Source organism: Ambystoma mexicanum, chromosome 4p (genome assembly GCF_040938575.1).
Source record: "Ambystoma mexicanum isolate Mex_15411 chromosome 4p, UKY_AmexF1_1, whole genome shotgun sequence".
In the NCBI taxonomy this organism is placed as follows: Eukaryota; Metazoa; Chordata; class Amphibia; order Caudata; family Ambystomatidae; genus Ambystoma; species Ambystoma mexicanum.
In genome coordinates, this window is record NC_090927.1 from 380,910,594 (window position 1) to 381,487,309 (window position 576,716).

At 46.3% G+C, this 576,716-nt stretch overlaps 1 protein-coding gene across 1 annotated transcript; it reads left to right on the forward strand.

Annotated features, from left to right (window-relative positions):
- The first annotated feature begins 19,236 nt into the window (after positions 1–19,236).
- Positions 19,237–471,631, forward strand: LOC138453255 (uncharacterized). The gene is made up of 22 exons (XM_069605925.1): positions 19,237–19,480; positions 22,557–22,615; positions 22,724–22,816; positions 60,932–61,059; positions 61,353–61,493; positions 112,361–112,444; positions 112,663–112,830; positions 113,285–113,381; positions 113,462–113,682; positions 268,950–269,103; positions 269,183–269,391; positions 269,465–269,576; positions 269,660–269,865; positions 275,603–275,714; positions 303,266–303,435; positions 303,591–303,664; positions 303,743–303,870; positions 337,615–337,804; positions 401,663–401,795; positions 403,217–403,313; positions 457,286–457,374; positions 471,534–471,631. The coding sequence occupies exons 1-21, from the start codon at positions 19,458–19,460 to the stop codon at positions 457,354–457,356; spliced, it is 2,670 nt and encodes an 889-aa protein (XP_069462026.1). The 5' UTR covers positions 19,237–19,457; the 3' UTR covers positions 457,357–457,374; positions 471,534–471,631.
- Positions 471,632–576,716: the final 105,085 nt, after the last annotated feature.

Sequence of the window (576,716 nt, forward strand, 5' to 3'; positions counted from 1 at the left end):
TAACGGCGCAAAAATCAGAAGGAGGCATGGTTCTCCCTCACTTCCGGAAGTATTACGAGGCAGCCCAGATGTGGGTCCTGAAGGAATGGATCCCAAACACATCAGAAAAATTGTGGGAGGCACAGGACAGAGCGGTAGCAAGATCAAACATGCGACACCTGCTATGGAGCAAACCGGAGCATAGACACCAGAATGTCCGAATAAGTGAGATCATCAGATCAACCTTGGAAATATGCGACAGAGAGACCAAAATAGAAACACTGACAACAGATCCAGCCCCCTTCATACCAATACTCGACAACCCGGAATTTCCCCCGGGCATGGAGAAAGGAGCATTCCAGAAATGGTGGGAAGCAGACTGCATGAAAGTGGGAGACATGTATGACGGTCTACAGATCAGATCACTCATGGAATGCCAGGATCTACTGGGCCTCACAGAAAAGGAAAGATATCAATATGAACAACTCCATCACTGGCTCACTACCCCGAGAATTACACAGGCATTAACAAGAGACCTGACCCCATTTGAAACATACATTATGACGCAGACAGGGGGAAAAAAAGGCAATATACGAAGAAATGGGAAACTACCCTTCTGAAAAACATCACGAGGGAGCAATGGATATACATCTGGCAAATAATCCCCAAGTGGACATGAGCGATCTAGACAAGCGAAGCGTGGATAAAAATGATCATACAATAGCACTATACCCCGAAAAGACTCCACTGAGTGTTCAACACAACACAAGACAGATGTTTGAGGGGATGCGACGCAGTGGGCAATTGGAGGCACATCTGGTGGGACTGCCCGGAATTACAAAACTTCTGGTCAGAGGTAAAGACCCAAATGCAAGGAATGTTTAAAGGCACAGAAGTACTAGGAGAAGAGGTATGGATGTGTGGCATGTGGAACCCCCGAGACAGGACATTAACAAAGATACAGAAGAGAAGCTTTATGGGATTCCTCACAGCTGCATGGCTAGCAATAGCACAAAAATGGAAACAGAAGATACCCCCATCCAATCAAGAACGGCTACAGAGAATTTGGGCATTTGTGGCAATAGAGAGAATTACATATAACATTCGAGGAGCCAGACAAAAAATGATAACGGACTAGGGAGAGGTGATAGACTACCTACAAAGCGACTATATGTTGCAGTGGTGCCCACACAAAATCTGCATTTTGGACATGTTTACGGGATGAGACAGAACACGAAGAGAGGAAGCAGAAGAAAATAAAGCACAGTACAACCGGTGAGGGGCGAGGAGGGAGGGAGAGGGGGGGAAGAGATGATGTTGAAATCCCAATGTTTATGCTTAAAGAATATGACAATAAAAATATCTTTACAAAAATAAAAATAAAAAAAACCAGAAATAACGAAGTAACACTCTTTCAAATTCCCATTTAGGCAGATAACAGGTTCTGGACAGGGAGTTCCTTTACGGAATGGGAGTCTGTGTCCCCAAGAGAGGCGTCATTCCAGTCAGGTCCCACTTGCCCATACCCCTAGGGAGGCTCTTGCTTAGTAGGCTCACCTCCCTAGCCTCAAAAGGGGTGGCTCCCCTACGGGGAGGAGGGACGAATAGTGCAGATTTGTCACAGTGGTTTATGGATAGCGACTCGGGCAGTGCTCTGTCTTCTTCTGAGAGAAGATTTAGTTGTAAATTATGCTGTAGCAAATTTCATCAGAGACTCAGTGTTTGTACAGTAAGAAGTACTGTAGAAGAATTCGTTTCAAGTTACTGAAGGGACTGGAAGCCAAATCAAGATGTTTTGAAAGAGAAATGTGTATTTTTGGGACATAATAATTGTTATAGTAATTTTAAAGGATGCATATTTTTGATAGTGAAAAGTGAGAGGGAAATCACAAATAAAGCTTGATTTAAAGGAAACGCATACCATTTGCATGCATGCATAGGGGTGCCTTCCTCATCAAGGATGTGATTAGCTGGGAGGGAAGGGGGATGGCAGTCTTTACCTTTCCAGACCCCAATCCACTGCCAAATCCCCACACTTCCCAGATTCCACCCCCTTTATACCCACACAATTTCCTGGTTCCAATACTCTCCCTATATTCACACTTCCATGATATCGAAGCCCTCCATATGCCCACACTTTCATGATACCAACCCCCTCCTTGTTTCCCACTTCCCAGATTCTAACCACCCACCCCGATATCCCCACAGTTTTATATCATCCCCCTTCTCCATATCTTCACACCTCCTTGATACCAACCCTCTCTCCATATCCCCACAGTTCCCAGATTTCAACCCCCTCCATATCACTGCACTGAACCAGTCTTCTATTCATAACCCTACACTTCCCTGATTCCCCCAGATCAACCCGTTCCACTCCAAAGAGTGGGTTTGTTGCCTACCGAGTAGCCACATCTGTTGGCCCTGCGGATGGCCACGTTGGCTGACTGATGTTCCTAAGAATAATGGTGCAATTGATGGATCATAGAAATCTTCTACAGCAGAAAGTGATGGTGAGAGCAGATATAGGACATAGGACAATTTCCTTGACATAGGCCAATTATGCTCAGCAACGTGCACGCATATGGCTCCACTTGGCCGAACAGTGAGTGGCCTGTCTTGTGGTGCAAGACTGAGTGGGCCTTTTCTTTCCTTGGGGGCTGTTGGGCTTCTGTATAATTTAGCCTCACTTATCTGAAAGTCATTAGTTACACCTTTTAGCAAGCGGTAACTGATGGAAGAATGGCTCCCGTTATTAAGACCGGTTTTGGACTCATAGGGGGTCATTCCGAGGTTGGTGCTAAGGGAACAACGATGCCGGTAAAGGAATACCGGCATCGAATACCGCTACGGGCTATTCTGACCAGCCCAACCGCTATTAACCGCATCGTAAAATATGGTGCCGTAAATAGCGGTCTGGGCACGGGCACGCGACCCACCATGCCGGCAATAGTGGCATGCCATAAACTGGAGGAGATCACAAGGTAAGCGGACATGCAAATAACAGCTTCATGAAGGCGTTAAAAGTGCCTACCGGCATGCCGTAAATACCAGCATCGCAGACCTACCGTAAAATGCCATGTGCAGTGATCCCAAATGCCACAGGTGCACACAATCAGCACAGGTGGAGGCAATGGAGTTTGCCCCACTACAAAATGAGCACACCCACACACCACACGCCTTACCACGCCAAGATCAATACAATAGCAGCATCAACACTTCAGCTGGAGGACATGCATGCATTGCAATACCAGCAACAACACCAATGACAACAGCAGGCACCACATAGGAGACACAGCAGGAGAAGGAGGGTGAGACAGGCCCTGCATGCCCCACCAGTGCAGCCAGCTAAACCACGCCTGCAGCCCCCAATCCCAAACATCAGAGCCAGTCCATCCAACCCAACCCCGCAGCACAACCACTCCCTGTACCGTCTGGACCGTGACACCATCAACACCATTGTGGACATGATATACGACTGTCAGTATCATTGAAATATGCACCGCCATCCACCCTCTACTGAAGGTAGTGTTGGTGCTCCACCTCAAGCACACAATGGTATACATACCTCTACCACGGACTCCCCAGGAGATACTAGAAACAAAAGGTGGCCTCCATGCTATGGAGGTGGTTTAACGCAATCACAAACTATACCACCACAAAGAGGTGGAGACCGAAGGTGGCACAAGCAAGACCTTCACACATTGTGGTGGCCATTATCGCGGATCAACCACAGGAATGCAGCATGTCAACATGGGAAAAATCAGTGCAGAATGCCAAAAATTGCAGGAGCTACTGCCAATGCTCACCATCAGAAAATCCTACACAACACAACAAATGACTAAATTCACACAAACACAGTAATATGCGTACACAATGCATGAGCTACAATACGGCAGAGCACACCGTGTATCATCTTGAAGAGGCAACCCACACCATTATTCCATGGCACAGGACACATTGAGGGCCAAAGAATAGCTTGCATACAACAAGGGATATGTGACCAACGATGATCTGCCGGCATGTGTGACTAGTACAGCTGTCCATCATCATTCTCATGACAGATACCTTTAATTGCCTTGCATGCAGGTAATAGTGGCTATCCCTTGAAGCCGTGGCTCCTCACCCCTGTCCGAAACCCACAGAACAGGCACGAGGAGGACTACAATTGTTCCCATTCGTGTACCCGTGTGGACATCGAGCAGACCTTTGGCCTGTTGTGTCAGTCTAGAAAAACTAGAGACCCCTCGAACGGAAGGTAATGCATGATAATTGGTTGGCCGAAGACCAACCGCCTCATTTAAAGTGTTAAGAATATATGCTCATTAGTCATTATGTAGCTATTAGCTCAACTAGAGTGCAGCCATTTTAAGATGACCAGAATCGCCATTTTGTTTTCTCTCTCTGCTCTCTCTAATGTTGCCAATTTGCCTCATGTAAAACTGCTTTGCTGTAGATATTATTTTGCTTCAATGGTCCAAGGTTACTAAAGACATGTTGAAACATTACGCTGGAGAGCCAGACAGAAATGCTCTGTTCCCTCCCTCACGTATCCTTGAAGGCAAGGAGCAAGGCATTTAATCAGTACACGGATGCCAGCGAGTCTCCTTAAAAGAATAGCAATGTACAAAACTAATATTAAAAGGGTTGAATTATGCTCTTCTTACGGCCCCCCTTTCTGAGCACTGTGAGGCCCCAGAGAGCAAGCTGACCTCTAGAGCGTGAATCGAAACCAGGAGATAGTGAGGCCTGGAATGTGCCAGTCCCCTACGCGCAGCTTGCCCATAAAAACAGAAGCACTGTGTTCTCTCAAATAAAGAATGGTGTCTGTAAATTCGAGATTGCAAACTGTTATTAAATATGGTGGTCTGAGGTGTCATATTTGTCACCATGGTCAATCATCGCCTCCAATTCAAAGGGAATGAAATGGGGGCAGCATCGAAGGTGTCATTACTGATTAAAAGATTCTCATTTTGTATATATGTAACTGATGTACAATTTTCGCTCTCTTGCGTCCCCCGAGGTCTGTTAGACACACGTCGCGGGACGTGGGACCATTTGGCCAACTGGGACTAGTTGTTTTGCAATAAACCCTAGATTTTGGGAATACAACCTTGTGTCTGGTGTATCAGTTTGTGTGTGGTGATTATGCCTTGTTTCCACATCTGAGGGTCCCTCAGGGGCCCCTTCAAGATGGCGCCCGAATAGGGACCCTCCCCCACTTGTTCCATCGTGTACGTTGCAAAAGAAGGAAGGCAGTAAGAACGGCGAGGACGGGAGCAATCTAGCCGGGATCAAGAGGTGTTCGGGGTGCCCTGCGTAAGTGATGAGATTCCTTGCTGCAGATCTGCACACAGCTGATCCCTGATCGACGTCCCTGGCCAGCGAACAAGGAGGCGAGGGTCCCAGACCAAGGTCGAGCCAAGATACACAGACACGACGTCATTGGTTGCGTCAGTATACGGACGAATTGTGTCTTGAAAAGACAAATTGACTAATCAGGTGAGTCGTGCCCCGATTCGTAAGTGATCCTGATATTGGTTGAGAGTTGATTTTGCAAAATCAAACACCCAGAGTAAGTTTGATTAGCCAAAGTTAAGATTAAAACATGCATGGGGTATTGTCCACCTTAGCGGGATTTTTCCGCTGCGGCGAACAATCTTTGGAAACTGGCCAGGTCATGCCTCCGGGGGGAACGCCAGTTTATGATATGTATGTGAAGTATGGTGTGGAAGCAATAATGTTTTGTGAAATTTGGCATAAGCAAACCAGAAAGCAGGAAGATCTTCAGTGGCCGAGTAATGGTAGTTTTGAGATGGATCGGATAGATAATCTGGAAAAGGTTTTGATAAGTAAGAAAGCATGCCCTGCGGCACTTGATATCCTTAGGGACTGGAGGAGGGAAGCAATGCTCCGATTAAGAAGTAGAGAGAAACATGCGCGCAGGCATAAGTCAAAAGCGGAGAAAGCTGAGGAAAAGTAGGAGGAGGAGTGGAGTAATAGTTTGAGGAAGGCAAATAGACGTAACCAATTGAATATTAAAAAAATATATCCACAAAGAGAGCTACACTCATCAGATGAATTAATAAACAAAATATTAATTGAAACAAAACAAGGCCTGAGGGGAGAGACTAAAATGACTACGTCAGTAGGTGCCGCTCAACCCCCTCCTGTTGCTCAGCCCCTCCCAACCCCAGCACAGCCACAGGCGGCATCAGTAACTGCACTGCCCACTAGTCAACCAGCCCCGAGTGTTTTGCAATTACCACAGCCCCAACAGACATCTTCCACTCTCACTGCCCCCTCCATAGCTCCCTGCCAAGAGGGTGCCTCTGACCCGACTGCCCCCCCCCATGAGCGGATTTGAACAAAGTGAATGTATGAGAGTGACCCGCAGCACGATCAGCAAGGAGAGAAAGCGTGGGCTGCAAGAACAGGTGGAAATGTATATAGACGAGAATGATGGGGCATCCACGCTAGCGTCACTGTATGACTTCAGAAGGAACAATGAAAGACAGGTATTGTTAGAATGCATGGGGGAATATTTGTCGGCACAATGGAAAAAATTGATTGGGAAGTTACCACTGCAATGATTGTTGGATTTGAATGATTTAACCCGTTGTAGAGGGAGAGATGAAGAAATAAAAGAACACGTGAGCAGACTGTTTGAACTTAAGAATGAACTTGATGACGAATATTCCGAAGTATTTGCTACACCAGGGTATAGGAGGAAGGATATTGAGAGAGGTAGGAAGAAAGCGGCGGGACCTTATATGCAGAAATCTTTGCCGCCACCGGGGCAGATAGGTGATAGGCAAAGACTGCGAGTGTGTATGCGGGAAACAATAAGATGGATGTCAAGCCCTAGGACTTCTGTGGGGGAAATAAATGTGATATGTAATGAGTACCCTTTGCAAATAAGAATAGAAGCCCTGCGAACGATATTAGGGGTGTTACTCCAGCAAGTATCGGGACACAACAGGGAAAGGGGAAATGCACAGGCCAGGAATAATTTAAACATGCATGGAGGGCCTTTGGGATTAAATCAATGTGCGTATTGCAGAGAGGAAGGACACTGGCGAGCACAATGTGCACATCTTCAAAATAGAGGCGGGTATGGTCAGAGAAGACAGCACAGGGGGCACCCAGGAACAAATGGCCACAACAGAAACCATATGCAGCAGCACCAGCGTAATCAAGGGAATGGTGCACAGAACCAAGGCCAGGCTCCGAATCAAACAATTTTTACCCAGATTCAAAATCAGCAGGGTATACAAAATGGAAATAGGGGAAGAGGCGGGAAGATTTTTGATTCTCAATCGGGTGCATATTACAATAATAGCAGTGACTACACTTCGGATGATGTGTTGTTACCGAAATAGGACAGCCCACGACAGGGGTCGGAACCAGTGTCTATGCCCGTGAATCAGAAAGGACCCTACGTAGAGATGAAAGTCGGGAATGAAGAGCATAGATTCCTCGTAGATACGGGGGCACAGAAGTGCTCGATAGACCATCACTTGGTTCCAGATATACCTCTGTCAGGGCGGGAAAATATCTCAGTAGGGTTCGCAGGTACCCCAGTAATAAATCCTGAGTCCAAATCAGTAGCAGTGACAATAGGGCCTTTTACTGAACGTTGTCCATTTCTTTTAACAGAGAATTGTGGGGAAAATCTCCTGGGATTGAATTTATTGAAAAAACTAAGCGCAGTTATCCACTGTACACCAGAAAGGGTATTCTTGATGATTTCTCCTCAGAATATGCCAAAATCTGAATTTGTGACTAAACCTTTAACAGGGGAATTGAGTAAGGTGCCAACTTGTATTTGGGCAGTGAATGACAATGATGTGGGATGCTTGAAGATAGAGCCAGTGAAAATTGTTTTAAAAGAAGGAGTAACGTTAACACGCATCCCGCAGTATAAAATTTCAACAGAAGGAGAGAAAGGATTGAAAAGTATTGTTTCTGATTTGGTGAAATTGGGAGTGATTGAAGAGATTACAGACAGCACATGCAACAGCCCCATTCTTCCAGTGTATAAGAAAGGGGGTAATGATGTACCGTACTGTTTCATAATTGATTTGCGTGCATTAAACAAAGTACTAGATGCCCAATTCCCTTTAGTTCCAGATGTTACCACAATTTTGACAATGATTCCTGCTCCAGCAGAATATTTTAGTGTTATTGATTTGAAGATTGCTTTCTTCAGCATTCCAGTACACAAGGAAAGCAGATATTTGTTTGCCTTCACGTTAGGAGGGCGATCATTCACATTCGCACGCATTCCACAAGGCTACACTGAAAGTCCAAGTATATACAGTAGAGCATTAAAAGAACAGCTAGACATGTTAGAACTTCCGACAGGTTGTGTTTTGCTCCAGTACATTGACGATCTATTAATTGCTGCTGACATGGAAGAGATTTGTAAAAAAGGTACTGTCTTGTTATTGACTCATCTAGCTGCGGATGGCCATAAAGCGAGCCTAAAGAAATTTCAGTATTGTCAGAAGGAGGTAGCTTATTTGGGTTACCTACTCTCAAAAGAAGGGAGAAGACTAACGCCGGAGAGAATAGAGAGCATTTCTGGTATGCCTATTCCAAAGACACAGAAAGGAGTTAGAGCTATAGTTGGCATGGCTTCTTATTGTCGTGAGTGGATTATGAATTTTGCATTAATTGTGAAGCCAATGGTGGAGTTGACAAAGAAGGATGTAGTGATGCCGTTGCAGTGGAATGAAGAATGTCAGAAAGCATTTGATTTGCTTAAAACTGGGCTGTGTTCTGCTCCAGTTTTGGGCACGCCAAATTATAAAAACATTTTTAGGTTGTTGGTGCATGAGAATGAAGGCTGCGCGTTATCTGTTTTAACGCAGGAACAAGGTGGAAGAAATAGGCCGTGCGGTTATTTTTCTTCTGCGCTGGACCCTGTAGCGCACGCACTACCACGATGTTTGCGAGCTGTTGCAGCGGCTGCTGCGTCAGGGAAACAAACAGAAGGGATGGTGTTGGGGCACACTTTAATTTTGATGGTGCCACATGCCACATGCCTACGCAGACACAACACCTCACCTCTGCTAGATTAACTAACAGAGGTGAGGTGTTGTGTCCATATTCTACCAACTACCATATTCAAATTATGAGGTGTAGCGCTTTGAATCCAGCAGAATTGGTGTCAATGCCCGAGGAAGACATTGGTGGAAATGAATCACCCCCCCCCCCCATGATTGTTTAATGGTTACTGAGGAAGAAACAAAAGGGAGGATTGATCTAAGTGATACTCCTCTAAAAGAACCAGATGGAGAACTGTTTTGTGAAGGTTCCTGCTTTAAATTACCTGACGGCACATCAACTGCCGCATATGCCATCACCACATTAAAAAGCATTGTAGAGAGTAAAAGAATTCCCTACAACTCCGCCCAAGCTGCAAAAATACTTGCCTTAACGAGAGCCTGTGAGATTTCTGAAAATCTAAGCGTGCACATATACACTGACAGTCAATACGCCTTTGGCGGGGTTAATAATTTTGGCCGACTGTGGCCCGAGAGAGGTTTTCTAACATCACATGGGGCTAGAATCCAACATGGTCCTTTGATTGTACGATTGCTGTCTGCACTTACGTGTCCAAAGCACTCGGCGATAGTAAAGTGTGAAGCACATAAAAAGGTGACATGCAAGGTGGGAGAGGGAAACGCATTTGCAGACAGAATTGCGAAACAAACTGCCACTGATTTGAACACGAAAATGTTAACAATACAAGTGGAGGAAGTACCCTGTATGATAATGGAATTGTCACTGTCAAAGAGATGCAGGCGGAAGTCACTGCAGATGAAATACAAGGGTGGGCTAGGGGCTCCGCAGAATTGGATCTGGAGGGTTGTTGGGTGGACAAGAAGAGTGGGAATTGGATGTTGCCAAATGCCTATGTAAATGCAATGGTTACAATGGCTCACAGTCCTACCCATATTTGTGCAAAGAAAATAATTCAACATCTAGCCACAGTCTGGGAAAATCCACTCATAAATAAGAATTCCGAGAGGTTGGTACAGATTTGTATCACGTGTCTACAACACAATGTGGGGAAGGGAACGGTGACTCCAACAGGCGGTTTTGGTCCTCCCTCTATGCCATTTGAGGGGATCCATTTTGATTTCATAGAAATGGAAAGATGCCAAAACTTGAAGTATGTTCTGGTGGTCATATGTGCGTTCAGCAGGTGGGTGGAAGCATATCCATTGAAAGACCGCACTGCCATGAGCACGGCCAAAGTAATGCTGAAAGAGTATTTCTCTCGCTTTGGTCTGCCCCATGTCGTAAGGTCGGACAATGGTAGGCATTTTGTAAGTGCAGTAATACTGCAAATTTCCGCAGGTTTACAGATTGATAAGCGATTCCATTGTTCGAGACATCCGATGTCGGCCGGTCTTATTGAACGCCACAACGGAATATTGAAGTCCAAGATTAGTAAGATCTGTGCAGGAAGCAAGCTAAGTTGGGTAGATGCATTGCCAATAGCGTTACTGTGTATGCGAACATCTGTACAGGCGAAAACTGGGCTCTCCCCGTACGAAATTATCATGGGGAGAACGGCGAATGTTTGGTGTGCACCTCAGCTGAAAAAGCTGAGGGAAGTGGAATATCCTGTACTCAGCATTTATTGTGAGCTGTTAATGCAAAAACTGCATTTGATTCATCAGCAGGTGCGGGAGGTGCTGCCTATCTGATACACTGGCCCAGAACATGCATTGGAGCCAGGAAACTGGGTGCTAGTGAAATGTTTTGAACGGAAAACATTGCTAGCACCCAGGTGGCATGGGCCCTACCAGATCCTCCTGACTACACAGACGGCAATACGGGTGGATGGACGAAAGGCGTGGATACATGCCACGCACGCCAAGAAAGTCCCACCACCACTTGACACTTATCGGGAGAACGACCAGAAAGAGACAGCGGTTCCAGAAACGAAAAATACAATTGCCAGTTCTTTGCCACAGAAACTGCCTGATCCTGAAACAAAGCCTGATGAGATTGCCAAAAAGGAGGAAGGGCAAAGAGTGTCCCAACGTTGTCCAGCAGATTCTGCATCACTGCTGACCGACATCAAGCGCATACCTCTGTGGCGCCCACCATCTTCCATTGCGCCACAGCCTGTATCGTCGCCTCGGCATCCATCATCATCTGCCATTGTGCCCCAGGCTGACTCCAAGCTTGAGACCGGAAGTGCACCCGCACTATTTGTCGATGATATGATACCGGGAGCAAATCGGTATAATTTGCGGAGCACAAAAAAGGAGTGATCGCATCTTCATTTTTTTGTGGTTTTATCGCCTCTGTTTCCTATTCTCAGATGAAGTAGGAACCGGAGGCCTAGAAGAGAGTACGTGAGGGTTGTGCAAGCCAGACGGCGCACATGGTACAAAGGCAACTGCTCTGAAACTCTAGAGCACTGTGCGAATGCACGGAGATCTTGCCAAGCGACTAAGCAATCCAGGCTGATAAGAACTGGCATGGAAAGACTGTAGACATTTATCGAACTCTCTAACATTCCAAGAAGGGTATCGACAGGAGATATCCACGACGAGCACGGCGGAAGAAGAAGGATGAGAGAAGATGCCGGAACCAGCAAACGTCCCCTCCTGCACCAGTGCTGATAATGAGTTAAACGCAGTACATAGGAAGGTGAAAAAAGGACATAGTCGAAAGAATTGTATGCTGGGTCTAACAATATTGACCGTATCAGTATTATGGTACCTGGAGGAAATGCACCCTCTAGAGGTACTCTTGACTATTGTGAACATTTCCACGACGGAAAGCCCAGTTCATGTGATTTCTTATACCTTGTCCCCAATGGAAGAGAGACATAGGGAAGGGTATGGGAACAACACATTACTATTGATAATGAACATGACACACTCAATACTAAGAAAAAACAACTGTTGGGTTTGTGCCCACTTGCCCCAGCATGGTGGTAAGGGAATAGGATGGTATGTACAGCCCCTGCCATTGACTTCTGCATGCTATGCCTCTCTGAGTGCCTTATATTATGGGAAATGGAACGGATGTGAAACTGGTCAACTAGACAAAACAAACATTAATGAATTTGAGGAAGTAATTATGAAACCGGTGGGTTGCTCCATATTCCATAAACACGATTGATTACACCAGCAATAATGCCACAGGATAGATTGTCTGTGCCCTATAAATCATCTGTGATCACGTTTCATATGAACCCAGAAGGAAACAAGGATGTGACGCCCCCTTCCTATACAGTAAATTATAATCCACGTTCTGTCCCTTTTTGTTTACAGAAAAAGGGCTCTTTTCAGGTGGGGACATTCACTAGATGCAAAAATATAGCATTCCTTTATAAAGAAGTGGAACCAATATATGTGGGAGATCCGGTGTACTTTATATGTGGGGAAAAAGCATATCCTTGGTTACCTAGATATTGGGGAGGTACTTGTTATTTAGGTTTTCTATTTCCTGGGGTGTTTCTTTCCTCCCATCGCGAACAAGACGCGAAACGGCAGGACTGGGAAAGAACGAAAAAGCAAGACTACCCCAGGTGCATTACTAACAAGATCGCCATACCACAAGAGGCTCACCTCCTTGAAATGAGACAACTAAAAAAGATGCCATATCAAGCATCAACATAGGTGCCCTTATCTAACTAACTGAAAGTGCAAAAACTCTTTAAACCGAATGTGCCACTCCATTGCACATATAACAGATGAACAGAACATGTCAAAACTCCTTTTCTGAGGGGCATGCAGATTGGGTCTAAGAAAGAAAATAATGGGTCCTGAAGAAGATGATATACGAAAGACAATCATTGAAACCGGTCGACCAGAAATATAGATGTCACCTGATTAAGAGTGACACAAGTGGACTTGTGCAGTTTGGAAATTTTGAACTGATGTTGTAGACATTGTAATTTGTTTTATGTATGAATCACGTGCTCTCGCACAATCTAATTGTGTATGTACTCCAAAGAAAGAGCTTAGTAGCGGGTGCATTTTCATTTGACGAGAGTGTGTTTTTGATATTTATATTCTTAAAATGTTTTAGACATTACACTTGGGCCAACCAGACACACCTCATGGAGGGCAAATAAATTGTCTGAATTTCTGACGTCCAGTCCCATGTGAGCTGTCTGTTTGACTTAAGTGTGCAGCCGGGAAACGTGCGTTCCCGTAATTGCAACTTTTTTAACTTGTTTGGGCCAGAATAAAAATTTGGGTTGAATGCAATCTCTGTGAAAAATCATATTGTGAAAATCATCTCATCGCATCTAGGAACAGGGTGAGAACTGCCCGCATGTACCCCCCGCTCTTAGTCGGTGCACCAGCGCTCTCTAGGGTGAGGAACATCATGAAGGGCTAGGATAGTGTGTCCTTTTCAGGGAGAGTATTCGGGCTGCATTGATGGCGCAATAAAGAAATCATCTCAAGTGAAGCTTCCTGTCCTTTTTCTGTTTTGTGTGTTACAGTGTTTCTTTCAAAAACAGCAGATATAGCCAAATTGACCAGGTCACGACCTCGCCGGAATATTGAGGACGGGTTGACTGTAGAAGATATAGCAAAATCATTTATACCATTTTGGGGCCAAGCAATAAACTCTTATAATATAAGACGACTGTCCAGAATATTAGAAGAAACAATAAATGGAACAACCGACATATTATATAACATGACTCTTGAGGAAAAAGGAATTAGATTGATGTCACTACAGAATAGAATGGCCCTTGATATAATCTTAGTTGATCGCAGCGGTGTTTGCAAAATTGTGGGATCAGCGTGTTGCGTATTTGCAAGTGACTCCTCCCCCACCATTTTCAAAGCGATAAGAAAATTGCATGTATTAAGCTCTGATCTTCACCCCCCTGAAGGAGGCTGGGAATTGAACATAAGCTCCTGGTTCTGGGAAGTGTTGCGGTCCTGGGGATGGAAGCTATTTGCAATCTTAGTAGCAATTTTGGAAATATTCGTGACATGTTGTTGTTGCATACATTGTCTCCCCATAGTATGCACTGAAATTAGTGAGGAATGTGTACAAATAGTAGAACGAAAAAACATTATTAGACCAAACACTCACAATAGAAATTAATCCAAAACCATTAAAGAATTCATGGCAATCGATATTGAAAATAATAAGGAGGAGACAAGGACTGAATGTGAGTCTGAGTTCGAATCAGATTCCGAGTCTAATCTAAACACTTGGTCGAAAGAAGATGCAATGTATGGATGAGGCATTTGGCATACGGCCAAGAGGAGGGTTTGTCAGTCTAGAAAAACTAGACACCCCTCGAACGGAAGGTAATGCATGATAATTGGTTGGCTGAAGACCAACCGCCTCATTTAAAGAATTAAGAATATATGCTCATTAGTCATTATGTAGCTATTAGCTCAACTAGAGTGCGGCCATTTTAAGATGACCAGAATCGCCATTTTGTTTTCTCTCTCTGCTCTCTCTAACGTTGCCACTTTGCCTCATGTAAAACTGCTTTGCTGTAGATATTATTTCGCTTCAATGGTCCAAGGTTACTAAAGACATGTTGAAACATTACGCTGAAGAGCCAGACAGAAATGCCGGTTCCCTCCCTCACATATCCTTGAAGGCAAGGAGCAAGGCATTTAATCAGTACACGGATGCCAGCGAGTCTCCTTAAAAGAATAGCAATGTACAAAACTAATATTAAAAGGGTTGAATTATGCTCTTCTTACGGCCCCCCTTTCTGAGCACTGTGAGGCCCCAGAGAGCAAGCTGACCTCTAGAGCGTGAATCGAAACCAGGAGATAGTGAGGCCTGGAATGTGCCAGTCCCCTTACGCGCAGCTTTCCCATGAAACCAGAAGCGTTGTGTTCTCTCAAATAAATAATGGTGTCTGTAAATTCGAGATTGCAAACTGTTACTAAATATGGTGGTCTGAGGTGTCATATTCGTCACCATGGTCAATCATCGCCTCCAATTCAAAGGGAATGAATTGGGGGCGGCATCGAAGGTGTCATTACTGATTATAAGATGCTCATTTTGTATACATGTAACTGATGTACAATTTTCGCTCTCTTGCATCCCCCGAGGTCTGTTAGACATACGTCGCGGGCGTGGGACCATTTGGCCAACTGGGACTATTTGTTTTGCAATAAACCCTAGATTTTGGGAATACAACCTCGTGTCTGGTGTATCAGTTCGTGTGTGGTGATTGTGCCTTGTTTCCACATCCGAGGGTCCCTCAGGGGCCCCTTCAGTTGAAGGCACGATTTCACTGCCTCAGCTGGTCAGGTGGGGCACTCCGCTAGAGGCATGAGAAAGTGGCCAAGATCATCATAGCATGTGTCAAGCTGCATGATATGTGCATCCGCCGGAACGTGCCCCTGCCCCCTGACATTGAACTGCTACCACCTGGTGATGATGAAGGGGAGGAAGAAGATGTGGCTGGACATCATCGCGGTGGCGATGCACAGGAGGGCCGTACTGTGCGCAAGTCAGTGATTGCACAATATTTGTGACACACATGGCAGCAGAGGGTGACATGATGGTTGGACAGAGGGCACTGGGTATGGGGGTACAACTACACCATGCACTACAACTGAATATTTGACACATGCGCAATAATGAATGTTCACTCAGGTCTTGTTTTTAACACAACCGGTGTATTAAATGTAACAAAGTAAACATAAGTGAAAAAACCCTCAACCGCCCTCACCTCCCTCCCGCTCCCCCGACAACTCCCCCACACACCATCACCCCCTTCCCCCCACAACTCCCCCACACACCCTCACCTCCTCCCCCTCCCCCCACAACTCCCCCACACACCATCGCCCACCTACCCCCACAACTCCCCAACACAAGTCCCATTGAGTCCCCGAAGCCTACATGAGGCTGTCATGACAATTACTCAGCATTCCCTGGCCCAGGGGGCGGCATGTCTTGTCGGCGCTGTGTACGCGCAGACCTGCGGAGCGGGCTTGTTTGCGAGGAACTGCAGGACGACGGTATGGCCTCCTGCTGTGGTTGTGTAGCGGGATGCCCTGCCTCCATGGCATCCGCGATGCGGCCTAACACCTGCCGGAGGACCGAGACCTCCTAGCAGAGGCGGCTGGTGTTGTCTGAGAAAGATCTCACCATGGAGGCAGTGTTGTCCGTAATGAACCGGCCTAGTGCGGCTAAGTCTGTACGCCACTCCTCTCTGGCCAGCCTGTTGTCCTGGATGAATTCACGCATAAGGGCAGTTAGCAGGTGAGCCCGCTGCGGCCCTGCGGGTGCACCTGTGGAGGTATTGGGCCCCTGGCTGTCATGCCCAGCCTGCTCAGCTTCCCCAGCCCTGGAAACTGGACTGAAGTGTCCCTCTGTGTACTCATGACGGGACTGCTCTGGGGTGGTGGCATTCTCCGTATTGAACGGTGATGATTGGGGGGATGCCAGTTGAGTTGGGGTATGGACCACATCGGAAAGATCGTCCTCCATGGGGACCCAGATGTCCTCCTGTGTGTCATCCACAGTCAGGGGTGCAGTGGCTGCCACCTCCCTAGCCAAACTCGACTCCTCCGAATGTGGTGCCTTGCATGTGTCATCAGGCTGACCAGTGGGTGGAGGTGGTGGTGGTGCTTTGCCCTCCACGGGCCTTGGTGGCACAGGTGCAATGGGTACCTGCGGTGGCTTGGATGCTGGTACATGGCGCCCCCTGGGTTGTCCCCTTGAGGTTGATGCCCGGTTGCTGTCATCCTGGGACCTCTTCCGGGGTGTGGCCTGTGCAGGGGTTGCATCCTGCCCAGCGCTGTCATGGTCAGTGCCTGTGGGGGTGGAAGAGAGGGACAGCATGAGTGATGTGGGACAATTGCTCATCCACACAATTGGGGGTAATAGGCATTTGTATTTGGAAGAGCACGTAATTTGATACATGGGTGGTTAATGCAGGCATATGTCGGCGTCACTCATGTAGGCCAGGAAAAGTGCTGTCTGACTTGCATACTATTTTGGACATGCATGCTGTCTGACTCGTGGAATTTCCTACTTTGTGTGGTATGTGTCATGTACGATATTGCCTTGCACCAGGCATCTGCATGTGTATGTGATGCATCAGCCTACTTTTCGGGCAGTGTGTGTGGGCGACCCTAGCTTGACCCTTAGAACTGACATTGGGGTTGACGTTCATCAGATTTGGCATAGCAGTGTTTACTTTGGACACTCACCTCCATCGCCCGATGTTGTGGCCCCACACTCCATCTCGCCTACACCTTCGATGGATTCCATCCCAATCATGCTTGCGCATACGTCCTCCCATGGGGTGAGCTTTATCGGGGAACTGGGACCTCCTCCTGTTCCCATGGCCTGGCTGCGATTGACAGAGAGGATGTTGCGCACCCTTAGTCGCAGGTCGTCCCAACTCTTGCGACTGTCTTTCACTGTGCATGGTGTGTTCCCCACAGTACTAACCTTCTAGGCAACAAGTGCCCAGATCTCTTTCTTCCTTAGCACTGCCTCTCTCTTCATGTTGCTAGAGAAGACAGTGGCAGCATGCTCCTGCAGAGTGTCTACAAGCATCTGGAGCTCATACCTTCTTCAGGGCCTTGGGCATTGTGGTCTTGGAGGTGGATGTTTTTAAACAATCAGCAGTGTCCCAGGGGTCCTGTGTGGTGAGGGTGGCAATGGATTGTGTTTTTAAAGATGGCCGCTGTGCTCCTTCCCGTTCCTGTGCGATGACGCTACTTCCGGTTCCTCTTATTAGCGGTGACTGTAAATAGCAATGACCGCTAATTACAGACACCGCTATTTACGGTCACCGCTAATGACGCATTGAACAATGTTGGTAGTGTTATCTGCGCTTTGCTTGAGGCCGGTAAGGGCTTTTTGGCAGCCTTTTTTACGGCATGGCGCTAGATACCTTACCGGCATGGCGTAAAGCTTGTGCCCGCAAAGTCGTAATAGTCCTCTCTTAGCGGACCGGTGCCAACACGGACATGCTATTTGCGCCATACCGGTAAGGGACGCTACTTACCTCCAAACTCGGAATGACCCCCATAGTCATGCGGTATTTACTGGCTGCAACTCCCTCTCCTAGCATTTACTGCATGCAGTGCAGGGCAAACAATGCATTAATTTGCCCCCGTCTGCTTCTGGTATACCTGCGTGTGGGTTCCATGGATCGCGCAGTCAGTAAATGCCGGCGATAATTGAAATACTGCAATGTTTTATCATTACCGCTTCAGTCTAAAAAGGCCCCAAGTTTCCAGTCCTACGTTTAGATTTTGCAAAACACTGTAATCCAATGCTTTTGTTCAGTAGGTTCAATTGCAGGCCTCCAAGATTAGAACTCCAAGATCAATTAGTTAATTAAATGGAAGCCTCTGATTGGACACATGGTAACTGAAACCCATCCTACCTTACAGAAAAATGACTTTCAAAGTGCTGGAAACATCCGAAGATTTAGGAAATTCCTAAACTCCCGAGGAATTGTCGTCATGTGTGAGTTTATTTTTTTGCTTTTTGCTTTGTAGAAATTGTACTGAATATCTGAATGCAAAGTATTCAGCGAAGTATTGCACACACCGGCCCTTTTCACTAATCTATGCCTACTGACACCAGGAAAGGTGGGTGACTTTGAGCTGAGTTGCAGTTTGCCAACATGCCGCATAATCTATTCAGTAGATGTCTGTCTAGGCCAGCTTTTTCTATGCCTTCTGGTACTTGTTGTGCTGGATTTATAATGGGGTGAATCCAGGACTTCAACTCCCAGAATGCAAAGAAAGACCAGGACCAAACTAACTTTCCCCCACTGTAATGGGGCATGTTTGAATGCATGACCATGTAAGGAACTGTAGTCTTCAAAAAAAGGTTAAAAATAAAGTTGATTATTTTTCGGGTTTTCTGTATCCCTTACAGGAATGTGTCTTTGGGAATTATAATTGTGTATCGTTTATTCATCAAAGGTACTCCCACCGCTTTACTAGTTTCCCATTACAAAACATTGACCAACAAACCCCGACATGAAATTCGTCACTGGCTAAAAAGTCGGGCCGAGGTAAAGATGACGTTTCGATGGGGCAAATCGGACGGTATAATATTGACCCTTATAAATACATGAGTCATGATATTGCTGTTACTTTCAATATCAGGCAACGCTTTTTGCACGGAAACAAAAGTAAATAGGTAAATACACGGATGCTGAACACCTGGGCCTGGGAACCGCACACCGCCTCTTCCGTAAGACTGGGCAGCCTAACGTCATCTCATTAAGACTTGGGCCTGGAAGGGCGCTGCTCAATTGGGAAACCTGGCAGCAAGTTCGGTTATTGTGAAAGGCGTGTAATTGTAAAGCAACACGTGTCCTGTGCTTAATTGACCCTTGGGCTGAATACCGGACATTTTATAAACAGGAAGTCGGGCACGCCTTATTTGTGCGGTCGTTCTGTTTTTAAGTGCAGGCCGTCTCTTTTCTGTCCTTTCGTGACTGTAGTTGTCGCTACAGATTACCGTGGATTATGGCGCAGCCTCGGTTGATGAGGTATTGTAGTTGAGCTGTGGGGTTTAATGTATTTTTATTTTTTTATATTTTTAGATTTAGTGGTCTGTGATGAAGTTTCTCATCGAGTGACTTTCTCCCACAAGGGTGGAATATCTAGGGTGCTCTATATGCTTTACTTTACTTCAACTCTTCTCTACCTAGAATGGGTTTCTAGGTAGGAAAGCATGTATACATTTCCAGAGGGGTGCCGCTGAGTGGCGTTGAACGCATTTGCTTTTCTGTGGCCCTACGTGAGGAGGGGGATCTAGGGTTGGGTGTTTACCTTTTGGATTCTGGGACTTTTACTTTTCCATTTGAAACTCAGAAAAACCGTTTCCTGAATGTCTGTACAAAATCGAGTCCCACAAATCCAGTGAAAAACTGCACGTGACGGCCTTCTCATGCATGGCCTACCTGAGCGTGCTGTGGAAGTCTGTTTTATGGTTGTGTGTAATATAACATCTATCGTGTTCTCATGAAACCCCCGTCAACAAGCCAGTATTCGGAGCTAATCTGCCGCAAGGAGTCTCTAGACAAAGACATACTTAATGTTTCAAGGGGTGGACACTTGCAGGCCTTTCTTTCGCAGGGTGCCCTACTGTCAGACCCTTGCCTGCAGATCTACTCTGTAGCTGGGACACATTCAACCTGCTGGTGCCATCAGCCTATGGTCCCGACCATTGCCACTTCACCCTCCAGCGGTACCGGGCAGAGTGCAGGCTGCAACTGTAGCTCCCATGGTGCTCCTTTCTTGGTTCTGTTATGTGCAGATCACCTCTCTGCCCCTTTCTTGGACAGCCTGTTTTCTGCATGATTTCTGGCCTTAGGCCTGTTTGAGGCCCATACCCCAACTGCCTTATTCAGTTTTCGGGGGGAGCATCCCCAGAGAGGTTATGATGGTGCTTTGATATGTTTTTAAAAGACTGGTACACGAGTAGTCGGTAGATATCTAACTGCACCACTGAGTAAAGTCTATTGTGTTGCAATTATCCTTTTTTTTATGTAGATAAAACTATTACTTTTGGTAGTCACACCTATTTGATACACCAATAATGATATGTCGATATAGGAAAATCTACGCCAGTGAAATTAAAATGCGGAGTATTCTTGCACAAAATGATAGGCTTCAGAAACTGTAGTGATTCCATCAATCACAAATGATTTGTGGTCTTCTAGTTCTATATGTGGGGTATGGGAGCAGGTAGTTCTTTGCTGTGGCTGGGCCCTGGCAGTCTCCAAAAAGTGGAGATGGGCCCTGGAGTGGCCCCCCTTGTCCCGCCACGCCATGGTGGGACACATCCTGCCATGGCCGTAGCCATAACGGGAGCTCTGCCTGCCATTTTAAAGTCAGGCAAGCTGTAACTGACAGAAGTGTCAGACAGCCACAGCATCGCTGAAACTGGAAGTTGCAATATCGGCAACGCTGTCGCTGGCACTTCTGTCAGTCACTGCTCGTGCGAGAGGTAATGAGAAGAATGTATGGTCCCTTCCCCAGGTCACTGACCCTTGGCGAGATTCCGCCCCCCAGGTTCGCCGAGGGTCAGACTCCTCGGGCTCTCTGCTCTGCATAGCAAGGATCACAGAGCCCAAGGGGTCTTTGTCCATTGGCAAAGCTTTATTAAAGAGGCTTGAATTGTGTACTTTCAAGCCATCCTTTATAAACATCACTAACATATTTCTATGTCCATAAAATGTCTTGAAAAGTACACAATTTAAGACATCTTTTATAAAGCTTTTCCAAAGGACAGACACCTCGGGTTTTGCCAGTCCTGATATAAAATGGCTTGAATTGTGTACTTTTCAAGCCATCTTTTATAAACCTAGAAATATTTTATGGATTTCTGTTTATAAAAGATGGCTTGAAAAGTACACAAACCCTAGTAAGGTACACATACATTATATTATGTACCTTACTATGGTTTGTGCACTTTTGAGGCCACACCAATCATGGAAACCATGCTCCCAAATAAGGCATCCTTTCAATTTGTTACACTGCATCCTTTCCATTTCTTACACAGTAACGCACTGGAGTAGGGGTGGGGAGAGTATGGGGGAACTTGGACCCCATAAACCTCAAACCATCAAATTGACTCTAATAAACTCAGGGTCTGGTGCAATCGGAATGCTTGGGGTACATAGACACGCTACTACTCTAGTTGGCTTTGCGAATATAGATCTTTAGAGAGCCAAAACGCACATGGGAATAAGGAAGGCTTCTGGCACAGTTATCGTGATGGAAATGTCCTACTGCATCTCACATTAGTAGCAGTGTGAAGATTTAATCGGACTACAGTGGACAAGATGGGTCATGACTCTAGATATTAATAATAATAATTTAGCATTTACATAGTGCTACAAACCCTCAGGTATCTGAGCGCTGCTTATTACCGACAGTGTGTGGTGCTCATTTATCGACCTCGGAAGGTTGAAAGGCTGAGTTTGGCCCAGCCGGGATACGACCCTGGGTCATCAGGCTCTGCACAGATGTCAAAGCTAGCACTCTACTGGCTGTGCTATCGTCCCGGCTATTGGCGGAAGATGTGACCATGACATGATTTTTGTGAGAATTTTTCAGTGTGTCCAGTCTCCAGTGTATTCTGCAACTCTTTTGGATGTTAAGTGCACCAGACTAACACGATTTTCGCTTGCCCCAGCTGCATTGGGAGCCTGCTCGCGCTCGCTCACTCATCGCATCTCCTAATTGCAGTGCGAAAGATTAGCACGAGGGCTTCAACATTTTTTTTTTACTCAGGCCGCCTCAAACACGGACATCCCTGTGTAAGTTTTGAGAAACACTTTAAACGTGTTCACTGAATGTTTATTTAGTTAACTGATATTGTCGGTGCCCTTTAGTGAGTGCTTAAGGCAGTTTGCTCAGCCAGTGTAATTACCTTCACAGCTGCCCTCCTCTTAGTACGTGCTTGAGGCACCATCCTCCATAACCGGAAACCTTTAAGTGATAAGCTATGCAAACTAAGATGGTGACCTTTGAAGGGTTTACTATGAGGCATCTTTGTGTGGTGACCTGGATGTAAATGTGTTTCTAAGTGCATTTCTTTTTGTTTTTGCTTTGTAGGTTAGCCCTTATAGTGGTGTTGGTCTCGGCAGCATGGTCACAGCCCACTCTTCAAACAGGTTAGGTTGATTCTTTGAAGTCACTGTTGTGAAATGGACCTATTATAGTTTAACTGTTATTAACTATAATTTTTTAACATTTTATTTATATATTTATTTATTTTTTAGATGCCATACTTGTGGATTGTGTGGAGTCGCTCTCAAGGATTATTCTGAACGCTCAGCAATTCATGGACAAAGATGTGCGCTTCTCTGTTCTTGGTGAGAAAAGCAGGGGGACGGGGACCCGATGGCATGAAGGTCTTATCTAATGGGCTCGTGCCCTGTAACGAGAAGGATCAGGGACTCTGGGCCTGATTCAGAGCTGCATGTTAAAATGGAGAAGTGCCGTGAGACACTTTTCCACGAAAACGTGCAGTCCCGTGTATTACGGGGTGGTGGCAAGAAACTAAGCCCGCCGCTCCTGCAAAGCCGTGATTTGCGGCATGGCAACAGCCTTGCCAACCACCTTGCTGGCAATGACTGCATTCAGAGGCCAGAACACCCTTCCTGCACCAGCCAACAGATGCGTACATTAACGGTACCCTTGGAGGTGCCGTTAAAGCACACAGCACGTATTCTCCCATTATGTACATAGCATTTCTCAGACTGTAGCACCACTTTTCTAGTTAAATGAAAGTTTAAGAAAATTGGAAAAGTGACGGTATTTTGAGAAATGCTCGCTAAGCCACTGGAGCACATGTTTCCCCTGCAACGATGGATTTTAGCAGCTTTTGCTGCTGGGAAGCAACATTTCCCTTCCAATATTTCCACCCATCTCAGAATGATGGTGCTGAAAACTGGTGGGAAGAATGTTGGCTTTCCACTCTATATCTAGCACAGGCTCTGAATTGTGCCCTCAGTGTTATAGTAACAGCACTTTCCCAGTGTTCTTTTGACCAACACTAGTATAGTTTATTCCTGTTTGAATGTGCTTGGGTGTTACTACTCCCAGCCTGCATTTAACTGCAAGCCTGAGAAGGCAGCATCCTGACGTCTAGATACTCTATCCATGACCTTTTTCTAGCCTCAGTAAAGCCAATTGCTGAATGACTTTTATACATGCCAACTGTCCAGAGGATCTTCTAGTCCGGTTTGCGTTTTATTTGGCCTACGGCTTAGTATGCTGCCACTTTTTGCTTTGCTTTGCTTCGTTATACTTGTGGTCCCATGCAAAGTGCAGTTGGGGAAAGAAAACTGCAGTGGACGAGGTGTACCAAACCTGCTGTTAGATGACGGCTAGGTCCAAGGTTACCCATTATGTGGCCCTCTAGTTTTGCTCTTAAAATATCCATCAACCCTTGGCAACAGTCGGTAGTGAAGGATCCTGGGAGCAGTAGTTGATACATCTGGAATGCCACATAATGAATAACCATGTGCTGGATGTACTTTCTATAGCATTGACCTAGTTCTAGAGGTATGTTTGTCACTGTGTTTGACCCACAAGTATTGGGTGATGCCTCGAGGCAGATGGTGCTTACATCTGGAATTTCTTAAGATTGTTATGATCTTCATACATCGGCACGCCTGTGCCTTGCTTTCCAATTTATCCTGTGCTTGCAGTTCAGACTACAATGGGGGTGTTTCATCAGTCCATGACTTTCTTTTACCAATCATTGTCCGCAGGCACTTAAATCAACTCTTGATTTCAGCCTTACTGGGATAACACCAGGAATGTTTAATGTGGTGAATGGAACACCAGCTCCGGAAATATGGTGCACAGGCAATATGATCAGGTCACATTCAACTGTTGGACAAGTTAGAAGGGTAATGAGAGTTCACATCAGTCTCATTGGGCTTGAAAGTGCAAAGGTCCTTGCTCCAGTTTTGCATTAACTCTGCCCCCTAGAAAAGTATTACGCTGGGCAGCAAATTAGAATCTGAGGTTAATTTGTCACCAAAGGTTCCTCCATCTGTAGCAGAAACCTTTCTTGACGAGCTGTTGCAATGTGAACTGTTGAAATCCTGAATGCAGAGCAGGGGTGTGATGCCACCAAGATCTATGCTGGCCTGAAACCAATCCATCTCCACAAATTACTGCCATTGATTGCTCTCGCGCTGATTGTGCTCGTTCAATGTCTGCCGTGCTGCAACATTGGTAGAGGATGGTGAGTCCACTTGGAAAGCAACGTGTAGTCAGGAGATGGAACCAGCAAGCTCTGGCATGTGTACATTTATTTGTATTTGAGTGATCAATGCCATCTATGGAGTGAGATCGGCATTGAAAGCAAAACTATTTGGGGTTGTTTATCTTTACGGAGACATGATGGCGCTCTGCTTGAGTGGCTGTTTCAAGCCAGAGTAGGTACCCTTGAGGGCGACTTGAGGTTTTTTTTGTGTGCAAACCTTTTAGATGAGCTGGCCAGTGTGTGGAATGTCTGTGGGTGAGGGCAGCAGTACAGGGGGAGTGAGGAGTAGTTAATGGCTGTTCCTGGTGAAACTATGGATGGATTTAAAAACATAAGATTGAAATTGACCAAGGAGGCGGTCTATGGAGAGCCAACCTACAAAGAAGGGATCCGCCAAGATGGGAGGAAAGTGACATTCAAAGGGTGAAGTTAATTCATTTATGAAAATGAGCAAAGTGATAGTGGGAGACCTGTCGGGCTACAGAAGCACTCTGTTTTGCTGAGGACTGAGTGGGTAGCGAGGCAGAGGGCTATGCAGTCATTTTACCAAAAATAAATCGGAGTGCTAAGTTTCACCGAAAGCCAAAATGCAGAGAAAATCACATAACCGGAAGAGGGCAATTGGACAGGTAGGTGATACTGGAGGACCGGAGTTTTGAACACAAGATCGGTAAAGGGTGCAGATTGAAGGTGAATGTTGGCAGAAAGACTTCACCCACATCTGGATATTTGACACTGGCACATGCTAGTGCTGGGTCGCTGACCCATTGTGGCAGACTGTCATCTGCAAAGGTGTGAAAGCTGTAGCTTTTTCCATTTGAATTGGGGCAATTCTTTCTGAAGGGGAGATCTACTAATCGGACTCCCTCCTTTTAGTGCAACCATGTGCCAAGGAAGGGGATGGAGTAGTGGAGGGGCAGAGGGGTGGTGGTGCAGGGTTGGAGATGAGGCTGGGACTGGTGCCTCATCTTGGTTTCTGCTTGGGCTCTCTACTTCCCTGTACCTCCTCACTTTCTGCAGACTAAAGCACTCTGGCTATTCAGAAAGTAAAGTGCACTTAACCTGGATAGTACCCCTTGCAGCATGCTTCCTTTGGACCAATACTCTGACATTGTCTTATAAGGAGAGAAACCACTTTACTTGGTCGATTAGTCTTTGGACGCCCAAGGTTTCACTGAACATTTGGGAATCTGCCTCCTAATGCAGAGGACCTTTGAACAGGCAAAGACAGAAGGAATCCACTAAGATCCTATCCATCCCAAGTAAACAGTGTTGGTGACTTTGCTATGTACCAAGATCTCTGCTTCCTGCACTCTGCAACCATCTTGCTCACTGGAGGTGAATGAACTCTTGTAAGTGCTAGACAACTCCTTAGAATGGAAGTGCAGAGCTATAGACTCGCATTATCCCTAAAGACACTGGACTGGGCATCCTTGCAACCCAGACGTCCATAATCAGCTGCAACCCTGTTTTGTCACTTCGAGACACATTTGATGCTGGCTTGATCATGAATGACACACTTAAAGCTGCAACAAGACTGGCTGTACTGCTTTTGGCTGTCTCTGCTTTTTAGCCTACCTGCTTTTAGAGACCTCCATGTGCCAGCTTGACCCATGGACTGTCTCGTCTCAACCCCGTCGCCAGCTGGACTCCTGGAAGTAACCCATTCGAATGATTGCATGCCCTACTGGAAGTCATTGACTCAATTTCAAACACGGACTTGACCCAATGGGAGCACACCCTTCGAGCAGACTCACTTGTGGGACTGCACAACTCGAATGTCTTGACACCGGCTTGATCGTAGCAAAGTGCCTAGTATCCTGTCCAGACACTGTCAAGCACCCAAGACAAAAACTGAAGTTCTTTTAGAGGCCCTGCCTCACTAGCCACTTTTAAAGCTGCAGTGACCTTTAAGCTCCCTCCTTTATTACTTTTTTGAGAACCTTTCCTCCGAAGTTAACATTGCTGCCCTTTCTTGTGAAAATCTGTATTCTGTGGTTCTTTTACAGGGATGTGTTTAGTATTTTTAGTTGGTTGTGTGCATTGGTTTTCTATTTTATGGAACCTTTTATGATTGCACCATCCATTGTGTGTTGCAACTATCGGCTCCCACCTCTTCAGAAGTTTGAGCCTGACCCAACCCACGTTCCCAAAGAGCAGGATTATCCACTGGCTGTGCCCCTCTACTAACGTGTAGAAATCCCTTTTGATTCTGTTTATAGTTGTTCGTCAGATTCCAATTCTCATTTAGGAAACTGCTCAATGGTGATTCCCTCGAATGCAAAAGCCTCAAACATTTTTTTCGTAGGTTGTTTATTTTTTTATTATAATGGGTTTTAAGGGGTAAAAACGGAGGTTGGAGGGGGGCCCCATTAAAAAAAAAAAGAAAAATGCATTTTTCAATACATTTTCTTTCGAGGCTTTTGCATTCAATGCTTTTGCATTCGAGGCTATCACTATAAACCAATGTTTGTGCATATATATATATATATATATAGCTGTTATAACCAGTTTAGCGAACTACTGAATATATTGCACAGATGGCTGCTGTGGCGTAAGTTCTAGACCTCTCTATATGCACATTCCCAGAGGTAGGAGGTATAACTTTGGGACTGTGCCTGTATTACCCTTGATTGGGGTTGCTGCTAAACTGGTTTAGTAGAAGTGGGGGTCTGAGTCGTCATTTTAACCACTTCTCATCCGTGTTCTCCTTCAGAGCAATGGTTATTTGTCAAACCCTTGTTTTTAACATTTCCATGATGTGAGGACATTGGGCTCTTGGCATTTGTGCAGTGGCATGGACATTCCAAATTTGGATAGCTTGAAGAGTAACAACTTGGCGGCAATTCAGGCTTTGGTGAATCTCAATTATGATAAGGAAGGTTCATTTTGAGGTGTGTGGTGAATGAGTTTGCTGGATAGTACAGATGGCGTATTTCTATTTGGGGTCTAGTGTAGGAGACCCAATTCTACGAAATGATTGCTGGGAAGTGGAAGTTTGATATAATCAGGAAATGTAAGCCGACTAAAATGGCCACCGAAGACCTCAGTCTTCGGTGATCGTAATGCTGCCATTGCACTCAAATTACGACCACCAAGTGTTTCAGAAATGAATGCTACTCGCTCAGGCTCTGGTACTCCATTGATATCCGAGCAGATCAAAGATTTTCTGTTTATGATCTGCCAAAATGTCCATGAGTCGTTTGTTAAGGTAGTCAAAGCCAGCTCTCTCCACAGTTGGCCTTCTCTTGGGTAATAATGTTGTCTGGGCCACTTGTTATATTTGGCCTTAATTAGCCTCCTACCAGTTGCATGTTGTGATTGATCATAAACGGAATGGGCCAAGCAACGTAACTCTTTTTGGATAGTTTTTTGGCTCTAATCAGTTTATCATAGCCATGTTTGTATTTTAATTGGTCCAGTGGACCGCCAATTTACCACAGGTTTTTTTGAAAAATGCTCTGAGTGCAACAATCTTCATATTTCATAATTGATAAATGGTCCGAAAGCCTGTTGGGGTCAGGTGGCATAATGGACAAAGTGGGTAGGAAATCTTTGAATACCCGATGAGCCGTGGCTTCTGCAGTCTCAATTTTTGTTGTCCACACAACTAGAGTCGATGAGGTGTTTATCGAGACTGACTCCATTGTGTGATCTCCAAAGGCAGGCATTTCAATATCAAGGCTCAGGATGATAGGCAATTGATCACTCTGTGTGATGGTGTATGCACATATCGGTTATCAAAGGGGGATCATTGGCGACAAACAGGTAGTCTATAGAACTTTTGGTCGAAATCCTTGTGTACTGTGGGGGACAATCGGAGGGTCATGCTCCGTTCATAACGAATCCTCTGGAATAAAGTATGGTTACCCAACTAATGCCACTTGGGCAAAAGCAATCGAGCCTAGATTCAAAAACTTTACCAGAGGAATGAATATTGTTTGCTTCAGCCTCATCCTAGAATTAAGATCCCGACACACGACTGGAGAAGCACAGGTAACGGAATCAAGCCATCCCTCTAGATCTTTCAAAACCATGCGGTGCAGGGTCATGGACATTATCAAGGATAATGGGCCTCATTACGAGTATGGAGGTAGCCATGCCGCTTCTAGCAGCATGGCAACCCCCATACTGAGTCCGGGTTCCACGAATGGGGAATTACCGGGCCATGCTGACTTTGGCGGGCCCGGTAATTCCCATTTTCGGGACCCGGACCCGGTACATCCACATTCCCGTTTGAGCCCCCATAGGGCTCAATGGGAATGGGGAGGATGCTAACAGGCCCGTTAGCATCCTGGTCCTGCTAAGGATGCCAGAGCCGGACCCGCTGCAGACCTTGTAATAGGGCGGCCCAGAATGAACATTTACTGCAAGTTTTGAATGAAGGGCCATCCAGCCAGAACTAAAGGCTCCAATAACCAAGTCTTCTATAGTGCAATTACACAATCGATGTGATCTAGGTCGTCTTGTTCATATGGGTGTTGATGCCCCCTCGTGTTCCAGCGGAGGAGAGAAAAAAACCTGTTAGGAACCCTGCAATTTCCTCTGGTGGACCATCCCTGCCAACCATTTCCAGTGCCTGTCAGTAATTGACCCAAGCCCTCCACCCCTTAAAACTGCCAAAGCTGAGCAGGTGCCCTCAAGGGCAACTGGAGGTGATAGTCGTGATGGAACCTGAGGTAGGTTACTGTCTTCCCAAGCTTTGGTGACCGTTTCACACCGGCTAGGTGCAACTCCTTGATGGTCGAGACTTGAATTTATTTATTTTTTATAGTTGAATGCAATACATTCATAATCAGCCCTAAAAAAAAAAAAAATAAATAAATAAAAAAAAAAGTTGGGTATGTTCTGTGGCATAATCATCTCATCAGAGAAGTAGACCAAAGATGTAACCAATTCTTCTTCCTCACATTGATGGACAGCTTTGATGTCATATCTCCCAATGGTGTGTAACGGTATGATGGAATGGAACAATTCCATTAGCTATATACAATTGTCATGACTATCTTTACAAAAGAGGCTTCTAATTAGCAGAGCCTTCTGTTTTTCCAGTATCGCGATCAAAAGCTGACATGAGGAACGTCGCTGAAATTGAACGAACATTGATTTGCTCCTCTTCTGTCGTAACAGATGTACCCTTCGGCTCAGAAGTAGGAGCCCTGGACGAAGAGGCCGTAGTTGGAACGACTGGGATATTGAACAATTGTCTCACATTATACACAGGTTGCAGTTCTCACTCGGTCTTGCTGCCCTTTGCTCCAGCCTTTTGATTACTTTGGCGTACCCCTAGCCTCCTTTTGTGCCCATTAGGTGGGGCAGTCGTGGATGGACCGTGAGTGACAGATTTTATCTCCTGAGTACTCATCACCAGGACCCCTCAGGGGGACGCTTGTATTGTCAATAGAGAATGTTTGCACAGCACAGTTCTGAGTGCAGGCCCAACACATTCCCATACTCGTAACAGCTTTCCTTATTTTGGTGCTCCTTTCAAAGTGTCATGTCTTCCTGTGCACGTTTTCAGATTGCATCCTTGCTTATTACATTCTTTTCTCCCTTTGGAGCGACGTATTTGTATTTTGTATTTTATTGAATTTGTACAGCCCTTTACTCCAAGTGCTTTACAAGTAAACATACAGCAAGCATTGTGTGGTCTTTTTAAAGTAACTTTATGTATTGCTGCATGTTGGTCAATTGTTGTCCCATCATTGGAGGGCCTTTCTCCGTTAAACAGAAAAGACCTTCCCAGAGCTGAAACCAATATTGGTGATTGAGTTGGGAGATCTCTCTAGGCCTTTTTTGATACCGCTTTGCCTGATGACCTTCCCTTTTTTTTACCTGTGCATGTCAAGCAGCTGATTCACCAACGGATGTAGACTCTTCGTTGGATGACGGTTTAACTGCAGGTGTTTCTTGGTATTGGCTGTAAGGTGCAGAAGACTTGCACAGGGGCTTGTTTGTTAACATCGACAGCTCCATGTTAGCCCCCATTTTCACCAAATAACTAGTGGCCTCCAATGGTTTCCAATTGTTTTACAGAGCTTGCATATTTGTTAATCCTGGAGTCTTGTTGCGTTTAATGATTCAAGATGTCAATGGATCGAGTAAGGAGTGTGGTAAGCAGATTTTCCAGAACTCCAAACACGGAGGCAGAATCACAGCTAGTTGCACTATGTGGGGTGATCCTAGAGGAGTTGCATAAATTCGTTGTATTTGAACACCAGCTCCCTGCTTGAGGGAATGCTTTATCAGGAAATGCAGCGATAGGCTCATTGGGGTTGAAGGACAAGTTGTTCATCTAGTATAGTTGATTGGCGTACTTCTGCTGATACTGCCACCAAGTTATTAATAGCAGCATCGGAGGCCTTGGCTGCAGAGAGAAAGAGTTCTTTGCCACGTCTATTTACTGGAATATTACTGGTAGTGTTGACATTAAAGGCTGATGGATCCGCCTTGGTAGCAATGATTGCATGGCTTGCTCCCTGACTAGCCTCTGCATCATTCAGGGGCCCCAAGGTTGTCCCTCCGTCTTAGAGTCCTTCATACTTGGAACTGCTTTCAAGAGATGGAATTGGTAAAGCAATACCTCTGCCTAGAGCAGTAGAGACGGACTCCTGAGTTTTATTCCCAGACGGAACAGAAACTGACAGCTCTGCCATCATGTGACTACTGATGTCAGACAAAAGGTGGTTGGTAGTGTCAGTTCTTGGAGGGAAGGCAGTCCTATCCTTGCAGGCCGAGTAGAATCAGTTATTTTAATCTGTGACTTGGAAAGTGGTGCTACCCTTGTCTCGCCGGAAGGTCTTTCGCTGGCATGATTTGGCTGCACATTTGAGGGATGGATCTGCATTTAGTGTTGACAGTAGTAATGCCGATTCTCAGTGATCCACCTGTTCTTCTGAGGGCTAGACAGGTGGGACACTAATTCTCCAAGATGTTTTACGTTGGTGCCAAGGATGGATTTTTCAGAACTTACTTTGTTTAGACGGCAAACAAGTGGAAGTGATGTCGGTCTAATTGAGTTTACTGTAGTCATGAATTTAGCCAATGCAGCACCGATGTTACTGCAGGTACCCATGGGCTTGTGAGTTGTTCCCGCCGTGACTACACGCTTTACAGCTCATGCTGCAAAGACCCTGTTGCTTTTCTGCTTTATTTCACCTGTTGTGCCTCCAGAAATTAAATGTGCTTACTGCAAATGGATGGTGGTTACAGTTTTTGTGGCAGGACAGACTCCCAGGCTTCAAACTTTGAACACAAATGCTCTGCTTTTGCACTCCACATGGCGTAAGACTTAAGAGCGTGACAACAGGCAAGGAGGAAGCCACTCCTGCAGGTAATGGGCACCAAAGAGTCTCGGGCAAGCAATCCAATATGGTCATCCACTCTGCTCACCCCCACCGCTGAACACCCATAATTGCTATTGGGGATTAAGCAACTATTCTAGATCCATCATACGGTAAGTGGGAGAGTTGCCTCTGGAAATTGAGGCGCGACTACATGGCAGGATGCGATTTCCCTTCCTTCGAGAAACTAACGTGTCTTCAGGCAGGGCTCGGGGAATTAAATGAGCGAAGAGTAGGACTTGTGGGAGAAGCATGCCTCTTTCTTGGTATCCAAGCAGGTTATTGCCACTCTTGGTATGGACGATATGCAAGCATTTGGAGATATTTAGGGAGAACATATGATTTGACTAAATCTGGATGTTGGCAACAAAGGGCTGTAATGGGTCTGTCATGGTCTCCAGAATGGATGTAGAAGGCCACATGTTCTCATTGGAGTGCCATGAGAGGAATGACCAGTCGGGAACCACTGAGGGGAAAGCCCACTGCCTACAAGGGCATTACATATTATTGTGAGCCTTGTGCTTCAACACAGTTTTATTTCAGTTAAGATGCCACAGTGTTTGCAGCAATGAGGACGCATATGGTTAATGCAGAAAGTCAATCTGGCAAAAAGCAGGGATTCAATTGGGTAATGTATCCATGTAGCTGGGAGTATTGCTCATGGGGAAACATGTGCGTCTTGGACGCAAGACAATGTAAAGCAACACTGGTTTGTATCCCAGTCCCGTGCGTTCAGACTGGTCTGTGGTATTAAGTGCATTATAAGATTTTAATCCTCCATGTGCTGTTTGGCCTGAAGCTAGATTGCCTGTGATGGAAACCTGCATTTGCTTCACAGTATGTTCTTTGACCCATGTTTTGTGACTTGGTGGGGAAAGGAAATGGACCTAGAATGGACTAGATCTGACATGTCCAAATTGGGTTACTTTAGGATTGGTGTGATAAGTAAATTATTTAAGGGAGCTGGTAGGATTGCACCTTAAAAGGTGCATTTTTCCGATCTGCCATTTGAGTGCTAAAGCCAAAAGGATGGAACAAATTTCGAAACCACTATAATTTCAGCCAGTGTTTAAAGGACGGGATAGATATTGATCACCATGACCTACCTGTGGTTCTATTGGGAATAAAATTTAGCATGGGTTCACATGGGTAAAGTGGATTATGTGTGGTATATGGTTAAATCCAATGCCCTGACATTAGCCTGAGACTTGTATCTGATTTACTGCATTTTGAAGTCTGCCTCTTGCCGCCCTCTACAAAAGGGAGAGGCAGAAACTCTCCCATCTTTTACCAACCTGTCACTGTTTGACATATCATCCCAGGCAGCACTCCGACTTGGGTCAGGCCAAACTGCATTTCTTCTCCTGGATACGTTACTACCAAGTCTTGGTAGCTTTTCTAGAATGTCATTGGGCCTTACAAGAATCACTGGTTATATTAAAGAATTTGACACCCTCTCCCAGTCCCTACAGCTAGATATTCCCCAATGCAGCAATCAATTTTATCCGAATGTGGCTTAATCACAAGAGGACATTGTGGTACCTGCCCAGTTTAAGGAAGCTATGATTTCTCCTTTACTTAAACCGTCCTTAGATCTGTGAAGCCCATGATGTAATAGACCGGTTTCAGGACTTCCATGGCTGTCAAAAATACCATCGCCTCCACCGAAACACAACCCTGCACAGCTGAATCCCTTCTAATCAAACCCTCTCCTGCCCACCCTCTCGCACAGCTTCCTACTAGTCTACAGGTCCCCTAGATATGACGGGCATTTCACCAACAGCCTGTGCGACTCACTAGCGGCAACATTACAACCACCCTGCACTCGCCCTACTACAGGATTTCAAGATATGGTTCGGCGTGCCCAACAACTCCATGACTCTACCCATCATCACAGGACCCACACACTGCTGGCCACACCCATTTTCAGCTCCTCCGACCTCATTTTAATGTCCACCCCAAAACACCTCATAGACAGACCACTGTGCCATACCTTTCTCTCCTCGTGCCGCTGCCACCTCCCAAGAATTCCAACAAGGTCAAGATTCTACTTGGCCGAAGCACTGCTTTGCGCTTTACTCCTGGCCACAGACACGTACCTCCAGAGCTCTTCGACTCCTGGCTAAATGACTTGCTCCTTCCTCCAACTCCCTCAAAGTCTGCTCCCTCCCATAAAGGACCCACCCCCCAAATGTTTCACGCCCAGCCTGAAGACTCTCAAAACCCATAACTGCACACTTGAGCGCATATGGCAAGCCTCTAGGACCCCACGTTTGCCAACCATCACTGAAATTACAATCGGAGATCCGAAAGGACAAAAAAACCTATTACACTAAAAGAATCCTGAGCTGCCAGAGCAGCAGCAAGGAGCTTCTCACCTGCACTGCAGCCCGAACATTTCCACAAACCAGCCCTAGCCTGAATGGCTACCCTTATGCCAAGCTCTCCAACCTGTCCACCCATCCAACACCTGCTCTAAATCAACCCTTCTACCCTTTCAGAACCCTTCATTCTGCTCTTTGAACCCTATTTCAAGCGAGGAGTTCGTCAAACTACTATCTGACAGCTGACCTTCCGGCTGCCTCTAGGCCTTTGTCCTGCCTCTCTCCTCAAATCTTCACATCCACTTGTGCAGGAGAACCAGTGAGGTCCATTCTTAATGATTCACCTCCGGAAACGTCCCAGAACCCTAAAACCTGCACATGTCAAACATCTTCTAAACATACCATTACCATCAACTACAGGCCCTTATCCAACACCCGATTCTAAAACTTGTTGACCGTACTGCATACTCAGCTCAATGGTTTTGTGGAATTGAACAATCTAGACCCTGTGCAATCAGATTTGCATCTGCGCCACCAAACCGAAACCACACTGATCTCTATCTAGGCTGACATAAAATTCATTTCAAACGGATTCAGCGCTCAACTGGATCGCTTAATTCCTCGCTAACAGATAGCAAATAACCCATCTCGCCACTTTTCTCACCACTGCACGCCCAGTGAACATTGGAGTATCCAAAGGCACCTGCCTTTCACCCCTTCTCTTCAACCTTTACATCACACCTGCCCGCCAGGGATCATCTGCTCATACAACCTCGCATTCTATAACCATGCTGATGACCCACTAATCCTCTTGAATTCCTTAATCGACCCCCGACCCTTGCCTTGACCTAGCAGCATATCTCACTGTCATTGACTGCTGGATAACGACTAACCTCTCCTTCTGAACCCAGGGAAAAATGGACATTATGGTATGCGGCAAAACAACTCTATTTCCCCCAACTGACTCCCTGGTCACCCTCACTCGGTACTCCCCAACCCCCTGTGATTTCCCCCCGACCAACCATCACTGTCAAAACCTTGGCTGCACAATGGACTTGGACCAAAAACATCAATAATGCATCCAAATCCTGTCTTTTCCACTTTAGGCAGCTGAAACGCATCTTCCCTTACCTCACCTACCCCAATAGACTACAGTTGACTTCACTATGGGAACTCGCTCTATTTGGTCCAAATTTAGCTGGCAGACTGATTCTCGTACTGGGACGAAGGGGGTCATGTCTCACCTGCTCTCTGCACCCTACACTGGTTCCCAATTGGACGTAGGACCACTTTCAAAATCCTGTGTAATACTCAGTGGTGCAAAAAGCAGACCCAAATATCTCCAAGAAAAGTTTATGCCTGCACCCCAAGGTCTAGCATGCCACCCCACCCCAGTGGACCCCGCCTCCAATTCGGCCTTGTGGAACTTGCTACCTCCCCGCAATACACAACCAAGACTACATGGGTTTCCGGAAGGCACTCAAAACCCGGATCCCCCTCCCACTAGCCCCCCACCTTAAAAACATGTACTGGACTGCTCTGACCACTCGACCTACCACCATGTCCAAGAAATGGCTTGATTAAACCCCTTCAATACAGGCAGGTAAGAACTGGGACACAGGAACCAGCTCCTATGATCAACTAAATTGAACACTATGCACTGGCTGGCCCCCTATATACTTGGGGAAACGCCTAGTCTCTTGCCACTGCGGTTGGTTGACTGCGCTACCCTCATCCAGCCTAGAGGTTATCAGCCAGGACTCCAAACTGTGGGCATAGTAGCACTCGTGCCCTATGCTATTACTGGGCCTGCTGTCGGTCCGTTGTCCCCCACCAGGTATACAAAATGCTCACGCCAGGAGATATCTACCTCCAACTACTTGGAACCATTACCCTAGACTAGAAACATGCATTCCTGACAGAGCTGGATTATTGACTTCCTTCACCAGGTATAAACTATGCTCTGAGACCAGAGACTGATCACCAATTATCTGTATCGCGTGTGCTAGACTCCTAACCCAGGCACTAGCTTGTGATACAGGCACTAATAGCCCTTAAGTACCAACAACCATGACAGCGCTTGGTGACTGCCTTCTCCAGATGTGCACTACGGTATCCGTCCAGGAGAAGTCTATCCTTGCTAATCTTAAGCTTTTGAGCACAATTACATACCAGGGCACGATTAGCAATCTCTATCTAATCTTGCTTATCTGGGAATGTATTAAGCAGCACTACATGCAGAGGGCCTTTAGCACCAATATTGAAAGATATGATTTGGGCCAGATCTGGTTGTCCTCCAAAAGACATGAATGTTTCTCGGATCTTGCAATGCTTAATGTGATCCGTCTGGAAATTGATCCCGAAACTCCTTTCACATGGGGTGCAGTAACACCTGTATTTTGGTTCAACATTGGGATTGCTGTTTCTTGCTGTTCTCTGGTCTAACAAGTGCTCTAGTACACCCAGCTCTCGCAAGGGACTTTGATGCAGTTTCACTTCACAAATCTAAACCCTAAATTAGAATGGGAATACCAGACTGTCCGCTGTAAACAGTTACCCAAGACCTGAAAAATTTGATCCAATAGCACTTGTGCTCTAACATTGGCTCCTCCAAGGGAATAAGCTTTAGAAATCCAGCACGAATCTGGTGAGGCAAGTACCTGCAAGGGACATTGATGTGTTGTAACGGTTAGTCAACTAGGCCTAGCCAGATGCTGGACCTTCGGGTTCACGAGCACCAGTCATTGTATATAAGATCTACTCGTACGTCCATTGGTACAGAACTTGATGCAACTGCTCTGAGAAGGTGCCACCAACAAGCAATTGCAGACCCAACAAGACACAAGGATGACCATAGTCTAGCCCTGAATCCCAAAGGGAGATGCGGTCATCTCGACAGGCACTGGAAGTTCATCAGGAACTGTCTCCCTCCAAGCCACACACTCACACCAACTCCTCTGCACCAACAAACAAAATAATGCAGATAAACCCTTAATTTGACCTACCGGCACACACTTGTACCTCCATGATCACCTCAACTGTCTTAAGAATGCAACTATCCCCCATGAAAATCGCACACATCCCATTCACAATTAATGCAGCTTGCCAAGTCCATTTGGCCTTGCTGTTATACTGATCTCACACAACCACTGCACCATGCCTAGCACTATAATGTAGCCCCACCACTTAATCTGCCCTGGCTGCATGCATACTGAGTGCATCCAAGCACGATTTCCTACACTACTCTCTCCATTGACCTTGGACTACGGTCCCCGAGGGCGTTCAACCCACTGCTGCTTTGGAATCATACCAATGGTAAAGGGCACTATACAAATGCCCAATAACATAGTCAAGAAAGAATCCCCTGGGGGTGGGTGGGGGTGTAGGAGGGAGTCTGTCTTTCCACAATAAAGGAGTGGGTAAAACTCATGGGGTTATCTGGTTGGGCTTGGGGAGGGGGAAGAGGTTGATGTCAATTCAGGTCTTGCCCATATATCACTGAAGGCAATTATCCAGGAAGGAACATAAGGCCAAGAAACAGAATGAATCTTTTTTTTTTTTAACATATTTATTTTTATTATTTTCCAAACAACAAACAACTTCTCACCCACATTAGGGTGGAATTAGCCTAGCCAAGATCTCCCCGCCTTCCCCCCCCACCCCCCCCCCGCCTCCTGACTCTTATATGTTATGTACTGCACCAAAACCATGAATATGCGTCCGAAACAGATATTGTTTTACTGAGTGAGGGTCGGGGAGGCCGGAGCCCCCGCCGACTCATTCATCAAAAAAGTTACCAAGGGTCCCCAGATGTCAGGTGGGCGTGCGTGCTGTAGTAGCAACTTAATGAAATCAGTTTCGACATCCTGACAATATAGTATGTCTCTACACCATGCGGTGACAGTTGGGAGCGGACCGCGGCACCATGCTATGGCGACTCTTCTACGGGCCAGAGTTAGTAGAATGCCCGCTAACTTTCGCGTAGGGGCCTTCAGCAGTCTGGTCATGCCCAGCAGAGCTGCGGTGTTGGCTGGGAGAATCGGTTCACCGATTATCTTACTCGTGATTTCCAACACCTGAGACCAGAATGGGGCCAACTTAGGGCATTCCCAAGCCAGATGTAGGAAGTCCGCTGAAGTCAAACCACACCTCTCACATCCGAAGGAGGAGTCTGGATGCTGCATTTTTGCTTTGGCAGGTGTAAAGTACGTTTGATGCAGGTAGTTAAAGTGGATTAACTTGAGGCGGGTATTGAGGGCAATCTTCTGGGTCTGTCTAAGGATGAAGGACCAATCGGTGTCGGAGAAAGTTAAATTTAGGGCCTTCTCCCATCTGGATTTGGTACGGGATACTGTGGAAGACGAGTCTGTAGTTATGGTTCTGTAGATCTGTGAGAGAGGTCTCCCCTCCCCTTGAGACTGAATTGCTGAGTGCAAGAGCTGCCATGTTTGGGGTTGCTGCGGAAAGGAAGGTAGGATTGCTCGCATCGTGTGGCGTACCCTGAAATAAAGAAAGATGTCTAGCGAGGTCGTGCCGCCTTTTTCCCTCACTTGAGCGGGAGTTAGGAAACCGTCCTCTGTGAAGAGGTCCCCAAGGTTTCTGATTTGAAGTTTCTCTAGCCATTGGAGATAAACTTTTTCGGATGTCAACGAAATCCCAGGTATGAATCTTGCCGGTAGGAGTGGAGAATATCTTGTGTCGATATTGTATTTTTGCGCCAGAAGCTTCCATATCTTGTACGTTATTAGGATTACATTCATCGTATCGCTGGGGACCGGCATGTTCCCGAAGACGACGGCTCTCAGTAGGTTCGGCGAGGCAAGGGCTCTCTCAACCTGCACGTGTGGTCGGACAGGGTTTGTGGCGTACCAGTGGCTGAGAAATTGTGCCTGGGCCGCCCAGTAGTATTTCTCCAAGTCGGGGAGCGCCAGGCCGCCTTTTGTCACTGGGAGGGTTAGCGTGGAGTGAGCCACTCTGGCGGGTTTGCCGGCCCACAGCAATTCCAGGACCAGACTCCTCAGTTTTTTCAGGAAGAGTTGTGGAAGTAGGATGGGAATGTTAGTGAAGAGATACAGAAGTTTTGGTAGAATCACCATCTTGACAAGAGAGGCTCTACCCCATAGCGTTAGGGGTAAGGTTTTCCAGCGGGCCACCTTTTCTGTCAGGGACTTGAAGACCACTTCGTAATTGTCCTGGAATACTTCTTGCTGATTTAGCGACATTTGAATGCCCAGGTAACGTACTTTGGATATTTTCCAGGTGAGGTGGAAGTCATCTTTAAATGGCTGGGTCGCAGGGGTGAGTGGGAAGATAATTGATTTTGTTTGATTAATTTTGAGGCCAGATGCTGCCCCGAATTTGATCACTTCGCGCATGATAGTGTTCAGGTTATCTACTGGGTTTCTTATGTAAAGAACCACGTCATCCGCGTACAGTGAGATGATGAGTCTGTGTGGGCCTATGACCAGACCTCGGTGTTGACTATGCTCACGTAAATTGGAGGCAAGGGGTTCCATTACCAGGGCGAATAGTAGAGCTGACAGTGGGCAGCCTTGCCTGGTGCCTCGTTGCAGGTTGATGGTGGACGATCTGGCTGTGCCGACTATTATGTTGGCTGTAGGTTTAGAGTATAGTAGTGAAACTAGTTTAATAAATCGAGCCCCCAGGCCCATCCTTGCGAGTACTGAGAATAGGAATGGCCATTCCACCGAGTCGAATGCTTTTTCAGCGTCAAGCAGGACGGCGACGGCCTGTTGGGCTGGGTCCAGTGCTCCCATCACCCCAAACAGTCTCCTGATGCCGAATGTGGTATTGCGGCCTGGTATGAACCCCGCCTGGTCGGCAAGAACTAGAGCGGGCATTAGCGGCATCAGTCTATTCGTTAGGATTTTTGCTAGGATTTTGTTATCTAAATTCAAGAGGGAAATGGGGCGGTAGGATGCACATTCATCTGGCGGCTTGTCCATTTTGAGCAGGAGAATCACATTGGCTTCACGCAAGGTCTGAGGTAGGGTACCCCTCTCCAGGGCTTCATTATATACATCGGCCAAATGGGGAGCAAGGGTGGACGCGAATGCTTTATAGAATTCACCGGTTAGGCCATCAGGGCCGGGGGCTTTGGTGTTTGGAAGCGATTTGATTGCCTCCGTTATTTCTGCAGGGGAGATCAGTTCATTGAGGGGTTCTCTCAGCTGTGCCTCTACCCAGTATAATTCGGTCTCCCTCAGGTAGCTCAGTGGCGCGTCGGAATTTTCGGGGTGTTGGGAGCTATAAAGCTTTTGATAGAAGTGTCCAAATTCTTCCGCCATGTCGACATCTGTGGTTAATGTTCTTCCCTGTTGACTGCGGATTTCTGTAATAGGCGTCGGTGTGTGGTCAGCTCTCACCAACCTTGCCAGGAGAGCTCCAGGTTTTTGCCCCTCGCCATATTGTCTGATTACTGCGCTGCGGTGGAGAAATTTCAGTTCACGCTCGGCGAGTGCGTGAAACCTCAGCAGTTCCTCTTTCAGGGTGGTTTTCTTCTTTGGTTCGTTCGAGTCTGTGGTTTGGCATTCGAGGTCTTTGATGTGGCTCTCGCAGGTTGTCAGTTCACGTCTTATGAGTTTGATGATGCCATTCTCCTTGGCCTGGCATACGCCTCTTACGAAGCATTTCAGGGACTCCCACAGCACGCCGGCCGAAGATACCGACCCAGTGTTGGCTTCTAGAAAGATCTCAATCTCCTCCTTTAGTTCAGCTGCGAAGACCGTGTCCAGCATGGAGCCCGTCTTGAAGCGCCAATTCTGTAGCCTGGGAGTAGATTGGGAAGGAAGGAGACAAAGGACTAATGGAGAATGGTCTGATAGAGTCCGTGGCAGGATGTGACAGGGACCGGGCTGCAGGGGGCCTGTTCTGGATGAGAATAAGTAATCGATGCGAGAGCTGGTATTGTGGACTGCTGAGTGGAAGGTGTAGTCCCTCAAATCTCCGTTAACCGTTCTCCAGGCGTCTTTTAGGTCAAAGGCTCGGCAGATTTCTGTTATTTGCAGGCTGGCTTTAGAGATCTGTTGCGACGAGGAGTGTGATCTGTCCTTGGTCGGGTCTATGACAGTGTTCATGTCTCCACCCCAAACCACCGTGGAGTGCTCGAGTGAGGAGAGCTGCGACATTACCCAGCCAAAGTTGTCTGGACCATCTATATTGGGGGCGTAGGAGTTAATGAAGGTTATCGCCTTGCCTGCTATTATGCCTTTGACTAGGACGGATCTTCCTATGGAGTCTTTTGCCACGTGTGTTAGACGGAAGTTGGTTCTTCTGTGTACCAGAATGGCCACTCCTCTAGAATAGGAGGAGTATGACGAATAGTATCTATGGCATCCCCACGACTTGGCCCATGTGCGTTCTTTCTCGGGTGTCAGGTGGGTTTCCTGTAACATTGCCACGTCAATTTCATGCCTCCTTAGGTATTGCAGGATTTTGCGGGTTTTGGATGGGATGTTACCTCCCCTTATATTCCATGTTACAATCTTGAATGTTGAGAGTAAAGGAAAGTTTGAAATTGTGTTGGGAACGCCTTGGTCCTGTGGTTGATGTACCTTGTTTGTGCCAAGGTAGGCTTGGAGCGTGCCGTGATATAACACATGGGGCATGGCGCTTGGCGACTGGGAGTGGAGAGTGGGGCGTGAGACTGAGGGGAGGCATCTTGCAGGGGTGCAGGCTTTTCCACGTGAGAAATTCGCACGTAACAAGTTTTGGCAGCGCCAGGAGGGAGGTTGTTAGTCCATCCCTGAACAAAGAACGGTAAACAATCGAACAGTCCTTAAAACTAATCCCATTTCGCGGACAACCCCCAACATGTCCGACGGGATCCTCCCCAGCCTGAGTGAGGGAACAGATGCTGTGCTCGGGGCGCTTGGGGCCTCTCCAAGACTTCTGCCCTATAGTTTAATGGATCGTGAGCGTGTTCCGGCAGTTTGTGTGTGTTTCGGGGCTTAGCCCGGGTTTTACGGAGGATTCCTGGGGACCCTCTCTCTCCGTGCGCGGGGTCGTTGAGGGTCGTGAGCTGGGCAACCATTACGGTCCAGAAATAGATGTACTTCCTCAGGAGAATTAAAGAAGTGAGTCTGCTCATTATGTTGTACCCTGAGGCGTGCAGGAAACATCATAGAGTATACGAGTTTCGCCTCTCGGAGTCTTTGTTTGGCGCTAGAGAAGGCTCTTCTCTGGGTCTGTACTGACGACGAGAAGTCGGGATAGATATGAACTCTGTCTCCGTCGTGGTGTAAATCGCCTTTCTCCCTTGCAAGTCTCAGGATGGTGTCACGATCTCTGAAGTTGAGCAGCCTTGCTATGATGACTCTGGGAGGTGCGCCTGGGGCTGGTCTGGAGGACGGGGCCCTGTGGGCTCTCTCTATCATGAACATTTGCGAGAAGGAGTCTCGGTCAAAGAGGGAGAGGCACATAGACTCCACGAAGTCCTCCATTTTCCTTGGGGTGACGCTCTCCCTAATCCCTACAATACGGATGTTGTTTCGCCTAGAGCGACCCTCCAGGTCTTCGCATTTGGCCATTGTAGCGGTCATTTGGTGTTCAAGTCGCGTGACTTTGTTGGAGAGGGATGCGGCACCGTCATCGAGGTCTGATATCCTCTGTTCAACGTCATTTAGTCGTTCTGTGTGTGTCTAGGCGATGTTGCATCAGATCGACTTTTGAGGATAGACTGTCCAGCTTATTGTCTAGACTCCCTATGCCTGCTTTTAGATCTAAAAGTAGTTCTTTTATTTCCATCGGAAAACTTTCGGATACTGGTTGACTAGAGCTGCATGGTGGTGGGTCATCTTCTTGTTGTGGGTTTGGGGTTTTGGGTGCCGTGTTGCTGTCAAATGTTAGCTTTTTTTGTAGTTTGTCTACCTTGCCCATCTTGGTTGATGTATGTGAGCCTTCCAAGCAAAGAGGGTCGGTGGCGGTTAGGTGGCGTTGGGCTGGTGGACCACCAGTATAGTGTCAGGAGGCTTGGGGCAAGGTGGCTCTAGGAGCTTGGACCGGGCCTCGGTGCCCCGCGGACTTCGCCGTGGACCCGGGGGGGGCCCAGCCTTCAGGGTCGTCGCCACTAGCGGTCAGTCGTGCCGGGGACCACGTTTTGGGGGTGTAGCAAGGTGTTTTCGTGGCAAACGGAGATCTTCGGCACGTACCTCAGGTCTTGGTGCTTCAGACGGGTGTTCCGACCTCTACCGCTCGTGTCGTCGCCTCTCGGATCGGTGTGGCCCGGCACGGTAGCCGCGGGGGAGGTCACCCACACTGGTATGTTGCAGTCTGGAGGAGGGGGGGCCCCTCCGGATCGCTGAGTGGCGCTGGCGAGGTGGTCTCGGGAAGGATGGGCGGCACCCGGTCGCACGCCGGACCCCCGGCGGCCCCACCAGCTTCGGCCTTGTATCCGGGGCTCCGGCGCTGCGCCAGCAGGCGATGGAGCCGGCCCCGCACTGGGGGGGGCGGCGGCACCCTCCGAGGGCCGCCGGCGCTCGTGGATGACGGATTTCCGAAGGAAGGGATGGTCGCTTCGCGGCCTCTGCTAAGCCGTGCTCCGCCCCCCGGCGTCCGCCCGGCGCTCGGGCCCGTCTCGGCTTCCACGCCGATGTAGTGATGTGGGGTCTTGGGCTGGTCGATTTTCGCCCAGATTTCGCCGAGGAATGTTCGGAGCGAACAGAAACAGGGAAAAGCCCTCTATCCTCCAATATGTAGCCGGGAACCGCAGGATTCAGCAGGATTTATTGCGGGCAGAGCGGGAGCTCAGGTGAGAGCGGCCATCTTGGTTGGCCCTCTAGCGCCCTCAAACAGAATGAATCTTAATGGAGGCCTGGTTAAAGACTGGCATGAACAAGTGTGGTGAGGGCACAAAACTAAGCAAAATAATTTTAGAAATCACTGTCCTGGCTGTAGATTCTGAGGAGTTTGAAGATTAGTCTATGGAATCGGACTAGGACTTTGCACTCAGTACACTAGAACCTTCTGAACGTTTCCCAGACTAGACCCCTGCATATTTCTGGCTTTTGCCGTAGCAGTACCACCATCCACCTCTGTCTGCACTCCTTTGAGCATGTGCTCATTTTGTAAATTAAGCAGTGCTTGGAACTCTATTTACTTGGTTTGTTGTAAAAGTGCCCCCCCCTGGAATTTGCTCAAATGTGTGATGTGATTATAAGTATTAATAGTTAATTTGGTCTACAGCCAATATCGGGCTCACTCAGATCAATCAATGCATTTGCGTTTCCTAAGTAGTTCCTCAGTCAAATATTTGAGAACAACGCACCTAGAAGTTGAATTATCTGGAGGTCATCCGTTTTCACAAGATCTTTTCTGAATGCATTTCTGATTCTGAACATTTTATTGGATACTTTGAAAATGTGATTGGCTATTTTAACTGAAGATCCTGAATATACTGTGTCCTTGTTGATTTTCCTGCTAAATTCAACTCCAGAAACGTCCTCTTGGTTTACCTTGACCTGGATAAGATCGCCCACTTGTGTGGGTGGTAGGAACAATGGCTCCTACCTGAAGTTACTGTGGGAAGGATCACACAAATGTTACCCTGTGTTTCCTTTTATTTAGCTTGGTGTAAGACAGTCTGCCAAGAGAGAGATTCACACTGGTGACTGTGGGCCAGGGCCACCTTGTTTGTAACCCTCGCGAAGAGCAATCCGAACTGGGCGTTCCAAATCTAGATCACTGGTACATCAGAAGTGGGGGTGAGAGGGTTAAAACGCATGGCCAGAACACTCAGGTTATTGAGCACATGGTAACACAGCAACACTGTATGGGCCAAACTGGTCCTGGTGGGAACATAAGTGTTACCAATTATACACAATGTTAGTCCATGGCAGAGTAACCTACAGAAAAACCTTATTTGGAGATATACAAATCCACTTTTTAAATGTTCTGGAACTTAAAGGGCCCCAATAGCGGTAAGTCATTGTCATTTTTATGGAGTTTCTAAAGTTTTTCTGTAGAGGACAATGGGACAACTAAAAAGTTCTCCCTTTACCCAACCGTTGTAGCATTATGTTCAATCCACCAAAGGACATGGGGATACCCAATGGAGTGTGACGAATTGACTTATCTCATATAGGAGAACAATGATAAGTAGACTAAAGCACCCACTCATCCCTCACTTTTACCTTTACGATTGTGTTGGCTCTTGGTTTGTAAAACTGGCCGTATCAACGGATACTTCCTTCACCTTTTGTGGTAACACGGGCCGAGGGAAGGTTAAACTCAGGGATGCAAATGTGGTTCAGGAGCAATGCAAACAGCGAAGTATCCAAAATAAAGGCAATGTCCAGGGTTCTGTAAAAATATATACACTTGAATGCACCACATGCAAGAAAACTAAATCAAAACTGTACTAAAACCCACCCTGATGGAAAAGGCATAGGAGATGCAAGAATAGAGAACGCAACCGTGCGAGAATACAGGGAGAAGGCAGTTTCAATGTTCTTTGTAAAAGGATATCTTTGGTGCTGAAGAAGGGATGACCTAACCCATCGTTGGCACCCAAGATTGGCTTCTTCTCGACCATGGCGAACCAGGTTGTTTGCTGTTTTGTGCAGTTCAAGGCTGTTCATGTGCAGCGGTCGTACTATCCTAGTTTGGCTGCAAGGGTCGAACAGGGCTTTATGGTTTGAAGGCGATGTAGGGGATGAGCAGATTGTGAAGGCCTCCTAGTCTGAGATGGTCAGTTCAAAGAAGCTCATGAATGGATGTGCTAGTCAGCATGATTTGTTCGATGAAGCACTTGAGGCAATGCAGATTGTGAGGGCTACCAGGGTATGGTAGAGTAGACTGTGAAGATGCTGGCAACTGGTATGGACAGTTTAGTTGAGTGATTCGATGCTCTGTCTGATGGTTGGTGCTTGAAGATCCACCAGGGTCTGTTCGCCTTGTGACTTGACTATGAAGATGCTGGTGGAACTAGCAGTCATTTGGCTGTAGCAGATGCATCAAAGGAGCTTGTAGTTTGAGCCGAGGCACCAGTGCGCTCGGTTAAACAATACTTGTGACTTCCAAAGGCAGCTCTAGAGGGTCCTGCTGGTTTGAAAGGCAGTGAACTTGGCTTGAAGAAAGTTTGACCAGTTCCATCTGAGGAAAGCAGCGGGCTCTAGGCTGTCTTCCCACTGTGGATGATCTTGTCTCCCAGCAAGGGATGCTTGTGCACACCTTCTGTGATCCTTCAACTTGAGGTCCTGGCAGCAGTGTGGGTGGCAGAGAGGCCGGTCTTCTTCCAGCAGCAGGTTCACCCCAATGTTTCCTGGGGATGGATTGGGAACAGTTCTTAACTCTGCCTTTCATTTTCAGTCTTCTCCTCACTGGTTGAGGGCTCTGGAAAGTCAACTCTCCCGACAGAGGTCCAATGAAACCTCCATCCAGGTTAGTAGTCCAAAAGATGATCAGACGTGGTGGGAGACTTTTTTTTTTTAATGGCAAAAGCCCATCAGTGATTGGACTAAAGCTAGCCTCCTTTTGGGGTCCATTCCCTCCATTTGAAAGGAGAGGACTTTGCCTTTGTGACGTAACAGCCAAAGTGCTACACCCAAAGTGCTTGGCTCTAGAGAGGAAGAGGACCAGAAGGGGGATAGAGAGAGTCTTAGGAGCAGGCCTTTTCTTCAAAGGCCCACTTCTGCCCCCTGGATCTCCATCCATTGTACTTTCTCCTGCTCACTGCCCATAACGCACTGTGTGCATCCCCATTTCTCATTGGCTGTTTTGCTCTGTGCTTGGCCTGCAGACCTCACGCTCACCGCAATTATCTACAATTAACATCAGCTGTTCTATACGGCATGCAGAACCCCCTCCCCCATCTCCTCGCTGATGTAACAACTTGATCAGCTGTTTCCTGCATCAGCGCCTGCTTTCTAGATGAGCCTTGCTGCCCCTTCTTCCTGGCACAGGCACCCTTCTTATTCCTGAGTTTTCAAAATATATATTTAAATTTGAAAGAAAGGATCTCCAAATGTTCATATTTGTTTTTTGTTGCGCTTTTGAACTACAGCGCATGTTTTGGAAAACACGGCAGCTGAAACACGTGCTATCCGCCCAGCACTGAACTTGTGTTTCCTGATTTTGCAGTTTGAGAACTGTTTGGTCGTCATTTTCGAATATCACTTCCAAGATGGCTGCCTAATCTACACCTCAGCCTGTGGAGCCTTCTCTGGCCCCCTGCCAATTGGCTGCTTCTGCATTCATCAGGACTGCCTGGGAGGCGGGAGCCAGCCTGTTCTAAGGCCCCTTTCTGCTCCCTGTCTGCTACTTGGACACTAATATGAAGCTACTACCACAACTTGACCCTCTCTGGTGCTGCCAGTTCACTCAGCCATGATTTTGGACTACCAAGACTCTTGCACTTGTCCTCTCCGTGGGTTAGTTTCCCTCCCTCACTCTTCCCTCTTCTTGCTCCAACTGGTCTCCCTGTATGCCCACATCTTAGCACCTGCCTCCAACTCATACCTAATTTCAATCTATGTTGCCTTAGCATTGCCTTTGAAAGTCAAATCTGGGTATGTTTTTGTAATTGAAATTTGGGTTGTTTTTCACATTACTTTTTACCCTCCATTGTAACCTGCTAGCCCAGTGACTTTTCCTTGCTGCTTTTCTTGCATATTTCTTCTACTGCCATACTCTTTACTTGCTCATGGCGTTATCTGTTTCTCCTATGTACTCTTAACTGCTTCTCTATTAACTATGCTTCCCTTCTCACTAAGACTGGTTAGAAGAAATAAAAAAGGATATCTTTGCTTCAACCCAGGTCTACCCATCGCCGATAGCTATTCCAGCGCCTCTGCCAGACAAACCCTCACTGACCTTCTTTTTTTGTTTGTTCCCTCACCTGATCTATGGACCCCTTATATGATCTCTATGCTCTGTCCTGTGTCCTCGTCCCATTAATGGTGGCACCTGCTGGATTTCTTTGACTCCTCCAAAGTCCTCATTAATGTCTACCTGAACGGCACTGTCATGGTGCAAGGCCCTTAGGCTAATGTACTCTTTGATAGATGGTTCCCTCACCTCATTAACTTCCTCTCATCTCCAGCTGGCCCCTACTCTCCTCCCTTGGCTACCTTGCCCTCCTTTCCTTCCGCCTCTGCCCCATCTCCAGCTCCCTCCACCACATGGTGTACCCCTCCCCTGAAGGTTTTTAAGGCTGGCAACCGTATCACGCTTAACTCTCGCTCTGCTGTCGAATACTCATCTGACATCTGCCTGTGTCCTCGGGCTTACTGAGACTTGGTTCACGGCCAGCTCTGTCCCAGTTTTGACTCTCCTCCCTGATGGCTACAAGATCCTCTCCACCCCAGATCCAACCGACGTGGAGGGTGTAGCGTTGATCGAGTGGATTCATGCCTCCATCTTCCCCACTCAGACTTACTCTTCTTTCAAATGCCTTGTCTGCTGGCTTTCCTTGCCACTCTCACTGTTGCTACTCTCTACTGGCCCCCTGGTCAAATTACCTTTTTTCTGAGTGGGCAGACCTCTCCTCCTCCTCTTGCCCTCAACCACCCAACCCCTCCTCCTTGGTGATATCAACATCGATTTCGATTCTCCCTGTTCCTCATCTGCGTCTCTTTACAACCTCTGCGAAACTCCTCTATCCTACCCTCCAGCCCGACTCACTCTGCCGTCACACTTGATCTTGATCTCCTCTGGCCTCCCCTCTCTACTTCCCTCACCACTCATCTGCTGGAGTGATCACCGCCTCCTCTCCTCATCTTTCCATCTCCTTCCCTCCCAAGCCAAGCCTTCCCCAAGATTGTCACCCACCTTCTCAGACATCCAGCCCATGAAGCGTGTCAATCGAGGCTTTCACTGCCACCATCTACCCCCATCCCACCACCTCAGGCTGACTCGCACCCTGACACAGCTCTACTCCTCTCTCTGCTACTCTTGATGATCTTGCCCTTGTCATGAGGATCTGTTTGAAGTTCAAAGCCAAGTGTAATTCCTGTTATGACTCTGACCTAGTTACACTTACACACAAGTGTAGGGTGGCTGAGAGGAGGGAGGGCTTCCTGCTCATCCTCTGACAAACTGGCCTTCCGCCTGCTCTAAGGCAATACTATCTCGCTGTCCGCTCCAAGAAGAGACGTCACCTCAAGCCTGCGGCATCCAACAACTTGGCCGAACTCTTTAAAATCTGCAAGGAGCTTGCCAATTCTGCATCTCCACCCCCCCTCCAGGCTCTTTGCAATGCCCTTGCCTCTCACTTTAACTTCAAACCCAAAACATCTTGTCCACCCTCCCTCTTCCTTTCCTTTTTTTCCTCCCCAGATGAGGTAGCTAGAGACAAGTCCAATCTATGACGGCCTCATCAAAACCGGTCCATCCCTTCTCCTCTAAAACCATTAAGGAACACATTGACACCCTCGCTCCAGCCCTTGCTGATTTCTGCTGCCATTCTTTTCCCTCTGGATCTTCCCCTCCCCTCTGAAGCACTCCCTTGTGCATCCTCTCCTCAAACCCACAGCTGATCCCTCTTGTCCAGCTAACTATCGCCCAATTTCCATTCCTCCCTTTTTGGGGAAGCTCCATCTCCCAGCTTAACCTTCATTCCGACTCTGTTGGCTCTCTCCATGACCACCAATCTGAATTCAGAGCTGCCAGAAGCACGGAAACTGTTCTCCTGAATATCTGTGAAGACCTGCTCTCCAACCTTGACTAACATTTCCTCCGTGCTCATCCTACTTGATCTTTCGACCTGGTCAACCATTCCATTCTGCTCAATCGTCTGTGACAACCTGGGTATCGCTGATCAGGCTCTGGCATGGCTTACCTCTTTGCTTTCTGATCGACCCTCCCAGGTACAACTTGGGTCCTTCCTATCCTCATCTCCCTCTACCTGTGGTGTTCCCCAGGGGTCTACCCTGTCGTCATGGCTTTTCAACCAATACCTGGCAACTGTCACCTAATGCATTTCCATTTTCTGCTCAAACTTCAGTGATATGCTGATGACACCCAAATCATTTTCAGGCTTCCCTCGACACCTCTCCTTCCCTCATCTCTGCCTAATTGCCGTTCAAAATTGGTATGCCATCAACAATTTTTGTCCAAATGCCAACAAGATTGAGATCCTCCTCATTGGTACACCTTCACCATCATTTCCCCTCACTCTACCCCTACCTCCGAGGCTTAGAATCTCTGGGTCATCTTTGACTTCACACTTTCCTTCTCCGCGCACATCTGACGTCTCTTTAAAAAAAAAAAAAAAACGAAAAAAGTCTTAACTTACTGCACCTCCTTTAGAGGTACTCTGCCTTTCCTCTCCTTCCCGCAGAAGCTCACGGTCTCCCAAGCTCTGGTTCTCTCTAGGTTGGACTACTGTAACAGCCTATTCCTAAATCTAAACTCTCTGCCCTTTGCAACTAATCCAGAACAGGACTGCGAGACTCGAGCCCTGGAATCGTATCTCTCCAGCTCCGAAATCCCTTCATTGGCTCCCAGTGGATGCAAGGATCAAATTTAAAACCCTCTGCATTGTCCACAAGGCTTTCGGGGGCCTGGCTCCATAATACCTTCAACTATCCCTCCATAAATACCTCTCCTCTCGAGTCCTTAGCTCCTCTACTTCGAACTCCCTCGGTCAGTTTTTCAAAGAAACAAGCTGGGTCTGTCTTCAGCTGGGGCCTCCCTTTGGAACAGCCTCCCGGCCACCTTGAAACTGAGGAGAACCATCTCTGGTTCCAGAAGCACCTCAAGACCTTCCTATTTGCTTCTGTCTTTGGCCTTCTTCTCACCTGCTGATCTGTTTTTCTCTCTTGGGCACCGTGCACCTGGCCACCCTCTGTCCTCGGGCCCAGGTACCTGCGCTCCCTGCCTCCCTCCTGCACTGCCTCCGGGCCACCCCTTTGCACTGGGATCAGTATCTGTACCCATACAGTCCCTCATTTCTGTTCTGCACTTATCAGATACACCCTATCTGATTAATCGTGCACTTGCCACTTGCTGGCTGCACTACCACTCTTCACTGCCTTTTTTTTTAATTGTACTATTTGTTCTGTTCACTCCTGTCTCCTCACTTTCCAATTCTCCCCCTTCCACGCACTTTCCCCTTTTCCATGCACTTGCACATTCTTAATGTCTAAGCCAAGTAAGATCATTGTTTTTGTTACTCCTTTGTTCCCCTCCCTTTGCTTGGTCACGCTCTGACGCACTTTTGTATGCGCGCGATATAAATAAAATATCCTCCACTGAACGCAGCCCATCTGTATCCACTAACCCAGGCCCTTTCCCTTCTCACTGGGCTAAAAGGCCTTTAGAAATGCAACACCCTGGTGCAAGGGTACTTCCTTTGAATGGGTGTGCTCCTTTTGATGCCTGGGCCCAGGACAGATTCCTGTGGAATGGCTCCTTGGAGGAGGGCGTTCCCTACCCTCACAAAGAGACCAAAAAGGAGGCCCGCCCGTTCATGGCCCTGTCCTGTAGTTGGCAAGGCCAGCTTGTCTGGCAAAAAGGCACATTACTTTCCACAGCTGAATTGGCTCACAGGGACTGTCAAGTGTGGTATCAATTTGGATGTGGCTGCAATGATCATGAGTAGTCTTATGCACCCTACCTTAACTTAGCATAGCTTATGTTCAGTTTACCCTGCCACCATCGGCTACTTATGATAATCCTAGTTTTGGTACAAGGGTGCATATCACTACAGCTGTCAGATGGACAACGACTGATGCACCCTGAATTTGCCATGGAGCTTGTGAAAGGGGAATAGAGGGGGAAACTTCTCGGCAGATAATATTTCATAGATGGAATTACCTGCATCATTTTATTCATTAAACCTTTTTTTTTTCTTTTAAACTGGGCTTTCATACCTTTGCCAGATGGCAATTTCTCACAGGCAGCTGCAGCCCAAGTTAGACGACCGAAGGGTCGGTTGCAGAGCACACAGCTGCCCCACCACACCCAGACGATGGAAAATGCAGTAAAGGGATGCCACAAAGCCCCACTGCTCCATGGACCTCTGAAGATTATATTGGAATCTGGGAACAAGAGGAAATCGGCACAAAACAGTTTAGGTGCCAAACTTGGGTCTGGCAAGTCAGTTGAGATCTGACTTGAAAGAGTTCCAATTTAGCCCATGAAACCACGAAGTCCAAGACTACCCAAATCAGGTAATCTTAACAGACGGCAAGCCTGGAGCACATGTATCGGAGAAGGTGTAGAGATGTTTAAAACAAAACAATGTTTCTTGGTAGCTCTGGACAGGAAGTGGTATATCCCATGACTGGGGCAATACCAGGAAGTGACCAGGACGTCCTGAGGCAAAAGGAAGCCACCAGGCCTCCAAGCCAAGCATGCCAATTCCCAGTGTTTCTTCCTAATCGAATCTTTATCCTCTTCCTTCTCAGCAATCTGGTTGCTGTTGGCCCCGTTCTACTGAGACGGCTATTCATGTCCCATCCTTTTTCCACTCGCCACCACAGGCAATCTGGGTATCTTCTTGGATATGTCCCTTGCCTTTGACACGGTTAGTCATGCTTTTACTATATTCACGATCTTGGCTTGTCTGGTTCTGTTTTCACCTGTTTTAAATCCTATCCATTGGACCATTCCTACTGTCTCCTGGTTTTGCACAATCTCTTCATTATACTCTGCATCATGGGGTTCGCCAAGTTTCTATTATGGGCCCCCTACTGTGTTATCTCTATACTATTGCCATATATGATCTTCTCTCCTAGGACCTGCTGTCAGTTTTATGTGGATGACACAAAATATTTTTGATTCTCGTCATACTGTCTCTGCCATCAATCATTAACGGCCTCCCATTTTCATCTGAAGCTGGCAAAAATGAAGCTACTCTTTCCTGCACATACCCATTTTCCCCCCACTGCCTTCCACTCAATCTTTTCCCCTTCAACTTTTTCACACTAAAACCCTGGGCATGATCTTTGATCCATCTTTCTCTGCACAGTTCCAATACTGCTTGGATCTCCTTAAGCATGCTCGCCCCTTTCTTATGCAACTACTTATTTTATTCCTCGACTTGATTATTGGTGTGCTTTGCTGTTTGGACTTTTACTTCTGTGCCCTATGTCTATAATTCTGCCATCAGTCTCCTTCTCTCACCATACATCTATCTCCCTCCTTCCTTTTGACTCTTGTAGTTTTCACTTTCCCTATTGTCTGCTCCTTTCTCCTAATGTCCTCATTCCTTTCTTTTCACTCCATTCAGTCACAATTCCTTCTCAGCACTCCTGTCGATTGTGCTCCTTGTTTCCACTCCTCTCATAGCTCTTCTATACTGGGATTCTCTCCCAATGTCTGGTCTGCTCCCTCTGAATTTACACTCTTCTAAATCGCACCTTCTGTCAACCCACTCAAATTCTTTTGACTCATTCATTTGTCCTCACAATTAGTTCGATCTTCTCGCTCTCAACAAATCCTATAAAAAAAGCATCTTGCATAGTAAAAACAAGTCATTGCTGACGTCCTACTACGTGGCAAACTACAAAAACCTCTAGGAGAAAGAGATTGGGTCTAAGAGAACATCTAGGTGTAAGTTCCATACTGGTCTAAGTGATAGGGTTTCTAATATCGGGTGGGGCAACTAAGCCCTCCCCTCAGACAGGTCACTATGAACATCATCAAATACATGACATCCCATTGGTTACATAAACTATAGGGCTCTTTACTACGTGGCCCTCTAATTGTTTGGCACCCTTACATCTATCAGTACTTTTCCGCAAACGTCATGAACACGTCGGCTGGCCTCCAGGTGCTGGTGGGTTGGTCTTGACCATAGCTTCCCACCAATTGGTATACTATCAATCATCCCACTGCTGTCTGCCAGTCAATTAGCCCTTTCAAGATTGGCCTTGAGTTTGTTCTTCATGCCTGAGAATAAAGGGGTATAGCATACTCTTATCTGCTTGAATAGGCATAGCACATCACGATTGTCCATTTTCAGCCATCCTCGTGACTGGAGACCATGGTTTTGAGCTTTTGGTGCATTTTAAAATACTATTAATGAACCTCTGACATCTTCATTGTTTTCGGGCCTGTCTTTTGAGCAGGCGTTTGTTCTTTTACACGTTTGTAGCTACCGTCTGATCATTCCCAGAGCAGCCTTGGCTTCAGAACTTGTGTCCCAAAGTGAAAATAGGTTGTTAGTTGGCACTTTAAGCCCAGTTACTACTTATGCAATAGATGCATTTCTTGCCTTTCGATTTCTAGTCAAATGTAAGTGATTTCTTGAACAGTGTGTTCACCATAGCTCGCTCTTGTACTCGACCCAATTTGCCAATTGTACCTCGATTCATCCCTTACAGTCAATTTTTATGTGGACCCTTCTAGGTTGTACATTTAGGCTTTCACTCAGTTGCCACATAAACTCCCGTTTCGCACCAACTCATTTGTCAAGATTAACTTTGTATATACTGGTGCAAGATGTTCTACTGACCTCCATGGAAACCCTGCATGATAATGGTTTGCTGCATAGAAAGATCAAGCTATGGGATGTCCATTCATCCAGATATCAAAAATTACTGGCAGGATTGCCACAAGCCTTTCTAGATTGCCTGCTGGGATTATTAGTTCTGTAATAACCAGTGGAGTGTACTTTTTTCAAGGCATGTATTTAAAAAAAAAAAAAAGAAATCTGACATGTTTTTATAAATCCTTCAGACTTTTGCAGTTTCCCTGTAGGGAAGTGTATTGGTTGTACACTGGTCTATTCTCCAATCCCTTGCATAGCCTGCCATCAAGCTATGCAATGGATTGCTCTTCTAGTGTTTTTTCTTTCAAGAAGGACCGTAAATCGCATACATCGGAGGCGTGACAATCCACTAGTCTCTCTGCATTGCACTTCCTTGATAGTGCTATGGGATCCACAGGACTATCCAGCACTTAGTTTGCCAACACTCAATAATGCAGAGGCATTCTTTCAATGGGTGCTCTTAGGGAGAATTCTCAAAATGTGCTAATTTCCCTTACCTTTTGAGACCCCCAGCAACTTTGGATTTCTAGGATTTGATTTTTTTTACCTGGGAAGAGTGCAAGCCTTTTTCTCCCACTCTTCCATGTATTTTGTTGTTTTACTTTTGTGTTCTCTGGTTATGAAGTTTTAAAACGACTCCATAGGCATAATCTTTTTCTGTCACGCAGCACCTTCATTGCAGTGCCACAGGGATGTCTTTCAGACTTCCCAAGGTTTAAATACCTTCTCTGGGACTGACTACAGTCTACCAGAGCATGTAAAGTTAAATTGACTTTACTAGTCTCTTTAAATTTACAGACCCATCACCAGTACACACGATCTTCCTATAGAGAGGTTGCCTAGCTTCCCCTGAGTCAAAACACTCATCTAACCAATGTTATCCTTTCCTACTTTAAATGGCTGGCAGTGGTTTAGATCAAACGATCGTGATTTTTCCCGACCACTAACGGTAGCTATCGTTCAGCCATGTTTTTCAATATGGCGCCCAGGACCGATCTGTAAAAATAGACTCTGGTCAACTTTTTTCACCGTTTCTTTTAGGAAAGGTGCTTCTTGTGTTTGTCTCTGCACACCAAACCAGGTTTGGTCCCTTTGTTCGTTGGCCTTTGGTGGGCTTCAGTGCTGAAGCCCTCCTCTGGTGCCAGGGTGTCTGGGGTGGCCAGGATGTGAGGGAGGTGCCTGAAACTTCCTGTGCTTGGTCTCCTAGGAGATCTGAATGCACTCTGCCGTGATTGGCCGGCTGGCTGTCTGGCAAGGACAGCCACCCTGCTGTGTGAGTGACAGCCAGGCTGGAATGAATGGGGGGGAAAACTGTTTAAAAACAGGTCTCGGGGACTTGGAAAGCAGTCGACCAGTGGAACGAAAGAACTGAAGATGAGCTGAAGGAAGAGGACTGCTGCAACTCTGGACAAGCCCTGCTGCAGGTCCGAATTGCCTGAAACTCCATTGACTGAGAAGCCCTTCAAGGTTAACTTTTTCAGAGTTTGGTGGGAACAACCAACTCGTAAGCCGCCTGGACACCGTCCCCTCCTGGTCGAATTTTCGAGAGTGCTGTGGAAAACCGGATAACCAGTGGGAAGGATACCAGTTTGTGGTCTTTAAGGCACTTGCACCTTAAACTGACGTTTTGCTAAGCTTGTGGCCTCATCCCTGGGCAGTGCAGGAACCTCTGACGTCCTCCTGCCCCCCCCCCCGACTGAAGCTCAGGAACAGCGAGATCTGCTCGAACTGCCTCAGCTACAGCTCTTATTCACTTACAAGGTACTGTGCAACCGCAGTCTGGAAATCTTTTCGGCCATTGTGAAAGTTTGTGGTACTTTCCCAACTTCGAAGGCTTGTCCTTCCCTAAACATTTGTCTAACTTTTCGCCTAGCCAAACTCTGTGGCAAAGACTTAACCGCTATCTAACAGAACTGTTCTATCCTATACAAAGACTCTGAACCATTGACTTTGTCCCAGGCCTATGAACTGAATTGCTGGTTGTAGTTCACTGAAACCATTTGCCCTGCCTATGCAAATATTTTTGCTATTGATTCTTGTAACCTTGTCTTTTTACCCCTTTTTGGAAGTATCTGAAGTGCCATTTTGCTCCTGGCTGCTCAGCCACTGCTACCACATAACCGTGTAGTACAGGCTTGTACCAAAGGTGAAATTGTATTAACACTTGTAGTCTTATTATACATGTAGTGTTCCCCAAGGTTACTGCATGTGATTCTGCCTAACGCACTGTCTGATGGCACTTGTCAAAAGCCCACAGGAAACTGGCTATAGATATCCTCCATTGGATTGGATGGGCATCTTGGTGAGAGTAAGGCCTTGGTGGCCTATATACAAACACATCACGGGATGATCTTGAGCACTAAAAGCTCATTTTCAAAGGACCAATCGTGTGGCCATCTTGCCTTTTGATGCAATCCTGTTTGTCATTCTGTATGCCTTTTTTGGAGATGAGCTGCCCCAGTGTCCAAGTCAACCATGCACTATATTGCCAGTTCTGGATTCATTGGAATGTCAGTTTCGATATATACAATGTATGACACTGGCTGCTTTTTTAGTTTGAAATCCTGGCCCCAAAACATCTCAAGTTAATTAACCTATGCACAGCACATTCTTCTTCCTTTACTTGGAAAAGGGGTTAGATCTTTTGATATCCACAACCTGGTATCACCTGGTCAACCAAAGACCCTTACATCTTTGTGCAGCAAGTCTGGGAGATGCAGGACTTCTGTATCGGATATGGGTCTGGCTGTAGTGAACCCTATCATTGACAGGAAATGGTGTGGTTCCTTACAGACTCATTAGTGTGGTTGTTCACCACTAATCCTGGTCATTTTAAAGTGCTGTGTAGAGTCCAGTCTGATTACCCTGGGGGCTGCAGGGTTCACGAATTCTAAGCAATACCTTGTCCAGGTTAATTAGTTGGGTGCCTTTTTGATCACAGTGCTGATCACCTGCCTGATTGACTCACCATGTTGGGCAATGTTTGGGCATGCAGTCGAACTCTCTGGGATTTATTCAACTCTTTTCTCAAGATTGGACCTTTCATGGAATATTTAAAATGGTTGATGATCTCGCTGTCTTCTGGTGTACTTTCCTGAAAGCAACCCTAAGGAATGGAAGCTGCATCTACCCCTCTACCAGCCCACAAGTTATACCCTTTGAATTCTTTTTGAATAAACCTGTCATTCTAGGGGAGAAATGTAGCGGCACATAGTAACTCTGAAAGTATCATAAATGGCTGTCAACTAGACTGTTAATTTGAGCCCTCTGTCCAACTACAGGGGAACCTCTGTGCTAAAAGTATTGGTTATGGTCACCACAAGAAGAGTGATTCTCAGACTCGAAGCCTTTGTGTAGAACTCAAATGAACCAGTTCCCAGGGTTTCTATTTGGTTGGAAAAAAAAATTGGCCAACCCTGCTTTCAAAAGCCATTCCTGAAACTGGAAGCTGCATCAGGAGGGTCTTTGTCAAGTAGTCTTAGGAAGCCGGGTTTAATTTTAAGAGCTAGTCAGTGACTAGCCTTCATTGCAGGAGGTGTTTACCTTGAAGAGTGGGAGAGACAGTTTACGGTAAGGGTTAACTTTATTCAGAGCACATTCGGGATCAATCCGAAATCGACCTCTGTGGAAGTTTGTTACTGGAAAGGAAAATTGAAGGGCTATAGGGACCTCTTGGGTGGCAGTAGCAGCCGTCTTTGCAATTCATTCTGCAGGCCCATTCTTATGGCGACGGTGGGCCTGCAGGCTCATTCTTATGACAATGATGGTAGGTCACAGGGGGTACTGTTTAATGGCGGTACAAACCATCTCGTCACTTGAGATGGAACATTCGCGAAGTGCTCAAACTGTTGTACGAGGCAACTGGATCCCATTTTATGGTTCCCTGGGGATGGGAAGGTGGATGAGGGCAGCCCATGGCTGGATCGTGCTGCAGTGGAAGCCATACTGGCATTTTCTGTGTTTTTAGACCTGTTGGGACAATAACTTCTGGTGCCAAGTGGGATTGGGGTACTGGGTGGTCATTCTGTTACATACTTGTGCACCTACCTGGAGATACCACTCTTGGACTCTGTAGGCTTTCCAGGTTTTTTAAGACCACACACTTTTATAATCGGTCACCCATGTCAACTACCCCACTTAGCCACCTTACACCAGATGGCCCGGCTTCCTTCACCTGTATGTTCAACTACATGACAAAACACAGCACCCCTGCTGCAACCGCTCGAATTCAAGTCTTCTTGATGATCCATCCTTTCTGAAACTAGCATTGTACTGTCACTCTAGCCAACACATGCCTTCTTGAGCTCACTTATCTTTTGATCGATTACCGACATTTCATTTGATGTAAATACAGGCTGCCCCTCGGAGCGATGCAGCTGCTTCTGCCCCCCCTCTTTTCAGCAGGTCTAATTTACTTTTGGCATATTCAGCTTGGAGTTTGCCCTATGAAGAAGCATTTTTGCACCATGTAGAGCAGAAGCTAGTCAGAATGTGAACAGATTCAGTATTTAATGGTTGTGTAATTGACAGTTCTGCTTTCATACTGGATGGGCTACCAGTATTTTTTTTTTTCTTAAGTGAGCACCTAGCCCGAGAGCAGTGGTGCATTGTACAGGGTTGGGTGGACATCATTTGCGTCGCCTTCACAGTAGCACAGTACTGTGAGTTGTCCATTCATGCTGGTACTTTGTCTGGTATTCAAAAAGCCACATTTTGAGAGATTTGTGAAATTGGAGAATTTACTGGGCATTCTGAAGCAATTCCAGGAATAGTTCCACCAGAAGAATTTGTGGGTCCTCTCTGCAGATGAGTTGTAATTCGATCCAGTTGGTCGATTTGCTGCGTGAGGAGTGTACGCTACCAGATACGTGGAGCGTAGATTCTAGTTATGCTGGTGTGCTAATCATGACTGCTTTGTAGATGTTGCATACAGTCTTGAACAGTATGCTGTCATGGTGAGGAAACCAACAGAGTAGAATGGGGTGATTTGGTAAATGTGTACCCATTAGAGGTGCTGCATCAAGATCAACTGTCTAGGGGAGCCAAGTGAGCACTGAGAGCCTTGTCAGGGGGGCATTTCCTCCATCGATGTGTGCCAAAAAGGGCCTTGATTTTTGCTAAGGGTTGGAGTCGTGGCTGGCTGTTTGGGCCTTATTGGCTATGCATTTCGGCTGGGCCTTATTGGCTATGCATTTCTGCTGTCAATGGGGAGTGAAGTCTAAGGATTTGGCTGAATCTTGAGTTGTGGATCAAATCCTCCTGGGCAGATATCTTTGAGCCATTATTGGAAAAATTGTTTAGGAGGACACAGGTGGATGAATCTGGTCCTAAATGGGTTGGGTTTGAGGTAGGCAGTTGACAACCAGGACACGTTGATAGCTAGGTCATTGCGAGGACTTATGAACTGCAAGTCTTTAAAGGGGTACTGTGCCCATTTGTTGATGGCTATATTGGATCTTTTGAAGAGTGCTCTCGGAGGTTCCTTGTAAGGGTTGAAAAGGATCCGTGAGAGGATGGAGTCTTGAGGGAACCCGCAGCGGACCGAGTCTGTTAGAATGCTTAGTGTTCATCTGGTTGGCCCGGTCATGAATCTCCAATTAGGATGTCAATGTATTGATTTCTTCAAATGTCGGAGTAATGTGGTTCGTTCTGCTTAATACTCCATTGTGTGGGGCAGCATCATTCAGCTAGTAAATAATTGAAATCATCACTGGTACGTATAAATCCATCAAAACTACATGTACCCTCTTAATACAAAGCTTTGTGTAGGCTAGCACACCTCCATATTCCGCACTACTGACGGCTTGAAAAAAGTACTAAAAATTGAGAACCAGTGAGAACATGAACAATGTTCCCATTGTTCTGCCAATCGGTGTGCTACTTGCTTTGGGGCGCTAGGTGTGGGGGTTCTCTGCTGCGACCAATATCTTTGAATTGCCATAATTTTTTTCATCTGGCCGCTATCCCCTCCCCGTACGAAAGACACCAAACCTTTACCCACTTTATGACATTATTTTGAAATGTATGAACAGAATTGTGAACATTTAATTGGTTTCAGTCTTAGTAAGCCTATGTTTTCTTTTTAGATCAGTATGGCAGAGCATTTGAGGTCACACGTACGCTTGCCACAAAATGTGGCTATACCATCACAAGAGACTTTTGGGGAAACATTGAATTTCGTGCCTCAATCATAAGCTGCTATTCTCAAATTGTGGTGAGTTGGAAATATGGCTGACACAACACGCTCCTTATTGGTAAAAATCACTAGATGGTGCAGTTGGGTGTTAATTCATGGTCTGGGCAAGCAATCTGTATCGACTTTTATTTGTAAACTGCAAGTATTTAATTTTGCTGAATGCCTGTTATGGCGACTACCACACATGTAATACTAGTTGCATCTAGTCTGGGTTAAAATTAGAATGTAAATGGGAGCACAATGTAGGTGGTTGGGGAAACTTGGTAAACTGGTTTGTGCAATCCTTGATCTCGTTCCTTTATTTTGCACAGGATGAATCTAGCTATTCTTTGACTGTGAAACTTGATGTTTCTTCAACTATGGCAGCTTCTGTAAGCTATATACAGATCTTGACGTGTCCGTTCTACCCATGGAGTGCAAGAGAAATCCTTTGCGAAACAAACTACATGGAAGTAAGCTAATCCTTTTTGATTGGATTAGGTTAAAATGCAAGTCACATGCCTGACCGTGTGGTGAATGGGGAGGGGGGTGGGGCGGATCAGGGCTTGGGGAGGATGGAGGGGGTATCGCAATGTATCATTGAAATGTAAGCAGTGTCTTTAAAGACATCCCAATCCTTATTCAGCTGGTGTTGGAAAGTCTTCACTGTGGTCTCATTGAAACCAAAACCACCAAGTTCTGTAACTCGCCCAGCTTCTGGCATGGATGAGGGGCAGTCCTTCGAAACACGGACATGGCAAAGTAACAGAAGAAATTGTTTCTTAACTTTGCTTTTCTTGGTGCGGTCAGTGGCATGAGGCCCATGTGACTGGTCTTGGCCTGTGGATGCTCCCTTATTGCATGGTTTTCATGTCTACATTTGATAGAGGGGTGTCATGGGTTTAACTAATGCTTCTCTTCATTACAATCCGACATCCTTCTCAACCTCACCACTACCAAGTGCCGCCTCTCACATCCAATTGGCTCCCCAGCACTGGCATTTCTTGCATTACATTAAAGCCACCCCACAATGATGGGTTTCAAGACACCCTTATGACTGCACCTGAACTGTGCATGGGCATTGCCCCACCTTTAATCCTAAATCTCCCTCAACTCCAGATACCTCCTGTATATTCTGCCATACACGCCTAATGTTCAACCAACCCATGGTTTATAGAGACTGCTCCTTTATGTCAACGCCACATGGTCCCAGCTGTGAGAATGCTCCATATACTAGTTGTGCTTCGAACAAACGTCTAGAAAGTAATTTTGGTTACCTATAAATTGTATTTGGTTTTTTACAACATGCTTAATACCCAGAGGTTTCTAAGCGCGGACCCAGGGATATAACCTGTGTTGCTCTGTATCGTCTTGCTTCCAAAGCAAGCGTGTTGCCCCTGAGCTATCCTCCCGAGACTACAATTTTCTGTATATATCCGAGGAGTAATGGTTTTGTCTCCAATGCCTGCCTACTAGAGATGGCCATATTCCATAAAAAATGCTAACCTAAATCCTATGCTTCTAATTGATCCCATAGGACCTCAGTTGGCGGGTCTGTCAAATGCACCCCAATTTTGGCTTACCAGTGTGGCATAGATCTTTGGCACTTGAGGCAATCTTGCACTTTACCTGCCTGTGCTATACATTTATTCTGCATGTTGGGTTTGCTCGGTCTGTGATGTAGTAGTCTGTGCGCACTACCTCGGTCCATGCAATTGGGATGCTGGAAATGCATTTGAGGGATGGGGCCTCGAAGTCCTTGTCCTGTAGTCCTTTTATCATGTATTCTGTCTTGTTTTCTGTGCAGGGGTTCATGTGGGACTCCTGGCAGTGCAGCTCTTCCTCTTTTTGGTTTGGTGAACAGACTCTTGGGATACCCTTATGGAACCCATGGGTGGGGGGTACAACCCTATACTTCTAGTGTATGTTTCTGGGCACCTGTGTGTGGCCCACAAAGCAAGGTACGGGCTGGTGGCAGCTCCATGCTGAATTTTACAGTGCACCGAGACCCCCAACCGGCCCATAGTCAGGGTTTGCTCAGAAGCATCAATAAGGACAACTCAACGGTTTGGCAAAGGGAGTCTGTTTAATGACGAGTACAAAAAACAGGGAGTCTCATGTTTATCAGCTGATGCGTGATCTTCCTTCTCACTTCACAACTCCACGAACTTCATAAAAATCATAACATTTGTACTGAAAACTCGTCATCATTTACGTGTAACACTCAAGTTGACTTGCAATTCTATTGGTTTGGGAAAGTTAACTTTAATATAGGAACTATATCTGTATATGGTAACTGAGTGAGGGGATTGGGTAAACACTGTGGTGGGCATCCAAGCCCTTGCTTCAAATTGGCTACTGCAGGCGTCACTAAAAGTACAACGTCCTACTGGTTCTACTAACTATAGGACCCTAAATTACTTGGTCCATTGTGATTGGGTTCGCAGCAACCCCATGCATACTTTTCCACTTTGCTTAGCAGCACGCAGAATGGTCGGCCAGGTGCGGGGTGCCCCTTAGTTACCCGGCCTTCCTCCAATTATTGTTACAATCAATCACTTTAGTAGCCATGTGTTTCTCTGTGGTTGGCCTTGAGACTGCATCTTCTGTCTGGAAAAGTTCTGATATCTTCGCCTGGCCTGGTGCCATGCGTAGGTGTGAGCTCTCCTTCTTTCTCGGCTAGTCATGTGCTTCGGACACTGTCAACTTGGCTCTTTTACATCAGTGCTGTAAGAGGATTCAATTCAGCACTACAGCCAAGTCAACGCCTAGTCTAGAATACTGAATGAAAACCCTTATTGATATATCTTTATGTCCAGTTCATGCGTTCTGGATGACTACCCCTATATAACACCCCTCTCTTGGAATCCTCCTGACCCCACTGAGCCAAGAAGTAGTTCTGTTTTGCAAGTTAAAAGGTTTAATTGATATATATATATATATATATATATATCACGCTTTATAATTAATAATTGAATATCTCACTTAATCTGATATGATAAAGATTAACAACGGAGAATCTGGCACTAGCACACTTTATAATCACTAACGAGTTGACATGAAATGGATAAGATAGCAACAATACTTTTATGGTTTCAAATGGATGCAATGTGGAATGAAATGCAGTACAGAAAATAACTTGATAGAATTTCAGCAAAGACAATGTAATCACTTTCTTGTACAATTCACCCCCCCCCCTTTTATGCAATGCAAGGAAATGGAAGGAAGGCACACAGTTCTCAGAAATGCAATTAAATGTGATTCAGTTAACCCCAGCACTCTTAAAGAAAACAGATGGGAGTTTTGAAAACAAAACACAGGCCCAAATGCTTTAATATGGTATGCAAGGAAGAGAAAAATATGCTAAAATGCTTTTAATTCCCTCTAGGAGGTTCAGGGTGAGTGAAATCAAGTTAATATTAGTCCAGGCTCACTTTAGCAATGTCCTAGGAATGATTAGCAGATTAAACAAATTTTTGGCAACTGAAAGGCAAGCAGCAGCAGATTTTTACACGTGGAGAAATTTGCAAATCGCGGTAAAATGTCAAATCGCGGCTAAATTTGCGAATGCGCCGAGCGCGATTACAGAGGACTATCACTATCGTTTCGGGGTCCTAGGAAAGCCTAGGATCTCAGCTTCCAGATGAAAGTTACTGCAAGTCTCTAGCACAAACGGTCGCGGAGATATGAGCGATTGAATAAAGGTTGTTTTTCAGATTGAAATTTTAAAGTTCACAAAGACAAGTGCAGCTTGCAACTAGCAAATCACAGGTGACAGTTGGGAGGCAGTTCTACTTAGATTAAAATAGCTTGGATTATATTATTTTAACTAAGAGATTGGTTCTGCACAGTTTTCTAGGTACTCGCACTATATTCTTGAGTTAAATGGGCCTTGCCACGGATCTGGTCAGGTTTTGGACTGCACTCCGGTTCAGCTCTCTGGTTTTGGATACTGCTCTGCTTTCTCTGGGTCTTTCTGCACAGCTTTCTCTGGAGATTTGATAGATTTGAAGTCTCTATGTCTGCTCTCTGAAGGTTGATGGATTTGAAGTATGGATTTTCCCGGCAGAGCTTCCAGCTGCAAATGGATTTGAAAGTCCCTATCTGTCCTGTCTCTCTGCTTTTATGTGTTTTTAAAATGGGTGTGTGTGAGCAGCATCACTAGCCAGCCCCTCTCCACTTATCATTGGCCAAGCTTTCATTTCTCCCCTGATTGGGGGAGCTAAGTTGTGTCAGAGTGATGTCATTTTACAGCCTGCAGAAAGTCCACTCCTCCTGTCAACTTACACACATCTAGATTTGAACCAAATACATATTTGCAGAGGTACATATTGTTTTAAAATCATATGCACCCATCATGCATTACAGGAGGTATACCCTGTTCCAACTCTGCTCTTCCTGGGAGCTTGCATTCAGAAATGGCAATATTTTGCACTTTTTAACTGATTTGCAATACCGGACATTACCCCAAATTTACACACATGTGCGCAAGGAGTATGGACATTAGTTGATGAAGTGTCAGATTTTTCACATGCACACATTTTGAGTAATATCCTCTTTTCCGCTAAAACCCCCCTGAACATACCACCGGGTCCTAGCACGTCTTAAAACGTGGGCAGAAAAATCACAAGAATTATGGTATCATTTAAATAATTTTCACAAGTCCGTACTATGAGTTATTCATCTTTTTAGAGTTATGTTCTGGCCCCAAAGGGGTGTGGTTTTCCTCCAGCACAAGGTTGAATTTCTGGTTTTTCCAGTTCTGCCAAGCCAGCTTGCTCTCACAGGCAGTGCCCCTCCCCTTTGTCCTTCCAGGAGGAAGCTATATTTACGACATCTGCAATAAACCATCTGCCTGGGTCAGGACAGGGCTTTGTTCAGAGCTCCTGTATTCTGTGGGGGCTCCCCTTAATTCAATTATCAGAGAGATGGCATATCCTTAGTGTGGCCAGCAAAAGGCAGATAGGCCTGGGAACACAGCTGTGACTCAAGTGTCACTCCTGATGGGGGTAGTTGCCAGGCAGAATTCAGTTCCTTAAGCCAGGTTTCAGATAAAATGTCACTTTTTGTTCCCCGGTTTAAGTCGATACAATTTTTTACATATGCAGCTAGAATACTGATTCTAAGTTCAAAACTATGACATGTAAACAATTGCAACCTATGTGACACTCAAAGTAGGTCACTCATTTCTTTTAAACATTTAGATTTGTAGTGTCTTTCAGTCCAAATGTACTTAAACTGCTGAAATCCACAGCTCAGACAGTCTTGTTATAAACCTTCAAGTCACTTCAGAATATAACTTTACATTGGATCCACCTCTCAGTAAGTCTTTCTTTGGCATGTTTTGGGTTCATTTATTCAGTTTTCTACAAAAAGTAAAATCTGGTGAAAATGTTGGTGTCCTAGCACCAAGGGGACCCGAGAAAGACCGGAAAGTCCGACCGCAGCTATTTAGTCCTGTGGCATCGATGTGTGTGGCGTGCACTGTCCGAAACCTGCTTTTCTGACATGAGTCCAATCTCTGGAGGGGTGCTCCATCGTTTAAAAAAAATACCAACTGGAGCCATTCTCGAACCGGCAATCTCTACAAATAGAGGACCGCGGATTTCAGCAGGAAAAGCAAGCCAGGACACCCTTCCATTGTTTTACAAAGACTTGGGAAGATTCAGAGTAAGGGGGGGGGTACATTAGAGCTTTTAACATACCCCTACACTCCCATTATAGGTCAATTGGCTTATAATAATCCTATTTCCTATACTATTGCCTTTGCCATGGAAAGACTGACTGTTGGGGGGGGGGGGGTACATTTGGGCACTTGTCTACATTGAACCCTAACTCTAAGAAGCCAACACTGGATCCCAGAGACCCTACCTACATTTATTATTGCATTGTAAGTTCTGTGGAACTGTAAACTGAATAGGGCACAAGGTCCCAGACAACTTTGGGTTGGACAATTTTAGCTAGATCATCTCTGTGGACCTTTTTGTGTATGATAATTCGCTATTCATTCCTTTGCAGGAGTATTTAGATTTGTATTGTGCATTTGAACCTGTACATATGTATTTTAGTTTGATGGTATTGGTTGATCAGTCTGCCTGCTCATATTCATGTGTGTTTTGGCCATAACTAACTATTTTTATACATCTGGTCCAAGTGCAATTTGTGACTCCCATTGTGAGACCTCATTGTGGAACCTTTACACTCTAACCCCTCTGAAGAGCTTAGCCTAGACTGCCTGTCACTGCTACCTAAACTGGTTTGGCTACAGCTTCCCAGAGTTGTTCCCGTCACAATATAGGTTGGCCTTCTATACATCTGTCCACGAGGCCAGAGTATAGAAAATCAGTCCTAACATTCCTCAGGGGTCTAACCTCTCCCTGGCTCTTCAACCACTACCCGTCACCTCTTGACCACCACATTGCTACTTTCTGCTCCAATTTGCAATGTTATGCGGATAATTCAGCTCTTTCAGGCTCCCCTCAGCTTCTACTCATACCAGACTGACCGCAATTAAGGAATAGTGTGCCACCAATGATCTCTGCTTTAATGCCAGTGAGATGAGATCCTCATTGGAACACCTGCTTCTCTCCTTTCCTCTCTGGCCTCCCACTCTGGGACCTCTTCCCGCTCCTTCCTGTGAGGCCTAGGAGCTTGGTGATATCAACCCCCTCATCTCTGATGTCTCTAAGAAGTCAAACTATCAGCTTCACCTCTTCCTCTGATGTATTTTTCCTTTTCTCACGTACCCCAGAAGCTCAGTCTCCAGATATCTAGTCCTCTAGGCTGGACTATTGCAACAGCCTCTGTCTAAATCTTCCTGCCCCTACTCTTCGACTTTTACAACTTATCCACAACAGGGCTGCAAGACATGTCCTTGGCCTCAAGCCCAGGTATTTCTACAGCTCTGAAATCTCTTCACTGGGTCCCTGTTAAGTCCCTCTGCATCATCCACAAGGCTTTCTGGGGCCTAGGGCGGCTATACCCCCAACTATCTCCCAAAGCGCTCTGCTCATCCAACTCTGAGGGTCAGATTATCCTCCAAGCAGAGTGTTATGGGGCAGATATCTCCTCAGCTGGGGCTCCCTCTGAACAGCCGCCTGCCTCTCTCAAACTTAAGCAGAATCACCTCCTGGTTCTGGAAGCAACTCAAGACTTCCGCTTTCTCTTCCTCTCATGCTGATGCACCCGACTGCTCCATGCACTGGTCACCCTCCATTTCTGGCCCAGGCACCTGCATGTCGTGTTGCCCTCACACTGCCTCCAGGCTTCCCTGCACTTAATGGTCTATCGGCAACCGTACAGTCCCTTCTCTGCACTTGAGCCACACGCTGGCTGCACCTGCGAGTTTCCCTTCACCTGGAACTTCTCCCCTTCGCCAAACTTACAAGATCTGAATGATACAAGGCCTGGTAAGAGTTTGTCCTCCCCTTGTCTCCCCCCCCTAATCTTGTTGCACCTAGAAACCCGTGTACAGATGAAGTGCCATATATCTTAACCTTGATGACTGCCCTTGGAGCTCCGATATTATTGGGATCTTACTGTGGGTGAATGACATTTCAAAGTAACCAAGTATTTTCAGAAGGAGTTTGAAAAGTGAGGGACTAGGGGTCTCCAAATTTGCCTCTGCACCTACCAGAAATTCTGTATAAAATATTTGCTACTAATGGCCACAAATTAATGTAGCATTGCAGGGGGTGGGTTTTGCCAGTTGGCGATACTACCAGCATCAGTCCTGCTAGGCTACCAGGTATCACCCAATTTGTTTGAATAAAACTGCATATGGACGTTTTGTTCGAACTTGGGTATTACCGTTTGTGCGCAGCCTAATATACTGAACATGAGGAACGAGGGCATCCCTAGCTCCCCATGTTCGGTATATTAGGCTTTGTGGGTTGCAGGGGTGTCCCCCCCACTTCCTTCACATGGGAAGCAGGGGGCTCAGGGGGAAAAAAAAGCTGTGCTCCAGGCCACGTTTGAGGGACAGAACAGACACTGCAGGGTAGTGGAAGGAGTACTGGCGGCTGGTTAGAAGGTAAGTAGGGGATGGGAGATTAATATAGGGCTGCTTCGGGGCAAGGGAAGGCGGTTGTTTGATTGAAGGTCCGAGTTGTGGCACAATAGATTACGATCCATTTCGTGAACTGACCTTCAGTCAAACAACCCATATCCAGGCTACCAAACCATGTGTAATCAGCAACTGCCTTTCCACACCCACTATGCATCAAGGACTCTATACAAAGGTTTACAATAGATCATGTAACGGGATGCTCGTACAAGATCACTTGGTGGAGAATGGAGGTGCAAAAAACGATTGAAGACAAACACTGCACTTGCTTCCAAGTCTTATCTTAATCCATGTATTAGACGAAGGTGAAACAAGATTGCCCCACTCAGAATTCGTCTGGTCTGGCTAAAGCAAGGAGACTTGAACGTAGCATTGCCAGAGCAGAAAAACCAAAAAACAAGCATTGGCAATGGCAACAGTTTGGCCTTTTGTATAGGCATCGGAAAATCACTTACCAGGCACTGCTGGCAAATGGTGCAAGTACATGGGCATCTAGTAGACAAGGCAAATGCCTAAGACAAGAAGCAAAAGTGTTGGCTTCGTCACTGCTCGTTTTTAACAGGACCTCAGTGAAGGACACGCATAGTACTTATAAAGCGAGTGGCTAAAGCCAGACCTGGTCACACCAGCAGCATGTTTACACCAATGGCCAGAACTCTGAGAAGACTGCTTTGAGAAAACACTGGCAGGCACATCAAGCAAACCGTTTGATGGAAAGGCTTGAGTAAAGCAAGCTCAAGCTGGGTATGGGCAGGAACTGGGAATAGCCAATAAGGATTATCATGGCCACTGGCAGTCAATGAGTGGGAAAATAGCCAAACACCTACAACCTGCGAATCCCTTGTATGCCATTTCTCCCAATCTGAACTCTAATGTAATAGTTTCATCTCATAGGTGGCTCTAGCACCTAATAGAACAAACTAAAAGCTACAAAAAGTAAAGCTTGGGTGGTTATGCAGCAGTAGGGGGTTCCATGTGTTCATATCCCCACAAAAATATTGGCAATTTTTTGCAGCAATATTAATACATGGAATCTGCGGGGGACACCCCTGAAACACCTGTATTTTAAAAGGAGCGGGGGCACCCGTTCCTAATATTATCCCCACCAAAAATATCACCCATGGCCGTTCCCGACGATATTTTTGATGGGGATAATATTACCTGATACCGCAGTATGAGTCACCATGTAAATCCCACAAATGCAAAGGACTGGCCAGTTACAGCATTCCAACCATGAACTGCAACGCCCCTCCAGTACAGGAAGGGCAACCATGACCACTATACCCCTCCAGTACAGGAAGGCTAGCCACGGCCCCTTTACCTCTTCAGTACAGGAGGAAGACCTGCGACTCGCGTGCGACGCTCACCGCCGATTGGACCAGTTTACTTACCTTGAAACCAGGCATTCTCCTGCATACACTCCTCCTGGAAACTGGTGCTTCATCTGCAGACTCATCTCCTGATATCCAGTGATCTTATCCCGACGCCGCAGCACCGCACTCTGCATTCTCTAACTCTGACCCTGTGAAGAACAGGTTAGAACATCCGTCCTAGGACCGCGCTGCATTTGAACGCAGCGCACCCCCCTAGTTAACAATTTACCAGCTACTGTCCCGCAGCAGCTTCGTTCTTCGTTCCCTCTGGCTGCCGCCTCGAGCTCCAGTTTATGCCGGGCCGGCAACATCACCTGCAAGGGAAGAAGGCAAAAGAGCAAACATCAGAAGTGGAACGGACAGCAATACAAGAAAACTAACTTTACAATACAAAAAAAACAGACAAGGAAAGACAAAGGCAAACGGGAACACTTACCTGAAGTATAGTGGCTTAGTAGCAGCAGGACTGGACTACCACGTGCAAGGGACCAGTGAAGGAACTCGGTCCAGATCATACAAGCGCCCCTTCCAGAAGCAGCAGAACGGAGTGCTCGCCAAAACTAATCAACATGTGAGCTTTCCAGGGACAGTGCATCCCACGGGTACCACTGTTTGGGACAAGGGGTCTGGAAGGGGATCAGGCGCACAGGCTGGCATACTCACGCCCCCTATTCTCCACACAGGAGCAGTAACGAGCAGCATCACCTATTACCACCAGTCACCACATAAGCGCTGAGGGCGAAGTCGGAACTGAGTGACCTCGCCCCCCCCGGGAGGTCTGCAACCGTGCCCCAACACCTCCGCAGAGACCAGGTGAGCGTAACAAATCTCTGAACTTAACCTGTTCAGAAAGGTGATGGAACGTTTGAGCAAACGTGTAAGGTTATGCAATGAGAAATGTGGTTGTGTAGAGTACGCTGAAGCCTGCATGTTGGCTACTTAGGTTTGGGAGAGTCCGTGTAAGCGGCATTCTTTCCCATAAACATCCAGGATAACTTTATAGAAGATTAGATCCTCTGCCTACAAGATGCAAATAGCAACTCTGTAGTTGCGGTGAAGTCGCTATTTCCATAGTAATAGCATCTTGATGTTTTTGGCACCACTCCAAGAAACATGCACAAAGTTTAGATCGGCCGCATCAATGGCATCAGTCGACTTAGTTCAGACTTTTCCCCCTAGTGTTGGCAGGTGGGGGGGGCGCGGACAGTGGTAATGGGACACAGTGGGCAGGATTAGAGTGAAACATTCCTCCGGGATGCTTTACTCTTACTTTGATGGTCCACTCAAAACCAATGGACTGATCTAGGTCTAGATTTTATGCTGCGACATATCCCTTGGTCTCGGATTCTCTGTATTTCAAAGGTTATTCCAGAAATGTAATCGGGTCTGTACTTAAAATTTAAAGGGATGTTATAAATGCAGGGTTCAGCAGATGGAATTGACCAGTTATGCTGACATGTCCAGTGGCACCGCCCATAGCATGTACTCTGCCAGGAACCTGAGCCCCCACTGGCATTGCCTGCAGCCATGCCCAATCTGCCCATATCCCTGGGTCAACAATGTGTCGTGTGGCAGGGCCAGTGAGTAAAGTGCCCTCTCTGCAGGTCCTGATCTGTACAGTAGAGGATCTAGAGGTGTGCCTGAAATTGAGATCTATTTTTCGTTGAAATAAGGCGGCAACTAACCCTTGTAGGTTACCCCTCTAACCAGACTAACGACTGGTGTATGCTGTGGAGAGCGCCTGCATTTAATGTTCAGTTTTCTTTTATTTAAGTGGCTGCTGCAGACTCGCAAGCCCACAGACTAACATTGAGGTCCACTCGTAAATGTTCAGTTCATTAATATACAATCCGAAGTACTCTTTGCTGCCACCCCAGACTATGCAAGGTCGGGCCCCACGATTAAAGTATGCATGCTGGTCCAGAAGTTAAGAATATCTTGTGTTGAGTTTTGGACGGGTTTTTGGCTCTTTCATGAACTGCTGAAGGTATTAACGCAGCTGTTCTTGATCAAACGTGTGTAGTTTGGGACTCGCACTTAAATGTGCACCTCACCTCTCTCCCAAACATCCCCATGCGTCCTCTGCTAGAACGTCCCCTAATGACTCTGCTGGTCGTATTTTGTGGGGGTTGAGGCATTTGTCAGTGGACACCTTAATAGTGACTTTGAAGGTAATAACATTGTGTAATGAGGGGATGTTTCCGCCATTTTGCTCCGCGCACTTAGCAGTGGCCCTGTGGATAGACGGTGATTGGGGGGGGGGGGGGGAGTGGTATATTGTAGTCTTTTGGGGCACCTCCAATCCCGGAAGGGTGAGTGGTGCTTTGGGGTGTTGCAGTTGTGCTCAAACCTGATGCTTAATATAAATTCGAGGACTCTGACCCAGATCGAACTGTGGCCCATGGCATCTGAGCAGTGCCCCCAGACAAATGTTCTGGTCTCCACACATTCGTCAAAACTATGCACGATGCTGCGTTTCTTGTGCATCAACCTGCTACCATACCAAGCGGGCATATTTTAGTGTTTTTAAGGAGCCATAAGGCATTGCCTTCCATGTCCAGGACGCATAACTGCAGGCCCTGGCCAGTGGACATGGTGGGTATGCTAGTGTAATTAAATTAAAATCTGTGAACCAATTCACTATAAATAAAAATTAATTGTTAACCTTCTACAATGATGGTCAACTTGCTTTTGTCAATTCTTTGTTTTCAGCACAAAATATAACCACAGATTCACCACTGATGGTTGCATTAGGAAGCCGAGCTGGTGAATTTGGGATTAGATTTGCAGCACACAAGTACTTAACATGAACTTCTAAGATGACTACATATAGTTAATTGTACCTATAAGTAACTTAGAATGACTTATTTTTATCATGTCTGGTTAAACATTAATTTGTGGTGAACAAGACGGTTCAGGGGATGCTTCTTGGTATCAGTCCTTGTGATCTTGAGGGTTCCACATTTATCCATCTCTCCAGCAGCTTCGTTTAGTCAGTCGTCCCCTGAAGACTTTGCAACCTTGCAGGCGCCTTGGCCATCTAAGGTGGGAATGAGGAGGTATGCAAACATTAATGCTGTATAATCTGCTCAGATTGTCAAGCAGTTCATGGATTCAGAGAGGTTGTCTATTCCTATTTAAAGCCTAGACAAGCAAGGATTTCCTCACAGGCAAGTGTTCCATCTAAGACCCCCCCACCCCCTGCCGACCTACAGAGCTTTAAATGGGTTTCGAGATCTCCCCACACATTTCAGCACAAAGCAATGGAAAATCATGTTTATTAGTGTCTTCTATCGACTTTGCCTGCAGCTTGTGAAGTGCAAATATTAGACCTGAGGCATGGCAGAATAAAATTTGTGAATGCTCTAGTGAATTCCAAGACCTGGGAGGCTCTAATCTAATAGTGATTGTGCAGGTTTTACAGTGTTACTGAACACAGCCCAACACTGTGCACTGCTCATGGAGTTGTGAATAACTTTAACTCTACTCTGTCCACACTGCCTGCCACATTGGAACTGCTACTTATAATACGGTTCAGTTAATATGTTGCATGCTTTCTTCAAACCCCTTGCGCATAAATGACCCTTTGCAGTCTGTTTTCATGAGGTATACGACTTATAGTGTATGATTGATGGCAGACTAAATGGTCTACTGCAAAATGACACTAGTTACCTGAACAAGCCTGGTGACAGCCAGAACTGTGCTACTTAGAGCTTAACCCCACAAGAAGGAAATGTTGTACCATCAGAATCTAGTACTACCAGTCCCTTATGGTAATCCTGTTAACATATGATGTCCTAGGTACTGGGTCAAACCTGCTATGTAACAAACCCTTTCAGCACATTTGCACTCCAACCAATGCACTCTTCACATCCCAGGGAGTCCTTGCTCTCCGACTTACTGGTGTGGAAGAACATGCAGCACAGTATCTTGAATTAAAGTTCTTTTTACTTTCAGTATGGGGTTGGGATAAACTTCACGGGTACAAGGATTTTTGTCAAACTGCGGGGGTCTTCCTGTTTAGGAATGATCCAAGCAGAAGGTGAATAGGGAATGAACTAGTGTGTTTGGGTGTCGTACGATCTCTCTCCCTCCAGGATGGAGTGCCATCTAAAACCAGAGGCTGCTGGATGGGAACAATGCAAGTGTATCTGGGAGTCATGAATAAAATGGTGCATACAGATTGCCCCCTTTAGGGATTCTGTTCTCCCACTGGAAGCATTCTCGTTTCAGGGACCAACTCAATGTCGGGTGTACAGTTCCTCGCTCGCCTCGCCTTGATTTAGTACTCCTCACAGACCAAGGCATCCACAGATGTTGAACTCTCAAGAGTAAAGCCAAGTCTGAGTCCAAAACCTGGTCGGGTGAAATAACGGGAACCATGTATGACCAACTCATTAAGAGTGCGAGAGCTTGCAGATCACCAAAACATGTATTAAGTGCAATGGTTGTTTAGAGGTCTGCCACCAGACAGGTTGTGCATATATCGCACTCTCTGTGGGCTGCAAGGATCCTCCTGATTCCTGGTAGCATACATTGGGCCTCCTGGGCTTTGGTTTCTTGGCTTTCCAATTAGTTTGATTTCTTCCTTGGCCATCTAGATGTTCGCCTACAGTCATTGATGCCTTCTGTTCCCACTCGCATTCCAAAATTCTGAAGGTGATGCTTTTGGATGAGGCACATGCTGCGGTCTCTGGTTGCACTGTGGTTTTGGCCAGGAGCCTGTGTATTGTGAGCCTGTTACATGCTCCTTGTGTGTTAATACTGACAATTATTGGGCACCAGTCTGCATTAAGCACACCGGAATCTAGTCTTCATGGTCCATTGAGTCTGGGCTTTTGCAGTTGCCTCTTCTTGGCTTGGATTAGATTATCCTTCTTGGTCCAGTCTCTGCAAGAACCGTGATTTGCGCCTTTCCCTCTGGTTTACCAGGCAATCACTAGCTTGGTTCTCTGGTGGGTCATGGTGCCTACCCCCCCGCCCTCCTACATCCATATTATGGTTCCTGGCATCCCTGGCGCTGTTTCTCTTGCCTGACTTGTTTCTGAATCGTTCTGGGCTAAATTTCTGAGCAAATATTGTGCTCAAGACTGCTAGATCTACTAGTATCTGGAGTATGTCTCAAAGCTAGCCCGATTTCTTCTGCCATGCCCACTTTACATTTAACACCGCCGACCTAGATGTATAAATATACTTTTTTGTTTTTCCTCCGTTGCCCATCCTGTGGCTTTAATGGCAATGCACTACATATAGCCCCGAGAATAGGTAGTTTTACAGCCAAGATTGTTGTCCAAACATTTTGAATATTTTCTCGACACCCCATCCCCCACTCATTCACCAAGTGCCCCTCTGATCATGGCAAGATACCTGCTCTCCCATACCCACTGAAACACTTGTTTTACTGTGTGATGCGTTTACATTTCCCAATCATGTCTTTGCAGGTAGCCGAGGGTTTTGGACCAAATACCTGCAGCTGCAGGAAATGTTTGTGCTGCAAACTCCTATATCAATTTTTTTTTTTGTTTTGTGTACCCTCTAGTGTAGCAGTTCTCACATTGAAATAAAAGATGCCTTTTTTATTTCTGAAATTCCTCTGCTGCAGTGCATTGTGGGATATAGCTATAATTCCGGAAGAGGGCACCCCCTTCATCAAAATATTTTCAAAAAACAGAATAACCCAAACAAAAGGATTGCAAGTCAACTTTGTGCCCAAATTGTTTTGGACCACAGTCAGCGGTTTGGGCTGTGTGGTGAAGCAAAAATTGCCCTTTTTTTGGTCCGGGAAAAAAGAATGGGGAGTAGGCCGAAGTGGTTTTTTGTTTAACTTAACAAAGCTTTCCCAACTTTCCAGTCTGGGGATAGGGTAGTAGGGGGGCAGGTGTACAAAATGACAGCCAAATCAATTGCACAAGTCAGTGATTAGCAATTACATGTTTTCGATTTCCTGCTTAACTCGCATCTCACCTTCAATCTCTCAACCCGATCTATTCATTCACAACTGCAGCATTTTACCCTGAAAGCTTATTGAATCGACGACTGGTTATAAGGCAAATGTCTTGCCTAGTCTGATGCCGTGGAAAGTGGATATCTCGGGTGTAATGACCACACTAACTGCAATACACTATTTTGTGCCAATCTTCACTGATGTGAGCATTCCAGAACTGTCTAGCCTTTCTGATCTCACTAAGACCAGGAGAGGGTAACGATGCACTGTGAAGCAGGGGAGTGGCCCAACCTGTCCCATGGCTGGCCCTAGTTGGAGAATTGTTTGTGCTTTGAAAGATTCTTGCAGGTCATTTGCTTTGTAATTAACTATGCTAATGTTTGTACAATCTGTGTAGGAGCTGGAAAGATTGTCCTTCACTGGGTGGCTATGCTGTGATGCCTACCCAATGCCCATTTTATTTATTTTGGATTTGTAGAGCGCACTACAGCCCACAGGCATCGAGGCGCTGTAACAAATACGTAAGGCTTGCTTGAGGGTTACAATAAGCGGCCCATGAATAAAGCTTTGCTTACATGGTTATATTACATAGTACCATATACTGCACAGCATAGTGTAATAGTCAGTGGTTGATGAGAAGTAACATATGCAATATAGAACTCATAGGGGTTTAGCTCACTATCTGCTTACAATTGAGTGTAGCATGTGCAGTAACTTTGAAAACTGCACTCGCTCAACGAAGCAGAACTGCCTCAGTGATGACTTGACATTTAGCAAGGATGTGATCACCCTGGCTCTTTAATTTTTTTTTTAATTATATAATAAAATGATGCAGGTAATTCCCACTCTGAAAGAGAAATGCCCTTTCACTAGCTCCATGACAAAAGCATAGTGTATTTGTGCTTTGCTGCATCAGAATTTAGATTCAAATCACCGGCTCTACCAGCGGCCCAGAGCAGGTTGTGGTCACAGGTGCACTCTGGATGGCTGCAGCGACACGAGCCTGAAGCACAGGGCTGCGTTTAAAATATGCACCCCTTTTTCAAAAACGACTCTTGATTTTGTCCTGGTTGCACATGATACTGTAAATATAAGCCATAGCCGAGTTTGGGTATGCTGTCCAGCATCGGTTATCCTAGCCACATTAAAATGATATCGCACAAGTCTACCCTGTGGGCCCAGTTCAGCTTTGGAAAAGTTGGATATTCCCCCAGACCCTGCTCTACTAGCAGCAAGGTAGCCTGGTAGGGGTGCCTTTGTAAGGGCAGGTAATGTGCCGCTCCACAGGCCTGGGGGTAGAAACCCAGAGGAACGCCTATTCACAAGGCCAGGCTCCCTCAACAGGATGCTGAATTTCTAAAGGCGTTTGATCCCTTTTGAAAAGGGGAGAGGGCAGAGTTAGGCTAGCCAGAGAGGTATCTGTACAGTTTGGGAGGGTTCTGCCTTCTTGATAATTAGGCTTTCTCGTTCCCTTCGCTTCCTCTGGAGCAAAGCATTTTGGTGTGACATTCTTAGGGCAACCCAGTTCAAGAGCATGGAATGGACCCCTAAAGCAGGCCACCCTTTGTCCAATCTTTTGCCTATAAAGGGTGTCTTGGACCACTTCTTGGAAGCGTATTCAAATCCTCACTTCAGAAGGTTTCACTGGACCCTGCTGGGAGATTAGCCCTTAAGTATTGAGGGCCCAGAAGTCCCAGGTATGGAAGAGGTACTGAAATAGTTTCACACGAAACTCCACGATGCTCAGCTTTATGATCCAAATAAAGTAGGGACAGCATACACACATTAATCAGTCTCTCAGCTCTCTGGATACAAAACAATGGGCTAAATACATTTTATTAAGGATATTGCATCATAATTACTAAAACTTAAGGGGAATGGGGATAGGTTTCTGTGGATGACTATAGATTGGACTGTACTGATTGCTTCCCGAGACCATCTCAATATTGATAAACGTAAAGGTAAATCAATTCTAAGGCAAACAATTGGTTGGCCTACTACATGTTGGGCGGTATGACAGTAAGGTATTTGGCTGGTTTCTTACTAACCAATCTTGGACATTTTACATGTCGTCAAGATATGCATCAGACAGGTTGAAGGGGACAGAGCCCAAAGAGCTGTCTTTTATTCATGAAAGAAATGGCCATCCCTTGTTCATTGAGTCATGCGCTCAGCAATTTCTCTGTTCTTGGCATTGAGTCAGTGTGCTCTTGGAGTACCACCGGTGTCCTATCTTCTGCTGGCACCTAATGAACAGCCAGAGTCTTTCACTAGTCGTGTGCTAAGAGGACCATGTATTAAGTGGAATTGCCTCTTATTTGGATTTTAGCTTTTCATTGAGGTGCCGTGTTCTGCTGCCCTTGGGGAAGTTATTCTTTATGGGGTCTGTTTGGCTCACTGTGCCATGGCCTTCAACTAACGTGCTTTGGTTGTGCTCTTTTATGCTTGTATGAATTGTGGAGTATCCTGCTTATGTCATGGAAATCACCAGCTCATGTGGCTTCTGTGTTTACAACCTATCTCCTGTCCTTGGCACTAACTGCTTCTTGAGCTCTGCATTCAGCCTTTTGAATTCTCTGAAGGTCTCCAGTCTTTTGTCTATTAAAAGCATGCTTTGTTCTCTATTTTATAGAAGATGGCTGTCTTTTGAGCTATACTCGCATGGTGTTCGGGTTGCATTCTGCTTGTATTTTCTGTTATGTTCATGTCTTGTGGTTGCTATGTTAATCTGTTTAATTTCTAAATGCACATTCAACCTAGTGTACGTGCTGTTCATTGGAGTGCAGGTCTACTTCATGCCAGCTTGACCGCGTTTGCCATCTTCAGCTCAGATTGTCAGGCTTGTTGTGCCTGCCTGGGTTTAGGGCAGTATGGTTGTCTGAGTAACGCTTCTCACTTAAGCGGTATTGGATTGGGGGTGGGCAGGAGCTATGGATAATCTGCCTCCCAACAGAAGTCCAAGTTGTGAGGTCAAGGTGGGCATTCCAAGGCAGGGACTAGCTCTGTCCCCAAACTATCTCCATGGGCCACTGGGATTGATATTCTGCTGGCACAGGACCTGGCTCTCTGCCAGCTACCGTGGTGCAAGTATAGAAACTACCCTAAGAAGCTATATTATGTTGGCTGAAATCCAATTGCATCATATGCCCTATGCCCTACATCGCCAACGGAGAATCATCAGTATAACCATAGGGTGGCCATCTTGTGAAACCTCTGCCATTTACTTTCTATACTTTCTATTCTCTTCTGTTAAACGATTTGCTAAATGTATTTTATTCTGAAAGCTTATACACGGTGCAGTGGCACCGTCTACATGTTGAGAGATTGGCCCAGACAGAAATGCCAAACAGTACAGAAATGCATTGTTTTCCTCCCTCTCATCCGTGAAGGCGAGTAGAGAGGCCTTTAATCAGCGGGCCAGGTGCTGGCCGCTCTTGCTAAAACTGAAGTAACGAGCTGTTACACATGAATCGTACTTTTCCAGCGGCCCCCACACCCCCCTCCCTTCGGGGCTCTTCTCAGAGCAAACTGACCCCAGTTCATGAATGGAAACTAGTAGATAACACGCTTTGGAATGTCTCTCCCACAAACACAGTATCCTTGCCGAACAAGAGCTTTGTGTTCTTCATAACAAAGAACCATGTCTGCAAGCTGCAAATTGCAACTGTTGCTAAAACAAGTAATATAGATTGAGTGAGTAAGAAATGTGTCATTGTCAATTACCGAACCCTAGCTCGAGGATACATTATGGGCGGTTTTGATGCGTCCCAAAAGATTGTATGATTGTATGATTGTATGTTCATATGTTACTGTTGTAGAATACTCTCTTGCATCTCACGAGGTCTTGGTGATGCACGTTGAGACGTTGGACCCAGACGGCTGACTGAATATATTTGCTTTGCAATAAACCCTAGTACTTGGAAATCGAACCTCGTGTCTATCGGATCACTAGTGTAAGGTGGTTATGCCATGCTTCCCTATGCGAATGGTCTTCAGGGCCAAGTTGTTCCAAGGCAGGGACCAGCTCTGTCCCCAACCGATCTCCATGGACCACTGGGATTGATATTCTGCTGGAACCGGACCTGGCGCTCTGCCAGCTACAGTGGTACCCAGGACATCACAAATATTGGACTGAAATTGTCAGCCTCCCCCGTCATTGAGGACATGATAAAAGGACTTCTGTCCCTGAGCTCCTGGATTGCGGTTCACAGCACCCTGAGAGCCAAGACAGCCAGCAGCCTAGTGCTTTCCCCATTGAACTGCTTGGAGTGTTTGACTTTTGCTTTCTGTCGATCTTCACACTGCCGAACCAACATGAACTGCAAAGAAGGTACTATTGACTGCTGCCTTGGCTTATATGTGGGCCGTAGAGACTGGTTAGGCCACTTTGAAACCTATTTTCCTCACAAGTACATATCCCTTTTTGAAGAACTTTGTTGCTTTTGCTTGCCTTTCACCCCAGAGTCATTACCCAGAATGCTGCATCTACTTTCTTTGCTTATTTGGTGGTCTTTCCTCAGGGGTGGATTTTGCTTGATGTTTTTCTAATTATTGTACATGGTACATTTTTAATTGTCTATATATATTTTTATAGAACCTTGACTGGACATTCCTTTGGTTTGGACTGTAATACTTTGCGGCTTGGGTTGTTAATGTACCACATTCACTCCCCTCAAGAGTATAGCCTTCCCTTTGTCCACGTTGCCACATGGTGAAGGAGGTAGATTTGTTCTGTACCACTACATTTATGATTGTTGGCTTTTGGTTTGTACGAGGGTTGAGTGTGCATTTTAATCTAGATTCATTGTACTATTGCAAGGCAGTAGTGAATTATTCACAGCCTCTCCACCCCCCCCCTCCCCCCCCCCCCCCCAACAATCAGAAAATCCAACCTGCCACCATGACTTGCCTGGTCTAGTTACAGCAATTTGTTTCTTGAAATGTCTTAACACCGTGTCATCTTGTGCTTGGAGAGCTTCTGAATTTGGGTTTAATCCATGCAGCTGAATTTTTGCATGTTCTGAATGCTTGCTACTTTAGTGCCCATGAAGTACCCTCGCGCTTGATGACATGTACTCCATCTTATTGCCATGGACGTAATTTGGGGTAGGGGGGATCTCCCTTGCTACCCCTGTGATCTCCCTTGCTTTTGTGGCTCATGGGCTGTGGCCAGCAGCATGTGGCTCTTTGTTTCTGGAGTGTCTGGTTTTCTGATGACTATAGCCAGTAAGATGGGTCAGTGGGTTGAGCGCTGGCTGCTGCAATGTGATCTGCAGGTTCGACTCCCGGCAAGGTCAACTCTGCCTCTCGTACTGCTGAAGGTGATGAGTACCAACAAAGGTTGGGTAATATTGTATGAATATTTGTTCTATATGAAGCGCTATGTAATAACACATCATATTGTTTGGCCTTGGAGGTCTGCTTGCATTCACAGTAATTTGGTAATATGGGCCTATACACACTGATATTAACAAATGGTTATCCTTTTATGAAATTTGATCACTTTACAGTGATAGTTTAACCACATTTTTCTTGGTGTACTTGGAAACAATGCTATGTAATGCCACTTCCTGTTTTGTCAAGGGGTGAAGGGTTGTGTTCATCGCTTACCGTGTTGTCACTTTAGGTTGGAGGGGTCAAATAATCACTTCCTGTGATGTCATCAGTGGTCAAGGGTCATGTGATGTCACTTCGCTACCCCAGGCATTTTGGTGAAATGACATCCCTGCTTATTGGGTTTGAAATTTCTAAATGTTGAGCTGTCTTGACATAATGTTACTAAATAGCAACCTAACTAAGCCAAAGGTTTCAACCAATGTAGTAATGTGGCAATGCCCCATGGCATATTGGCAGGAAGTGTGACCCGCAATGGGTACAATTCCTAGAATGCAGTTGCTTAAAAGTACATTGGTTGGTTTACCCAGATTTATTTGGTTTAACTATTTAAATAGACTGGCAGGTTCTTCGCCCACCTGTGCATCTCAAAAGGAGTGCCATGTGTTGGGTGACAATTCCACTGATGGTGTAGGCATGTTCCACTATCCGATCACAACCAGTAGTGTACTCGGGGTGTGCGATGGTTTCACTTGTGCTTTTAGTCATGGCACACAATTGTGCGACAAAACAGATCGGCAAAGGCAAGAAAAAATCACTGGCTTAATCATGTTTATTTTGCATGGCGACTAATTGCAAAAACTTTTTCAAAGTGATATGGCTCTTCTCGTTTCAAACAAATGAAGTCCCTTGCGAGTTTCTAGATCACATTTCCAACAATCCTATATTTTCTGTAGTGCACATAGGATCTCCGATGCTGCTAAACTTATTCTCGAGATCTCACCCTGATTTTTGCTCCTCCGTTGTAGCAAGTCTCATAGTTAAATCTCCCCTTTTCCGTCTCTTCTTCTTTCCCTTGGAATGCAGTCTCTTCCATTTCCTGATTCTTTTTAAACGCTAACCTGAACAAGCCCCCCACTCCTTGTGTCTCTGCTCACGACACCTACACCGTCTGTCCCGAAACCTTGTGGCCTCGCTCTTTCCATTCTTGCTCCCACATTCTGGAACTCTTCCTCCCGACGTTCGTTTTTATTCACTTCACAACTTCTGGATCTGGTTAAAACCCCACTTCTCCGACCCTTTCCTGTTCATTGCGTTTTTGTTTTTCTTTTCCATCGTAATCCTGTGGTGTACCACTTTTTGTAAAATCAACAGCGCTATATAAATGTCAATAAAATACAAAATGTGCTGCAAGTTCATTTAATGCATCTATTGTTAGCACTGTCACTCTAAGCTGGAGCTTAAATATGGTGACTTTTTACCCAATCCGTACCCTCCTGTTGCAGCACTAAGGCATAGTCTTTCCCATTGGACATCTTCTGGCTTGTGGTCATGTAGTCGGTGATCGAAGGGAGCACGAACGGTCGGGAGAAGTATTCCACTACTTTAATGTTTTCTGTTTACCAGTCTTCTACTTTACGACCATATTGTCCATTCATGTCCTTGTGCAACTGTAAAGTTGTAATGGGAGCCTTAGTTACTAGTCACTTAGACTATTGCAATGCCCCCGCTGCAACACATTGTCACATGTTTCACTCTGCTTCCGTCCTACCCTCTCCCCGCCGAGAAGTTTCACTACTTTTTTCAGTACATTTCTACCACTGCATGTAGTGTTCGCTACAATGAGCAGTGCTGTTTTAATTGACATACGATTGTGACGATCCTATGTTGATTCACAGGAGCAATTTGACAGTTTTCTGGCAGAGGTAAGTGGGTGCTTGGAAGCTAAAAGTGACTTGCCTAAGGGGAGATCTAATGTCCCAGTAAAGATTTCCCCTTTCCAGAACTGTCTAAAACATACAAAGGCAGATTACAATTCCAGATTTAAATTGATGGCTTACTGACTTTTAGAAAGTCTTTCAACAGGGGCCTTGGAGTTGGCGCTGGTATAGCCTCTGTTGAGCTTTGGTGCCGTCCGTGAGTAGACCGACATTAATCAATGTTATGTGGGAGGTCTGTGATGGAGGTTGCAGGTTAATCTGGCATGTGATGCAAATTTGGAGTGTGACGAAGTAGGATGAGGGTTGTTGGGATTGCTGGTGCATGTGTGTTGGGTTTGTGGATGCAGGAGAGTGAGTGAGATGTGTAGAGGGTCAAGACAAACTACATTTATTTTTCTTTCAACTTTATATTAGAAACCTTTTCCAATAAAGTAAGACATACAACATTGCTCTATAATCCAATTTATAAAAACATTAAGTTCATAAGAACAGTCATTGTTGGACCTCATAAGAGTTGGCTCCCATGACCGACCTGGTGAAACGATTCCAACTTCTTGCTGGAAAATCAAGACTGCAATGTTTGGAGTAAAGCAAGAGGGTGACTGCTGTAGCTCGGATAGAATAGCAGATCTATTGCGCTCGCACAGTGCAACCAGACCTGGTAGGGGAAACGAGGGAGAACAAAACGACGATCTTACTATGCCCAGTGACGCGCAAGAGAGGGAGGGCGGAGAAGTGTATGGGTCTGGGGGGGAGGAGTGGAAAGAGCGGAGCAAAAGCAAAAACAAATAATAAATAAAATAGATGATCACCAATGGTAGTGCACGTCTGATAAGTGCAGGAAGAAATAGTGGGGGAGGGGGGGAGACTGTTGTTCAGGCAAGGTTATGAACCTCACAAATGTCCTAAAGCTTTCTCCTTCCTTCATTGGCTAGTCGCAGCTTTCTTTTCAATGGGTTCAAATTAAACCTAAATGTCAAGGAGTATATGTTCCTTATGCAAATTAGATATGATATGGCTCTATGCCAGATGTTTTGAGCAGTAAGATTGAACCAATGTTTCTTTCAGCTTCAAGTTCTTCCGTTAGTCATCATCGCAGTAACATTTCTTCTAATACCTTTCCAATTAGACACTAATTTGTTAGGTTCCAAGAACAGATTGTAGGCAGATCTCTCTGGTCAATTGACATTTTAGTCTGCCAAGTTAGTTTAAATGGAACGCTGCATGAGGTTTTGACCCAATAGCCAATGTCTAGTTCATCATTAAGGGCATACCTATCTGCTGATTGAGTCACCTGTGACCTCCCTTGGGGGGGGGAAATCGATCTTATGGTGCCCATCGACTGTGCATCCTCTATCCTCAAATGTCTACATGGCAAGTGGTCGGGCCTTTTGCTATTGTCTTTGCCCTGTAGGCTGTCAGTATGGCCTTTACAGACAACCCCCCCCTTTTTTTCTGGCAAAGCAGAAGAGCCTGCCATTCGTCTGCTTCATACAATTTGCTTTTGTCCATGGGCAGACAATTTTGTGCATGAAAAATACTTTGGTATTAGAAATATGCAGTCTTTGTTTTAAAACTTTAAAGGACTGTACAATGAACTGCCATGCCTGGCCATCAACTGGAGAGGTTTACAGAAACTTTTCTGTCCATAGACCATGCATATCCATGTCGGAGGGTCTTTTGGTAAGTAGGACACACTGCATCATGTGTCTAATGGACTAAGGATGTGCAGAATTGAGACCTCAGTAATGGTGTAATTCTTGCTCAGTTAAAGATTGGGGTGCAAGAACACACCCAGTCAAACGTGTCCTAGATGGAAAAGATGAAGGCTCCGCCTCAGCCATACCTTGCAGCCGCCCTCAAATTTGTGTAGTGCCATCAGCACGCTCAATGGGGACAACCGAATGCCCCTCACAGCAAACTATGGCCATAAACTCTTGCAGCAAAGTATGAATCCATAGTAGCTATATTAACTTTTATATCCTCACTGTCTTTGGTGGTTAACAGGAGTTTAGATCCTGATTGGTACTACTGGATACTTCATAGAAAACCCATTGCGTATAGGTAAGTATTGTAGCTGTGACCAAGGTCTGAAAGGCAATTGCCTGCCAAGCAATGTTATGTTAGTGCGCGGTACAAATGTCCTTTAACATTATCACCTGCGGAGTGGTCCCTTGGTGGCTCTGAAAGAGGAGGGGAGGCTGAGTTAGTGGGGGGAAGCAGGAATAGTGCAAGGGAGCAATGATGTGCTGTTGGCGGCCTCAGCCGGTTAGTCCGTTGGCTGGGCCTGGGGTGTTTGCAGCCCTTAGTCGTCGTGTACTGTTGTGCAAGGCTATTATTTTTTTGGGGGGTTTTTGTGTAATGTAGTGAAGTTTGTGCGGTTTGTTGTGCTGTAGGTTTTGGTTGTGATTGGTTTGGAGTTAGAGAGGTGTATGCAGAAAGGGAAGTTGTTAGTAGGGTTGGTTAGTTTGCGTCTCTATCCTGAATTGAAGCGTTAGACTCCCCTGTTGCGGCTCTGTCCAGATTTGGGTCTGACTGGCATACAGGTTCCTTACTCCTCTAGCCCCCGCCTATAGCGTGCTCTCTCATAGCTCCCCTTATCTTCCGTTCATACTCCTGTGACCATTGCACCTGCTAATGACAACCTCTCGGGTAGTGGGGTGATTGACAATATCTTGATGATACCACACACGTGTGGTACCTGATGGTGATTAAGTAAGGGCGTGCGAGAGTGTTGGTGGGATTGTCTGGGGTAGTTGACTCTGTCTCCATATATGCCGCCTGTGTTCCAGTCTATCCGGTGTCCCCGTCCAGGTGCCGTGGACGGTACTCCCTCGGGTCAGGGATGTGTCTTTTTGGTTTAGTCATTCTTTTTTTCCAGTTTCGGTTTCTTGGTTTAGTCTGTGGTGTTGTAGAGCCAGGTTTTAAGTGATCTCCTGAATTTTAGGTGATCTTTAGTGTTTCTTATTTCTTTTGGGATGTTCCAGGTTTTTGCGGCTAAGTGGTAGAAGGAGGTGCCTCCAAGTTTTTGTCATATGGTTTGAGTTCCAGGCGGCTTTTGTTGCTTGATCGGAGGGGTATCGCTGGTTTGTAGACTGTGATTTTCTTTTGTCCTTGTCCGCTGATTGTTCTGTGCGTTATGCACATTGTTTTGAACGTGATTCAATGTTTTACTGGGAGCCAGTGTAGTGTTTTTAGGGCTGGAGTGATGTGGTCTCTTCTGGATAGTTTGAGGAGTAGTCTGGCTGCTGCATTTTGGATCTGTTAGTTTCTTCAGGAGGTATTCTGGTATTCTGAGGTAGAGGCTGTTTGCATAGTCAATTTTAGACATGATTAGGGCGACGATAGTGAGTGGTTTGTGCATGAAGGAGAGGAAAGGTAGAATCCTTCTTGCCGTGTGGAGGAGGGAAAAAGCATTTCTTCACTGTTGCATTTATTTGTGGTTCCAGGGTTAGGTTGTCCATTAGGACTCCCAGATTTTTTACTACCGTCGATGGTGTTGGAGCCTTTCCCATTTCCGTAGGCCATGGGATGGTAGTTTCGTTCTCTTGGTCTTTGGATACGATCATGATTTCCTTCTTTCCTGGGTTGATTTTCAGGTTGTTGGCATCCATCCAGTTGAAGACTTCTTTTAGACGGCCTGTTGGGGTTGAATGGTTGGCATCAGTGTCTTTAATTTTGTAGATATGAGTGTCATCTGCGTAGTTGTAACATGTCATGTTGTATATTTTCAAGATTCTGATGACCGGAGTCTGATAGATGTTGAAATATAGTGGAGATGGTGAGGATCCTTGTGGTGCTCCGCAGGCGTTAACTCGTGGAGTGGATTTGAAGGTTTTATCCATACGGTTTCTGTTCTGTCTGCTAGGAATGATTTGGTCCAGCGTAGTGCTGTGTCTGTTATGCCGATGTCTTATCTTTTGGTCAGGGTGTCGTGGCTAACTGTGTCAAAAGGCTGCGGACAGGTCGAGCAGAATATGGGTTAAGGTAGTGTTAGAGTCTGCATTAGTTTTTAGGTTGTCCCAGATGGATAGTAGTGATGTTTCCGTTCCTCTAGCTGGTCTGAAACCGATATGAGCTTGGTCCAGCAGGTGTTGTTTTTCTACATGTTCTTGGGTTAGTTTATATACGTAGGTTTCTAGAAGTTTCGCTGGGTGTGGGATGTTAGAGATTGGCCTGTAGTTCGAAAGGTCATCTATGTCACCACTTGTGTTTTTTAGAGTGGCTTGATGTATGCTGATTTGAAGATTTGAAGATTTTCGGCACTCTCCCTGTTGATAGTGACAGATTTGGAAGGTTTCTGCAGTGTTCTGCTGGTGATACTTGCACGAGGATCGATTTGTAGATGTCTGGGGGACATGGGTCCAAGGGTGATCCCGCTTTCCTGCTTCGTTTAACCAGCATTGCGAATGCCTGTGCTGATATTTCAGGAAAGCTTCAGAGTTTTGTTGAGGTTCCGAGTTGGGTTAGTTGGGTTGTATGTTGTGGTTGGTTGGTATGGTTTGACGGATGTCGATAAGTGATCTGCCAGGTCGTTGCATAGTTTTTCAGAGGTGGTTGGGTGTTATCGCATCCTGGTGGGTTTCTCATTTCTTCAATGATGCTAAACATGTCTTTTTGTGTGTTGGTGGCATTGTTGATTCTGTCATCGTAATGTCTTTTCTTTGCCTTTTGAATTTCCTTCTTGTATGCACGGATTTGTTTCTGGTACAGTTTATTTATTGATTCTTTTTTCTTTTTTTCCCTGGGTTGTATTCTTTCCTCCATTCCAGTTCCATCTTTCTGTTTTTCCTTTTTCATGTTTAATAGTGGGGTGCACCATTTTTCCATTGCTCTTTTCTTTGTTGGGGTGAATGGTTTTTCTGGGGCAATCTTGTCTAGTGTATCTGTGATCCCTTTGTGCAGTATCTCTGCTTTTCCGTCTAGGTTGGCTGGCTCCAATTCTGTAGTTGAGTTTCTTTAATTCCAGTTGTTAGAATAGGTCGCTTTCTTTGACGTGTTTCCAGTTTCTTTTGGTGGTGGTTGTGAGTTTTGGATGTTGGCTTGGGTGGGCAGAGTGATCACGAATGGGATGAGATGGTCGCTCAATAGTATTTGTATCGGAGGTGCTGTGGTGATTTTTTTCTTTGGCAAAAATTGCATGTAGGGTGTTTCCTGCCGAGTGCGTTGAGGAGTTGTGGTTGTTGATTGGGAGTTCCTCTTGCTTTGGTGATGTAGGGGGTTGTCATGATGCCTACCCCCGGGGGTCCAGACCTGGTCCAGCAACCCCGGAAGCGGGAATCAAGTTATTTTGGGCAAGCCCAAAAACCCCTGCTACGGGCTGTTTGGCTTACCTGATGCATACCATGCTGCAAGAGCTCCAAGCCAAATGAGGCTTGGAAGGGACTATTTTACCTAGGGACTATTTTTTTTTTTTTTTTTACTCGGGCGGGGCTGGGGAGGAATACTTACCTGGGACTACTTTGGAGGCTATTTAAACCACGCCCAAAGAGCAGCACATGCTTTGTCTTATTCTGCATCCAGCAGCGTAACACTCACCGTGCCTGCAAGTCTGCATCCAGCCATCTGCCACGCCCGCCTCGAGTTTGGAGCTCCTAGAAAAAGGGAGAAAGAAGGAGAAAAGGTTGGAACAAGAGCAATACCTTGAATTCCTGATCCATCGTGCCTTCGAGCTGGAAAAAAAGTTATTTTATGCGCGCGTCGCCTCGCCTGCTGCAGCGCCACGCTGAACTCACCGGCCTTCGCAGCATCTTCACATTACACCGCATCCTCCTGCATGTTCCCACCGCATTCCGGCACCTAAGGAGTAGACAAGAACAGCAAGGTGAGCCAAGGGAATACACAGAGGAATATTAGTAACCCCCCCCCCCATAGACTTACCTGATTTTACCGCTGGAGGTATTCCCAGAGACTTCATACTTTCTCTCAGTGCCTGAATAAGGGAGAAGGCAACAGGTTACATATTGACATGATTTATCGAACTGTGTTGGAAATGCAAATCCTTATCAGAATATTACCAGTTGCCACAAGGAACTCTTCACTAGGGTCAAGCTGCAATCTGCAAGGAATCGGACAAGAGTGAAAGTCGGGCATTTGAACTCTTACGAACTACATACTTTTCGGAGTCAAGATTGTTCTGGAGCTCACCAATTCCTTCGAGCCAGTGAAGCAACTGGTAATCAACGCGCCCCTGCACTCAATGCAGGATGGAGAGCTCCTCCTTTCAAACCATCAGGTGAGACTATAAGAGGGGACATCAAAGGTGATCCGTGGGGAGAACAGCAGGGACGTGGGGGGGGATTTACACTCCACGGGTGGTTAATTCCCTTTCTCCATTTGCAGAAGAATATTCCTACAGGCCAAGCAAACGAAGCTAGGTGGGCCAGTCCAGTCCGTCATCTCAGCCCTACGGGTCACATTGGTGGAGACCGCAGCTGTCCAGTTCAGATCGATGCCTCTGTGGGAGCCAGGTGAGCGTAACAGTTATTGGGTCAGTCGTCTGTTTGTTTTGGACATCCAATGGAGAAACCATGCCCAAAAGTTGTATAGAACAATTACAAGGTTGGTTTCACCGGTCTATACTGGTGACCATATAATGAGACCAAAAGATTGCTTCCAATGACTTTCCATACTGCTCCCTTATGTGTATGTAGCCAAAGGGAATAACACATGACCTGGGCTTTTGAGTGGCAAGGCAACTTTCCTTAAAACCAAACATAGTGGGTTGGCGACTAACTTACATGAGTCGTTATTAGAATGTGGCCAGACTATTCGTCAATAGTACCTCTAGCTTTGCCCCTCCGTAGAGTGCCAAATAAAATGCTTGACCAGTCCTATTCTTTGTAGTTTAAACCCTTCAGTACATTGGGTTCTGTTGCAATTTCCACAACCATTGTCTAAAACCAGGGTTACATTTTCCCATTACTTTCCAGCTTGGTGATGCTTCCCTGTACACATTGAAGTGCAGCTTAGGTGATGGTAGGATTATAAGAGTTGCTAGGATGCCCTTTTAATGTATATCATTTGATGTATTGAGTTTTATAGAGCACTTGCACCAAAGCACTTTATTTAGACTATACAAACAAAATGAAGTGAGATGGCAAATTCAAGAGGCACAAGAAATTGACTATTAGCGAGAAGTAATAAAAGGTGTTCTTGCAGATGAGTCAGCAGGGTAAAGCATTCAAGTGTTTAGGGGCCAGTAAGGACAATTACAATTGGTTGGGCTCAGCTCGGTTTAGAGACAGAACAAGAAAGGAATTCCAAATATTGGGACTATAAAAGGAGAGATGGGGTGAGGCAATGAAGGAGTGATGGGGGGCTGAGGGGAGTCGAAGGAGGAGCTGAATAGAATTAAAAACCGTGTCAAGGAGCCAGATGCGAAGAAGGGAGACCAATGAGTGGGGCGAAGCAGTAGTTAATATGAGAAATGATGAAGGAAAATTAGCTATTTTATTAGCACTGAAGGACATCAAAAGAATGAGCATCACAAGTTATAAAAATGGAAATTGGCAATGTGGTGAGTGTTTGCTCCTCCCCTTCCTTCTCACTACAGATTAGAGTATTAAAAATGAGAACTAAGGTAGAAACTGACCAGTTGAGGAGAAATGTATTTTGAATGAAGGAAACGAAGTGCAGAGTAGTTGAGACAGAAGTTATGAAAGGCAGAAGAGAGATTCTCACCAGAGGGGAGAACAAGATTTGAGTATTACCAGAAGTGTCAAAGATTGGAAGTTCTGATGGGATCGGAGAGGATTAGTAGAAAGAGAAGACTAAAGGACCATGAGCAGGTCCCTGGGCGACAACATACAGAAAAGGGTGTGAAGATCGGACCATGCGGGAGCATGTTCAGTCAGATGGGAATAGAACCACTGTAGGACAGAGCCAGAGAAGCTTAGTGGAAGAGATGAAAGGAAATGGAATATGCAACATGGCTGCAGATTAATCAAAATGGGTAAACTATGGATTTGATAGGCTCTTGCACCCCAAGAACCATTTACATAAAAATTGCTTGGCTGTTAATCTCATTAGTTGGCAGAGCACTTTCTCACGTTTCTGAAAACATGAATGCGTTGAAGATTATATTTATTGAACCCCTTCCTGAATATTTGTCTTACAGGCAAACCATTGGGGCTCACAATGTGAGGCCATTTTAATGCTGCCTGATGGGCTACCCACATCTCTTTATGGGGCCAATTTCCTGTTTGCATCTGGCCCCACCAGATGTCAACATGAGAATTGTTGACATTACAGTGCATGTCTGCAATACAAAGCAAAACTTCGCTCATACTACATCTGAGGGTCCCCCCCCCCACCTGTATGGAAGACCTGATATCAACAATAAGACAGACACAAGTGACCACAGTTCAAGGGTGTTTATTGAAATTCAATAATGGTTTGACAAATGCCAATCTAATATCCTAAATCTAAAGATGGAAGCAAGCTACGACCATCAAATAACGCAGTCCTTGTGATGTCTTGTCAAAATAAAGGGCTTATACTAATAAACATATTAAACAGATTGCCAAACCTTACCTCTAAATACAAGTCATGTGTGAAACCGTGTTAAAAGCTTCACAAATGATATGTCAGGATGTTCCTGCAGTTGGCCTCCATTCCCCCACATTTTCAAGGTGGTACACTCGTGCTTAGCACAGTCTCTGGTTTCCCTAGCACAAGGATACAGTTCAATCATTCGCATCAGGGTCTTCTGTGCCAAGTATCATCTTTTCAAAGGCTGCTCTTTCAGATCGCCTGATGCGGCAAACTATGTTCCTTGACTCTTAGGCTTTCACAAGTACTTCCCGCTCAGCCAGGCTCAGATCCTCAACACAATGCTTGCAGGATATTCATGCATTCAATTTCTCGGGTGATTCACGCTTCACCATGGATCTCCTTCAGCCGGGCTGAGATCCTCCACATCGTTAACCTTTTAACACACTTGCTTTAACCAAAAGCTCTCGGCTCATCTCATCTCACTCCGCTGGGCTCGTACCAACTTCATGTTTCATCAACTTTCTATGCTATTAACATCGAAGATTGTGCACAGGATTTGGCTTGGCCCGTTGCAGCACCAATTCGACTCGACGTTTGCTTTTGCCACTTCAGTTGGATACCTTACAGAGACTTGAATGAGCATGCACGCAGTGCTGGACCACCGTCTACGGTATTGTATCTTGGCTTCAAAGTTCATTCACTCATATTTTAGTCGTGCTGATCACACACGCTTCATATACGGTTCGCTTCAGCATTTACAATACAATGTTGCTGCATGCAACCTTGGCTTTAACACAGACCGGTCTGGTATCGGTCTCCCCAACTCACTGGCTGGGCTGATTTCACTGGTGCTGCTTTTTTGTAGGAGCTAAAGACAGTACCCTAGCAGCTAGAGGTTCTCCCTGCCTTGACGATTGATGCGGGAGAGCCCTGGGTACTGCCGATACACAATGCAGGATTCTTCAGCCTTGTTTCCTGTTCTTACATTTTCTATTTTTGGAGGTCCATGAAAGTAATGGTTCCTCATCAAAAAGGAAGTGCACTTGCCTCCTTGCAATCCCCTTCTGCTTTACCATTTTGCCTTGCATTAAACTGCCATCTTGGAACTTCTGCTTGCTCATGTGCTTTTCCTCGCTCAGCGTGCTCTCGTGCTTCACCTTTCAGTGTGGGGAAGTGTAATGGAAGTCAGGTGTGTGTGCAATGTTCAGTAATTGCTTGTCCAATGTATTGGTACATGTCTGGTATACGGCTCGGGTGTTAGCGAGCTGTCCATGAGTAAGTGTTTATGTTGGAAAAGTGGGGGGGGGTTGAGTTCCTAGTTTGCTACCTGATCGCATGGAGTAAAGGGGTTGCAGGGAAGGAAATGCTGCGTCTCACCATTTGTCTCCCACTCCCTGAAGTAACCCACATAGGTGATTCTTCCGCACTGCTACACCCCCCAGGAACTGGATCCAAATGCGATGGCCATGTCCTGGCCACCTGGATGACAGATTCCTGGGGACTAACGGTTGAGACACATTCTGGTCCCCCCCCCACAAAAACCTCATGGGGTTGTACCATCCTGTGCTCTCAGCCCTCCATCCAACTAATACCTGCTATGCTCCTAAAATAGCCTGATAGATGTACTTAAAGCGGCAGACAATGAGTTGCATGTGGATGTATTTTGGGGGTGGGGGGGTCAGACAATGTGGTGGAGACGTCAAGGTTGGTCAATTGGGGGTGGCCAATGTGTTGCACTTGGAAGGAACCTTGGGGGTAGCCAATGTGTGGCACTTAGAAATGCGAGGGTTAGCCATTCCGGTTACTGCACATAGAGGACTCTCACACAGACAACCTGATGGCATCAATAACAAAGCTCAAATCCAAGCCTCCAGGTGTATATATAAAAACACCAATTTGGTGGACATCTGCCACCGGCATGGCTCCCTGCACGCATCAGAATTCAGTGACTAACTTCGACAAATGCAGTCTAGATGGACACATGATCGCCTCCTTACACCAGATTAAGCCTCAACACCCCTGTCTGGGCCCAGTTGCACGCAGAGGTAGCACATACTCCTACACCCCCTCCCCCCCGAGCAGTCTCTTTGCCCCTGTGTTGTGACTACACAGGGCTTGCACAACGCCTATGGGGAAAGAAGGTTTGGGTCTGTGGATTGGATGGGTAGGGGATGTAGGGTAACCGGGTTGAGGTTGTGGATGGAAAGGGTGTGTTTAGGGAAATGCTGCTTTCTCTTCTGCTACCTTTTGGCTGTGGCAATGTGCAGTGGCCTGAGGTCTCCTCATTCCCACCGTACCATACATTCATGCACACTACAGTAGCCAACAGTACTGGCCCAGTTGCTTACCAGGCATTACCTAAGCCCAGTTCACCAATGGACTACTGCTCCCAGTTGCCTCACTGGGTGTGTTGATGAGAACCTAACCAATCGGTGCTATCGCACACCATCCTTGCATTAATGCACACTCTTTTAGCAATAACATAGAATATGCATTTAGCTTCATGACTGGCTGCCTTAGTCCTGCCGGTGTGTCTGCAGCGATGTGTAGACTGGTAGCGATTGCAAGCACAAAATCGGTGTTGAAGGATCTGCATAAAAAGAATAGGTTTAAGTGATGCGCATTGCTCTTCCGAGTAGTAGTCTACTTCACACAAGCGTCATGTCATGGGTTAACTCTAAACTTTTATGCATGAGTCAGTAAGCATTCCTGAGTTAGTATTTCGCCCCTGCGCTTTTCTGATTAATGTCCTCATGCGGTTCGTTCTCTCATGGTGAGTCAAGCAGGTGTAGCAGAGTGCTTATTTCTTAGTATGCTTGGATTGGATGGTGGAAATCGGGCAGAGTGTACCTGCTGGATGTTCGCCTGGAGGGAGCTCGGAGAAAACATCTGCTAGGTCTGGTAGCTCGAGCATGGATGGATTTTGCTGTGCTTGCCTTGTTCTACCAAGGCTTTCGTGAGGAGTTCACCAAGCACAATTGGAACCCCAACCGCATGGCTGCCTAGCAATGATTGATTTAGCCCTGAGTTGGATCATCGCCAGAGTGAATCGAGGCAAGACCAGAGACGTTGGGAAGCCCAGGCTGCTCTCCGCACGGTTAGACTATCAGCGGTTGACAAAAGTAACTGAGAAGGCAGTAGTGGACAGTGAACCAATGCAAATCTGCAGTGTTCAGGGCCAGTTAACCGAAGAGAAGGAAAAAGACAGTGGGAAAAGTGGTCTATACTGTGGCAAAGCCGGGCATTTTATGAGGGACTGAAAAACTAAGCCCAAGGGAATGGGGACAATCCAACGCTTGTCAATAGTCTGGGTGGAACTGCCGAGCACTCAGACTGAGAACACCCTGGAGCATCGTTCAGCTAGCACAATACAATCTGTAACCTCGCATGTCGCACTCTCCTGGTGGTTGTCACCATAACAAAGCTTCCAGTAACTCCTACGGTGGTTTCAGGGGCCACCAGTAACTATATTTATGAGCAGTATGCATTAGAACTTGAACTGCCGCTATGTTGTAAAGAGCACCACGAAGCGTTACAATCCATAGACTGGACACCCCTCGTATCCAGACTTGTCACACAACAGAAGCAAGAGGAGGTTTGGAATGCCTGGGGACACAGCAAAGCAATTAGTTTTGACGTCATAGCTGCTCTGCAGTTCTGTTTGATACTAGGATTGCCCTGGCAATGTTTACATAATCCTGTGATCGATTGGGCCAGAGGAATCATGCATCTATCCACCATGCCTAGTATCGTAAAGGATAAGCCATCTGGGCCTCATCAGAACCGATACGGGTCATCAGTAGCTGCACAATAGGACTACCACCTAAATATGAGCAGTTCAGGGATGTTAGTAAGGTGGCTGCTGAGTGCCTACCCCTTCATTGTTCCTTTGATTGCTGCATCGACTTGGAGCCAGGAGCGATTATGCTGTGCATTCAGATCTGTGCCTTAACGGAGGTGGAAAGCAGGTACCTGAACTATCCACACTCATTTACAGAATGGTTTCATCCGTCACTCGACATTGCCTGTTTCCTCACCATTGTCTTTTGTGCCAAAGAAGACTGGACATAGACTACTGTGCCGTCGTCAAGATAACGATGAATGATGGGTTCCCACTACCATTAATCCCAGTGTTGGACCAGGTACGAGGAACCACAGTGTACACGAAACTGGATCTGCAGGGTGCATACCATCTGGTGCGGGTGCTTAAAGAAGGCGAATGGAAGACTGCCTTCAGAACGAAATATGGATTGTACAGATATCAAGTTGTGCCATTCGGCCTCTTATGCACCTGCTGCCCTCCAGCACTTCCTGGATGAAGTCCTCTGGGGATATTTGAACTTGTATGCCATCATATAGATTACATCCTGATTTAATCCGTCAATCGGCATGTCAAGGCAATGTTGCATTGCCTTTGGGTGCACCACCTCTACACAAAATTGTAGAAGTGACTTTCATTGCACCACCGTAGAATTCCTGGGGTTCATCTCATCACCAGATGGCTTCAAAATGGACAAAGTGCAAGAAGTGTTAGGATTTGTGAATTTCTACTGCTGTTTCATCAGGAACTTTGCAGACACGGTCCTACCTATTACCCGACTGCTGTGTAAAGGAATACCATTCAAGTGGGGCATGACCGCCAAATGAAAAAAGCCTTCACCACAGCTCTGGTTCTCTTACACCTGGACACTATGCAGCCATTCAATGTAGAGGTGACATGTCCAGCTATACCATCTGGGCTATACTGTCACAGCGAGATCAGGGTGGTCAGCTGCACCCGGTAGCAAACTACTTTAGGAAACTGAACCCTGCAGAACACAACTACATTCTAGCTGATGGGGGAAATCCTGGCGATCAGAAAAGATTTCACAGAATGGAGACATTGCTAGGAGCAAGGCACGCCGTTTGTGCTGATGGATCAACGGAATCTACAGTAAGTCTGCCAAGGAATGAAGTACACGCCAACTGAGGTGTACCTTGTACAATGCGAATTTCGATTTCGTTGTCGCGTATCCTCCAGGGCAGGAAAACTAGCTGATATCTTATCCCAGTACCCAGAAGGGACAGGTGGTGATCAGCTGTAAGACACACCCAGACCTATTGTGCCACTGACACGCATAATCGAGAGTACTTGTGGTGATCCGTTTACACGCATTGGGGAAGCCATGTCAGCACAGCTCAGTCAATGGAATGATCCACAGAAACAACAAACCGTGAAGGAGGGAATACTGCATTGTACATCCCAATGGAGAAATTAAGAAGGCTGGTACTGCAATGGTGTCGCAGGGCATCCAGGAATGACCCAAGACCTGGTAAAAAGGCATTATTGGTGGCCAACCCTTCATAAGGATGTTCAAACATATGCCCACGATTGCAAAGTGCATCTGCAACAAACCAGACCGTTAAAAACCAGCCCTCTTCTTGTGCCCCCTACCAATGCCCATGGTCCCATGGCACAGCCATCCTTGTCGTCGGCTCCCTCACCAAACTGGTTTACTTAATTCCATGTGAGTACCCACAGCTGGTGGCCTAGTGGAATTTTTTTTTGCAACCTCGTCATTTGCTTACATGTGTACCGCAACACATGGTGTCTGACAGGTGAGCCCAGTTCACATCCAGGTTCCGACCAGCCTTTTGCGACCATTCAGGTATCCCCATGAAACTCGGCCAGTTACCATCCAGAGGCAGACCGTAGAGTAATACCATTGCTGTTGTGCTCACACTGCCCAGGGTGCTTTGGTAACAGCCATCTGGTTAGCTGAATTTGCATAGAACAATTCCCGGCATTCAGCCACCAGGTACTCTCCATTCTTTGGAACCTACAGGTTCCACCCCCCCTTGTACAGCCATATATCCAACCTTCGGGCGAAAGCCTCTTGCTGTCTACAAACTCGGAGACCAACTGATCAGTTGACCTATACACAAACCGCTAAAGACACAAGTGCACACGCACAGAAAACGCAGACCAGAACCTCAATACACTATAGGGGATAAGGCATGGCTATCGACTAGTCACCTTCAACTTCCCTGACCTCCTAAGCTACAGCCCAGTTTAATCAGTCCTTTTGTGACCGAGCCAGTGATAAATCCATTAGCCATGTAGCTCAAATTACCAAGTCACATGCGCATCCACCCATTGTTTTACACAGCCCTTCTGAAACCAGCTTCACCCACCACAGGCCTGGCACCCATGTTAGTGAAAGGTTGCGCCGAATGAGGTGAAAGCTATTGTGAATTTGCGCACCAGGGGTGGGTGCAACTTTGCTACTTGATGGATTGGGTGGGTTTTGGCTGGGCAAATCGCTCATGGGAGCCAGCACATAATGTTCATGCACCTTGACTTGATTAAGCCTGGTTCTTCTCTGTGGAGGGTGTGTACTTTCAGAAAAGAGGGGGGGTCAGAGGAACACAAGTATGTATGCAAGGAAAAACAGAACATGTCAGAAAACCGCAAGTAGGAAAAACCAGACGCTCGTAGTACGTGCCATATTTGGCCTTCATGCAGGTGTCCTGTATAGGAGAGGGGCAGACAAAAGCACAGCCACCCCCAACGGAAGAGCTGTCTCAGCTGCACCAGCTGTGGGGGTGTTTGATCTAGAAACTACACTGCTCAAGAGCCCACGTGAATCTTGCAAGAATTCCCATACCCCGCCCGCACCAGCGCGTATGCCACTTGTGTGCTCCCGACCCTGTTTCCTGACATCTCTGCCATCCAAATACAGTGACCTACAACAGTTCAACTGGGTGCGTAGTTTCCTGGCCTACCTCAGCACCTGTCCACATGCCGGATCTCTTGGGTTGTTCACTGGAGCCTGGCAATCCCACCTAATTACTTATCTGGGCCTAAAGCATGCACACATGATAGGCCTTTTGTGAGAATGTTCACATACTCTGGACTGCAGTCACCAAGGACTTTCGCACCACAAGTGTGCTGAGACCATACCAATGGGGAAAGGAGCTATATAAATTACTACTACGCGGGGTGCCAATCACCATGCTGGTCATTCCATCCAGCTGACTACATCTTCCTCTTGATACCTGGATCAAGATATGTGGATGATACCAACATTAAATAAAATCCTCACATAATCTTCTGTTGACCATAAATTGGAGACATAAAAATACTTTAAATCGATTAGATGTGTCCTTTGCACCCTGTAATAACAGCAAAAATATCTGTTAACATTGGCATCCAAAAGGCAAAATGAAAGCCCCTTCATCATTCTTCCTCCCCATTGGCAGCATCTAGCTTTAGAATAAAACGCAAGGATCCAGCTAATTCCTATGGTTTGTCCCACTAGGTTTCCTGCAACATGAAAATCTAATTATGTGAAGATGATCTCATCCTCTCATGTAACCAAGCCATCTATTTGACTTTTGTATGGCACCTATACCCGGGTGTCTCCAGGCGCCACAAGACGAGATGGGGGGAGGATGAGTGAGGTGGACAGGGAGGACCAAGTTGGGCTAGTCCAGGGAAGGGAACCAAAGTTTGTGCCGGCTAAGGATGCTGGGGGGTGTGGGGGACTAGTAGAGGGTGGTCTGGCCCCTGCATGACTCTGAAGGGACCAGTCACAGCAGCAGATGGAGTTAGCAAGGGAGGGGGAGGGGGAGGGGGAGAGTGAAGGAAGAGGAGAAAATGTCTTGGAACTTTAGATCTGGCTCAGGTCTGAGAGGGAGGAGCCAGCCGAGAAGAAGAATTTACCTGCTACACTCTGCTTGGAGAAGCATTTGACCTGCATAGAGTTGAAACCAGAAGACTGAAGGACTCTGGCTGGGAGTTATTTAGGGAGGGGAAAGCTGGATATAAAGAGGTCCCAGACAGCCTTGTGGATGATGCAGTGTCTTGCATTTGATCCTTCCGGTCACTGGTAGCCAGTGGGAGATTTTAGGGCTGGGGAGATGGACTCCTTTGGCTTGAGGCTAAGGATCAGTCTTGCAGTCCTATTCTGGATTAGTTGGAAGGCCGAAGGGCGGAAAGGTGCAGGTTGAGGAAGAGCTGTTGCAGTAGCCTGGCTTTGAACTTCTTGGGGAAGGTGAGGAAAGGTAAATGCCCCTGAGAAGGTGGAGGTCCAAGATGGAGATAAAGCGAGAGGAGTCCAAGAGATTTCCAAGGTTTTCTGCCTCACAGGAGGGTGAGGGGTATGTGGCCCAAGGAGTCAGGCCATAGCGAGGGGGTTGAACAAGGAGCAGTGGCCAAATGGGTAGGATATGTCTTGCTGGCATTAAGGCAGAGATAATTGGCAGAGTGACATGCCTGAATAGTAGTCGGGCAGTCGGGTATAAGGGAGGAGGATGATGTAGAGGGTGGCAGCTTGGAGAGCTGTCTGCATACCACTAGAAATGGGGTAAGAAAGTGGAGATCAGAGGGGCCAGGTAGATTTTCAAGAGCGATGGCGATTGAATGGTGCCATCAGGGATGCGTCAGGTAGTGTGGTGGAGATAAAAGGACCCATTTGCACTTGGGAGGGTCTGTTTGAAAGGAAGGAGGTGGGGCCATGCCAGTGCCCTGTCCATGATGCTCGGTATCATGGAGATGGTTTGAGGATGGAGTTCTCGACAGTGTCAAATGCAGAAGAGGCATAGAGGATCAGAACAGAGGGGGGAGTTGGAATCCAGGCAGGTAGGTCTTCACGGTTGTTCAGGTGAGCAGTTTCCATGCCTCTGGCAGCCCTAAAACCAGATTGTGATTGTGGAGGCAGACCGCCATTTCAGTGTGCAGGGTCCATTGGATGACTAGTTTCTCCATGACTTTGCCAAAGAAAGCTGATGGAGATGATGTGAAAATTATCCAGGCAGGAAGGGTCCGACTGCTTTTTTTTAGGAGAGGGTGCACAAGAGTGCTTGAGGAAAGGTGCCAGTGGCAAGAGTGGTTGCAGAGGTCGGTCAACATTCCTTGATGGTTCTAGAGGAGCAGGGGAGAACCTGTTTAGAGCAGACTTTCATAGAGCAGATGACTCGAGATCTCATCTGGCAAAATGGGAGTGTATAGGAGATGCGAGGGGCGGGGTGATGCAGTGGAGTGGGGGAGCAGAAGACTGAGCACAGGATATCCAGAGTCTTGGAGAAGTGGGCATCCAGAGTAGAGGGCCTTAGAGGGGGGGGGGAGAAGAGGTGACTACAGTTGGATTGGCAAGTTCCTTGCAGATTTTAGAGTTCTGCTATGTTGGTGGCTCCAGAGATGCAGGCTTGGACATGATCCCTCTTCTTGGAGTAAATGGAGACGATATCGAAGTAGGCGGCAGGCCAGTTTGTCAGAGGATGATCTAGATGCCAGCCACTTCCGCTACGCCGCTTTGCACTTCAAAGCGGCCAAGTCGGAGTCCTACCAAGAGTTTTATTTGGAGGCAGGCAGGGTGTTGGCGATAGACAGGGGAGGTCTATAAAAAAAGCAGTTGGAGGGAGTCAAATGAGGGGGGTGGAGGAGGGATGAAGGACGAGGCAAATGCAGCGACTGACACTTGCTTCATCTGTTGAATGACAAGGCGTGATCAGACCAGAGTTTGAGCAAGGGATGTCTGTGGAGATGAGAGCATCAAGGGTGTGTCCAGCTGAGTGGGTTGGCCAGAAGGCAGGATCGAGAGGAAGTGTTGCACAGGTTGCGGAAGAGAACAAGGGCCCCCATCAAGAGTTGATATTTAAGTCCCCAAAGAAGATGCGTTTTGGGGGAGTCGGCAAGAAGACTGGACAGGTCAGCCCATTCTGAGATGAAGAGGGAGGATGGTCCGCAGGGTCTGTAGATGGTAGTGAGAGTAGGTGAGATGGACAGCCTGCAGATTAGACTTTCAAAGGACGAGTAGGTTTGGTGGAGATGGAGGCAGGAACCCACTCATGGAAGATCAGAGGCACTCCCACACCAGACCCTGAGGGCCTGGGATTGGACAGGATTTTGTAGCCTTCAGGGAGAAGGGTGTCAAAAGCAGTGACTGAACTGGCCTTGAACCACGTCTGTGAGCTATAGTCCATGTCCCAGTATTTGTGTGTTATTCATGATAGTGGGAAATCAAGAGGTCCTACAGTTGAGATCCAGGCTGCCGAGCATGATGCACCTATTGGACACTGATTAGTCAATGATTTGATTAGTCAGTCTCTGCCCTGCTCCTTGCAATGGATCTTCAGTGACATATCTGGGCTTCTGTTAGTAAAATGCTCCCATCTAAACGTGTCTGCCTGTTGCTCATCCATGCAACTCGACTAGCCATCTAAAGCTATTGGCTGCAAATTCCCAACCCCCCCAATAAATCCTATATATAAGAATTAGTTGAGGGTGCACGGAGGTAAGTGACATACTGTCTGGGTGTTGCATACTAATGGATTGGCACATGCTGTCTTAGTCTGGCTATTGGTGTCCTTTATACCAATTCCAGCATGTCCTGCTAGTACGGTGGTACTATATGGAGTGGCTTTGGCTTGCTTTGCTTTTAGAAGGCATCATTTCTCCTCTTACCTGGTTCGTTGATATTGAGCATCCTGCTGGCACAATACACATTTGCCAGCATACATAAGTTCTATATTAACCCATTCTGTTTTCAAAATGGCTTTAATCCACTCCCCCACAATGTTTCCAACACTTGCAATGTTTAATGCATACAGTTTTAAACGTCACCATCGATAGAATTCACATATGGTCTGTTCCTTTTGATGCTGAAGCTGTCACAGGGACGGCGTGAAGCGGGGTTCTACCCTGCTTCACTCATGAATTTGCCTTTGTGGCTATTCTGTCCCCATTTTTCTCCCAAGGGGGTTTTAACAGGTTTCTATTGCCAGGGCCATTTTTTTTTTTTTTTTTGATGGTCCGCTTTGTACTATGGTAATCTTGGTCTCCCGCTACCAGTCTTCTGCAAATATTTAACATTTGGGACTCATTTCATTTGGGGCTCATTTCGCGGGGTTCTGAGACATCATCCACTTACTTACAAAGGTAATAATATGTGTACATAGTTTTAGCAATTCTTTTCTACCACCCAGGTGACCCGCCTAATTTTGTTAATAAGGCAAGCCACAACTTAAATACCATATTATCCAGGAAGGTTTAATTGCACTGTGCAGCATGTCCAATTGATTTCAGGGGCAAAGATGGTCAATCTGGCCCCCCTACACACTCTGGACAGTGCATCCAGTGTCCTTTGTCCACACAGTACTTCATGTCTAGGTCCATAATTTGCACCTACTGGCGGACACCCCCAGGTTGGGATGACAATGCTAGTTTATCAACATCTGAAAGCATGCCCAACCGACGCCAACCTTGAAGTGGTATTGTGGCAAATCAACTTCCGGGGCACCGGCGATGAATATTTCTCAATTGGCCCCACACCTCTAGAAGGCATCCAAACAGATTTAAACACAGGTCAATTATAAACCTCCTTGTCCAATTTAGTAACGCGAATGGAACAGAAGGCTTATCTCCGAAAGGTTGTTGATCATTGGTTAGTTGCAAAACAGCAAAGTACAGTTATTACCCAATGATGAAAGGGACTGTCAAGGGTGCATACAAAATATTGACTTTATTATCCCAACAGACAATTCTTGCACACTACAAAATACAACCCACCCTGTAAAGGAATGCAGAGGACAGTTTCAAGAAGGAATGGGGATGCACTCTGGATACTGACAGGCGGGTAGTTTTATAGTAATTAATCTCAACTTGGTTTCAATACAGAGGGAACAATGGGTTGTGAAATGTCACTAGGGGCCTTCTGAGGAGGACCAGAGGTACAGAACCACAATGAACCTTTATACTGAAGTTCTTGGTGCTCGACAGCGTCGAGTCTGTTTCAGGGTGCTTCACAGCTTCTGCGACGAGTTCAAGACTGGAGACAACTGCGGGTATCAGACGGCAGGCAGTTTGGAGAGCAAGGCTGGACAGGTGGCTGCAGGCTGACTTACAAAGCGTCTCGGGGTCAGCAATCTCAGTGCTAGTTGGCGGTTCTGAAGCAAAGGTCGAGGCGTCTTGGAGGGTGTTGGCAACTGCAGTGAAACAAGTCAGCGGTGCAGTCGGGTTTGACTAGTTTGAATGTATTTTTTGGCAGACATTGTTACATGCTTGTCAATGAACCCCTCCTAGCTTCTTCACTGGGCTTGTCATCCTTTTTCAGGAAGATGGCCCAGTTGAGTGTTGCAGGCAATGTTTTGGCTTTGGTTTGGTTTAGGGACTCTGGCATGTCCCACCTAGAAATTTTGCTGCAGAGCCTAGCGGGGCATGTTGTGTGCTGGCTGGGTACAGCTGCTGGAGGGTCCTCTGGATTTGTTCCCTGGGAGATGTTTAGGGGAGGGCTCTTGCTTCCCTCTTGGAGGTCATGGCCTTCCTTCACTGGCAGAAAATGTAAGGCAGGCTGTACCTTCAGCCAGAGTCCAATGCAGAGTTCTTCTTGGTACACCTTGCAAAGTCCGCAGATCTGCCCATAAGAGGGACTCTGCCCTCTTTAAATCCAAATGAACCAGTGATTGATGTAGGCTAAGCCTACTATAATGAACCAATCCTGAATCTCCTGTATGCATCAGGCCATAACCAGAGTGCTTTGCAACAGAAAAGGTAAGTGGTGAAATGAGGGTCTCTCTGGTTATTTGAGCTCTTTGTGGTTCCTGATTAAAGCGGCAGGTCTCCCTTGAAGCTGTGGCATGACCAGACTTTTTGGCTTCTGCATACCTTCTGAATGGGGTCCCCCTGCAGGGAGGACTACTGTAAACGGATGCCCCAGACATGATGTTCACTGCCCTCGCTACTGAGAGGTGGGAGCTGGCTTCAGGTTGACATGAATGCATATGAAAGGTTATTGGGGTTTCCTGACTCCTTCATTAATCTCTGCAGCCAGGCCCCATGTGGGCCTGTTTGAAGTATACTCAATTAGTATGATCATTATGTTAATCGCTGCCACCATTCAACAGGGCTAAACAAAAGGATGGGGTGCATCCATGGAGCCTTTGATAGTTAATTGGGCTGACCATGCTGAAGAGGTTTTGCCCGCCCCCTTTCTTGGAGTACAGGGTGTACTCTTGGCTGTCGTATGCCAACTAAATTTGACTGGGGGGTGGCACCTGTAGGCTGTGTCTACCCAGAGTCCACGGGTCTATGTGCCTGTTGTGCAGTGAGCCCCACACATTTTCCGGAAGCTGATCTGCCACCATTCAATTTCATATAAACCTTCAACAAAGCCAGGCGAGTGTACACCCACACTGAGGATGGGTGAATTCCCCACAGGTGATCTGCAAAGCAAAAAAAAAGTATTCCACTTAAGTCCCTGGGATGCTTTTATGAGTGAAACATGATTCTCTGTGCTGTGGACAATGAAAATTGTATACACATCGGTCAGAACAATAGCTTATCGCAAGCACGACCAACTAAGTCTTGGTGAGAGTAGTTGAAAATGGTGAATTCTGCAAGAGTGCTACCCCCTTCCTGTTAATGTGATGCTGCTTACACAAGGAGCCAATAAACCAAGTTAAGTGGTAACGTCATTTGAACACCTTGTTGCCAATGTATTGTTAAATCTGAGGCAGAGGGCAGCTAGCAATATTACATGAGCTTTCTTCACTCGCCCACCTTCCGTAACATTGACGATTTAAGTAAAGTGCAAGATTCACAAAGGGTTCTGCACTCTTGAATCCCCTGCTCAGAGTATAAACCTTGCTGAACACTCCTCAACACAGTGAAGGAGTGAACGGGTGCAGTATGAACATCCTGGCAATCACCTGTGCACTCCGGTATTCACCTGCAGGGCAATGGACCTTCTCAACTGAGCCGCCTTTGACTCGGGCATTTCATTCAAGTACAATTTGCCCTTCCCATTGGCTTTCTAGGTCCTAACTGGCCAATGTCAGGGTTGCTACCGATCCCTGCCTTCTCTTCTGCTGTTTGCTGCGGATATTTGGCTATACAAATTCTTGGGGAAATATGAAGATTGAGGAGAGAGGCGGGACTTTGAAGGGTTGCTAGTTAAGTTGGTGCTGCCAGTCCTCCTGGGGTTCCAGAGAACCAGGAGATTGCTTGAGCATCTTTCTCGCATTTTATGGGTTACCCAGAGAACATGACGGGCAAAGAGCAATTCACAGCACATGGTAAATGTGTTTCGGCCAAATGGCAGAATCCAGATGACCTACCCAACCAAAGGTCCGAAAGAAAGTACCACCAAATGTTTGACCTTCTTTTTTTCCTGACTTTTGGTAGGGTAGATCTGGATTCGGTTTAGAGCTGTGGGGGTGTCCCCAAACCCCCACTTACTATACTGTGAGCGGGGGTTTTGGGGGTGTCTCCTGCAGCTGTCCTGCGGTCCCAAAGGGGACCCTGCAAGAATGAGAGGACCCTGCAGCGCCGGTTCCCAATCATGGAAGTGAAAGGTAACTGGCGTTGCAGGGACCAGCGAGACAGAATTGAAGGTAAGTATGGGGGTGGGGAGGTGGAGGCGAGTTGGCGGGGTGGGCAGGGGTTTGGGCACTTTAGGAATGTTCAGGGGAGAAACGATTATTTTGAACAAGTCATCTTCAGTTGTTTCTCCCTTTTAACGTTTCATCCACGTTAAAACAACCCCAAATCGGTAAATGTGCACCAATAAGCTTGTATACAGCCAGTAAGGTATGATGGTGCTGTAAAAATCAACCAACAAGCCTGGACCCCATTGATTTCCATTTTCTAACCCATTCCCTACACCAATCGGTTTCCTTGCCCAGTTAAGGAATATGGTGCTCTTAAAGTTCCAGGTCTACTCAATTTCTCCAGCCCTTTTACTTTGCAATCAAACAAGCACAGCACACACTGCTGTAAGACCACATTCCTTCTGGACTGTAAACACTGCTGCAGTTTTAGCCCATGTGGTAACAAATTTTATTAAAATATGTAAGTATAGGGTGGCAGTTGCTGCCCTGTAGTTAAGGTGAGACATGAGTTACATAGGAAATTGATAAAAATGAATTGCTAATAACCTTTTACTCGTGCAGCGGATTTGCCAGAAATTTTGCAGACCACTTTGTACACCTGGGCCCCACTACTTTCGGTCTACTACCCATTCATTTTTCCTTGGACAAAGGTACATTTTTGCTCCACCACACAGCCCAAACTGCTGGACGGATTTGGACCAGGTTGAAAACCACTTCGGCACGAAGCGTTGATTCGCGATCCTTTTGTGGTTTGGGCTTATTCTGTCCAGTAGTTTTTGTAATATTTCATTAAGGGGGTGCCCCTTCTCACATAATTATAGATCTAGCTTTTCAGAAATGACATTCTGCTATTTCTTTTCAATGCAAAAAGGGGAAAAATGGCATTTGGAGGCGGACCAACAGCAAAAAGGCATCGCGCTGGCGGTGGAGTGTGTGGGGGGGGGGGGGGACCATGTGAAATTTGCAATTCAGGCGGGTTAGGGACAGAGTTTGCAGCACTAATGTTTTCCCATAGCCGCAGGCAGCAGGGAACCTTGCCATGAGCAGAGGGGGTACTTGGTGAGTGAATTCGGGTCCAGGGGAACACTTTAGCCTTTTTTTTTTTTTTTTGCCAATAATCGTAGCGAAACAAACTACCTATAGCCGTGGCTATATGTAGTTCATTGCTATTATACCAGAGGTTATGGCCAAAAAATAAGATATATACCACTGCAGTGAGGTCAGGGGTGAACAATCGCTGACAATGGCCTGGTAGTGTTTTTAAATGGCTAAAGGCCTGGTAGTGTTGTAGAAATAAGTGGGCATGACTGATGACTGTGACCACTGCCATGGGTGCCGGAAAAAACAATGGTATAACAAAACCCTGTGCGCTGAATTTCATGGGTTACCTTTACTCACTTAACTGCACTTCACTAAAGCTTTTTTCTGTTAAAGGGACTTTGGGGTTGCAAGTGAAATTGAAAACCCAAGAAATGTGCAAGTTATGGTAAGCTATGCAACCATAACTCGTGCCACCACTATGCACTAAGACGAACACCCAGGACATCAGATGGCACATATATCTGGTCTGATGAAAAGTCCCTACAAGGGGTTCTGTTTAGAATGTTGCTGGCAACATATTGAGGGTGATCAGGAGACGTCTTGTCTCATAAACTACCATGTATCAAAAACTACACTGCAAAACGTTATGTTGAAGGGTTGTTGATAACAATCTAATACTACATGATAACAATCTAATACTACATGCACGTAGGCAGTGGCTGCAGCATGGACCATTGAGTGCAGTATTTTAAATCTGGTAATAAAGATAAATCCAAGCCTATCGGAATGTTAAACTTGGAACGATGCAAGAATTACTGCACATATCTATTACAGAAAATACACATGGAGAGCATCCATGCATACAAATCTGAGGCACATGCAAGGAAACTAGAGGAAGGAGGAAAGTAACACCATAACCAACAATTCATGCATAAAAATAATTGTTTGGGGCCTGGTTGTCCCATGGATGTGCGCCAGGAGTTCAGACAAAACCCTGAGGAAAGTACCTTAATGTATGACGAGGGTAATGTTTAGATATACAGCACCTCGGTGCAAGTGAAAATTCTGAACAAAACAACCATATGATGTCATCTTTTGATGTCCAAAATGAAAGTGGTTGGGAAAATGCCTGTGACTATGCTCTAAGAGGAATTTCCCTACCCGGACAGAGGATGCCAAAAACAAGTCATGTGTGCAGAGTCCTATTTTGACCCTCCCACTATAAACATAACTTTAAGGTTAAAAGGGACATTTCTTTAACCGAGTGGATTAGAAAAGTTTCTTCAAGGATAATGTTCTTTGGCCCAGAGAGTAGTTCCTGTCCCGTAGATTGTTACTCCTTGAGGTTTTCATTCCCGTCCACTGAATTGTTTAAGGTTTTCAATCGTGACAGCTCTTTGGTTATTTCGGCCCTGTGCAACACCTGCACACAACTTTCTTGTTTAACACTTTTTTCTTTTCAATTCCCTGGTGTACTCTCCCCTGCCAGATCTTCTGGTTTTCACACTTGTTACTGACTGCCTGGTGTACCTTCCTGCCAGATCTTGGGGATTGGTTTCTTCTTTCGTGGTTAGCTGGTGAAGGATGCCCATCTGCTTCCTTCATATCGCCTCCTTGCCTTCATTCGCTGGTCCTACTCACCACGCCAGCTGTCGTCTTGGCTCTGGTAAGTAAATGCTGCTTTCCTTCATCTGTGAAAGCCCAGGAGTTCTTAATTGGCTCCTGGTGTTCCTGCAGAATCTCTTGGCTCCGCAGTTCCTCTTTCCTCTGATGGTGACTTGCCTGGCTCTGCCATGCCGGTCCCAGCTTCTCGACTCTCCCTCCTCATGGAGGGACGGCGCTCTCTATCCAGTCACAAAGGCTGTCTGATTCTGTTTGAGCTGCTTAAAATTCTCAGGTACAGGTGTGTGCCAGAAAACACTGGACTTGAAGACTTGTGCTCCACATGCTCACTCTTCTTCATCCCGGTATTTAGTTGATTCTGGGAACAGGAGTCCCTTGTGAATAATTGACTTTGAATTTGGATAACCCTTTTTAAAAGGTTTTGATGCCAAGTTGGTAGACCAAAGTTAGGATGGTCCATAGATTTGGTAAAATGACTTTCCCTGCTCTTCGGAAAAGGAGTACATGCATGGCAATGGGCCAATGAGATTTCAGACATGCAGAGGTTATTTTTAAGGGAAAACGGTGCGACACTGTCTCTTCTGATGGAGCCCCAATACCCATTATCGCTGCACCCACCCCCAGGAGACCATCTTCTCCCATATGATCCTCCCTCATATAGCTTCCCCCATGGTGTAGATCAGGTAGCGGCTGCCGTCCCCTGGCCACATGGCAGGACATTACCACTGATGAATCAGTGTGTACTCCACCAGTTTACCACAAAACTGAGGGAAAAAATGGGGATGCGGGGGGAGTATCTGTTGTGATCACATCTACTATGCAGGAGGGAAATGGGCTTTACAACAGTGGCCATGGCTAGTGGGTTGTAAAGAGACCTTTTGGTGAACATGTACAATTGCCACAGCCGAATGGCTAGTGGCCCTTGAATAAACTGAAGAATAACTTGAAAATAGGCGAATGTGAAGTGATTAGGTACCCCCCCTGTTGCAAAGCCCATGAGCATATACATGACAGATGTATTTCATAATGACATACAAAATAGAGGTTGGCATAATAACTCTGTGGGTTGGCCGTTCGCCACAGGTTTGAATCACGGCAAAGGCCCACTTTCATTCTTCCAAGTCGATAAGCGAGTACCAGCTCCAGTTGAGTGATATTGTATGAATGTGTTTTATATAAAAGTGCTTAGGCGTAAGTGCTTCCTTATTAGATCTTATGGGTTAACAGGGGGGGTGCCAAGTTGAGATCACTTGCCACATGCACTGACTCAAGGGTTTTGTGGTTCAATCTGATCACCTTAGCTGTCACTTAATTAAGTTTTATAACCTATTCTATAAAAAAATGTAACCACTGTTTTTGGAATTTTACTGTGCCAACTTTACAGATTACACAAGTAGAAATGTGTTGCTGTTTATACAATCATAATGTATTGATATCTCAAACGGACATGTTACTTACCATTTCCTCATCAGGGCTTCAAAATGCTTCATTAATCATGGGCCTCTTTCTGAAGTCTTATTGTAGACTTTGCGTAGCTTGTAGAAAAAGTGGTGTTCAATAGGGCGACCTGGAATTCATATCCTTGGGCTCGGGAGACATATTTTATTACTGCTAATAAGTGTTCATCATGGCATGGTGTCTGTCTCTGCGGGTTCCCCATCAGTTGTCCAATTTGTCTGGTGTTCCAAGGTGCAGCTTTATAATCTCTTGCCTTGCACCTTAATTCCCATGGTGATGACAGGATGCCCCTACTACATCTTGGCTCTGGGTAGTACTTCAGTTACTTTTGGACCTTTTTTCATGTACTATGCTGTCTACTCAAGTCACCTTTTGCTTTCAGAGCCTGCACCCTAGACTACTCCCAGCCAAGACCTTGCAGTTCTTCCTACTTACTGGGTTTCCCTCCAATCTCCCACAATAACTGACATGGTCTTCCTTAATAGTCTACTTGTGAACAGGAACAGCCAGCAAGTTTCAGACTTCCTTGGTGCATTCTCCCATGGGAGCATCACTTGTACCGAAGTTTCCTGAATAATCCTAATCCTGTGCCTTAGTGCTGCTTCTGCAGCCACAAAGCCTCTTCTCCCTTAGTGTTGCATAGGAGTGGAGAATGACTTGCAAATCTTCTCCAGTCACTCTAGGTAGGCCACTCCGTGTAGTATTCCCTTGCTGCTGCCTCCTTTCTTGTACTGCTGCCTCGTGCAAGCTCAAAGGATCTGCTTAGCTGCCCAGGGCCGGATATGTGGTCTGCCGGCTGCCTCAGTCTAAGGTAACTCTTGTCCGTGCACATTGGAGGCATGGAGCAGTTGGCGTACATCAACTGTGGCTCTTTGGGCACAACAGTGTACACTTCTGTTTCCACAGCCATCCCCAAAAAGCCTTGGGACGAGTGGATAGGCTGACAAATGTTTGCTTGGCTCCACTACATGGGTTTCCAAGTTTATGGATTTACCAACTCCAGGTTAGCCATTTTGTTAGTCTCAGTAAAGCTGGAACTGGCACGTGGCTTGAACTGTTTCTTTATTCTCCAACCTCCACCTGTCTATTTAAATGGGAAGGGCATGCACGACTCCAGATCCTTTTTGGTAGTGTGTTGCACTAAAATATTAAACTGGGTTTCGGAGTAGCTCCAGTCTTGTTCATGCTCTCCTTTTACAGGAATACATTTTCTGTATTTTAAAGAATTTTATTGACTTGAACATTTGAACAAGTCCCACATGAAGTTTGAAGTGCTTTTTGTAAGACTATTGTTGAAATGTGATCAGTGATAACCTTTTGCATTTTGTGCAGTATTTTCCTAGTGTAGTGCAGTGTGGCAACTTCCTCCTTGCTAGGCCTCATTCCGAGTGTTGCTTTCCAGTAAACCAAAAGGTGAACAAAATAGTTCACTTTTTGTCTGACCAAGTGGTTTGGAGGTCACGTTTAAGCTCTGAATGCTTAATGGAAGTCGTGTAAACACAAAATCTAATTAGTTAGAAGGTGCTGACACGCATGCACATCTTTAATAAATTCAAGGTTACCATTTCCGTCTGTCTTGAACTGCATGATGGTGGGCGTTGGGGTAATGACTGGTGTATTGGAGACACAGATTAACTTCACCCTGCTGGAGCAATGGCTACTCACAAATGTTAAACAAAGTGTCCTTACTTGACAGGTGTCTGTTGTGCGAACAGTTCCTTTGGCTTCTGAAGGCTACATTGGAGATCAGCCAGAGGACTGGGCGGCAGCTTTTCCAGATGTAAGTTGTATTGTAGTAAAATGTTGCTTTCGGAATGGTTAAAATTCGTCCTTATGATGACTTGAGATTGGACAGAGTATCAACTTGCCCTAAGGTTTTTAAAATGCAATATTGTAGTTTGTGACCTCACTACATTTTGTCATGAAGAGGTTTATCTTATGCAGGAGGGTGGTTGCACAACATGCCACTGTTAGTGATGTTACTTAACTTGCTCACAGGCAGTGTCTGGTGAGGCATTCGTGTGGCAGATCGTCTTCCGGCTCCCATCCAGAAGGAAGACCATGCCTCTCAAGGCTGCACAAGATGCTGGTTATGGAATCAACACAACCAACTCTAGAATTGTTCTGAGAGCAGCTTACAATGCGACTGAAACAACTGTAGAAAGCGTAAGTATTCACAAGCTGCATGATGCAGAGTTGACTATAGTGGACAGCCATCCATACTTTCCTCATGCCGAAGTTTTAAGCCTCTTGAACTAGGTAGCATGCAGAACTTCGCCAACTAAGAGTCCATTTTTGGTCGCCAGTGAGATTTCAAACTTGTTTGGGAGGATAGTGGCCTGGAATTGAGGATGACCCTTAGATTATATAACGTTTGGTCGCTTGCCCTCCCATTCGGACAAATATTTTGATCTGGCCAGAAATAATTAGTAAAAGGTGGTCCGTCAATTAATTTTACTGAATGTGATTGGGGTAAATCTTGATCAACTTCTTAATTATAGCTTTGTTTATTATCCTGTATAATATGAGCCTACAGGGGTAGGGGTGTTGCCTTCCCATGGTTGTGAACTTGTTTGCAAAGGTAATTTTGGCTGCATTAACCAAACCTATTTTTCTTCAGATTGAGAGTGTTGACTTCTCGGTTTTGAGGACCACAACATATTACAAACAGCGCTGGATGCTTTTTATGATCGATACAGCAGTCGCCTGTCCTGTTGGTGAGTCACGGTATTGTAGGAATTCATGTGATTTAGAGGTTGCTGCCAGGGACCTTTTTTCATTCTTCATCTGTTTACAGATGATGTCAAGTACACTGCAGCTGCAATCCTATGGAGCATTCCAAGAACCATACCTCCACTTCTGGCTGGCGCAAACAACATTCAAGCGAGCAGTGGTATGTTTGGAATTGACCTCCAGGCGCTGAGTGATGGTGATCTACGCAATCGGTTTGTGATCCAAAATGACAGCCGTGCAACAACTATCCAGATTCCAGTGGGGGAGCCAAGTGGTTATTATAAGGTGAATACCCTGACGTGCTATAAAAGAGCCCACTGATTCTGTATACTGTGTACAATGTACGTTTGTTTAACTGTAGGACTTTCAGGTAGGCAAAGTGACTTCTAGTAAGATTGTTTCACATCCACTATTAGAAGCAACAAGGATTTAGTCCTACAAATGTATGATGGTTATAAACTTCCCCAGATTTTCTCTATTCAGTTTACAGTAGAGCCTTCTAATTGTGTAGTTCTCCAGCATGGGGACTGGCATGGATTCACATGCTCATGAATATATAATCCCCGTCGTCAGGCTGGGAATCCTCGGTAAAGAAAAAATCAGTGTTTCGTTTCTGATCTGTCTTTCGTAAAAGTAACCAATCACTGATCTCTGCGTCATACTGACCACAGCCAATGACTGCCATCTCCCCTAAGCCCCGCCTCTGGCAGCCATCTTCAGATTTTTACCACACGTTAAGTGTTGGGAGTCCTCGTGCTTAGCTCTCGAGCTTTTGCTGCGTTTTCATGTTTTTCAGGTGAATTTTCACATTTTTTGGTTAATCGAGCCTCAAGCTCCACCGTTTCTACTCCCGTTAACAAGTACCCGTTGCAGGATTTTTCCCTACGCCCCTCAAGGGTGAAGATTTCGTCGAATCAACCTTTTGGAGGATTACAGAAGATTTGCGGCCTACTTCGAGATGGCCCAGGACGCGAGTTCGTCACCCGGACCCAAGCTGTTTCGCAGCTGCCCTGGATGCGGGCTGCAGAATGTGTTTAAGGAGGACGAACATTCGCGATGCCTCTGTCTTCATGGGGACAAGACTCATGTAGAGAAGGACTGCCAGTGCTGCAAGAACTTGTCGGAGCGGACCATGAGGGACCGTCGATCCCGTCTCGCCAGCTGGTTGGAGAAGGGCTCAACGGGTGAGAAGAAAGGGTCCGAGCGGGCTTTTAAGTCCTGTGCGGGCGCCCCAGCGACGGGGGCCCAACACCAGGCCAAGCACCGCGAGTCTGCTGGCTCCGGGAGTGCCGAAAGGTCGGGCTCTTCGGTCGCCAGGGAGGGCGCGCCTTCCCCGGCACCGTCAACCACGAGTCAGCGGTTCGGGGAAGAGGAAGTCCGAGACCCCGGGTAAGCTTTGGGAGAAGCCCCGTCTGATCTCGGGAGAGGGGGAGCGAGGCGTTGCCCCTCCCCCCTAAGGAGAAGGCCCGGGACGCACCTAAGGTGGTAAAGGCCGCGATCGCGGCGACTCTGGCCAAGCCGGCAGAGACCCCGCCAGCGGAGACTTCCTCCGGGACTAGAGTTTCCCTGCCGCCAAAGGAATCCTCTTTTCAGCCCATCGTCATGGCCACCATGATGGAAGAAGCGAGGGGGGCACGGTAGCCTCCTCGAGCTCGGAGTCAGCCTCGGAGGAGGAACTGACCGAGGCTGTGAGGAATCTCGAAGTCCAATTCGAGAAGGTTCGATCCCGTAAGGAAGATCCTCGGGAGATAACCGAGGAAGAGCAGCCTTCCCTTCCGGCGCAGCCAGAACCTAGGCCTCAGGATAGCTCGGCGGCCATTTTGTCTGCGATCCAGTCCTTATTCTCTGAGATGGACGAGATTACCACGGCCCAGGCTGGAGGACCCACAACCTGGCCCGTCGGGAAGTCCTCAGAACAAACGACGGAGGACCCAACCCTCTCCTCCACTCGCCCCCGTAAGGCCTACAGTTCCCTCCTCATCCTCCCACGAGTCGGGAGATGACGGTGCGGTGGGCTCGACGACAGGTTCTGAGGGTGACAACGGAACGGGTCTCACGTCTCCCGGGCCTCTCCGCCCGACGAGATTGGCTCATTCCACGCCATGTTCGCCAGGGCGTCCGAATTGTTCCAGCTCTGCCCAGAGGAGCAGAAAAAGGAAGGTTTCCTCTCAGCGCCGGGAGGCCAAGAGGAAGACTGTCATCGCGGTGCCTCTAATTGATGACATCTGGGAGGAGGGCCTGTGGGTACTCAAGAACCCCTCCACGGCACCAGCCAAACGGTACTGGTACGAGAAGAAGTACCGGGTCCCCGAGACCGCTCCCCTGTGCCTCGGGGCCCAGCCAACGCCAGACTCGGTCGTTTCGGCGGCGAAGAAGAAGTAAGCGGCGGGGTCAGGAGCTTCAACGTCGAATTACCCTCCGGACGGCGAGGGAAAGAAGTTGGACGCCATGGGGCAACGGGTCATTTCGTCGGCGATGACGATCAAAGCGCCCAACGCCCTGGCGATCGTGGCCCGTTACGACAGGGAGCTCTGGTTGAAGCTGGCCCCCATATTGGACTTCCTACCGGACGACAAGAGGTCCGAGGCCCTGGAAATACTTCAAGAAGGCGAGGTGGCATCGGACCACGCCATAACGGTGGCAACCGATATTTCCGATACCGGGTTCCGCCAGCTGGGCAACAGTTTGCCTACGACAACGGGGTTGGCTCCGGGCGACAAACTTCCGTCAGGACGTCCAGACCAGGGTGTTGGACATGCCGTTCGACGGCAGCAACTTGTTCGGTAAGGCGGTGGACGAATCCCTCCAAGCCATAAATACGGACACGGCCCGCGCCCTAGGAGCCCTTCAGCAACGACAGCCCTTTCAGAGCTCCGGAGGCAGACAGGGGGCCTCCAAGGGATCCAGCGGTGGCTCGTCCTACCGCCAGGCGGCACGCTCCTCGTCTCAGGAGGCCTACAGGGGTCGCGGCAAGCAGGGAGCGCCTCGCCCTCGTCGGCAAGGTGGCCAGGGCGGCAAGGCCACCACCTCCAAGCAGGACTGAACCGGCCGTGGCCTCGGGCCCCCACCGAAGCACCCCGGTGGGAGGCCGGCTGACGAAGTTCGTCGGCGTGTGGAAGTCCATCTCCACCGATCGTTGGGTGCTGGATACCCTGGCAAGAGGACACACTATCGAATTCCTGAAGAAGTGCCCTCGCATTCCACCTGTGGCCAGGAAGGAAAATCACGTCCCGCAACTGCTGTTGGAAGTACGGGCGATGCTCAGGAAAGGCGCCATCGAGCCTGTCCCGAAGAGGCTCCGGGGTATACTCAAGGTACTTCATCGTCAGGCGCCCCATCCTGGACCTTCGTCGTTTGAACAAATACATCAGGTCACAAAAGTTCAGGATGGTCACCCTCCAGCACGTGCTGGGACAGCTGGAGGAAGGCGACTTCCTATCGTCTCTGGACCTGGAGGATGCATACTTCCACGTTCCCATCCTCAGAAGTCACCGACAGTTCCTCAGGTTTGTCGTCCAGGGATGCCACTACCAATTCAGAGCACTGCCGTTCGGATTGAAGTCGGCCCCCAGGGTCTTTACCAAGTGCCTAGCACCTGGTGGCGCAGCTGCGCTTGCAGGGGATTCACGTCTACCCCTACCTGGACGACTGGCTCATCCGCTCAAGGACGAGGGAACTCTCCGTCGAACACACTGCGAGGACCGTCCAGCTACTCACAGACCTGGGATTTGCCATAAATTACCCAAAGTCCCACCTGGTGCCGTAGCTCGATACAGTGAGGCGCCTGGCGGCACCATTGGAAGAACGGACGAAGACCATTCTGGGCAAAGTGCAGCGCCTGCTAGCCACAGACGTGGCCAGGGTGAGGTCCATCAAGTCCCTCCTGGGGATGATGTCCTCTTGCATCTACCTGGTGCGCCTATGCAGATTACGGATGCGCCCTCTTCAAGATTTTCTCGACGCCTGTTGGATGCAGGCGGCGGGCACCTTCGAAGACGGGGTCCCCCTCAATGAGGGGTTCTGGCGGGCGATTCAGTGGTGGGGCGTTCGAGCGCACCTCACGGCGGGCAAGGACTTTCAGACGCTGGCGTACCAGGAGACGGTGACGACGGACGCTTCCCTGGAAGGTTGGGGCACCCACACCGGAGAGCTCAACGCAAGAGGCCTCTGGCTCCCAGAGGAGAAGCTCCTGCACATCAACATCCTGGAACTCCGAGCCATGTTCTGGGCTCTCAAATCGTTCCTCCCGTCGCTCAAGGGCAAGGTGGTGCGGAGCTTTACGGACAACACCACGACAATGTTTTACATACGGAAGCAGGGACGTACCAGATCCCCAGCCCTATCCAAGGAGGCGCAGGATCTGTGACACTGGGCGGTCGCCCAGGGGATGTTCCTGGTTCCCTTCCACCTGGCAGGAGAAAGACACCATCGCCGACTCGCTCAGCAGGGAGCTGCGCGCTTGTCATGAGTGGGAGCTGTGCCAGGATCAGGTGGATCAACTCTTCCGACGATGGGGCAAACCCCAAATCGACCTGTTCGCAACAGCGACGAACTCGAAGTGCCAGAGGTTCGCCAGCAGGTTTCCCCAGCCGAGAAGCATGGGCGATGCGTTCTCGTTCCCCTGGGACGGCCTATACCTGTATGCGTTCCCTCCGTTGCTGCTTCGACTCATCAACCAGCTCAAGAGGTCCCGGTGCAGGATGATCCTCGTCGCACCGGCGTGGCTGAGGCAGATCTGGTTCCCGGACCACCTGGACTTGTCAACGTCCCCATCCATCAAGCTGTTGGCGGACGCGGATCTCCTCTCCAGAGAAGGAGGTGCCATCTTCCACCACGACCCGGCGTCGCTGAACCTGCAGGCTTGGCTCCTGCAGCGCTAGAGTTTGGAGGGTACGATATACCGGCCGACTGCAGAGAGGTTCTTGCAAAGGCCAGGGCGTCCTCGACTCTCAAATGCTACGGTCACAAGTGGAAGAGGTTCTCTATCTGGTGCCGAGCACAGATCAACCCCCTACGGATTACGGCCCCTCAGGTGCTGCCGTACCCGCTATCGCTGGCAAAGGCTGGGCTAGCCCATGCCTCCATAAGATTCATCTGGTGGCGATCTCCAGATATACAAGAACCACAGGACGGACGTCCCTGTGGTCCCATCGACTGGTGAAAGTTTATGAAAGGACTGTTCTGGTCGTTCCCACCGGTGAAAGCCCCGGCCCCGGCGTGGGAACTTAACGTGGTGCTGACTAGGCTCATGGGGCCCCCATTCGAGCCGTTTCACTCCGCACCGATGAAGTTTGTGTCGTGGAAGACTGCATTCCTGGTGGCTATTACCTCCGCACGACGAGTGGGAGAGATCCAGGCCCAATCCTGCAAAGCACCGTACTTGACTTTCCATGCCTCAAGGGTGGTGCTTAGGACGCACCCCTCCTTTATGCCCAAGGTGCCGTCGGACTTCCATCTTAACGAGCCCCTGGTGTTACCTGTTCTCTTCCCGTCTCCTTCGTCGCCGGCCGAGAGGACTTTGCACTCGCTGGATGTGGCTAGAGCGCTGAAGTTCTACGTGGACCGCACGAAGAGTTTTCGGAGGACATCACAGCTGTTTGTGAACTTTGGACCTGTGAATCAAGGGAAGGCTTTTCCAGATGGCTCTCCGGCTGCATCATGCACTGCCACCGGTTGGCTAACCGACTGCTGCCAGGCCGTCCGAGAGCCCATTCGACCAGAGCGATCGCTGCTACTACGGCGTTCCTATCTGGTGTGCCCCTGCTGGACATCTGCAGGGCTGCTACGTGGAGGTCGACGCACACCTTCACGAGATTTTACTGCGTCGATCGGGATTCCAGGGAGGAGTCCAGGGTCGGCCAAGCAGTGCTGCGCAACCTGTTCGCTTAAGGTGAGCCTGGTGAGGAGGTAAGAGACGCTTAATGTTGAGTTGTTGTATTGCCTAATGTTGAGCCTGTTGCCACCTCCCGTGGTTGTGCATGTGTGTACTGCTATGTATTCTTATATTCATGAGCATGGGAATCCATGCCAGACCCCATGCTGTAGAAGGAACAAGTTACTTACCTGTAACTGTTGTTCTCCAGCATGGGTCTGGCATGGATTCACATGCGAACCCTCCCGCCTACCCCTCTGCGGCTCTTCACTTGGTCATACTGCCACTTCACGTGCTACCAAATCTGAAGATGGCTGCCAGAGGCGGGGCTTAGGGAGATGGCAGTCATTGGCTGTGGTCAGTATGACACAGAGATCAGTGATTGGTTACTACTACGAAAGACAGATCAGAAACGAAAATGATACTGGTTTTTTTTCTTTACCGAGGATTCCCAGCCTGATGACGGGGAATATTTATTCATGAGCATGTGAATCCATGCCAGACCCATGGTGGAGACAAGTTACAGGTAAGTAACTTGTTCCTTCTTTTATAACGCGATTAATACCAGTGATTGGTTTCGAAGCGCAGGATCAGGTTTCGAACTTGTGTAGCGCTGCGTTGTCTTGCTTCCAAGAAAAAACGCGTTGCCCCTGAGCTATCCTTCCTCACCGATCTACTTCGGTCACAATTTGCTTTCTATTTGGACTCTTTGTAAATCCCACATACACTGCAATGTGGTTCATTGGTGCTGAGTCAGAACCTAGGAAGCCGTGGCAAAAAAAACGAATCAGCAACGGTAGGCAGTGAAGAGCATTCTTCAGCTTGCACCATAAAAAGCAAAGCAGGACAGCATTCCTGGGGAAAAGTACGGCCTTTGAGACGAGAGTGAAGGACTGTATTCAAGAGTGTAGACTTTTTGGTGGCATATGTCAAAAAGGACTGCCCATGGGTGGGTGGTAGACCAGGCAGAGGATTTCCAAGTAGTTGCATTGCTTTACTGGACTCGGTCAAGCTTGGATAGGTGAGATAAGAGTCTGGCGATAAGAGATAACGAGACCTGGCGGATTTCTGGATAATTTGAAAACTGAGCGCAGGAAGACTAAGGAAATGAATTGCAGTAGTCAAAGCGTGACTGGGTGAGCGCTGAGGCTGCAAATACATTCCGAAATTGAAGGCAATGGTAACTTGATGCAGAAGGTGAAGGTAGAAATTGCAGCAAGCTGTAAGATATCAATGGTTATGAATTGTGCACTTTTTTCTTTTTACAGTAGTGGCCAAGAAAAGGTAGGTGCGAATGGCAGAGGTCCACAATAACAGTATCGCAATGATCCACCAAAACACATGATTTTAGTGTTTTCTGCATCTAGTTTTAAAGAGTGGAAAAAGTATCTTGAGTGTACAGAGATGCAGCTTTGGTGAAGGGAAGCAGATTCTGCCATCTTCCGGTTGAGATAGACGTGCAAAGTATTTTACGGTTTTTATCAAGGATACCATAATTAACTTCAAATAATTGCATAAAAGCATACCGACCTTCAATTCATCACATGCAGTAAATATTTGCATAAAACAATTGCATCTCTCTTGCATTACATATTTTTAACTCTATGCTTCTAGGTCGTCTTTGTACATTCCAATCCAGCCTTTAATATCCACCCCAAATGGTAAATAAGGTCGATCATTTCCCATCTGTGGAAATTCGCCAGACTTTGGATGGATCATTACTGAGTTCTTTGGCCATACCAGCTGGTTGCAAGCTAGTCATTCTTTAAATAGTGTGTGACAGTAACATATGTTTAACTGTTTCGTTTCATTAGAATCACATTAGAATCACATGATCTACACACAAATTAGGCTATTCGGGCCCAGTCTGGTCCCAGAATCTCTAGCGTGTTAACCAGATTATATTTTAGATGCACATATTCCGTTCGAAGGCGTGAAATAGAAGGGCATCTATGTATTTACCAGGCTGAGTAGGATTGAATCTACCATTTATAAACTCTTTACTATTAGTCTTGGTAGAGAGCAACCCATAGTTGAGCTTTTCCAATGTCAACAAGGTAACCCTTGATTTTAAACCTTTTTTATATTTCCTCAACGTAAAGCTAGAAGGATCATTCCAGAATGCTGCTCCCAGGTCTTTGTACAGTCAGTTTTCCATGTGACATTTTTCCTAATCCCACCTGGAAGGCAGTCTGCTGGATTAACTATACTCCATAGTACTTGTCAAACTGCAACCCTAGTGTCAACCTGAGTTTGTAGATCTAGCTCACACAATCTGTGTTCTTCTGGAAGGCAGAATGGAAAGATTTAATACAGCGGCTGAAAGGGAGAAGCCTGCATAATGTGCATGTTTGATTGAACCCATTTGATCTCCAAATCTAATTTTTTAATGTGTGGTCTCCAGTTTAGTGTAAATTAAGACCCCTAGGCAGTTGGAACTCTGAAAGTGTTCAATTGGGCTTCCCTGCAGCGACGCCTATATTTATTTGGATGTTTATTCTTTTTGCTATTACATTATTTTAAGTCATGTGATTTGTCAAAAATGTATAATTGCACAATTAATGCCTGCAAGCCCCTGGGTGGATTGGGAGGTGGGGGTATAATTCATCAAAATCGGGTCATCCGTGTCACCAAGCCATGGTTTAGGTGGACAAGTTAGTAATGCATCTAAATAGTTGGATAAATCTGCCAATATAGGTAAAAAAAGTGGGGCTAGGATACACCCATGGATCAGCCCAGCAGTAGTTGCATACACGGCCTGAGTTCCATGGTTCCCTTCTTGGCAATAGTGCCTGCCGAAGACCTAAACCTCCGTATTGGACCATTTTGGAGGTTAGTCTCCAGATACGCCTTCAATGCTTTTTTTTTTTTCTCGGGTAGTGACAGAGGAAACTTTCTCCCAAATGGTACGGAGGATCATGGAAGGAGATTGATCTTACAATCTTCTTTGCAATGTGGAGGAAGCTGCCTGGGTGTACATCAGCAAAGACATCTGAGAAACTCTGACAGTGTCTGTATAGAGTTAACCAGGAGGTGAGGTAAAGGCACTGTAATGCCAATCCTGGAGCCGCCTTCTGATCCTTCCGAAGGTAGGCTACGCTGGAACCAATATTGGGACTGGAATTGTACTGTTTTGCGGTCCCAGTTGATACTCTGTGCCTCCTGAGCCATGGAATACCAAGTATGACTGGAAGTGTGCTGCACACATCAAATCAAATGATAGACGCTTGTGGTGGGAGGCCATACATTCATTTAAGTCCTGTGTTTCTTGGATAATTGGTCCTGACTTCAATGGTGTACCATCCACTCCCTCGACAGGAATGGGTCTGAGTTTGTATTGTCTTGGGATCCGATGGTCTTTGGCCCTAACATAGTCAACAAAACTTCCTGCCGCACCACAATCTAGCATCAGCAAGCAGTCTACGGGGGAACCTCCTTTCCACCTGAGCGACACCTTTAAAACCATGAGGTGACCGGAGAGATCTGGGGTGTTTGGCTGCATAACATCACAGGGACTGGTGATGGTGCCCCTTTCTTATCCCTGATCAGTCTTTTTCCCTTTCACCTCGGGGGTACCGCGGGACAGTCCCGAAGTGGGTGTTTATCCAACCCACAGTACATACAAAGGCCAAGGTCTACGCCTCTTACATTCTGTAGCGGAAAGCGGCCCTCTGGCCGCATCTGCATTGGTTCTTCTAATGGCAATTTCACAGGTGCTGGATGTAGGCTAGGTGAAAATGATGGACTGAACGTAGGTCTACGTCTTTCAGCCTTTAGCTCTCAGTTGGAACTCTATTTGTAGGGACCAGGATAAAAGTTCCTGGAAGGACCTAGGTCTCGCTACTCTAGCAAGTTTGTCCTTTATCTCTTCTTGCAGATGGTGTCTGAATAGTCTGAGCCGAGTCCGGCCAACCTGCTTCAGTGGCTACCTTCTGGAAACGAGACACGCAAGTCTGCACATCTGTCATCCCCTGGTGTATATCAAGCAGGCTTTCATATGCGAGTACAGCACTACAGGTCTCTCGAACCTGTTCCGGAACTGCTGGATGAACGATCCATAGTCCTTGAAGGAAGTGTCTGCGTTTGTGACCAAAGGAGTGGCCCACGCCAACCCATTTCCCACCAAGTTGGAGATGAGAAAGCCGACCTTTGCTCTGTCGGACTCTTATGCTTTGGTGCGGAAGGTATAATGGATCACAGGCGTCCAAGAACTCATTACATTTCCGAGGTTTGCCATCACTCTTGCCACATGGCAATGACAAAGGAGGCAAGTCACCTATGTTCGTCCCTTTGGTGTACCTGTTGTCTTAATGCCATGTAGTTGGCTCTCACCGTTTGTACCTGAATGGTAAGGCCTTGGATGGCATTCACGAGTTCTTGATATTGCTCCAACCTTGCCATTGTATCTGGGCATTGCACTCATGTACAGCAGGACTGTCAGAAATTGCAATACCAGTTTCACTTGCCCACTCCTCACCTGAGGTTTCTGATGCATCTTCAGAAGGCTCTTCAGACAAAGGTTCCTTTTTCTTCCCTCTTCTAAGAATGGCAGTTTCCTTCTTTCCCTTTTTATGCTAAAGGTAGCGACGAGCTCCCCCCGGAGGCCACTTTGCCTCAATTACCAGCTTGCCTGGCAGCGGGTACTCTGGGGAGCCCGCCCCAGTCCAAGGAAAAGCGGAGTCAAAAAACCCTGGTGTCTACGGCGGCAGAAGTAGAAGACCAGAGGACTCTGAAGTAACTCCAGCAAGCCTAACAAATGGGATCTTCATTTGAGTCCTTGATGGATACTGAACTACGTATCCCAGCGTGCACCAAGAACAGCGAATCCTCAAGAGAAGATAGCCAGGAGAGAGGGAAGGCGAACCAAGCTGGCTTTCAGGAAAGGGAACTCCGATGATTAGCAGAAGGACTGGAACAAGGTAAGGAGTATGGGACATAACCAGACTCCTCAGAGAGCCGAAGAAAGAGGGAAACAGCGTGAAGTACGGTGTAGCCAGAGTAAGACCAGCGGGAGAAAGAATAATGCTCTGGAAAAGCAAGTAAGGACAGGAGTGCACAGCAGGCTGAACACACAAGCGTTGGCTTACCCAAAAAGGAGGGTTGCAACGTGTCGTCCCGTAATCCCAACTAGAAGAAATAGCGTATGGCGGTGGCCATGTTGGAATAAACCAGACCGCTCGCTGGTGCTATGGGATTACATAGTGGTGCGATCAGTGTGCTTTCCAGCAATCCCAGGCCCTACAGGGTCGGATCGTGACATAGGGGGTAGAAGTACAGATACCCCCTCCTGTCTTTAGTAACCATTTTCTACCACTACTTATTAGTATTGGTCTGCTCTATTAGTTGGACACTGGTGTTCATGAAGTAGTGATTTGCTTGGTCTAGTCTGGAAGGTTTCCATATTCTACGGTTCCCTCCATTATTATATATTTGGTGAACCAGAGAAGTGATCTGGTACTGCTTTACAGCCAGTATTAGTGTATAAGGAGGAAATTATCACTTGCCTATTAAAATAAAAGGCCAAAAGAAGCAACAAAGGCTTTAGCAACCAAGGCTGAATAGAAGGGTTTGAGGACTAGAGAGATCAGCTTTGTGGTACTCTACATTAAAGAGACTAGGAGGAGATGCAAAGAGGAAGAAGGCCTAAAAGTAGGTTTCGTACCATACCCAAGGACCAATGCGAAGAATGCTACGGTCTAATCTCAAAGCGGCAGCAATCCAGCATCACAGTGTATATTACCTAGCAAGCATCTGTGTTGTTGCATAAGTTTATAATAAAGCTGCCAGTAGGGCTGATTTAGTACCACGACTGGGATGGAATTGGTCTTGAAGGTGAGGTGAATTGGAAGATTCTTTGAACGCCTGAAGAAAAGGAGTGATTGATCGTAACATCTTTGCTAATGTCGGCAGATGAGACATTGGGTGATGGCGGGAATAAGGGAACAAGATTAGCTTTTTTCTAAAGGGGTGGGGGGGGGGGGTGGCAATAGCAAATTTAATTTGGATCAATTCCCTGTTGCCAAGGAGGAGTTCAAAATGATAGGGCAGATTGCTGCATAACAGATTTAGTAATTTACCAGGACAAGGATTGTGAAGAGAACCAGAATTTCTGCTTGGCCAAAAGCGCAGTGAATGATAACTGATGGTGACGGGGAGAAGTCCTAGGAGAGGCTAATGGGGACCTGTGAGAAATTGGAACAAATGGATTCAATTTTGTTGTAGAACCCTTCACAATCTGAGCTGGGGACTAGGTAGCTCAGGGCAGAGCGAGTTCTTTAAATACTGTTCAGTTCTTGCATAGTCTAAGCAGCATGTGCATGCAGAATAATTATTTTTTTTAACACTGGAGATTGGGAAAGATGGGTTGCTTTTGGAGGCTGAATCGGGAGTGCCTCCAGAGTTGGTTAAAGTTGTATAAACTGGGATTCCAAGATGGCCGCCGGCACGGAGTAGACGTGCCGACGGCACTCTCCGGACCCGACTGAAGCGAGGTGCCCACCGCCCCTTCAAGCTTTTGTTGTGGTCAGGACGGACCCTTGGCATGCAGGGGCGGAGTGGGAATTACCTGGAGTCAGCAGGCACTGGTCACGGGTCCTCGGGAGTGGTGCAGCTGTTGCGGGGCCGGAGGCAGCTGGTGCGGCGGACAGTTGGAGCTCCTGGGGAGGCTGTTAGGGAGAATTCTCTGTTTAGGCTGAATTTCCTAACCTAGTGAGTCCCCCAGCAGCTTTTCTGGAGTTGTTTTTTTTCCATCCTGCCAAGACTGAGACTCTTTTTCTCCCACTCTTGGACATGAATGTGGTTAATTCCTTTGAATGTCAACGTGTTCTACGGACATTGGGGTCTTTTACTCCATAGGGTCTCATATGTTTTTCTATGTGTGTTACACCGCACCCTGCGTGCTGTAACACTGGGGCATCCTATAGGATCCCCACCATACCCTGGGACCGCCTACTGTCTCCCAGGGCATGTGAAGTCACCATTGGCTTTACTAGAACTAAATTTACTAACAGAACTAGTACTATTTTGGACGAACTAGTAGGGGTAATTCGATTACCCCTGAGTCTGTTATTCGAGGGGGCACTGTCCCGTCCCCCCTCGTCGAGTTTTGGCTGGTGGCAGTGGAAACTACTCGTTATATTCGACCCCCCCCGAATATAACCCTATGGGATTCTTACCATTGTTGGAGGTTAATACTTTTTCTCGTTAATCTCCAACATACCATTCATCTAAAATAAATCTATCGTTGGTATTTTCTGCCAGAACTCTGTTTTTAAAATGGCGTCTGTGTTCGTCTCTGACTCCTAAACCAAAGGTTGAGCCCTTTGTTCCACTTTTGGCGGGCTTCTGCACAGAGGCCCTCAAGTGGTGCCATTCTGTCTGGGTACCACAGGGGGTGTGGGAGGGGGTTTAGGCACCCTGGACTGAGTTGCCTTGCCAACTCAAGTCGCACTCTGGTGTGATTGGCCCAAGTGGTGAGCCACCCCGCTCACCACTTAGCGTGTTCATTGACAGCTAGGCTGAATGAATGGGGGTTTTCTGCATAAAAGCTGGGCTTTTGGGACTGGATCTTCAGAAGTCGCTACAGGACCTAAGAATCCGACAAGGGTAAAGCTGAGCCGACATGCAACGACGACGCCTCCGGTGGAGCCCTGCTGAACCGACTCACCACTTCCCAACGACAGATCATCTCCCGGCTGGAGAGTCTTCTTCCCCTGACTGGTGGGAACAACCAGTCCCCTTTGCTTTTTCTTCGCTTCCAGGGCGTAGTGGTTGAATTGCCCGTGCTGAGCACCCCGGCAACCGGATAGCCACTAGCCCATACCGCGACCAAAAGGTGGTGCCTTGTGACAGAGCACTCCGCGGCTGGTCTCTTCCCTGGTGGTGCAACGATCTTCAACTTTCCTTCGACGAGAGCATCTCTTCTCTTGGCAAAGCCCCGACTTGCACCCACCACCAGGAACAACTGCCCCCGCCGGAGCTGTCTCTCCACATAAAGGTACCGTGTCTGCCTGGCTTCCCTTGTATCGGTTAGCGTGAGGAGTCTTAATCCTCGCCTCTCCATTGGGTCGCCTCCAAGCCTTAACTTTCTGTTCTGAACTGGTCCAATCTTTCTGTGACAATTTGCGCCAAAGACTCGAAGTGCATTTCCACTGTGATACTTTTTGGGACATATCGCCTTGCCCTCTCCAAGTGGGCCTGGCCACTGAACTTTGCGATCTACAGTAGACCCTGCCTTACTTGCCTTGCATTTGTTGGTAAAAGTGTTGGTACCGAGTTGATTTCATACCCTGCCTTTTCTCTCCCGTCCTAACGAATACTAGAGTGCCATCTAGGTTAAAGCATTCACCTCTGTCTGCAAATGAGTGGTGCCGTTGAACCTAGACTTGTCGAACTATTGTTAGGGGGATTGATTTACTTATAGTAATTGTGATTGTAGTTGTTTGCCGTATCAGTGCCAGTGTGTTTTCCATAGATGTGTTTTTATAAATAAATAACTATATATCTTTACACCGAAGCTCTGTTCTGTTTGCTTGTTCTACTGTGTAAATTACCCTATTTTGTATACTCCACATACTGCCTAACTCTTCTTGAGGGAAGTCTGACTGCCAGCCACAGCTACCAAGTGAATCTGTGTGGTAGAGACTGCTACCAAGTGGGTTTACTGCCAAACACCTGTAGTCCTAAATCTTTTGCAGTGGTCCCAGAGGGAACTGCACAACAGAGGCGCCGAAGCAATCGAGACCAGCAGCGTGCAGAGCCTGGAGGCTCGGTGAAGAGCCGGGCCACCGAGTGACGTGCGAGCCCGACGAGACTCCAAAAGTGGGCTGCAGGCATAGACGGATGTGTGGAGCTTGCGCCGCGGCTTTCCCATCCCCCCGCCCCCGAGGTGAAACGGTGCGGAGTGCCGGGAGGAGCTGCTGCGGCGTGGGGGGCCATGGAGCACAAGTCGTAGGTGTCCGGCGGAGGAGGAGTGGCGAGGCACCAGAGGGGCTGTTTGTGTGCAGCTGAGTTTGTGGAAGTGCTGCGGGGACACTCCTGCCCCTCCAGACCAGGCGCTGCAGGCTTGGAGACCTCCCAAGCCAGGGTTTCCTCCGAGTCCCCACCAGGTACGCGGGAGAGCGAGAAGAAAACAGGACTGAAGGTAGCCAGGAGGAGCTGCGCTGCGTGGGACAGCTCGGGAGAGGGCTGAGGAGCACAAGTCTCAGGTGTAGGTCGGTGGAGGTGCCCTGGGGCACCGGGGGGGGGGGGCTGAGCTGCTGGAGGTAACGTGTTGGTGCCCCCGGCCCCCAGGTCTGGCGCCGCAGATCTGGGAGGCCCGCCCAGCCCCATCAAGTCAGCAGAAGCGGTGGGGGAGAACGGGAGAGAAGGGGGAGGCTATGGGACTTTTAAGGTGGTTGGAAGACTGATGAGTCACCCCGAGCTGAAGGAAAGACTGCACACTTGGCACCGGGCCCTGGTGGCTCTCCGCACCCCCTTCCCCCCCGGAGGGGAAGAGAACCCTCCCACCAATTGAGGAGACCTGAAGAGGGGTCGGGCGGGCCAGCCTGGGAGGGAAGCGGGGGCCGGGGCAGCCTAGTCCGCCTCCACTGAAGATTCAAGTGAGCCTTTCCTGGCAGCGCTCATCAGGGCACGTATCCACAGTGGTTTGCAGTGACTGCGCTCCCCGCTTCCTAGAGTTGAGAAACCTCACCCCTTCCAGGTACAGAGGGAGGTCTTCCATCCAGGACTGCCTTAAAGGCGCAATATTTCAGGGGAGTGCGTGACATGAGCACCAGCAAAAATAAGGGGGGGGGCGGCCCTGGCCCCAGCCGACACGGTAGGTGCGCTTCCAGCAATTTGGCCAGCACAGTCTTTGCGGGAAGCCTCTGGGTCCTGTTGGGAGGGGCCCGGGGAGGATCTAGACCGGGGAAGCTCAGGGGAGCAGGCAGCGATGCCCAGACGGGAATACCGGGGGGAGTTGCAGGCTTTGCAATTTAATCTAGCAAAGACATTTCAGGAACCATTTCAATTGATGAGGGCTGACCTAAATGAAGCACTGGGAGAGATTAGACAAGAGCTGAGGCAATTGGGTGAAAGAATCGACATGCTGGAAAAAGTCTCCAAGAAGTGGAGGATGACACCATAGCTAACAGCGAAGCTATAGAGAGGATCGATGTGGCAACACAAAACTTAGAGGCTCAGATGGAAGATTTAGAAAACTGATCCCGAAGGATCAATATTAGTGAAACTTCTACCGGAGTCGGTGTCAGATAAGGACTTGAAAGCGGTCCTTCAGGGCATTATTGTTGACATCCTAAACTAAGAGTATCCTGAGAAGGTTGAACTCGACCGGGTGCACAGAACGGGGCGGTTGCCCAAAGGCCAGATGGCGAGGCCTAGGGATGTACTGGCTGCTTTTACTAGATTTGCCCAGAAGGAGGCAGTACTGCGGGCGGCTCGGCAGCAGGAGCCCATTACATTCAAAGGTCAGCAAATGGCGCTGTTTCAGGACTTGGCAAGTAGCACGCTCCTAAAAAGAAGACAAATGGGCCCGTTGCCAAAGGTCTTCAACGAGAAGGACATACGGTACAAATGGACTTTCCCCTTTGGCCTGATTTTTGAATGGGAGGATGGCCAGCAGCAAGTTGCATCTCTACAGGAGGGGGCTGATCTCCTACACATGGACTTTGAGGAAATTCCCTCGAGCTCAGGGGCTCAGAGTGGGAAGATCCGCCCCAGGCAGAAACCCTGGGGATGGACGACAGTAGGAGCGAGCAGGGAAAGAGGGGGTAACGAAAGCAAGAAGCAGTGAAAAGGACAGGAAGGGATCATTAGTCGACTCCTGATTTCGAGAGCGGTAAAGGGGGTGGTGGGCCTCTAACAAGGGATTTGAGGAAATGGGTCTTGGGAGCAACAACCATTTTGGGAACGGAAAGGGCGGTGATGCCTGAGGTTGGAGGGCTGAGTAGATGGGAATGGGTCTGCCCTTTCAGAGAGGGGTGGGGGGTGGGGGGGGGAGTCATCCAGAGGAGGGAGGAGGGAGGGGAGAGGGGACAGAAGCTTTTGGCGTGGCCCAGGTCGCAAATCATGACGCATAATGTGAGGAGGAAGAAGTTGGAGCTCTTTACGAGAAAAGAGAAACCCGATGTTATGGGGTTTCAAGAAACACACCTGTTACACAAGGACCAGGGGTAGACTGAAGCTGCGAGGATTCGCTCAGATCTTCCATGCCTCAGGGCAGAGTAAAGCAAGGGGGGTCGCTCTAGCAATTAGGAACACTGTGGACTTCGTTGCTGAAGCAGTTATGAGAGATACGGAGGGGAGATAACGTAGTGGTCAGGGGGAAATATCAGGATCCCCATATACCTTTGCGGTTATATATGGCCCCAATTCTAGACAGGAACAGGTCTTGCTGCAGGTTTTGAAAATATTGGAGGAGCATTCTAGGGGCAGATTGTTTTGTTGGGAGACCTAAACATCGCTTGGGATAGGGACAGAAATGGTAAGCGAGTGAGCGGGGGGGAGCGGTAATGTTGGTTTGGTTGAGGGAGAGAATTGGGAGGTTGGGTCTGAAGGACATGTGGAGAGAGTTGAAAGGGGGGGAGGAGGAGGGCTACACATTCTTATCGGGAGTACATGGATCGCAATCCAGATTAGACTATATATGGGGTTCGGTAGGACTGGTGGGAAGTATTCGTGATGTGAAGGTGGGTCTGATAGGGATAGCGGATCAAAAAATAGTCTCTGCAGTTCTAGATCTGGGTGGAAGGGTGAGGAGAGTGTGGGGCTGGAAATGTCCATGGGCAGTTCTGAGAGACCCCGTTGATCGCAGCGACATAGAGAGGATTGGGACCTTCTTATCTTTTAATAGAAAGGAGGATACGGGAGAAGGGGTACTTTGGGATGCGTTTAAGGCCACTATCAGGGGGGACTTCATTGCTGCAACTGCTCTTGGTGTGAACAATTGAAGGCTTTAGAGGCTCAACTTGAATCTGAGGTGGAAGCGGCTAGGCAGGCGGCGGGAATGACTCCTTCCCGGGTTGCTATGCGGGAATATAGGAAAGCAGTAGGCCAGCTGGAACTCCTGCGTACCAAAAACGCTGAGGGGGCTCTGCTAGCAGTAAGACAGAAATTCTATGCGACGGCAAATAAAGCGGATACGCTGTTGGCACGTTTCCTTAGGGGAAAAAGAGCGCAGAACGCTATAACTGCGCTGAAAATGGGCTCGGGGGTAAGAGTCGCCAAACGGGCAGAACTACAGGAGCCCATAGCGGAGTTCTAGGAGTCCCTATATGCGTCCCAAAACCCCTCTGGGGATGCACAGGACAGGACAGTCGGTACAATTAAGGGAAATTGATAGGGAGTCGAGAGTCGCCCTTAATCGAGAAATTACCGAAGAGGAAGTTCGAGGGGTGATTAGAGCCCTCCCAAAAAACAAGGCTCCGGGTCTGGATGGTTTTACCGCAGCTTTTTATAAGATGTTCATCACGCAGCTGGCCCCCCACCTGACCTCTGTTCAATTCATTTCGGCAATTGGGTAGAATTGCCCCGTCCATGGAGGAAGCGAAGGTGACCCTTGTTCTCAAACCAAATAAGGACACAGAAGAGAGAGCGGCCTATCGACCTATAGCATTAATCAATGTCGATGCCAAGATTTATACAAAAATCCTGGCTAATAGTCTGGATACGATTCTCCCATCTCTGATCCACCCTGACCAGGTGGGCTTCGTCAGGGGACGGCAAATGGCATCAGGCCAGTGGCCCATTTAGTAGAAGAGGTCCAGCAAACAAACACTCCCGTGGTCTTGGTAGCGTTAGACGGGAAAAAGCCTTTGACCATGTGGAGTGGTCCTTGTTCCGGGTAATGGAAAAGATGGGCATTAGGGGGAATTTCTGACCATGGTGCAGGCCAATTATCAAGCTCCCTCGATTAGAATAATGGTCAATGGGTTAGCCACTAGGCGGGTCAATCTCCAGAGGGGAACGAAACCAGGTTGCCCGCTATCCCCAATCCTCTATGCAATTTGGCACCGTTGTTGCAAGCAATTAGGGAAGCAGCGAGCATACGGGGTATCCCGTTTGGAGGGGACCAGCTTAAGGTTGCAGCCTTTGCGGACGATATGCTGCTTATGCTGACGGCCCCGGGATCCTCGTTACAAGATAGCTTGTCACTGCCGGAACAGTTTGGAGAGGCCTCAGGATTAAAAGTTAACACTACCAAATCGGAGGTCCTCAACTTGACGCTGAGGGGAATGGAACAGGACGAGCTAAAGGGGGGCACTCTCATGTGGAGTCTGGGGTGGGGGGGGGGAATCGGATATCTTGGGGTAAGGATTACGGCGACTTTGTCAGGGTGGTATGCATTGAATTTCCCCCCTCTCCTCAAAGCAATCAAACAGGATTTCCAAAAGTGGAGGAGCCTTAGGGTTTCTTGGTTAGGGCGATTAGCAGCGGTAAAGATGGTAACACTCCCGCGACTTCTGTACTTATTCTAAGCGGTCCCGCAACCGGTTCCCAAAAGTTTTTTTTTAAAGAGTTAGGGACCTTGACCAAAGAATTTATATGGGAAGGGAACAGACCTAGGGTGGGTGGTAACTTGATGGCTCCCAAGAGTGAAGGAGGCCCAGCGCTCCCAAATTTTCGATGTTATGAGGCTACTCGGCTGCGCATTAATAGAGTGGTTGATGGGGGACGAAAACCAGCAAGATAAGCTCTGGGTGAAAATGGACAGGGCGGTTGCTCACCGCGCTTTATCAGAAGTGCTCTGGCTCCCCAAAGAGCATAGGCCACGGCACCTTTATGAAAGTACCATAACTAGACTCATGGCATATACTTGGGATAGGCTGGCGGGCTCTACGGGTATTACTTCGTATCCATCCCCTTTCACCCCTCTCTTTGGTAATGGGAACTAAACCCCAGGCCTGGAGAAAGGGGCTTTCAAGAAGTGGCGCGAGGGTGGCTGTGCGAAGTTTTGTGATATGTTTCATGAGTGGGAAATATTGTCGTTTGACGAGTGCAAATGTGAATTCGCTATACAGGAGAGGGAAAGATTGAGATGCTCAGTTAAGGCATTGGGTGCTCCACCCGGGAGTCAGGAGGGCGGCAACTAGGGAACTGACAGTTCGAAAAGTTCCTTCTAACCGATGATGGTTCAAAGGCCTTATCTCTAATATTTACAAGATTTTAAATGGCTCTTCTTTGGATCCTCGGTGGGCGTACATGCTGGAATGGGAAAAGGTTTTAGGGAGAGTCATCAGTAGGGCGGAGTGGGAAAGATTGTGGAGACGAATACCTAAATTGGTTAGGGCGACACAGCTTCAGGAGGCATGGTATAAGATTTTATTTGGCTGGCATTATACCCCTGCCAGGCTGCATAGGATGTTCCCCACAGTATCGGGTAGTTGCTGGAGGGGGTGTGATATGGCAGGCACAGCAGAGCATAGCTGGTGGGAGTGCCCCAAGATTGCACCCTTCTGGGAGGAGGTACAAAGGGAGCAGAACCAGGCTTTTTCAGGTGGATGTACGAACCCCAATGCAGATTCTTTTGAGCATTCGAGAAACTCCCGAAATGGGGAAAAGCAGAGGTAGGGAGAAAGCGATCCTGACGCTTGCAGCAATGTTGTTGATAGCGCAAAGATGGAGGGGCCATGAGATCCCCTGGATTCAGGACTGATTGCGGAAAATCTGAGAAATGGTAGCCTTGGAGTGGGCAACCTATGCCATGGAGGACAAAGTGCAAAATCTTGCTGTGGAATGGGGGGAGGTGATGGCCTTTCTTAATGACTACAGAGTGATGTGGTGCCTGCAGCACTTGAGACTACTTGAGCTCCAATAAAATGGAAGAACTGGCTTGAAGAAAGAAGATTTAGGTCTGGATGGCTCGTTATAAGGGGTGGGGGGAAGTGGGAGGGAATGTTTTTACTTTTTTGCTTTTGTCTTGTTGCAAAATTCAATCAAGTTTACAAAAAAATTGTATAAGCTGGAAGCTATTTTGCTTGAGCTTTAGGCGAGGACTTGGACAAACAGAATATCCAAGAAGATAAGGACCTCTTAATCAGTGAGCAGGCGCAAAGGTGGTAAGGATTATAAAGCTCATTTTGAAGATTGTCCATGGAAACCACATTTTGTCTGAAGGAAAGGTTTTGGAAGGAAAGCAATTTGAAATTAAAACTTCACAGATCAGCAGGAAAGGGGTAGGTAAGCTTTATAAGAGGACTTGTCAAGAAGTTATAAGATGTGTGGAGTCAGCCCAGATGTTAAAACCCCTCCCGACCGCCCACCCCCCCAACACACCAAGACTATCAAATGATAACATTAAGGAACCAAAAGAGGCGCATCAGCAAATGTTGGCATAGGACTGGTAGGGATGGGGAGGTCTTGGACAAGAATAGTGGTGTTTGAAAGGCAAGGCGACACATTTATGCACGTACATCTGCAGGGAATAAGTGAATGGTTTACAAACACAATGGCAGCAGAGCCCTTCACTGAGGCATTGCAATTGAGATGACGCATTTGAAAACTTAATGGTTTGGCAGCAGCAAGGGCTAGGACGAAGGAGCCAGAGTGGGGTGAGGTGAGGGTGGTGGGGTGGTGGGGGGTGGGTGGTGGGGTGGGGTGGGGGGGAGGGTTGGAGGGGGAGTGTCTTCCTCCCAATCGATGTTGCGCACAACAACACATCACTACGATTTTGATTCAGGTTCTATTTGGTGATGCCTCCAACCCGTCTCGCGCCCAACACCTACAAGTACCTGGTGCCACAATGGACTAGGAACCAGGCCGGTCTGTGTTAAGAATATATATTTCTTAATTTAAAAGCAAATTTCACAAATATATTAACATCAGCCACCAATGCTGTGGAAACACGAGAACAAAATGACTTCCATAAAAACAGAGTACTAAGATATGCAGTCACAATGATTTTGTTTTAAATCGCCCACCAAGGCAGGAAGTAACAATTCAACACAGTGATTGCAGATTAGATTATTCTGTCTCCCTGCAACCCTCAACCTCCAAACATCAATTAAACTCCCCTGAATGGAAGGCCAGTGGCAGAGACTGGGAACACAATGGGAAAATCGGTTTTGGGATTTTTAATCTCAAAACATATGGGGGACAGAAAAGCAATGGGAAATTAATTTTTCTACACCTAACAAGAACACAGGGCTTTAGGGTCCCGGTCAGAGCACAGTGGGTACAAAAGGGTAATGTTGCACCTTGCATATGCAAAGGCACTACCAGGCTTCACTCTTCTGATTTTAAAATGATTAATGGGGAATTTTTTGTTTTGCACCCTGCAGTCATGTGAAAACTGTTTTGGGATTAATTCTTATGGCAAATCATAATCTATACCGGCTCAAAACACACTGGGAAAAGTTTTGTGGTTTTGAATGCCAACAATGGAGATCCTGTAATTTCAATAAGAGGATTAATCGATTTAGTTTGATTAAATATTCTAGCTATCTACAGAGGCAACAGGAGATTTTTATATGGGGAAGTAACTAAAACAATGGTGGAAAAATGTAGGGCCTACACAAGCTATGGCTTTGGGGTCGTTTTACTTGCAGGAGAGGCCTTGAATGGGCATCAGGGAACTGCAGGGCACCGCTGGGACAGCAAGGGGGTCAGTCTAGGATCTCCTCTGTATTCTCCAAGGGGTCCAGTCAGCTTCTGTCGCCTGGTTCCTGTCTCCAATACAAGGTTTAGCAGCAGGTTGCCTCTCTGCATTAGAACTGGACTTCTTCCACTAATTTCAACTGATTTATAAGGAAAATGACATCACTAACTTGGCATGATTCTCGCGAAAGGGATTGGATTATTTTCACTTCCCACCTCCCACCTGTGTGCTAACAGGACCAGGGGATGGGGGAGTGATTTGGGATGGCTGTGGGAGGAGAAAGCTTCATCATCCCACTTTGACAGATGGGCTCGGTCATGTTTTGAACTCCATCTCTCAACATGGCAAGTACCCCAAATTTTCGATACATGAATGAATATATATTGGGAACTACATTTTAAGGCAAATTGGGTAAGGCTAGTCTGAGGTCACCATGCCCTTCCTACGCAGAGAGAAGTCCCAAATCACATTTTTATTAATACCTTTTAGTTATGTTTATCACACCAAAATCGTTTTAGCAGAGTTAAAAGGGGGTGACTTGTCACCTCTAAGTCTGGAATGTTGTGTCATACCCTTTAAATGCAATAAAATGTTTCTCCCATTTAATCAACTGCAGTTTCACAGGCCCCTTCCCATCTGGCACCCAGCCTTGGTCCTATGTTTTTTCTCCTTAGGCATGTGACTTGAGCAGAGAGGCTCATGTTTAGGTTTGCGTCCCATTTCAAGGCCTGATAGCCACACTAACAGATATTTTATGGGACTTGCGACCTCAAGATCAATCATGCTGCCAGAACAGACTTGGATGTATCAGTTCAGTGCTGTTTTCCATGTAAGAGTGCATTTCATACTTATATTTTTAAGTAATGGCCCAGATTGACAACCAGACCTGTGTTTCCAGGGCAGCAGAGGGAAGGTCCTGGAGGTTAGTTTCAGGTCGGGATAAATTACCATTCATGTACCCTGCAGCAAATGGCCTTTTAAACTCGCACAATTGCAATTTTATTCGGCATTTTACAAGGCACACAGTTGTCTTACCTCTGGATTGTTCACGTGTGTAGGGCTGTTGTATGAGCACATCATGTCTGAACTTTGAAAGTCTGGTGAGCATTTCTCTTAGCATGCTGTACATTTGGATGAGTTATTTTTGATTTTACATGCAATGAGCTCCGTTTCACTTTAGCTGCTTGGAGCACAATCTGGTCTTCCATTGAAGATACTGTAAGCAATGCTGTTTCTGTGAGTGCATCTCTCCATGGATGATTTGTCGCAGACCGTGTTATAAACGATAAAAAAATAATTAAACAAGGTGCATAAGTATTTAGCAGAGGAGATTGGCCAGCTGTTGGTGTTTCTTATTGAAGAGCCAACTCTTTACTTTGGATCTGAAGGTCCACAAGGTTCTGTTCTGATGGTTCGAGGGAGGGAGGGAGTTCCAAGATTTGGCAGCCAGTACAGGGAAACTAGCTCCTCCAGCTCTTTTCAATTTGAACCTTGGAATAGTGAGGCAGTGCAAGTACAGAGATCTGGTGGGTCTGGCTGATTGGTGACTGGAAAATTTGTCCGATAAGTACTGGGGGAGGGGAGCTGATTTTGACACATTTGTGGGTAATGACTAATGTACAGAGAAATTCTGTCGCATGCCGGGAGCCAGTTTGCATCCCGTCTAAAACTGGTTATATGGTTAGATCTGGGGGTGATCAGCGCAGATCTTAAGGCATTAGTTTGTAAGACCTGAAGCCTGTTGAGGTTCGGTTCAGAGGCACCTAGGAACAGGGTGTTGTAGTAATCGATTTTGGATAGTATTAGGGCCCTGGTTAGCATGATGCAGCTGTTTGACATAAATGATTTGAAAGCATTAATGAGCTTGTTGGTGTAGGCAGTAGTTGAGGCAGTGGCGCTCACTTGTTTCTTGAACGAGAGGGTAGAGTCTAAGACTCAGAGTTTTGATTTCCTTGGCAACTTTAATAGAGTTCCCATCCATGTCGAAGGACGTGCATCGGGGGTCTAGTTTCTTAATACATATTTGAGATCTGACAATCGGGAGCTCCAGCTTCTGATTGAGGCAAAGGCTATGGTTTGCCGTCCACGCCTGGATCTCAAACTATGTCGTTAATCAGTTTAAAATCGTCTTGATAGCACCCTGTCAGCGTGATGAGAACTTGAGTGCCATCAGTGTAGTTGGTGTATGTGACACCCAGTTTATCAAGACGGTAGAAGAGGTTAGTGAAGATATTATAAAGTGTTGGCGAGACGCAAGAGCCTTGCAGGATGCTGCAGTGGCTAGGCTGAGACTGAGGTTACGAAGACCCTGGTAGTTCGATTAGAAAGAAATGACTGGATCCAGTTAAAAGCATTACTAGAGAAGGCAGCCGCTGTGGTTGGGTGATCTGTGAGGATCTGGTGATCCACAAGATCAAATGCTGCTGAAAGGTCTAACAGGAGCATGGCCAACTTGCCATTATCCTTGGCCTCATCCATTTGGACTCCAAAAGAGCTGTTTCTGTGCGATGTCTCGGCCTGAAGCCGAATTGTCCCAGACCAAGTAAGTTCTTGTCCTCCAAGTGTTTCTGGATTAGTAGATATGCCACTCTAGTATTTTTAAGAGGGAGGGGATGGTTTAGATAGACCCGAATATACCTACCAATTACAGACCTAAGTCTGGTTTTATAAAAGAGGCATAACCCAGGCCTCCTTGAGGCTGTTGGGGACTGAGCATGTCTTGAACGAGGAGTTGATCAGGGTAGCAATGAATGGTGCCAAGTCCTTTGCACCTTACTGAAGGATTGTGACCAGACACAGATCTCCTTGGCATCTTGGTTTTTGGCCTTTGATAATGTTTTCAACTAATTTGGGTGAGAAGGAGAAAGGTGGGCAAGAGGGGGCGTGAAGGTTCAATGAGTGGGAAGAATTGGACCTATTGATCAAACTATACTTTTTTTTTTTTTTTTAAACTTCATTTTAGTTTGTAGCAGTGTGATTTTTGTTGGCGATAGCTTTGTGTTGTGCCGCACCAATCTGTCTTTCACACAGGCTTCAGTAGGAGGGGCTGAGGTCTCGAATTCCCTTAGGATGCTAAAGAGCTCCTTGGTCCTGGATTTGGCATTTACGATTCTATTATGTTAGGTCTCCTTTTTTTTTAGTCTTAAATGGCCAATCTAGAAGTAGAGGTAGTGGATGGCTACTTTCTCCATGTGGCTTCAGCCGCTCTTTTGGCATTCCGGAGGATCTTTAGTTCAGGTGTGAACCATTTGTTGAGATGGGCTATACGATTGGCTATTTTTTAACTTGATGGGGGCAATGTTTATTTATTGTAAAGTGGTAAAGAGGTCGACTAGTTTGTTTGAATTTAGGTCTTTGTAGTTAGATGGGTCCATGATATCGTGGATCAGGGGCGTACATTTTGTAGCATTCTATTCCTGTTTGTAGCGAGAATTTGGGGTGCAATGGTAGGACTTAGGTTAGGGGGTGCATTCATCTGAATTGCAAAGGAGATGCAATGATGGACGGACCATGCAGTAGGTTAATTGTGAAGGATGGCAGTTGAGCAGTGGAGGTCTGCTAGCCATTCCAACGTTCGACCTTTGTTATGCGTGGGTCCCATGATACGGTGAGAAAAACTGAGTTGGGAAATGGAATTTTCCAGTGCTGTAGCATTGGGGTATTTAGGGTTGTGGAGCCATAAGTTGAAATCACCAAGCAAGATAATTTGCGAGCATGGTTTAGTGTTAGTAAGTCTGTAATATCTTCCTCGAAGTATAGGGAGCCTGGTGGTCAGTAGATGAGGTGCAATAGGATTGTTTAGGTAGCTAAGAGGGGAAGCTTAACTGACCGTTCCGCCAAAGGGAGTCTAGCGTGGGAGATGACCGAGTCCCAGGTGCATTTTAGCTATCGATGCTATTCTACCTCCTTTGCCGGAATCTGTCTGACCTAATGATTGTATAGCCCTCAGGGATGGCTAGGGATAGTGGTGGGCCTGCTGCCTGATGTAACCAGGTTTCAGAAATGGCTAGGAAGTCCATGCCGTTGGTTGAGATGAGGTCAGCAATATTGATTGCATGGCCGACCAGGGGCAGTGCATTAATGAGTGCTCCTTTGATATTTGGGCAAGATGATTTGAGGCCCAGCCAAGGGTTGGGGATTGGATGGCGACGGGCTGTATATTTCAGTAGCCTCCGAGGTTTTTGCTAGGCAGGTGGTCGGCTGGGAGGTCTTCCGTTTAGTTGCAGGAGGCAGTATAGCTGGCCTTGAGGCTGTCTTGCAATTTTGGAAGCGAGAGCCTAGTCTCACGTTTCTGACACTAACTGGGCATGGAATTCAAGGTGTAGGAGATGAGACAGAGTTGGACCCATTCTGCAGGGCTAATTAGGTTATTTGGAATGACTGTTGATTGCTAAGGGCAGTGGTGGACCCTATGGTGATGGAGGTGATTGTAGTGGTGGTAGAAAGTAAGTTGGGGCAATTGAGTTGAACAGTGGGAGGATGGTAGCTATGGTGAGGGTCCCTCTGCAGAGGGCGGAGGAAATGGAACTGGATGTAGTAGCTCAATGTTGTAATGGCCTGAGAGCTGCCGTCTGGTATCACTAGGCTTCTATGCTATAGTAGGGGGTGAGAGGTAGATTAGGATGCACCATAGGTTGGTACTGCTACAGATGACTCGGCTTTGTCAGCTTTGTGTGTTACATTGTCCTGGATGACCCACGCTACCACAAACACAACTGTATCTGCCTGATAACCTTGCCCGGGTGAATTTCAGATTATGCATGTGAACTGCTGCTTTTTAGCCCTAGTGCCTAAATTGAACTCTGATTTGTTACTGCCCTGGGTTTCGAGCTAATGCCTCTCTAGCCCACTGACAAACCGAATCTATAGGTGCTACTACCTCTGAACTGTTGCACGCTAGAACTTAGTGCAAAATGTGCTTCTATGTGTGCTACTACACACGTAATGAAATACTGCTCGTTAGACCTCAATGTTAAAACTGAATTTAGGAGGGCTACTGCCATGGTATCTGAACTGCTGCTTGTTAGACCCTAGTGATAAATCGAATCTAGATGTGCCAATGCCCATGTTCTGAACGGCTGTTTATTAGATTTCATCGACATAACTGAATTTAGGTGTGCCACTGCCCTGCACTCAAATTGCTGCCTTCTCTGACCCAGGTGCTATGACTGCATGCCCACCGCCAACAATTACCCCATACTAATCGTATCCTGCCCAATCTCCACGCACACTATACTGTGCTACTAAGATTACTTCTCTATACTATGAATATCCAATACCCCTTCACGTCACTAAACTCACTTGTACACGAGTCTCCACCTAATCCTCACAAACCTACTGACATGATTACCACACCCTGCACTGTTCTCCAGAGGAATCTCAAATTACGTGCAAGGCTCCCAAGGCTTTATGACCCTTTAACCAAAGTAGCTCACAGCAAGGCTACCACAAGCCCCTATAGCCCCACCCAGCACCCTCTTCAACTAAACAGTAGACTCTACCGCAAATCTAGTCATGCCCAGAAAAGCATGCATAAATCCTCTATCACTTTCAAAACCAGTACAACCTGGGACCAAGGGAGCACTGATAAATGCCCGCTCTATGGTAGCCCATGCAACTGACATTGCAGACCTACTCTACAATGAAGACTTGGACTTCTTAGCTGTTATGAATCCTGGCTACACCCAACAGCAGGCCTGGCAATTATGCTAGCCATTCCAGACGACTATAAACACTTGATCGTACCACCTCTTGAGGTGGAGGTCTTGCCATCAGTGCTAAAACTAAATTCCCCTTGATTATTGAGACGCCATCCAATGCAGGTTCCTGTGAATCCTTAACTGCAAAACTAAACATATCTAATACACAATCTATTTCCATCAACCTCATTTACCGACCACCTGGCCCCTTAGGGTCATTTGAAGAAGACCTTACTAACATCCTATCCAACAATCTCAAGAACTCTTCACAAAGCATTTTATTAGGAGACCTTAACCTGGGTTTTAGCGACCCCACAGATGCTAATGCCATAATAATACCTTAGAGGAACTGGGGTTTACCCAGAAGATCACGGAGCCCACTCATACCAAAGGTAGAACTTTGGACTGGGTAGCTGTGCATAACTGCCCACTCCTGATCTCTTCTATACTTCCTCAGCCGTGGACCGATCACTACTTGATCTCGTTTACCCTAGAGGCAACACCAGCCCAAACAGACAGTATAGCTCCAGCTGTCCAGACCAGAAATAAAAAGAACATTACCCCTGAAAATCTGATCCCATTGATCGCACCGACCTTGAACGCCATCCCGGACCATACAGATCCCTTTATGATGGTAGACATATACGATAAAGTCATGCTCATCTCTTGATACCATAGCCCCATTGCAGCTGAAAAAGAGCAAACCTAGAAAACACATCAACTCCTGGTTTTCTCCCCATCTTAAAACCCTCAGACAGGAAAAGCGACGTTGTGAAAAAATCTGGAGATCACATCCCTCCGAAAAAAATAAGAATAACCTGAGTAGACTAACCTCCCATTACAAAAAAGAAATTATCCTGGCCAAACAAATGTCCTACAGCACCCGAATCCTACAAGCCAAATCCAACACCAGAGAGCTCTTTACTATACTAAGAGGTAGGATCTCCTATCCAAGCTCCTGACACATGCCTCAAGGATAAAAACTCGTGCACAGGTATACAAAATTCCTTAGCCAATAAAATCTCCTCCCTCAAGACAAAGATGCACTAAAAAAGACTCCCTTCTCTCTACTGGACCTAGTAGTCTCATCCCTAAAGACTCACTCTATGCAGGCGCACCCCCATGCGCATACTCCCGACTTTAACTTCCACAAAGTATCTACCAAAGAGGTAGAAAAGGTCATTCTTACCCTCAATATTTCGAACTGCCATGGGGACCTATGCCCGGCACAACTGATTAAGGACGCGGCTGGTGATCTTGCACCATTTATTACCAAATTAATAAATGCGTCATTCACATCAGGCACCGTACCTAACAATCATGGGTCCTCCACCTGCTCAAAAAACCGAATCTAGACCCTTCTACTCCCACTAACTACCGCCCCATCACCACAGTACCGTTCCTTCTTAAAATCCTCGATAAAATAGCATACCAACATCACCTCGAGCACTTCCAGCTCTTAGGAGTCAGACAGTCGGGCTTCAGGCCTCAACATGGCACCGACTGCACACAGACCTTAAGGCACAGATAGATGAGCTGAGAGATCAGGGTATGACTGCACTACTGCTACTGCTTGATCTCTCAGCTGCCTTTGACCTGGTCGACCACAAGATCTTATGTGACCACCTTCAAAAAGCAGCCCACTTCTCTCAAGAGGCTACTGACTGGATCCAATCCTTTCTAAACAACCGCACGATGAGTCTTCTCCCTACTAGCAGCAGCTGACCCAACGCCTATCACCTGTGGTGTGCCCCAGGGATCATGCGTTTCCCTGACATTATACAACATATTCATGAAGCCCCTTTTCGATGATCTAGATGGTCTGGGTATCACCTATACTAATTATGCCGATGATACCCAGATCCTCATCCCGCTGACGGGGGATTATGACCAGGATTTGGCCTTCGTCAATAGTGTACCTCATCATTCAGGCATGGATGGCCTCACACGGTCTATGCCTGAAATATGACAACCAGAACTACTCATTCTAGGATCCTCACATAACCTTAGCCAATTGGACCAAAACTACTCCTCTTTCATAATTGACAGCAATAAGAGTACGGTAGCCAAGAGGTCAAAACCCTCGGCTTCTACCTAGACTCAACTCTCACCTTCAAAAAGCAAGTTAATGCTAAGGCTTCGCCACATCTTACACATGCAAACTTATCAGAGCAGCTAAACCCTTTCTCTCTCTCCATCCAATTGCATCAAACTAGCCAGGGCGTTGATCCTATCCAAGTTGGACTATTGCAACGCACTATATGTAGGCTGTAACAAATATATCACTAACAAAATACACATCCTCCAAAATAATGCCCTTAGAGCGGCCCTCAGTATCCCGAAGAAAGCCCACATTTCTGACTACAGAAGATCCGTCAAATGGCTTCTCACTAAAGACAAAATATTCCTTAAATCGGTCTCCCTGACTCATAAATGCCTCCACCAAGCAGCCCCTCAATACCTTATCACTAGATTCTCCAGACCAACTTCCTCTCGCCCCTCTAGAATAGCCAACTCTAACCTCCTCCTGGTGCCTAGGTTTAAATGCACAATGTCTGGAGGGAACAGCTTCCCAGTAAAAGCAGCACAATTCTGGAACTCCCTTCCTCCAGAGAGGACCTTCCCTACCGCCAATTCAGATCCAAGACCATCCTCTGGCTCAAGGCCCACGATACATAACTACCGTTCTCTCTTGCTACCCAGATGCCCCACACCACTATGTTTGTAAATTATGTACATTTAGGTTGTCGACTGCGCGGCGCAGATACTGCTCACGAGACAACCGGCATCTTGTATATAATTGTTTATCGCTGTAACTTATGCCGCTTCGGCGTGTATTGTTTCTTTATGACGCGTCCAGCACTGTAACCACAGCTGGACCTCATACCCCTGTATGCAACCAAGCTTTGCAATCCTCATGATGCTTCTGCGCCTTGCTACCTCTGGGTTAGGTGCGCAATATAAGTAAATAAAATACTAATGGTGTGAATAGGCTAAGAATCCCAGTAATCAGTCTAGGAAGGTTGGTATTGGTATCGGTGTGGTGAACGCAATAGGCTGGAAAGCCCAGGGCTAGTATTCGCTATAGGCTGATGGAGCCACGTGGATGGGCTAGTTCACTATAAAGTAATGCATTGGTATACATAGATCAACAAGATAGGCTGGTTCAATATTAAGCAATAGGCTAGTATGCATAGATCAGCAAGATAGGCTAGTCCAATATTAAGCAATGGGCTGGTATGCATAGAACAAGATAGGGTTCACAAAGGATCGGAGAGCCAGCATACTCGAAGAAGCTGACAAAGGTGTTTCAGTATAGCGCAGGGATCTAGTAGGCAGCGATAAATGTTTTATGCAATGCTGAGGGGCGGCAGTACGTTAGGCATTTGAGTAATGCCGACCTAGTAGCAGATGCTGATTAATATATGGGTACCATGCGGAACAATGACTGGTAGAGCAGGTGATACCTCGTGAGAGCGGGATGTAGATGAGCGTCGAGTAGCTGTGTAGATAGAATAACTTGGGCACGTTGGTTGTTGTGTTCATATGCAATGAAGGGGTACGGTCACCTGTTTGGCTGTAGGAACGCACCGAGGCAAACTGGGCCTTTTTCCTGGCCTCCTTCCAGTGCTGGCTTTTCCTGCCAGTGGAGCGGATTGGACAATAAAGCGGGGTGATTGCTTAGCAACCAGATGCAGCCTAGCTGTGGAGCCGCGTTGCGCAAGCCATATTTGAACAGGTGGCAGTAATTTCAGAGCGCACGTCGCTCGCACTGTGGATTGAGGGGTATCACAGCAACAAAAGTAGCAAAGACTGTACAATCTCACTCATCAAGGCCAGCGCCCACAGGTGAGATGATGGGGCAGATGAGCAAAGCTGAACGAAGTGGTCATAAAGGAGAGGGCATGAAGACTTTCCACGCAGATCAGCTGGGTTGTCGCAGGAGGGAGACTGGCTCCGGCCCTCTCTACTTCACTAGGCGCTGTTGACTGTGTTCCTTCCTGGGCGGCATTGCTCATATCTATGTGGGCCATTTTTAATTTTAGGCCCACTTTCTTTGATTTGGATTTATGTTCAATATGCCTTGTTTCCGACATTTCGAATGGCTTGTGTCCTCCAACGTATTCCACATCTTTGACATGTAATGTCCACAGCTGTGCTACTTTGGAAATTTTTCGGCAGAGGGCTTCCTGCATCGATGGGGTCAGGTCACCCTCGATGGAGGCCTTAGAGGGACATCACCGGATGTTATAAATGGGGCGCCCGTAGCCTCAGTTCAGGTTTTTTTTCCACAAATGTTTGCTTCGAGAACCCGGCGTGCATTGTGTATTCTTTCGTCTACCCCTCCTGACTCCAGTCTGGCTTTAAGACTTGCCGGGACTGTGTCTAAGATGTAGATTACGGAACTGCACCGCATTTGTTTGTGGTGCCTGGGCGAGAGTCATGACACTGATGACTGAATGCCAGTCGCTGACTGCTAAGGCCTTGCAGGAGCATAAGGGAAGTTAAGGTAGGTCGGGGTACTAAACCCACGAAGTCCGGAAAAGCTGTGAAAGGGATGTCCACTGACTATTCCAGGATTGATTCTCCTCGTCAGTCCCAGGGATCTCAATCCCGGAGTGAGTCCCGCCACTCGTCCTCGTCTAGGCACTCCTGGAAGCGGCGTCACCGGTTGCCTTCCCCGTCCTCATTAGATTGTTCCGCAAGGAAAGTGGCTTGTCCCACTAAATCCTCACCTCCTGAGGAATGGGAGGCCTTCCCGGGAGCAGGTGCTGGATATTTTTCAATCGCAGGGCACAGTTCCGCCCACCCCTTCAGAAGAAGCTGGCAGGGTGCAGTCTCTGATGCTCGCGGCCCAGGTCCTCGGCACGATGCTCATCGGGAACCATTGAGGTCCTGTTCGGACAAGGTTCAGATCACCAGAGACGTGCTAGGTCCAGGTCTTCGTCCCCGGTGAAACCGCAGAAATCTGGTAAGGGATCAAGGTTAATCGGATACAGAGGTCGGTGCTTTGCCTTGGCTCCAGCCCTCTGCGCCGTCGGCGCCATTGTCGCAGCTGAAGCCGTCGGCACCCTCGACGCCTTCGGGGCCATTCGGCTGAAATTTGCCACCAGAGGTCCCTGGTACTGTGGATCCTCCAAGGAAGGCTAAAGCCAAGTTTGTGAGGCCTGTTCAGGATTTCAGACACACTAGACGGGAGTTGTTTCTTCCTCTGGATGATATCTATGAGGATGAAGAGAGGTCAGATTTGGAGTTTGACCGCGTTGAGCCGGTTGTGGCTACTGTGTTTTCCGGGGACAGTCAGTTGGAAGAGTTACGTCAATCACTACATGATGCCAGTGGCTCGATCTGCTGAGGTGGAGTTTGGCAGGCCTGAGCCTGGGCCTCATGCGGAGTCCTCTTAGGAGACTGATGGATACGGTTACTGAGTATCCTGGTTGGTCTAGTCCTCTGGATGCGTTTGTTCAGGATGACTTGGCTGATATTTTGGATCAAGGTCCATCCACTGACTCTGTGTTGCCTTTTCATTTGACTTTGCGAAAAAGGGTGGCGGCTGCTTGGCAGTCTCTTCCAGCGGTTAACAAGTCATTAACTAAAAAATACCACCCTTCCAGTAGCTCTAGGCAGGCGGCGTACCCTACCATCCCTCCTGATGGGGACGACAAGCGCTTCAATGGTTGGGCACGCAAGGTGTTTTGTGCGGGGAGTATAGTGCTGAAGTCCTCCAACTCCACTTGTGCCTTGGCAAGATTTTCACTCTGTGGAATTGCGTCTCTCTATGGGTTCCTTGCTCTCATGCAGGATGGCAAGGAAGCCATGTGTGAATGAATCCCTTCAGTCTGGGTTGGACACGGCCGACCGTGTTGGCTGGTCCATGGCTGCGAGCACTGTTATACGCAGGTTTGCGTGGCTGCGGAATTGGGGTTTTGCTCCGGATGTACAGGCCCATCTTCTGAACATGCCTTTTGATGGCTCATTTGTTTAACAGCAAGGCTGACGAGAGCCTTGAGAGGTTGCAGACCTCCAAAGCTGCTGCTAAATCTTTGAGTGCAGCAGTGCATCAACCTATGCCATTTCGTCCTAGGGAATAACAATGGAGGGGAGGTTCCTTTGGTTCCTTTCGTTACTACTACTTTTGGTTGGACGCAAGGAGCCGCCAATCAAAGAGGTCAACGTAAAAGTACCTGTGGTGGTTGGGGAAATGCAGGTGCCAAAGCTGCTCAAGCAGCAGCATCTTTGCCTTCAGGCGCTGCAACAGCTGCTCCAAAATAATTGAGGCCATGTTCCCTTCTTTGCCGGTTGGGGGCAGACTGTCTCAGCATCGCGAAGAATGACAAGCTATTACTTCGGATGCGTGTGTTCTAGAGATAATAGCCCACGGCTGCTGCCTTTCCTTCCTAAAGCGGCTTCATGACAATCCACTGGGGAGTCTCTTTGAATCTTTCGGAACCGCTCCTTGTGCAGGAAATCTTAACCCTGCTGGTGAAAGGCGCTATAGAACTAGTGCCTGTAGTGGAGAGGAACAAGGGATAGTATTACACATTTTTTGATTCCAAAGAAAGACTGGGTACTGAGACCCATCTTGGACTTGCGTTGGTTGAACAAGTTCCTCGGGAAGGACCAGTTCAGCATGGTCACTCTCTCGGGTCCTTCAGGCCCTTCGACTTGAAGATTGGTTGGTGTTTCTGGACCTACAAGTTGCTTACTTTCATCTGCCGATTCATCCAAAGCAGAGTTCCTGAGGTTTGTGGCTGGCAGCTCACACTTTCAGTTTTCGGTCCTGCCATTCGGATTGACCTCCGCCCGAGGGTCTTCACCAAGCTAATGGTGGAGGCGTCAGCGTATCTCGAGCGGTGAGGGGCGGGTTTCACGTCTACACCTACCCGGACAACTGGCTGAGCAAGCTCTGGATCATCGGTCTCACCTGCCGCTCCCTCCACAAGCTGGGCTTCAAGTCTCATCTGACGCCTCCAGTACATCGGGGCTGTGTTGGACACACCTTCGGAGGTGAACACTTTCCCAAGGACGAGGGCTCATCACATTGTACAGATGGTGGACAAATTTCAATATGCCCAGAGTCTTCTGGCTTTCGTGTTCTTAAGGTTGCTCGGCCTCATGGCATCCTGCATTTTTCTGGTGCCAGAGGCCAGACTGTGGATGAGATCCCTGCAATGGATCCTCAAGATGTGGTGGTCCCAATTCTCAGGCAAGATGTCGGAGCCCGTTCACGTTCCACTCTCGGTCTCGCAGGGTCTTCTGTGGTGGGCCAGCAAAGGGAATCTGAAGGGGCAGCCTTTTTGGCAACCTTGGCCGGAGGTGACGGACGCTTCCCTTACAGGATGGGGAGCTCATTCCGACTATCTGACTTCCAGTGGTTGTTTGTCAGAGTCCAAACTCCACATCAACCTGTTGGAGCTGAGACCCATCAGGCTGGCCCTGAAGGTTTTTCTGCCGTCTGTGCGTGGGAAGTGTCATGATAATGACAGACAACAGTGGCCATGCATTAACTCAATAAAAAGGGCGTAGGGTCATGCCCGCTGTGCAGAGGCAATGCAGCTCTGGTTCTGGGCAATCCAGCAAGGAATTTCAGTGTCAGCAGTTCATCTGGCCGGAAAGGAGAATGCAGTGGCGGACACTCTGAGCAGGCAGAGCACGATCTCTCACGAGTGGGAGCTGGCTCAGGAAGTCCTTTTTGGAGATATTGACCCTTTAGGGAGCCCCGCAAGTGGATCTGTTTGTGACCAGTACCAACTGGAAGTGCCAGAGATCCTGCTCAAGGGACTTTCCTCCGAGAGGAGCTCTTGGAGATGCGTTTGTTGTGGATTGGTCAGTCCCACTCTGTACGAGTTTCCTCTGGTGCTTGGCCTTCAAGTGCTAAGGAGGTTGCAGAGGTTCGGATCGTCATTGCTCCGGGTTGGGCCAGGAGAGCATGGTACCCGGACCTTCTAGAGATGTCAATCTGTCATCCACGCCGGCTTCCCTACCGAGAGGATCTTATTGCGAGGGGATTTGGTGGAGGGGGAAGGGATGATGATGATGATGAGGAGGAGGAGGAGGAGGAGGAGGAGGAGGTGGTGGTGTGGGGGCGTGTCAGGGTTCTCAATCCAGAGGTCAAGACTGTCAACCTTAACGCTTGGTTTCTGAAAGGTTGAGATATAGGGATTGGGACCTCCTGGATGCCGTGATGGTGGTGTTGCTTTTGGCCAGGCGGCCAGCAACCAAGTCCCTGTACCGTTGCTGTACGTTTTGCGGCTGGTGCATTGGACGTGTCAATCTTTCAGTGTTGCATTCCCATGGTTCTCTTTTTTGCTTTCTTCGGCCCACAGGGGTCTTCAAGTAGGTACCATTAAAGGTTACCTGGCTACCTGGCGGCGCTGTCTATCTTCAAGTGCTCGTCTGAAGAATGTTCTTTATTTTACAGAGCCCTTTAAGAAATCAAAAGGAATCTTAATGTGTTCGCACAGTCCCTGTTTCAGGTGTCGGCATGGGATCTGAATTTGGTCTTGAAATTCCTGATGGGTGCTCCATTTGAACCTCTGCACTCTGGTCCTTTGAGACTGTTGTCTTTCTAGATGATTTTCTTGGTTGCGGTTACATCCGCTCGCAGGAATTGCAGGCCCTTTTCATCTAAGCCACCCTTTACTGTGTGCCACAAGGGTAGGGTTGTACTGAGGGTATGTCCATCCTTTCTACCTAAGGTAGTGTCTGAATTTCATTTAAGCCAGAAAGTTGTACTTCCTGCTTTCTATCCTCCTCATCCTGGTAAGGAAGAGGAGCGACTCCATAGGTTGAACCCTTGGAGAGCTCGGAGCTTTTATATTTCTAGGATGTCCAGGGTCAGAGTGGAGAATCAACTTTCTGGGGTATGCTGCACACAGATTGGGCCAGGCTGTTAGCAAACAGACCTTGTCCAGGTGGATTATCCTCCCCATTACTAAATGTTAGATTGGCGGGCAAGGACCCTCATGAGGGTTTGCGAGATCCCTCCACTGGGGGGCTGGCTACTTCCACAGCCCTGCAGCGGGGAGTTCCTATTAGGAATATTGGTGACGCAGCTACATGGGCTTCTATCCACACCTTTGTCAAACATTACTCTCTGGATACGCGCCATGGTCAAGATATGGCCTTTGGTAAAGCGGTTCTTTTATTCTGACATCTGATTGTGTATTCTAAATTCTTCACCCTCCTCCATTTTCTGGTACTGCTTTGGGAGTCTGTCAAAGATGTGGAATACGATGGAGGACACAATCCATTCGAAGAACAAGTTACTTATCAACTGGTAACGTTCTTTCGACTGGATGTTCCTCCCAACGTATTCCAAATCGCCCTCCCGGCCTGCCCCTCTGGAGAATTTTCTGTTATTGCAGCTTTCATTCCGTCAAGGCTATGTGCAGTCAAGCAGGCATGGTGTACGAGCAGGTCACACGTTATGGAGGAAAAAACAAACTGAGGCTATGGGCGCCGTGTGTCCTATTTATAACATCCGGTGACGTCACCCTTGACGGAGGCCTTTGAGGGACATGGACTCGACGCCATCAACGCAGGACACCCTCTGCCGAAAAATGTCCAAAGTAGCACAGCTGTGGACATTACATGTCAAAGATGTGGAATACGTTGGAGGAACATCCAGTCGAAATGACGTCACCAGTTGGTAAGTAACTTGTTCTTCTGTGCCAGCCTTAAATTTCGGTGCGCATTCACAAATGACTCTGGACTCTTCATTTCTGGCCTTCATGGGCTAGATTTCACCCCACAGGAAGTAGAGTTGCCAAATCTGTTGGGGGGGCAATGGGTAATTGCTGAGGTAAGTTGCTGTCCTGTAGATCTCCCACACAGCCTGGGTCCAAACATTCTAAGTTTAGCACAAGAGGCTCAATGCTCCCTGGGAACCCTGGGTTTGTTTGGAAAGTGGAGGTGCTCTGTGTCTAGTACCAGAAACACCTGCTCCGTGTCAATATCCAAGAGTGTATACTTAAATGTAGTCTTTATCTTCATCGGTTTGTGTCCATTACGTGGTGCTGATGGGTAACACTATGCCTGCTGCACCCTTTACATAGGGAGAAAGACACGCCTTGGTTGTGACAGACTATGACCACCACAGTAACAGGAATACAAAAGTTTACATAATCCAGCAGCATGCTCTGAGCTCTATAGCAGCATTTTATCCGTTTGCTATCCTGAAACCAAAAATTCAAATGCTCTCCTTCAGTCAACCCGCAGTGTTACATATCCTGCGAACACCAACACGATTACAAAGAAAATGACCACATGACACCGTTCCTTTATTGCATGAACAGAAGGCTTTCACGCCTATGTCACTTTAACGTCTCCGGATAGGTGACGCGTCAGGGATATGACACTGGGCCTAAAGGAGCAGATTTCATAACAGTTGGCATTGCCCAATCCTAACCCCAAAAGGACAATGGGTGTGGGAGTGGTGGGGAAGAGAGGGGTTGAGGAATGTGTTGGGGGAAGGGTCACATCCAGACTGTGCAGTTGAGGGGAATCCTTTACTGACGCTAGGCCAGTGAGGACCAAAATGTAAACATCTAAGCAGGTTATTTTGATGCTATTGTGCACATCTGCTGTAGGTGCTATTACTAACATGATGTGCTATAACCTCAACGATGAGCAACCTGCTTTGCTGGGTGGTGCTGTAACTTAATGTTACGTACAAAGCTTAATGGTGAGCATCTCGCCCATGAAGCAAGATGGCCAGCTCTTCTGAGCCACGTATGTAAATTATTTGTTTTATTTTTAACATCCAATTGTTGGAGGGTCAGAACAAGAGTAGACTCTGCATTGATCTCGACCGCGTCCACCATGATCTCCTGCACTTCAATGATTATGGAATCTTTGACAAGCTTTGAAATGTCATCTCAATCCAAGCATGATGCATGCCATAACTGTGGCTTGGCAGTTTAATGTGTACAAAGAACCCTAAAGTTATGTTGTGCACATAACCTCCACTCCAGCATAGATGGAAGGCGTGTGCCAACAAAGCTTTAGTATATAATCTGCTCAGTACAGTGACTAATCTCACTGAGGCATCAAGGAGCTAAAGTAATGGATACAGAGGCTCCACCCAGTACCTGCAGAAACCCCTTTCCCCTCATGACCCTTATACTCCAGTTTACTTTATGGCCAAAATCCAACCAGATTCTCAATTTCCCTGTAACTCAGTCGGAAGGGAGTGCCACAACACAGCAACCTGCACAGCAAACTAGTGATCTCCCTGTTTCACCCATCTAAAAGTGGGCACAAACAAAGATTGGAGGAGGCTGAATTTATCACCTGAGGACATAACGACAGTTTCATAAAAGTAGCAGTTCGATCATAGAAGGTTCGATGCACCATACAGTGTTTTAAGTTGTATTTGTTTCTCCACCACACGCCAATGATGTGCTTGTAACACCATGCTATATGCTCTGTCCTGTTTTCAAAAACATCCTTGTGGCTGCTTTATGTATAGTTTACATACAGCATTCTTTGGTAACCTAAGGTACTGCATTGCAAATATCAAGGCTACTGGCTATGAAAGCATTCAGAATTTGGATTATATGAGCAAAAGCAAAAATAATCCAAAAGGCATTTAGAGTCTGCAAATGAAACTACTGGGAACTTGAGACATTTGGCTCGCCAGGGAAAGGGGCGTGAAGCCACACTCCAAACCTATTCTTGTTGTGAAAGTCCCAATGGAAGGAGACCACAACGGAGGCATCCATCTTAATGCCTCGCCTCCCCCAGAATTATCTGGTCAGTGACCTGCCACATGGGCTGAGCATATCAGCATTTCTGTCTTCTAGATGTGATATTTGAGCTTATTTTGGCACGTCCAAGCATTTACCTGCTCCAGACACAATCTCAACCCATCACCCAACAGATCATTATCTCTTCTGATTTTGAAAAATCTGCTTATTGTCTGCATAGATGGAGAAGTGGACACATGTAGACCTCTGAGCCAAAAGGTGCCCTACACAGATTAAAAATGGGGCTCGAAGATTCCTGGGGGACACCACAAGAGACTGATTGTGTACCTGATTCAATACCACCACTCGTGATCTGTCTGATTTTAAAAATGAAGCCAGCCAAAGGAGGACTCCATCACTCACCTGATAGCTACTCAGTCTGGACAAGAGAATAGTATGATAGATTATATCAAAGGCTGCGGAGTTCCAATACAATTGATATCCCCCACCTCCATGGTGTAATACCCATCTTGTCATCCACTGCTGCCACTACTATAGTCTGTGCTATAACCTACTCTACCTGCCTGAGCGGTATCCAACCATCCATGTGCCTCTGTAGTTGCACTGCAGCTAGGTACTCAACTGACTCAGGGAAGTAATGATAGGCCTATAATTCAGGATGGATCAAAAGTAGATTTCTTCATTTTAAGATCCCTTTGTTAGCTGCTGGGTTATATGCTTCCAACTGGTCAGCTTGGGGTATTTGATGGGTTTCACTGGCAGTGATGTGGGACCCCCAGAAGCTGACAAATCTGCCAATTCTGTCTTATGGATGTCCTGCTAGTCTCAGTATAATGCTGCATTTCACTGACACTAGCAGGCTCTCTGCAGGTGCCATTCTTAATTTTGTGTTGGTGATTCTGGTCGGCTGTTGGTTCCTTGTTACTGGATCACCTGACTGGTCTCTTCTTTGGCATGGCTGTGCTCATATGTGCATTTTATTTAACTGTTCTTCAGTGGGGGGGTTCACTTGCTTGATTCGAAGATGCTCTAGGTAGTTATGTTAGGTTGCCTTATACTGCACACTTACCATTGGCATGGTCTCCGATGCTCATGTGGTTCTATAAGAGTAGGTTGGTGTGGGATGAGGGAGTAGGATAGAGGCTGTGCTTTTTTTGTTAGTGTTTGTAGAGCCAGGAATAACTGGTGTCTGTGTGGGTCGGCTTTCTAGGTGTTTGGGTTGTGCACATGGAGTTTGTGTCCAGCAGGGCAATGTCCAAGGACTGGGATGCTGGTTTGCGGTATGTTTCTATGATGAATGGGTGATTGTTTGGTGAGACTGATCTGCAAGATCGTGTGAGGTATGCTCGAGAGGAACGAGTAAGCTTATTGGTTGGTACGGTGGGTTGTTTGTTTTTTTGTTACAGGGATCACATTGTCATTGGGTTATCTTGGGTCTGTGGTGATATTGCTGGCATCGCCTGTGTTTTATTCTAATCTTTGCGATCACCAGGTTTTCTGTCATTTTATGAAGGTGAGGTGGTCTGTCGTGCTCATTTCCTTTGGGATTGAGTTCCATATATTGGTAGTTGGACATCAGAATGTGGTTCCTATGAATTTCCTTTTTTTGTTTTGATTTCGAGGCTGTCGCTTGATTGTGGGTCTTTTCCCAGTTGGTAGCTTTTGTTGGGCTGGAGGAACCCTGCTACTTGTCCATTCAGATCTGTGGGTGATGGCAGACTGCTTTGAAATGTGTGTCCCCTCTCTGGGGGTGAGGTCGTCACTTCTGTTTTGGCTGCGTGTAGCTTGAGGTGGTTTGTCATCCAGCTGCATGTCGGTGAGACAATTGAGGGTATTGTTTGGGTCTTGGGTTGTGGCTATCTTGACAAGTTTGGTATCATCGGCATATTTGTAGGCTATCAGTCCATGGTCTCGAATGATTTTCATTAAGTGGACATGCAGATGTTGAAGAGGAGTGGAGAGATGCCGGACCCTTTTGGTACACCACAGGATGTTTGGTATTTGAGGTAAATGGTGGTAGATAAGGTCTCAGTAGCCATGTCTTTTACACTGCATGCCTCAGTTTTTTTTGTCTTATCTGTCGATTGTGACTGTTATCCAGTAGTTTGAGAGCAGATAGTGTGCTGTTGTCTGCATTTAGTCTTCCCATATAGATGGAAGTGCTGATTCCGTTCCTCTCGTGTTCTGAAGTTGACTTGGAAGTGGGAAGGGTAGATGTAGATCTGTAATTGGTGGGGTCTTCGTTGCTTCTGGTTTCACTTTTTAGGAGTGGCTTGATGTATACTGATTTGAAGGTTTTTGGTGCTATCCAGTATTTAAGGATGGATTCATCAGTAGCCCGGAAGAAAGATGCTGGGGTGCTGTGGTTGAGGATTTCATTGTAGATGACTGGGTGGTATGCGTCGCTGGGTGATCCGGCGAAGTTGGTTTTGGAGAGGATTTAATCTATCCGTTCAAATCGGTCGAGTGCTGCTGCGGTTGGTGGCATGCTGGTGGTTCATGGTTCCATAGTTGTACTTGTGTTTATTTGTGTGGCTTTCTTCAATGGTGTTTTTGTGGTTCCGTAGTAGTGATTGCGATTGAATGACACCTTTGTTGCAGGAGGTAGGAATTTTGTGTTTTGATTTTGGAGTTTTTTTGGATCTGTTGCCGATTTGGATTCTTGTGGTGCGTTTTATTTTCCTTTTGAGGACTTCTGCTTTGTATATTCAGAATCAGTATTTTATTTTGTTTGAATGTAATGGTTACTCAATTTTTTCCTAGTTTGCGGTTCACCTTGCTGCTAGTTTTTAAAAAGATATTTATTTTTTGCATATGGCTCTGAAAGGTTTTGCTGGTGTTCGTTGGTCTAGGGCCTCAGTGATCCAGGCGTCTTTGCCGCTGAGTCGAAGGTCCTTCTGTTTAGCTTGGCAGCGTTTGCTTGAGTTGCAGCAATTCTGTTAAGGATTGCAGATCATGACTCTTCCAGTTTCTTTTGTTAGTAGCGTGCAGTATTTGCAGGTAGGGAGGTTGACGGAGAATGGCATCAGGTGGTGATCACTCATATCATTGACACCGGTTGGGCAGCTGTAGAAAGTGTCTCTGCAGAAGATTGCGTCCAAGGTGTGTCCAGCATTATGGGTGGATCCATTAACCATTTAATTGAAGTGTTTCCATAAGGGTGCTGAGTGAGTTTGCTGTAGTTTTGTTCTCTTTTGAACCAGATGTTAAAATTTCCCGGGACAATGAAGTTCTCATGATCGGTGGAGAGGTTGGCAATGGAGTCAGTGAGTTTCATTGCAGATTTCAGGTTGTAGGATGGGGGTCTGTGTATCAAAAGGAACACTATACTATCTTGAGAGATTTGTAGTCTGTATTGATGGGAGGGGAGTTGTGTGGCGCAGATGTCTTTGTGCGCCATTGCGATTCTGCTGCTTCTTTGGTTTTCTTTCTTGGGGTGTTAGTTTGAAATGGTCTGGTATGGCTGTGTGGGTGATTTTCTTGTAGTTGTCCGATAGCCATGTTTCTGTGTAGAGTGCTTCAGTTGACTCCCACTTAGGGCATACATTTGTTTCGCCATGGATCTTATGTTGAAGTGAGCTGCGTTGCAGCATGTCCTTTTTCCTTGTACATTATTGCTTATCCTTTCATGAGTCCCTGCCAGGGTGGCATCTGTTGGGTTTTAGTTTCCTGGGATTCTCTCTTGGGTGAGACTGTTGCTGAGATTGTGGTTTGGTGCTCTGTCACTTAATTGAGTTCAATTGGGCTGAATGAAAGGTTTCTTAGTTCTGGCTGATGGTGGTTGGTTGTACATGAGGGCTTTCTTTTCTTCAACCTTTTGGAATCCATAACCATCCACACCCCCTGCAAAAACAGTTTGCCCTGATCCATATGATCCTTATTGGGGGAAGGAGGATATTTTTTCCAAGTTGTTGTTTGTGTTTTGAGATTTTCAGTTTGGCGCCCTGTTGGGGTCCAGGTTTGTTTGGGTTCTTGCTTGTGGGTTATTTGTTGGTGGTTTGCTTTCTGTTGAATTGGAGTCATCTGAGAGGTAGTGTGAAATATGGTCAGTGTTGCTCTTATCTTAGTCTGTATCCTTGGTTTGTTTAGTGTTGTCCCTACAGAGTTTCTGGGTGTTGTGAATTCTGGTGGTTAATTTCCATTCTGTTAGGGTGCGGTTTCTTTCCTGTGTTTTTGTTTGTCTTGTATGACTGTAGGCGATATCCTCCATTTCAGGTTTGGGTTTAGGTGTTCTAGTGTATTTCCAAGGGCAGGTGCCCTTTTGGGTCGGTTCCCGGTTCCCCTTTAAGTTGGAGTGTTCCGATGTGCAGTGTTGTCTGCTTTGCACTGATTGTTGTGCCTCACATTAAGGTTTGGTTTGGATGTAAATGTGAATATTTGTATGCGGATGGGTCTGTCTTGTGGGGCCCTGGTTTTCCCATCACTGGGGTTTAGTTCTCCTGCTGGGTGGATGGCTTGGTTTGGGTTGTTCTCCAGTCTGTTTGGTATTTCCTTATGCGATCTTGTATGGGCTTTCCTTATGGGATCCTGTATGGTATCACCTCTGTGGTGGCATGGTTCTTTCTGAGGTGGTATTGTCTTATAGCCTCCTGGGGCTTGGCCTCCTTGGGGTTCTGGGGTTTTAATGTTGGCCTCTTCAGTGATGGTTTCAATCTCGGTCTTTGTTTCTCGCACAGCAAGGATTTAGGTAAGCGTTGCACTTCCTACCTTTGGTGTGTGACATGGTTTAAGGAGACTGCAATCGCAGTGTCTGGCTTTGGGGTGCATAGATGTTTGAAGGGGGTCATGATAATGTGTACCTGGGCTCTATTTGGTTTCTGACCTGACTTGAGTGTCATGAAGTGGTGGTAATTGCAATGTCTGGGAATTGGAGCGCTGCGAGGTTGGGCTGAGGCAATCACTGGGGGTAGTTTCAGAGAAGCAAGCGTCTGAGTGCAGCAAGATTTGAACTGTGGCTAGAATTCATACTTTTTGTGCAGCAGGACTTGGGACAGCGGGCGGAATTGGCAGTAGCATAGCCTCAGCGTGCTTTCTGGTTTGGGGTGATCGCAAAGCAACTTCTGAACATGGCAGGATTTAGATAGTGGCAGCCCTCCTATGTGACAGCAATATCCAGGCCTCTGAAGAGAGTAGGATTTAACAGTGGCAGGAATCAGAGCGGCTAAACCTCAGAGCAGGAAGATTTAAGCAGTGCGGGTGTCTGCAGCAGCTAGTGCTGTGAACTTTAATAGTGGCACCCCTTAAATGAGGTGGAATCGAATAGTAGCTAAACTTCTATGCACTGCAAGATTGGAACAGGTCACGATCTGTAATTTCTGAATGCAGCAAGGTTAAAACAATGCAGGAAACAGCACAGTAGCAGAACCCCTGAGCTCAGCAAGGTTTAAGCAGTGGCAGGAATCTGTATCAGCTAAACCCAAAGTGCAACAAGGCCTAAAGCGATCTCCATGTTTTACTTCTGATCACAGCAAGATTTAAATAATGGCAGGAATCGGCACAGTAGGAAAACTTTGCCGGCAGTGAGATTCAAGCAGCAATCCACCAACAGCAGCAAAACCTCTAAGAGCAAGATTTAAACAAATGGCAGGAATCCAAATGGTATCACAACCCCCTGAGTGCGCAGCAAGGTTCAAAAAGTGGTAGGGATTAAGTGACCGGACCTCCTGAGGGTAACAAGATTTTTAGACAGTGGCAGGAATGAACAGCAGCTAAGCCTTTAAACGCAGTAAGTTTAGGCAGAGGCTGTTCTCCTATGTAGCGCAGTCACAGTAGCTAAGGTTCTGGGCGCAGCAAGATTTAAGCATTGCAGGAATAAATCAACAGTACCAAACCAGTCGTCGCGTTTAGATTTAAACAATGGCTGGAATCAACATAGTAGTAAAACCTTCCCGTGCAGCAGAATTTAAACAATTGCAGGAGTCAACAAGCAGTGATAATACCTCCCGAGTGCAGCAAGATTTGAAAGAATGGCAAGAATCCACCAACAGTACCTACTACCAAACGCAGCAAGGTTTAAACAGTAGCAGAGTTGGCACAGTAGTGAAACCTGTGTGCAGCAAGAGTCAGTGGCTGCAATTTACTGAGTGGCAAACCCCTGAGCGCAGCAGGGTCTTAGACGGCAGCAGGAATTGGCAGTAGCCCAGCCTCGCCGTGCAACAAAGTTTGGCATAATCACAATGGTGAACTTGGGAGCGTAGCAAGGTTCAAACAATTGCAGGAGTGAACACAGTAGTAAAACCTTTGAGCGGTGCAAGATTTTAACACTTGCAGGAATCCACTTACCGTAGTGGAGCCTTGAGCATAGCAAGGTTCAAACAATAGCAGTGTCCAGTGGTAGTAATGTGATAGTGGAGGGCTTCAGGGGCCCAGTGATGGCTCAGCTCCCAACTCTTACCGCATACCTTTTTATAGATGTAAGATGCGCAAACAGGCAGTGTGAGCTGCCCTTTGCCTTCGCTGGCTGTCCTCGGGAGGTTCCTGAAATGCAAGTGTTCTGCTCACGTGGGTGTTGCTAATCTGCCCAGGTCTGGGCATGTGGGAGGGTGGAGAGGCAGGACAGGGGTTCCTGGGCAAGAATTCCAAAATAAACTAATGGATGAGTGCAGGGCTTGGGGAAACAATGCAAAGTAGGCGGAGGGACAGCACTCACTGGAAGGTGTTGCATGGTCTTGGGCACACAAAGGCCTTACCAGCTAAAGGCATGGAGAGTGGTCTCCAAGATCAGAACCTGTGTTGTTCACGTGGTAGTGCTGCAGACCAATCCACGCAGGTCGGGGTGGTTGGGCAGAGTGTAGGGACAGGGGTTCCTGGATAAAACATCAACAAACTGTTACGGTATTCTCTACCTTGGAATGGTGGTCTACTGTCTGTACGAGTATGGACATGCCATTTGTTGGCAATTATAGTTTCATTTGGAGTCGCAACCTCTGCACTGGTTATACTGGTGTTTTACTGCTTGGTATGCGTTTTCCATGACTATTGGGTGTCCCCTGACTGGGAACAGAAATTTGCACTGAGTTTCCTGTGGCATGCATCCTCTCCTGAGTGGATGGGCAGGAGGGTTATCTACCCAGATGGTTGTCTGACATGGGATGCAGATTCCCACGATTTCCTCCACTGATATTGCAGCATCAAACCTTTACTTTGAGCTTTGGTCCTGACCAGTCAGGCTATTTCCTTTTGGTCCTTCACGGGGAGTTAGTACAGGCCACTTGGAGCCATCTCAGAATGGCCATTCTTATGGCACTGACAATAGGCATGCCTTAGATTGGCCATTGCTCACATAGTGGGCTTGGCAACAAGACGTTTTGACCTCCACTGTCTGATGCCAAGTAACTCCATATTCTTGACTGCATGAAGAATCTTACAATAATCTGCTTTGGGTTTTTCATGCTGTGCACCTTGGGAAATTTCGTTTGTCACAATGCAGAGTGGTGCCTTAGTATCTTGGCTTCTTTGCAGTTAGAAAAATGTACATTCTCCAGATCAAAGATGTAACAAATATCCATGTCTCTACTATGGCTGATGACCGGGATATCACACAATGAAAGATTGGAACTTGTGGCTTGTAATGGGTCTCTTTAAACCTTGGTTCCAATGTTTTGAGATGGAAATAATGCCCTCCTAGTACTATGGATTCCTTCTCAATAGGAGTACCTGGCGTGAGTTTGTAACTGACATTTTCCATGGTTTTTTGGTGGCCACCCCAATACTGCACGGGCTGGCATGCCAGGATTGTCCTTGACCATGTAGTCCATGGTGGTGCCAACCACAAGGCATCCCTTGATCTTGTTCACTCCAGTTCCACTCGACACCTCTTGGTGATGTCACAGAGGGAGTGTAGCCTGCTTGCTTTGGGATGATCTCCCAAAGTAGTTGGCTATACCCTGAAAGCAGCCCACATCTAGGACAGATTACAGAAGTGGAGGTTCCTTGATCTCACATTCCTAGACCAGCTTGTATAAGGCCAAGTAGTCCTTGCAAAGAAAGGCATCACTACCGACTGAAGGACTGGTCTAACTTGCAGTTTTGGCGGGTGCTGTCCCTCTGTGGATGAAGCAGGATGTTCATTATTGACGATTGCAAGGCCACCTAGTGTGGTGTATTGTCTTGGTAAACTTCAGCAGCAGAGATGTTAAAATGTGGGCATTTGTATCCTCCAAGCCTCATGCATGTCTCAAAGGCTGCAGTCCCTAGCTCGCTTCCAATTGGTTGTAATCTTTCACCAGATACAGTTTTTGACTGCACTGGTAAGGTTGATAGATCATGTCTTTCTATGCACGCATCCTGGTTCCATAGATGCAAACACAAAGGTGGGCCTTTCTTGGTGGTTTGCATGCCTCAGTGACTGATGTATAGCCACTCCTAGGTCAGCAATTTCTTGCTGTATCTTTACCTGCTTTTGGAATGGTACTTAATTTGCATCACAGCCCGCACTGTATGGTTTTGCTCTTGCGAAGATTGACTTCTGTACAGCGTATCCCATGTTTTTCATCCAAAACCAAGCTGTTACATGTTAACCTGATTAGGCTAAATACATCTTCTATTTAGCTAAGCAGTTTCTGATCATTGCCACTAAAGCTTCCTGTTCAGGGCTAATGGTTTAAAGTAGGTCTACTCATTATCTGGCAGAATGCTGATGGGAGAATTGAAGGCTGGCATTTGTACAGTTTTAATGAGGTTTCAGCATTTGGGAGGAGTGTGGAGTCCTGTGAAGTGGTTGCTCACAAAATGGAACAAATCTGTTTGGATAAGTGGTCCTTTTGTTTTGTGGCCTTCAATTTCCATTGCCATTTGAAATGGCTGTCCTTTGAGATGTTCCCTTCAAGCTTTTCCTGCAGATCTAACTCTGGTCAAGTGGTTGCACTAGTGATCATTCTCACAAGACGCATCATCCAGTGCAGTATATGCATGCCATATCTGCAGGCCTGAGGACTCTGGTCATGTGACTCAATTGCCACTTTCTAGGGTTGGGTATATGGTGGCCTTCAACTGGGTTTAGATTGGGCTGCTCTTCCCATGTCCGAGCCATTGCATTCTTCATGGTAGTCTCTAGTGTCTGCAAACTCATTGCATGCTATTTCTAGGCTAGTCTTAGAAATTCAGTTCTGTGATGGTTTGGTGCGTCAGTCTCAACTCTCTTAATAGGATGAATTGAGAAGAAATGTAATGGCTTACGTGACTTCACCCGATGACCCTTGCATGAAAACGGATTACTTATCTGATGTCTGCAGAGGCTGTGCCATATGAATTGGCCTGTGGTTGTAATTGTGCAGTGAGCTGGGCTGTCTTTGTACCAGTGCTCGGATATCTAGGGAGACAGGAATAGTTTGCTTGTTCTCCAATCAGATGTAGCAGCATGAACCCTTACCACACAAGTCCATTTCCCCAGTGACTTGATGGAGCCCCTGGGTCCAGTGTGTGGTCAATCAACATGCACTGCTGCTGATTTTAAAATGGTGGTAGTTTGGGCTGCTGGATCCTGAACGGGTATTGTCAGTTAGAGCAGGACGTCCATGAGAGCAGGACCGAAAGGGCTCAGGCTGCAGTAGCAAATGGGATGCTACGCGCCTCTGAGGAGTCGCCTGAATAGTTTTAAGACTTGTATGACAACTGGAGCAGACCTAGGCATCGGGGGGGGGGGGGGGAGACCCAAGACCGGCTGTAGATGAATCCATCACAAACTATGCAATGCTGTGTCAGTAGAACACCCACTCCGGCATAGAAGGAAGTATTACTGTTGTGCCCATTACACGGCCTTGAATGTTCATTTTATTAAATGCCTGTAAATTGCTGCACTCAAATTTAATTGGGGCATGCTAATTTAAAATGTCACATCCCTTCAAGAATAGACATCCCTGCAGAACTTTCTTTTTAGTATTTACAGGTTTAACTAGGAACTGTCTAATCCCACGATTCCAGGCAATAAACATTCAGTTTCTAAAAAATTCTAAATGTATTAAAAAAATAAAGTAAACTTCAACTAAGGTGGTTTCCAGTTTTACTAAGGGATCAATGTTCGATGTAATCTTGCTACTGGTTTAGACGCAAGCATTCATTTCCAGTCTTAAAAATATGTATTATATGCTGAACAGATATTGGGCAAAAAGGTGTGCTTCTATCTATACAACACAATTGACTTCCCTCTACCATTGACCTGCCAAGTTTGGAGAAGAATCGGAGTATGGGGTGTAAGTTACAGTGCTTCTTACCTGCCCCTAAATGCTGTTTAAAAGTTTTCCTAACTTGTACCAAACATTTAATAATGCATTACTGCTTTTTGGCCAGCTCATTTATTTGCTGATCTAAAATAAAATTCAAAAGCCCTTGCTTTTCCTCGGTATAAAGTATGGTATAAGAAATTACTAGACCAATATTTAAAAATGGACAGCCATTCTGTTTGGCTCCCATGTATGTGTGGGGGTTGTGAATGCATTTGTTATGTTGCAGTTTATTGAAATGTAGACCATGGCCATCTTAATGACTCGCACAGGTTTGAATTCGGAAGAAAACACTGAGTGTGCTCTTCTCTGAACAAATATGTGCATCTTTTTTAATGTTTGTGCTGCTTTCAAAGTTCATGTGTAGATGTCTTTCAATGTATGTGTGCAGCTTTAAATGCATGTGTGCACTACTTTCAGGCTATTCTGATTTCTTTAGCTCTAGTTTGGATGGCTGATGCGGTCTTGTCCAGGAAAAATGTAAAATGTTAAAACATCCTTTGTTTCATTGTGCATATTTCTTTGTGTATTGCAAGATAAGGGACTGCAAGGGCTTAACACTTTGCAATGTTTTCTGAATACTGTGCTAATTTTGTTTTTCATAAACCTACTAATTATGACTAGACTCACCCTGCATTGCAAAATGTTGCATGATTTCACATTAGGCTGTAGTGTCACAAATACACTGACCTGTGTGGCTGTGTGCACAGTCAACGATTATCTTTTAATGGTCAATGTTTTGCATCAAAATCCTGGCCATTTTAAATTGTGCCTCTCATTGGGTTTTAATGAAATTCTCACTTGGTACTCCATTTAAATGGGAGACACAGGGCACCATGTTTAAGACAACCTGTATCTATCACTTTAGCATTCGCTTTACATCAACACTCTGGGCAATTTAGACTTGTATTGGATTTATTGGGTGATGTCTTTTTAAAGGTGGCTTCTTGTTTTTGGAAAGTCGGTGGGACCCCCACCGCCTTCAGCATTTACTGCCTCAAAGTGCCTAGATCCCAGTTTTGAATATGGGCTGCTTGTCTCCAAGGACTTTTCTCCCCAGCCTACTTGCAAACCAGTCTCCAAATGGCTTCAGCTTTCCCCAGCCATCTCTAGTTGTATCCTGAAAATCTTGAGTTCACTTTCCCATATTGGTCAATCCTATTCTTTGTGCATGCAATTATTTATATTCGTCGACTCCTCCAAGCTTTTGACAGATGTGGCTTTGACTACTCAACCTATGGGGAACCAGTGGTCATGGGATGAATATCCGTTTCTAAACCATCAATCTGCCCCACACTTCTAGTAGTACACCATAAGGTATCCAAACAGATTGAAAACACAACCAGATTTATTAACCTTTGGTAACGTCGACAGAACGTCAGGCTCCTCTCCAAAAGGTTGTGAATCATTGGTTAATTGCAACAGTGAATGCAATTACACATTGATAAAGGACTGTCCAGTCAAGGTTTTATAAGAATATCTACTTTATTATCAACATAGTTCTAGCACATTACGAACTACAACCAACCCTGTAAAGGAATGCAGAGGTCCATTTCAAAGAAAGAAAATGCATGCTCTGGATACTGACAGGAGGGTAATCTGTATAGTAAATCGCAATAGTTCAAGGATGCTTGGTTTCATCACAAAGGGAGCAATAGGTTGTAAAATGTCACTAGGGGCCTTCAGCGAAGGACCAGGGTGATGGAACCATAATGCACCTGGTGCTGTAGGAGTCAGTTTCAGGATGCTTTGCAGCTTCTGCGACATTCAAGACTGGAGACAGCCATGGGTATCGGGCGGCAGGGAGTTAAGTGAGAAAAGCTGGATGGAGCTGCAGGCTGGCCTACACGGCAGCTCGGGGTCGGGAATCGGTGTCCGAGCTGGTCGGCAGTTCTGAAGCACTGGTCACAGCATCTCGGATGGCTTTAGCGACTGGCATAAGTCAGCGGTGCAGTCGGTTGCAGCTTGACTGGCTCAAATGTCCTTTAAGGCATATGCCGGTTGATGCGCTCCTCCTAGCTTCTTCACTGGGCATGTCATCCTTTAAGGTGGACGGCCCAAAGCTGAGGAGAGCTGCAGGCATCTGCCTTGTCCTTGATTTGGTTCAGAGACTCACTTCCCACCTAGGAAGCTTGTTGCAGAGATTAGCTAGACACGCTGTGTGCTAGCTGGGGACTGGCCCTGGGGCTGATGGAGGGTCTTTGATTCGGTATCTCCCTCTGTTCCTTGGGAGAAATTTAGGGCGGGGATCTTGCATCCCTCTTGGAGGTCCTGCCCATCCTTCACTGGCGGAAGATGCAAGGCAGACTGTACCTTTAACCAGGATCCAAGTATGAGTGCTTTCTTCTGCTTCTAGTGAAGCTTAATATCTCCCAAAGAGGGGCTCAGCCCTCTTTTGAAGCCAAATGGACCACAGGGATTGGTTTAGTCTATGCTACCTTAATTGAGCAATATTAAGTCCCCACCAACAATCTCCTTTGTGTGAGCTCTTTACAGCAGAAAAGGTAAAGGTGGAGAACATTTAATCTTCCTGTTGTGGATCAACTGGTCCCTCTGGTTAATGGGTCTCTGTGCGCTTCCTGTAAAGTGGCAGATCTCCCTTGAAGCTGCAATGAGACCAGACTTTCTGGCTCTGTCAATCCACATACTCCTAATTTCTGAATGGGGTCTCCCTGCGGGGATGACTACTGTAAGACACAACATTTCACTGTCAATTGATACTGTGGGTGAGGATTGGCATCAGGTTGACGGTGCATATGAAAGGGTGTTGGGGGTTTCAGGTCTCCTTTGTTAGCCTATGCAGCCAGACCCCATGTGGTCCCGTTTCATTTAAACTGATTAGTATGTGAATGCTGCCACCAGTTAGAGGGCTCCACAAAAGGACAGGGCAGATCCATGGAACCTTGGTTAATTAGGCTGGCCATGGCAGGGGGAAGGTTTGGCCCTCACCTTCTGACATGACGGGATTTAAACTTGGCTGTCATATAACCACTAAATATGACTGGTTCTATAGGCTGTGTCCTCCCAGAGTAAATGCATCTGTCGTGCAGTGAGCATAGGAAATGTGTGCAGATTAGCCCCACACTTTCCAGATGTTGACCTACCATTCAATTTCATCTAAAGAAAGTTAAACGAGTGCACACCCTCCATGCAGATGGCCGAATTCCTGAGTGGATTCCCCAGTCCCATGATCTACAAAGAAAGGGGTAATCTCATTCCTGGTGTAAAAATGCAAATTTTGTTTTTGGGGTGTATCTTTGGATATAAATGAGTGATTACAAAAATCAATATCTGATGCTGTAGACCAGCGTGCAGCATTGAATGTGATACTGGTCTGTGTGATATTTTCCTAAATATTTCCATAAAGCCCCACAAGGATTTTGTGATGACCTATTTCTACCTACAATCTGCAACACATTTCCGAGTCCCTCACAGAGATTCGATTTTTCAAATTATTAAAGTTTCGATTAAAAAGGCACACAAGACTTTCATTGTAAGTAAAGAGCATGCTGACTTAGGCCACAAGATGGTACTGATACCTGCCCAGGATATTTGCTTTCTTGATGGGGAAAACGTGTCAATGCAAGGTTTCTTTTGCTTGTGCACTGAATCGGATTACCGTCCAGTGGTTCTAGCCAATGAATTGTGTAGTAGTCTGATATATATTTGGCAGGACTCTGAAGTTTATCCTTTTAGCAGCATCTAGCAATGCTTTTGAGGTGTTCATTGCTTGAACATAATTTAAAAGTTCAGTGTGTCGTGTTTCGAGGTGCATGCCTAACCTGTGGCTTGGCCTTAGAAAGCTCAATTTTCAAACAGTTTAAAGTTACCCCAAGCAAGAACAGCAATATGTCTGCCAGATCCATTGATTCAAAGTGAAGTGCATGCAATGCAGAATAAAAAGGGTCCTTGAATGAGTTCTCAACGGGGCCTATTTACATTATTTTAGCTGGATCAAGCACAAGTTACATTTTCATTGAAAACATGGCAGGCTTGCCAAATAGAAGTACATTCCATTGAGGTCTCAAAACTCTGAACTTATGTCCTTGGGCCTACTAGATACCCTGGGATGTGGGTTACACTAAGGATCTGGGCCTCGTTTTTTTGTTTTTTTTTAACATGCAGTGTTCCCACTTTTTCTACGTGTTGAGATACAGAGTCAATAGTTAAGAAATGTGCAGTTTACATTTGTCTTAAAGTAAACAATCGGACATTTCGGCACTCGTACAGTGAATTTCATATATATTCTAAACCAGTCTGTAAATTCAATTAAAAAGGGCTTGGAAATGGTTGCAACCTGAAATTCACTTTTCTGAGACCTCCTTTTTTTTCCTTAAAGCACCACATTGAGAACGTAGCATGTGGGAGCACTTGAATCTACAGCCAGCACACTACTCTGCTATATGATGCTGTGCAATCCAAAAGGAGGAATAACTTGTGAGTGGTGCCTCGTCCATAAAGTCTTTTCTCAATTCACTTTTTATTTCGGCTGCATTTTGCCCAACATCTCCCTCTGACTTCCTGACAAAAGGTTGGTTTCCTTTATCACTGGACAAACACTTTTGTGGTACACCCCATTTGCGCAGCCGCTTCAGCGACGGCCGTTTTGGCATGCAACTTTGGCCCGCAGAGTCCCTTCTGGCACGGCAAAAGTGGTGCTGAAAACCATTCAGCACGAGCTGTTTGGCGCAAGGGTCGTTTGGACGCAGCTGATGTTGCAGCCTATGTGCATATCGCCCTTGTGCCAAATGAGTCCTTGGGGGAGGAGAAGGGGCGGCCCTAACCCCTGTCAGGAATTCATGTAAAATGAGCGTGCAAAGCAGACGCCCAAGTTTATTATATGCATTTTTATTCTTGCATGTAGGGCCCAGGCAAATAGATTTTGGGAGCGGTTTGACAACAATGAAAGACAGTTCAGTAATAACTTGTCCTGAGCTCGAGGTCTTATTTTTTTTTTTTTGGGGTTGGGGGGTTTATATCACATTGTATTCATTTTATAATAGTCTTACAACATACAACTTCCCCACCACCCCAACCATACTAGGTCCATCGTGCCAATTCATAGTTGTCCTTGTAACTGTATAGTCAAGTGCTACATTCCCCAATGCACTCCCAATCACCCCTTGCTTCGTGGCAGTGGTTTTCGGTTCGCACCTATTCACACTTTCCCCAGATCTTGGTAGCCTTTGTCTGGCATCCTCATGCAGTATATATTCTATGTGCCTTCGTGGCACATATGTCCATTTCGGTGGCCCGTTGAGCCAGGGTCTAACTTTCCGGGGCTCCCCATTTCTGTGCAGTGTCTCGCTTAATCAAACCCATTGCTGTGGATAGGAAGATAACCTCCCATTTGTTTGAATTGTTTTCCTGGGAACCCTAGTAACTATCGCAGGTTCTAATGCCACTGTGTGACCCAGGATCCTTGTCAGTGATTGACAGCATTGCGTCCAGAAGGTTTTAATCCTGGAGCATTCCCAGAGAAGATGGATGAAGGTGCCCTCCTCCCCACGGCATCTCAAACAGTTGGGATCAGTAGCCCGCCACCCCCCCCCCCCTCCAAACAGGGCCATGCGGGGGATAGTAGACCCGGTGTAGTATTTTTTGCTGTACCAGTTGGATTTTTGGCATCTACGGCGATTTCATGCGGGTGCATCAGGACTTGGATCCAGTTCTATGGTGCCAACATCCCTTTCCCACTTGGTTCCAAGGCTAGCCAGCTCGGGGAGTGGCGTATGCGTTAATGGCTTTATATAAAATAGACGTAACTTGAGTGGGAATGTGTTGTGAAAGTAGATTGCGTTCCAGGGGTGTCCAGTCTGGTGCGTCCGTGAGTGCCTGCCTGTGCCCACTGAGGGCTTGTGTCAATTGCACATAGTGATATTGCTCAATCTCAGGAATTCCAAATGTTTGTTGCAGTATCTCGAACGGGAGGGTGGAACCATCGGTCATGACATCACCTACTGTGGTTATCCCGGCCTCCAACCACTGAGCCCATACAGCCAGTTTGCGCACATCAGTGAGCATATATTTGTGCCACAGTGGTTGTACTAGTTATCCTGTTCCCCCAGCCTATGTGGGTATGTGCCTGCCTCCAGGTGACTGCTATGTGTGCTACCATTGTTTATGGAGGGTCTGTACAGTATAGCGAGTGGTGGATGTCCTGGGTAGTGGGTAGTGCCATGCATGGTTCTTCCCAGGGCTTCACAGTGCCAAGGGCGAGTGCACAGGTTTGTTTCGTTTGGGAGGAGATGGCAAGGGAGAGACCCCCGAGTGTTAGTAATTTGCTGGATAGTCTGCTGTGCCACACCATCCAAGGCGCATACAGTGGCTGCCCTGGGTGGTGGTCTGCCGATACTGGGCCGTTCCTTGTTGCGACAGCTGCTGGAAACAACGTCCTGATCCACGCCCCGCTGTCACTGCAAGCGGCCATCTTGGGGCAGCCTGATTTACACCGCGCCCGCAGCGTTTGCTTCAACTGTGCTCTGGCAAGGAGACGAGTTTTGAGGTCGGGACACTTGGAGTCGGCAGCCCAGGACCTCAGCTCACATAAATTTGTTTGGAAAGTTTGTTTCTCTCGCTGAAAGCGGGATGTTTAACAGAATAACGGCCACGGTCGTGGGAGCCCTCAAGGACCCGCATCTTCCTCGCTTGCTTGTTGGCCATGCCCCTCCGAGCTCGAAGTCATTTTAACCTCCTAGCAACAAGTTCAACGTAGGCTTGTTTTTTTCTTTCTGCAGAAATAAGGTCGACAAACCACTACCGCATATTGGCAGTCAACACCTTAATGTACTAGTCTGTTCAACTGGCAGTCTTTGAGATAAATGTGATGGTGTGTGTCAGGGCCCCAAGGGTTCTGTTGCCGCCTCCGCCGATGCGGGCGATCTCACAGCGCAGCGCGGGGGCAGCCGCGCGTAACAAACCACGCGACTCGGATGCATAAACCCGGACTGACTCTACCTCAGTCCGGTGGTTCCTTTATTTTCTCTTTCCCCTGGTGTCACGTGCTTGCGCACGCAGGATCACGTGACACCACATTCCTCCCCAACTTGGAGATATTTATGCATTACACTTAATAACATGGTAATTAACACGGGATCTTGTATACAGTTCTGACTGGCAGAGTAGCATGCGACTTAACTGTCTCTGCTGTCCTTCTCGGGGCTCATCTTGGTTTGGGCGTTGGCCTGTAGATTCCGTCTACTATGTATCCTTGGAGGCGACATGACGGTTTGGGCTTTTCTCTCAGGCGATAGTGGGTGTTCCTTTCTGTAGGCCTGTCTTTCCCCGTGATCTCTGCTTCGGTTTCCCTGTTGGGCGAGTGTGATCCGCCTGCGTTTCTTGGCGTGGCTAGACTCTCCGTTGGAGCTGGTCCTTGAGGAGTCTGCGGTGTCCTTCTGCCGTCTTCCCTTGGGGGTGTTGACGGTTCTTCCCACATCTCCGGAGGTACTTTTCTGAAGTGTGATATGTTGCGTGTCACGGTTTCTCTCTCCCGGGTGGCGGTGATCATGCTGTGGTTGGTTGTGCTGACTGTCCACGGTCGTGTTTCAAAGTTTAGGGACGACATCTTGGGCGGTGCCCGGTTCTTGACAATGACAGTGTCCCCTGGGATTAGTTCTCGGTGGCTGGCTCGCCTGGCGATGCTCTCCTGTTCGTTTCTCCTTAGTCGCCTGGCGTCTATCGCGGGGATGTCAGGTTCTGGGGCTGTCCAGTGGGGGTGTATGGGGAGTTCTGCTTGTATAGGTACCCCGAACATGAGGGCGGCGGGGCTGATCCCGGTGGCTGAGTGCGGGGTCTGTCTGTGTGTCCTCAGAAACCGGTATACGGCCGTCAGCCACGAGTGTCTTTGTTCTTTAGCGATTCTGATGACCTTGTTAAGTGATCCCATGAATCTTTCTGCGTCTCCATTTGCTTGGGGCCATCTCGGGGTGATTCGCTGGTGTTTGACTTTCACTTCCTTGAAGTAGTCGCGTAGTTCTTGACTGGTGAAAGAGGGCCCGTTGTCGCTCTTCACTTTCCTCGGGATTCCGTGGGTGGCGAATATCTTCTCCAATGTGAGGATGGTGGTTGCGGCGTTGGTCGAGGTTACATGTTCGACTTCTGGATACCTACTAAACTCGTCGATGACTACGAGTAGATACCCTTCTCCCGCGATGGTGCAGTGGTCCATGCTGACCGCGTCCCAGCGTGTGCAGCTCCTTGGGGTACTGCTGATTGATTCGGGGTGTTCGGGCCTCCTGGATGCTTGGCAAGCCGCGCAGGATTCGACTAGCTCTATTACTCTTTGCTGCATGTTCGGCATCCACATCCTGGACTTGAGGTAGGCCGTGGACTTTACAATTCCTTGGTGTCCGCTGTGTGCTAATCTGAGAGCCCTTTCCTCTAGGGACTCAGGCAGGATAATGCGGTGTCCTTTCAGCAGCACTCCTTCGGGAGCTATTGAGAGTTCGTGTCTGATCCCAAACAGTGCTCTGAGCTTGGTTTGGGCTGGTGTTGTGCGGTGGGCAATGGACGTAAGATGAGTTTTCCAATTGCCAGACTGGATGGCTGCCGCCGTGTGTTGTAAGATGGTATCTTCTTCTGTCTCCTGTACGACTTTTTGTAGAGTCAGTGCTCTCGGTCTTGCGCAGGCAACTATCTGACAGACATGCTCATTGGTCTCTTTCGCGTGGTGCTGCTCACTGTCGGTAGCGGGTCTTGGGTGACGAGACAGGTAATCTGCTGGGTTGTCCGATCCTGGGCGGTACTCCACCTCAATGTTGTACGGTTGTAGCTGCAGCATCCATTTTTCTATGCGTGCAGGTGGGTGGGGGGCTGAGCCTCGGAAGATCGGGATTAGTGGTTTGTGGTCTGTAAAAACTTTAGCTTGCTTCCCTAGCAGGTAGACCTTGAAGTGTCGGCATCCCCACAAAATGGCCAATGCTTCCTTTTCAATGTGCGCATAGTTTTGTTCGGGTTTTGTGAGAGCTCTGCTGGCAAATGCGATGGGGAATACTCAGCCCTCATTGTCAGTTTGGGTTAACACTGCTCCTAGGCCACAAGGGCTGGCGTCCACGAGAAGCTCGGTCTGTTTTCTTATGTCGAAGAATGCCATGGTGGTGGAGGTAGATGGAGTGTCCTTGATTTGTTGGAACGCTTGTTGGTGCGTAGCGGTCCATTCCCACTTCTGGTCCTTCTTTGTTAATTCTCTGAGTGGACTTGCGACACTTGCGAGGTCAGGGATAAAACGTGCGCAGTAGGTAGCCATCCCCATGAAACTCCTCACCTCGGAGGCAGATTGTGGAGCTTTGGAGTCCTTGATGTCTTGCACTTTTGACGGGTCGGGGGAAACTCCCTCCGCACTGAATATGTATCCGAAGAAACACAGCTCACTCTTGTCGAATTCACACTTCTCTGCGTTGAGTGTCAGGCCTGCGTCTTCGAGCCTTTTCAGGACCGCTGCTAGGCGTTGATGGTGTTCTTCTTTATTTGGGGCATATACGAGGATGTCGTCGCTGATGTTGGTGGTTCCTTCCAGGCCTGCGATAACTTTGCGGATTTCATGTTGGAACACTTCTGCCGCAGAGGATATTCCAAAGTTTAACCGTTTGTATCTCATCAGGCCGAGGTGAGATGAGAAGGTAGTGATGTACCTGGATTCTTTCGATAGGCGTAGCTGGTGATAGCCTGATCTGAGGTCGAGTTTGCTGAAGACTGTAGCTCCGGTGAGGTCGACGATGAGTTCGTCGATCGTGGGGGTTACGTGGCGTTCTCTCCCGATCGCGACGTTGGGAAGTCTCATGTCGATGCAAATTCTTACTGCATTCGGCTGTTTGGGTTTTTGCGCCACGACCATGGGAGAGACCCACGGGGTTGGTCCAGATGTTTTTCAATGATCCCTTCTACTAGTTTGGTCAGTTCTTTTTCTACCGCACTTCGTAGGTGGAACGGGATCAGTCTGTGCCGAACTGCTTTCGGTTCAATTGTGGGGTCTATGTGGAGTTTGATGGTCCTCCCCTTGAGGCACCCGATGCCCTGGAATAGCTTCTTGTGTCGTTTTAGTAAGTTGTTGAGTTTGTCTTGTTGGAGGCTGAACGCGAACTGTATCAGTTTCAGCTTCTCTGCTGTCCTGCAGCTCAGCAACGTCTCGCAGCCGGCGTCCACGACATATATGCGTGCGCGGCAGTTGGTGTTCTCGTGGGCGAAGTTTGATTTGAATGACCCTCGCACAGGGAGGGGTTTCCTGCAACCGTAGGCGTACAGCCTGACTCTTTTTTTGTTGGAGCTCGGGCTTTGGGTGAAGTTTGTTGAATGCAGCTACCGGCATGACGTTCACTGTTGCGCCGGTGTCGATGACCACCTTCAGTGGTTCTCCATCGGAGAAGACTGTGCACGACGGTCTCTTCCTCTGCCGTGACCGATGTGGTTCAACTGCAGATATGAGATGGATTCGGTGTATCCGTCTGCTCCCTTTTTTCCGTCTACTCTTGTCACCTCTATCGGGGGACGTGCTGCTGTCGCTGTCGTCGCTGTCGCTCGAGCCTGGGGACCTCTGGGACTCATCGACGGCTCTGGCTTTTCCTTTTCGTGTCTGGGGGTGTCTTCTCTGGGCGCGAACTTTTTCCGGCGTTCTTGTGCCTGGCGTGGGGTAGAGTCTTTGTCCGGTGGGTTTAGACAGACCATGGCAAAGTGGTTAAGGCGGTTGCATTTCCTGCACGTGGAACCCCATGCGGGGCATGATTCACCTTTGTGCCATGGTCCTCCGCACCATTTGCAGCTCTTGTCCCGCCCTTGTGGTGGGTGAGGCTTCCAATCTTGTCTCGTGCGAGTGTTCTGGCGCCTGGAAATGGCTGCTACATCTTCCATAGGTCCGGGGCTGTCTAGTGGTAGTTTTTGGATTGCTGCTTCCATGACTGCTACCTGGTCCTCCGTCTGTTCGCGGAGGCGCGCCATTTCAAGGATCCGTGATAGGCGTATGTTACGTTCTGAAAGTATAGCTCGTCTCAGTTTCTCCGAGGATATTCCATTAATGATCTGGAGACGGATGGCGAATTCTTCGTCTGGGAACTCACAGCCTACCGCCATTTCACGAAGGCGGGCGTGAAATTTGTCCACCGTCTTTCTCTCGCTGCCTCGCCATGCAAAAATGAAAGCGTTCGTAGTCCGGGTTGAGGTCGGGCTTGAACATATTCGTGAGTGCGGATCTCGCTGCGTCATAGTTGTCTGCGCTGCCACGGTTGGGTGTTGCATTGAAGAGACGCAGGGCCGCAGCACCAATGTTCAGTAGGAGGAAAGTGCGCATTTTCTTGGGCACGGTGATGTCTCTGGCCTCGAGGTGCATCTCGAATTGTTGGAGCCAGATTTCCCATCTGATGGCGGCGCCGGAGGTGAAAGGGTCGAATGGCGGCATAAATGATGTTTGTGTTGGGTCGGGGTGTTCGTAGGAGATACTCCTCCTGGAAGAAGGACTCGAGCCGGCTCTCCCGGGGCTGGTGCTTGGGCTCGACATGTTACGTTATAGGTGTACACCTTGGTGTTGGAGCGTGGGCCTAGGGTGCTTGTATGCTGCTGCGCAGTACCTGGTCAGGGCTGCTGGACTCCTCCAGGGGTGTCCGGTGGATTAGTTGCAGCTGTGTGTGGGAGCCCCTGTCCAGGCTGGAAGGTGGGGCTTCAACCACCTCAATCACAGCGTTATTCCTGGCTGTGGGTTGCTTGTTTTCAGTTCCTTGATTCACAAAAAAATGTTTTTTTTTCTGATGCGGGCGGTGCACAGCTCCGTGTCGGGGTCGTAGTTCCCTTCGTCGCCAGTGTGATGGTGTGTGTCAGGGCCCCAAGGGTTCTGTTGCCGCCTCCGCCGATGCGCGGGGGCGGGCGATCTCACAGCGCAGCGCGGGGGCAGCCGCGCGTAACAAACCACGCAACTCGCGGCTTGGATGCATAAACCCGGACTGACTCTACCTCAGTCCGGTGGTTCCTTTATTTTCTCTTTCCCCTGGTGTCACGTGCTTGCGCACGCAGGATCACGTGACGCCACAATAAATGTTAAGTGGAAAACAAGAAGCCCAAGAAACACTAACGAGCGTTGCAGTGTTAATAACGCTTGCTGGTAAAAAAAAACACTGTTGCTGCTGCATGGCAAAGCTTTGCAGCTCTGCCCGATTTAAGCAAATGCACAAAAGTACGAAGTTTTGAACAACCTTCAAAATGTTAATTACACTAAAACCGTTACACCGCTCATGAATGAAAAGCATCCATCGCGAATTTCATGAAACACGAAAATGCAATGGAAACTGATAGGAATGGAACGGGGTTATAGATCATTCCCAAATTGACAAAATACATGAATCCATTATAAAAAGACGTTCCCAAATATGTGCTGTAGCTAACACAATAGGTGTGATGTCCTAGAACTAATGGCAATCTGCCAGGAAAATGAAATTTATTGAACCGCGCCTATTTTTCCAGATGCTGCATGATTCATTCAGGCCCCCTCCAGGAGAAGTGCACGCACGCACCGGCATGCACTGTTTAGAGCTGAAACGTCCCATGACCCGTGCCCTACCGGCTGTGGCCAACAGGGGGTGGTGAAACGGGGCCTGCAGGCAAATGTCCATGCGGAAACTTTCCACGCCCACTTGGTCATGCCGAAACGTCCTGTCCCGCTGTGTTCGAGAATAATTTATTAAATCTAATTTGGTCATGTTGCTCCACAAATGCAGTAACCAGTGGAGCCAAGATGTTGGCGACTGTTACACAATGTGTCAGTAATCATTGGGGAAATATGGGTAAGTGTTGGCAATAAAAAAGGCTGTGGGTTTTTATTGTACATTACATAATATTACACAAAATAATAGTCATAACTATCTTACAAAATGTACACTTTTGGGAACGGGGCCCACATTGTTGTGTGAAGAGGAAGTTGGCATGGGCCAGGGGGCACAACAATGTGGGCCCCGTTCGGGGCCCTGTTTTCTTCTCCCTCCCCATCCCCCAACCCCCATTTGTCCTTTTCTTGGGCACGCATATTACTTGCAGTGCACCCCAGGCAGCCCCTTATATTTTATCAGAATGGTCCTAGGCACTGCTTGTATGTGGGGGCAGCTTCCCCCCACCCCCTGCCCCGTTGGCGCCTCATGGTGACATCACAGTTCACTGGTGGTTGTTTACTGCCCTTTAGATCTCTTGTAGGTGCTGTACATGTTGATGTGTTTTTGCACCTTGCTAGGGCCCCATCCTGTCCTTGTCTCTTTGTAGCTGAGGGGAGGCGGTGGGGTGCAGACCATGTGTCCAGCAGAATGTGTTCTGCCCCTACCTTACGCCCTCCTTGCCCCACCCCCCCAGGTTACTTGTCTGCGCTTTCAAGCTGTGGTGGCCCCCCTCAGCAGCGCTGCCTATAAACAGTGGAGCCAAGATGTTGACAACTGTTACCCATATTATGTTTCCTCAATGATTACAAGTGTTGGCAATAAAAAGGCAGTGTGTTTTTATTGTACATTATGTAGTATTACACAAAATATTACTCATAATAACATCATACAATGTACACTTTTGGGCACGAGGTCCCGGGTTGTGCCCCAGCCCATGCCGCCACACCTGGATGGGTTATTGGCCATCCAGGTTCCCCCAAAAGTTGCTCATCTACCAATACCGGTGGTCAAGCTATCTGCCAATTCCAAATGGGGCTTGCCCCTTCCCTATGACGGCTACTGCCCCTTGTGAGGGCTTTGGCATTACCTGGTCTCATGCGGGGTTGCATTCTAATGCTGTAATTATTCACCCTGTTATCTCTCCAGCTGTTTGCTATGGATATAGCTTGGTATGGTCTTAAATGTGTTGGGCAGTTACCCCTGCTCAAATGTCTGCTCTTTTATTGACGACCTGCTTGTTTAAGATTGGCTATCCCTTGTCTACCCATGAGCCCTGGTGGCTGCTGCTCTAACCGGTGCTGAGCACCCTTCTATTTCTTAAACTTATTGGAGTACTTTCTTCTGACCCCCCCTCCCCCCAATTCCCTCAACATGGCCTTCTGGCCCTTCTGCCGGGCCTATGGCTTTCCTGGCCCTTCTCCCTGCACCCATTCTACGTGCGCAGCGGTTTGGGTCTGCTGCCCTAGCTTGACTTTATACTGTTTTCTGTGAGCTAGTCCTGTACCTTCCTAATTCACTTACTGTATTGTTAGATGCTGTTTGTACATATTCTCCAAATACTTAGTTTCTAGTAGTACTGTCAGCCACATGCTATATTGTGCTGGGTGGTGTTCGCCACTGCTTTCTCAGCGGGTCCCCTGCCATTTTTAACATCAGTTTTCAGGTCTTGTGCTACTTGCAGCCGTTTGGCCCCGGCTGTCCGACGTTGGCCTGTTGCCATACCTGCTTCTTAAACTACTTCCGGTATTTGCCGGTGTCTTGCGGGCTGTTGCTGCCCTATTCTACTAAACTTCTATATATCTTTATCTGACTTGTTGTTCTCTGTGATTTATCTCCTTACTCATTTCCCTTTTGCCTGTGAATTCCTGAAGTTCTCTGTCGCTCCTTTCTAGGCATCAGACGGGCTTCTGTTGGACCCTGTTCCGTTAAGCTTCTAGCCGCCATGATCCGGCTTGCAATATCTGCATGTGCATTCTATTACTCATTAGTCCCTTTATGGTAGTTGCCGCTAAATTCTTATTTGCTTACTTATCGTTCTGTTGTGTCTAAATACGGATGCACTGGTTAAGAGCGTGGGTTCGGGGGGCGTCCTTATGCCCCATCATTATGTGTTTTTGGGCAACTGTTGGCGCCGAGCTGTTCCACCAGCCCCCCTGCACAGGTGTTTTGGTTCTGAGGTGCGGTTTATTTTATTTTTTTTTCCTCCCTTGAGTGTAAACCCTGTGCCATCTTCAGCACCCTGCGATTCCTGTCAGTTTTGGGGTTGAAATAAATTCTTACCCACTCTGCTGTTGGCTGGCTTTTACTTGGCGTTTGATTGGCATATCAATTCTCGCCTCTCGACCATAGGGTTTGAGAGGTGAACTATGTATTGCTTCCGAAGGAGGTTGGTTGTAAAACTCTACCTCGCCATGTATAGCTGGCTGTCCCTTTTTTAAAAAAATTTGGGCGTATTCTTTCTAGTGTTCCCTCGCCCCATTTATGTTCCCCCCACTTTTTGTTTCTGCTCTAAAGCTGTTTTGTAATAGCATCTATGTTGGGACCTCTCTCCCCTGCTGCCCATTGGTAAGTGACTCGATGTCTTGTTCAGGGCCAAACCTTGGTTGCTTGTGTGCTGCTTTTATTAAGCTGTTGGGTTGCGACCGTTTCTTAACTCTGTCATCTGGGTAAGCTCTTAACAGGGAAGCCTTTTAAACAAGGTACGTTATTTATACAGCGCTTCGTTATCAGCCAACTTAAGTCTGTACTCATTTATTGGCCTTGGCAGGATGAAAGACTGAGTTGTCCTTGCTGGGATTTAAACCTGGAAACGGTGATCTCCACGTCACGCACATATTGCAGCAACGGGCGCCCAACACAATGTACTATAATACTGGCTCCTTAAACCATACTCCTTCCTTTATCTCGTGTTTATGCAGAAACAGTCCTAATGTCTGAGCACTGTTGGTTATTACAATGGGGTGGGGTGATTGGATTCAGTCTTGCCTGGCTCGGATCTGTCTCATTGTGCTGACCGACCCCCTTTCGGTACTATTCTTTTATTCCCTGTTATTTTGCGATTGGGCTTTATTCACGATCTTTGGGCCAGTTCGGCCACCTCTTTGTGGTGTTCCTTGTTGAGTTCCAGTGTCTGACTTGTTTCTTCCTTTTCCCCTATGGCTCACTTTGCCCGTACTGTCGTGCTGGATTACCCTTATATTTCTGTGGAGGCTGCCCGGCCGGTTGGTGCCGTCAGCCAAAAAGCAGCACCTTATTGAGCCCTTTGCTGGCCATTAGCCGCCATCCAGGTTATCTTGTATCAGATGTTTTGGTTGGGGTTCCGATCAGAGCCCCAACATTGACTGTACTTACATGCTGGTTGGGCAGCTCTTAGAATTTCCAGGGGCTAGCCCTAGCTTTTGTTTGCCTGTGTGGGTGCTTTCCAGTCCCCGGCCAGCTGGTGCTGATGGCATTTTGCACCTTGTGTGCCGTCTTCCCCCTGGATGTTTTCTTGCTTACCTTGACCTCGGTGTTTGGCGTCATCTCTACTTCTCTTGGCACGTTACCATTTCTGGCTGCCGGTTTCCATGCTTTGACAGATTGTCGTTGCCTTGTTTGGTGCCTCTGTGCAGTTTTACCTGCCTACACTTTGTGTACCCGGCCTGTTTTTGTTAAACACCTTATGAAGTGTTGTGTGAACTGGGTCCCCTGTTTAGTTTCTCCTTACATTGTGGCAACAACTACACTGTGCAGTGTTATAAACCCTGTTATCTGGGCTTTTATTCTGCGTATGCACTTTTTCCTTTTTTTTTCGGGCAAACTTTGCCACGTGATGGCTCTCTTGTTGCATGTGTTGTAGCTGCCTTCTGTTATGCTTTGCGTGACCATCTTCTGCCCCAACTTCTACATTGACATGTGGAAGGCAATACGAGGAGTATGTCTGGCTGGTCCGGATTAGCCACGAGTCCTCCGTTCACGGTGACCGACCACCTCCTAATACTTTGTTGCATTCCATTAGGATTACTGTGTGAAAACTGGAGATTCTTTCTTACGGGTTCTCCTTTTATTCACCTCCCCTTGTTCTGGATGGCTTCTCTGTGGTTCTTATCCCGTCTTGATTCGGGAAGAAAATATTCGCCCTGCGGCATTGCCCTCACAAATTGTCATGCTGGGGTCTGCCTGGCTCTTTTCACTGTGCGCTTTCTGCTCCTGTTACGCAAACGGTGTTGGTATGATTTGTAAGTTGGTGTAGCTTGCGCTGTGACATGCTTTTGTCATCCATCTGTCAATCTTATCCTTGTAAATATTGACTTGTACAATCTGCCATTTTGATGTCACTTGCCCGAGTGGTGGCTTGAACCTCTTCGTGTTGCTGGTGGACCCATGCTCTACATGCTGAGCTATTGGGATCCTCTTAAAGTAAAACCTTAAAGTCTGTATATCTTAGGGCTCCCAGGCAGAAAATTAAACACCCCTTTGTGAAGCCTTGATTTGTCTGGATGTGGTGTTGTCTGTGCTTGTGTCGTCTTGCTTCCAAGATGGGCTTGTTCTTCAGCTATTTTCCTAACCACATACTACTTCCTTAATGGGGGAGCCTGATCCCTGCTTAAACCCAATTTGCTGGCTCTTTTGCCAGAATGTTGCACCTGGTTTATGCAAGTAATAGATTAATGGCTTTGCACGTTGTTTGGCATGGTCTTGATACCCAGGTTTGTTAAAATGTGACCATTTTCCCTTGCCGCGCCTGCTCCTCTCTGAAGACTGTGCTCGTCGTTACTTTAACTCTTCCTGTTTGCTAATGGCATCCCTGGCCAAGTCTCACTTTGTGTGCCTGGCCCAGCACCAAACGTGTATCCACGTGCTGTTTTGCTGCTGTGGTCTGCTTTGGTATCCCAGACGTGGTGCCGTTCATGCTCCGGCTGTTTTCTGCTTTCCCTCTGAAGGCCACATTGATGTATTTTAGCCTGGATCCCTCAGCTCTGCTCTCTGCTGCTTTGGGCTCCCTGTTCTGCTCCAGCGCTTTTGGCCACTGCCGACTGTAAAGGTAGGACGCCGGAGCCCTGTTCGAAAAAGAGCCAGGTGAAGCTCATGTTTCTTTACGACAAAGCTCAAGGGTGGGGAACAGGGCTGTTATGTCCTGCCTCCTCGGCTCTGCGCGCGGTGAGACAGAAATGGTAGGCCGTGCTACGTGGCCTCAACGTCGCAGCTCCGGCGGGAGCGAAATGAAAGTATGCCACACACAAGTTGCTGTCTTGCCCGGAACTGCTCCCCGTTCTCGGTAGGGTGGGGCTTTTATTAAGACGCCCTGCGTCACCGCGTTGCGGGACGCAGGGCGGATGTAACATTCCTCCTTTATTTCAACTTAATTCAACATCAAAACAAAACATGTCCAAACCATTATACAGACAACTAAACTATCGGGGCCCCTGGGGTCCTCCCCTCTTAGTCTGAAAAGGGCCGGCTACCACACAGTCTTTGAGCCATGCGGGCGGCTTGGTGGCAGTTCTTAGGCTATATCGCCCCCCTCTGGGGCTGAGCCCCACTGTCTCACTGGGTGTCTCACCTTCCATGTCCGGCTCGCTCCACTGCTCCCACGTCCTGTTGCCCACTTCTACCTCCTCTTGGAGGTGTGCGGGACCTTCTTTGTTTGACTGGGATGCGTCATCTTCTTGGTTGCCTTCGCCATCAGTCCACAGGTTGCGTGGCACCACCTTGAACCATGACGCGTAACGTGTCACCTGTCGGCGTCCTCTCTTCGCCGTTACCATAGTCCCTTGTCTCTCACTGACGGTCCATGGGAGTGATTCGTATCGGAGTCCAGTTTGGACCTTGTCTGGTTCCGCAGCATGACCACCTGGTCGCCCACCTGGTGGTTGGACGGTCTCGACCTCCTCTTGGCACTCATGTGTGCGTTGGCTCTTGTTCTCCTTCTTTCAGTGCGCTCCTTGTCGACTCCGTCCGGGGCCCTGCTGGGGTGATGTGGGATAGAGGACTTTATTACGGTGCCAAACAGGAGGTCCGCTGGCGGGACACCCGTTGTGCTGTGAGGGGTAACCCGGTAGTTCCTTAGAAAATGGTACAGGTCAACTTTCCACTGGCTGGCATTTGTTTTGGATACTCAGCACTTTAAGTGGCCTCATGAACCGTTCCACATCACCGTTCGCCTGGGGCCATCTCGGCATGATGTGATGGTACCTTATGTTCAGTTCCTGCAGTTACTCTTTGAATTCCTCCCCATGGAACGGGGAACCATTGTCGCTCTCGATTGTGGTGGGCAGTCCAAGCGTTGCAAACATCTTCTCCATGGCAGGTATGACCACCTCTGCTGCCGTGGATTCTACCACCTCGACTTCAGGATATCGGGAGTGATCGTCGATGGCCACCAGGGGGTAGAGGCCTGCTTGTAGTGTGCAGAAATCGATGCTGATGGCGTCCCATCTGCTAACACCACGTTCCGCTGACTGGATAGGTTCTGGTTCCGGTGGAGCTCCAGTTATCTGGCAGGGTAAGCAGGTGTTGATTAGTCTCTCGATCTTCTCGTCAATCTGCGGAAACCACACTCGGTGCGTGATTCGAGCTTTTGTCCGAGCCATCCCTTGGTGGCCTTCATGGGCTAGTGCCACTATTCTGTCTTGGATGCTCGGCGGAATGACAATGCGATTACCCCTGAGCAACAGTCACTGCTCTGTGATCGACAGGTCCTGTCTTACGGTGAATATCCCCGAGAGGAACGCCTTTGCTTCCACTGTCCTGTTGTGTGTTCTTCATGAAGGACTTCCAGTCACCCGAGATAATGGCATCCTTTACCAGGTCGCAGCATGGGTCCTTGTGTCTCCAACTCTATGTCCTCGATGCTGACAGCCTTTGGCCTCATGGCCCGCACGACCTGGCATATGTGCTCCTCGGTCTCTTCGGCTACTTGGACTTCTTGTGGGGTCGCCGCTTGAGGGTGTCTTGAGAGGAAATCCGCCGGGTTACTACTTCCCAGCTGATGGGCCAGTTCAAAGTTGTACTGCTGGAGGTGCAACAGCCACTTGGTTATTCTGGCCAGCGGGTGAGAGGATGTGCCCATGAAGATGGGTAACAGGGGTTTGTGATCTGTTACTGCCGTGAATCTTCGTCCATAGAGGTGAAAGTGACGACACCCCAATAGTACGGCAATGGCCTCATTCTCAATGTGTGAGTAACGCTGTTCTGTCATTGTGAGCTCTTGATGCGTATGCAATGGGCCTCTTCTCCCCTTCTTTGGTGACCTGCATGAGGATGGCCCCTAAACCAACAGGGCTCGCATCCACAAATAACTCAGTTGGGAGCTCGGTGTCGTAGTGCGCCATCTTTGTGTTGACGGAAAGCGACTCTTTGATGTTTTTAAACGCCTCCTGACACTCTTGCCCCCGTTCCCACTTTGTTCAGTTTGGTAAGCTCTTGCAGGGGTTCAGAGAGTAGCCAGATTGCGGATGAACCTCCCACAGTACGTGGCCATCCCCAGGAAGCTTCGCACTTCAGTAGGTGTCACCGGCGGGCTCGCGGCCTGAATGTCGGCAACCTTCTGGGGGTCCGGGGAGATGCCAGTGCTGCTAAATTTGTAGCCAAAGAAAGTTATTTCCGTCTTGAAAAATTTGCATTTCTTTGTGGCTGGTTAACCCAGCGTCTTCTAGCCTGCCCAATAGTGTTTTGAGTCTCTTAAGATGTTCCGCCCTGTCTTGAGCATGGATCAGTATGCCGTCACTCACATTGACACCAGGTAAGCCCTGGATGACCACCTGAATTGTCCGTTTGAAAACTTCGGCCGCCAATGAGATCCCGAAGCTTAGACGCTTACATCTTCGTAGACCCATGTGAGTCGGGAACGTGGTAATATATCGAGAGTCTCTGTGAAGCTTCAGCTGGTGGTATCCTGCTTTCAGATCAACCTTGGAGAAGACTCGTGAGCCACGATTTCGTCGAGCGTACGTGTGATGTGGCGCTCCCGCTTGATAGCGGTATTCGGAAGACCCATGTCTATGCAAATCCGGACTTTCCCGGGCTGTTTGGGTTTTTTTTGTGACCACCATCAGAGAGACCCATGGTGTTGGCCCAGTCACCTCCTCTATTATTCCGGCTTCTTCCAGCGTTTTAAGTTCTTTTTCTACTTGTGGAATGGGGTCCTCCCATGTCTCTCAGCCTTTGGCTGGACCGACTCGTCTATGTGGAGCTTGATTGTCTTTCCTTTCAAACACCCTATCCCCTTTAGCAGATTGGGGTTCCAGGATCTTAACTTCTTGCACTTCATCCATCTGACAGACGAACCTGACTAACCCCAAGTCTTCAGCTGCATCCCCACTTAGAAGGCATTCGATCCCTGCATTTACGACGTAGATTTTTGACGGTAGCTTGTTTTCACCATGGCTCAGGGTGGTGCGGAACCTGCCGACTACCGATAGGAGTTTCCTGCAGCCATACGCAAACAGTGTCTGTGCTCTTCAGATCTGGTTGTGGTTTGTGTCTGGAACGTGCTTGTGGGCATGACATTTACGGAGGCTCCCGTGTCTATGGTCATCCACACTTGCTGGTTTTGGAGAGTGACCAGGCATTTGCACCTTTTTCTGTGTTGCCTGCCATGGTCCAGGGCTGATGCCAGGTAGACCTTCCTCCCTTTCTTCCATTGTTCCTTTGCAGATTCATGTTGGGTCCCTGTGATGTCATCCCCTTCTTCCTCGGTCTGAGTTTGCGGTCTCGACTCGACTCGCCTTGCATTGGCCTGCTTCTTCTTGGTCCCGCTCTTGTCTTGGGGATTTTGCGGGGGCGGCAATGGGGTGCCTGCCGACCGGCATACTTTTGCATAGTGGTCCTTTCTGCCACATGCCCCGCATGTTGTTCCTTGCGCCGGGCAGTTACGCCGTCCATGTCGCGGTCCACCACACCATCCACACTCCGTGGGACCCGGGACTCATGGCTGCCACCTAGCTTGTGCGTAGTTGCCGCCAGTCTCATCCCTCGTGAATTGTCTGTTGTGATATGGGACACCATGGCTGTCGTGAGGGCGGGCTGTAGTTTTTGCAGTGTCGCCCCCATGTTGGCGGCCCTGGTATGTGCCAGTTCTTTGTCGCCCCAATTCAAGGATGCGTGTTAGAGATGCCTTTCTCACCGAGTACCATCCGTCTAGTTTCTCCGATTGGATGCCGTTGATGAATTGCCTCCGGATTTCTTTCTCGACATCTGAACTCACTCCAGTCTCTTCTGCCTGAATGGTGGTGCAGAAAATTTCATAGTCAGGGTTGAGTTGTGGGAGGAAATGAGCCGTCGGCATCTTTTGCTTGTTGGTAGATGTCCTGGCCATCATCAATGGTTAGTGAGTTGAATATGCGTAATACCTCGTCCCCCACATTTAACAGCAGGTGTGACCTCATCTTCCTGGCAGTGGTTATATCTTTGCAGTCCATCGCCATTTCGAATTTCTGGATCCACAGCTGCCATCGGGGGCCGACTGATGATGGGTCCATAAACGGATCAAAAGGCTGGATCATTACCGAGGAGTTACCCTGTGGGCAAGCCTGTGGGGATGATATTGACAGATTGGCCGCAAGTCTTGAAGGCGTGCCGGGCCTGGGGCTGGACGTGCCGGTTGCCATGGCTGGACGTGCCGGTTGCCATGGCTGGACGTGCCGGTTGCCATGGCTGGACGTGCCGGTTGCCATGGCTGGACGTGCCGGTTGCCATGGCTGGACGTGCCGGTTGCCATGGCTGGACGTGCCGGTTGCCATGGCTGGGCCTCAGTGTCACGCTGGGGTACACTCGCCTCACCTTGGTGCTGGTCCCTGGGTGGTTTCGTATTTTTTTTTGTGGGTGAGAACGGGGGTCTCACGCCGTGCTAGATGGGCAGCAATGTCGATTCAGGCGCTCACCTCGTGCATCGGTTTTGATCCCACGGATGTGGGACAGGGGTGGGGCCTTCTGCATTGTCACTGGCGCCTCTGACCCCTGGATGGCACTGAAATGGATGTGGCACTTCAAGAATGGAGGTTCGTGAGGGGCATGGTCCTTCCATCCAGCAGCAACCCGTGTTGAAGATCATGGAGTTTTTATTTTTTGTGGGGGGGGTTGTGCCCCCCCCACTGGGTGTCCAAAAATGTGTTGTGTTGCTGTGAATCAACAGCTCGTCGAGCGCATGTGCTTGGTTCTATTCCCCTCGTCGCCATTGTAATGTCCTGCCTCCTCAGCTCTGCACGCGGAGAGACAGAACTGGTAAGCCGTGCTACGCGGCCTCAACGTCACCGCTCCGGCGGGAGCGAAATGAAAGTACGCCACACAAGTCGCTGTCTTGCCCGGAACTGCTCCCCGTTCTCGGGGGCGGGGCTTTTATTAAGACTCCCTGTGTCACTGCGTTGCGGATGTATCAAGGGCAATGTTACTAAAGAAAAAGTATGCTGAGCGTGTAATGTATTTCAAAAGAGGTTATCTGCGTACGCAGATTACTTGTGGTGCTCTGTACGGAGCACCCAGGTTTGTGCTGCCCAGGCAGCACCTTATATTCTATCAGAATGGCCCTAGGTACTGCTTGTGTGGGGGTGGCTTCCCCAGCCCCTGGCCGGCTGGCGCCAGGGGCAGTTAGCGCCTCGTGATGACCATCCCAGGTCACCAGTAGTTTCCTGCCCCTTGGAGCTCTCTTGTAGGTGCTGCACATGTGTGCTTTCGCACATTGCTAGGGCCCCATCCTGTCCTTGTTTCTTTGTAGCTGAGGGGGGTGCAGACCATGTGTCCAGCAGCATGTGTTCTGCCCCTACCCTTGTGCCCTCCTTGCCCCCCAGGTTACTTGTCTGCGCTTTGAAGCTGCGGTGTGCCCCCTCAGCAGCGCTGCCTACAACCTATGCTTTCTCACCAGCGTTGGTTGCACCTCCGGCATTGCAACATGTCAAACCGCAGTATACAGGAACAGTCGCTGGGACTGGCCTTTATCAAATGGGGCTTTCGCCCGCTGGGCTGTCAACATGAAAGTTCCAGGGGCTGCTTTTGTGTTGGTTTAGGGATGGCTCCCTTTGTGTGGTCACTGCCCTCCTTCCCTCAAGCCTCAGGGGCACTCCAGATGCAATTAAAGATCACACCTGAGCATATCAAAAGGCCTTGTTACACACTGCAGCCTCCCTACAGTCTTCAGGGTAAACAGCCCGCGGTGCCTCGCGTGACTGATGGCTCGGTGCTGGGCGCGTGCTGTTCTGATCCATACGGAGTCCAGGAAGGGGGACAAATCCTTTTTAATATGGTGAGAAAATATCCCATTCAAATGGCTAATATTTAAAATGCAGTGCAGCAGGGAGCGCAGCGTCCGCCAGTACGTTTCTCTACGACCCTTGCACTCTGCTGTCGGATTCAGAGCAAAGCCTTTTAGCAGAGGCGTTGCTTGGGGGGGTGTGGGGAGGGGCGCTAAGGGGGGCTATAGCCCCTGGTCTTTTGGTTGTAGCCCCGGATAGAATCTCGGGAGCTACAAACAAAAGGCTAGCTAGCCCCCAGTTCCGACATTAGCACAGCCCCGGGTCTTTTCCAGACCTAGCAAAACCCCTGCCTTTTAGTGAGATCAGGTACTGCTGACCCCTCCGGTGCGCCATTGAAAATAGGAACACATTTTGAAATGAAAATTAAATTACAAATATTCGTGTTTGTATTGCACATTTTTAATCTTATAAATACCTTTTTTTTTGTACAAACTTATGTTGTATTGCATTGTAGATAAACAATAGTCCTTTTAAAAATAGTTAGCTGTTTTTTTGCTGCCAATCCATTTAATCTTCGACACATTGAAGTTTAATTGTAGGAATATTGATAGTTTAAAAGTACTTCATATTTTGTAATATTCAATACAAATATTCACCATTTGTGCGGGTGGATTGCAGACCTCGTTCATGAAGAAAAATAAATGTGAGTGTAGAGTGTAATCCTGTTAAAAAAGTGAAGCAAAAACCAGGGGGGGCATTGCCATCTAGTGGAACTCCATAAATGTATTCACTTAGTACAGGATCAACGAGCCGACGTCTCGATAGTAAAATGTAACCTGCTTGATGTACGAATACCTGGGCATATGCGGTAATGCATACACCTCACATTCCATGTGCTCCTGGTTTTTGTCAAAAGCAAGTTTCCCGCATTGTGGCAATGCCGGGTTATTAGATAAAATGGCCCTTACTTCGCCAGTTGTACTTAGGCAGAGGCGCTGTGATGTGAGCAGGGCAGAGGGCGGCTGAATTGTATTGTACCGGCACTGGTCTTTCCCGGGCTTTATGCCGAAACTGCAGAGACTGACCCACAATGGCGGGTGCAGTTTTTCTGCCTTGCCTTCCCCATCGCCGTCTAACTAATGTGGGTGGACAGGCAGTTAAACGGACCACTACATACCATGCCAGGCTGTCAGTTGGGCATGTTTTGTTTAGGAACCCTTGAGTAGAGGTAGGTGAGATTGTTGGATTCTGCTCGGTCAGCCGCAAAATCTCTCATTCTGGTTCGCCCCTGCATCAAGATGACCTGCACAAAGTTTCTTGTGTCGCTGCGCAAACCTAACACATCAGTTTCTCGTCTCCTACATGGGACCGAAATGCCACGCTGTTTCGGCACAAGAGTCGAGGGAACCATTTTGTTGCGTCCCTTGTGCTCCATGCAAAACCAGGAGAAATGTCCTTGGCCAAATAATGCTGGCAGAACCATAAAAAAAAACACGCAGGATTTCGCACTTTTTTGCTTTGCCGGCTGAAATTTTGCCCAGCCAGACTTGAGCAGCATTCATCACTTACCTGAACACGAGTCCTCCCTCCTTGGTGTTGGCCTACGTGTTTAAGCAAGCTCCCAAATGTGAATGTAGAAATTGTACATGCAAATCTGCATCCAAGCTTTAGGGGTGGCTTCAGCACAACTGAGAAACATTTGTATAGGTTGTCCTATAGTTTTCTAACTTTTTTGTGGCTAATTCTAACAAGTGATCTACAGCAAAGCATTTGCTTTGTGAGCTGTCCCTCCCCTTATCCCACTCCCATTGTCGCAGCTCTCCTTAAAGCTTCCTTCGACTGCCACCTCCTCTTCCTCTCTCATTCCTGACTGTTATTCAGGCATGGTGCACTGCTAACGATCTCTGCCTTTAATGCTAGTAAAATGGAGATGCTTCTCATTGGGACCCCATCTCCCTCCTACACTCTGGCTGCCCTCCGTGGGCCCACTTGCCTTGCCTTGCCCTCCTGTGTGGCAAAAAAACCTTGCTGTCATCTTAAACTCCTCTCCTTCTCGCCTCAGTGGGCCTTCTTGGCAAGGTCTATCAGCTGCTCCTCGGAGGCATTCTCGCCTTCCCCCAGAAAAACAATCCTCTCCAGGCTGGACTATCTGCTCAACTCCTCCCTTTGCCCCCTTCAACTAATCTAGAATAGGACTGCAAGATGTGTCCTTGGACCCCAAACCCAGGGACCATATCTCCAGCCCTAAAATCTCTGGTTCCCAGTTGCTGGTAGGTTCAAGTTAAAGACCTTCTGCATCATCTACAAAGGGGTCTGGGACCCCGCTATTTTCAACTCGCTTCCTAAATACCTCCCTGTTAGAGCCCTTCGGTCTTCTAGCTCCAACTCTCTGCTTGGAAGAGCACACGATCTGCAGAATGTGGGGGGGGGGGGTAGATCTTTCTTCTCTGCAGGAGCCTCCCTCTGGAATGGCCTACCTTCTCCTCCCAGACTTGAGCCGGATCTCCTTAAGTACCAGAAGATTCTCAAGAGCCCCCTTTCCTCTTCCTCCTTCTCCCTCCCCCACTAATGGCACCTGCATTTATTTATATTTTTTTCTTCTCACTTGTTTGTTCTGTTTTCTCCTCCCTCTCACTTTTTTATTGTCCCTGGACCTTGTATGATGGCAACATATGTCTCCTCCATCCACTGGTCCACTCCCCCTCCCCCCAGCACTATCTGAAATGTTGTCAGGCCGAGTACGATGGTTAATTTCACATTCTTACTCTTCATGGCCTGTAAGAATGTCATTGTCTTTTCCCTTGTTCCGTCCCTTGCTGTGAAGCGATTTAAAACACATTGTATCAGTGCTATATAAATAACCTATCATATCAAACTTCTGCCTCTTTTACTGGCTGCCTGGTTCTCCCCTGACCCCAACCTGCACTTGCCCTCCTGAGCTCCCTCCCCCCCTACACTAGCTTGACCAGGCCTGCACGTCTGGAGCCCTTCCAGCCCAGACCCTTGCACTCAGCATGTGGTCCACCTTTCCCCTGGCAATTGTCCACCTGGCCTCCCCCTTGGCAAGTGCATAACCCACGGGACCTTCGGCCCTGACCGAGACTTCCATCTCCCCCACACTTCTTGTTACTGCACTTTCACGATCCGAATGACGCAAAGCCCAATAGGACAGTTTTAGTTTTTCCCTCTTGTCTTGATGCGCCTTGAAACACATTTTGCTGTACAGGCACATTATAACCAATAAATAAAAGTATCCCAACCAGTGCTTGCAGTCCATGCCACATATATTATTGGAAACAAACCACTTTTGAACATGCCAGAGTAGCATTTCCTGTTCACTGGGATGTTGGGAGCACATTTATCAAACTGCCACATTTTGCCATTGTAGTGCTTCTTGAATATGGCTCATCGTCGAGTGTTGGGCCAGGTGAATTCAGTGACTAAACTCAATCTGGTCATGTTGCTTCTCGCTGAGAATTCGGTACTGAAGACTTGAAGCACTGTCTGTTGGCACTCTTGCACCCTGGATGTTCTGCAGTCTCCTCATTTCATAATCTGCTTTGCCACACACTGCGAAATCAAAGGTACATATAGCAATCGGAATTAAATACCATTTGTGTTGCCTTCATGTGGAAAATGTACAGTACTGTGTAAACGAGACTGGTCGTTCCACTGGGTGATCATTCCTGGCGGGTGGGAAAGGAGGACTTCCTCAATAGAAAGTTGCAGCTTCTACTTAACAGTGGAATGAGTTGATGTATTTCCCTGTCCCCGTGTCTTCCCCTCCACACACCCCACTCCCCTTCTGCAAGAAAAGTACCTAGTTGAGAACATAATCGCATGGCAGCCCTTCAAGACAATACAATAGCACGGTATCATAAACACAGAAGACCATTGCTGCGAAACACAAAACATCGACTTTTGTATAACTAATTGTAATGCAGTTCATTGAAAATATAGATTGGGGCGTGTTGGGGATATTGATGTATGGGTTTGGGGGCAAGGCTGCCTGTGGCTCAAGCATGTATTTTCAATGAACTGTTAAAATTCGTTAAATGGTTGTGATTCGCTTTTTTTCTCCCTCCTGTTATCCGGATAGCACCTCCCTGGGGAATGGGTGGTTGGTTGTAACAAGAGTTGACACTACTTTCTTGAGGCTCGGCACCGTAAGTAACAATATGAGCAGAGGCTTGGGATCTTATCAGTCATCCAATGATACCGAGAAAAGGCAACCCATCTTGGCAAGGGAAACTCCCCTGTATCTTAGAGCTCAAAGGTGCCACCGTGCATGCCAGGAAAATGCAGCAAGAACCTTATTCCAGCACCTGTTAACCCGCTGAACATAGTCTGGCCTGATGCAACTAACCAGCATGGTGAATGGAGCAAGTAACAGGCCTTTAAGTGAGATGTTCTCACTTTTTTCCTCTAGGTCAAAATGCATGCATGTTATGCCTTAAAGTCTACCTTAATGTCGTCTAGTCCTTCCTCTCATGTGATTGGAGAATGCTGCCAGTTGCAGCATTGGGTGGTGGAAGAGTCGAGCTGGAGATGCAGGCAGCAGCTTGGTCCTTGGAGAGTGTCTGGTGCCTAAATTGTAGGACGTTTTTGTAAGGGTGTGATTACTCAAGCGGTCCTCATTGGATTGAGGTCCTGGACAAACTACCGGTTCTTACTAGTGCGTACCTCCACGAAATTAGCCCTGGATGAAAAAGGGTCGACCTAATGTTCTGGAGTTCGCATCAACCAATGACTGTGCAAATCTTGCTAAATTGGATGCCTGGAGGAGGGGAAGAAGAGGACTTGGGAACTGCAGACCTGTGTACAATCTCTATTGCAATGGGCAATCAAGAACCATTGAAAAACGGTAGCAAACTGTAGCAGATGAAACTAGCTAATGACTGGCCTAATGCCCATAAGAATGACTGCAGACCATGTCATTCTGACACCAGGGATGCCGGTCAGAAATTGGTTTAAGGGAAAAACGGAATTGTCGGAATATAATGCAAGGTACATGCAAATACTGTGGGATGTAATGACCCACTACACTATCCTATGCGGCATCACCCTGCCAGTTATGGGGAATGAAACCGCAACAATGGCGGCAAAACCCTTGTGCGTGCCAAAAAAAAACGTGCGCTTCGGCACACAAAATGAGGGATGCACAACCTGCCAACCATGGTGAATGCTCAGTGAAATAGAGCACACCCTGTAGAAATGTGCCAATGGGTCCCATGACCAGCAAACAGAGCTCAGAGAAAAGCGGCATTTTTGCAAATGAAACCCAAAAATATGCCTACAAATGTAATTTGCTTTGTTGCCCAAAACTCCAAAATGCCTATAACACAACACTTCAATATTCACAATCTTGCCTGGTGCTAAAATCCATGTATCAAATGAAAAATTGTGAAACATACAAAGTCTGAAAACTGACTATGCCAAAATCCGGGTGCAGTACCCGGGGCTGCCTAAATGACAGCTGTCAGGGGAGGACTGAGAAAGCTTTAAAATGACCTCAAGTTTGCTGAATTGGCAAACATAAACAGGATTATTGCTAAAAAGGAATACAGATTTTAGTGTTTTTGATTTCACAGATTTTTAGGCAAGATGTATTTGTATGTGATGCAACAGATGTGGGTTTTGTTAAGTTTAAAAGTTAATTAGCTTGGCTGAAGCTGCAACGAACTGGAAAAGCAGGTTTTTCTCCCAGGAGGGCCTTCCTCTCAGCAGAAACTCATTGGGAGGTGTTAATTGCATGTTGGGACAGAATCCTGTCTACAGAGAGCAAAGGAACAATGACCAAGCTGCAGCCCGGGAAACAAAGTGGTTGTAAATGGCCTCTGGAAGGAACAAGCCAGGAGTGGGAAGCCCTGGACTGCAGGGAGACTAAAAGAGGTGGAGCCAAGCAACCAGCTGTTAAACACATTTAAGACTCATAACTTGTAATTCAAAGTGGTGAAAAATATAAAAATGACAGTAAATTTAATTTCTGGCTGCACGTGTGAAGAGGCAGCAGAACTGTGTGACATGTTCTGGATAGGAATGGCAAGATGTGTGGTTTTATGTTAAATGTATTACTGTGAGAATTATGAATTTACACGCATATCCCCATGTTAAACATGCACATTTGTGGAAATTTGCAGAAAAATTGGTGTGTTCATAGCGAAAAGGGCAAAATTCTGTAGAATGGGGAGACGAGATCCCACCACTGCAGGGTTTTGAGGAATAGCTGCTATGTAAAACATGGCATCTTTGTGTGTGATTTGTATGAAGGTGACTAATGTAGAAATGTACATTTAAAGGGAGGTCTCTGAGGATTGTAAAGCAAATCATAAAACCTGACCTCACCCAGCCTTGATCCAATCACTCAAATTGCAAGGCAGAGATGAAGTGTGGTCCTATCCCAGCTCACAGGGGAAGTTTAGCTAAGCCGCCCCCCCCCCCCCTGTGATGTCATTTTTAGGCATAAATAGAGACCGCTGACAACACATAGGGACTTGCAGACCCAGCCACTTTCCTGATTCCAGCAAAGCATCTCATCCAGCTTTCTACATCCAGCTTTAAATATTCTTCCAGGTCCAGATGCCAAAACTATTGCCAGCAATAGAGACTATTGATTTCCAGCAAGGCCACAATCCTCAAATGTACTCTTCCACTCAGTAAAGCGCTGTGGTGTGAGAAGGCCTTTTGAACCAGTATCCAGAAACCCTCTGGCTTGCCACCACTAGGCTTGCCTGAGGAACTTGCCATCCAGCTGATCCAAATACCCACAGACTAGGAGAGCAGATCCAGTGCCAATCCAGCGACCGGCCTAGAGGATCCAGTCCCGTGCCTGATGTGCTGTCTTACCTAGACCAGACCCAATCCGGACCAGAGATGACGGTCCCATTTTAAAACTTATCTTGTGAGTATAAATGGGAAGAACTGTGTCCCATAGCATATGTATTTTGCATAGTCATCCCTATCCAACCCATCCTATCTTTCCTTCAGAACCAGTATTGTTAGAACTATCTTTGTGCTGACCCTTTTCTCATCTGAAGTCAAGTTTCCTTATCGGGTGGGTCACCCTGATCCAGTCACTGTAATATTCCTGTGGTATTCGCTTCTTCATAGTCATCCCCTAGTGTAAGCAAACCCATTTGTCATTTTTAAAAGTGCATCCTGTTTTACGTTCTTGCGCCTATTTTACAAAAACGACCTTTACTAAAACCTCCATAACTCCATCAGGTCTTGGGTACAAGTAGGAGTTGAAATTACGTTTCTATCACAACATCTATAGCTATCCATTGAACCCGAAACTGCACAAATCAGTGCGATTTCCCCCAATATCAGGCAATGAAAAGTCTGCTGCGATTTTGAAAAGTTTACACAAGTGAAATAGCTCTAAACTGCTTCTGACTTGGACATTAAGATTTCAATTTTCTGCTACCAAATCATTGCTTGTGTGCAACTATCCAAAGCGGCTCCCATTAAGTATTTATAACCATGTCAGCATTTTTGACCATATTTGGTGTTTTGCCCAGTCCATTCTAAGACAATCTTGAAAGCCAGTCTGCCAGCTGAAAAGTCAATTCCGTTTTTGTCTTGTGTTTGCTGGGGGAAAGTGGGACTGATATTCTATTTGATTTGTGCTATTCCTGAATACCTGCTCTCCGATCTCCTTACATTGCCTAATTGCCTATTTGGGGGGGGGGGGGTTTGAGGGGTTTTGTAGGGGAACTGCTAACCACAGTGCTATCTGAACCAACACAAGTATTTTTGTGCTGCATTTGTTTTGCTCAGTACTTACTCCTCGTGTATTAAAGATATTATTCAGTGTCCTGTCACCCAATTGGTGATTGTTTACCTATTAAAACATATTGTGATTACATTTTAAATACATAAATATTTACCTTTGCAAACCAGCCTGGTTCAGTGTGACGGGGGCGGGGGGGTGGAGGGGGTTCCAGGAGAAGGGTGTGATATGAGTGATATATCGTTCAGAATTTTGAACTTTTTAGACCAATAAAAAGATTTCAGTTGTGCACTACATGCTGGGCTTTGACTTGGGTGTGTGCCAGATTGAAATCCCCTACAATACACAGACTAGCTGCATACTCTGACATGGACAAGATGGTATGAATATAATTCCACAGTTGAATGGGTTAAAATTTAAATTGGATTGCATGCCAGAAAGGTGTATTCTATACAGATGGTTCAAACCCTGCCGGGAATATTCTGCACACAGTGGGAAACGCACGCTCAAATTAAATACTGTACACCATTTTCCACAGGAACACCATTGCCATTTTTGGGGAACCAAACACTATGAAGTGGGTGTCGCTGTACTATATGAACTGCTTTGTTTCACATCCCCTTCAACATCTGGGGTTTATTTGCAGTAACTTCGGTTTTTAAAAGTGTAAGTGGTGCTATCTGAACCGCACTTAATGGGGGAAATACTGGCCAGATCAAGGGCTAAGGTGCTCTGGGCAATTTCGGCCAGGGGTTATCTGAAGGGGTGTTGGGTAGCTGAGAGCAGAGTTCTACAACGGGTCCTTCAAGTGGTGCCCAGTTATAGGAGGCCCTTTCTTTGTCCACTGCTTCTCGCATAATGCAGCTAGCCGGGGCATCGAAGGGCAGCCAAGGTAATCTTCACTTCAGCAACTAGGGCTGGAGGGCTCTGGACTGGCAGCAGCATCAGTGTTGCACATCTTTTCCCTCTCTACAGCTCAGTAGTTTTTGGGCTGTAGCTAAGCAGGGGCTTGCGCATTGGAGCCATTTGATAACGTGCATGAATGGTATACATAAAGGACACCAAATGGAACCAACTCGGGAAGATGGCAGTGTTTTTTTCTTTTTGATCAATTATCCAAAACCAGGAGTTAATACAGACCTCCACGGACGTTGCACAAGCATTCTCGATGCATTTCATTAAAAAAATCACTAATATACTAAAAATTTGCCATATGTGACGTCATACTACTTGGCAAACTAAAACCTACGGGGTTGTGATATGCTCTGGGGGGGGGTTGTGATATGCTCAAGGGGGTACATCTACGTATCCTTATAAGGGGTTGGATCTCTGTCAGGTGTGTAAGTGATTTCAATCCGGCACACACCCAAGTCGACACCTAGCATGTAGTGCACAACTGAAATCCTTATTTATTTTTTCTCTAAAAGTTCTTTATTCTGAACGATATACCACTCGTATCGTGCCCTTCTCCTGGAACCCCCCCCCCTTTCTGGTCACGCTGAACCAGGAATAGGCTGGTTTGCAAAGGTAAATATTTATTTGTTTTTAAAATGTTATCACTGTTTTAATAGGTACACAACAATCACCAATGGGGTGAGGTAACACTGAATAATCTCTTTAATACACGAGGAGTAAATAGTGAGCAAAACAATTTAGCACAGAATATACTTGTGGGCTCAGGTCTGATAGCTTTGTGGTTGGAGGTTCCCCCTGCACACCCCTCAACCCCCCATAGGCAATGTAAAGAGATGGGAGGAGAGAGCAGGTATTCAGGAATGGCAGAATTCAAACAGAATATCAATCCCACTTTCCCCCAGCAAACGCAAGAGAAAAATGGAATTGACTGTCAAGCTGTCAGAATGGCTTTTAAAGTTATCTTTAGAATGGACTGGCAAAAACACCAACTATGGTCAAACTTGCTGAAATTGTTATAAATTCTTATGGGAGCCGCTTTGGATAGTTGTGCAAAAACACAAGCCATGATTTAATGAAAGCAAACATTTGAAATCTTAAAATTCAAGTCGGAAGCACTTAAAAGCTGTTTTACAAGTGTAAAAAGTTCCCAAAACGATGACTGGAGAATCGCATGGATTCGGAATGCGGCTTTAGGTGCGATTGATAGATATGGATGTTAGCTACAAGCAAAAGTTGAAATTTTGTTTATCGCCAAAACTGAGGAAGTTGCAGACTTTGTTTTTTAGAGATATACGTGAGAATGGAAAACAGGAATGCACTTTTAAAATGACGTATGGGTTTCTTACACTAGAGGATGACTATGAACAAAACGAATACCACACAGGAACAGTCACTTGCTCAGGGGGACTGCCTGCTCAGGAAACTCGCCGCCTTCAGATGAGAAGGATCAGCAAAAAGATAATTTTAACAATACTGGTTATGAGGGAAAGCTAGGATGGTTTGGAAAAGAGGTTCAGACAATGCAAAAATACTCCTGACAATACAGGTTCTGAATACAAGATGGGACTAAGATAGGAATAAGACTATGCAAAGTACATATGCTAGTGAACCAATTCTTCCTATTTATATTCACTGGATACACTATGGAACAGTCAGTTCTGGTCAGGGGATTGGATCGGGTTTAGGAAAGATGGCTGGGCACATCAGACTGGCCAGCGTAAGCAAGGCACTCTGGGCACAGCACGGCGCAGTACTGGACTGGATCTGCCCTTCTTGGTTCTGAGGGTATTTATTTTCAGCAGGCAAGCAGTAACCGCACAGCCCAGATGTATTATGATGCTTCCCCCTTTAGACTTGGGGGGAGGGGGGCGGGAGGGGTTCTGTTCTGGAATTTGAGGCCTAGATGAGAATGGTTCAGCTATGCAGCGGACCGTTTGCTTTTTGCCAAGTTTCTGTAGTCTGGAGCAAGAAAGATGTAGAGTTCAGCAGCAGGGTGCTCCGCCAGCATCAGGATAGTGAGTGAATCAGTGTGTCCTTATGTGTGGTGAGCTGTCCCTATTTATGCTGTGAAATGCCATCCTAAAGGGGGTGTGTGGGCTGGTTTAGCCTAAGCTTGCCCCTTTGAACAGTTATTGGGTCAAAGTCTTCCCTCTGCCTTGATGGGAGGAGAGAAACGGTGTCCTCTTTATGGTGTGATTTTATGAGGCTGAGAATCCACCCCTAGAACACAAACTACTTTTGGCAAAATACATATTTACACATGTGCAAAATCTATGAATCGCATATACAGATTGCATATTTTACATAGCAGCTATTCCTCAAAACCCCATAGCTGTGGGATCTTGTCTCCGCTTTTCACAGAATTTTGCCCTTTTCACTAGGAACACAATGTCCAATGTTTAAGCAAATTTTTACAAGTGTGCGTGTTTAACATGGGAATAAGTGTATAAAGTTTCACATTTGTAGCGGAAATACATTTTGTGTAACATCACATTTCTTGCCATTGCTGTCCAGAACCTGTCAGTTCTGGCGCCTCTTCACCTATGCATCCAGAAATTTCATTAACAACTCCTTTATATTTTTTACAATTTTAAGCAGTAAGTTATCAGTATTTTTAAAATGTTTGTCCTTCTTAAGCAGCAAATGGTTGTTTGGCTCCACCCCATAGCCTCTCCCTGGAAGCCCAGGAGTCATACCCCCTGTTTGCTCCTTGCAGAGGCCATTTACAACTGTCTTCACACTTTGAATTTCCTGCTCTGCAGCTTGTAATTGTTCCTTTTGTCTCTGTAGACCAGGTTCTTTCCTACCCTGTAATAAACACTTCTCTGTGATTTCCTGCTCGGGGGGGGAAAGACCTTCCTTCTGTGAAAACCTGTTCAAGTTTGGCAGCTTCAGCCAGGTTTAATTTAATTGTTAACTCTGACTTTTCCTTAGCACAAAACAAACTTGTATCAAATCACAGCTCACATTCTCATTCAAGATTTTAAACCATGGGATCAAAAGAATTACAATACTGATTACTATCAGTAACTGGCCTCTTAGATTGCAAACATTTGATTTTCAGTTTATGCATGTTAAAGTTTAATCAGGCAGGCCCCTGACAGCGGTCATCCCAGCACACGCTATATCATTGACTCTCAAACTATAAGGACCTTCGTCATATGGTCCTCTAATTGGCTGGCACGCTTGTGCCAGTCTGGAACATTCGGCTCTCTAGCAGCACGTAAACTCATACCCAGGTGCCAGGAGGTGGACATGACTGTACCTCCCCACCCAATTAGCCCAAAGTCTCATCACCCATGCCTTCTGCCATGAAGATACTCTTGGCCTTGCAGCGTATTCTCATCTCTGGGAATATAAGGGAGTAGGAGCACGCGCTATCCTAGTTCTGGAACTGCGTGTCCAACTCTATTTACATCCTTAATTCATATGACAGACCACAATTAGGCCCATTTTACAGCCTTTATTTGTCTTGAATGAATAAAACGTGGCACTCGTGGTGTTCTTTCTTTGCACCTTAACAAGGGATGATTCACCATCTCATGGTTACTGCATTCAAGAATAGATAACCAGTCTCGGCTTCTTCAGCCTTGACACCAGGCCAGATAGCCCTTCCAGACTCATCCACGATCTCTGCTAATTCCTTGCTTTGACACAGCTCTCGGCTCTTAGTCGGTTTGAGCTTACTAAATACGTGACCTTAATGTCCAGCTTCTATATAATGATGGCTCCGCCTGCAGCCTATTCACTACTTCTAGCCAGCTTGTAAGATTACTTGATCTACTTGCGTTGCTGCATCTGTACGCTTATTGAATGGCTTGCATTTTCTGCAGTGCTTCTCACGTGCAATCTTTTCGCATATAAAAGTTTACATGATGATTTAATCAGTTTCTATATGAGCCTTTCTCTTTTTCATATTCCTTCGGGGACCTCCTCCATTAGAGCTTCTCTTCGGGGATGCATTGGGTATGGTTTTGTCAGTGATAACCTTTCTTCAATATTTGCCATGGAATGGGCACAACTGCTGGTGTCAAACATGGCACAATTTCAGGCTGCCAACATATAGGTAGTAGGGGGCGGGACTTCCTGCAGAGGCATGTAGCTAATCCTCTACAGGATACTGGTACCTCAGAGTCTTCACGAAAGTGATTGAAGTTGATGCAGGATAGCATGGCACTCTGGGCAAAATTAACCTCAAGGCCTAGTGCAAACGTAACAAAGCACAGACCTGAAGTGGCAAGACTGGCATGAGTGACAAACCAAGGCTTGGAAATATACCAAGGGTTTTTGCATGGAGGTTTCAGGAAGCATTTACCTGTTGCGTTATATTAGGTGGTCACTCTTAACTCTGAGTTCTTTCAACCCCACCCCCAAAATCAAGTTGGTGCACACCCAAAGCACTTATACAGATTCAATTTTGGTGATGCCTCAACCCGTCTCGTACCACCCCAACAAATACCCTCTCTGTCACCAATGTGCTAGGAACCAGGTCTGTGTATAGTATTTAAGTTTTTACCAAGAATGATGGAACAATTACTCCCAACATCAACCACCAACTTTGTGGACCTACACCATATCCAACTCCAAATGACTTTCCATTATTAAAAGTACACGGGTAGAATTTTGAAATATGCAGACACAAGTTGCATCAGATTTAATGGCAAATTAACCAATACCAAGCAATCGTGGTGTATTCTGAATATTTTGTGTCCCAATACTTTATTCCCAGCAACCTCCACCCTTCAGGCATCAATTGGATATGACCCCTCTGATTTGAAGGTCCAGGGAGTGGGAACACAATGGAAAAATCGTTTGTCTTTATTTTGAGAGAGGCAATGTTTGAGAAACTCGATGGGGAAAATCATTTGGGCTTTTATTTGAAAAGCAAGGTTTGGAAAAGAAACTCAAATGGGGAAATAGTTTTCAACACATTCAAAGGACATGCAGCGCTTTGAGATTCTGGTTTGGGATGGAAGGCAATACATGGGAAAGCTTGTTTTACCCTCTCCCCATTCACTTGAAAGGTAGCATTTTAGGATTAGTTTTGGGATTCAGGACCCCTCCCAACCCCCTTTCTGGACAGGAGCCGGGGGTTTCAGGACAGTTGCCCAAGTCTTTATTGTCTTGGTTATGGGGCATCCAGGGAAAAACAGCAGGGCTCCTATGAGGATGGAACAGATCTGTTCAAGGGCTTCAGTCAAGGATTTTCTCCTGCACCCAGACTTCTCTGGCTCCTCTGATGGGGGTCCTAGCTAGCTTCTAGATGTCCCTGTCACTGTCCAAGGATTGAGGTGCCTCTGCTAGTTGTCCCTCGCAAGAGTCCAGCAGTAGACTACCTCCAGGAATAAAGTGGAAAAAACCCTGTTCTAATGCAAAATGTACCTTCTTAGAGCTGATGACACTCCTACATGATCAATCATTCACACAATAAGGATTGGCTAACTCGCTCCCTCCCAACAAGATGCCCACTGGCTGCTTATAGGACCAGGAGTTGGGAGGTGTGTATAAAGTACGCTGAGGGAGGAGAAAAAATACTTTTCAAAATGAGATGGGTTTTACCTTTTTGTAGTGAACAATCTCGCAACGTGGCAGATACCCTGATTTTTCAGATGCATAAATCTGTATATTTTTGGATTCTACATTTTATGGCGAGTCGGACAATATTAATTTTGTCAGCATGCCCTTCTGGGTAGAGCCATAATTTTTTGCAGTCTGTGCCGAAATAGCTCAGAAGGGACACTTCCCAATTCAAACGTCATGATCTATCACTTCACCAATTTTCCAGTTCCTCAGACTTATGTAAATGCACATCACACACAGGTTCCAACTGGCTTTTTATCCCCTTTAATATAAACCTGGGATGAGCTTGGTGGGACAAACATGGCATTTCATATTTGAGAAAATGTATTCCATGTTAATCAAAGGCCATGCATTACATGGGAACTACAGTTTCACATTCGGATAAAACCCAAGCAGTTTAATTTCCTTCAAAATCACAACTGGGACATCTGGCTTTTCAGCCCATGTGATTCTGCCCTCACCGTCTGAGCTACAAAGGCCTTTGCTTGGAACTAATGCACAATTTATGGGGAGGTTTGACCATGAGGGTCATTCCTGTTGGTCATGTTATATGTATCGCTGCAGTTTAACTGAACCAGGCCTGCTTTCCTGGTGTGCCCAGCCCCAAAGGTCGGGGTCACAGTTCCAGATGCCCAGCAGTTCAATGGAGAAAAACAGCAGCAGCCAGTTAAACGCATAATTGTAAAATAACCTTTTTACATTGGCACAATGTGTTTACCATATTGCATTTCAGATTACACTTGGGCATGCTGTGCATAATGATAATCTTTCTTTTCAACTATATTGGAACAGAGGTAGATTCCCTCTTGGTTCCATGCACACACATAGGCCACAGTTAACATAGAACCAGAGTTTGTTCATGCAAAAACAAATTACCTTTCTCCGTACATGTTGTCATTTTGTATGAGGAAATTGTCTTTTAGTGGTAGACGCAATCTAGCACTTTGGCGTCATTCCTCCTTTGTCTTCCAGGGGCACAGTATTTCAAATGTATTTATTTCCTTCCATGTGCACTTCTGTAGCCTTAAATCTGTCGCATGTGCCTTTTTCCTAGTTTACACAGTCATCTGCAACACACGTGTCTTTTGGAATCCATTGGACACTGTTAACAATATTCCAGTTCTAATGCACACTCCAACTTGTCCTTGTATTTTATTAAAGTTGAAATGGGCCCGTTTTTGTTAATTCACTAGGCCTTATGTCGAAATCACTGTTTTGTACTGGCTTTTATATTTCAATGGAACTCCACATTAGCCAGCTTCATTCTCACAACAGGGGCCTAGCATGCCCTCCATCTGTCTGTCTGGGGTTGTCTTTTTACCCCACATACCCAGTCTCCCAATCAGAGGGGAGGGCACAATAGCTATCCATTAATGGCACAAATAAGATTAGAAAGCTAGTTAATAAGTGAGACCTTGAGATTTACATAATTTTGACATGATTAACAGTTGTACAGTGTTTTGATGAAAGTGAATTAAAACATCCACACATGCCAGGTGTACCTGGTTTACACATGCCAGGTGTCCCGTAAAAGGAGGGGGGCATACTCTTACTCCAGGTGCCAGAAAGTCTGACTAAAGTATAGAACAGGTGGCAGGAAGAATGGTTTGCAACTTCCACTTGAGCTGTTAATGACAGGACCGCATAAGGTCAGGGGAGTGGGGGTGAGGAGACCGGGTAGCTCTAAGGGATTTCTGAGAGGAAAGTTACAGCTCTGCTGAGCCATTGTCCATTGCGACATATTGCAGGCCACTCAGACCTGGCTGTACATGAAGTTCAATGCATTTATTTAAGCACACTATTTCCCATCAGTCATGTGAAATGGATATTTCTGCCAGCAACATGTTGCTATGTCAAATGCACTTTCGGCAGGGCTTTCATGACTCTAGATTTAGACTCCTAGCACACCACAGTATGCCCAGGGATGGGGATGGGGGTGCGGGCTACAGACCACTGTTGCTGGCACGTTTTGTACCACCTGCATTTCACAGGGTCTATATAAAGGTCAATGGCAGAGGTGAGTTGGGCTACATGAGACATGTGTAAAGGGGAGCTGGGGCAGGGAGGCCTGGAAGATGGCATTCTGTGCTGCTGCCCACACAACTGGGAAATTCCCCCAAAGCACCAGCAAAAACAAGTTGAGCGTTTGGTTCTTTGTCCGCCCCCCCCCACCCCCCTGGCCACAGCACCAACCCCAATGTACTCTGAAACTTGGTTTTGGGGTGCAAGGTCACTGTGCTGGAGTTGGTGGTACGGCACCAAAGCAACCTGCCCAAATTGAAGGGTATTGCCGGTAGACCAATCAAACTCTTTTACGCAGTGCACGGTTAATGCTGAAATCGTTGCAAGGTGTGATTTGCAGAGCCCTATACTGTACTTTTATCCCATTAGTAAAGCTTACACTGTCTGTACTGCATTGTCTATCCTAGTAAAACTAGGGTTAGCATGACCAGGTTTTTGCACACTGTTCATATAACCTGTGATGCCCCTAGTACTTTGACTGCACTTTGATGGTGTCCCTGCTCCTGGCCAAAGGGTGAGGGCAATCCTTTGCAGGGGGATTGAAATGTATCTAATCTCTTTGATCTATGGCCCTGTCACTTATAGGCTATTAGTCAAATAGAACCCGTGGACATTTTGACAATTTAACACTTTCCACCTAATTGGTTATTCAGCGGTTGGTCTGTATAACATAACCTAGCCCCTAGCATGCCAATCCAAAGCATTACAATTGGGAGTATGATTTTAACTTTTACTGTGCCAGAATTGCTACATACATATTGGTGATTGGTAGTAGCGGTTTTTAGAAGAATACTTTATTGCTATTTAGGAACTGTATATTGCTTGACTATTCTGTTTTTAATGCTTTATATTCTCTACAAGAGACTAAACATGAATGCTAAAATAGTGGGCATTAACATTTCTTTGGGAGCGTGAAAGACACTATCGCAAGTGCAAACACTTGTTGTTTAGTGGTAAGATTGTGTAGGGAAGATATTAATAGTCTGTTTCATACATGCAAGGGCATTGAGCATTGATATTGGACCCATAACGTTATCCTCTTTGGTGCTCAGGGGTGGTAGTTAATCTTGAACTAACAGTACAGCACTATTATCTGACCAAGGCCTGCCACAGAGATGGATTTCTGAAATCTGACCTGGTGGGCAGAGGTTTAGAAGGCCAACCTAGTTTCTTGGACAAGGGTCAGCTTCTGGACAGGCCAGACCAATCAAGGTAGCTATGGCGGCGGTCAAGACTAGGTCTCGGGAGGGGTGAGGGTGACTGAAAGACCTCAATGAGCACACAGAGTGAAGGACTCTTGCAATCACTCCCAGTCAGGGGTGTATATATCAAAAATACAAATACACTTATTCCAAGGACTTAGCAATTCAACAGAGTAAGAACATCACAGCAATACTATTAAACCAACACAATCTTAAATGGACAAGAGTAATTGGGTCCAAAGGATGAATGCACCAAATGGATCCACAACCTAAACTGGGTAGGAAGCAGGCAGCGCAAATAGTCTTTAGGCCCTTCTGCATGAAATGCGATCCTAACTGAAGGGCAGTCCAATCCCTAAGATGAGGGGAGCCTAATGCTCAAATGTACTTGCGAAGCTGGCACACGCAGTAGTTCAAATGGGCAAAGCAGGGTCTTTTGTAGGGGCTGTAGCAGCTCAGGAAGGTAGGTGAGGTGATGTAGAATAGGTTCCCACTATTCGAGGAGGGCCAGCACTTGAGGGCAGAGTTGGGAATAGTTCACTAGTTCGCGCTGGCAGTGGAAAGCAGAGGGGCCTTCAGGGGCAACTCGTGCATAAAAATGGATGGATGCGCCGGGGCCACCGGTTAGGGTTGCAATTACTCACTGACCCGGCACACTCCGGACCAAACTTCGGCAGTTGAGTCCACTTCGGTTGCAGGTTCAAATGCGGCAATCTCGTGGCTCTGCGGCTTTCGGCGACAAAGGTACAGCGTTGATTCCCCCCTATGGGACGCTGGCAATTTCTCCGCTCGTGGATGGATCAGGCCAGTTCCACTGTAGCAGGGCACAGAGGACCACAGTTGCAATGAACTTGCAAAGTTCGTCACCACGGCTGGGCGACACGGCAACCGTGTAAACTCCAGTTCGTGCGCACTCGCTTTACTCCAGACCTGGGAACGTCAAGTGTACGAAATTCGGTGCGAGTGCCGTGAACACAGAGCTTGTGGTGTGCCAAGTTTCAAGGGCCTGCTTCAAACGGCGGCGGTATCAGGCCAAAATATCTGCGCAAGCTGGTCAGTCCACTGGTTGGCCTAGGACCACTGCTGAAAAGGATTACTTGCAGGTTTAAGATGAAGGTGCCGAATAGTTGGTCCTACTATTCTAATGGGTCGAAGCGTCTTCGCATACCTTCTAGGACGACCAGATACAGAGGGGTCCAGCGGGACGACATCGGGCTCAGGGTGCCAAATCTTCCAGTGGGTCACCAGTGGTTCCTCGGCTTCTTAGTTTCAGGATACTTGGATCCTATCCTTCGTTCAGTGAGAACTCCAGAGATTGACATGGTATGGGTGTTTTGGGCCTTCTCTCATCTAGAATCTCCTTCGCGCCAAAACGAAGAGGACCCAATGGGAGATCTGCTCACATCAGGCATACCATATGTGGACCAATCGTGGACCACAGTGGTCGTAGGCATTTATTGCATTTGTAAAGCGCCTGCAGGACGGGTGCATAGAGGCACTGTTTCAAGAAAATGTCTTGGTTGCGAGAAAGAAAAGGCAGTGCTAGGTTACAGGGAGCATGAGCCTTGAGGATAAATAGTAATGCATATTGAATACAGGTTGAGTTGAGGCAGCTCATAGTCATACATACATGAAAACTATGTGATTAGCACATGACATTACACAAACGGCAGCATTTTAATTGCTTTCCTAAACGCTGTGACTCGATGCCTCAGTGCGGGGGAAGTGAGTTCCAGTTGATGGCCGCAATGACTGGGAAACTCGTGCCCTCACACTTTTGGGGAAAGCTACACAGTTGGTGTAGGCAGTTCTTGTGGGCCTGTTGGAGTGCTGTCTGGTAAGTCTTTCAGAAAGGTAGCGGGGTGCCGAGTTGTGTAGGCATTTGTGCGTGAGAGCGAGAGTCTTGAAAATGATACGCTCCTTAATGGGGAGCCAGTGAACAGATTTCCTGGTGTCCGAGATGTGGTCTTTTCTAGAGATGCCAGTGGCTGCTCGGAGGGCATGGTTTTGTACCGTCGGCAGGTTCCTGATTTTTGTCGAGGTGCATAGCAAAGGTGTCTTGCAATGGTCAAGTCTAGAACCAATAATTGCTCTGGAGGTGGTAAGGTGTTATGGAGAATTCTCATAAATGTGCTAATTCCCTTCACCTTAGACCCCCAGCAACGTTGCTGGATGTTTGAGGACTTGATTCTTTTACCTGGAGAGTGTGCTTTTTCCCCCACTCCTAATGTATGTTGATGTGTGGTGTACTCTTGTGTTCTTTGATTATGGAGTTTTAGACCACTCCAGAGGCATCTTTTCATGCGTGTCACACAGCACCCTCAGTGCAGTGACACAGGAAAGCTGTTTTTGGCTATCCCAAGGTTTAAATACCTTCTCTGGGATAAACTGTTTCCCAGAGTAAAGTGAAATTGACTTGGTCTTTTCAAATTCATAGACCCAGCAATTCATAGACCCAGCACACCCTATCTTACAAGAGTGCTGGAGAGGTTACCTAGTATCCCCCATGTCTAGAAACTCATGCAACAGTCAAATGCTACCCTTTCCCTCAATGTCTGGTGGCAATGGTTTTACAATGAACTACCATGATTTTTCACGATCGCAAACACTGGTAGCGTTAAATTGCGGGAGCCATGTTTTTCAAGATGGCGTGTGAGCGTCCTTTATTTAAACTGGTCTCGATCCTCTATCTTTGCCATTTTTGTGGAAAGGTCCTTCTAGAGTTTCTCTACGCGCCAAACCAGGTTTGGTCCCTTTGTTCCTGCACCTTTGGCGGGCTTCAGGACTGAAGACCGCCTCTGGCTCCCGAGTGTCTGGGGTGGGCATGGAGTGAGGGAGGTGCCCGAAACTCCATGTGCTTAGTCTCGTAGGAGACCCAAATGCACTCTGGTGCGATTGGCTGAAGGTCCGACAAGGACAGCCCCCCTGCTGGGTGAGCGACAGCTAGGCTAGAATGAATGGGAGAAAATTGTTTAAAAGGAGTCTCTTGGCTTGGAAGGCAGTCGACCACGAACGAAGAACTGAAGACGAGCTGGAAGAGGACGGCTGCTGCATCTCCTGGACCATTGGTTTGCCCAGTGAAGCCCTGCTGCAGGTCCGAATTGCCAAGTTCATCTCGATGGAGAAGCCTTTCAAGGAAGACTTCTCTTTTTGAGTTGGTGGGACCAATCAACTCGTAAGCCACCTGCACACCATTCTCATAGCTGGTTGTATTTTCCTCAGTGCTGCAGGAAACCAAATAGCCGGGGAGCGACACCAGTTTGTGTGCTTAACTACCGGTATCGAAGATCTGCTTTTGCCAGCTTTTTGGACCAGTCCCAGTGCAGTGAAGGAGTCCCCCGATGTCCTCCCTCTTGTCCCCACGACTGAGGCTCAGGAACAGTGAGATCTGCAGGAACTGCCAGAACCAACATCTTCAGCTGCATCTTTTTCTTCATTGTAAGGTAGTGTGAAAACCCGCCCGAGAGAACTTACTTCTCACCGCGAAAATGCTTGAAACTTTGGCAACTTGCAGGCCTAGTCAGCTTGTGACACGACATGTGAATCTTCCTTTTGCAACTACTTCTGAGAACTTTGGCAAAGACTTTTCCGTTTAACTTCCAGAACTGCTTTATCCGTTACAAGTCTTTAGCCCATAGACTTTGGCCTAACCAATTGAATTGAATCCACTCCCCTGGCGAACTTAAACTATTTGCACTATTTAAGAGTAACTGTAATATCCATTTTAGTAACTTATGCCTTTTTGCTCCTACTTCAGATTTTCTGAATACGAATCTGATAATGTGAAGTATATTTGTGTGATAGGCAAAATGATTGTAAATGTGGGATCAGTCCCTGTTGGTGCGCTAGTGACCACTCTCGATTGGTTCCAGAACCAGCCTTTAAAATTAATTCTGATTATCCTGGCAGCAAAACAAATACTACCCCCCTCAAACTTCCCACAAAGTATATAACATTGAAGATTGCGAATTAAGCTTTGGGGGAGTGTCTTGCGCTCTAGGTCAGTCTTTTCAATGCAAAAATTATTTCAAACAAACGTAGCATATGTCCAAATCATGTGAGATTTTGAATGTTTATTTTCCAAAAGAACAGACGACACGTGTTTCGATCCCTGGTCGTTGTCCTGAAGTTAGATCCAATAGTAATTATAATTCTCTCATGAGACCACTGGGACATGAAAGCTATTTCCCGAAGAAATGATTATTGCTAATTCTTATTATGGAATGGCGGATTTACAAGCAAACTGAGTTTCAATGGGACATTTCTGGCATGAGTATCTTTATGTGGCCTTCTATTTGTGGGGATAAATCCCTGATTCCAGTTTGTGAAGCAGTCCCTTTCGGCTCCTTCAGCCATGCTTTTCCTCATGAGAGAATTATAATTACTAGTGTCGGCTGTTGTTCTTTTGGAAAATAAACATCATTGAAAATCTCACATGATTTGGACATATGCTACGTTTGTTTGAAATAATTTTTGCATTGAAAGGACTGACCTTGAGCGCAAGACACTCCCCAGAATCTTAATTCTCAATATTTGTGTGATTGCCTCCTTCTGGTGAATGTTTTCTAACTGTAATAAATTAATAAGTGTTCTGACAAGAAACCTTGAGTATAAGTGTCTATCTGAATACTTGCAATTTATAGACAACATCCTTGCAGCTCACATTCCCTCTTGAGATAAGGTTGAATCCTCAGCAGCGCTACCACAAAACTGTGTAGTACAGACTTCTACCAAAGGTTGGTTTTGCTTCGACTTGTAGTTGTGTTTAGTGGTCCCAAATGGTACTGCGTACAAACTCTGCCTAGCATGAGGCAATTCTGTTGCATCAGAAAAGGTCTGGCTGCAGTGATTCATTTCACATGGTACGCCAATGCGGATGAGATGGCGTTAACCTGCCTAACCATTAGAGGTTAGACTCTAGGTAAACTCCAAGAGTTTTAACTACCTGTGAGACTGGGATAGTGGTATTGCCGATCACAAAGGAGTTGTATTTGGCATTCAGTTTCTCGATTATTTCCGGTGAGCCGATGAGTAGTTTTCACTATTTAGGCACAACCAGTTCTCGGCCATCCAGGTTTGGATTGTGGCATAAATATTCAGTAATTCCTTGTCCGCCTCGTAATTTCCTGTGAGTGGTATGGGGACCTGGTATCAGCATAATTTGTATATGCAATGCCTTAAGGTGTCTAGGAAGTTAAAAAGCAACCTTGTGAACAGGTTGTAAAGAGTGGGTGAAATACAAGATCCTTGTGGAACTCCAGATTTGATTATCTCAGGCTTGGCACAGGCGAAGTCCGAGAAGACTCATTGTTTCCTTTGAGAAAGGATGAGACCCAAGCAGTGGCATTTGGTGAGAAGTTGGCGGTGGTGGCATAGAGTAGCATGGTCAACCAGATCAAAAGCCGCAGATGGAACAAGAAGCAGTAGGAGGGTGGGTTTACCTGCATCTGAGGTCATTGATCTGATTTTGAAGGTCCAATAAGTCAGTTTCCGTTCCATGTTTAATAGGTGTTGAGTCTCCAGGTATTTGTGGGCCTGAAGGTAAGCTGCCTTATCTAGAATCCTCAGTAGGAATGGGACCATTGTGATGGGTCTAATTTACAGGGCTTTTCGGTCCAGTGTAGGCTTTCAACAATGGGCTCACCCATGCTTTTTTAAGGCATGAAGGGACACATTTGGTTTTGAAGGAGTTGATGAACACTGTGATTAAACGTGCCAAGGTGGGTGCACTCTCTGAGCTGTGCTGGGCAAGTATCACCCTTACAGTTTGATGGCTTGATCGAATTAAGGATTGCTAGAACTTCTTGTTCATTCATTTCTTCGAATGAGAATTCTGGTATTACTTGTGAAGTAATATTGTGTGGTTGTAGATTGGATAGTTGTTTCAAGGCTTGTTGGTGGCAAATTTTGTCTTGGAGGGTGTCCAGTTTCTCCAGCGTAGCCTCCTGGGTCTTTTACACCTGTCCTTGTCCTTGGTGATGAAGGTGGGGGGTGGGATTGGTGCGGGAGCTTCCACTTCCCTGAAAATAGCGAATTTCTCTCGAACCAGATTTAGCATTAGCTATTATGGAGTTAAAGGAATTGGCTTTAACTGCAATAATGGCAGTTTTTTATATTCCTTTGCAAACTTTTTTTGAAGGCAAGTTAAGCAGCATCACTAGGTCTGACCAACCATGTTGAGAGGGCTGTCCTTTTCTTGGTGCATAGTTTGAGGAGTTCAGGTGAGAGCCATGAGTTGGTGTGTTTGGCGATCTTGTCTTTTTTTTGGATGAGATTGGCAATGGTCTCCATAGCCTGTGAGATACTAGAGTTTTAAGTGGCAGCAAGGGTGTCTGAATTATTGGAAAAATGTGGGCTGAGTTCAGGAACCAAAAGGTGTGGTAAGAGACTTTGATGAGGTAAGAAACTTTGGTGAGCTACTTGGAACTTCTGGTGAAGGCAGGCGGCAGTGATATAGGGAGGGATGTGTTTTGGAAAAGCTCAGGTCAAAGTGGATGGCTGAATGTTCAGACTAGGGAATTGGAGTTATGGATGAGATAGTTGGGCAATTGTGGTATGATATCCAACCCAAGATTCGAACTTTGATGTGGGTGGGTTCTGTCACACAAGGCATGCAGAAGTCTGCGAAAGCTCGGCGCTTTGCAGGAAAATGCTTGCCCAAATAAGGACTGACCCGCATCGGCTCGACCTGGTGAAGGGGCAAGGTAGCCAAAGGACGGGACAAAGAACCTCGTAGCGTGGCCATTTTGGAGCCAGGCCACTTAACTGTACCAAGGGCGGTAATCGCGGTTTACCTGGCAAGAAAGGGTTAAAAATATGCAAAATGATAAGCTGCCACTAGCCCTGTTCAAGGCACATCTGCACTCCTAAAAAATCCTTCGAGAGGATCTAGGGCCTTTGGAAATTACTAGACCCAAGTGCACTGTACTGTAAGGTACATTGTACACGTAGTCCTTGTTGCAACTGTTCTGCAACATGTAACAAGGGAAACAAAGTCTCCCAGTGCTGACTGTCTTTAAGGGTATGTCAGTTTCCCCATAAGAAAAGCCCAGAGGAGTGCAGCAGAAGGCTGTGCTCCTCTGGTAGAGTCAGACTATGTTGTTTAAACAAAGCAAAAAGTTGAGGGTACACAACTGGAGGGAACATTACACATGAAATGGAAATCTTTTCTAACAGTGGGCATTTAGACTACCTTTGGTGTGATTAGGCTCTGGCATGCAGGGTATAATGTAAATCATGACGATCCATAATGCCAGCTCCATTCAGCAGCTTCTTGATGGCTCCAGCTGGATGCATTGCTATGTGGATAAAAAGATGATGCGCCTCAAAGTTATTGGGGGGGTCCTGATCAGCCCTTGGGTGGGGTGTTAGACTGGTAGATGGGAATTCTAAATCGCTGGAACGTGTATTTTTATACAAAACATCCAGGCCCAACGGCATTAAGCTTTCTTTCACATTTTAACCATTGAATTCTGTTTGACACGCCACTTGGGTAAATCCTTTTGGGTTATACGCACTTCAGCAATCCATACCATAATGGGTTTTAGCCTCAAGTTACCAATTAAATGAAAACATTTTGGTGCCCTTTGTCGTATGCCCATTAACCTCTCTAGACTTTGTCAACCCATTCCATCAAGTGGCCATTTCATCACATGCCAGACTCTGGAAATGTGCTACTCCCCAATGCCATCACCTTGGACTTCATTTCCATAAATGTGTAGGCTCTGAGGCTAATTCCCCATTGAACCACATGTTACCCCTCCACCTTGCTTGCGTATTCATCATGTTCAATAGTGGTGCAGGCGTCCCATTATCTGCAGTAATCTCCACAGTAGATTGCCATTTGATGGCCCATAGATGTCCTACTAGTTGATGAAAGTAGCTATAAAGCTTGTTCACTTGTTTCAATCCCTTTCCTGAAACTATATTTCTTAGCCCAGTCACACATTCTAGAATGTACTAATCTCCCAAATAGCTTTTGTATAATGCGTAGTAGAGAGAGGTTGATATAGATTTGTTTTTTCCGCTTATAGTAATGTGTTTTTAATTTACATTCACTGCTTATAGTAATTCTATATCCCCACTGAAGTAGGGTCAATTGCTCCAGGCTAATCTTTTTCTCCAAAACCTGTCCGTAGCCCTTTACTGGTAGGCTGCACATAGCTAGTCCCACTTGTGTTCCAGAGCAGAGACATGATGTTCGATGGACTATGGGCCCAAGGGACTGCAAGTAACCTGAATGCTGGTTAGTCCCGCACACAGCATACTCCTCAATCCCAACCCAAACCTAATGGAAATTCAGTTGATGCCAAATGCAAACTGAAGCTTGAGGGCTGGAAGGTTATGAATTAATTGTATACACAGCCAATTGTTCTGGGCAACCCACTGGAGCATTGTATTGCAGCCTGCCATGCTGTTGCTGAAGGGTAAATGCAAATCGGGCTTGGTTCCACCCTGTAAGGGGCAGTCTAGCCCGAGATGCTGCTTGAGGAGGCCTTGAAACTGTTGCCAGCATTTTCCCTTGCTTAGTCCTCGTGGAGATTGGATGTTACTTCATCAGTCAGTGGACTACACTGTGCACAGCCGTTTCCATTTGGGGGAAAAATATCTACCATTTTATTCTTCAGGGATTAATTGGGTTGCTAACTGGGTTATAGCTTCAGGATAGGAGGGTGCAATCTCTGTCCACATCTATAAGGATTGGATGCTATGCTGTGTAACACTGGGATTGATGCCCTTGATCTGCCATTAACCAGTCTTAACCCCCACAAGCTCGGCCCTGAAAAAGGCCGGTTTTTAATCTGGCAAGTGCCTTCATATTTTATCTGTGGGCAGTCAGACGTAACATGGGTTAGCTTTGTGGTGGCATGTGAAAATTAGTGAAACCATGTCCGAAGACTAAGAAATTAACCCTTGAGAACCAGTCTTACACTAGCACATCACCTGCATTACAAGGAGTGACTCGTCTATTGCAATAAATTAACACTGCGCACACATTTTTGAAGCCATATTACGGTGAATTGGAAGCTACACATTTTCGTCCAACTCAACTGAAATTTAAATGCAGCACAATAAATGGCAGCTTTGCAATACTCACTAATCTTAAACTTGCTCCTGCATTTTACAATGCCAAAGCTTCAATCCTATTTTATTTATTGCATTTGATTACACGCCCAAACCCTTGGGTATCACGGCGTAGATGGATCTTAATCTTGCATCTTAGTTCTCGTAGAGGTACAGGCTTTGGTTACAGCAACAAAATTATATTACATTATGATCACAATTAGGATTTACATCGTCTTGATACAAGTTGCATAGTTTCGTGGTTGTGTTAGTTAGCTTAAGTGGCTAGTATTTGTTAAACCGCCATGTTTTTAGTTGCTTTTTGAACTTTTGGAAGGCGGTCTCATTGGTGAGGTGTGGGGGAGCGAATTCCAGATGTGCGGGGCTGCTATTGTGAAGCTGGAGTTGCCTGCTCTGGAGGTGGTAAAGCGTGGGATGTGGAGGTGTGTATTGTTGCTAGATCTAAGTGGTCTCATTGTGGTTTTGCAGGATATGCTTCGACTAAGGTAGGTGGGGCTGTATCAGAAATGCATTTGTGGGTAATGTAGTGTGTTTTGTGGAGAAGTCGCACTTGTACTCGTAGCCAGTGTGCAGCTCTTCAGTGTTGGGAGATGTGTTCTCTTCTGTTTATACCAAGGGCAGCTCTAAGGGCTTTATTTTGCAGAAGTTGCAGTTTGGTTAGGTTTTTTTTTTTTTGAGGTGCCAAGCAGTAGGATATTGCAATAGTCCTATTTTGTGAGGATTAGGACTCTGGCGAGTGTCGGGCAATTTTCAGTGGAGAGGAAGGGTTTGCTTAATGTAATGAGTTTAGCTGTGTATGCAGTGGAGGAGGCAAGAACGCTAATGTTTTGTCATAGAGGGATTGGAGTCAAGGCAAACTACAGTTTTGCCTTTGTGTGATATAGTGTTGGTGGGGGGGGCCGTCTATCAGTATGGAGGTGTAGTCGAGCGAGAGTTTACTGAGTTTGGCTGGGGAGCAGACTATTAGGATCTCCGTTTTTTCTCTGTTTAGGTAGAGACTGTTCGCCATACAATTATAGATGAGGGAGTAGATTTTGATACAGGCAGTGTTGTGTTCTAGATTACCTGAGATGGGAATAAGTATTTGCGTATCGTCATAAATTTTTTTGTAAATTACTCCCGTGGCATCTAGTGCTGCAAAGAGTAACTTTGTATATGCATTGTAAAGCGTTGGGGAGAGGCAGGACCCTTGTGGTACTCCTAAAGGTACCAAGATAGGATCGGCTGCTTCTCCTTCTAGGGCAATTCTTGAGGTACGTTCTGAAAGGAAGGATTTTATCCAGGTTGTGGCTTTCTTTGAGAAGTGGAAGTTGGTGGAGAGGGTGCTGCATAATTTGTCATGGTCGACTAAATCAAATGCAGCGGAGAGATCTAGTAGTAATAGAATGCCCAGTTTACCAGAGGTCCCGATAGTCCATCTGCTTTTTTTTTTTTTTTTTTTTTTTTTTTTTTAAATCCAGGAGAGCCGTCTCAGTGCTTTGGCTTGGCCGGAATCCTGATTGTCTCCTAATAGATGATGCAGTTATAAGTGGGTTTGTACTTGGGAGTAGGCTATTTGATCAATGATTTTAAAGAGGAAGGATAGAGTAGTAATGGGCCTATAGTTGGTAGGATTGGTGGGGTCAAGTGTGGGTTTTTTGAGTAGGGGTGTGACCAGGCTGATTTAATGGATGCTGGTCTGGTGCTAGATTTGAAGGATTTATTGACACAGTTGGTGATGGGTGCTAACGTGGCAGTGTAGTCTTTAATTACTTTAGCAGGTAAATTGTCGCCTTTACAATTTGAAGGCTTAAGCGAGGCTATCGTTTTAAGGACTTGATCGTTGGTGACTTGTTTAAAGTGAAATTCAGGTGTCAGGCATGCATCAGGTAGACGGAATGGAGTATTGATGGGTTTGAGGCGCTTTTTTAGAAGCAATTTTGTTTGTGTTCACTTTGGAGGATAGAGCATCCTGTACAGTGGTGCACCACACTTTGCTGATGGTCACAGGGCTGGTGGGTTGAATGGGGGAATTAAAGTTATTTAATAATGGTGAATAATTCTTTTGTATTAGAGGAAGCATTGATCATCTGATTGTTCAATGATTCTGCTTTGTGGGTGAATATGCTGCTTTTATAGGTTTTAGATAATTGTTGCAATTTGATTTGGAGTTCTGGGGAGGTTTTTCTTGAGTGTTCTAATGCTCTTTTTTTTTTCCCTTCTGAGTTTTAAGCTTTTTTTTTTTTTTTTTTTTTTTTTAACTTTACTCCGTTACAAACTAAGTTTTGTCAAAATTCTGTGTCTTCAGCGCGTTAGATAAAATAAAATAGCATCACGCCTCCCCTAGGCCGGCAGCACTGACCACTTTCACTTTCTTGTAAGGAAGTATTCTTATTTCTAAATTCTTCCTTACTTTAGGCTGCGTCAAGAACAGCCTGTGGAGAATCGCCATCCAGCCTCGGATGGTTGATCTGTTCAAACGCAAGTTCAATTAATTTGGCCAGGGCTTGGGTTCATTTCGTATTCTCACCGGAGATTAATCTGTTCCAAAGGTCGTCTGTTTGGAATATCCACAGATTGTCTGCCAGCGAGGGGAGGTAGATGCTTCTGTTTTTCGTTCATTTTTTCACATTCCATGACCATGTGCTTCAATGTTTCAATTGATCCTTTTTGCATAGTCGACAGCGCTTGTCCGTTTCGACTCCTCTAATAGTTATGATCTCTTGTTGGCAGCAGATTTAGTCTTGCTCTCATGATGGAGTTTTTGATGGAGATTAAGCTCTTCATTGACCCAGGGTGAACTATGTTTGGGTTTAGCTATTTTGGTTTTGGGCGGGGCTACTTCTATAGCGGAATTGAGACATTGGTGGTAGTGGTCTGAGATGTTTTCGATATTGGTGAAGTCTAGTGGTTTGGTGTTGAGTAGGTTGCTGAGTATGGGGTTAAGGTTTGTATGTTTCTAACCTGAATAGGTGCTTGATTAGGAGTTTTAGTTGATGGTTCTGAATTTAGGTTTATGCTGAAGTGGATTAAGTGATGGTCAGTCCATTGCATTTTATGGATGTCTACAATAGATACAATGGTGTTATGGGTCAGTATCCAGTCAAGGATTCTACCTTTTTTTAAAATTTTATTTACTTGTGTATATCTAGATAAATAGATTTTACAAGGATCTTGCTTTTATTTGCAAAGAGTCTTCAGTTTGTGGCGGTCAGTCTTCAGAGGCCAATCCTTGTTCATTTGAAAGTTTGTTGCATTCAGCCAGGGCGGCATGAAGTATCTTGGCTGTTGCTATGGTCCAAGATGTTCTGCCTATGCCAATTAATCACGGCCACCACTGCTCCTCTTCGGGGTTGGTGAACGGTCCCAGCACTTGTCGCAAGTATGCTAGCTGTATTTTGGCCATTGCCTGGCAGCTGGTAAGCAGATGTCTCACATTTTACGTTTGGTCTGATCTTTTACACAGTCTGCAATTTTTGTTTTCTGATTGGCCTCTGATTTGGAGGATCTCATTGGTGGCTAGTAAATTTAGATGCGCTCTTAGGAAAAGTTGACTGAGAGGTCTACTTGGACATCTTAAGAATTGGGCTGTTTCGTTCTGTTTTAGTGTATGGTGGGAGCTGTGCCAAGAGTTTGTTCTCAGTCGCCTTTTCCAAGGTTGTGATCCAATCTAGATCGGCCAATTTCTTTTTGATTTTCATTGGATTAGCGATTAGGTCTGCTTCTGTGCATGCTATTTGATTCAGTTGGTTCTTTATCCTTGCTGCCCATTTCCCAAGCATTTTGCACTTTCCTAGGCCGATTTCTTCATTGATTAGTTTGTATAGCGGCAGGCGTTGCAGGATGATGGTTTTCCTGTAGAGCCCAATGTTTGCTTCCACCGTTGCTTTAAGCAGTCAGTCCCAATTCCCTCCTTATTCCGGCCTTTGCCATCGATTTAGGTAGATTCAGGACTGTCTTCCAGAAGTAGCCTTCTATCCTTTGCCAGAAGGCTTCCGGTATTAGACATTGCTTCGGTTCCATAAGTGAGTGTAGGGACTACTTTCGCCTTGTAAAATTTGATCGTTGTAATCAACGAGAATCTTCCACATTTTTTCCAGATTTTTGGCTTGTGTTGCTACTGATATCATTTTCTGCATACTGATTTCTAGATGTGAGTTGTCCACGGCAGCCCCCAGGAATTTCAATTTCGATATTGACTCAATCAGGACTTTTTCCATAACCCATCTGAAGGTGTTTTGTTTCTTTGTTGTTTTTCCAAGGGTTATGATTATTGTTTTTCTTGTTGACCTCCAAATTTGAGTGCTTGATATAGTCAGACAAGTGTCTAATTGCCTCTGAAGCCCCATATGCATTAGGTCCATTAGTACAATGTCATCTGCGTATATCAGACGTGGCATTGGCACGTTCCCTATTTTTGGGGGAAAAGCTTGCACCGTGGCGCATGTATCTTTAAAGTCTCCCATGAAGGCTACGAACAGTGCAGGAGCCAAAGGGCAGCCCTGTTTGACACCCCTCCATGTCGGAATTTCTCAAAACAGAAGACCTTTTGTGTACAATTTCACTCATGGTGGTGCTCGTGTGTAGCGCTTTAATAGGTGCCAAGATGGTTTGCGGGCAATTCCAGGAGTTCAGTTTTGTCCACAGGAGTTCCCTATCAACGCGATCAAAGGCTTGAGCTAAGTCTATGAAGGCCACAAAGGGTTTGGTTGAGGCCTCTAAAGCTTTGTTTTGGACTATGCTGAGGAGCATGATGTTGATTGTCGTTGATGAATTTTTTTTTTTAAGCCTGCTTGGAATGGATTGTTGCAGGGTGCCTCCATCGCCCAGGTCTGGAATCTCTTTAGAAGAAGCGTACTGAAAATGTTGCCAATTGTGTCGAGGGGCGATTGGTCAATTACAGGGATCAGATTTGTCTCCTTTTTTGTATATTGGTACCACATTGGAGGATGTCCAAGATCTCGGGATTGATCGTGATGTTGCGCACTGCCTGAATACCAAGCTGATGAAGTGAGTCATTGCTTTTGAAAGTTTTTAAGGTCAATGTTGGTGACTCCATCTGGGCCGGGTGCTCGGGAATCTTTCAGTTTGCCGATTGTTTCACTGATGTCTTCTTGGTCGGATACATCCACCCAGGAACTGTCATGTTGGATTAGTTCTGATCCTATCAGAGCCGTTGGTTGTCTGAATAGAGCTTCGAAGTGCGTTTTCCATTTTTCTTCGCTAACGCAGTTAGATGGTTCATTGGCCTTCTGGTCCGTTCTTACTTTTAGAAGCGACCAGAATTCTCTAGTGTTTTTACCTGCTCCGTTTTTTTATCTCTTCTGAATCTTTTTGGTAGAGATTTATTTGGTGATGTTTGACCCAGGCCTTGTATTTTTTTTTTCCTCTAGTGCTGCTTGGGCTACTAGTTCGGGTGAATTGGACTTTTTTGCTTTGCAATTTAGTTGTCTAAGACTTGCACGTTTTGCCACGATTAACTTGTCATATTGATGGCGCCCAGGTGCCCCCTTTACGGTCCTAGTGTGTGAGGCTGCTTTGTAGGGACTCGGTGACTGTTCATGTTCAGGGCCTGGGATTTGATTTTGTAATTTATCATCGGATCTTCTACTCTTGCCGCAGTCAGTTTTAGACGGTTTCCCTGTGCATTGGACTCTATTTCAGAGGTCATTTTGGGGTTAGTTTCCACTATTGAATTCCATGATGCTCTTAGGAGGTTGTGGTCGCTTGGTTCGGTGCGTATAACTTCAAATTCCATTGTTTGTTCTAGCATTGCATCAGAGACACAGATGTAGTGTATTGTGCCTTTTAGGGCGCCTCTCTTCCATGTAGGGAGTCTGCCAGGAAGTGGGAGAGACTGGTCTAAATTGTGGAAACCTCTTGATGACATCAGGTTGTTCCACAGCTCTCCTCGTGTTTCTGCTGCTGTTTTTGGTCTGTGGATCTTGTTTTGGGCTGAGTTTTTTCTGTTTCAAGTTTAGATCTCCACAGATGACAACAGATGACGACATGGGGGATGTTCTTTTTGGCAAATATGATGTCGATTTCTGTTTCCATTATGTTCAAGAACTTCTTGTCCGAGATTGCTAGCGGGTTCCAATAAGTGTTTGATTGCGATTTCTGTTGTCCACGCCCAAACCACCCCTCCCTCCCCCCCCCCCGAAGGTTTCTCGTGGTTTGTCCATGTCATTCTGATGGCTTGGTGGTTGCTGGAAAACGTGAGGGGCTCTGTGATGTTTATGCCGCTATCCACTCTAGTTGCCACCAGAAGTCCTGATGACCGGCCCCAGCCTGTTCTTAATTGCTGGTGCAAACACAATCTCAAAGCCCTCAAGGGCTGGGTTTTTTTTGTTAGCCAAAGCTCCTGTAGTGCTATTATATAAAAACCGCCCAAATCGGGGCCACCTCTAGTCATTAGGTGCTTATACCCACACGTATTCCATCATTTTTCTTTCAATTGTTGAGTCGTTGGGGATGTAGTTTCTAATGGCCCTTCTCCCAAGGCTGTTGGTTGCTATTTGTTCAAAGTTGAGATTAGTGATTTTGGCAACCAGGCCCCAAGTGGTTTTGAGGGGGCTATATGTGTATTTTGATCTTTAATCCTAGTTGAGTTGTTGGAGGGTGCTTTCTGTTCTGAGGGTGTTGCAACAGTTGAATTGATTGTCTGAGGTCTTGTTGTTCGGTAAGGTGTTTGTTTCCTTTCTGTGTTCTTCCGTCTTGCTCTTTGTGGCTGCTTTTGGTAGAATTGACTTGGTCTCTCTAAGGCTTCTTTGTGTCGAGAACGGAATTACTATACAAGGACTACAGACTGCACCACGACAAAGTGTGTTCTTGTCCATGGTAGCTTGAAACGGTTTGGGTGTATTCAGGTCCCTCTTTTCAGTAATATCTGTTAGCCTGATAGAATCTGTAGTGCTTGGATCTTGTGTAAGTTGCATTTTGCTTTGTTCCCCGAGTGGTAAGGTTCAACTAGAGTTAAATCCTCTGACAGATGATGTATCGACCGGAGTTGTTTGAAAATGTTCAAAACTGGTCTTCTATTCAGAATTATGTCGTCTTTGTTGCTTGTTTGTTCTAGTTTCGGGGTTATGGGCAAGTGTCCTATGTCGGACTGTGTCTTCCTTGGCTGAGCGTAGTCCACGCGCTGTCTTAAGTCACTTTTCCCTTCTGAAGTTGACTGTAAGTGGCGGGTCTCTTTGAGGTTGCTTTTGTCTTGCCCTGGGTAGTAATCTTGCTGATTTTTCTTGTGTCGAAACGTGGATCGGTGCGTGTCCGCTCTTCGATCAGGGGAGGGTCTGGCGTAGTGTTGGCGTGGTCTTTCTTGCCCCTCTCGTTCGGGTTGCGGGCTTTTGTGATGTTAATTTGTTGAGCCTTTGTGAGTCGGCTCATGTGGCTGGGTATGTGCTTGTATGTGGGCCTCCCTTGATCTCCTCTGGCTCTTCATATACAGAGATGTTCATCATTTCTCTGTCAGTCAAAAATTCTTCTGCTGTAGTTGGAGACTGATTTGGTGGATGATTGATAGGACCTAAATATTTTTGGCTTTTGCCCGCATCTGATTCATTCGATAGTGCTCCGGTTGAGCTTCTCAGGCTTTTTTTTGTTTTTGGCGAGGATCTTACACTTGTCGCTTCATGTGGTAGTTTAAGGAGAATTTGATTTGTTTTTTGACCGTTGGCCTTTGAAGATTCCTTTTTTTTCTGGTGTTGCCCGTTTCTTTTTTTTGCACAGCTGATGTTGCACCGGCCACTTGTGTCAGTTTTGGTTTGAAGTTGAACACATTGTTCTGTGGCAAAGGAAAGGTGTGACCGTTTCCCGTGTTGGTATTGAAAATACTGAATGCCCCTTGTGTTTGAGTTTCGGCGTTTGTACTTTGTTTGGTCAGATCGATGGGACTTGTTAGGAACAAGGTCTGTGTTGCCATATTTTTGGATTAGTTGTTTGCCCTCAATTTTCTTTGCTACCTGTCCCATTGCTTCTTGCGGGCAGAGCTTCTGCGTTTCCGTATTCTTTGCGTTGATGATTTCCTCAGTGTTTTTCCGTTGCCATCACATAGCCTTCCAATATGTCAGTTTTGTGAGTGTCATTGCTGAAACTGATATTTGGTCTTTCATCGAGTCCTTTAAAGCTTCATACAGTTTATAGAATGGAGCGATGGTGATGGCAGACATTATCGTGAGCATGTCCGGTTTTTTCGTTGGTGTCTCTTTTTGGACCGTGTTGGATCTTTTTTTTTTCTGTTTAAAAACCCCGACGGGGAGCATAAGAACTGATCGTATGATTTCTGACATGGAGGTGGTGAGGAGAATCTGTGGTTTCTTCTTTGCCCTGTTTTGTTATTTACTAGATGGTAGCTGGCTTCTACCGGTTTGGACTTTCCACTCTATTTGTTATTTACTCCTCTTTTTTTTGGGGTCGTGATGGAGTCTGCGGTCTCAGGTCTTTGATGGGCGGCCCTTCAGGTAAAGAGAGGTCGTGGGCGTCTCCTTTGGGGTCCAGCCTGGCCGGGCTTAATGGTATCGGGAGAGGTCGTGGAGGAACCTGCTGTGGCGGCCTTGATGGTGGTTGACGAGGTGTTGAGCATCTCTGGTCTCGAGCTTCAGTGTTTGCTGAGGAGTTGGTTTCTTTGTCGCTGTCGTCCTTGCTGGGCATTTTGTTTGGAGTGCATGTTGAATACTCCTCTGATACATAATCGTGTGATTCCGCGGTCGCTGATTTGTCTCCTTCGCTTGCTTGCTCTATGGTCCATCCATGAAGCTTCCTCTGAGTTGGCGACATGTGATGGTGTTTTAGCTTGACTTGGGGACTTTTCCCTTGAGGTTTCTTGATTTTGATGCAGTTTTGCGTGATTTAGGTGGTGGGGATGTTTCTTGGATTGCTTCCAAGATTTCCGCGTCAGATTCTAGGATGTCGTATTTTCGTTTACCCTGGCTTTTGAAAAAGTCCATCAGTAAGTTGATGTGTCCCTTTTTTAGGGGCGCTTTTCTTGCTTGTCCTTTGCTTGTTCTCATTTGTCATTCATTTTTTTTTTTTTTATTTTGCCCTCCTTTTTGTCCTTTTTGTTTTTAGGTCTCTAAGAGGAGAGATCGTGGTTGTTTCATCGTCTATCTCGATCCAGGTGTCTTTTGAAGGTGATGTGTTCTTGGGGTTTTTTTTTGTTGCCCATTGGCTGACTTCCTTTTTTGTTAGGATTTGTTTTTTTTTTTTTTTTTTTTTTTTTGGGGGGAGTGCTACTGAAATGTGCCCCCCTTTCATACTGGGTTTGTTTATTGGGGTTGTTTGGGGTTTCCCTTCCATGGTTCTTGGGAGATCCAATGCCACTCGGCGTTTCCTCTTGCGCTTTGTTTTTCTGGCTGTGTGATTCGGAGGTCGTCTGTCAAGAGGGGTTGCTGGTCGGCTGCGTCCAGCGCCATGTGGGTTTGTGCTGTAGTGCAGCTTGAGCCCGCACGTGTGGCATCCTCCATTCCTGATGCCGGTGTCGTAGTCATCTCTGGTCTCTTTGGCTGGTCCTGAGCACCAACTCCCCTCAGATGAGGCATCGCAAGCCTCCCCTCCCCCTGCTCCCGATGGAAGGAGAGGGGCCTGGAGCTGCCCCCTCCAAGGTAAGCAGGCTCGTTTTATTTCCATGATCTGCCTTTGCTGTTGCCTCGTTCGTTTGCTGCGCTTTTGCCCCCTTCACCTCCACCTCGTCGCCGCCCGGCCCTTCGTCGGCCCTTTGGCCGACGAAGGTCCGGGGAGCGGTCCCACAGGTGGCGGGGTGGAGGCCATAGCCCGCCTCGGGCTCTCTGCTGTGTTTGGCAATCCAGGGCATGAGCCCATCCCTGCGGGCGAGGTGGCCATCACTCCCGTGCTTTATCTTTATTTGAGGCTTTGTTTTGTGTTTTGGGTAGGCAGTTGTTGTCGATGCTTTCCCCTTTTCTTGATCTGGATTTGGCTGCTGAAAATGAGGGTGGTTGCTGCCTGGGCGGGCTGCTGTTATCTGTTCTTGGAATCGCCCTCATTTCCTGAGTGGAAATTTGTGAGGCTGAAAGTACGGGCAAGGACAGTCTTGAGTAGCGGCCCCAAACCTTTGAGTCGGGCGGGAGATTATCAAGGGCCTTTTCTCCCTGCATCCCTCTGCACAAGTGCCCCGATCCTGATATGTCCTGGGGATTTTTGCCTTTTTTTTTTTTTTTTGTTTACTTTCTGTCGGTGTTCGGCCCCCGAGAACACTGCAGAACACCTCTCTGCACTTTCCGCTCCGCATTCCGCAGACTACTGGGGCTTATGAAGTCGATGCAGGTTATGTGAGGTTGTGGACACGCCTCCAAAAGTGAAAAACACTGAAGAAACTCTGCAGCAGACACCGCAGAACACTTCTCGTCCACTTTCCGCCACATTCATGTATACATCAAATGTTTTTTCGGCTGCTTGTGAACTCTCCCACTCCAGTCTCCAGGATGTATGCGCATGCATGCTAGAGTAGGAATGTGTGGGGGCGTTTACTATTTCAGTGAATTGCCTCTCACAGAAGGCCCTGTGGCAGTCTGTTGCTTTGTCTTGCGAGTCATTAAAACCTAGGTTGAGGTCTCCTAGGAGTATGTATTTCGTTCTAGGTTTAAGCGTAGGTGTAATTAATAACGGTAAGTCTGTATCCGGATTGGTATGAGTGCTAGGTGATCTGTATACTATAAGGAAGTTAATTGTTGACTTCGGGCTTGTGGCTAGTTTGAGAGCGAGGGTTTCATATCCCGCTATTGATTCCATTTTGCACTCTCTGAACTGGAGTGAGGTTTTGATTATGGCTACTCCTCCACATATGGCATTTAATGGATCAGCTCGAAGGTGGATGTACTCCTCTGGGACAGCTAATGTGATTTGTGGGCCTGAGGCAGTGTGCATCCATGTTTCAGTGAGTACCAGGAAATCGAGTTTAAATTCTAAGAGTTTAAATTCTAATATACAATCGTGTATATCAATGGCATGTGCTCCTAGGGATCTTACATTAAGTAGGGCTCCTGATGGTGCTTCACTGGGTTTGGGTGGACTTGGGGGTGAAGTCGAGGGCATCTGGGTTTGTGCCACTGTTAGGGTTTGCGGGGACTCCTATCAGTCGCCGACTGCTGGGTATTGGTTATGGGGTTTATTTTAGCTAAGGATGTTATGGGTGTTGTGTGCAGTTGCGTTACAATGGGGGTCTGCTGAGTTTTAACAGAGTGATAGTGGTGGGTGCGTGTACAGTTTGTCGTTTCTTGTGGGTACTGAACAGGGTCTGGAAATGGCTGTGGTATATTTGGTTCTGGAAGATAGGCGTGTGTTGCGTGATCTACCCAGTACTGATAGTTTGTATGTGAGTCGTTGGTGTGATGGGGAAAGCGGGGGTGCTGGGGAGGAATGGCGTGGGGCAAGACAAGGGGTGGTGTCTGTGACAGGGGAGTCGGGCAAGGCCTGTTTTATGGAAGATATAGGCACCTTCTGAGCAGATTGTAGTATTCCGGTTTGAAACTGTTGGGATGTCGAAGGTGGTAGTGAAGGGGCTGGTGGTGTTGGTAGGCATGGTTTGATGTGTGGTGGTGCTGTATAGTATGTTTAGGAGGCGAAGAATGAGGTTGAGTGCATGCAATGAGGCCTCTAGGTGATCTCCAGATACTGTTGTTGCAGTGCTTAATATTCTGGGACTTGTGTGCAGTTAAGACTTGATGTTTGAGGTGATGCATTGGAGCGGGTGCTTTAGAGTGCGGGGGCAAGTGGGCGGGCACGGGGGTCTGTGGTGGATCTATTGGGGTGGGCACTGTTGAGATTCGGCTGCTAGGTGTAATTGGGCACAGGTTAGATAATGCAATGCTGGTACAGTCCATAAGGTTTGCAGCGCGGGTTGCGGGTATCTGGCTAAAGTGTGCTTATAGAAGTAGTGTAATACGGTTTGGTTCCAGAGTCAGGGGTACCTGGATCATAGGCAGTAGTATTAGGCATAGACCAGATTGGTTGCAGTGTAGCATATGTATCACAATAGTCCCCTTTCATACATTTAGTGTATATATAGCACATTTTGGGAATGATTACACATTAACGTAAAGATGGAGGTGCGCAGGGTGAGGTTTGCGCCTGGTTAGTAGTCACAGTATGCACGGGAGTCGATACAAATAAGGTGGTAAGCAAGCTAACGATAGAAAGTACAATAGCATAGTGTGTTGGCACTAAAAGTTCGGAATGCAGGATTCTTTCAGTCTTACCAGGTCACTGGCTGGGCGATTGAAGTGACGTGGTGTAGTTCCCCCCCCCCCCCCGTTCCCTCCTCCCCCTCTACTGGTTGGAATTGGGCATGGTGTCTGGCCCTGGGCTCTGTTTGGCTCGTGACGGGCCCAGGACAGGAGCCTTCGTTCTCTGCCTTAGTGTGGACGCCAGCTTGCGCCTTCCGGTGTCTGGTTGAGGGATAGGCTGTTGTGCAACCAATCAGCATTCAGCTTGGGCAAAGGAGCAAAGAGCCCTAGAAGTCAACCATCTTAGAATGGTCAATCCTCATATGCATCAGGGCAATTTAAAACGCAATATATGCACGGTTGTGTGCAAATGGGGATCGATGTGGAGATCAAACTTGGGTTGAGCAGCCAACGGGCTCCTGTGAGTAGAGGGAGGTGGAGGGACCCTAGGCTCACCTCATGTGTGCAGCTGGACTCGGGCTGCGATGGGGGCACTGCTCCAGCAGTGTGCCTCGATGATGGAGCTCCTGCTCCTGGCACAGCGGGAACTGCAAATCGCAACTCCATCTAAACATGTGGACAGAATCCCCAGTGCAGCCCCTCCAGCAGAAGGGCTGCAGGACAGTCCTGAATATTATTCTGGTACCAGACACCTAGTTTGACTGGCTCAGGGGCGTTTACAGGATGCATATTACCATTCGCATATATTGCCAAACACCTCTGAGGGTCTGTCACAACTACTGGTAAAATGAAGGATGCACTGTTTCAAAAATATCTATGAAAGTAAGACCGAATAGAATAGCCACATAATTTGTTTCCCCTTCTATAATCAAGGGAACCAGATTCCTGCGGTTTAGTTGAAGATATAAAGGGTTGGACACTTTAGAAATGGTGCATTACTCAATGTAGCATGGGGAATTCCACCAGCCCGTGCTCCTTCTGCTAGCACCCAGGCAGCGGAGCCAGCCAATTGGATGGCTAGGAACATGGACTTACACTGCTGGTGAAAGCCCACGTTCGACGTCGCCCGAATACCGGCTCCCCCTGCCGCCATCTACTTCCCACCCGCTCTCCATCCCCTTATTTTAGGTAATTCCACCCACTCTGCTTACCTCATTTTGGCTGCAGCGGCTCTCACCGCCACACCTCCCGCTCTGCTTCCAGTGGCCGCCATGAAAAGGGGAGAGGGGCTCCGTACTAAAAAAACTGGTAATTAGCCCCAGCCATGGGATGGGGCTAATTACCAAAGAGTTGTGGCCTTATGTATCCGTTCCATGGGCATCACCGACTGTTAACTTGGGCCCAGAGCCATTACCCCGGTGATGCCTGTGGAATGGGTACATAAGGCCATACTGTTGCCAGTGGAACTTTTTGAATTGAAGAGTTTCTGAAAAGTTGAGTTGATGAGGCAATAGCCAACTTTGATATTCAGATTGGTTTAATAAACCTGCAGCAACAAATGTATTCTATACAAATATATAGAACATGCTCTGAAACCTAGCATTGTAAAAGTATGCAAATACAGAATGCGCAATAATTGGCTAATGAACGGAGTTCTTTTTTTACAAGGAAAAATTGATTTCAAAAACGCCAATTCAATGTTAGCTAAAAAGCTAATAACCGCAATAGTCATCTCGGGGCCTGCTAATAAGCGAGACCAGAATGAATCAGTGGATAGCCAATCAATGTGAAGTACAAATCTCTCTGCACACTGCAAAGGGGTCCTATCAGGGCATTACACCAATGGGTGCTGAAGAGATTCTACAAAGTCTGGATTCTTACATCGTGAACAAAAAGCTGGTAACAGTTTTATAATGCTGAATACTAATAATCCCCCTGATAGGGAGTAAATAGAAACGAAATCTTAAAATCTGGGTCTCCAATACTTGGTGGGGAAATCGAACAGGGAAGAGGATCACGACTTTTTCAGACAATAAGTGGACCTGTTTTCTTTGTTTATATAGCGCTCTGCACCCGGAGGTATCTGGGCGTGTTACAAATTACAGGTCAAGTAGGACTAGGTACCTAGTGGGACAGTTAAAAGACATTATATACAGGATTACACACTGAATTTAACATAGTTCTACATCAGTTATGTGGCCTATTGCCAGTACTAGATCCTGAGACAGGAGTCCATTTTGTTTTCTTTCTAAAGCTGAAGGACTGATCTGCTTTAATAGTTGTCGGCAAGGAATTCCAAAGCTGAGTTGCCATAACAGAAAAGCTACAATTCCCCCCCCCCCTTCTTGAGATTGTAGCTAGGGACCTTCAGACAGAACAAATGTAGGTTCCTGATGGGGCATGTCTAAGTAGGGGCTGAGTTAATTAGGCATTTGTGAGTAAGGGAGGCTACTTTGAACTGTATCCTGTCCTAATTGAAAGCCGGTTACTGTTAAGGCCTCCGATGTGTTGTCTTCTAGGAATGCTTAGTGTCGTTCTTGGAGCATTATTCGCTAATATATGAAGTTTGTTCAAATTCTCTTTGCTTGTGCCAAGATAAAGCATTACAGTAGTCAAGTTTCGAGAGGACTAATGATCTTGCTAGGGTAATGCAGCTGGCTGTAGATGAGGGTTTAGAGGCATGAATTAACTTGCAGGTATATGCTGTCGCTGATGCTGTAGCATTAATTTGCCTCTGCATATAAAGTCTAGGTAGAAGCCCAGCCTTTTTACTTACTTAGCCACTTTAATATCAATACCATCAATGTTAAATGACTGGAGCGGATTACTTTAAGTCTGGCAGGTGCGCCCATAAGCGGGAGCTCTTCATCAATCGGACAAAGGCCGTGAGAGGCCATCCAGGTCTGAAAGAGATTTTTTTCACCAAGGCGAAGTCAGTGTCATAATCGCCAGACAAAGGAATGAGAATCTGGGTGTCATCTGCATAGTTTGTTCGATGACCTAGACAATCTAGGTGTCACGATACTAAGGCTTAGTGAAAATATTGTACATTGTGGGTGATACGGAGGAGTCTTGTGGTACTCTGCATGTAATGGGCACTGGTTCTGCTGACGCAGAAGGAGAGCAGACTCATCGACCGATTTTTATTCAAAAAGGATTGTATCCAGGCCGTTGCTTCCGGAGAGAAGTGAGCGGCTGTAGACGGGTGATTACAAAGCACTTTATGGTCCACCAAATCAAAGGCAGCCGACAGGTAGAGTAGCAGTAATAAGGCAAATTACCCTTTGTCATTTAGTTCTTCAATTTGGTTTTTTAGATCAAGGCCTTTTCCGTGCCGTGTTTGGGTCTGAAGCCATACTGCCGGAGTCCCAGGATATTGTTGGTCTGAATCTGGAGGTAAGCTGCCTTGTCAATGATTTTTAACAGGAACGGGACTGTTATGGGTCTGTAGTTGGTGGGGCTACTTGGGTCAAGATTAGGTTTCTTTAAAAGCGGGTGTACCGAGGCGCCCTTGAGATTAGAGGGTACAGTGTAGGTTTTAAATGAGAAGTTTATTAGTGTGGTGATGAACGGGGCTAGGGTTCTAGCTGCGGCTGTAATTATAGATGCTGGGCAGATGTTGCCCTGCCATCTAGAGGGTTTAAGCGAGGCTGTCTTCAATTCCTGGACGGAGACTTGGGCAAATTTGAACCGCATAGGGGGTTTAGTGGAGTCTGATTGGTGTCTCCGTGAGGTACAGGGATGAGGAAAGTTTTTTTCACTTCTATTTTGTCTTGAGATGTTATTGGACAGTGCATTTTGTATATTTGTATACCAAGTCTTGTCATTTATGCACATCAGTTGGTGGAGTAGGGGATTCCAATTCTCTTAGGGTGACAGATTATTTAGTACTAGAGCTAGTTTTGCTAATTCTGTAATTATGTCTCGCGTTTGGTTTGGAGGATTTTCGCTTTGTTTTTAGACGTAATTTTCAAGGTATTACCTTTTTGTTTGAGTCTATAGGTTGGTTCTTCCAGAGGGATTCAATTCTCATATCAGCCCGTAGGGTTTTGAGGTTCGGTGTGAACCATGAGTTAAGGTGAGTTATTGGTGTGCCTTTTCACATTTTTAAGGGAGCAATGTTTTCTATCGCTTGGCTAATAGTATAGTAATATGTCTACTAGGACTGCCAGGTCAGCACTAACAAGCGAGGGGTTAGTAATCGGGTGGAGAAGTGGCAATAAATTATCCACTGTAATGTTTCATTTATTTCTAGTGAGAAGTGGAGGAGCCAGAAGGTTAGTCCTGATGGTTAGTGGGCTGACATGGGGTAAGGTTCAATAGAGGTTATTTTAGGCTCTTTTAAGGTTGGCCACCCAGTCTAGAGTTCTGCCTTTAGAATATGTAGGCATATTGACCCTTTGAGTGAAGCCTAGTTCTGATATAGTGTTGGTGCCGGGGCCTGCTAGTCAATAGGGCCATTGAATCCCAGATTAAAGTCTGCAAGTACTATAATCTGAGAGGTGGTTTTGGTATTGGTATAGAGTAATGAAGTGATGTCTTCCTCAAACGAGCCAATGGGGTCAGGCGGTCTATATAACAGATGCATAGTTATGGTACACAAATTAGTGAGGGGTAATTTAACTTGTCAGCTCACCTGATGAGAAAGGAAGGTGTGATACTTAGACCCAGATCAGATTTGGCAATGAGGGCAATGCCACTGCCTCTGGAGGTATCGGTCTAACCTCAGGATAGTGTAGTGTGTGGAATAGCAAGTAAGAGGGAAGGTCCTGCAGCTGCATGGAGCCATGTCTGTTGTTGCTAAAAAGTGTAATTCGTTAGAGATTATCAAATCTGCTATATCTAATGTCTGGGCCACCATGGTTTTTATGTTTGAAATTCCCTGGTTACAATGCCCAGTTGCTTTAGTCTTATCTGGACTTGGGTGTCTGAGTGCTGATGTACCAAGATGTTAAGTAGCCCATCGAGGATCTGCCTTGACTTTGGGCCAAAAAGTTCTATTTACAATCTCAAACGCCAGTGAGCGGTCTACACTAGCAATACACGGTGCAGCAGAATCTTCTTTTTTTTTCAAGCCTATCTCTGGAATGCGTCCAGCAAGAAACCATTTAAAGTATTTCCGACCACAAACCCTTCTGAAACCAGATTGCTACTTAGTCAGTCTGCCGGAATGGACTACCCAGATTTCAGGTTACCAGAGAATAAAAGCCACAAAACATTTACTGTTGGAATCCAAAAGGGGATGGGTCTCGCCTTTTTATAAATGGGGAGAATAGTTTCCAGGTTGTCTGGTGTTGCCCTTGAATGAATAATATTGGTAAAAAGAATATATAAAATAGAGCCCCATATATCTGACTAATTAGTCGTATAGTTACTAGGTCCATTTGCGCCAGGTGCTCTCTAATTAGAATTTCTTTTGAGTCCAATATCTTAAAGGTTTGAGCCCAGACCAATAAATCGGGGCAGACCAGATGATGGAAGTCAGGGCTCTTGTATCGGTCACAAATGTGTACCCTTGTAACTTCTGGAATTGGTTGCATTGCTGATCCACCAACTGTTGAGCCATGGAATTAATAACATGCCAAAAATGACAGGTTTGGTTTAGATTGCTCACAGCATAGCTTCACTATCCCTCTGCAACACTTTATGGCCTTGAAGTCCTTTTTTAGATCACGGTCATAATTGGATTTCTCAATTTTAGTGTCAAGTGAGATCTCCCCTTGCTTAATGTGTCCACTCCTTCCTCCGTTCTTGTTTTTTCTGTTGGATCACAGCATCAAATTGATGGAGACTTCGTTTTTGGGTGATTTAAGGGCGCAGTTAGCCATTGACATTTTCAGACTCTTGGATATAAATGTTAGTCGTGCGCATTTCTTGTAGATTTCTGCATTACATTTGTTTGCGTTCATGGGATTCCATTTAATTTGTGTGCTGTAGGTGTAAGTATTATGAACCAGAGGACCGTCTACTGTTATGTCGGTGTGGATGGCGTCTTAGACTCGATGAAACCAGCTGCAGGTTGAACTGGAAGATGTGAGGGCAAAATAAAATGGAGTAGGGACTGTCATGCAGTAGACTGGTTGGCACAATGCAATGTAACTTTCGCAATAGAAATCACGAACATAAGGTCCTTGAACATGCATGTCTTTTTAAAATAGAAACAAGATGAAAGGGGTGTACCCCACTGGCCCACAAAAAATGTTGTCCCAATGAAGGCTGAAGATGGTGTCTGGATAGGATGGTGGCACCTGTACCTAGTTTTGATCGCCGAAACAGTTGTGTCAGCATGAAGATTTTTTTACATTCCATGAGCTGTTATGTAGGTCAACCTTGGCAAGCCTCTATTGTAATGGAGACAGAGCTGTGCCGAGTCAATCAATTTGTCGAAGTTTTGAGATGCAGTCTTTGTAACCAGACAATGGGATGTTGAACTGAGGTTTCTGATCATAAAACGTCTGGCATAAAAGTTAAATGTTTAAAGTCGCATATGCACTAACCCCTGTCACAAATGTCGTTTTGATACGGTTTTGTTGGACCTGCGAATGTTTTTCAATTTGGAATGTTTTGTAGCTATAAAGGACAGATTTTTGTATTGTCTGAGCATTCCCTTATGAAAAGATGGTGAACAGTACATTGATTTGGCACTGCTCCCATTAAATCTTCCCGGTGGGGGAGTAGGATTCCACGGTCCTCACTTTATCATGAAAGAGATTAAGCGCTACATTTAAAAATGTCTGTTTTTAAATTCGCAGAAAGCATGTCATGATCACTCCCAATTAATTGCCAACGCTTTCAAATCAACACATTCAGAAAAAAATTGAAGGAGATATACAAATGTAATCAATACATGTTTACACCCCTATGCCAAGTGTCTACTAGGTATGTCACCCATCCGAGTGATGGTAGGGTGCTACAAATGCTGATAAATGGATGCAACCACTTTTTTCGTCTTGTGGGTTTCTGGGTAGGGAAGAGAAATGTATGCATAGTGTTCAAGTCACCTGATAATAAAATAACCCATCACTTGATATATTATTTGGTTCCAAAACTGTATGTTTCCAATAAATGGATCTAGATTGGGATTCCAGTACAAGTAAATCAGTACTTTTTTTTTGCCCATTTCAATCTAAATATTGACTCGAAGATACCGTAATCCTAGTTCGTATATAGTGTCCCATGGGAGATTAGGTTGTTTTTGACAGCAATAAATGGGTCACCAGATGGTCTACCCCATTTGGTTCGATGGCATTTTAATTTAAGGTTTTGAATCAATCAAAAACCTGGAGAGTTAAAAGCCAAAACGTTTTGAAGGAAAGGTAATGGATAATTGTTTAGAGAGTCATATAGGCTCGAATTTATAATAGGATGTTGGTGCCCTCTCACCTCACATTCCAGGATGACAAAGATAAAGGTCTTGAATAAAAATTATTTCCCCTAGAGACCAGTTCTGTGATTGCCCAAGCCATTGTTTAGTCAGTCTGCGGCAGCCAAGACCAGCCATCCAATAGTTTGGTTACGATGGTGGAAATATTTACTTGTACTAAACATCCAGAGATTAAATCAAATTAACTGAGAAGCCAATGGAAAATGTTCCTATTTTGACAACAAGAAGAACATTGCAGATATCCCACAACCATCACAGAAAAAAACTACCAAATCAACAAAGAAAAAGAAAACCAATGGGTCTAGGGCCTTTTTACGTAATTTGACAACCCCTAAAGCGAACAAAAACATACAACAAGGAGAGAAAAAAGAGGCAACACTAAGTAGGACAGTGAAGCCACAAAAACCCAATACGACCGAAAATATCCAAATAGAAATCACTAGGATGGATGATGTGATGACTGAAACAAAGAGCGACAATGAAGAGATGCACATAGTCAAGATGGTTTGAACCGATCTACTTACTCCAAAGAAGAGCAAGAGAGTAACTGGGATTCGCAAATTTCTACCAATGATCATTCTCTAATCATTGTGGACTGTTATGAAGGTTACACCATAGTCCAGCTACACTGACCTTAGCTGTGAAGACATTTCTGATCTAGATCTCGAGACGTCTAGACTTGGTGTCGAATCAATTTCAGACAGTGAAGATTCTACATCACATTACTCGGAGAGGAGCCAAAGAAACAACAAATTAGAAAATAGTGTAGACACAGGTAATAGATCAAAACTGCGGCAACCTTTATTTATTAATCCTATGGATACTCCTTAAACCATAAAATTAAAAATCAAGCAAGTGGAAAATAATTACCAACAAGATCTGATCCTAAACAGTACAAATACTTTGAGACTGATGCACGCAATTCCCGCACTTAGATGGGTCAACACAGGACACTTTTAAAAATGGTGGAATTCATGGATGAAAAGAATTCAGATGTGATTCTCGTACATTTGAATAATACAGAAGATTGTGAAAAGATCATGAAAGAGGCACACCTCTTTTTGAAATTGGGATTCTCATGTACGGCTGAAACAGCAAGTATGAGGAAACGTACACGGGAACCTCAGCATTACATGAAGAGATCGATAAAGCAAGAGAGCGGGGAAAATGATGGTGCACACTCCCCGGGGGATCTCTACAAAAAGCAGAATGGTACGCTCAGCAGAAAGAGTGATAAATAAATATACGAGAGTAAATGTTACCAACATGTCATTCTGGAGAGAGGAGGAAACCCCACATAAAACGATGACCGCAATGAGAAACTATTCATAACCATCAATTAACAGACCTAACACTACTCTGACTGTGTACTTGGAATACCAGAGGATTTTCTCATCTTTCGCCTAAATACGGATTATCTGTGTAAATATACCTTTATATGTTTACAAGAAACATGGATTGACATTATGCCCGGATGCAACGGGTACACAGTGATCATGAATCCTGCAATATCCCATTAAAAAAGGACGTCCATCAGCTGGACTCTTAACTTTGATTAAAAATGGAAGAAAATATCCTAGTGGCAGATTCTATAAACATCTCACCGTGGATCCAACTAACGATGGTAGAAATCTTGAGTGGTAAGAAGAAACATGAAAACTTGGTGCAAGTGCCGGCGCAGAGATTAGCAATATTCAATATATATTGGAATGAGGCGGCAATTCAAATGGAAGAATTCATTGATTCGCTATTCTGCGCCGTAGATAAAGTTATGCTGGCATCACACGATACTGAGATGATTTTATGTGGAGACCTCAATATACATTTATTTGACCAACAAGGGTTGGCGATTGAGAAAACGCAACTCTCAGCGAGAGCAAAAATATGGAGCAAAGAAACCACAGGGCGACAGCTCTACTGCACCAATCAACTGCACTACAATCCAAAAAGTGCAACATGGTCAAGTGTCAGCCACTTTGGATTACATTTATGTCACCAAATCTGATCTCCAAAGTAACGGCCCAAGACAATATAACTTCAGAGAATAGTGCTAATCACATTGTCCGCATAACATGGAAAGCACCGTATTGTGAAAGTAATAAAATTCATCTACCACCCATGGAAACAAACTCCTCAGTCAGCCGACTGCGCATCAATGATAATCAAATGAAGAAACTAGTAAGTACTTACACCAGCTCTGTGGTATTGGCATGGAAAAAATAAATTATGAATGGATACTCTCGCCGTTCTTACAAAAGACCCATAACCAAGAATCCTCAAAGGTGCCACACCCATGCTTATAACCTACAAGTAGTAAACAAAAAAAGAATTGCGGAAATCGATCACAGAAATAAAAAGAAAGAGGCCAACTCATGGATCGCAATTAGACAAGCAAAACAAAGTTACAGAAATTGGACAGAGAATGCAAAAGCATTGCTCTTACAAAAAGATGCAGAAGCAATCTTAGCCCTCTTGAAAACGAACAATACGTGAGGATTATGGAACCTATTGAATCCGCAAATGGACGGGCACCATAAAATAATCCAAGGGATTTCAGAATCTACATGGACTAATCACTTCAAGGCAATCTCCAAATCTACAGTGAGAAATCATTCCACCAGTATGGAGCAGAATTAAATGTCTGTTTGGACAAACTCCTGGACAGTGGAGGATATCTTGACAATCATAAAGAAGCTCAACTCATCAAGGGCCCCTGGCCCAGATGGTCTAAGTAACATGCTAATAAAGAAACCCCCAGAGGATTGGGCAAAATTCTGCGTTCATCTATTCGCTGCAATTGAAAAAGGGAAACAAATACCCGATACCTGGACAACTGCAATCCTGATACCAATATATAAAGCAGGTGATGGGCAACTACCTACAAACACAGACCAATCGCACTTTTGGACCCGATTGGGAAGATTTTTGCAATGCTTCTACTAAAACTTAATATATGGATCAAGGAAAATAAGCAATTTGACATTGGGCAGACTGGATTCACAAAGAGCACGGGTACTCATGTAAATCTAATGATCTTGAATCTATTGAAACAGGAGGCATTGATCAACAAGCATACCACATATGCAGCATTCATAGACCTGCATATGGCCTTTGATTTGGTGACTAGGAGAACATTGTGGGAAAAACTAATGAAGTGGAAGTGTCCATCAATAGTGGAACCCATTAAGCAACTATATAGCAATACCACCTTAAGAATCAGACTTTCACAACAGGGTCAATTATCGGCTCCTATTGAAGCGGAAAATGGTCTCAAACAGGGCTGCCCTCTTGCAGCAACACTGTTTAAGCTGTATACTATGGATCTCCCTGATCCTCCTCGTTTTCAGAAGGCAAATCCACCAAAATTGAATAACCAGCAGATTAAGCATTTGATGTATGCAGATGACATTGTTATCTTAGACAAAACAAAATTAGGGCTACAAAGAAGCCTATGGGAGTTGGAAACTTATATGGTGGAAAATGGCTTAGAGATTAACACCGCCAAAACAAGAATCATGCCACTTTATGCAAAAAAAGACAAAAAAGAAAGCAAGTCTTTTCAATTTTACATGAACGAACAAAAATTGACAAAGGTAACAGAAATCGAATACCTGGGAGTTCTAGTGAATCAATCAGAAGTTGAGACACCATGGATAAAACAATTAAGAACAAAAACAGCCTCACTGGCAAGATCAGGGTTATTTAAACACAGAAAATTCGGAAAATACTCCTTACAACCGATCCTCATATTCTACCGACAAAGTAACCGCAATTTTGAGTTGTGCAAGTGAGGCTATGATAAATTTCGACCAATCAGTATGGGGTATCTTTGAAGGCATGTTTTGGAGGAAAATCCTTGGGTTATCGAGCTCATTTCCAATCAAAAGAATCAGACCTGAGATTGCGACCCAATCATTAAGATCAATAGTCGAGTGGAAAAAGATCGACTTGTATAGAAGGATTAATGAGGACGAAATACCAGCATACAAACTATTTGAACAGAGATCTGCTACAGTGGCTAACGCGGCATTAGCGACATGGAAGGTCATGATTGACGTGATGGCAGCAAATAGTATAACAGATGCTTGTGACCCGCCCTCAATGCGCTAAACAAAGACTACAGCGAAATGATTGGATTTCTACCCTAACAGACAAAGCACGATATCATTTGAACTGTGACCTGGACAACCGTGCACTCAATGACTTTCCGGCGTATCTGAAGCAATTTCCGGATAGAAAGATTAGGGATCAATTCATTAGATTTCGATTGAATCAACTACCAACACGGGCACTCATGGCAAACAGGCTAATCTTGAAAGAGGCAGCATTCTGTGAGAACAAACCACAAACTATACATCATATCATCATGATTTGCCCTGCGTTGCCTGAAAAAAAGTGGTTTCGAGAAATGAGATCTACATCTGGAAACGAACTCCATAGCCAGGACAGATGGAATCTAATACTGTCGGGAAATAACAGGAGCCTCACTACTGTCATAATTCAATTTTGGAATCCTATTACTATGATGGAAAGCACATACATTGTTATGGCCTTCTAGCAGTATCCAAAGTTGCAAGGGAAATGAAATGAGATAGCTTGGAAAGTACGGTCAATGTAAGTGTTTTTTTTTCTTTTTTTTTTTTTTCTTTTTCTTTTCTACATTTTGAAATTGTATGATTGTGTGGATAAATGAAGTTTTGAATAAAACTACAACATTTAATAAAAAAAAGAAAAATCATTGAATCCTTAATACTTCTGTAGGCGGATGGAGTCATCAATGTTGCAGATCATTTGAATGTTGCACATTAATGGGGTTATATGGTAGTGTTAATATTAAAATCATAATTATTTAGATCCTAAACAATCTATCGAAGGGCTTCCACTTCATACATATTGCACACAATCCTTCAAGGTATTTTTAAAATAAATATACGGCATTGGCTAAAAAAATATTCATTCAATGACCATTGTGGAGACTAGACATAAACAAGGAAGTACCTGCAATAATTTAAGGTTTGTTTAATTCAGAAGCACTTCATCATGGCTCTGTAGACCGATTTTTCAAGAGTAGATCATTTGAATCCTCTAACCCCTGGCAGGTTTTTTCCCTTATACAAATGGGTTTGGAAATCGTTGGTAAACCTTTGAGGCTATGTCATTGAAGCTGCCTCCTTTTTTATAATGAGAGGGTTGAATTGGGTGGAGGGATGGACATTGCAGAAGGCCCAACTCCAATACTGTTCTAGGAAAAATAAACTCTATTGATGGAATCTGGGTTTGTAGATTGAGAAACCCACAAGTTTGAGACTTCCTACCCCAGCCCTCCAATTAAAACCCATACTGACCAGTGCCTCAGGAGGTTGAAAACTCTGAACAGGTCAGTTTGTTTTGGCTATGCCTCAGGTTTTAAAATGACTGAGCCAGAGCTTATCCCATTTTCATTGTTTGATGGCTCAGATTTTTTTTATCTTGTGAGGTTTTTTGTCTTCTCGGTCTTTTACATGGATGTTGGCATATTTAACTGAGCATATTACTGAGATAATGAAGGGGCACAATCCTCTACATCCAGAAGTATCGTTCTGTGGTATGTAGGGTACGTAGCAATGCTCTAGAATGCCCCCACCCCCTGCCTACAGAGGGAGAAAGTTTCTAGATTGGTCTAGTGCTTGTGGGATATTATTTGGACTTTTCTACTGGGCGGCGGCAGATGTTTTCCCGAAGGTTATGTGTATCCTCAGGATTAATGGGATATTTGTGTTGTGCAGAGTAATTGTTTTTCTACCAACCAAAGCCTCTAATTTCTGGGTAATTCTTAATTCACACAATTCCAGGAGTAATTTGATCTCACGGAGTGCATTGATTTCACTTCACTACTGTACAAAGGAGCTTAGTGCAATGTTTAATGCAGATATCAACGGAGCACACTACTTTATTTTTTCATCCAAGTCCTGTAGAGTGATTGAGACAGGTAGAGGCTGAGGGAGGGCATGAGGTAGATGACAAAAGAGGAATCTAAATCTAGTTTGTCTTATTCTATTCAGTTGTTCCATAAGAGATGCAGGGGCTATTTGTACTTGCTTGGGTCTCCTTTCTAATTCCATTAATTACAGTTGCCTCGGTCCTGTGTTCAGAAGGGGACTGAAGTGCTGGAGGAAGACTCCTTGATCAGTACTGGGCACAAAATGGGTAAAAAGTCTGGTGCTGACGTGATAACGAAGGAGTCTTTTGCCTGTATTTTTCCTTTAATCTTTAAGACCCTCTTAATAGATGGGAGCTTATGACTTTGCCTTGAGGCGCTCTTGAGGGCCCCACATTGGATTCCTGGCACTTAGCCAGATGTATATCAAAGACTGTCCCCTCTACATGTACCACCCCTGTCGGTCTTTCCCCCACCGTAGGCTGGATTGTAGAGCTGATAGCAAGTTCGAGTATGCCAATTATACAATCGTCTGAAGGTGGTTTGCTCCTTGGGTCGTACATTTGAAGATGGTGAATTGGGACTCTCCCCTCTGCTCTGACCTCCAACTGCATACTCATGCACACTCTCCATGCGGTGCTCCCAAGAGTCCTTAATCGGAGAGAATGTGCAACCAAGAGACTGATCTGTGTAGAAACTGCAGCCCAAAGCAATGAGGGTCCGCCTAACTGCCGGCAACTACACTCGGCTTACTTGAGTCTGCAGGGTGGGGTATCAATGTGACTACAAGATAAGATTGCCCAGGCATGTTTGGCACATCTGGTTGATGTGGTTTAAAATGGATGGTAGTTGGACTGACCTAAATTTAGGTTGAACAGCTTGTGGGAGCGCTCTGGTTGGGTTTGATATAAATGTTGTACACCAAAAACAATTGAAATGTATAGACCTGTTTCTCAGGGCTGGAAATGGAAGCTCATCATGGAGGGCTTATGGGCAGAAGTTACTGAGCCTCTTCAATACCTACCTCCAACTGACCTACTTGAATGTTATCGTTTCTTAGAAGCCTGGCAGGAACAAACCATGTCTGGTATTTTGCTATCCCTATCGAGTCCCAAGAGGTTAGAGTGGGCTGGAATCTGAGTGGCACACATTTGGCGAAAGACCAGTGCACCTAGTGATCAAAACAAGCTTTGGTCAGACAAAAAGGAGATTAATGTTCAGAAGACTTCACGAGCCCCCCTCGGAGCATCAAAGATGGAGCTTTGTCCTCTGCTCACTTTCATTAAAATGTTATAGCCAGTCTTAAACTATTTGAGGATAGGCTAGTTTCTTTTTTGTCAAAAGTATTTAATTTGGAAACTCGTCTTTTTAGGAAAATATAACAACCCACTCCAACACCAGAATCACAAATTTCTGGATTGTTTGATGGACAAGGGTAATCCTTCTTAAAAGCTGCAATATAATCCCATTCCACAATCTGGAACAAGATTGTTCCTTAAATTACAAATTAAACTAAACTGTAGAGGATACTTACTTCAATAGAAGTGTCGGAGGGGTTTGGGGAGGTACCTGGAACGGCACATTCAGGCTGCCATGATACGCAAACTACTAAACTGCCTGCCTACCTTGCCTTTACTATTCCACAAATAATCCATGAACCTTGCTTATTCAAAACCGATGCTATACATTATCATTGAAATGGCTGTTACAAATGAAGTATTGCCACACTTTCTTCAATGATGTGTAACTAACAAAACCTTTACATGTAATCTAGTACTTCAAAACCTAGACAACCCAGTAACTGCTCCGCAATGGCAAATCGTGGAAATCCTTTTTGGAGCAACAACATGTAAAAACCTATGTAAATCAATCACTTTTAGTGGAAGGAGGAACCACTGTCCCACTTCCCACACTGAACCTCTGCCAACCCATACTGCACTCCAACCGACCAGTGTGTACCAATATTGTCAAGGAGCTTGTCCCCCTGCTGACCTCTTGAATCACAATAGTCCTACCTCGCCTAAAGAAATGGTGCTGCCTGCAAAACCGCCTCTGACAGACATTATCTCCTCAATCCTTGAGGGTTTTCTTCAACCGATTTTTCAAATATCTGTGTACTCTTCCACCCCCACCCATATCCATCTCAATTCCGATCCTAACACTCCACTGGGAATTCTCTCATCCACATTACCAATTCTCTTGCCTCTGCTGACCACTCGCCTCTTCCAGCCTCATCCTATACCCTTCTACTAAATTAGACAGTGTGGCTCATCTCTTCTCATAATTTCTCTCATTAGCTTCAAGTTGTAATGGAATTCTGTCGGCTGAGGCCAGGATGGCCTCATCTTGATCTAGATGCAGGTAATACCATTTCTGAAAGATCTGCTTATGAAATACCACTTTAATCTTTTTCCATGCCTAAAGCATAATGGGGGGGAAAGTCTGACCATCCCACAGCAGGTGCCCTTCAGTGGCATCGGAGCAGATTCAAAGGTCACATGGATTAATGGATACAGTTGCTGGAACACAAGGTTCCAACAAGCAGAGATGGCTTAACTATCAACCTCTTGTTTAATATCTAAATCTGGTTTTGGCATGGTAGCTACTGAGATTGGAGATTTACACAGCCACAAGCATTTGGATGGCCTTGTTGGTGAGCAAGTACTCAAGGATGATATGTCGGGTTGTGCATTATCCATCTGGCCTGTGTGCGGAGGCTTCAAAAACAGTGCTAGGACTATGGCCCTCACACAGGTTGCCAATTGCAGCAGTCCTTTTGAAGTAGGTAGATGGATGAAGGAGTGGACTTGGAGTAGTCCAGAGGAGCCGTTAAGATGACCATCTTGCCATCTTGGTTTTTGCAAGATCTATAAACTACTTTCCTGTCCCCAACTTCCTGCAGACCAGCCACTCTGGGTATGATTTTGCATAAGGCTTGCTGTTGACTAATCCACTAAAAGGGGCAGGGGGAGGAGGGTAGCCCTCCCCTTAGTTAATTAATCTTTGAACTTCAAGACAAGAATCCCCCTAGAACTGTGGATGTCCTCTACCCTAGAGGTGAACATGAATGACTTCAATGCTGTGTTCTCTAGCAATCCCAATGGCATATTTGTGGTGAAGCTGCTGTTGACCAGGCCTGCTGTAACTGAGGCACTGGCACCCGGGACCCTAGCACTGGAGGTGACCGAACCCCGGCAAACATCCCTACAAACCTTTGTGGCTGGAAGAGCAGAAGAAAGCCCTTGCCCCTGGAGACCCTGAACTGGCTCTTCCAGCAACTTGTAAGTCGAACAGCCCTTGAACCATGTTTGAGCCACTCTAACATCTGCCTGTCCCAAGCTGCTTCATGCCATGTGCTGTTGCTGGTAGGAATGTACTGCATGTTGGAGCCAGTTGACGAGCTGATCAGCCAGATGCTGAATTATGCCTCAGGAAACACCTAGAAGTTAGCCTCAATGCTGTTGAGTTCAAAGGCAAGAACATGAGGTATTTGAAGAAGCCCTGTTACCCTGGTCCACCTTCAAGGATCCTGGTGATCTTTAAGCCCCTTTTTGCTTCATTTAAGACATCTGAACTTTACATTTTGCTACTGGAATATTGCCTGAGCACTCATGTGCAAGGGTAGACTGACCATACAGAACTGGGGATTTCCCAGTAGGACTCTGCATCTTGGGCCTCTTGTGTGGTAGTTATTTTCAAATGTTCTCATAGGAAAAGGGTTAGGCTAGCTGGAAATGTGTAATGTGGGGCCACATTGAAAAATATTTCAAGGGCCTCTTTTGGTTCCTAGTCCACCCTGTCTACAAACCCAGACTTTCTGCATTTTCCCTTACATGAATGGAACAGTAGACATATTAGTTGTGTGCATTTGTGTTAATTCAAGATCCTTTTTAAATAGAACCTTGGTTAGACATTCTAGTTATGATATCCCCATACTATTTGTTGCATCTGTACCAGCGCACTCCCCTCCTGGAGGTTAGACTTCCATCTGCCCATGTTACCAAAGGTGTAGGTGGACCGGTTTGGTTGTGCCTGCTTAACCTTTCATTGGGGATCATTGCCTTCCGCAAGGCCATCAAGACTAGACTGTTTGTTTAAAACCGTACACACAAACGATAGGCCTCACCTTCACTATCTTTGCTACTCAGATTCCCCAAACAGAATAAACTGTTTTGTATGACTGCAGCTCAAATGTAACCTTGCTGCCTCCCCTACGTTTCAATCATATGTATCGCATATAAATAAGACTTGTTTTGACTGGCTAGTGTAACCTAATCACCCACCTGTGTGATGCAACTAAGACATAATCTTGTAACAGCGCCTCGATGGCCCTGGGCTGTGCGAGTGCTTTATAAATGTAAATAAATCCAATAAAATAAATTGGTAGTAGTGTGGTGCACAGTAAGTGTTTTAATCGTTTAAATCCTGTACTCCAGCAAATGTCACACCAATGCCCTTTACTCTGACTGCTCCTTCTCCATCTTCTGGACTCTTGACACACCACAGTGGGTGTCCTCCCTTCCCAACTATGAGTCTAGGTCCACTGTCATTCACTCTATACTACTCCTCCATTGGCAAACTCATTTGTTTTTTTGCTTTAACTAGCTCCTCTTTGTAGATGGTACTCCACTCTCCTGCAACCGCTGCATAATAAACTGCCCAATGGCCACCCACTACTGGATGGCTCTATTCTGCCTTCTGCCAAACTGAAATGCAAGTCCTTTCTCCCACCCTACTGGATTGCATTCCCCTTTGGGAGCATAGAATTCCTTCTGCTCACGTTGTCGCAAAGTGAAGGAGGCATATCTCCATCCTAACTGTACCAGTTTTACTTTTTATGATGTTGGTTTGTAGAAGTGGTGTGGGTATTTTAACCTCTACTCACTGGACTCCTGCAGGGCAGAATCATCCACAGTAGGAACCAAGCTACGCAATACCATTGTTTGGTGATTTGCCTTATGACGAGAGGGCCTGGGTTTGGGGGTGGGGGGGGAGAATTGATTGTATCGAACTGGTACATGTAGATCACATGTATATCACTTCTAATGATTTGTTGTATTTGTATATAGGTTCAGGCGGGAAGGGGGGGGCGAATAGACTGACATGTCAGTTGTGTGCATTTACAGTGATATAAAGGGATGGTGATGGCACCAGAATGCACGGGTGCCCCTACGAGGAGGTTTATTTTGAGCTTGGTAAAAGTAGTCACTTGACCAATTATGTAAAAGTGAAAGGCAGCCTTTAAAACGGATTGAGATGTGCTGCACAAGACGTGTTCAAAGGGCACCAGGAGCTAAAGTGACTGTAAATCTCCTGCACTTTGTGCTTGTTATGGGCATTTCCTACTCATTGTTTTTTATTCCACTACTGAGCACAGCGTATAGTATTGCCTGCCCTGTCTCCATTTGGGTGTCCTTGCATCCTCCTAATGTAAATTATTCAGGTCTTGTTGCTTCATTAATCAGCTAAATGTCCTTACAATCTAGGCTCAGGAAAACAGAAACTAATTTAGTTTTAGTTTTTGGGGAGGGGGCAGAAGGGGGCAGGTTAAACTTTGGGACGGGGTGCAGGGTTTAAGTGAGAGATTGGGTATTTTTTTTTTTTATTTTTTTTTTTAACTTATATTAGTTTTACATAAATATTACATGAAGTTAACATTGAATCTCATAACATTCCCCTCCCCCCTCCCTCCCCACGGGACGGATGGAGTCATTTTGTCCGGGGATCCTGTTATGCGTTAAATATTTCTGAGATTTTTATGTTATGGGGGCACCATTGTTCCATAAAGTCTGACTGGAGGTATTGCAGGGTCCCTTCCCATTCCTTTACAAATTTGTCTCCTGTTCCTTGGAGTTTGTGGGTAATTTTCTCCATTGTTATATGGGCCCATACTTTCTGTAGCCAGGTGTAGGTCAGTGGGGTATTTTTATTTTTCCAGTTCTGTGCAATGGTGGTCCAAGCTGCAATGAGTAGTCCCATGAATGATCTCCATTGCGTTTTGTTGTATTGCCTTGCTATGTCGTCTTTGATTCCACAGAGCCACACCTCCTCCCCCCCATCAGCCCCACATCCGGGAATATTTTGCCAATCTCGTTTTTCACTTCTTCCCAAAAGGGTTTTATGCCTTTACAGTCATGCCATATGTGTCTCCAAGTTCCCACTTCGTCACATCCTCTCCAGCAGTGGTTGGACGTGTTGGGGTACATTGTATGGAGCCTCTCTGGAGTGTAGTGCCACTGTGTCATTATTTTGACCCATATTTCCCTAGTTTGTGCCGAGCGGGTCATTCTGGGGATCTGTTTCCATAGGTCCTCCCATTGTTTATCCGTTGGTTCCTCCCCAATGTTCTGCCCCATTTTATTCTGTATGACCATTTAATGCTTTCCCCTTGTGAGTTTATGTATTTGTATAGAGTTGATACATCATATCCAACACGGGGGAGAGAAAGTGGGTATGTTTCGAACCCTGTGAGGTCCCTGGTTGCTGCCTCGGTGATTATTGGAGAGTTGAGCCAGTGTTTTAGCTGTTCATATCTGTATCTATCACTTTTAGGGATTCTCGTGGTTGCCACGCATGACTCCAGGGGGATGATTTCCTTGTCCATAAACATCTCTCCTATTTTAGTAATGCCCGCTTTCTCCCAGGTGTCATATGCCCCTTGTTCCATCCCTGGTGGAAATAGTGGGTTTCTACAGATGGGTGTAAAGGGTCTGATCACTGTGGTCATTATGCCTTTTTTTGTTTGGCTATACCATGCTTCTAACGTGGTCTTCATGATTTCGCTTAGCCTTAGATTTTCATGCCTGTGCTGCCTCTGTTTCCAGAGAAGTTCTACCAGTGGGGTCTTTGCTACTGCTCTGTCTTGTTTGGCCCATATCTGTTGCGGATCCTCCCCCACCCACTCCCTTAGAACTTTTATCTGTGCTGCCTGATAGTATTTTCTAAAGTGGGGTAGCGCCATTCCTCCTTCTCTGGTTGGGGCCGTGAGGACCTTCGTGGCAATTCTCGGTGTTTTCCCTTTCCATATGAAGGACGATACCATTTTTGTTAAGGTTTTGAAGAACGTGTCTGGGACCCCCACTGGGAGAGCCTGAAAATAATACAGTACCTTTGGGAGGATGGTCATCTTGATTGATTGTATTCTACCCCACCAGGATATCTGTAGTGGGTTCCATCTGTTTAATTCTCTTCGGATGTTTAAAAATATTTAATGCCTTTCTGTATTATCTTGAGGTCCAGTGTTTTTGCCTGCCTTTCTATGTTCGTTCTATCCCCTGCCAGGATGAGGATCTCTGATTTTTTTCCTATTTATTTTTAGGCCAGAGATGGTCCCATAACTGTGGCCGATAACCTTAGAGGACCCTGAATCTACTTTATCAGCATATCGTCTGCATACGCAATAACTTTGTGTTGCTGACCCGCCATTTCTATCCCTTTAATGTGTATTGACTCCCGTATTTTGATTAGGAGGGGTTCTAAGAGAGCGTACAATAGTGGTGATAGGGGGCAACCCTGTTTCGTTCCTCTCGTTATCGTTACCTTGCCAGTAAGCTCGCCATTAATGGCTATTCTGCTGGATGGGGAATTGTAGTTTGCTCTAATACTCGCGATATATTTTTCCCCAAACCCCATGGATTCCAGAACCCTAAACAGTATGGACCACTCCACTCTATCGAAGGCCTTCTCGGCGTCTACTGACAGTAGTATCGCTGGGGTGCGGGTTATCCCTATTTTTTCGATCAGGTGGGCTAGCCTCCTAGTATTATCGTGGGTTTGCCTGCCTGGAATGAAGCCTGATTGATCCTCGCTAATCAGTTTAGGGAGGAGCGGGGATAGCCTTGTTGCCAGGATTTTGGTATATATTTTTGCATCTAGGTTGATTAGGGAGATTGGTCTGTATGATGCGGGATTAGTTGGATCTTTGCCTGGTTTATGAAACATCAGCACCTTCGCTTCATTCATTGTGGGGGTCACATTACCGGTGTCTTTGAATGAGTTTAGGAGTCTTGTTAGGGTCGGGGTTATTATGTCTGCGTATTTTTTTATAAAATGGGGCCGTAAACCCATCCGGGCCTGGAGCTTTGTTACTTGGGAGTCCTTTTATGGCTTTATTGACTTCTTCTTCACTGATAGGGGTCTCTAGTGACTGTTTGTCTTCTTCTGAGATTTTCGGGATCTTTAGGGCCTCTAGGTATGAAGTTTGGGCGTTTATATCGGGGTGCTCTGTGGAATAGAGCGTTTGATAATATTGCCTCATTGTTTCCCCCATGTTGTGCGTAGAAGTTTGAGTGGCACCTTTCGCATCACATATGGCCTTAATCGTTGTTTCTTTTTGTTTCGCCCTTAGTTGTCGCGCCATGAGTCTGTCTGCTTTGTTCGCTCTTATATAATATCTCTGTTTCAGATAGAGTAGATTCCTTTCTGCGCCCTTTGTACGTAACATCTCTAGTTGGCCTTGTGTATGTTTCAGAGATTTTTTTTAATATCTTTGTGGGTTGAGTCGTCAGTTTCTCTTGGATCTCCTCAATTGTTTTTTCCAGCTCTTTTTCCCACTGATCCCTTTGTTTGTCTCTCGTGATTTTCATCGCTATCATCTTCCCCCTCAAGACTGCTTTAAACGCGTCCCAGACTGCGCTCATTGCGACCTCCCCCGTATCATTTTGTAAGAAGTATTCCGTTATTTCCCTTATGGCCTCCCCTGCCACTGGGTCATGGATCAGCTCCTGCGGTAACCTCCATTTCCATAGCCCGCTCTTCCCCCCCTGGGAGAGTCACGTCCAACCACAGAGGGGCATGGTCCGAGAGGGCTATAGAGCCCTTATCTAGCCCTTGTATCTTTCCCAGTAGTCCCACTGACACCCAGAGATAGTCGATCCTGGACATAGAGTTGTGAACATGTGAGAAATAGGTGTACCCCCTCTGTTCACCCTTCAGTTCCCTCCAGACATCATTTAGAGCCATTTGGTCCATTTGCTGTTTCAAACGTTTTGATGGCGCCCCCTGTCCATGTGTGTTTCCTGTGCTCCTATCTAGCTTTGGGTTCTATGCCAGATTAAAGTCCCCCCCCCCAGTATCACCTCCCCTCTAGCGAAATCTTCCAGTTTCGATAGTGCATTTCTGAGAAAGCCATCCTGTCCCTGATTGGGTGCATATATTGAGGTGAGCGTTATGCGACATCCTTCGATCTCTACGTTGGCAAAGGCGTACCTCCCTTCCTTATCAGTTATAGTGTCTAGTGTTTTTACGTCCTTTCCTTCTTTTATCGCTATCAGGACTCCTGCTTTTTTCTCTGTTGTCGTTGCCTGTGCCCATATTTTATATCCTTTTATCCGCATTTTGTGCTTATCTTTAGTTTTGATATGGGTTTCCTGGAGGAGTAGTACATCCGCTTTCCCCCTTTTGAATTTTCTCCAGTTTCGTTCTTTTTGTTGGGTGGTTCATGCCCCTGATATTGTAGGTCATAAAGCATATCATCCCCATTCTATTTTGTTTGTATGCCATTGCCTCCGGTCCCCTTCTGTTCCCGATTCAACTCTGTTTCATCCGATCCCTCCCCTTCCCTTGAACTTCCCTTCCCCCCCAACTTTGAACTTTAAACCAACCAAACTGTCCCCCGAGTAGGGCGAGGGTTCCTATTGACGCTTGGGCGTTGCGCCCTTCGCTCCCTGCCCTCCATACCCTCGGGGGGGGTATGTTATGGGGATTCCTAAACCCCACTGAACCATTTGTCTTTACCTGGTTCCAGACCGTTGGGTCTCGACCAGGCCGCCCTCCTTGAATTGTCCGTTCCGCTCCCGCGTCCCCCCCCCCGACTGGGTCTTCAGTGGCAATGTATCCATGTCTGTCCCCAGGCATGTGTTATTCTTGTATTCCTCATGGTAGCTTTCTCCGGGTGTCTCTCCCTGGATTTGCATTCTTCCGCTTGCTGGATTCCCAGCCCATAGGTTTTCTCGTTTGTTCTCTCCTGTTTGTGGCCTCCCCCTGCTCCATCTGCTCCATCTCTTCGTCTTGTAGTCCCATCGTGCTGAGGCCTTCTTCCAGCGTGGTCACTCTTTTCTGTTTTCCTTCCCACGTGAACAGTAAGCCAAACGGGAAGGTCCATTTGTAGCGGATTTGTTTTTCAATTAGCACTTTCACCAGTGGGGCCATTGCTCTTCTTTTTTGGAGGGTTATTAGTGCCAGGTCCTGATACAGTTGGATGTCTTGCCCATTCATTTTAATATGTTCCAATTCCCTGGCTCTCCTGAGGATCTGCTCTTTCTGCGGGTAGGAGGATAGCGCCACCGGAACATCATGTGGTCTTTCCCCTGGGACCCCCGCTCTTTTCGGTCCTACCCTGGGGATTCTGTCGATTCCCATATCCTCGATGTCTTGTGTTCCCAGGATGTCTCTGAATACCTCCTTCACCGCCTCCTTCAGATCTTTGTCCAGCACTAATTCCACCATGTTCTTGATTCGGATGTTGGAGCGTCTGGAGCGGTTCTCTAAATCCTCACATTGTAGTTCCAAGTTGTGAGTGAGTGTCACCAGGTGTTCTTGCGTTTCACTTGCTTGTCTCGTGTCTTCTTCCAGACTTTGCACCGTTTTTTCCACAATGTCTGTTCTTTCTTCTAGGTTGTTTATGTCTATTCTCATATCTTGTACCGCCTGTTTCATTTCGTTCTTCATGGATGTAAATTGTTCCTGAACTGTGGACATGAATTTCTCCTGCAGGTCCATGAACCAGGTTTGCATGTCCTCCCTGGTCAGTGGTTGCTGTTGTTGGGATAGTGGTTCTGCTTCTCCCATGGGGTCTCCCTGGGCTCTTCCTCTCGGTTGTGGTGTCCCCTCTGTTGACCACATTTGTAGAATGTCGGCCCCTTGTTTCGCTGTTTGGGGAGTTTGCTGGATGGGGTTCCCCTTTCCTTTTGCTCTAGACATGATAGGGCGCTCCGTCTGATAGTCTATATGGTTCCTGCGCCTTCTTGTGACCCTTCGATGGGGCCTCTCGCTTTCTTGTCCTCGGAGGTGTTCTTAATTGTTGTGGGTCCTGCGGTATTGTGCTTCACCTTCCTGGGTTCCCCCCTTTCTTCACCCCTGTCTTGTTGGGGGACTTGTGAGGAGGCTCCTTGTGTCCCAGGGGGAAAATAGTTGGTGCCAGAGTTTTTTTTTTTTTTTTTTTTCTTTTCCCCTCCTCCTGTGAGTCCCCCCCCCCCCCCCCGGGGTATGTGCGCACAGGGCTGGCGCTTAATTTCTGGCCCCCCCCCGGGCCTGCTCACCTTGCCTCTATCTTCCTGTGCGCTCCGTGCAGGGCGGCCCCCGCGGCTCCTCACCCGCGGTCCGCACTGCTTTCTCCTGGCGCCGCAGCCGCTCCGCTGGACGCCGCTCTCCCCTCACCTCGGGGCGGCGCGGGGGCGGCGCAAGGGCGGCTCCGTTCTTCGGGATCCGCTGTGTCCCCGATCCCGCTCACACGCCGGCCGATGCCACTCAGTCACCCGGCGCCGGAGGGCCCCCTGCGACGCGGGACCAGCTCTTTCGGCCCCGATGGGGGAGGGGGCGGTTGCCTCGCTCCTCGGCGGCGCACGTCTATCCTCAGCGCCTGTTTCCTCGCTGGGGGGGGGGGGTGGTTGTATTATGGGGCAGCTTGGTAGTCAGGGGGGGTGGGGGGGGCCGAGGGACGGCCCGTCACGGCTTCAGTCGTGCTCTTTACGGCGGCCCGGGCGGAGCGCGGTTTAGCTGCGACTCCTCACCCCGGCGGCCATCTTGGATCATTTTTTTTTTTTTTAACACAATTTATTTTGTATGACAGTTTAACTGCTGCCTTTAATGTAGAATACTGTTTTTACTCCACAAAGGGTTGCACTGCTGATTACTTTAGTTAATGGCAGCCAACATGTGTGTTTTTTGTCAGAAGGTCACTGGTAGAGGCAGATTGTGGATTATGGAGGGGGACAGTGCTCTGTGGATAAAGGCCACTTAATGGACGGACTCGGTCAACCCTGAAAAATGAGGGGTTGGGGTGAGAGGGGACACCCTTTGTCAGCTACCATTTGCCTTACCACCAGATGGCCTATGTAGTCTGGATGGGACAATTGGGGAATGGCCTGGCTCGCCCTGACCTGTCCAGCCAGGGACCCAACTACAGGCATGCCAATGAAGCCTGGCCCTTGAAGGATGCTCGGCAAGGACTGCCTGGGTGGCCGAGCAGCAAAACAAGGGGTGCCCATCCGACGAGTGTTCCTGCACAACTCAGTGATACTCTGAGATCTTCACAAGCCTCGGGAGCACCCCTCTTAAACTGAACCCCGATGTCCAGATTCCCACCCAAGACTGTTGCATGGAGTATAGTAAAGTTGGCACACATTCACCTTTCGTGACTTATCAGCTATATTCAATTCCTCCAGTATTTTGCATCTGGCAAACTTTAATTCTATGTAGGTTATGCCTTCTCCAGCTAAACCAATGGAATCTGCAGTGATGCTCCTTCTGGGATGTCTCCGCTGAATGTGTATCTGGCACTCGAGCTGCTCCTATCATTACTGAGTAGAAAGCAGGTGGTGACTCCAATGAATCCCAAAACCATGAATTGGGGGTCAGCTTGATTTACAGATGCTAGCCAAATGAATGAGTAATGGCAAGGCAGAGGAAGCCCACATCTACTCTAATCTTCATGGAAGTATTGGTCCGTTTAGAGATTGTATGCTGGAGAAGGCTTGTGCAAGGATTTGAAGATACTGAAATTCAACGTGGCCAAGATGGTATGCAGCATCAGTTGAATGGGAAAATTCAAAACCCAGCATAATTGATGCATACCTTTCAGTAGCCAAGACTAAAGGCTTTTTCTTTCAGTAGGGAATATGAAGGGTCTTCTTTCTTGCCCTACTCCCTTCTCCCAATAATGAGTTACATTGGTCACTGCTTCAGCAAGTCTGTCTATTTTAAGTTACCTAGGATTACTCAACTTCTCCCTTTTGTGGCCTAAATCTTCTCCAAAATCCTGTAATTCACACAATGGATAGGGGAAATCCCGGGTGGGTCTCCTGTCCTCAGCCTAAATAGTTTGCAGGTGGCAGGCACATTTTAAAATGGTGTGCATGGTACACCGCATTCTGGCAGGTAAACTCTTACAATGTCAACCACTGTATGCCACAGAGACTGCTACACTGCATGCATGGCAAATCTGAGAAGCTTGATGCTTCACCCTACAAAGAAAGGGGGGAAGGAAGCGTATTAATATGAAGTTTTGGCAACTCCTCAAAACTTCTGGTTCTTCATAGTTTAATGTTAGAGGGATGAAACAGATTGAACCCGCCAGATTACTTTCTTTCAGGCACCACTAAAACCGTCAGTTTTATAGAAGCTGGATTTACCATGTTGCACGGCAGTGCCACAACCTGATCTTTTGATTCATCCCAGGATCAGTGTCTGCTGACCTTGGACATTCACAGAAATGATTCTCACACACTTCGCTGATTGGGCTTCCCCAGACAGGTGCGCAGGGCTAATCTCCACTGAATACTCTATTACTATGAGATGGTATACATATGTTACGATTTTCTCCAAACAGTCATTATGTGTCTTAATAGTCATGGTTTGTATTCATGAACCAACAGTTCGGTAAACTGCGTTCAGTTGTCTTGCTTGTTTAAGTCCCATTTGTTCATATTGCCATCACCCAATCACCCAAATGCAGCAATTCCGCCAACATATCTTGTCTGAGAGTGGTATGGTTTAATCATCCCGAGAGGCACTTGTATGCTCCCCTATTGCTGAACAATCCGTTTGTGACATATGTAAGCAGTCCATCTTAGAGATGCCACTTCTTGGATTGTAAAGTATCGCCCTACCATTAATGGGTGGTGGGAATTGGTACTGACGGCGCAGCACCAGCTGAGGGAGTAGCTGCAAATGGACTGGCTTGCCCACACCTCAAGCTGGATGAGCAATAGAGGCTGACCTTTCAGTCTGAGCCGGGACGTGGTGCTGTGGCGAGAACTGGACCGGTTGGGCCTCTCGTGATAAGCACCAATTGGTGCAGGACCAGAGCCCTGGTGCTTCATATCTGTGCACCATAAACTCCAAATCCTGGGCACTGAAGTCGGGAGAGTGGCGGTGGAGTAGGCTATGGCCACAGACTTCTGAGATGGCACATCCCTCCTCTGAGGACTAATGCCGCAGCTGTGCATCATCGAAGGGCATAGATCACATTTCCTCCCAACAAGGGGAATTCCAGTCGGAAAGCCACACGATCCAATGAAACCATTTTTTGAAGACCATGTCAAACAAGCGCCCTTACTACTGCATCCATACCCACGATCATATGTGAACTTAACAAATGTGCATTGAAATATAGTTTCCAAATTTGAAAAGTAAATACTATTGAGTCTGACCAATGTTGAAGTCAATTTTTGAGGCCATTGAGGGGGAGCACCCATTAGCACATGTTGTGGGGTCTTGTACCGCACTGTTGCAACTTGTGTGTTCTCTTTATGGGCCATGTCTATTTTTCTGGCCACTCTGAAATGTGATCTCACACCTTACAAATAGTCTAAGCCGCAGGTGCAAAAATATTGCTAATTTCCATCTTTTCCCTTGAATTATGGAAAATATTTTGTGAAATCCAACCCTTTCTTAAATTAACACCTTGTAAGGCCAACCGCTTTACGTCAGGGTAACTGCTTCAGCACTCCCCAATATCCCAGAGGAATGGCTCCTCGCCTTGACCAAGATAAGCAAGCCAATTAACTAACCATGCCATGTCAATGGATCATAATATGCAGTGCTGGAGTCTTGTCAATAGGATGAGGATACTAGATGATACGATAGGGGGGGCAAAACAAACAATTTTACTAGGCCTAGTCATTCAGATTGTGCGTGCCAAGGGGACAGTGCAATAGGCAAAGCTCAAGAAGTGCTGACGTGGTAGCCAGCTCATGTAAGTGCAAGGAGGCAGGGGACTGTAGGGTTGCAGATAGTCCCGTAGGGTGGGAGCAGTGCAAGGGGCTACTGGTCACGAGGACCCTGGTGCCCATTAGCCAGGTAACCAGTTAATGCAGCAGACACATATTCAGCAGGGGAGAGGGAGAGTGGGAAAGCAGAAGTGAAGAGGAAGGTCTTGAGTGGCTCTGGAATCTTGGGTGGTCCTGGTCAAGTTTGAGGGAGGAAGGGAGGCTGTTGCAGAGGGAGGCACCAGCCGAGGAGAGTGATCCAACACCCCACTCTCTGCCTGCCAAAGCGCCTAATGCTCAGAGTTGAAGGTGGCTTAGCGGAGGCCTTGAAGGAAAATGCTTACGAAGAGGTGGATGTAGTGTAGTCCCTAGCCCCAGAAAGCCTTGTGAACAATGCAGAGGGTCTTGAACTTGATCCTTGCAGCTGCCAGGAGCGAGTGGAGAGACTTCAGGGCCCGAGAGATACGATCCAAGTCTGTCCTGTTCTTGATTAGTTGCGAAGAGTACAGGCAGGCAGATTTAGAAAGAGGCTGTTGCAGTAATCCAGCCTAGAGAGAACCAGGGCTCTGTAGACAGCTTCTGGGGGAAAGTGATAAAATACCTCCTGAGGTACTGCTGGAAGCGGGACTCCTTGGAGATGTCAGTGATGTGACGAGAGAAGGAGAGGGTGAAGTTGAAGAGGACACAAAGGTATTTGTCCTTACAGGAAGGTGCAAGTAGAGGGTCCAAGTAAGGGTCCCCAATGAGAAGGATCTGTCTTACTGGTATTAACTGCGATCGTCGGCACACCATTCCTGAATTGTGGATAGTCTGTAATGAGTGAGGGGAGCCTGAAGGAAAGCAGTGTCATTCGCATAACACTGAAAGTTCAGAGAAGGTAGCGATGGGGTGGTCCAGAGGTGCCAAGTAAAGATAAAGGAGCCAGGGTGAGAGGTTAGAACCCTGGGGAGCCCCACATGTGAAGAGAAAGGAGCCCAGCCCAATGGGACTGGGGCAGGGGGGGGGGGTTGATCAGAGTAAGGAGGTCAACCAGGCTAAGGCCTGATCTGTGATGCCCAGTTTGGCATTGAGAAGATTGATCAGGATAGCGTGGTTGACCAAGTGGAGGATAGATCAAGGAGGATGAGGACAGAAGGAAGGCTAGAATTGAGATGAGAAATTCTTCACAGGTGTTCAGGGGGGCAATTTCCAGGCTACTGGCTGCTCTAAAGCCAGGATGGTGGTCATGGAGACAACCAACCGATTCAGTAGGGAGAGTAAGCTGGGAGATGGCCAGCTTTTCCAGGAGTTTTCCCAGGAAAGGAGTGATGGAGATCAACCGGTAGTTTTCCGGAGAGGAAGGATCAGCAGAATGCTGCTTAGGATGGGGTGCACAAGGGAGTGCTTCAGGGGGAGGGGAAGTTCCAGTGGCAAGAGTAATTGCAGAAATTGGCCAAGGCTTGGACGAGGCTTCCATAGATCGGACTTGTCTAGAAAGCTTGTCACGAGAGAACAGGGGGAAAGGGGAGAAGGAGGCAGTTTGTAGAGGGGCTGAGAGGTGTAGAGGGAGAGTAAAAGGCGAGGGAGGACAGGATATCCTGAGTTTTAGTGGTGAAGTGAGAAGCCAGTGCTGTGCAAAGGGCCTGGGAGAGAACAGGAGTTTTAGACTGGGGCAGGATTGGCCAGCTCCTTGCAGATTTTGAAGTTTGGCCCTATTGTTGGAGGCAGCAGAGACGCAGACTTGGATGCAAGTGCTTTTCTTGGACAGGACCGTCTGTACTGCCTTTGGAGCAGATGGCAGGCCAGTTTTAGAGGATGAGCCTGATGCCCTCCACTTCCCCTCAACCACCTGTGAGAAACCAGGTTTCTTGCCCGCTAGTCCCCATGGATCTCAGGTGGCCAGCGCATGGCCATCGCCTTTGGATCCAGAACCTGGGGGTGGACCAGTGCGGTAGGATCACCTGGGTGTGGGGAGTTGGAGCAGCACACTGGATGGTGAAGCACGGTATCCCTCCCCTGCAACACTTTTACCCATTCCTACCTTTGGGAAGGGAAGGGAAGGGGGGTAAGGTTCCCACATATCCAAACACTGTCACTTGGACAGCCCGCTCTAAGAGAAAACACTTGCACCTGAGCAGTGTACCTGACTGGTCCTGCTACTTTGGTCGGGTGAAGTCAGGCTATTACTGCCCGCTTACACTGGACTTCCATTGAACTTCCCCACATGGATAAAATTCGGAGCACGGGAGCACAGTATGAGCAAGGCAAAGCATGCGAAGGAACAGCAGTTTTGAGTCTGCAGCTGAACGAGGGGAGAAAGCTGGCGAACCAAGTAGAGTTCGCAAGGAGGGAAATACCCTGGACCTTTTCGACAAACCTTTTACTTTCCAGAAACCTTTGAGCCAGGAAGCGTAAGGCCAGGAAACAAGACTAAAGAATCCTGCATTGTGTCGGATATGCTGGAGGCTCACCTCCGTAGCTGACCAAGGCGGGTAGGAGGAGGAAGATCGACAGCAGCTTCTGTGGTATCGTCCTTGGCTCCAAGAACAAAGTGCCAGAGATTAACACAGCCGGTGAGTTGGGGAGACCGATGCAAGGCTGTCTGTGTTGAAGTCAAGGTTGCAGGCGGCAACATAGTATAACGAGCACTGGAAAGTCCATTGTTAAACACATGTGATGAAAGACTCGGGTAAAGTTAAATTCTGATGGATGTTTGAACTTGAAAAGGAAAGATACGATACCGTTGAGTGTTCAGGCACCATAAATGAGCTCAATCAAAGGTCTGCCAGGTATACCACCAAGAAGTGGTCAAAACGGAAGTAGCAGATTGATCAGAACGTTGTGTGAAGTGAATCGAAGTGGTCCTGCAACGGTTTAAGCAAAACCATCACACATTCAAAGGTCTTTGATTTTGATATCAAGAGGAAACCATAGAAAGTGAGATTACATGGTTCGAGCCTGAACAAGGGAGACCAAATGTGAATTTTGTGCTAACGGGATCTGAGCCCAAATGAGGGAGGCAAAGTGTGAACAGTGTGGTAAAAATGGGTTCTAAGCCTAAAAGAAAGGGACCCATGATTAACACTGGAAGCGAGAACTTGTGCATGTGACGGTCCTGATTAGAGTGGAACTTTGATATTTGTTACGATCGGCCCTCTGCAGTAAGCGACTGTTATTGTAAAAGAGGCTTTGGCACAAGGCCCTGATACCTATGCTTTGAACTGTATCCTCATGGCAGAAAAGCCAGAGTGTGAAGCTCGAACATGCTGCCTTGTCCTGTGCTGAAAACGTGGCGAAGGGAAGCAATCTGCTCAACCATCCTGAATTATTTCTTGATCATTTTTTCTTTTTGCATGCAATTGCCCCACACCCTTTTTGTATTTAGAAGTAAGGATTGGTAATAGGTTTATTAGTATAGGCCCTTTTATTTTGACACTCGACTAGGACTGCGTTATTTAGTCGTAGCCTGCTCCTATCTTTAGATTTAGGTTTATATAGGTGTTCAACCAACCCGCTGAAGTTCAATAAACACCCTTGAACTGTGATCACTTGTGTTTGTCTTCACTGTTTGATACCATGCCTTCCTTACATATCCTACACTTGCGTTTAAGGATGGCGAGGTCTGAGTTATACCAAGAGGTGTACTTGTATGTGGGCTTCACATGGGTCCTCATGACTAGGGCAAGGACATCGAGTGTTGGATGTAGAGATACAGGTTGGAGAGGTTTGTTAGTCAGGTGCTGGCGTAAGCGGAGGTGAGTGGTATCCTATGTTATGAATGATGTCTGGGTGAGTGCAGGGGCCCTGCAGAATACTCTAGGGGAGCTTGGAGTGTTGGGTCACCTGGGGGGGGGGGGGGGGGGGTTCCACAACTGACAGTTGGGAACTTGGGGCTGGGCAGGGAACCAGGGTGGAGGCCTATGACTATCTCCTGCTTACTACCTATACTATGGAACCTAAGAAGTAAATAAAGCATGTTTCTACTTTTACTTGCCTGGTTCCTGCTCCTTGCGGTTACTGACCCAGGGCAGATCCTGCAGGAGACCGGATACATCAGTGAGCAAGTAGCAGCAAAAGCCTCCACTGACCCATGTGTCATGGGCCGCAAGACCGAGCAGGTGGGTTGCAGTGCTGGGCTTGGCTTCAACTGTGGGACAGTGTAGAGTGGGAGGGGAGAAGAAAGTGGTCAGTCCAAGAGGGGGTGCTGACAGGGCTCGAAAGGGGGATGTCTGAAGAGCTAACAGCCAGGGTGTTCCTGGAAGAGTGTTGGGCCCGAGGGTGAAGCGGAAAGAGTCAGATTGCAGAAGAGCCTTGTGGAGAGGTTGGAATCACCAAGGTGGATGTTGAGGTCTCTGAGGAGAGTTTAGAGGCGAGGAGAGGTCAGCCCACTCGGAAAGGAAGAGAGTGACCTGGCCACAGTAAGAGGCCAGGAGATTCTGCAGACCAGACATTCAAAGGAGTAGGAATGATGGAAGCGGGGATCCACTCTGGGAAGATCAAGGCTACTCCACCTCCTGGACGGTTGGTTCTGGGTTTGGAGAGTATCTTGTAGCCATCAGGGAAGATCTCATGACAGCTGGCTGTGAACCATGTCTTGGTGAGACCGAGGACATCAAGATAGTTCTTCGGCGAGTGTGCAGATGTCTGAGTGTTTAACAGCAGAGTGAGAGTTAGTAGCGACGTGGAGCAGATTGCCACATTTAAGAGACTTCCTTAAGGGGTACAGGCATGAGGTGTGCCCTGCGGAGGTGGGGGAGGGGCCCAAGCATGAATGAGATGGCAGAGTAGTCAGAGAATGAGGAGGGTGGCAGAAGAGGGAGGTGGCGGAGGAGCCAGAGAGGTGTAGTTGGGAGTAGCAGGAAGTTGATGAGAAAAGGAGATCTGACGATGCCATTCAGAAAGACATTAATGATGGTCTTGGAGGAGTAGAAGGGGGCCAGGAGGACCACCCAGTGTCCTCATTAATGAGGAGGAAGAAGGGGAAAGACCAGACCATATGGGGTTAGGGGTGTCGATTGGCCTGGAGAGGGAATGACAAAGGTTGGTAAGGGCCTGTCTCTGTCTGGAGGAAGCACTTGTGTCGGTGTCGGCAATGGGGAGACCTGAGTTGGAGACAGGATGTCCCTTTTTTGAACCTTTCACCAGACTTAATGAGAGATAGGATAGGAGATAGAGTAGCAGTTAAAGAAGATGGGAGAGACAAGGCACCATAGAGGGGTGCGTGGAGGAGCAGGAAGAGTCCTCCCAAGCAGGAGGGTGGGGGGGCAGGGGGTGTCCCACACTAGGCATACAAAGTGAGAGCACACGAGGAGGACAGTTAGTCGATGCAGAAAGCAGTATTAACAGTAATTGGTTGGGGAGGAACTAAAGAGGGAGGCGGTGCAGTGGAAAAATATAAACCATGGTGGGTCGGGGGGGGGGGTAAGATAAGTGAAGGGAGAAATGCACACAATACTGTACTAAATATCAAATGCAATAGTAAACCCTGGGGGGACCTAGAGAAGTAAGAGGAGAAATGCACAAAATAAAACGCCCAATATACAACACAATAGTAACACCTGGAGGAACGAGAGGAGAGAGGGAATCGGTCACGCCCTAGTATCCTGTGGAAGGTGATGCTGGGAGAAGTGGTGAAGGCAGCCCATTCGCACAGCAAATCCATGCCTGTTTTTCTTTTATACTCCTTCCCCATCGCTCCCTTGTCTTGATGCTCCTTGAAAAGCACATTTTGATGCGCAGTGCGCATTACAAATACACTGTCATTCAAACATTACCCCATTTCTCTAAGAATACCAGCTGCAATCAACCAGTGATACATTGCAGTAGTACAGATCTGTCATAACCAAATCTGGCAGCCCCCATCCCCAAAAAAAGAATCCAGAAAATGACTAAATGCTCTTTAATGGCTCCCACAGAAGTCTACCATCAAATTCAAAATACATTGCCACATGCACAAGCCCACTGAAACGAGGCCTACATTTATAGCGCTTATCTAGATTACACAACAGCCATGCTCTGTCGCAAATGCACATCTGGGCAAGCAAACGCCATTGCTGAACAATTCACCCAGATACCTAAACCCAACCGTATACACTGTACGGATTGGGCTTTCAACTCATGTAGATTTGTCTTGTAACTACCTGCAAGACTTTCATGCAGTTGCAAGGTGACACAAGGAGTCTTGTAAAACATCCTAGTAAACAAAATGACCAGTTAGATAATGGCTTCATTATTTCTCAGGAGGTGAATTTCTGAAAGAAAAAATAAATATTTACTTACAGTACAAGTTTTTAAATAATGCCTTTTTAAATAATTGTATTGGTGTTGGCATACTTATTTGACATGGGTGAGAAGGGAGTACCAATGTGAATGTTTCACACAGACTGGTTAAAAATAGTTGCATTGTAGGCTTCCTGATCTCTTGTATAGGATATTGCACTGATTAAGCCCCTTAATAGCCAAAGGGGTTCGCTGGTACCACATACTGCATCTGCTGAACGAATATAAGGTTTGGCAACCATGTAGGTTTGAGCACTTGATTCTCAATTAACTAGAGCTTGTTATAAATGCAGCAAAGGGACCTTCATCCAAAAAGCTAGAATGATGGCATGGCATGGAAGCCAAGCCATGAACACCGGCATGTTGGACAATTCATCATATCATATACCTTTGATCTACTGGAATGACTTAGTTTAATTGCCCTCTAATGTGCTTGACTGCAATTATCTCAAATCGCAGTCCTGGATGGGGGGGAGGGGACAGAGCCAAGATGGCCAACTGCTCTTCGGGCCAGAGCTTGGGCACGCCAATTCATCACATTTGCTCCACTAGACTTAAGAGGCTGCAGATGCCCTCCAGCACCCCTGACGGTCATGGCCATACCAGTTTCCTGCAGTGCCCGGTAGTGAGCCGAGGGTGCGCTGCATGTCTGCGGTCGGGTCACCCTGTGACGCTCCCCTCTGGTTTGTTCTGACCCTGCCTGCGTACTGTCTGGTGTGTTTTTGGTCAGGCAGGCTAGAGCACCTGGGGGCAAACAAACACCCTCCTATTGTTAGTTTGTGTAATTCATGTGTAAAGCTATTTAAAAGGTGTGTACTTTATTTAATATTTTAATCATGAAAACCATTTACAAAAAAACATATCAAATACAGTAATAACACATCTATTAAAAACCAATTTTCAAAGCACACGTCACACCAACAAAAAAAAGCTTGCATCTCACATTATTCCTCAGTCTTTCGTCCCCCATACATACAAAAAACCACTCGTACTTGTGCAATAAACGCAATCCTGATAATTCTGTTCTGTGACTCGGAACATCCCATATATTTGGGTTAATATCTTGTTCAAAAATGCCTGTTTAACAATGTTTTTAAAAAAAGAACAAGTAAAACACTGGGTAGATGTCCAACATGGTTCCTCATGAACAGATATCAATTCCCACATTTCATCTATATAAACCAAAGTTAAAGCCAGCTCTGGGCGGAGTAGGCTCTGGTATTGTTGACTCGAGTTTTGGGTCGACCGAGCGGCCTGTACAATTTCCGTCTGTTGCACCTCGTCAGGACATATATATTACAAACAGTGCTTAAAAGAGAACTTAAGTTGATGTGCAAATAGGTTGTCCAATTTTCAAAAGGTAACTTCTTTCACTTTCAAAATCAAGCTGCAGTCAACCAAGTGTGTTTCCCGGATGGCAGCTTCCAAAAATGCAGTGGCTTCAAATCTAGTCTCCTCATGCAATATTGGAAGGGCCAAACCAAGGACAAGGATTCCTTCTTGGTTGCGATGTTGTTGCGTCTTGCGGTTGGTTCCCATTTTCCACCACAGAATTATTTTCTTCCTGCCGGATATATTACAGGTCAGTTGATGCAGGGAATAGGGGGCATCAGTGCGTGATCCCTATATTCTCTGTCAAAAAGGACACTGGATGTGATCGGTGTCTTACGCTCAAGGTGTCTGCAAACACTCGTATGCTTTGCTTGTGTGTTGACAAACCGTGTGGAATCCTGGGGGGGCATATTTGTCCCCCATGAATAGGGGCATTCTCACACTTTTTGGGACAATCAGCATCTGTTTGCCCTGGAGCATTTAGAGATTGGACTCCCATGATGCTGATGAACCGCACTGGGAACATCATGACTGGTGGTCCAATGCGGCCACCCGGATTTAATTTTTTTAGGGGGGAGCAGTTGTCTAGCTTCAGCCAAGTCATCCCTGATTTCATGTTCTACTTGTATTTGACGTGGGATGTTGGTGTGAGGTTAAGGTGTTTGGTGGTAAGAAACAAAACACAAACCAATGGTGGAGATCTTTGCCAAACATGGTGGGATGTTGACATACCCAGGAGCATCAAGCAGTTGCCCAGGATGCGGATACAGACTGAGGCAGGTCTTATTCGAAAAATATAGCCAAGGCTGATTCTCCAGGCAATCGTGGTCTCTCAGATTATGTAAGGCATGGATAAATTAAAGGAAACTGTCAGATGGAACAACGTTTCTGACTTGGATGATTATACTGCACATCACTCTGTAAAGTGGTAGATCCGGAGGTGAAATCGCAGGCACCAAAGCTCTCCAATTTGGAGGACCGATCCTGGAGCAGTGATGTAGGCTTACTGTGCCTGCCAGAAGGCGCAGAGCAAGGGAACAAAGAAACCTTCCTGAAGAAACGTATTCCAACCTTTCACAAAGATTGGCTTAGTCTTTTTGGCTTGCGTTCATGAAGATTCAGCATGCTAGGTGGTCTCCTGCGCCGAATCTACCAGGGGCACTGCCACAGGCAGTAATGATCTAAGGCCATGTTGAGCTGACTGCAGCGTTTAAACCTGGACCTAATATAGTCCAAGGAATCAATTTCCTTCTATCCAGATTTTAGCAAGGAGACTCTGAAGTGGAATTGGCTTCAGACCAGAGAATCGTGTATGACTTCCCACCAGAAGAATTACGAATTAAAGGAGGAAATTGTTCAACAACCCAGCTGCAGCTATTTATTATATTGAAACTTCAACATCTGTGTATCTGTTCATTTATTTGTTAGCGGCGCAGTGCTTCTCGGCGCTTGGCACTCTTAATTGCTCTTGTTTTGCTTGCGTTCTTTTTGCTACAATATTTGTAGCTTAGTCTGACTTGGTGTGTAGCGCCCCATTTGCTGGTCACACTTGGAGTGGTTGGGCCACGCTATTAGTTTGAATGAATTGTATTGTTACAAAGTTATTGTTGCACCCCAGTTGGGATAAAGGTTTCCACAAGTTGGGTAGGGGTGTTCATGGGTTACGAGACCATTTTCAGTGCAATGGTTTGAAGCATTTGTCCCGTTTGTAGGAGTCCTGTTGTCTAGAAGTGAAGGTACACTTAAATACAATGGTAGCTGAACGATTAGTGGAGAGGTCTGTCGTGGAATATTGATCATGGTGTGGTGAAGAGTAGGCATTGTCATATGGCTGTTGGCCTCCATAGTAATTATACAGGAAATGCCCCTTACAGTGAGTTAACCCAGGAAACTGGGCCTTAAATGGGTAGGCCAACTGTTGAGCTCTTCATTTTCATCGTCTGCCAGGAGAGTATTAAGTTGGGTGAGTTCCCAGTGCCCCATTGTTGGTTGAAAACGCACACTGAGTTATGCAGGAGTGTTGGGTGTATTATGTGCTGATACTCTGCTCATTGGCACCCAACATGAATAGCAACCTTTGATTTACCCGCAGGTCTGATGCATAAATACCCAGGGCATATGCTGCATTTTTGGGGTCCAGGTGATTTTAGGACCACTGGAACAAATCTGGGTAGAGACTCGAGGGCTTTCTCTAGGGGACGTTTGGCAATTTCATCATGGGCAATACTGAGGGGAGGGAGGAATTCCACAAAAAATGTCATTCAGAAAATGGGGAAAATCGTGGGCTGTGGTGGGTATGGCAAAGCTTTGAAAATGTTCAGAAAAGCAGAGCCGTTCAAGAAGGTTGAGGCACTGGACAAGCACGACTATGAAGTACATCGGGCTAGGCAACCGGAAGTGGAGAAGACCGGCAGAAGTCTGGCCTAGTTAATAAGGCCATGTGGGGGTCTAATTACATTCTTCAGGTGAAAGACTCCAATAGTGCCCTAGTGCGAGACCCAAATGAGATCAAACTGCTTTACTCTGCAAGTTAGGTTTGACCGAGCAGGTGACGGAGCTATTGGATGAAGCAGCAATGGGGAGGCAGAGGTTGCATTATTGGATGCATGATGCCGCTTTAATGTTGACTGGACAAGGGACATTTCCGGGCTGTAATAGTTTTATGGTGGAATTTTAGCAGCTGCATATAGATTTACTGGTGCCAAGACTTCGGTCGATCTACAATGAAGCTTTTTAGAAAGGGTGTTTGCCAGAGTCTTGGGGACCCAGCAGTGGTACTATAGTGGGCAAGTGTCTCATACCACAATCTGATAAATGTGGAAAAATAAATGCTGGTAAACATATTGTCAGCCAGGTTGGACGAGTCCTCCATCTGGATTAGTTGCAAAGCTGAATGCTGTCCAATATCCATTGGCTTGTCCTGGTGATTGAGGGAATGTCTGTACCGTTGTGCAGTTTGGATGCACACAAGTTTTAAGATTATGGTGATTTGGTACTGTTTGAGGTTTGGTATGCGTGAAACTTTCATGTGCAGGGTTGGTCTGCTAAAGAGACACTTGCCAAGATCAAGAATGATGGTTTTCTCCTAGTTGGAGGGTGGAGCAGGGTATCCTTTGTTCTGCCATCTTTTCTGTAGTTCTCCAACAGCTAGCATCCCTAATCATGAAAACATTCCAGGAAACTGGCTACCAAGGGGGCAGTCAATCACCTGTGTGATCAGTATATGCTGATAAATTATGCATTTAGAATGCTGCACTTGCTTTTCCCACGATATTGAACAATTAGTTTGGCCTAACATCTGGGTTATGTGCTAATGGTCGAAGTAGAGATTGTATCCCAAACCAACAGAACGTGCATACCTTTGGAATTGCCAGACTCTGGCATTTGGTTTTCATGGCAGCTCTTGAATTTACCTCTTCTAAGCAGCACTGCTTGTCGCCTTAGCGCTATATGTACATGTGCTACCTGTACATGCACTATTGGACATTTGCTCAATGCCCATAACTAAATTTATCATTAGTTTCCCATTATGACAAACTTTTTAGGTCTCATTCCCCCCCCCGATTGATTTCCACATTTTACTTTTTTTCTGTGACTACTTGAGTGATCTAGTCTTTATTCATAGACCCTTTCTGTAATGGTTCAGCTTCTGAGGAATTAATTGGTTTATTTGCAATAGAGGGGTAGTCCTGACGAGTATGCCCACCACTTCAGTTGATTTCCCGATGTATCTGTGGATTCTTCTACTGGATCCAGTGGTTCGTCTCTTACAATATTTCATGTAGCTTGCGTGGTGATCAAACCGTGATGCAATTTCATCGTTTGACAGTCTTTTTACTTTCTTGTTTAATGAGTCAGTAGAGGACATTTGCATTTGATACAGCTCCAAGTTTTTGATCTTTGATTTGAGTGGTGTTTAACATTGAGTCTTATGTTTTCGTGAATCTGTATGAAAATATGACACTAAATAAATGCTGTTATTGTCGGTGTAGTTTGATTTCTTTCACCCATTGTTATCAATGTTTCATGTAACTTCCCACCATTTGAGTGCACTTTACCTTCCATTGAGTCAAACGTTGGGTGTTCAGTTAATAGGGGCCGGATCACCCAATAAATCGGGCTTCCCCTGTAGATTTTATTTTGATCAGATCGGTGATGGAGGAATGTTGCTCTTCACAGATAGCTGCGCCTCTTTCTACAAGGGCAAGAGCTTCAAGAATTCTATCTGATACTCCCAATGGTTGGTCCATGATACTTTGTCTCCATGAGTTTTTATCTGCTGTCGACTTGGATCCCAATTTTGAGGAAACATTTTTCTTTTTTTGCAATTTGTTCTCTTGGTGCTTTTGGTTCTTCCTGAGCATCCATCAAAGGTGAAGATTAAGATATTATATATTAGATTTGACGAAGGCAGAATTGAAGAGGTCATTACTCCCTTTTGTATAACTGGTGTTGCGGATTCCTTCTCAAAACTGGGACTGATTATCACTGCAAGAGCTACTGTGGGGTCAACGCTCAGATGGGTTGACCTTTCTGCCATCCGTTTGTAAGGGACAGTTCAACGCTTTCATCTCACGAGCTACACATCCCCCACCAGAACCACTGTTTTCAATGATGTAGTGATGGCAGAAGCCCTGGGGTCCTTAAAAGACTTGGAATCTATCCATGCCGTCTGCTTAAAACAGTCTGAGCATTCCTGCCTAATCGCTAGATCTTCCATTTGTTGGTTCTCAGCCATGATTTCTGGATTTTCAGTTACCAACACCTGAACACCTGACAACTGTTCACTCTTCTGGTGTTCTAACCCGTGATCCACTACTTCCCGCTTCGCAGCTGTGACATTTGGGACAGACTCCAAGATTGAGGCAATTAGAGCTGTTATTCGAATCTAAACAGCCACATTTACTGTAGGATTGGTATTTCAAGGGCTCAAAGGCACACAACGCCTGCCGCAGTCACCCTTGCTCAGTTGTGTAGTGGCTGTTTAATACTGCTATTGCTGTTTATGATTAGTACGTTAGCCTTCTAATTCTATTGCACAGTGGTGTTAACAAGGCTAGCACTAGGTACGCTGATGTAATGCTAATATATAGTGAGCATATATTTCAGCTCAGTTCTTGCGAATTACCGACTCGCTAAAATGCTGAATTACTCACTCATTGTTGAAATTGGATTTGGCATCTGGCTTCAACTGTCCATTGTTGGAGTCCGCTGGAAATTGCTGAGACTGCACCACCTCGGCACCAGATACCCATTGTATCACCCAGCATAGGTGGATCACCTTTTTCTATTGCCAACTTTGAATCCTCTCCCCGGGGGCCAAAATCACAAGTTCTTCTAGGCAAGCTATTAAAAAAACAAAAAATAAATGCTAAATAAATGTTTACGTGTTTGTTTGGCTTGTGTGTGTTTTTGTTTCACTTCTTTCTGGTCCCAACCTCGATTTTGAACATTCCTCCCCAGGGGATCCTTGGTTCAAGGAACATCAGGTCACTCCAATCCACTTCAGTAATGGCTTCCCCCAACCTCTCATAAGGGAACACTTATCTATTCCATCACCTTATAGCTTTCCGCTTGTGTTTCTCACCAACTATCCAAAGCTGTGTTTTTCAAAGAGGACTGTCTGCGTAGTATTTAAATGACCGGTTTGTTTCTTCAACTCTCCACATATGTTCACAACACTTCTGAAAAGCTATAAATCGTGAATGGGAATCTCTCCAATTTGCGGAGGTATTACAGGGTTGCACTTGGACTGAGGTGATGCTGCCCTCAACCACCTGTACATCCTGCAAATGGTCCGATGGAGCTAAAAGAATTTTCCTACCAAGAAAATTGGGGGGTATTCAAAAAAGAGGAATTCATAACCCCCAAATGTGCTTTGCATGTCTGTGAATAGATTCGGAGTACCCAAGAATCAATTTTGTAGTATTTGATGCATATTAACTAGGTCATCATTTGGGGAGATGAAGGTTAATTGCATTTATTTTTTGGCAAGTAAATTCAAGTCTTTATTTTTCCCACTCTTTTCTCCTCCCCAACTAATAAGGTAGTTGGTTAATCCGCAGGAGCGGGGAGGGGCAAAGCCATTGTATGACTCGCATCTGAGTAAAGATCAGAGTTGCTGTTATGTCTGCTGTAATTACACGACTTATCCTTCTGCATTTCCAATAAATCAGCTGCTACATAGTCAACTTCTGCTTAAAACGTTGAGCAAAACAAAGGTAGACTCCTCCGATCTGCTAAGAAAAAATATTGATTGATAAGTACGAAATCTCTTGTGTCCAAAGTTTCACACTGGCAGATGCTTGGGATTCTTCACTTTATTAAAGTCGCCGTCCATTCAGGAGCAAGGATCAAAGCCAAGACGCTACCACAATAGCAAGTTTCTAAAATTCTTTGTCTCCCACTTCAGAGTTTTCTCCTGGATGCTCCCTCCTTTATAAAGCTGCAGCACCCCTACAAATATGTAAAGCAAAGGGAAGCAGCCAAAACAATGTGTAAAGATGGTGGGCAGTCAGATAACCACTCCTTTAACTCTGCATCCAAAAAGACACAGATTGATCAACCAATAAGATGAAAGAATATCCAATAGCAGGTCACAAGGGTCATGTGATCAATTGAATGAATTTACAGCTAGCCAATCCTCTAGCTGCTCCTTTGAAATCACCAAAAAGTGGTACTGGCTCAAAGGGAAGAAGTAAAAACCTCCACCCCAGTCGCCAAGACCCTATCACTTTTGATGCTGCGCCTTCGATTGGTATCGACCAGGAGATACACCACAGCACACAACGCTCTGCTAGGGAGTGGGCGTTTTATGCAGGTAAAGACTGGAGACCCTGTAATGAACTAGCGTTACAGGCACATAACGGTCTGCACACTCCGATAATTGATTATTTAGAAGGGTTAATCGGCCTTGCTTCCTGTGGGTGAAGATTTACTGATTTGAAGGAAGTGCTTTACTTTATGGATGGTGTGATGGACTGCCACATGAATACATTTGATCACTTGTCTCTTGCTCATTTTCTTCCACTCCCACCTCAGCCTGGTTCTCTTCCACTGTCTTGAGATGATTAGGGGAGGAATCTTGATTTTCCCATCCCCCCAACCTCCTCGGTTCACAGTTTGTGTATCGTTCCCACCACAAAGACTATGGTGTGGAACCAGTTAAATGGGAGAGCCAACCAATTAAATGGTGTAAATGATCTACAGTTACTTAACATCAACGTAATTCTGGTACTTATTTGTCTTTCCAGAGTCATGTGGTTAATGGGAAGCATGGAATAACCTACAGCATCAGCATCTTTTTGCAAAATCAATGGACTGATGACAAGTGGGGGCAAACCAGACAGACCATTGTGAAAGACCTCACCACTCCATTCATGCCGCGACCACCCATTGTAACCAACAGTAAGTGGTGAAACGCTGTGGAATAATGAACGGCTGAGAAGTTATGGTGTTACAATGCATGCTCCTTTGTCTTTCCTAGATACTATTCCTGCAACCAGGGTATTCAATGTGTCAGTTGGGACATTTCTTCCTGATGTTGTTCTGCAGTTTGTGACAATTGGTATCACGACTTTAAGTGTAGCGCAAGCGAATGCACGTGGATATGTGGTGTCGGAGTTCAGATATGCCAATGGAAGTGCAAGTTACACGTTGAAAGTTCCTTTTGATGACCCCAGTATTCACTTGCAGGTAAGCGTGAAGAAAAGGACCAATGTCTGTGCACATGATCTTTGTTCAACGTTAATTTTTATTTGTCTGTTAGGTAATTGGATCTTTCAGAGTTTACACCCTGAATGCTACCTTTGGTTTCAAAGTGATTCCTGAGAACCGGCCCTTTTCGGTTCCTGTTGAAATTGTTGCTGTCCAGGACATAGGTAATATATCTGACTCAGCAATGTCATACATGTGAATAAAAAAGAATCCTTTGTATAGTGAGGATGTCTTGTCAATGTTTCAGTGTTGCCCAGCACCACAGGATATTGTGATGACTCTTACCTGCACCTTGTGGTCCGGCGAGGGAATGTAGACGAGGATTGGGCACCATATGTTGGAAATCTACTACTGAACAGTCAATCTGCGGAAATGCACGGATTTCTACTACTTGACAACGGCACGCACTTTGAGATCAAAGTACAGCGGGCATCACCTCTTGTGACCTATGAGGTTAGTTGGTAATTCTTACAGTTTCGCTTAACTTTTGTAGGGTGTGCAGTCTACAGTACATTAGAGCAACATTTGGACCTACTAGTGGCGTAGTGGGGACCCCTGTTGCAATGTCATGAGTGCTATTGAGCTTCAGTAATGTCGTTTGTTGCTGAAGTCAAAGTGCATGCTTTAACTTCAGAAGGAAGTGTTCCTGACATGTGCAGTGGAACTTGATTGCCTCTATCTTGCACCTCAACCTGAAGATCTCCCTGCTTCCCGTATGTATGGAAGAGCACGGGAGCTGGGGTTTTTCCTGGACAGTCCTTCTGGGAAGATTGATTTACCAAACCGCAGGTAAGACCTTGTGTGTGGTGCATCAAGGGTGTTGAATGTTTGATTGTATACGTGCATAAATGCTGCGTTATGCATTATGTAATGTCTGTATGATGTATGGGTGGCTGTGTGTGCATTTAAATGAGAAAATTAATATGCAAGTAAATGAACAAGTGAATGTTGTGTGACGGTGTGTGCGTGTTTGTGCTGGACTGGCTGCTGACTAGCTGATTTTTGCAGGTTGAGGAGCGGGAGACCATTGAAGTGCACTACTATGGTAATGTTAATGGGCATCCACTATGAAGTAAGAATAAGTGATTACCTGGCTGGGCTGGCATTTGGGTGCAGCCAGTCTAGCCATGTCCTAATGTTTCATGGCCTTTTGATGGGCATTTTTGATGAAGCAAGCCCTAGCGTTATTAAGCAACTACGCTGGCATTTTGGTGCAGCCAGTTTGTAAATGTTTGGCCCGTCATTTTTATGGCGAAGCCAACAGGAGTATGCCCTTACCTCAGATGCTGCCATATATTGCAGCCAACCTGGCCATGTTTCCTATATAATCGTTATTGGCATTATGAGCAAAGCAAACCTTATGTTCTTATATGGGGAAAACTGGCGTATATTGGTGTAGCCGTCATGAAAATGTTACACTGGCATATATTGTAGGCAAAAGAATCATGAAAATGTTTTGGGAAATGCTACTGTGCACTGTTGAGTTGTATCTGTTGGATGTTTGGATTTGCGTTCACATCAAAACCGATTGTGAATGGTCTGACTTGGCCAATTTTGCACAAAGTGTGCTGTATAATGGGCCATTTTAACCCATTCAAAAAAAATGTTCTCGGAGGATGTGGGGAGGTGAGGGGTGGCTCAACCACTACCCAACCCCTACCTATTTGGTTTGTTGGAGCTGCCTTGCTACACTGTCACTCAAGCATATTTGTGGTCAACATTTATGCCCTTCCAATTAAACAAATTCACAAACTGCCACTGGGTGATTAGGTTGTGTGTGTGCAAGATGGGGCCCCAGCAAGGGTGTGGATGCTTTCTAACCTGTATTACTGGAATAGCTGTTCAAAGCCAACTTGATGAATATTACATTGTGGAAGTGGGGGGGCTTCATAGCACAACAGGGCAGACAGACGGACATCGTCTTTGTGGCATACAGGCTCGGGCTGGTCCATAGGGCAATGGGACAATTCCCGAACCAAAAAAAGCAAAATGCTAGTGCGAGCCTGCCTTGTTGGTCAAAGTAGGCCACTTTTTGCCCAATATGGATCAATGTAATGAGTTGCTTCACTATGGGCTCGTAGTTTTTGAGCATTGTTTCTGAATAAATATTCAAATTGCACAATGTGCATTACATTTCATCCAAAAACTCCCCTACTATGCAGTCTGACACAAAAGGAATGAATTGCTTTTTGCAATTGTGCCAATTTTCCATCGGGCCAGAGACCATGTTATGCCCCAGGCTGGCCATGGTGTCATGGCACTTTTTACTCCCATTTAAAGGCAAGACAAAGATGTTTGTTCTTACATTAGGAGGGTGCAGTCAGTAAATATTTTCGGTTGCATTGCGACAGGTAACTTTACTTTTTAAATGATTCCTTACAGTGGAATTGCCACCAGTTTACAGGATGGGAATGCCACTCTTTGTATGTTCTTTTCGTGGTTAATTTGTTTGGAGAGCACATTGCCATAGCTGATCTAGAACAAGGGCCGTAGCAAGGTTCTGTATAGCTTTAAACCATGGAAGATTATGTGAGCCTAATTGCAATGGGTCTTGCAGGCTTGTTCTACAGGGATTTATATCATTGCTTGTCCATGAACTTATCCAGAACAGTAAAGGTCTTAATAAAGCTTCATACCCAATCCCATATGTCCCCAGCTCTAACATCAAAGGAAAACTTCATCATGTAAGATGAAGTAACTTTTATTAAAAAAAGTATTTGTTTCCCTTCTCACCATGACCTTAGTGTGCCCAAATGTCATAGCCATACTGGACTGCTACCTGGGATTGTTCTCTGTATATTGTGAAGGGCTGGGGTCACTGCTATCCGTACATAGCAATTGGAGAAGGTCTTGATAGCCCCTGCTTGCTTTTTCAATATTAACTCACTCTTCATAAGCTGTTGGTTCCATCGACTACTTCATCAAATCTTGCACCTAAATAATCATGAAAATGTTCTTTCTCCAATTGAGCATCATTTGTGTTTAGCAGGCTGTTTGGGCCATGTTGGGCGTTTCGTTTTAGTGGTATATCACATTCCCATGTTGGTACAATGACAAAGTGCTTTGTAGTCCTTTTGGGGTCTTAGTAATGAGCAGTGAATCCTCTGCAAATAAGTATTTATGAATTCTCTGCCCAGACTTGGTGCATCTGTCTTTAATACACAATGATTTTTATTAAAACCTTTATGTATAGACCGACTAGGGGTGTGAGAACACACCCATGTGCAACCCCTCTGCTTACTGGGGAGACTGGTGCCCTCACCACTCACGCTAAATCTTACCGCAACATAATTATTGCTATACATATTGCAATTGTAGACCGGTTAGTCAGCACCCCCTTTTTTGTGTCCAAGAATTGCCAAATCAAATGCAGTCCATTGATCCATTGCCAGCCCCAGCAGTTAACGTCAGCTTGCATCTTAAATTATCTTTGTACGTTTGTTGCCATGGGATGTACTGATGTTGGCCTGCCACTCTTTTCCATTAATGGGAACTGTTTGTGTCGTCCCTCCGTCCTGTCTTCCCATGTCTTTAGTGGCGGTGAACGCCCTTGCCATTTCCGTCCTTGTCTGTTCCGGCCGGGTCCTACGCCTCTGCCCATACGTATTGATATGGTCTGCACCATGACCCACCCTTCGACCTGCATTTTCCCCTCTTCTACCTCAAGGCTGGACAGACTCGTAAATGAGACAAAAGCACGCTTGAAGATGACCATAAAGCTACTGCAAATGATTTTGATGCACTTATCAAGGAGGTCCAGTGTTGTGGTTCAAAGGTTGAAGACCAGGAAAATGGATCATGCAGAATAATCTGCGTCTGGACCGTATGCGTGATCCTTGAGGGCACAGCCATCAAACATCCCACCTTTCTTTCTGAGACAAACAGAACCTGGCTGAATCACTTACCATTAAGCCTGTGCACCATGCTCCTATTCCCAAACCAAGTTGCTGAAAGGCCCAGATTTATCACACTGCATTTTCAATTTCCAACATAGTGACTATCCTGAAAGCATATTGTGCAACAGGCACCATACAAATGGATAAAGCAACGGTTCAGATCTGTAATGACTATTCCATGGAAATGTCGAGACTTTGAAAACGTTTCAAGCCAATATTTAATGCACTGCCAGACTTCGGCCACTACACCAACTTCATTCCTCTGCTCCTATACTCGACTCTCCTCAACCCTTCAAACTAAACAAAGCCTCATACATATGTGGTGATGCAGTGCCCATTTTCTGATCTTTTGATTCTGGATAAAACATACGCTGCTCTCCCCAGTTCCCACCCAACTGTCTCTTCTTCCCTCCTTCCGTACTACAAAATAACTGATGCCTGTTCTCTAAGCTGCAAAACCCCTCCTGTGCTCTAGTTGACTCTCTGCTCTTCAGACAAATGTGGCCCTATCCTACCTTGCTTTTTCATGTTCATACTAAATTCTGCAGCACACATCTTTAACTCAGTGAGCACTTCTCTCCACACTAAATGGTCCTCATTCTGAGGTTTGGCATTAGTATCCCACTTCACGAACACTCCTCGACCTCTAGAACATTTGCCTTTTACCTCCATAACATTTTGTTCAAGTCCTGTTATGGTGATGCCCCCATCACACCAGTCAGTCTCTTAAGGATTAGTCCTTGGTCCCATTTTCTACATCATACTCTTCCATTGGAAAATGTATGTCTGCCTTTGGTTTCAATTTTCACCTGATGTGGTTGATGGCAATATATTCTCCCTTCCACCTTCATTTACCCCTGAACTATCCACGTTCATCCCAGTCTGACTGGCGGGCCTCTTGCTGGCTAATGCTTAAATCTTCAGAAGTTTTTCTCCTAACACACAGCCTTCTTCTCTTGTACACTTCTCAATTTCCCCCTGATCACAATCCTTCGCCAGCGTCACACATTTGGGGTTCTTCTTGGTGATCTTAAACTTGGCATATTAGTGGGATTATGGGAAGTGGTCCTGCTGAACCAAGTGAGTGTCCCATCTGCACCTACCTCACTTTCTGCTTTACCTGACACTTTCTCTGCTTTGGTACTCAGGCTGCTAGTCTTTGTGGGCCTTGCGCACTCATAACTTCCCTTCAACACCCACACTTCCTTCAGACTTCTTCCCCGCCTCTGCCAATTAACACTGCACTCTTGGGCATCAGTCCTTTTTATATTCTTTTTTTAATGTTTAAATCTCATCCCAGGCTTCTGTGTTCCCCCTGTATATCATGCTGCATTAAGGCTCTGCTTTCTCACACCATCCTCTACCTTGGTGCTGCCGCCTGCTTCTCACTCTCCTGGATCTACACGGGAATTCAATGAAATACCAATTTCCAGAGCTTCAGGATTGCCCTAAAAGTACCTCCAACCCCTGAATGAGTTCCTGTAGGGAATAACACTCCTCGCCCTACTCCGCCATGACCTCCCTTCCAAGCCCTACTGACTGCTCACTATTGTATGTATCTGTGCATTGTCCTTTTGTCTGTAATGGTATGTTCTGGTCTACACAGAAAGGGATGAGCTATGATTCAGTTTATGTTCTGAACTTGCTGAAGGTGTTGAATTTGATTATCTAGGGTGCTGGCACATAGCATGTTTGTATACTCCAATTTGGAATGAACTAAAGACCCCCACACCATCAGCCTGTTCCTCCTATGGTACAAAAGGGAGAAGACTGAGCAATGTTTGTCGAAGCAGCCTTTACAGGAATTTCAGAAATGTCCAGATGGAGTTGCTAGAGAACTCTGAAATTTGGGGAGACGAAAAAGCTTTGGGACCTCAGTTGTGGAAATGCCACCTAAATACTGTTTACGGGTGGAATTTGGAGCGGATTCCTATGCAATGAGATCATGCAAGCATAACGCTAGGAGGAATTTGAGAAATTTACCAAAATGCTAAATCTGATTTTTGCCCCAACTTTTCCAAATGCATTAACAATCTCCTGCAGTGAAACGCTTAAGCCACTCTTGAATCCCTTAATCAGGCATTCCACTTCAAAAAATGAGCCTGCTTGACATGTTGCTTGACCTCTAATCAATTAAGCGTGAGATGTTTCTCATAGTAATTTCACTTTGGTATACTTGACGTACTACAAGCATTCACATGCACTTGAAGTTTATCATTTTAAAAATTCCTCCAAGGTTTGAAGCCAGCAAGGTGGTAGTTGGTCTGATTGGTGCTTGTGTTTTTCGTTTCTAGGTGCGCACCCGTGCTATCGCAGTAACCATTCCCATCTCTTTGAAAGACCGTGCTGGTAATACAAGGAGCAACTTCTCCATTGCCTGCAATTACAAGATTCAAGATAAAATGGGTAAGCTTCCAGGTTGTTTCTCTCTCCACCCTAGTCGTTATCAAGATTCCCGACTACACAAAGGGGCCTTAAGGTTCACACATCCTACTTGTGAGGTCGAAATAAATCTGAGGCCGGATTTGTGTTGCTGGTTGGCAGGGTTTGCTGTTCAGTACTAGCTGACAGTCTGGTACCAGGACACCTTTAGAAGAGTTACTTTGCCAAATGTCTAATACGTTGTGCCCAATCCTGAGCTAGAAGTGGATCTGACCCCCTCTGCATGTGGGGCACAAGCATCCAGCATTAAGGGGCACTTGGGCATGAAAACCACTAACTCTTAAAATGGACTTGACCGAAGGAAGGCCTTTCCGTTTTAAATGTGGCTGCTTTTGAGGTCTTCCTTGTGAAGTGACCCATTTTTGATGACCCCTCCAAGGACATTTTGTCATTGTTCAACTATTCCATTCACGTTGACTTTGTAATGGACTAGCGGGTGTACCCGTGCTTTGCACGTTCATTCCCACTTCATTCATTGCGGAGAGTATTGAAGAGAGCTAGATTGATAGTGTGGAAAGTTTAGGAACAATGAATGCAGAACTATGGCAGAACTACAGCGCAAAGAGCCAATGGCAGGGGTAAGCATTTCAGACCACTTAAACAAAAAAAAAATAAAATGTATATTACATACTTGTTACATTGTCTACACCATGGAACCTACCCCATGACAAATTTCAGGTTTGTAGCATGTTGGGGAAGTATGCTGAACATTTCGAGAACACAGCCATCCACAAATGTCTCGTGTATAAAGAAAACAAGTGGTAATTTGACCTTTGGCAGGTTTTCTTAAAGTGGGGTGTGGGGGAGGAGTCTTGATTTTATTCACAATTTGACAGAATTGCCTCACTCCGTACAGGGTGTAAGATTTTGAGCCCCAAGCGTTCCTGGTGTAGTTTCAAGTGAACAGTGTATGTGCACCACTTTCTGTTGGCCAGCAATACATAGAAAGCGGTACCAGAACACCAAATGCAACATGAAAAATGAGCAGTTTGTTTTTGGACATGAAGGTTCAGAAGTACAAAATGCATACATAATGTGAACGTCTCCACTTGTACAGCATGCTTCCCAGCACTTAACATAGACTTACACATGGTTGTGCTGCTTGCTGTTGAGCCAGAGTAGAGTGGTTGACTTCAAAGAGCCTATCCGGTGGAATGAAACATGTTTGACTAGAAAAAAGTGCAGTGCAAATTGTCGTAAATAGTGCAACTGTTTACAGCAGAGTGGCACTGCGTTTCCAATAGTCCCCACTCACCTAAACCTGTGATTATCCTGTCTTAGAGCGTACCACTACATAAAACCCTGGCCAGCTGATGACTCCTTCGCTAGCGCTATACTGTTGCTGTTCTGGCGGCCTTCATGAGAGTGCTCTATGCGCTGACATTTAAGTTATTGGGGAATATCAAGATGCAGTTAAATGCACTCCTGCTCTCAATGTCAGTAGATCTACAGTCCCAAGAGACACTGGGTAATGCACTGTAAATGTTCTCTTTACAGCCTGAGTGAATGCTGGAACTTAAGGTACAGATTAGGCCTGTCATTTCAACGTTAACCAGATATTGAGAAATATGTTTGCTCTTGCAGAGAGGCACTATGAAGTTGGCTAAACGGATATTGGGATAATCTGTAAGTCACTGGTGTATTTTAAGGCTTTTTCGAGAGTACAAAACTGATACATAAGCTAGTAATACAAACTCTAAGATGCATCAAGTTTAATGTTGAATGTTAGGCATTTATTCTGTATTCCGTGTAGCTAGACAATCTGGCTTTACAGGCCCGCCACACTTACCTTTGTTGGGATGGAAATCAGTATATCCACCCCCTAAGTGCTTTCAGGTGATGTGAATCCCCTATGAAGCAGTGTATAAGGGGGGGGAGAGAACCGCAGTAAAACTCGGTGCAGAGGTAATATAGCAAGATCAGATGTGTAGCATTAGGAGACACATAGAATGAAATGCCATTTTTTAGTTGTGCAAAAGCACAGGCCTGCTTCGTCGCGCTGCACCAGCTGATCTCCATGGAAAGATTCCACTAGGCCCAACATCAATAGGCAGAAAGACAGGAGGAATGCACACCGCCAGTTCTCACTGAAGTCCACTTCCCCATGTCTCTTCACTGTTGCAAACTATCTTTCAGAGGAATGCGCCCTGCAAGACCGAGACCACACAGGCTCAGCGCAGTGCCCATTCATCACCACTAAGCTTCCAGTCAGCCTCTAACACCCAGCCAGTCCAAAGCCAACCCCGCACCATTGACCCGACCCCATGCCCCTGCATTCCATAAGCAAGAGACCCCATGTCCTACCACAAATCAAGTGACCATAAAAGATCTAATTATGCTCGACTGTTTCACCCCTCCACCCCTGAGTGTAAAAATGCATCCTTTGTAACACGAGGTACAGGGACAGATAAATTATAGATCAAAACCTGGGTGGAGACCTTGGGTGCGAGAGGAGCGTTATCAACTAAATCCAGAATGTGTAGTTCAGTGTCACTGTATTTCATCCTCCCTTCCCCCCTGGCACAAATTCCCCAAGCCACCCAGGTGCATGCAACAGTGATGCAGTAGGCTTAGTGTGGTAGATTAGATGTAAAACTGTCTTTCACGAGTGACCTGACCTTCTCCAGACAAGATGAGCCCAGCTGACCCACGTGGATCCTGACCGGCGGAAGAACCAACCAGTTGTAGCCTGGCATCCCATATGGAGCAAGATTATGTACACTGTCTACCCAATAAAATGTGCTAGTTTAGACCCTATACATGATTTATGATGTCCCTCTAAAAGCAGTCGTGTATTTTGGAGTCGGAATGTTCTCGAGCAACAGAGTCCTTTGATATTTGTGTTCTGTACAATTAAAATGTGTTGTCCTTGCAAGAAATCTCATGGCCTATTGCCTTAGAGGGTTGTATTCACTCTGGAGTGTGCATTAACAGGGACTTGCCTTCACTGTTGTAACTTTGTGTTGGGCATGGGCAGTTGCTATAGAGTCGGCCAACGCAAATACAAAGTCTTAACCATTGTGGTAATTGAGGTCCTATTGCATGGACCAGGTCTGATAAATTGCCTGCTTCCATGAAGATCGTAATCTAATTTCCCCCCATACCAAATCTTGGAAACGTTTAATTCTAAAAGCATTCAAGCTTGTGCCGTGGCCCTTCCTAAATCCACTTTGGGTTTTCTGTATTCTGCCAATGCTTATTGCCCAATCTTCCAGATGCTGTAGTGTTAAGGTTGCAAAAACTTTATCAGCATCTAGTATTGTGATTGGTTGATAATTCTTAGGCTCTGATCTAGTTCGCCGCTTAAAGATGGGGAAATTAGTCTGTCAACAAATGGCCATTTATCATTGTCATCAAAAAGATTTCAAGAGCTTTACCCAACCTTTGGGAGTCCCCCTTAAAGAGCACGTTTGATGACTAATTGGGGCTGGGTGCACAAGAATTACTAGCATTATGAATTGTACAGTAATAAAGTCTTGAAGTTTGTGGTAGTAAATATGATTGAAGGTACATAATGGAGACATTAATACTAGTACTATTGAAGCATTTATTGTTTTTGATATAAGTGCAATCCATTAGGGTATGTGGGAGACCATCGTTCTCTATTGCATACCAATTAGGCACATTAGGAATTGTAAAGCTAAAAGGCTGAGTGGTAATTTTTATAATCTGAGAAAGTTATTACTCCTGCTGTTCCTAGCTTCTTAAGCTTGCATAATGATATCTTTTGTTTCTTTCCCCCAGGGAAATTAGAGGATACAGGTAATGATTTTTAAAAAAGCAGGAATATGAGTAGGAAGCCTATATAGATAATGGAGTACAATAGGGGAAATAATCATTATCCATCATTGGATCTTTTATGGATTCACATGCTGTGAATATTCACTGTCAGGTTGGTAAACCTCAGTCACTTTAACCTAGCATTTTCCTTTGGAAAACTTTGATACTTTAGTGTCCTATCGGCGTCCTTTTTGGGTGCTTTAGTCTCCACCAATAGGACATATGGTATAAATGGCCCCACCGCTGCAGCTTCCCTTCATATTTGAACTGTCTCAAAACTGTTGGGATCACTTCGTGTTTTTGCACATGAATTTTGATATATCGAATTAAGATGGGCCGAGCCTGTCCTCTGAGTGGCCTGTGAAGGCTGCGGAACATCGCCATGCAGCGTCGGCCGAACCTCCGGTTAAGAAACCTCGTCCTGCTGTGCCAGCGTTGGAGGTGGGGAAGAGCAGTAGATCTTCGAGGAAGCAGCTGTCGAAGGGTACATTTTTGTCCAAGCATAGTCGGGCCATTCTGAGGGGTCTGGTAGTAGGCCTGAGAAGTCGACGGCGCAGGAGAAGGGCTTGTCCAAGCTGAAGGAATCGTCATCGAAGCGCTCTTTCGGGGACCATCGCAGATCGTCCTCCAGCCAGGAGTCATCTAAACACCGGACCAGCTCTTCCAAGCAGGCCGGGTCTCCGGTGAAGTCTACGCATCAGGTGTTGGTGCCTCGTCGACGGTTGACCTGTCAACGGTTGCTCTCAATCTACAGTTCTGACAGTGGTGTCTGCTCCGACGACAGTGTTTGACAAGGAACCGATGCTGTTCTCGTCCACGAAAATGGAAGGATTGTTGCCGATGAGTGGGGCGTGGCAGTCTTTCGCCTTCGACTTGCTTCTGCCTGACACCATTCTGCATCAAGATACGGCGGCTTTTTCACTGTCCTCAGAGGTTGACTACGACCAGGAGCCTGTGCTGGATCTTTCTGCTTTGGGACTACAATGTGTTGGTCCTTCAACGTTGAGTGGACTGGGAGCTGGACCGGCTTGGCTGGTTAACCCGTAGTCTGTTGTCGCTCCCAAGTTCTGTCCACGCTGCAATAGTTGTTGGGCCAGCTGGATGCGAGGTTGCCTCCTCTGAATGTGAAACCGACTGGGCCGGTGATGGAGGTTCCCGGTGTGCCTCTATGAAGTCTCCTCCGGCAGGGTTGCCAGTACCATTGCCGGTGAGGGACGACCTTCCAGTCTTGTCCAGAGGAGGGCGAACTGCCAGAGTCAGAGACCGAGAGTGTTCCGCGGGACACTTTGTCTACTGGTTCATCTTCGCCGACGAGGGATGACGCATGGGATACGGACAGGGAGGTAGAACAGCCTCAGGAGTTCAGCGCAGCCTCCCCCCCCCGATGATATTGGGGTGTTCCACGCCGTGATGTTCAAGGGGTGTGTGGAATGTGGACTGGCACCAGAGGAAGAGCGGAAGGATTGCTTCCTATTCGATCATATGAGCAAGAAAAGGAAGGCTGTCTTCTCCATGCCTATTCTTGACCATATCTGACAGGAGGGCCTGCGCACGATGTGCCATCCATTTTCAGAGCCGGCTGTCAAGGGTCTGCTTGAGCAGCAGTTCAAGGCCCCGGAGTCTACCCTGAAGTCTCAGCCCATGCCTGGTTCAGCCTGCTGCTGGTCCCTGACTGAATGCCAGGCAGGCACTCTGCCACGCCGCCCCGGAAGCGCTTTGTGGCGCGTCTAATGAGACAGCTTCCAAGAAGATTGAAGCTGATGTTGCCCGTGACGATGTCATGTAGAGGAGGGCCTTCCTGCTTGGACTTGAAGATTGGCAGCGTGACAGGAACAGTTTGCTAAGTGCCACCCATTTTGCCTATGCAGATGCGAGTACCAATCCCGGGAAAATCAAGAACCCCCACACAAGACGCATACACAGCGCCAGAGCCACTTGTCGGACCTTAACGGCCAGCATATCGGATCAACCCCCAAACAAGGGCACCATCGTTGTCTTGGGAACCGATCCACACCAATCTGAACCAGAACCAAGGAAGGGATTACGGACATCTCACTCCAGACCACTAGTGCCTACATTAGGCATAGCAGTAACTCCACAGGAAGACTAGGTGTCTCGCCTCTCCAGTCCACTCTACAACCCAGATGGGATTAGCTCAAAGGCAGGGTCCCGAAATAATATGCCCTGATGAAGGCGGATGCATGCGTGAGCTGCAAGACCGCCGAAACGTGAATAGCTGGGATATTCCCACCCAGCACCACGTTGGCAAAGAATTCTTTTACCGCACAAAGACCCTTCAGGTTGGGCAAAACTGAAGCCCAAAGAAAATAAATTTAGCCAACCCTATGGACAAAGGATCAGTTTAGTCAAACCTATCCATACAGGGAATCGAGGGAATCCAACTAGAAAAGAATTTCCCGTACTCCCAGGGGCAACTACCGTTTGAGTTTTCCCCCTAGTTTTGTTGTGAGTTTTTCGTCCCCCCGTATTTTTCGTTGGATTAGATTTAGACGCACACTTGTTGTAATTTTAACCTTTGTCAAGTTGTTCTAATGTTTTGAAACCATTTGTTTCTCTTATTTTTCTTGCACAATGAATCTTGAAACTGAATCTGTTATGTGTATCCATGTACTATACCTTGAAGCAATCAATATAACATTTTTTAGAAAATGTACAAATGTGTTGAACTAAATTACTTCTCCGAATGAGGACTTTACTTATGATTTTAAATCCTTCAATGATTATAGGTCAAATACAGGATTGTTGTTTTCTCCATCAAACCAGCTCAATCTCACTAAAACGAAGACAAATGCCAGCATTAGTGAATTGGGACAATTTATAGCACTCTCGAAAAGAAATTGTCGTTTGTTTGCTCCCCCAGAATTTACTTTAAATCAGATTGAACCAAGGGGGTAGGGTACACTTACGGTTTATGGATTTCAGCCCATGCCTGAGTCAGCTGGTGTCGGCGGCAGCCAGCCGGAAGGCCCGAAGTCAACAAAAGTGTTACTCCTCCGGACAGTGAGGCAAGGAGGCAGGATGTCTTCGGGAAGAAGGTTTTGACTGTTGGGGCGACGACTGTGAAAGTGGCTAATTCCTTAAAGATCATGGCACCATATGATCGCAAAATGTGGCATAGGCTGGTGCCTATTTTGGAACATCTGCCGGAGCAGCACCGCAAGGATGCCATGCTGTTGGCACGTGAAGGTGAAGAGGCTTCCAACCACAGCATAAATATTGCCATCGACTTGGCAGTCAGGCTTTAAGCAAATTAACAATGGGGCCTGGCTAAAATGCACTCACTTTCGACCGGAGGTGCATTACAAAGTTATCGACATGCCCTGTGAAGGGGAGAATTTGTTTGGGGAAAGAAAATTGATGAAGCCCTCAAAGGGATGAAGGAGGACACAGACTGCAAAGTCCTTGGGTGCTTTGCAGAGTGGGCACTCTTTTTCGCTCCTTTCGGCGGTTCCGGGGTGCTTCCAGTAATGCCAGTTTGCTTCCACCAGGGACCGGGGTTATGGTCGATCCAGTTATTCCTCACATGGGTATTGATGGTCGGCGCAGAAGGGTCTGGAATTCCAGGCTCAGCAGAAAAGGGGATCGCAGTCCTCCACCTCTAAAGGGAAGCAAGCTAAACCACAACAATGACTGCCTTCAGGAGGACCATCTACTGGGGGGCAGGGTGGCTATGCACGTGGACGAGTGGAGAAAAATAACATCGTATCATTGGGTGTTGGATACGGTGCGGCTATGCCACTCAGAGTTGAAGTGTTCCCCGGTTTCCATTCCACTGGTGTATGGCTTGCAACCGCATCTTCAAATCCTGCGGCAGGAGATGGTTCTTATGCTGGAGAAAGGGGCTATAGAACTGGTGCCAGAGAGAGAGGCTGAGTGGTTTATTCCTGCTACTTCATGGTGTAGAAGCCCAACGGCAAGTGGCGGCCCATTCTGGATTTTCGGGTGTTGAACAAGACTCCAACGCCTCAAGTTCAAGATGCTCACTCTTGAGGAGGTCATCCGGTCGGTCCAGCCGGATGAATTTCTGGCTGTTTAGCCTCGCAAAAAACCAAAAGTAGATGCGGGTATGCATGGAGGCAAATCCATCACCTAAATACTTATATTTGCAGGACGCATACTTTCACATTCCCATGTGTCGACGGCACCACAAGTTTCTGCAATTTGTCATAGAGGAACATTACCAGTTTCGGGTACTCCTGTTTGATGATGTTAAAGTGTTTGGCACCAGTGCAGCGTTTCTCCGATGGGAGGGTCATCACATATATCCGTACCTGGACGACTGGCTGGTGAGAGGTTCATTGCCAGGGAAGGTGCAAGAAAGTCTTGGACCTACCTTGCAGCTGTTGCAACAAATGGCATTCGCCATCAACTTCGAGATAATTTCTGACGCCGTCCAAAGAATTTGTATTTCTGGGGGTGGAGTTTCTTCTCTACACGGTCTGGTGAAGCCCTCCGGCGAGTGGGTCCTGAAGCTTCTGCAAAGGGCAGGCGAGAGGAAGGTAGGCACAAGGGTGCTGGTCCGAACCTACATGTCGCTGTTGGAGGGGGGGGGGTGCAGGGGCAGAGGGGGGCCATGGCCTCTTGTATTCCACTGCTGCCAAGCTGTCTTCTCTTCATGAGACGGGTACAAGAGTTCCTCGCGGACCGGTGGGCGTAGAGTCTGACAAGTTGGTGATGAACGGCCCTCTGGTGGCTGCTCTTCGCTGGTGGACGTGCTCGGCCAAGCTGGTACGGGGCATACTGTGATGGAGCCGGAGTTGCAATTTACGATTGTGGCAGACGCCTCTCAGACGGGATGGGGGGGCGCATCTCGGCAATTTGCAGGTTCAAGGCCTGTGGTTTCGGGAGAAATCTCGGTTCCACATTAATGTGCTCGAGTTCAGAGAAGCACACTGGGCCCTCAAGTTGTTTCTGCCACACATACGCGGGTCGGTGGTGAGGGTGTTGACAGACAATACCACCACAATGTTTTATCTCGGGGGAAACAAGGGGGCACTCATTCCAGGGTCCTGTCAAGGGAAGCGCAAGACCTTTGGCATTGGGCTCTGCTTGACATTGTGGCTGATCTGTCTGGAGTGTTGAATGTGTCTGGCAGATGCGCTCGGCAGGGACGTTGGCCAGCTGCACGAGTGGCAGCTGAAGGAGTGTCATGATCTCTGCTTCCAAAAGATCAGAACTTGCCCGACTCCCTTGGAAGCAGACCCATAACCCCGGTTCCGAGTGCCAGCCAGTCCCAATTGGGACCTTTTGGACCCTGTCCTGGCGCCAGTGGCACCAGGCTCATAAAGATGCCCAGTCCCAGCGCTGGAAGCGCCGGGCTCATAATGCTTGGGTGGATTTACCTGCAGCAGACCATGCTGCTTACTTCCCTGCCAGTTGAACCCCTGATCCTCTTCTGTTTGGGACTACTTTTCCTGTTGGGTGGGGCAGGAGCCACTCCCTAGGTTCAGAACACTGGAACTCTTCTGGAAAGCAGGAACTCGTTTCTTATCTAGGCGTGGCTGTGGAAGGAGACACCTAAGCACTACAGGAGGCTATTTAAACCACACCCGATGGATGAATCTTGCTTTGCGTTATTCTGCATTCTCTGCAGCAGAACGCTCATCGTGTCTTCTGCTTCTGATCCTGGGCCTAAGGGAACAAAGGCTTACCATCCTGGAATCCAGTCTTCAGCAGCACCTGTAAAGACAAAGAAAGAACAGGTCAGCACTACGTTCTTCAGTGGCAGCGCATCTCTTACCTGGTCCATCGGCTGTCACCAACGCCTCGCGCTGCATTCCGGCACCTGAAAGACAAAGGCTTACCTACTCTTCGCATGCTCCGGAGGTCTTCGCACTGCGTTCCGGCATCTGAAAGACAAAAGCTTACCAGCTCTTTGCATGCTCCGGAGGCCTTCGGCGCTGCATCCCGCATCTGAAAGACAAAAGAAGGTGCGTTTAAAGACATTGGGCAACTTTATTACTCACGTGCCATTACTCCTTCCCACGCCGAATCCAGTGGGTATTCCAGCACCCTTCAGCTTCTCTAAAGCTCCGAACTTGTACCTGCAAGATAAAAGGGACAGTGCGCGTCATGAAGCAGGCTACAAGCGCTTACTTACCTGCTTCCAGCCGCTTCTATTCCTCACGTGGGTTCGATCCTCAACTCTCATCAGCCCGCCATCGCCGGAACTCTGCAAAACAAGAGATATCATTACAAAAGACTTTTAAGACATTTGAAGTGCCCAGAACTTACCGTTCGTGCAGTTAACGACGGACAGCAGTCCTCTGAGGTCAAGAGGCCTGCACCCTTATCCATTGAAGAAACTGGTTACGGCACCCTGCCCCGAGGCAGATGGAGAGCTCGGCGTTCACTTACCTAAGGTGAGGGTGTTAACCTCTGGGGTTCTACAGGAGAAGAGAAAGGGAAGAGGAGAGAGGCACCCAATAACCCCAGTTCATTAATCCCATATTTTCTATCTGCAGACATCTTACTCTTCAAGTCAGACATACAGTGCACAGAGGCCCAGCCCAAAGAGCCAACCGTGTGTTACACATCACCTCTGAAGATACGGCATTCACCCAGTCAAGACCGGCGCCTCTGCGGGAATCAGGTGAGCGTTACAAGGAGCAGCAGGTTTCCAGGATCTTCCGGAAGTGGGGCCATCCCCCGTTGGATCTTTTTGCATCCATGGAACAGTGCTGGGAGTTTGTCAGCAGGTGGGCTCATCCCGAGTCTCTGGGGGATGCGTTCTCGTTCCCATGGATGGGCCGATTTGCGTATGCATTTCCCCCGTTTCTCCTCTTCCGGCTGACCCTTCTGTGGATTCGGAGATACCAATGCCATGTGATTCTGGTGGCTGCGTTCTGGCCCAGGCAGCCGCGTTTCTCCGTCATTGGTCGAAAAAGGCAGTTGATGGGACACAAGTGTCGAAGTTTTCCATAGGAAAACGCTAAGTTAAAGTGACCGAGGTTTCCCAGCCTGACGATGGGGAATATTCAGCATGTGAATCCATGAAAGATACCAACGCTGGAGAAATGGAGTTACAGGTAAGAAACTACTCCCTTTTCGAGTCTATCCCACCAGAATAAGAAGGGGGACCAAGAATTGGTTAACTTTCACGTTAGCTAGAATATTGGCTATTATGTTTATATTCTTCACTGAGGGCCCAATGTTAATACCTAAATATATGATACCAGTTGAACACCATTTCATCCCAAGCCTTGCACTGTGGTGCTTGGTGCAATGAATGTTGGTAAAATCGGATTTGTCTGTATAAAGTTTATAGCCTGATGCCAGAGAGAATCGTGTAATAATGCTAGTCGGATGATGTAAACACTTGTTTGGTGTATTCAAAAAGAGCAGCATCTGTATAGGCTGCAGTTTTTTAAATACCTTTTTTATATTGAATTCCACATGTTTTCATCTTGTTGGATTGCTTCCAGGAAGGGTTCCAAAGCTAGAATAAATGGAAGGGGCGAGAGGGGGCATACTTGGCGCGTACCACTACAGAGGAAAAAGGGATACATTATAGTTTATAAAAACTGATATAGTGGTATTGGTGAAAAAAGTTTAATCATGGATATGACTGAATTGGGAATGCTGTGCCAAGTAAAAGTTTAAACATGTAGGTCCATTCTACTGTCAAAAGCTTTCTCCGCATCAAGGGCCAATTCGGCATATGGATTAGGGGAGTCCTGAATGACATTAAGAATATTCAGAGTCTGTTGGCTGAAGATGATCTGCCTTTAACATAACCTACCTACCTGAATGAAATGTGAAAGAAAGGGGAGAAGTCTATTAGCTGGAAGTTTGGCAAAGATCATAGTGGTTATTAAAGAGATGGGCCTAGAATTCTGAACCAGTTTGGGATCTTCATTGGGCTTAGGGAATACGTTAAGCATTGCTTTGCAATAAATGAGGTAAAGAGTTCATTAAGTTTAGGGACTAGGATATCTTTGAAATGGGCAAAATAATCAATTGAAAAACAATCTGGGCCTGGGGCCTTACCATTCTTGATCATTAATGGCTTTGTTATGCTCGCCTGGTATCCACAGGGACACCACCCAGCCCTGGTTGGATGATTTGCACTCTCAAACCCTCTCCTGTTCCCTTGGTAAGGCCTCTGGTTAAAGATGGGTCTGCAATATAGGAGAGCTGGATTCAGTACCAGATTCTTTGTTTTCCCACCTCCCTTGGCCTCAACTCCTTCCTCCCCCTTTGGCCTTCTCACCTTAATATTGTAAAAGGTGGACTCTCCGTCCTGCTCCTTGTGGCAGGGGCACGTGGATGTGGGTGGGCGAGCAGCGACCAAGTTACTTCACTGGTGCAAGCCCCCCTGTGAGAATCCAGGCCTGCTGCGACTCCATAGGTTTGCTGCTTTACAGTCTTTATATGCAGTTCTTATGTTCCTCTTAGTTGAATAATGTCTTGCTTCTTTCCTTTTAGGTATGGAAAGGTAATTTGGTGTTGTCATACAGTTTGAAGATGAGAATGGGCCGGTAGGCGAAAGCGCAGTGTGCGCAATGCTGTCCGGTGAGTAATGCGCGATGCGCTGTTTTGCATTTTGTATTGCTAACCGGTGTCTTCTCTCCTTGCAGGTCGCGATGTTGCTCGCCGAGCGCCATAATGTTCCAGCGATGATACGATGACTACCCGGGTAAGAATTGTGAGGCTTTCTTCACTCGGGAGAAAACGTGAGTAAATGCTTACTAATGCTGTCTTTCTCCTCTTTCCAGGTTATGGTATTCCAGGATGCATGCAGTGCCGGATGATGGAGTCCGTACCTTCAGGTGAGTGGAACTGAAGTCAGCGATTGATTGAAGACAGGATACTGTTCCAGGTAAGTTTCGTAGTGTTTTCTCTCTGTAGGTCATTGGTTTCAGGTAAGCTGGCATCAAAGAACTGGACACGGTGAACGTTACTCTGCCCACAGCAGACTAATGCCAAGCATGTTCTGCTGTTTGGGTGCGGTTTAAATAGTCTCAGGTAAAGTAGTCCCGGTAAAGTAGTGCCAGGCCTGCCACACCCAAAAGACTAGACGGCATAGCTCAGTTCCTTGTAACTGAGGTATGTGTCTCCATGTTGGCTGAATCCCCACCCCCCAAGTTAAATAGTCCCATTCTAATGTTGGTCTTCATGATGGTTGAGCCTGGCGCCAGGACTGACTCAGTCTTGGATGAGGTTTTAAGGCCTTTGACCTGGCCCTAACTGGAAGGCTGACTTGCCAGGGGTAAGGGTCATGACACTTTATGTACTTCACTAGAGGATATGGGGGAATCTAAAGATTGTAAGTTGGGATTTTCATAAGAATTACAATGTATAAGCTTAAGGAAACATACAGCACCAGTATTGGGTACTGCGTCTGAAGAATATAATTTTCATAGAACCTTCAAAACCCCTACAGAATATCTCGATCATGCAGGACTATTTTAACATTCTGATCTGTAATAATGGTGAATTTTGCTTTGTCCTTTTTTTTTTTGAGATGGGCGCTAGAGCTTTCAATTACTCGAGAACTGACACATCTTGGATTTATACTTCAAAAGATTAGTGCAGGAGTATTCAGTCGTTAAGTTATACTGTATTCTTAGCTTGATAAGCTTCTGAAGAGGAGCTGCGTTGGTCTGAATATATTCTGATTGTAACATTTTTATGTTGATTATTTGTCTTTATTGAGTTTCTTCTTCTTGGCTGCAGAATGATATAATGTGGCCCCTTAGTACTGCTTTATAGCAGTCCCAATTGTTATGTACTGAAGTGTCTGCTGAAGAATTTTCTTTGAAGAAGTGAGTATGTTGATGAATACATTTCACAAATTCGTCTTTCAAGAGTGCTGAGTTGAACCTCCATCTGTTATTATGGTGAACATCCTGTATATTGGATAATCTAATGTGAACAGAGGCACGATCGAAGAGTGTAATGCTCTCTAGTGTGGCCTTTAATAGAAGATTAGCCTGTGATTTGGATATGAACTCCTAATCAATTCTTGAAAAGTAGTTATGGCAGGTGAATAAAAAGTATAATCTAGATCCGATTGATGTGTAATATGCCAAGAATCAATGAGACAGTTCAGAGACAGAGTTGTGGAATTGTACATGAGATTTAGTAGATTTAAATCGTACATTGGACTTGAGGATCAAGAACCTCATTACAATCGCCAAACACACTAAAGTTATTGGAGTGAGATGAGAGTTTGGTTCCTTAACTGAGTCCAAAATATAGGCTCAGGATTTAGTGTACTTGGGTACAATGCTATTTGATGCCACTTCCTGTTTTGTCAAGGGGTGAAAGGTCATGTTTCATCGCTTCCTGGGATGTCACTTTGGGGTGGGATCAAATGACATCACTTCCCGTGATGTCATCAGAGGTCAGAGGTCAAGGGTCGTGAGGGGTGGGCCACTTTTTTGGGTGTCTGGGCCTATTTCTTGTCCCAGTCTGACCTTCATTGGTGATTTGAAACCAGGAAAAGGGCATGATTAACGGAAAGAACATGGAGTTTTTCAACTTCCATTCGAACCAACAAGTGTAGAACCAAGTAGTGGCTAGCCGGATACAGCCACTCCAATCCATGTTCATAAAAGATCATGTATTTTAGGGGTGGAGAACCATATCCAGACAAGTCTGTCCTCCCTCCCCCCCCACACATCCCGGCGATCTGGTAAAGTTAATTGAAAAAGGTAGTGCATATATGAACCTTAAGTAGATGTTGGTCTAGGGGTCTCCATCGCCTCTCTATGGCTTTGGATAAAACTTTGCAAGTCACCTGGATTTTGACAAGTATGAGTGACCATTTGGAGTAACCTTTAGGGATGCTGGGTGGATGATCCTGTATATGGCGTTGAGTTGCCTGAACGCTGGTCTAAATGCTAATAACCCCTTCTCGCTGCTGTGGTGTTGGATAATATTGTGAAATTAATATTCTCCAGCATTAATCGTTCATGGATTGATATGCTGTGAATATTTCCCGTTGTCAGGCTGGGAAACCTCGGTAACTTTAACTTGGTGTTTTCCTATGGCAAACTGACACTTTAGTGTCCTATCAACGTTCTTTTTGGGTGCTATAGGCTACACCAATAGGATGTCTGACATAAATGGCCCCACCCATACGGCTTGCCTTCAGATTTCAACTGTCTCCCAACTGTTGGATCACCTCGTGTTTCTCTTCGTGTTTTGCACATGCTTTTTGTATAAGGCCAGTATGTCATCTGTGGCCCAGAAAAAAAACTGTTTAGTTCTTGTGCTACCTGTGGCCTAAAGGTCTATGAAGGGGATGGCCATACGGACAGTCTCTACTGTCTGTACCCCCATCATTTGGAGGATGCCTCGGAAGTGGGTTTGGCCTGGGGGAGCATGTCTTCGGTGAGGGCAGAGAAGGCCTCTGAGCACTGACGAGTTGAGTCGGCGGAACCCCCGCTAAGAAGCAACGGACCGAGTTGCCTACGCCTGAGGTGGGGAGAGGTAGCAAGTCTTCTACATCCAGGTCACATCATTCGAAGGGGGCGAGTGGCTCCTCGCTATCCAAGTCAGATCAGCCTAACAAGTCCAAGGGGTCTGGTGGAAGGCCCAAGAAGTGAAAGGTGTTGGACAAAGGACCGGCGAAGCCCAAGCAGTCTTCCTCGAAGCACTAATCTAAAGATCATAAGTCCTTGTCCAGCTGGGATTCTTCGAAGCACAGTTCCGGTTCTTCCAGAAAGAACGGGTCACCGGTGAAGACTAAGACGTGGAGGCTGCTGTCCCCATGACGAGAGCATCGACTGATACCTTGTCGACAGTGGTACATTCTGCTTTTCCGTCGACGGGGGGGGGGTGGTGTCTTCGGCTCCGTCCGTGACTGCGTGTAACGCTCACCTGATGCGCAGAACTCGGAACACCGACTGAACAGGACCCTCAAATCTTGCTTGTCTGGCCAGTAGGAATATCCTTCTGCAGATGAGAAAGGGGATTAACAGTCTGCAGAATAGTGTGCTTGCTCCCCCTTTCCCCCCTTCGTTCCTCTCTAACTTCCTCCGAAATCCCCGGTTGAAGCTCACCTTATGGTTTGAAAGGATGAACTCTCCATCCTGCTTGTGGTGCAGGGGCGCGTGTTTTTCCAGTTACTTCATTGGTTTTCAGAATGGCGCTGGCAAAATCCACTTGACTTTTCCGAGCGGAACGCCTTAAGTATGAATATTATAAAAGTTCAAGTATTGAGCCTCCTTTTCTGTTGCCTTCCTAACCTGTGGTCTGTCCTTTATTTCAGGTGCAGAATGAAGGCGCTGCGTTGAGGGATTGAATTGCCGATGGTAAACTCAGGTGAGTTAGTGATGGGGGCGATCCCTCTTAATGTCTTTATATTCCCCCAGTAATGTCTTTTGTCCTTTCCCCATAGGGGCCGGGGTGCGGTACCTGCCAACGAAGCGGCGCCGACCCGAAATGAGGAATGGTCCACCAACAGAAGACCGGTAAGTGTTATGGCGGAAAATTAGGCTTTCCTCATATGTTCCTTCTGCTCACCTTTTGTCTCTTCTTCTCTCCCCTAGGCGCAGAGATGTGGCGACCGGTGCAGACAGTCGCGGTGGAGCCAGAAGAACTCCCGAGGACAGGTGAGTGAAGCGCGGCACTGCAGCGAGCGACGCGGTGCTTTTAAATGAAAGTCTTTTCTCAGGAACGCTGGCGTGAAGGTTCCGGATGCAGGTAAGAAGTTTGATGAAATTCTTGGTTTTCACCTTTCTCTTCTCTCATTACAGGTGTTCCAGGATCGAGGCGGGCGTGGCTGGAGACCAGATGCAGGAGCAGACACGGTGAGCGTTCAGCTGCTTGGATGCAGAACAACGCGAAGCGTGAGCTACTGTCTGGGCGTGGCTTAAATAGCCCCCAAAGTAGTTCCAGGTAAGTATCCTTCCCTGGCCACGCCTGAGTGGCAAAATAGTCCCAATGAAAAAATAGTCCCTTTCAGGTCTCAGGGAGGCCTGAATCTTGCAGCATGGTCTGCATCAGGGAAGTGCACAAAACACCTTCCTTTATGAGCCTGGCGCCAGGACTGATGTCCAACATGAGCCTGGCGCCAACGGCGCCAGGACAGAGTCCAAAGAGCCCCTATAAGGGGCCGCTGGGCTTTTACCCGGGGGCATGCCTGCTCCCGGGGGTGCTGGGCCTGGCCTGGTGCTCCGGGGGTAGGCATCATGACACTGTGGTCTGCTGTTGCTGTCAACGCAGATGGTTTCGGAGGGCTTGTTGCTGACGGGTGGACCATGGCAGTCTGCCAACTTTGAGCCCATGGTTCCTGTGGACATTCTGCAGCAAGAACCGGCTCTGCATTCTCTTTTCTTGGGGATGGAGGAGGAACATGAGCCACTTTTCGGTCGGTTCTGGGTCTGCAAAATGCATGCCCGTTGACGTCGAGTGGGGTGGGGGCTGGGCCGCCCCTATACCCATTAGTAAATCCTCAATCACTGCTATTCTTGCAGGTGTTAAATACGCTGCAGTCATTGTTGGCCCAACTGGATGCGAGGCGGCTACCGCCGCCTCAGTCTGTTGGTTCCGGTGGTTGGAAGTATGCCTGGTGAGACTCCTAGGAAGTCTCCTCCAGTACGGTTGCCATTGCCGGTGGGGTTGGACCATCCACTAAGTCAACCTAAAGAGGGGGAATTGCCTGATTCGGATCCAGAGAGTGCTCCCCTTGATACCCTGTTGACTGTCTTTGTCGCCAACGAGGGGCGATGCCTGGGATACGGATCCTGAGGTGGAAGAGCCCAGTAGCCCGGCACAACCATATCCGCCGGATGATGTTGGGGCGTTCCACGCCCTGATGACGTAGGTGTCAGGAGTTTGGTCCTGCTCCTGAGGAAGAATATAAGGCCTGCTTTCTCGTTGACCATATGGGAAAGTGACGGAAGGCGGTCTTCTCGCCACCTGTTTTCTGAGCCTGCGGTGAAGGGCCATCTGGAAAAGAAATTACAGGCTCAGGATGGATTCCACCTCAGATGTCGGTTTCTGTGGTGGCTAGCCGTAAAGCCAGAAGCCAACACAAATGTGTCATGCCCCCGGACAGTGAAACCAGGAAACGGGACACGTTTGGGAAGAAGGGTGGGGGGGGGGTAAGAGGCCTCCAACCACAGCAATCAATATTGCAGTGGACCTGGCGGAGGTCAGGGTCTAAGCAAATCAGTAATCGTGTGGTGCTCCGACGGCAGGCCTGGCTGAAGTGTGTGGATTTTATCCCAGAAGTCCAGTATAAGGTCGTCGATCTGCCCTGTGAGGGTGAGCACTTCTTTGGGCAGAAGATCAATGAGGCCCTGAAAGGGATGAAAGAGGATACTGAGGTGGCAAAGTCTTTAGGTTCCCTACAGAGTGGCCGCTCTTTTTGCTCGTTTCAGGCTTTTTGTTTTTTTTTTTTGTAGGAGCTGCAGTTGGCTCCTTCTGCACGATCCTACTTCATAGGAGCTCTTGTGCGAGCTCCTACAATACACCAGCCCACAGGGATACCATTTCACCCCCCCCAGCGGCACCATTGGGTATATCAAGAGATCAAGTAAGAGAAACCACCTGTAGAAGCCGCAAGACAGAAGCTAGAAAACTATTAGCACATCCGCATAACCCCGCGGCAAGGAAAACTAAGAGCTTTTTGGACTAAACCTAATGATTCTGTAGGAAGATCCTTCCTCGTAAATAAATAACACCCAACCTATGTGGACAAATTTTCGCCTGCTAATCGAGAAAGCCCGCACACTAAGAAGACAAGTTACTATCATCTCCAAGAGAAGGCCAGAGGATTCCTAACTTGGCCAAAGCCCACTTGTAACCCCTCACATTGACCACTCCTGAAGAAAGTCCCAAGACCCACAGAGGACTGAAACATGTTGAGAAATTTTTTTATCAGTCTAATGAAACTGTCTGAGTGAATTGAATATTCCAGTGAAGGGATGTTCTAATAATGGAATAGAATTAGAATAGAAGAATAGAAAAGATAACGATGAATCATAATCGTAACTCTGATCTAGAAGAACTATACAACAGGGATTTAATTAGAGATCAGTAACGTCAGTATCTGTAACGCTCACCTGATTCTCGCAGAGGCGCCGGTCTTGACTGGGCGACTACCGTATCTTCAAAGGTGATGTGTAGCACCCGGTTGGCTCTTTGGGCTGGACCTCTGTGCACTGTATGCCTGACGTGTAGAGTAAGATGTCTGCAGATAGAAAATATGGGGTTAATGAACTGGGGTTATTGGGGTGTCCCTATCTCTTTCCTCTTCTCCTCTCCTGTAGACCCCCAAAGGTTAACGCTCTCACCTTAGGTAAGTGAATGCCGAGCTCTCCATCTGCCTCGGGGCAGGGTGCTGTAACCAGTTTCTTCACTGGATAGGTAGCGCAGGCCTCTTGACTTCAGAGGACTGCTGTCCGTCGTTTACTGCACGAACGGTAAGTTTCGAGTCATTCAAATGTCTTTAAAGTCTTTAGTAATGATGTCTCTTGTTTTGCAGGGTTCCGGCGATGGCGGATGACGGGCTGAAGTGAGTTGAAGATGGAGCCCATGTGATGAATAGAAGCGCCTGGAAGCACGTAAGTAAGCGCTTGTTGCCTGCTTCACTATGCGCTCTAACTGTCTTTTTATTTTGCAGGTAAGAGTTCGGAGCGGCTGCAGGGTGCCGGAATACCCACTGGATTAGATGTGGAAAGGAGTAATGGCACGTGAGTATTAAGGTTCCCCAATGTCTTTAAACGCACCTTGTTTTGTCTTTCAGATGCGGGATGCAGCGCCGAAGGCCTCCGGAGCGTGCGAAGAGTTGGTAAACTTTTGTCTTTCAGATGCCGGAATGCAGTGTGAAGACCTCCGGAGCGCACGAAGAGTAGGTAAGCCTTTGCCTTTCAGATGCCGGAATGCTAACCTGTTCTTTCTTGTCTTTATAGGTGTTGCTGAAGACTGGATTCAGGATGGTAAGCCTTTGCCTTTCAGATGCCGGAATGCTAACCTGTTTCTTGTCTTTATAGGTGTTGCTGAAGACTGGATTCAGGATGGTAAGCCTTTTTCCTTAGGCCTAGGACCGGATGCAGAAGACACGATGAGCGTTCTGCTGCAGAGGTTGCAGAATAACGCAAAGCAAGATTCATCCACCGGGTGTGGTTTAAATAGCCTCCTGTAGTGCTTAGGTGTCTCCTTCCACAGCCACGCCTAAGTAAGAAAAGAGTTCCTGGTAAGAAAAGAGTTCCTGCCTTCCAGAAGAGTTCCAGTGTTCTGAATCTAGGGCGTGGCTCCAGCCCCACCCAACAGGAAAAGTAGTTCCAAACAGAAGAGGATCAGAGGCTCAACTGGCAGGCAAGTAAGCAGCATGGTCTGCTGAAGGTAAGTCCACCCAAGCATTATGAGCCCGGCGCTTCCAGCGCTGGGACTGGGCATATTTATGAGCCTGATGCCACTGGCGCCAGGACTGGGTCCAAAAGGTCCCAATTGGGACTGGTTGGCACTCGGAACCTGGGTTATGGATCTGCTTCCAAAGGAGTTGGGAAAACCCTGACCTTTTGGAAGCAGAGATCATGACAGTATCTCTAAGATTTTTTAGAATTGATTGTGCATGATGGTTTGTCTTTGTTAATACGATACATATGTATCTTTTTAGAGGGTTTAATCATGTATTGTAGACAATTTTGTAATTTCTATTAAAATTTGTACTTTTTGAACTAATTGATGGCATTCAGATGAATGGGTAACTGTTGATAAAGGACCAAGTCCTATCTTTTCGAGTCTTGTGTAGCCATAGAACTGGTGCCTGTAGCGGAGAGGAACAAGGGATGGTATTCCCCTTATTTTTTGATTTCGAAGAAAGACTGGGGATTGAGACCCATCATGGACTTGCGCGGTTTGAACAATCTCCTCAGGAAGGACAAGTTCAAGATGGTTACTCTCTCTCAAGTCCTCCAGGCCCTTCAGCTTCAGGACTGGTTGGTGTCTCTTGACCTCAAGGATGCTTACTTCCATGTGCCGATCCATCCCAAGCACAAGAAGTACCGGAGGTTCACGGTTGGAGACTCGCACTTTCAGTTTCGGGTCCTGCCGTTCGGATTGACCTCCGCCCTGAGGGTTTTCACCAAGCTCATGGTGGTGGTGGCCACGCATCTCGGGCAAGGGGGATTCACGTCTACCCCTACCTGGACGATTGGTTGATCAGGGGGAGCTCTCCCGAGCAAGTCCTGGATCATCTGTCTGTCACCTGCCACTCCCTTCACAGGCTGGGCTTCTCCCTCAATTTAAAGAAGTCCCATTTGACGCCAACACAGCCGCTCCAGTACATCGGAGCAGTGCTCGACACTTCCCTGGGGCAGGGTTTTCCTCCCCAGGTGAGGGCTCTTCACATTTAGCAGATGGTGCACAGGTTTCGGCATGCCCAGACGCTCCCAGCGTTCGAGTTCTTGAGGTTGCTCAGCCTCATGGCATCCTGCATTCTTCTGGTGCCAGAGGCTCACCTGCGGATGAGATCTTTGCAGTCGGCACTCAAGATGCAGAGGTCGCAGTCCTCGGCAGGATGTCGGACCCGGTTCAGGTGCCGCCCTCGGTCACCCGGGACCTTCTGTGGTGGGCCGTCGAAGGCAACTTGATGAAGGGGGCTCCATTTTGGCTTCCCTGGCCGGAGGTGACTATCGTGACTGATGCATCCCTCACGGGATGGGGAGCTCATGCCAACGGGTTGACAGTCAGCGGTCGTTGGTCTCCGTCGGAGTCCAGACTCCATATCAATCTGTTGGAGCTAAGGGCTGTCAGGCTAGCCCTGAAGGCTTTTATGCCGACTGTGCAAGGAAAGAGTGCCTGATCCTGACAGACAACACAGTGGCCATGCACTACCTCAACAAAAATGGGGAGGGGGGCAGGGTCACTTCCTCTGTGCAGGGAGGCGATGCAGCTCGAGTTCTGGGCCATGCAGCAGGAAGTTTCGATCTCGGCAGTTCATCTGGCCGGAGATGAAAACGTGATGGCGGATGCTCTGAGCAGGCAGAGCACGATCTCTCATGAGTGGGAGTTGGCTCAGGAGATTCTCCTGGAGATCTTCACCCTTTGGGGGACCCATCAAGTGGATCTCTTCGCCTCCAGTGTCAACCGGAAGTGCGAAAGGTTCTGCTCGCGGGAATTTCCTCCAAAAGGAGCCTTAGGAGACGCGTTCGTGGTGGAGTGGTCATTCCCACTGCTGTACGCGTTTCCTCCAGTCCCCATCATCCCGCAAGTGCTGCGGAGGCTACGGAAGTTTGGTGCCCAGATGATCCTCATTGCTCCGGCGTGGGCTCGGAGGACGTGGTACCCGGACCTTCTCGACTTGTCCATCTGCCCTCCATGTCGTCTTCCCTACCGAGACTATCTGCTCTCACGGGAGGGGGGTCAGGTTCTCCATCCAGAGGTCAGATCCCTCAACCTTCACGCTTGGCTTCTGAAAGGTTGAGGTATAAGGATTGGGACCTCCCTGAAGACGTGATGGAGGTGTTGCTCTCGGCCCGAAGGCCAGCAACAAAGTCTCTGTACCGTTGGCGTAAATTCTGCGACTGGTGCAGAGTTCAGAATGTGGATCCTTTTGCATGTGACATCCCCATGGTTCTGTCCTTTTTACTTTCTTTGGCCCACAGGGGCTTGCAAGTGGGTACCATTAAAGGTTACCTGGCGGCGCTGTCCATCTTTAAGCGCTCGTCTGAAGAGTGTTCCTATTTTAAAATCACTTTAATTTCAGTTTCTGAAAGGGCTCACTAATGTGTTCCCTCCGTCACCTTTCCTGGTGCCCGGTTGGGATTTAAACCTTTTTCTGAAGTTTCTTATGGGTGCTCCGTTTGAGTCTTTACATTCTTGCCCTTTGAGGCTGTTAACTCTGAAAACTGTGTTTTTAGTTGCGGTTACTTCTGCTCGCAGAGTGAGAGAGTTACAGGCACTTTCAGTTAAGCCACCCTTCACTGTATTTCACAAGGACAGGGTTGTCCTTAGAGTTCGTCCTTTTCTTCCGAAGGTAGTGACGGAATTTCATTTGGCCCAGAAGGTTGTTCTTCCGGCATTCTATCCTCCTCCTCATCCTGGTAAGGAAGAGGAGAGGCTCCATAGGCTTGATCCTAGGAGAGCTTTAAGCTTTTATGTTTCACGCATGTCCCGGGTCAGAGTGGACGATCAACTCTTTATTGGTTACGCTGGAAAGCGTTTGGGACAAGCTGTGACGAAACAGACTGTCTCGCTGGATTATTTTGGCCATCTCGGAGTGTTACCGATTGGCGGGTAAGGACCCCACCGGCTGGCTTGCGGGCCCATTCTACCAGGGGTATGGCTGCATCTACTGCCCTGCAGAGGGGTGTTCCTATTCGCAACATCTGTGGTGCAGCCACCTGGGCTTCAGTACATACGTTTGTACGTCACTATTCCCTCGATTCCATCCGAGGACAGGATCTGGCCTTTGGCAAGGCGGTCCTTTGCTCTGCTATTTGATTCAAAATTCTAAATTTTGATTCTAAATTCTTTCCCTCCTCCTTGCTCTGGTACTGCTTTGGGAGTCTGTCATAGATATGGAATATGTCGGAGGACCCAATCCCCTTGAAGAACAAGTTACTTTCTTACCTGGTAACGTTCTTTCGATGGGATGGTCCGACGACGTATTCCATATAGCTCCCTCCCTCCCTGCCTTCCCCGCTGCAGAATTTCTTTTGCGATTGCAGCTTATGTTCCGCAAGGCTTTGTGTCTGACTGGCAGTTGACTAATGTCACACGTTCTGGGGGAAAAAACTACAACTGAGGCTACGGGCGTCGTGCGTCCTACTTATCACATCGAATGACGTCTGACGTCGGAGGAGGTCCTCGACGACGGCGCATCGACGCAGGACGCAGACGCCGAAAAGTTTCCGAAGCAGCACAGCTGTGGTGATTACATGTCATAGATATGGAATACGTCGTCGGACCATCCCATCGAAAGAACGTTACCAGGTAAAGTAACTTGTTCCATCTGCCAGGGGTTCTGAACGTTAAGGCAGACACGCTCCTCAGACGCCAGTCGGCAGCACGAATGGCAGCTGAAGATGCAGCAGGTGGCAAGAATCTTCTGACGATGGGGGAGGGGGGAGGATGAGACTTTTTCGCTACAATGGAAAACAGTGTCCAGAGTTTGCCAGTAGAGGGGCTCGCCCGGAGTCAATGGACGCGTTCTTGTTACATGAACGGACGTCTTCGCATATGCGTTTCCACTGATTCGGAGGACCATCCAGTGGGTACAAGAGTACTGGTGCAGGGTGATCTTGGTAGCCCCATTCTGGCCCAGGCAGACGTGGTTTTCAGATCTCCTTCACCTAGCGATGGAAGATCAGTTTCATCTAGGTGCAAACCTAGTCTCAGGACGACAGTGTGACATCACGATCTGGCATCTCTCAGCCTGGTGGCGCAGCTCCTGACCACTTAGAGTTCGGTCCTCTAGGTACCTCCTGGGAGTTTCGCCAGATCTTGGAGGCGGGAAGGGCCCCTTCTACCAATGTATCATATGGTCGGAAATGGGTGAGATTCTGTGCCTGGTATGAGGGTCACCCATGGGTACAGCCGTTGGACGTCTCATGGCCCAGGTTCTCCTGTACTTGTTACATCTTGCGCAAAGGGGCCTGGTGTTCTCATCCATCAAGGTGCATTTGGCAGTGACTTCTAGGTTCACGAGAAGGTGCCATGCTTCTCTGTTTGTGATCGCTTGGTTAAACATTTTCTGAAAGGAGTGGTTCAGACATTTCCCCCAGAGAAGCGGTTTGTACCAGTGTGGAGCCTCAATGTGGTTCTCTCGGCTCTGATAAAACCTCTGTTTGAACCCATGTCGACGGCTTCTTTAAAGTTCTCTCATGGAAGGTTGCATTTCTAGTGGCAATTACTTTGGCCAGACAGGTGTCCGAATTGTAAGCACTGGTCATTGACCCGCCTTATCTGAGATTTGAGGGACAAGGTTCTCCTGGCTACTAACCCACACTTTATCCCTAAAGTGCCGTCAGCGTTTGACAAACTTGCTTCCATTGCCTTACCCTCGTTCTTTGCTAATGCGTCCATGCTGGCAGAAAAGGCCCTTCATTCCCTGGACATTAAGAGGGCGCTGAAATTTTATCTGAACCGTACCCAGGACTTCTGGAAGTCAAAGCAGCTGTTTGTGGCATTTGGTCCCTCCAAAGGGCAGTCTATTTCCAAACAAGGACTTTCCCGTTGGGTCTCGTCTACAATTTCATTTAGTCACGCAAAAGCTGGCAAGCCTTTGAGGGGCACTCCAAAGGCTCATTCTACAGAGTCCATGCCGCATACCTTCAGTAGGCACTACTGTCTGGGGCAGCAGCATGTGGAAGATGTGCAGGTGGGACGGGCGTTCCTCTAATGCCTGTTTCAGTAAGGTAAGCCCCTCAGCGAAGGGGGTTTCCTATTTTACTCTGTCACTTGCTGGTTTTTATTCTCATGCATGTTAATGGGTGTTATTGGTTGGTTTGCCTGTGATAAACCACCACACATTGGTCATACTGCTATGTAATCTATTCACAGCATGTGAATCCATGAATTATCCAATGCTGGAGTAGTTTCTTACCTATTCCTCAATTTATCCGGCATTGGTATCGTTTATGGATTCACATGCGCCCGCTGGCCACCCCTGCAGGCAAACCTTGGTTCGGGTTCCCTCTACTTTGGAGGTTAAAATCTGAAGGGAGGCTGCAGGGGCAGGGCTATTTATATCAGACGTCTTATTGGTGTAGCCTAAAGTACCCAAAAAAACATTGATGGCACTTTCCATAGGAAAACGCTAAATTAGTTATCGAGGTTTCCCAGCCTGACAAGAAATATTCCCAGCATGTGAATCCGTGAAAGATACCAATGCTGGAGAAATGGAGTTACAGGTAAGACACTACTCCCTTTTTGTACCTTTCCAAATGAGTAGTTTCTACTCCTTCGCCTTGTCCATGAGGAGAATGTGTATATTCAAGCACTGCGACTAATGGAGTTCTCAGAGAATTCCTAGATGTTTTAGGGCCAACACGATTGGCTCTTTGAATATTGAGCTGCATAGATGCTGCAAGTTCCAAAAGCAGAGGAAGCGTATAGTAAAGACATTTTGTAGGATTGTCTTTTTCAATGTTTTCTGGAAGGCCAACAGTTCGAATATTATTCCTGTTTCTGTTTTTAAATTCTCTACTTGTTTCTGTATACCTAACAGCATTTTCAAGCTGCATCACCTTTCCTGCTACATCCTCTGTATTGCTGACTCAACTTCATTTATCCCCGTTTCAAAAGAGGACCACTTGTCGAGCAATTTTAGTTTGGCCGTAGTGGCTTCCATGAATGGCTTTAGTGATTTGATTTCATCTAGAATGGACTGCATGACTATCGTGCAAGTATTCTTTTGGTGTCGGAGAGGCACTTTTTTGCCTTTTGGGGGCATTGCTACCAGATGACGGCAAATCCTTTTTGAAAGTGCTTTTTTTTTTTTGTAGGTCTTGCTGAGGCCTGCAAAAAGGTACCAGATATAAGCAGAGCTCCTTGTAATGGATGGATGAATGATATGACGCACAGTTCCTAAAACATGGCTATTCCTGGTTATAGAGGTCTTTTCAGTATTTAGCCATAGGCTTATTAAACAGCTAGATAGCTATTGTACAGCCTTGTCCAGTGTAAAATTAGTTATGAGTAGCCTTCTCAGCCAATTCCATTGTAGAAATGCAAAGCATTTAGGTTATCTAATGTTTTCATTAGAAATTCTTGTAAGAGGCAAAAAGTGGGGTATTCCTTCAAATGTAAAGATTAGCATTATAAAATGCAAAAGGAACAAGCTAAGAAACTCCTATCTTCAAATCATGTTAAAAAAAAATTGTATGCAATGAATTTTCATATTTAAATGCATAATAATCTGCTAAATAAAAATATTGTTCATACCTGTACCTTTTTTAAAATAGGTGCGCGCGCGTGTGTGTGCGCCTTTAAACCTGGAATTGCTTTGGGTGTGTTAAAACGCGCTTCCTTGCGTTAGCCCGAGTCTAGAGAATGAGTCAGCTGACTAGACGCATCAGATTCTTTTGTAACGCGACCTCCCTGACGTAGGCCATGCCGCCGGAGGTGCGTGAAAACTATCCTTCAAGACACGGCTAACTTTGGCTCCGCTGGCACTGCAAACCCGTCCACACCAACATCTGCAGCAGGGAAGTGGCCTTATACAATTTCTAGAGCATCTGAAGCACTAATTTTGTATATATAAAGGTCGCCCAGACAGGAGCTCCAGATCAGGCGAGCGTCTCCAGCGGCGCTTGGCCATGCCCCCTCAGATACATTTTTAATTTTCCCATTTGACAGTCCTAGGTTCTTATCAACTGCTACAGATTTTTCTTTCAATCTATAGGCATCTAATTTCTTGTCCCAGCACATTCCAATCTTTTCATTGGTTTGCAACTGATTAGTTTCTAAAGATTATGCAACTCTGCCTTCTGTGAAGTGATAAGAGCCCTGTGCCTCCCAACTGAACTGCAGCAATCCTCTGCTGTCAACTAACAACGCCTCCTGCTGGAACAGCAGTGTCCCTTCAACCCAACGGCCCACTGGTAAACACTTCTCCATCTGTCACCTCCGTCTCATCAACTGAGCCATGTAGTGCAGGGACCCCCCCCCCCCCCATGGTGTGAATTAATTATAATTCATTTGAATTTGATTGAAATGTATTGCTTCCTTAGTTTCTAGGTAATAACCTGTTCATTGGGTGTTCTAGGTTATGTAATTGAGTCTATACTGTTTTTACTTCAATTTGGCAGATTGTCTACTAAACGGAACGATTGTCATCACTGCTGTACGAAATGCATTGGTACAAGGCATGGACCTTAGCAAGCTGGTATTAAGAGATCGGAGTTGCAAGCCCACTGTGCTGACGGATCTAAGCGCAACATTTGTGTTTAATGCCAATACATGTGGAACAACTTCCAGGGTATGATTCGCTCCTGTATTTCGCGGACTAGGTGGTTAATGTTGGCTTATTTTTTTTAACCTTTTTAGTCATTTGGAGCAGCTTCACATGTGGGGTGGTGGGTGGTTTGTGGCAACTGGTGTCAATTGTCACTAAACCCCGCTTTTCCTTTCCAGTTTACCGGAAGTACCATGACCTATGAAAATAATGTATTATACTACAGTTCAGGCGTCGCTGCTGCAATATACAAGTGAGTGAAATTGTATTAGTTCTCAATAAGTGACCGGACGTGAAGCATGAATTCTAATGGGGTTTTTTTTCCTCTTAGTATGACGATATCCTGTAATTATGGCATTAATGGCACTGCATTGTTGTCATTTAGAGCAGAGGACATCCCCTTACCTACAGCTGAACATGGCTTTGGTTCTCTTGCCCTAGTGATGAGACTGAGCAAAGGTGAGCTATGTCAATGTCGGGTATAAACTTTGTTTTTGTTCATTTTTCCCTTGTGTGTGTATAACATGTTGTATGACTGTTCACTATAGACAAACACTTGACTCCGGGCTAGCTAACCTGTCTGTGTAGCCAAGGGGATCGAATACTTGGCCCCTCCTTCCCTGGATGCAGCCAAACACCTGGCTGTTACTGTTTGCAGAGTTCTCGATGGCCCTTTTGCCTTCTCTTCTGGAAAGAACCCGCAACTTCCTCAAACATGTCCACCCCCTAACCAAGTGTCCTGACAGACCTGCGTTGGGGGTGCTTGTATTTTGGCACCATCCATCATTTTCATGGCAAGCGTAGTGGCATCTGTTTTTATGCAGTCCCTTTCTTGGGTCTATTCACACTGCTTGTAGGGCAATGGCCTGTGAACCCTGTGGCTGATCGTGGTGTGGCGCAAAATTGGGTCACCTTGCTGCTTGCCTTGGTAAGGCCAAAGGGCATGAAATGTTAGGGATGCATGCTGCAGGAAGCTTGTGCAAATAGTAAAATACCAATGGAGTACCAAAGCCTTTCCTGTAATGTTAGCCAAGCTAGGCCGACCGATCTCCCCTACTTCACTTCATACATATAGTTGGTAAAGGCTAACCCACTCGACAGCAAGATTGGTTTTATTCCAAGCTAGTGGAGTATGATGGTTTCTCCTGAGCCCCGTGGTGGGTGAGCATGCTTCAGTAAGCTTGAAGGGGGTAAGGAGACTCTTGTACCCTGGCCCTGTCCCTGGGTGCATGCATATTGTGCCCCTGCAAGTTGTTCTGGTCCACCCACAGGAGGGAAGAGGATGGTCTTAGATGGAAGCAGGGTATTCTGTCGCATCTACTGATGCAGACAACTTGGCAAGCTGTTCTACAGAGTGGTAGCCAAAGGGATTGTTGTCTTACTGATTTAGTCACTAGCCTTCTAATCCAGTAATACATTGCCAATACTATGATGTTTGAATTTACCAGTATTGTACAGTGTTGTCTTCATGTAAACCCTGCCTCTGTTCTGTCATAGGTTCCCTGACCTAGAGTTTGCAGCCACCTGGCATGCCCGGCTGAGATCTGAGGCCTTGACACTTGTGACCGATTTGCCTATCACATTTATACGTTCAGTCCGATTCCCCTTCCTCCCATTAGCAATGCCATCTGTCACCAATAGGCTTGCTTCGAACCCCCCATATTAGAGTAATCTGCTATGATATATTTTATTTGTATCGCACTCGTACACAAGTGTTTCAGAGTACTGTTCAAGGAGCTGTAGATATCGACCCCCACTGGGAGATAAAAGCTTCTCCGATCGCAGAGAGACATCTATCGACTCAGCCCAGTGGACTAGCGCCCCCAGTACCTTGGAGCACAGGCAATGCCACAGAATCCCAGACCGGCTTAAGGATCATGCTACCACAGGGGAGTGCCACATGCTGCACTTGACGAAAGATCGATCTACATTTTTGGTGACAACCTTTCATCTTTCACCTAGCATAGAAGCTAAGATGCCTGGCTCCTGGTACCAAAATGTACCAGCTGCCACTGTAAGTGGAGAGAAATATTCTGTGCAATTGCTCATGGCACTGCCGGAGGCTGCTTTTGGTGGTGTGGGGGACCTGGAGCTCCTAAAAAAATTGTCGTGGTAAGGGGTGGGCAGCTAAATGTCAATGGAATTAAATTAACATATCCCACAAATTAGTGCAAGCAACTGAGCATAGTGAGGGAGCTCGAAGTAAATTGGGGAATCCATGAGGTTCAGCCCCGAGGGGAAGTTCTTAAAATGCGTTGAAATGGTGCATTTTACAGCACAATTTATGTGGAAAATTGGGGAAGAAGCCACAATTTAAAATGTATTGTCTACAGTAGTACATAAAAGCTCAGTCGATGTCATGTCGCCAACAGCACATGAGCATTTTACATTTTCATGAGGTCTGTTCACAACATATACCAGCATTGTCACTGCATAACACATCATGAAGCTGCACCCAAAATCTAAGCCAGTGTGATCTGCGTTATTCTGCTGCTTCTGTAATTGTATGCATTTGTAAATGATGCTTGGGTACTTCATTCCCAGCATATGTAAAGTCATTCAACTGTTTCTATTGTAAGCTGTCATACTGTAAGCAATGCGCCAGATGCCCTAGGCGCGCTATATAAATAAAATATTAATGTAAATGACTTTTAGGAAGCCAGTCTTTGCCAGTGTGGTCACAAACGGGAGGATGAAGCACACATGCACAGATTGCAAACCTGGTTAGTCATTTGTACTGTGAATTATAGCTAAAATGTCTGATACTTGTGAACCAACAGCCTTACAAAGAGGGACTCCCAATCACAAAACAAATGGTGTACTATTGGGCTCCATTTCACGTCGCTCAAGTCATGGGACTCCATGCATTAAAGGCATAACCTCCTAGAACTGATCTACAGAGTATAATTCAAAGCACAAATTGAGGAAAGTGATCACCAAAAAGAGTTGTATTTGTGATTGTGGGGAAACGGTATTTTTTAAATATTCACTATTCACTTCTCACTTAACATCTCGGTCCCTACCGCATTTTCTTATTTTCAAATGTATTCCCAATCCGCTTCCAGGAATCATTCCGTATTTTCCCAAACACATTGATTTTCCTTTGTTGCATACCCTCTCCATTTTGCACGCAGCCTACATTTCCTGCAAACACATTTCCTTAGAAAGATATGTAGTAGATTTCCAATATCTTGGGATTATCCTTTTTGCAACCATCGAAGCCCTTCACATCCACGTAGCCTTATCATACTCCACTCCTCAAGATCACTGGCTTGGCCCAAAATGAATGTCTCCGTCACTCTGTCCACCCCCAAAACCTTATTCATCACACCCGTCACTTCAGTACATCTTTATCGTATGACAATCCCAAAATATATGTTCCATTCTGACAATGACATCCCCAGCATGTGTCCATTTGGAATCCTTGCTGCAGCCGATCTGGTGTGTAAAAAAAAAAGTGTTACCTCTCTCTGACCGCGGGGTGTTTCTTTCTGTAGACGGTCTGACCATATCTCCATGAGGTGTGTCCTTCTGTTCTACACTCTTCAGGCTACATGTTCCTGACTCCTCAAATTGATGAATGTTTCCATAGATCTGGGTGTGACGCAGGCCCGGCTCCAGGAATGTTCATCTGGGTGGGCCAGGTTTGTGATCAGGGGGGCCCAATTTCTATTTTGTGTGGGCGTTTGAGTACTCTAAAGAAAGGGCTGGTATTAATCCAGATTTCCCAGATCCGTGATCCAGAAGAAAATTTCTTCCCAGATCCGGACAAAAATAAATGTGCACCACTCTATAAAAACAGCACAGAGCAAAAGAGAAACTAGGAAAATCGTGTTGCAACATCAATCTACCCATCTTCCCTTGTCATCTGCTCCTCCCGTTTCTATTATATCCACTTCTCCTTCACCTTGCACACCCAATCACCTTCCATCAGGTCAGGTCCCCCTGACCACCATTCCCATTTACCTCCAAACCCACCTACCCCAAAAACCCACACCATGGTCGTCATTACAAGTTTGCCGGTCCGGAAATAATGGTGCAGGTAAGCTTACCAGCACTGTTTCCGGACTGGAAAACTACGAGTCTGCCTGCCAGAGCCGCTGTGTCTGACGGGGCAGACCCTGCCGGACACATCGGCCACGGTAGGCAGACCGTCATGGAAGCACCAGCACTGTTAACAGTGCCGGTGCTTCCCTGGTCCCCATTCCCATGGAGTCTTACGGGACTCCATGGGAATGGGGACTTACAATTTACCGGCGCCTGACTTTCCGGAACACCTGGGTTGTAATACCCCAGTCTTTCCTGCAAGAGTGGCACCTGTTAATCATTGAGGGTCTGGCGGCAACCTGCCGGTAGTACCAGCACGGTTATCGCCAGACTCTTAATGAGCCCCCCCATGTCTTTCTTGGCCTGGCTGTGGAGAATCAACAGTGATGCTGCCTCTTCCTCTGCAAGGACTGGGCAGCGAGGCCCCCAGTCTTTGTTCCATTTCAGTTGGTGCGTGCCCAACAATGCCATCCTAAACACTGGCTACTCCCAGCAGGCCCAGAAGGAGGTGCTTTTTGTCCCGCCATCTAGTTGTAAAAGACAGTCCCCCCTCTCCAGAATACTGAAGCAAGGAATAGGACCTCTTGTTTCTTACAAAATGACATTTCGCAGAAAAACATTTTATTTTTTTGTTACATTTTTGAAGAACACTTTAATTGAGTTGAGTGCACGAGGGAGTGGTAGCATGTAGGAGAGAGTTTAGGGTTGGGGGAGTGGGATCAATAGGCAGACAGTACAGGTTAAGGGGTTTCCAGCTGCCTGGTATCGCTCCCAGTTGGGCTTGGCAGGGAGGAGAGGTGCTTCCTCCCTGCCATCCCCCTGTACATCAATGTCTAGTACATACTGTTTACATGCTGGTTAGAAAATATGCAAATGTCCATGATGGGTTTTTGTTTGATGTGTTTACTTTGATTTGCTATTCAATTTCACAATTTTGTTCAATATATGTGGCCTGATATTTTCAAAGAATGGTGCATGTGTGTTCTTGGCAGGTCCTCTCACATGCGCTGCTCATCTATTAAACCGCGAGTGAGGCTTTTTTGAAATAGCTTATACTGTGAACTGAATGATTACATTATTGTCCAGGATCACACACTTTGGTTAAGCCGGAAAGTCAGAATTTGAAACTTGATTGAAATTTAGATAGTTGACTACGCATCCTCCAAGCCGTACAAATGTGTTGAAATTTGGTTTTGAATATCTAAAATAATACTCAATTTTATACAATTGCTTTAAAAAGTCACAGGATAAACCAACCTGACAAGGTTATCATTGTAGAAACGTGTTGATGAAAAAGAGTAAAGGAGTAATTTTGTTTGCAATCCTAAATTGCACCACTCCTGTTTTCAGTTTTTGGCAAAAGTACACCTCCATGCAATTGTAATTGTTTCCACTAAGTGCTGGTAAAGTAAAGCATAAAACACTGGTAAATATCGCCTTTGATCTTCCCTTTTCCTCTGTGTCTGTAAAAGTGTAAATACCTCCCACAATTGTTAATTGTGGGAGCCATCCACAATGTTTTCTTTTGGAATCTGCCTGCTTTTACCAGTGTAAAAAAGTCAGGCGGATTCCATAGGAAGCCATTGGTTTTGCAGCAACATAAAAATACATTCTGGTGGAAAACCAATCTGATTCGGCAAAGGGACCTTTAAGAGCAGGCAAACTTGTTTAATTCGATCTGCTCTCCAACTTCGCCTACCACACCATCCAAATTCCTGTAGTGAACAAAAAGTTGTGATAAATGCTTTTAGCGCAACTTTTTCCACTTCGCTTGACTTGGGAAATGATCCACAATGAGTGTAGCTTTATTTTCCCCATCCTGAATAATAGCCTACAAACTCCAGCATAAAAGTTAATGACAATTTAAAAGAAATCTGATATGAGTACCAACATCAACCCCAGACAAGTGCTTCAGTCTGGTTGGACCTCATCAGTATGGTGGAGCTGTGCCTCTCTAAGAATAGTGAGGAAAGGGTCCACGTCTGGGGCTGCTGCTGGTACTCTTGTTCAGAGGAGAATTGCTTAGCATTTCGGTGCTGGACTGCCCTAGGGCAGGACAAAAACTGATGTTTTAGATATTTCTCCTTTGTGAAGGATAGTGAGCTAAAGTCTCCGGGTAAGTCTCTCGTAACTGGGACTAATGTCCGACAGAGGGACTCCCAGGGCCCCCATTGTTTTTTTCACTTTGATTTTACTCCTCTCCGCTCCAGAATTACATTTGTTACTACCAACCTTATTTTTTCACTTATACTTAAGTTGTTATTGCAGCAGAATATATATTTTCAATGTAATTTGTAAATGACCCCAGTTGATTGATGCACCTTCTGTAGACATCTGTGTGAAAGCAACTTCATGGGGGTCATTACGAGATAGGCGGTAGCCTATTGGCACCATGGCTGCCTCCGAGGCCGGTCTTCAAGTCCATTCCGCCCCAGAGGGACCGGTAAATCCCCATTGAACAAACCATTCCCCATTCCCATTTGAGCCCCCATAGGGATCAATAGGAATGGTGAGGGTGCTAATAACTGGCTCGCGACTAGCAAGCCTGTTATTGGCGCCCTGGTCCCTTAGCGGGACCCGTAAAGGACGTGTGGTCCGACCACACGTCCCTTACGGTTCCCGCTAAGGGACCTCGGAACTGGGTGGTAGGGGATTACCAGCACCGGTCTCCTTACCGGTGCCGGTAATCCCTTACCGCCCAACTCATAATGACCCCCCCATGTGTCATTTATTGTTTGATATAGTAAAACATTTAATAAAGCATGATGTGAAAAAATGCTATATTCCCACAACAAAATAGACATGCTTTAAATGACAGAAACCAACTTTGTGATTTTAGGTTTGAGAAAATAGTTGTAGGCCTGCTTAAGTAAGTGTGATTGAGTATGCTTAGTGGTGTTTAATGGCCCTCCATCTCCCTGGTTGCTTGTGCTTTCATGTCTGTGAGGCATAGATCATTGTCCAGGGCAAGCAAACAAATCCTGGCTGGGCCTCCTGCAGTGCAGCCTTTCAGAATGATAATCTCTCAGAGGTTCCTTCTGCACATTTAGGGCCTGATTCACAGAATGCTTTCCTATGGGATGCGCCATTTTAAAACACTTCTGTGAATCAGGCCCTTTGAGTGAAATGCCCAGTGCTGGCGACTGAGCCGGCTCTCGCCAGAACCGAGATCCGGCACCAGATGTGTAGCTGGATCTCGGGATCCGGCCAGAGCCAGCGCTGGGGGGAAAAAAAGGAAGCGCCCGGGAGCAAACTATAACTTCCTCTGGTGACCGTGTGCAAGGGGTCACAAGAGGGAGTTAGTCCTCAGCCACAACCCGGTTCATTTATTTATGCAATGTTTGTCGGATACATGGACCCAGATTATTTCTGTAATGTTTGTAAAATACCTGTATCCGACAAACATTGCATAAATATGCAGGTATCCGACAAAGATTGCATGAATACATAAATACCCCATTAACAGTGAAACTATCACACATGATGCAGCCACCCAACTGCTTTCAGAGGGGAGCTGCAGCAGCTGTGCCGGGTGTGGTTCAAGTAAAAGAAAACCTTGCTTATAGCAACAGAAATCACCCTGTTTGAATAGTACCGAAGGGGAAGTTTTAAAAAAAAAAATGGGGTGCAAACTATGTATTTTAAAGAATATTTACTCAGCAACACTGGTCAAAACTATTTTTCCACATAGTGAAGTAACTCCTCACCAGTGCCATGGAAGTGGTTTAAAGTGGAATTGATATATAGTTTAGAAAAGAAGCAGCCTGAAAGTAATAGCGCTGTTTAAAACTATTATTTTTGACATTTCCTTTGATCGGAGGTCAACTGCTAACTACGCTCCCCTAAACCCTTCCTCCTCGGGCACCGTCCCCCCAAACCACTGCCCCCACCCGGCCCTTGTGGGATCCCCCACCAATTTCTTTCCATTTCCACCACTCTAAATGCCCCCCACACCCCAATTCCACACTCCCTTGGGTCCCACATTGAAGTCCTTTCGAGGGGGGCCAGGGAGTGGCCTTGGGGGGGCCTGACCCCCCTGCTGGAGCCGGGCCTGGTGTGACGACTCCTCCATCAGCGCACCCTTCTAAACCATATCCGATCTTCAGACCACGAAACGAAATCCAAGCTCCTTCTTGAAATAGGTCTAACTGTCCTGATTCCCACTAAGTACTGAGTTAGCCAAAATACGGTTTTATTCTCAATTTTGATTGACGGATTCTGCCATATGAAGCTGAACCAAGTTCCAATTAACCTGCTTAATTTTTTTCCAACATGCTCCCAGGAAATCGGTCAACACTGACCTCTCTCCCCATCCTTTGCTTGAGGTTGTCCATGCTGACTAACTCGACGGACCGGCAATGCTTGCCTCATCTACTGACCATGTGAAACAGCTCTTTCAGAAATGACAGCAAATGCTTTGACATTAAAGCCAAATGATCTTTAGCAAGTCTGTGACACCCAGACCCCCCCTCTGCCATTCAGGAGTTGTAATTTCCATAGTTTGAGTCTAGGTGGTTTGTCCCTTTAAGAAAATGCTTGGATCATACTATCCAGCTTCTTGATCATGGTAGAAGTGCGATCATGCTCACAATATATAATTTGTGGTGCTACCGTCATCGTCGGAGCACTTACTTTGCCTCCCAAGTAAAGTTTGAGAGTCCAGCGCACCGTCTCATTTAATTTAACAGATTGACAGCATGGGATGAGGGTATCCCGCCACCTGCAAGTCCTGCTTTTGCTATAAGTAGCAAATCTTTTACACGATTGTTGTACATGAGCTCTCTTCTGAAATATAATAGAAGTTTCACCAGCAGAATCGACTGGCAAATGTGCCGGTTTAAAATCTTTTTATCCTATCTGAAGATTTAAATTTCTTAATCCATTGGAATGATTGGGGCACACATTTTTAAAAGCACTCCACAACTCGTCAAATATTGCTATATTTGTGTGCTACTGCTGCATCCTAATTAGTTTACATGTCATGAAATGTAAAAATTAAATACAATTTTATTTTTTCCTTTCACTTCACAAACAGATTTTGAAAGCCATGAAAAACGAGGATGCTCAAAGTTCCAGTGGTTGACACTGCTGCCGTACCATGTGATCTCAACACAACAGTATTAAATCACATGACCCTCCATTCCCAGCCAAAGCAGGGGGCTAACCTGCGGCCTCCATGGTACCCCTGGCCCAGCCCCTGAGTCATGACCCCTGCTGCCATATTCACTCGCCAGCATTGTGCTCCTTCCTGTTCGGGACTCGGCCACCTTAATTGGCAGGCCCAAACAATCTATTTCAGCAGCCGGGAGAGCTGCATCTTCAGCCTATTGTCTTGTAAAATCCAATCGGAACATTTAACACAGATAGAAACTGGAACCATGGATTGGGACATAAAAATAAACTCACACGAGATTGCTGAAGCCTTAATGCCGCTAAAAAAACTTGCGGGCTCTGGGCCCAGATCTAATCTCAAACGTCATGCTAAAACAAAACGTTCCAGAGCGGTCTGCTTTCATCGAGACCTTATTCAATCTAATAGCGACAACTAAACAAATACCGGCATCATGATTAAAGGCTGTTGTGGTCCCGATTCACAAGAAGGGCGATCGAGACGATCCCAACAACTATCTACTGATCGCCCTTATAGACACCATTGGTAATGTCTGAGGCTCCTTCTTAAAGCTTGTAAAATGGCAAATGCATCAAAAATTGTCGACCCTAAACGAACAGGATTTACCTTTTGGTGTTGGAGTCGATGTCAATCTATGTCTACTAAGTATTCTAAAAATGGAGACCAAGGCAGGTCAACGGCTGTTTCTAGCATTCATAGACCTGAAACAGGCCTTTGATGGTATAAGTCGCGGCAAGCTATGGCTTAAATTAATGTCATGGGGATGCCGGCAACCTTACTCGGACCGATAATGGCTCTTCACACCGACACAACAATTCGTGTTCGTCTCGATAACAGCGGAGAAATGTCTGAGCTTATTTAACAGAAATAGGAGTGCCCCCTGGCTTACGAACTCTTTAAACTGTTCATTGCCGACCTACCAATCCAATTAAATGAGGCCAACTCATTCCCTCCAAAGCTAAATAAAATGCCAATATCTTGCATAACATATGCCGACGACATAGTACTATTAGATCGGACCCAGGTTGGGCTGCAACGGCAACTAAGTATACTGTTTGAATACTTGACCATTAACGATCTTGAAATAAACACGGCCAAAACGAAGATAATGGCAATTGGCCCAAAAGGAAACCAGAAAGATCTGGCTTTTTGCTGGAAAATCAACGGTGAAATGATAGAAAAGGTAGCCTGAATAAAATATCTAGGCATTCAATACAATCACTCCATTTGTGAAGGAAAATGTTCTTCATGGCCCCAATTCCAGCATATGAGATTTTCAAGCTGAAAAGTGGAAATCAAATGACACTGATAAAAGAATGGTATATAAAACTAAAGGACATTCTAGTAGCAGCGTCCATAAAAGAATCGGAACTGCAATTAACACCCCAAATTGCAAAAAAAGTTTGAGCAGTGGAGCTAGATTGTCAACAAGGAAACACGAGACAAATGAAATCATTGGCAACTATAGAGTCCAGTGATTACAAAATAAACGTGCCACCAAGATACTTGACACAATGTCCTTCAAAACATTGTATGCAATTCTTGAGATTGAAACTAAATGCATTAAGTACCAAAGAAACACTATGGCGAAGGAAAGATAAAATAACACAAGACAGCACCTGCAGGTTCTGTAACCTTGACATTGAAACAAGCAAACACTTAATGGAGAATCACAGAATAAGAATGACTCCGTAATTATTGCGCCAACATTTTCAGTTGATTTGGTTTTATTATGGAACAAATATTCATTTTTTTTCAGTTTGATCCAACTTGGTTCGTTGTAATTATATTGCAAGCCCCAGTGAGACACTTGTTTCGGCTTAAAGCCTTTTTCAAATCTGGGCTAACTCTGAAATACCATAAAGTGTCCACCAATTCATGGTTCCCCCAAATACATTAATAAACAGAGCATTCTACATCAATTAAGAAAATTCATAATGCATAATTGAGACAGAGAATAAGGATGGGTACAAGGGAGTAAAACATGGGTGGTAGAACAAAACAAATGTAAATGCAATTATTCATGCACAAGTATGGACCAGAAGGTAGAAAGAGGAAAGAAGGAACAACAATCCAAATCCAAAATATGTAGTGGACAAGAATAAATTGGGCAAATCCAAAACATAAAACAATGAAACAAAAATAAAACAAAATAAAGTAGAGAGAGAAACATTCTATTAGTAATCTATGCCAAATAATGCCTTCTTAAATTAAGGTTGAGTATTGTTGTAAGTAACGGGTGACACCCCGGTTGTATACGAAGATATATTCGCTCAATGCAGTTATGAATTCTCAATTGGGTTATATCCCAAACTTTCTTCCTGCCAAATTGTATTAAATGAAATTGTCACTAACCCTTGGTCTAGGCCGAGTATGATTATCTATTGCATATATTGAATGATTAGCCTGCCGTGGATTCCATGGTCATTAGTTGTAATATCATAAGTCTGCAATCTTGCGTTCGTGATCCGCTCGATCGCGTACACATTATACGAGGTCAATTGAAAGAACACACAATTTAGTAATAATTTCAGCCTCATAATAGGTTTATGGTATTAATACGAGCAAAAAGACATTACAATTTGCTTACCTCAAACAGATCCTAATCTCCCGCGTTGGCACCGAAATCGTTGTGTAGGACGCCATCGCCATCTTGGAAACCATAATTATAGCGGTTTCCACAGCGACCCGGCGTCTCTGCCGTTTTGGTTACTAAGTTACTCGCACGTTGCCATATCAACCCCGTGTTGATGGTCAATGTACTTTGACTACTCGATTGCGTGCAATTATTACGAATCGGTGACCCTAGTAAAAGTAATGACTAGTTTAATAATCTTGACTCGTGCAAATCCACTGTATTTAATCAGGGCAATCGAACAGTGACGCCTTGATCATCGTTGTTTAGGACGCCGTTGCCATCTTGGAAACCGCTATAGTTGTAGCGGTTTCCATGGTGACCCAGCGTCTCTCCGCCATTTTGGCTACTTAGTTACTCAGGTGTTGTCATATCAACCCCGTGTTCTTGGCCAATGTACTTAATGACTGCTCGATTACGTGCAATTATTCAGAATTGTTATTAGTAAAAGTGATAGCTGGTTTACTAATAATGACTTGCGCAACTCCACTATATTTAACCGCGTCAAACGAACAGGGACGCCTAGATCATCGTTGCAAATATTGTTGTCATAAAATGTACTATAGCCGTGCTGTGATTTATGTCAATTTTAAGGTGCTCAATTGTATCGCATATTTTGATAATCATTCAGTAAGTGTTGGTCTCTATTGTTATGTGAAAAAATTAGCATATTCTTCTGATTCTAATATTCCAGGCAGCACACTATGACGTGCTGTCTGCTGATGATAATCTCTTATAACAATACTCAACCTTAATTTAAGAAGGCATTATTTGGCATAGATTACTAATGGAATGTTTTTTTCTCTATTTATTTTTTTTTTTGTTTCATTGTTTTATGTTTTTGGATTTGCCTAATTTATTCTTGTCCACTACGTATTTTGGATTTGGATTGTTCCTTACCTTCCGGTCCATACTTCTGCATGAATAATTACATTTAAATTTGTTTTATTCTACCACCCATGTTTTCCTCCCTTGTACCCATCCTTATTCTCTGTCTCAATTACGCATTTTTATGAATTTTCTTGATGTATAATGTTCTATTTATTTTATTTGGGGGAACCATGAATTGGTGGACACTTTATGGTATTTCAGAGTTGGCCCAGATTTGAAAAAGGCTTTTTTAAGCCGAAACACGTCTCACTGGATAATATAATTACAACCAACCAAGTTGGATCAAACTGACCAATATTAATATTCCATAATAAAACCAAATCAACTGTGAAAAATGTTGGTTCAATAATTACGGAGTCATTCTTAATTTGTGATTCAATGTCTAACGGTTTAGGGCTTTTATACCGTTGAATTGCGACAATTCTTATGGTAATCATATAAGCAAAACTTGATTTTGTAGTTGCTCAATGTAAGAGGACAATTAAGGAGTCGCTGATAACACTAGTTGGGCTACAAAAAGCCATACCTTTAAACTTAATAACAGAGTGTTGAAACATGTAATCAGCGTAAAATTCATCTGGAAAATGTTCCCCCTTGAACAATGATATTGAAGGGTGGTGGAAAAACTAGTCTGCGCGGTAGTGGACTATCTGGACATGTTGCTGAAAGAAGAACTAGTGAAACTGATTCAAATGGACACACAGTAAAATGCAAAAGTTTTTAATATATTTTTGTATAAAACTGAAGTTTTACAATAAAAAAATTGTCTTGTAAGCTTTATGTGGGACGCAGCACCTGCACTCTGTAAATGTGTGCCAATTTCTGATCCAGTATGTAACGCTACATAGCCGAAGCATGGAAATGCTCTAGATAAGTGAATAACGCAACTACTTTGCTAAGTTCGAAGAAAGCTATGGCACTTAATTTGGCAAGACATTGGTTCCGTAAAGTCAGTTAGGATTTCTGTAAGCCTTTGTGTCTGGTTGATCAGAACTTGCAGTGGTTCTCAGCAGGGACCCCACTTCTCACTGGGATCCCGTGCTGTGGAGGCCCCCAGTATTCAAGTGACTGAGCCTGCAGAGCAACAATCATCGCCACCGTATCTGACCAGAGAATCTGCTTTCACTACAAATTATAACAAAGTGCTCCCTCCCAACATTGCGTTTCATAACGACCATTGGAGTGCAGTGTTGTGGAGACACTGTGCTACATTGTTGCAGCACTGGAGCAAAAGTCTGTCTACAGTTTATATTTAGAAGGTGGTGTCTTGGACACTAATACCAGCTTTGTAAGCCGAGCGAGCAGTGTTCTGTGTTCTTGTAGCCTTGGCTGCCAGGGAATCCAAGTCTGCAGATGGAGCTAGTCTCCTTTCAGGATCCCACCCAGAGCATGGCAGCCGCTCTCTGCAGTAAGCCACGGACAGCTGACCCCTCTCTAGACTCCACTGTACTACCTATTGACTTTACACCTGCATGTTCAGGCACGGAGTTGGCGTTTACTATGCAAAGTTTACATAATTTAAATTCCCCCCCCCAAGCAAAAACTATTCCCACCTGTTTAACATCTGAATTGCTTAATAAGAGGCAGCCTGTGCCTCTTAGATGTCTAATTACATTTCATTGGGTATTATGTACAGGTCCTCCACCCTGAGGATTCAATCACTGGTCTCCACCACAAGTGTCAACTTCTAACTTAGATGAGGAACAGGCAACCTTAGATGAGGAGCAGGCAACCTTACTGGGCAATAAATTGCTCCTCAATCAACTTCTCCCCCAACTTTGGATAATACTGTTATCCTGGATGAATCTTTTTAAGACTATGTAGGGATATGGAAGTCTCTCACGTTGGTCAATGCTTGCCCCATGTGTTCCTCTCACTGGGCTGGGGGCATATTAAATAGACGACTCCGGCAATCAAAGGGCTGTGGCCGCACCAAATTTGCACAATCGTCTCAACTTTTCTTTTAAATAAAAATAATAAAATACCAAAAACAATTTTTAAAAAGACAATCTGAGATTTTAACTACGGTTTACTCTTTGGGCCCTGCTTATAGTTCTGCATTACATTTAGTCCTGGAGTCCTTGTTAAGACTGATAACATTAAGAACATAATAGCGACTACAGCTAAACTCTCCTCGATGAAAAGGTTGAATGATTTTTCTAAAATAGGGTAAGTGATCCAGCCGGTCCAACATTTGATTTTCTGGGCAACGGGACGTAGCAGTGTCTGCTCCAATAGTCCTTAGTCAAACCCCTATTAGCCCAACTTTGTTGGTAGAATGTGTTACGAGATTGAGTGTTTCACCTGAACCTGCTAGAAATACTTGTGGACCTCAGTACACTCCTTTCCTATATATCAACTCTGGTAGCAAAAAACAACTTTGCAATAAGAAAGCCCTAAGGAAAACAAATCTAAACTTGCTGGCACCCAAACTCAATCAGTGACATTGTTAACATTTTTACGCCAGCTCCCAATGGTAGACGGCACAATTGATATTCACGCTCAGGACATCCTGATTTGGGGCCAACTACTGAGATGTCATTATCTAGGCGAGTTCCTGAGGCGTGCACTATGGTAGTGGCATCCGCAATGTCTTTAGCCACCTCGGATCCAATTAACCGTAACAAAGAACTCTCTTCATTTCCTGCAACCATAGACTTTGGCACTGATCCATGCTTTGCCCCTGCTATAAGCGATGTGAAGGCTAAGGATTGTGACTACACTCTTCCTTGGATACTTTGACCTCTACTTCCATGTCTGGGCGGCATGCCAAGAATTCACACACTCTGAGTAAGTAAAGTAAAAAGAAAACCTGAAATTGAAGGGGCTGGGAGTCGGGGAGTCGGAAGATAAGAACGAGAACAGACTCAAGTTAGTGAAGTGTTTTGTAAGGGCCAGGGCTGGGCACTGCAAGCATTTGCATCCACCAGAAGTAAGAAAGTGTCTGCCTCTAATTGATGCCTGTCACTGTGTGTCACTCAAGTACCAATGTGAGTTAGCACAGCACGTTATTATGGCATTAGGCTATTTTGGACACAATGGTGGTCATTTGTGGAACTTAATTCAATGTATGGTGCATCCAGAGGAAAGGGTAAATAAATGCACTCAAATTCATTTACAGCTTTGGTTTTTAGGTTGCACCAGTTTATAAAAGTGTTTTTGCAGTGTTGTCCTCCTATGCTTACTCCAGAATAGGATGCAGTTGGAGAGTGCATTATTAATGTCCCCCCATTCGATCACCTGTTTTGTGTTTAAATGTAAATGCAGCAGGAGCAGAATTGTGACACCACCTTCCCATTGTTTTAGTGGCACCTACTTATATGTTACATTGTGCTGTGTAATAAAGCCTGCCTGTATTAATATAAGCGCCCAGCAACGCACTAGCAAGAAGATACATTTTATACAATGCAGTTGCATAATTGAGGTTTATTAAAGCTACATCTGATCTTACCATGTGTTATGGCATTGTGTGGTTTTGAAGTGTCATGTCATGTGGGCAAAGATCCTGGCTGGTCCTTGGCATCGAATGCACCGTTCAAGCCATAGCATCAGTGCCCCATCGGGCCACTGGAAACTACTTTGGCCGGATGCATTATGCAAACTTAAATCTGAAACTCACTCATACATATCCTACATATTTTCACTGATCCTTGAAAACTGCAGCCTTGCGCCTCAGTGTACTCTGACATTTATATCAGAGGCCAATGATCTTTCACCCTATAAGCGATGTTGTGGTAAGACTCGTCAGTCTGAGCCCTGGTACACTGATCTGAAAGACTTGAGATTGTGTCGTAGACCGGCTGAAATAAAATGGCGTTTAGCCTATTCGCTTGTTGACTGCATCTCCCTTCGCTGGATCACTCTCTAGAATCATAAAGCTATTAGAGCTACAAAACTATTGTGCTTAAGCTCTAGGATTGAACAGGCCATTAATTGGCCCAGAGCTCTGTTCACCGCAGTCCAATCTCTATCTGCACCACCAAGTCGCAGCCGGCCGTTCCCCCGTCTCAAACTCTGCGATTCTCTCTCGGTTTTTCGATGAGAAGATGACTACTATTCACAAGGGGATCGTCTACTCCTACCTTTCTGAGGTCTTGCATGTATCATCTCCTTGCTTAGTTGGTTCTGCTGCTACCTCAGATGCTCATTGGTCGTCCTTTCTTGTCTTCTCTGAACAGGAGGTGATGAATGCACTTAATCGGCTTAAGTCAGCCTCTCCTAATGATGCCATTCCACTTTCTGTATTAAAGCTCATTTCTAATGACATAATTCCCGACTCACTGAGTCAGTCAATGACTCTCCATACAGGGACCATCCCTGATCATCTTAAGCATGCTTTTGTCATCCCACTACTTAAAAAGCCTGGTCTTGATCCTGCAGTTATGTCCAACTCTCAGCCTATCTCTGTTACCCTGTCTTCTAAAATTACTTGAATCTCTGGTGTCCCCTCTTAGTACCTTTTCTAGAATCCTCTAGCTCGTTGCATTCTTTCCAAACTGGCTTCAGCCAGGGGCACTGTGTCCTCTTTGGTTTCTGTCATGGATGGTCTGACTTGTCTGGTTGATCAGGGTGGTGTAGGGGCCCTGATTCTGTTATCTTTCAGCAGCTTTCAATACCATCGACCACCCAGCTCACCTCGACGGGCATTTCTGGCCAAGTTTTAGCCTGGTTTACTTCTTTCCTTACAGGACACTCTCAATCTGCCTCTCCCTCCTTTCTGCTCTGTTGATCTTTGCTTTGTGGTGTTCCCCAGGGTTCTTCACTGTCTCCCACTCAGTTTAATCTTTTATATCCAACCACTGTTGTCTATCATCCATACTTTCAGCTTTTTATGTTCTTATGCCGATGACACAGAGCTAATTGTATCCTAGTCAACCTGAAACTGCAGCTCGTTTAAGAAACTGTCTTCAGGCCATTGGTGATTGGATGGCCTCTTATTGGTTGAAGCTCAATGGTGAAAAAACTGAGGTGTTGGTGGTTGGGACTCCATCACCTTCATCGTTCTGGACCCTGGAGTGCTGGCCAGAGTCTGGCTGTTTCTTCTCCCAGTGTGTTCTGTTAAAGACCTTTGGGTAACATTTTCGGCCTTGCTATCTGACTGATCAAATTTCATCTGTCTGCCAGAAAATCCATTATAATCTCTGGACCCTTGGGAAAGTGCTGTCCTTCATTCCTCAGAAGTTACAAGCCCCAGTGGTCTCCATTAGTCGTCGGTAACATGGACTACTGTAATGCTTTCTTTCTGGCCCTTCCAAAGCATCTGCTTCACTGCCTCCAGCTACTGCAGTACTCGGCAGCTAGGGCTGTTCTCCGCCCTCCTTTTGGAGCCCACATGTTTCCATTTTTGTCTCGACTTCATTGGCTCTCAGTTGAGCAGTGGATCAGATTCAAGTCTTTGTGCCTGGTCCACAAGGCTCTTCACAGTTTTGGTGCAGAGTTTCTTCAGGCAAATTTCTGCTTTTATAAACCTGTTGGGCCACTCTGCTCCCAAACCTTGAGGACTATTCAGTCCCCCAGAGCTAGGTTTGCCCGCCTTGGCGGCCGTGCCTTTTCTATAACGGCTGCTCAAGCTTGGAACTTTCTTTTGCCTTGCGCAATATTAAGGCCCAGTTGCTGTTTCGTTGGGCCTTGAAACTTTAATTCTCTTAGGGACTCCATTAGGTCTGATCTTACCTTGCTAGCATTAGCACCAAGATGCCTTCAAGCATATGTTGCGCTTTACAAATGTTAAGATGACATACCAGGATTCCCTGCTGGGCAACCACCAAATGATATGATCCTGGGTGAACCATGTAACCTCCACACGCCGAAGAGCCCTTATTTGAGCACAAACAGGCCAATTACTCCCACCACAGCCCAGTGTTGGGGAGACCTCAGAGCTAGAAGTAGTGACTAAGAAAATGCACTGTTCACTTGCAGGGTAAATTGTCTACCCCCGTAATGTACCTTGTCTGCCCGCATCACACTTTTAGAAGTTTATAATAATTGTAGCGCTTAGGGGTGGGGCTTATGGCATAAAGCACTACATTAAAACTTGAGATTACTATTGTAGTCAATGGCACATTCGGAGCTCGAGACCTTGGCATCATCTGCTCGGCTTCATTGAATGTTTCCTAAATGGGTTCTTATTTTAAAATATTTTCTAAAGTAGCATTCACGCTATGGGAGATCATTCTGAAATGTCTAAAATATGTTGACTGGAAAGGAAAGCGTGCATACATTAGACACTTTTTCCAAACCCTCTCGATTCTACTGTTGGAATTGAGAAAGGAGGGAAATGTTCTCAATGTACCCCTAGACCACCCCAGGACCCCTAACACGCACACTTGCACCACTGTGGTTTCCCTTATTACAGTCCTACATTAATTTACATAATGCCGGTGTTCACTGTACAATGCTTTCAAATTACTTTTTTTTTCGATATAACATTTTATTGGTATAATAACTTAAGACAACGGACATATCGTAAAATCGTACTACAACAGATCATATGTTAGCTTTGTTTTGTAAGTGTTCGCTCTTCGAAGTGGTTGGTCGCTGGGCAGTGTCTTTGATTAGTCTGTGGTGGATTATGGTGGTAAGGGTGATTTTGCTGCGGTGCTATTTCGTGGCTCCGTTGTTAGTCCATCCATCGGGTAAGTCGGGGTCTGCTGGGGAGGGTCGGAAATTGTTCTGCAAAGTCCATGAATGGGGCCCATATATTCCGGAAGCGAGTCATGTTCCCTGCGCGTGGGGCTGTAATTGTTTATGCCACTACTGTGTCCCAACATTTCGCCCACCATAGTGGGATTGATGGGCCTGTGGGGTTTTTCCATTGCCGGGCTAGTGCTATTTTCGCACACAGTAAGATTTGTGCACAGGATGGCTAGGTTTCTAGTAAGGTGGAGTTCATTGTCTCCTGTGTCCCCCAGCAGTATTATCCCTGGGTCCCAGAGGATCGTGAGGCCTGTCATTGCTTTTGTGGTTCAGGATTTCTCTCCAATATGTCATTGCTTGTGGGCATGGCCATAGCATGTGGAATAGTGTTCCTTTGGTTTTGCATCCCCTCCAGCAGTCCGATGGGATGTTTGGATTAGCTTTGTGTAGCTGTGCGGGGGTGATGTAGTATCTATAACGGTTCTTGTATCCACATTCTCTGTTAATGCAGTGGCTGCTTTTGTGGTTCCTTGTCCATATCCTGTTCCAAGTGTTCTCGTCCATTGATCGTCCCAGATCCCTTTCCCAATTGGTCATATATTTCTGTTTGATTGTGGCGTCGTGTTTGTCTAGGAGTCTATATAGTGTAGATATTTTCCCCTTAGGTGGGGCTGTTGTCAGCGTGATTTCTAGTGTTAAGTCTCTGGAGCCTTTACCTTTGACGGATCTCTGTGACAGCCATTGCCTTATTTGGGAATATCAATCTTTTGGCTTGAGACCATGAATTTGGCTTTGTATTCCTCGAATGTCATTGGGTTGCCGCATACCAGAAAGTCTGAGATTGTTCCCCCCCCCCCCACTCTCCATGCTTGGAAGCTCAAGGGCTGGAGGCCCGCAGAGAAGTTAGGGTTGCCCCAGATCGGAGTTAGTGGTCCTATGACCTGTGCAGCCCCACTTTCGAGCTGCTGCTCTCCAGTTCGATATTGTATTGTGAAAGGCTTTCAGTGGTCCTGCGGTTGGCTGGTTTCTTGGTATCCGTCTGTGTGAGGTCTGATAGTGGGGATTTGCTCCATGCTCCTTCTATTTGTGCCCATTATGGGGTGTCCGTTTGGGACCTTGCGAATGCTGGGGCTAGTTGGGTTGCCCGTTTATACCTGGTTACCTCAAACTCCTAGCCCTCTTGTGTTTCGACCTCTGGTCATTATGCGTTTCGCTATTCGTGCTCCCTTCCCGCCCCATATGAACTTCCATACGGCTCGTTATAGGGCTTTCAGATCGCTCTCTGGGATGTGGGTTGGTAGTGCTGTGCAATGGTAAATTAGTCTTGGGACCATGTTCATTTTCATTGCGGCTACCCTGCCCAGCCATGATATTTCTTGCTTAGACCAGTGAGTTATGTTCTTTTACAATTCTTTGAATAGTTGTGGGAATTTGTTCAGATATATCTGGTTGTGATTTTTGGGTATGTGAACTCACAGGTAATGGATTGTGTTCTCGGCCCAGGGAATATGAAATTTGTAGGAAAGTTCCACTTTTTGTTTTTTGGTGATGATGGTTATTTCTGAGGATTTATCGTAGTTCACTCTGAATCCTGAGGCTCTACCGAATGCTTCCAGCTCCTCCTGTATGTGGTCCAGGGAGTTAGTCGGGGGTGTGATTGTTAGAACGTCATCTGCGTATAATGCCACTTTATATTCCCTCTCCCCTGAGATGCCGTGTATGTCTGGGTTTTGCCTGATTCTTCCAGCAAAGGCCTCCATGGACAGAGCGAACACCATGGGGGAGAGCGGACAACCCTGCCGGATGCCGCCGTTAATGGTTATGCTTTCTGATCCAATATTGTGAGCGATTCGCCCGTAGATTTGGTGACCTTCCTGGATTCTTGAATTGTGTTGAACACTTGGGACAGTTGCGGTGCCAGTATCTGCGTGAATGATTTATAGAATTTCGCAGTAAGTCCGTCTGGACCTGGTGCGATATTCTTTAGGGTTTTGATGGCTTCGCTGACTTCGAGTTATTGGTGCCTCAAGGAATTCAAGTTGCTGTTTGTTTTCTGGAGCTCTGAATGATTGTAGATACTGCTTGCTCTGATTTTGTGCACTCTGGCATGTTGATGGGCCTGTCATTGTTTTGTGGTGGGCTATTGGGGCTTTCGTCGGAATATCGGTCAATACCGTCTTCCCCCGTTATGTCCTTTTTGTGTATTTGCTGCAGTTTGTGGGCAAGTATTCGGTTGGCTTTGTTGCTTTTGCTATAATAAAATTGCTTAGTGTAGGTGAGGGCTTTGGCCGAGCGGTCCGCCAAGTGCATTTCCATTGCAGTTCGTGCTTTCTTCAGTTCTGTCTAGTTTTCTAGAGTGGCGGGTTTTCAATCACTTCTCTATTTCTGAGACCTTGCTCTGTAGTGCTGATGCGTGGGTCCGGGAGATTCTTTGGTGTTCTGCTGCTATACTAATTAGGGAGCCCTTAACCACTGGCTTTGCCTCCCATACTGTTCCGATAGGGATGTTGGGGTTGTGTTTTCCTGGAAATAGTTGATTAAGGAGTCCCCAATCTCTATTCTGATCACGTTATCCAGGAGGGAGTCATTTAGTTTCCAGTATCTCGGCAGGGGTGTTGAAAGTCCGGTTATAGTCTGGTCTGCCGATACTGGGGCATGGTCCGAGATCATGTGGGTGTGGATTCTTATGTTATCTAGGCATGGGAACAGGGTCCCGGTGATGAGGAGTAGATTGATTCAGGAATGTCCCTCGTGGGCGCCAGAGTAGAAGGTATAGTCCCTGGTTCCACTTCCATGCGTCTATGGTTTCAGACTCTCGCAGTAATTATGCTAGGGCCCGGGCATAGTCTGAGTTTGATGGTGGGAGGGTTTTGTCAATTGCGGGGTCTGGAACCATGTTCAAGTCTCCTCCTATGATCGGGTGGCCTGTGGTGAATGTTATTTTCGGGGTTAGGTTCTGTAGGAAGTTATCTTGGTCTGTATTCGGGCAGTATATCCCCAGCTATGGTCATGGGTTAGTCCCCCAGAAGTCCCTTCACCAGGAGGAATCTGCCTGCTGGGTCTCTTTTCGCTGTTATGTTTCGGAGTGGGGAAGTTCCTCCTCATTAGGATTGCTATTCCCAGTTTCTTTTGCTTCACAAGGCTTGTGTGAATCGTCAGAGCCTGAGGCGTTTTACGTCCATTGCTACTAGGTGGGTTTCTTGCAGAATTATTATCTTAGTTGTTCAGTCTATTCTCTATTGACTTGCATTTTTTTCGGGGGGGGGTTGTGGCCCCCGACGTTCCATGTGATGATGCATATGTTCCTATCTTCCATCTGGGTTGGGGTGTTCATGTTGTCGTGCCCCAAGGGCTTGTCCATTTCACACTGCTGGACTCAGTCGTAAGGATCCCACTTTTGTGAGCTTGTGTGGTGATTCTGTGCCTGTCCTGGATGCCTTGTCTGTTTCGGTCTTTGGGGGGGGGGGGGGGCAAATGTGCCCCAACTTTACCCCTCACTTTTTCCCCTCTTTCCCTCCCCCTTCAATTCCCCCCTCCCCCCAACTCCTAGGACCAAGACCAGCCTCGTCCAACAGGGAAGGCTGGCTGGACCTGAACGTCGAGCTCTTTGTGGCCAACTGGGCCTGGATGCTGCTGATGAATCGGACAGGGAGCGCAATGTGGGTTGTTGCTTTCATACTTTGCTTTATATTTGGGGTGATTGGGAGTAGGAGCCATCCGTTAGTGTAGTTTAGGTCTGATGGGCTGTTCCGCTCCTTTCTGGTTCCCTCTTGGTGTGGATCCCCTGGTTATATTGTAGTGTTACCTTGTGTGTGTAGGATGTCTTTTCATAGTGTTGACGTATATTTGTGGCTCTTGCATGCTGATCAGTCCGGGTCTTTGGTCTTTTGTGGGCCTGAGTCTGTTTTCTAGTGGCTCTGAACCATTCTTCTCGCTCCTGGGGTTTCTATTTAGTTTGGCTGCATGTTTTGGATTCTGATGCTTGGCTTTCCGGTTCCTTCCCCATGAATTTGTCTGCTGCTTTCAGAGTGCGGATGTATCTCCTGGTTCCTTCCCATGTGAAGTTCAGGGATGTTGGGGGGAAACTCTATCTGTACTGAACCCATTAGCCGTGTCAGGTTGTGGAGTGCCTGCCTTTTCTGGAGCGTCACAGTGGATAGGTCTTGATATAGTGAGAGATGCGCTCCCCTGAAGGTGATTTGTTTAGTGGTTCAAGCCTCTCGCATGATCTTTTCTTTGATCTTGAAGAAATGAATCCTTGCAAGTACATCTGGTGGGAATAGTGAAGGTTGTCGCTGTATTGTGCGGTGGATTCGGTCGATCTCCAGGGGGCAGCTCTCGGGGAGGGTTAAGATGAATCTGAATAGTTCCCTGGTAAAGTTTGCCAGTTCTGTGTCCGTGATTGTCGTGGGAATTCCTCTTAAGCGGATATTCCTTCGAGATGGATTTTTCAGTCTTCTAGCTTAAGCTCCAGCAGGTCGTATTTTGCTTCTAGGGCTGATGGTCTGTCCATGTTCCTTTCTATGTCAAAGGCGTGGTCACATGTTTTCTAGGTCACTCGTTCGTTGAACCTCTGTCACCCTTTTGTCTAGTGCCATGATTTTCTTTGTGACTACTTCTGTCCCTTTTTGTATTTCCTTCGTTATTGCTGTCGGGAGGTATTTCAGGTCGGATTTGGTTGCAGATTGAGCTTTCTAGTGCTGCGCTTGGGGTGGGTGCATCAGAGGTTGGGTCTGTCGCGTGGTCAGCTTTCTTTAGCCTTTCCACTGCTGTTTCGCCCATTAGAGTTGCAATGTCTGTTTGCTTTTTGTTGCTTTTTGCCATGATGTGGCTTTTGGGTCTGGGGTCCCCACGAAGGTATGGCTCTATTTAGGTGTCGGAGTGGTTCTCTCTCTCGATTGTGGCTCTGGGTCCTGGTGATTGTGGTGCGGCACTGGCGATCTTGTTGCTTGTGGGTCCAGCAACTGGTTAGATGGGTATGCAAGTACTGCGCAGTTGGGTATTGGGCCTCTAGGCAGTGTTGTGCTTTTATAGTAAACCCCGGTGGAGTTTCCTTGAGTGTTTGCCGATGTTAGCTGGTGCACCTGTATCTGGGTGTTTGGGCATACTTCTACAGGAGCTCAGTCCTGCTGTTTGTTGTATTGCAGGTATTTCCCCCCTGGCTAGGGCTATTAGCAGATTGCTCATTAGTGCTAGTGGTGCTCTGCTCCTGGCGGCTTGGTCGTTATGTGTGGCAGCCGCCTTGCTGTTGGGCGTGCTGAAGGCTATTGGGCTCTGGAGCGTTCTCCCTGCGACCACCGCGTTATCTGGAGCAGTGGGCCTGATTGTGGGTTTTCCTGCTTGGGGGGGGGGGGGGGGGGTAAGGGGAGGGGGAATAGACTCACTGCAGTCCTGTATGGCGTGCTTCTTGGTCCTGGGGTTCTGGACGCCACTGCTTTCTGGGGCTCTTCTCCTGGTTCTCCGGTGATTAAGCCGGCTCCGATGCTGTGATGTCTCCCGGATGTATGTGTACTGGCCGGGCTGCTCCTCCTCCTTTCCGGCAGTTCACCTGGCGTTGGGTTGGTCAACAGGATCCTCAGTGCAGAGGTGATGGGTCTCTTGGTTCCTCCTGGGGTGGCTGTGGGCTCCTGCTGCTTCGTCCCAGTCCAGCCTCTCCGAGTGCTGCTGAGTTCTGGGCTATTCACAGGGGTCCACGGTGGGGAGCTGTCTCCAACCCTGCAGCATTGGTGTGCCTCACTGGTCGCGGTGTCTGGGTGTCCACTTGGTGGGGGTGCACTGCCTCCTTTCCGGTGGTGCTGGAGCTGTCCTGGGGACCCTGGGAGCTGCGTTGGGACTCCGAGAGCCGGTCCGTCTTAGCCCTGGGGTGGTGCTCTCTAGCTAGGTTGGTTTTTCGATCGCTGTTGGGGTTGCACTCACTGTTGCAGCATTGTCACTTTTGACTCATTGTGGCATTGTTTCTATTCGGGCTCCGTGGTATGGTGGCTCCCATTCTCAGTCTGAAAGAGGAGTGCTGCGTTTACACCCTGAATTCTTGGACTGGGGGGGGGTGGAGGGATTTATATCCCATTCTTCTTGGAGCGCCGCATAGCGGATTGCATCAGCCCTTCATAGTGCTTTTTTTGGTTTCGGATCAGAGGAGCCATAAAGCGCAAATATTGCTTGTTCGACTCGGTCCAGCCAGGAGCTCTCAAGGAGCCATGTTTTCCATGTCAGCGCCACGCCCCCAGGTACCCCTTTTTATTACCTGGCACCCTCAGACAAAAGGTAATTGGAGAGTGTGGTACTGTTGTAATCACTATATTTCCACAATCGTTACTGCCGTTTGTTTTTCTTTAACTTCTCTAAACTTGTTTTAAACACACAATTAACACACTTATGCCTCACCCCATCCCTAATATTAATTACAATTCTTCCTGGTAGAACAATCAGTTTACTCTGCATTAAAAATGCATATTAATATAATTTCTTTTTTAAAGAAAGCATTGAAAAGCCTCTTTAGCAGCACCCTCAAACCTGTCTGCATTTCCCCATAGCTTCTAAAGGATGTCTCACTTCCTGTCGGTCTCCTTTCATGCACGCATCATTTTCCCTTCTCCGCAGTTTTCCTGGGCGTTGCATTTCCCTTTCCGCCGCCTGCCAGTGGGGGTCTGCAGTGCCAAGAATATGCCCTAGCAGTGTCTTGTAGGCTGACAAATGCCACAAAGAATTTTCAGCAGATCAAGAGGGGAAGAATGTTTGGCGGACTGCTAGTTTCTTTTATATCTTAGCAGTTGGCACAAAGGAGTTTAGCTAAATTATAAAGAAAGAAAAAAGCATGAGTGAGGGACGGTAGGAGAGAGGAAAATGAGTGAGGGTAGAAGGATGGGATAAAGCATTGATGGAAAAGATGTTGGAGGGAGAGGACGGAAACCGTGAGGGTAAGGAAAGGAGGGGAGGGAAGAAAGGGTAGAGTATGAAAGGAGAAATTGGAAATGTACAACGGAAAAAAGATGAAAATCAAATGCAGGAAGCAAAAAAGGTAGTAGGGGGAAAAGGATCAAGGAAGGAAGCAAAGACTGACCATGGAAGTAAATAAGGAAGGAACTACTTGCTCCTATGCTTAAGTATGATAGATCAGCAGGTTGAGCACTCGCTGCTGCAATTGTGATATCTGTAGGTCAGGGTCCTTGGTCCGAAACCTGGCAAGACCAGCTGAGCCATTCTTTCATCTGAGTTTCAAAAAGAAGTACCAACTTCGGTAGGGATAATTAATTGTATGTAAATGTTATATGTACAGTGCTTTGGGAAAATGTCTACATAAATGACTCATTATCACCATTATCAAATGACAGGGTCCTTGCATGCAGCTACTAGTGGACAGGTCTCGAGTTTAGTTCTCCAAAAGTACAGGGATTAGTTATGTGATGGTACAAAATGAATGTGATCACTTGTTTTCTTGAGTTTTTACGTGAAGCGTTACATGCAACAAACACCATTAAGTAGCATTTCCTGTCAAGTTGTAAATTGGCACGATTCACGTATGATGGTTTTAGGGCTACTTTTTTGAGGCAAGGGGAGTGCCCCTTTTTCTTTTTAGGTCTCCGGGCCTATTTCTTGTCAGTCTGACCCTGCCCTGGTCCCACTCCTCCCTAAAACCCTACCTGTTGGCACCCCTGCATCTTTCTCCACTTCCAGGCTGTGCCTCACGTCATTGGAAATAAACAGATTTGAGACAACGTGTACTTGAGACCCCTTGCCTTTCCAATGGAATTTATCAAGTGTCCTTTCCAAACGTATGGATGACTACAAACAACTTGGCCAATTGAGCAAACGGCAGGATCGCGCTTATGACATCCTGCAAGACCTGCTGTAGATGTAGGCATGGGTAACTGACCGTCACTTCTAAATGGTGGCTAAACAAATTCTGATTTGCGGCCCAAGTAGTCCCACAATCCAACTATTAATTGGCCAGCTGAAATTAGTGTTCTACTTTGAAACCTAGCGTATCCTATTTAAATGGTGGTCATTGAAAGAGAGTGCTGCTTTTATCACCAAGTTTACCAATCCGCTGTTCAGACTACCATGGTCCTCCTCCCCTCCCGCCCTGGTCCCTTCTAGACTTCCCACACAATGTTAAAGCCATCAAATCTCTCCTCCTGGTCAAACTAGACTATTGCGATAGGTTATGTAGTAGTGCTGAAGTAAATGCTGAACATCTTGCCATCTGTCTAAAACGAAGCAGCTTGGATGATCTTTGGCTTGGAGAACCAGAGTACCAACAAGGCACTAAGCCATTGGTGGCTGCCATCGGTTGATCAGTTTCACACAATCGCGCTGAAAAACCTATGCTTGCTGTACCATGCAGAACAGAACAATGGTCCATCCTACATAGTTATGGCATTTAGTACCATGTAAGAGTTGCGCAGAAAAGAGACCTGCAACTCTGAACCTAAGCTATAGAATGTTCTGCTGCCCACCTTGAGAACCAAAGGGATCCACCAGCATTTCAAAACAGATCTTAAGGTGCCCCCTATTGGCAATTATCCTGCCTAAGCTAATTTCAGACCCCCAGCTGGTGACCCTTCTCTGAAAGCATTAACTTAACATCTTGGTCCTACTTTGGTGTCGGTCTACTTGTGAAGCTAGATCATTCTCAACTGCTATACTTTTGGCACTTCTATTCAGGACCCCGTCACGAGCGTACATTTGTTAAATTGGAACCTTCAGAACATTCTGCCATTTTAATATGTGCTCCTTACCATACACTCGTCACTTTCCCTCAAGTTGGTTCCACACTACTGCTAATGTGTCTTGTCCCGCATCTTGTGCAGTGCATTGTGGCAAGTCCAACTAGACTTTCTGCTAGTCCACAAGAGAACCGATGGCTTGCAAATGGGTACACATTGGCAAGTTGGAAATGGTAAATGTGAACTATCATTGCCTCATTGTCTGACCCATACTCTCGAACCACCATTACGCCTATTTTGTTTCCCGGCACGGTGAGTGGGGCTCTAGGAGGCCCCAGCCCCTTCCCAGTGCTGTTTTTTGCCCTGTTTGCAGCCCCCCCTCGCCTGAGCCCAGTTTCCAATTCCCATCCCTCCCCTGATGCTGGAGAGGTTGCCAAGACGTAATCCCACCCCTGTTCATGATTGGTCCAGAACCCTTATAACAATCATTGTGCTAGGACAGCCCACTGCCTGTTGCAGACCCTGTGACGAAGGACCCAAGGCAAAGGACGGCATCTGCTGAGAAAACTACAGACCATGTTAGCTTGTGCAGCCGTCAACCGGCTGTGATTGAAAAGGTAGGTTTGGTCTGAACGGGGGTGGGGTGGGGGACAGCAATTACTGCTCACCACTAAACTGTTCAACCCATCTAAATTATCCTATTTTCATATTGTCGAGTCTGACTATCTACATACTGCCACTTAGCCATATTTTGCATACAGACAGATTGTACCCCTTAGCCGTATATAGCATCTAGGTAGATTGATGCCCCCTAGCCATAGCCGATTGCGCATTTGGGTTGACTACACCAGATAGCCCCAATTCACACTTGGCCTGAATGTGAAGATTAGCACTGCATTGCATCTATAGAGAATTGAAGTTTAGCTTGGCGTGACAGAATTGTAATACTAGCTTGTGTCATAGACCAAATTGTGTAAATTACAGTTCTGTCTAGATGTGATGCAGGATAAAGTCTAGCTTAGTCTGACATCTAGACAAAATTGTGAAGGACAGCTTGCATTACAACTATATACAATTGTGAAGATTAGCTTGCGTCACATCTAGGCACTCGTGACAATTGGCACTGAGTCAGATCTAAAGTGAATTGTAATACTTCCTTGCATCATACATATAATTATGAAGTTTAGCTTGGTGTGACATCTAGACAGAATTGTGAGGGACAGTCCCTCCACCCACGGAGGGAAGAAAGCCAGGACCATAATCCACTACCTACCCTACCACCCGGAACCCTGAGCGAACTACCTACAGCATAAAACAACCCAAACCCGGAACTGCCTCCCCCCCACCCCAAAACCTGCAACTCTTATGCAGACACCTCATCCATCCCACATCAGCTACCTAAATATTTTACACCACCTCCGGACCATAACCTCTATGTAAGTCAGAAGAGGATAAGAATCAACACGATCCAAAAGGCAAACCAGGTCCTACAGGCCAGGTACAGCCCCTGTAACCCAAATTCAAAACAGTCCAAACACAAAGCACCCCAAGATGCCACGACACAGAGCTTGACGCTGCCAAAGAGAAACCGAGCAAGGAAGAATCCAAGCAGAAACCGCAACAAATACAGAACACACCCCACCAAACCGAGCAAACACCACAAGAAGAGAGAAATCCATATATCTGACGCCGTACCTTCCAACTTCCTCACCATCTCAAGTCCAGGCATGCCAAGCACTCTGTAGAATCCTGGAAAAGAGAAGACCAAAGAAAAGAATGGAACGAAACCAATGCCCTCACCCCTTATATCACAAAACACATGGACAGCAGCAGCAACCGCATCAAAGCACAAGACGACGAATCTGATGAATTGATCAATCCAACAATCTAACAGATAGCTTCAGCTAGGACATCACCGAAGAACTACAACAGAACAATCGCAAGATAAAACGAAAAAAAATAAACCCTACTGCGTAACAAAGATCCATTGCAACCTAATCCACGCTCAATGTCCAAACATGTCACAGTGATCTTCAACCTCCTGTCCGGGGGTATCAAAATCTTAACTGAAACATGGCTAGACAACTACAAAATCACACTGCGTAACTGCATCCCTGATGACTTCAAGCGGTATGACAGGAAGCCAGTGAGCATCTCCTAGCTTCCGAGACGTGGTATTGCTTACCCAAGTCTAGTGCGGCACGAGAGCATTATTTATGACTTGGAATGGTTTAGGTTTTTTCAGAACTACCACAGAGTAGTGCATTGCAGAAGTCCAATTTGGATCCAATAAGCCTGAGCAATGGTGAGGCGATTTTCAGAGGCAAGGAAAGGTTTGCTTGCATTGCTCTTTCTGGCAAAGGCTTTGGTTGAGGTAATGTGATTAACTTGGCATGACATGTTAAGTGTTGCGTCTAGGTAGATGGCCAAGGTTTTTATAGATGAGACAACAGGGATTTTGTGGTCATCAATGCTGAAGTGACTGAAGACATTGTCTAGTTTGGCGAGGCGGGCAGGAGAACCGATGAGAAGCAGCTCAGTTTTCTCATTCAAGCAGAGTGAGGCCATCCATGTTTGGATCGTTTATAGATTGTATTCGCTTTGAAGGTATACATGTGTAGTTACCAGAAAGTGGTGAGTATTTGGGAGTCTGCAGTTTGTGTAGGAGATACAAAGTTCATACAAAGCCCTTATTTGGACTTCATTGACTCCCTTGGTACCGGTTAGGTGAGACGCAGGAGCCTTGTGGGGCACCGCAGGAGATGAGAGTGGGAGGGGTGACGGCATTGCTGGCCAAGACTGGGTTCTGTTGGCCAGGAAGTATGAGATTCATTTGGTGGCTTCAGAGGGGAAATGGGCAGTGCACATGAGGTGGTGGCATAGTCAGATGGTCAAAGGTGGCAGAGGTCGGGGAGTAGGCGGAGTGAGATTGCTGGCATCCTTTGGTTCTTAAGGTCCAGGAGGTCTGTTTCAGTTCTGTGTTAAGGGCGACAGCCAGTTTTCTGGGGGCTCAGGCTGTGGCGAGTTTTGAGGAAATCTTGAATTTGGAGGTAAGCGACTTGACTGATTCTCCAGGAGGAAGGGTACGGTGGTTATGGGCTGGTAGTTGGTGGGAATTGCTGGGGCTAAGGAATGTTTATCTGAGCAAAGGTGAGCCAGCATTCTTGGAGGGCAGAGGATCGAGCAAGCGGTGAAGGAAAAGTGCACTATGGCGGCAATGAGTGGAAGTAGAGGTTCGAACCAATCCTTTACAAGGGATGCTGGGCAGATGTCCTCTTTACATCAATGGGTTTAAGCCATTTGATTAGTGGCCACGTCAAGATAGGAGATGAGTTGGAAGCTGGAGAGGGATGTGGGCTGGTGAGGCTAGTTTATATTTGAGTAGCTGGGCATTAGATGTGCAGGAAAGTTTGGTCCTGACTTTAGTTAGCAGTTGTGCGATTTTCCAGATGAGAGCATCTTGGACATTACTACACCATAGCTTGTCTTTCATGATGGTGGGAAGGGGGAGATTCTAGCTCCAGGAGGATTGCGAACAGTTCTCGGGAACTAGAAGAGGCATTCACAATTCTCTCGTAAGTTGCAGCTTTGGTGGATTGAATGGCATGCTTCAGATATTTGAGAAGAGGGCTCACTAATCTTTAGATCTGTGTATATAGTAACACATATAACTGGTAGGGCATTCTGCTCCATCAAACGCAATGGAATTGTGGGTGAGAGTTGTAAGTGCAGAGGCTTGATCGGAACAAGTAATCTTTACACATGCCCTGCATGGTTGCTGTGTGGAGGCACACTTGCAATTCCTGCTCAGAGCTACTGTCCCAGGGTTTGGATACTTTGGAGCGACAAGTGGTGTAAACCAAACGCCTTAAGCCTCTGCGCTTTGAACTCAAGCTGGTGATTAATTCACACTGTACAGGTATTGCATGTCGATCTGCCTCTCATGTAGAGCGGAACTAAGAGCACATTCCCACCCACTCTGCTATTCAGCCCAGTGTGATTACACTGACTCGCCATTGTCAAATAGTTTTTCTTAACCGCAACAGGATTCTCATTGGCTTTCTTCCCCTTAACAGCCTATTGTGAGACATGGGAGATTTGGTTGATATTGCAGCACACAGCATGCACCATAATCCCCCCCCCTGGCATTCTCGGAATGCCTGAAGAGAGACAAGCCCTGACGAAGGCTGAGCTGTACTTTACAGACACATACAGCCAGAACATGGCTTTTCTAATAATTGCAACTATGGCTTTTGTACAAAATGTGACCAAATGTGTGGTTGGGTCAGCTATTCTTTTTTTGTAATACTTTATAATGTGGACTAATTGCCTTATACTGGATGCCCCCACATCTACATTTAGAGTGGTGCCCATGGAGGATCTAATACCCTTCAATAAGAATGAGATTTGTTTGCCTGGTTTATGTATTTTAGTCATCGCGACCCCTAATGCCCCAGATGATTTATAAAATTGGTGTTTTTGTATGAATTGGTAATAAATGTACATCCATTTTTCCAATAAGTGTTTTCGTTGTGATATGTCACTATGTTTAGTGTTACTAATTTCATTGTTAAATACGATTGGGCCCATTCTTGATGAATTGCATGGTTTGCTGGACCCTTACACAGATTGAATTTTGGGTCACCCTGTTAATGATTTTTACTCCACATGCCTTGGCTTCTGGAAAGATTGGCCCCTTTTTTCAGGCCATCTGGCTGCTCCTGAGCTAGCCATAGAGTAAAGGCCAGTGTCCAGCCCCTGCCCACCTCCCAACACTGTACAAGATTGAGGTGCGGTGAATCAGAATCCGTTGAGAGTATCCTTCATGCAGGGAAGTCAAGTTGTGATGGTCCTCCACTTATGTTTGAAGCGCAGACAAATGATTGAAGGATATGATAACTGGAAAGACCCAATATCTACTAAAAATAAATGAAAGCCGGGTATGCAGGCTACAGACCTATTGGTGCAAAGAAAGTCTTATTTCTTTTTACTCTCGCACAGATCAAAGCTTCATGTGTAGCAAGTGGATGTTCACATCTATCCCTGATAGGCTCAGCTCCATCACTCCACCATGCTGGCCGTAGCTTCCTGGATGTCCTGCTGTGCTGACGCCCAAGCATGATGCCTTGGTTCTACAGGTCCATCAAAGTCATAATGGCATTGCCTAGAACAGACTTTAGCTTTTATGATCAAGTTAAATTTATTTGGATTCATTAATCCTGTAAAGGGTCTAAAAGTCAAAAATACATCAAATGTTCATAAATACAAGCACTTATCAAATTAATGTTTCCTTCCTATATACATACAACAAATACAAACTGTAAAAGGGAAAATAGGGTATAACACTAAAGGAAAAAAAATCTTGGATGGAACCGCTTCTCGACTTTTTTAAAATGTTTTTCTGATGTCTTGCAAAAAAGGCAAAGCAGCAAACACTATCACAAGAGCTAATCCCGTGCTTGACTGTTTTGTCCTATGCCGATCCCATTCAGTGGAACAAGAAAACAATGTCTCACCCGCTATAAAGGACAAAATAGAAAATTAATTGGTGTCACAATGTCCCCTGTATGATGATCTCTACACTTTCCCCACCCAATAGGCCGTGGAGTCAAAGGCCGGGATAGTTGTCCAACTTGTGCTAAAGCAACAATTGAATGTGGATTCATCTCTGTGGGGAGTGAGATGCGCCTTGTGCTGTTATAAACTGGCAGCAGAAATTCGACCTATGGATAGTTTTTGGGAGACCACCCTTATGTGTAGTTTCTGTATCTTTTAGTCCTCTTCTCAAGCAGAGCACCACCTGGTGGTGCTCTCTAACAAGTGTGCCATAATAAATTCTCATACAGGATTTTGAATCCAAACTTGGCAATGTCGGATTTCCCTTCTAACCACCCTCCTTAAACACTCATTCTGTGCTAATCTGTGTGAAGGGCACCATCTACTAATCTGAATTGCTGTAATGTTCCAGGTTTTCATGCACCTCGTCTATATTAGTGCTGTGATTCTATAATTTAAAAACAAAAGCGGTTGCCCTGGTCGTAGCATGGAAAACAGTTAAATATTAAAAAAATCCATTCCATAAGAGAGAGGTCAATCCATGTACTGTGACCTAGTCTTGTATGGGGCGATAACCTTGCCAACAATCAATTTTTAAGGAAACATTGAATTAACAATTATGTTTTTTCCCCCTAATTAAGATCCATCCTACGTGAACTTCTACAGTGCCCAGGAATATCCGGTCCTGAAGTACTTGCAGGAGCCATTGTATTTTGAGGTCGAAATTCAGTATACTCAAGATCCACAAATTGAGCTTTTTCTGCACGACTGCTGGGCTACTTCCTCCGCAGACAGATTCGGCACTCCAAAGTGGGACATAGTGGTCAACAGGTATACCTGCTCTTGCTAATGTTCCCTTACTTCTGAGGTATTGAAGTATTTAAGATGACTTTAGATTTTATTTCCTGAATTGTTCAAGTTTGTGCAACAAGCAGTCTCACTGTGATAATGCATGGTTTTTGTACATATTTTTGGAACTCGCCTGCTTCAATAATCCTTTCGCTCTTACAAATTCAAGTCTGTTCATCAAATGAGTGCTCATTTTTTTATGTTGTTTGATTCATAATAGAAACTTTACAATTTATAAATTTACAAAAAAATGCAATATAAAAATTCTCAATTCTTTTCCTCTTTAGGAAACAAAACTTGCATCAATTTCGGACAATATCCCATTCATTTGAAAGATCAAAATAAGATTGCTTAGATCACAAGGCTTAAGTTATAAGTAACTGGGTAAAACAGAAAAATCGTTTCTAGGCGCTAGATTGTTTCTAAGTGGTCATGCTGGTAGAATTGGAGTCAATGTCTTTCAGTGTCATCTAAGATCAGGGATTGGGTGTTGGGCCTGAAGAACTCTGTACAAGTACTTGCCTCCATTTAAGATTGACTTTTGGTGACTGCATTGTTGAATAAGTGTCTCCCCTTTCCTGGCACTGTTTGACTTCTTTGGCCACGGTTTCCACAGCTGAGTGGGTGCTGGGCAAGCAGTCTGCATGGCATGTCTGCTTTAATATGTGGCTAATTGCTTGTGGTGCTGGGCGTGGTGCATTGTCGGAACAGGCAATGAAGTGACATTCTCCCAAAAGCCTGCATTGTTTAAGGCACACATGAAACTGTTCACGCTTTGCAGATTTACATACAGGAGCTAGCCCTCTCTCAATCATGGAAGGGAGACCTCAAAACTATAGCAACCACCTTCATTTGGGGGGGGGGGCATTCTGTGTTTGGGAAGTAAGGCGTTAAAGGGGGTCTATGGTTTGTAAACTCAATTTAGGGAAAGTATCGTCAATGTGAATTACTATGATGCGCCATCCGAAATATGCAAGTGAGCACTGACTGCGCTGTCAATTTGTCAACCAGGTTGGTGCTAGATTGACTGCAGTGGCCATTTTGCTCATTGGAGCTTTCTGGATTTATATATTTGAGTGGGTATATTACTATGGTACGTCTACTTTTAAAGTGCTCTTCATAAAGCAGAGTTTTGTTGAAAGCCAGACATAGGTTTGAGGGGAAATCGGGCGAGTCCTGAATATTTTCCCAGGATGTGGCAAGAGCGGTTGCAGTCCTGGAGACTGGTGCAGTTATATTCCCCTGATTGTGGGCATGTGCTGCTTTTCAGGGCACAAGTGAAGGATACATGTGGGTGGACAGTAACATATAAGTGCGCGGACGCACCCTGCATGTGCATGTTTTTGAGGTCGGCAACCTTGCTCAAGCTTTTGGCTACCAGGATTTCACCCAGGTTGTCCTGTTTCCAGTGCAGATGCATACAATTATATCAAAGCACATGCTCATATTGGGATTTTGTTTTCCAGGAAAATATTTCATATTGCTGGGTTTAAAAGGTGACCACCTTTTTATACTTTGCCAGCGTATTTATTGGAAAATGTCCTCTCGGGTTATTTTTCTATTTATTATTTTTTTTTTTTAAATGCCAATTCCCTTTTGTCTAGTGCACTTTTAAGTGGAAAGGGCAATTGAACTAAATATGTAGCTTTCTCTTTAAGATATGTTCACTTAATGTGTGTTTATTCCTGGGTGCAAGCTTTTGATTTTAGTTATGGGGGCAAAGGTTCCCACACTGGGTGAAATGAGGGAGCCGTATACCTCCCATGCCAAAACACCACATTTTACAGCAAATGTTTCCTCTGGAGGAGGAAAGAAGACCTATGATTTACAGGAAGGTCTAAACGTATAACATTGCAGCAACTTTCCCCTAAACTGCCTATTTTCCCTTCCAACTTTGCTATAGGATGCCCTGCAAGTCTACACAGGCATACAGTTTTGACTGCTCACCCCTCCAATCAAGGATAATGGGGCACATTAATAAGGCCCCCTTCTCCTTTTGTAGTGAGCAGCACTTGAAATGTAGTTTGCTATTTTTGGCAGTCAAAATAATCCTCGTCTGTAGCTTCTGAAATAAGAGCATATTGCTAATTTGGACAATTTATATTTATATTTTTCATTTGTAAAGCTAACTGACCCCGTAGACATCTAGGCACTGGTATTGGCCAAATATACACACACTAAAAATAAAAACAATTGTTCAGCAACTGCAAAAAACAGCAGTTTGTTTCAGTTGGCAAGACTCTCCAGATTTTAGTAATGCCTTCCACAGATGTGTTTTCAAACCAAAGTTTCAAAAGGACCTTTTGCAAACAGTATTTCTACCAATTACATCTCGGAAGACACGTGTTAAAGTTCCTGAATTGCAGGGCATCGTCATTTAACCCAAGTGAGTGCTGCCGGGCCAATCCTTTTATATCACTATGCCTTACCTGCCAAAATTACAGCTCCTTACAGGGTATCCAGCTGTCTGTTTCCTTTAAAAAAAAAATCTACTCCTGATATTGCAGCATGGGTAAATATTAAAATTGACAATTCATATAATGGGCGCCCGTGAATTTGTCTACTACCTTGCACACAGGGGTGCAGGGGGGGGGTTCCGATTTAACTTCCCATGATACATTTGCGTACTAAAGACTCATTCTGTGATATCACTGTCCCTAATTATGCAAATTTGGGGGAGCACGTCTTTTTGCTGCCCAGGGCCCTGCAAAGCCATTGGGGCAGCCCATGAATAGTGATTTAGCTTTTTGTTTTTTTGCCACTATTCCTTTTAAGCCGAAGGAACTGCCTAAATGGAAGATTTTTACAAGATGATTTTACGGAGCATTTCTGTGTCTTTATGGAAAGTAGTTTGCCATGTTCGTAGTATATTGTAAAATCTAGAAAACTGATGTATTCACTTCTAGCATTAGTGCCGAACTTCAGAAATAGGTTTTCGACATTTATCCATTCTGTAAAAGGAAGGGCTTCTTCCTGTGTACCTGTCCAAATGACTCATCTATGTATCGCTTCCAAACTCTAATCTTATCCTTAAGGGTTTGAGTCTTCCTATGTGTGCCTTTTCAAAACTCAACATAAATGTTTGCGAGGCTTGGTGCCATAATGTCCCTTCAATTTTGTGGTACAACATACTCATATGTCCAAAATAGTTTTTGTTGATGCCAATTCTATCCACCAGACTCTAAATGAATTTGGCACTGGCTCAGTATCTTCTCTACAGCATAATGTCTTCAACTACATCTAATGTAGCTCTTTTCTGGATTTAGATGTAGAGGGGGACGATCAAGCCTGAGGTAAAAATCCTTATGTTCTAGGATTGTGACGGCATCCCTCGTGTCCTTGATAGAGGATCGCAACTGTGTTAAAAGGTCTACATGATCGCATGTTTATATAACACATCATGCTGGATTCATCCCACTTCTAAACTCTGCAGTAATCCATTGTATTACTCACCAATTTAATGGTACTCAATCAACCTGTGAAGGATGTAGCAGTGGAAAGTCCTGCCAGGAATTGGACCTGGAACTATGGATTGGAAATATTTGAAACAATCACATAACCCACTGAGCTGTCTTGGCATCCTTGCACATGCAAAAATTCCCTGCAGAATGTTTTGCCTTTCTAAACTGACACTGCAGATTATATTACGTGTCTTTAGCTGAGGGATGGTGAACATTTTGCACAGTTTCAGTTTCACGGCCTTGCACATGGCTGCCTGCCATTTTCTTGCCCAGTTGTCCTGTGCCCAGTCTACTATATTTAGTGCAATAGTGAAAATCGTCATTTATGGCTGCACTCCGGGGCGGACTGGGGTATAGAATTGTCTCGGGTAAAATGAAAATGTGGACCACCGTTGCCAACGGCAAATCGTTCCTTTTGCAACAGACTGTTGGAATAGTACCCTAAGGGTTTTTTCTTTTTGGATCAAATGTAATGCAAAATGTGAAATTTAAAGAATATTTATTCACCAATAATGGTCAACTACTACCACATCATGAAGTAACTCCTACAAGTGGGCCACATTGGCCAAAAAAGTGGTGCACGTTGACCAAAGAAGCTGGCTCACGCTAGCATTTTGCATTTTTGTTTCGGGCATTGCCCCATAGACAATTGGGCAAGTCCGACCCTGGATGCACTCCAATAAAAGCCAGCTTGCAAAAAGGTGCTTGCATAAGAATACAATCCAAGAGCATGTTTCAATTAGGTTGTGTAGATATTTATTAGGACTCGCGGAGTTTACTATATTTGACCTGTATGTCCAATCTTGGCCTTGGATGCATGAGCCCTGATCCTTCTCCCGTCCATCTTTACCAGGCTCCTATGTTTGTGGGCTGAGATCGTGTTGCAGGCGGCCATAGATTGAGGCAGAAAGAGGGACAATCTGGGATAAACTCTGAATTACTGTTTTTTGTAGATTGACATTTAGGGGAGAAAAGTTAGAATAAAAGCCCAAATATCGTCCAGGACACAGTGCCTTGGCTCTGAAATTCCAAAAGATCTAGAACTGACCCATAGTCAGACATTTGACTAGAGCCAGGCTCAAGCCCCCATTGCAGATGGGGAGCAGGTGCAAGTGGATCTTGGTTACCTGGCCTAAACCCCGCCCATCTGGTGCCTTCCTGGTTGCTGCTCTTTTTCCCCACTTAGAAAGCCCTGCCCACCTGGTGCCTTCCTGGATGCTGCTCTTTTTCCCTAGTTAAGGAGCCCTACAGCCTCTTTTCCTTTGCAGTTGGAGAGCAGGTGCAAGTGGATGTAGGTCACCTGGCCAAAGTACGACCCACCACCTTAGCCCTGCCTCTCCCTTCCTGCTCTTAACTCTTAGATCAAGGGCATCTCTCATCCGGGCATCCAAAGTGAAGAGCAGACAAAGAAAAGGGAAATTCCTGTTTGAACTTGTCCGGACCAGGAGGACCCAGGGCCCAAACCCCTGCTCGGACAGCAGGTAAGCATGCACCAACATGCGTTTACTCTCTCTGTCCTCACATACCGTCACCCCCCCCCTGTTCCCTTGTGCCCCACTCCCCTTCCTGCACACAGGTGTTGCCTGTTTTGCTTGATTCTTCTACCCTACTCCAACCCCCCCCTGCATACTTCTGCAGGAGTCTGTCCTGATACATGCTGGATTTGACTTCTATGGACTTCACTGATTCACGTGCCTCATCCTTTCTCAACTCTCATGCTGGACTTCCTTTGCATCTTGTACTCATGGTAGCCCTGAACCATGTTGTTCCCATCTTGTATCCTAGCGTGCAACATTATGTTACTACGGACTTCTGCAATTGTATTCGCTCTCCCCTCTTGCTTGTCAATTCTTTTGACTGCTTACTCTGTTCTCTCCTACCCCCCCCCCCTCTTCCTTTTCTGATCTCCTCACCACCTACGCTTTCTTCTATGTACTTTATCAGAATTGTCCCTGGACCTAGTATGACAGCAACCTCGCCCGTCTCCTCATCCCACTTGTCCACCCCTCCCCCCTTCCAGCACTATCTGAAATGTCGTCGGACCTAGAATGATAGTCGCTTGTTTTGTTGTTCCCCTACCTTTCTGCACCTTAACTTTTTGGTTTTCTCAGTCTCTACCACAAATGACATCAGGCCTTGTACAGAAGTCACCTGTCTGTTTCCATTTCCTTCCCACTCTCCCCCTCCCTTATCTATGTCTTAGTTCTTGCACTATCTGAAATGTCAGGCCAAGTACAATAGTTACATATTCTTATTGTTCATGGCCTGTAAGAATGCCATTGTATTTTCCCCATGTCCCTCCCTTGCCTTGCAGTGCTTTGAAACACATTGTGTATAGGCACTATATAAAAAAAAGATCAGATCATTGGCTGTCGAACACATCCCCTTCATTCTCGGCAGCCCCTATCCTGCTTTGATTGCCTGCTTGCATATTCTTTACCTGGTGGGAAACGAGATTATTTTCAGAGTGCTTGTTTTGTTCCAGACATTCTGATTTGCTGCCATAGCCAGTTCTGCTCTGGGGGTTGTCTGCCATCCAATGTATTCCTGTCAAATGTTTGCCACTGCCTTCTTTGTATTAGTCAGTTTTCAAAACATACATTCAGGCATAAACAATCTTGATTTTATGCAGAAATTATGCCAGAGAATACAATTCATTCTGTTTGCCATTATGGAGCTTCACCTGCTCTGTTTTTTCAGGGGCAACCTCTGTGACTGCAATCAAGTCTGCCCGTTGCTTGAAACTGTTCAGTTCCCATTCATGGGTCGGCAACTGGTTGACCATCTAGTTTGGTGAGTCGATGCTGACCTTTGCCATAATGACCCTCTTACCACCAGCTGAATTCTTATACACCCACAAAGGAATGGAAGAATAGAACACCAATTCCCAAACAAATCTGGGTCTTGGCTGAAGTTTGGGAATTTCTGAAATATATTTCTAAGGTCCTGGGGAACATATTCCATTCATAGACTGCCCTGGACTTGAGCCTACCTCCCATAATTGTGCCCCCCGCGTTCAGACATTGGGGGGAAAAAAGCAAAGTAATGGGAATATTTGAAAACCTGGGATTGGCCTGATCTCGGGTGCTTGTCCTGCAGAATAAGCTGGCGAAGGCCAGTGATGGTTAGTTACTGAAATATTGCACGTCTGGTGGTGAATATGGAGGAACAGCCATTTGTTAAACAGGTTGTTGGGTGCTAGGCATTTGGCCATCTGATGACTGTCTGAACAATGTGACTAGGTGGGGGCATGTATTGCCTGCCAGAAAGTGCAGGCAGACAGATTTTTTTTATCACCAGTACACTGAAGGGCAAACCGTGGATGCAGATAGACAATGCAATTATTCACACAAGCAGTTGGAAGATGAGTTTGCTCTTGTACGGCTATTTATGAAGAGCATACTGAAGTGAATAGACTGCAACAAAAATTAACTGCAGAAAAGGCAGTAATCTAAAGAGAATACATCACTGTTGGTACAACTTAATTCCTCATCTTGCAAGATGAGCCAGCTATTCGTCTCAAGGCTATAGGTGCTCGTTCCAGTCAGTTCAAAAGAGCAGAGACTTTCAAGCTCAGCATACAAAGGGCACACACGCCTTGGCTACTAAAGGGAGCCAGTTGAAGTCTCAACAATGACTGCAATATGGGCAGACTGCTTGGGGTCAGGGTGGGGAACCACGTCGACGAGTGGCAACCTATCTCTTCAGACCGCTGGGTGCTGGATACAGTATGTCTTAGCCACTCAGTTCGGCATCCTCCGGTTCCCATTCTGCCCATGTATGTGGCGCATTAGCATATTCCAGTCTTGCAGCAGGAGGTGGTACTCATGCTAGCGAAAGGGCCAATAGAACCAGTTCCAGTCTCGGAACCGAGCCAGCGGGTATACTCCAGTATTTCCTCGTAAAAAAGCCCAATGGCAAGTGGAGGCCTATTCTAGATCTTCGGCAACTAAACAATCTGCAACGCCTGAAGTTCAAGATGCTCATGCTTCAGGATGTCATCTGATCTGTGCAACCGGGAGAGTTCCTGGCGTGGTTAGATCTGGAAGACGCCATTGTACGGTCTCGGTCCCGAGTTGCATGTTGCTGTTGGGGAGCCATGGCATCATGCATTCCACTCATTCCAAATTGCCGCGTATTCATGAGACCGTTGCCGGTATTCCTCAGACAAGTGGCTGCAGAGTCACGGGTTGTGGTCGGACAAGTTGGTTATTGCCCAGCAGCTGGTGGAAGCCCTTCGGTGGTGGACCTGCACAGACCATCTCATACAAGGCATACCCCTGCTGGAACCAGAGTTTCAGTTCACAATCGTGGCACTCTTCCCGGGTGGGGGGGGTGCACCTCGACCAGTCACAGGTACGAGGCCTATGGTCTCGGTTGGAGACATTGTTGCATATCAACGTGCTGGAGTTGAGAGCGGTGCACTGGGCTCTGAAGTAGTTTCTACCTCTCATTCAAGGAGCAGTGGTGTGGGTGTTGACTGACAATACCACCACAATGTTTTATTTGAGGAAGCAGGGAGGCACGCATTCCCGGATCCTGTCAAAGTAGGCTCGGGTCTGGCATTGGGCTCTGGCTCGGGGGATCCAGATTGTGGCTTTCCATTTACCGATTGTTCAAAATGTTCATGCAGGCGTGCTCAGCACAGACGCCAGTCAGCTGCACGAGTGGTGGCTGACGGAGCAGGTTGCAAAAATCTGCCAAAAATGGGGGTCTCCCCCTCTGGTTTGCCACGCAAGAAAACAAGCAGTGTCCGGGGGTTTGCCAGCAGAGTGGCTCATCCGGATTCAATGGGGGACACGTTCTTGTTCCCATGGACTGGCTTCTTTGCATAGGCATTTCTCCTGATTCAGAGAACGATCCAGTGGGTGCGCAAATAACCAGTGCAGAGTGATATTGGTAGCCCTGTTCTGGCCCAGGCAGATGTGGTTTTCAGATCTCCTTCTAGATGTGGAAGAGCCATTTTGTCTAGGAGCAGAACAGGATCTCCTGTCACAGGACGAAGGCAGAGTGTGGCATCATGATCCAGCATCTCTAAGCCTGGCTCCTGACCACACAGTTTGGTCATCTAGGTATCTCACAGGAGTGTTGGATCCTGAAGGCGGTAAGGGCCCCTTCTACCAATGTATCGTATGGTCATAAATGGGCAAGGTTCTGTGCCTGGTGTCGGGGGCACCCAGAAGTGCAGTCATTGGATGCCTCTCCGGCCCAGATTCTCCTGTACTTGTTACAGCTTGCACAAGGGGTGATTTCCAGGTTCACAAGACTGTGCCATGCTACTCCCCTATTTAGTGATCGATTGGATAACATTTTCTGAAAGGATTGTTTCGGACATTTCCCCTGGAGAAGGTTTGCACCAGTGTGCAGCCTCAATGTGATTCTCTCTGCCCTGATGAAACCACTGTTTGAACCCATGTCAACGGCTTCCTTGAAGTTCCTCTCGCGGAAAGTCTCATTTGTAGTTGTGATCACGTCGGCCAGGAGGGTGTCGGAGTTGCAGGCACTGCTTATTGACCCACTGTATCTGAGATTTATGAGGGACAAGTTTCTCCTCGCTACTAATCCGCACTTTATCCCGAAAGTGCCGTCGGCATTTCACAAACTTGCTTCCATTGCCTTACCCTCGTTCTTTGCTAATGCAACCATGCTGGTAGCTGTTTGTGGCATTTGGTCCCTCCAACAAGGTACTATCTTTTTCCAAGGGACCTTCCTGTTGGGTCTCCTCTACAATTTCATTTTTTCACGCAAAAGCTGGAAAGCCTTTGAGGGGCACTCCTAAGGCCCATTCTACACGGTCCAAGGCATCGGCCGTGCTATGGTCTTGTATCCCGCTCGTGGACACTTGCCAAGCGGCTTCCTGGGCAGTGGCGCATACCTTCACCAGGTACTAGTCTGGGGCAGCAACATGTGTGCAGGGGGGGGTACGTGCAGTCCTCCAACACCTGTTTCGGTAAGGTGGGCCCCGCAGCTTCAGTGGATGTTCTGTTTTTTTGCCTTACTGTTATGCCTGTGGATACATGCCATTTGTTGGGTTCATTGTCATGTCTTAGGGCATGAGGTGTGGTTTGCCTGTCATCCACCAAGTTGTCATAATGCTGTATAATCTATTCACAGCATGTGAATCCATGAAAGATCCAATGCTGGTGAAGGGAGTAGTTTCTTACCTGTAACTCAATTGCTCCAGCCTTGGTATCTTTCATGGATTCACATGTGCCCACCGGCCGCCCCTGCAGGCAACCCTTGGTTGGGGTTTCCTGTTTTGCAGGTTAAAATCTTAAGGGAAGCCGTGGGGGCGGGGCTATTTATATCACACGTCCTATTGGTGTAGCCTGCATCACCCAAAAAACATTGATGGGACACTAAAGTATCAACATTTTCCATAGGAAAACGCTAAGTTAAAGTTACCGAGGTTTTCCAGCCTGACACAAAATATTCACAGCATGTGAATCCACGAAAGATACCAACGCTGGAGAAATGGAGTGACAGTCAAACTACTCCCTTCCCTGTCTCAAAACAGCCAAGACAACTCTAACTCCTCCTCAATAATGTTGAAAACTTATTTTACCAGTAAAATGTTGATAATGCTGAATCTATGTACAGTTCATGGCAAATGCAGCTTTCACTGAGGCATGGAGCAAATATCCGTTAGGGCTCCAAGTGCACGACAATGCACTGTGCCCCAGTGCCATATTTCAGCTGAAGCATTGCGCCCAAGTGCCATATTTGAGCTCGAGCATTACAATCCACCCTGGGATATTTGACTTCCTTTGCCCAGTGGCAATGGAGTTGGTTTCTGAAACTGCCAAAGCATCTCGACTAAGTTGGGAATGCATTGAATACAACAGCAACAAGCAATTATAATTTGTATCTCACAAATGCACGCAAATGCATAACACAGGGTACCACCAATATCAGGAATCCACAAAAATAGCCAGTCCCACCTATTCCCAGTATGATCTTGAGACACTTGGGATATCAAGTCTTTCAAACCTTGAACATGGCTTTCAATGGATTGTGAATGATTGCTCAGATTAAAACGCATGCCTTCAAGTGTTACAACCCAGGTGATGTTTCAGCAACAAATAATCAGTGGCAGCTCTGTTTTGCAAGGCTGCCTTTCTAACAATGTTGCTTTTAAGAAGCAGCTCTAATTCTTAGTTCTTTCACCACTAAACATACTAATTTGATTAAAGATGTATAGCCCCTAGCAGCTAAACCCCAAACTCCCACTAATGAATAGGCCAGTGCTAATACCCCAGCCTCTGATAACAAATGCACGTATGGATCACAATTTGGGGATAGCCCAACAGATTCAAAAGTTAATATTTTGCTTCGACATACTGTTGGGTGTAAAGGAAACATTAATCCTAATTGGGTAAAGGCACATGGACCTCCAGAAATGTTTGCTGGAATGTACGTGTATGTTGCCACATGAAAGAAGCTATCCTGTTGGATGTTTCACATGATTTAGAGGACTGGCCGCTACCACTGTAATTGCAGTTCATGGTGTTATTTACATTGGTACATGTGCTTGGAATTTGTGCGCACAATTTCTTCTCAAAACCCAATTTTATTTCTGTTTAGTTAGGTTCAGCTGTTGGCATTTGCCAATTTTTTTCGGTTGGTACGTCATACGATAACGGATATCGCCTTCAGTAACATTGTATGTTATAATGTGCATCAGGTTTCTCCATTTGCGATTTGTTTCTTGCCAAACTTGCAATAATCGTAGATTGGGGGGGGGTGGAGGAGGGGGATGGACTGCTGTACATCGGAATCCTGTACTGCAGAATCATTGTGCATGACGCTGAAAATTAGCCTCTGGATCGGAGCAGGCGTTGGCACTGCTACTAAACAGGTAGTCGGCAAAGCTTCTGCATGATGCACGTCAGTCAGGCAGAAATGTGAAATGTTTAAAACTTGCCGTGCTAGATATGTCCACATGTTCTGAGTTTGGGTGATCCTCGCTGGATATCTTCACCACCCTAAGGACATCTCTTGCACCACCGACATCAATGTTTGTGCTCACACCAGACATGTCTTTCACATTCCACGAATCCTGTTCTTCTGTCTGGCTGTTTTTTTTGCATCGGCATTGGGCTGCTTGTGGACATCATTTGTCAGACTCCCATGGATCACTGCCATAGATGTTCCATTTTACATCAGTTGCAGGATGCCGTTTGACTCTCCCGAACAGAGTCCATTTAGTTCTAGAATTACACCAGCCAGATGCAGGATCTACAAAGCAAACCCCAAAAAAATATATCCGTGTTGATAATCCCTCTCTTAAATAACATTGGTCTGCGAGCACAAATCAATTTTCCTTGCCAAGTTCCATCACTCAGACTTCTTGGTCCTTGCCTGATGCAATAACATCTGTGAGTACCGGTGGGCCACTTTGTCTTTGAACCCACACTTTTGCACCCCATGATGTCTGAAGAGCCGAAACCACAATTACCATGAGCATTTGACAATGGGTGGGGCACCCTTTTTTGATCATGGACAACTAAACTAGGACAATCAATTGTTACTCGATCTACCTTATCCGTTATACTTGGTCTCCAATGTTCATTGAAATTACTTTGATTTCTCCTTGGTAATCTGCATCTATGACCCCTCCTAGCACTTTAATACCGTTCAATGCTAATCGAGATCTAGGGCCGATCCATCCCATGTGTTCTGGTGGAATCTGTACTCCAATCCCTGTTTCAATCACATTTATCCCTCTTGGTTCTAACTTGATCTCTTAATGAGAATACAGTCTACCCATGCTAATTCTAGGGTTGCTCGGTAGGGAGCTAAAGAACCCAGTGTAATTTCCCAGTACATTAAAGTCACTCTAGCTGAATTGGGTTGAAACTGTAAATCAGGAGTAATTAATTGCAGCAATGGGGTCTCCTGGTTATCCACTGATCGATTATTCAACATCTGTACCGCACCAAACACTCGCTCACTCCAGCCTGCTAAACTGCCATTGCCAGATTTTTTCAGCTGTTCTTTCAACAACCCATTCGTTCTCTCAATCAAGCCTGATGCCTCTGGGTGGTAAGGGACATGGTACACCCACTCAGTGCTTCTTTCCCGACAATATTCCTGAATCAATTTGCTTTTAAAGTGCGACCCGTTGTCTCTGAGTCTGCAAGGTACACTGTAATACAGCGTAATCTGATTTAACTTAATGGTGTTCAGTTGTGTAGCAAGTTTACACATCAATACCATCAAATATCTGGAGTATGTATCCACAATGGTGCATGCATATTGACAGCCGTTGCTGATTAGCATAGGACCGAAATAATCGATCTGCCAGATTTGACCTGGTATCTTTCCTCTTAACGTACCTTGGACAATTTGAGGGATGGGTCTCTGCTGTTGGTGTTGACACACCGGCCATTGCAAAATGAATGCTTTTGCTACCTCTAAAGGGATACTGATCCCTTGAGCTTGTGCCCACTTGATAGCTTTTTCTCCAAGTGCCCACATTTCTGGTGAGCCCACTTGGCCAGACCCTCCAAATCGTCGTCCTGAGCCTCTGCATCCACAGATAAAAACTTGGTGTGTTCATCTGCAACAGGAGGAAACATTCTAATGAATCTGTAGCTTAGTAAACTGCATAGAGTTCTGCAAACAGACTGCTCTTTCCTTTCCCTGACGTTGTCAAAACCTTTTTGTCTTTGGATTGTATGACATCGCTTTCTAGTATCGGTAGTTTTCCACATAGAGCATGCCTGGTTTACGGATGGCTCGACTCGCTGTCTGCTCTGTCAGATTGCCATAAGGTACTCGCCATTTCACAGGAGACTCACATATTTCAGTCACTTCCTGTGGTATGTAATCGGTGGGTGACATCTTGGCCACCTGCTCAAGTAATTGCCAACTCCCTTTCCTGCTTTAGCTCCGTCTTGAATGTACCATTTCCACATATACTGGCTTCTTGAGCATGTCCTATTCTGTGTCTTAGGAGAGCTCAACAACCATTGAGTATCGGGATTTTGGGCCTCATCAATAAATCATGCCCACTGTCATTTGCTCAGTGTCGACAAGAGCCCAATAACATGCCTGCAACTTCTTCTCAAACTGTACATGCTATCAGCCTCTGGCAACTTTTGACTCTAGAATCCCAATGGAACAAGTTTCCTGTCCTGTTTCTGCCACACTGCAGTTGGCATAATTGTCTTGTACAGACTCATTTAATTCCACTTCGCCTTCCTTCAATGACCACAAATCCAGCACCTGCTGCAGTGTTTTGCCAAATTGCTCCCCTTCCCCCCACTGAAATTCATATTTCTTTTGTGTAATTTTATAGTGGGTTGGGCAATATCTGCCCGAGATGGGGTATGTGCTGTCTCCGGAACCCAAACGGTCCTTAGAACTGCTGAGCTTGTTCTTGGGTCCTCGGAGTGGTGAACTAAAGCATTTTCTGTTGGGCCTTCGGCACCATCTCTCGATGCCCATTATGCCACTGAATTCCTAAGAATACCACTGTCTCAGATGGCCCTTGAATTGTGTTGGGGTTAATTTCCCACCCTTCCTTCAACCCTTCCATGATGACCTCTAACTGTGTTTGCACACTTTGACAATATTTTGATTCAGGGGAAAGATGAGCAAAGTAGTGAGAGATTTGTATGTCAGGTTTGTGTGCTATCTGGTCTAAGTGTTCTGCCGCTAGCTGGTGACAGATGGTTGGGCTATGTATGTACCCCATTGGTAGTCTCGTTGAGGTGTAAACTGAAAAATGCAAACTGCAAATGCAAAAAAAAGAAAATGCAAACTGCTCTTGACACTCCTAAGCAATTGGCACAGAGAAAAATGCATAGGCTCAGTCTACCACTGCACACCAGATCCCCTCAAACATTTGGACATTCTCAAAGTAATGGCATCTGGAACTGCAGGCACTAGAGATTTATGGTTGGCCTTTTTTGTTACCAGTTTGAGTTTCAGTAATAAACCTCCTACATTCAAGAACAGACAGCAACCCACAGAAAGCGCATGCAGTTTAGAGTACATAAAGCAACCAAGGCAGTCTACATTCAAATCTGACTTGAAAAATACATCAAACATGAGCATATATTGAACATATGGTGCCCACATCATGCAAAGGCATGGTATGGAGCTGTGCACTTTCCATGTCGTGGCAGTATGCCACATCTTCCAACCAAGTGTGTATTTTGGGTGAGGAAATCTCCATGTTTTAGCTACCCTTCTGCAGGCCAGCGCCAACATAGACGAATCGCTAGAGGCAGGTTCCTTGTGTACCCCAGCAAAACAACCACTCGGTCCAGGTCAATGTATTCAACCATGGTCTGCAAAATCTTGAACCCCACCTACAGTAGTGGAATAGAAGGGCAGTTCCAGGCAAGGTGCAAAATGTCAACTTGACTAAACCCACATCTGGTGCACTTGTCAGAGCTGCTCAGGAAGTATTTATGGAGTCTGGCCGGGGTGTGATAGACCTGGTGCACGAAATTTAAATGAATAGGCTTGAATCTAGAATTCCGGGAAAACATTGGTTTGAAGCAACACAAACCCACAATCTTTATCAGTAATTCCTCTACCCAGTGCTGCCTCCCAGAGCCACCTAGGCGAGTCACCCTCCCACGGTATATCGGACATAAAGCTATGATATAGCTGTGAACCCAGGTGGCCCTCCCTGCGACACTGCCTGTGTAGTAATGCTCATGTCGGCTGCCTCTGGAAGGAGGAAATGTGACCTTTGAAACATTCCATACCCGAAGTGCATCAACCGGTCTAGAAACATGGTCCCGCCCTTATCTGTTGGAGCAATATAAATGTATCATCCAAAAAATAGTCTCCAAAAGATTGTATGCCGATTTTAATTTATTTTACTGAGGGCCTTGTTGTGCGGGGTGTCTTATAATATTCAGTTTGGCTACATTCCTGACAGGAAGCAGCAGCAATTATGGGTTGACAATGCCAATCTTGCAATCTAACTTGTCCCAAATAGTGCAGGTGATATTTACAGTGTGGGTGGAGCCCGGCAGCATGCAAGGGCCATACGGTCTTGTCAATTTGGTATAAGCCCCCACTGGCTTGTTTCCCATCACAAATTAGATTTAAAATAATCCCACGCAGACTGAACGAAAAGCCAGAAGATGGAAGTAACAGGATATTCAGAAACTGGTAAAGAAATTTGGGAAGAACAAAAGTCTTAACAATAGAGATGCGGTCCATCAGGGTAAGTGCAAGGGAACGCCACCTCACCACAGGGTCCTGACGGAAACTGATAACCTTCCCATGGGTGTCCCACAACAGAGTGGACAGATCACGCGGTGCCTTGAATCCCAAATATCTGGTACTAACAGCCTATCCGGGCAACCCAAAAGCATCCTCAAATTGTACTGTGCTGTTGGTGAGTGGAAAAACCACAAATTTGCTCTGATTAACCCTTAAACCAGATGCTTCCACCCAAATCTCAACACCTGATGCATTACCATGGGTACGTTATGGACCGGGTTGCTGAGAAATACCACATCAGCATATAGAGATGATGCAAACCAAGCTGTTGTTCCTGCAGGATCGATGCCATGGGCTTCATTGCCATGGCAAAGTGAAATGGAGACAAAAGGCAACCCTGCTGTGTCCCATGGCACATCACAATGGCCTTGGATAAATGACCCGTAGGACTGACATACAGAAGTGATGCAAGCAAGATGAACCATTCACCCAGGCCCAGCTTCCAGAGGACCATGAAGATATATGGCCATTCATCAGTCGCAGTGACCAATAGAACATCAATTGCTTGCGACTCAGGCTCCAATTCTGAGAGGAGCCCAAAAACATGCAGGCAGTAGGTCTTATTCCTACCCGGCATAAACCCGGACTGGTCAGCTAATACCAACCCAGGCATCAAAGGGAGGAGCCAGTTGGCAAGAACCTTGGCAAAGATCTTAACATTAAGGCAATCGGCCGATAAGCACACTACTCTGGCGGCTTCCCTTTTTTATGCAATGGAATGACACTGGCCTCGCACAATGAGGAAGGCAAGGACTATCTGCACAACTGATACTGCATGCACCAGGATGTGTAGGCTTTGTAAAACTCTCTAAAAGGCTGTCTGGTCCTGGGGACCTGGATGCCAGCCACTCCTTAATAACCGCCGAATCTCTTACGGCATCACCTCACGGTTGAGCCACAGAGCGGCGGGTCCAACCAGTACAATTCCACATTATCTAAATACTTTTGCATTCTAGCCCCATCCTGTATATATCTCGACCTGTAGATAAATTCATAAAAGTCCTGTAACTTTGCATCTTTTTCTGCTTGGCGGGGCAACCCCGGGATCCCTAATCACCTTGATGTGGGAAGACCCATCAGCAGACAGTAGTCTGGCCAGTAAAGCACAAGGTTGTACCCGTCCATATTGATGCACCATGTGACCCCTGCTCAGAAATGTTATCTCCCATTTGCGTTTGCCTGGAAGCGTTCCAGCTCCCATCGCAATGGTGCGAGGACCTTTGGTTTAGCCAAGGTGGCATAGTCTGCCTCCACCCGTTTCAGATTCTCTTAATTGGCCTCAATGTCGTTCCTAATCAACCAGAGTATCCCATTCTCTTTAACCATGCACACTCCCTTATTACATTTGAAGCAGTCCCAAAGCGCTCCCAGTGAGTCAACTGAACAGGCGTTATGACTGAAAAAATCAGCAATTTCATGCAGTTCCCTACTGAACACTGTCCTCCAGCACATTCAGCTTTAATCTCCAGGATTTGGCCCTCCCACCCACAATAGCACAATCCAGCACAACCGGAGAATGGTCCAAAAGGGTCCTGGGAAGAATACGACAGTCACCCAGGGAAAACCCCCATCACAGGACACCAAAAGTTAGTCCAGTCTGGAGCTTGATGAATGTATAATCTCGCATCCCAATTTTGCAACCGCCCCCCATTCACCTAGTCATAGGTTTCACAAATATCCAGGATTTGTCTGCTGGCCTTGGAATAAGTAACACTGTCTGCCAGAGTCTGGGTCAAGCACCGTGTATATTTTTTTTTAATGGACATGTGTATGGCGCCTTTACGCAGGTGTTTCCAGGCACCACAAGACAAGAGTGGGGGTATGGTGGAGAAGACACTGTCTCTCGAGGCCTTGTGACATTCGGACCGTGTAAGTGCAATGACCATAAGTGTAGGGGGGTAGGGTCAGTGGCGGAAGTGCTGGGATAAGGGAAAGGGTGAGGGGAGAAGTGTAGGAAGGTGGGGGCCCAGGTGCTAGGCAGGTGCTGCGGGAGCCCAGGAGGGCAAGTGACTGGGGAAACCAGAGATATGCTGTAAGTGATTTCAATCCAGCACTCCAACGAAGTCAACGCCTAGTATGGGATGCCCAATGGAAACCCTCATTTATATATGTTTATGTCAAAGTTTTTAATTCTGGATGATGTACCCTTATATAATGCCCCTCTTTGAATTCCCCCGGTCTCACTGAACCAAGAAATAGGTTGGTTTTGCAAATTAAAATATTTGAGGAATTGAACAATATATAGATTACACTTTTAGGAATGTGAATAACTGAATATCACACTTATTAATGTGAACCATGATCCGCAATGGTTAATATTACAATATCAACAATCTCTTTAATCAATTAGGAGTAGGAATAATAATGTAGCAGAGAATACTTTGTGTGGTTCAAGGAAATGAAATGATATGAAAGAATGCAACAAACCTGATATGAATTTATCCAAAGACAATGTGGTCACTTTTTCCCTATGTTACTACTCACTCCCCCACTATGCAATATGAAGAGATGGAATGAGGGCACACAGGTATCGGGAGTAACAATCAACAATGCAGTTCAACCCCCCCTCCCCCCCCCCCCCCCCAGCAAGCAGAGAGAAACAGGGCTGATTTTAAACAGGTCAAAATGCTTTTAAAGGTGATTTGCAATGAATGGGGAAAAATGCTAAAAATGATTTTAATTCGTTAAATGAGATTCAAAACTAGTGAGTGGCTTGGAATAGGTTCAGGTCAACACTAGCAATGATTATATAATGATTAGCAGATGGAAAACGAAATACAAAAGTTAAAAGCAAGAAATAGCTGTTCTTCTAAGGAATGCCAAATTGCAAATCGCGGCAAATTTTCTGCGTGCGGGAAATGCGATTATGGAAAAACTATAAGGAATTGGAATGTCGTTTTAGGTTCATCTGAAAGCTGAGGATGTTGGCTTCTAAATGACATTTAAATTATGTTTCTAGGACGTATGGTTCAAAGGTTCAAAGGTTAGAGGTTTTGGTAGAGGTAGATTTTTCTCAAAGTCAGATTTCAAAATGAAAGATGCGCTGTTGAAGATTTGGAACAAAGATTTCTTAACAGTAAAGAGGCTATGGAGCCGCAAACTAGACAGCCCAGCCACCTATCCAGAGGCGCCTCCGGATGGCTTCTGTCTACACCAGATTGCCTTTCTCCAGAAAATATATATTAGCGCCAAGATGATTATCACTACAATTATCAAGGATTATGTGGAGGAGAGAAGAATTTAGAATAGACAAGAGATTCAATAATGCAGTTATGGGTTGGAATGGCTGGATTGGGTTACTTAAGACTAAGAGGTGACTATGGACAGTTCTAGACTAAATACTCACTCCTATGGCTTTGGAGTGGAAGGGGCCCGTCAAGGGTTTGGACTTCACTCCCCACCGGACAGGATCAGGGCACCTGGACTCTGCTCTCAGCAAGGCACTCTGGTCTGCGTGGCCTCTTGGACTGGATCTGACGGGTTCTGGGTTACAGCTCTGCTCTACGGGTCTGGATCTTAGTTCTAGCACAGGGTTCTTAGCTAAAACAGCTCAGCCAGGCTGTTGGATTTTGTGGTGCCCCTTGGAAGTTTAGGGGTAGAAACAGGTTGCTTAAAATTCTGAAGGCCAGCTGGTAACAGTTCAGCTTTTTGGATTAGGCCTCTCTGCTTCAAAGTTCTAGAGTCTGGTTTCTGGATCTATGTCTGGAGCCTGGATCTTCCTGCAGGGTGCTTCGACAAGGAATCAGTTGATGAGTGAAATGTGTCCTTCTGGGTCCTCAACAGTCCCTATTTATCAATTTCCAAAGAGGGTGGGGAGGCTGATTATCTATGCCCAACCCTCTAAGGATCTGATGGGTCAGAGAATTTCCCCCTCTCCTGATTTGAGACAGGAGCAGTGTGTCATATGTGTCAGAGTGACACTGTTTATGGTCCAAAGGAAATCCCTCCCCTTTGCTTTTACTTAGGAAATCTATTTTCCCCAAAAAACATATTTCCAAGATGCACAACTTATTAATACATAATTACATGACAGATTGCTTAAGGTACATTGCTGTCCAACTCGTCTTCCTGTGAGCTTTAGTTCATAAGTGACAACTTTTTCGCACTTTTGGTGGGTTTCTCAATGTTGGTTCTGCACCAATTTTTATACATACATATCCCATCTGGGCATATTCCTGTACTTTTTCATGTCCCTAACATAAACACAATGGCTGGAATATGCGTAATTTCCGGGGGTTCAGTCTCAGAACATCACACCGATTCCAGATTAGTTTTAAACTGTGCAAAGTTTTCATTTTAACAACCTACAAGTTTCATATTTTTGTCAGTTCAATTTGCTATAAGCATTTTCTAAAACCTACATTTTACTCCAACTTCAATCCACATTTCCAGTCTGGCCCGCCTCCAAAGCTGGCTGAGTCAGAGGGTCACATGGCTTGTCTTCCTGCCAGAGTAGTTGTCAGTCGCACCCGAATTAGCATTTTCTATTCAGTTCAAGGAACCCATTGCTTCTTGCTTAGGGCAGCAGAGGAAATCTCCTCCCCTTCTGATTAACATGCCAATACAAAATCCTCTCCTTTTGGTGGGAATAGACAAGGTGGGAGATTCTCGGGGAAAGAAAGCCTCTTGGGAGTTTTAGCTAAATCAGGTTACTTTATGGTCAATTGTGACACAGTTCCTTGTGAAAACCTTACATTTATAAATTTAAAATAAGCAAACATATCTTTAATTCCAGTCTTTCAACATGAAAATCAATGTGTGGCACTCTATATTGCATTTGTTTGTATTGTTTATTTATAGAGCGCACCTGGCCGTTCAGCAACTGAGCGCTTACAGAAAATAAATCTTGGGTTGCAGGTACATAAATAAGTTAAATTTCTTATGTTACAGGATCATATATCAAGCATTTCTTATGTTACAATGTTGGATGACTTACATGAAAGATATGTTACATTTACAAGTGTTTACAAAAAATATACAGAGTATTAAGTCTGCTTCAAAGGTGCCTAGTGGACCAGGGGGTCTGTAGATGAGGTGTATTGTGATAGTACGTGAGGTGGAGATTTCTAGTTATAGGGAGAGTAGTTCAGCTGACGGCATAGTGAAGCTGTATATTTCCTTGATGGTGGGGTTGGCTCTGCAGATAAGAGCTATGCCTCCTCCTTTGGAAGTTTCCCTGTCTTTTCTGAAGATGGTAAAGTTTGGGGGTATAGCTATCATAAGGGCAGGGCCAGCGGCTTTGTGTAGCCAAGTTTCGGTAACTGCTAGGAAGTCGAGTTGGTTACAGGTGATGTCAGCAATTTCCGAGGTGTGGGCTATTAGAGATCTAGCGTTGATGAGACCTCCCTTGAGGTTTTATTTCGGTGTCATTGCTAGTGTGGACATTGTTGGGCAAAGTTTCAGAGGATTTGGTGCAAGGAGTTTGATTGCAGCTAGGTTTCCTTTTGTGCACCTGGTGTGTTTGAGCTCCTTCTTAGTGTGGCTAAGAGGTGGGTGTGAACTTGGTGGATTGGGAAGTCTAGTGCCTAGTCTAGAGTTCCTTAGTCCGGAAGGACAAGCCTGATTCAGTTTGGTCTGGGACAAGGAAGCAAGCTGTTTAGGTGGTGACTGTGTACATCTTTCTGGTTGGTTCTCTTCCTGTAGGCAGATTGTGGTGAGGGGCTGCCGTAAAGGCTAAGGCAGAAAGAGTAGAGAGTATGGCTAAGTAGCCAATAGATGTGTCGGGCATGAGAGATGTCATAACGGTGTTTGTGGGCAGGTTGTCCTGTGGTAGTCTGGTGTTTAGTAGTTGTATAATCTAAGTGTGCAGAGTGCAGATGGGGTCACCTAGATTCAAAATTCGCTATATGATCTAAAATGCATGAATTAGAGTAGTTAGCAATGAGCAGGGCAAGCGACCAAAGGGTCTTGAATAGGTCACAGGGTACAATGGCAAGCGACCAGAAGCATCTCAGGTAGGTCATAGGGTGCAGTAGCTAGCGACCAAAGGGTCTAAATAGGTCACAGGGTACAATGGCAGGCGAACGAAGGGTCTCGGATAGGTCAAGGCAGAGTGCACGTACATGGCAAGAGTACCAATCACTAGTGAGACAATCAATAGGTTGTGCTAGTACATTATTCATACATCAATCGTGGGCAAGTAAGGCGCAGTGCAGAATACACAAGGCATCATTCAAGAGTGTTGCACATCAAAAGGGCATAGCGCGTCGAGCATTATCAGGCAGAAGAGCAATGTAACAAGCATGTGGAGCAGATCAGAATATATGCGCAGTGTTTGGATAATGCAGGATGTGGGCAGATTAACTCAGGAATCATGCAGATTAGACAAAGGCAAGTGCAATAAGGGCGCATAGCAGGAGAGCAAAGGCAATATGGCTCGTGTTAAGCAGGGGTGCTGCAGATGATCATGTTAGCAAACTCAGGGCGGACCCTTTAGACGGTAAGCAGAGCGCTGTATCACAAAGTCACAAGAGTACATCAAAGGTGGTGCAAGTAGCGTAGATTACCTTGCATTGTAGGTGGTCGGGATAGCAAGAAGGGTATTGGAGGCCAGATGAAATGCAGAAATGTTTGGCATAGGGACGCCCGCTGCAGGAGTAGTCTACGCTTACCCCGAGATGCAGAGGAAAAGAGTTAAGCTCCAGGCATATTACCAGCTGCCTCAGAGCCCCCTCCATCCTCGCGGTTTTTAAAAGCTGCTCTCTGCTCCAAATTCTATTTAATACTATAGCATCTGCAGGCTATATTCTGCAAGCCTCTCCACCTCCATCTTCCAGGCACACACTGCACGTGTTTTCATAATCTGTGTGAAAATCGCCTTTTCGGCAATCAAAGATGGCCACCGCGCTTTGTTGTCCATGCGCCTGACCCTGTCCTCATTTCCTGCCTGACTGTCCTCCGACCCATGCTGCTGCCGGATTGGTGTAAATTGCCTGCATTTTCTACCACCAATCACCGGCAGGCGAGAGCCGGCCAACAAGGTAAGGCCTAGAGAGGCCATCCCCCTGACTGAGCTGACTGATCGCAGCCAGGCGCAAGGCACCGTCCCTATGCCCAAAATTTCTGCATTTCATCTGGCCTCTAATACCCTTCTTGCTATCCCGACCACCTACAATGCAAAGTCCCTTCTTTGACACATTTAACTTTGAAAACACAAGTTTCTCCTGTGACATTTAGAGATCGCCAGCGCCTGTCGGAGGCGAGTAACGGTACTGCACCCATTTTTGACATTTATTTCCATCTAGTATCTTTAAAAGTGGATTTTGTTCTGATGAAATCTGATGCTTGCTTACATTGTAATTGCATGGGTTCTTGAAGTAGCATGATGTGGAACACCCAACAAGGAGGTTGGATGTTTTGGGTGGTTTGTGAACCATGATTTTTGTAAATTTGACCACCAAGAAAACGGATTTCCAAACAGCTGTGTTTGTTTTACAATGATTTTGCTCTGTGGGCAGCCAAATGATGGGTTTTGGCAGTGATTGATTTTTTATTTCTATCGCGCTCGTACACAAGGGTTTCAGAGCGTGACAAGGCAAGGGAGGGGAACAGGGGAAGAACAAAACAGCGATCTTACTAGACCCAGTGCCATTGAGAACGCACAAGTGCATGGGAGAGGGGGGGAGGGGTAAAGTGCATCGAAGGGGGAGAGGTGGAAAGTGCGAAGCAGAGGAGAAACGGATAAATAACAATAAATAATAAAGGCAATAAACAGTGGTAATGCAGCCAGCAATTTGCAAGTGCTAGGTTTAAGGCAGCAGACAGGGTAGGTCCGATAAGTGCAGGAAGAAAAAGGGGGGGCTGTATGGGTACAGATACAGACCCCAGTGCAAGGGGTGGCCCGGAGGCAGTGCGGGAGGGTGACAGGATGAGCAGGTACATGGGCCCAAAAAACAGAGGGTGGCCAGGTGCACGGTGCCAAGAGAGAACAGATCAGCAGGGGAGAGGGGGAGCGAAGGCAGAAGAAGAGGAAGGTCTTGAGGTGCTTCCGGAGATGGTTCTCAGGTTTTAGAGTGGCAGGGAGGCTGTTCCAGAGGGAGGCCCCAGCCGAAGACGGATCTAACCCCAGCTTGTTTCTTAGAAAAACGACTGACCCTGAGTGAGTTGGAGATAGAGGAGCGAAGAGCTCGAGAGGGAAGGTATTTGCGGAGGGATAGCTGAAGGTATTTTGGACCCAGGCCCCAGAAAGCCTTGTGGACAATGCAGAGGGTTTTGAATTTAATCCTTGCATCCACTGGGAGCCAGTGAAGAGATTGCAGAGCTGGAGAGATACGATCCCAGGGCTTGAGGCCAAGGACAAGTCTCGCAGTCCTGTTCTGGATTAGTTGCAGAGGGCGGAGAGTAGAGGCAGGTAGAGTTAGAAATATGCTGTTACAATAGTCCAAGCTAGAGAGAACCAGAGCTTGAGATACCATGAGCTTCTGGGGGAAGGAGAGGAAAGGCAGAGTACCTCTGAGGAGGTGTCGGAAATTTGACTTTTTAGAGACCTCAGAGATGTGGGTGGAGAAGAAAAGGGTGGAGTCAAAGATGACCCCGAGGTTCTTGGCACCGCAGGTGGGGGTAGGAGGAGGGCCAAGGGAGGCCGGCCAGAGAGTGAGTGGAAAGGATGGTGAAGGTCTGCCGATGAGGAGGATCTCCGTCTTGCTGGCATTCAGACAAAGATCATTGGCAGCACACCAATCTTGAATGGCAGTTAAGCAATCAGATGAGGGAGGGAGAGGAGGTGGCAGAGGGCAGCCTGAAAATGAATTGCGTGTCAGCGTAGCACTGGAAATTTGAGCAGAAAATGGCAATGCAGTGGGCGAGAGTTGCCAGGTATTGGTTGAAAAGCCAGGGCGAGAGGTTAGACCCCTGGGGAACACCACAGGTAGAGAGGAAGATAGATTAGGACCCAAGTTGGACCTGGGAGGGTCGATCTGAGAGGCAAGAGGTCAGCCAGAGCCTGATCAGTGATACCCAAGTTTTCATGGAGACGGTTGAGCAGGATGGTATTGTTGACCGTGTCGAAGGCAGAAGAGAGATCGATGAGGACAGAGGTAATGTTAGAGTCAAGGTTGGTGAGCAGATCTTCACGGATGTTTAGGAGAGCAGTTTCCGTGCTTCTGGCAGCTCTGAAGCCAGACTGGTGGTCATGGAGACAGCCAACGGAATTGGAATGAATGTTAAGGAGAGAGGGGCAACTTTTCCAGGAGTTTGCCAAGAAAGGGAGTAATGGAGATTGGGTCATAGTTAGCTGGACAAGAAGGATCAGCTGTGGGTTTCTTGAGAAGAGGATGCACAAAAGAGTGCTTCAGAGGGGAGGAGAAGGATCCAGAGGCAAAGGAGTGGTTGCAAAAATCAGCAAAGGCCAGAGCGAGGGTGTCAATGTAGTCCTTGATGGTTTTAGAGGAACAGGGATGAACCTGTTTTGAAGAGGCTTTCATAGATCGGACTTGTCTAGCAACCTCGTCGGGGGTGAAAAGAGGAAAGGACGAGAAGGATGGTGGGAGGGTGGCTAAAGGAGGGTCAGCAAGCACAGATGGAGATGGAGAGGCAAGAGGAGGAGTGTGGGTGGAGAGGGTGGACAGGATTCCTGGGTTTTTTAAATGAAGTGAGAGGCAAGGGCATTGCAAAGAGCCTGGGAGGCAACCGGAGGGGGTAGAGACTGCAGCTGGGTTGGCCCGCTCCTTGCAGATTTTAAAGAGTTCGGCTGAGTTGTTAGATGCCGCAGAGACACGAGCGAGTGGTCTCCTGTGTTACCACTGACATAGGCAAAAGTGGATGGCGGCCTATTTTTCAGATTTTTTACTGCGCACTTTCTGGTGATTTTTAGCGCGCAGCATGCTTTCCCGCGGCTATTCTGATGTTTCTGCTGCCAGCAATGCACAGTAATGTTGCAGGGCCTGGACTAGTGGGTTGAAACATCCCACAACCCCCCGTCCACCCCCCCCCTTGCCATGGATCAACCATCAATGGAATTTGCAAGACTGGGATGTCGGTTTCATCTCTTCTGATTCCACAAATGGCAAAGTTAATGTTTTCCTCCATCAGGGGTGGATCGATCGGTTCTCCTTGCTAGTCCTGATGGGAGTATTGAGCGATACTCCGGGCCCCTCGGATCTTTGCTCCTGGTCCCCGGGTAGTCGTCCTTGGTTAGTCTCCATGGTCTCCCATCAACTATAGGTTATCTCTCCTAGGATGACAAAGCAAAAAAACATATTTGTAGACCTTTCCCCATAACTATTAATGTAGTGGGGCTGACGCATATATTTTGATCGGGACACAATTATATTTTATAGACTATGTGGAATATTTTATAGTTGGGAGTTTTATGGATCTGGAGTGGCCCCCTCTGGGATTCCAGAAGACTCCTCCAGTTGCTGCAGTGTGTGCCTAGGATGGGAACACTTTAGTTGATTGATATGGACCCACTTGTCTTCCCCTTCTGCCAAACTGCCTGCGGATCTTGTAGGCGACTGATTTTGTCTACAATTTCAAAAGATCCCCCTCATTGTTTGGCCTGGTTCCTTGGAAATTGCATAAGTAGACCCGATCTCCTACATTGTATTTTCCGGTAGTTTTCAAGTCATGGTGGGTCTTCATGCTATCGGCTGATCTTTCTAGATTTCACTGAGCATAGGCAAAAGCATGTTGAAGGTTTTTCTTAGATTTTCAACATACTCGTGGGTTGTGGAGGCATTGATCAATATCTGCTCTTGGGTCCTGTAGAGCAGATGCTGGGGAAGCACCATCCTGCGTCCAGTCATCAGCTCAAACGGTGACATTTTAGTTGCAGATGAAGGGGTAGATCTGATGGCCATTGGGACAAGAGGTAATCGAATATCCCAACTTGGCCCACAAACTTTATTAATATGCTCACAATTGTTCTATTATCTCTCCACTGCACCACTAGAGGCTGGACGGTAAGCAATGTGTAGCTTCCGTTTAACCGCAAGTATCGCCCACATCTTTGTCATTACTTCGCTGGTGAAATGGCTACCTCTGTCTGACTCAATCCTTTGGGGTAGTCCAAAACGTGAAAAGATGTGGTTGATCATCAGGGCAGCTGCTGTTTCTGCCTTGCAGTTTGGGGCCGGGAGACATTCCACCAATTTAGTAAACAAGCATTTCAGTCAACATGTACTTGTTCCCCCTAGAGGAGCGAATCACGGGCCCGATGAAATCTACTTGCAAATCTGACCATGGCAGTGTCATCCCCCTCTTTTGGAGAGGTGCACGGTGTGTGAGGGATGTTTCCTGAAATTGTGCACACACGACACCCCTTGAAGTATTGGTCGAGGTCCTGCCCCATGTGTAGCCAGTATGCAACCTCTCAAGATTTCAAGTGTATTATGAAACCCCCTATGACCGGCTGTGGCCGCATCATGGGCGTGACTTAACATCAGGCTTCGGAATGAGGTAGGAACCACCAACTGATCATGGCCAGCTAGGGATTATCTCGCCAACAAACCGTCTTGGATTCGGAACATTTTTGGACATTTCATCAACACTCTGAGGTCCTCTTTCCCAATGTAATCGGTATCCATCGGGGGAAAGTTCTCAGGGTCCTCCAATGTGTTGATAACATTTACCAATTATTGTGTCCCCTTTTTGAGCCGTAATCAAATCAGCATCTGGGGTCTCCTTACTCCATTGTGCAGTTGAAAGATCATTGTGAGCATTTGGGACCCTAGTGATAGCAGTGTCCTAGATTTCCCCCAACAGGGACTCTATCTCAATTGATCCCCTTGGATAGCCCCGGTTTTGGCCAGCTGATCAGCTAGGTCATTTCCAGTTTTCTCTGGTCGCTCTACTTTGGAATGACCCTTGATCTTTTTCCAGTAGATGGTCATCCCATTCGAGGTGACCAGATCATCAATATTTTGGATTAACTGCTCATGTTTCAAGGGTTTGTCATTAGCACATAGCATGCCTCTGGTTTTCCAGTTAACCAGGTGCTCCACGAACCCGTTCCGTACATAAACCAAATCTGTGATTATGACCAGTTTGTGGAGTTGATGTTGGACAGCAGTGAGGATGGCTTGATGCACAGCCATCAACTCTGCCACTTGACTACGTCGGGAAGCAATCTTGTACCCAGCGCAGGGTTCTGGGGTCTCATTCACCCATGCATTTCCCACGCCGGCCACAAGTTTTTTCCACGTTGTCAACATGGTAAGAGCATGCATCCACATAGACAGTGGGCATTCCCTCACACTTTTCATCTTCAAAGACTTTGTGTGGGGAATTGAGGTATGCCTACATGTTGTCCTTGATTTTTAGACTTTCGTCCTCGAGACAGTTTTCTCTGGCACAATCATGCAAGTCAGCCAGACCTTGCGCGAGGGGACTCTTCTTGTTTTGGCCATATCTGACCTCCACAGGAAAGCCTTGCATTGACAGAATCCAGGAAGTAATTCAGGAATTACTCACATTTCCCACCCGCATTCTGTCACTTTGGAGATATTGCAGAGGCTGGTGTGGAGTCTCCACTATGATGTGTTCCCCTGAATAAACGGGCGGTAATTCTTAAATGCCCACACCGTTGCCAGGAGTGCCTTCTCACAATCGTTGAATTTTTCCTCCACAGAGGATAAAGTTTTGCTCGCATAGGAGATTACTTTATTGACCTTGTCATGCTTTTGGTATAATACTGCAGTCAAGCATTTATTGGAGAACCCTGTCTCCAAGAAGAACTCCTTGTTTCTGACAGGGTAAGCTAGGCAAGGCAATTGAGAGGCTTCTTTTGAGTTGTCTTACTGCCTCGGCTCGTTCTGGACCTCCCACTCCCACTTGATCCACCCCCCCTTCAAAAGATGAATGAGGGGTCTTGTGATCTCTGCGTAGCCCTCAATGAACTTTCTACTGTAATTAGTCAGTCCAAGGAGGCTCCTTAGTTCCCGCAGAGTTGTGGGGTCTTTCAGTTTCAGGAGTGCTTCCACTTTCTTTTCCTGGGGACAGAGACCCTGAGGAGTAATCTCATGCCCCAAGAAATTGACGTGTTCTACACCACTGTGCCTTTTGAAAGGAAAGTTTTGCTCCGGCTGCCCTCAACTGTGTCAGAACATAACGGATCTCCGCTATGTGTTCCTCCGCAGTTCAGCTTTTGATGAGAACATCTACACAGGCCAGGTTACCCCTCACCCAGGTTGGGCATGGCCTTATGTAGGAAAATGTTGAATTCATTACCGGAGTTGAGGTGTCCGAAAGGAGTCCGGGTCCATGGGTACTGCTGGCCCCCAAAGGTAAAAGCCAGCTTGTATTGGTCCTCCCTACTGACAGTTACAGTCCAGTATCCATTGGTCAGGTCTATTGCAGTGAATACCTGTGACCCCTGGATCTGGGCCAGCCCTTAGTCAATGTAGGGAAGAGGCCATCGGGAAGTATGGACCAATTTGAGCTCCCTAAGGTTGGCACGGTCTCTCCACTGGCCGTTTGGCTTCAATATCCCCAGCACCGGATTATTGAAGGTGCTGTGGACTGGACGGATTATTCCACAGGACTCAAGGTTCTTAATTATTTCAGTAAGGGTCTCCATTGATGCGAGAGGCAAGCGATATTGCTTCACAAACACTGGAGTCATGCCAGGGTCTGTGGGAATTGTTGTGTGGATGTCAGTGCGAGCACAGACATGAGTCCACTGCAAAGAGATCTTGAAAATCCAAGAAAACCTTTTTCAACTTTTGCTTCTGCTCCAGAGTCTCTCGGGCATCAGCTAGGTTGACTCTCCAACCATCTGCCTGAAGCCTGGAAAGACTTTGCTATCTCAGCGGCCTCCTCCCGCTGGGTGGAGAAGTCCCTGGTCAGAGTAATGATTCGCACTGGTGGCTTCAGGTGGGAAAGGATGCCCTCATCGACCTGGAAAATCACTGCATCCCTCCTGAAGTCACAAGTCACATCTTCCTTACCATAAGAGCAGGAAGTATACACCAGGAAGTCCCCCCCCGAACACCCCCCCCCCCCCAATGCCGGGGTAAAGATCCTGTCTGGTGTTGTGTTGTCATCACTGTCAAAACAATCCTTGGGGATTGGTCCTAACAGTTCATTGCCTAAATCAATGGAAAAATGACGGTCATCAACCGCCATTCCAATAATGGTGTCTGCGGCTAGAGTGATGCTCTTTAAGTCGCTGTTATCCACCTCTATTGCAATGGTGTCATGTTCTATATTGACTAATGGTGTTGGGTTTACCCCCAACCCTTGCTGTTGGAGAGAAACATTTAGATGAATATAAGCATCAGGGTTTTTCAATTTCTGTCCTAACTTTCACTTCCAGGGAGAATCGTCGGGTCCTTTCTGGGATGGTGACTTCCCCTCCAATCTGAATTTCAACTGCATAAGGCAGCCGTTGAGCTGACCTAAATGCTTTCTCTGGATCATCAAAGCCCATGGGATTATCCGCAAATTGGGACCAAGCTTTGAAGTTTATTAGGTCCAAACTAATGGCAAAGCGATTGAGAATGTCACTGCCTAAGTAAAAGGCGGCAGTGACGTCTCGCACGACCCAACAATTATGGACTATGCTCTTGTTGCCTATGGAGATTTTGAGCATACACCTTGGCAGGAGATGTTTGGAATTGGGTGCTTCCAGATCCATTTCCCATTTGTCTATCAGTTTGAATGGGGGAATGGCTGGATCTTTTGGCAGTTGGCAGAACATGGCTTTGCTGATTAAGCTCTTACCATTGTTCACACACACTCGGGCGAGAACAGTCCTTCCCATCATTTAACTGGACAGGGATGAACTGCTCTCCAATTTGCTGAATATCAGCCAGGCTCTGAGCTGATTTCTCATCTTTCTGGACTATAGGAGTGGGAATGTCTGTGGATTGGTAAAGAATTTCAGTGTTTCCTTCCAGTGTGGAATGCCACCTTAGACTGGAAGGAAGGTTGATTTTCAGAAATGGAGAGGACCCCCATCACCACTCTGTCCTACTGCTATTACTGTCACGTCTGGAATTTGGTTGTTCTGGAAGTGAAATTCTACCTGGTCAGATTTTTGTTCAACCATGTGACGTTTAAACTAACATGGTTGACACTGTTCATTATATTGGTTGGCTAGTCTGGGTCCAGAGGACCTTGTTTACAGTCTATTAGGGGTGACAACCTTCTCAGTGTGAAGGTTGCACTCCAGAGGGCACCCCTAGTAAAGAAGGGGTGCCCTCTGGAGTCACAACTATGTCCGGGTGCTTCACCTTGTGTCGCCCAATTTTAATGTCCAAATCCGCAGTCCCCTGACAGGAATTTCCTTCTGTCAAAGTTCTGAAGTTGTCCAGAAAGAAAAGAGAGGTGAGGGGAATTTGGTAATCCCCCCCCCCCCCCTCCTGAATTCACTTCATCAAAGGCCTTTTTGGACGGAAGGGTAGCTTGGGATTCAGTGTCCACCAGTTACAAAATTGTACCCTGTATTTGTACTGGGGCATATTATCTTCCCTCCTTCTCCGCACGGGGGCACATATAATGTACATTTTTGGACAACTGGTGGGTTAGTTTTTTAGTTTTGGACACTGAAAGAGAAGAGATTTGGACAGAGTTCTGTGGGGAGCCTAGGGACTCTGCAAGAAAAAGGTGGCAACTAGAGATGGGAGAAGTTTTGAGTTTCCCTGGTTCCGGCCCGCACCCCCACCCCCCGGCAGTCACCAGGATGGGTTTGCACCAGGGGATTTTCATGCTGTTGGTTCTGGGATTGGATGATGGGTGGCGCTAGCTCAGTCCCCACATCAACCCAGTCGGGATTTGAATCCTTTGGGACCCATTTTTCTTTGGAAGGAGTTCCCCCATCTCTGAAGGAGACGATCCTTTGCCCAGGATCCTCTGAGGACCCCTCTCCTTCAAATTGGAAGATCTGTACCTCCTCCACAAAATGGGTCTGTTTGGGTTCTTTGTGTCTTTCTGGGGCAGGATATTTTGGTTCCGGTTCCTGGGTTTCCAGGGGCTTTTTACAAGTGGGGAAGGAAGCTTCCTCCAAGGCTTTACGCCCATCCCTTCCCTTTGTGCCTCCCCCCTGGGAACCGGTGGGTTGTTGGGGTACTGCCCCCGTCATTGTTCTGGAGCACCAGGTCCAGAGTTGGAGACATTCTGTGCCGGCATGCTCAGCTGAGGGTTCTGCTGAGCCCTCAGCATGCGACCCAGATCCTGTGCCATGTTTTGGACCTGGCGCTCGAACTGTGAAACCCGCCCAGGCTGATACGGGGGTTCTGTTTTCTCCCCGGCTGATCCCGGGAAGGGTAGCTATCCCTTCTTTGGTAATACCCCGGGTTGGGAAGATTTGGGTACCCCTCCACCCTTGGCCTACCCTCTCCTGGCTTAGGTTGTCTGGGCTCAGGAAAGTGGGGAAAGAAGGATGGATTATTCTGGGGTTGGAAATTTTGTGGATACCTGCGGGAAAAGTTCTGCCCAGGATTTGGGGGAATTTCTGCCCTCCTGTGAAGTTCCCTGGGTTAGGTGCCTGGTTGGCTCCACCCCCTTGGGCTGGAGGGTCTGTTCCCCTTGTAGCAGGGACTTATATAGTCAGGGGAGCGAGGGACCCCATTTGTGGGACTATCTCTTTGGCTCCCTGTCTGTGACTGGCCCGAGGGCCTTTTGGGCTTGGAATCATTGTTGTGTAGGCAAGTTTTTAGGCCCCCCATCTCCAAATCCAAAATGGGGGCAACCTTTACCTCTGCCACCTTAGCAGCAACAGGGGGTTGGTTGTTTTGGGGCTTTTTTGAGTATTTTTGTTGTCTATGGGCTTTTGCACCTCATAGATCTGGGTGGCCTGTTCAATGACCCAGTCTAGTGATCTTTTCTCATGAAAAGCTCCCTGGCAGGGTCATGATTTACTTTGGTAGAGCGTGGAAAAAAGTGTTTATTCTCTGCTGTCCGTGCGCACCCTTCTGGTAGTCTGTGCAAAGGCATGCTTTAGTTCCTGCACAAATTCTTGTGGGGCCTGATCCTCGCCACATTGCAAGTTGTAGGCTCCCTTGCGAGCCTCTTGGGGATTTTTGTGAACAGAAAAATGCTTCAAGATGGCCGCCATATAGGTGAACCATCTAGAATGATTTTGGTCCTCCAGCCCCGCAAAGAAACTGGAGTATTCTGGTGAGAATGTCCATTTCACATACTGAATGCAGCTACTACTGTCTTTCAAATGGAAAGTTTCAATCGTCTGCTCAAATACCTCGAAGTGCTCCCAAACAGAATACTTGGCGTTCTTATGATAAGGCGTGATGACGCTCCTTATTGCCTTGATTTGTTTTAAGGGGTCCTTAAGCAAGGCCCTTTTTGCCTTATTGGCCTCCTTAGTTCGGGTAACCCTGGTCCATTCATCTCTGACTCAGAGGCACTGCTCCCAGAGGTGCCCGTCTGATCTTCTAGGTTCTCCCGGATTCTGCAAGCCTGGGAATGGCTGGCAGTATGTGGGGACCTAGTCTCCTGTGTCCTGGGGCGCTCAGAGGAGTCTTCTGATGCCTCCTTGCTCCCAGGATTTGATGGGTACCCCCCACTGTCCTAGCTGGGCAGAGGTTTTCAGGATGCCTTAGTGGGCCTACCCTCCTGGAGTTCCCCACTAAACTTCACAGTACTTGGGTACCCATACCCAGGTGCTCGCCCATCCATTCCTGGGAGGTACTGGCCTATGGGCCCGATACTTCTGACTGGATAGTAATCTGCCATCCCTGTGGCCCTGGGCTCATGTGCGCCAGGGGACATGGGGGTGGCAGAGTCCAGGGACTGGGAGAGGTGGAGGCCTCTGGTACTAGGGCTCCTGAGGTTATGCTCGGGTGCTTCCTTTTCCCAGCGAACCTCGTCTCTATCAGCCCCTGCTCCCTGTTGTCACGCATGAACCTGAGCTTTCTGTTCCTCAATCAAGGCCTTACTAGTCTCCATCAGTCTCTTGCATGGCTACTTGAGAATCCCGCTGAAACGGGTTGACTGTTAATTGTTCTGGTCGATAACCTAGACTTCAATCCCCTTCTAAAGAAAATAGAAGGCTTGTTAAAAAGAAATTAACAGTGTTATCCACACGTATTTTCTCACCTGTTTTTGGCGGAAAAATATATTGTTTTTAAATCAATTCTATTGACTATTGTCCATAGAACTAGTTGTTTTAATGATGAGACTCACGCCATGGGGGCGACAAATTAAAACATAAAATATTGACCTCCACGCTGTGTGCACGTACTAGACACCAGGAAAGTGTTTTAGAGGGAATAGGGACAGGATCTCAACACCATTTGTAGTCGGCCCAGCAGCACCAACTAGGGCCCACACCCACTTGGTACGAGATCATTTACAGATAAGGCCATTTAAATGTTTGGCTAGGGACTCAGCCATAGGAATAACTTTATAATTACTTAGCCTTCTGTTTTCTAAGTGTTACAATATTTGGGCATTAACGGGAGGAAACTGCCTTCCAACTCTTTTGTGGTTACTTTATCTTCTGGCGGCGTTACAAACCGCAAGTTAGTGCACCAATAGGGCACTTTAAATACGAAAAATAAACCGGATGAGATGTGGATCACAGACTCAAGTACTACTTTTTTAAATTGACACAATATTCGCGAGATGGCAGAAGCGGCATATCTGGCATTTGCTGAGGAGCTAGTAGAATGGATTCTTGCGAACCCCTCCATACTTGGCGCAGAACAGGCTGCAATAGCCACAAAAGGAGGCGACGAATGAACTGGAGGCACTACGGAAAAAGCTGATTAGAACGGAACTGCATGGGGCCATAATGACAGAATATCTTTGGGCACACAGCCCCCAATGGACTCATCAGAATAGAACCCAGAATCTTCCTTGAACTACAATTCAGGAAGGAGTGAAGACATCTATATAGTAACTATGGACATAGTCACTATCCCCCAAGGAGAAACATTGAGGGTCATCGAAAGTGTTACGAACTAAAACACTGGACATGCCTGTGACATTGATTATGCAATTGGCAGAAATGGCCCTAACAAAGAACTACTTCATGAATGGAGAGAGCTATTACGAACAGAAAGCCGGAACAGTTATGGGCGCAACATTCGCACCGACGTTGGCGAATTTGTTGCCAATTTTGAAGATAATCACATATACCCAGAGACGAATCCTTTTGCAACCAACATAGTAAGTTGGCGTCGATATATTGACAACGTCTTTCTACTTTTTGATGGAGACAATGCCACTTTAAACAACTTTATGGAGTGGATTAACGGACTGAACCCTTTCCTCAAATTCACATACGAGGCAAGTAAAACTTCAGCTACGTTTCTTGACCTGAAGATCACCAAGGTAGGCCAGACATTTGAGACCACGGTTTTTCAAAAACCCACTGACAGAAACTCCCTATTGGATTATAACAGCTTCCACCAGAGGTCTCAGAGAATGTACCCTTTGGGCAGTTTCTCCGATTTAGGAGGAACTGCACCACGAGAGCTGAATAGGACACACAAGCAACAAGGCTCTCCAACAATCTATTAGAGAGAAATTACCCTTACAAAATTATTAAACAAGCGAAGAAGAGGGCAAGAAATATACCAAGAGATAACCCTCAACCAACATGGAAGAAGAAAGATGACAATATCATTACAGCGGTATTTAGTCATTCGCCCATAATCAATCGCTTGAAGAAAGAAATTCGGAAGGCTTGGCACATACTCAACATTGAAGAAAAACAACTACCGGAACCTCCGTTTGCAATAAGGAGGAGGAAGAATCTTGGAGATTCACTGGTGCATACTTATAAAGAAACACCTTCAACCGCAGGTACAAATACTCTCTGGAACACACGTAGACCCCAGGGCCACACACCATGTGGAACTTGTACTGTGTGTAAATACAAACGACGTATACAGCCATAGACCTAGGCTGGAAGTACCCTTGGGAACAGAGAAGCCTGACCAATTGTAATACCACCAACGTAGTGTACCTCATACAATGCCCCTGTAATAAAAAATACATTGGCATGACAACAAGGGCTATAAAGACACGCATAGGGGAGAATCGCTCCAACATCAGGACACAAAAAAGAACGGCCCCTTTGGTCGAACATTACATTGAGAAACATCATACTGAAGATGATCTAATGTGGACTATAATAGAGAAAGTAAGAGTACCAAAAAGAGGAGGTAACATCACAGAGCTCTTACTAAAAAGAGAACAGTGGATATATATAGAACCCGCAGCCACTTGGTAGGCCTTAATGAGGAAATTTGCTGGCAAACCCTGGCGGTTTTATAATAGTGGGCCCATTGTAATTAAGTTGTTAACCCCAAGAGATATACCTCTACACGTGGACATCACTTCTGGAAGCTCGTGGAATGGGTCAACCATCTCCCTATGGGTAAACCTCATTCCTCTCTCTTAACAAAGACTGTTCCGACAATCATGGTTAACATCACACAGACCACGACCTACTGGAGACCAAAGGGCCCTTTGATGATTACTGGGCTCTCAGTTACGAACAGGCAAGCAAGACGAGCTCGCTTAAATCTAACTTTAAAGCTGTAACTTTACATACAACAAGAACAAACGATGCGGCTATAGCTACACAAATATGGTCTTCTATTCTGCACAAATATGGTCTTTCACCCTGAACCATATTGGCTTCTTCTATCCGGAATTGTGGTACGTTTAGAAATGTGAACTACAAATCCCCGAGCAACCGCTGGCCGCTTCTATAATTTATATGTGCACAGACACGGCCACAACAGCGGCAGATTGTTATTCTGTATTCTGAACCACAGTGGCACCAACTGGCCGGAAGGGAGTGTTTGTTTATACGAGCCACAATCATCTAGCTGCAACTGCGGCCTGTCCATGTACACGGGACGCGATTTTGCGATCACGTGACATGGCATCAACAAACTATAATCCCCAACCTTGGGCCATTTTCCTGTAGCATATTCATATATGCACAGACACGGCCACAGCAGCACGACATAGCCCTGTATTCTGAATTACAGTGGCATCTGGCCGGATCTTGAGTCCGTTTTCTCATACGAGCTACAATCTTCTAGTTACAACTGCGGTCTATGTACACGCACATGTGACACGATTGCGATCACGTGACACTGCATCGACGATCACGTGCCAGTGACGTAAAAGATAAAAAGAACCAAAACAAGATGGCGCGGTACTGGACTACACGATCGTAGGCGGATGGAACCCGCACATAGAGGTAAGCGTCAGCAATAACGTTTGACCATACAAACGTATGATTTGGTTCTCCTGTACCCTGGAGATACGTTATAGATAACGAATGGGCCAATGTTATTAGGTAATCTATACATGGACTTAAACACAAAATACGGATACTTAGCTCTGTGTGATTGCAAGATAAAAGATAAAAACAGAACACAGTATATTCTCCTGATGAGGAGACATGCTTTAGAGAACGCCATAGATAAGCAAAATGGGAACATGCAGCTAGATGTGGATACTTAAGAAAACTCAAATGTTTGATTATATACATGTCCATTCCTATTTCAACTACAGGGTATATAAGTGAGGAGAGAAAACAAGACTCTATCAAGATTTCTAGATGCAGTAGAAACCATTTGTGACATACAGCGTACTTTAGACTCTGGGACTCTGCCACAGAGGTAAGGAGAACTTCATCTCTAGTAGGCATAATTATCCGCAGAAGCTCGTTCCTAATAGGTTTTTATAGTACTTGAGACTGACACCAGCCCCACTTATCTCTCTTGTCTTTGTCCATATAGGATCAGGAATTCTCACCCTATCCAGTTTTGGACCCTAGAAGACACCCTCTAATACTTCAGTGTTGAAGATATTGTTGAGAATACAAGAACTGAAAAATAGTATTCGTCCTGAGGAAAGCGGCTACTTGAGAATCCCGCTGAAACACCGGTTGACTGTTTAATTGTTCTGGTCGATAACCCAGACTTCAATCCCCTTATAAAGAAAATAGAGGGCTTGTTAAAAAGAAATTAAGTGTTATCCACACGTATTTTCACACCAGTTTTTGGCGGAAATATATTGTTTTTAAATCCATTCTATTGACCATTGTCCATAGAACTAGTTGTTTTGTTTTAATGATAAGACACACGCCATGGGGGCGACAAATTAAAACCTAAAATATCGACCTCCACGCTGTGTGCACGTACTAGACACCAGGAAAGTGTTTTAGAGAGAATAGGGACAGGATCTCGACACCATTTGTAGTCGGCCCAGCAGCACCAACTAGGGCCCACACCCACTTGGTACGAGATCATTTACAGATAGGGTCATTTAAGTGTTTGGCTAGGGACTCAGCCATAGGAATAACTTTATAATTACTTGGCCTTCTGCTTTCTAAGTGTTACAATCTCTTGCATGGCTACCTGCCTGTGGAGCTTGTCATTATTCTCAGAGGGCCAGATGATTTTCTTCCAGGTTCCCTTTTAAGTGACAGACTTCCTGGCATAAGTTGTCCCTTTCCTGACCAAGAGCCTGCCTCTGTGCCACCAGGTCATCCCTCTGTCTTTGAAGGGCATCAGCTTTCTGGCGCTCTTCATCAAACTCTGCCTGGGTATCCAGGTCTTTCAAAATCAATTTATTGTTCTCTGCCTTCTCTCTATGTAGGTGGCTTTGCAGGGTGATTACCTGTTCTGCGCATACCCTGTTGAAGTGCAGTTGTTGCTCCAGCTTTTTCTGGCTCTGCAAGAGTCCAAACCTTCTTGGTACTCCTTCTGCAAGGCCAGGATTCTGGTATCCTGGTCTCCCTTTTCCTGTTGCAGGATACCCATATCCTCTTTAATTTGAACTATATACTGCCTGCTTTCATTTTCTGACTCCTGGTGCCTCTGCTCAGAAGAGTCCAGATCAGATTGGGCCTTTTCTAATGTCATCAGTTGCCTACTTGCCAGATCTTGGCTTTCAGCATATTTGTCCTGTATGGCTCCCATAAATGAATATAAATATGCCGCTATCTTGGCAATCTCATTTTGCTCATCCTTGGCCTTGGGGCCATATATAGTTCACTCAGGGCCACATATAAGGGACCCTGATCTCTCAGATAGCTAGCACAGTTGCAGTGATCTGTTGTGCGATTGCCTGCAACCACACATTCTGGTCCTGCTCAGTCCACTCACCTGTCACAACGTATGTAAAAGGTGTTCTCTAGCTATCTTGATGTCTACCAATGTCGCCATTTTGGAAATATTAATTTCCTTCCTGATTTACAGAAATTTATTTTTTTAATGTTTGCAAAACAGACCATTTCCTTAGAGCATTCCCTTTTGAGGGGTGCTTTTACAGTGTAACACAGCATGTTAGCCCAACAGGATTTCTGTATCCTATTAGTTAGCACACTGTATTAAGCTGCACAAGTGGTAGATCTAATCCAGAAATCCTGGCCACGAGCCCCCAATCTGTGTGATTTCAATCCAGCACGCCAACTAAGTCGACGCTTAATATAGGATGCCCAATGGAAACCCTCATTTATATATTTTTATGTCAAAGTTCTTTTAATTCTGGATGATGTACCCTTATATAACGCCCCTCTTTGAATTCCCCCGGTCTCACTGAACCAAGAAATAGGTTTGTTTTGCAAATTAAAAGATTTATTTGAAGAATTGAACAATATATAGATTACACTTTTAGGAATATGAATAATATCTGAATATCACACTTATGAATATGAACTATTTATTTGTAGCGCGCACAATAGAGCCCACAGGCATCGCGGCGCTTGCAAGTCGATGAAAGGAAGCTTAATTGTTAATACAATGATCAGCAATGGTTAATATTACAATATCAAGAATCTCTTTAATCAATTAGGAGTAGGAATAGGAAGAATAATGTATCGGAGAATAACTGTGTGGTTCAAGGAAATGCAATGATAGGAAAGACTTGATATGACTTCAATCAAAAGACAATATGACCACTCTTACCCCTGTTACTACTCACTCCCCTCAATATGCAGTATGAAGAGATGGATTGAGGGCACACAGGTATCCGGAATAACAATCAACAATGCAGTTAAGTCCCGCTTCCCCCCAGCAAGCAGAGAGAAACAGGGCTGATTTAAACAGGTCAAAATACTTTTAAAGGTGATTTGCAATGAATGGGGGAAAATACTAAAAATGATTTTAATTCGCTAAATGAGATTCAGAACTAGTCAGTGGCTTGGAATAGGTTCAGGTCAACACTAGCAATGATTATAGAATGATTAGCAGATGGAAAATGAAATACAGAAGTTGAAAGCAAGAAATAGCTGTTTTTCTATGGAATGAAATTGAGCGAAATTGCAAATCGCTGCAACTTTTCCGCGTGTGGGAAACGCGCTTACAGAAAAACTCAGTTTGGGTTTTTGAAAGCTGAGGATGTTGGCTTCAAAATGACATTTAAATTTCGTATCTAGGACGTACGGTTCAAAAGTTAGAGGTTTTAGTAGAGGTAGATTTTCCTCAAAGTTAAGATTTCAAAATGAAAGATGCGCTGTTGAAGATTTGTAACAAAGATTTCTTAACACTAAAGTCTATGGAGCCGCAAACTACACCACAGCCCAGCCACCAATCCAGAGGCGCCTCCGGATGGTTTGTCTGCACGAAACGATTGCCTTTCTCCAGAAAATATATATTAGTGCCAAGATGATTATCACTACAATTAGGATTATGTGGAGGATAGAAGATTTAGAATAGACAAAAGATTCAATAATGCAGTTATGGATAGGTTGGATTGGGTTACTTAAGACGAAGAGGTGACTATGGACAGTTATAGACTAAATACGCACTCCTATGGCTTTGTTTAGGTTTATTATTTGTAATGCACCGGAATACCCTACGGTAACAAGGCGCAGCAGTTCCAAGAATTTGCGAAGCTTAGTTGCAACAGTAATACTATATACATACACAAATACACAAGATGATAATAGCAAAGGAATCTATACATGTATACAGGAATGGAAGGGGCCTGTCAAAGATCTGGTCAAGGGTTTGGACTTCACTCGCCACCGGACAGGATCAGGGCACCTGGACTCTGCTCTCAGCAAAGCACTCTGGTCTGCGCGGCCTCTTGGACTGGATCTGACTGGTTCTTGGTTATGGGTCTGGATCTTAGTTTTCGCACTGGGTTCTTAGCTAGAACAGCAAAACGGCTCAGCCAGGCTGTTGGATTTTGTGGTACCCCTTGGAAGTTTAGGGGTCAGAATCAGGTTGCTTAAGATTCTGAAGGCCAGCTGGTAACAGTTCAGCTTTTTGGATTATGCCTCTCTGCTTCAAAGTTCTAGAGTCTGGTTTCTGGATCTGTCTGGAGCCTGGATCTTCCTGCAGGGTGCTTCGCCAAGGAATCAGTTGATGAGTGAAGTGTGTCCTTCTGGGTCCTCAACAGTCCCTATTTATCCATTTCCAAAGTGGGTGGGGAGGCTGATTATCTATGCCCAACCCGCTAAGGATCTGATAGGTCAGAGAATTTCCACTCTCCTGATTTGAGACAGGAGCAGTGTCATATGTCAGTGACACTGTTTAGGGTCCAAAGGAAATCCCTCCTGTTTGCTTTTAATTAGGAAATCTGTTTTCCCCAAAAAACATTTCCAAGATGCATAACTTGTTAATACATAATTACATGACAGATTGCTTAAGGTACATTGCTGCCCAACTCATCTTCCTGCAAGCTTTAGTTCATTAATGACACATTTTTCACACTTTTGTTGGGTTTCTCAATGTTAGCTCTGCACCAATTTTTATACATGCACACACATCCCATCTGGGCATATTCCTGTAATTTGTCTTGTCCCCAACATAAACACAATGGCTGGAATATGCATAATTTCCGGGGTTCAGTCTCAGAACATCGCACAGATTCCAGATTAGTTTTAAACTGTGAGCACATTTTTCATTTTAACAACCTATAAGTTTCATATTTTTGTCAGTTCAGTACAATTTGCTATAAGCATTTTTCTAAAACCTACATTTTACTCCCAACTTCAATCCACATTTCCAGTCTGGCCCGCCTCCAAAGCTGGGCTGAGTCAGAGGGTCACATGGCTTGTCTTCCTGCCAGAGTAGTTGTCAGTCGCACCCGAATTAGCATTTTCTATTCAGTTCAAGGAACCCATTGTTTCTTGCTCAGGGCAGCAGAGGAAATCTCCTCCCCTTCTGATTAACATGCCAATGCGAAATCCTCTCCTTTTGGTGGGAATGAACAAGGTGGGAGATTCTCAGGGAAAGAAAGCCTCTTGGGAGTTTTAGCTAAATCAGGTTACCTTATGGTCAATTGTGACATACGTCCTTGTGAAAACATAACATTTAAAAATTTAAAATAAGTTAACATATCTTTAATTCCAGTCTTTTTCAACATGAAATTCAATGTTTGGCACGCTGTATGGCATTTGATGAAATCCCTTCTTTTACACATTTACTTTGAAAACACAAGTTTCTCCTGTCAGATTTAGAGATCGCCAGCGCCTGTCGGAGGCGAGTAACAGTACTGCACCCATTTTTTACATTTATTTCCATCAAGTATCTTTTAAAAGTGGATTTTGTTCTGATGACATATGATTCTTGCTGACATTGTAATTGTATGGGTTCTTGAAGTAGCATGATGTGGAACATCTTTTGGGTGGTTTGTGAGCCATGATTTTTGTAAATTTGACAACCAAGGAAACGGATTTCCAAACAGCTGTTTCTTTTGCAATGATTTTTCTCTGTGGGCAGCCAAATGATGGGTTTTGGCAGTGGTCCCCTGTGTTACCACTGACATAGGCAAAAGTGGATGGCGGCCTATTTTTCAGATTTTTACTGCGCACTTTCTGGTGATTTTTTTGGGAACAGCATGCTTTCCGGTGGCCATTCTGATGTTTCTGCTGCCAGCAATGCACAGTAATGTTGCAGGGACTGGACTAGTGGGTTGAAACATCCCACAATGCGTCAGCAGGTGTGAGGGTGGGGTGGACCAGATTCGAGCTAGTCAGGGAAGGGTGTCCGAGGGCAAGCGCTGGTTAAGCGGTGCAGGGGATAGACTTGACAAGGAGGGCCTGGTCACTGTAAGCCTCATGAGGTACCAGTTGCAGTGGGACATTAGCGAGGGAGGCGAAGAGAGGAGGAAGAGAAGGAAAGTCTTGAAGTTTCCAGAATTTAAGATCTGGTTTAAATCTGATTGGCAGGAAGGCCGTTCCAGAGGGAGGCTCCTGCGGAAGAGATCCCACCAACTCTCTGCTTGGAGAAAAGTCTGATCTGCTGAGATGTAGCTAGAGGTCCAAAGGTATTTAGGGAGAGAATGCTGGCTATAAGTGTCCCAGGTCCCAGAAAGCCTTGTGGATAATGCATAGGATCTTGAGTTTGATCCTTGGAGCCACCAGAAGCCAGTGGTTTTGGGGCTGGAGCGATGCTGTTCCTGGATTAGTTGAAGAGGGCAAAGGGAAGAAATGGGCAGAGGCTATTGTAGTAGTCCAGCCAAGAGAACCAGAGCTCTGGAGACATTGAGCTTCTGGGGAAAGGTGAGTAAGGGTACAATGCCTCTGAGGAGGTGCTGAAAGTTGGACTTCTTGGCAAGGTCTGTGATGTGAGGAGAGAGGAGTCGAGGACCCAAAGGGTTTTTTACTCCCAAGAGGGTGAGGGCCCAAGGAGTGTAGCCAGAGGGTGGAGGACAGCCAGGAGCAGGCGTCCCAATGAGGATCGCTGTCTTACTGACATTCAGGCATAGATTAGCAGAGCACCATGCCTGAATAGCAGTCAGGCAGTCTAGTATTCGAGGGATGCTTAAAGGAGAGCTGTCTCATCAGCATAACACTGGAAGTGAGGAGAGAAGGTGGCGATCAGGTGGGCCAGAGGGTCCATGTTGCCACAGTGATGGGAGAGAGCCCTGAGGGAGGCTGCTGGTAGAGGGTGAGGTGGCAGAGAGGAAAGGGCCAAGTTGCACTAGGAAGGTCAGTTAGAAAGTAAGTCAGCCAAGCCAGTGCTGGTCCAGGATGCCAAGAGTATCACAGACGATTTGAGAATGGCATTATTGACCATATCAAAGGCAAGATGGAGAAGCATCAGAACAGAGCGAGAGTTTGCATCAAGATTGGAGAGCAGGTCTTCATGGGTGTTCAGGAGAGCAGATTCCATGCCTCTGGATGCTCTAAAGCCAGACTGGTGGTCGTGGAGGTAGCCAGCAGATTCGGTGTGGTGGGTCAGTTGGGTGATGACTAGCTTCTCCGGGAGTTTACCCAGGAAAGGGGTTGTGGTTAGCCGGGCAGGAAATATCAGTAGACTGCTTTTTTAGGAGCGGGCGCACAAGGGAATGCTTGAGGGATTGTGTGAAAGTTCTAGTGGCAAAGGAATGGTTACAAACATCAGCCAAGGCAGGGGAAGGAGATGTTGTCCTTGATAGTTCTGGAAGAGCAGGGGAGCACCTGTTTGGACAAGACTTTCATAGAGCGGACTACTTTAGAGACCTAATCCAGTGCAATGGGAGAGGAGGGGGTCTGGGAAGGGGGGGTAGAGTGAGGGTCTCAACCCCACTAAATAGTTGTATGAAGACACCCGGCCAGGTTGACCAGCACCGATTGAAGGAAGTCTGCACTGTCCACTTTCAGCCCATAGGTATTAACCAAGGTGACCTTCACACCCTCCAGGATACCACAAACCATTAGGGCCCTCCCTTCATCTTTAGCCGCCCTTAACCTGCATTTAGCTGCCTGGTTACCTATGTGAGGGGTGTGGTGATCCTGATTAGTATGAGGAGTAGTATCTATGGCAGCCCCAGACGGAGGCCTAATGAGACTCCGTAGAGGGGGTGAAATGTATCTCCAGAATCCCTTGCACCAAGTGTTAATGGGTCCACCAAGCCTCAGTCCGTGGCCCCATCCCGATGTCTGCAATTGTTCTGTCGCACCATTCAACCATACTTATCCAGGAAGGCACTGGCGGACTCAATGGTTGTGAAGAATTGTGTGTTCCCTTCGTGCTGAACGCGAATTTTAGTGGGGAAAAGTATGGAGTACTGGATATTGACATGAAGATGGCACTTCAACCCCACAAAGGATCATCTGAAAGCCTGGACAGATGCAGATAAATCTGGATAATCCTTGCTGTCTTGATGCAGGTCCCCTTTCTGTGGGGCTAGTTGAGGGATGGTGTTGAGGTCTGTAGTTAAGACACGCTATGATGGGGTGTGGTGTTGGGTTCTGACACTGGCCAAGTCACAGGAATTCGATGTACTCTCTACAATGAATTGGGGGTGGGCGGGGTTACAGCTCTTCACCTCCTAAGACTGATTTACACAGGGTCTCCACTACTCGGGGTCTCCACAAAATCTTCCATCTTTGACTGCCCCTGGTGTGCTCTGGATCCTGACCAGCTGGTGCAATGGCCGGTTCCTCATGTTCCTTCAGACCCGACCCTCACAGCATATCCACCCTGGAAGACGGGGAATACAGCTTGGACTCCAGACCACCAATGGCAGCCTTAAACTGCAGCAGGATCTCCCTGATGTCCGGGTCTGGCTCGGATCATCCCGAGGGCCCCTGGTCCATCGGCTGCACCAAGGTGCATGGTGTCATGGAAGGCGTTCCTTCCTCTAAAGAGCCTTTTCTGCAGGTTGACCATGTCTAGCAGCTCGGCAACCAGGTGCAGGGAAACCACGTCCATGAGCCCGGTGTGGACGCTGCCCTGCACGGAGCCCAGCCTCATGAGATCATGCGCAGCTCTGCACAAATGGGATAGTTGGGCTGGCCCAGCGCCGGCACCGCGACAGAGGGTAACTCATCTCAAACAATAGGTGTCCAAACATGGGGGTTCTAGTCCAGCGACAGGGGCTGGTGGCTGCCATCACCTCTACTCAGACCATACTTCGCCTTCTCATCCTCGTGGAGCATGCCGAGCGAGTGCAGCCTGCTCTTTAGTCGGTGCCAATGGCAGCTGCCCTCCAGAGTCCAGAGCAATATTGGCGCAGAACCGCCACCATACTTGCTGGCACTTCGCCCCCAGCTGCACCACACCTTCTGAGTGCTGTAGGCACCCCAAGATGAGCCTTGGCAGACTCAGCAACCCTATATCACAGGTTTAATTTTGGCTGATTTACAGAGCTCACGAAGAGTCTGCCATGCTAGGCGGGCCTCTCGTGCCACCCATGGTCGGCATTTTCTTGAACACCCTTCTGAAGCTTCAACCGACTCCTTGCATTTCGCTTTTGGTGCCACACAGTTCAGAAAGCAGCCGGCAAGCTGCCAGTGCTCCTTCAAAACATTTGCTGATTGGCCTGGGTCACTGCGTCGGATTATGTGAGAAACTAGGCTCACACAATCTATTTTAGCATAGCAAAACCATTTTTTTGCACTGATAACTATATATGGCATGTTACCATTGTACCTTCAAGCACAAACCTAACCCCTAACCCCTGGCCCCTCAGGCCCTAGTTTTTAGACTGCTTAAACAGTGACGATTTAAAAGTGAAAATCAAAAGGAAAACTATATGGGTATTTTTGGACCCTGGGAGAACTCCGTACTCTGCCTTGGAGAATCAGTCCCTCGTGAATTTTTTAGTCCATCATTGAGGCAGTTGTACCTGTCATGCCCTTATTGTATTTGAGCGCGAACCTACTTTGGAGAAACAATGGAGCACTTTATAGTTGTATGGGGGGGGGCAGACTGAAATACAAACAATAGGGGTACCCCCTGGAGCTAATGTGGATTAGGGGTAGAAAATACTGATTAACTTACAAGGAAGAAATCCACATTTGGAAAAATTTTAATTTCATTGTTATTTTTAGATACATTTAAGAGAAGGGCTTTTTTGGTGCTCAACGAGTCACTAAGGGAACACAGCGAGTGCACTCTACAGTTGAATCGGTTTATTGTTGATACAATTAGTTAAACCAAAGAACAGAATCGTACATCAAGGTTTGTAGAATACATATATAATTGAAACATACATGTATATAGAACTGATCCTAAATGAAACAAAAGAATAGAATCAGTGAACCAAAGAACACATTCAAAAGCAGAATTTATAAAACAAAATTCTTAAGTAAAGGAAACAAAAGAATGAAGTAATCCTAACAATCTAACAAAATTGTCTGATTTGCATAGTGGAAAAATTCCTACTATTAATCATAGCATAGATCAGGATATTATTTCATGTTAATCCTGGTAAGGTATAGGCATTTATTCTAGACTATGATCATGTTCAATTTATGAACATGTATAATCTGCCAAACTGCCGCAGAACAGGACTCTGATCATTCTAGACAGTCCAATATGACAATGGCCACCAGTGGTCATCCACTGTTGCTAGTAATTTTCCATTCATATGTGGAAACACTAGGATCCCAAGTTAATGCCCCAATCATGTGGCTTCTCCAGGTGCAGGGCTTCTGAAATGCAAAGTGGGCAGTTCTAACACCAACCAGCTAATGCCATGCTGACTTTTTTTAAGGCATCACCGGTTTAAAAGTCTGAAGCTCTAAATCCCATTGGAACCCACAATTGTATCATATTTAATGAGCCTTCTGCCTAGTCCTCGTGTTATCATTCCAAGCTGAAGAGAATATTGGGGGGGGTGGTGTGGTGGGGTGGGATTACTATAAAAAACACAAATGAAAGGGAAAACATTTTGATATATGCCACCTAACTAAACACGGGAGGTTAGGGAACTTAATACACAAGTTTGGCAAAGCCAGTAGTTTTGGCGTTTTTTCCTTTCTTGCATTTTACATTTAGACGTTAACCCAGTCTGCAGGTTAGTGTTTTAAGACAAACAAGGTTAGTAACGGACAGTCTTCACTGTGGTGTTCAGAAGTATTTCTTCTACAATGGATATTACTTATGTTGAACTAGTAGATGGATTTTGGCACTTTTAAGGCACTAATGGTGATCCGGATGAGCTAAAGTATCGTGATGGGTGAGCTAAGGTGGGAGGCAGAAGGCTGGGGTGAGCACGGTTAGGATAAATGGGCAAGGATTAGTGGGTGTTGACACAGGTGACTTCGGGTGGGTTGTTAGTTATTGGAAAGGGTAATGTATGGTGGGTTGGTAGGGTGAGTGGTGGGTGAGCAGGGGTGATGTAGAGGAAAGTGGTAGTGGGGTGCGGATGAGTGCTGGTAAAGAGGGATATGTTAAATGGTGCAGTAAAATGGGTTGGTTGGTAGAGGGGATTAGGTAGGGTGGCTGAGGGTTCGGTGTAGAGGGGCATGCAACAGACACCTGCACAGAGTAAAAATGGCACTTTTCTGCGTAGCAACCCGAACCAAAACTGCCTTCGACTGAATCATGATTTTGTTTCATGATTTGGGCCATCGAGAATGAATGCATTATCACCTGCATTGACCTTCACCCCCCCCCCCCGCCCCACACTGCCTTAGTGACATGATCACTATATTGCGCCCCCCCCCCCCACAGGAAAACAATCTGGTCGGAATTCTCATGAGAACGGAGACCACACACCATAAACCACCATCAGAACTATGCACACTTCTACTGTCATGAGCAGACACCACCATTGTATCAAACACGAGAACAGTCAGTCAAATCTGTGTTCGGATTCAAAAGAGCCATCAAACATAACCTTGATCGCGCGTGCGTGACTGATGGACAATACAAATAACATCAGAAAACTAATCGAATCGTCGGAATGGTAAAATATGAACACTCCAATTTTAAAAGTGAATGGGAGTTATCTAAAACATACATGCCTCATAATTGGACAGCCCCGCAGGAGAGTGATGCTTTTGACAGCGATTTTCAGGAAACAAATCAACTCTAACCGTGGCGGAGAGAATAGAAACAGAAGGGCTGGTCTCCATTGGCATAGGCCACTCGATCAAAGAACATTCAGGAAATATCTTGTCACTGTAGAGTGGGCAATATAGCACAAAATGTGACTGTGTTTCCAACTCCACGCACAAACAGCCATCCCGGTATTAAAAAAAAAACCTGCCCATTTGCATGTGATTGCTTTGAGGCACAAGACATTGAAACGGGCCCTAGTTAACAATAGCCAATGGTAAGTATTTAAAAACGGAGGATAGAACTTCGCTGGGCCCCTGACTGTGGTCAGCAGGAGATGGTCCAATAGATGGTTTATCCCATTTTGCCATCTCTCGCAGACTTTCCTGGGCAGACCGGAAATTTGATTTGAACCAGGGGATCAGCAAGCTCTGCATGCTTTCCGGGTTATTGAAATGACTGGCCAATCCCATCCTTTCCAATGCTTTCAATTTACAGTAACTACTTTGTGAAAGTTCCCCATGAAGAGGTTCCCTGGCAGAGATCTGGTTGGAGTTCCCGCTTTCCTCGCCCGCACAGAGGGCCACATCGAGATCACCCTTTGCCTTGGCAAATCTATGAGAAGGAGTGTCGGTTTCCAAATGTCGTATACACAGCTGAAGTTGGCGGCACCCCCAAAATACAAGCAAGGAAAAGAGGGCCCCCGCCACAGAAGTTTCGAATTCCCTTAGGTCCTAGTGCCAATGGCCTTACCCCTGAAAATGTCCTAAATGTTGCAGGGCCATCCTAAGCACTTTTGGGGCACTGGGCACATATATCTTTGCCCCCCACCACCAAACCAAAGGAATCTAGAATACTGTTTGTGCCCCCAAACATCCACCCGTCGCACTCACAACCTATAGGTAGATGTAGTATTAATGCAGGACCGTATGTAAAAGCTACATGTGATCCATAATAAACAGAGAACTCGCATTAGCTGCCTCACAGAATGCAAAAGTGCTCATGCATGGATGGAGACCACCAATTGGAAGGAAGGAGAACGCTACGCATACTGTTGCATGGATAGTGGAGGCAGATTAGAAGCTACCAGGAAGGTGTCTGTATCCAGACAGACTGAGATTAGAAGTGGGATATGGTTTTCAAATAGTGTTGCCATTAGATATCAAAGGAACAAATGCCTGTGGTGTGTGATATAAATATGCTCACTATTAGCACAGTGAAACCATGAATGGGGCTTTTATGAAGATCATACCATGAAGGAAATCACTCGGAAGGGCTGACCATTTTGAAAGGTTTAGGGACTGGCAATATTGAGAGGTTAGGCAATAAAAGATTAAATGAAATGCCCAGGATCACACATTGGTTAAGGAGTGAAGCTGGGATTTGTGGGAACTCTGCAATTTCTGCATTTGAACACTTTCTTTTCCAGTTCTTGCCATGAACTAAAACAATCTCATTTCATAAACGGACTTGGAAAGTATACAAATCACATTACCAAACATGACCATTTTTAAGCAAAATATTATAGAAGGGGGTTATGCAAAATGGGAATGATTCTAGCTTCATTCTCTCAATCAAGGGAAATATATAAGAACCATCTTACCAATCGATGTGATTTAACACATTTAATCTGGGTTTGTCTTTTGTATTTTAAAGCTTTAAATACTTCCAAAACAATGGCTTGTGACATTTTCATGCATAAAACCCTTTGACTTTTACCAAAAAGCAAACCGTTTTTTGTGTCAAACAAGCAGACCTTAAAAGACGCTTGCCTGAGGCCTGCAACATATGGTCCGCTCTTTTCGGTCTACCAACCCTTCCACCCAAATCGCCTACATAAGAAGAAACCTCAAGTAATAAGCTAAACGATACCAGCAGCATGCGAGAAGTAAACCTCACAGAAGACAGGATCACTATCGTCTGCTAGCAAATCCAGGATACAAACATGAATACTGTCGTTCCATAGTCTTGAATTTGGATACTTATTCACCTCTTGGACTAACAGTTTATGCATCGTTGGAGGCGATTGCCTAGGTTTTACAACACCCCATCTGAACAAACCAATTTCTAGACCTTCACCATACAGTATGTTGGTTTTTATAGCAACCCCTATCTGGTACAGGCACACAGCTGATGATAGCAGACTGTGTTCTGCAAAACTAAGTACATATGCAGACAGGTTTATAAACTTCAGACATAGGAAAGGCTCAGCCAGCCTTGCTGGAATGTGATATTCTAATTTTGCATATGAACACATCTTTGCAATGGGTGCTTCACACACTGAGCTAACCTCTGAACCATTGTGGTCCTCAGTTTATCAACATGCATTTCACCATTGCCTCTTGCAAATGATCAACATAATTCCCACCGGAAGAAAAGAATGCTACAGAGTTGTGCGATAAGGAACACACAAACTATGTATACCACAGTGAACACAGAAAGCAATACATGATGAATTGATCAAGGCAGAATGCACTTTCCAAAAGAGAGAGGCAATGGGTTTAGATTCTCAGCAGCACCCATAAAATATCCTGATGTGGGCTATTTAAGACTGGTGAACAATGGAATCTTACTTCTTCCGGTCAGTTAGCCTTGTCTGGCCCCCTCCAAGGTGGGGGCTCTGGGCAAGTGCCCCTTTTGCCCTCCTATAAAAACGACTGACATGTCGACCTAAAACTGCTTCAAAGACTAGGCAAACCTGGAATGACTTGGTTCATTCCTAACCTCTGATTGTGATAGTGTTCCAGGTGAAGTTCTGGCTAAAAGTGATCCCCCAAGTAGGAAAAGTCCTGGCAGACCTGGGGTCTTCGGCTATTCAGTAGAATTTGTAGTTTCTGCAGAGGTATTGTGCTCTGGAAGAAACACATAACCTTGCATTGCCCACCTTTTTAGGCTTCATGCCTGACCTCGCCTCCTGCGCGAAGTCCCTCGGTTTCCACATCAACGAACACCTCTCCAAGACACACATAGCTAAGGGAACTCGGACAGCTTGTTGTTTGCTTGGTCTTCGTGTGAAAAGTCAAGCTTTAGATCCACTGTTCAAGCACTGGTCCTATCCGACCTGGATGGGGGCAATGTACTCCTCGAAAGCCTCCTGTCCTCCCGTATGACCCTCGGAGGTGTCCTGCATGCCTCAAGGGTCTACGCAATACCACATCACCCCCCGGCCCTCATTGACCATCATTGGCTCCCACTGCACGCACAAATCAAGTCTTGCTGTATCATCTATAACCACATCCCAATTATCAACCCTGTTCAACCTAGCAAAGAATGGTGCACTACCATCCAAGATGCCCTTGCTGCCAAAATCAAACTTACAAAACAAAATCATCACTAAAAACAATATTGGCAGAAAAACATACCAAGCCAGACCTAACTACCAGTCTCATAGTATGTAACACCCCAACCTTCAATTTCTCACCAGTCTCCCAAGAAGTAGTGTTCAATACTATAGGCAAATTGAAAGCATCTAACTGCAAAGGGGACAATTTCCTAGCGCATTTAGTCAAATAATGTGCTCCCACCCTTACCCCTATCATCACCAATTTTGTTAATGCGTCCTTCAATGCCAACTTGGTCCCAGCCAGCATCAAAGAAGCTTGGGGTCACCCCATTATTGAAAAAGCCAACGCAAGATGCCTTAATTCCAAATAGTGACAGGCCCATAACTACAGTACCATTCCTTCTCAAAATTGACAAAATAGCATATAACCAAATACAAGCCCATATCGAACAGAACCATCTCTTAGGAGATGGACAATCCGGGTTCAGGCCTAACCACAGTACTGAAACCGCACTTACTGACCTGAAAATCCAAATGGATACCATCAGAGACTCTGTGGGGGGAAGGGGCATATTGCTGCTGCTGGATCTGTCCGCAGTGTTTGACCTTGTCGATCATGATAAACTTTGTGAAACATTAGCTGAAGATTTCTGTTTCTTCTCCAATGCCAGCCTCTGGGTCAAATCTTTTTTAGATGAACGTACTTCCAGAGTTTCCATTCGCAAAGATGTGGCTGACCCCATAACTGTCCCCATCGGATTACCCCAAGGATCATGTCTCTCCCGACCCTCTAATGCCTACACCAAACTCCTATTCTCAGCACTAGACTATATGGGTGTCATCTACACACATTTTGCAGATGACACCCAGATCCTTATTCCTATCACTGGGACTATGCCCAAGATACCTAAACTTTTAACAATCTACTCCATTCACAACTGGATGACAATGAACAGCCTCTGTCTTAATGATGAGAAGACAGAAATTCTCATCGTAGGATCCCAAACTAGAATAGGTGCCCTTCAAGCAGATTACACAAATATGAATATCGATGGCACCCGGATACCAGTACTCAAGCAAGTTAAAACTCTATCTAGATGCCAATCTCACCATGAGTAAACATCTCAGCCCTCTCTTCTTCCACAGCGTACACAACCAAACTCATTGCTCTAAGCTGCCAATGCCTTACTCCCACCAATTGCATAACCTTAGCCAGAGCTTTGATATTAACTAAGCTCGACTACTGCAACGTACTTCTACTAGAAACCTCCAATGCCAACACAAGCAAACTACAATTCCTGCAGAATAAAGCATTGAGAGCGGCACTAGGCATAAAGGAATCAGACCACATTTCTAACATTCGGCGAGATGACCATTGGCTGCCTATCAAAGCCAGAATCCTTTTCAAAACTCTGTTGTATATAAATTCCTCACTAACAAAGCACCCAGTTACCTCAAGGCCATTAAGAAAAAAGTAACTAATCGAGCACTCAGATCAAACAGGGCTCTATTAGAAATTCTGCATCATAAAAGTACCAAAGCAGGAGGGAACAGTTTGAGTCCTCGCCCCTACCCTATGGAATTCCCTACCACTCAGAATTAAAAAGGAGGAAACTATTGCAAGCTTCAAAAAAGTGTTGAAAACCTGGTTGTTTAACCAATACTGATGGACCAAGACATCCTACCTGTATCCAGCCCACATAGGCCAATCTTCATACCCATGAGTCTTCCAAAGAACTACACTGGTTTAAAAATCTAACCATTCTGCTTCTTAGAGCCACTTGGCCAAATGCTATCTTATTTGTAACATTTAATTCATAAGCTGTCTGTAACCTTGCCGTGACACCTAAGGGTCTGGGCAAATAAATTAAATAAAATATAAGGCATTTGCCCTCATTTCACCCAGCTACCTTGCAGAGAAACTCTGAATCTGTGGCAGACCGTGCACAACCAGAAGCCAGTACATGTGCAGAATCTGCCCCTGCAAAAAGGAAAGGACCAGAAAAGCAAGCCACCTCTGCCCTCACCCATGACTATAGAACAGCCTTCCTGTGGGCATCCGACTCGCCCCCACGCTCCTGCAATTCAGAAAAGAACACAAGACCCACTTCTTCAAGGAATCTCAACACCTATCGCCCCTATCGCCGCCCTTGGCCAATATGACTCGCAACACACTGCCCGCCCCTCTCCACCTCTGCCCCTCTGTATCCCCCCCCCCCCCCCGCTGTATCTGTTCTGTTACCTCTGGAAAAGCACTCTATTATGTATCTGGATAGTTATACCTCTGGAAATCGCTTTGTTGCTTCTTGAAGCTAGGTCCGAGCTCAATTACCATAATTTCCCTGCATTAAGCCCCTTGCCCACATGTAACTGCTAAATGTATGCACTAGTGCTGGCAGTGATTTGGTGCATTCTGGCGAGTAGAACTAAATAATCCGCCTGACTTGAGGCCGGCAATCTTCGGCCTCCGCATTGGGGATTGCTGGTGTTTGTAGCAGCCAATGTCGATGTGGGAGTTAATATAGAAGTTGAATAGGAGGGCTGCAAGTACCATTGAAATGGAGAAATGCATTTTTCCAACAGCTGTTTCCATTTTGACACAACGAACATGTAGAATAGTAATGGCTTTCTTGTCTGCAACTTCTGCCACGAGATGGTGGAATCAAAATTATCTTTCTAGGCGGAGCACGAAAGCCTCTGAAGAGGCAGGTGAACCCGTAATGGAATGCACATGCTGTTGGAGCCTATTTTTGGGCTGCGTTTTCACAAATCTCTACGCCAAACTCTGGATGACGTGCAACAGCAATTATCCACGAATGACACAAGTGAGGAACATAACAATTGCCCAGTGCCTGAAGTATTAGCACCCTGCTTAAAAAAGGCTGCTCTGAAATATTTGTTCAATAAAGCAACGTCCTGAACACTAGGGTGACCAGTTTTTGAAAATAAACCTGGCCAGGCCACTGACATAGAAGTAGGACTACAGCTTCATGTAGATGAACAGAAAATCGTCAAGGCTATATTTAGTCACACTCCCCTCTTAGTTTGTTTGTAGCCAGTACTATGAAGACTCTTCAATTTTTCATTAAAATATCTTTTATTATTTCAGTACTAGCCAATCTTGTTTAAATCTCTTTATAGGGAACACATTTCTAAACCGTTCATTTATACACATTCATCTGGCCAGATCTACAATAAAAAAGATTTCTTAAACAAAATCTGCACACTGTTGAATTAGTTTCATAATTCCAGTTAATTTTCTTAGCTGTATAGGGCTGTCCTAGTTAAAGCAGTGCTGGTGGTTGCTGTGTAGGAAGGTTGACGGTGTGATAAGGCTGTCTGGTCACCAACTACAATGAATTAGGAGCGCAGGCTTCATCAGGACGATGATGTAATTCTCAAGTACACCAAAGTGTGTAATGTCTTATTCAGCAGTGGTCTGTACCATCATTTTGTGGGTGGGAATCCCTACTAGTGGGAATAGAAGCACAATGCGTCACTAAACTTAGGAAGGGAATGTGCAGCCACAAATTAGACTAGTCGTGGGGATCTGGTGCATGTCCCAAACTTGGGAGTGGGGATAGTTAGTGCTGTGCAGCAGTCCCAAACTGACCAGAAATTTGAAGTAAGCTGGATTGAATGGATATTGAACAACAAATTGACAAACGTGAAGCTAAGCAAAGTAAACGGTGAAGGGAATAAAGCTTTATGGGCAAAGCTAATAAGAGGACCACATAAGTGCTCATGTGTAAACAAATTGCTGAAAAAGGGCACAAGTGTGAAAGAGCACCATAAAAGTTCACTTGGGATTTTGCTCATACAACCCCCCCTTTAAGAGTTAATGCAGTGCAGCAAGGCCAAAGACTGGCAAGAGGTGACACGTGTTGGCAGAGCCACAAGGCTGACAGAGAAGCCAGAGGAGTGTAAAGCTGCAAGTACCAAAGAACTTGTGTGGGTTGAAGAACCCAGGGATCCTGGTTGCGTGACCTGTGATGGGTGAACGATTTGGTCCGACAACTGAGCCTAGAACCAGTGAGCCCTGAATGCTGAAAACTAAGGACATTGTGAAACAGAAAAGTATACATAGTGAAGTTAGTCTTGGGGAAGGGCATCTTGGGACTTGAAGAACTGCACGTTATTGTCTTGAACGGATCCTCAAGACCTTTTTTGGTTTTGAACTGTTGCTTGGAACTTGCGGAAGGGAACCCCAAGGATTGTTTGGAATTGTATTGCCTCGAGCTTGAGAAAGGTAATCTTGAGACTTTTGTGGAACTTTCTTATACTTGGTGTGGGGACCTGAAAGAGCTGGGAGCTGAAAGAAGCTCCGAATTTTGAGTTAAACACCTTTTTCTTTTATTATTGACATCCCTACACATTGTGTCCATAACCTATACTTGCCCTCACAACTAAAGCTAAACAGAACTTAAGTTTAACCCGTTGACTCAAACTTACCTTTGTTTCATTAAGGTAGGGAGATCCCATTTTAGCAATGGACAGGTTAGGCCTTTTATTTTTTTATTGTGCGTTCGTTTTACAGAGAACCTTTTTGGACATAAAACCATTCAACAAGCATCTACTTAATTTGGTGTTGGTCTTTCAGTCTTTCACTCTTTATACTTTTAAGCTTGTGTACTATCATCAGTTCAATTGTTTTATAGACCTTGTCGTGGTCTCAATTTCCGTGATCATGTTTTCCACTGGCGCTGCCTGTTCTTGTCTCAAGTGTTACTCATTCATTAGGGACTGTAGGAAGGTTATCCCTGCACATATGAAGCGTGGATTTGTCCCTTGAGTAAAGTCAACCCACCAGTCATCGAATGATTTATCTTTAAAGTATGATTTGTTTGGACTTGGTCGTCTCGACCTTTCGTGCATCAACGCAGGGCATTCCAACAGCAGATGCTTTGTTGATTCCATTACCTGTTTTTTGCAGAATCTACATGAGCCATTCCTTACCCCTAGATTCCGGTGTTATTCATTAATTCATTAGTGCGGTAGACCCCAGTCTTATTTTCATCAGGCATTCCCGCAAAGCTTTCCCTGCAAACTTCTTCAGGTAGTTTGGGATTGTATCTCTTCGATGTTCTTTGTTGTTTTTTTTGTGATTTGAGTGCAAGTCGCAATTCTCTTGTTTTTAACCAATCCTGTCTTTAGTTTTTCTTTAACTTTGTTAGAATTGGCAATTCGAGTGAAGAGTCTCTCACTTAGATGATGGATCCAGGAGTCCTTCCATTTATTTAATGGCACCAAGCTTTTGCCCGAGTCCTCTGCAGATAAGATTTTGTAGCCGTATAGTGGGTCCTTTAATGAGATCTTCCTTAGTAGCGATACTGATTTCCATTTTACCACCCCATGCAGGGATTGAAGCCCCAGTTCAGCTCTTATTGCCACAATTGGTGTGCATCTGGGCAATTTAGTATTGGCTTCCAAAAAAGGCTTTCTAATTTGGCCCATATTCTCCATGCTAGGTTTAGGCCTTCTTCACTCGTGTATGTCCGTATTGCTGTCACCTTTTTTGAATGTAAAAGGAACGTACCGCCCCATTGTGAATTTGGCAAATCTTCCATTTGTGCTAATTCCTTGATGGCATAGGTTTTTGTTGGCCTTGCCAGTTAAATAAACTTCCCATTGTTTTTCAGTGATTGACTGGTTGAATGTTATGCCCAGATACTGTTGCGCTCACCTGGCTCCCACAGAGGCGTCGATCGGAACTGGACAGCTGCGGTCTCCACCAATGTGACGCGTAGGGCCGAGAGGACAGACTGGACTGGCCCACCTAGCTTCGTTTGCTTGGCCCGTAGGAATATTCTTCTGCAAATGGAGAAAGGGAATTAACCACCCGCGGAGTTGAGCGTAAATCCCCCCCACCGACGCTGTTCTCCCCACAGATCACCTTTGATGTCCCCTCTTATAGTCTCGCCTGATGGTTTGAAAAGATGAGCTCTCCATACTGCATTGAGCGCAGGGGCGCGTTGATAACCGGTTGCTTCACTGGCTCCAAGGAATTGGTGAGTTCCAGAACCATATTGACTCTGAGATTCCCGGCAAGACGCCGTAAGTATAAAGTTTGTGAGAGTTCAAATGCCTAACTTTCACTATTGTCCGATTCCTTGCAGGTTGCAGCTTGACCCTAATGAAGAGTTCATCGTGGCAACCGGTAGTATTCTGGTAAGGATTTGTATTTTCCAACGCAGTTCGATAAAATGTCAATATGTAACCTGTTGCTTTCTCCCTTATTCAGGCGCTGAGAGAAAGTATGAAGTCTTGGGGAATAATGCCTCCGGCGGTAAAATCGAGTAAGTCTATTGTGGTGAGGAGGGTTCCCCTTGGTAGTCCCTTTGTTTCACCTTGCTGTCCTTTTGTTTCCCCTTAGGGGCCGGGGTTCGGCGAAGATGCAGTGGAAGCTGCGCAGACACGTGAAGAGGAATAGTACCCCGGTGGTAAAATCAGGTAAGTCTATGGGGGGTAACTAATATTCCTATGTATTTCCTTGGCTCACCTTGCTTTTCTTGTCTTCTCCTTAGGTACCGGAGTGTGGCGGGAACATGCAGGAGGATGCGGTGGAATGTGAAGATACTGCGAAGGCCGGTTAGTTCAGCGCGGCGCTGCAGCAGGCGAGGTGACGCGCATAAATAGCTTTCTTCCAGCTCGAAGGCGCGATGGATCGGGTATTCAGGTAAGGATCAAAGGTATTGCTCTTGTTCTAACCTTTTCTCCTTCTTTCTCCCTTTTTCTAGGAGCTCCAAACTCGAGGCGGGCGTGGCAGAAGGCTGGATGCAGACTTGCAGGCACGGTGAGCGTTCCGCTGCTGGATGCAGAATAACACGAAGCGTGTGCTGCTCTTCGGGCGTGGTTTTAATAGCCTCCGAAGTAGTCCCAGGTAAGTATTCCTCCCCAGGCCCGCCCGAGTAAAAAATAGTCCCCAAGTAAAGTAGTCCCTTCCAAGCCTCTTTTGTCTTGGAGCTCTTGCAGCATGGTCTGCATCAGGTAAGTTTTAATCTATGAGCCTGGTGCCTATGGTGCCAGGACTGACTCTCCATATGAGCCTGGGGCCATAGGTGCCAGGACTGGACCCAAATAGCCCCTAGCAGGGGTTGTTGGGCTTGCTTGGGATAACTTGATGCCTGCTTCCGGGGTTGCTGGACTTGGTCTGGGTCCCCGGGGGTAGGCATCATGACAGATACTTAGATATTTACTTTTTAGGCACTGGTCGCCAATCTTCCAGACAAACCTTTTTTCGCTGGCTTTCTGTGTTCCTCCAATTGTTTGTATCTTAGTTTTTTATTGACATTTATTTCGAGCTTATTTAGATCCATATGAGCCTGAAGTTCATTAAGCAAATGTTGTAAGCCAATTGGAGTTCTGTCAACCAACACAATATCGTCTGCATAGCACATCATTGCTTTCGTTATTAGTTTTGGGTGGAAAGTGTTGGGCATGTGTTGGTGCCTGAGGAAGGTCTGCAATGTGTAGTTTAAATAGGGTAGCCACTAGGGGCAGCCTTGTTTCACCCCTTTTTTAGTTCTTAGCTCTTTAGTTAATTTTCCTTCATAAGTTCTTATTCTCATGGAGGTATTTGCGTGCAGTGCTTTTATGGGTTGCAAGATGTTCCCGGGGCATCCCCAACATTTCAGTTTTGTCCACAGGTTGTCCCTGTCCACCCCATCAAACGCCTGCTTTAGGTCTATAAAAGCCAAGTGTATCTTCTCTCTGGCTTTAATGGTGTTGAATTTAAGTATGGACAAAATGAGTAGGTTTAATTCTGTGCCAATGCCTTTTGTGAAGCCTATTTGCCGAGTATCTGATGGTATTTTTGGCCTATAGGTTGAAGGATCTTCTCTGTTCACTGCAAGGCTACTCTCCCATCGTTTAGATTGATTATAGCACCATACTGGGTCATTTTCTTGGAGTGCCCGTATTTGGGCACTAAAGAAATGTGAGTGCAGCTAGATGAAGTTATGTGCCCAAGATCAAACCTTTCTGGGTAAGAGGAAAGATTGAGTTTGGAATGGATATTCTGCAGTTTAGCCACTGGACGCAATTTCTTTTCTCGTAGGTAGTACTTTTGGTGTAATAACTCAATTTTGTTGTATAATTTTATTTCTGCCTCCCATCCCCCCACATCCCACAGTTACACCAACATTGTGATTTGGGCAAATCACTTTATATCCCTGTGCTGGTGTTAATTCTCCCCCTCACTTTTCCAGCTCTCTAATTCTCCTCTGGAGGGAAAGGTGAGAAGCTGCCAAGTGTAGGTATACTGTCTTACTCTATGGGAGGGTGTGGGAATTGTGTGTGTGAAATTCATGTGCTTGTTGGAATTTGGAAGGAGGGTGATGCTATGCATGTTTATGGCGGATGGAGTATGGACTGTCATGGATGTTGGTGGGTCTGGGGGATGCTGGTTTGTTAGTGTGAGTTGTGTCTGGGGGGCTGTTGAGTGTGTAGATGTTGAGCTGTGAGTTAAGGGCTTGAGGGGGCAGGGGAGGGGTCCTGGGTGGCTGGATAACTCGCAATACTATGATCAATTTCACTTATCAAAATTCTTAATCCTGCCTGGGATTATGGTTAATACAGACTGGTAGTCTTTAATTATCATGAGTAAGATAAATGTTTCTCATCTTCTGCTTGATACTATTTGATCTCTTGTCTGCTGGTCAATATTGCAAATTCTGTTCATGTATCCCTTGGCAGTAGCGGAAACAGTCCCCACTGGACGTTGAAAAGTGACTGGGAGGGGTGAGGTTGGAAGGAGGTGAAGGAAAATAAGGGCCTGAAAGGTATTGCATAATTCTTTTTATCAAAGGTTATTCTCGGAGGAAGAGCAGCTTCAATGTCTGGGAAATATCAGCATCAGATTTTCTCTCCAAAGGAATTCTTTTGTAACCACCCGGCCCTAATGTAATTTACAAGACGTGCAGTAAACCCCCCCCCCTACCCCCCACATTTAAATTCTGGAAATCCAAATAGTTTCGATATGATAGGTTATTTATAGTACGCTTAATACCCAGAGGTCTTAGCGTGGACCCGGGACTAGAACCTGTGTTGCTCCGTGTCTTCCTGCTTCCAGGTGGAGCATGTTGCCTCTGAGCTATCCCCCCGAGACCATCTGGTACATGAGCAGATTACCGACCACCCCGCCCCCAAACGCTGAGGGATGAATAGAAAACAACCCATGAAGTCCTGCTAGCATCTATTAAGTGACAATTGATTGGGTTTAAAATCGGATTTAATAATTGTCTGCCTGAAAGACAACATGGGGTCGTGGTAGATTCTAACTGTCCAAGAAATCCTAATCTTCTTGGCAAGTGTTATAGCCAACCTTTTTCCAGTGAAACCATGTTTTAGTTTCCAGGTAATCGCTTCTAAATTGGTGAGGTTTCGGAGTAAACTACAATCCTGTATTGGTGGGGGGGGGCTGCAACCTTTTGCTCGCCGAATGTTGACTACATCTCCCATCAGCCCTATCCTTCACATTAAATAAGGCATTGTGGGAGTGTTATTTCAAAGCATCTGGAGACCTGCAGATTGCAGCTCCCTGCGTAGATTGGCCAGCCTCGCCTACGCTGGTGCAGAGAGTCCTACTACAAGCAGTCAACTTCTGGCCTTCGTATACTGGTACTTGTATATGGATCTAAGAAGTTGTAGGTTTTATAATCCACAGAAACGTTCTACAACTGGTGTTAGGCAGAAACCTGTGCAGTTCCCTCTGGGACCACTGAAAAAGATTTAGGACTACAGGTGTTTGGCAGTAAACCCACTTGGTAGCAGTCTGTACCACACAGATTCACTTGGTAGCTGTGGCTGAGCAGTCAGACTTCCCTCAAGAAGAGTTAGGCAGTATACAGAGTATTCACAATAGGTCGAGAACACAGTAGAACAAGTAAACACTGACCAGGGCTTGGTGTAAAAGATATAATTTATTTAAAACCACATCTAGAAAAACACACAGGCACTAATACTAAGCAATTCAAAAACACGGTCACTAAAAGATATACACTCCCTTAAAAGAATATTAGACAAGTCTTAAGTAAAGCCCCACTTATTTTCAGACAGTGGTGAGCGCTTAACGTAGATGGAACTCTAATAGTTCGTTTTAAAAAGGGAGAGAAGAGCAGAGAACAAGTTGAAACAGATCCCAACACTTTTTTTCAGAACATAAGAGGGAAAGGCAAAGTAAAACCGTGAAGTTAGAGTTCAAGCGGCCGGATCCACTTTCAGAGGATCCAAAAGAAATGTGTACAAGGTCACACGGTTGCAATGCACAAGAGTCTTGTAGAGGTCCAAAAAGGAGTTGGACCAAAGAAAGGGACCAGTTAGAGGGTCAAGGCGGCCAGCCCAGTCCAGAAGGTTAAGGGATTATTATTACCTTGTAGCAATCTTTAGAGGGGGAGACCTGGTGGACACGGTACCTTAAAGTGCTGAGAACGCTCCAGCGGGGGCAGTTGTTCCTGGCAGCGGGTGCTAGTCGGTGCTTCGTCCAGAGAAAGAAGGGATCTCGTCGTGGAGGAAGACAGGAGTCCGTTGCACTGCCAGGGAAGAAACCAGCCGCAGAGTTTCTCAGGTACAAGGAGCGGTCCAGTGATTCGTGGTTCAGTGGTGAGTGGCTATCCGGCCGCCGGGGTTCTTGGCACGGGCAGTTCGACCACAAACCGGGCTGGGGTGCGAAGAAAGGAAGGTAAACTGGTTGTGCCCACCAGTCAGGGGAAGAAGCCTCTCCAGCCGGGAGATCTGTCGTCGGGAAGTGGTGCGTCGGTTCTGCAGGGCTCCACCGGTGGTGTCGTCGTGGTAGGTCGGCTCAGATTCTCCCTCGTCGGATTCTCAGGTCCTGTGGCGACTTCTGAAGTTCCAGTCCCCAAAGCCCTGCTTTTATACAGAAAACCCCCATTCACTCAGCCTAGCTGTCACTCACATGCTAAGTGGTGTGCCTAAGCCCCCTCCCACACCCCCTGTGGTACCCAGACAGAGTGGCACCACTTTTGGAGGCTTCTGTGGAGAAGCCTGCCAAAAAGTGGAACAAAGGGCTCGACTTGGGTTGGAGTCACAGAAGAGAACACAAACGCCATTTTAGAATCGAGTCTTGGCAAAAAATACCAAACGGCGAATTAATATTAATTAATTATTTAATTCTCATAGCCTCGAACATACCGCCGGTTTATTTAAAGTTGGTAGCCTCGAACAATGGGAAAATCCCATAGGAAAATATTTGCGGTCGAATATAAAAAGTAGTTTCCACTGCCACCAGCCAAAACTCTATCAGGGGGGACGGAGACGTGCCCCCTCGACTAACAGACCCCGGGGCAATCGAATTATGATGGTTTGTACTGGTTTCTGTTAATTTGGGACTAGTAAAGCCAATGGTGACTTTACATGCCCTGGGAGACAGTAGTCAGTCCCAGGGTATGGAGTTTATGGTGGGGTGTCACTATGACACCCCTGTGTTACTGCACGGAGGGTGCTGTGTAACACACATAGGAAGAACACATGAGACCATATGGAGTAAAGGACCCCATAGCCCATAAAACACATTACCAGTCAAAGGAATACCATAAATTATGTCCAAGAGTGGGAGAAAGAGTCTCACTCTTGGCAGGAGGAAAAAAACAACTCCAGAAATCCAGCAAAGCTGCTGGGGGACTCACTAGGTTAGGAAATTCAGCCTAAAGAGAGAATTCTCCCTAACTGGCCAGCAAAAGAGAAAGTTGTTCAACACACTGCCCATGACTGAGCAAAGAGGTACTTAAGGACACTCTGGTGCATACTTGCACTGACAGCTACGCTGCTAATGCGGGTAATTCGTACATTGAAAAAGCATGTGGGAAGGGAACTTTTGGCAGGCTGGTTTTGCCCTCGTTTTATGTGGGGTGTAATATCTCCCTTGTTCTAGCACTTTATGTTTTGAAAGACATTTTAGATAAGCTGTAAGTTCTTCAATGTATAAATTGTTTTCGTTTTATGTGTTTGATTATCAAACCATTGTCAAGCTGTAACACAACAAACACTGAAAAAGCATTGTTTGTAAAGACTCATTTTATTTGCTTATCTCGATGTATTGTATTTTCCTTTTTAATGTGGTTTTGTTCATCGAAAAAAATGTTGCAGTACAAAAACATGGGCATGTTTCCCCAGCAAAGAGCTCAAGTGTCTTCCAATAGCAGTACATGGTGCTGAGATGGGTCATGAAATGTTCTGATCATGTTGGCTACTCCTGCGATGCCCCCAGTAAGTGAGCCTCTGTTCTTTTCTCCAGCTGCCCCAATACTGCGGATCATTATGAAACCATATTTCACCCGGTAACTATGGATTCAAGAGTAAGACTTCCAAGTCACCTCAAGAGATTTGAAGTGAAGACCTTTACTTTTAGACAAAATGCCAAGGGACAGGTGAGCCCATCTCTCTGATTGGTCGAGGTACAAATGAATGGAGCTGCAGCATGGTCTGGTTGTGTCTCTAAAATGAATGTGAATACTTGAGCTGGCAGCCATCGCCCCGTATTGTGCAAGTATGAACAATTGATGTATCCAGCTCAGGGGGCGGCTGAGTCTAATCTCCTGGCATCTGACATTTCGCGTTGCTTCTTAACACCAAATCAAAACTCACTTAATAGATTTGTGTGTGAGCACACTTTCAATTCCTTTGATGGGATGGTGTGAGATGAGTGTTGCAGGGTTCCTTTCCCACTCTTGGTTTTAGCCCACAAGTCCTTTTCAGATGCTTGGCAGAGACTTAAATAGTCCTGACCTCTACTTTATTCAGTGACCCCTCTCCCACCCCACTAACTTACTTTCCCCATCCTACACGTTTTTGTGTGCCTTTTTGAACAGAGTTCATTCTTTTTTCGCTGCGATCTGGGCAACTTCCTTCCCTAAAAATCACATGCTGATTGGGCAATGACTCATTGCTGGCCAATAGCTTCTAGTGAAGCTCCCACTAACGTCCTCAGGGATGGCCCCGTTCGAAGCCCCTCCGTGAGAAGAATGGCATGCTGTGGAAGCCTTGCTAGCCCACATGCACTCTCCCTTTACACTGATGGGTAGATTGGAATGGCATGCCCTGGAAGCCTTGCTAGCCCACATGCACGCTGTCCCTTTACACTGATGGTTAGATTGGAATGGCATGCCCTGGAAGCCTTGCTAGCCCACATGCACGCTGTCCCTTTACACTGATGGCTAGATTGAAGTGGCATGCTGTGGAAGCCTTGCTAGCCCACATGCACTCTGTCCCTTTACACTGATGGCCACATTGTGTGGCTCCCCCTTCAGGGTCACTGCTCTATGCCTAGTCTGCTGGCTCTGGCCTCATCCTTTGAGTCGCTTGGCCTTGGTGCTAGGGCTGTACATCTGCGGTGCTGCTAAGCTACATGCCCTGAAGTCCAGCGCCCTGCTACTGACAGACGTCCTTATCCTTCATTAGTCTTTCCTCCCCTTACCCTGAATCTGTCCAGGCTACATCTGTGACCATACAAATGTATTGCTTGCCCACTGTTGCCGCTTTTAATATTTTCCACTATTATCCACATTACCTGGCTAATACAACTTAACAACTATTGGCTAGGAAACGCCAGCCCCTGAATACGTTCTGCACCAATGTAGATGAAGTTTGCATGGTTAGGGGCAAAATGTCTTAATTATATGTTGCTGCTGTTCCCTGGTTTAGGGGCATAGGTTAGGAGGTGACTGTTTGCTGCACATATTTGAGTTTGGATGCAGCTTTTTTGAAACTATTGGGTAGGTGCACCTTGGATGGGGGTGGTCGTCTTGTGTTGGTATTGTTACCTGCAATGTGGTCACATCTCTTCCTACAGATCTATTTCCACTGCAGTGTGGTGATATGCAATTCTGCTCTGCCGCTGTCTGACCTGCTCTGCAGACGACTATGCATCCCTGATCGACAAAGAATAGGTGAGTTCTGTGCTCTGACTTGGACCGTGGCTTGTGCCGCTATTGTTACGGAGGGCGTTTAGAAATTCCTTGATTTGATGTAGAAGGGGCTTGTGGTGGTTGCCTGAGCCTAGAGGAAGAGGTGCTGCATCTTTGGGCTCATTCTTGGGGCTCAACCCCCCCCACTTGGATTGATGGAACACCGTGAAAGGATTTCCCCACGGATGCAGTAGTGCTGACTGAAATTCAGCACGCTAGCTTTGAATGCTGGACAGATATTGGCATGGGGAGAACATTGACTTGAGGGGAAACATCTGTGGTTCCGGAAGCACCTCAAGACCTTCCCCTTATTCTGCCGTCGCTCCCCCCGTTGCTGATCTGTTCTCTTGGCACTGTGCACCTGGCCACCCTCTGTCCCCCGGGCCCAGGTACTGCTCACCCAGCACCCTCCTGCACTGCCTCCGGGCCACCCCTTGCACTGGGGTCTGTATCTGTACCATACAACCCCCTTTTTCTTCCTGCATTTATCAGACCTACCCTGTCTGCTGCACTACCACTGTTTGTTGCCTTTATTTATGTTTCGCACTTTCCACTTCTCCCCCCTTCATGCACCTTTCCCCTCCCCATGCACTTGCGCGTTCTCAGTGTCACTGGGCCTAGTAACATCACTGTTTTGTTCTTCCCCCTGTTCCCCTCCCTTGCCTTGTCGCGCTCTGAAACACTTGTGTACGAGCGCAATAGAAATAAAATATCTATCAATGGGCAATGAACCGGGCCAATCGGCATTTGAAATATCCTACATACCAATTAGTTTCATCACTATTGCCTGCCGCCAAGCTACAAGGGACCATATGTAGAAGTTGCATAGTGATTCATCCAGCTGCAATTTACAGGTCCAAACAGGGCGGCCAATCGGCATCCAATTATCCAGAGCAATCGGGATGTAGAAGGCTATTCCCATGTTGCTGTTAAAGAAGCTAACCTTTTTAAAGTCTTTTTGCAGGATTTTTTGTCCTTGTTTTTACTTTTGATGAAGCCGTTTCCTTATTTGCTTCGAAGTGTTATTCAAAGGTAAAGAAGGAAAGCTGGTCTGAACGTCCTTAATTCTCTGCGGCAGGTCTTAGTTTTTCCTCACCTTTTTTAAAGCTAGTTCCCTTCTGGATCCCGCACCGGATTTTAAAGTGTGTTCACGTGCAGTTGTCCAGCCCCCAAGCTCCTATATAATGCCCCCAGGTGGTATAGCTCAATATTTAGAAAACTCTTTGCCCAACGACTGAAGAATTTTCTTCGATTTTGATAGAATCTGTATCATACGGGTGAGATTCAACTAGGACGCGAACGGGTGCAGGAGGAAGGGGCCAATGTATATTTTGTCACTAAATTAGGGTAGTTTAAACACTTGCATCTATCGGTTGAACAGCCCCATTTGGTTACAATGAGATGTATGCACTTTGGTGCCTGTGAGGGTGTGGATTGTGAAACATTATGGGAAACCTGTGTGCTTGGTCTTAGAGTATCAATTGTTGTTGCGGTGGTGAATTTTGTAAATGGCCTCGTTAAATTAATAAGGAAATTTGTCGTTTTTAATGTGGGGTTTTATTGTATATGGTTAATAAAACCTTTACAATTCAAATACAAGACAGTTCAATTAACATACCTAATCACTCAATCATATATTTACAAATAATAAAATCGATCAAATCGAGAAAGAAAAAATACATGTAGTAGAATAATTCATTAAAGAACGTTTCAATCCATAGAAAAAAAAATCCAGTCCCAAAGGAGCAAGCAGTAGAAAGAAAAAAACAAGTCATTTTAAAAGCACATTTTATTTCATAGCAGACCTACTCTGCAAAGTACAAGCAAAACTAATTGGCAGTGGCAGACAATTACATTCTTTCCATACTTTTAATGAATGTTGATGCTGCCAGACCTTCTTGGGGGAATTGGATATTCAAGCAACAAAACCATGCAAATGCATCTATCACCATGGTTGGTACAGATGAAATCTCTCCATATTTTTTCTTAGGAACCCAAGTGCCTTACACTCAAGCAACAAATGCCTAATTGTTTCCATGTCAGACTTACAAAACCAACCGTGGCATTTATCGGATGTAATGAGCTTCCTCTGAAGTTTAATCTCTTGTAGGCAGGAGGTTCCACCTTAACCTCATCAGAGTACTCCTATGGTTCATATTAGGAAACCAAATAAAGGTTGAGAGGAGCACCCCTCTTCTCCAGCATTGGATCTTTCATGGATTCACATGCTTAGAATATTCCCCGTCGTCAGACTGGGACCCCTCGGTACACATATATAGCCTTTTCCAAAGGAAAACTTTCGACACTTTTGTGTCCTATCTACGTCCTTCTAGGACCCGCCTACGCATACTCCGCAGGCCGTGCTAGTATAAGAGGCCCGCCCCCGTGGCTCCCCTTCAGATTTCAACCGTCTCCAAAGTAGTGGGATCTCCTCGTGTTGTCTTACTGTTTTGTACTAGGATGCGTTATTGGATTTCGAGTACAATAATGTCCCCGGTGTCAGGAAAAGCGCTGTTCCGTCCATGCGCGACATGCGGCTTAAAAAAGGTTTACGAGGGGGACGGACATATGGACTGCATATATTGCCTCCACCCTCACCATTCGGCGGATACCTGCGACATATGCAAGGGTTTTTCTCAAAAAACCCTCAAAGACCGGAACCGACGCCTGGTGGCATGGCTGAATGATGGAGCGGGGGCATACCCCCCTCGGAGGTGGGCTCCACACAGTCGGCGAAAACATCACGCTGCGCGGCCTCGTCGGAACCACCGGCGAAGAAATCTAGACCGTCGGAAAAAGAGTCGTCTGGAAGTCACTTCACTAGAGACTCCTCGGCAAAGAAATCATCCTCATCAAAAAAGCATGAGAAGGAAAGGAAATCCTCCTCTGGCGATCATCACAGATCGACCACGAGTCGAGTAAAAGCGGGCACAGTGTGGAGAAGGCGGGACCGCCAAAACCACCTGCGAAGTCTACGTCGTTGTCGACGGCGGTCCAGTCATCGGCCGCCTCCCTGCCACTTGCACAGGGGGCATCCACCGTCCCGTCGACGAGGGCCTCGTCGACGGGGGTCCTACAGGAGGCCTGGAGGCCTGAAGTCTTTGACCCGATCCCCCCGGAGGCTTTGCTACAAGAACAAGCTATGTTGCTGTCCTCGGAGAACGAGAGAGTTGCTGGCCCAGCAGACCTAGGGCTACGAGCGGCTGACAAGTCGTCGACGAGGGCATCCGTTACACCGGTATCTGCCCCTCTCCTCAATCCTCAATCGGTTTTGTCATTGGATATTCTGTCCACGCTTCAGTCCTTGTTACGGTCGTTGAACCAGCGACTACCCCAGGCAAGCCTGCCACAGTCACCCGTCGACGAGCCGGGCCCGTCCCGTCAACCGACGCACCCACACACGCCAATCTCAACACTGGCACAGGAGGAAGGTGAGCTGCCAGATTCGGAGTCTGACAGGGGAGCCATGTCTGATATCTCATTATCCCCCTCCAGGGATCCTACCTGGGAGTCAGAGGCGGAGTTGGAAAAGCCCAGCTCACCCGTCCCCTCCGGACGACATTGCGTCATTCCATTCTATGATGAAGGCATGCAAAGAATTAGGTCTGTCCCAGGAAGAACAGAAAAAGGACTTTCGACCACATGGGCAAGAGAAGGAGGTTGGTGTTCTCGATACCAATAATAGACCATGTATGGAAAGAGGGGTTGCAGACAATGAGACACCCATTCTCAGAACCAGCAGTGAAAGGACACCTAGAAAAAAAGTTTAAGGCTCCAGAGTCTACCCCCAAGTGTCTATCCTCTCAACCAACACCGGACTCTGTGGTGTCGGCGGCAGCAGCGAGGAAGGCAAAGGCACAGCACAAGTGCACGACGACTCCTGAGAACGAAGCGAGACGCCAAAATGCCTTTGGCAAGAAAGTGCTCTCCGTGGGAGCGACCACAGTAAAGGCTGCAAACTCTCTGGCGATTGTGGCCAGATACGATAGGGAGATGTGGCAGACTAGCTCCGATGCTTGATCATCTTCCAGAAGAACAGAGGAAGGCGGCGATGCTACTGGTCCGAGAGGGTGAGGAAGCCTCAAATCACGCAATAAACATCGCGGTGGATCTCGCTGAGTCAGGCTTCAAGCAAGTCAACAATGGGGTGGTATTGCGTCGACAGTCATGGCTTAAGTGTATCTACTTCAGGCCAGAAGTGCAATACAAGGTCTTAGATATGCCCTTTGAGGGAGACCTTCTTTTCGGTGAGAAGGTGGACGAGGCCCTAAAAGGAATGAAAGAAGATTCGGACACGGCACGTTCATTGGGTGCCCTCCAGAGTGGCAGAAGTTACAAGTCTTTTCGTCCCTTTAGAGGGGCTTCAGGTAATTCAAGATTCTCTTCTGGAGACAGATCCTTTGCCAGATCGGTTTACCCCTCCCAGGGATACCGACGTGCCTCACAATCGGCTAACCGTCGACGAAACTTCCAGTCTTCCAGAAAACTACCATCATACCAATCGTCGTCGAGAGACGAGCAAAAAAAAGATCAGCAGTGACATACCACAAACCGTTCTGGGGGGAAGAGTTTCAGCATATGTCGACGAATGGGAAAGGATAACGACGGACCAATGGGTGTTAGACACTATAAGAAACGGACACTCTCTGCAATTCAAACACAACCCTCCGCATATTCCACCTGCGTTCACCGCTCAGTCCCATATGAAGGTACTGCAACAGGAGGTTACACATGTTAGCGAAGGGCGTGATAGAATTAGTTCCAACATCACAGAGAGGTCAAGGAGTCTACTCAAGATACTTCGTCGTAAAAAAGCCGAACGGCAAATGGCGTCCCATTCTAGACTTACGCGAGCTCAACAAGTCCATAAAGAGCCTGAAATTCAAGATGCTCACTCTGCAGGAAGTGATCCGCGCAGTTCAAAAGGGAGATTTCCTGGCGTCCCTGGATTTACAGGACGCGTATTTCCATATTCCAATGTGTCGGAAACACAGGAAATTCCTACGTTTTGTAATAGGGCGAACTCACTACCAATTCACGGTTCTTCCTTTCGGGCTCAAGACCTCCCCCAGAACGTTCACGAAATGCCTGGCCCCAGTGGCTGCCTGGCTAAGGAAGCAAAGCCACCATGTATACCCATACCTCGACGACTGGCTGGTAAGGGGATCCTCCCCAGCGTCGACCAACACAAGTCTGCAAGCCACCATGCAGCTTCTACAACGGCTAGGATTCGCCATAAACTTCGAGAAATCCTCTCTGCGGCCATTGAGAACGCTGGTATTCTTGGGGGCACAGTTCGAGACTCAGTTAGGGCTGGTGAAACCCTCTCTCGACAGGACCTCAAGACTCATTCAACAAGCGGCCTGGCTACGGCGAAACACCAGGATCTCAGTGAGAAAGTATGTTACGGTCCTAGGGGCCATGGCATCCTGCATCCATCTGGTGAGAAACTGTCGACTATTCATGAGGCCAGTCCAAGAATTCCTCGCGGACCGATGGACACAGGCTTAGGGATCGTGGTCGGACAGGATAACCATCGACGACGACGAGCTACGTCGGACCCTTCAGTGGTGGCAGAGTTCCCACAATCTGAACAACGGTGTGCCCCTACAGGAGCCGGAGTTTCAGAGCACCATAGTTACGGATGCGTCCCTAACCGGATGGGGAGCGCACATGGGTGCTCTCCAAACGCAAGGTCGCTGGTCTCCAACGGAGTCACTCCTACACATAAACGTACTGGAACTGAGCGTTACGATGGGCTTTGAAGGCGTTCCTACCACACATCAAGAGTTCGCGAGTGCGAATACTGACCGACAATACAACAGCCATGTTTTATCTGAGGAAACCAGGAGGGACACGATCAAGGACTCTTTCCATAGAAGCCCAGAAAACATGGCATTGGGCATCGAAGCACGAAATTTCACTCGTGGCTCATCACCTTCCAGGAGTGAGGAACTGCCAAGCCGACTCCCTCAGCAGAAGCATGGCCCAGATACACGAGTGGGAAATGGACACGGGTCACTTGAGGAAAGTCTTTGAGAAATGGGGTCACTCCCCTCTGGACGCCTTCGCGACCAAAGACAACAAGAAATGCAAGCAATTTGCAAGCAGATGGCCCCAAGAGGGTTCGGTGGGGGAGGCGTTCTCCTTCCCATGGACGGACATGTTCCCCTATGCGTTTCCCCCCGTTTCCCCCGTTTCCCCTCATTCGGAAAACAATACAGTGGATACGCAGATACAATTGCCGGGTGATCCTAGTGACACCATACTGGCCGAGGCAACCGTGGTTCTCAGACCTCCATCTATCGCTGGAACATCCCATAGCGTTTCCGAAAGTCCCGTACCTTCTATCCCGGGACAGAGGCACGGTGTGGCATCACGACCCGGACAGTCTCAACCTTACGTCCTGGCTCCTGACTTCTCGGAGTTCGGGGCTTTAGACATTTCAGAGGATTGCCAAAGAATTCTACAGGCGGCTAGAGCCCCTTCTACTAACAAATCTTACTCCTATAAGTGGCAGAGATTCTGTGAATGGTGTAGAGGACAACGGGGCCTACAACCATTGTTGGTGACGCCGGAACAAGTTCTACCGTACCTGCTCCTCTTGGCAGAAAAGGGATTGTCCCCCTCATCGATAAAGGTACACCTGGCAGCCATCTCGAGGTTCACAAGGAAGAGGCGGCAGTCTCCTCTAGACTGGTAAAACACTTCATGCGGGGTTTATTTCGAGCTTTTCTCCCGGTGAAACGTTTTCCCCCGACCTGGAGCCTCAACAGTGTTGGCAGGCTTGATGAAACCGCCTTTCGAGCCTATGGCCACGTCCAACATAAAATTCATTTCGTGGAAGTTGGCATTCTTGATAGCTATCACATCAGCCAGACGTATCTCGGAACTACAAGCGCTGGTCGTGGACCCGCCCTACCTAAGATTCTTTAAGGACAAGGTAGTCCTGGCAACTAACCCTATGTTCGTCCCGAAGGTATATCAAACACTCATCCGTGGTTCTGCCTACTTTCTTCGCCACTCCATCATCGGCAGCAGAAAAAACTCTTCATACCCTGGACGTTAAGAGGGCTCTGAAATTCTACCTACATCGTACACAAGACATCACGGCTACTCGGCAACTGTTCGTCGCATATGGTCTGTCGACGAGAGGAAAAGCAATCTCTGAACAGGGATTGGCTAGATGGGTCTCGTCGACGATTGCTTTTTGTCACTCTAAGGCCGGAAGGCCACTGCAAGGACATCCTAGAGCTCATTCTACAAGGTCGATGTCCTCAACAGTGTTATGGGCTGGAATTCCGCTGACGGACATATGCCAAGCTGCGGCATGGTCAGTGCCCCACACGTTTACCCGCCACTACTGCCTTGCCAGGCAACATGCAGATGGGAAGAGCTGTCCTGCGCCATCTGTTTCAGTAAGGTAAGCTCCTACCTGTGGAGATTCTGTTGTCTACCCTCTTAAGGGCGATATACTTTGTGGGCAACGTTATGACTTAACTTATCCCTACGGTAGATATGCATTGTGTAGTAGGGTGAGGATATATATTGTTACATTACATTCTCACCGCCGTCTCAAGTGTTACTGCTATACAATCTATTCTAAGCATGTGAATCCATGAAAGATCCAATGCTGGAGAAGGGAATAGTTTCTTACCTGTAACTCCATTTCTCCAGCATTGGTATCTTTCATGGATTCAAATGTGCCCGCCAACCTCCCCGTATGTAATGTATGTGATAAATTTAACCCTTCCTACTTTGGAGGGGCCGAAATCTGAAGGGGAGCCGCGGGGGGCGGGCCTCTTATACTAGTACGGCCTGCGGAGCATGCGTAGGCGAGTCCTAGAAGGACGTAGATAGGACACAAAAGTGTCGAAAGTTTTCCTTTGGAAAAGGCTATATATGTGTACCGAGGGGTCCCAGTCTGACGACGGGGAATATTCTAAGCATGTGAATCCATGAAAGATACCAATGCTGGAGAAATGGAGTTACAGGTAAACTATTCCCTTCTTTTGTGTTCATGTGCTAAATGGCTCATTAATGGTTAAGCATGTAAGGAAACAATTGTTTCACACCAGTCGTGTTCCAACCAAATTCTTGACCCTCTATTTGGGTTATTCAAAAGACAATCTCTATCAATTGTTATACCCTCAAGAATAGCTTCACATCTCCCACCAAAATCAGCACTGTAATTCGGGCCCGTCAAGTCTCCAGTTCTCCGTGGTAATGCGTGGCTAAGAGCATCATAGATTGTTCCCGGGAATGGGGAGGACAGTTACGCGTACAGAACATACTCCATTCTTGCCTTGAATGATGAGATACCCAGATCATATCTTATTGCCGCCCCGAGTTTGCATTAGGACCTCTGTTTTACGCCGCAGTCTGGCTTCTATCTGATTCAGTATTTTAAACATAGTAGTACTGCCAGAGCTCCAGACCATTGGTCAGTTTTGATTCGGCCCTCATAAAAGAATAAGTCTGGTTTTAAAGAAAATTGTCCATATTTACCATTTATTCTCCCCAGCTATTTCTCTAGCATGGCTGCCTTTTTGGAGTACGATCTCCCGAGATTGCCATACTCCTGGATTGGCACAGAAATGAAAGCCCAGGTAAGTGAAACTAGGAGTGGCCCTAATCGGAGTATTTCCCAAGGACCATACATGCACATTTTTGGTTTTATTTCCCCAATATCCTGGTCTTGTCTGGATTAATAATTAGCCCATTCTCATTAGCATATGCAGCAAAGGCAGATAGAAGTCTTTGTAGGACTACCTTTGTGTTATCCAGAAGAATAAAATCTGCATAGGCCAGCCAAGGAATTTTACATTTGCCCAGGCTTAGAGCGATAATGCCTGCTTTATCTAGATATTCCCCAGTGTCTGACTTGTATTGATTTTAAAGCCAGGGCGCAAGAACACAGCCTTGTCGTAGGCCTGAAGAGGTCTTAATTGCCCCCGAGAGGTCCCCCTCTTTGTTTAAACTAATATGCATGCTTGAGTTCTGGTATAGACTCATCAATAGCCGTAGGAGACCATCTGGTAAACCTGAATTTGCGAGCTTTGACCAAAGGCGGGCCCAAACTACCCAATCAAAAGCAGCCGATGGATCAATGGAGGCCAAAAAAGTGCATCCTCCCTCGTACCCCATGCTGTTTCCTGGATACTTCGTAGAAGCAGGCCATTTATGTTAGTAGAGTGGCCTCTACGGAACCCAGTTTGAAATGTGTTCAACATATAACTACTCTTTGACCATTCCTCCAGATGTTAAAGGAGAAGGGTCGTGAATATGTTGCAGTCAGCGTCGATCAGCGAGATCGGACGATAGTTTTTTTGGCTAAGCCCGGCAGCCCCTCTTGAATATCGGCACAACTATTGCTGAACTCAAATCGAAGGCACTAGGCCTGTGTCGAGAATGCTTCCAACTGCAGAAAAAGGACTCTTGGCCAGGTTACTGGATCTGCCTTCAGAGTGTTACTAGTCAAAGCATTTGGCCCCAGAGCCCTATATTTCTTGCACTTCTTTAAGAGATTAAGAATTTCTTCTCCATCTCAAAGGGCTGTCGATTTATCAACGGACGGCATCCTCAAAATTGAAGTATCGCTATCCCTGTTGCCCTGGCTTTGTCATCCATGGCCCTAAAGTAGTCAACCAACTGTTTGAGACGGCATTAATCTGGGACATATTAGATGGTTCATGATTCTGCATCAAGGAGCAAAACGAGCCCATATCTGCCGTAATTAAAACACATTACCTCTTCATCTCTCTGAAGCAACATAACTTTCATGACTGTACAGAAATGTTTATAGTTGTGCTTAGATTTTTTTGATCCTGCTAAGTGTTTCCTCCAAATTCATGTGTGTAACCTTAACCCATCTAATATTCTTTCACATATTAGTTTGGCTTTGGCGCCCTCATCATTATGGCTATGTATAGGACTTCTAACCTTCACATTTCTTGGGGTACACATCTTGCCACATACTCCACCAGATTACCAATAGTGGCTTGAAACATTATTTACATTGAAAACCTCAATTTTCCAATGACTGCCTGACCATGTGTAATTTAGAATTTAAAGCCCCAATATTTGTCAGACCAATGAATAGCCTGGCCCCAAGCATTCCTTAGTTGCGAAAGATGAGTCCTAAAGGATAAACCGACTTAACAACTAGCCTCCAGGATACCATGATCACTCCAATCATTTTCCAGGACTGAGAAAGAAATACAGCTGTTTAGTAGGCATTCATCAGTAAATATGTAATCCAGTGTCGAGGAGTTAGTCCCTCTAAACCAAGTGGACATCCTAACCCCAGCACCAAAATCAACCCCACTCAACAGAAGGACCCCCAACGCCTCTAGGGCCATACACCAGCTCCTCGCCAGCATTGGATCTTTCATGGATTCACATGCTGTGAATATTTCATGTCAGGCTGGGAAACCTCGTTAACTTTAACTTAGCGTTTTCCTATGGAAAACGTCAACACTTTAGTGTTCTATCGATGTTCTTTTTGGGTGCTTTAGGCTACATCAATAGGACATCTGATACATAATATAGCCCCTTCCTTGCGGCTTTCCTTCAGATTTCAACAGTCTCCAAACTGTTGGGATTACATTGTGCTTCTCTGTGTTTTGCACATGCTTTTTGTATCCGGCCAGTATGTCATCTGTGGCCCAGAAAAAATCTTTTAGGCCTTGTGCTACCTGCGGCTTTAAGGTCTTCGAAGGGGATTGCCATACGGGCTGTCTCTGTCTGTACCCCCATCATTCAGCGGATGCCTGCGAGATATGCCAGGGGTTTTCGCAGAAGACTTTGAAAGACTGTGACTGCCAGCTCATCTGTTGGCTAAACGAGGGCACTTACCCAGCTTTGGAAGTGGGTTCGGCCCGGGGGAGCTAGTCTTTGGTGGGGGTGGAGAAGGCCTCTGAGCACAGAAGAGCAGCGTTGGCGGAACCCCCTGCTAAGAAGCAACGGACGGAGTTGCCTACATCTGAGGTGGGGAGAGGTAGCAAGTCTTCTACGTCCAGGTCGCATCATTCGAAGGGGGCGAGTGGCTCCTTGATATCCAAGTCAGATCAGTCTGATCAGTCCAAGGGGTCTGGTGGTTGGCCCGGGAAGTCAAAGGTGTCGGACAAAGGACAGGCGAAGACTAAGGAATCTTCCTCAAAGCACTTGTCTAAAGATCATAATAGGTCCTCGTCCAGCCGGGATTCTTCGAAGCACCATTCTGGTGGTTCTTCCAGAAAGTTTCGGTTCACCGGTGAAGGCTAAGACCATGGTCCTGATCAGCATTGATGGATGTTCCCTTGTCGCCAACGGTGCTAGTACATCCTGCTTTTCCGTCGTCTACGGTGGTGTCGTCAGCTCTGTCCACGACTGTAACAGTGGTCTGCTGTTGTCAATGCAGATGGACTCGGAAGGCTTGTTGCCGATGGGTCCACCGCCCCTTTAACCGTTGGTAAATCCTCAATCCCTGCTATCCTTGCAGGTGTTCAATATGCTCCAGTCATTGTTGGGGCACTCGATGCGAGGCTGCCACTGCCTCCAGTCAGTCGGTTCTGGTGGTTGGAGGTATGCCTGGTGAGGCCCCTAGGAAGTCTCCTCCGGTACGGTTGCTGTTGCCGGTTGGGTTGGTCCATCCACAGTAATCCGGAAGAGGGGTGGAATTGCCTGATTCAGATCCGGCGAGTGCTCCGCGTGATAACATGTCGACTGTCTTCGTTGCCAATGAGGGTCAATGCCTGGGATACAGATCCTGAGGTGGAACAGCAGAGTAGCCCGGCACAACCATCTCCGCCGGATATTGGGGCATTCCATGCCATGATGGCGAAGGTGTCAGGTGTTTGGTCTGGCTCCTGAGGAAGAGCGCAGGGACTGCTTTCTCTTCAATCATATGGGAAAGAGACGGAAGGCGGTTTTCTCGGTTCTGATTATGGACCACGTGGGGCAGGAGGGATTGTGTAGGATGCACCACCCGTCTTCTGGGCCATCTAAAAAAGAAATTAAAGGCTCCCGAGTCCACCCCGAGATGTCTCGTCTCGCAGCCCGCACCAGAGTCTGTGGTGGCGGTGGTTGGCTGTAAGGCCAGAAGCCAACACAAATGCGTCACGCCCCGGACAGTGAAGCCAGGAAACAGGACGCGTTTGGGAAGAAGGTCCTGACGTTGGGGGCTACTACATTAAAAGCTGCAAATTCCTTGGCCATTATGGCCAGGTATGATGGGGAGATGTGGCACAGGCTATTCACGATTCTTGATCATCTCTCGGAGCAACACCGCAAGGAGGCAATGATGTTGGTTCGAGAGGGGGGAAGAGGCCTCCAACCACAGCATCAATATTGCAGTGGACCTGGCAGTTTGGGTTTAAGCAAATCAATAATGGTGTGGTGCTCCGACGACAAGTGAATGGATTTTTGACCAGAGGTCCAGTATAAGATCATAGATATGCCATGTGAGGGTGAACACTTGTTCGGGGAGAAGATGGAGGAGGCCCTCAAAGGGATGAAAGAGGATACTGAGACAGCAAACTCTTTAGGTTCCCTGCAGGGGGGCTGCTTTTTTCGGGCTTTTCGTGGACCCTCTGATAATGCCTGGTTTGCCTCCTCCAGAGATCGAAGTTACAGGCAGTGCCGCTACTTGTCACAAGGCTATCGGTGCTTGGTCCAGTCTGCTCAGAAGAGCAGAAACTTTCAAGGTCAGCGCAAGAAAGGTTCACAAGCCTCGGCTGCCAAAGGGAGGCAGTCAAAGTCTCAACAATGACTTCCATATGGGCAGTCTGCTGGGGTGCAGAGTGATGAACCATGTCGACGAATGGTAACTTATAACGTCACATCGCTATGTGCTGGATACAGTATGTCTCGGCCACTCAGAGTTTCAACGGTGTATGTGGTGCAACCGTATCTTCTAGACTTGTGGCAGGAGTGTAAAAGCAAAATGAATATCTAGGTTGAGTACCACAAAAGGAAATGCACCAAACACGGGCTTATAAAGATTCACAGATCTTTATTCTAGAACTGTACAGTTTACAAAGAAACAAAGTATCAGATGGCTATCAATGAATACCAGCCCTTTCGGTGTGAGAAGTGAGAGGTACTGGACATCTAAATATTAACATCTTTTATACAGTTTTCAATCGCAATGTCCAGCCCCTCTGCAGGTTAATTATTCCTCGGTCTAGGGTTTGTGCCGATTTCACCTCTAGTTAGTCCAACTATATGCATTTGGGTTACTTCTAGTTTGTATAACGACAAGTCACAATGGCAATAGTGTATCTTCGAATTTGACATCAAGTCTTAGTGCATGTTTTATACAATGTAGTTCAAGTGTTCACATTCAGTATTAATACAATATGTATTCAATGTATGTCCGTGGATCAGACTTGTTGGCTCAGGTAATCCTCGATCTATAGGTCAAACATAGGGCAAGGTCTCATTACACAGCCCTAACATTTGGCCTACGGGCAGTTTGGATATTAACTTTGCACGAAGGTCAGGGCGGCTAGGTTACAAACGGGGAAAACACTGTCCACCATTTTAGAACACAGAGTGACTTTGAAGCAGAAATCAAAATGGCGGATGCACCTAAAATGGCAGCTAGGTTGATCTAAGGTCGGGACCTTTTAACACGTATTTCTTCGCAGAGCGCTGGGCTTAGGCCAGTATGTACGATAAAGGAGGCACAATATGATATCCCGTTTAACAAACCCTCCTTTCGGCCTAAGCCAAGTGCTAATACTACTTCCAGTAACTCCATGTCTCAATGTCCATGCATCCTGAATTACTATCGGAGTTATCAAGTGCCATGAGGTCAAACTAAGATTTCCTTCAGCACGAATTTGTTAGATATTTTCTCTGGGGCGTATACGTTGTGCCCTAATGCACCCATCGCTTGTACACAACATCCTCCTACCATCGAACACAAAACAGGAAGACCTTGTATACAACAGCAGAGAAACAACAAAATACCTAAAATAATCAGCACGACCGAGAGCATCTTCCAACACTAACATCGCAAGAAGTCCCAGAAGCAAGCGCTAAGATTCCAATTTCCCTCGGGAACATGCACTTCTGAACTAAGGATGTGTACATTTTGAATTGCTCTGAAAATCGTTGGGGAGGAATCTGGCACAAAAACGCATCAAGCGGACCCCACTAATTTACATACCCCACCACGTTCAGCCAGAATGACCTCTAATGCCATCTGGTTTTGAAGTGCCACTAACATTATTGCTTTCTGTTCCAGCGTCAATAGAGTATGTCAGTGGTCCGGTTGATGGTCCTCTCCAGTACTCTCGCTAGTCTCCTGATATCTCCCGAGTTCAGTATTTGCCCCCACAATGGCATAAAGGATTTGGCTACGTCACCCAGAATTTGTGCTGAAGTATCACCATTCTCGTCCCGCCGTGGACGAGCCTTTGAAACTTCTATAGTGATAGCAATGAATACCCTGGGTAACAGAATCCCTAAATAACAAGTCCCCATGCCAATCCCTGGGTAACAATGGAAAGGCTACATTACCACAAACAAAGTAGACCGGTTCGCCTACATACAAAGGTCTGTTCTCACTAGTAAAATTCGCAACGTTGGCGCAACCCTTAAAATCACCCATTGAATGTGTTCCATTCCTCTGCATGCAGAAAGAAACTGAATCAGAGCTGTGGTTAATAGTATAAGAAGGTGGTGTGGCATCCCTATTGCCTATAGAAGCCATCTTAAGAGATCAAAGATTGAAAAGGACGGGACAGTCTGTCAGAAGGCCTAATAGAAGCAACATTTGGCTTGCTCCTATTCGCAACGAGAGCATCCCAGGGGCGTCGGAACACGTTTTTCAAAATCATTAAAATTCGTCCCATCAAATTTCCCTGAGATGCTATCATTCCATCAGCCAAGGAATAGTGCTCTTAGAGAAGCATAGCAAGCAGTTGTCAAAGGTAATGGATGAATATACCAACCCAGCCCCTTATCCCCATGTTGCGGTAGATGTGAACAAACCCAACAATTGGACCTATTCAGAATGGTATGTGTAGCGTTCATAATGAGCAATAGTGTTATTGTGATAACTGTCTGTGCTGAGAGTCTCTAGGAGATAAAGCGTGCAGGTGCACGAAAGGAGTAGAAACAGTGGGTAACACATTTTCAAGCAGATGTACTTCTTCCAGATACCAAAATCCTAAAGCAATGATGATTATTGTAAAACCAATCAACATGATCACTAAACAATACGTTTTTGGGGCCCACACATTTGAATGTCCGTTTCCGTAGCTGGTCCCAGTCTTTTATCTTTTCTGTATGATCAGGAGTGGTTGCAGGCATTTCTCTTCAAATGATTTGCACCAATGTTTCTTTGCTGGCGACCTATAGGCCGAGCGTCGTCTTAGTCCTTTCACAAACCCTAGCCAACAGAATTCCCTTGTGCACAAATGATCGGGCCAAAAAGACAAGCCCTTGATTTTTTTTCCGAGGGCACAGCCGAACCGTGCGGTAGGTCTATTTCCTCGGATGCAGATTGTACCTTGTGATCCCTGGTACTGAGTGATCTGTGATCGTGTTGTCACTTCCCGTTAGAAGCGACGAATCCAAAGCAGGATCTGATGCAAGATCAGGAACAAATTCAAAAGACGAAACTGTTGGAGAGTGTGGAGGTAAAATGGCAGGTTCCCCAGGCCCCACTGGCTCAGGGAGAGTCTCTGATGCACCCTCAATGCTGTTTACTGCTTTGTGATTGTTGGTTGCAGTACTCGTGAGGGGGTTCTGTATCTTCTGTAGCATGTGGCACAGGGTGTGGAATCCTCTTGATATGTGACATGTGGATCCAATTCTTTTTTCCTGCTACCCGCACCGCAGTCTGTGTGACCAGGAGGATCTGATGCAGGCCCTGCCAACGAGGTGCGAGGCAAGAAGATCGCTCTAATGCCTTCGTAAGGACCCAGTAACCCGGCCGTATGCTTTGGCCGGGGCCCTCGTATTTTACAGGTAAAGCCTCTCGCACCTGGTGATAAATTAAAGATTTTTAGTTAACTGGCCACAATCGGAAAGAAGTACATTATCGACCTCGCGCAAAGAACAGGGCCTTGGGATATTCCAAATGTTAGTTGGCCTACCCATGACCACCTCAAAGGGAGAGATCCCAGTCTTAGTTTGAGGGGTCGTCCTCATGGACAATAATACGATCGGTAAGGCGTCTGGCCATTTTAGTTTGGTGCCGGCACACGTCTTAGCAAGCTTGTTTTTGATGGCGTGACTGTTTACTAGTCCAGCACTCTGTGCGTGTCTGGCCGAATGGAATCGTTTATCGATCTGTAAACCTGCGCATATCTGCAGAATTACAGCAGCAATAAAATGTGCACCATTGTCTGACCAGATGACTCTTGGCAGACCAAATCTTGGAAAATATTCTTTCAGCATGGTCTTTGCCGTGGTCATAGCAGTGGCATCTTTGACGGGAAAAGCTTCAACCCATTTACTAAAGGCGCAGATGACAACTAATATGTAGTTAGTTATAACAACGCTCCATTTCAATAAAGTCAAAAGGAATCACCTCAAAGGGGACAGAGGTGGACCAAAACTACCCCTAGGAGTTGATGCGCCCTTTCCCACATTGTGCTGTAAACAAATCATACACCCCTGAATGAAGCATTCAGCTACCTTAGGGATTTTGTCATTTACCCACACATTTTGCAACATTTTAGTGACTTTACGAGCACAAATATGGGTAGGACCATGATCCATAACAACCATCATAACCTACGCGTCCGGCAATAGCCATGTCCCTTCAACTTTGTCCACCCAACACCCATCATCCAATTTTCCCAAGCCTTCAGCCCATTTCTCAGATTCTTCTAATGTGGCATCGGCTTGAATATTCTTTACGGAGTCAATACCCTCATCCAAAGTACAGGCATTTATGGCTTCCCTTGAAGTATACATTTCTGAAGAGAGATCAGTGGCAGTCTGTTTGGCTCTCTGGTCAGCGAAACCATTCCCTTTTCGTACATGGTCTGATTCTCTGATGCGCTGCACATTTTACAATAGCTAGCTAAGTAGGGAGTGCAAGCGCTGAGAGTAACCGTACTATCAAGGAGCCATGTTGGATTTTAGTGCCATGTGAGGTCAAGAACCCTCTTTCTGCCCAAAGTCTGCCGAAGTTGTGAACCACCCCAAAGGCATACTGACTGTCAGTATATATGTTTATGGGAAGCCCTTCGGAAAGTTCACAAGCTCGGGTCAATGCTATAATCCCTGCGGTCTGCGCGTAGATATGCGTGATTCTTTTGGTCTCCACGACCGTGCTCAATGTGGTGATTGCATAAGCAGCTGTGGATTTACCATCCGGGAGTTTGAAACAGGAGCCATCACAAAACTGCTCCCCTTGTGGATTGTTCAAAGGAATGTCTCTTAGATCGATTCTGCCTTTGGTCTCTTGTTCTGTAGTGTAAAGGCAGTCATGTGACTCTTCGTCACTGAAAGCAGTACCTTGCGAGAAAGGTAAAGGTTCAGCTGGATTAAGAACACAACACCTCTTGATTTGTATGTGCGGTGCAAACAAGATCAATTCGTATCTCATTAATCGTGCGGAGGTGAGGTGTTGAGTTTGTGTTCTGTTTAATAGAACATCTACAGAGTGAGGTACCATCAGGGTTAAAGCATGGCCTAGGACCATTCCCTCGCTCTGTTTTACGGACGACGCAGCAGCAACAGCTCTCAAACATCTTGGCAAAGTGCATGCAACAGGATCAAGGGCGGAAGAAAAGTAGCCGCACGGCCTATTCTTCCCTCCATGTTCCTGCGTTTAATACAGCCAAAGCACATGCATCACATTCATGCACATACAACACGAAGGCCTTTTCATAGTTTGGTGTGCCCAAAATTGGTGCCGAGCACAATGCAGTCTTCAGCAGATCAAATGCTCGCTGGTGTTCCAAGTTCCACTGCCTACAGTAAGAAGCCATTCCAGTAAAAAGGCTCTAACTTACTTATGTGTATTTGGGACAGACATGCCAGAAATGATTTTTATCCGTTCAGGCGTCGACCTTCTTCCCTCCTTTGACAGGAGATAGCCTAAATAGGTGACCTCCTGTCAACAATATTGACATTTTTTAAGCAAAGCTTTGTGTCCATGTTGTGCTAGGTGAATAAGCAACAACAAAGTGCCCTCCTTAAAAGTGCTCTGAGTCAGCAGCTAAAAGCAGATCGTCGACATATTGAAGCAGTGTGCAAGTAGAGGGCAACACAAGGATATCGAGCTGCTCTTTCAAAGCCCTACTATAGATACTAGGACTTTCTGTGTAACCTTGTGGTGCACGGGTAAAGGTAAACGAGCGTCCCCCCACCTAAGGTGAAAACGAACAAGTATCTACTGTCCTTATGTATAGGGATACTAAAAGCATTTTTTAGATCCACAACACTAAAGTGAGTAGCTGAAGCCGCAATCGTGGTCAATATTGTTGTCACATCGGGCACAATGGGAAACTGTGGAGCAACAAGCTTATTGATGGCACATAGATCAATAATAAAATGAAAGGGAAACGCATTATCGCCTTTTTTGTACACAGGCAAAATCGGACTATTGCACAAACTACCTGCAATTTCCTCAATCACCCCTTGATGCACAAAATCGGAGACGATGCGTTTCAAAGCTTACTCACCATCGACCGCGATCTTATACTGGGGAATGCATGGCAACATTACTCCATGTTTCAGAATAATCTTAACAGGCTCAATTTTCAAAACGCTGACATCATTGTCATCAATTGCCCACAAACACTCGAACATTACCAAATTCTGGCGGCAAAGGTCTGGTTAAGAATTGGGATTCAAAGTTGCTGTGGTGAAATCGTCAAACTCACTCCATCAGAAGAACAATGAATTACCTCATTTAATTCCTTCAACATATTCAACCCCAACAAATTCTCTCCACAATTCGTGGTCAAAAGGAATGGACAGTGGTCCGTAAATGGACCCAAAGAAATGGGTACTGGTGAAGAAACCAGACAGACTGGTGTGCCAGAAAACACTACAGAAACATTGGTTTGCCCTGAGAGTGGAATGTTTGGAACCCGCAAATGGTCAATGGAACACTTCTGTGCCCCGGTATCTATCAAAAATGGGTGTTTCCTATTTCCCGCTATCATTTAAACGTAGGGACCTTTCTGATTAACGGTAATGGGCGTTGGTTCGAAACCCTGCTTTAGGCAATCCTAGCGAAGGTCGTCGAAGGTTCTTCAGAGGTAAGCATCAGAAGGATGGTCAAAAATGTTTCTATTATCCACACTTGATGCCTGATTGTCCTGCGAAAAAGGTTGCTGTGAATCTTGTGAAAACTGACCTCTGCCAGGACCCCCTAACCCTGGGCAGCCTCTGGGTCGTCTACCCATATTCCCAAATGTGTTATTTGACCTTTGCTGGAGGATCGGGCATTGTGCACGCAAATGACCCTCATCTGCAATAAGCACACTGGTTAATGTTTACAGGATCCAATGGCGTAGTTCCTTGTGGAACATGCTGACCTCTAAATTGCGAAGTACCCCCTCTAGGGCCTCTAACATTTTGTTGCAATAGTACTTTTGTTTTTAAGTCACCTTTTCTCTTTTCAACTCTTTCCTTTTCATTGACACGATTCTCATAGTACTGAGCCATGTGCAGTACTTCTGACAGACTTTGCTTGCCACGTGCTCTCGGAGGACATGATTTCGACTGGATGTCAGGCAGCAATCCACGTACAAATTTGTCTATGAAAACCCTTTTCCCAGACTCTGTGCTTAAGTCATGCCCACTGTAATCTGAAAATACTTGTTCGAACCAGTTGAAGAACTTGGTAGCACCCTCAGATTTCCCTTGGACACAGGCCGTAAACTTGTCCCAAATAATCCTTAATTCAGGAATTGGTCTTCAATTTTATAACTATTCTATCAGGCAAGGTTAGTATTACCTGTGGTGGTCTCTCACCAGCTGGTCTTTCTCCATCTAGGCTAGTCAGTGTCCCATGAATCTCCTAACCCTGGTACATCAACAGTCCTAATCTGTTTCTGTAAATCAACAGGCAGGAGTACGGGAAATAGATCAATATCACTTAAGGTGAATACTGAGGATTGTAAGACACTTTCTTTGTAGAACCCTTTTGGTTTCTTCCTAATATCGGGAATAGACTGTTTGATGGTGTTCACTTCCTGTCTCGAACGGGACATGAACGAACTGCGACACATAATGTGCAGGAATATCTTGAGCAACTGCACCTGTTGCAGGATCAGCTGGAATCAACTTTTGGGACAAATGTCGGAGGAACCTCTCATAGGCAACTAAGAAGTAGCCAACTCCGAACGCTTACTAAGCAACAGAGCTAAATCAAGCGCTAAAGCAGCTGAAGAAGTGTCAAATGAAAAAGCTCTTATAAATACTCAATAACTCTGTGGGACAACAAATCTTTCTTTTTACGCATTCATCCTGTAGGTACTCTACAATTACCTGTATCACTTGCCTCTGTATTTCTGGCGTATACTGACTATACGTGTCATATATTTCGACGGGAGTTATCGATGTATCTGAGATCCACCTAATCGCATCTTTCGTACAAATTTGTCTCCTCATTTATCGACTTTCGACAAGGAGAAAATAGTTTCTGTACGAACATAACATCCAAGCTATTGCCATCTACATCTTCATTCTTTAGCCATTCCAATTCCCTACTGTACCCAAAAACCCTCTCAACCTGCTGTTGTACCTTCTCCGCATTATCTCTAGAAAATGCTAAAGTATTCAGATCCCTTCTCCCTTGTGGGAGATCTGTATCACTTAGTCTGTTCCACATTACACCTAAACAAATTCCTAATCCGTCAAACGTTTTTCTCAGGAAAATTGTCTAAATTATGAAGTGTGGCAAGAATATCAGCTTGGTCACCCTTCTCCATGCAACGCTTAGCCCACGCAGTTAACTTACGCTTTTTCTCTGAAGATACAGTATTACGAGTTACAACCCTTAAACCCGCTCCCTGATCTATTACAAGTAGTGTAGAACCACTTGGAAGAGGGAGAGTAGGCAAATTTCGAACATCTGGAAACAAAGGTGCCATCACGGGCACGGCAGGCAAGCTCACCGGAATCATAGCAGCAAGCAAAGGTGGAGGAGCAACGACAAGAGGTGGAACTGGAGGAAGAAGAGTAACATTAAGAGGAGCAATAGGAGGAGCAGGAGGAACAACGGGAGGAGGAATAACAGCAGGAAGAGGAACATACGGAGGTGGCGCAGTGGCACCAGGCCATCGTTCATTTAAAAGTTTATCGACCAGTTCATCGGATAGATGAGTCTTTAGAAGGATACATTTTCTGGATACCAAGTGAAAAAGCCCTACCCATATTCCTAACTGACTCAGAATGTTTACTCTGGTCATATAACAACGCTTTTTCGGCGTTCGTCATATGACGGCGCGCATGCTTTTCTCTACTCTTAAACTGCTGCATAGCTTCTTTCTTCCAGTTTTGTAATACATCGAATGCATCAGGTCTCGCCTTTTTCTTCAATAATGGGGATTCTAAGTATTCAATACGAGTAATTTCAAAACTACCATTGATTGGCCACAGAAGTTTGGAAGCATGTCTAGTTTGTCTGTGCCAAATATCATTAAATACTATACTACCAATGCCGTGCTTACAGTACATAATACACGCCGGCGACCCCTCCATTGGTGCCGGTCGGCCAAATTCCAAAGATTGTCTGTCACTGCGGAATAACGCCCTGAAGCAGGCAGACGATTTCCGAGGCATATCAGAATACTGGTGTTACCTGGTCAATAATTGCACTTGCAAGTGTAATACGCCAAAACAAATTATCAGGATACTTAAGAATCGGGTCACGACTCACCTGATCAAAACCTAATGAGGTCCGATCGGAATACACATTTTTTAACTAAGGTCCCTCGTGGTTGGTGATTTCGGCAAATCTGCCCACCTCGATATATGGACCCTCGTCAAGATGCCGACTCAGACCGCAGGCTCACCGTCCAGGGATCGGGTCGTGCAGCGCTGCTGAGGTGTCGCGTCTCATCCAAGAAAGGGGCCCCGTTTTATACCATCCAATCCTGGTCCAATAGCCCCTTCAACGAGCTGGCATCAATCTTGAGGGTCCCTATTCGGGCACCATCTGTGAAAGCAAAAGGAGAATATCGAGGTGGAGTACCACAAAAGGAAATGCACCAAACATGGGCTTATAAAGATTCACAGATCTTTATTCTATAACTGTACAGTTTACAAAGAAACAAAGTATCAGATAGCTATCTGGCCCTCAGTGCATCACAACGAATATTCAGTGTGAGAAGTGAGAGGTACTGGACGTCTAAATATTCACATCTTTTATACGGTTTTCAATCGCAATGTCCAGCCCCTCTGCAGGTTAATTCCTCGGTCTAGGGTTCGTGCCGAGTTCACCTCGTTAGTCCAACTATATGCATTTGGGTTACTTCTAGTTCGTATAACGACAAGTCACAATGGTAACAGTATCTTTGAATTTGACATTAAGTCTTAGTACATGTTTTATACAACGTTCACATTCAGTATTTAAACAATATTGTATTCAATGTATGTCCGTGGATCGGACTTGTTGGCGCAGGTAATCCTCGATCTATAGGTCAAACCTAGGGCAAGGTCTCGATAGGGCCGTGTAATATTTGGCCTACGGGCAGTTTGGACATTAACTTTGCACGAAGGTCAGGACGGCTAGGTTACAAGCGGGAAAACACTGTCCACCATTTTCGAACACAGTGACTTTGAAACAAATCAAAATGGCGGATGGACCTAAAATGGCGGCTAGGTCGATCTAAGGTCTGGACCTTGCAACACGGATTTCTTTGCAGAGCGACTGGGCTTAGGTCAATATGTACGATAAAGGAGGCACAATATAATATCCCATTTAACAGGAGGTGGTACTCGTGGGCTTGGGGTGAAGGGGCGCTAGAACCAGTTCCAGTCAGTGGGGCCAGGGGGTGTACTCACGATATTTCATCGTGAAGAAGCCCTATGGCAAGTGGAGGCCTATTCTAGATCTTCGGGCACTAAACAAGAATCTGAAACGCTTGAAGTTCAAGATGCTCACACTTCCAAGATTTAATCCGCTCTGTGCAACCGTGCAAGTTCCTGGCACTGTTAGATCTGTAAAACGCCTACTGTCACATCCCGATAAGGCAAAAACACTGCAAATTCTTGTGTTTTGTGATCAGAGGATCATTACCAGTGCTGGATCCTCCTGTTTGGCCTGAAGTCCTCTCCAGGACGTTTACAAAGTGTCTGGCTCCGGTGGCTGTCTTCCTTCGCAGGGAAGGACATTGTGTACCCCTACCTGGATGATTGGTTGGTAAGGGGTTGGTCGCCGGAACAGGCAAGGGAGTCTCATGGCGACAATGGGCCTGTTGCAACAGCTGGGATTCGCTGTCAACTTCGAGAAATCTTATGTGATGCCATCCAGGGGATGGTGTTTCTCGGGCGCAGTTTCTTACCCAAGATAACCTGGTAAAGCCTTCCAGCGAGAGAGTGGTGAAGTTGCGGTCCGAAGCTGGTGAGTGAGTACAGTGATCACAATTTGAAGTTATGTCGCTTCTGGGGGCCATGGCGTAAAGTATCCCCACTCCTTCCCAGTTGCTACCTGTTCATGAGACCAGTGCAGGAGTTCCTCGCAGACAGGTGGTTGCAGAGTCCAGGATTATGGTGAGACCAGCTGGTGGTCGACGAGCGGTTGGTGGAAGCCCTTCAGTGGTGGACTTGCACGGACAATCTGGTACAGGGTATGGCTCTGCTCGAACCGGAGTTTCAGTTAACAATCGTGGCGGATGCTTCCCAGAGGCGGTGGGGGGGGGCGCACCTCGACAAGTCGCCGAAACGGGGCCTATGGTCTCGGGAGGAGACGTCATTGCATATCATGTGCTTGAGTTGAGAGCAGTGCACTGGGCCCTAAAGTTTCTCCCGCGCATCCGAGGAGCAGTGGTGAGGGTGTTGACTGAAAATACACCACAATGTTCTATTTGAGAAAGCAGGGCGGCACGCACTCCTGAGTCCTGTCAAAGGAGGCGCAGGAGGTTTGGCATTGGTCTCTGCTTACAGGATCCATATTGTAGCTTTCCATCTGCTGGGGGTTCTGAATGTTCAGGCAGACTCGCTCAGCAGAGACTCCGGTCAGCTGCACGGCTGGCGCTGAAGACAAAGCAGATGGCAAGAATCTTCTGACGATTGGGCTTTCCCCGATAGACTTGTTTGCTACAATGGAAAACAAACTGTCTGGAGTTTGCCAGCAGAGGGGGCTCATCTTGTGTATAGGCTCACTTGTGTATAGGCGCATTACAAATGCCATATCATCAGGAGTCAATAGGGGACACTGCTCGTTTCCGTGGACGGACCTATTCACGTATGCGCTTCCCCTGTGTACACTGATTAGGAGGACCATCCAGTGGCTACTAAAGTTTTGGTGCAGGGTGATCTTGGTAGCCTCGTTCTGGCCCAGGCAGACATGGTTTTCAGTTCTCCTTCACCTAGCGGTGGAAGAGCCATTTCGTTTAGGTGCAGACTAAGATCTCCTGTCTCAGGACGACGGCAGAGTGGCATCACGAACCGGCATCTCTCAGTTTAGCGGCGTGGCTGCTGACCACTTGGAGTTTGGTCATCTAGGTATCTCCCGGGAGTGTTGCCGGATCTTGGCAATGGCCCCTTCTACCAATGTGTCGTATGGTCGGAAATGGGCGAGATTCTATGCCTGATGTGAGGGTCACCCAGGTGTACAGCCGTTGGTCGTCTCTCTGGCTCAGGTTTGTTTATTCATTTTATAATGCGCACCAGACCCGAGGGTATCGGGGCGCAAACAAATTGCATGAATTTTCACAGCTTGGAAACCGAGGTAAAATGCAGTACAAAGTTCTCCCGTACTTATATCTTGTGCAAGGGGGCCTGGCATTATCCCTCCAGGTGCATTTGGCAGCGATTTCTAGGTTCAAGAGAAGGCGCCATGCTGCTCCTCTGTTTAGTGATTGCTTGGTTAAACCTTTTCTGAAAGGACCGTTTCGGACATTTCCCCCCGGAGAAACGGTTTGCACCGGTGTCCAGCCTCAATGCGGTTCTCTATGATGCCTCCATTTGAAGTTCCTCTTGTGGAAGGTTGCCTTTCTAGTGGCAATTACCTCGGCCCGACAGGTGTCGGAATTGCAAGCACTGGTCATTGTCCCGCCTTATTTGAGATTTGAGGGACAAGGTTCTCCTGGCTACTAACTCACACTTTATCCGGAGAGTGCCATCAGCATTTCACAAACTTACTTCCATTGCCTTACCCTCTTTCTTTTCTAATGCGTCCACGCTGGCAGAAAAGGCCCTTCATTCCCTGGACGTTAAGAGGGCGCTGACATTTTATCTGAACCATACCCAAGACTTCCGGAGGTCGAGGCAGCTGTTTGTAGCATTTGGTCCTTCCAACAAGGGCTTTCACATTGAGTTTCGTCTACAATTTAATTTTGTCACACACAAGCTGGCAAGCCTTTGAGGGGCACTCCGAGGGCTCATTCTACTTGGTCCACGGCGTCATCGGCGGCACTATGGTCTGGTGAACTGCTTGTGGAAATTTGCCAGGCGGCTTCCTGGACGGTGCCACATACCTTCACCAGGCGCTACTGTCTGAGGCAGCAACATGTGGAAGATGTGCAGGTGGGGCGGGTAGTCCTCCAACACCTGTTTCAGTAAGGTAGGCCCCGCAGCTTTGGGGGGGTTTCTATTTTACACTCACATGCTGGTTTTTTATTCTCATGCATGTTAATGGGTGTTATTGGGTGGTTTGCCTATGATACACTGCCTCACATTGGTCATACTGCTGTTATCTATTCACAGCATTTCTTACCTGTAACTCCATTTTCCAGCATTGGTATCTTTCATGGATACACATGCCCCCGCCGGCCACCCCCTGCAGGCAAACCTTGGTTCGGGTTACCTCTACTTTGGAGGTTAAAATCTGGAGGGAAGTTGCAGGGTGGGGCTATTTATCAGACATCCTATTGGTGTAGCCTAAAGCACCCAAAAGGAACATCAATAGGACTCTAAAGTGTCAATGTTTTCCATAAGAAAACGCTAAATTAGAGGTTTTCCAGCCTGACGATGGGAAATATTCATAGCATGTGAATCCATGAAAGATACCAACGCTGGAGAAATGGAGTTACAGGTAAGAAGCTACTCCCTTCAGTGGGAACATATCAGATGACTTTTCAATTAACTCATTTCTAGAATCCTGGAAATCACAGGAGTTCAAATAACCAGCCACAATCACTCATAAATCGTATCCAAAAACGTTTTCGACTCAGCAATCCCTTTGCCAATAAATATTTACTACCAATAGTTTCAAAGTTGGATCCTTCGCTATAATGGATACTGCCATGACACCAAAGGGGAGACCACGCACAGGAGATGCTATCATTCTGAGGGCGGAGTCCACTGCAAGAAGAGTTCACCCCCTCTCCCCCCGGCCCTCCTCACCCTGCAAGACCTGAAAAACTGGGTGAAAGTCTGGAAACCATCCAAGACCAAATCCTTTGTTGGCCAAGTCTACTGCAGACCTAGGCAGGTTGCCGCTTTTAGAAGCTTAGCAACAGGATTCGATGGAAGGTGATGCTCACCCTTGTATTCCATGATTTAATACTTTTCTTTCTCTGGTGTCAGACCATGTTGTAGTTCATTGTGGGTCAAACTTCCTCTGAAGAGTTGACGGGAGTGTTGGCCACCCAGAGTGGGTACCATCTCTAATGTGAGCTGTGTCCCTCTTGGGTATGTAGCGCTGTGAGGTATATGGACTGGGGAGATGTGAGATGCCTTGTGAGCCCATTGGGCCCCCCCTCTTGCTGTATTGTGCTCACATTGAAGCCAAGTTCCTGTAGGCTTACTCTTTTTGAGGGTACCAGCTCCATTACCAATTTTGAGTTAAAATAAATGGCGGTTTCAGGATGGTAAATATCTGGGAAGGCAACCAACTAAATCAGTGGAAGAGGGCAGGGCTAAAACTGGTATTTCACCAAAGATCAATATCAAGTTACCTCGATTTAAACAAATGGGGGCATTACTCCCCAACTTGCAAGTAAATGTAACCGCAAATTGCTCTTTTGTGGCTGGGCTGTCTCTTTTCTCCCCTGCTGGAATAATACTGCTATTACCCCTAATGGGTGCCCATACATCAGATTAATTATTACGATCACGTGCCATTAAATTAGTCCTACCACCTTGGGGGGCACAAAGGGCCGGTGTACTCTTTCCAGCACACTCCCCACTTCCGCTGCTAATGTTGGATACATAGAGGGTGAAGGTTTCCCCAGTGTGCCTGCCTGCAAATCTAGGCCACTCGGCAGTTCAAGGTTATTCAATTGGGTGGCCAGTTTCTCACCCAAGGCCATCTGTAAGGGTCTACACAGTGGGGAGTAGCCAATAAGGCCAACACTGGGGCAGTGTAGATTCGGCCAGAGGTTATCACTCAATGTTGGTAATCTGGGTGCATTCAAATCAGAGATCAGTCTTTCGGATAGTCGTGTGCCTTCCATAAAACCCCATTATCAAGACATTTTTTCACTCCAACCACTCTACCCTCTGGTTTCCCACTGCAGGGTTCGCCTGCATCGGTGGACTAAAAATGGATCACAAGTAAGGCAAAACCAAACTCTGGCTTGGCAAACCCCCTGTTAGTATTGCAGCTGCTACAGCGATTGCAGGTGCTCCATTCAAGACCCTCTTGCTGGCCTCCTGGCCAGAAGTGTTTGCCCCGTACAACCATGGGTGTCTTCCCATTCAACAATACCTGTTCCTCCACAATAGTTGGGAGTACTTTTGGCTGATTTTAAAAGGCAGTTTTTTTTATTAGTTAAGATCTTAAGCGCCAATATAAATTATTTTTTTTTGTTGGCCGATTTAGCACATTTTTAGGTAAAGACATCGAGCACTTTGGTATTGGAACTTAAGAGGGGGAAGGTGGGGAGGGGGGGGGGGGCCCAAAGCATCCCTAGGCCCTTTTTCTTGGTTGGGTCTATAATTACCGGCCACCTGTACATGCAGGCATTAACCCAGCTCCCTCTTGCCCCCTTTAATTCCATCCCGATATGGGCAACCTGATGATCCCTGCCCAGAGTACATCAACTTGGGCTGGGCCTAATGGAGCATCCCATTTAAAGGTGCTTTGTCCTGAAAGACTGACCCAGCTGGGGTGAGGGGCAGGCTTAGGGCACGCAAGTCTAGTTTATTGACTTCCGCTAAGCGTATGATAGGTTATTTATAACGCACTTGATATATAATAACTTATATCACGCTCATACACATGTATTTCAGAGCGCGACTAGGCAAGGGAGGGGAATGGGGAGAACAAACGGTTTTACTAGGCCCTGTGACATTGAGAACGCGCAAGTGCATGGGAAAGGGGGGTGGGAGTGCATGGAAGGAGGAGAGTGGAAGTGTGGCACAGAGGAGAACAGATAAATAATAAATAAAAATGGATAATAAAGGCAATAAACAGTGGTAGTGCAAGTGATATGTTAAAGGCAGCAGACTGTGTAAATCTGATAAGTGCAGAAAGAAAATGGGGGAAGGGTGTATTTATGGGTACAGATGCAGTCCCCAGTGCAAGGGGTGGCCAGGAGGTGGTGCAGGAGGGTGGCAGGGTGAGCAGGTACCTGGGCACAGGGGATAGAGGGTGGCCAGGTGCAGTGCCAAGAGAGGATATTAGCAGGGGAGAGGGGGGGGGGACAAAGGCAGAAGCAAAGATGATGGTCTTGAGGTGCTTCTGGAACCGGAGATGGAGGCTGTTCCAGAGGGAGGCCACAGCCGAAGATGGAGACCTACCCCCAGCTCGTTTATTTGAAAAATGACTGACCCTGAGGGAGTTAGAGGAGCGAAGTGCTCGAGAGTGAAGGTATTTGCAGAGGGATAGCTGACGGTATTTTGGACCCAGGCCCCAGAAAGCCTTGTGGACAACGCAGAGGGATTTGAATTCAATCCTTGCATCCACAGGGACCCAATGGAGAGATTTCAGAGCTGGACAGATACGATCCCAGGGCTTGAGGCCAAGGACAACTCTAGCAATCCTGGTCTAGATTAGTTTCAGAGGGCGAAGAGTAGATGAGGGTGTTACAATAGTCCAACCTAGAGAGAACCAGAGCTTGGGGCGACAGTGAGCTTCTGGGGGAAGGAGAGGAAAGGCAGAGTACCTCTGAGGAGGTGCAGTAGGAAGTTTGACTTTTTAGAGACCTCAGGAATGTGGGTGGAGAAGGAAAGTGAGGAATTAGATGACCCTGAGGTTCTTAGTCTTGTAGGTGGAGGGCCAAGGGAGGCAGGCCAGAGAGGGAGTGGAAAGGATGGTGAAGGTGTGCCGATGAGGAGGATCTGTCTTGCTGGCAATCAAAGATCATTGGCGGCACACCAAACTTGAATTGCAGTTAGGAAATCGGAGATGAGTGAGAGGAGGTGGCCGAGGGCAGCCTGAAAATGAGTTTAGTGTCAGTGTAGCACTGGAAATTTGAGCAGAAAATGGCAATGCAGTGGGAGAGAGTTGCCGGGTATGGTTGAAAAGCCAGGGCAAAAGTTTAGACCCCTGGGAAGACAGGTAGAGAGGAAGATGGATGATAGGATGGACCCGAGTTGGACCTGGGAGAGTATCAGAGATGAAAGAGGTCAGCCAGGCCAGAGCCTGATCAGTGATGCCCAGGTTATCACACAGACCATTGAGCAGGATGGTATGGTTGACCGTGTTGAAGGCAGAAGAGAGATCGAGTAGGATGAGGACAGAGGGAATGTGGAGTCAAGGTTGGAGAGCAGATCTTCTGGATGTTCAGGAGAGCAGTTTCTGTGACTCTGAAGCCAGACTGGTGGTCATGGAGACCGCCAATAGAATCGGAATGAAAATTTAGCTGAGATGGCCAGCTTTTCCAGGAGTTTGCCCAGGAAGGGAGTAATGGAAATTTGAGAAGAGGATGCACAAGGGAGTGCTTCAGAGGGGAGGAGAAGGATCCTGAGGTAAACGAGTGGTTGCAAAAATCGGCACGGGCCGGAGCAAGGTAGTCCATGTGGTCCTTGATTGTTTTAGAGGGACAGAGATGAACCTGTTTTTTGATGAGTCTTTCATAGATGGGACTTGTCTAGCAACCTCATCGGGGGAGAAAAGAGGAAAGAACGAGAAGGAGGGTGGGGAAGTGGTAGGAGGGTCAGTAGGCTCAGATTGGGAGGGAATAGGAAGGGGAGGAGAGGGTGAACAGGATGTACTGGATTTTTTAGATAAAGCTAGAGACGAGGGTTTTGTAGAGAGCCTGTGAGGCAAAATGGACGGGTAGAGACTGCAGCAGGGTTGGCAAGCTCCTTGCAGATTTTAGAGTTCAGCCGAGTTGTTAGATGCCACAGAGAGACAGGCTTGAATGTGGACTCTCTTCTTGGTGCAGACAGTGTCAATATTGCCTTTGGAGCAGGCGACATGCCAGTTTGTCAGAGGGTAAACAAGAAGCCTTCCATTTCCGCTCAGCTGCCCTACACTTACGTTGAAGTGTAGCTACGTCAGAGTCATACCAGTAATTGCACTTGGCTTTGGACTTCAAGTGGATCCTCATGACGGGCAAGAGCATCAAGAGTGTCAGAAATAGAAGAGTAGAGAAGGGACAGGGATGTGTCTGGGTGTGAGTCGGGGCGGAAGAGGAGGGGGAGGGAGAAGTGTCAGCCAAAGCCTCAACTGACGCACGCTTCATGGGTCGGATGTCAAAGAAGGTAGGTGGCAGTGTTGGGGCTGGCTTGGAGGCAGGGGGGGGGGGGAGTGAGATGAGGGAAGGCAGTGGTCCCTCCAGGAGAGAGGAATGGTCAGAGGGCTAGAGAGGGGGAGGCCAGAGGAGATTGAGACAAGAAGTGTGTCGGGCCAGAGGGGAGGATGGAGAGGGAATCGCAGAGGTCTCGAAAGAGCAAAGGTGAGGGACAGGGAGAATCGAGGTGGATGTTCAGGTCACCCAGGAGGTGGAGTTGAGTGGTTGAGGCCAGGAGGGAGGTAAAGCGGTCAGCCCATTCAGAAAGGTGATTTGACCAGGGGGCCGGCAGAGAGTAGTAACAGAGTGGCTAGGAGAGACTGAGAGCCTGCAGACAAGGCATTTGAAAGAAGAGTAAATCTGAGTGGGAATGATAGTGGCAGAAATCCACTCAGGAAAGATCAGTGCTATGCCCCCTCCAAGCCGGGTGCATCTGGGTGCAGAGAGGATCTTGTTCCCATCAGGGAGGAGTGTATCAAAGCTTGTGATGGAGCTGGCCGTGAATCATGTCTGTAAGATAAGAACATCAGGTCCAGTTCTTCAAGGAGGTAGCAGATATCGGGAGTGTTTGACAGCAGAGCGAGAGTTGAGTGGCAAGATGAAGGTTGACAGCCTTAAAGACCTTCCGGGGAGGGGTACAAATCAGTTACGCCCTGCAGAGTTGTGAAGGTAGCCTGAAGAGGGGCAGATGGGGCTGGGGGGAGAGAGTGGGCAAGGTAGCAAAGGAATGAGAGGAGGGGACAGCCGGAGGTGAAAGGAAGTTGATTAGGCAAGGGAACCGTCTAGCAAAGAGATTGGCCTGAGGACCTTGGACCATGACAGTGCCATTTAGGATGATGCCATGAGGACTTCCCAGCAAGTGTCACCATTTATGGGAGTGGAGACAGGGCAGAGCACAGATCATATGGGGGGGGAGCCATAGATCCAAGGAAGGAGCAAGAAAGAGGATGTCGGTGAGGGTCTATCTGGAAGAGGAGCTGGAATAGGTATCTGCAATCGGGAGACCAGGGTTGGAGGCCAAGATATCCTTTTTAAACTTCTTCTTTCCAGACTTAGTGAGAAGGGAAGGATAGTTGATACCCAGAGGTTTGAGTGCAGACCCGGGGATCGAACCTGTGGTGCTCCATGTCGTCTTGCTTCCAAGGCGAGCATGTTGCCGCTGAGCTATCCTCCTGGCAGGAGAAACAAAGTGGATTTAAGTTTGCTCCAGATATTATCATATAAGGCAACCTAAGAACTTAAGACCATATTCAGGGCCGATACCGTTGGATGCGTCAGGTGGATCCTTTTCATCGTAATGTGTGGTGCAGTGCGACCTTTTCAATATTTTCCAGGGATCCATACAATCCGATGACTATTCAGCCATTCTGTGAACATGCCCATCTGGTTTGTTCGAGATAATATTTATTGATGAAATTTGTAAGGTCCATAGGTGAACCCAGATTTGATTAATTGCACGTCTGCTGGATGACGCTACCCAAGTCAGTGGTTGGAGACTGGTGGGGACCACCCTGGGACTGGTGACTAATCCAATGCCATGTCGGCAAATTCAATGATGCTAAAATCGGTTGTCTTTCAAGCCGTTCTCAGGTCTCTGGTTGATCATAATAGAATGATCCAACATCACCATTCATTTTACTGGTGTGTGATGCTGGAAATGCTTTGGAGGGACAGGGCATCCCTGTCCTTGTTCTGTAGTCCTTTTTCCTGTATGGTCTGTTTTATTTTCTGCCCAGGAGTCCATGTGGGACTCCTGGCAGTGCAACTCTTCCTCTTTGGTTTGGTGAACAGACCCTTGGGATACCCTTATGGCACCCATGCGTAGGGGTACAACCCTGTACCCCTAGTGTATGTTTTTGGGCACCTGTGTGGACCACAGAGCAGGGTATGGGCTGGTGGCAGCTCCATGCTGAATTTCACAGATGCTCTGAGTATCCTCAATTTTGGGGATACCCGGGCCCTGCCATTGGAATCAGTTGATTCCTGATGGGAGATGAGATGGCCCCTGTAGCCTCTTGCTTTCTATTGCCCGTTACCTTGTTTTTCCCAAAGTCCTGCGAAGTCTTCTGTCCCTTCCCCCTGACTGCCTGTTGGGTCAAAGTTCCAAATATGGTATTGTGGGGGAAGTCCAGGCTAGACTGGCTGGAGCCTTCCCAGTGGTGGGTACACCCTTGGGGTGGGACTTGGGTGAATGAGTGTGTGACCAATATGCACTTCCTCTTATGGGTTTCTGTTATGTAACACAATCAATGAGACAGCCCTGCCTGAAACTGGTATGAATGCAGTGTGGAGTGCTGAATGGCTGGGTACTTGACCCAATACCCATTCCTTGTTTTGTCTGGAGGGAGGAGAATGGCCTGAATGCACTGGGAGGAGCTATAACCAGGGGGTTGTCCTACCCTCTATGAATCTAAGAGGTGTACGAGGGGAATTCAGTGTACACTGATTTTAGACCCTAATGGGAGCACATACATTATGGGCAACCATTATAGAAAGCAACAGGCTTGCTGATGCCAAACACATGACTCAAAATGATATAAAGAATTTTTTTAATTTAGCTTTTTATTAGTGTGCTAATGCTTTTTTCTTTGTGCAGCATATTTAAGTTATTTCTTTGCATAACAATACATGATATCCATTGATGAAAACAAACACATAGTTGAAAATTCACTATGGCAAAATTGCAAATGGCATGGGATATGGATCAATCATTTATACATGTGACCAACAGCTTAAGTGTCCCATGTCATTGGATGTGAAGACACAGTGAGAGTGCAAGTAGAGGAGACGGTGAAGATAGGTCTCCTATGCCCGGCTAAAGGCTGACCTTATATTTGGTCTAAGTCTGGGTATGATGTGGAAGCAGCACAAATAATAGCCCGTGGGAAATTTGGGTTGGTGTGCTGCTGACGTTTCGGCAGGATAGATGGTAGCCTCCTTCTGGGGCCAAAAATGTCAGGAGACTCTCTGTTAAAGACAGAAAAAATCATGAAGGATAGTGTGAGAGATCTGTGTTTAAAACAGCAGCAGGGTGCTGGAGTTGGTCAATACGATGTATCAAATACTAAAACACAAGTCCTAGAAGGGATTCCAGAGAAGGGGTCCACTCTCCACTGGTCGTGCTTCCACACCTTTGCTGTGCTCTTCAAACAGTCACCGGTACATTTCTTTTCATGAGTGTACCTACAATCTCCCCGCCTGATTCTGCGCCCAGAGCCACTATTTTACCAGTGCTGCAACCTCCCTTTCTCTTTTTTTTTCTCTGTGCTCCCCAGGTTTTTTTCCCTTTGGACCTTCCCCGGACCCCGCTCATTACATCAGGGGTCCCGCACCAGTCATCCACGGGCCGCCTGCCTCCAGCCTGGCCGCCCCCCCCAACCTACGCAGAACAATCCTGCGCTTTCACCTACCCTACAATGGAACCCCCCCCCCCCCCCTGTGTCCATCTGCTCCTACTGGAAGCACGACCAGTGGCGAGTGGACCCCTTCTCTGGAATCCCTTCTAGGACTTGTGTTTTAGTATTTGATACATCGTATTGACCCACTCCAGCACCCTGCTGCTGTTTTAAACACAGATCTCTCTCACACTATCCTTCATGATTTTTTGTCTTTTTTAAGTCTCCTGACTTTTTTGGCCGAAGAAGGCTACCATCTATCCTGCCGAAACGTCAGCAGCACACTAACCCAGATTTCCCATGGGCTATTTGTGCTGCCTCCAAATCTCTAACATCATAAACGGACGTAGACCAAATATAAGGTCCGACTTTAGCCGGGCATAGGAGACCTATCATCACCGTCTGTGTGTTCTTCACATCCAATGACATGGGACACTTAAGCTGTTGGTCACATGTATAAATGATTGATCCATATCCCATGCCACTTGCAATTTTGCAATAGTGAATTTTCAACTGTTTGTTTTCATCAATGGATATCATGTATTTTATGCAAAGAAATAACTTAAATATGCTGCACAAAGAAAAAAGCATTAGCGCACTAATAATAAAAAGCTAAATTAAAAAAATATTTTTATATAATTTTGAGTCGTGTTTGGCATCAGCAAGCCTGTTTTCTATAATGGTTGCACATAATGTATGTGCTCCCATTAGGGTCTAAAAATCAGTGTACACTGAATTCCCCTCGTACACCTCTTAGATTCATAGAGGGTAGGACAACCCCCTTGTTCTAGCTTCTCCAGTCCTTCCCTATCCAGGGCAGCCTCTTTTTGTTTCACTACTGAATGCACTAGGAGCCTGATTAGTTGCCTGAATGCCCTTCTGGATGATTGATTGCCCGAGTGCGACCCAGCAGTGATTGAGACACCAAACCGTATATCTGGGACCTCTCACTGACTGAAATCGTTCAGAAGCTGATACTACATGCTTAACCTTGAAGCCTGCTGGAAGAATTGCTACTGCGTCTTTCACTAATCTGAAAGCTGCGAGACTGTCAAGGAACTGATCTGAGAGAGGACCTGGTTGGGAGACCTCTCCCCGAGCTACGAGGGAACATTGTGCAGACCACTAAACCTTCACCGAAATGCCCTGGAAATCAGCCCTCGAAAGACTGTCGACCATAGACTGGGACCACCAAGGAATCCAAAGTAAAGCACCCAGACATTCTGTCCACCATCATCGGCCAGGGTTCGGAGGACTGCCATAACCGCTGGAGGTCCGACTAAGCCATGTTGCCCAGAGGCGGGGACAGCTAGACGCCGTGCCACCGACAACGAGAGCTGCAACGCTCCATTGCCTAAGAACATTTGAAACAAAGAACTCCATCGCCCAACAGCTTTGTCCCACTGGAGAAGGTCAAGGCCGCCGAGGATAATCCGCCAGTGGGTTTCCCGCCTCCCGAGGAGCACAAAGACACCGACCTGATGCCCTTGCTGGGCCAAAGTTCTTCAGTAACTCTTTGCGGCAACTATCGTCGTTGAGATGCACCGCACGCCTCATCTTCGCAGGACGCCCACGACTGATCATTGACCAGCACCGCCAGGACCGAAGCTGCTGCCCCAACGCCATTATTCACCTTTTCTTTGTAGGATCTCTACAATCTGTGACTCCTGCCTTAAAGGGGGTTACTCAAGAAGGATCCGTCGACAACACGACGTCTAACTCTGCTAAACCAGGTACCTTGCGGCAGTAGAACTTTTATAAGAGATGAGACTCTTAGACAATATATGGACTGGGCTTGTTATCTTTATTTACAGGTTGCCCAGGTGGGGGGATCCTCAAACACCAAACTGTGCCTAGGTAAACGAGACACAGCATTCTGCCAATTGTCTAACCACCTATTTTTCCTCTTAAGTCTATGGTTGATACCTTCTGCTATATTGATTTGAATGCCATTTGAACTGTCGACAGTTGATGCATTATGAAATCAGAGTAGTGGTGCTACCACATACTGTATATGTTTACCATTTAAGTATTGTCGGAGCACAAAGTGTTATTGTGATTGTGTACATAATGTGAACCTTGTTTATATAAAGACTGTTTTCACTATTGTAGTCTGGGGACATTCCTTTGTGGGTGCTTGGGGAGTACACTGTACTTAAGAACCAGCCTGCATCACCTCCTGAGAGCTGAACCTTGATTGCTCGCCACGTTTTACCAATATAGAGAATCTTGGCTGGGGTGCTCTTTGCCTCTCCTCTGCCATATAGAGCACAGGTGTACAGATACCCCACCCCCCCCCCCCCCTCCAGTCCTTTACACGGTGGCACTGATTTAAGTTCAGTACTTGATCCGATGGATCTGACACTAGTGGTCCATAAAGCATTGGCCAGCAATAGGGGTGAACTATGGTGAACGGCCTTGGGTTTAACCCTCGGCTCCTTTCTTTTCCCATTCACATGAGGGCGCAAGATTTTCCCTTTGCCCCTTCCATTAGGCACCATGCCTCCAGTTGCTGGGGTCGCTCCTTGGGGTAATAATTTTCCCTTAATGTTGCTGCTTTCCATAACCCGGGCGCGGGGCTCGTGTTCATTTAGAGCTGCAATAGGAATAATATAGATTGCTGGCTAGGCGATTCTAGTGCAACTAGATTGGTACATGCACCCGTACATTCCACTGCCGTAAACTCCAGTAGGTCTTCACAAGGGGGCTGGCTTCTCAATCCTGTTCTCATGTTGGTAAACATTGGCGGTAAGAAATAAGGAAAGACCTGCTGTATAATTGTTTAGGAATCTGAATAGAATTTTAATGTGTTAGATTTTAACCAATGTATATTGTTAGGCTTTTGCATAATGTGTATTTTAAGGTTGAAAAGTAAACAACCTAAGGAGTCCAAAGGGAGCATCCACCAGCAAGTGGTCCCTTGAACAGGTTAATAACCTTTAGTTGGCAGACCACAAAAGCGCTTGTAGCCATAAACACTGGTGATTGGGTGGTTTTGCTCCTCCCTTACGCCCCCCCAAACCCCCAGTAACTTCTCTAGCCCAAAAACCGGGGCAATTGGGCTGGAGAACACAGACAAGGCTCTAATTAGCTAAACCATAACACTAAAGGAAAATGCATCAATTCAGTATATGAAGTCACAATATCGACGAATACACCACATCTTAGTCGGAAAAACCCTTTTGCATTACCTCATTGTTAAAGTGACTAGTGCTGTGCAAACTTGCATCTAAAGTTACTCCACTCACGACACTGCCCACTTCTCGCATCATTCATACCAAACTTATCCACATTTGCAACAGTTTCATAAAAAAATCAAAATGTCCAACACGTTTTTTCCTAGTACTTTTGTTATAAAATGCAATTCGTCAGGGGCTATTGGTTTTGTTGTGACAATTCTATCCTACTGTTACATGTAATCAAAGCATCAATTTTAATTTTAGCAGTCTAAATATCCGTTTTAGTTTGTGCTCATTTTATTCACGCCACGAAGCTTGAATCTTCAGTGTCTTGTGATTTTACGACTGTCTCCTTTCCCCAAAATGGCAGGGTCAGTTGGTGTAATTGACTCATTGTTTGCTGCCGCACGACCATTCAATGTGGTTTCCGTGTAGCTCCATCACGGGCGCTCGGGCCAGCAATAGTGGTCAAATACATAACCCGTGCATCTGTCCATTTGGACCCATTACATAGTAACTGCTCATTCCACTTTCTCCCCCCAGAAATGTGTATAATGACTTGTTTTTGATTTTGGCATAAAAAGGCTGCAGGTTTATTTTCCACATCATAAAAACCACAATACGCACATTAGTGAAAATAACTCGGAAGATGCGGCGACTCCTCAGTGTCAGACAACCTGCTTCCCCCTTTCCTTCCAAAAGTCCAGTATAGGCCCAACTCTCCCAACCCTTTGCACCTGAGCCTCGCCTGCCCATGCAGGTGTAACTGGGTGGGGAGAGTGCCGTTTCCTTGGGGGAAGCTGAGCCCTTGTTGTCCCTCCCCTCCCCAGACACCCCTCCTTCTTCCCCTTCCTGGTCCTGTGGTTCCTCCACTAATGGAACATTAGGGGGGGGGGGGGGAGAAACAGGCCTCTGACATGGCCCTGCCTGCTCCTCCCTTGGTTTAGGAATCATTGCCTCCATCCAGTAGGGCCCATGTGTGGCCGCTGCCAACCTGGCCATCTCCATGAAAGCCTCCCAATCCATGTTTGCACAAAAGCTTTCACACAACACAAAGCTTGACTCCCTTCCGGCATGCTGCCGCCTCTTGCCGTGAATCGCCCCTTTTGGCTGACCCCCTTATCCCTTTTACTTTCTCGTTTCCTCTCGTGCCTCTCCCAGCCTTTGAAAATGCTAAATTGTCCAAAACCAGGATCGAACCCGCAACCTTGGTGGTGTTAGCACCCTGCTCTAACCAACAGAGCCGAACGGCACGTTTGCCAGGGAGTGCCGGTCTGCCCCGATCTCCGCGTGTGTGGCTGCACGGCCCGTCCTTCCTGTGGGCGGGGGCGGTGGGCGGGATCCGCAGTCCTTGTATCACGGATGGCCCCGTATTGCTTGTACCCCCCCCCTCCTCCGCTTTCACCCTTACGGCCCGGGTCTAGCTTCTGACTTCCGGCAGACTTGTCCTGGATGCAGGCAGGCGCCGCGCCATCTTTCTACTGCAGCTGCACGCTGCTCTGCTGCAGTTGTAGCACCCCAGCTAATCGGCTCGTAGCTGCTCCTTCCTGTGCTGCTGGCGAATCCTCCTCACGCTGCGTCCGGAGCTTCGGCGACTTCTTTTCTCCTCTCGGACCGGACGACCTCCAACGAAACGAGCACCAATACGAAATCCTTTTCTAGTCCTTGCGGGCGGGCATCCTTCTGCCAAGGCTGGATGGAAGCTGCCTGCAGTAAGGAGCCCCCCATATAAAGCTCCACCCCTTTCTTTTGTAGCCCTTTGCAGGCTTTTCCAACTTCTGCCGCGCTTTCTCCCGGCACCTTCCCTTCATCGCAGGGGGAACGGGGAGGACAGGTGGACGACACCGTCCGGGTTATCTGGGTGCCTCCATTTTTTTTTTCTTTTTTTTTTTTTCCCCTCGTCACTGGCACATCAGATTGTAGATTCGTGTGATGCCTCTTAGGTTCACTGATGAACCGTTCGAGTTGCGTCGGGGTTCGTGCTACGGAAATTCATTAGTATGTTTTCCCATGTCCCGAATGCCTGTCTTGACAACGGGAGAAGTTATTTCCTGGTTTACTTCCTTTCTGTGCTCCCGGGTAACAAATAACTGAGTTGCATGCAGGGACTTTCACAATCCTTTACCGTGGGGAGGAGCCTTATGGTGTCTTGTCTGCCCACTCGTACCCTAAACCGCACCAGGGTGTATCCATCTCTCACGATCGTGGTCTTGAGCGCGAATGCAGCCCTTGTGGGCACCGGTATGTTAGCCAATAAACAAATATATTGCCCCTATTGGAGGACTGTTCTATTCCACTTAGTTCTGCTGTGTTTACTCTTTAAGCCTCCTCTAGACCCTTGGATCCTTCGCCTATTTCAGGCACATCTTCTCTCAGCTGCCTCCATACTCTGGTTTACTATGACCTCGCTACTCAGAAAAACCTTTACATGCCACCTGTTTCATGCGCATGCAGGGTTTCAACCTGCTAGGGGCCGTCATTTCTGATGCCTTTACTGATGGTTGCCTTATGTCATCCGCCTGTGTTAGGATTTGTAAAAAGTTTTCCGCATTTTACCGTGTAGTGCCACGGCCGGGAACCGAACCCAGGTCATGAGATTGACCAACAAGACACTTGGCCCCAAGACCATACAAATAGCCTCTGTTAGGATAACGTCAAGTTTTTTTAAAAATTGGCTGTCCATGTAATAACTTGGCAACGGCTTATTTGGCCGGTGCACTGTCGGCTGTGAAGGACAATTTGAATAGAATGTGTATTTAATTATGGGAATGGTTCTGTTGCTGTCCCTACCTGTACGTTTTTGAAGGGCTCGAGCCCTGCCGTTCACTTTTTTTCTTTTTTTTTTTTTTTACCTCAGTTGTGCCTCTGTAGACCGGGTTTGCTAGGCCGCATGCCTGCTGTACAACATAGGAACTTGAACAGCAACCTGGTGACTACGTATTTTGCCGGTAGCCATTTTGAAGCCAACCCGTAACAGCAAAGTATTGTCACGAATAGGAGGGATGATATTTATACAAAAACAAATGTGTTAAATTGTCTTTTTTTTCACTGAAATGTGTTCTAGCGATTTGGGACACTTGACTACAATTCATAGGACCAGAAGCTGTTTTCTTCAAGTGATAAATGTGGTGCTTTGTTGCCCTCCAGTGGCGGAGTCATAGATTGCAAAACTTACTGCCGTTTTTCAGAGCTGAAGGGACAATAATCAAATCGCCGAGCAAAATATTTCGTGTAAAGCAGAATACTGTACATTCTAACGTTTAGAAATTGAGTTAAACGAGCACGGATTACTCTGTATACTATGAGGTCCCTTGGTGTTTGGCATTTGTGTTCTGGAGCAAAAGAAAACACTTTCAAAAAGCCTCAACCGGACTGAGTGCTGTGAAATAGTTGTCCGCTTTTGGAAAGATCATTGAGGTGATGTGTTCCGTTGGCTAGCGGAAAAAGTCTCCACGTTGGTTGGTGTTTGGCATGAACGAAAAGAAAGCCCAACCACCAAGCTATGGAAGCGGCGTAAATGTTAATGTCACAAAGTGTGGAATCAGTCGAAACATTCCCCTCGTTTATATGCAGAAATGAAATGGTTTAAAGGACACTGTCATGGGTTCATAGAGCAGCCTACCCTCCGGCTGATGCTTTTTGGGACTTTTTTTTTTGTTTGGATGCACTAATTTAAACTCCAATGCCTATAGATGGGTCCGCTTTGAGCCTTGAGGTAACCGGGTTCTTTGCCATCCATTTGCTGCTAGTGCTTCCAGTCTTGGTGGCTTAGCCCATCACCAAACCATGACAACCTTGCAGAGTCAACAAAGCCATGGTTCGAGGTTTGTCCAATGGAAGCCTGGTGCTTTAAGTGGGATGCAAGAGGTAGAGTATTGGCTGAAGCAGGGGCAGGTGGCTTGGCAAGGGGCTCCTGCCCCAGTAATACATCCGGATCCCCTGCCCACATGCATTTGGGATTACTGCCTCGGTGCCTTGCTGTAGCTTTTCTTGTAGGCAGACAGTCTGCGTACTGTAAACGAGGCGCTCTGGCTCCGTTTCTAAATTGCAGTCTTCCCCTGCTGGACCTCTTTCTTTACTCTGCTGTGCAGCGGTATATACACCTGGCCAGTGGTAATCTGCAGGTAATGGCCGCCTTCCATAGTAGTGTTATCTAGGATTTTGCCACATAATGAAGCTGCATTGTAGGCCTGAAAGCGTGCACATATTCCATAGGGGATCGGTCTTCTCATACTACAGGCTGTCCCCTTTAAATGTTTTGCCACCAAAACCAACTTCTTTTTTCGCTGCTTTCAGCCCTTTGTTGTGGGGCTACGAGTATACTTGGGGAATAATGACGTGGACGCGTGGGCTTATGTTGCTCACCCTCCGTGACGAGCCCAGGCTAATTAGCCATTGGAGTTTACACAGGGAAGTAGCTCCATTAAAATCGAAGCACCGCCGTGCCCTTTAAATGTTGTCCCCTTTAAATGTTTTGCCACCAAAACCAACTTCTTTTTTCGCTGCTTTCAGCCCTTTGTTGTGGGGCTACGAGTATACTTGGGGAATAATGACGTGGACGCGTGGGCTTATGTTGCTCACCCTCCGTGACGAGCCCAGGCTAATTAGCCATTGGAGTTTACACAGGGAAGTAGCTCCATTAAAATCGAAGCACCGCCGTGCTATCTTGGATGGTTGGGGAGCCCCAAAACTGCCTTTGGCAATAGGCCACCACGAATCTTCAGTATGGCCCGGAAATCGCACATGAAAGGGGAGGGGAACAAATGTAGTCTCCTGACTGCTTTGCACAAAATAAGCGCATTCGTATAACGTAAGAATGACCACAATTGTGTATTTGACAAATGTGCCTGGCATCGACCTGAGCACCTAATGCACGCTGTCCATGCTGCTAATCTTTCAACACCATAATAGTGAAATGTCTGCAAACCACGTGTGCATGTACAAGTCTTTGGCTAGGAGGTGTTGGCTGACTTGCTTGAGCGAAGATTGTAGCATCGACCCTGCTTTGGGGGCGGAAGAGGGGGGGAGGGGGCTTGAACAGGGATGGTAACGGGTGCCGCCAGCCCAGGCCGAGCTTCAACAACCCCCCCCCCACCCCTTCTCCATAGCAGGGGTGATTACTATCCAAGGTGCAAACTGTTCAGTATATTTTTCTACCATAAACTGGCACCACGTATTGCTTAAACCCACACTCCTATAAATATAAAAAAAATCAAGATGGCTGCCATTATAGAAATGGATCAAGTCACCTTTTTATTGGAGCAGCGGTTCTGCAAGCCCTAGACGATGGTTTGTGCGGGCAGTGGGAGGTTGAGGTAGGCCCTCTGGTGGCTGGGAAACCTCAGCCGGACACCACTGTGTCCAGCCTCCTGATTGGCTGTGCACCCATCCCCTTGATGCAAATGCTTGTTTTCCTTCACATATTCCCTTTGCATCTTGTTATTGCTAGAGATAACACGATGCCCCCCCCTCCGCAAAGTGTAAATCCTGTCTGCTTTTTGTAGGAAATGTGAGGTTCCCAATATTGCCATGCCTCTAGAGCAGTTTTTTTAAGGCTGCCAGGGTTCTGCCCCGGCCCACTTAAAACTCTGGTTCTGTAACCTTTGGCTCTCCATATGTATTCAGACCCCTGCTGTGATATACTGCAGACACACTAGTTATGGTAAGTCAATATTTCAAATCGGGAACACTGGGCCTATGTTGCTCATGGGGCTTTGCCTACAAAATTAAGTCTTGTGCCTTTTGCCACCTGGCACGGACGAGGACATTCTGGGAAACTGGTTGGCAGAAGGATAGCACATTCAAGAAGCGGTGGTTTTATTTTTTAACCGCTTCGTGCAGATTGTCTTTGGTGAGCTGATCTTATTACTGCGCTTCCTGGAGTCTCCCAGTGCTGTGTTCCCACCATTACTCCTTCAACGAAATCTACTAAAGCACAAGAACTCGTTTTTACAGAAATCATGATCAGTCGGCAATTTGGTGAACAAAACCTGCAATGACCTTTGGGGGGAAAAAGAATGAAAACCATTACATATGTAGACAAGGAACCCAGAATTGGTGTCCAGAGGAAGGAAGATCTGTCGCCACCCATGCCCGTCGCATCATGGAGTCTCATTGTTGAATGGATTTGTCAAGATTGCAAGAGACTAAATTGGAGGGCGGATTGCAAGTACTCAAGTGCATCTCTCGTAGATCAAATGCATTTCCCCAAGCTCAGACATTGGACCATTGGAGCTCGGGACTTTACCTAAAACCGGTCAAGACCAGGAAAAATGTGGGGGTGAAAATCTCCACTTCTCTATGCATGGAGATGCAAGTCTGTGCCACTTGTAGTGCTGTTTTTTTCAAGTTGAAGGAACGGCAGAAAATGATGCTGTGTATTCCGGTTGAATTCCATGTCCTGGTGGCTTCAGCCATATTTAACGGCTGCCTAGATTACTATAGTGCCACACTACCAGGGCAGCCAGTTTATTTACTTAATCTACTGAAGTTATTTCGAAAAGCAGTGGCCCGGCTGGTCATGGGCATTCCTTATGGTAGGCCAGTTTCTTTGGCCCAAAAGCAACTGCATTGGTTGCCGATTCTTTGCCACTTTCTCTACGTAAAATCCAGGATTGTTTAAATCGCATCTCGAGACACACAGATTTGCTTAAATTGTTCTTGACTGCCCCCTTGCGGTTAATCTTGGAGTGCCCGAAGGATGTTAGTGCTATACAAGTACACTATTGATTGAAATGCATTGACCCGTGAAGGGGTCAAATTAAATGAGAACTAAACCCTTGTAGATGGAGACTTGCGAATAGAATGGGCAAATGTCTCCAGTTGCCCTCTGCATAGCCAGCAAAATCTGGAGGCTCTTGGGATTTAGTGGTATTCCCATGCACATTAGTGCAGCCACGAGGGACTGTTCGAGCACATCCTGGCCAGGCATTGACCTGGTACACTCCTTTCAGGGACTGTCCAGTGGAGTCACTGTTTTTGCACTCGCTTTGTAATCTGAGCCAGATTGGATGGGACCGAGTCATTGCAAGGTAAGGGGCAAGTCCGACTGCACCACCTAAGAACTTTACAGACCTTTCCTTGAAGATTTTAAATTTACTATGGACCATAGAAGTTTTATTTTAGAGCCCAGTTTGAAAGCTTCTATTGGCGAGTTGTCTTTGTGCGGCGGTCACTTCGTGACGGTTACTTTTGAAATTGCTTTTGTCCGTTTGTTGTGCTTGTGTCCAAGTGTACCTAGTCCGTAATGGGCAGTGTCCTCCCACCATACTAACGAGCTGGCCCACAAAAGCAGGGGGAGTAGCGCCTGATATCCCTGCAGGAGCCCAGAGTTGCCATGCATGTAGAATTGTCAGATTGGTGCTGCTTTACCACTCTCCCACCCTGTTACGGCCCATTGTGTGGGCTGGCTGCCTCAATGGAGGGGACTGTGTGGGGCTCCAGTTCTACCGCTCAGAGCACATCGCGTAGAACCACTATGAGCTTTTGATGCCCACAGTCCACAGTTAAGGGGTAGGGCTGAGCTAGAGCCAAGCCAGGTGGGCCTGCTTTGGCTCTGAATGCCAAACACGAGCTGAACCAGCAAACCGCCGTAGATGCATTCCAACCTTTTTTTTCATTCTGGGACTTGTAGTCTTGGATGTTGCCACAAGTCCTCAAAATGCAAAGAAAAAAAGGGGCTTAACTAGCATTGCTTAAACGGAAAGGAACGTGTTATCACGCATGCCAACATGTTCAAATGTATGGCTTTTAAGAGCTAGAATATGACTTAATTATAAACCTGACAACTAGATGAGGACTGGGGTTTTTTTTTAGATTGAGGACAGGACCGTGCCCCTAACACACTAGAATTTTTTTTTTTTTTACTAAAGGGATCCTGCACCTCACTTAATCTCCTTTTCTAGTGAGATAAATGCTCACAATAGCCCCTAGAGGGTGTGCAACTCCACAGTTCAAACCAAAAGACAATTCTGGACCATTGTAAATTAAGAAAATATATATATTTATTTTATTTATAGCATATTTCAGTCTATTTTTTAAAAAAACATATACAACCTGAGTGGGGTTGCAATGTACACCCTTTTTTAAAAATTTTGTAGAAAAATATTGTCTAACATACATTACCTACGTGAAACAACACATCAAGTTAGACACAAATCAGAAAAAGGAAAGAGGAGAAAAACAAGTGACAAATTAAATAATTAACTAGTGACACTGGGTTCAACACAAACGACCTCCACCTGAATATTGTCACTAACAGTTCATTAACACATACACAATGGGTAAAAAAGTACATTTATATAAAATCACATTAAGAACCTACCAACAATTCTGAACAAAAGCAAACACTACTAGTAAAGCTATATACGTGTAGCATTTAGCTGCCTAGTACTTTATCCTTAGGTAAGTTCGGATTGCTCAGTACATTTTTTATAAATACAAGCTGTTAATGCTCTATTACAGCCGTGTGTTAATCACACGGTATCTTCATCCCGACATGTTTCTTTCCCTAAATATGTGGATCTTGTGCAGGGAAATTCTTCAGGGGTATTGCTTCAGAAAGACGAACAATATGACATTAAATACAGTTGTATAATGTTGGTTCCTTATAGAGAAACTTGATTTGGCCAGGGGTTGCAGCCCTCGAGGGTTTTCTTCTTGTTATACTTAGTTATAACCTTATGGAAAAGGGGGGTAAAAAAGAAGAAATGGACACACCATCAAAGTGGGTTGTGTTGGGCTCAGAACAAAGTCAAGCATGCTTCTCAACCTTTGTAATTAACTCGGTGAGGCTTACCACACTACAAACTTATGCTAAAGTAAGAGGTGTAAGGTGCGCTGCTTTTAAGTAGGGCGCTGATTCCCTAAAGGGAAAAGGGAGAGAAAATAACAAAATAACACCAGGTCTGTGTTGTATCTAGACACAGCGATTTTTCACTATAAAACAAAGTACAGGTAGCATCGGAAGTCTGGACCGCAGTAATCCATAGATTTACCAAGGTGCACCAACAAGCCTTGTCTAATTTAAACTTAGCATCCAGTCAACAATGAGATTTGGGAATACTTAGGAGTTCATACTAAAGGACTTGTAAAGCCATATGAATGTGGCAGGACCACGTCTCAATACTAAGGGTCCAAAAATGGAAGCAAGAACCTTGGATCACAATAAGCAGAAAACAGGGGGTAGACGTATGTATAAGGCAGTTGAAATATCAAGTCAGAATACAGCCAGCCAAACAGTGTACTTACTCCCGTACTAAGCTGATATCAGAAAACTTCCTGTCATACCAAAGACCCCAGTAAACATAACGAATTACACTAGATGCAATGAAACAGGTAAGTGCTTATTAGAAGGGAAAGTAGAACGCATACCTGACAGGGCGTGAGGGAGAAGTCCCTTCTTGATCAGGTTTTCCTGCAAGTCTCTATAGCCGTTTTCTATGGAGTGTCAGCTGCTGGTTAGATTCAGCTGTGTGGGTTCTAGTGTCAAGTTTTTTTAATGAAGCTGTCAAAACAAATGCGATAGTGCAACAAATGAACACTCTTTCTCACTCTGGCTCGCATGTCTTCATCTGCATTTTTTTCAAAAATATGATTATTATTTAATATATTAAACCCTGCTGCTGTTATAATAGCGTATTGCACGAAGTCCCATGATTTTGGGTCAGTGCGAGGGGCCTCCTACAGTAGATGCCTCCGGTCATTGTAAAACCATGCTAGCGCTGGCTGCATACGTGAATTTTACAAGAAAAGCGGCCACCGCGAGTGCTTGCAGCTGTGCGTAATGAATACAATACTGCCTTGTATGCTAATAAACTAAATCTCAACCCGCCTGCATACGCCCAAAACGAGTGATTGCCACTCTGTTCCTGTACGGGTATTAACTCAGATTATGCTAAAGCTGGCTGTGCCCAGAAATAATAGAACAGGTCATTTCTTACCTTGCAGCTAGTCTTCCATGCTGCTGGTTCTTGGCGTGCGTGATTGCTCGGTATTGCCGTCGGATCTGGTCGACGGACCCTTCGGTAGTAACACTGCTTAAAGCCTAACTCTACCAGAAGTGGGAAATTAGGCTCCCGTGACAAACAGACGGCATGAACACTAGTGCGTTCAAACGCTAACGCGTTTTTGTTCTTACTGAACCTCCATGGAAGTGCAGTGGTAACACATACCTGCTGTGCAGTAAAAAGAAGCAAAAGCAGGTAAGGACCCGATTCTCACACATGACTGAATGCCAAAAAGTTAGCACAGTGGATGTCTATCGTATATTGTAAATCTTAAAACTTACTATATACTATCAGATACATATAAAATGAAACTCCTTTGTTATAAAACAAGTGGCGAAATTGCCTAGCTACTCGTATTTCTGTTAATTATAAACCTGAACACTATGTAAATCCATATATTGAGAGAAGTGAATAGCTTTATTTGGCTGATCCCGAATGAAAACGCTAAATGCCATATTTCAGAGCAGCCCTTGTTCTGTACCTTATCACAGCAACAAAAATCATTACCCTGCATGGGGGTGTTGCTCGGTCTGGAAAAGATCTCGGGCTACGTTAATGGCGGTACTCTGGGCTAGCTAGCCTGTTGGTTGTAACCCCTGAGATTCTATCCAGGGCTACAAACACTAGACCTACGGCTATACAGCTCCTCCTTCACCCTCCGCAAGCGACGCCGCTGGCCATGATTGCAGCAAAAGTCGTCTCTGGCTGTTTCCAAGGAGGTGCTGTGGAGACGTCGCGAGATCTCAGCCCGCGATCTTGCGCGATCCCGTGGCCGACGAGAGCGCCAGGACCCGCGCTTGGTTGGCGGAGCGCCAGTGAAGCAGTCCGCTCGAGCGCTGCTCCTCAACAGGTCCCCAAGGGCTATGGAGCCTGGCTTCCAGGAGCGTAAATCCAATGCCATAGGAGGCCTCATGGGTGCCCTGGAAGCCTACAGCGTGCCATCAATGTGCACACTCTGCCTACAGTGAAGTAACTGGGAGGCCCCTGACCACAACTGTGAGTACTGCTTCTGCCCCATGCATGGACAATAAAATATCCGCCTTTTGTAACCCCTCAATAAATAGTTAGATGCACTACAGGCATCCAGTCATCCTTGAAGTCCACCACAGGTGCTAAGAGCATGGCCCTGCCAGAAGAGCCTTTTTTTCATGTGGAGCACAGTCCAGAGTGTGGGCAGGCAAAACCATATCTCGCCAACATTATCAGTATACTAGTAAGGAGGGGACTGCACAGGCCTCGACTTTCCTCCGGAGCATGAAGATGTCGGGCAGACCTGGCCTGTACAGAGACAAAGTAAGCATTTCATGTGCAATGAGGCAGGTGCTGACTCGGGCCATAGGGCCCATTGCCTCGGACCTAGGAGCAACTTGCAACTGCCTCTCGCTCTCCCACCTCTACTAGGACTCATGCTTTGCGGGCTTCCAGGTTACTGGCGGTTCTCTGAGACGAAAGGCATGCTGCATGCTGGATGAAGAAGGCAGATCCGAGGGACTAGCTGGAGTCGGGCAAGTGGCAGGTAGACAAGGTAAACCAAACAAGAATTCGCTATGCCAACAGTTTGGGTTTGTGTAGGCATAGGAAAGACACACGCCAGTCACTGTCGTAGTGGTATTAACTGCCCATTGATGGTAGCAGGTGCAAAATGGTCCGAGTGCCTGGGCTTCTCCTAGAAGTACTTGGCAAATGCCTAATACTTGTACACAAGCCAAAACTGTTGTCGTTGCCAATGCTTGTTTTCAACAGGACTTCAGTGAAGCACGCGTATAGTAATATAGTGTCGGAAGGCAGACCTGGTTGTATTACACCAGTAGCAAGTTTACAGTGTCAATTCAGTCATTCACCCACAGACTGAAAAAGCACTGGCGGGCGCTTTGAGTGCATGGTGAGGCTTGATTAATGCGAGCGCAAAGAGTTACCATGAGGAGTTTTGGTCGGAAGGGGCAGGAACTGGGTGGGTGGTAATGGCCACGGGGATTAGCATGGCCATGGGCAGGGTTCTACAAACTGTTGCCTATTTTTCACCGACCCACCCTTTCGCCAAAATATTTCATGCCGATTTCCACCTAAACTGAAAAAATGCTGGGGAGACCCTTTGCACCTCAGTTACTATCCCCACCGCATACATACCTTAGCCCCACTTACCATCTGTAGTTATGCGGCAAAATAATTTTTGGAATTTTAGGTTTTGCAACCATGGGCAGACAATAGGTGGGCAAATGATCAAACGGCTTCAAGCTGCGTCCCTCATATACCCTTTCTCCCCTTCTACTGTACCGCAATACTAATGCAAGAGTTTCGGCTTATAGGTGGTGTAATATGGTGTCTGACACGTCAGCTGTAGAGTAAGCATGTGCTCAGACAAGGCCGACGATGTAATCGATGGCATGTATTGTGGGTACATGCATTAGAAGACCTATAGGGCGGTGGTGGCATGTTTTGGGCATGGGGTTTCTTGAACGTTTTAGTAGCAAGGCTGGTGTGCTGTGCACAGCAAGCAGACCTTTTGTAAAGTGGCAATACTGGCATAAATGGGCACTGGTAGCATGATTTGTTTACAGCGCACTGCTGTTTCTCCAACCTACATTTTGCAAAATGATCCCAAGTGCTATTGGTGATCTGTTTTCATGTCTTTCACTAGAAAAACATTGTATGCCAATTTCTCTTACATGAGCAGGGGTGCGGAGTATGCGGGTACTCCCTGGCCCAGGCACCCGCCGGTAGAATCCATTCGGGGCTGAGCCCCCTTCCCCCACCATCCCTGGGGCCGGACAGAAGACGCAGTATGGATGGCACCGTTGTTTTGGGCTCCATATTGTGTCTCTCTCTCTCCCACTCTGACCCGGTTCGACAGTCGCAAGAGTCCAGTTCAGACATTTACTGGCCGGGCGCAAATACGTTTTTGAAAATAATATTTAAGTGTTGCATGAAATTTGGCTAATTTTGGACCATGCCGCTATCTTTCAAAGTAAATGTGCTCTTCCATTTGCCATAAATATGAATAAGGGGTCAAAAAACGTAGTTGTTGCACAAGATCACAACCCCGCACTGCCCACAGCTGAGACTCGCTTTTGACTACACACTAAATCCCAAATGAGAGGCCAAAACTTTGCCTGAACGCATGGGCCGGGCAGACGTGAAGTGATGCAGCCTGTCCCAGCCACGTGATCGGCGTGGCAAGCACGCCAATGGCATTGGTAGAGCAGTGGTGGGCTTGGCACTAAAGGCCAGGATGGGGGCCACAAGAAGGGACACAGCCAGTTACTGCACGCAACGGGCGAGGTGAAGCTTGCCAACAGCGTTGAAGCCATGGTGTGCATGGCTCCCAGTGCCAAGATGGTGGCTACAACAGTGGGCGCGGCCTCCCTGAAGACCCAACACGCAACAGATCTGCTGGCCTCCCCAGCATGCTAAAGGTCTGCCGGCCTCCCCGGGAAGCTTACAAACACAAAAATACTCCCTTGCCGGCAACGGCTGCTGCCCGGGGGAGACTTGACACTGCGGCTTCGAATGCTGCCATCAAGAAACACTCTTGGGGGGGGGGCTGCTTTTGGTGTGACCTCTAACCCGCAGGAACTGCCCTGGCGTGGGAAAGCCTTGCGGCTTTGAACACTGCCTTCAACCAGCCCTTGAATCCCTCAAGACATAGGATGCTGGCCTCCCCACTCCTTCCTGGAGGAAGGGAGTGCAAGCAGCCTGTGATCGCTGCCTACAAGAAGGTGCAGCAAGCACCCTGCTATTGTGCCGCCTGTCGCAGCAGGGAAGAACTCCTGCCATGTGAAGTGGCCTCAGCTGCCACATGGGCTAACGTGGGTGCATGCCGGCATCCCTTGACCCCTCCAATCATACTCCCTCCTGGGCGAGCGCAGCGGAATCTGCCACCAGAGTACCATGGGTGCCCATCATGGCCCGGCAAAGTGCTGTCACTGCTGCCACAGTGGTAACCAAGGATCTGCGCAGCTTCTGCTCCCACTAAACCGATGAAGCAGAGGGTTGCCAGACAGCAGCACGTCCAGCGAAGTTGAGAAGTGGGTACGTTTTTAATTACTTTTTGTACTTTTGGGAATTTTGGCCCTTTTCCTCCACCAGCTGATTTTTGTCTTCCCCCTCATGGCCGCCATTGTTTAATTTGCCCTACACCCCCCACCATGCACCCTATTTTTACCCAGTCATTTTACCCAGTCATTTATTTGAATTCTATAAAAATCAGTTCTTCCCCCCCCCCACATTAATTCTGGATTCTCATGTTGGCTGCATATTTTCAAAGCTCTAAGGGGTCAGAAAGCCCCCCGTCCTGCATTTCCTGGTCCCCTGGCCTTTTTAATCGCTGCCCCTCGTCCCACAATCACCTACACCGTTCCCCCACCCCTTATTGGCAGTAATCAATGGTGAAAAAAGGAACTAGTGTGACTGCATCCAAAATGGAGGGAGCAGGGCTGGGGGTTACTTTTGGCGAGTGTGGTGTCCAGGATCACAAACTTTGGCTCAAATTGTTGGATTTCAAGGTCTACAGTAATGTCTTAGTTTACTTACAAAAAACACAAATTGCATAATAAAGCCACATGTAAAACATATTGAGCCAAAAGAAACCATTGTGGCTTTAATTTTCACATCCTGAAAGTTAAAACTACTTAACCCAGAATGCAAGCTAATGGCAACCTAAAAAATCAAGTTACCCCACTGTACTTTCAGTGATTTAAGAAATGCAATAAAAGAAGCTGTGTAATTAACAAAGATAGATATGCAGATGCTTTGTCACAAACCTACAGCTCGTTGTTATGATATGGTGTTGCCATAGCTTCAGGTGGGCATTTAGACCACCTTTGGGGTAATGGTTATGCTCCAGTATCCAGGGTATGATGTAGATCATGACAAAGCACTGTTGTCCTTTTAATCAAGAAACCCCTTTAGTTTTCCCATGAGTCAGGAACGTTTCCTTGGTGGTGGTACTCCACCTTGCAGCTGTAGCTTCAGTTTAGCGAGCATGTTCTCCCTTCCTAGTCATGTTCCTCTGCCTTTTGAGGGCTGCTACAACCTGGATGATTAGAGGGGTGGAGTAGGGGCAGTGATGGCTTACTGGAATGCAGCTGGAAGGCTTGCATCTCCTTACTTGACTTTAGTACATGCAGTACATGTTAGCTAATGTTCTGCGCCACCCCTCTTGCACCAATTTGGAAACTCTGTGCAAATGTGGTCATAAAACTGCCGGTGATGTCACCTCCCTAGATTTGGTTACCTAGCCCCCCCCCCACCTCCCTGGGAAATTCATAAGTAGGCTCCCCTGTGCACGAGATACAAAGCATTCGTTTACGAAGTGCCACAGACTTTAATCAGATGGTGCTGTGCAAAATGATTCAAAAAGAGCCACAGTGCAGTTTCTTTTCAAAATGAACACAATAGCATTTTAAACTTCATTGGCTGAAGGAACGGAATGCGTTTTGAACTGCACCATCTGACGTAGTCTGTGTAAGCTAATATCTCAGCTTTGTTTGGACTAGCTGAAAATATGCAATCAAAACCTGCATCTGGTGTGGTTTTTTTTTTTTTTTTTTTTTTTTTTTTTTTAAACTAGACTAATACTGCATTAAACCTTTTTTCCTTGTGCTACACATTTTTCACATTGTCAGTTCAAAGCAATATTCAAAATTCTTGATATACTCAATACCCCACACCCCACCAAAATGGATTGGGCTTGCTCGCCTACTCCCGGGAGCAGGTACCACATCGGGGCCTTGCAACAGTTTCAAATAAAAGGGGCCTGGGGGGGAGGGGGGAGAGAGGGGTCGAGGGGACTAGCAACTGCTCCCATGTTGCTGTTCGCTATCTTTTAACATGGCAATATATTCATTTCTCTATTTTCCTTCTGGGTCTTAAAATGTGCACTTTGCGAATGTCTCTGGTTATTTTGTAGAAGTACTTGCAAAAGTGACTTGTTTCGTTGACTTTTGGATTTTAGTTGCCATATCCAATTCAAGACTGAGCCTGAGCCACGCTGTTTAATTTCGTTCTGGATCCATAAAATACAGACTTGTGCAAAACTATTAATCTTTGGTCAATCAAGACTATGCAATGCGTGCACTCTTGAGCAGTGGCGTCGCTGGGGGGCTGGCCCCCCCCCCTGTGAAACCCTGTGCCCTCCTCATCCCCCCTACCTAAGACGAGCAGTGACCATGTTCTCCCCCTACTTTTGTCTTTGGCCCCCTCTGTGCACCTCCTAAATTTGATTCCTGGCGACGCCACTGCCCTTTGGCCCAAAGTTTGCAGAGTTGCACTTTCAGATTACCAAATCATTGAAAACTAAGAGCACTGACCACATGATGGCAGCAGTGTACCAGAACTGCTGTATAGCCTGCATGTCTCAAGTGGCTTTAGATGTTTAGCACTCATTTTACACTTCAGCTGCCTCGTTTTAGCCCATTGCCAGTCGATCTCTCCAGTCTACCAAATGTCTCCTCAAAATCGAACAGTGCTAACACCAGGGTGGTAACGTCACTTGTAAGTCGCCCGTTGCAGATGCCAATTTAGAAAGTATTCTTGTGTTCCAATGGGAAGCTAATGTAACTATCTGTCAGCATCTTTTCCAGCTGTTAGTGTAACATGTTGTCTTCCATGTTTCTCCTTTAGGCCGCAGCGTGGACGCCCACCTGGATGTGCATGGATATGTTTCTTCGGGCATGGTCCAGATATTGGCATAGAATAAGTGGACGAGACAGGTAATGAGATGCCTTGGATCTGTTAAGTCCCCCCCCCCCCCCCCGACCTGACCACCGGCACCTATACACCTCTGCACGTCCTTCCCATATAGATTTAGCTCTGCGCATCCACACTTGGCCCATAGCATGAGGAGTTTTTACCTTTCCGAGGATGGCACCTTAAGGGAACACTTTTGGTCCCAGAGGAAAGTTTTGCATTTGTTTAAAAAAAAAAATGCTACAGCATACTGTTTGAGTTTAGGCAGTGTACCAGAAGCAAACTCTGCAATACTGGGTTCATGACACAAGGGTTGTTTGGGTGGAGGGAAGAGTTGAAAAACAGTTTAAACTTGTATCCGATGTAGTGAACAGTGACGGCTCTTCACTAAAAAAAGAGATTTCCTTTTAATTTAGGAGCAAAGTCCACCGCCTTTGCTCCTATAATATTCCGGCGTAATTAGTTTGCTTACCCCACAGTAGTAGGAGACCCCTTTTGTCTTGTTAAATTTGGACAGGTGGACATGCGCCTGTTTCTGGTCTTAGTCCCGCCCCTTTTGCTTTGATATAAACTTAATATACATTTCATATACCTTTTATCGGTTTTACATCAAATGTGTATATTTATAGGAAGTTTTTCTAATTTATATTTTTGATAGAAGTGAATATATAAAACCTATATAAAGATGGGAGCAGCGGTCGACTATGTTGTTCAGTCGAGCAACAAGAGTGAAGTGAGCTATGAAGACTGAGGCTATGAATCTAGGGTTTTGCAGAGTGACGCATTGCTGACGTCACACAGCGGTTCCGCCCCAGGGTAATGGGAAGCAGATATACATTTTAAATCAACTTGAGAAGCCCCCAAAGTTTTTGGTAGCAATTTTATTGAACCCCAATATTTTTGTATGCACTTTCATATTCAGAATCCCAATAATAAACCTTTTAACCTAAAGGGCTGGCCCTAAGGCTATGATGATGTGGGGAGGTGCTTACAACCCAGATATATAGCCTTTGTGGTAGTCCTGGGAAACACGGGCAGTCTTTCAGCTTTCCAGGGGCTATTCAGGAAACTATTATGAACAGCTACAGTTACAACTAGGGGGGAAAACACCCTTTGGAAGCCCCGGAGGTTATGACGATTGTCATATTTCTGGTTGTTTTAATTGTTTTATGGTGTACAATAGGTGGAAGATGCCTAGGATTTAATGTTCAACTATGAACCCGACGAGTTTGGGATGACTGATTTTGGAGCAACCAACCACGGCCAATGTGTGCTCCAGGGACACTGAATCTAGGGTTTTGCAGACAGTGATGACGCTGGAGACTGATCTTGGGGTACCTGATGAAAAACCGGGTCCTTTGTGCGGGGGTGAGGGGCGCCATGCTGTAACAAACTATCAAGAATTGTTTGCTGCTCAAACCAACTTGAAAACCCGGTGGATCCTGACACTCGCCTATGTAAGGAATGGGTTTTGCTAATGGAGACCGGTAGAGTGTAAAGAATGCGATTATTCACTGTGCCTGCTGTTCAAAACGAATTGGAAGCCTGGGCTAACAGTCTAAGGAATGTATCTTGCTAATGGTGACCGATACTGACACGCCTGCTCTCTCGTGTTGATATTCGGGGCATACAAGGGTTTACGGCCATAGTGGCTGGGGCGTGTTTAAAATGACACTTTTACAGATGGTGCTACAGACATAAAATTGATGATCCCCAGCAGGATGCTTACGAATGTTTGGAAATATCTTGCACGGATAATTGGCTACGTAAAATGTTACCTGTTGAACCCTAAACGTCTAGTAGATTTGCTGTACTTGATGCAGCTGCTGACCGATGAGGATTGGCGTAGGGACTGAACGTTGCATGTCTAAAACATTATGGGGTATACAATCTGCAAATAACCCCCTTTTCAAAATGAAGCCATTTAGACACGCGTGTTCAGCTGTTAGAAACATCTTTGAGAATACAGTTCCCACGTAGGCTGGGATAAAGGATATTTAATTGAACGGCCAATGGAATGGCTGCTTATCGAGGCAGTGGCGTGCAATGCATCTGTGCAGTAATCGCATGTACTACAGAGCCTATAGCAGGACAGATTGTTCTAGTAGTCTAATGCAAATACATGTTTTAAATGTTAATAAAAATCTGTTCATAAAACCGGGTTGCGGCTTTATTGATCAGTCATGGGTAAAAATGTCTGGCCTGAAGCTGTCAAATATATTATGAAGGTGTGGTTGGTTATGGCGGGGGTTGACCGCCTGGTCCATAAACTGAACGGATGGTGAGGACTCCTCATGGGGAGTGTTCAAGACCTGGCTTTCAGGTGAGGAGGCCTACACACTACACAAGCCGACCCAAAAACATTTGAAACAGTGAATGACCATGGTATTCAACATCGACCAACAATGGCATGCAGATATGGATTTGAGCCAGTTTCACGAAAACAATGCTTTCTGCTATATTTTAGCCATCATTGACGTATCAAAATACACCTATGTTGAGGCTTTAAAGAATGAGGCTGATCACAGCGTGGCGATGGCTTTTTAACCTATATTGAACCCCCGCTAAACTACAGACGGAGGTCCGGTAAGGAGTTTTTAAATAAGCTGCTACAGAATTTTCTAAAGCAACACAGGTTGCATCACTACGTAACCCTCCCAAGTTAAGGCTCTAGATCATTTTATCCAAACCTTTCAAACATGGCTCTGGTGATTTCTCATGGCTAAAAACACCCATAGATATGTGGAGATGTTACCCACTTTTTATAAATGTGTATAGCGTGTATCATAGATCTATTAAAACCACCACTGATGTAACGCTGCAGAATTACCTGGAGATCTGGACAAAACTGTACAACAGAAGATATTTTAAAAATACTTATGCCCCTTTAAAAAGGGGATCCTGTGCAGATCTCAAAACACAAGGCCGTCTTTACAAAGGGATATGAGCAGAACTACACTGACGAGATATTTATTGTAGTAGATGGAGTGACTCAAAGGAGGATATATATATATATATATTTTTATGTTTACAACCAGACGAAGCCCTTTCGGGTGAAACGCGTAGTTGTTTTTGTTCTCTCCTGTGCAACTTGTCCACTATGCTTTACAAATAAAGGATGTTTGATGGAGATCCCTGTTTTCTGACGTGTCTGGATGATTTTTAATGACTAAGGAAGAGTGCCGTCCAAGAAGCGATATTCCGCTTTCTTTTTTCCTTCTCTTTTTATATATATATATATATATATATATATATATATATATATATATATATATATATATATATATATATATATATATATTAAAAAAAAAATTTTTTCATTCGGCTGAGAAATCAACAGTTGGGTGCCTGCCGGATCCCTATAGGCCATAGGTGTGTAACAGGGCGCCATGGAGTCTGCACCTTTCTATATTATGCTCCCCAGCAAAACCACTGCCGAGACCTTCCCAGGGAACAAAATATCCAACTTTACCGTGAAGCTGACCAAACCTGTAAATTTGCAAGGGCAATGGATGGTGGCGCTCACTGATCAGTACACCGGATCGTGGGCCACTTTAGCCCCAGGGGAAGCCCAATTTATCATAAAACCCTCTGAGGCCCAAGTGGTATTACCCAAATATTCAGAACTTGCCAGTCATCAACAAAGCTGTATCAATCATACTTAAGTACAGTGATAGAACGCTACACCTAGACCCGCACCAGCAGAAGGTTTTCATTATTTTTTTAAAATGTCAGGGTCTGGACGCATCGATTGGGTTTTCAATAGTGGGAAGTCTGGAACATTGGGAAGCATGCAGCACATTGGAAGTAAAGAACCGTGGGGGCAATGCCTGTGCAGACATTAACAGGGCGTTTATAGCTTGGTGACTTAAAGCAGTATCGTAGAGTATCAAGGGGTGTGGGATAGTTGCGACCTGTTGCTTAGAACTGTGGAGATTAAAGGAAAAAACCGAGATTGTGAACATTCAACAAAAGCCTGATTACGTCCCCATGTGTAAACCATTTTGACATCAACATACAGATAAGAGACGGGCAGGGGGAGTTTGTATCATTTCAATATGGAAAAATCTGGCAGTGGTTGCATTTCAGACCACTACGGCTGAAAGACTAATAACTACTATAATGGCTGTGATAAACTATGCAGACCATGGGGCCTATATCGAATATTACATGAGCCAGGCCGGTTACGGTGATATGCTTTATTTTAGCGGAACCCCCCATAATGTATGGTGCGTGACTCTGCGCTATCTTTTCAGACACACAATGCCCTTCTTACGTTGTGGCTTTGAATTGGCTAAACCGCATGTGAAAACAGCAGCCACCAATATTGCAAAAGACGTCCTGGGAAGTGAAAACGGTGGTTGCTGAGCGTCTCGCCAACAGAAAGAGGGCCAGGGCAGATCAGGACTTGAGCAGGAGTATTAAGAGGAAGAGGCCAGCGTCCCTAATGCACAGCCCCCCGGAACCCACCAACAAGAGATCAAAAGACTGATGGGGACAGCTGCGTGAAGCAACAGAAGAAACAAGGGTGGTGACATCTTTTAAAGAAAAATGGCCACCTTACACCAAGCCTCCGGGCAATGTGTGAAATCAGAGCTAGATCTCTTCACTGTACGCCCAAGCCAAAGTAGCATTGACTGTTTCTACATGGAGGTCTTGCCTCTGGCAGCTCTATTGCCGCTAGCCCCATAAATCTTTATTTCATAGGTTACAGCAGCATGTCGTTCAGATCTATAAAGGTGGATGAGATCAACATCACGGATACAGCATGAGTGGGCACGATCTCCTACCTGATGACCACCATTTCAACCACATGGGCATGATGTTGGGTGATCGAATGATAACGCAGTGTTAATATGGATGTCTAAAAGGCCTATATAGAGACCCTATTAAATTATGGCCATGATGTCCTGGATAAGAAGCTCTCGGCAGGCCCTTTTTATCGCAACAATGCAGGGAATTTTGAAACCGCTCTGGATGGCGATAACCAGGAGTTTGCAAAGAGCTCTTCACGCCAGAACCAGTAGAGTATTAAATTTACTAGCCTGTATTCTTGCTGACCTTTTCTTCCATGATAACCTAGTGATCAACGGTGCTGACCTTAAAGTGAAACCATCAAGAAACAGAAGCTGTCTGTCTTATTAGCAGTGACGCTGAACAATACAAACTACTCCTATCGGCTAGTTTATTCGTCGAAGTGTCTCACTGACCCTTAGACTGGTGCATACAGAGGCGCTGCAGATATCCAACGTGAAGTATGCTGTGGAGCAAAACACCCTTAAAGTCTTGAGCATTCCTACCAGTAGCCGGGGCACCAGTGAAGATGCATGTTCCTGGGCCAGCTTCCAAAAATGTATCCTGGTTATTGTTGAAATATCGATGACTGGCGCATATGATTGAAATCCCTTTGACGTCAAACACTGTAATGTGAACTATGCAGCGCTGCTTAAGGACAGTGTTGTGATTCCTGCCAAAGCATACGCTCCTAACTTGGGAGTTACGGACATTATGTGGGAAAACGTGGACCTGGTGGCTGTCACAGGGAAGCACATGAGTGATTCACCTGTCTTAATCGCATATGAGTATGCTCTTGGCTATACCCCACTAGCCTCCGCTCTTAGACCCGACAATGCCTCAGCGGGTCATTTCAACCTCCATGAGGGAGGGAAACCTATGTGCTGAAATAAAGTTTGAAAGAAACCGAACCGCCACGCACTCGCCGTTAGTGTGAAGCATTTTCGATAGTGTTCTCCATCAATGCACAAATACATAATTTTTTATATTTAATGGATACTCTTTTGTGTAGGCATAGACCAGCTCAGAAAACATTTCACTGTCTGCCAGTGAGAAGTGTCCCAAGAGCCTACCCTGAAATCTGCCGGTTAGCCTGGTGGTGAACACCGATCCGCAGACCCCTGGTGGAACACATTGGATAGCTTTGTGGTTGGAGGGGTATGTGCTAACTGTTTGATAGTTTGGCGCACTTCCTGCAAGACCCCATGTACACCTGAGATTTAATGGACTATGTGAAAAGCCTCACAAAGTATTAACATGATACCACTGTGCCAGTTCAAGACTCTAAAGCCGTGACCTGTGACCAGCACTGTATATTCTTTGTCAAATGTTTGAATGGAGATTGTTGTCAGCTGTTTCGAAAATGTATTCGAGCAATCTCAATCAAACCAAATTTAAGATGGTACAGGTGTATAGATGTTGCAAAATCAGTGTCTCAAAAGTAAATGCAGCTTGTCTAACCAATGATACACTTATCAATAAATGTTTTAACTTCACCACGTGTCGTACATTTACAACGTAATCAAGAAGCAGTCAGTCTTACGATTTGAAAACATTCATTAATAAAAAATGAGACATACAGAAAGTTAAGGTATACATTCAGACAATGATGGGGTGTGCATGAATCGGATAATCATATAGGGGGTAAAGTCTCCTTAAACCAGCTAGTATTACACCCCTCACCGGGACTGGGGAATGGGTTCTGCTCACAGGTAGTGGTGTTGACGAGTAGTAACAGGGTCACCCGTTTTTTAGCTGCTCCATAGGGCATCGCTGGTTGACATTGCCCACAACGGATGGAAATATTTAAATACGCAACCACCTGCATGAACTCATTCCAGCTGATGGGGCTTTTATTAAACACATGGGGTGTTGGTTCATAACACCCCATACTAGAGCGTGCAGGTTCGTACCCTTACAACCCTGCCTCTGTAAATAAACTCGCCCATATCGGTCCAGCCGGCCACATCTTTTGCAAGTTTCATCTTATGTAGTAATAGCTCCACATTAGGTTTATAGCATTGGCGAAGGGTCAACACGTCTGCTGCAACCAGATCTGGTCCTGGTGGCCTTCACACCTCTAGATTCATCGGGAGGCACGTATAAAGTTAGTTTCTCCCCGCATCGCTGTGTTGGGCGCAGTTGAAGTATTTATGCAAAATATCCATATATAAGGCTGCTTTATCATTTGCCAGTAAATCAGGTCTGTTTAAAACCTCAATTTCTGAGCCGAGACACATGGTGATGACCTTGCGTATAGCCCCATCCACCTGGAGGCGTGGGCTTTTCGGCCTTTCTAACTGCTGGTTGTCCACCAAATAAATGTTACGGGTGTGCTCAATCAGTGACTCCCGAGCGAGCTGGTGATTAGAGGTAGGGCTATGCCTATCAAAGGCGGTTTTCTTTTAGCCCTTGGCGATATTCGCTTATTGACCAGTTTCTTGATGACTTTCTTTTTCAACACTTTGATGGTGTTCTGAGCAAACTCTGAAATAGGCCCTCTAGAATGTCAGAGGCTGCATCTAGAATGGTCTTGCGTTGAGGGATGGCGTATAAAAGCAGTTTGAGCAGCTGTTTCTCCCTATGCGCGTCAAAATGCGAGCAAGCACGACCAGCGACTGACGCTGTAATGCAATTAAGTGAAAACATGAGGTTTGAGGCGTAACAAGTTGTGGTGCGCTCAGCTTCCTCTAGTTATTGGCAGTCCAATGCAGCAGAAAGTGCCAGAAAGACTAAACAAGCGGAATAGATCCCGGATATTAATGATGCAGGTATTCTGACCCGTTATTTGTACCACAAGACAAATCCAGAGTAATTCTGTTAACACTTGCGAACCACATCTTATATACAAGGTCCACCATTATGAATGGTGTATGTAAGCACGCTGCTTAAAACACATTTCGCTATGGAATTCTCCCAAGAATCATTTGCCTTGAGGACAACCGAATCAACACAACGCACCTCGGCTGACAAGAATAAATCACCATTCACACAATTGGATGGCTGGATTGTGTTCAAATAAATTTGAGATTTCATACTAATTCTAAAGAACTGATCATTGGAACATTAAGTCTTCTGCGCTGTACAGCTACACAACACATACTACTTTGCCTGTAATGCAATTAATGTTGTTTTTTAGATGTCTTTTTAGGAATATACACAGAGTGTAACCCCGGTGGAATATATCGGTGGACAATCTGTAATCCTCTAGAGTGGTTGTTTTTAAATCAACCAGGAGATATCCGTAGGGCTTACTGGTAGTGTCTTCAAAAGCCTCCACAAGAAATTGCATTGTGGTGGGCTATAACTGCTATTTTATCCAGGGTGTTTTTAATAACACGAACTACTGTTTAGAATATTGGATCTGTTGCTCTTGCCCTCGTTTAACAAGTTCTGCACGATGTAACAAATGCTTAGATTGTGATGGTGGGAGTATTGATTAATTACTTTTTCTAGCTCTGCGTTCTGGTCCCCTAGGTCATCAAATAGTCCACAATCCTATTCACCATGCTCGGCGGATGTAAACTATTGTCATGGAGACTGTTGGGCATATCCTCTACAAACCTAAGGTGTTTAAAATTCTGTTGCAGGGTTATAACAAATCATGTAAAATGCTGCATCCACCAAAGGGCATCTTGGTGCTAACCTGACAGATAACTGCATTGAGCCTAAGCAATGAACAAAAAGGTCTTCAGAGAGTGGCGACATGACAAATGATTCTCAGTGGCCCACAGCGCCAATTGAAGCAAGTTCCATGCTGACGCTGGTGCCACAGAAAGCACACCCACCTATGCGAGAATGTTTCTCACAAACCTGAATGTTAAAGGATGACTGAGTGGCGCACTATGGGCAACATTTAGATTGTAAGTACTCCACCTCTGACTTATAAGAAGCTCTATGCACAATGCAGAGGGATTTAAATAGGACTCTCTTCTCAATAGCAAGCCAGTGCAGCTGCCAGAGGATGGGCGACATGCATGTGCCAAACGGAGGATGCAACACGACTCTTGCTGCTATATTCTGTCACAGCTGAAGACGGGGGATTAAGTAGGCCAGCTGAGCAAGATAGTGTTATAATAGTCTGTCCCACTCATGACCAGTGATGAAACAACTGGAGTGAGGAAATGTGAGGGATTATAGGGGAGAATCCTGGAAAAGCCCTCAGCTTAAACTGCCTGATTTGGCAGATGCAGGACATTTGAGCTTTCATCAGCAGGGATTCTGAGATTTGAATGCCCAGATCCTTCACCACTGTTATGTGGAGGTCAAATATCCTAAGTGCTGATGGCCAAAAATCAAGCCTCCAACCTAAGCCAGTTGTCTGTCATCCAACCTCCCATGCCTCCAGGCAGCCCTTAAGCTGCATTCACTGTCCGCCTGAGACCAGTCAAGCCGCACGATAATTTGTGTATCAGCATAGGAGTAGCACTGGAAACAAAGGGAGTGGATTAGCCCCACTAATCTGTGGATATACATGTTAAAAGGGATAGGAGACAAAGCAGAGCCATGGGGGACTCAACAGGTTCTGGTTTAGAGCAGAAGGGAGAAAAGAGTGTACGCCCAGACAGAAAAGATTTAAACCAAGCAACACCTTGCCAAACAGGATGGCCTGAGACAGCAGAGTAATTACAGTGGAGTGGTCCACTGTATCAATCAGCTGACCAATCTAACAAAATCGGTGCACCCATTCCACCCTGATCAACAAGGCATGACATGTACAGTACCCTGGCCAGGTCAGAAACAAGATTAAGAGGAATTTAAGAAATCTGAGGATTCAAGAAAACAAAGTGGGCACAAAACCAAAGATTCAAGCAACTTCATAGAGACCGAAATGAGAGGATGGAAATTAGACAGAACTGAGGTATCCAATTAGGGCTTTTTAAGAAGGGGGATTATTAGTGTATGCTTCAGCTGCACAGGAAAAAATCCTGTAGCAAAAGAATCATTAACTGCTTGCATAACCAAAGGGGAAATATCAGAAATTATCTTTAAGGGCATCTAGCATTGTCAAGATTGCATAAAACAGTTAGAACCATATTTTAAATTGCTAGCACACAATTAACAAAGCACTGCGGGGCAACAATCTGCACTTCGCTTGTAGAAGAATAGACCCATTTTGTTTTGTGCCATCTGCATGCAGAATAAAATGAAATGTGCTTACTTGGAAGTACAAACTAATCCGGCACAGAAGCAAGCTTTAGCACATCATCCCCAAACCCATCAAATACGATGTAGTACCCTGGGACTTGCCACCCTTAAACATGTCATCAACTCTAGTGCTTTGTCCCAATAAATCGCAGGTAAACAGTTTGTGCAACATGCGTGATATTTGGCATATACTCAAATACTTGCATCATATAGCATTTAATCAACTTGATTAGCGCTGTGAAGCTAAATCACTGCATTGGGCGAGTGCAAATACGCTGCATCACAAAGGACAGTGTGCCAAAAATGTAGTTGGGGTTTATCGGATGTTTAATGTTTGGAACAGCTATAAGGGCGGGGTCCAAGATTTGCTTGATATCGTGACGGTCTGATATTGTGAGTGGCTGTGTGAGTCTGTCTGTGTGGCAGCGCTATAAACACTTACAAAACCTTTACACATTTTCAACTTCTTCCAAAGTATTGTAGTCGAAATCCCAAACCCACACAAACAGAATCCAGTGCTACCAACATCTGTGCACTATCCTAGTTGACAAGCATAACCACAGCCTTCTAAGTAAACTATATATTTTCAAAAAGCACACAGCTGTTTAAAAAATGCACAGCCTGTCTCTTGGCATGAGTCAAAGGTTAGAAAAAACAATACACAAGTATTGAAATACCCCCAAACTCACCTTTTTTGCTTTTGAAATAACTCTGAATAAACAGCAGGACCAACTTCAAATCAAAAGGCTTTGCAGGGTTACAAGTCCATGATCAAATCCAGCTGAGATGCAAAGTACCCTGCAGAGTTGCAATCAAGTGCCCCAGGTGAATTAGCCAGTGTCTGCAGGGGTGCATCAATCCAGGGCTCCGACACTGGTTGACAGTACCCCACACTGGCGTCAGAATGGTCCTTTTTAAAGGGGTGAAAACGCATTCCTTTTCCTGTCCGGGGTTTGTAACAAATCTTATTTTAGCTGTTTCCTGGGGGCCAGTGCCATTTTTCTTAACAGAAGAACATCATTCTATTACCTAAATACTTGGCAAGAATTAGCGACTGGCGCTGGACCCCAGAAACATCTAAAATTAAGTTCAGCCTGCAGCTGCTTCTTGTGCTGGCCTCCAGTTAAAATAGCCATGCTAACGACTATTGGTTTTAGTTGATAAACATTGTTCATGTGTATTTACACGGGTAGTTTTTTATACAGCTGACACAAACACCCTGTTTTCCCGCGAGCTAAATATAAAGCCAATCTGTGCTTTCTGCTTATGGATAGAATGCCGCTCTGTGTCAGTACATTCCTAGAATTCCCCATGCCTTGTTGTAGATATAAAACCCATGCAGTGTTGACTCGCAGGTGGGTCGCAGAGGGACACATGTATGCCGTGCATGAGATGCTGTAGACCCCTTGGAAACAATAGTTTCTTTTGTACGGGCTCTGGGAAGAACACTTACAAAGTGAACTACTTTTTATTTACACTCCATCAAAGCCAGTTCATTTAAGATTGGTATACATTTCTATATCAAAATTGAAACATTTTTCAAATTATTGCATATACATTTTTATATCCAAAATGTTTTATACATTTATATATAAACCTTTATATTGCAGAATCAACATTTTCCGCTTCCAATAAAGTTTATATAAAATTATTGGGGTTCAATAAAATTGCAATGAAAAACTTTGGGGGGCTTAGCAATTTGATATAAAATGTATATCCGCTTCCTATCACCTGGGGTGGGACCCTCTGTGATGTCACTCTGCAAGACCCTAGATGTTCAGTCCCCCACCTTCAGTGCTCACTTCGCTCACAGCGCTCGACCGAACAAAATCGTCTAGCACTGCTCCAATCTTTATACATTTTATCTAAAATGTATAGTCGCTGATAACAAAACTAATATACATTAGAAAACACTTCCTATAAAATATACATTTGATATCAAATGTATATTAAGTTTATATCAAAGCACATCAAAAGAGGGCAGGACGAAGACCAGAAGAAACAGGGGCGTGTCCACCTGTCAAAATTTAACATGAGCCAAATGGGGCTCCTACTACTCCCCACTACCTCAGAGGTCTTCCTCTGCAGCGTGTTCATCGGGCATTCGCTGCATGCATGGATGGAAATTGTTTCATACAGATTTAAAATCCCTCAATGGCCTTCTACAGCTCTCTTCCAATACATATCCTCCTGTACCTCTGTCTTGGGAATGATTGGCCACAACCGACTGTTAACCAACCTCTTCTCTTGCTGTCCTGGCCACATATTTCCTCGGTCCCTTAATAAAGGGGAGGAGGATTATTCTACCCCTCGTTATGGTGTCTTGGCTTAACAACTCCCCTGCGTCCCCATCACCAACCCTGGCTCACCTCCTACCTTTTACCTCACTTTTCTTGGTTACTTTCTCAAACTTCTTTCACCCCCATTAATTGATGAAAACCAACCATATAATCTTTTCCTCCACCACTTGTATCCAACTGCATGGGACTGACTTCCCATGTCTTGCTCCTTGTACTACATACAAAACAGGTTTGATTTTGGAAGCTGTCCTCTGAACAGTCACTTCGTGGATTCACCAGTGTGAAAGGGGGGATTGATGGTTGCAGCGGCATCACCTGCAGGCAAGATGAGTGGGGGGGGCTGAAATAGTACACTCACAGTACACCAACTGTGCTGAAAGTGCAGATGTGCAGCTCCACAAAACACAAGTAAGGGCAAGGTGCAAACTGGTAACCACTTGAGCACCCCAGCCCCCCGCCCACCTCTGAATGTCTGAGAATCTGCCTACTCCAGTCTTGCCAAAGGCCTGGATTATTCTTTAATTTAAAGCTCCCAGTAGCCTTGCATACTGCATTTCTCCAGAATGGTTGGTTAACTAGGACTGACCCTAGTTTACAGGGGCAAAGTCCTTTTAAAAAAAAAAAAAAAAACTTAAGTGGTGGTACTTGTACCCTTAACTTCAGCCCTGCATGCATGTCTCCACCTTGATCAACTTTTCAACACTAACTTCCTGATTCAAAGTAGCCAAAAACCATTAAGCCTCAATTCACGGAACACCAAAAACACCAGCCTACTGTCCAGTGGCATCCTTTTAGTCTTGTACACATGATTTAACCACCCCCATCCCTGCACACCTTCATAAAATCTCCTTGGAACATGTCCTCTTTTGCCTTCTGAACTCCACATATTTTTTTTGTGTAGCTAAATATTAGTATTGAATTGATCCAGGACTTTGCGCCCCTTGGAGTGGCAGACCAAATACCCTGATCATGAACCACCCATCCTTAAACAAGTACCTTTTTTTCATTGAGGTACTCTCTTGCATGCTTAAAGCAGTGCTTGGGGTCAAGCCCTGTGAAGGTAGAATCCCTATGTTTACTCTGCCAAGAATACCTACATTTACTTGGTCTCTCGTACTCTGATCGTTTGCCGCCATATTTTTAGACTTATGAACTGTTAAATCATTGGCCCCCATTAAAATGCAACAGAATGCAATATCACAAATTCCAACCAGGTCTGTAACTGGGCATGTTAAAGTAAAAAATCTTCCAACATCTGCTATTTCCCTGAGTCCACGACGCGTGCAGAGTGCAAGCTCATGCCATGAACTAGTTCATAATTTTCATGGTTACTGCTGCACTCCTTTTACGATGTCTCCCGCTCTGTGTATGTTCTTGGCATCCTCTTAGCGTGCAGCATCAAGTAACCTTTGTATTCATTTGTTAAATCTTGCTGACAAATCTTTGTACACAGGTTTCATAAAATGTTCCCATCCATCAGTGTATACATGAATTTGTCCTCCATTTCCATTAGACCACGCCTGTCCGCGGACAGAAAAATTATCTGTTTGCAAATTAACATTCTGGAGGGATGATATATGGTAACAAAAATGCAAAATCATTAACTGATTTATTTAAAAATTGTTTTGGCAGGGGGGGTTGTGCAGGGTGGGAAATGGGGTTTGTGTGGGGGGGGTACACCATGTGGTAAGTGTTTGGAAGGGGGTTAGGGAAAACATTTGGGATCTTGCAATCATTAAATGCAGGTCAGTTTCGTCAGAACTGTTTTTAGCCACAGAACCACTTTCTACCCCTGACACGAGTAGCGCTTACTATGGAAGGGCAGTAACTCTGAATTGCTATTTGTAGCTTGTGCTGCATAGTCTGAGGGGCATGTACTGTTGGGGTGGGGCAATAGAGTAATGTGCTGCCAATAATTTCTTTTGTTTTTCCTTCTGCAGCACATTTTGGGCAGAGTCTTCAAGCAAGCTTCTTGGGTCTTTTATTTATGGATGTGCACCCGTTTATTAAAAAATGGAGTGAACCATGTTGTCTCTCAAATTTGTGGTGGTTGTAGTTTTATTTTTGATCTGTGGAAAGTACAGATGCATCTGCTGTGGTTGTGGGCGGCACTACTTTCTAGATGGAAGGTACTGGTATGTGGTTGGAATGGTAGGTTCAGATTTCCAGTACAAATGGCTCTAAAGTTGCCCTGGCTGCACCTGTCCCGGAAATGGAGTGGTGCAGCCAGTGAATGTCCTATACATGTACTAGATGGTCTCGATGTATGTTCCCTTTGTCGTGATAAGTGTTTACGTATATAATGCGATGTATTGAAACATGAGTGCATCCGTCATGTCTCAGGAGGATAGCTCAGCAGCAACGTGCTCGCCTTGGAAGCAAGACATGGAGCAACATGGGTTCGATCCCCTTGGAATGGGTAGAGGGGGAGGAGGGAGGAGCCGGATTACCCCCAGGATCCCCTTTTTGGTGCATGTTTTGGGCTTTAGCTCACATACAAAGATAAAGAACGCAGAGACGCTCATGTGCTGCCACTTTCTTTATTCACTATCTGCACTTAACTAACTTCCCTTCCCACATCCCTCCCCATGTTACTCCCTTAAAGGTCCCTTGCTCATTTCTACTCTGCAACATCTCCCTCTTGCTTATTAAGCGTATTGGGCTCACATCTGTTCAATTAGCCTGGAAGGTTTCTGAATGGCTTGCTGAGGTCCCACATGGTCATTTGCACTGTTTTCAGGATCCTCCTTTGTCGGTTCTTCCACAGGTTGTTCCACCGGTCCTTTGTCTGGCCTTCTTTTCTCCATAGGTGCTTGGTCTCCGTCTGGTGGCTCTATGGGTTTGGTATCCTGTGTAACTGGACCTGTTCCCTGACCGGCAGCTGTTGTTCTCTCACTCCTATTCGCTGGTCATACCACATATTTGCTTTCCTCTTTATTTTATGTAACACAAGGGATAGCCCTCTATGTGGAGGATGAAGGGCTAGGAAATCATGCAACAAAAAGGTATCCTACCACAGGATAAATTCAAGACAATACATTATTCATAGTGTGTCCTCTTTACTTTATAGAAAATCAAAACATAGCTTTGAAATTTAGCTAGATGTCCCCAAATCTTGTCAGTGGGAGGATTCAATCCATCTAATATCCAATCAAGAATGTATTCATAACTCAGCTTTATTTAGTTTGCTGGTATTTTGTCTATTCTTTAGACCATTTATATTTGATAGCATCAATGTATAGTTCATAACAAAATAGTACAAAGTATATTACACAAAGTGAAATACAATAGATTGCATATACTATTGTAATCAAACAAATATTACAGCATATTTGTCATTTACATATAAGTTCAAAAACGAAAGGTCTGTTTCAAAAGGTCAGGGCTAGAAAGATTCTGCAGCACGTTGTATAAGTCAGTGCCTTAGTCCTAACACCAAAATATCAAAAAGACACGAGTGACCATACAAGGGGTCAGACTTGGCAACTAATAGAAGAGCAAGAGGACCAAACCGTAGGTCTACGCCTGGGGATGGAAACCCACAAAAGGTGGTGGACTGGGTAGCAAAGAAATTACTGAGTCCACTGGCGTGTCGGCTACTAGTTAAACCGCCTTCCGGGCCTCTGGGATAGTCTCTCTAGTTTTGAAGGAGAGAAAAGAGACTAGAAACTCTTGTATAAAACAATGGATTTATAGAAACCCACTCTGAGCCTATTGCAGGAATAGACTCTACAAGCTTGGGTACATCTTAAAAGGGGGACAAATGGTGGTAGTCTTGTGTGTCCAAAGTAGGACAGAAAAAGCACTGACCTGCGGTGTATCAAGGAGACGTGTTTGGGAGCAATCTTGCACAGCCTCCAATTGGTATCCCTCTACTGTGCATCATTAAATGTGACAGCCTTGTGTTTTTTTGCTGGTCTTGGGACGTCTAGGTGCATATGTCGACTGGCAACTAAAGGTCTAACAAAGTTGTGAGATAAATACTTGAGGATGCTAAAAAAAATGATCATGTGTAACGTGAATTGCTGATCCCCTAAATAACAGAAAATACTAGCTGTTAGCGAGTGTCAGTTCTACCTTGTTTCTTCGAGCTCTGGGTCGGGAAATCATTCCAAGTGGGTAGAAACTGTTATTCAGGGAGCGGTTGGGCCATGGAAGGAGAAATGGGACTTGTAGCGCAAGGCTGGGCAACAACTGCTAATTTGTGTGTTGCCTGATGTGGATGAATCCACTGAAAGACGGAAATGCATAATGTAGTAAGGCTGGGTCGGTATATTTCCCAGTGGAAAAAAAGTTCCATTCGGAACGCCCAGAGTTGAGGTATATGAACGAATGAATCCGCCTTGAGGAAAATTACCTTAAAGGTAGAACGTTATGGAGTGTGGCATCTTGGGAGTTGTGAGTCGATGCTGCTACCGGTGTAAAATTCAAAAAGAGCAGTGTCATGCTGCATTGCCCATATACAAATGATCAGTGTCTCAGTGTCTTGCGCATGCGCGAGTGGCTGGCGAGCTTGGTTACCACGGAAATGCAAAATGTGTTTGTGGCAGAAATCCCGACCTTTTGTAGAAACATATCCTGATCTTAACTCTTCCCATGTGGGGTGCAAAAGTGAGCAAAGTGTATGCTTAAAATCATGAAACCGAATGAATGCGGATAAATGAGATATTAATGGTGTCCTGGCAGCAATGATGCAGCTTTGTGGCAGTAATCCCAACATTTTGTAGATAAATATACTGTCTGTGAAGCTTCCCTAATGGAGTTCTAAAGTAAGCAAAGCGTATGCTTCAAAAAATGGGACAAAATGAAAGTAAGTATGGTCTTACTGACGTGTCATGGCAGCGATGATAAAGCGAGTAGTTTGGCCCTAACTTGGGAACTGCTGGCAGCCTGCTCTCATGTATAGGGTAGAAGTGCCCTGAATCAGAGAGGGCTAAAAGAAAGGCGGTTAGCCATAATGTATTGGGAGTTGCAGTGTCCTGCATAGTGTGGGCTAAGGTGAGAAGGGTTAGCCTTATAGGGTTTTGAATTGAAGTATCTTGTGTGGGGTCGGGGGATACTGGAAAGCGGGGAGTGGGTTCAAAGTATACGACATACATTCGGGAGGGTAATGTCACCAACAAGGCAAAGGTGCGTGGAGCCTATATTGCTGTGTGCATGAGTGATGTTGAACCTTCATGTTTAAAAATACCGTGGCAGCTGTAAGATGTAGTGAAATAATTATGCGTTGGTTCAATTAAATTTGTTAAAAAACCCAGGCTGCCTCATTGAGGCTCTTGGAGATTGTGTGAAGTTTGAAAATCCACCATGATTCCTTATGAGTAAGCGCGTTTCTGGTATTCGTATTGCTGGTGACACTGTCAATGGCCCACCATGTGAGATCGTCTGGGCCATGTTGGTGCTATTGAAAATAGGACACCATTGGTGCATTTTGTACTTTGTAGCGGATACGTGATCTGTGTTCACTGATCCTTTTGATCTGTCTGTGTCTGACCTATATACCTAAGGCCACATGGGCACTCCACTATGTAGATAACATTACATGTTTTGCAATTGGTGAAGTGTTTCAGAACCCAGTCTTTGCCTTCAATTTTGAATGATTTGGTTTTCCTAGTAAACTTGCAGGCCAAGCAGGACCCACATGGGTGATGGCCAGTGATTTCCCTAAGGTTCCACAGTCCTGTTCTTGGGATTTTCCCAAGTCTGGCATGCGTGAGATGATGTTTGAGATTCTTAGCTCATTTTAGTGCCATCCTAGGAGGCAGTTCGTCAGGGAGACTCATCTGTACAAGTTGCCAGAATTTCTTGATAAGATGTTGAATCCTGGTGGTGTCGAGACCAAATGTGGTGACACATTTTATTCTGTCTTTGCATTCCTGTTTTTTGGGCAGTGGGAGCACCTCTCATGGGGTACATAGTGCCCTTTTCCTTGCATTCTTGATTAGTTTCGTAGGATAGCACCAGGGTTTTAGTCTATTTTCAAGGTCTTCGGCATGAACTCTCTATTGTTGTACTTCCGTGCAATTTCTGCGGAGTCTCAAGAACTGGCCTTATGGAAGGATATTCCTCAAATTCCTGTGGTGACTGCTTTTATAATGTAAGAGTATTGCGGTCAGTCTTTTTTTTTTTTTTTTTTTGTACAATGCACAGAGTAGTTTCTCATCTTTTACTATTATTTTGAGATCAAGGAAGTTGATGCCGTCCGGACTACTGCCGATGGTAAATTTGATTGTCTGTTGATTCATCCATTTGTGGAAATCCATCAATGTTGACTCATTTCCCTGCTAAATGAAGATGTCGTCAATATATCGGTACCAGTGGGTGATTTGGTTGGAAAAGGGGTTAGTGGTAGAGAGAACAAAGGTCTTTTCATATTCGGCCATGTATATCCGAGCAAGACTGGGGGCGAATGCAGCCCTCATAGCTGTACCACTAATCTGCAGATGAAAGGTGTAGTCAAATGAGAAATAGTTATTGGTTAGGGCCAATTCAAGTAGATCTATTAAGAAATTGACCGAGACCCTCCTTTGTGTCATGTGGTGGGTCAGGTGATTCCTGGTGCATACAAGAGCAGCCGCCTGTGGAATACTTGTATTTAGGGCTGTTATGTCCATAGTAACAAGTAGTTGTTCTGTTTTATTGAAGGGGATATTTTCAAATGTAATGATGGTGGACATGGTGTCTCTGAGATAGGTGGGGGTCTGTTGGGGTCAATATTTGAGAAAGAAATCTATAAACTTACAAAGGGGTTCAAGTATTGAGCCATAGCATGTGATTATGGGCCTCCCTGGTGGATTGGTGGTATGTTAGCAACAGTGTTGAATGCCGGGATCCTGCCTTCCGAGGTGTTAAAGTATTTTTCTTCTTTGTCAGAGTTCCAACCATGTTCATAGGCATGTCTTGTTTCCTGAATGCTGTTCTTAATATCATTCGTGGGGTCCTTTTTCAGTTTTCTGTAATTCGTGGCATTATCCAAGAGTGAGTGCTGTTACCATCTTTTTATACTGGCTTGTATTTTGGATGACGATCCTGACCTGCTTGTCTGCAGTCTTGATTAAGTTGTTTTTGGCCTCCAGATGTTTCAGGGCTTGGCGTTTGTTTGACAAATTGTGGCGCAGCATGTTGGGACCATTCTGCATTTGACTCATTTCTTGTTTTATACACCTTTCAAATGTGATAATGGAGGGTGGTGTTTAATTGTCATTAGGGCTGAATGTGAACTTAGTTTGTAGGCCTGTATCTTCCTCCTGTAAATCATATTGAGTCTCTAAAATGTATTAATCTGAAGAAACTGGAGCATCGGCGGGGGTGGGGGGCAGAAAGGACCCCTGGGACCCCCACTTCCGAAAAAAGGAAGAGGTGGCAGCGAGGGAGTATGAAAAGTTCCTGTTGTAGGGATACAGTCCATAGTTGTGAGGATCTTCAGGGCCAGAATCAGAGCTTGATTTATCAGAAAATGTGACCCATTTCCTTGTCTGTCGCCAAGTTCTGAGTCCTCTCCTTGTCCTTATTTTCTTCATATTCTGGACTTAGATATGGGTATATATGGATATGGTTATACTTTTACCAATTTAAAGTTCTTAATATCTTTAGCCAACTTTTTGTGGTTCTTTTCCAAGGTGTCAGAAGCAAACTGTTCCATCAGAGTTTATTTCTTTAACTTTCTCTCGTGCGTTTTCCAGACGTTAGTCCGAAACTTCTGTTCCTATTCTTTGTGCAGTTGTTATAGCAAGGGCCATAAGGTCCCTACTACACCTGGTGGAAATGTTGCTAAAACCTACATGTATTCCTGATCTTCAAGGAACAGAGCAGGTTCATTTCTGACTAAGTTCCATGGGTACAAAAATTTCTTTCAAGTATTAGTGTAAGAAATGGCCATGGACTTCTGTCCTAAAACATTTTTTCTTATGTTTAAGCAGTTCGTCCCCTGATGTGGTGGAAGCAATATGTTGATTGGCCCCCTGCATGTTAAAAAGTTTAGGCCCTGAATGATGTCACTTATTTGCTATTCTGTAAAACTTTTCCATCTTGAAGTAAATTAAGTTAATCCGGAAGAACGGGGAGTTCATGGCTGGAAAAGTCCTAACTGCTATAAAAGACCAAGACAGACCTGACCAAGACAGATGTTTTTGGTATCAGTGTTCTCAGTGCAAGGGGCGGAGTCCCCTCAGTGCCCTAGAGAGACAACCTGCTGAATGCTTTGTAGTCCTAGAGGTGGTTTAAAATAATTTGCTATGGCTAGATCCTTAGTTGCCAACTGATGGCTGTGAGAATCGTTGATCCCTACTACAGCTAGGCTGTAACTTGATACTAGGCAACAAAAGGGATTGCCCTCTGTGGGAGGATTTTCGTTTTTGAACTTGTGTGTAAATGACAAATATTCTGTAATGTTTGTTTACAATAGTATATGCTGTATTTTGTGTAATGTACTTTGTACTATTTTGTTATGAACTATACATTGTTCCTCTTTATTTTGGCATCCCTTTTCTGGATCTCTGCCTCCTGTTCCTTGGTGTAATATTCAAATTGCAGAGGGCGAGTTCAGGTTTGGTATCTAATCATGATTTCCATCAGTCTTTACCAGGGCCTCATGCGGGTTATTCCAGTAGTTCCTCAGCATTTGGCACACAGCTTGGGGAAATGGCACCTGATGGAGTGCTTTCTGCCTGGTTCGTTTGATAGTCGACATGAACCGTTCCACCATTTGTTTGGGGCCAGTGGTGTGATCTTTTGGTCCTGGAACGCAGGATGGATGGGAACCCCCTGAAGACTTACTGTTGGAATGGGGGTCCGCTGTCTGTTTTCACTATTTGGAACCCTCTCCCCTCCCCCCCCCCCCCCCCCCACTCAATGAATAGTTTGTCTATGACCCTGACAACATTTTGAAATGCTGTGGATTGTACTAGTTTCACTACTGGGAATCTTGAATATTGATCCATAGCCACCAGTATGTGGCCATATTTACATGGAAGGGGTGAACCTCTACTTCCACTGGTGCCTGAGTTGGATACTAACGTTTACAAATATTTCCACCATGGGACCTTATTCATAATCACTTATTTATGAATTGAAATTCGTGGGTACGGGTATTAATGTCAGATATCCCTTGGATTACTCCAGGTATGGTGATCTAAAGAACTGATGCTGTGAAAGAATTAATTAGTTCAGAGACCATCATTTTGGTGAAAGAAGTGTATTTAAGGTTTACAACATATAACAAGAAAATGATATATTAACAGTTAATGTGTATATACAGTATATAGGTTTCCAATTTTTTTTTTAGCACAATGCTTTGAATTAAATCATGGTATCTGGCACAATACCTACCATGCCAAGGAAATTTCAGTGTTCCGGCACATCTGTTGGAGTGCGTAAGTTCACGATCACGCTTGTTTTGTCCGGTTTGGCTGTCCTACTTTGTTCTGAGAAGATGTTCCCAAAGAATTTAAGACTAGGCTTGTGGAGGGCCCCATTGAGGGTGAGGCCTGCTTCTTGAAGGATTTAACATACCTGTAAAAGCGATCTGTGGTGTTGCTCTTGGTATGTTCAGAACACCATGATGTCATCACTGTAGTTCAGGGTAGCTAGAACATGTGAAATCAGCAGGTGAATGGTCTCCTGGAATATCTCACCAGCGGACGATATTCCAAGGTTTAGCCATTTGTAAAAGAAGAGCCTTTTGTGGGTCGCAAAAGTAGTGATTGGTGGGGAGTCGGGGTGAATCACTGTATTGCTCGCCAAGAGCGCACGGACAGTCATTTATCACCACTGCAGTTGCAGAGCCAATACTTTGAACGCAGGTAGATGACACAATGACTCACAACCACACGCACACTTAGTAAGTAGCACTTATACGGCTATTTATTCATAATTAAGAATACATAAGCAGAAAGTGAAAACACATGAATAAATCGCAGATAAATCACAGAAAAGATAGTAGGTTAGCAGGTACATCTCCATGGGCGTAACTGAATCCCTCATCTCGCCAGAAGCGGCTGGAAGACCCCGGTAACAGCCAGGCCGAGAGCACAACAGCCCACAGGTATGTAGGAACAAGGCGTCCCCCCTTCGACTGTCTTTGTGCTTATCCCATCTGACCGTTGAGGGGTTCCGCATATAAGCACTCCTCAAAAAGGGGTGGCAATTTCTCGAACCTTCTGGCAATGGCGCTTGCGCATTGATGAGTGACCGTTGGTTGCCAGCTGGGTCAACCGACAGTAATCTCAAGGAGCAAAGTGCTTCCCTCTCCTAAAAAAACGCCTTGGAAAACAGTTCTATAACTCATCTCGAAACCTTGGCGCTGGCATAGCAAACCACAACTAACCTTGTTATCAGGTACCAGCCGGCACCTGCGGATCTTAGCTTTCCTAGGGCTGTGTCCTTGGCTGAGAAGGCCTGCATTCCAGGCCCAGCAGCGAATAACGTTGAAAACATGTTTTGCAAATCAAGTGCAGCTTTACACTGAGGCATGGATAAATATCCATTATGGCTCTGAGTGCCCCCAGAATACACTGCGCACCAGCGCCATGGTTTATCTCAAGCATCACAATCCACCCTTGGATATTTACTTTCCATAGCCCAGTGGCAGAGGAGCTGGTCTTTGAAACCGACGAAATATTAAAACTAAGTTAGGAATGCATTGAATACAACAACAAGCTATTATGATAGCTAATATAATACAAATGCAAGCAAAAGCATAACGCAGTGTACGCCCAATATCAGGAATCCATGAAAATGGCCAATCCCACCAATTCCCAGTATGATCTTGGGACACTTGAGAAATGAGATCCCTCAAACCTCGAATATGACTCTCAATGGATCGTGAATGGTCACTTAGATTGAAGCAACACATACCGTCAACTGCGTTACAACCTAAATTATGCTTCAGCAATAATCAACGGCAGCCCTGTTTTGCAAAGTTGCTTTTCTAATAACTTTGCTATCAAGGAGTAACTCTTCTAATGCTGGAGGTATGATTCAGTCCTTTTACTACTAGACATGCTAATTTGATCAGATTTGTAACCCCCAGCAGCCAAACCCCAAACTCCCACTAATGAAAGGGTTAATGCTAAAACCTCAGCCTCTGATGGCAAATGCACATTTGAATCACAATTGGGGGATAGACCCACAGACTCAAAAGTTGACCTTTTGCTTCGAGATATTGCTGGGTGTAAAGGGAACATCATTAGTCCTAATCGAGTTAAGGCACATGGACCTCCGGAAATGTTAGCTGGAATGGTGATGTTGCCACAGGAAAAGAGCCATCCTGTTGGAAGTTTTGCATGATTCAGATGACTGGCAGCTATCACTGTATGATTGCAAGACATGGTATTATTCACACTGGTACATGTTCTTGGAACTTGTGAACACAATCGTTTCTCGAACAGTCTGATTTTTCTGTTTGGTTAAATTGAGCTGTTGGCATTTGCCAATTTCTTTTGCATTGCAGGTCATAAGGTAAAACACATCACCTTGAGTTACATTGTAGGTTATAATAAGTGTCAAGTTTCTCCATATGCAATCTGTTTCCTGGCAAAACCTGCAGTACTCATAGACTGAAAAGGATTGCCTGATATCGGAATCTTGAACCAAAGAATCATTGTGCATGACGCCGAAAATGTGCTTTAGAATCGGAACTGGTGTCGGCACCACTACTAGGCACGTAGTCAGTAAAGCTTCAGCATTGGGCACGTCAGTGAGGCAAAAGTGCATAATGTTGAGCACCTGTTGTGCCAGGTATGTCCACATATTCTCCGTTTGGGTGATTTTCGCCGTCCTGAAGACGCCTCTTGCATAGCTGGCATCAATGTTTTCACTTGCACCTGACGCGTTTGCCGCATTCCATGAATCCATGTTTTCGGTCTGGCTGGCTTTTCGGCATAGGGCTGCTTTTGGACATCATTGCTCATCGGTTTCCCATGGATCACTGGCACAGATGTGACATTTTTCATTGGTAGCAGCATGCCGTTTGACTCTCCCGAACGGAGTCCATTTAGTCCCACAATTACACCAGCCAGACACAGGATCTACAAGGCAAACCCAGAAGAGAGAGATCAGTGTTGAAAATCACTCTTGTAACATTTGTCTGCGGGCACATACTGCCATTTCTTTCTACCGGGCTCCATCACTAAGACTACTTGGTCTTTGCCTGATGCAATAACATCTGTGGGCACCGGTGGGCCACTTGGCCTTTCAACCCACACCTTCGCACCCGGTACCATACTGTCTGAAGAGCCAAAACCACGATCCCCACGGGTAGTTAACACTGTAGGAGGCTCCCCCTTCTTAATCATAGACAACTTAACAGGAATGATAGTTAGTTGGGCCACCCGATCGCCCTTGTGGGTCGGTAGCAATTGGTCCCCACTATTCATCAAGATGACTTTGATCTCGCCTTGGTAATCGGCATCAATGACCCCTCCCAACACTTGAACTCCCTTCAATGCTAGGCCAGATCTAGGGGCAATCCATCCCATTTGCTCTGCAGGGTAATAAGGCACATTTTAGAGCCATTCAATGCTCTTTTCCTGACAATATTCTTGCATCAATTTGCCTTTGAAGTGTGACCCATTGTCACTTTGAATCTGCAAAGGCACCTCGTAATGCAATATGATCTGATCTAACAACTTAATGGTGTTCAGTTGTGTGGCACGCTTGCACGGCAAAACCATCATGTATCCCGAGTATGTATCCACAATAGTGCATGCATACTGACAACCTTTACTGATTGGCAGAGGGCTGATATAATCAATCAGCCAAATTTGACCTAGTAACTTTCCTCCTTGCAATGTACCCCGAACAATCTGAGGGATAGGCCTGTGCTGTTGGTGTTGGCACACTGGACATTGCAAAATGATTCTTTTCACTACCTCTAAAGGAATACTGATTCCTCGAGCTTGTGCCCACCTGATAGAAGCCTTTTCTCCAAGGTCCCCACATTTCTGGTGAGCCCACTTGGCCAAACCCTCCAAATCGTCTTCCTGAGCCTCCGCATCCACAGATGAAATCTTGGTGTGTTCATCTGCAACAGAATTAAACCATCTTTCTAATGAGTCTGTAGCACAATGCGCGTCCACATGATACAGTGACTTCACTTTGTGATAACATTTCTGCAATATCTTGCCACAGTTCTTTTCCCCACAACTCTTTTGAATGAATCTTCCACCCATTCTTTTGCCAGGTTGGCAGCCACACCGCCAACCCATTCGCCACTGACCATGAGTCTGTGTACAAATGACATCGACCAGGGGTCTCTTGTTTCAATGCTTGGTAAACTGCATAAAGCTCTGCAAACTGACTACTCTTCCCTTTCCCTGAAGTTGTCAAATACTTTTTTGTCTTGGCATTGTACGACGCCGCTTTCCAGTATCGCTCGGTTCCCACATATCAGGCCGAGCCATCTGTGAACCAGGCATGCTCTGTCTGCTCCACGGTCAAATCGCCATAAGGTACTCCCCATTTCACAGGAGACTTGCGTTTTTCAGACACTTCGGTGGTATGTAATCTGAGGGTGGTATGTTGGCTACTTGCTCATGTAATTTTGCAACCCCACCCTTCCCTGATTTGGCTATGTCTTGAATGTACCATTTCCATTTAATTATGTTGGCTTCTTGAGCATGTCCTATGTGTTTTAGGAGAGCTCAGCACCCATTGCATAATCAGTATTTCTGGCCTCAATACATCATGGCCCACCGTCATTTGCTCGGTATCAACAAGGGCCCAGTAACATGCCAGCAACTGCTTCTCGAACGGAGTGTATGAGTTACCTGCATCGGGCAATTTACGACTCCAGAACCCCAATGGCACACGTTTCCTGTCTTGTTTCTGCCACACACTCCAGTTAGCATAATTCTCTTGTACAGACACATTCAATTCCACTTCGCCTTCCTTTCATAGCATAGATCAAGCACCTGCTGCACGGTGTCTTTTGCCAAATCAAATGCTTTCTGCTGCTCTTCCCCTCCCACCCCCCTCTCCACTGAAACTCATTTCTTATGTGTCACTTTGTAGAGGGGGGGCAGTATCTGCCCTAAATGGGGAATGTGCTGTCTCCAAAACCCAAATAGCCCTATGAACTGCTGAGCTTGCTTTATGTTCATTGGAGTGGTGAACTCAAGTATTTTCTGTCGGGCCTTCTGCACCATTTCCCGATGCCCATTATGCCACTGAATCCCTAGAAATATCACTGTTTCAGCTGGGCCGTGAATTTTGTTTGGGTTAATCTCCCATCCTTCCTTCAATCCTTCCATAATGACTTCTAACTGGTTTTGCACACTGCGCTCATCCTTGCCCTGAATCAAGATATCAGTGTAGTGAGATTTGTATGTCAGGTTTACACGGTACCTTGTCTAAGTGCTCCACCACCAGCGGTGACAGGTAGTTGGGCTATGTGTGTACCCCATAGGTAACCTTGTAAAGGTATACTGACGCCCGCTCCAAGAAAATGCAAACTGCTCTTGGCACTCTTCAGCAATTGGCACAGAGAAAAATGCATTGGCTAAATCTACCACTGCATACCAAGTCCCCTCAAACTTTTGGACATTCTCAATCAAGGTAATGGCATCTGGGACCGCGGGCACTAAGGGAGGAGTGCTTATTCAACTCGCGGTAATCCACCGTCATCCTCCAAGACCATCCCCTTTTTTGACAGGCCAGAGAGGGTTGTTCCACGCGGTAGTAACGGGGGGGGTAACACACCCGCTTCTACATAACCTTTGATGGTGTCTGAAATGTCCTTGTACCCCCCTGGGAATGCGGTATTGCTTCCCCCTTGGTTGCCACAGGCACCTGTACTGGGGGCATCTTCAATTTGCCTACGGTAATGGGTGTGCAGGTCAATACACTCACTCCAAACTTGTACGTTTTACCTCCAAGTCCCAAAGTCAACCCTTCTAGAATGTCAAAGCCAATTATGTACTCGGGTATCGGGACAATCAACACTTGGTATTTCTGCCTAGTCTATTTGCCTATTTTCATCTCCACTTCAGTTTGTACTGCGGGGGGGTCTCCTTCCCCCCCCCCCCTAGACCTGTAATAGTAAATTGTCTGCCTTTGAATCGTGCTGGATTTCCATGAATCAGAGAGGCCTCCGCCCCAGTGTCTATCAATGCTTGCACCCCTTGCGTATTTCTTGGCCCCCAAAAAATCTTAACATTAACATGGGGCCGCCTATCAACTTTTATGCAAGCAGACGCTGCCGGAGCTTGGCCGTAACCCTAGTCAAATTTTGAATGAGTTCGACCTGACTCTGCCTCTAGCATTGCACTCAACACCTTCCTTAAATCAGCGTATGTTGGCTGGTACGGGGAAGGTGTCCCCATAGACCCTTCTTCCTCATGAGGGGCAGAAGGTGAGGTGTCCCTCTGTGGCTTAGTCACCACCTGTTTCTTAACCTGTTTGTAGCGCTCCTTGGCATAGAAACCAGGGCCATGTACGACCTATACAAAAAGAGAGGGCTTGCAGCCATCAATTTCTTCCCGTGGCACACCATCTTTTAACAAGGCCAAAAACATGTCCTTTCTGGACACTCTGGAGTCTCCACTATCCTGCCTTCAGTTCTTCTCACTATGCCCCTCTCTCTCCCGTGGCTTATCACTCTTGTCCCACTCCCCTAAATCTGCCAGTTGCCGAATGGCATCCACCACTTCAGTGGGTTTGCCTGTCATACCTACAAGCAAAGTCATAATGACACTTTTGTATGCAGGGGAGGCAGTCCTGATCACCATATTCCTGGTTGAAACTGAAAGCGGTACGACCCCCATGTGTCCTGGTGCATCTACATGAATCGCCTCTTTCATAGCATGTTCTCTGACCTTTTGAATCGCTTCTTTCAAAGTATACCACTTCTTTTCTTCACTGGGCCAGTGTGTGGTAATAGGATACTTGCGATTACATGCCTGGGCTGCTAGTTGCAACAAAGACACCTGTGAAGCTTGTCCATTCTCATCAGGGGGCGGCCCTGCCCTTAAGACCTCCTGTACACTGGTGTCATTTGACAGAGGCAAAAAGCACAGTGAGTCTGTGGCATCTACCAACAGCCCTGCGGTGCCCCATCTAGCAATCTCACCATCCATGTCAATAAAGGTTCGCCTGACTTGCCTCAAACGAGTAATGATTTCCCCAACCTCCTGCTGAGTGTAATCTTCCAGCATGGTTAAATCCACAATCCCGCCTGCAGGATCCTGCGGGTGGGGTCCGGCACGCCGTCTTCTAACAGGCTTAGCTGCCACTGCCTTTTGCTTAAGTTCTGCTTTGGAATCTGACTCTCTTGCCGAGCTGCTCTCTGGGCTGGTTGAGTCAAAAATGTCTCCATCCCACTTATCAGGGTCCCAATCCGCTCCTGCGGTGGCGATTACAGCTACCACTTTCCTTTGGTTCACCCCTCCCCGTCTTTTCCTGTACTTATACGGGGCTACTCTGACTGCTGCCCTCTCTGCCACAGCCTGATATCAGCTTTATCTTTGAAAAGTTTCATTTGAATCTGCTGCATTAAAGCAATCTGCTTTTCTGCAGCCAACTCTTTCTAATCGCAAAATATAATTTTTCATTTCCCAGCGCGGTGCATTCCTTTCCCCTCTACTGAAACCGGTTGTAAACAAGACATTACATCTGGCGGATTAGCGTCTCCCAATCCATGATCCCATGTTGCACTTAGCCCCGCGCCGCATGCCCACACCTGGGCCAATTTATCATATGGGCTCTTAACCCACCCTGGAATTATAACATCAGAACATTCACCACCAGCGGGAACGCTCTTTTTCCTGAACAAACTATCATTACAGTAATGTGCAAAACCTCTTTATATATAGATATTTTTTTCCTTTCCACACTGCAGTCACTCGCGCAAACACGCACACAAATTAAAACACATTAACACAGTCCAAGACTCACTGCAAAATAACTCTCGCTTGCAATGTAAGCAAAGCTTATCTGCATTCAAACAGATAGTTTAATATTTAGAGCAATTCATGACAAATATCCCATCCTCGTCGCCAAAAATGTATTGCTCGCCAAGAGTGCACGGACAGTCCTTTATCACCAGTGCAGTTGCAGAGCCAATACTTTGAACGCATGTAGATGACACAATGACTTACAACCACATGCACACTTGGAGAGTAAGTAGCACTTATACGGCTATTTATTCATAACTAAGCATACATAAGCAGTAAGTGATAACACATGAATAAATCACAGATAAATCGCAGAAAAGATAGTAGGTTAGCAGGAATACATCACCATGGGTGTAACTGAATCCCTCATCTCGCCAGAAGCGGCTGGAAGACCCCAGTAACAGCCAGGCCGAGAGCACAACATCCCACAGGTATGTCGGAACAAGGCGCCCCCCCACCCCCCTCTGACTGAGGTCTTTGTGCTTATCCCGTCTGACCGTTGAGGGGTTCTGCATATGTGTACTCCTCAAAAAGGGGTGGCAATTTCTCGAACCTTCTGGCAATGGTGCTTGCGCATTGATGAGTGACAGTTGGTTGCCAGCTGGGTCAACTGACAGTAAGCTCAAGGAGCAAAGCGCTTCCCTCTCCTAAAAAAACGCCTTGGAAAACAATTCTATAACTCATCTCGAAACCTTGGCACTGGCATAACAACCCACAACAAACCTTGTTATCAGGTACCAGCCGGATCTTAGCTTTCCCAGCACCGTGTCCTTGGCTGAGAAGGCCTGCATTCCAGGCCCAGCTGCGAATAACGTTGAAAACATGTTTCGCAAAGCAAGTGCAGCTTTCCACTGAGGCATGGATAAATATCCATTATGGCTCTGAGTGCCCCCAGAATGCACTGCGCACCAGCGCCATGTTTTAGCTTGAGCATCACAATCACAAACTGGTGGTGTAACCCAGGTTGAGGTCTAGCTTCGAGAATTGTTTGGCTTGATCCAGTCTAATAATGGCCTTGATACTCGGACCAGCGTGCCTCTCGCTCTCTAGATTGCGACTGTCAACATGCGCATTCCAAACAGCAATCTGTTTTCCTTTGGCACCACCACCAGTGGTGATAGCCATGACATGGGGTCACTCACCGTCTGTTGCTGTCGAGAAGCCGCTGCAGCTCTAGGAACACCTGGGATTGCAGGTGGAAGCTTACTTGGCGCAGGTGTTCGGGCACCGGGGTCACTGTCTGGTCCACATGGTGAATGACTGTTCAAAGGAGTCGGCAGGCTTAAAGACTCAGTGTTGAGAACGTTATCTTGATCTGGAGTGTCTTCTCTTTATTTGTTACCATGTTAACCTAATCTGTTCCTGCAGGGAGACCCTAGCCCACCTGTGATTGGTCGTACTGAATGTCAATGAGGGCTAAGCCTGTGCCATTCTGTAATTTAGCGGTCATCTGTCCACATCTGGCTTTGCATCATGGGAATAGTTGCTGACACAAAGCGTCCTTTATGGTGTAGGTCACATATGAACTGCCCTGCCGACTGAAGTGGGTGCGCTGCTCCCCACTGGAATCGTCTCGCCTGGGAAGGGGTCCAAGGCTAGGAGTCATTCTTGTATGGTAGAGATTAGAGTTCATCAAATTGATGGTGGCCCCTGTTTCCACAATGAATTGTTGGTTCAAATCCCCCTATTTGAATGGCTACCCTCGGGCAGTACCATCATTGGTCTTGATATGGATTAATCTCGCACACTCCTTGCTGTATTACTCATGCTGTGTGTAGCTCTCCTGGGCGTATGCAACCTCATACAGGTCTCTCACGTAATCAGTCTCATAACTTTCTGGCTGGCTTGCATAAAGTTCTGCAGGGTTTGGTAGGTATGCTTGCTCTTCATGGTACTGTGATGGTGTCTGTAGGGTAAGGTCCTCCATTGCTATTACAAACCTGGCCTAGGGTTGAAACCGTCATACACATCCCTTGAGGTGGTAGCTGAAAATTCTGGTCTGGGTATATTCTAGCGTTGAACCCTGCCGGTGGTGTTACATATTTCAAGGTTGCTAGAATCTTCTCCCTGCATATTGCCTGAAAGTGATTTCCCTTGCCACATCCCATGCACATCTGAGCTGGGCACTGTCCTTTATGGGGAAATTCGAATCCACAGCTGCAACATTGTTTTTCTCCCTGGGGTCTCTGGTGTGGGCCTCCATGTCCTGGCCTGAACTGGCTTCCTTGGTTAATGAAGTTTATCACCAGCATTTTCTGTGTAGCTGCCACACTTGCTGATTTCCTGTAGTTTTCTATGGCGGCAGCTTGCATGTCTACTCTTGTACACCCTGGCCAATTCCAGTATTTCCAGTAGATGCTTGGAAAAAGACTGCACCCTTCTATTCTCCTGAGGCAAATTGCATCATTGTCTGAAATGTTGCAAAGTCACAGTAGGTTATTGTCCTCTGGATCCGGAAGACTAACTCCCCTATTGTCTTGTTGGGCACACTATGAAAGGTACTCATTTAATCTGTTGGGTAGCATGACCAGTTTCCTGTTCACCGCAGAAATCATCATGGCGTACGTGTTTGACGGGGACTGGGTCCTCCGACGTATTCCATATCTATGACATGTAATCACCACAGCTGTGCTGATTACATGTCATAGATATGGAATATGTCGGACCATCCCATCGAAAGAACGTTACCAGGTAAGAGTAACTTGTTCTCCTGGGGAGGGATAGTCTTAATGATGCTTTTTAATTTCTGTCCCTGCCAGGTTGGTGAATATGACCTGTTGGGGGGGGGGTCTTGGTCACCCACTGCCCTTATAAAGTCATTACATTCCTCCATCAATTCATCCCAGCTCTGGCCCTGGTTCCATTGGGGGTGCAGAGAAAAGGGTCTTGGTCATCTTAGAAAGCTTGCCCTCGACATACCTGCCATGACACCTGTGAGTGCCCCTTCCTCTCCTTGAGCTCCAGGGGTCACGGCAGCCTGTGCCCTGCCATTGCTTCCCGAGTGCTGGTTTCTGTCAGTGTGATAGAGCTTTTCCTTTTAGTTTTTGATATGCCTGGTCTCCTGGCTGTGCTGTTCTTGCTTTTGGGCTGGAACCCTCTCTCGCCGTGCCTTCTGCTGCTTCACTGGGCCAGGGCACTCCTTGAGGTCTTGATATATCTTCTCTGGGTGGTATGCACCTCCACAGGGTTGAGCCCTCTGGTTGCCCACTCAATGTAGTTGGTAGCTTATGTGTTCATTACTGGCGTGCTGTTGTGATTCTGGTGGTACTGTGGTCAGCAATGTCCTGTTCCTTGTCTTTATCCGCGTTCCACCTGTGTTGCTCTGTTCTCCTGTCCATCTCCCTGTTTGCCAGCTGTTCTGGTGTGCCACCTCCTTCCGTTTTTCTTGTACACCCTCTGCCTATTAGTCCTTGTTCCCAATCTGCCTGTGGGGTCCTGTATGTATGCCTTCCTCCCCTTCCTGGTGTCCCTTTATCCTGTTGCTGTGGACTTTATGTAGGCCATTCCTGTGTTGCAGTCTTTGTATCCTTGCCCCTTGTCTGTTTCCTGTTGGTGTGACCCTGTAAGTGCTCACCATCTCGCGCCACCTCCAGGGTTCTCCTGGCGCCCTCTCCTGCTCCAGGTGATTGCTCTTTGTTCTCTGCACATCCTGTGGACTTTGGAGTGTTTCCTGTTTCTGGGATGTGTGCGGATGCGCCACAGTGCATCTTCACTGCCCACTCCATGAGCGCCGATTTACTGACTTCGCTAGGTGCTCCCACGCCAGTGTGTGGGGGTCTCCGAGTCTGAGCAAGACCATATCTTGTCCTTGCTCGCCTTTTGCATCAAACTTCAACAAAAATATCCATAGCCAAGTGACTTTGAGACTGGGCTTAACATTTCATGTTTGGGAATACCACCACTAGTATCATAGATTACAAATGTAGTACAAGCTTCCCCCCCATATTGCTACCAAGCAGGGCTAGGAATGTTTTATGGGCCAAGCAAACTCAAGGTGCCATTAATGGATCCTCTGCCATTACTGGGGCGCAAGAAGGCATATTAACCCTCCAGATTGGGGCTCAAGCCGAGACATTGCATGTAAAGTTCAGATGACTAACTATGGCTTTTTTGAACATGGTCAGCCTTGGAATAAATTATGACCGCAAACTAAATAGTATACGTCAGACAGAGGCATCTAGAAAGGGGGTGCAACAGTAGCCATATCGGAATGTATTTATGTAATGTTTACATTTATAAAGCATGCAAAACCCACAGTCATCAAAACACTGGTTGCCTGGGGGAGCAAGTGGGGAAAGGGAAACATTAGATATCAAGAGGGTTCAATATCAAGTGTCAGTGGAATAAGTTTTTTAGTTTTCTGAAAGGCCAGTACAAAGCTGGGCCTGGGGGTAGTTGATGACATGAATAGTTTTGGGTGATAATGTAAGCTTAGTAGGTCACAGGAGGTGGGATTGGTGGTGGGGATAGGTCTGAAGGGCAGTCTTTGTAGATGAGGGCAACTCCACCCCCCCACCCCTTTGTGTAGGGGTAGTCACAGCGCAGGATTTGTATTCTGCTGGAATGGCAATGGTGAGGGCTGTGGCAGGGTGCAGCCAGGTTTCAGTCACTGCTAAAATGTCATGGTTGTGTTTGGTGAGGAGGTCTCTATCTGTGACATGGGCAGTGATAGAGCGTGCATTAATGTGTGCAGGATAGTGGAAGAGAGGTCGGAGCAGGCAAGGCAGTGGCATGGATGGAGGTGTGGAGAGTGGCAATTGTTGGGTCCGGCAGCGGTCCGTGTGCATTGGTACCTTGTAGGTGGTGGGTAGGAGCTTGGTACAGGTGGTGTTGAATTGTGGGATGAGAGTCTCGAGGTTCTGTTAATACCTGTACATGGGAGGGCCATGAGTGTTGATGGCAGGCAGGAAGCTTGTGTCCAGGCTTGAACTGAAGCCACATATTGAGATGTGGAGGTACTGTAGGAGCTGGCCAGTAGAGTAGTGTGTTGGGAGGTGGGTGAGAGAAAGTGTGGGTTCAATGCAGCCCTTGGTGCTGTTGATGCAGGTGGGCAGTCCTGTTTAGTACGCAGGGTTGAGGAAGGCCTTCTTTCCTTGAATGTCGAGAGAGATTTAATGAGACTTGTGCTGTTGTGAGCTGGTGGGGAGATTGGAATGCGGGGGTGTAGGCATTGGCTAAGGTATGTGTAACTGGGGCAGTGGCATGGGATGGTAACTCGTGACAATGAGATACAACCAGGAAGGGATTGCGATGGCTGATAATCTATGGTTTTGGTCTTTATGGCTGTAGGGGTAGCATGGGTGTGGGGGTGGAGGGGATGAAACTTGGGGATGTGGAAGTTTCATTGGTAAGCTTGATTTTCCTTGATGCTGCGAGGGTGAGGCATGTTATGTAGGGCTGCACAAGCGGCAGGATCAGGTGCTATGTAGCGGAACGTGTATACAATACTGGTAGTGTACAATGCTCTGTGCGCAAGGTGGCTTATCTTTAGTAGAGGATTTGGGAGCTTCATTAGTAGCACTAGATAAGATGATTGCAGGCAAGTTGCACAGAAAGGATTTGCAGATTGGCATAGTGTAAGTGATGCAAGCATCCTGGAATTAATGTGCTGGTGTGCCGGCTATGGAATCGGAAGGTGGCAGGGTTTTTTTCTTGGTGGAGCCTATACACAGATCTTTAGTCTATAAAATGTATTTAGGGGCTTCATTTGAAATAGCAGGATTATGCAAGGGAGGGGCACACCATGTCTTTTTACATCAAACTTCAACAGAAATGTATGCCGACTTGCAATAAGCGATGACTAGTGAATTCAAATGGACTCTCTGGCCAGCAAATTCAGTTTTTCACCATGGGGACGTGACAGTGTACTCCGAAGTGAAGGGGCTGATGGTAAAGGTCTGCTAGTAAATGGAACTAAAATAGGGTGTGGAAGTTTCTATACTGTTCAAACTTGTTAGTATGGGTACACCATGGAATGTTGACCGAAGAATGTGTCAAATAGGCCTTGATTGGTGTGGTCTTGATGGATTGTTAAGCAGGAGAGTGGAAGATTTGTGATTTTAAGAGGTAGTTTGTGTGCGTTGGAGCCCTTTTGGTAGCACGCATGCTTTGGATGGGATGCAGAATAACTCGGCCATCTTCCTGATTTGTTTCGATTATTTGGTGTCAAAGTGCTTTTCTGTTTTAACATCGATTGTCTAAAACGGGGAGTTACAACGGACATTCATGGATGTTGCACAATCATTCTCAAAGCATTTCATTAAAAAATTACACTTCTAGCAAAAATTCATCATACGTGATGGAAAAGTAAGAAAAACCTAAAAGGTTATGATCTGCTCAAGGGGAATATCGAAGTATACTGTTTGTGATTGGACTTATGTCAGGTGGACCACTTATACCTACCTCTAGTGCAAGTCATTCTTCATTATTAAGTACAAGGTATATTATTGGTTCTCAAACGATACGGCCCTTGATTATATGGCCCTCTACAATTGGTTGGCATGCTTGTGCCAGTTGAACATTCGGTTCACTAGCAGCACGTAAGCTCATACCTCAGGTGCCAGCAGGTGGACTTAACTTTACCTCCCCACCCAATTAGTGCAACTTCTCATCACCCATACTTTCTGCCATGAAGATTGTCTTTGAACTTGGCCTTGCAGTGTATTCTCATCTCTGGGAATTGAAGGGAGTGTGAGCACACGCTATCTTAGTTTCCGGAACCGCAAGCCCAACTTGTTTCCCTCCTTGGCTCACGTGACAGGAGACTACAATTTGGCCCATTTTGCAGCATTAAATTGTCTTCATTTAATACAACTTGGCACTCGTGATGTTCTTTCTTAGCACCTTAACAAGGGATGATTCAGCGTCTCACGGTTACCGCCTACAAGAATAGATAACCAGTCTTGGCTGCTTCAGCCTTGACACCAGGTCAGGCAGCCCTTTTCGCTTCTTCCACAATCCCAGCTAATACTGACACAGCCTTCAGTCCATCTCTATGAATTGACTATATTTTGACACTGATGTCCAGTGTCTGTACAATGGCAGCTCTGCCTGCAGTCTATTCACTACGTATAGCCAGCTTCTAGGATCACTTAATCTACATTTGTTACTGCATCTGTACAGTTATTGAACTGGTTGCATTTTCTTCAGTGCTCTTCACACGTGCTATCTTTATGCATATGAATGTTCACTCAATTCTTTATTTCATCATCCGGTTCTGTAAGATCCATATATTTTCTTCATCCTTTCTCAGTGCGCCACTCCTTGTGATGTCACCAGCTACCCTTTCTCATTTTCATATACCATCGGGGAGCTCCTCCACTAGATTGTCTAATATTTGGCAATATATTTGATATGGCTTTCTTAGTGGGTACGTTTTCTCAAATATTTGCAGTTGGATGGCCCCAACTGCTGGTGTCAAGCATGGCACGATTTCAAGCTCCCAACATATAGGTAGTAGTGGGGTGGGACTTCCTGCAGAGGCATGTGGCTGCTCCTCTTGTGTTCGGACAGCTGCTTTCTGCTTTGGTCTGATAGTCTACCACAGTAGGCATGGAGTTAATGCACCAAGCCATATGGGTTGTCTACTTTCCTGGGCACACATCCGTAACTCCCAAACTAGCGTAGAATCTTGCAAAAAGAAGGCTTTCCAAGGCATTCTGCATTCAATGTCCACCCGCCCCTCTGAGACCTGGTGGGCACTACATGTCTGTATGAATGGTACTCAATGGTTAGCTTGCACATTAGTTTATTTATAATGCGCACCAAACCCAAAGGTAACAGGGTGCAGCCAACAGGAATATACAAAGCTTACGAGGTTGCCGATATAACGTAAAGTGACTATATATATATATATATATATATGATGGGTATATATATATATATGATGGGTATAAGGTAATGTGTAGAGTGTTGGTTCTATGCAATTATATTATGTACAGTTGAGTGAAAATTCAAGAAGTGAATGTCAATAATTGCAGTCAAGGAGGGATACTAGACAAGTGTAAAATGTACATCTTATATACAACTATGGTACAGATATAGAAATGATTATCAGCAGGATAGTATCTGTGAAGTAACATAAGCTATCAGAGAGCGACTCCCTAGCCAACAGTCATGTTGAGATGGGTAATTAGAAAAAAAACTTAAGTGCAGGTAAGGTTGAGCTACTCTACTCACGGGGTAAGGAGTTCCAAAGTTTAGCAGGTTTTACAGGGTAACTGTTACCACCAATCTTAGTGAGCCTGAATCTTGGAACCACCAGGCAGTTGGTGTTTCCAGTTCTAGTAGGCCTACTAGAGGTTTTTCTCGTCAATTGGTCTGTTGAGTAACTGGGTGCAGAATTGTTTGACTTTATGAGCCAGAGAGGTAACTTTTAGCTGTATTTTAGTATGCGTGGACATCCTCTTATATTGAACTCTAGTTGAAGAAATGTGGAGTCTTTTGTTCATGCCTAGTGCATTATTTTGTAGAGTTTGTAATAGCTGAATGATTATTTTGTTGGCACCACTATACAGGGCATTGCAGTTATCTAGTCTGGAAAGAATTAGTGCTCTAGCCAGGATGATACAACTTTCAGTTGAGAAAAGGCTTACCAGCTCTGATGCGCTTACATGTGTAAGCGGTTGTGGAGGCTAGGGATTTGACTTGTTTCACAAAGGACATAGTGGAGTCCAGGTAAAAGCCAAGGGTTTTTACCTCTTTGGATACCTTATTATTACCATCTATTGTGAATGAGGAATATTTATGACCCAATTTGTTAATGTTGGAATGAGTACCCAAAATTATTAGCTCTGTCTTGTCATTCAGGCATAGACCATGTGTAGCCATCCATGCCTGAATGATGAGGTATACCCCATTCACCATCGCCAAGTCCTTGCAGTGATCCCCAGAAAGCAGGAGGAGAATCTGTGTATCATCTGCATAGTTAGTGTAGGTGATACCTAGAAGGTCCAGATCGTCGAAGGCTTGGTGAAGATATTGTATAGAGTAGGGGAGACACATGAACCCTGGGGAACCTCACATAGGATCGGGAGGGATCTGCCGCTGCAGATGGGGAGAACACTCTCATGGCTCTCGCTCAGGAAGGATTCAATCCATTTAATAGCCTCTGTGGAGAAGTGGGCTGTTGAGTGCAGGTGTTTGCAGAGGACGTTATGATCTACTAAATCAAATGCAGCTGAGAGATCAAGTAATAGAAGTAGTGCTGTCTTCCCTTTGTCTCTCAGCCCATCGATCTGGGTTTTCAGGTCAATTAGGGTGGTTTCTGTTTTGTGTAGGGGACGGAAGCCCGATTGTCTTACTCCCTGAGAGTTTGTGTAGTTAAAGGTATTTTTGGATTTGTGTATAGGCAATTTTGTCCAATATTTTCAGCAGAAATGGTACCGTTGTAATAGGACGGCAATTGGTAGCAATGAGTGGATCTAAGGTTTGCTTCTTTAGAAGTGGGAGAACTCAGGATTGTTTCAAATTTGCAGGGATGGTGCCAGTGGAGAATGAAGCGTTGACCAGTTTATATATGAACGGTGAGAGTTCTCTTGCAGCATCTTTTATGATCTGCGCTAGACGGGTATCTCCTTTGCAATTAGAAGGCTTAAGGGATAGGATAATTTTTTCTACCTCTGGGGCAGATATTTTAGTGAAGCAGAATTTGTTGATCTGAATAGATGGAATGTCATTGAGGGGGATAGTATTCAGAGTGTGGTAGGTTCAGAGAGTCTTTCTTTAGTTGGATTTTGTTTTGGGGGGGTGTTGATTTTATTGGCTAGTGTCTGTTGTATATCTGAACACCAGGTTTTGTTTTTATTACAAATGTCGGGTGTAGAGATTGGGGACCAAGCTATTTTAAAATAGTAAATCGTTCCCTCATACTTGAATTAGAATGGGCAATATGATTATTATAGGAATTCTTTTTTGCCAAACAGATTTATTTTTTTATAGTGCCCTGAGATGGATGGATGGTTTTTATTCTCCGTAGACTGGCATAATCGCCAGGTAGTTTCACGCTGTCTCTTCAGTAGCCAGAGGTCTTTTAGTTGTGGGGTGAACCATTTATTGAGATGTGCTTTAGCTCTACTTGTTTTTAGTTTAAGTGGGGCAATTATATCCACTATGGTAAGCATGATTTTGTTACATTCACGCAGCATCGTGCTTGGGTCAAGATTAGCGGCCAGTGCATTTAAGGTAGGTAGGATAGCAGGAATGATTTTGTCTACAGTGATTTTTTTTTTTTTATTTCTTGTTAGACAAGGTGGAGCCTTATGGGAGGTCAGCGGAAGGGGTCTGGTGGTAGATAATGTAAAGGTCACCAGAGAATGGTCAGTCCAAGGTTGGGGTGTGATTGCAGTAATGGTACTTGTACAGTTGTAGTCGGCCATCCAGTCAAAGATTCTACCCTTTGTGAGTAGGTTTGTCCACTTCTTGCGATCTGCCGAGTACGATAAGGGTGTTAGCTATTCCTAGAGCATGCTTGTCATCGGGATCATTAAATCCAAGATTGAAATCGCCTAGCAGCAGTAGTTGGGATGAGGGTTTAAGGGTAGTGGCCAGTAGACTATGCAAATCTTCCTCAAATGACCCAAGGGGCCCTGGAGGTCTATAAAGTGTATAGTGAGTGATTGGGAGTTATTTAGGAGGAGTTTAACAGTGAGAGTTTCACATGATTGCATAGTTGATTGTGGGATTAGTGTCAATGATAGGCTTTCTCTAAATATGATGGCAATTCCTCCACCTTGGGTTCCAACTCTCTTGTCTGGAAATGGTATAGCTAACAGTAGGGCAGGTCCTGCAGCATTATATAGCCAGGATTCTGTTATGGCAAGCAAATCCAAGTCTCCTTCTGTAATTAGATCAGCTTTATCAATGGTGTGGGCCACTAAAGATCTTGCATTTAAGAGTGCACCCTTAAGGGGGAGAGCCTCTGTTTTTGCGTATATCTGGGTGGGGTTAGGACTATTAGGGACCCTGTGCATAGGGTTAACTGTATTAGTCAGCTTTGCTTTGTTGTAAAGATCAGATATGAGAGTGGTCCGATTTAGTTATATTGGAGTTCATATTAGGGTGGTAGATTGTTCTCTTGTAGCTGGTTGAGATCTTGTACGTGGTTCATGTCATTTGGAAAGTCTGGAACGCAGTTTAAGGTTTCTGTCAATTATATTGCACGGGATAGTCATGAATAACCATACCCATGTCATGTGGATGTTTGGCTGGATCAAAGAAGTGGTTATTTGATATGTAAATTCTGTAGTGCTAATTCTGTTTTGACTGTCGGCATCATGATGGGAATATCAATAGTAATGAGAGCAAGGAGTACTGACACAACCACAGTCATATATACATATACATACATAGTAGGCAATGACTGGAAGGCTACAAATGTAGAAGTGTTAAGGCATGGTAGGATGGATGCGATGCTCAAGTTGGAAGCACAGTGGCTAAATGAGATACCGGACACAGTGAGCACAATAGTCTGGTTACAAATGCAGGTATAGTGGGCTGGTTACAAGGTCGCACTAAGGCACAATACGCTACGATCATAGGTCAGGAATTACGACCGTGGGCAAGTTGCACAGTCCAAAGGTTGCAGCAAGGTAGGCTGGAGACGTGATTCATGTGTAGGTCACAATTCGTGAAGTACACGTTTAGTGTACAAGCATGGTGGACTGGTGTAGGGCTCACAAGCGGAGACGCAACAGGCCGGAGGCAGTATTTCAGCTAATACATCATAGTAGAGTGGTGCTTAAGATCTTAAATACATGAACAAGTGGAAAATCCCTACCACGTTCACGTAGGAAATGTACATTAGGCTAAATGACATGCAAAGGCAATAGCGGGGAGAGATACTGTATGAATATGGTGCTGTAGAGAATATAGGTAAATGGCAGACGAGCTGTATATTAACACATTTATGTGACCGATAAAAGAAGGCAAAACATTAAATCTTCTCCTAATACAGGCGTGCAGGCACACTACTAGTTCTACACAGCGTTTACAGTGTTTTTCTAGATGGGTCGTGTCATTAATAGTAATAATTCACAAAGCATTTAGGGAGGCATATGACCGTTAAGATGCAGATGTAGGCAGGTACATCAGAGAAACATGACCGTACATCCGGTGATCTTACGCTAGTAGCAGGTACTTAGAGGAGTTCTGGGCAATAGGAATGAAGTGGAATTTCAATAGAGGAACAGCAAAAAATACACTTCAGCAGTGAGATAGCGGAGTTCTTACTATAAACACTATTTATACTGATTTATGATGAAATTACGGTTGCAATGCAGATTTTGAATCTGCTCAGGATAATGGACGATTCCGTCGAGCTCTGGCCTCGCCTGTGAAGGAAGTTACCACTGCTCCAACAGTGGCATGGTGATCCAGCATCTCTGGTGGTCTGGGAGATGGTTAATATGGCTCCACACATGCTCAGGATATTGAGGCCTTCATTAAACTAATCCTTGCAGATTTTAGAACATGGCCGTGTTCCAGAGCCAGTGGGCCTCTTGTTAAGACTGTAGGGTTAAGTTCTTAAACTGATTCAGACCTCAGAGATCAAATAGAGGAAGGGCCGCTTATTAGTGCCTACTACCTTTTCATAATGTAAGTCTACAATCTTCTCCCAGTGGTTGTACCTGTACATAGAGGGCTGGTAGCCTTCACACACACTAGTGAGCTGGATTAGTCTCTGCTCAATCTACAAAACTAAGGATACTAAAACTTAAGTGGCACTGCTAAGCACTATGAAAACATCATGAATATTGCATTCAGGTTTTGGAGTATACATTTAGGGTCCCTTGTCTGTCCGTCCCCAGGCCCCCCAACCTCCCCTCCATTTCCTAGATGCCTGATTGAGAAACATGCCCAGATGGGCCTCCCAGCTGTCTGAAGGGGGTGGGCTGTTGCTTTGCGAGCATTTCCTGCCTTTTCTGTGTCCTGGAACTTGCTATGCCGGGTTTGTAATGATGAAGGGGTCACTTATTTACCTGTAAATAAAGGTGTCTTGCGTGACCAGGGTAAAGGCACACACTTCGGCACCTCTTAAACAGACAGGGTGTACATTTCTCATTTCTAGGACTGAGTATTATGTGGTCTGATTGTCCCTTGGAACATGCGAAATCCAACATTGTCTTAGCCCAGTGGTCTGCAATGTTTGGCTCTGAACTCCAACTGCCATTGGCACTAGCCACATCTGGAGAGATGCAGTTTGCAGACAACTGCCTTAAACACTTTGTGCATAAACCCCTTTAGCTGGGTGTGACATAAATATGTAACTTGTGACACTTTTTTAAAAATAGTTCTCCCACCACATACACTTTAACTGCTATTCCACTCCACGCAGATGGGTTCAGTGAAACTGCAGTATGTTTGTGATCATGGGTGAAGGAGGAGCAAATCCAGAATGAAATATTGCCGATGGGGACATGTGTGCCAGTTATATGTTGGCTCGGTGTTATGACCAGTGGTTAGGCTTTTATACATAAAAGGATATGCAGACAAGTAGGTGATGTTCTTCAGTAGGTTTATTACAGTATACAAGTTCATAAGTTGTAAGCAGGTCCATTAGGAGATTAAGAGGAAATCGGGACAAGAGCCCACTGGCTCCCACCACCCAGGCTCACATCTCAACTGCTTGGGCAAGAACACATTTATCCACAAACATTCCACACTCACCATTCCAAGCTCACGGCATACATTCCACAGATGACATCAGGCCATGCATACCTCATCCAAGCAGGAAAGAAGACCAACCCTAACACCTCCTTCCCTTAACACAACCAGTGTACCACACCAAACCTTCAGAAACACCCCTCAGCAACCCAGGTTCAATTAGAGGGAATTGTACAAACAAGTGTAACTGACCTACTGACGGACATGCCAGGCCAACACAACTACAAACCAAAGCATGCCAAACACCAGACAATTTCTGCTCATCACCCCCACTAGAGAACCCCAAACCTGCAACATCCAAGCACTACCAGTCCCCACCTTGGGCAACCAAACGAGCACCATCACAAAACTCAGAACACAATACACCTCCGATCAACCCCTGCCACAGGTGGATCATGTGGCTGCCACCCCAAAGCACAGACTCCCCGCAGGGACTAGCACAAAGTCTTGCCGCCACAACCAAGAAAACAATCTAACTTCCACAACAAGACCCCTAATCGGAACAAGCAATAACACAAGGAATCTACAACACACCTGCTCACCACCATACCAGAATTCAACCATACCACTGTCAAATCAGACAGCCACTCACACAGGAAATTGCAACCACCACAAACACGCCACGATTAATGCAACCAGCTGTCGCACCAGTCAACCAAAACACCTACGTACAGCTTCAAGTGTTGGCCAGACACCTGAATCCACCATAGTTGCCCCAATCACTACCGGGTGAACACAGCCACTAGGATGATATGTTGCCATGTTCCTGGAATCGACCAAGGAAATACTCCTGGAAGATTCCAGGAATCCCGCTCAATTATATAAAAGAAAGATAGTAAGATACAGGCGTACCTACATCTCCAGGGTCTCCACAGAAACCCATGATCCTACAAGACTCCATTGAGTCACCTAACTAGCCTGCCAGTAGTTACTTCATGCACCTGAAACCACAGCAACCACAAAGACTACAAACTCCAGAGTCCCTGACCAGACGCACTGATCGTGCAATCCAGAACACACACCCACACAAACGCACACCTTACACAGAATGACATTCTGCTAACAGCGCTACAGTGGCTGAAAAAGAGGGGTGAACAGAACTTAGATGTCAGATCCTACAAAGTCGTAAATAAAATCTACAAGACCATGTTGACCTCAAAGAAAGCAACTCTATAAACCTGCAATGCCTAAAGAAGTTGTTAAACTAACATCTTGTACAACTGATTACCACATTTCAAATGCAGTCTATGTTCCTACAAGTCCATGTTAACCTTCAAGAAGGTAACTCTAAAACCTGCAATGCCTCAAACTCCTTAAACTAAAATGTTAAGCATCTAACCGCTTTTGACTGGCCATGCCATATGTCATGCAACAATGACCACACATACACCATGCATCGTGACTTCAAATGCAAATTCAGGTATGCACAAACAGCTTCATGCTACAGGCACTATCACTTCAAATGCAACTTATACTTAAACACCCTTGGTGACTCACTAAAAGTCCACGTTGCCTCCTCTGAGGATTTGCAGCTAGGATTTGTGCAAACAGTTACATTGTTCTGAGTACTGTAGTTTCATCTAGGATGAAGAGTCACTGGCATCGACCTCATTCACCCATTGCAGACACTTAATATGAACCCTCCAAAAGCTACATTACCCAGAAGCTACGACATAGAAAAACACTTCTGATTTCGGCAGCATAGCGTCCATATGGTTCCGTAAATAACCATGCCCACCACTGACAGTTCCAAGTGACAACAGCTTTCTTTCCTCGCACAAAGGAAAATCCCGGTTCCCAAAACTTGTGATTCACTCTCATGTTGCATTCCATAGGAAAACAGCATTAACCACCGAAAATATGACTGTGCGTTAAGTTCTTTTTTAAAATCCTACCTCATCCTGATGTGTGTGACACAGCACCGGACCCGCCGCATGCTTGGTTTCACTTCCCTTGCGCTTCCTGATGACGTTGCCACATTTCATCGGGTTCCTTACTCTGAACGTCACTCTTTTTCCAACATTTTTATTTTCTCTCATTGTCCTGTGTATTAACAGTTCAGACAATACAAAGCAAACATAGAATCTCCAGGACAGATGCAATGCGAGTCACCATTTGAAGTTATCGCCATCATCTCCTAATGCGCTTGTGACATCAACAGTCACCATCCAGACTCTGAACCAAGAGGATCTCTACAGTCCAAGGGCCTTACTGATCCACCACGCCAATCATTAGAGCACAGTATCCCTCTCCATTCCCGGCTGGCTGAGACCATTTCAAATGCAACCCAATGTTCTCAAATAACACGCAGGCAGGTGCTGCACCTCAAATCACACACCCGCAAGTGCCTACCTGGATGGAACCGTAAACTGTTTTCGAGGGGATTGGGTCCTACTACGTATTCCATATCTTTGACAGTAATCACCACAGCTGTGCTGCTTTGGAAAATTTTTCGGTGTCGATGCGCCGTCCCCGAGGACCTCCTCTGACGGCCGACGTCACCTGATGTGATAAACAGGACACACGAAGCCCGTAGCCTCAGTTCTGTTTTTTCCACGAATGTGTTCGCTTCGTGAATCTCGGGACGCCTCAACTCTTTGGAGTTTCTGTTGTAATCTTCTCGGTTCTTTGAACCTATTCAGTTTTGTGAAAAAGCCTGTTCGTGACGATGTTTACCTCGTCTTCAACCCTGCATCCGGGCTTCAAGAAATGCGGGGACTGTGTGTCCAAGATGTCGGTAACGGACCAGCACGACGCTTGCCTCTGGTGCCTCTGGGAGGCCCACAACACGGACGACTGTCGACTGCCAGTCGCTCACGGCCAAGGCCTTGCGGGAGCGCAAGAAGTTGTCGGTAGGTAGGGTGTCTAAGCCCCAGAATTCGAGGTCTGCAGGGCTTTCGACAGATTATTCGAGAGGCGAATCTCTGCGTCATCGTTGGAGGTCCAGTGAGTCGCCTTCCAGGAGTCGGTCTCGCCACTCCTCCTGCCTCTTCAAGGCATTCCCGGAAGCGCCGGCATCGGTTGCCTTCCCCGTCCTCTTCCGAGGACTCCGCCCGTCGGCGGGTTGCTTATCCCACCATGCAAGCGACACCGGAGTAATGGGCTTCCTTCGGGAAGATGATGTTAGCGATTCTCGAATCGCAGGGCACCGGTCCGTCCGCGCCTCCGAGTGGGGTCGGTCGTGGTCGGTCGAGAGACACCGCTCGCACGCCTTCGGGCTCGGGTGGTCGGCACGGTTCGCGGGAGAGGTCTCGCTCGGACAAGAATAACCGTTCTCGCCATGCCCGTTCCAGGTACCGGTCCTCGACGCGCTCGAGACTGCGTGATCCTGTGCAGTCTTGGAGGAAGACGTCTACGCCTCTGGCGCCGAGGTCGTTGACTGTCTCTCTCGAGGCTCTGCCTCCGAGGGGGTCGTCGACGCTGTCGGCGCCTAGGTTGTCGGACACGCTCTGAGCTCCGGCTTTGAGGCTCTTGTCGATGCTGGCGGCTGACGTCGACGCTCATTCTCAGCGCTGATTCGTTCGTCGCCTTTCGAGGCGGTGTCGGAGGGGCCCTGTGGCATGGGGGAAGCCCCTAGAAAGCCTCTGGCTAAGGTCAGGCATAGCTTTGGTCCCCAGGTGTCTTCCACTCACCGCCTGGAGTACATTTCAGAGGGTGATGAGGACTTGGTTCCGGTGCCAGATGAGCTTCTTTCGGGCCATAGCCAATTTGATGACCTGAGGCAGTCACTGCATGATGCCAGTGGACTGGACACCTCTCCAGAGGTGGAGTTTTGTAGGCCTGAGCCTGGCACTCATGCTGATTCTTCGTACCGGCGCCTTATGTCTCGGGTCGCCGAGTACTTGGGATGGTCGGCTCCCCCAAGGGAGTTTGTTCAGGATGATCTCACGGACATCCTCAAATCTTGGTCCCCCCCCTCTGACCCATGACTGCCAATTCATATGGCTCTGCAGAGAAGGGTGGTGGCAGCTTGGACTGCTCTGGAGAGTCTCCCGGCAGTAGGCAAGTCTTTGTCACAAAAATACCATCCAGCCAGTAGCGACCCCTGCTACTTGTCCAGGCACCCCACTCCGGAGAGTTTGGTGGTGCAGGTGGCTACGGCCCCGGCAAAGCAGGCGTCGTATCCTACCATCCCTCCGGATAGGGACGACAAACGTTTTGATGGCTGGGCGAAGAAAGTGTTTTCTTCAGGGGTATGGCGCTTCAGGCGGCCAACTCGTATGTGCCTTGTCTCGTTTCACACACACTCTGTGGAACTGTGTTGCATTAGTGGCTGAACATATTCCCGAAGGGGACGAACGGGGATGGTTTCCTTGCTATGGTGCAGGATGGCAAGGATGCCATGTGTGAGGCCGTTCAGTCGGGTTTGGACATGGCAGATTGTGTCAGCCGGTCCATGGCGGCGAGCACCGTACTACGCAGGTTTGCGTGGTTGCGGAAGTCGGGGTTCGCTCCTGATGTGCAGTCCCGGCTCCTCAACATGCCCTTTGACGGTGAACATCTTTTTGGCAGCAAGGCTGATGAGAACCTTGAGGTTGCAGACCTCCAAAGCGGCAGCGAAGTCGTTGGGCGCTGCAGTTCGACAACCTCTGCCTTTTCGTCCTAGGGGACAACAATGGAGGGGAGGTTCCTTTCGTTATTACTCGTCCTTCAGTAAAGCGAGAGGAGTTAGTCAAAGAGGCCACCGTAGGAGTACCAGAGGTGGAAAACAGGGTACTCGAGGTGCCAAAGCCGCTCGAGCAGTTGCCTCTTTGCCCTCAGGCAACGCCTCAGACGCTACCACTCAGTCATGAGGCCAGGTCCCATGGTTCGCGGTTGGAAGGCTGGCGCACATCTTGTAGAGTGGCATGCCATTACTTCAGATGTGTGGGTTCTGGAGATCATAACCCACTGCTACGATCTTCCCTTTCGGCAGAGGCCTAGCGACAATCCACCTGGGAACCTCTTTGAAGAGTCCGGATCCGCTCCTTGTGCAGGAAATTCAATCCCTGCTGGAGAAAGGCGCCATAGAACTGGTGCCTGTAGTGCAGAGGAACAAGGGATGGTATTCCCCTTATTTTTTTTTATTTTGAAGAAAGACGGGGGATTGAGACCCATCATGGATTTGCGCAGTTTGAACAACCTCCTCGGGAAGGACAAGTTCAAGATGGTTACTCTCTCTCAAGTCCTCCAGGCCTTTCAACTTCAGGACTGGTTGGTGTCTCTCGACCTCCAGGACGCTTACTTCCATGTGCCGATCCATCCCGAGCACAAGAAGTACCTGAGGTTCGCGCTTGGCGACTCACACTTTTAGTTTCGGGTCATGCTGTTCGGATTGACCTCCGCCCCGAGGGTGTTCACCAAGCTCATGGTGGTGGTGGCAGCGTATCTCAGGAAAGGGGGGATTCACGTCTACCCCTACCTGGACAATTGGTTGATCAGGGGGAGCTCTCCCGAGCAAGTCCTGGATCATCTTTCCTTCACCTGCCACTCCCTTCACAAGCTGGGCTTCTCCCTCAATTTAAAGAAGTCCCATTTGACGCCAACACAGCGGCTCCAGTACATCGGAGCAGTGCTCGACACTTCCCTGGGGCTGTTTTCCTCCCCAGGTGAGGGCTCTTCACATTCAGCAGATGGTGCACAAGTTTCAACTTGCCCAGACGCTCCCGGCGTTCGAGTTCTTGAGGTTGCTCGGCCTCATGGCATCCTGCATTCTTCTGGTGCCAGAGGCTTGTCTGCGGATGAGGTCTTTGCAGTGGGCACTCAAGATGCAGTGGTCGCAATCTTCCGGCAGCATGTCAGACCCGGTTCAGGTGCCGCCCTCGGTCGCCCAGGACCTTCTGTGGTGGGCCGTCGAAGGCAATCTGATGAAGGGGGCTCCGTTTTGGCTTCCCTGGCCGGAGGTGACGATCGTGACGGATGCATCCCTCACGGGATAGGGAGCTCATGCCAACGAGTTGACAGTCGGAGGTCGTTGGTCTCCGTCAGAGTCCAGACTCCATATTAATCTGTTGAAGCTGAGGGCCGTCGGGCTAGCTCTGAAGACTTTTCTGCAGACTGCGAGGAAAGAGTGTCCTGATCCTAACGGACAACATGGTGGCCATGCACTACCTCAACAAAAAGGGGGGCAGGGTCACTTCCTCTGTGCAGGGAGGCGATGCAGCTCGAGTTCTGGGCCATCCAGCAGGAAGTTTCGATCTCGGCTGTTCTGATCTCGGACGCTCTGAGCAGGCAGAGCACAATCTCTCACGAGTGGGAGCTGGCTCAGGAGATTCTCCTGGAGATCTTCACCATTTGGGGGACCCCTCAAGTGGATCTCTTCGCCTCCAGTGTCAACCGGAAGTGCGAAAGGTTCTGCTCGCGGGAATTTCCTCCAAAAGGAGCCTTAGGAGAGGCGTTTGTGGTGGAGTGGTCATTCCCACTGCTGTATGCCTTTCCTCCAGTCCTTGTCATCCCGCAAGTACTGCGGAGGTTAGAGGTTCGGTTCCCGGATGATCCTAATTGCTCCGGCGATGGCCCGGAGGATGTGGTACCCGGACCTTCTCGACTTGTCCATCTGCCCTCCATGTCGTCTTCCCTACTGAGACGATCTGCTCTCACGGGGGGGGGGGGGGGGTCAGGTTCTCCATCCAGAGGTCAGATCCCTCAATCTTCACGCTTGGCTTCTGAAAGGTTGAGGTATAAGGATTGGGGCCACCCTGGAGACTTGTTGGAGGAGTTGCTTTCGGCCAGACGGCCGGCAACAAAGTCTCTGTACCGTTGGCGTAAATTCTGCGACTGGTGCTGAGTTAAGAATGTGGATCCTTTTGAATGTGACGTTCCCATGGTTCTGTCTTTTTTTGCTTTCTTTGGCCCACAGGGGCTTGCAAGTGGGTACCATTAAAGGTTACCTGGCGGCGCTGTCCATTTTTTAAGCGCTCGTCTGAAGAATGTTCCTATTTTAAGATTCCTTTTTAATTTCTCAGTTTTTGAAAGGGCTCACTAATGTGTTCCCTCCGTCACCTTTTCTGGTCCCCGGTTGGGATTTGAACCTTGTTCTTAATTTTTTTTTTATGGGTGCTCCATTTGAGCCTTTGCATTCTTGCCCTTTGAGACTGTTAACTCTTAAAACTGTGTTTTTGGTTGCGGTTACTTCCCCTCGCTGAGTGAGTGAGTTACAGGCACTTTCAGTTAAGCCACCCTTCACTGTGTTTCATAAGGACAGGTTTGTCCTTCGAGTACGTCCTTCCTTCCTTTCTTCCGACGGTGGTTTTGGAATTTCATTTGGGCCAGAAGGTTGCTCTTCCGGCATTCTATCCTCCTCCGCATCCTGGTAAGTAAGAGGAGAGGCTTCATAAGCTTGATTCTAGGAGAGCGTTGAGCTTTTATATTTCACGCATGTCCCGTGTCAGAGTGGACGATCAACTCTTCATTGGTTACGCTGGAAAGCGTTTGGGACAAGCTGTGACGAAATAGACTTTGTCTCGTTGGATTATTTTGGCTATCTCCGAGTGTTACTGCTTGGCAGGTAAGGACCCACCGGCTGGCTTGCGGGCCCATTCTACCAGGGGTATGGCTGCATCTACTGCCCTACAGAGGGGTGTTCCTATTTGTAACTTGTTCGATGCAGCCACCAGGGCTTCTGTACATACTTTGTACGTCACTAATCCTCGATTCCATCCGGGGACATGATCTGTCCTTTGGCAAGGCAGTCCTTTATTCCGCAATTTGATTGGGCATGCTAAATTTGAGTTCTAAATTCTTTTCCCACCTCCTTGCTTCGGTACTGCTTTGGGAGTCTGTCAAAGATATGGAATATGTCGGAGGACCCAATCCCCTCGAACAAGTTACTCTCTTACCTGGTAAAGTTCTTTCGATGGAATGGTCTGACGACGTATTCCATATCGCTCCCTCCCTCCCTACCTTCCCCGCTGCAGAATTTCTTATGCAATTGCAGCTTACGTTTCCGCAAGGCCTTCTGTATCTGACTGGCAGAAGACTGGTGTCACACATTCTGGAGAAAAAAACTACAACTGAGGCTAAGGACGTCATGCGTCCTATTTATCACATCAGGTGACGTCGGCCGTCGGAGGAGGTCCTCGGACGGCGCATCAACGTCATCGATGCAGACGCTGAAAGATTTTCCGAAGCAGCACAGCTGTGGTGATTACTGTCAAAGATATGGAATACGTTGTCGGACCATCCCATCGAAAGAACGTTACCAGGTAAGAGAGTAACTTGTTCTTTCTTCTGCTAGGGCACAGTTAGCCCCTACTGCCGCTGGCACACACCTCTTACTCCAGCTACACGGTCACATTGTATCTTCTGCCCTCGGGAGCACCTTCACTCTCCATACTTTGGCAACATTATTTTTATGCATAACTGCCATTGGTACCTGGCAGAACAATATCTTCCCATGCTCCACACACAGCTTTACCCAACTGGGTGCTTCAATTCTCCTTGGCGCTTGTGGCAGCCTCTCCTAATTCTGCCTGGCTGCTGGCAAGCTGCTCTTGTCTACCAGGAAGTCTACTGGGACAGGTTGGACAACCCCCTTTAGCCTCTCACTCTGGACAGCCTCCTTAAACCTCTCACTCCCTCTTCTCCCAGAGTCTACAGGGGCAGGCTTCCTCACACAGCCCTGGGTGGTGGGACCCTTAACAGACCATGGGGGGCAGTGGGCACCCTCACTTCTTAACCAAACCAGTCACTCTTGTTCCTCTTCCGCAGCAGTGTCTCCTCTCTCCTTCAACACAACACCAGTACCTACTTAGTCCAGGGTCGTCCTCAAGACCAGACCTTGCCGCCAATTTGTTATGACCAATGGTTAGGCTTTCATACATAAAAGGATACGCAGACAAGTAGGTGATTTCAGTAGGTTTATTCCAGTATACAAGTTCATCAGTTGTAAGCAGGTCCATTTGCAGATTAAGAGGAAATCAGGACAAGAGCCCACTGGCTCCCACCACCAACACTCACATCTCAACTGCCTGGGCTGGAACACATTCATCCACAAACATTCCACACTCACCATTAAAAGCTCACAGCATACATTCCACAGATGACATCAGGCCATGCACACCTCATCCAAGCAGGCAGGAAGACCAACCCTAACACTCGGTAAAACAGGGGTGAGTTTATTGGGAGCATAACCAAGTTTGCACCACAAGGAGCTACACCTTGTGAGCCAATGATCCAGAACTGCTACAGGGTGAGTGTAGAGGAAGTTGGGCGCAAGCTCAACGAAGTTCAGACTTTGAAAGAATGAACATTCTGATTGCACTTGGATTCTAATGTTGTGGACCAATTTTTACGGCAGGCCTCTAATAACATTTGAGAATTTTTTGTTTTACTTTTTTTTGGGAAGTGACGTTTCCCATTGATTTACTGTTAGTGTAGACTTCATCAATTACAAATCTGGTCAAGATTGGGGGCTAACAGGAAGAGCTTAGGCCATGTTGAAAAAGCATTTTGTTTCTGTTCAACTACTGCCTTCTGCTGTTGAAGTCTTAGGTATTTCTTCAGATAGTAACCCCTTCTCTGACAATTTACTGTACCAATAAAAAGACACTGTACCAAATCGGGAGTTTAAAAATCTTTCAGTGGTGACTTTTAAAAAAAAATGTAACTGCACACAATGCCATTACAGACTATACCATTGAAATACTGGTGAACAAGACCCCCAAAGTATCACTGAGTAAAAACACCTCTGTTGACATGGCTATTGTCTCCCAATATTTATCTACAAATCTCAAAGCAGTTCATTGGTCCAATTTCAACAGTACAGACAGTATCTGACTGGTATAGATGAAAACTCTCCCGTGTCGAGTTTGTGTATGTGTACCACATACACAATCTGGCAGAAAATGTTACATTGACATGGAGAAAGATGAAATATGTTTGTTACTAATGCCCATCTTGGATACAAGGAACTGTCCATCCATCGTAACAAGATGGTCACTTAACTGGAGGATACTCTTGAAATTTCAAAACCAGTGGTGTTTTAGGCTTCCTCCAGATGGTTTGAACAGATCAATCTGGCCAATGCCTGTGAAACTAATGATCTACGATTAAAACAGACATGGGTGTCTAGACTTCCAGAGCATCATCTTGGTTAACTCCTAGGATTCTGGGCATACAACTCTACACTGCAACAATGGACCCTGTGCTTGTGCGACGATATCTGCTGCAACTTGTGTCCATAGAATATCTCATGGATATTTTCAAAAACTTGAAACCCTGTTGGATAGTTTGTCCAAACCATAGTGCATTTGACCACCCAGTACTAGGAATACTAAAACTAAATGGACAATGGAGATTGTGCTGATCTCGGATAATTCAATTAAAGGGTCCATATGTCTGTGGCCACTTAACTGTATTGACCAAGAACTTGCACAGACCCAAGGGTCAAATGTACTCTGCTTTTAGATGGGTTTTTGATGGTACCACGGTCTGGAAGATCAATTCAAGCTTTCCTTACCAGGGAAAGGGAAACTTATATTTATGGGAGGGTGGTGACAATATGCGTGGATTGGGGGAATGTATTGACCCACTCTGCTATACTATGAGGCATCACTCTATCTATGGTACAAGAAACAGCAAAAATGGTGGCAAAACTCTTGTGCATGCCAAAACCATGTTTTTCAACACACAAAAAGATGGCTGCACAACCTGCCACCTATGGTGCATTTGTGGTGGAACAGAGCACACGATGCAGAAAAAGTGCCAGTGAAACTCCAAAATTCGTCTGTAAATGACATTTACTTTGCTGCTGAAACTTCAAAAATACCTGTAACAAACATTTTCCAACACTCAATCTTGCTTGGCACTAAAATTCACTTAATCTAATGAAGCACTGTGAAGTTACAAGGTGCTGAAATGTTAAAAGCAAAACATTTCCTCAGCAAAACGGGATTGCCTGTGAATGACAGTTCCTGTCAAAGGTCTGTGTGCAGCCACACTGGGTTACCTGTGAAAGACAGCCCCTGTCAAATGGGCTTTCTTGATGAAACTTTAAAGTTGTCTAAAACTTAAACCTCTGCTGGATTAGCAAATATAAAAGGACCAATGCTGAAAGTAACACGGATCTAAGTAGTTTTGATCCCACCGGTTTAAATCTAATGTAATACATCTGTCATCTGATGCAACACGTTTGTTTTAGGCTGGCTGGGCCTGCAAGGAGTTGAAAAGCGGGTTTCCACCCAAGGGGAGGGCATTCCTCTCAGCAGATGCTCACTGACACATGATGATTGTGGGGCAGGACAGACTTGTCTGCTCCCAAGGACTGAGCAATGGCAGATTCTCCAGGCCAGGAAATGGATGTGTGAAAAGGTCATAAAATAGGCTTGCAGAAGGAAATCCCAAAGGTGGGGGCTGCTCCTTGACTCCAGTGTCGGACAAAAGGCGGACCATTTGCTGCTAAGAATATGTAATGAAGAATTTTTAGAGACTTATAACTCGCTATCGGAAGTGGTGAAAAATATAATGAGGGCAAAATTGTTACTCAAATTTTTGTCACTACAATTGAAATGTTGGTGGAACTGTAGCATATTTTGAACAGGAATGGCAATGTATGTGGTTTTATGGGAACTGTATTTATGCTAGAATTGTTAAACTTTGCACGCACATTCTTATGGTAAACACGCATATTTGTGGAAATTTGGAGAAAGTTTGGAAAATGTGTTCATGGCGAAATGGACAATGCAGAAAGGTGAAACAAGGTCTCACAGCTGTGAGATTTTGATGAACAGATACTCCATAAAAAATGTAATCCTTGTATGTGATTTTCATAGAGTTTACAAATGTATACATATGTAACAATATTCGATTTTGATGCTAGTGGCTAGGGGAGGTTTCTAAGGATTGTAAAAACCAAACCATAAACTTGACATCTGTCTTTTGATCCAATCACTCGGATGCAAGGCAGAGATGAGGTTCTGATCCAATCCCAGTTCACAGGGGCGAGTTTAGTTAAGCCAGCCCATACACCCATTTTTGTGATGTCATTGGAAAGGATAAATTGAGACAGCTGACAACACATAGAGACTCTCTCTTCTGATTCCAACAAAGCACTTTGTTCCAGCATTCAATATCTAGCCTTTAACATCCTTCCAGATCCAGATACCCATCACCAGGCCAAGCAGTAGCTGAACCCTTTTCAGCTAGGCCTCAATCCTCAATAAAATCTCTACAACCAAGTGGAGCGCTGTGATGTGGGAAAGCATCCTGAAACTATCTGGCTTGCTACCATAAATGCTTGCCTGGTGAACTCGCAATCCTGCTGAATTGAAATATCCAGAAACGAGAAGGGCAGATCCCGTGCAGTTCTGGCGAACGGCCTAGCTGATCCTGTCCCACGCCTGATGTGATGTCCTTCCCTGTTAGACCTGATCCATTGACCAGAATCTTGACAGGCCAAAAATCTTAAATCCCAGTGGATTGTGAGTATTGACGGGACGCTAGAGAACTATTGTATACCTTGCATTATCTTGTTCCGCTCTAATCTCTGAACTATCCTTCCATAATCAGCAACAGTGTCCAAATCTTAGTGCTATCTTATTCTGTCTATTTGCTAAAGCGTCATTTTTCGTAGTCATTTGTATTCATGTAACTCTGATCCAAAAATCCCACTTCGAGTGTTTGGACTGATTCCACTGGGGAAGGTGCTAGGGATCTGTTACTGAAGTCATGACTCCGTCTCTGAGCTTACTGGGGCCCAACCTGGTTGTCTAGCCTGCATGCTCTAGTCTTGAGTAAAAGCATAACCATATTTTCTGGTTTGTAACTGAAGTTCTTGTCAAAATTCGTGTTATTTTCGAAAAACACCTCTCACTAAAACCTCCATAACTCCCTCACTTTTAAAGATGGAAATGAAATTTCAATTCCCACTGATACCTAACAAAAATCGTATAGCAAAAGTTTGCAGCAAATGTACATTTTGCAAACGTTTTACACGTAAATTGCCTTTAAATCATTTCCCACTCTGCCTTTGAGATTTTAACTTTTTTCTTTTGATTAAATCATCGCTTTAGCTTGCTTGCATCTGTTTAAAGCGGCTCCCGTAGAAATGTATAATAGTTTAAGCATTTTTGACCACATTTAGTGTTTTTGCTCAGCCAGTTTCAAAGCCATCCTGACAGTTGAAAAGTCAAATCCGTTTCTCTTGTGTTTTAAAGGGGGGAAGGTGAGAGTGATAGTGTTGATCTGTATTATTCCTGAGTACCTGCTCTCTCCTCCAGATCTATTTAAATTGCCTATTGGTGGGTTGAGTGGTGTGGCAGGAGGAACTCCTAACCAGTGTTATCTGTTCCAAACCAACACAAAAGTATTATTTTCTTTGCTGCATTCTTTTTGTGTCCATTACCTGATTCCCAGTGCATTAAAGATATTATTCATTGTTCCGGTCACCCCTTGGTGATGGTTGTTGCCAATTAAAAATATATTGTGATTTTTCAATTCTAAATAAATCTTTACCATTGCAAACTAGCCTGATTCCTGGTTCAGGGTAACCTGGGGGTATTTTGAGAGGAGTGTGGTAGGAGTTGTACATCATTCAGAATATTGAACTTCTAGATAAAAATAAATAAGGGTTTCACTTGCACACTACATTCTAGGCGAGACGTGGGTGTGTGCCTGATTGAAATCACAGCTTGGGGACTCGTGTCCGGGATCCTGAATTTTACCTACCACTCGTGACAGTCTAGCACAGCATACTAGCCGGCAGGGTACATACACCTTGTTGGGTTGGCATACTGTGCTACACTGTACAAGCACCCATCAAAATAAATACTCAAAAGAATTGGGCCTGTTTGCAAAAGTAAATTAACCCTGAGGTAAGTCAGAAGGAAATTAATATTTCTGGAATGGCAACCCCAGTGGAAATTAATATTGCTAGGGAACACTTTCTGCGCAAACTGTTTGTCAGGGGTGAGTGGCTAGAACAGGATGAACAGGTATAGCTGCAGGAAATAAAACAAGTCACTGCAATCAACCTTGATACCTGGCAGGATAAGGGTCCATTACATCAAGCGCTTAGCGAACTATACATGGCCCCAAAAATAAGAGGAGCAGTGTAAAATTGCCAAAATAGCGGCCTACCTGTACCTCCACATAGGAATCGTACAGGAAAGCATGCAGACCATATAGATTTGACAAAGGGGCAAGTGCAAGCACTGCAGAAAATCCAGACAAATCTGGATTTTGCAGAGCAAAGGCTCCAGGATAGCAAAGAATCAGAAACGGAGGCTAGGCAGTATATCGCCAAACTCCAAGAAGATCTGGCCCTCTTACAGCAAGAGAATGCAGAACAAAATTCTCACGGACAGATACTGCAAAAAGAATGTCAGGAAAGGTTTGACTCTTTACAACAGAGTCAACAGAAACTGGCGCAACAATTAACTTTTAACAGAGCATGCACAGAACAAATAGTCACTTTAGAGAACCACATAGATTCCTTGAAAGAGGAAAATAATAAATTATTAAAGACATCCACTCTCAAGAGGCATTTGGTTAGGAGCGCCAGAAATCTAGTGCATTTAAAAAACGGAGGGATGACCTGGCTGCACAGAGGGGCACACTAACTCAGGAGAGGGACGCCTTAGGCCACAAAGTCAGCCAATTAAAAACTATGTTGGAGGAAAGAAAGCTGCCCCTTCAGGAGTTTAGTGAAATTAAAACTGATTATGAAAAGCTACTAGAGCAGGCGGGTGGAGGATGCTCTGGAAAAGAACACGCATACCAATCATGATAAAACTCAGGAGGTGAGTCTCCTGCAGCAGAAATGGGCCCAGTATTTCCAATCTAGGCAGGAAGCACATAGAGACAATGAGGCTCTCTGTGAAAGGAACGAAAGGCTCCTCAAACAGCTGTGCAGGAACAAATCATTGAGACCAGTAAGGCCTTAATAGAGGAGCAAAAGGGTCAGATTTTGCCATGTCATCGGGGAATAGGGGCTGAAAGAGATGAGGTAAGAAGGGACAGAGAAACCCCTGAGCATAACCTTAGGGCCCCTGTCATTAGGGACTTTAATCCCTTCAGTTCCATTGACTCTGCCACCCTCATGTCCACTGGCTCGTATGAAGCAAGGAAGCAAGGGCCACAGGGCTAGTAGACTTCAGCACAATGGGAAATATGGGACTGACAGATCAGCGCCTCCCAGAAATGGATGGGCGGGCATCCCTGTACAGATTCCCAAATGTTAGGGCTAGCCTCTCTGATCGGGAAGACTCCAGTGAGGGGAGAATCAGAGAATTGGAGTATCTTAAAAACCTCTTCCCAGCTAGGGCAGTGGGATGGGGGGGGGGGTACTCCGCCAATCCTGGGAGCAAGGGAGAGTCAGAAGACTCTTCTGAGCGCCACAAGTCTCAAGAGACTAGGCCCACACATTCTGCAAGCCATTCCCAAGCCCGCAGAATTGGGGAGAGCCTAGAGGATCAGATAGCCACCTCCTGTAGCAGTGCCTCTGAGTCAGAGGATGAGTGGACAAGGGTGACTAAAACAAAAAAGGCCAACAAAATTAAGAGGGCCCTACTAAAAGATCCCCTGAAGCAAATCAAGGCCATTAGGAGCGTTATAACTCCCTATCATAAAAATGGCAAATATTCAGTTTGGGAGCACCTCGAGTTGTCTGAGCAAATGATGGATACTTTCCACCTGAAGGATAGCCAAAGATGCATTCAATATGTCAAGTGGACATTTTCCCCTGAATGCTCCAGCTTCTTTGCGGGGCTGGAGGATCAGGGTTTATAGTGATAATTTCGAAAATCAAAAATTTCGAAAGTCAAAATACCGAAAAAAAAAAATGATTCGAAATGGGGGGGTTCCCCCAACCCCCCTTTTTTTAAAAAAAAGTTTTGCCATTTTGTTTTTATTCCCGGACCCCAAAATAAAAATATAATAAAATCGATATTTTTTTTTTTCGATTGTTTCAACATTGTCTTTTGAATTTTCTTTTTCGAAATTATGACTGACCACCAAGGATCAGAACCACTCAAGATGGTCCACCTATAGGGTGGCCATCTTAAAGCATTTCTCCATACATAGAAACCCTCAAGAGGCCCGCAAGGCGGCCTACAATCTGCAATGTGGGGAAGACCAGACCCCACAAGAATTTGTACAAGAGTTGAAAAGTGCCTTTGCGCAGACCACCAGGAGGGTGCGCACAGACAGTAGGGAGTTCATCAATACCTTCTTTCATTCACTCCCTAAATACATCATGACCCAGCTGGTGAGGGACTTTCATGAGAAGAGATCACTAGACTGGGTCATTGAACAGGCAACTCACATTTGTGAAGTGCAGAAACCGGTAGAAAAAAAGTACAAATAAAAACCCCAAACCAACCAACACCCCTGCTGCGGCTAAGGTGAAGGTTGCCCTAATTATAGATCTGGAGATGGGGGGTGCATAAAAATATTCCTGTGCAAAATCCTCCTAACCAAACACCCAGAAGGCATTCGGGCCAATCCCAAACAGGTAGTTGGGAAGGTAACCCCACAAATGGGACCGCTAACTCCCTTGACTATATCAGCCCCCGTTACAAGGTCAGCAGACCCATCCTGGGCTAAGTGTGGACTCCCCAGCCCAAAGGGGAGGGGGGTCCAAACAGGCAGCTGCCAACCCAGGGAACTTCCCTCCTAACTTTCCGCAGGAGGGCAGTAATCTCCCAAATGCTGAGTTGAGTTATTTTACCCTGGTACCTGCCAAACATCAACCCCCAAAACAACACTTTATTTCCCCACTTTCCTGAGCCCAGACAGCCCAATCCGGGAGAAGGGAGGTCCAGGGTGGAGGGGTACCAAAACTATCCCAACCAAGGGTATTATGGGAGAAGGGACAGCTACCCTTCCCGTGATCAACCTAGGATGGACCACAGAACCATGTACCAGCCACAGCGGGTGTCCCAACTGGAGCGCCAGGTCCAGAACTTGTCACAGGATCTGGGTCGCATGTTGAGAGCTCAGCAGAACCCTCAGATGAACATGGTGGCCAAGAACCCCTCAAATCAAAGGTCTGGTACTCCAGAACAATGATGGGAAGAGAACCCTGACAACCTACCAGCTCCCAGGGAGGAGGCACAGGGGGAAGGGGGGTGTAAAGCCTTAGAGGAAGCTTCCTTCCCCACTTGTGAAAAGCCCCTGGAAACCCAGGAACCGGAACCAAATCTCCTGCCCCCGAAAGTCTGCAACCTAAGGAACACAGGGCGGGTAGGAAAAATAAAGTACCTAAAAAGACCCACTTTGCGGAGGAGGCTAGAATCTTCCAATTTGAAGGAGAGGGGTCCTCAGAGGATTCTGGGAAAAGGATCTTCTCCTTCAGGGATGAGGGAACTCTTCCCAAAGAAAAGTGGGTCCCAAGAGATCCTGATCCAGACTGGGTAGATGTGGGGACTGAGTTAAAACCGCCCATCATTGAACCCCAGAATGACAAGCCAGAAAATCCCCTTGCCCAAACCAAGTCTGGTGACTGCCTCCAAAAAGGGGGGGGCAGCCCAGAATCAGAACCGGGGGAGTCCAAAACTCTCCCCATATCCAACTGTCACCTTTTTCTTACAGGTTCCCAAACAAAATCCTGCCCAAACTACCCCACTGTCAGAATCTACAGCAAAGAAATTAACCCACCAATTGGCCCAGAATGCACATTATCTTTTTTACCATTAAGGAAAAGGAGGGAAGATTTTATGCCCTGGTCCAAATCCAAGGGGCAATGTACATTTTTGGCACTGGTGGACACTGGATCCCAAGCCACCCTTCTTTCAAAAAGGGCCTTTGATCAGATGAAATCGGGGAAGGGGGGAGATACCACATCCCTCTCACCCCCCTTCCTGGACAACTTCAGAATTCTGATCGGAATGAAATTCCTGTCGAGGGGACTGGAGAGTTAGACATTAAAATTGGGCGACAAAAGGTGAAACACCCGGTCATAGTTGTGACTCAAGAGGGCACACCATGTTTACTAGGGAATGACGTCCTGTGTAGATTGTCCCCCCTCATAGATTGTGTAAACAAGGTCCTCTGGACCCAGACTAACCGGCCAATAAAATTAAAACATAGTGTCAACCATGTTAGTTTAAATGGCACATGCCACATGGTTGAACAAAAACCTGACCAAATTGAATTCCATTTCCAAAACAACCGAATCCCTGACGTGACAGTAATTGCAGTAGGACAACAAACTGGTGATGGGAAGTCCCCTCTATTTCCAAAAATCAACCTACCTTCCAGTCTCAAGTGGCATTCCACACTGGAAGGAAATGCTCTGAAATTATATACAAATTCACAATCAGGAAATCCCTCCTCTATAGTCCAAAAGGAGGAGAAACCAGCTCAAAACTTGGCTGACCTTCAGAAAATTGGAGAACAGTTGTTCATCCCCATTCAGTTAAATGGGGGGGTGGGAGGACTCTGTTCTCACCCGAGTGTGCGTGAACAATGTTAAGAGCTTCATCAGCGAGGCCATGTTTGGGAAAACTCCCAAAATATCCAGCCATTCCCACATTTAAATTGATAGACAAATGGGAAATGGACATGGGAACACCCAATTCCAAACATCTCCTGCCTAGCAGGTGTATGCTCAAAATTTCTATAGGCAACGAGAGCATAGTCCATAATTGTTGGGTCGTGCAAGATGCCCCTGCTGCATTTTATGTAGGCAGTGACATTCTCAATCGCTTAGCCATTAGTTTGGACCTAATACACTTCAAAGCCTGGCCCTAATTAGCAGGTAATCCCATGGACTTTGATGACCCAGAGAAAGCATTTCGGTCAGCTCATTTGCTGCCATATGCAGTTGAAATTCAGATTGGAGAGGAAGTCAACATCCCAGAATGGACCTGACAATTCACACTTAAAGTAAAAATTAAGTGGACAAACTGCAAAATGCTGACGCATATGTTCACCTCAATGCCCATTTCCAACAGCAAGTGTTGGGGTTAAACCCAACACCACTAGTCAATACAGAACACAACACCATTCCAATAGAAGTGGATAACCGCGACCTTAGGAGTACCACTCTGGGCGCAGGCACCATTATTGGAATAGCGGTTGATGACCGACATTTTTCCATAGATTTAGGTAATTAATTGGTAGGACCAATCCCCAATGACTGTTTTGACCGTGATGGTGACAATGACACAACACCAGACAGGATCTTCACCTGGCATGGGGGGAATTTCCTGGTGTACTCTTCCTACCCTTAGGGTAAGGAAGAGGTGACCTGTGAATTCAGGTGGCATGAGGTGATCTTTCAAGTCCACCAGGACTGCCTTCCCCATCTGAAGCCATCAGTCCAAGTCCGTACTTTAACCAGGGACTTCTCCACCCAGCTGGAGGAGGCCCCTGAGATAGCCAAACCAGAAGTCTCTCCGGGATTCAGGCAGATGGTTGAAGAGAGAGTCAACCTAGCGGATGCCTGTGAGACTCTGGAGCAGAAGCAAAATTAGAAACCAGTTTTTAGATTTTGAAGATCTCTTTGCAGTGGACTCATATGACTGTGGTCGCACTGAAATCCACACAACCACAATTCCCACGGACCCTGGCATAACTCCAGTGTTTGGGAAGCAATATTGCTTGCCTCTCGCATCCATGGAGTCCCTTACAGAAATAATTAAGAACCTTGAGTCCCATGGGATAATTTGTCCAGTCTACAGCACCTTCGTCTAGTCCACAGCACCTTCAATAATCTGGTGCTGGGGATTTTGAAACCAAATGGCCAGTGGAGACTCTGTGTTGACTTAAGTGAGCTCAACAAATGGGTCCACACTTCCTGATGGCCTCTTCCCTACATTGACCAAGGGCTGGCCCAGATCCAGGGGTCAAAGGTATACACTGCCATTAACCTGACCAATGGGTACTGGACTGTACCTGTCAATAGGGAGGAGTAGCAGTAAACTTGGACCTGGACTCCTTTTGGATTCATAAACTCTGGCAATGAATTTAATATATTTTTGCATAAGGCATGCCTGACTTGGGTAAAAGGGGTAACCTGGCCTATGTAGACAATGTGCTGATCAAAAGCTCAACTGTGGAGGAACACATAGCGGAGATCTGTTTTGTTCTGACACAGCTGAGTGCTGCCGGAGCAAAGCTATCTTTCCAAAAGGCACAGTGGTGCGGGACCCATGTCAACTTCTTGGGGCATGAGATAACTCCTGAGGGTCTTTGTCCCCAGGAAAAGAAAGTAGAAGCACTCCAGAAACTAAAAGACCCCACAACTCTGCGGGAGCTAAGGAGCCTCCTTGGACTGACTAATTACAGTAGAAAGTTCATTGAGGATTTTGCAGAGATCACAAGACCTGATCCTTCTGTTGAAAGGGTGGGAGGGTCAAGTGCGAGTGGGGTTGAGAACAAGCTGAGGCAGTAAGACAACTCAAAAAAAGCCTCTCACAAGTGCCTTGCCTAGTTTACCCTGTCAAAAACAAGTTCTTCTTGGAGACAGGGTTCTCAAATACATGCTTGACTGCAGTATTATATCAAAAGCATGACCAGGTCAATCAAGTCCTCTCCTATGCAAGTAAGAATTTATCCTCTGGATAACGATTGTGAGAAGGCACTCCTGGCAATGGTGTGGGCATTGAAGAATTACCGGCCGTTTATCCAGGGGGAACACATCATAGTGGAGACTCCACACCAGCCTCTGCAATATCTTCAAAGCGACAGAATCCGGTCTGGAAATGTGAGTAATTCCCGAATTACTTCCTGGATTCTGTCAATGCAAGGCTTTCCTGTGGAGGTCAGATATGGCCAAAACAAGAAGAGTCCCCTCGCGCAAGGTCTGGCTGACTTGCATGATTGTGCCAGAGAAAACTGTCTTGAGGAAGAAAGTCTTAAAATCGAGGACAACATGGAGGCATACCTTAATTCCCCACACAAGGTCTATGTGGATGGTGCTCCTACCATGTTGACAACAACGGGGAAAAGGAACTTATGGCCGGCGTGGGGAATGCATGAGTGAATGATGCCTCAGAACCCTCCGCCGGGTACAAAATCGGTCCCCGTAGTACTCAAGTGGCAGATCTGATGGCTGTGCATCAAGCCATCCTCACTGCTGTCCAACACCAACTCCACAAACTGGTCATAATCACTGATTCCGATTATGTACTGAACGGGTTCGTGGAGCACCTGGTTAACTGGAAAACCAGAGGCATGCTATGTGCTAACAAACCACTAAAACATGGAAAATTAATACAGAATATTGATGATCTGGTCACCTCGAATGGGATGACCATCTACTGGAAAAAAGATGAAGGGTCATTCTAAAGTAGCCGGACCAGACAAAACTGGAAATGACCTAGCTGATCAGCTGGCCAAAACCGGAGCCATCCAAGGGGGATCTACTTGAGATAGTCTCTGTTGGGGAAATCCAGGTCACTGCTATCACTAGGTCCCAGACAAATGCTCACAATGAACTCTCCTGCCCAATGGAGTAGGAGACACCAGATGCTGATTTGATTATGGCTCAAAAAGGGGATCCAATAATTGGTATATGTTATCAACACATTGAGGACCCTGAGAACTTTCCCCTGACGGATACCGATTGCATTGGGAAAGAGGACCTCAGTGTTGATGAAATGTCCAAAAATGTTCCGAATCCAAGACAGTTTGTTGGTGAGGAGATCCATATCTGGCCATGACCGCTGGGTAGTCCCCACCTCATTCCGAAGCCTTATGCGAAGTCACGCCCATGATGCAGCCACAGCCGGTCATCTGGGGTTTCATACAACATTAGAAATCTTGTGAGAGGCTGCATACTGGCCACACATGGGGCAGGACCTCAACCGTTACTTGAAGGGGTTTCTTGTGTGTGCACAATTTCAGCCAACATCACTCGCACACCGTGCTCCCCTCCAAAAGAGGGGGGTGACACTGCCTTGGTCAGATATGCAAGTCGATTTTATCAGGCCCGTGATTCGCTCCTCTAGGGAGAACAAGTACATGTTGACCGTAACATGCTAGTTTACTAATTGGGTAGAATGTCTCCCGGCCCCAAATTGCAAGGCAGAAACAACAGCTGCCCTGATGATCAATCAAATCTTCTTGTGTTTTGGACTACCCCAAAGGATTGAGTCAGACCGAGGTAGCCACTTCACTAGCGAATGTGATGACAAAGATGTGGGAGATGCTTGGGGTAAAAAGGAAACTACACATTGCCTACCGACGTCCTCTAGTGGTGGAGTTGAGATACAATAAAACTATTGTGAGCATATTATAAAAGTTTGTGGCAGATTCTGGGCCAAGTTGGGACATTCGATTACCCCTTGTCTTGATGGCCATCAGATCTACCCCTTCTTCTGCAACAAAAATTTCTCCATTTGAGCTGATGACTGGACGAAGGATGGTGCTACCCCAGCGTCTGCTCTACAGAACCCAGGAGCAGGCCTTGATAAATGCCTCCACAACTCATGAGTATGTTGAGAATCTGAGAAAACACCTTCAACATGCTTTTACGTATGCTCAGCAGAATCTAGAAAGATCTGCAGACAGTATGAAGACCCACTATGACCTTAAGACAACTAAAAAGGAATATCAAGTAGGAGACCGGGTCTACTTGTACAATTTCCAAAGGAACCAAGCCAAAGAGTGAAAATTTCTGCCAAGTTGGCGGGGTCCATTTGAAATTGTGGACAGAATCGCACCAGTCGCCTACAGAATCTGCATCCCCAAGGGAAGTTTGACATAGGGGGAAGACAAGTGGGTCCACATAAACCAGCTAAAGAGTTTCCACCCCAGGCACACTTTGCGGCAGATAGAAGAGCTTACCAGAAACCCAGAGGGGGAAAATCCGGACACTTAGAAAAATTATTAAATATTCATTGATTACACCTGAGAAAAATTAGTAAATGTTCACTAAATATAGACGGGAAATACTGCCAATTGTTAAGGGAATGCAAGTGTCTTTCCCACTGCCGAGATCCCCCGAAGATGTGCGGGCACAGTAGTGGGAACATTTTCATAACCGTTTTATGTTCCGTTTTCTAGGATTGGCACTAAAATCCCAAGAATCACCAAGGAGGGCCACTCGGGGACCGGGAGGAAAAACCCAAGGAATCTGGAGTATCGTCCCATCCAAACCTGAACTGGCGAGGAGATCATGTCGCCTCAATCACTGACGGGAGAAGCAACTGAATTTCTCCACATGGACCGAAAAGAACATCCCAATAACCAGACTCTCCCTCAATTGGAGGTCAAAACGAAGTCGGGAGGGGGGATTTGTGGGATGAATTGACCCACTCTGCTATACTATGCGGCATCACTCTGCTATCTATGGTGCAAGTAACAGCAAAAATGGTGGCAAAACTCTTGTGTGCGCCAAAACCGCGTTTTTCAAAACACAAAAAGATGGCTGCACAACCTGCCACCCATGGTGCATGTGTGGTGGAACAGAGCACACGATGCAGAAAGTGCCAGTGAAACTCCAATTCATCTGTAAATGACATTTACTTTGCTGCTGAAACTTCAAAAATGCCTGTACCAAACACTTTCCAACACTCAAAATCTTGCTTGGCGCTAAAATTCACTTAATCTAATGAAGCACTGTGAAGTTACAAGGTCCTGAAATGTTAAACGCAAAACATTTCCTCAGCAAAACTGGATTGCCTGTGAATGACAGTTCCTGTCAAATGGGCTTTCTTGGTGAAACTTTTAAGTTATCTAAAACTAAACATCTGCCGGATTAGCAAATATAAAAGGACCGTTGCTGAAAGTAACACGGATCTCAGTAGTTTTGATCCCACAGGTTTAAATCTAAGAATGTAATTTATCTGTCATCTGATGCAACAAGTTTGTTTTAGGCTGGCTGGGCCTGCAAGGAGTTGAAGAAAAACAAGGTTTCCACCCAAGGGGAGGGCATTCCACTCAGCAGATGCTCACTGGCACATGATAATTGTGGGGTAGGACAGACTTGTGTCTGCTCCCAAGGACTGAACAATGACAGATTCTCCAGGCCAGGAAATGGACCTGTGAAAAGGTTGTAAACTAGGCTTGCAGAAGGAAATCCCAAAGGTGGGGGCTGCTCCTTGACTCCTGTGATGGACAAAAGGCAGACCATTTGGTGCTAAGAATATGTAATGAACCATTTTTAGAGACTTATAACTCGCTATCAGAATTGGTGAAAAATATAAAAAGGGCAAAATTGTTACTCTAATTTTTGGCACTACAATTAAAAAGTGGGTGGAACTGTGTAGCATATTCTGAACAGGAATGGCAATGTATGTGGGTTTATGGGAACTGTATTTATACTAGATTTGTTTAACTTTGCACATACATTCCTATGGTAAACACGCATATTTGTGGAAATTTGGAGAAAGTTTGGAAAATGTGTTCATGGCGAAATTGACAAAATGCTGCAGAAAGGTGAAACAATATCTCACAGCTGCGGGATTTTGATGAACAGATGCTCCATAAAATATGTAATCCTTGTATGCGATTTTCATAGAGGTTACAAAAGTATAAATATGTACTTAGCACAAAATTTGATTTTGGTGCAAGTGGCTAGGGGAGGTTTCTAAGGATTGTAAAAACCAAACCATAAACTTGACATCATCTGTCTTTTGATCCAATCACTCGGATGCAAGGCGGAGAGGAGGCTCTGATCCAATCCCAGTTCACAGGGGCGAGTTTAGTTAAGCCGGCACATACACCCATTTTTGTGATGTCATTGGAAAGGATAAATCTAGACAGCTGACAACACATAGACTCTCTTCTGATTCCAGCGAAGCACTTTGTTCCAGCATTCAATATCCAGCCTTTAACATCCTTCCAGATCCAGATGCCCATCACCAGGCCAAGCAGTAGCTGAACCCTTTTCAGCTAGGCCTCAATCCTCAATAAAATCTCTACAACCCAGTGGAGCGCTGTGATGTGGGAAAGCATCCTGAAACTATCTGGCTTGCTACCATAAATGCTTGCCTGGTGAACTCGCAATCCTGCTGAATTGAAATATCCAGAAACGAGAAGGGCAGATCCTGTGCAGTTCTGGCGAACGGCCTAGCTGATCCTGTCCCACGCCTGACCCAACCCAGTGGAGCGCTGTGGTGTGGGAAAACATCCTGAAACTATCTGGCTGACCTGTATTATACCAGAGTACCTGCTCTCTCCTCACATCTATTTAAATTGCCTATTGGTGGGTTGAGGGGTGTGGCAGGGGGAACTCCTAACCACAGTGCTATCTGTTCCAAACCAACCCATAAGTATTCTTTTCTTTGCTGCATTCTTTTTGTGTCCATTACCTGATTCCCAGTGCATTCAATATTGTATTCATTGTTCTTTTCAACCCTTGGTGATTGTTGTTACCAATTAAAAATATATTGTGATTTTTAAATTCTAAATAAATAAATCTATACCATTGCAAACTACCCTGATTCTGGGTTCAGGGTAACCTGGGGGTATTTTGAGAAGGGTGTGATATGAGTGGTATATCATTCAGAATATTGAACTTATAGATCAAAATAAATAAGGGTTTCACTTGCGCATTACATTCTAGGTGAGACTTGGGTGTGTGCCTGATTGAAACTTACAGCTTGTGTATGTCTCCTGCATATACTAATTCAGGAAAGAATATTTTCTACATGAGACCGTGCCTGACCTCGGAGAAAGTGGAAAATAGGCCAATGTTAGGGTTTGTTGATTAAAAAGCCAAACCATGACAAAATACAGGCATACAATTCACTCCAGACATTTTTGTGGTGTAAAACTACAGTAAAGATTCTGGGACAAAAGACAAGCAGAGGGCCTCAATCCTTGGAAAAAGAAAACTGGTGCATTGTTAAAATGAAAGGACCACACCAATCTGAGTTTTGAAGCCTCTTTTGACTGACTACAGTATCAGGTTTGTGGAACAAGGAGATCATTCAGCCCTTTGTGAACTTGTTAATGGCAGGGTAGCAGGGGATGGCATACAATCGGAGGCATTGATGCAAATGAAGACTTGTTGGTCTCGAGCACCTTGTCTGCACTATGCTGTCAAGAATGAAAATCCTGTCTGTAGAAAGAACTGATACCAGTCTGCTGGCAGTTCTATATATTAAAGAAAATATGACCAATTCAACAAGGTAATCTCTTACATATCCCATACATATCCTCTGTGGAATAAAAATACAATGATTGTGGAATAGCACTCTGCAATGGGGTGGACATTAAAAACTACAACTTGTTCATCCATGGGCTGTATATCCTTGCAGCAGCTGGTAGGCAGGCTCTACAATATCTCCAGAGGGTCAGACTATGGGCTGGAGATATCTGCAATTCAAGGATCACTTTTTGGATTTAGTCCGTGCTAAGCTGTCCTGTGGAATTTGGGCATTGCCAAAATAAGAGTCCAATCACTGAAGGATCCAGGCGTGAATGTTTGTGCCAAAAATTGCTGTCTCGAGGACAAAAGTCAAATTATTAACAGTATGGAGGCATACTTGATGTCCCTACATGAGATGTATGAAGAAATCCTTTCCCAGGGAATACCCAGAATCTGTGGACAGGTGTTCCTGCCATATTACAATATTGGGAGCAAATTAGTTGGTGGCATTGAATGCTTTTTAAAACCTTCCTGAACCTGAGAAAGTGGCATGCTTTATGTTACAAACAACTGTAAAAACAGGATTGATCCAGACCATTGATTACATGGGGTCTTTAAATGACATCTGCATCTATTGTGAAACGCTAATTGGCATTAAAAAAAAGACGGTCCTGAGATGACTTGAATAACCAACCAAAATGGGGCAATATGTTGGGATTGCATAGATTTGGAATACCTCCTGGGAGAAATCTATGCCATCACGGTGACAAGATCACACTTGTAGAGACCATAAGCAGCTGTACATTTATTGGAGTAGGGATTCTCCAGATTGACTTGATCACTGCTCACAGGAGCCCATTATTGGGACGTTCTACACATTCCAACAGAATCTGATTTTTTTTGTCCTCCTTCAGTGCATGAGTATCATGGGTAGAAGAATTAGTCTAGATGGTATTCCATAAAGTGTTTAAAATCCTAGACTCTGTAGGAAACCCCAAACTGGTTGTCGGAAGGTAGTACCTACATCATTCTGAAAACTAATGTTCAATCCTACCCATTATGTAGCAACAGCCAGTCATCTTTGCTCACTGGCAACAGGTGGGTCAAGATGTAAATGCATATTTGAAGGTTTCTGCTATGTGCTCAGTTCTTCCAAACGCTGGGCTCTCCTACAGAAAATAATGACATTATCATGGTGAGTTTCAATGGACCAGGGATTCACTGCTGTTAAGGCAAATTAGCCATTCTAGAGAATTCTCCCTATCTAACGAGTCCCTAAGCAGCTTTGCTGGATTTCTAGGATTTATTTTTTTCACCTGGTAAGAGTGAGCCTTTTTCCCACTCTTACATGTGTTTTGCTGTGTGTTTAATATGTTTGTGTTCAAAGACTGTGGAGCTTCACCTACTCCATAGGCATCATCTTTTTACTGTGTGTCACACAGCACATTTAGTGCAGTGGACAGGGTTGTCTTTTTTCAGACTTCCCACTTTAAACTCAATTTTCTGGGACTGACTACTGTCTCCCAGAACATGTAAAGTTACCATTGACTTTATTAGTCTTTTTAAATTCACAGACCCAGTACAAACTATCTTCCATAGAATACTGGAAAGGGTTAATAGTTATCCCTTTTTGTCTGTCTCTCATGGAACATTGTTTCATTCCCCTTTCAATAAGATTTGGCTGGTGGCAGTGGTATCTACCCTATTTTTCCTACCGCGGTCTATTTGAATAGCCTTGGTACTGTTTTAGGCTAAGTTAGTAGCCTCGAACTTAAATCCGCTGGACCCCATTTACTTTAATTTGGTTTCCGGCTGGGTTTATTCGCCATTTATTTTTGTAAAGGTCTTTCTCGTGTTTTACTCTGCGCGCCAAACCAGGTTTGGTTCCTTTGTTCGCTGTCCTTTGGCGGGCTTCTGCACAGAAGCCCTCAGGCACCTGAATGTCTGAGGGGGACAGGATGTGGGGAAGGGGTTTGAGACTCCCTGCACAGTGTCTCCTTGGAGACCCATGTAGCACTCTGTATGATTGGCTGTGGTGACTGTCCCGCCAGGACAGCCACCCTGCTGTGTGATTGACAGTCAGGCTGTGTGAAAGGGGGAAAACGACATAAAATGCAGGTCTCTCGGACTAGGAAGGCAGAGGATTGAGAGAACCAAAGAGAATCTGAAAGAAGAGGACCACTACCACGACTGAACCTCCGGTGAAACCCTGCTGCGGGTCCGAATCTCCAAACTTCGATGACAGTGAAGATCTGCAAGGAATCTTCTCCCCTTGAGCTGGTGGGACCAACCAGTTTGCCAAACTGCAACCCAGGCCTACCTCCTCTGGTCGAATTTGCTGTGCACAGCTACAGTGAACCGGATAGCCAGGAGGATCGGACCTTTTATTTGTTGCTTTGCTCTGCTGCTGGTTTTTTACCTGGGCAGTGCAGGACCCTCAAGTCTTCCTACTTCGTGTCAGTCCGACAGTCGCTTCAGGAACCGCAAGCCTGCAGGACCTGCCAGGAATGTCTGCCTAAGCTACAGCCGCCGCCTTCATTTAAGGTACTGTTCAAACCCGGTTGTTCGTTCCGTCTGACTGCGGTGAAAGTGTGTGAAATCTTTTGCCAATCCGAGTGCTTGTCCTCTACTCTTTTGTAACTTTTCTTCCGACCAACTTCATTTCGAACTCTTGGCAAAGACTTAATCGCAAACTACTCTGAACTGTGATCCTCTGTAAAGACTCTGTGCCATTAACATTGGCCCAGGCCTATTGATTTGAATCCTCATTGTAGCTTTTCTAGATTGCCCTGCCTGCCTACCTACTTGTTGGTGCTGCTTAATTTTGTATAACCATGTCTTTCCCTCCCTTTTAAATTGCTGGAGTGCCATTTTGCTCACACTTCATTTTGAGCTTAACTTGTCCAGAATTCATTGGGTGTTGTGTAGTGTATTAAGATTGTGATTTTCTGCTGCTTTACTTAAGTGAATTGTTTTAGAACTGATGTGTAAATAAATGTTTATTCTTTTACTCAGAAACCTAGAGTCAGTGTTGGTTTGAACCATAGTAATTGTTCTCCTATGTGTAACTATTGATACTGCTCATTTTACTGTTGAGATATGTCTGGCTGCCCAGCCATTGCTACAACTGTACTGTGTAGTACAGGCGTGTACCAAAGGTGAATTTGTACTATCACTTGTAGTCTTAACTGTGTGTGGTTTTCCCAAAGGGTACTGCATATGATTCTGCCTAACAACTGCCCACAGAAACAAAGGCATATCCACAGTGACATTCCTCTTTAAAAAGTGGATTGAATATTTATCTGCCCCAAATAGTAAAGTCAGAAGCAGCATCCACTTGGATTAGTCGCGTCCATTCTCGTTTCTGTCCCTTCCTTTTTAAAAGGATCATGTCCCACCAAGGTTGTACTGTTACCAGTGAGGTGATGACTAAGATGTGGGAAATCGTGGGTGTGAATTGATAACTCCACATTGCCTACTACCCAGCAGATGGTTGGAGATGCAATTAATTAGTAGTTGATATTTTAGGAATATACAATGTTGGTGCTTAAGATTACCACTTGTTCAGATGCCTCTGGGATAAACTCAACTGTGTCCCAATTTGAATTAATGCCTGGACAAAAATGTGCTCTGTGTAGATGGTGTAGCAGTACAAAGAGCAATGTTTATCAATTGCACATATTTCTGAAGAACCTAAGAATGCATTTATAGAATGATTTGGTTGATGCCCAATGCCATTGATGTGTATTGGGAAAAAGACCTATTGCAATGTAAAAAACACAAGAACAGAATGAGCTGTGCGGGGAGGTGTAACACTATTTTCTAGAGGAACTATTCCATAGTGAAGTGTTTGCCTGCATGGTGCAGATTCTTTGAAATTATGCACAATCTCTTTTTCCCCTAAGAAATTAAAATCCCAAAAGGGGGATGCGAGTAAGGACAAATGGGTTCATGTCAGTCGGTGGAAAGACTGTCACCCTGATCAGCTAAAAGAAGGCTTGAGAATTCTGTTGAAACCATGATGATGAATTCTGAGGAGCCCTAAGAATAGCAATATGAAAACAAAAATGGATTGGAAATTTGATTAAACATGTAAGCAACAAATGGTATAATTGAATGGGCATGGTAAAGACTATTTATAAATAATTGTTAGAAGGTAGTCCATTCAATATGTAAAGCCTTCGTCATTTAGTCTACTAAACTAGCCTTTCTTCTCCTCTTTAAAAATAACTAACAAATGTTTCTAGATTGGTGACCTGATCCCAACTGAAGATAAACAAGGAAAAGTTCTGGATTTGCCACAAGGAAAAGGAAAACACATCTTGAAGTTTTTCATTACTGGTTTTCTGGACTGTTGCATGACTTCAAAATATGCATTTCTATGTCTTAACCATGAATCAACTGGGACATATTAAAAAAATAATACGGTGCCTAATCTTTTTCCTTCTAGAAGCTTTGGCATGGGTTTGTAGGATATTTACTGGTTGCGTTTGGCGCTTGCTAGTGAATTTTAGTGCGATGCTTTGCTCTGAAATGGCAAGTGATGGATGTTGCCTGGGCAGCATCAATTAAATTAACCAGTCCTTATGCTCTATGTAACGTGACCACCTCTGAAGAATTGGAAGGCCTGCTGGATAATTATTTAGATATTTGACATCTATGCCTGTAAGCGAAGTCAAGATTGTCTTTTATTTACTCCCTCTATTGGGTGTAGATAGGTTTGTTTGCTGACGGTACATGTACGCACTTCAGCTATGTTTTGTGATCTTCACAGAGAATTAAATTTGCATTTAATTTAAAAGGCAGTGTTCTGTAAATAACTTTTGTTCTCACCCCAAGGATTCAGAAAACGAACAGCGGTGTTACTTCAAAGTAAATGGAGGATTTGTGATGGTAAGCTGGTATTTAATCGAGCCCAGAGCTATATCGCATTTCTGCGGTCCAAGGATAAATGGCACACATCAACTGGAGCACATTCGACACCACCCAGTGTTCCATGATTTAAATTTGGTTCTGAATGTCCTGGAAGGGAAAACTTTAAGTTGATGTACTGGGAGTTTGGGGGGAAATGAAGGCGGCGTCCACAGCAGTCTGGGTTGCACCCTTCACTAGTGCTTCCAGTTTCCCCCTGCAAGCTGCCTACTGGGGACAATGGAATGGAGTCTGCTGGAGCAATCTGCCACAGCGAGGGTGGCAGATGAGACTGCTCAAGATGCTTGTGGATGCCGATTGCCTGCCGATGCCATGTAGAGCGTAGGAGATGCCAAACCAGTTCCTGGCATTGAAGTGATGGGCCACTTGCTGGTGGCAATGCTGCTGTTCTGTGCCCTCCAAAAACACATACAGGGGCAGGACAGAAGGCTGGTCCCAGGGATGATATAGGCAAGAGAATTCCTAGTGGAAGTTACCCAGAAGTGATGCGAGGCAAGCAGTCCAGATGCTACCTGCTGTTGTCCACCATAGCATGGCTGCCCTCTTTAGTGCCCCATCACGCATGCATGTCGGGGAGCGGGGCTCCACTTTGAGAATACTCAAGAAGTGAGCAAGGTTACAGGGTTTGTGGGCTTGCACCTTCCTATCTTCTGTGGCAGCTGAGGCAGAGCCTTGCAATTAAGGACTGCCTTAAATTAATGTGGATCAAAAGCATACACCCCAAAAATAACCCTCCTGAATGTCTGCCCAGTCAATTGATTTTCTATGCTGAATGTTTGTCCTCTGGTACATTGCCTTAACATTGTCTGCTGTCGGGGCTATCCCTTTAGAGTTGATGTACCCACACACACAACACCCTGGGGGGCACGTGAACATGGCAAACAACTTGGGCACAACTAGTAAGAGCCTAGATGCAGAAGAGTCAGGGAATACAACTCCCAGCACCCTTTGCAGACTCCTGGAGGACATGGCACTCAAAAGGCTATTTAAACCATGCCTTTACCAACACTGTGCTAAGCATTATCTCCAGTTCACAAGGCTTACCTGCTTGTAGTCAGTACTGCTGATCCATTGTTCCAAGACCGACGAGATCCTGCAATCAAGAGAAAGGCACAACGTTGACTTATACTTACCTGTGCATTTGTTCTCTTCCGCTCTGACTCTCAAGCTGCATCTCGTGTGTGGCTTCCCAGCATGGTTTTCTGTGACGAATAAACCTCCGGGGCACAAGTGGTCCAGGGATGAATACCAGGTTCTAAACCATCAATTGGCCCCACACCTCTAGTAGACCAGAAGGGATCCAAACAGATTGGAAACACAAGTCAATTATAAACCTCCTTGTCCAATTTTGGTAACCTGGATGGAATGGCAGCTTATCTCCGAAAGGTCATGGATCATTTGTTAGTTGCAACACAGTGAAATTACAATTACCTGATGCTAAAAGACACTGTACAGTCAAGGTTGTATAATAATATCTACTTTTATTATCACAAGACAGTTCTAGCACACTACAAAATACAACCCATCCTGTAAAGGAATGCGGAGGACAGATAGTTTCAAAGAAGGAAAAGGATGCACTTTGGATACTTGGTAGTAGTTGGTATAGTAATTAAACACAGTAGTTCAACGATACTTGGTTGCAACACAAAGGTAACAAGGGGTTGTGAAATGTCACTAAGGGCCTTCGGAGAGGCACCAGGCTGGCATAACCACAATGTACCATGTGCTTCTAGATGTTATTGGTGCACAACAGTTTAGAGTCAGTTTCACGGTATTTTGCAGCTTCTGTGCCAGAGTTCAAGGCTGGTGACAGCTGCCGGTATCGGGCGGTAGGCCGTTGGCCTACATGGTGGATTGGGGTCAGGAATCATCGCAGTACTGGTCCGTACTTCTGAAGCACTGGTCAAGGCGTTGCAGACCGCTTTAGATACTGTGGCATAACAGTCAGCGGTGCAGTCGGCTAGAGCTCGAGGGGCTCGACTGGATCAAAAGGCGGATGTCGGTAGATGCTTGTCAATGCAGTCTTAGCTTCTTCACTGGGCTTGTCGTATTTTAAGACGGACAGCCCAACGCTGAGGAGAGTGTTGCAGCTAGCTGCCTTGGTTTGGTTCAGAGACTCTCTGGCACTTCCCACCTAGGAAGCTTGCTGCTGAGCCTAGCAGAACATGCTATGTGCTGGCTGGGTACTGGTCCTGGAGCTGCCTGACGGTCCCCTGGTTTCAGTATCTCCCTCTGTTCCCTGGGAGATGCTTAGGGGAGGGATTTTGCTTTCCTCTTGGAACAGTCTGCCTTACATCTTCCACCAGAGAAGCAAGGTCAGGAACTCCATCAGACAGGGTCCAATGCTGAGGAGTTCTTGCTACTCCTTGTCAAGTCATCAGTTGATATTCCCAAAAGAGTGGCTGGACCACAGGGATTGGTGTAGGTTAAGCCTACCTTAATGAATCAATCATAGGTCCCCAACAACAATCTCCTGTATGTATGAGGTCCTAACCAGAGTGCTTTTCAACAGAAAAGGTAAAGGGGTGAAACATGCAATACTAAGTCCCACCCATCTTCCTGTCTGTTGTGGATCAAATGGTCCCTCTGGTCGATGGAGCTTTGTGTGGATCCTGATTAAATCGGCAGGTCTCCATTGAAGCTGCGGCAACCAGACTGGCTGGTGCTGTCAATCTACATACTTGTAGCTTCTGAATGGGGTCTCCCTGCAGGGATGATTACTGTAATACATTCAGTCTCAGACATGACATTTCCCTGTCAATCAATACTAAGGGCGGGAGCTGGCTTCAGGATGCCACAGTGCATATGAAAGGGTGTTGGTGTTTCCGGTCCCCTTTGTTAGTATTTGCAGCCAGGCCCCATGTGTGCCTGTTTGACTTAAACTCTGATTAGTATGTGGAAGCTGCCACCAGCTACAGAGCTAAACAAAAGGACAGGGTGTTCTATGGAGCCTTTGTAGTTAATTAGGCTGGCTATGGCAGGGTGAAGGTTTGGCCCTCCCCTTGTGAGATGACATGGTGTACTTCTGGATGTCATATCCCAACTAAATATGACTGGGGGAAGGTAGGGGGAGTGGACTGTGCATGTAGGTTGTGTCCACCCAGAGTACACTGGTCTATGTGTAGGTTGTGCAGTGAGCATAGGAAAATGTGTGCTGATTAGCCACACACATTTGCTGGAGGTTGATCTACCATCATTCATTTTCATATAACCTTTCAAGAAAGCCCAGGTTAGCGCACACCTACCGTGTGGATGGTAGAATTCCTCACATGCCTGCCAGCCTCAACATGTAAATCGCCACCCTTCTGAGGGTCCGGTTCATCAAGGCGAAAGTACTGGCTGAGGCCATCTGTCTTTCCATGCCGGGAGACTGGCTTGTGCTGGATGTCCATATCTAGTCCCTGTAGGGATCTGGGCCAACGCAAAAGTGTAGGGTTCTCCCCTTGCATGGTCCTTAACCATCGAAGAGGCCAGTGGTCTGTCTGGATTGTAAAATGTGACCCAAAGATGTAGGGTTTCAGCTTCTTTATGGCCCACACGACGCATAAGCCTCTTTTCCAACGGCCAAGTTCTGTTCCCTTTTTGGCAGGCGACAGGTTGCTCTACCCCTTGAGAGTTCAGCTGAGTTAACACTGCTTCAATCCCAAAATCACAGGCATCTGTCTGGATAATGAACGCCTGCCCATGGTCTGGCACTTTCAGAACTGGGGCCCTGCACAATCCATACTTTAAATCTTTTTGAGGTTTCTGCAGGTGGGGGTCCAAGTTACCTTCATGAGCATTTTCTTCTCACCTGTGTCTGTGTGGTGGGGATGTCCCAAACTTTCAGAGCTTGTACCTTCACTTCAAGAGGTTTCTTCTTACCTCCACCAACAAGGTGGCCTAGGTAAGTCACTGTGCCCTGTGCTATCTGGTACTTTGTGGCCTTGATAGTCAGACCTGCATTCTGCAGCTCCAGAAGTACTTATTTCAGGTGGGATAAGCAATCCTCCCAGGTGTGGCTGAACACAGCAATGCCATCTAAATAGGTGACACTGAAGTTTTCCAGCCCAGATGAAACCTGGTTAACTATCCGCTAAAAAAGCGGCAGGGACATTCTTCAATCCAAAGGGCATCACAGCAAACTGATGTCCTTCTGGGATTGAGAATGCTGAACTCTCTCTCGTGCCATCTGACAAGCTGACCTGCCAGTACCCTGCTTTGAGGTCAAAGGTACTCATGACAGCGCCAAGCTTGTCAATGAGCTCATCTGCCTGAGGAATGGGGTGAGCATCTCTCTTCATGATAGAATTCAGTCCCCTGTGGTCCACACAAAAGTGAACTTCAGTCCACAAACCACTGATCCTTTTAGCAGCCAGTAGCACTGGGCTAGCCTAGGGGTTGTGGGGTGGCTCCATCACTCCTAGGAACAGCATCTTGGAAACTTCATCCATGATGTTGTACCTGACCTTATCAGACATCTGCTGAATCTTGCTCTTCACTGGCTTACTGTCTCTAGTGTCCACATCATGGGTGCACCAATCTGCGTGACATAGTCGGAGAAAACAGACCTGCAAACTGACCCAGTAAATGGCGACAGTCTGTCAGTTGCTGTTCTGACCGGTCTGTTGCAAGGTTGACACCTTTAACGGACCCATCTGTGGCTTCAGTGTGCAGGAGGTCTGGGAGGCAATAGGTTTCCTCAGTCTCTTCATCATTCACTAATGCAATGATCGAGTCATCCCGGCAATAATGGGGGTTTTAGGCAGTTGACATGAGACCCTGCAAATCTCTTTAGGTCCTTTCACATCAATGAGATAATTCACCTCACTGATTTTTTCAGCACACAGTAAGGCCCAGTCCACTTGTCCTGAAGGGCACTGGGTTTGATGGGCTCCATAATCCACACCCACTGGTCTGGAGAATAGACTAAGCACTGGCACAACCAGAAGGCCACAGTGACAATCCGCTCCTGACTGGCCTTTAGGTTTTTCATTTACTGTTCCATGTACTTTGTCATTCCAGACCGAAGGCCAAATACATAGCCGACCACATCTTGAGTCTGGGAGGAGGGGTGGCCCTTCCATCCCTCTTTCACTATACTGAGGAGACCTCGTACAGGGTCTCCAAACAGAAGCTCAAAGGAGCTAAACCCTACTCTGTTCTGTGACGCCTCCCTGTTGGCGAACAGAAGGTATGGCAGGAGAGTATTCAATTTTTGCCTTGGGGTGCTCTTCCAAGCCACCCATCATGCCTTTCTGTGTCTTCTTGAACCGCTCAACAAGCACATTTTTTTGTGGATGGAAGGGTGTAGAGAACCGGTAGGTGACTCAACACTCTTCCCACATAGCCTCCATATGTGCGGATATGAAGTTTGATCCCATATCAGAAACTACTTCCTTGGGAAATCCAGCACAGGAGAATATCCCAATCAGATCCTTCACAACCACTGGGGCTTTGATGCTCCTCAGAAGGACAGCCTCAGCTTACCTTGTGGCATGGTCTACTACCACCAAAATGCATGTGTTCCCTGAGCTGTTTGAGGATCCTACACACAATATCCATGCCTATTCTCTCTAAAGGCTGCCCTACCATGGTTAGTGGAATTAAGGGGGCCTTTGTAGCACCACCTGACTTGCCAGAAGCTTGGCAAGTCGGGTAGGACTGGACAAATTCCTAACCTTTATGCTGAACTGCAGCCAGTAAATATGTGCTGACAACTGGTCCGATCTTAGTCACTCCCAAGTGACCCACTAAAGGAATTTGGTGAGCCAAAACCAAAAGAAATCACCTGTGGCACTGTGGAATTGCCAACTTTCTGGTGCCCTTGCCCTAGAGTGTTTTGGCTCACTGTTTAGGAGTGCATCCTCCCAGTACACTTAGAACAGGTTAGGGGTCTCGTGCTTAGCCTGTTCCTCAGCCTGCTACTGAAGGTCAACCAGAGTAGGACACTCTTTTTCAGCGTCAAAGTCTGTCTGATCTGTGCCCCAAGCTGATGCAAACACATCCAGCTTGGGTAGGACCTTCAGATCTGAGCTCACCGGGCCCTCCACCTCCGGTGGCTGTGCTGCCCCAAGCCACTCTGAAAGTCAGTTGCCTGCTAACAAAGTGGGGTCCTTGTGGCTACAGGCCCATCTCACGCAGGAGTAGGTGACTAAGCAGTCTGGGCTACCAGCCAAGCTGGCCCCCCCAACAAGCCCTCTGGAAGTGCTCCAGGACCTAAGGCTCAGTCTTCAATCTGGAAGCCTCTTGGGCCCTCGATCCTTTAGCAGCAGCGACTATCTTGGTATCAGGACGATCATTACCCAACCAACATGGAAAAGGGATGGAGTCTTTCACTGCTACACGGCGCTGGGTAGTTTTACCTCACCACCTGAAGTCTACTATCGCCAAGGGGCACTTAGTCTTATCATCAAACCCACTGATGCTACAATCAGATCCATCTATGTACTGACCTGGCTGTACCCACTGCTGGGTGACTGCAGTGAGGCTAGTTGTGGTGTCTCAGACTGCACAAGTTCTGTGTACATTGAAATACACTTGATCTAGATAGAGTTGAGTGTTATTGGGAACTGGGATCTCGGAGACCTGGTACCGTTCCCACTCAGTGTAACCAATCCACATTTGGCCACGCCTTGGTTTAGTGGGAAGTCATCCTCTAGGAGTCCAACACTAATGATGGCCTCTTCCACGAGTCCAACATTTACTATGGCTTGCTTGGGTAAGCCCTTGCAAGTGATCCCCTGTCCCATGGCCCAGCTCCGTAAACACAAAACAACCTTTGGGTGGTGAGAACGTAGCTGTCCCAGTGTTAGGGGTGCCTTTGCTCTTCTTTTGGGGCTATATGGCTGAAGTAAAGCTTTGGGATTTACCTTCAGTCTTTTGGGGACTTCACCTCGAGGAGGAATTGGTTGGACCATTGTCCTTCCCACCTGTAACTTTTTTTTTTTGTCTAAAGATTTATTTTCTAGTTTGTGTGCTTGCCTGAGCCTTTTTCTGGATTAGAGTACTTAAAAACATGTTGGCAGCCTTTGCAAGCGCCGAAGGGTCTGTACTAGTCTTGCCCAAAATATGCTGGTGTTGGTCAACCTCAAAATTATTCAATACATGCTCACATGCAATCAAATTGTACATCCCTTTAAATCGGTCAACTTTTTCTTTTTTTTTTTACCAGACACTGACCTGCTCAGATATTTCAATGACAAGTGTGTAAATGCTTCAAATGTCTGCCCAACCTTCTGTCCGAGATCTCTGAAGCTCTTGAGATACTGTTCTGGGGTTTTACAGAACTTTCTGAGGAGGGCCGCCTTCATGCTCTCATACACAGCCCGTTCCTCTGGAGTTAAAAGAAGAATTGCATCAGTCCCTGGTGCTGGTAAGTGACACATCAGGGCTGCACCCCACAGTACCTGTAAGATCTCCTTTTTTTTTTTGTTTCTCTTCTAGGCTATGATCACTGCCATAAGCTGATGGTTCATATATCTGGTTACTCCTTTCAGGTCCTTTAACGGATACAGTCCTACATCTTCTGTACTAGCGTGATTTACTTCTGGTGAGGTAAGGGGCGAAGAAGGCTCGACACCTTCCTCCTTACGTTGGCTAAGCATCCTCCTCCCAGTCCCTGCCTCCCCAAACGTTCTGCCCCCTCACTATGCACGGCTGACTTCTCAGCCCATCATGGAAAACGGCGCAGAACCCAGGTCCAAGTGCAAGATCTTAACTGTAAGGCGGAAAATGGGAACCTGCCCCTTGCCCCTCCAATCTGGTGGGGAGACCGACATTGATACCAACATTGACACTGACCTCGCTAACAAACCCTGTAGTTCCATTAAGCTAACTGGAGAGGCCTATTTCCTGATTAAAGAAATCAATGAGTTCATGGATGCTAACCAGGATGCACTCTGGGGCAACTTCCAAACCGGGAGTTCAGCGCAGAGATGTAAATATCAGCTTTTGGGGTCTGACTGAAGATGACCCCATGTCCCAAAACCAAGACAAACACCAAGCCGAACCAGACTCAAATAAAGGTCTGCTGATCTCTTTGGTTTACTCTAACGTTTGTGTTGCCAATGATCTGACTGCCTGCTCCCATGTGATGAATCAATGTCCAGGGTACCTGTGGTCCAGAGATGAATCTGTTTCTAAACCATCAATCGGCACCACACCTCTAGTTCACAAGAAGGGATCTGAACAGATTGGAAACGCATGTCAATTATAAACCTCCGTGTACAATTTTGGTAATGTGGTCGGAACGGCAGGCTTATCTCCGGAAGGTCGTGGATCGTCAGTTAGTTGCAAGACAGCCAAAATACAATTACCCAATAATAAAAGGGACTGTCCAGTCAAGGTTGTATAAAATTATCTACTTTATTATTATCACAACAGACAGTTCTAGTACGCTATAAAATACAACCCACCCTGTAAAGCAATGCAGTGGGCAGACAGTTTCAAAGAAGAAAAAGGAATGCACTCTGGATACTGACAGGAAGGTAGTCGGTATAGTAATTGCAATAGTTCAAGGATACTTGGTGACAAAGTCATCAGCTGTGGCAATGGTCTCCTACTATTACCCTTGGGCGAGTTTCCCGCATTTCAAATCTCCAGATACTCTCCCGTTTTCTACTGAGACTACTTTCCCCTCTCTCCCAGAGCTGGCAAGCCATGAGATGGTCATGCTCTGGTCCACTGATAGAAGATGCCAGATCTGCACCTAATTCTTTCCCCGAATCATTGCCCCCGACCCAAGCCAGTCGCTCAATATTCAGCTCCGGTTTGCAGAGCTAGCCAGCCCTCTAGTTCTAATGGCCCGAATGATCTCGGAGTCCGATGATGTACCTGAAGAAAAGTCCTCTTCCATCTCCCTATCCAGCAGTGCCTGGAGTGAAAATATCATGAACCTGTGCTCAGGGAATAGCTCCTTCCTCCGCTTAACTCTACTTAGGGTTCCCAAGTTAATCTGCCAACCCATTCGACATAGCCCCATCCCAGATGCCAAAGAGAACTGCACCGTTCTGGAATGTAGCTGCAAATTAGTTCTTTCTGTATTGGCAGACTTCAAAAAACTGCTGCTGGTTCTGTTAGAAGCTCATGGGAGAGGAGATGGGGAGGCCACAATACGCGGATGGGTCCCACACTGACCCACTGGCTATTAAGGGCATCATAATCCCCTCTCGGAATGTCCTGAAAAGCTAATTAAACCTGGTATATTGACTCTGGCAGAGTTGGCTATTCCTCTCAAAGCTGATATCACAAGACAACCCCCAGGCAATATCCTTTGGGAGTCCAATGTACGTACCCTGACGCGTCTGCCCTATTCCGAGCAATTCTCTCAGCAATCCATCCAGAAGACCATGGCTAGGGATGCCATTAAGGCTCCTGTTGCCAATAGTATGCACAATGCACAGGAGGATAGAGGCTCAACTATAGGGGGAATTTATGGTGGAACCATGGTGGAGAATGGATCATGCAGACCCAGCTCAAGAGTAAGCATGTCCAACGGCCAAGCCAATGGGGTGCCACGGATGGACATCTCATTTCTTCATGGGATCCCCAAATTTGTCCCCAACCGCAGTGAAACCAGGAATGCTCTTACCACCAAATGCTTGCACTGGCTCCACACCATAAGGGGTTGTGCGTTTGGTTCCATGTGTTAATATCCCCACAAAAATATTGCCATACAAAAATATCACCATATTTTTCTGGTGATATTAAGGCATGGCACATGTGGGTGACACCCCACAATCCCTGTATTATTTTAACGGGAGCGGGGGACACCCCTGCAAACCCCGCGCTCCCATAACCCCAAAAATTATCCCCACTAAAAATATTGCCTATGGCCGTTCCCGACGACCATATATACGGTGATATTTTTGGTGGGGATAATATTACCTGAGACCGTGCGTTTGTGACCAGGGAAGCCATAACGAGCTGTCGTAGAATATCTAACGAGAGAGACCACTTCAGTGACTCTGTAAAGCTGGAATTGTGGGACCAAAGGGTAGCTAAGGACATTCTGGGCAGAGCTGGGAATCCTGGCTGGGTCGCAATTAGCAGGCTAATTTTTAGTCAGCATCCCTGTTTCAGAACTGATGATTTTCCCAAGAACTTCCCCTAAAATTCTGCTCTATCTGGGACAAATCTAACGACTCTGGTGAAAAGGCCAACTGGAAATCATGGTCCACTTTTGGCCTAAGGAACCCTGATTGTGTCACAAAGCAAAAGGGGGTTTCTTCTCTTCTAATTGTCATGCCTGAGTGTGCTTAGTAGGGCCTGGGGGCCACATCTTCATGCCACACTGATCTTTTCCTATTGTCAAATGGAACAAATGTTTTTCTCTTGCGAGGATGTACTTTGATGGCCTGATGGCCGATTAAAGTTATCTGACTGACTGACTTAGACTCTATGCTGTTGATACAGAACACCTAAAAACGGGAGCACACGCTCAGTGCGGTACTTCCAGTCTGCATGCAGGAATGCAGCAAATATAATAACGTGCATTTTCCCTCTTCCACCACTAACCTAATCCCGCCCCTCTCTTTCAGATTCACCTGGAGACCATACAAATGGCAGCAGTACGCTGTACACATCTCAGTAACATACCATTCGTGTCGTGCGCATGCCCCCTTACAGAAATGCATGCAAGGCAGCCTGTCAGCACACTGTGTTGATGCACAGCCCTAATGAGGACACTTGTACGGCTGCAGCTGAAAGCAATACCCAAATGTCGCCGTCCGCGTCCGTAATTAATATCAGTTTGTCCCCCAGTTTATCAATCTGCTCCGCTGCTCAAATCATTTTAGCACACAACAGGACCCACACGGCATCTCGGTATGGTTGCACACACTGGGTAAGTTCATGGGTGAAGCCAGGGTACATATAACCTCATGGGAGCGCCCGATGTGCTAGGCCAACCTTTACTGAATTCGGTTACGGCCAGCCAGGCTGCAGTGGCTCTTTCATGGGAGCCTTCGATTTTCAGAGACGGGATGTTTTTGTAGGGACGGGTCCCGGCGAGTAGTTTGTCAAGATTAAAGCGTTTCTTTCCTGCCTTCACGCTCCCAGCGCCGCCAAAGGAAGGCGGGTGTGAAAGTAACGCGTCTCCTTGTTAAACTGTTCGCTCCCCCGAACAGGAAGCTGGGTGAGGTCTGCGGGGAGATAAGTAGCAGAGTGCAAGTCAAGAAGCCTCATTTGCGACAATTAAATCGCTGCATGCCTGCCCGTTTATACCAACATGTCTGATACGTGTCAAATAAAGCAGAGCATCCGGGTTTAAAATGTACCAAAGTCATGTTCTAGCAAAATATTTTAAGAATGAATATTTTTTCTAAAAACCTGCCAGATAATATTCTCTGGTGGAAATTGCACTTCACCAACTATTCATGGCTTTTACTGGATCCAGTTTCTGGAATTGGAGTTTTTGGCAGCTACTTATCTGCACTAAGGAACATGCCAGTGAATTCGATTAGGAATTAAGTATTTAGTTATTTGTTGATATTTCTATTCATTCTGACTTTTCACTGCACATTAATAGTTTGCAGCCCACAACCCTGCTTGCTGCCTTTTGATCCAATGGAAGCAATTTTTTCTGGTCAACTAGGCGATGGTTCAGGATTAATTCAATGTGGTGCATGCTTGTTTGAAATACCAAATTCTATTTTGTGGCCCCACACCTCTGCAATAGAAATACCACATTTGTCCTTTTTCTCATTCATGTTATTTTCCCTAATGATGGTTCCCAACTTCCACTCATCTGGAGGGTGTCAACCTCCCGAAACTAATTTTCCCCCTTCCCCACAAAACCAATGTTCTCCATAGATTTCAGTGGTGTCACGGTCACACGGCAAGCAAATATTCATCACCTTTGCAAAAACGGTTCCTCTCTGTATACTTCAATGTGATTTTCCCCTACGATCTGATCTAACCAGACTAAAGTGTTGGAGTGTATGACAATACCAAGGTCACTCGTGTAGACCTACACAAAATTCCCCTACACATAGTGCGTTTGAATTTAGCAACACTAGGATTGTACTGATTTCGTTGTTTAGATTTAGTTTAGGTGCACGCCTCTAGAAACCATACGCCTGGGCCAAATCAAACCCGGGACAATCTTGAATGAAAAACCAACAATAAAACTACTCAACACCCAGAGTTCACCCAAAACCAACTAACCACCCCCCTTCTCTTTTCCACAACCTCACACCTCTCACGGACTACACAGGCACAGCGGGCTAGTGAAACCACCCACCAGAACAAGCAAACCAGACACCCCCCTCTAATCCTATTACAAACCCAATACCTGCAGTCAACCAACAACTCGGACACTGGGCGCCACCCTTCGGACAACAAGACCAGTGCACATAACGCACACCTAGAAAGCTCACACACACAGATGCCAGTTCCTTCTGGTTCTGCACACATCAACAGATGAGCACAACCCCTATCTTATGCCTTTCTCCCTCACTAACCATCACTACCCACTTTCCTTGTAGAACCACGTGAGTGCCTGAAGACCATGCAAATGATAGCAGTTTTTTTATTACTAAAATTGAAACTATTCACGCTAATATTGCATTGGCCACTATGCCTGCGACTGCGATGGAGCCCCCTGTTCTGAGCTGTTTGACCTGCTCTGAAGGAAGGTCCTTCTTTCCCCCACTTACAGAGCTAGACATATCTGAGGCTCTTCAACTCATTAAGTCATCCGATGTTCCTCTTGCTGTGATGGAGATCTCCTCTGAGCTTCTGAATGAGATCACAGTGATGGTTAATGCTTAATGTCAGACGGGGATTATCCTGTGGGAGCTTAAGGTCGCAACTGTGATTCCCGCCTCCTAAAAGAGCCCTCCTTGGATCCTATTCTGCCTTCTATCTATCGTCCTATTTCACTTTTACCTTTTTTCATGAAACTTCTTCAGTCTCTTATTTCTCTACTGCTTTCCTCTTTCATGGAATCCACGCAACTTTTTGACCCCACCCAATCAGGCTTCAGACCTGGCCAGGGTACAGAAAGTGTGGTATCGGTCCAGGATGACATGGCCAGGCTGGCCGATGCAGGTGGGGTGGGTGCCCTGATATTATTAGATCTATCGGCGGCCCCTGACACCGTAGACCATCCCACCTTGGTAGCCCACCTGGCCCAGACTAGCATCTCTGGTCAGGTGCTCACCTAGTTTACTTCCTTCCTGGCTGATGCAGCCCAAATTATTCTACTTTCACCCTTTTTTTTGGGTTCTTCAGTTGTGGGCTGTGGGGTCCCACAGGGCTCTGCCTTGCCTTCCATTCTCTTCAACATCTACATTTGGCCTCTTGTGTGTCTCATCTGCTCCTTCAGCATCAGGTGCTATTCATATGCTGACGACACTCCGATCCTCATTCGTTTAGATCAGGACCAGGCCGAGTTGTCGTCATGCTTGCATCTGTGCCTGCCTGCCGTGGGAAGCTGAATGAACCACAATTGGCTGAAACTTAATGGAGACAAGACAGAGGTGTTCTGGTGGTGAGTGCCCTCCCCGATCCTCTTCTCTGGGTTTCCTCTATCTGGCCATCCGCTCTTGGTCCTCTTCCGGTTCCAGTGGATAAGATAAAGAACTTGGGCGTAGTCATATCTGCCACCCTCTCTATGGAGGCACAGATATCGGCAGTCTGCCAAGCAGGCCATTTCCAGCTTAAAGTATTAAGAAAGGTGCTGCCCTTGGTACCTTCAAAGCTGCGGCCGCCTGTGGTGGCAGCCCTAGTCCTGAGTCGTCTGGACTATTGTAATTCACTGTATTACTTCAGCAGTGGGAGTGTTGCCCTCTCCATTTGTTTCGCATTACTGGCGACTTCAACACGTTTAAGTGTACATTCAATGGATTCTTGAACTGCACGCCTATTGGACTTGTGATTTATCACTTGTTCTGAGTTTCTTCAGAGTTCAATAGGTCTATATTAATTGATGACCTTAAGACCACCAAAGTTGATTTGCATGTCACTCTGTCATTCGACAAATCCAAAAGTAAGTAGACCCGAGTGAGCTTAGATTTCTATTTTTAAGAGTTTGAATACACTGAGAAGGGATGTCAACATGAAGTTGAGGGCAGACATGGTGGCATCCGGGCCTGAATCCTCTGGCAAACCATTTTCTCTTTGAGTATCCACTCTGTTCTGAGCACAAGAGAAGTGCCTCCTGTGCAATGAAGTGCCGAGTGGATGCTCTGCTGCCATATCTTTTGCCGGTGTTGTCCCCAACTCCATGGAATCTGGGTCCAAGTTAAATGTTAATGGTACCCTGATGTCATTGGTATCTTCCATATTCTTCAAAAGAGTGCACATCACCGGCACTCCATCGTTTTCTGGGAAAGAAATCGTTTAAAAAAAAATGTTTGACGTCACAGTATTATCAAACCCACTCGCCCATATTTGTTGTACTTGACATACCATATGGGGCGAGGCGATATCCTCCTCAATCCCAGAGGAAGGAATTGAGTCGAGATTGATACTGGCTTTTAAATGCGCCTCTGTTGGACTAGTCGCATGCTGGTTACTGTGTTGGACACATTTGTAATTGAGTTACCTCAAACGCATTTGCCAATTTAGTGCAACTCCCATTGTCCAGCTCGTAGGTCAACTAGCAAAGCTGCACTCCTTAAGTTGTGTATTTTAACGTGCTCTGATTTTTTTGGGCTAGTTGGCATTTTCTAATACAAGCACGATATAACCTACAATCTAGCAGGAGCTCGCCCTTCATGCATCAGCAAAAGTATAAATCCAGTATGAGAACATTGAAGACATTTTCTCTCACCCGAGTATCTCAGTATCCCAACAGCCAAACAGCAGGACACCTGTGCAGACGCTTGCATGCAGGTGTGTGCGTGCTCCAGGGGTGTTTCCGCGATTTTGTAGTGTTTTCTGGCAAACATGGGTGGGTCTTCAGGTCTTTGAAGTGGTAGCAAAGTCCCCCAGCATAGAGCACACAATCGAACAGCAGGACACTTGAGCGGACACTTAAGCACATGTTTTATGCAATGTTGGTGATGGCATCCGCAATTGTGTCCATGAAAGTAGGGTCTTATGTTGGTGGTCTGTCGGTGAGTAGGAACGATAGGTAGGTTTGGTGGTGTAAGGCTAAGTACAGGAGGAGTGATTCACAGTTTGGGATGTTTAGTGGTGGCGCTGTTGTCATCTTTAGCTGGTCTTTGCATGCACTGGTGAGACCCTAATCAGGTTGGTTGCTTGGGTTTTTCCTGGTGGGTTGTCTGTTTGTCCTTACCGTTTTTTTCTCTTTGCTTGGGCTGTGTTTGTTTGTGTTATGCCAGCATGGGGCGGAATGTCAGAGGGAAGTGTGTAGAATGATCTTAAAGGGGAAGCTGTTCCAGTGGTCGAGCTATCCCAGGGGCTAGACTATTTCAGGTGCCAAACTGTGCCAGGGATAAACCCATCACTGGGGCTAACCTTATCCCTGGGCCAAAACCTTATCCCTGTGGCAAACCCTTATGCCTGAGGTGGGCCCTATCCCAGGGGCAGAGCTATCCCAGGGGTAGAACTATCCAGGTGTGAGACTATTTTAGGTGGAAACTATCCCAGAGGCAGTCTGATCCCCTTGTCCCAGGGGATTTTTTGCTGGTGCAGTTTTCCTGTGGTGGTGGCGTTATAGTGCTAGAAGCTTGTGATTTGGAGGTCTCGCAATGGCAGGATCTTCGATTGGTAAATCCTCACTGTGTTAGGGCCTCCTGGTCATAAGACCCCATAACGATGGTGTATTGTACTGGTGAATGGCTCAATGTGGCTTTAGCTTCCTGATGGTTTGAGCCCCCTTTGTTAGGGCCTTGTAGGAGGATCAGGTTCACAGTGGGGAAAGCCTCCCTGAAGTGGTTGTATCTCAGTCTGAGTCTTGTGGTGCGTGAGAACCCCCAGGTTCACATTGGCAGGGTTTGAGGAGGCGGGAGGTGGAGAGTTTACAGAATTTTTTTTTTATTTGTTTTATTGTGCATTTAGTTAACTTAAACTTTAAGCACATTTTAATGCATACACTACAATATATAAACTTCAATGTACTGTATTCTAACAGTTAGATAAAAGAATACAAAACAAATAAAACAGGAAGAGGGAGAACGACTTTAAAAGAAGTATAGGGGAGAGCTCTAAAGGGGAAAGCAATTAGTGAGCATTCCATAGTAGGGAAATCTTTTCGGAAGATATCTGGAGTTGTAAGAGGTTTTCCAATCAGTTCTTTGGTGTGCTTTAGAGAGAGAGTTAAAACGTCATGGCAGCAACCCTCCAAATATGGCGAGCTGCAGAAACTAATACCATTGATGTAGCAACGTTGATGTTGGACCAGAATTGGCCTGTTTCTATAGAATCGATATTTGATGCAGTGTGTGAATAGGCCCTCAAGTTTACAGAATTGGCAGTGGGAGGCTCAAAGTGCAAAATGCTGGGTGGCAGAGAGGCATAGTTCAGAGGTGGCAAACTCTAGGTGGTGTCGGTAAAATCTCAGAGGCGAAATTCTGTCTGGCCATGCCTCAGCGTGGCACAATTAAGAGTGAGTCTAACCTCACAGCAGAATACAAGATGGAACTCAGTGGAAAAATTCTAAGTGAGGGGAAGAGGATCACATTGCCAGAACTTAAGCGAGGTAAGGTACAAGATTGGCAACACCTTTAGAGCACAATTCAAGGTGAGGTGACTCAAAGCAGCTAAATTCAGAGTGATAGGAGTTTAGAGTAGCAAAATTAAGAGTCAAAACACACAGTAATAAAGTTAAAAGTGACAGTCACACAGTGGCAAAAACAAAGTTAGGGAGCTCACAGCAGCTGAGTTCAGAGTGGCATATTTATCAGTGGCAAGATTGAAGTCAAAAGCTCGTAGCAAAAAAGTACAAGGTGACCGTGTCACTGTGGCAGAATTCCAGATTATGCCAGAATCCTCTTACTTTTAAGTGCTGTAAGAATTGTTACCCATTTTAATGGTGGTCAGTTTTTTGGCCAGTTGTGGGCTTAACTCTCTGACCTATCTTGCTGGTAAACACACACTTTATTTTGAAAAGAAAAGTAGGTCAATCATTAAAAATGTAGTCGATCAGGTTTTGAAATGTTTCCAGGCTTGCTCCTGGGATGGAAAAGTTCACTCTCCATCTTGATAAAACCTTTAAAAGAAAAGGTACGCTGCACAATTTCAGAAGCGTTCTCATCATTTTAAACCATGTCTTGTATCAAATTCTTAGGTACTCCTATAAACAGCAGACTCAATGAGTAAACAGATACAATCAGACCGGTACTGAGGAGCAAGAACATTGATAGCTTTGTAAAATAGCAGAAGGGACTCGGAGTGGTTTTGCATCATGGAGAGCCAACCACCATTGTCTGTGGGGGAGGATGTGGGTAGCACATTTGAGGACTTTTTCTATCTGAAGGAAGGAGTAGAGCGGAAGGACAAGCAGTAGGCTTGAGCAGTAGTAGATTTGTTGAGAACTAGGGTGAAGAGTTGTTGTACGGTAGTTAGTAAGAAAAGGATGCATTTTCAGAATGTTGATACAAGCAGCAAAGGCAGTGTTAGTGATGAATTGCTAACGTCTGAGGTTGCTGTCAGAGTATAGTTTCAACTTCACTACCAACCAAGCTAGTCGTAAGGATTGTGTTATGGTCCCGATGTTTAATAAAACATAAAAAATAAAATCTCGCTTTTTCATAGAGGCACTCCCTTGCTTTGTATCAAACTTGATTATCAGAAGTGTATATGAGCACAGTGATTCTGGCCCACGTTTCCTTCCCTCTGAGCTGTACCTACCCACCAGCCACTTAGACCAACAAAGTCCCCCTTGGTCAGGACTCCCAAGCACCCTCCCGTGCTCCGACCATGTCCTATGCCTCCTTTACAATGCCCGCTCTGTGGGCAAAAACAGACACTGCATCTTTGACCTCCTAGGCTCAGACAATCCTGATCTCTTCATCACTGAAAAATGGTTCTCAGACAATTTCAGGCCAATTGCACCCAAAGCATTCCCTGCCCTTTACTCACTTGCAAAGTAGGCAGAATAGCTATCCTCCACAAACCTCACATCTTCATCTCACTCACCGGAACTCAGCCCTGCACAGCTAACTTCGAATCCCTTCTAGTCAAATTCTTTGCTGCCCAATGTCTCACAAGGGTTCCTACTACTCTACAGGCCACCAGGATATGACACACATTTTGCCAACAGCCTCTGCGACTCACTATTGACTACACTAGTTAACCACCCAACACTCGTCCTACTGGGGGACTCTAATATCTGGTTTGACGTGCCCAACATTTCATGACCCAACCCCTGGTGAACAGTCTAGAGGCACTCAACCGTACTGGCACAGCACAGGAACCACCCACCCTGCAGGCCACACCCTTGATGTGACCTTTAGCAGCCACCCTCAAACCCCCTCTATCGACATACCCCTCAGCCTTACCTTTCTATCCCCGCACACCGCCCCCACCTCCCACAGCCCCCCTGTCACTCAAGGTTATTTCAAATTCTGGGACAAGGTCATTGTACTACCTGACCTGGCTGAAGCCCTGCTGCACACCCTCCCTGCATTAACGGCCACAGTTAGACCTGTTGAGTCTGACTCCTGGCTAAACGACTCTCTCCTCCCTCTCACCCAGTCCAACGCAACTCCCTCACACAAAGGACCAACCCCCAAGTGGTTTGCATCCCATTTGAAGGCTTTCAAAACTCAAAATCACTCCTTCGAGCGCAAATGATGAGCCTCCAGAATCCCTCTAAGCAAGTCGATGCTTGCCCATCATCACCAGAACTACAAATCAGAGATGCAAAAGGCCAAAAAAACTAATAAAATAAAAGAGCTCCACAGAATCATCATGGAATTTGTAAATCTTGCCTACAACTGCCCCAACCATCTCCTCACAAATGCTATGGAATTCCCTCTCTGAACACTTCCACAATACAGCCCTAGATAGAACGGCCAACTTTAATGCCAAACTACCCAACCTCACCCAACCCCATGCACCCAACCTCCAAGAATCCACCCACCCCCAAAAGCCCTTCCTTCTCTTTCAGCCCTATCTCGAGGAATTCGCAAACTACTATCCAGCAGCTGCCCCTCCTGATTCCCCACCCCCTTGACCTGTGTCCCGCCTCTCTCCTGAAAGAAATCTTCACCTCCACTTGCGCAGGAGAACTGGCAAGATCCATAATTAATGACTCGCTCACCTTGCCTTCTGGAAAGCACTGAAACCCTGGATGTTCCCCTAAATCATATAAGGGACCACCTTGGGCTACTTGACAAACCAGCTATGACCAGAAATGTCAGGAACTGCACCAAGACAGGTAGGTAAGAACTGTTGGGACCGGAAGCTGGCTCTAATGACCAGTCCATACTACCCTAACTATGCTACATTCTCAATGCCCACGTCTCCAAACTCGCGACATAATACCACAGACACTCTACACTATGACTGGACTCGCTCTGCGTTCCCCAACCATGCATGCACCACGCCCTAAGACCAGGAGATGCTTATTCCATCTATTTGGAAACCTATGAATCCTAATGAGCCTGAGCCTAAGCCCTAACAGCACTTATGTCCTTCACCAGGACTGAAACTGATCACCATCTTCACACAAGTATGCACTCTATCAGTTCAGAAGAGGCCAACCGTTGTATCTTACTACCTGTAAATCAATGCATAAATCTAAAACCCTGAGCGCAGTTGCACTTATGATCTAAACAACACGATTGGACCTTCCCTGGCTAACCTGTGTCAATCCCACCCATCTGGGAATTAATGCACAGAACTGCGAATCCTAAACATAAAAGCACTTATGTTCAAACATTATGACTGGGCCAAATCCTATCATCCATCAGGCATACAAGGAAGTCTTGGATCAAGCAGGGTTACCCTGATCTGCCTATAGACAGACAGATGCAATGAACTCCCTCTCCTGTGGCGCAGTATCAACCTCGCTTGGTTAGACCTGCTCCACTCTGTTGCAGATATGCACTACACCCTCCGACCGCAGGAGCTCTCGAGCACTCGCAGCTCCCAGAAGGGACAATGCAGCAATCCAAACCAGATACTAGGACAGGAATACCCGCCAACCTGCTGCAAACTGTCACCTGGGACCCGGGAAAATGGGGCCCCCCATCACTTATAACCTAGCTTCTGAAACAGACAAACTCTGTTCCCATCTTGTGGGAAGGCGTCCTGAAGCAGGTGAGGAATCTGACCGGGAATTTCTCTCAGAGAATCCGCACTCTGCCAGAATAGACACAGCCAACTTAGTGAATAGTGGAAGGAAATAAAAAAAGGGGCCTCCAATCAAATCTGCAACCATATTCGCACATACCGATATGCTCCCTCTCTTCTACACCAACAAACAATAGAATGCAGCTATACACCTCGATCAATTTGGCCTAGCTGCACACATAACTACTCACCTTAATGAACACCTCAACAGTCTTCAAAACGCAGCTATACCCCACAATAAAATTGTCGTAGCTGCCCACATATCATACACCAGCACCACCACTGCCAGAATGCATACCCAAGGTCAACTGCCTTGCTGCACAGAGTATACCGACCTGAAACTGCCACCGCTCCATGCCTACCATTTGAACGGAGCTACACAACGCACTAGCTGCACACATATTGAGTGCACTGAAGCACCTATACTATCCTCCGTTCTACGGTCCTCGAGGGCGTTCAACCCACAGCGCTTTCAGATCATACCAATGGTATATAAGGCGCTATGCAAATGCACAATAACGTAAAATCATAGGGGAAGTAACCAGGTCATGCATATGCAGCCACATACAGCATAGTGGTTTGAAATACGAATGATTATTCTAGTTGTTGCATGTTGAAAACATAAATGATTAAATTACCAAAACATTTGTTAAAGGGTACATACCCTTTTCAGGTAGGAAATAATAGTTTCTTCTTTAGATCGTCATCCATTGAACATAACAGAAGAGAGTGGCACATGGATTCAATAGATCTCTACTTCCAGGCGTATCTTTTCTTTCTTCAGGTTGGTATTGCTCTCTCCTCTCCTCTTCTGTTTCATGTGTATTCCCCTGCTTCAGGTTTAAGATCAACATCCAGTGCAGTTTTGAAATCTATGCTGTTGACACCCAAATTGAAATTAGTCTTGAATGACCTGGTGTTCCGGTATAACATTTCTAGATGCCTTAATTACACTCGCTATTGGATGAACAAGTACACCCTATGTTATGGTACTCAGTATTTATACTGTGCCCCACTGTTGGCAGATGATGGTGTCCACCGGGTTAACATTTCTTGAATGTTGAATAAATGTCTCCTTAACCCACTCCATTAAGTCAGCTGGATAATCACGCTTTAGTTGTTTGCTGCCCTTAATGATGTCCCAGTCAATGATGACAAGCATGAGGAGGCGCACATGAGCCACAGTATTGTCCCCTTTGTCAGTCAATTTGTTTTGGTTGGGGCACCTGGGTCCCTCATCTTCTAGTCAGAACATCCAGTAATTTGTCATGGTTATCAGTCCAATGGGCCTTTTGTTTGACAGTATCCAGTTTGTCAGGGGTTCCAAGCATTGTAGGAAGTTGGCAGAGATCCACCAGACAGGGATGGCAGGCATGTATGGTGTCTTGTAGGTTTTCAACAAACTTATCGGTCTCTTTCCTAAGAGGTGGAAATTTGTTTTTGGAACATCTGGTCTGTGCAGATGCAGCGTTCCACAGGGGGGCACGCGTACAAGGTACGATAAGTATTTTAGCAAGGCGTTCGGCCCAGGTAGTGATGCAGTGTGTAAGGAACTCATGGTGGCAACAATAAAGACAGACACAAGTGATCACAGTTCAAGGGTGTTTATTAAACTGTATTTGCAGGTTGGAAAAACTCCTAATCTAAATCTAGGATGGGAGCAAGCTACGACCATCACATAATAATAAGGCAGTCCTAGTGGTGTCGTGTCAAATAAAAAGGACATATACTAAGAAAAACCTATTGCCAGTCCTTACGCTAATTACAAAAGTGTGTGGTAATGTTCATCAGAAAAGAAGGAAGTGCTCTAAAAAATAAGTTGGGGTATTAGCCGTGTTCTCCCTTCCCCACGTTTTCAGCACGGAACAAGGTGGGACTTTGGAGCACAGCACACATTCGAGCTTTCCCAGCACGAGCTAACCGTTCTGCTTTCAGCTTATCAGGATCGTCAGTGGTTAAGTCTCTATTCTATAAACAAAAGTCTCTTGCCTCCGAGGACTTGGTCTTCAACAAAACAACAAACAAAAGTTCCTTTTAGCTGGCATGTTGGGTAATGCCTTTTCGACCTTGGATCCCATCTCAATTGTTATTTTCCTTCTGCCGTGTCATAGTTTTCAACACAATCTTCATCTGTAACACTCACAAATCTTAAGGTTCCTTCTCAGGAGATTTCACAGGCCTCTGTCAATGAGGGCAAGGTAACTTCCCTCCTTGGTAACCTCTCAATTTGCGCCATCTTTCTCCTCCTCTTGAACTGCCATGCTGAGCTAGTTCTCTCGTCGTGCAGTCTACCTTGTTCATACTGTGCTCTCATGCTCCACCTTTTATCCCTGTGGGGAAGGGGAAGGGCCGTCCGGTGTGAGTGATTCAGGTCAATTGCCTGAATTTGCCTGACCCTACTGTTGGGACATGTTAGGTACATGGGTCGGGTGTTAGTCCATCGTCCTTCATGATATGCAAAAGTGTTTGCATCAGAAAAATTGGGGGTAGAGAGGTTGAGTTGTAGTAGGATAGGGAAGAAGAGGGGTAAATAGAAGGGGAATACCACGTCTCACCATTGGCATTCCTGTTCCACTCCCTGAGGAACCCCCATCCAAGTGATCCTGCGCACTTGTCCACCCCCAAGAACTGGATCCAATAGTGATGGCTGTGTCCTAGCCTCCTGGATGACAGATCCCCGGGGACTAGATTGGGAGACGCCTTCAGGTTTCTCACAAGTGGTCACAAGGATTGGTGACGTCACCTGGTAATTAAGATATACATATAGCTGTGTCACACATCAGGAAGTGAGTAGGGAGGGGGTGATGCAGACAACACACGTGCAGAGGGGTAGGGCCAGGGGGAACTGGGGTTAGTCCCCTTATATTAGTAGGTAAAAGGGCAGGTAGGTGGGGTGTGGTGTGATTATGTAGCATTGATTATATTCAGTAGCATTATTAGTTGCTGCATGGAGCAAAAGGAAGGACATATTGGGGCTGGTTAGTGTTAAAAATTGTAGAATACCATGATTTAGCCAAAGGCTGCAGTATCCGTTTCATTGAAGTTTATTTTCACTGCTGGGTAGAGGGGCTCACTGGCCCAAGGTCAGAATGGAAAGGGATCCCAAACAGGGTCCAATTAATTGTTGTAAGCGCATATTTTCTCAGGGGATTGAAGATGCTTTCCAGACAACAGGTGCCTTCCCAGATGATAAACTGATGAATACACAGTGATCATGAAGGACACAGTATGATACACGAGGGGGCTCGAATCGAGGCAATGCCAAAATACAGCATTGGGAGGGGAGCATCAGCGCCCACATTGACCAACAGGGCATTTTGAACAGAAATAAAAGGGTGTGGTAGAACGAATAATAAGATAAATAGAAGGAATTCATTTCTAGCAGCAGGTCTGTGCACACATTTTTTTCATGCAGCTGTCCATCGTGAGAAGATAACTAGGCCCAAGGTTGGCCACATGTATCAACACAAGAGGTACAAATCGAGCAGGTGCAGGGGGCGAGGGACGAGGGGATCCAATCGGCTGAAGTTGATATTGTGCTCCCGGGGCTGCAACATAGTTTTGCTCTGGCTGATGTCCACACATATTACTGGTCCATTTCAGTAGGGTGCTACTGCCTGTTGTGTCTCCAACACAGTGGTTCGGTTAGCATTGAGCGTTTCATCACCTCGCATTATGAATGATGGCAGCCAATCAGTGTGTCAAGATTTGTGCTGCCCAGCAGAGTAGGTTGTCATCAAGTGGTGCTAGCACTTAAGGATGGGAACAGTGAAACCGCCAATTGGATCATTTAACCTATAGAGTTCTTTAAGGGATTGATGATGAGCAGCCAATCATCATGTCGGAATTGTACTAATTGTTGCAATTGTAAGAAAATAAAATTCCTCTTTAAAAGGTGTAGTGTGAGGTGTCAGAAAAGTGAGGCGGACAACTTTGTAAAGGTTTCTCAACAAATGTCATTTTATAAAATTAGAAGGTTGGGTAAATGCCTCACTATCCCTACCCTGACAAGGATTTGCTCGCCTAAAATAAACTGAAGGAAACACTCTAACAAAGGATATCTGTCCCTCACACTTACACATACAAGAAATAAATGAAGCCATGCATGGAAGTTCAAAACAATAGCAACTGAGTTCACATTGTAACAGTCTCTTTTTTTGTGAATTCCCCTTCCCCAGATTTCAAGCGGAATTCTGCTTCACAGTTCAAGAAAAGAAAATAAAGAAATCCTGGTTTGCAATAAAGTTCCAACACAGTTCTTTGCAACTTCACTTGGTCAACAAAAAGTACCAATGTTCCAATAATTCAACGAAGTATATAGAAATCTCTTCCTCTTCCTTGTACGATTTATCCTCCTTAGATAAAGGACAACTTCGCCGTTCATTGATAGCAACAGTATTTGTCTTGGTCAGGATGATTTGTCACAACTGCTTGGTCAAGATGAATTGCCACAAATGATAGGTTTGAAAGAAACGCAACTTCTTAGTAGCAGCTTTCGTTTTTTCTTCAGTAACATAAGCACATGCATTGGACCACTTTGTAGCACGTATTTGACTTCCACCTGGTTTACTCCCATGTCAGACCTACTACATCAGTTCATGCCTGGTCTTTTCCTATGCCAGGCCGCTCCTCCAAAGATTTGCCATCCAGGTAGATTCCCCTGCCTGAACACCATTTCACAACTAGTGCTCTTGTAGTTAGGTCAACTGATGAGGTTCACAACAGCTTCACTGTATTCAACATTTTACAGTTTCAAAACATTTAACAACTCTTTAGAGAAAACAGGATTCACATTGGTGCTCTTTAATACTCTTCTGTAAATAATGCTCCTCCCCTTATGAATATCTTTTCCCAGAAGGGCAGCCTTTTTGTCACTCTTTTTTCCCCACTGCAGAGGTAACCAAATGCTGACAAGCATAGGGTCTTAGTCTGCCTCTCTTAGTTTTGGCAATGTGAGTTGATGCCAGCGTTTACCCTATGTTGTATAAAGTATGGGCAACAGGTTTCACAACTTATAGACCTTTCATTTGCCCCCTTCTACTGTTGGCAATACCTGTTGTGTTGTATTTGCCTTAATTTTAGCTGCTTTTGGTTGTGGCAATACATGTGGATATTAATTCTCAGCACTTTCGACCCGTTGGGTAGCTGGAGTTTCCATGAATTCACACTTTTAAAGTTAGTAATTTGGTTTTGTTATATAAGACTTTCCCTGCTGTTCAATAGTTTGGTATTCAAAATTGCTTTGGTAACCACTTTTACGCACCCGCGAGCGCTGCATTTGCTGCTGTTCAATAGTTTGGTTGTTATTCAAAATTACTTCCAGAGCTGTTTTCACTCATACGCAAATGTTGCTCTCTTGCTGAAGGCCTGCCTGGAATACGCAAGTGGGTGCGGAGTGCTCCGGAATCACCAACAGCATGTGAACTCACTGGGTAATACCTGCGCCTCCGGTCCCCGCGCCGTTTACAGGACTTGTGCTTCTGTGGCTCCTCATGACCCAGCAAACTGTTTCTCAGAGTCCGCCTTTACCCACACCATGTGCTACTGAAGCTCCTCTTGCTACTAAGGCCCTCTAGTGCACGCCAGCCACAGGAGGCGGCCTTCTGGGAACTAAATCTTCCCTTGCCTTTGCTTCCCGCTGTGCTGCCTCTGCACTTAAGAATTTGAGAGACTCAGACCCTCTAAGGACCGGCAGCCAATTTCTGCCACACAGTGGTATTGGCGTCTTCTCTCTCTCCTCCAGCTTCTGTCTGGGCTACCTGCACAAATCATGTTTCTTCTGCTGCTTGCTTTCTCAGCTCTGCTGCATCTCTATGGCCTGCACCTGAGGGGGCCTTTTAAGCATCTGTCTCCCTCAGGTGTGGGTCATCTGAATTAACGATCTGACCACTCCTGCAACATTGTACCTTTTTGGCCCTCTTCTTCGTCCCAGTACTTGGAAAATTATGGCACTTGATGTCCCTAATGACAGTCAGGTTTTCTTAATTCTTTTGTGCTAGAATAAGCCATTGGAATGGTGGGGCTTTGAGGAAAGTTGAGCAGGGTGTTTCCTCTTTGTCCTCACCTGCTTCCCCCCCTCATGTGATCCTCCCACAGAACACCACCCGAGGGTCAGGATCAGGGAGCGCCTGCCTTTCCCTGGCCACATGAGAAGGGCCCTAGACCAGGTTTTCGGTGGCAGTAATGGCTGATTCATCACAGTAGCCCGGAAGGGGCAATTTGAGAAATGTTTTTTCAGTTCAGTTCCAAACTGTCTGTCTGTTCTCCCAGCCGTTAATGTATTTATTTATTTCATTAAGATGGTGCGCATACAGCCCAGAGGCATTGTTTGGGAGAATTCTAATTTCAATGCTAATTTCCCTTACCTAGTGAGTCCCTCAGCAGCTTTGCTGGATCTCTGGAGTTATTTCTTTCCACTTGGTAAGAGTGTGAGCTTTTCACCACTCTTACTTGTGTTTTGCTATGTGTTTTTACCTGTTTTTATGATTGTTGACTCTGGAGTACACCACTTCAGTAGCCCCCTTCTTTTGTGTGTCACACAGCACCTTCTGTGCAGTGACACAGGGTTGTCGTTCAGACTTCCCCCCCCGACTCCATTTCTGAGGCTGACTACTGTCCCCCAGAAAAGAGTAAAGTTACCATTAACTTTACTTAGTCAAATTAACCACAGATCCGGTACACCCCATCTTACATGGAGTACTGGAAGGGTTAACTCTTAGCCCTTTTTGTCTGTACCTCGTAGAGCATTGTTTCACTCTTCTAACATTTAGACATGGCTGGTGACAGTGGTATCTACCCTAATTTTCTACCGCGGTTATCTTATATAACCGTAGTAATATTGTAGGCTATTGTGTTAGCCTTGAACTTAAACCCGCTCGACCTAATACTTTTTCTTTTGACTCCGGTGCGGTTTATTCGCCATTTCTTTTTGTTAAAATCCTTCTTGTTTTACTTGCGCGGCAAGCCAGGTTTGCCTTCTTTGTTCACTGTCTTTTGGCGGGCTTCTGCCAAGAAGCCCTCCTCAAGGTGCCTGGGTGTCTAGGTGGGCTGAATGTGAGGGAGGGGTGTAGTCACCCCCTGCACAGGGTATCCTAGAAAACCCAAGTCGCACTTTTTCATGATTGGCTGAGGTGGCTGTCCGGATGGACAACCTCCCTGCTGTGTGATTGACAGCCAGGCTGTGTGAATGGGGGATTTTGCATAAAAGGCCGGTCTCTTGGGCTGGAAGTCAGAGAGTTGCCACTGGAACTACAAGGAACCGACGAGAAGCGGAGGAGAGGTCGACTGCTGCAACTATCCTGTACCGGTGAAGCCCTGCTGCAGTCCTGAGCTATCTACCCTTCAAAGCCTAAGAGGAGATCCAGTCCGGAGTCTTCTTCCCTTGAGCCTGGTGGGGATAACCAGCTCGTCGTCTTCAGCCAGAGGTCGCCTTTGTGGTCGAAATCGCTGCACACTGCTGTAGTGGTCTGGATAGCCACCTGAAGAGCCTCTCCTATTTTTAAGGAGCGCACCCCTTATTAATTGTTGCTGCTGCCGGCCTCATCCCTGTGTTGTGTAGACCCCCTTCATCGTCCTTCTTCGTGCAGAAGCCAGGAATCGTGGGTCTACGGGAAACTACCAGGAACAACTGCCGTGGCACCAACTTCTTCTTTGAAAAGGTACTGTGTCCTGCTTGAGGAATTTTGGGTGAAATCCCTATTTCTCGCTTATAAGGCTTGCCCTTATTTTTTCCCTCCTTCTTATAACTTTTGCTTCCAAACATTTGACAATATCTAAAGTCCTCTTGGCAACTTTGAATCCCGAACTATCTGACGTGTGATCCTCGACACAGGAAGTCGGTTCCAATTGCACTGGCTCCGGCCTCTTGACTCTTGTATTTCTGTCTATGAGTGTTCTTCGATTCTGTCTGCCTATCTAACATATTGCCTATGATTTTTGCCCCCAACTCTCTCTGGGTATCTCAGGTGCTAAGTGTGTTTTTCCCCCGGTAGCATTTTTTGCCGCAGATACGCGTTAATTAGTATACCGAACTGTCAAAAAGTGATCGCAATCGTATTCACAGTAACGTGTATTGTTTCGTAACACCGGTTCTCTCAAACACAGGGTACTTACCTTGATTTATACCGTACAAAGTGAATTGGTCAGGTGTAGTGTATTTAACATGTGGTTTTAAATGTTAATAGAAGTGTTGTGTTTAATAACAAATGGTTTAAAAATAAATGTACTTATATTTTTTTTAACCTGAAACCTTGAGTCAGTGTTTGCTTGAGCCACAGTAATTGTGTCCCTTTGTGTAATCTCTGCTACTGCTCATACTCTTGAGATAAGCCTGGCTGCTCCACTACTGCTACCACTATAACCTAGTAGTACAGGCTTGTACCAAAGGTAAAACTTGTATTGCCACCTGTGGTCTTAATTGTGTGTAGTAGTCCCTAACAGCACTGCGCAGGATTCTGTGCAACAGGCATTGATGCACTGTTAGAGATACACGTTGTATGCGTTACATCAATACATGTTAATTGCATTAGGTTTAAAATTCAATTATTTTTGGGTGCAACCGAACAAGACACAGGAGGTGTTAATGATTATGAGAACAGCTGTTTTTTTAGTGCTTTTCACAATACCCAATAAGATTGTTCTTCTCGAGGTGGGGAGGGAGTTCCACTGTTTGGCTGCTAGGTAGGGGGAAGCTGGAGCCGCCGGCTTTGGTGTGTTTTACTTTGGGTAGGAGTATACGGTCAGCATATGGTGTGCTGGTGGGTCTTGTTGAGTGAGCTTTGGTTAGTTTCTGAGAGCGGTATGGAGGGCTGCGTCAGATGAGCACTTGTGGGTGATGGACAGGGTTTTGACGGTGATACAAGCTTGGATGGGCAACCAGTGGTCCTCTCTTCTAGCTTCTGAGATATGTTCTCTGCTCGGGATGTTCAAGGCTGCTCTCCGAGGGTGTTGTTTTGAATTACTTGGAGTTTATGGATGTTTTGGAGGAGGGGACTGTAAAGAGGATATTGCAGTAGTCTAACTTGGAATCAATTATGGCTCGGGCAACGGTTAAGCAACTGTTTCTGGAGAGAAAGGGTCTGGCAGTGTTTAGGACTTTGGTGTATACTGCTGATGAGGCAAGGGCGTTTACATGTCGGGACATGGTGAGGGAGGCATCGAGGTATACCCCTAGGCTTTTAATAAAAGCTGAGATGGGAATGGAGATGTTGCCAATCTGGAAGGCCGAATATTGTTGATATTTTTTAGAGTTCTAAGTGGTTCTAGGAGTAAAATGTGTTTTGTCACTGTGTGGACATAAGTGGTTTGCTTCCATTCATGACTGTATCAAGGAGTAAGTATTGTTGAGGGTGTTTGAGTCATCTACATAATTACCTGTGAGTGGGATCAGAATTTGGATGTCGACATAGTTGGTGTAGGCTATGCTGAGGCAATCCAAAATATCGAAAAGGGGCCTAGTGAAGATGTTGTAGAGGATTGGGGAGATGCATGACCCTTGCGGTACCCCACAGGTGATAAGGTTGGGGGCAATTGGTATTCTCTGCGAATACCTACATGAATCTTCCTTCAAGAAAGGATGGGATCTAGGCAATAGCCCTGGAGGAGAAATTGGCCGTGGTGGTGAGGTTGTGGCATAGGATTTTGTGGTCAACCAGATCAAATGCAGCAGAAAGAACTAGGAGAAGTGCTGACTTGCAGTCATCCCTGATCTTGTCCAGCTGATTTTTCAGGTCTCAAAGGGTTGACTCAGTGCCATGGACGGGACGGATGCCAGATTGGCGCATTCCTAAAATGTGGTTGGTTTCAAGGAAATCACGGACTTGCAGGTAGGCTGCGCGATCAAGGATTTTTAGTAAGAAGGGGACAGTTCTGATCGTCCTGTAGTTGGTGGGAATCGCAGGGTCTAAGGATATTTTTTTTTTAGAAGGAGGAGGGCCCAGGCCTCTTTGAGGATGGCTGGCACTGTGCTTGTTGCGAAGGAGGCATTTATGAAAGCGTTGAGTTAGTATTTCTGCACAGTCCTTGATGAGAGTTGCTTGGAAAATGGCTCCTTTACATATTGAGGGTTTAAGACTTTTGATGATTTTTAGGGCTTCAGTTTCTGATAAGTCTTTGAAGAACAACTGGGCGAAGAAAGGTTTGGGGGATTTGGGTGGGATGCTTGTGGCAGGGGCATGGGGGTCCTTAAGGTGTTTAGCTGGGTGATTAAGAATGTTCTTGTTAAGTGTGTCGATTTTTTTTTTTAGCATTGCCATTTGGATGTCAGAATGCCAGGTCTCATCCTTGGTGAGGGAGGGTGGGCGCGAGGAGTGGCAGGAGTTTCCAGTTCCCTAAAGATGGTAAAGATCTCTCTGGTGTCTGATTTGGTGTTGCAGATTCTGGAATTAAAGGAGTTGGAGTTAGCAGTTATTTTGGCTCATTTGTAACGTTTGGCGATTTTGGTGATGTCGTCTTTCGAGGAGTCGTGGGATTTTTTTTGCCACATTAGGTCTGCTTGTCGTTTATGGTTACGCAGTTCTAGGAGGACAGGGGTGAACCATGAGTTGGAATGTCTGACGAGTTTGGCTTCGCGAGGAACTAGGGGGGGGGCAATGGTGTCAATTACTTTGGATAGGTTTGAGGTGTATAAATCCACTAGTGACTTAGGGTCGGTAGTGAATGGGGTTTTAAGGCAGGGTGTGTCCAGCTAAGGCATGATGTTTTCTTTTGTGTGCTTCCGAAAGCTGCATGTGACTAAGGGGGGTAGTGGAGTGGAAGTAGGTTTAAGTTTCAAGGGTAGTGGAATGAGAAGTTGATGATGTGGTGGTCAGACCATGGGCAAGGGGTGTTGGCACTTATTGAGACTTGGCATTTGTTGTCTGCAGTCCAGTCGAATATGCAGCCTTTTGCATGAGTGCGGTGGTGATGCAGTGTGGGAAGCCTAAGGTTTCAAGAGCGGTGGCCAGCGATCTGGCCTGAGGGTCATAGGGGTCATGAAGGCCCAAATTAAGGTCTCTCAAGAGAATCATATTTTTGGAGGCTTTGATATTTTCCTTGAGGGTGTGGAGGAGGTGCTCCTCAAAGTTCTGAGTGGTGCCGGGAGCGTAATATATGAGGTGGATGGTAATGGTGCATGCGGGTGATGGTGAGAACTTGAGGGGTAGAAGGTCTACATTGTCATTAAGGGGTGTCTTGAGCTGTCTTTTACGGAGGGAATCTCTGGTTACCAGGGCGATGCCACCACATCTGGATGTGAGACTGTCATTCCGGTAGATGGTGTAGCCAGGAGGGATAGCTAGGGATAGGGCAGGGCCAGATGCCTCATGGAGCCATCAACGCATCAAGGTTGTGGTTGGTGATGAGATTGTTTAACTCTAATGCGTGGGCAGTTAAGGAGCATGTGTTGATGAGGGCGCAGGTAATGAGGCGGGTTGAGTGGTTGTGGCTGTGATGTGAGTCTGTGAGTGTGGCCTGTTTGGGTGGGGGTGGCAAGGTTCTAAGGGTTGATGAATATATGTGGAGTGGTTGTGTTTGATGTAATGTGGGTTGGTATAAGCATTACCCTGTACTAGAGATTTAGAGAGCATACAACCAAGTGCTTGAACCAATTGTTCAAGCGTTTGGTAACTGCAGGCAGAATAGTTGCTGGCATATTAAAACAGAAATGCGGGAGGGTGTAGGGCTACAATCTGAGCATTTCTGAGATGTAGTAATATTAGTTATTAGAATTTGCAACATTGACATGGAGTGAATGAAGAGTTTTTTGCAGAGTGCATGCTGGTGTAGGGCAACATTGGTACACTTGCCTTGATTGTGCCAGTGGCTGCGGGTGGTAGAGGACCCCGTGGCAAGTCTATGAATCCACGAGTGCTGTTGAACCTATAGCTCCTCCTGGCAGTGCCTGGATCTGTGTGTGCTCACATGCGGTGATTACGTGCTATTGTGAATTGTGGCTGCCTATGATTCTGTCTTTTCCCAGTGTGTGACCTCAGTCTGTGGTTGCAGGCTGTGAGCAGGCTGCCCGGCTTCACTGTTGACCGAGTTGAAATCTGCAAGGAGGAGTGCGTCTGATGATTGAGTGGGCTGTGGTAAGGTACGGCAGCGTAAAGGGTGATGCGAGGCTGTAATCTCTTTTGCAAATATTCAACTTTTGCTTCCAAACATTTGACAATATAAAGCGTTTTGAACTTGTACTGCATAGGGTTGTCTTAAGTGAAATGTGGCACCTTTGGAGGAGAGTCTGGGCTATTGGTCGTGTTGTGGAGGGGATGATTGTTGCGGACGATGGAGTCGGGACAGCGTGGATTTCCTGGTTTCGTCTGTACGCATGCACGGCAGAAGAGGATGATAGGGGGGATGTAGTCCCTGTGGTGTCGGTGATGGCTTAATCACGGGTTTACATTTGTGCGGCGCTGCAACGGTCAGTGGGTTTTGAGGCAAGCCAGTTGAAGTGGCACAATTAGAAGGCAGCTGCTGGTTGGTGGTAAGTAGATTTGGCTTTTTGAGCAGAATGGAAGAGTCAATCGTTTTGCAAGCAGCGTCTTTAAGGACCAGGCCTATCGAAGTAGTAGTGCACTGAATAGAATGCGGGTGCAGAAAATAACACAGAACACGCATGATAAAAGGAGAACAGGACAAGGACATGGAGGCCCTGTCCCTCCAATGCATTTCCAGCATCAGTCACCCCCCCCCTACTCCCCAGACTGAGATTAGGGTGGTCTAATCTCCCTCGAGATTGACACCCTCATCCAGACGGTCAACATACCTTCTGGAAAGGCCATCCGCATTTTCATCACTCTTCCCTGGCCTATGCTCAATGGTGAAGTCTAGCCCTTGCAGGTTAATGGACCACCTGAACAGTTTCGGTTTTTCATCCTTCATCTGCATAAGCCACTTCAGGGGATTATGCTCTGTTTGGTCCTTGAAGGCAGACCCCATAAGGTAGTCTAAAACGCCTAAGGCTCCAAACTATACTAAAACATTCCTTTTCAACAGTAGCCCACCTACGTTCTCTACCCTCGAGTTGTCTACTGATGAATATGATCGGATGTTCTCTCCCTTTGTCATCTAACTGGGACAAGACCGCTCCAATTCTGGTGTCGCAGGCATCCATCTGGACGATAAAGGGTTTGCTGCAATCAGGCACACACAACACAGATGTCCTACACAGACTTTCCTTCAAGCCAACAAAGGCCCTCTGACAGTCTTCTGTCCAATTAACCTTCCTCAGTTGTTTGGGCAAAGTCGGAGCTGTCAGCGGGGCAGCTATGTTTCCATAGTATGGCATGAAGTTGTGATGATGCCCAGTGAGGCCGAAAAAAGCTCTCACCTGGGTTTGAGTAATGGGAGTCTCCCAGTCATGTACATCCTGTACCTTACTGGGGAGAGGTTGGATTCGATCCCCCCCACCTCATGACCAAGATAAGTGATTTTGCCCTGAGTTATCTAGCACTTGGTGGCCTTGAGTGAGGTTAGCCCTTTTCAAGGCCTGCAAAACCTTATCCAAATGAGTCAAATGCTCTTCCCAGGTGGAACTGTAGACCGCAATGTCGACTAGGTAGGCCACACAAAAAGCCTCCAGCCGACTGAGCGCATGATTGACTAATCTCTGGAAGGTGGCAGGTGCATTTTTCAACCCAGAAGGCATGACTCTAAACTGGTAGACCCTTTCAGGTGTTGAAAATGCAGTATTTTCCTTGGCATGGTCGTCGGAGCTATTTGCCAATAACCTGAGGTAAGGTCAAAGGTGCTCACAAATTTGGCAGCACCTATGGTGTCCACGAGCTTATCAGCCCTGGGCAATGGGTGCGTGTCCATTTTGGTAACGGCATTGAACCCTCTGTAGTCCACACAGAACCGCCAATCCTTGGTACCTGCCTGGGAACTTGCCTTGGGTACAAGGACCACTGGACTTGACTAGGATCTCGGTGTTAATGAACCCTCAACCAATCCCAACATCTTGGCGACCTCAGCCTGAATGTGGTTCTTCTGTGTCCGACATCCTGTAGCATCTGCTTTTGACAGGTACACAGTCACCTGTGTTAATTTCGTGCCTGCACCATGGGGTGACGCCGGGTGTCTGCAGGAACAGAGGGGCAGACTGCCGGAGCAAAGCCCTACAGGCCCTCTGCTGCTCTGGTGTCAGATCTGGAGAGAGATGCACTCCCTTCACTGAGCCATCCTGAGGGTTGCTATGCAGAAAATCAGGAAGGAGCTCGCACTCATCTTCTTGCTCTGAAGCCAGCAAGAGACATGAGACTTCTGCTCGCCTATGGAAAGGCTTGAGCCTGTTGACGTGGAATACCTGAGGGGCTACCCCAGGCACTCCCATGTCAACTAGATAATTGACTTTGTCCATCTTGGAGATGGTCCTGAAGGGTCCAGTCCACTTATCTGCTAAAGCTCGAGGCTTGGTAGGCTCCATCACAAGGATCTGCTGCTTGGAGTCCAATCCACTTGTGATGCTTTAAGGTCATGCCAGTATTTGTTCAATTCCGGCTTGCCTTAAAGTTCGCTATCACCTGGCCCATCATCTGTTTCATCCTTCTCCTGAGGCCTAACGCATAGTCTCCCATTTGCTTGGCAGGACCTGGAGGGGTGGCTTCCAAACCTTCTCTGATCAAGGCAAGGGCCCCCCCTCACGGGATATCCAAAGAGCAACTCAAAGGGGCTGAAACCAAAACCATCTTGAGGTACTTCTCTGTAAGCAAACAGCAGGCATGGCAGGAGGAGATCCCATTTCTTACTTAGGGGCTCTTCCAAAACACCCAGAATTCCCTTGAGTTTTTTTTAAATCTCTCAACCAGACCATTGGTCTGGGGATGGTAGGAGGTGGAGAACTTGTACGTTACTCCCCACTCTTTCCACATCCTTTTCATGTAACTCGACATGAAGTTGGATCCTCTGTTAGAGACCACCCCTTTAGGGAATCCAACTCTGGTGAAAATGCCCAGGAGAGCCCTGGCAACCACCTTGGCAGTAACAGTCTGAAGGGGTATAGTGTCAGGGTACCTGGTGGCATGATCTACCAAGACCAGGATGAACGAATGTTCACCTGAAGTGGGAGGGTCAAGGGGACCGACCATGTCAGTGCTCACCCTCTCAAATGGTCTGCCAACCACTGGCATCGGCTGCAGTGGGGCAATGCCACTACCCCCAGTCTTGCCAGACAACTGACAAGTGGGGCAGTTCCTATAGTGGGACTCCACTTCTTTTTTTTTTTTTTATTGATTTAGTTGAATCTCAACTTTTCAATAAACAACAACATTTTAAATAATAAAAGAATTTTTACAATATTAAAAGTAATTTTTCCTCTTTTCTTAATTACATGAGAAAAATAAAATATAAAAAATAATTTTCTTCTTAGTAGTTCTATGTACAGAAATTGAAAGAAACGAGTTTGTACGTTAAAAAAAGTAAACTTCTTTCTAGTTCATATACAAAGATTAAGAAGGCAATGCATTATCATATAAGCGTGTATAGTAATTCAAATTGTCACTAATAACTAATAACTATCAACTGCTATTAAAAGAATTAGATAAAGAAGAGAAGAATTGTGAAAACATTCACCACATTTGTTATGTCTCAATTCCAATATGGTTAATAAATTTCACAATCGCTATCTGAACCTTAGTGAGGCGAGTATGATAAAGCTTTCCGGGGCAGTAGAAATGAGCAGAGAGCCTTTGCTTTGTTTTCTTGGTCCCAAGATGACCAGCCAAGGGCACTTCATGCGCCAACTGCAGTAGGAAGGGCCTGTAAACCTGGGGTACCACCAACCCCTTGAGGGCACCAGGTTCAGGCTTAGTGGGCTCACTACAAAGGAGCTCACCCTCCCAATAAATACGGAATGACTGTCATGATGCCTGCCCCCGGAAGACCAGACCAGGCCCAGCAGCCCCGGAAGCAGGCATCATGCCACTTGGAGCATGCCCAAAAGCCCCAGTTAGGGGCTGTTTGGGTACAGTCCTGGCGCCTATGGCGCCAGGCTCATAAAGATAAAGTCAGTCCTGGCGCCATGGGCGCCAGGCTCATTATTGATAACTTACCTGAAGCAGACCATGCTGCATACTCACCTGAGGCAGACCATGCTGCATGAAGACTCAAGCCAAATGAGGCTTAGGAGGGACTATTTTACTGAAGGGACTATTTTGTTACTTTGGTGGTGCTGAGGAAGAATACTTACCTGGATCTTCTTCCAAGGCTATTTAAGCCACACCCGGACAGCCACACGTGCTTCGCGTTATTCTGCTTGCTACAGCGTAACGCTCACTGTGTTTTCAGCAGCTCCAGTCTTCAGCCACGCCCGCTTCAGTCCTGGGACTCCTGAAACAAGAAGACAAAAGGATAAAGGTTAGAACAGGAGTTTTGACTTTAATCCTTACCTGAATCCTGATCCATTTCGTCACGGAACTGAAAGACAGAAGTCTTTGAAGCATCGCTTTGCATTCCTACGGCGCCGCGCTGAACTCACCTGCTTGGCGGTACTTCAGCATTCCATCACGCTCTCTCCATCTCGCGGCCGCCTTCCGATACCTAAGGAGACAAAGACAGCAAAGTGAGCAAGGGGACTCTCTAAGGCCATACAAGCTACCCCCAAGGACTTACCTGAGTTACCACGGGAGGTACTCACCTCATTTCGGATCGGCGCAGTCAACTCTGCTTCATCGCCGTACCCCGGCCCCTAAGGGGAAAAACACAGTAGACTTACCTGAATCTTACCGAGTGCCATTTGGAAATCTTCGAGTGGATTAATCGGCAACTTGCAAGGAATCGGACAGAGTGAAGAGCAGACATTTGAACTCTTATGAACAATTGGACTTTAGAGTCAATACTGGAACTCACCAATTCCTCTAGGCCAGTGAAGTAACTGGTCATCAACGCGCCCCTGCGGTCGACGCAGGATGGAGAGCTCATCCTTCCAAACCATCAGGTGAGGCTAAGGAGGGGACATCAAGAGTGATCAGTGGGAAGACAACGGGAGTGGGGAAGGTGGGTTGACACTCAATTCCACGGGTGGTTAATTCCTCTTCTCCTTTGCAGAAGAATATTCTTGCGAGCCAGACAAACTAGGCTGAGCGGGCCAGTCCAGTCAGTCATCTTGGCGCTACACGTCACGCTGGTGGAAATAACAGCGGCCCAGTTCCGGTCGATGCCCCCGTGGGAACCAGGCGAGCGTAACAATGAACTAGGCACTTAACCTTGTGCCTTAGCCAGGGCCTGTTTCCTCAGACCCTCAAGTGAGAGTGGCACTCTCTCTGAACCTTACAGAAGTCGCCCCTAGAGTGCCCCCCTTCAGCCGGCAGGCATTGAAGGTCAGGGTGATACTCTGGGCTCAGCTCCTCTCCCGCAGGAAGGTCTTCTGGTTCTTCTCCCTCAGTAGTTGAGTCTGGGTTTACCGCTGGACCCAGCCTGTCCGGCGCATGAATCAGTGTGTGCTGCTGAAGCAGCAGGAAGAAAAGGAGCCCCCTTCACAGAGGTGGCCTTCTTACTCTTTGTTCTTGCCTTGGGTTGCCCCTTTGGCTTGGGTACCTGACTGGCAGTCAGACCTAGTGTTACCTGTAACCTAGTGACTGCAGCAGCAGTCAGGGGGAGACGATCAGGGATCAACCCCAACTCCAAAAGATCATTGCCTAACAAAATGTTAGCAGGTACATTGTCCTAAACCAGGACAGGAAGCTTTGCTGTCTTGTCTCCAATCATGATTGTGACTAGGGCTATAGGAGATAATTTGGGAGACCCACCAGCCAACCTGGTAGTTCTCAGAGGAGCACCTACATAGTCCTCTGGCATGAGCAGGGTACTGTCCATCACTGTCCTATTTGCCTCAGTGTCTCTCAAACCAGTAGAAGGCTGGCCATTCAAGAGGATCATTCTCAAAAACCTATGGGTGTGCTGTGGGTTCAAGCCAGTACTTCTGCGTACTGGTCCCAGGCCCCAAGGGACACTGGGGAAATCTCTACAGGAGCACCGAATGTGATCCCTGTAGAGGAGGAGAGGACAGTGGCCTCCACCTCAGGCATGGGGTAATGGTAGGTCAGGCTGACAGCCTGGACTCCAGTGCCTTACCTGTACACTTGGGGTCACCCTTCTTGTGGTCCAGATCTTCACATTCCCAACAAGTGCCAGCAGTGCGAGTTACGGTACTGGAGCCACTGGGAACCTGTTTGGCAGCAGGAGGACTACTCATACTCCCTCCCACATAGGATGTATCCCCCACTAGATTTCTGGGTCTTAGGAGAGGAAGGCTTTGGTTTACCCGACTGTGAATGCTTTTGGAACTCCTCAGACTTCTGAGAGGCCCCCTTTTCTTTGTCCTTATCCTTCCCACTAGGGTCCTTAGGGGACACCCGGTGGGAGACCCACTTGTCAGCCAGCCTGGCCAGCTTAAAGGGATCTAAAATGTCCCGCTCAGCAACATACTGGCACAGCTCTGGTGAACAGGCTTCAGAAAAATGCTCAAAAAACAAAAGGTTTTAATGTTTTAACTTTGTAACCATCAATCCACCCCATCATGTTCATATGTGCTGCACTCAGTCACTCCAAGACACATTCTCTCTTTTCTTAAAATCCCTAAACCTTTTAAGGTATTGGGTAGGTGTCTTGCCAAACTTGGCACTCTCAGCATATCCAAACCCTCCACATACAGACCAACCAAATCTTTCAAGTCTCCACTCTAGCTTTCTCTAGCTGGATTCTCTGACATTCAGTGTCCTTGTCTTTGAGTTCAAGATCCCTATTCTTGAGTATCGCTTGCCGTACCACCGCCTCTTTCTTGAGTTCAGCTTCAGTTTCCAACTTTTTGTATTCCAAGGCCAATTTCATCCTTAATAACTCTGGTTCCAAGGGGTCCCCTGAAGAAACATTGCTGGGTTTTGAAATAGAGGCAGCAGGAGTGGTAGCATTTCCAGATACGGATTCAGTAATATCCCCAGGGGCCTCTGTGGTTGCATCCCCCTTCAAGAGCTTTACAATCAGCTGCCCTGGTGTACTACCAGACTATCAGCTCAGCCCTAGACTTATCTTCAAAGTCTAATGCCCTGGCTACACAAGCACTCTGGAGAGCCTCTAAACTCATCCTAGTCAATTTACCATTTGCAATAGATTCCATTGCTTGTGATGTAGTTATCTAGTCCACAACTAAACCTCAGTTCAACAAAGTGTAGATATTTTGTAAGTGGCAAGGTTACACACTGATTCTTAAAACCATAAGCATCCCACCACTGCCATCAGTGTAAAGACTGGAGGGGGGTTTCGGTACTCCTGCCCTCTATATGGCAGAGTAGAAGCACAGAGCGCCCCAGCCAAGATTCTCTATTTGGTAGCTGTGGAGAAGAAATCAAGGCTTAAGCTCTCAGGTGGTGATGCAGACTGGTTCTTAAGTACAGTGTAGTCCCCAAGCCCCGACAAAGGAATGTCCACACACTGTTAGTGATAACACAGTGCTTTATATAAATAAGGTTCAAGATATATACACACAATAACACACTTTGTGCTCAGGCAATACTATAATGATAAATGTACAATGTAAATGTACTCGGGACGAGGTCTCCTAGCCAGGTCCTCCCTTGAAACAGTTTCTTGAAGGCACGGCAGCTTTCAGATTGCACCGAAGGGAAACAGCAGTGAAACCTTCTTCTTTCGGCTCAGCTTCATGATCAAACATCAAGTTTCAGCTTCTCATCAATTTCCATCAGTGAGAGGTCCCCAGAAATACTGTTTGGTCTCTCATTCATTCTGCTGGGTCACACTCAGGCAACCAATCATTCAGAAGGGCATTCATGCAGGCAGGCAGGCAGGCAGCTAATCAGGCTCACAGTGCATTTAGGCCATTCATTTCCATCCAGACACTCACAACAAGGAATTTGTATTGGGACAAGTACCCAGCCATTCAACACTACACACTGCCAGTTTCGGGCAGGGCTGTCTCAGTCTTTGTGTCACATACCAGAAACCAGGCATCCATAACATGAAATGATTATTGGTCATACACTCCATTCACCCAGGTCCTACCCACAAAATACAGTCACTGGGACGGCTCCAGCCAGCCAGCCAGTCTGGCCTGGACTTCCCCACAATACCATATATGAAACTTCCACCCAACAGCTAATTGGGGGAAGGGACAGAGTCGGGACTTCCCAGGACTTTGGGAAAACAAGGTAACAGACAATAGAAAGCAAGAGGCCACAGGAGCCATCTTGTCTCATAACAGGAATCGACATTCCACTGGCAGGGCCTGGGTATCCCGAAATGGAGGATACTCGGAGCACCTGTCAAATTCAGCATGGAGCTGCCACCGGCCCATACCCTGCTCTGTGAGTCACGCACATGTGCCAAAAAACATAAACTAGGGGTACAGGGTTGTACCCCACCCATGGGTGCCTTAAGGGTATCCCAAATGTCTGTACACCAAACCAAAAAGAGGAAGATCTTCACTGCCAGGAGTACCACATGGACTCCTGGGCAGAGAATAACACAGAACACACATGATAAAAGGAGAACAGGACAAGGACATGGAGGCCCTGTCTCTCCAATGCATTTCCAGCATCATAGTTGTGTAGCTATGTTCTCTTAGGAATTGGTGTAAAAGTTGTTCAAATGGCTTCCCGGTGACTGGAGCAATCTGTAAGGTTCTTTTGATACTAGACATGAACCTTTCCACCAGGCCATTTGCCTGAGGCCAGAGTGGGGTTATTTTGCAATGTTTGAATCCCATGTAATCTGCAAAACATGCAAAGTCATGGCTCGTGAGTGGTGGTCCATTGCCTGACCTGATGTTTGAGATGCTGTAGGCTGTGTGTATTCAGTCCAATGTGGGGATTACCACTGTGGCTGCCGTGGAGGGTATTCTCAGGACTTCCGGGAATCGTGAGTATTCATCAATCAATACAAGTACATAAATCAGTCCTTCATGGGACCGAAGAAATCAATTGCCAGTTCCTCCCAGACTCCCAGATGGCAGGTCGGACATCTGCAGCGGGTGAGGTTTCGGCAGAGGGGCCACTACTCTGCATAGGGCACGGTTCAATAGCGTGGTTTAAACCCTGCTGTCAAGTTGGGGAAGCCATACTTTCTGGCAGGGTAGTTTCTTCACTGATGCTGTACCTCTGACCTTCATGAGCGAGATCACTAACCCTTTGGCATAGTGACCTGGGTAGGACGATTTTGCAGCCCTTGAGGATGATGTGGTCTTTTGTGACAGTGAGCACTTCTTGGACCAGTCACAGGCTTTGTATGTTGTCCTGGATGTATTGCTCCAAGTGTTTGGCCATGTCCTTGGCATGCCGCGTTTCCCCCACCCCCGAATACATTGCGCCACGATGTTGAGTGCCTGCTCTGATTCAGATTCACGCTTGAGAGTCGTCCAAGAGATCGGGATCAGAACGGTTTCATTTAGTGGATGACATAGTTCAGGAATTCTTCTATCGAGGGTACCTGTGTGGTGGCCCCCCATGGTTGACGTGACAGATAGTCAGCAAGGTTTTGATCCTTCACGGGCCTATGCTGAATCGTGAATTTGTGGTCCCGTAATCAGAGGCCCCATCCGGCTATACAGGGAGGCATCCAGGCCTTTTGACTGCCATAGATTGTGATAAGGGCCTGGTGATCAGTAATGATGGTAAAAGCCTTGCCATATAAGAAATAGTGGAAATACTCACATGCCAGACCACCGCCAGGCTCTTTTTTGGCCTGGCAGTGTCTTTGTTCTGGATCAGTAAGGCTGCAGCTTGCATAGGTGACCACATGCTTGACAAGCAGCTTTTTCTGGTCAAATGGTTGCAAGGTGGCTTCCAGACCCACTGGGCTGGCATCCACTGTGACCTCTGTGTCCTTTGCGGAGCTAAAATAGGCCAGATCTGCAGCAGATGCAATTTTTGTGCAAATGTCCTCATAACTGGCCTGGCACTCTGGTAACCAGATGAATGCCTGCCCCTCTCTGGTGAGCTCCCGGAGGGGGGCACTGATGGTGGCATAGTTTTCCTAAGTATCTGACACAGTAGCTGGCCAGTCCAAGGAATGACCTAAATTTGGAGACGGTGGCAGGCCTGGATGTTAGTCCATGCCGCCATTTTTTTGGGGTCCTGGTCTCATCCCTTTCTCTGAAAAGGTGTGTCCAAATAATTCTAGTGTGTGTTCCTGAACTCACATTTGTCCTTATTCAATGTTACTGTGGCGGCCTCCAATGCCATACAGACACGTTGTAGGGTGTCATCATGTTCACTCAGGGACTTGCCTAAGACGAGAATGTCATTGCTATAGTTAAAGCAATTTGGTATGTGTTTTATGATCTAGTGTGTATCGTCCTGGAATATTTTCTGCCGCCGAGATACTGAAATTAAGTCTTTTGTGATGGAATAAGCCCATGAGTGTTACAAAGGTTGTAATGTAGCGGGATTCAGGGGCCAGTTTCAGTTGGTGGTACCCCTTATTAAGGTCAAGCTTAGAGAAAACGGTTGAGCAGATGGATCATGCCAGTGATCTGGGGTGCCTGGTGTGCAGGCCGAATGAAGCCATTCATAGGGAAAGACATGTCGACGCAAAGGCGGATGGATCCCTCCGCTGATTTCTTCAGCACCGGGAATATTGAGGGAACCCAGGGTTTCGGACCACTCACCCATTCAATGATGTTGAGGTCTAGCAGTCGGCACTGTCCTTCCTCTGCCTGTTTTTGGATGTTTATAGGGATTCCCCTGTAGTGTTGGGAAACCGGTTTGACTGTGTGGTCAATGTGCAGTTTGAACTTGCAGTTCCTCAGTTTCCCCAGGCCTTTGACAGATTCAGGAACATTTTGACCACATCACCGTCTGGGGCCATGTACTTGTGCATATCAGAAGTAAAGCCCAAGACTGACCTGAAGTGGTACGGTGGTATTGTAGATCTCACAGGGTTCCGGAGATGCAGTTAGTGGCACAAAGCCTCAAGAAGCATCTTGTGCATATCAGAAGTAAAGCCCAAGACTGACCTGAAGTGGTACGGGGGTATTATAGATCTCACAGGGTTCCGGAGAGGCAGTTAGTGGCACAAAGCCTCAAGAAGCATCCATTTCTCTGATGATAGAACAGGGAATATGTGTACTTAATAAGCAAAGCACAAGGGAAAAAAAAACAAGTGGGAAATACCACGACTGTAGGATGCACTGGTACTTGGCTGTACTACTGAAGTAGTGCAGGGAGTTCCACGGGACTGTTCTGCCGATGGAGCAGGCAAAGACTGTTTATAAGGCTGAGCCGACTGACGTGCGGCCTGCACAGCGGAATGGTGAGTTGCAGTGCTGGAGGTCCCAATGGACTGTTCTCTGCTGATGGGGGCAGGCGAAGGCAGATGAGAATGTTGGTCGTACCGACAGCATGACCTCCACAGCAGAGAGCAGAAAGAGGCTGCAGGTAAGCAGGGACAATAGTCTGGAAAGGAGAAGCCGGGTGATGGGGAAGGGAGCTAGAAGGAGGAAGCTGCCGGGAAACGGGACCCGGTTTACCAGGATGGAGGAAACTGGGAGAAAGGTAGCTAGTGAGCAGAAAGCAGAATAACAGCGTCCAATGATAAGCAGAGTGAACCGATGCAGGGAGCTTACCCTCACACTGCCATTAGTACTGTTCGATGGAGGGACTCGTGCGGCAAAGCAGCACGGCTCCTGGTGAACATTTTGGGAAAGACTGGAATGCTGCTCATGGTTCCACAAATTGCAAAAACAGAGTGCCACCTTGAAGGTGAGAAGAGTTTGTAAGGGTGTCTTCTCCTCCAACTTCTGCCAGAGACCAGGAATTGGCAGAAGTTCTAACAGTGTGCCATGATGCGATAGAGGATGTGGACCAGGCCCATGTGCAATGCTGTTTTAAAACTCAGTATACACCATCTGTTCGCCAACATAGAAAGTACATATAGTGGTATGGGGGATGTGTGTGACTTGTGCGTGCACATGCTGGTAAATACCCCCTTGCATGGGAGTGGGGTGTCAGATCCGTAGGGATAAATGTCCACTGTTGAAGGCTTAAGTTTCAGGAGCATCGGAAGCTTGTTGTATGTCTTTTTGCTCATGACAGTTACAGGAGCCCCTGTGTCGATAAGGAATTCTGTTGGCCTTTTGAGGACATGCAGAGTGAGTGTTGCGCTATGTTCTTTGGCTGTGGTGTTATGTAAAGCCCACACGTAGCCTCTCTTACGCTGGTCGGTGGATGATCCTGACAAATCACTCTCGGTTTGTGAGTTTGTTGCCACATGCCTCACGTGTAGTCTCGGGCAACGCAATGTCCTCCTTTCCGGCGATCTGAGGTACCTCCGTTCATAGTGTTTGGCACGGTCCCCGTCTGTAGGTCTGTTCTTCTTGGAGTCGTGGGTGTTTCTGTGTTTCCCCTGTGGTATCTTGTGGGTTGTCTGCCACCTGGTGGTGACGGGTTCCACTGCATGGGGTGTGGTGCATTTTTACATACTGCCCAGAAGTGGTCTTCTCCTCCACAGGCTACACATTTTTGTCCCAGGACGGGGCACAAGCCTTCATGCATGGGATCTTAATATCTCATTGTTGGAGTAGCGGTGAAAAGCGCAATGTTTCATGCAGATTCGTAACCTCATGACGAAGTTGTCTAGTGTCTCCCCTGGTTCCTGAGTCATGGTATGGAAGACATGTCATTCGTAATCCACATTTATATGTGGTGCAAAAAAGGTGGCTTAAGCCTCCTGGATCTCTTGGAATGTCGCCTTTTCCTCGTGAACCAGTTCGTAGAGAATATCCCAGACTGCTGCGCCTACCGCCAGTGTCAGCAGGTTCTTCTTCTTTCCCCCTCAACATATCCCATGGCTCCTGTGAATACATTGAAATCCTTTGCCCATCTGACCCACCTTGGGCATAGGTTGCTTGAGGTTGAACACCACTGGCACTTGCCATGGGATGCGTCACCTTGGGCCATGTGGAATGTCTGAGAGCCAGTGCGGTATGTCATCTGATGAAATGGTTGCGTGACCTTCTGGTCATGTTCCGCTGTGGACACACTGGAGCAAGATGTGCTCCCTCCCCTTGTGTGGTCCCCTGGACTGAATCTGTCCTCCTAAGCCGCAGGGTGTGTATTTGGAACTTGGTGGGGGTTTGATCACTGAAGTGAAGGTGCCTCCGCCAACGGCTTTCTTAATTAGTTCACCTGGAGGTGCGCACAATTCCTCTTTATTTTTCTTTTGTATGGCAGCTCTGGAGGGCCGGGGCTGGACTCACCGCCATAGGCCAGGTTCCTGTGAGATACCATGTGTGAGCAGGCTCATTGTTCCCCTCTGTCAGGCTGGAGAATGTTCCTGGAGGTGGGGCTGGAGCACGTGGTTCTGCCGATCGCGCTCTTCTTGCTTTAGCGGTGAGAATTCAGGCCGGGTGCTAGATTGGAGAAACAATGTGGCCCTGAGGACAGACTCTCCATGACAACTGGCTGATTGCGGTGGAGGCCCTTCGGCTTGCAGTATCAGTGGGGACGCCTCTGGTAACACCCTGTCCCTTGAGGTGAGGGGCAACCTTGCTGTGGCCCGTCCCAGCT

What these genes read in the sequence shown, in the direction of transcription:
- LOC138453255 (XM_069605925.1), top strand. Translation starts at nt 19,458, where the DNA reads ATGGCGCAGCCTCGGTTGATGAG. An exon ending in CTGAAACAACTGTAGAAAGC is followed by an intron (nt 112,831 to 113,284) that starts GTAAGTATTCAC and finishes ATTTTTCTTCAG; the next exon opens with ATTGAGAGTGTTGACTTCTC. An exon ending in GACAAAATGCCAAGGGACAG is followed by an intron (nt 401,796 to 403,216) that starts GTGAGCCCATCT and finishes CTCTTCCTACAG; the next exon opens with ATCTATTTCCACTGCAGTGT.